The 565,326-nt window shown below is 39.8% G+C and overlaps 11 protein-coding genes, 4 long non-coding RNA genes and 4 pseudogenes across 26 annotated transcripts, besides 25 other annotated features; 9 read left to right on the top strand and 10 right to left on the bottom strand.

The window, feature by feature from the left end:
* Positions 54,133-54,961: an enhancer, noted in NCBI's record as "NANOG-H3K27ac-H3K4me1 hESC enhancer chr9:107755941-107756769 (GRCh37/hg19 assembly coordinates)". NCBI's record gives its function as "activates a minimal SCP1, AML or CMV promoter by ChIP-STARR-seq in primed H9 embryonic stem cells {active_cell/tissue: H9 hESC(primed)}" and the evidence as "EXISTENCE:reporter gene assay evidence [ECO:0000049][PMID:30033119]".
* Positions 56,477-57,676: an enhancer, noted in NCBI's record as "MED14-independent group 3 enhancer chr9:107753226-107754425 (GRCh37/hg19 assembly coordinates)". NCBI's record gives its function as "activates an origin of replication core promoter dependent on BRD2, BRD4, P300/CBP and CDK7 cofactors, and independent of MED14, by STARR-seq in HCT116 cells {active_cell/tissue: HCT116}" and the evidence as "EXISTENCE:reporter gene assay evidence [ECO:0000049][PMID:35650434]".
* On the top strand, positions 56,826-75,300 carry CT70 (cancer/testis associated transcript 70). Of its 5 annotated transcripts, NR_184160.1 has the most exons (4): positions 56,826-56,935; positions 57,318-57,804; positions 61,208-61,307; positions 75,065-75,300. It is a non-coding gene; the product is annotated as a cancer/testis associated transcript 70 (long non-coding RNA). The 5 variants fall into 5 exon arrangements; NR_184158.1 differs by lacking the exon at positions 75,065-75,300 and having other exon boundaries at positions 61,208-61,695; NR_184157.1 differs by lacking the exons at positions 61,208-61,307; positions 75,065-75,300 and having other exon boundaries at positions 57,318-57,823.
* Positions 57,273-57,542: a silencer, noted in NCBI's record as "silent region_20148". NCBI's record gives its function as "represses an Ori minimal core promoter by ATAC-STARR-seq in GM12878 lymphoblastoid cells {active_cell/tissue: GM12878}" and the evidence as "EXISTENCE:reporter gene assay evidence [ECO:0000049][PMID:35858748]".
* Positions 80,282-80,331: an enhancer, noted in NCBI's record as "active region_28735". NCBI's record gives its function as "activates an Ori minimal core promoter by ATAC-STARR-seq in GM12878 lymphoblastoid cells {active_cell/tissue: GM12878}" and the evidence as "EXISTENCE:reporter gene assay evidence [ECO:0000049][PMID:35858748]".
* Positions 80,412-80,461: an enhancer, noted in NCBI's record as "active region_28734". NCBI's record gives its function as "activates an Ori minimal core promoter by ATAC-STARR-seq in GM12878 lymphoblastoid cells {active_cell/tissue: GM12878}" and the evidence as "EXISTENCE:reporter gene assay evidence [ECO:0000049][PMID:35858748]".
* LOC105376196 (uncharacterized) lies at positions 109,530-121,832 on the bottom strand. Its single transcript, NR_188620.1, has 3 exons — positions 120,711-121,832; positions 118,897-119,113; positions 109,530-109,869 (listed from the first exon to the last, which is right to left on the bottom strand). It is a non-coding gene; the product is annotated as an uncharacterized LOC105376196 (long non-coding RNA).
* Positions 120,307-120,496: a silencer, noted in NCBI's record as "silent region_20147". NCBI's record gives its function as "represses an Ori minimal core promoter by ATAC-STARR-seq in GM12878 lymphoblastoid cells {active_cell/tissue: GM12878}" and the evidence as "EXISTENCE:reporter gene assay evidence [ECO:0000049][PMID:35858748]".
* Positions 120,466-267,615, top strand: ABCA1 (ATP binding cassette subfamily A member 1). Its single transcript, NM_005502.4, has 50 exons — positions 120,466-120,686; positions 144,850-145,007; positions 159,426-159,519; positions 164,053-164,194; positions 165,464-165,582; positions 186,821-186,942; positions 189,923-190,099; positions 203,052-203,144; positions 208,102-208,342; positions 211,054-211,193; positions 211,525-211,641; positions 215,850-216,047; positions 216,794-216,999; positions 217,520-217,696; positions 219,483-219,705; positions 221,452-221,673; positions 222,734-222,938; positions 224,043-224,156; positions 225,954-226,125; positions 227,115-227,246; positions 228,552-228,694; positions 228,898-229,035; positions 229,738-229,958; positions 231,217-231,289; positions 232,276-232,478; positions 234,146-234,194; positions 234,390-234,503; positions 235,899-236,047; positions 237,697-237,821; positions 239,057-239,155; positions 242,191-242,380; positions 243,901-243,995; positions 245,305-245,337; positions 246,462-246,567; positions 248,037-248,111; positions 248,633-248,802; positions 250,023-250,200; positions 252,197-252,312; positions 252,424-252,568; positions 254,111-254,234; positions 255,321-255,450; positions 255,715-255,835; positions 256,623-256,685; positions 257,593-257,699; positions 260,054-260,195; positions 260,567-260,701; positions 261,645-261,748; positions 262,231-262,323; positions 262,982-263,225; positions 264,166-267,615. The coding sequence occupies exons 2-50, from the start codon at positions 144,942-144,944 to the stop codon at positions 264,304-264,306; spliced, it is 6,786 nt and encodes a 2,261-aa protein (NP_005493.2). The 5' UTR covers positions 120,466-120,686; positions 144,850-144,941; the 3' UTR covers positions 264,307-267,615.
* Positions 120,697-120,776: an enhancer, noted in NCBI's record as "active region_28733". NCBI's record gives its function as "activates an Ori minimal core promoter by ATAC-STARR-seq in GM12878 lymphoblastoid cells {active_cell/tissue: GM12878}" and the evidence as "EXISTENCE:reporter gene assay evidence [ECO:0000049][PMID:35858748]".
* Positions 121,097-121,156: an enhancer, noted in NCBI's record as "active region_28732". NCBI's record gives its function as "activates an Ori minimal core promoter by ATAC-STARR-seq in GM12878 lymphoblastoid cells {active_cell/tissue: GM12878}" and the evidence as "EXISTENCE:reporter gene assay evidence [ECO:0000049][PMID:35858748]".
* Positions 121,833-122,072: a silencer, noted in NCBI's record as "silent region_20146". NCBI's record gives its function as "represses an Ori minimal core promoter by ATAC-STARR-seq in GM12878 lymphoblastoid cells {active_cell/tissue: GM12878}" and the evidence as "EXISTENCE:reporter gene assay evidence [ECO:0000049][PMID:35858748]".
* Positions 124,544-124,593: a silencer, noted in NCBI's record as "silent region_20145". NCBI's record gives its function as "represses an Ori minimal core promoter by ATAC-STARR-seq in GM12878 lymphoblastoid cells {active_cell/tissue: GM12878}" and the evidence as "EXISTENCE:reporter gene assay evidence [ECO:0000049][PMID:35858748]".
* LOC124902239 (uncharacterized) lies at positions 126,079-130,920 on the bottom strand. The gene is made up of 3 exons (XR_007061706.1): positions 129,884-130,920; positions 128,785-128,835; positions 126,079-126,509 (listed from the first exon to the last, which is right to left on the bottom strand). It is a non-coding gene; the product is annotated as an uncharacterized LOC124902239 (long non-coding RNA).
* Positions 144,536-145,448: an enhancer, noted in NCBI's record as "H3K4me1 hESC enhancer chr9:107665454-107666366 (GRCh37/hg19 assembly coordinates)". NCBI's record gives its function as "activates a minimal SCP1, AML or CMV promoter by ChIP-STARR-seq in naive H9 embryonic stem cells {active_cell/tissue: H9 hESC(naive)}" and the evidence as "EXISTENCE:reporter gene assay evidence [ECO:0000049][PMID:30033119]".
* Positions 159,971-160,696: an enhancer, noted in NCBI's record as "H3K27ac hESC enhancer chr9:107650206-107650931 (GRCh37/hg19 assembly coordinates)". NCBI's record gives its function as "activates a minimal SCP1, AML or CMV promoter by ChIP-STARR-seq in primed H9 embryonic stem cells {active_cell/tissue: H9 hESC(primed)}" and the evidence as "EXISTENCE:reporter gene assay evidence [ECO:0000049][PMID:30033119]".
* Positions 160,697-161,423: an enhancer, noted in NCBI's record as "H3K27ac-H3K4me1 hESC enhancer chr9:107649479-107650205 (GRCh37/hg19 assembly coordinates)". NCBI's record gives its function as "activates a minimal SCP1, AML or CMV promoter by ChIP-STARR-seq in primed H9 embryonic stem cells {active_cell/tissue: H9 hESC(primed)}" and the evidence as "EXISTENCE:reporter gene assay evidence [ECO:0000049][PMID:30033119]".
* Positions 161,424-162,149: an enhancer, noted in NCBI's record as "OCT4-NANOG-H3K27ac-H3K4me1 hESC enhancer chr9:107648753-107649478 (GRCh37/hg19 assembly coordinates)". NCBI's record gives its function as "activates a minimal SCP1, AML or CMV promoter by ChIP-STARR-seq in primed H9 embryonic stem cells {active_cell/tissue: H9 hESC(primed)}" and the evidence as "EXISTENCE:reporter gene assay evidence [ECO:0000049][PMID:30033119]".
* Positions 162,150-162,876: an enhancer, noted in NCBI's record as "OCT4-NANOG-H3K27ac hESC enhancer chr9:107648026-107648752 (GRCh37/hg19 assembly coordinates)". NCBI's record gives its function as "activates a minimal SCP1, AML or CMV promoter by ChIP-STARR-seq in primed H9 embryonic stem cells {active_cell/tissue: H9 hESC(primed)}" and the evidence as "EXISTENCE:reporter gene assay evidence [ECO:0000049][PMID:30033119]".
* Positions 179,349-179,438: an enhancer, noted in NCBI's record as "active region_28731". NCBI's record gives its function as "activates an Ori minimal core promoter by ATAC-STARR-seq in GM12878 lymphoblastoid cells {active_cell/tissue: GM12878}" and the evidence as "EXISTENCE:reporter gene assay evidence [ECO:0000049][PMID:35858748]".
* Positions 237,499-237,793: an enhancer, noted in NCBI's record as "tiled region #1797; HepG2 Activating non-DNase unmatched - State 17:Gen3'". NCBI's record gives its function as "activates a minimal TATA promoter and a strong SV40 promoter by Sharpr-MPRA in HepG2 cells {active_cell/tissue: HepG2}" and the evidence as "EXISTENCE:reporter gene assay evidence [ECO:0000049][PMID:27701403]".
* On the bottom strand, positions 257,722-284,492 carry NIPSNAP3B (nipsnap homolog 3B). 7 transcript variants are annotated; one of them, XR_007061325.1, is made up of 7 exons: positions 284,321-284,492; positions 282,086-282,296; positions 279,600-279,758; positions 277,623-277,772; positions 275,713-275,799; positions 275,445-275,624; positions 257,722-261,004 (listed from the first exon to the last, which is right to left on the bottom strand). XR_007061325.1 is itself a non-coding variant. In NM_018376.4 (6 exons), the coding sequence occupies exons 1-6, from the start codon at positions 284,378-284,380 to the stop codon at positions 275,548-275,550; spliced, it is 744 nt and encodes a 247-aa protein (NP_060846.2). In that variant the 5' UTR covers positions 284,381-284,492; the 3' UTR covers positions 270,857-275,547. The 7 variants fall into 7 exon arrangements, 3 of the variants coding, with proteins under 3 accessions (NP_060846.2, XP_011517141.1, XP_047279517.1); XR_001746344.2 differs by lacking the exon at positions 257,722-261,004 and adding an exon at positions 270,857-271,493; NR_130760.2 differs by lacking the exons at positions 257,722-261,004; positions 277,623-277,772 and adding an exon at positions 270,857-271,493.
* Positions 273,128-273,377: an enhancer, noted in NCBI's record as "active region_28730". NCBI's record gives its function as "activates an Ori minimal core promoter by ATAC-STARR-seq in GM12878 lymphoblastoid cells {active_cell/tissue: GM12878}" and the evidence as "EXISTENCE:reporter gene assay evidence [ECO:0000049][PMID:35858748]".
* Positions 284,177-284,366: a silencer, noted in NCBI's record as "silent region_20144". NCBI's record gives its function as "represses an Ori minimal core promoter by ATAC-STARR-seq in GM12878 lymphoblastoid cells {active_cell/tissue: GM12878}" and the evidence as "EXISTENCE:reporter gene assay evidence [ECO:0000049][PMID:35858748]".
* Positions 284,564-284,763: a silencer, noted in NCBI's record as "fragment chr9:107526139-107526338 (GRCh37/hg19 assembly coordinates)". NCBI's record gives its function as "represses an EF-1alpha promoter that drives an FKBP-Casp9 reporter gene in an ReSE screen in HepG2 liver carcinoma cells {active_cell/tissue: HepG2}" and the evidence as "EXISTENCE:reporter gene assay evidence [ECO:0000049][PMID:32094911]".
* On the bottom strand, positions 288,501-300,938 carry NIPSNAP3A (nipsnap homolog 3A). 2 transcript variants are annotated; one of them, NM_015469.3, is made up of 6 exons: positions 300,769-300,938; positions 297,455-297,665; positions 295,557-295,715; positions 293,921-294,070; positions 289,450-289,536; positions 288,501-289,359 (listed from the first exon to the last, which is right to left on the bottom strand). In NM_015469.3, the coding sequence occupies exons 1-6, from the start codon at positions 300,826-300,828 to the stop codon at positions 289,283-289,285; spliced, it is 744 nt and encodes a 247-aa protein (NP_056284.1). In that variant the 5' UTR covers positions 300,829-300,938; the 3' UTR covers positions 288,501-289,282. The 2 variants fall into 2 exon arrangements, with proteins under 2 accessions (NP_056284.1, NP_001316499.1); NM_001329570.2 differs by lacking the exon at positions 293,921-294,070.
* Positions 300,375-300,534: an enhancer, noted in NCBI's record as "active region_28729". NCBI's record gives its function as "activates an Ori minimal core promoter by ATAC-STARR-seq in GM12878 lymphoblastoid cells {active_cell/tissue: GM12878}" and the evidence as "EXISTENCE:reporter gene assay evidence [ECO:0000049][PMID:35858748]".
* Positions 300,955-301,044: a silencer, noted in NCBI's record as "silent region_20143". NCBI's record gives its function as "represses an Ori minimal core promoter by ATAC-STARR-seq in GM12878 lymphoblastoid cells {active_cell/tissue: GM12878}" and the evidence as "EXISTENCE:reporter gene assay evidence [ECO:0000049][PMID:35858748]".
* On the top strand, positions 300,982-518,410 carry LOC107987105 (uncharacterized). Its single transcript, XR_007061705.1, has 5 exons — positions 300,982-301,172; positions 357,414-357,486; positions 426,429-426,591; positions 492,103-492,309; positions 518,289-518,410. It is a non-coding gene; the product is annotated as an uncharacterized LOC107987105 (long non-coding RNA).
* Positions 323,362-324,561: an enhancer, noted in NCBI's record as "BRD4-independent group 4 enhancer chr9:107486341-107487540 (GRCh37/hg19 assembly coordinates)". NCBI's record gives its function as "activates an origin of replication core promoter dependent on BRD2, P300/CBP, MED14 and CDK7 cofactors, and independent of BRD4, by STARR-seq in HCT116 cells {active_cell/tissue: HCT116}" and the evidence as "EXISTENCE:reporter gene assay evidence [ECO:0000049][PMID:35650434]".
* On the bottom strand, positions 325,352-326,285 carry OR13D3P (olfactory receptor family 13 subfamily D member 3 pseudogene; annotated as a pseudogene).
* On the bottom strand, positions 353,159-354,103 carry OR13D1 (olfactory receptor family 13 subfamily D member 1). Its single transcript, NM_001004484.2, has one exon. The coding sequence runs from the start codon at positions 354,101-354,103 to the stop codon at positions 353,159-353,161; it is 945 nt and encodes a 314-aa protein (NP_001004484.2).
* OR13C1P (olfactory receptor family 13 subfamily C member 1 pseudogene) lies at positions 390,905-391,858 on the top strand (annotated as a pseudogene).
* OR13I1P (olfactory receptor family 13 subfamily I member 1 pseudogene) lies at positions 417,602-418,866 on the bottom strand (annotated as a pseudogene).
* On the top strand, positions 430,417-431,373 carry OR13C9 (olfactory receptor family 13 subfamily C member 9). The gene has a single exon (NM_001001956.1). The coding sequence runs from the start codon at positions 430,417-430,419 to the stop codon at positions 431,371-431,373; it is 957 nt and encodes a 318-aa protein (NP_001001956.1).
* OR13C2 (olfactory receptor family 13 subfamily C member 2) lies at positions 442,994-443,950 on the top strand. The gene has a single exon (NM_001004481.1). The coding sequence runs from the start codon at positions 442,994-442,996 to the stop codon at positions 443,948-443,950; it is 957 nt and encodes a 318-aa protein (NP_001004481.1).
* OR13C5 (olfactory receptor family 13 subfamily C member 5) lies at positions 449,208-450,164 on the top strand. Its single transcript, NM_001004482.1, has one exon. It carries the CDS (start codon positions 449,208-449,210, stop codon positions 450,162-450,164), a length of 957 nt encoding a protein of 318 aa, NP_001004482.1.
* OR13D2P (olfactory receptor family 13 subfamily D member 2 pseudogene) lies at positions 457,670-458,603 on the bottom strand (annotated as a pseudogene).
* OR13C8 (olfactory receptor family 13 subfamily C member 8) lies at positions 478,491-479,453 on the bottom strand. The gene has a single exon (NM_001004483.1). It carries the CDS (start codon positions 479,451-479,453, stop codon positions 478,491-478,493), a length of 963 nt encoding a protein of 320 aa, NP_001004483.1.
* On the top strand, positions 511,765-512,872 carry OR13C3 (olfactory receptor family 13 subfamily C member 3). Its single transcript, NM_001001961.3, has one exon. The coding sequence runs from the start codon at positions 511,898-511,900 to the stop codon at positions 512,849-512,851; it is 954 nt and encodes a 317-aa protein (NP_001001961.2). The 5' UTR covers positions 511,765-511,897; the 3' UTR covers positions 512,852-512,872.
* A 3,001-nt stretch (positions 518,411-521,411) lies between the features above and the next one.
* Positions 521,412-522,368, top strand: OR13C4 (olfactory receptor family 13 subfamily C member 4). The gene has a single exon (NM_001001919.1). The coding sequence runs from the start codon at positions 521,412-521,414 to the stop codon at positions 522,366-522,368; it is 957 nt and encodes a 318-aa protein (NP_001001919.1).
* Positions 529,767-529,985: a silencer, noted in NCBI's record as "fragment chr9:107280917-107281135 (GRCh37/hg19 assembly coordinates)". NCBI's record gives its function as "represses an EF-1alpha promoter that drives an FKBP-Casp9 reporter gene in an ReSE screen in K562 erythroleukemia cells {active_cell/tissue: K562}" and the evidence as "EXISTENCE:reporter gene assay evidence [ECO:0000049][PMID:32094911]".
* On the bottom strand, positions 543,399-544,358 carry OR13F1 (olfactory receptor family 13 subfamily F member 1). Its single transcript, NM_001004485.1, has one exon. It carries the CDS (start codon positions 544,356-544,358, stop codon positions 543,399-543,401), a length of 960 nt encoding a protein of 319 aa, NP_001004485.1.
* Positions 558,937-559,438: an enhancer, noted in NCBI's record as "NANOG hESC enhancer chr9:107251464-107251965 (GRCh37/hg19 assembly coordinates)". NCBI's record gives its function as "activates a minimal SCP1, AML or CMV promoter by ChIP-STARR-seq in naive H9 embryonic stem cells {active_cell/tissue: H9 hESC(naive)}" and the evidence as "EXISTENCE:reporter gene assay evidence [ECO:0000049][PMID:30033119]".

Below are 565,326 nucleotides of genomic sequence, written 5' to 3'. Positions count from 1 at the left end.
CTATATTAGGTTTCTCAGCCTCAGCACTAGTGACTTTCTGGGCCAGATAACTCCTGGTTGTGGGGGCTATCCTGTGTGTTGTAAGAGGTTTAGCAACATCCTTGGCCTCTACCCACTAGCTGCAAGTAGCAATTCCCTAAGTGTGACAACCAGAAGTGTCTCCAGACATTGCCAAATGCGTACTGGGGGACAAAATCAGCCCCAGTTGAGAATCAATGATGTAGATGGATACGAATTCCTACTCTGCCCCTTACTTATGATTAATAGTTTTGTGACCTTGGACAAAGTATGCAATACCAGTAAAGTTCATCTTCCTTATCTGCCAAATGGGATCAGCTCATAAGATTGTTGTCTGATCTAAAAGAGGTCTCGGGCGTTATGATTTTAGCATAATGTCTAGTTTGTCATAGGTCCTCCATGAATCTTAATTCTTCTTCTTCTCTTCAGATTTCTGGGGCTGTATAACTTTCTAGTTGAAACAGATCTTAAAAGTTATCTTACCAGAACTCTTCATTTTATAAATTAAGAGACTGAGGTCCATAGAGATAATTTGTCTTCTCAACCCTAAGTCTGTCTTTTACTCAAGTAGTGAAAAAGAGACATATCGAAATGGAATTGTACAGAAGTGAACGAGTTCAAGGGGTCTCTCCTGTCAAGGTTGATTTGCAAGACTCTTGTCCCTGCAGATTTCCTCATGATGTATTACCTCTGAGATAATTCCTGAAGCACTAAATCCCCATGTGACTCAGAGTGAGTTCAGATGTGTGGTTTCAGGGACCATCAATTGTCATGTTGGAAACACTTGTCCTGTGGACTTTGGATGTTGGGGAATGGTAAATATTGAGACAAAATATATGGAATATGAGAGTTAATGTTCTAAGCAAGTCAACCTTTGAAAAAAATTTAGACTCACCAAGAACAGATAAAAGCGTTCAAGAGACAGAACAAAAGAAAGAATCAGAAAGATTATTGGGTAGGTCCAATGTTGTTGTTTCTTCTCTGTCAAGAATAAGGATATTCTGACTAAAAAGACTGGCACAAACTAATTAAAGAGATGAAATCTTCTCAGAGGGGAGAAATGAGGTAACAGCTGTCTGGACTTTGTCTCTTGGCCTAAACAAATCACTCTTCAAGCTATCACTATGTTTGCTAGTAAGATCACAGGATTGCTGCTGATAATCTCAAGGACTGATGAAAAATAGGAATCATACTGGAGTACTAAGGATGGACAAATGCCTTGATTTTTAGGAAATACAATTAATTTTTCCCTCCCTGTTTCACCCACTATGGATTCATGAGCTTGGCACCAGTCCTAGGCAAAATTCCATAAGAGATTATTCTACTAATGGCTTATGAGTGCTTACAAATTAAGCAGCAATCCCTCTAAGCCAGTAGCATTTCAGTAAAACAGGTCATGCTAGAGTAATCTAATTTCCTTTTTTGATTAAGGCCATTAGACTGGTTGAGCAGATATGTGGAGTGAGCACAGAATATCTGGATGACAGCCAGACATGTCTCATGTGACATTATTGAATGCAAAATGTGGAAAGAGAGGCTGGATACAGGTATCATGTGGTGGCTTCATAATTATACCCAGTGGATACCAATTAATGAATGGAAAGTGATATGGAAGCAAGCCCCTTGTGGCTGCTGCAGGGCATTAGTCTTGGGCCTGTGCCTGTCCGTACTTTATTTTTATTAGCATATACCAGGTCAAGCAATGGATGTGCCATATCCTTTGCTCTTTGGGGAGCTCCTTGGTCCACAGACTTTTAGGAAGAGATAGATATAGTTAGCCATAGTTTGTGCCAGGTGACCCAAAATTCCAGGGTACGGCTTATTAGACACATTGCCTCAGGGATATATTTCATGGTATTGAAAGAACTTGTAGATCTGGCCCCTGGCTACCTCTCTAGTCTCATTTTTTTCTGTCCCCTTCCCCATGCTTCTAGCATTTCGTCATACCAACTCACAGTACTGTGCATACACCATGTCGTTTTATGCCCCCTTCATTTTGCCTTTTCTTGTCTCTGACTGGAATGCCTTCCTTTCTCTTCTACCTACTTCTTGATCTGTCTGACAAGCTCCTACTCATCATTCAAGACTCAACAAAAGACTGTGTGTGGTGGCCCACACCTGTAATTCTAGCACTTTGGCAGGACGAGGCAAGAGGATCACTTGAGCCAAGAGTTCAAGATCAGCTTCGGCAACACAATGAGACCTCGTTGCTACAAAAAAATAAAATTAACCAGGCATGGTGGTGCCTACTTGTCTCAGCTACTGGGAGGGCTGAGGTGGGAGGATCGCTTGAGTCCGGGAGGTGGAGGTTGCAGTGAGCCGAGATCATACTGCTGTACCCTAGCCTGGGCCACAGAGTGAAACCCTATCTCAAAAAAAAAAAAAAAAAAAGTCCACAAAAAAAACTAGCCAGGGCATGGTGACATGTACCTGTAGTCCCAGTGACTCAGGAGGCTGAGGTGGGAGGGTTGCTTGAGGCTAGGAGGTTGAGGCTGCAGTAAGCCATAATTGTACCACTGCCCTTTGGCCTGGGCAACAGAACAAGACACTGTATCAAAAAAAAAAAAAGAAAAAAAAAAGGCTCAGCTATAGCTTCATGTCCACTGTCAAGTCTTTCTTCTCCTTCATACTTTTTCCCTACACCATTTCTAATGCATTATTCCCCATCCGAATTTTGATGCTTGTACCTACCACTGTTTTAGTAATTATCACAGTGTATTAATAACCTGTTTACTTGTCTGTCTCTCCTGCATTCTGTTCTCCACCCACACTTCCCTTCCCATATAAACACTTTCAGCTCATTGAGGACAGGGACTGGATCCCACCCAGTGCTTGGCACTTAGCGGAGACATTCAGTTAAAGAATAAATGAATAAAAATGAATGAATGAATACCTTGTATAAAAACCCATTATTCTGGCTCTTTGTTAATGAGTCTCAGCCTGCTGAGAATCACAATTACATTTCCACGTAGCCTAATCCAGCTTCCTAAAGGATTTCTTAAAAAAAAAAAAAAATACTCAACAGGAGTCCTTTTCCCTCTAGTCACCTGCCATCTCAATAAGGGCTTATAAATGCACTGGAACAGCAACAGGACTCTCATACACAAACCTCAGGACCATAACCTTGCAGAGCCCCCCAGGGATGCCAGTGCCTTGATTCACTGGGAAGTACCCAGCAAAAATCCAATTTTTCAAGGCTACCCTTCTGTAGCCTCCAAGAAGGCACATCCAAGCTTACTAGATAGCAAGAAGCATTTTTAGATCTCTTGTCTGCACTGTTGTTTTTTTGTTTGTTTGTTTGTTTTTTTGAGATAGACTCTCGCTCTGTCACCCAGGCTGGAGTGCAGTGGCATGATCTCGGCTCACTGCAACCTCCGCCTTCCGGGTTCAAGCAATTCTCCTGCCTCAGTCTCCTGAGTAGCTGGGATTACAGGCTTGCACAACCATGCTTGGCTAATTTTTGTATTCTTGGGAGAGACGGGTTTTCACCATGTTGGCCAGGCTGGTCACGAACTCCTGACCTCAAGTGATCTGCCCACCTCAGCCTCCCAAAGTGCTGGGATTATAGGCATGAGCCACCGCACCCGCCATTGTCTGCACTTTTTGAAAAGGGAATTGAGCCTCACTCATCTTATCCCTTTTCTTCTAATTGTTTCAGAAAGTACCTACCAACTTGTTTAAATGCAGCCAGATCAGGGAGACAGAAAGAATAATTCAGCCTTCCTGTTGCTGTAGGAAGAGTCTAATTATCCTGGGAGGATCTGGACCTTTAAAAAGGATGCTCTGTGGCTTAATGAAAGAATTCAAATTCAAATGGGAGCACCAAATGCAAGTCAGCAGGCATCTATGTCTGTGCCAATTATTCAGTTCTAAATAGCTAGACCAGGCAGTGTTTGTTGCAGGTTGGCCGAGATGCCTGAGTGGAAGACTGGCAGTCTGGCTTGATACCAATGCTCCTGAGCTCATTTTGGTCCCCATGTAATGGGAGTTGGCATTCAGCACACTCCAGAACGCAGGGGATGATGCCCCACTGGTGACCCTTCACACTCAAGGCTAGGACTGGCCTCCCATGGAGATTCCTGCCAAACTAGAGAGATAAAAGCCTGGAGCTCTGGAGCAGACAGACCAGTGTGTAGATCTTCAGTGTGATCATAGAGTCTGAAGGAGACTCAGACCTAATTAATCACCTTTAAAGGGGCATCCAAATTTATTAATAATGTATACATGAAGAGTTTTCTGTTTTGATCAAGGCAAGTATGAAATACTTAGAAGCTTATAATCCTTATTATATGACACTCTGGTCTGTTTGTGAAACTTTCATCTGAAGCTCTCAAAATACTTAATGGCTGATGCTTATTAATCATAATGTCATATGCTTGGGCAGAAATTTTCCTTGCGGGCTCCATGTCCTCACAATGCCCTGGCTAGAAAGCTCTAGAACTCTTGGATCCTGCCTTGTAGTCGAGAAACAAGGGTTAGAGGGCTTACTAGAGTGTGAAGATAAGTAGAAATTTCACACTTTTCTGGCTATCTCTTCAGGGTGTCTAAGGGGACGCTGCCATGAGCAAAAATCCCCCCACAGATCAAGATGGGGCATGCCTTTTGTCTGCTATGGGTCAAGCTCCCAAATTTTGGAGACAAATAGACTAGATCACACCCATTATTTTCGTCTATTTGTCATTTGAGGTTTGAAAAGGCATCTGTAGGATCTAGAGAATGGAAGGCCAAACTAAGAGAAGAGAAGGAAGTTTGTTGAATACCTTTTTTAGCCCCTACAGTCTAACAGAAGAGAATATGAGGGAATCAGGGCTTTGTGGGACCTCTTATCAGAAAGAGAATAGGGAAAAGATAAAGTTAGATCCCTGACTCACTCTGTGATGGCAATTTTGTGTGTCAACTTGGCTAGGCCACTATATCTAGCTCTTTGGTCAAATACCAGTCAAGAGATCTCTGTGAAGATATTTCTAAGATGAAATTAACATTTATATCAGTAGACTTCGAGTAAAGCAGATTACCCTCCATAAACTGGGTGGGCCTTGTCCAATCAGTTGAAGGCGTTAAGATTATGAAAAATTGAGGTCTCCTGAGAAAAAGAGAATACTGCCTCTGAACTTCCTCCTCCTCCTCCTCCCCCTCCTTCTCCCCCTCCCCCTCCTCCTCCTCCTCCTCCTTTTTTCTTCCTCTTCTTTTTTTTTTTTTTTTTTTGAGACAGGGTGTCTGTTGCCCAGGCTGGAGTGCAGTGGCACAGTCCCATGGCAACTTTTGCCACCTGGGCTCAAGTCATCCTCTGGCCTCAGCCTCTCGAGTAGCTGGGTCTATAGGCACACCACCACCATGCCTGGCTAATTTTTGTATTTTTTGTAGAGACTGGGCTTCACCATGTTCCCCAGGCTGGTCCTAAACTCCTGGACTCAAATGATCTGCCTGCCTCAGCCTCCCAAAGTGCTGGGATTACAGGCATGAGCCGTTCACCCCAGACTCCTTCTGACCCAAGCTACAACATTGATTCTTCCCTGGGTCTCCAGCCTGCCACCTGCTCTGCAGACTTTGAATTTGCCAGTCACACAACTGGCTCAATTCCTAAAATCTCTCTCTCCCTCTCTCCTCTCTCTCTCTCTCCGTATACATATCTTATTGGTTCTGTTTTTCTGGAGATCACTAACATGCAACATCATATATCAGAATAAATTGAAATGGATTAAGGAATTAAATATAAACAAATAAAAAGATAAAAGTACTAGAAGGAAATACTAACAAATATCTTGATAGGGAGTGAAGAGGGAGTGAAGGTCTTTTTAGAAAATGTCACCATAGACAGAAACCAGAAAGAGGAACACAAACAGATTTACCATGAAAATTCTATTTCTTCTAAATATCCAAAAGTACCATAAGCATATAAAAATGCAAATGACAAACTGAAGAAAATTCTCAATCTATGTATCAGACTAAAAGTGAATATATTGAGTATGCAAAGAACTGTTAAAGAATAAAACAAGCTCACCATCCTAACTTTTAAAAATGGGCAAGAACAAGAAAGTGATAAAATAAAAACAAGTGACCAACAAATATGTGGAAACTTACTTAGTAGCAAAGAAATGCAAATACAAACAAGATGTAATTGTTGCATCTTTTGCCTATCAAAAACTTAAAAGCATGCTAATATGCAATGTTAGCAATGATGTGGCAGAAGGGCCAATGTTGATGAGGTAGAAATTAGTATACCTTGATTTAGAGCTCCTTCAACTTCTATGCCTAGGTTTAACGTTGGACAAATGTGCAAAGATATTTATGCAAGTATGCTAACCCATGCAATAGTTATAACAGCATACAATTGAAAACAACCTGAATGTCCATCCATCTGGTCTTAGATAAATTATTTTAAGTCAATATAATTCAGATAATTAATATGGGCTTGTGAGTTGTATTTATTTATCCAGGCGGGTGCCCATTATTTATTAAAGAAAAACAGCAGTTACAAAAATATATGAACAGCTGGGTGCGGTATCTCAAGCCTATAATCCTAGCACTTTGGGAGGCTGAGGTGGGCGGATCACCTGAGGTCAGGAGTTTGAGACCAGCCTGACCAACATGGTGAAACCTCTTCTGTACAAAAATACAAAATTTAGCTGGGTGTGTTGGTGTGTGCCTGTAATCCCAGCTACTCGGGAGGCTGAGGCAGGAGAATCGCTTGAACCTGGGAAGGAGAGTTTGCAGTGAGCCGAGACCACACCATTGCACTCCAGCCTGGGCAACAAGAGTGAAACTCTATCTCAAAAAAAAAAAAAAAAATTATGTATATGTATATATATATATATATATATATATATATGTATATATATATGTATATATATACGTATATATATGTGTATATATATGTATATATATATGTATATATATATGTATATATATATGTGTATATATATATATGTATATATATATATATATGAACAGTAAAATCCCAGTTTTGCAAAATATATGATTTATATATGGGCATAATCTAACATTTTGAGTAGAAGAAAGCCTGGAAAGAAATAACACCAAAATGTTAACAATGGTGGGTGAACAAGTTATAGAGGACTTTAATTTGAATTTCAATTTGAGTGTGGGTATGTGGTAGGGAATGAGGAATGTTATCTGGAATTTTCTACTACAACCCTATGTTAAAAAGGTTATTTTTCTTCTTCTTCTTTTCTTTTTTTTTTGGAGACGGAGTCTCGCTCTGTCACCCAGGCTGGAGTTCAGTGGCACGATCTTGGCTCACTGCAACTTTCACCTCCTGGGTTCAAGCGATTCTCCTGCCTCAGCCTCCCAAGTAACTGGGACTAAAGGCACCCGCCACCAGGACAGGCTAATTTTTGTATTTTTAGTAGAGACGAGGTTTCACCATGTTGGCCAGGCTGGTTTCAAACTCCTGACCTCAGGTGGTCCGCCTGCCTCGGCCTCCCAAAGTGCTGGGATTACAGGCGTGAGTCACTGCACCTGGCCTTTTCTTCTTATTTTTTAGAGTACAACACGTGTGGGGTGGAGGAAGCAGCAAAGTGGGGGTGGGGTGCAACAGTAGAATTAGGGAACAAAAATTAGGGACAGTAATTTTGAGAATGTTGTAAGAGTTTAGAAACCTCTGTTCTGGTCTCATCTTTGTGATTTTTTGCCATCCTTCCATTTCCCTGACTTCATTAGAAGTAATAGTTAGGGGAAAAGGGACTTATCTGGGGGGAGCAGAAAATCAGAAGCAAAGGAGACTGCATCCTGTTCCATAACCTGTCTGACAGAGGTGAGAGTGGGAGCAGCACAAAAGAAGGGGTATAGAATCTGTAGACAGAGTAGAAAGCAGATGATCCCTGGGCCACAAGGAGGAGGGAAGGGGCTGTGCCCGATTAGGGAGGAATGGCTGCCCTAGAGGATGTGTTTTGTCCCCACCAAACTCAAGAGAGTTCAATTGCCAGTGTGGCAGTGTTGGGAGGTGGGGCTAGGGGGAGGTGCTTGGGTCATGGGGTTGGATTCTTCATGAATAGATTAAAGCCATCTTGTCTCTTGGGAGTGAGTACTCACTCCTGAGACTAGATTAGGTCCCTGGAAAGCGGGCTGTTATAAAACAAGGTTCCTCCTTATGTTTGGTCCTTTTGGCATGCTTGCTTCCCCTTCACATCTCCACCATGTTATGATGTAACATGAAGCCCTCACCAGAAGCCAAGCAGATGCTAGCACTGTGCCCTTGGACTTTCCAGCCACTAGAATTGTGAGAAAAACAAAAAACAAAAAACTCTTTCTTTATATATTACCCAGCCTCAGGTATACTGTTACAGCACCATATAGTACCACTAAATGAACTAAGAGAGTCCCGTATACATATCTCCAGATTTTTTTAAAACCACTGCCTACTCTAGTCATAAAAACCCAGCAGCCCTGCAAGTGCCTCACAAGTAGAAAATTAAAGAATTATTTTCTGGAGAAACTATTCCCAGGTGAAAAGCTTCTATATACTGACACTCCCTATGAAGAAAGGCAGTTTGCTCATTCAACAAGCTATCCATGCAAACATAGCTTCCATCAGCTTTTTGGTGCTTCATCATTAACCACGAATGGACAAGCAGGCATCACCAAATATATAAGGAAAGTCTCCAACGTTAAAGAGAGAGACCAAAACCAAGTAGATGGAGCGAAAGGCAACATATGGAGCAATACCTACAAAGTGTAGAATTAAAATTCTCCACAAGGTAAGAGAAGATATTGTATACCTTAAACAAGAGCAGAGTGCTATGCTTTTTAAGAAGAGGTGCTACCAGAGAACAAAATAGAATTCATAGAAATAACATATGTATATATATGAGATAACTGTTAGTTTGAGGCATTTCCTTGACTATCCACACATTCAGTGATTCTCTAGAAAGACTCAGGACTCAGAGACAGTTGTAATCATGGCTCTTGTTTATTACAACAAAAGAACACACAGGATCAACAAGGGAAAAACACGTCAGGCAGAGTCTGGACAAGTCCAGCACAGGCTTCCAAAGTTTTTCCTCTGGGTGGAGCAGTGGTTATCTCACATAACACACTGAAGCAGTTAAATGCAGGGACACATATGCAGTGTTTCTACCCAGGTAAGACCATTTAAGACTCAGAATCCGGGGTTTTTGATGCTGGTCATTCAAGTATTCTCTGCCTGTGCAACCAGCCACGTTACCAAAGTTCCATACCCTCAGAAGGAAAGCAGGTGTTCATCATAAATCATGTTATTTGCATATGCACTCTAGGCAGGCTGGTACAGAATGCAGGCACAAAAACAACCCTATCACTTCAAAGCTTAGGGAACATACCAGAGGCCAAGTTCTCAGGGGCCATCTCCCAAACCTCCTAGAGATAGCAATATTAGGCCTGCTATGTTAACTGTTTCCTGCAGACTGAAATGGAGAATTTGATAGAAAATATGAAAGATAAAATTGAAATCTTTTAGAGAGAAGGGTGGAAAAGAAGACATAGAAAAGAAACTATAAAAATGATAAGAAAATTTGGGAATCAATTTAGGAAGTCTGACATCCAGGAAAAGCAAACTGAAAAAATACATGGAAGGAAAATATAAAAGATGCCACAGAAAAAAAAATTCCAAAACTGAAGGACAAGAGTTTCCAGACTGAAAGAGCCCATTAACAACCCAACACAATGAATTTAAAAAGGTCCAACCCAGGCACCCTCTTATTAAGCTTTGCAGTACGAGGACTAAAGATGACTCTAAAAGTGTCAAAAGAGGGAAAAACAGGCCCCACGTGCTCCAGTAACAAGAAATGGCATTAGGTTTCTCAATAAAAACTCCAGCACTTAGTGAAGTAGTACCTTTAAAATTTTAAGGGAAAATGATTTTAAACACTGATTTTGAAACCCAAATTGTTAATCAAGTAAGAGGGCAGAGAAATGACATTACCAGTCATGCAAAAACACAAAACTAATTTACCTCAAAATCATCATTTCTCCGGAAGCCCCTGGAGTAAGAGCTTCACCAAAAAGAGGAATAAATTAAGAAAGAGGGAGATGTGAGACCAGGAAACATGATCCAACTCAGGAATGAACCAAAGGAAAGTCCCAGGAAAACAGCTCAGGGTAGGGGTAGGCAGAAAGAGCAAGTCCTAATTGAAAAAGGAGAATGATAAGCCCTAAAAATGAGTTTTCTAGGAAAAGAACCAGAAAATTGGATCTGGGAGATTTTATGATTATTTTTTAATGTGGAAATTAGTATTAAGAGCGGTTTTATAAATCTGTTGGGGAATTTGAGAAGAATTTACGAGCCAGTTGGAGCATTTGAGTAGTTAAAGCTTAACCTTAGAAAACCCAACATATATAAGAAAGGAATCATAATCAAAATACAGCACATGGCCCAGCGGTAAAGAATGTTTATAGTTGTAATTAAGTAAACATTGACTATTGATTTAACAAAAGATTGTAATATGAGGCTACTTGGAAGTTGGAAAACCCAGAAATTGAGTAGGGAAGTAAAATAAACCTAAATATTCACTTGCCACTCTGGAAAGTTAGTAGATAATGTCTAAAATGAATGAATCAATAAAAAACGAACTTATCATTTCAAAATATGGATGTCAATAAAGGTATAAAAGTGAAAAGTGATTGCCTCTGGGGAGCAAAATTGGACCAGTAGGAGGAAGGACAAAACGAACTGCTGTTTTTTCTTCATAAGCCTTATTTATTTAATTTTTTAAAAATTTATTTAATTATTTAAAAATTAATTAATTATATGCATATATTCTTTGAAAACTAGAAAACTAAATAAAAACAAACAACTGGTTCAACAACCAATAATCGGAAAGTAATTTAAATCTTTGCTAAAATAAAATTTAAATTTTTAACTCTTGATTTATATTAAAGGATTAAGTTTACAAGGCATGGCAGAATGTAACCTTCTCTTTCCCAATTTATCTCTCTCTAACATAGCAACTTCTCTTATCTCTTTCCTCCCTCTGTCCAAATCCCTCTCCAAATGCTCTCTTAATTCAGATCACTACTTTTTTCTCAATATATTATTTTTCCCACGAGTAAATCCCAACTCTTTCCAGTGGAAATAAAATCAAGCTAATTTTGGAAGCACCTAATTCATCTCTGCCTGTTACTCTAATTCATCACAAGAAATGCCCAAACCAGTGGGCAAAGAGAATTCTTCTTTGCCAGGGACTAGAGAGGCTAGGAGTACTTCTACACTGATATCTTTTTCCAGACATATAATGACATCACTCCCTCACTTTCCTTCTTTTTCTGCTTCTTCTCTCTCTTCTTATTCTGTGATTTCAGTGACATGTATGTTAAACTGCTGGATATTGTCCCACAGCTTTTGAATTCGTTGTTCTGTTTAATTCACTGTTTTCTTTCTCTCTATTTCCATTTGAATAATTTCTATGGACCTTTTTAAATGTCACTGATTCTTAAGTTGACAAGCCCAATCAAAGAAATTAATCATATCTGATATATATTTTATTTCTAATATTTCCATTTGACTCTTATAGTTTTTATCTCTCTGGTATCCATTATTTCCTATATCTGAGTCATCTCTAAGTCTGGTTCTATTGATTATTTTATCTCCCACTAATGAGTTGTTTGGGTTTTTTGTTGTTGTTGCTTTTTGGCCTCATAATTTTTGATTGACTGCCAGGTATCATGTGTAGAACAGTAGAGACTGAGGTAACAGTATTTATACCTGAATATATGTACACCTCTCTTCCGTCAGACCATTAGTATTGGGGGATTGAATCATCTAATCAGGACTTGAGCTGGGTTTGGGTTTTCTTGTTCTTATTATTACCATCAGTATACCCCAGACTTCAAACTTCTCTAGTGGTGGGCTGCTGTTTCCAAATGCTGACGCTTTCCTGGGGAAGTCACTGGAAAAATCACTTCACATATTATCTATATTCTTCTTTTCAGTAACTTTGTTTGAAACTTGCTCTTGTTTGCTAAGTCACTGAGGAAAAAGTATCTCTATTTGCTTTTTATCTTCCAACAGTTCTATGATCTCTGTCATCCTTTGTTTATCCTTTTCCACTGTCTTTACTCTCGTAGGGTTTTCAAAAAGTCTTTTTTATTTAATGTCATTTTATCTGGGTTTTAGGGGGGAGTAGAGATAAATATATAATTTCATTTTGTCGTATTTATATTGAATCACTGAATGCAACTCTAAGTAGGGGCTGGGTCATGCAATGACCCAGCTTTATGTAGGTTACACAGAAATTATTATTATTATTATTATTATTATTATTATTTTAAGGCAGAATCTTGCTCTGTCACCCAGGCTGGAGTGCAGTGGCACGATCTTGATTCACTGCAGCCTCTGCCTCCTAGTTTCCAGCGATTCTCCTGCCTCAGCCTTCTGGGTAGCTGGGATTACAGGCACCCACCACCACTCCCGGCTAATTTTTGTATTTTTAGTAGAGATGGGGTTTCACCATGTTGGCCAGGCTGTTCCTTAACTCCTGACCTCAGGTGATCTGCCCACCTCAGCCTCCCAAAGTCCTAGGATTACAGATGTAAGCCACAGTGCCCGGCCAGAAATTATTTACTTTTTTTAAAAAAAAATGAATGATTTTCAAACATTGGCACTTTGATAATTTTTAATAATAATGAGGCATCTGTCAATTGACCTCTACATTTAAATATAGTGGGACATTACTGTTAAGTATTTGGGAGCTAGTCAAACAACTCAGGAATTTTAGTAAAACTTTCCATCTAGTTTTTCCATATAAACATTTCTTTTTCTTTCTTTCTTTCTTTTTTTTTTCTTTTCTTGAATTAGTGAGGAAGTTTTTTCAACTCTTCACTTGGTCCGCAAACTCTTTAGTTTCTGGCTGAAAATTGATGTGTAAGTTGTTCATGGGGTGTGATTGGCCTTTTGGTCAATAACATTTGGCATCTTGTAACACTCATCTGGCAAAGGACTGAAGACAAAAGACCTAAGAGTTCTTTTGTGAAGGCCCCAAAAAGAGAGTGTAAGTCAGCATGTTTTCCTCTCTTCCTAGGGAACTGTGATTTCTCTTCTTGGTCTTGGAGTTCAAATTGTCTCACAGCACATTATTAAAGAGAAGCTAGTCAGCTATGTTTTATTTAAGATATCTTTCTGCACATCAAGAAAATCTTAATAAGTTAATCATATTTTACAATTTTATTTATTAAGATTTATTAAGGCTGGGAGCAGTGGCTCACGCCTATAATCCCAGTATCTTGGGAGGCCGAGGTGGGTTGATTGTTTGGGGCCAGGGGTTTGAGACCAGCCCAACTAACATGGCAAAACCACATCTCTACTAAATACAAAAGTTAGCTGGATGTGGTGGCACATGCCTGTAATCCCAGCTACTTGAGAGGCTGAGGCACAAGAATCATTTAAACCTGGGAGGCAGAGGTTGCAGTGAGCCAAGATCATGGCATTGCACTCCAGCCAGGGTGACAAAGCAAGACTCTGTCTCAAAAAAAAAAAAAAAAAAAAAAAAGATTTATTAAGATGCATATAAGTATGGCAAAATATAAATAAAATACTTTTCCTTATTGTGGCAAAGTATATATACATAATATTAAAATTAAGTGTTTTCTTTTTTGTTTTTTGTTTGTTCATTTGTTTTGAGACAGAGTTTCACTCTTGTTGCCCAGGCTGGAGTACAATGGCATGATCTCGGCTCACCTCAACCTTGGCCTCCTGGGTTCAAGCGATTCTCCTGCCTCAGCCTCCTGAGTAGCTGGGATTACAGGCATGTGCCACCACACCTGGCTAATTTTGTATTTTTAGTAGAAACAGGGTTTCTCCATGTTGATCAGGCTGGTCTCGAACTCCCGACTTCAGGTGATCTGCCCTCCTCAGCCTCCCAAAGTCCTGGGATTACAGGCAGGAGCCACCGCGCCTGGCCCAAAATGAAGTATTTTTTAACATGAAAAATATCTGCAGCCTCCATGGAGTTCCTTCCCTACTCTGGGCCTCTATTTCCTCAACTATAACATGAAGTTTAATGACTGAATAATTTCTAAGGTTTCATTTAGGGTTTTTTTTTTAAGCAGCTTTATTGAGCTATATAATTCATATACCATTTAATTTACCCATTTATGGTGTACAGTTCAATAGTTTTTGATACATTACTTTTTTAGCTGTGGCTATATATATATATAATGATATATATAATATACAATTTATCATTTTAACTATTTTTCAGTGTATAATTTTGTGGCATTAATTACTTCACGATGTTGTGCAACCATCGCCAGTATTTCCAAAACTTTCCCATTATTCCCCAAAAGAAACTGTGTAACTATTAAGCAACCCACTTAGCTTTTACATACTGGGAATTATTCTGTTATCGACAAAACCCTTCAAAGGTCCTCAAAACCCAACTGGAAAAAGAGTAAAATTAATTCCCAATTCCAGTGTTATCAGGTCTGTTGTGTGCTATTACACATTTACACACAATCTGAGCATTGTTCTAAGCCCCATCATGGGCATATTAATGGCTCTAAAGGAAGCCCCAGACAAAAGAGGAGGATAAAATGTAGATTTTTTTTTTTTAGTTTGGATCTCGTAATTATGAGCCTTCAGAGTCTTCCTACTCCCATCAGCAGGTTTCAGTTAATTTTTAAATATAAGCCAAATGTCTTTCAAAAAATACCCACTCCCAATTGGTGAATTTTGGAGCTTTTGAAGACTTAGTGACAGATTCTTCTCAGGAAGTGGCCTTAAAGCTGTTACAGAGACTTGCAACTGAGAAAGTTTCCACATGTCCACAGGTATTCATTCAGGGTTTACAAATTGTTCATGGCACGGGAGCCATCTATTTACTTCCTGGTCCTGAGGACTTCAGAGTTATCCTTACACATGGGAGTATCTTCTTTGAATTGTTGCTAGATTAATATCTCTATGAGATCAGAGAGATATAAAACTAGAAAGGTTGTATCTTTCTAATTTGCCTATTGACCACATAAATTGAACTGGCTTTACTTGGAGTTGCCATTTCTTTTTTTCCTGTTTTTCCTGAAGTCCTTTGGGGACACTGCTCCATTATTATCCAGAACTTGCTCCATTGGGTAGAAGGCTCAGGGAAGCAAGTTTTGGCTGCCCTGAAATTAAAGAGCTGCCTTCTTAGATAGTAAACTTTTTATCACTAGGTATTCAAACAAAAGGTAGATCATTATGTATCAGAGGTGTGGAGGAGCCTGAGAAGAATGATCAATGAAATTCATTAAAATTCTTAAATTCTGTGGCATTGTGGCAGCATTGCATAGTTGCAAAGAATTTAGATTTAATCATGCAGACATGGATTCAAAATTTGGCTCCTTTGCTTAACTTTCTACATAGCTTTAAGCAAATGTACTCTCTCTAATACTCAGTATTTTTGTCAGTAAAATGAACATAATCATAGGATTAAATAAATTAATGCAAATAAATGCTTATAACAGTGGCAGTTTAATACATACTCAATAACTGTTAAGCATTATTTTTTATAAAAATAGTAAGAGCCACAAATTTTGAAAAATGAATGAAAAGTTCTGGACTTATAATACCTAGCTCTGTTTCTCAATATCTATGACATTGGGCAAGGCCTAGAGAGGCCTTCGTTTCCTCATCATAGATGGTTTAGATGCCATATATTTCCTTAAGATTCTTAAAACGTCTTTTTTCCTTCTCCTAGTTAAAAAACTCTTGTTAGAGCTTAGGAAACACTGGAAAACTGAAAGGCAGCCTGGTCTAAGAGGCAAAGGACTGAAGCACATGTTCAACTTCTGATTTAAGTTTTGAGATATTAATTCTGTGCTGTCTTATGCAGCCTTAGACCACTCTTTGACAACTGTGTCTAGGTTGGCTCAACAAAATTAAAGATTACTACCTAAGCCTTATTTTTGCCATCAAGAAATGGTTTGGGGTGCAGTGAAATAAATTCATTAAAGCAATTTGATTTTTGCTGAAATAAAATGGCCTCTGATAAATGTAAGGTCCTGCTGTTTTTACAAGCTAGAGATTCACATGGTAACCTATAATTGACAAGGTTAAATCATCTTTTTATATCAAAGTTTTGATCTCTGAGAATACTTGAAGTTAGAGGCTAATTTTTTAAATTTATCTGGAAGAGCAAAGTAGTAGGTCATCATTGATCTAATGTTGTGATTAAACATCAGTTTCCCTACCTCTGTATAAGAAATTTAGAACATATATTTTGTGTTTCTGGACTGGTTATAATTTTTACTGTTGCAAAACAGAACTTTCCAGTTCTCTTTCTGTTTTGTTGTTTTTTTTTTTTTTTTTTTTGCTTTTTTTTTCAGACAGAGTCTAGCCCTGTGGCCCAGGCTGGAGTGCAGTGGCATGATCTCAGCTCACAGCAACCTCCGCCTCCTGGGTTCAAGTGATTCTTGTGCCTCAGCCTCCTGAGTAGCTGGGATTACAGACATGCATCACCACGGTGGGCTAATTTTTGTATTTTTAGTAGAGACAGGGTTTCAGCGTGTTGGCCAGGCTAATCTTGAACTCCTGGTCTCATGTGATCTGACCGCTTCAGCCTCCCAACACTCACAGTGGCTTAAGCCACCAAGCCCGGCCATTTCTCTTTCTTATATCATTTCTTGTGAGATCCTTAATCAGTTGGAAAACTGTGGGAGTGTTAAGAACGAACAGGAGACCAGGTGCGGTGGCTCATGACTGTAATCCTAGCACTTTGGGAGGCCGAGGCAGGAAGATCATTTGAGGTTAGGAGTTCAAGACAAGCCTGACCAACATGGTGAAACCCCCATCTCTACTAAAAAATACAAAAAAATGGCCAGGCGTGGTGGCTGATGCCCATAATCCCAGCACGTTGGGAGGCCGAGGTGGGCAGATCACGAAGTCAGGAGATCAAGACCATCCTGGCCAACATCGTGAAACCCTGTCTCTACTAAAAACACAAAAATTAGCTGGGCGTGGTGGTGTGTGCCTGTAGTCCCAGCTACTCAGGAGGCTGAGGCAGGAGAATTGCTTGAACCTGGGAGGTGGAGGTTGCAGTGAGCCGAGATCGTGCCACTGCACTCCAGCCTGGGTGATATAGTGAGACTCCATCTCAAAAACAAAAAACAAACAAAAACAAAAAAGTTAGCCAGGTGTGGTAGTGCAGGTCTGTAGTCCCAGCTACTCAGGAGGCTGGGGCAGGAGAATCACTTAAACTTGGGAGGCAGAGGTTGCAGTGAGCCAAGACTGTACTCCAGCCTGGGTGACAGAGCGAGACTCCATCTCAAAAAAAAAAAGAATGAACAGGAATGGTGAAAGGGATGGATGTAAGTCTTCCATAGTATCTAGACTTAATAATGACTGGATCATGAGCCAGAAGAGGAAGTTATAGAGGCTTTGTAGAATCAATTGGGTGCTTGCTCTGAGATTCACATGGGGAATTGGAGTCTGCTGGCCTCCAAGAAGAGTTAAGCTGGTACTCAGATGAGGGGAGAGGGAATAGCACAAGTAAGCATTAAAAAAAGAGGAGGGCTTGGAACATCTATGAAGAGAGGCTCAAATTTCTATCTATGCATGGAAGACCTGATTTCTCTGCCCCATTTCACTGAGCATTTCCCTCTTCTACCATTCCCAAACCTATTTTTCTAGCCCATCATTTTCTCTAGAGCTCCGGCCCTGGATATCAACCGCTACTGGGTTGTACCACTGGTACCTCAAATTCAACATATCCAGCTGGGCGTGATGGCTCACACCTGTAATCCCAGCACTTTGGGAGGCTGAGGCAGGCAGATCATTTGAGGTTAAGAGTTCGAGACCAGCCTAGCCAACATGGTGAAACCCCATCTCTATTAAAAATAAAAAATGCAGGTGGCGGGCACCTGTAATCCTAGCTAGTTGGGAGGCCGAGGCATGAGAATCGCTTGAACCTAGGAGGTGGAGGTTGCAGTGAGCCAAGATCACGCCATTGCACTCCAGCCTGGGTGATACAGCAAGACTCAGTCTCAAAAAAAAAAAGTCAACATGTCCCAACCCATATGCAAGTCCTTTCCCTCCACCCCAAAGTTATCGTCCTTACATGTTTCACTCTCAGTCCAATCAATCATCCAAGTATCCAAGCTAAAAAAGTCTACTGCCATCCTCAACAATTCCCACCCTTCATTCTGCACCATTCATTCAGTAAACATTTACTTAGCATTACTATGTATTAATATCACTGCTAGAAAATGTGCCGTAACAGGAGAGACAAGGATGATTAAGACATGGCTCTAAATATTAGCAGCTCAGTTTAGCAAAAGCAGCAAACAGGCAACGGTGATGCACTCACATACAAATCTTTTATGTTCTCATTTTGTGTGTCTCTTAAATGATTCTCAAACAAAATTTTCCCTCTCCATTCCTACTGCCAATGCCTCAGTTCAGACTTTTTTTTTTGGCTTGGATTACTGCAATTTTCTGGTGTAGTTCCTTTCTGCTCCTATTCTGGAAACACCCAGCTTCCAGAGTAATTATTTAGCCAGGTGCGGTGGCTCACGCCTGTAATCCTATCACTTTGAAAGGCTGAGGCAGGTGGATCACTTGATGTCAGGAGTTCAAGACCAGACTGGACACATTGTGAAACCCTGTCACTACTAAAAATACTAAAATTAGTCAGGTGTGGCAGCGGGTGCCTGTAATTCCAGCTACTCGGGAGGCTGAGGCAGAAGAATCCCTTGAACCCAGGAGGTAGAGATTGCAGGGAGCTCACATCACATCCAGCCTGGGCAACAGAGTGAGACTCTGTCTCAAAATAAATAAATAAATATGTAAATAAATAAATAAAATCCAGAGTAATTATTTTAAAGACATAATCTGGGCCAGGCATGGTGGCTCACACCTGTAATCCCAGCACTTTGGGAGGGAGAGGCAGATGGATTGCCTGAGGTCAAGAGTTTGAGACCAGCCTGGCCAACATGGTGAAGCCCCATCTCTATTGAAAATACAAAAATTAGCCAGGCATGGTGGTGCATGCCTGTAGTCCCAGCTACTCAAGAGGCTGAGGCAGGAGAATCGCTTGAACCTGGGAGGCAGAGGTTGCAGTGAGCCAAGATCACTCCACTGCACCACTCCAGCCTGGGTGAGAGAGAGAGACTCCATCTCCAACAAAAAAAAAAAATAATAAAAAATAAAAAAAAAATAAAAAAAACCCCACATAATCTGGGTGATAAGACTGTCATATAAAGTCCTTGGTAAGAATTGACAATTATTTAGTGAATTACTACTCTGCAGAACAGCAACCTAGAAAATTTAGGATTTTTAAATTTGGAGGTCTAATATGCAGTTATTTGAGGTCATGCTCTAGATTGCAAACATGAATTTTGGGTTATAAAGAATCAGGATGGGCTGGGAGCAGTGGCTCACTCCTGTAATCCCGGCACTTTGGGAGGCCAAGGTGGGTGGATCACTTGAGGTCAGGAGTTCGAGACCAGCCTGTCCAACATGGTGAAACCTTGTCTCTACTAAAAATACAAAAATTAGTCGGGCATGGTGGCGCATGCCTGTAGTTCCAGCTACTCAGGAGGCTGAGGCAGGAGAATCACTTGAACCTGGGAGGTGGAGGTTGCAGTAAGCCGAGATTGTGCCACTGCACTCCAGCCTGGGTGACAGAGTGAGACTCTGTCTCATAAAAAAAAAAAAAAAAAGAATCAGAATGTTATAGTAATACTTTATTTGCAGCATGTATAGACCCCAGTTGAGTTCTTCCACCACCAAATAGAGTATTGCTAATTATTTCATGAGACTAAGCAATGTAGATAAACCACCACCATTGTTAATGAGGAAATGATGGTTAATTAACAATGAGGGCTGTGAATCGTGGATGAAGTGATAAACTCTAAGAAAATGGCAGAACTTTAACAATCATCTAGTCCAAGCCTTTCATTTTAGAAGATGAGGCCCCAGAGAGAGACAGAGACCTACCCAAGATCTAGTAGTTACTTGATGCCACAGTCAAGATGAGAAAAGCCAGATCTTGACTCTTAAAATAATGCTAATTTTATCCCAAGCTCCCTTTGTGAATTTAAAGGTAGTTCACAGCCAATCTGGACACACTGGATTGTATTTTTTTTTTAATAAATTCACCTGTTTATTGCTAAGGTTTCTCTTTTCCTTATGCTTTGGTCATTTCATCTTTATATGTCACAAACTAATAATATTTTTTTTTTTTTGAGACGGAGTTTTTCTCTCATTGCCTAGTTTGGAGTGCAATGGCACTATCTCGGCTCACTGCAACCTCCGCCTCCCAGGTTCAAGCTATTCTCCTGCCTTAGCCACCCGAGTAGCTGGGGTTACAGGCATGTGCTACCATGCCCAGCTAATGTTGTATTTTAGTAGAGATGGAGTTTCTCCATGTTGGTCAGGCTGGTCTCGAACTCCTGACCTCAGGTGATCTGCCCGCCACTGCCTCCCAAAGTGCTGGGATTACAGGCGTGAGCCACCACACCCAGCTGTAAACTAATAATTTTTATAGCCCAATCTACGTTGAGACATAATTCTATTGTATGTATATACCAGACTTATTTCCCTGTTCTCCTATTGATGGACATTTAAATTGTATTCAATTTTAAAAGTTATAAACAGTGCATGTGGTAAACTTTTTATAGGTTAGAATTTTAAAGTTTTTAGTTGGTAATTGATTCATCGATCAGACATTTGTCAAGGACCCATTATGTGCTTTTTACAACACCAGTAGCTCATATATCAGTTCACAAGATAAAAATGGGATTTCTCTATTACCTGTCCGGCCCATAGTAGCCTTCATAACAAAAGCTAGTTTCAGGAGAGCTTTCTCTGTACCTGCTACTGTGCTTGACCTTTTATAAACATTTATCTATAGATGGGGAATTAGTATTCTCATTGCACAGATGAAGTAACGGAATCCTAGAGAGGACAAGAAACCTATGCAAGGACACATTATAAATAAGCAGTTGAATTAATTAATTCATTCAACATTTTTTTAAACAGCTATTAAGTGCCAGGCATTATTCTGGAGTCACACTGAAAGTAATACAGTGGTGAATAAACCAGATATGAATCTTACACTCTGGATAGCAGACAATAAGCAAGTAAACAAAGGTAGAAATGCACGATTTTAAGTTGTGACAAGTGCTGTATAGGAAATGATTGGGTGCAATGGTAGAGAATATTGGGGGCAGGGTTGGGAGGAGGAGAACTACTTAGATTGGGTGGTCAGACAGGCCTTTCAAGGGAGCTGAAATTTAGCTGAAACCATAAAAGGAGAAGGCAGAGTTCTTCCAAGTAGAGCACACAGCTGGTTTAAAGGCTCAGAAGTGGGAAGAAGCTCAATGTACCCAAGGAACCGAAAATACTCCAATATAGCTGCAGGAACGCTGGTGAGGTCACAGAGGCCCAGGATGACAGTGGAGAGAAGGCAGCTCTAGTCCTATCAGATTTCTTAACTATGAAGAGGAATATACATTTTATTTGTGATGGAATGGGTCAGTCTTCAAGGGTTTCAAACAGGAGGCAAAATGCTCTAATTTATTTTTTTAAATAATCACTTTGGCTTTTCTGTAAAGAAAAAGGTTAGAAAGATGAAAGAGTGGAAGTGCTGAGAAAAGCAAGGTGGACATGTCAACAATCCAAGTGAGAGATGACGGGGTCTTGGGCTAAGATTCTACTGAGGAAGGATGGAAGTCGAAGATCTACCTGTTTCTTGGTGGGATAAATGACAGGACTGTGACTCCAGAATCTGCTCTCTTTCCTCTGCCACAGAAACTGCACCTCACTGGCTGGGAATGAGGATATCTTATGGAAGATTCTTATTTTTGGAACTTTTTGAACTCTCTCTGTTGGCTTCTGAAAGCTGAATGCTCTTTCAAAGGACCTGAAGATTTCTTTTGTCCTCAGTTACATTGAGCCCACATTTATGAGGCACTGGTAAAACATTTCTGCAGGAGGGAGTTATGTGCATTGTTCCTCTTAGAGAAACATTGCTCATACTAACTCCTGACTGCATGCATTTTGCAAATGCACAGCTCAGTGAGTGTGTCTTCCCGTTGTTTGTGGTTTACAATCCTGCAAGAAATGGCTTTCTATGAGGCAAAATGGATAATGGCCTTTTATTTTAAGTTACAAAGAGTTGGGTGGCAAGGGGGTAGGGAAGGCAACCCTAAATGCTTTGAATGAATTATTGAATTGACATGGTCCAAAGTGACATTTCTTTTTAAAATGTTTCTTTTATTAGTTTTTTCCTTTTTCTCAAAAATAATGAATATTTATCACTGGAAAACATGAAACTACAAAGAACAACAGACTCCACAATTCCACTTACCCAGGGATATTCACTATAATGTCTTAATGTATATGAAGGTAACTCTTAAACAATTTGTTTTATTTTTACTAAAATTAAAAATCAGTCATTCTTAATATAGACAGTTTACAGAATATAGAAAAGCAGAAAGAAGAAAGTAACTCACCATCCAAGGATAGCTGTTGATAACATTTTAATATGTTTTAAAGTCCTTTTTAATGCATATTTTATATAACTGATATTATATCATCCATTTGTTTTTCCACTTAATATTGCCACCTAATAATTTTTCTGTTACACAAGTTATTAATAATTATATTTATAAATTTGCATAAATTTGTATTATAGCAAACACTGATTATAGTTTTATGTATATATAATTTATGCAAAATTTATATGCATAAAACTATAATCAGTATTTGCTACACAGTGCCTTGAATCCCTAACTGTAAAACAATAAATACATAAAATAAAAATAATACCAACCTCACTGGGTTGTTGTGAGAATTAAATAGGTTAGATGAGTTGATGTACACAGAGCAGCTCGTATCACTTTCTTCCTATGAATTTAGTCTACTTCATTTTTTTATTATATGTAAATTAATGAAAATTCTTATATGTAATTTCATTATTATATGTAATTCCTTATAGAGCTTTGTCAATAAAGCTCTTTCTGTATGGATTATTTCCATTTCTTTTAGATTTAATGCCCAGAAGTAGACTTACTGGGTCAGAGGGTAGGCACAACATTAAGAAATTTAACATTATGTTTGCAAATGCCCTCATGGGATATGGATTTGGGACTTGTAAAGTCTCAAGATTTATTTATCTATTTTTTGAGATGGAGTTTTGCTCTTATCGCCCAGGCTGGAATTCAGTGATGCGATCTCGGCTCACTGCAACCTCCACCTCCCGGGTTCAAGTGATTCTCCTGCCTCAGCCTCCCAAGTAGCTGGGATTACAGGCACCTGTCAGCACACCCAGCTAATTTTTGTATTTTTAGTAGAGACGGGGTTTCACCATGTTGGCCAGGCTGATCTCGAACTCCTGACCTTAGGTGATCTGCCTGCCCCGGCCTCCCGAAGTGCTGGGATTACAGACGTGAGCCACCGCACCTGGCCAATCCCAAGATTTAGATTGTGTTACAAGTGGCTGCCTTGTTAGCGATTACCATGAGTAGGTGGCTAGTGTCACACTGGATGACCTATAGGGTTAAAATTTTGTATGTGGAACAATATTGATTCTCCCCTGTAGCATGGGACAGAGGGAGGAATGCCTTTCTACCTAGGTATAGCAGAATCACCCAGGCGACTTTTTAAAAATGTTAATCCTCCCTTCTTTCTCCACAGCATCCTAACATTCTTTGCCAGGGAATGCCTTTTCCCTCTGAAAATCCCAGCATCCTCTGCCTCCCCAATCACTGATATAATAAGGGCCACTTTACATACAGAGGTGTATTATTTCCTTCAGATGTGTTAAACAGGGAAAAATTTTGAGAAACTACCAACGGTTTAGGTGATGACAAATAGTGGTTAGGACTCAATGTCTGAAGCAAAAGAGGAGATTGCATTAGTCAATTTTGACAAAGACTGCTTGGTGCATCCCTGTGGCTGCCCATTGTAGCTCACAGCGTTGCACTGGGCCCCGCTGTAGATGCCCAGGAAGGCTGTCTCCTAAATTGAAAGAGTGTGGCGTTAAAAGTCTCCACGGAACCACAGAGATCTTTTCATTCAGCTCTGAGACCCGTTTTTAAACCCTGGATGGCTCCGTTTTAATTCCTAGCCCCTATAACTCAGCCTGGATGGTTTCTCCTTATCAAAGCTACTATCTCTCCTCTTCCTTGCCCAGGCTGAATTTTTTTTTTTTTTTTTTTTTTAGATGGAGTTTCGCTCTTGTTGCCCAGGCTGGAGTGCAATGGCATGATCTCGGCTCACTGCAACCTCTGCCTCACAGGTTCAAGCGATTCTCCTGCCTCAGCCTCACAAGTATCTGGGATTATAGGTTTCCACCACCATGCCCGGCTAGTTTTTTTATTTTTATTTTTTTTTTTGTATTTTTAGTAGAGACGGGGTTTCACCGTGTTGGCCAGGCTGGTCTTGAACTCCTGGCCTCAAATGATCCACCCACCTCAGCCTCCCAAAGTGCTGGGATTACAAGCGTAAGCCACTGCACCCAACCCCAGGCTGAATATTAATGGCACATAACTTTCTGGTTCCCCCATTCTATGCTATTTGGGTGGGGCTTAGCTCACCTCAGCCTCAAGACTGGCCAGTCAGACTATTCCATCTCCTTGGCCACAGTGATTGGTTCAGGGGCAGGCACATTACCCAAACTGGACCTTTCTGCAGGAGCTATCAGGAAAGATAGCTTTCTCTGAGGTGCAAGCTGTGTGGATGATGCAAGTGCTAGCAGCTTGAAGCCATTGTGGAGAAACTGTCTGCAGAAGAGGCCAACTGCAGAAAGAAGCAGAGCTGAGAGATGTCACTTCGGACCATGTCAATTCAAGAACATTGAGCTCCTGGTTTGAGTTGTAGAAGCTGTAGGCTTCTCTTTAATACTCCCTCCCTCCGCAGTATGTTTTTTGTTTTGTTTTGTTTTGTTTTTGTTTTGAGACGGAGTTCTGGTCGTGTCACCCAGGCTGGAGTGCAGTGGCGTAATCTTGCGCAGCCTCCACCTTCTGGGTTCAAGCGATTCTCCTGCCTCAGCCTCCGAAGTAGCTGGGATTACAGGCGCACGACACCACGCCTGACTAATTTTTGTAATTTTAGTAGAGATGGGTTTTCACCATTTTGGACAAGCTAGTCTCAAACTCCTGACCTCAGGTGATCCGCCCGCCTCTGACTACCAAAGTGCTGGGACTACAGGCATGAGCCACCATGCCTGGCCTGCAGTATGGTTTTGTTTTTCGTTTTGTGTTTTTTTTTTTTTTTTTTTTTGAGACAGAGTTCCGCTCTGTTGTCAGGCTGGAGTGCAGTGGCATGATCTCGGCTCACTGCAACCTCTGCTTCTCGGGTTCAAGTAGTTATCCTGCCTCAGCCTCCCGAGTACCTGGGATTACAGGCATGTGCCACCACATCCAGCTAATTTTTGTATTTTTTAATAGAGACAAGGTTTCACCATGTTAGCCGGACTGGTCTTGAACTCCTGACCTCAGGTAATCCACCTGCCTCAGCCTCCCAAAGTGCTAGGATTACAGGTGTGAGCCACTGCACCTGGCCCAGAGCTGTTTTATTTTTATTAAATGCTGCATAGAATCAATTGTCGAAATATGTTTGGGGCCAAGTGCGGTGGCTCATATTTGTAATCCCAGCACTTTGGGAGGCCAAGGTGGGCAGATCACTTGAGTGTCAGGAGTTTGAGACCAGCCTGGCCAACGTGCAAAACCCCATGTCTACTAAAAATACAAAAATTAGCTGGGCGTGGTGGCACTCGCCTGTAGTCCCAGCTACTCAGGAGGCTGAGGCACCAGAATCACTTGGACCCGAGAGGCAGAGGTTGCAGTTAGCAGAGACCGAGCCACTGCACTCCAGCCTGGGCAGCAGAGTGAGACTGTGCCTCAAAAAATAAAATAAAATAAAATAAAATAAAATAAAATAAAATTAAAATAAAATAAAATAAAATAAAATAAAATAAAATAAAAGTCATATATTATTAGACCAGTTTCATTTAGATTGACATATATGTTGTTTGCAAGCTTTTGGTATTACAAACAATGTTGCAAATATTACCATCATACATATATCATTTTGTGGGAGAATATCTGTAAGCTAAATTACTAGAAATAAACTTGCTGTTAAAAGGTACGTTTAAAATTTTGATAGATTTTGTCAAATTACCTTACACAGAGGTTATGTGATTTTGTGCTGTCTTCAGCAATGTGTGAAGGTGCACATTTTTCCACACTCTTGGCTAACACGTGTTATTAGTTTTTCCATCTTTGCCAATCTGATGGGTGAATAAATAGTAACTCATTGGAATTTAAATTTACACAGAGGAACTTTTAAACTTACAAAGCTTTAGGGATGTGTACTGCATGGTGAGATTGCAGAACTTAGAGCATTTGAGCCATCTCTTGCCTCCATTTCTTTGGAAAGCAGTTAATATAGTCCTTTTCCTTAAGTATTAGAATGATCTCTGAAGTTTGAGACCTTGCGACCATAACAGGTTCCCTGGTCTGAGTCATTCTGAAAGCAATCACAGTTATGGTACAGCTACTATTTGTCACATTCTCTATAGGTGCCATCATTTATGTAATCTCATTCATATTGAATACTCCAAACAGACTTACGCAGTAGGTATTATGACCTCCATGTCAGCGGAAGAAACTTGCCCAACATCATAGAGCTAGTAAGAGGCAGAGGCTATTCAACTTGACTTGGAGCCTGCACTTTCCCCAAGACTTTATCATTCTAATTGTAGACAGGACATAATATATGCAACCGTAACAAATTCCTGATGCTCATGCAGTTCATTCTATCCACAGTCACATTTAAAGAAGAAATAAGAATTCCCTCCAAAGTTATTAAAAATTGATTCTATTTTTTATTCATGTCTCTTATAAATTATTGAAGGGGATCCAGTTCCCAGCGCAGAACCGCACATCTCAAAAACTCCTTCCTCCACTCTCCAATTCTGTTATATCTTGAATCTGCTCTGGAATCTCTCATGTGCCAAACTCCCATCCTCCGCCTTCAGCCCTGGCCCCATTTTCTTCTACTAATTCCTTTTTAAAATAAGAATAAAACAAAAAACAAACAAGAAAACCCCTCATAATATGAGATCTACCCTCTTCAGTTTTTAAGTGTATAGCACGTTATCGTTAACCATAGGTGCAGTGTTGTACAGCCGCTCTCTAGAACCTTTTCATCTTGCGTTATTGAAACCCACTGAACAGCAACTCCCCACTTTCCCTCTCCCCCACCATTTTACTGTCTGTTTTTGCTTCTATGAGTTTGGCTACTTTAGATGCCTCATGTAAGTGGAACCATGCAGTATTTGTCCTTCTGCGACTGACTGATTACTCTTAGCATAATGTCCTCACCGTCCATTTTCTTCTGTCTCCTTTTCTACTATAGCCCAGCTCTTATGAAAAACTTGATCTCTTATAAAACTGGGTATCTCGTTAAATTCTTCCCCTGCTTCTTATGTCTCTACTCATTCTATAGATTCTGCATCTCAAAATTCAGGGAACTACCCCAGCCAAGAGAGAGAGAGACTAAATGGACAAGAACACACATTTTTTTTTTCAACTTTTATTTTAGATTCAGGGGGCACATACGCAGGTTTGTTACAAAGGTATACTGCATGATGCTGAGGTTTGGAGTATGATTGAACCCGTCATCCAAGTAGTGAGCATGGTATCCAATAGGTAGTTTTTCAACTCTTGCTCTCTTCACTACCTCCTCCCTCTGGTATTCTCCAGTGTGTTGTTTCCATCATCATGTCCACGAGTACCCAACGTTTAGCTCCCACTTAGAGAATATGTGGTATTTGGTTTTATATTTCTATGTTAGTTTGCTTAGGATAATGGCCTCCAGTTGCATCCATATTGCTGCAAAGGACATGATTTTGTTCTTTTTTATGTCTGTGTAGTATTCCATGATGTATATGTACCACATTTCCTTTATCCAGGTCACTATTGATGAGCACCTAGGTTGATTCCATGTCTTTGCTATTGTAAATAGTGCTGCGATGAACATACGGGTGCATGTGTCTTTTTGGTGGAATGATTTGTTTTCCTTTGGGGTATCTACCCAGTAATGGGATTGCTGGGTTGAATGGTAGTTCTATTTTTTTTTTTCTTTTGAGAAGGAGTCTAGCTCTGTCGCCCAGGCTGGTGTGCAGTGGCATGATCTCGGCTCACTGCAACCTCTGCCTCCTGGGGTCAAGTGATTCTCCTGCCTCAGCCTCCAAGTAGCTGGGATTACAGGCACCCACCACCACGCCCAGCTAATTTTTGTATTTTTAGTAGAAACGGGGTTTCACCATGTTGGCCAGGCTGGTCTCGAACTCCTGACCTCGTGATTCACCCACCCTGGCCTCCCAAAGTGCTGGGATTACAAGTGTGAGCCGCTGTGCCTGGCCTTTTTTTTTTTGAGACAGAGTCTTGCTCTTGTTGCCCAGGCTGCAGTGCAATGGCGCAATCTTGGTTCACTACAACCTCCGCCTCCCAGGTTCAAGTGATTCTCTTGCCTCAGCTTCCCAAGTAGCTAGGATTACAGGCATGGTCCACCATGCCAGGCTAATTTTTTGTATTTAATAGAGAGGTTGTTTCACCATGTTGGCCAGGCTGGTCTCAAACTCCTGACCTCACGTGATTCACCCGCCTCGGCCTCCCAAAGTGCTGGGATTACAGGCATGAGCCACCACGCCTGGCCTGGTAGTTCTATTTTTAGAAGACTACACTTTTTTTTGATCCAAAGAGAAGATTATTAACACTCATATATTCATTGAATAACTAAACACTTTTGTTAGAGCCACTAATAGACATCTTAGGACAAAAGAGAACCAGAGTTTTACTGGGAGATAACGGTAGAAGTCAGATTAAAACAGAGAAAAGGGACAGTTGGAATATTTTGGGTCCTTGAATTGCAATCACAAATATGGTTAGCTGTCGGTCACATGTGGCTACTGAGTATTTGAAATGCATGTGCCTGTAGTCCCAGCTACTCAGGAGGCTGAGGCAGGAGAATCACTTGAACCTGGGAGGCGGAGGTTGCAGTGAGCGGAGATCGTGCCATTGCACTCCAGCCTAGGACGAGACTCTGTCTCAAAAAAAAAAAAAAAGGAAAAAAAGAAATGCAGCTAGTTCAAACTGACGTGCTATAAATATAAAGTACACACTGGGTTTTGAATAAAGACTTAGAATGAGAAGAGAATGGAAATATTTCCTTAACAATTTTTAATACTGACTACAGGTCAAATTGGTAATATTTTGGATACGTTGGGTTAAATAAAATATATTATTAAAATAAACTGTATCTGTCTCTTTTCACTCTTTAAAAAGTAAAACTGAAAAAATTAAAGTTAGATATGTGACTCAGATAACATTATTATTTCACAGAGTTCTTCTAGAAGGATTCACAGTAGCCAGAGGGCAAGATAAGGGCAGGGTGCTAGGGCTAGAAAGGGTTGGGGAAGTGGGTGGAGGAAGGACAAATTGGGGGCAGCAAGAGGGCCCTGAGATCATGTTTCTCTAGATTCTCAATTGTCTTAAGGTTGTCTTGTGTGACGTGTACAATACAAATATAAGCACATCCATATGCATATTTTATTATAATTTATAATTAATATACATAGTATATAATTTATATATTTTATCCTAATTTCATAATTTGACACTTTTTTGGGTGAGTTCTGTCTTTTTTCCTTTGGCTTTTTTTTTTTTTTTTTGACAGAGAATCTTGCTCTGTTGCCCAGGCTGGAGTGCAGTGGCATAATCTTGGCTCACTGCAACCTCTGCCTCCTGGGTCCAGGTGGTTCTCCTGCCTCAGCCTCCCTAGTAGCTGAGATTATAGGCACGTGCCACCACACTTGGCTAATTTTTGTATTTTTAGTAGAGACAGGGTTTCACTATGTTGGCCAAGCTGGTCTCGAACTCCTGACCTCAAGTGATCCGCCCGCCTTGGCCTCCCAAAGTGCTGGCATTACAGATGTGAGCCACCATGGCTGGCCCTTCCTTTGGCTTTTTTATCATCGGATAAAATGGATTGCTAGCAATATAACCTTGATGAAGGGATTTAATGTTTCAGAGCCTCAGTTTCCTTAACTTCAATGGGAATAAAACATCCATTGAACAGCAACTTCTCATTTCCCCCTCTTCATATTGATTAGGTTTTTGTGAGGGTCAATTGTAAATTTAAAATTGTTTGACAAATAAAATTGTTAATCTGCATTGTTTGAGAGAGTCAAGGATTCTCATCCATTCCATCTGAGAACATTATCTGAATCAAGGGCAACTTGAAGAGGATCTTAATAAAATTTGGAAAGATTTGACTAGGAAATCATGTTGTTTTCCTTTCTATGTTCAACAAAATATTTCTGATAAATTGGGGATGATGAGGAGTAGAGAGGTGGACTGGCTAAAGGTGAGATTGCAGGGTGCATGATGGACCACAGAGGGAGAGTTTATTTTATGGGTGGCAAAGTGAGCTGGCATGGAGCATGAGGGCTGGTTTTAAGTTAAACATGTGGTAGGCAGAATAATGACCCTCCAAGAATGTCCACATGTCAATCCCCAGCACCTGCAAATATGTTACCTTACATGGAAAAAGGGACTTTGCAGATGTAACTAAATTAAGAACATTGACATGGGAAGATTATCCTGAATTCTCCAAGGGGAGTCTAAAGAAATCACAAGGGTCCTTAGAGAGTAGAGACATGATAATAGAAGCAGAAGTTGGAGTGATGTGCTTTGAAGATGGAGGAAGGAGCCATGAGCCAAGGAATGAGGGCAGCTTCCAGAAGGTAGAAAAGGTAAAGAAACAGTCCCTCAGGGCCTCTAGAAAGGAAAACCCTATTGACTCCTTGATTTTAGCTCTAAAATCCATTTCAAACTTCTGACCTCCAAAACTGTAAGATAATGTTTGTGGTTTATTTTGTTTGATTGTTTTTTGAGACGGAGTTTTGCTCTTGCCCAGGCTGGAGTGCGGTGGCGCAATCTCGGCTCATCGCAACCTCTGCCTCCCAGGTTCAAGCGATTCTCCTGCCTCAGCATCCTGAATAGCTGGAATTATAGGCATGCACTACCATGCCCGGCTAGTTTTGTATTTTTAGTAGAGATGGGGTTTCTCCATTTTGGTCAGGCAGGTCTGGAACTCCTGACCTCAGGTGATCTGCCCACCTCAGCCTCCCAAAGTGCTAGGATTACAGGTGTGAGCCACCGTGCCCGGCCTAGTGTTTTTTAAGCCACTAAATTTGTGGTTATTTGTTAGAGCAACAATAGGAAACTAACACAGTAAACAATCTACCCTGAACCATGAGTATAAACCATGGAGAAAAAGGGTTATATGAGCAAACTGGAAGAATTCTTTCAGTAAACTCTCTAACAGTTTGGTAGCCATAGGTAGGACAACCTCTAACTAAGCTTATCACAGGAAGGGGCCACATTTTCCTTCTCATTGGGGTACTTCAGGGTATATTCCAGGGACTGGCACTGAGGAATCAGGGGAGACAACAGTGATGGGAATGGCCTCTGATTCCAGGGACATAGAACAGCCTCAGTTCAGGAGAGCAGACGATCATCTCAGAGGAAGGCCTCTGCATGCTGATTCTCAGCTGAGATGCCTGGCTCAGTAGCTATACTAGCAAGTGTCGAGGATGGCTCTGTGGATATATATAGGACCCTGCACATTTCCAAAAGTATCTGAGGAATAGAGAGCTTTGCAATGTATTGCAAAACTTACATGAGTAGAAATAACTTTGGAGCTGGTGGATATCAGATATGAATAATATTGTGACCACTTTTGTACTTGTAAGTTGATGTACCTGGACTATTTGCCTTAGACTACCGCAGTAAGTGGACTGTTGACTTGGGCTTAAAATTGGGGCCTGAAAATGAGCTCAAATTCAGGACCACAGAATCTGCAATTCTGAAATCCCCAAACCTCTGAAAATTGAAAACTTTTTATTTTTATTTGTCTAAACTTGCTGCCAAATTTTAAAAAACTGGAAATAATATGAAATTATGTATTGTCTTTATTCATCTTACTTGGTATGAATGTGCACACTCTTGACTGCAGAAATAGTAATGTGCTTGATTGTGGGGTGTTGTTCCAGATTTTAATGGGGTATTATGTAATATATGGTATATACCTGATATTTTCTTTCTAAAATCTAAATCTAAATCTTAAATAATTTGGTCGCAAGAATCCAGATAAGGGATTATCAAGTTGCAAAGGGAGCCAGATATTTAATAATATTTAATAAGAGTGTATATTAATCTATACATGAAGAACCCCAGCAAGCTACATCTTCACAGATGTAATTAGTTAAGATGAGGTCATATGGGATTAGGGTGAGACTTGAACCCAACGACTTGGTGTCCTTATAAGTGAAGACACACAGAGAAGAAAGCCATGTGATGATGGAGTAAGAGATTAGAGTGATGCTAAAAGAGAGACAAGGAACAGTTCTTCCCTGAGTTTCCATAAGGAATCAACCTTGTGAACACTTTGGTTCTGGACTTCTGAGCTCTCGAACTGTGAGAGTAAATTTCTAGTGTTTTAAGCCACCCAGTTTGTGATCATACATTATAGTGGTCCTAGGAAATTAATATACTGGGCCAGAACCAATTTAGTTGTGGGAATAACATTGGGACTATCTTAAAATCTTTGAAGTTTTATTAATTCATTCAACATAATATCTCTTTTAGTAAAGGAACAGTGGCAGGACTATAGCTTACATAGTTATACTATATTCTTTTTAAAGCAGTGTTATTAAGATATTCATTACAGGACTACTTTCAATAGAAAAAATGAAAAGCATCATTTAATTATAAGAAATGACAAAATCAATTAAGATACATCCATACTATGGAATAATAACAAGCTAAAAAATTTATATTTTTATGACATGAGAAATTGCTCATATTGGGTCAAAAATAGGATATAGGAGCTGTCAGACTCATCACATTGTATATGTAAGATTTATGCATTTTACTGTCTATATGCCACACACTAAATATATATACAAATGAACTACAAACAAATATTGAGCTTTAGTCAAGATATTTGCTTTTTGTAGAGGTGAGTTAGCAATTCTGAAACTACTGTGTATACTAGGCTTAAACAATGAGTAGGTGAACTGAGGATAATGGGAACCAGTTTTTTCACTGTTAAAGAAGAGAGTTACATGTGTGAATAGTGGAAGTCTAGAGTGTACTCCAAAGTGTTGGATTGCAACTGGAGGTATCATTTGAATTCATGGCTTTTATATATATATAACATATTATATGATGTGTAGAGAAATGAATATAGAAATAGCATAAATATATAGACAAAGAGAGAGAGAGAGATTTCCTAGCTCTGTCAGCTAGGAGAGCCTAAAAGAAATAACTAAGTAGTAACAATGAGCACACCTGCCACCCAGAACTTGGTTTCTAAATACCATTCTCCAATTAAAAAAACCAAGGCTTGTTAGAGAAATAGCTGATTCCAGGGCTAGGTCAGGGAAGCACAAGATGAACATAGATCATCTTACACCAGAAAGTAAGGCATTTCTTAAAGAAAAAAGGGAACATATCAAAAAGACATAGGAGATAACTCAAAGACCACTGGCCAAATATGAGATAATTTGTGTGACAAAATAAATGATGATAGTAATGGATGATAACACATTAGATAAAACCTATGAGACCATACTGATATCAATAAATGAATTCATGAGTAAATAAATAAAAAATGAAAAAGGAGGAGAGCTCTTTCAGTAGGATGCCAACTGACAAATATAGATGGAATGATGGATATAGAAAATAATTAATGGTTGCTAAACTAGCAGATGAAGATTAATGAGGAATAGTTATTTACATAGTCTCAAAGTATCTCCTCATACATCACATATTAATTTTAAAGGGAAAAATAGTAATATTAGAATGGAGAAAAGTGACAGACTACATTTTAACCAAGTGATCAACTTTAAAAAACCAATATCATTTTTCTCCTGATGGGATGTACTGATAAGGATACAGCATTACTTTGGTGAGATTCCTGCCAAAAAGATAAAGTCTAAATCTAATCAGACAAATTCCAATCAAGGGACATTGTACAAAATAACTGGCTTGCACTCTTCAAAAATGTCAAGGCTTCAACAAGAAGAGTAAACCATCCTAAATATATATGCACCCAACATTGGAGCCTCCAGATTCATAAAATAAATATTTCCAGACCTACAAAAAGATTTAGCCACACAATAATAGTGGGGATTTTCAACCTGCCACTGACAGCATTAAACAGATCATCAAGGCAGAAAGCTAACAAAGTTTGCACTTAAACTCAACACTTGATCACTTGGACCTAATAGACACCTATAGAATACTCTACCCATCAACCACAGGATATACATTCTTATCTGCACATGGAACATATTCCAGGATTGACTACATGCTTGGCCATAAAGCAAGTCTCAATAAACTCAAAAGAACTGAAATTATACCAAGCACATTCTCAGACCACAGTGGAACAAAAACAGAAGTCAATACCAAGAAGTTCTCTCAAAACCATATGATTACATGTAAATTAAACAATTTGCTCCAGAATAACTTGAGTAAACAACAAAATCAAGGGAAAAATAAAAAAAAATATTTTGAAAGAAATGAAAATAAGACCGGGCACGGTGGCTCATGCCTGTAATCCCAGCACTCTGGGAGGCCGAGGCAGGTGGATCACGAGGTCAGGAGTTTGAGACCAGCCTGGTCAACATAGTGAAACCCCATCTCTACTAAAAATAGAAAAAATTAGGCAGGCGTGGTGGTGGGCGTCTGTAATCCCAGCTACTCGGGAGGCTGAGGCAGGAGAATTGCTTGAGCCCGGGAGGCGGGGTTGCAGTGAGCCGAGGTTGCACCATTGTACTCCAGCCTGGCCAACAGTGTGAGACTCTGTCTCAAAAAAAATAATAAAAAAAAAAAACAGAGATACTACATACCAACATCTCTAGGATGCAGCAAAAGCAGTGTTAAGAGGAAAGTTTATAGTGCTGAAAGCCTACCCATCTCTAAAAGTTAGAAAGATCTCAAATTAACAGTCTAACATCACACCTAGAGGAACTAGAAAAACAAGAACAAATTAACCCCAAAGCTACAAGAACAAAAGAAATAACTAAAATCAGAGCTGAACTGAAGAAAATTGAGACCGAAAAATCCTGTATGCATTTTGTATAATTCATTGTATAAGAATTAATGAAACCAAAAGTTTGTTTTTTGAAAGGATAAACAAGATCAACAGACTGTTAACTAGTTTAACAAAGAAAAAAGAGAGAGAAGATCCAAATAAGCAAAATTAGAAACGACAAAGATGACATTACAACTGATCCTACAGAAATACAAAAGATCCTCAGAGACTCTTATGAACACCTCTATGTGCACAAACTAGAAAATCCAGAGGAAATAGATAAATTCCTGGAAACATATAACATCCCATGATTGAATCAGGAAGAAATGGAAACACTGAATAGACCAGTATCAAGTTCTGGAATTGAATTAGTAATAAAAAGCCTACCCAACCCAAAAAAGCCTTGGACCAGATGCATTCACAGCCAAATTCTACCAGACATACAAAGAAAAGCTAGTACCAGGCTGGGCACGGTGGCTCACGCCTGTAATCCCAACACTTTGGGAGGCTGAGGCAGGTGGATCATGAGGTCAGGAGATCAAGACCATCCTGGCCAACATGGTGAAACCCCGTTTCTACTAAAAATGCAAAAAAATTAGCTGGGCGTGGCAGCGGGGCACCTGTAGTCCCAGCTACTCGGGAGTCTGAGGCAGAAGAATCACTTGAACCCAGGAGGTGGAGGCTCCAGTGAGCCAAGATCGTGCCACTGCACTCAAGCCTGGCGACAGAGCAAGACTCTGTCTCAAAAAAAAAAAAAAAAGAAAAGCTAGTACCAATTCTACTGAAACTATTCCAAAAAATCAAGGCATAGGGACTCCTCCTTAATTCATTCTACGAGCCAGCATCACCCTGATACCAAAACCTGGCAAAGACACAACAAAAAAAGAAAACTAATGGCCAAAATCCCTGATGAACACAGATGCAAACATCCTTAACAAAATTCTAGCAAACCAAATTCACCAGCACATCAAAAGTTAATTCACCATAATTCATCCCTGAGTTACAAGGCTGGTTCAACATATGCAAATCAATAAATGTGATTCACCACATAAACAGGTTTAAAAACAAAAACTGTATCATTTCTTGGCCTTTTGGCTAAGATCAAGTGTAAAAACAAAACCATATGATCATCTCAATAGATGCAGAAAAGGCTTTCAATAAAATCCTTCATGATAAAAACCCTCAAGAAAATAGGCATCAAAGGAACATACTTCAAAATAATAAGCCATCCATGACAAACCCACAGCCAATATCATATTGAATGGGCAAAAGCTGAAACCATTCCCCTTGAGAACTAGAACAAGACAAGGATACCCACTCTCACCACTCCTATTCAACATAGTACTGGAAGTGCTAGCCAGAGGAATCAGGCAAGAGAAAGAAACAAAAGGCTTTTTTTTTTTTTTTTGAGATGGAGTTTCGCTTTTGTTGCCCGAGCTGGAGTGCAATGGCACCATGTTGCTCACTGCAACCTCCGCCTCCCGGTTCAAGCGATTCTCCTGCCTCAGCCTCCCAAGTAGCTGGGACTACAGACACCTGCCACCATGCCTGGCTAATTTTTTGTATTTTTAGTAGAAACGGGGTTTCACCATGTTTGCCAGGCTGGTCTTGAACTCCTGACCTCAGGTGATCTGCCCGCCTTGGCCTCCCAAAGTGCTGGGATTACAGGCATGAGCCACCGTGCCTGGCCACAAGGCATTTAAATAGGAAAAGAAGAATTAAAATCATCTCTCTTCACTGAAGACATAATTCTATACTTAGAAAACCAAAAGTCTATTAGAATTGACAGAACAATTTTAGCAACCTTTCAGAATACAAAATCAATGTACAAAAATCGGTAGCACTGAAGTTGAGAGCCAAATCAAGAATATGATCCCATTTACAATAGCCACACACAAAAACATGCTTACGAATACATCTAACCAAGGAGAACTACAAAACACTGCTAAAAGAAATCATAGATGACAAAAATGATGGAAAAACAGTCCATGCTCATGGATCAGAAGAATTAGCATCATTAAAATGGCCAAACTGCCCAAAGCAATCTACAGATTCAACACTATTCCTATTAAACAACCAATGCCATTTTTCACAGAATTGAAAAAAACTATCTTAAAATTCATATGGAACCAAAAAAGAGCTCGAATAGCCAAAGCAATCTTAAGCAAAAAGAACAAAGCCAGAGTCATCATGTTACCCGAGTTCAAGCTATACTATAAGGCTACAGTAACCAAAACAGCATGGGGTACTGGTACAAAAACAGACACATAGACCAATGGAACAGAATAGATAACACCAAAATAAAGCCATACACCTACAACCATCTGATCTTTGACAAAATTGACAAAAATATGCAATAAGGAAAGAACTCCCTATTCAATAAATGGTGCTGGGATAGCTGGTGAGCCATATGCAGAAGAATGAAATTGGACCCCTACCTTTCACCATACACAAAAATTAACTCAAGACAGATTGAAGATTTAAATGTAAGACCTCAAACTATAAGAATCCTAGAAGAAAATCTAGGAGGCTGGGCACGGTGGCTCACACCTGTAATCCCAGCACTTTGGAAGGCCAAGGTTGGTGGATCACCTGAGGTCAGAAGTTTAAGACCAGCCTGGTCAACATGGTGAAACCCCGTCTCTACTAAAGATACAAAAAAAATCAGCCACGCCTGGTGGCGGGCGCCTGTAATCCCAACTACTTGGGAGGCTGAGGCAGGAGAATCGCTTGAACCCGGGAGGTGGAGGTTACAGTGAGCCGAGATCGTACCACAGCACTCCAGCCTGGGCAAAAAGAGTGAAACTCTGTCTCAAAAAAAAGCAGATCTAGCAAACACCATTCTGGACACCAGCCTTGGGGAAGAATTTTTGACAATGTCCTCAAATGCAATTGCAACAAACACAAAAATTGACAGGTGGGACCTAATTAAACTAACGAGCTTCTGCACAGCAAAAGAAACTATCAACAGAGTAAACATACAACCTACAGAATGGGAGACAATATTCACAAATTATGCATCCAACAAGTCTAATATCCAGAATCTATTAAGAACTTAACCAATTGAACAAGCAAAAAACAAATAACCCCATTGAAACATGGATAAAAGACATGAAAAGATACTTCTCAAAAGAAGACATACAAGTGGCCAACAAACATATGAGAAAATGCTCAACATCACTAATCATCAGAGAAATGCAAATAAAAACCACAGTAGATACCACCTCACACGAGTCAGAATGGCTATTATTACAAAGTCAAAAAATAACAGATGCTGACGAGATTGGGGAGAAAAAGGAACGCTTTTACACTGCTGGTGGGAATGTAAATTAGTTCAGCCACTGTGGAAAGCAGTTTGGAGTTTTCTCAGCTAACTGAAAACAGAACTACCATTTGACCCAGGAATCCCATTATTGGGTATATATCCAAAAGATAACAAATCATTCTACCAAACAGACACATGCACTCGTATGTTCATTGCAATGCTATTTACAGTAGCAAAGACATGGAATCAACATAGGCGCCCATCAGTGGTGGATTGGATAAAGAAAATGTGCTACATATATACCACGGAAAACTACACAGCCATATAAAAAAGAACAAAATCATGTCCTTTGTAGCATCATGGATGCAACTGGAGGCCATTATCCTAAAGGAATTTATGCAGGAACAGAAAACCAAATACTGCATGTTCTCACTTATAAGTGGGAGCTAAACACTGGGTAATCATGGATATAAAGATGGGAATAATGGACACTGGGGAGTACTAGAGGGGGTGAGAGGGAGCAGGTAAAAGTTGAGAAACTAACTGTTGGGTAATATGCTCAGTACCTGGGTGATGGGATCATTTATATCCCAAACTTCAGCATCACGCACTGTACCCAGGCAACAAACCAGCACATGTATTCCCTGAATTTAAAATAAAAGCCCCAAAAAATGTCAAGGTCAAGAAACACACACACACACACAAAAGGGTGAGCAATTTTTCCAAATTAAAGGAGATTAAAAAGATATAAGAATTAAATGCAATGTGTTATCCTAAGATTTGATCTTAAACCAAGAAAAAACAAGCTATAAAGGACATTGATGCAACTGATTAAATTTGAATATAGATTGTGAACTGTGACTTGCAGCAATGTTAAATTACCTGATTTTGATAGTTGTACTGTGGTTACATAATAGAATGAATGCCCTTATTCTTAGGGAATACACATTGATGTCTTCAATTTACTCTCAAATGATTCATACAAAATAATGTGCATAAATATAAATACACATCTAATGATAAAACAAATGAAATGAAGCACAATGTATAGGGTAAAATGTATATGAGAGTTCTTTGAACTTTTCTTGCAACTTTTCTGGAGGAAACATTTGAAACCATATCAAAATAAGAAGTTATAAAAATAGGATTCAAATTCCTGTACAGTATAATCATTAATTTAAAAGAGTAAAGCATTAAAAAACTCTATTTACCTCTTTATATACATAGGAAAAAATACTAGAGATAAATGCAGTAAAATATAATTAGTGGCTAAGCCTCCATTTAAGTTTTAGGAGTTATGTTAAAACTTCTCATTTATATTTTCAAAATGTTCTGTCTTCCTACCACACTTAGAATAAAACCCGATGACTATAAATGCCCATCTACTTCTTCAATGGGAGGTCTTTATTTATCACTAATCTAAAACAGTCACTCTCCTCTTCCCAATCACTTACTATCTCTTTTTTTCTGTTAGTGGTGTTAGCTGCTTTAAATGGCAAAACTTGGGCCGGGCATGGTGGCTCACGCCTGTAATCCCAGCACTTTGGGAGGCCGAGGCACGCAGATCACTTGAGGTCAGGAGTTTGAGACCAGCCTGGCCAACATGGTGAAACCTCGTCTCTATGAAAAATACAAAAATTGGCGAGGCATGGTGGCAGGCACCTGTAGTCCCAGCTACTCAGGAGGCTGAGGCAGAAGAATCGCTTGAACCCGGGAGATGGAGGTTGCAGTAAGCCAAGATCGTGCCACTGGACTCCAGCCTGGGCCACAGAGTGTGACTCTGTCTCAAATAAATAAATAAATAAAGGCAAAACTTTGGAAATAAACCTCCAGTCTCAAGAAGATTGGTATATAATTGTATCTATACCACATATATAGCATAAAAATAGTGTATACGTGTATGTATATACTAGTATATAATAGTATACATATAGTGGTATATGATATATACACTGGCATATGTATATACAAACATATAGTTATACAGCTATATTCTGAACTACTAGGCAGTTGCACACTAGGAAACCTATACTATATGTTATCCCAAACAGAGCTTTGATGTCCTGTTTCCATGGCCTGTGATCAAGGTCTTAGAACAAATTTCTTTCTTCTTCTAGCCTTCTTCCCTCTTTTTCCGGGCAATTGGAGATAGCCAATAGAACCTAGAGTTCAATCCTATTGCATCTCCACTTACTGGCTATATGACTTTAGGCAACTTGCAAGTTATTGAAACTCTGAGCTGTAGTTTTCCCATTCGTGGATTGGGAAAAATAATAAGTGCCTCACGGGGTTCCTGTAAGAATCAAGGAGATAATGCACCTAAGGCCCCAAGCACAGCACCTGCTGCACTGTGGATGGTCAAATGCCAAATCTCTTACAAATTCTTATTTACACTTTTTTTGGTGAAATCTTCACAGGCTCCCCAGGCAGAACCAGCTGTGCTCCAGTGACTTTTTCTTCTTTTTCCTAAAAGAGTATTTGCCAAGGAGGGTTAAGATTTTTCTTTTTATGAGTTTCTCTTTCCTGGTTAGACTGGGAGCTTTTCGATGAGCACAAATGTGCCACTTTCACCTCTGAATCTGCAGTGCCTGGCACAGAGACTGGAGAGCAGCAGAACTCAGTCAATAAATGCTCATGGAAAGTGGGAATTCCAGTCCTCACGACCCTTCTCTCATGACATTTCTTGATCCTCTAGCTGGAAATAATTTTTCCCTCTGGTGAGAACTAAGAGTGGTCTGACCACATTCTGCCTTGAATCATAGTTACTGGTGAGTGTTTTTTGTTTTTTCTTTTCTTTTTAATTTACCCTCCCCAGCCTCACACAGCCCCCAAGTCATATGATTGCTGGAACTGCCTCTTATTCATCTCAGAAGCCCCGGCAGTGCCTGGCCCAGGCATTCCATCATTTGTTTCTGATATAATTCTTCTTGAGCAAGGAGCAAGGGATATGACTCACATATATAACGCACAATACAGTTATTGCTTTTTCTGTGTAGACCCACTCAGCAAACCACTTCCCCATTGCACAATGAATTGGAGGTTGGGGCTGTTCCCTATGTTAAAATCAGTAGGGTTACCAGAAGTCATTCACCTACCTCTGGATAAAAGAGAGTGAAAAAACATTAATCCATGACATGACTTCAAATCTGGGCCTTTCTATTTCCCTGAGAATGTCAGTATAAGAATCTGAATCATTATATATGTGCAAAATACAATGCAAACTCTGAGCAAGACAAGGATTATTAGAGCTGATGAGAAGAGGAAGTAAAATTGGAATACTATGATAGGATCACAGTTTCTATGAATGCGGAGGTTTAAAAATCTTGTCTCACTTTAGCAGCTATTAAATTGTACTATCATGCATGGCTATTGAAGATGAATTGCATTGGGGGGCATTACATGGTATTAAACTTGCATTATGGATATACGGCAACTGAGTAGAAATTTTGCCAGGGACCAGTAACACCTTGGTGAATTTTTCATCCATTTGACAAATGTTTCCTAAGCTTCTACCACGTGCCAGCACTATGCTAGCTAGAGAGCTAAGACAGACCTTACCTTTGTCTTTATTTTTTTCTTTCCTACTATTAAGTAGTCCACATGGACTATACTTACCCTGGTCACCAAACATGCAGATTGCTATAGGGAACAAAGAGGATGTTTATAAAGTAGTTCTGGTGTGTTCACAGGTATTATGTAAGATTATTCCCCAGCACAATGTTAATATGTTAAAAGTCAACCATGAAAATGCATTTCTAATGCATTTTTTTTTTCTTTTTGGCATGATCTCGGCTCACTGCAACCTCCGCCTCCTGAGTCCAAGTGATTCTCCTGCCTCAGCCTCCCAAGTACGTGGGACTATAGGCACATGCCACCATGCCTGGCTAATTTTTTGTATTTTTAGTAGAGATGAGGTTCCACCATGTTGGCCAGGCTGGTCTCGAACTCCTGACCTCAAGCGATCTGCCCACCTCGGCCTCCCAAAGTACTGGGATTACAGGTGTGAGCCACCGCTCCTGGCCAGGCCCTCTTGCTTTTGACTTAAAAATTTCATAATAGTCAAGTCTACTGAATCTCATTTGATTGAGTTTTTAAGATTAAACTTGTTCGTACCATTTAACAAAGAAATAGTGTTTTCATTATTACTCTTAGAACATAAATGCACCACTCTGGGTAATATTTCATGGAGTTATTTTTCTTTCATACCCATATTTCCTCCTGAATCTTACAGAATATTAGAACTAGGAGAGAACTTGGGTATTATCTAACCCAATGCTAGTCAAACATTTCCATTCTTTTCATAACTTTTGAAAGTGTTTCCTTTCTATGGGCTGAAAGTTCTGGAAGACTTTTGCCTATCAAACAAACTGTATTTAATTATTAATTATTATAATAATATTTTATTTTCTTTTTTTAAAGACATATTACTGCCAATCAGAGCTTCCGATTATCATGAAGTAATTAGAATTAGCAGTAGGTAACGTGGCTATTGATTCTTCAGTCAAATTACCTGAGTTTAAATCTTCCCTCCAACACCAACTAGCTGTACAACCTTGAGCAAATTCCATAACTCTCTGTGCCTCAATTTCCTTATCTGTAGATCAGTGATAACAACAGTATATACCCCATAGAGTTGTGAGGAGTCCTGCATTATCACAGCCCAAACAAAGAAAAGTGCCTCCGTTATTATCCTACCAAACCAATATAGGATAAGTGTACATTTCCATGAGAGTTTCTAAAATATTAGAAATAGTTTAGCTTATGAATACCCATTACTACCCTTAAGACTCCAGTGATATTCTAGGATCCCAGTCTGGGAATCACTATTTGAGAATAAACTTCTCTTTTAAAGATGAGGAACTTGAAACCCATAGGGGTGAGTATCCTGAAGACACCCAGCTAGTCAGGACTGGACCTGGAAGTAGAACCTGAAACTTCCAGACTGTGAGATTGTGCATTTATTAGGCTAATTAGAGATTTGTCCATAAAGGTCACAGATGCCCCTGGATCATGGGGTGTGAAACAGACAGAAAGGGGACATTAGAAGCACTTACTCATTGCCATAGATTCTATGCCCACTGAAAGCAATCAGGTATTGAAATTCCATTTCATTTGGAATAACAGAAGATTTTTGACACCTGTAAGGGATGTCTCCAGAATTTGGAAATTCCAATTGTCAAACATCACTGTAGCATACAACTTTCCCCAGAAAATGCGTTAAGGAATGACTGAGACATTGAAGTAACTTCATTAAACCCTTAATAAACCTATAACTACTAGACTAAACTAACTTAACAAGGCTTTTAAAATAAATTCTGCTACAGAAATAAACTTGACACTATATTATGACATCACTACTGAAATAAAGTGAATCACGAGCTTACCTGAATGTACAAAAATTCAGGGATGATGATGGGTGTCGATGACTGCTGCTGCCCAGTAATGCGCTGATGGATGGAGGCAGTACTGAGATGCAGCCACACCGCAGGGTAAAGTCAGCAAGGCTCTGCTCAGAGCTCCTTCACCAAATGGAGACTCTGAGACTTCAGCTAGACTCATAGAGTGCTAAGTGATCGCCTCACATCAGTCGTGACAGTTTCCCACTCCTGTCTCAACCAGTTACCAGTTACTACATGTTAGGAACCTTCTGGGAAGTTCCAAGAGTCTATTGTACTCAGTGATGGTTTGAGGGCTCACTAATACTCATTTATATTGCTGGTGGGACCATAAACTGTTGCAAATTGTGGAGAGGACAATTATATTATTCTAAGTTTTAAAAATTTGCATTTTCTTTGACCAGTAAATCCATATCTAGAAATCTGTTTAAGGGAACAATTAGAGACACACAGATAAAGAGATATGCACAGTGTTGTACAATATTATACAATAGCAAAAAATAGAAAACAATCTCAATGGCCATCAACAGGAAACTGATTTAAAAATTATTGTATGTTTATACAATGGAAAACTAAACAGTTGTTACAAATGATACGTATTTTTTAAATGTTGGTGGGGCGTAGTGGCTCACGCCTGTAATCCCAACACTTTGGGAAGCCGAGGTAGGAGGACCACTTGAGCCCAGGAGTTTGAAACGAGCCCTGGGCAATATAGTGAGACCTCATCTGTACAAAAGCCTTAAAAAATTAGGCAAGCAGCCGGGCACGGTGGCTCACAACTGTAATTCTAGCACTTTGGGAGGCTGAGGTGGGCGCATCACCTGAGGTCAGGAGTTCGAGACCAGCCTGGGCAACATGGTGAAACCCCATCTCTACTAAAAATACAAAAATTAGCCAGGCATGGTGGCGGGCGCCTGTAATCCCAGGTACTTGGAAGGTTGAGGCAGGAGAATCACTCGAGCCCTGGAGGCTGAGGTTACAGTGAACTGAGATCGCGCCACTGTACTCCAGTCTGGGCAACAGAGCAAGACTCTGCCTCAGAAAAAAACAAAAAAATTAGGCAAGCATGGTGGTGCCTGCCTATAGTCCCACCCCAGGGAGGCTGATGAGAGGATCCCTTGAGCCCAGGAAGTGGACGCTGCACGAGCCACGATTGCATCACTGCACTCCAGCCTGTGTGACAGAGAGAGACAGAGAAAGAAAAGAGAAAGAAAAAGTCTGGGGCGGTGGCTCACGCCTGTAATCCCAGCACTTTGGGAGGCCAAGGCAGGCAGATCACCTGAAGTCAGGAGTTCAAGACCAGCCTGGCCAACCAACATGGTGAAACCCTGTCTCTACTAAACGTACAAAAATTAGCTGGGTGTGGTGGCGTGCACCTATAATCCCAGCTACTCAGGAGGCTGAGGCAGGAGAATTGCTTAAACCCGGGAGGTAGAGGTTGCAGTTAGCCGAGATTGTACCACTGCACTCCAGCCTGGGTGACAGAGAGAGACTCCTTCAAAAAGAAGGAAAGGAGAGAGAAAGAAAGAAAGAGAAAGGAAGGAAGAAGTTCATTAATGTAAGAAAATACTTATTATATGAGTCAACACATCAGAATACAAATCTATACATGCACATTATGAACCTGTTTGTAAGAAAATTTTTTTTTTTGAGACAGAGTCTCGCTCTGTCGCCCAGGTTGGAGTACAGTGGCCTAAAGGCAGCTCACTGCAACCTCCACTTCCCAGGTTCAAGCAATTCTCCCTGCCTCAGCCTCCTGAGTACCTGGGATTACAGGCACCTGCCACCATGCCTGGCTGATTTTTGTATTTTTTAGTAGAGAGGCAGTTTTTTCACCATGTTGACCAGGCTGGTCTTGAACTCCTGACCTCAGGTGATCTGCCCGCCTTGGCCTCCCAAAGTGCTGGGATTACAGGCTTGAGCCACCACGCCTGGCCTGTAAGAAAATGTTATGTCTTCAAAGAGAAGGAAGACAGAAAAGAAATACGCTACAATAATGGTACATTTTAGAGGTGGGATTATGGGATTTATTATTATTATTATTTTTGAGACAGAGTCTTACTCTGTCACCCAGGCTGTAGTGCAGTGGCGCAATCTCAGGTCACTGCAACCTCCACCTCCTGGGTTCAAGTGATTCTCCTGCCTCAGCCTCCAGAGTAGCTGGGATTACAGGCACACACCACCATGTCTGGCTAATTTTTGCATTTCTAGTAGAGATGGGGTTTCACTATGTTGGCCAGGATGGTCTCAATCTCATGACCTTGTGATCCGCCTGCCTCAGCCTCCCAAAGTGCTGGGATTACAGCGTGAGCCACCGCACCCAGCCGGGATTATGGGATTATGAGTGATTTTTATTATACTGTATGTTATATGGTTTCTAAACTAAGTATATAATACCTTTAAAATCAACTAGTTTTATTAAATACTACAGGTGTGTGTTTACAAAATTCAGTATGGGATGAACAGTAATCCAGACATCTCGTACCTCTTTACAGAAACAACACTATTAACAATTTCTTGTGTATCCTTCCAGATATTCTATGATATAGGAGTTATTTGTATGTGTTTGTGTATTCACATTCATTCCATCACAAATGAAGAGTATTACAGACAGTCTTATACTTCACTTTTTTTTTTTCACTTATCAGTATATCTTGGAGATCATTCCACATTAGCAAATATACAGCTACCTCATTATTATTATTACTATTATTATTTATTATTTTGAGAGAGGATATCACTCTGCTGCCGAGGCTGGCACAATCACAGCTTACTGCAGCCTCGATATCCTGGGCTCAAGTGATCCTCCTGCCTCAGTCTCTAAAAGTGCTGGAATTACAGGCATAAGCCACTGTACCCCACCTACCTCATTATTTTTAATGGCTGCATACGATTCCCTAGTATGAATGGAACATAATTTGTTTAATCAGTCCTGTATTGATGGACATTTAAGCTGTTTCCTAACTTTTGCTACAAACAATTCTACAAAAAACAGCGTTGTGCCGGGTGCAGTGGCTCATGCCTATAACCCCAGCAGTTTGGTAGGCCGAGGTGGGTAGATCACCTGAGGTCAGGAGTTCAAGACCAGCCTGGCCAAGATGGTGAAACCCCATCTCTACTAAAAATACAAAAATTAGCCAGACATGGTGGTGAATGCCTGTAATCCCAGCTACTTGGGAGGCTGAGACAGGAGAATCGGTTGAACCCGGAAGGCAGAGGTTGTAGTGAGCCAAGATCGTGCCACTGCACTCCAGCCTGGGTGACAGAACAAGACTCCGTCTCAAAAAACAAACAAACAAACAAAACAAACAAAAAATCCAGCCTTTTAGATATGTCTTTATGCACTGGTATGGGTACATCTATACAGTAAATTCCTTCGTATAGAATCACTGGGCCAAAAGCTTATCTAGAAAAAAAAATACTCAAATTTTAAAAGTTTACTTAATAATCATGGCACATGATCCAGGAACACAGTTTAAAAAAATTAATCCTAGGCCAGGCGTAGTGGCTCACGACTGTAATCCCAGCACTTTGGGAGGCCGAAGCATGTGGATCTCGAGGTCAGGAGTTTGAGACCAGCCTGGCCAACATGGCGAAACCCCCATCTCTACCAAAAATACAAAAATTAGCCAGGCGTGGTGGTGGGTGCCTGTAATCCCAGCTACCCAGGAGGCTGAGGCAGGAGAATTGCTTGAACCCGGGAGGTGGAGGTTGCAGTGAGCCGAGATTGTGCCACTGAACTCCAGCCTGGGCGTCAGAGCAAGACTCCTCTTGTGGGGGGTGGGATATTAATCCTAAATGCCTTATTCATTTTTGTTAAATATTATTATTTTTATTTATCATTATGTGTCTTCCCATTATAAAATAAACAGCATTTATCATTGTTTATTGCAGAGGCAATGTCTGTCTTTTCCATTGCAAGTTTCTCCAAGTCTCTGAAACAGTAAGTATTTCAACACCTACTGTACTGAAATTCACAGTTTGCAATTCAATAAATATTGATTGAATAAATGAATAAAGAAATGCAAATGTAGTTTTCATTACTGGCTACTTATAATAACAGACCATTCTAGGCTGGGCGTGGTGACTCACACCTATAATCCCAGCACTTTGGAAGGCTGACGGGGGTGGATCACCTGCGGTCAGGAGTTCGAGACCAGTCTGACTAATATAGTGAAACCCCGTTTCTACTAAAAATACAAAAATTAGCCGGGTGTCGGGGAGTGCGACTGTAGTCCCAGCTACTCGGGAGGCTGAGACAGGAGAATCACTTGAACCCGGGAGGTGGAGTTTGCAGTGAGCCGAGATTGCCCCACTGTACTCCAGCCTGGGCAACAGAGCAAGACTCTGTCTCAAAAATAATAGTAATAATAATAATAACAGACCATTCTTGAGTGAGGTCAAGTTTGATCTTAGGTCTAGAAGCAGAGCCTGAGACAGGGATTTGGGTGTATCTGTTGACAGATTATTCACCAAAGAAACCTTTAAGAGGCTGAGGGCAGCAGGACAGGGAAGGTCCAGGAGTCAAGCAAAGATAGTGCTTCAGATAAAGCCCAGTGTTGGCCTGACCCAAAGGGTTTCTGGAGCCTAAATCACATGCAGAGTTTGTTCCACCCTGAGATGAGATGCCAGATATTTTAACTCCATATCAGTCAGTTTTTGCTGCAAGCTGAGGTGTGGAGAATATAACCTCTAGGAGAGTCAGTTTCCATTCGACAGAGGGCAATTTCTGGAAAAGTGAGCCATTGTGAGCCATGAGCAGCGACCACTCAAAGCAGCTAGAGGACAGACGGGTGCTTGGACTGCAGGAAATCCAGACAGGACACCCAACAGTGTCCACTACACCAAGGCAACCATTTCCTAGTTTTATTCATATAAAAAAAAGGTTAATTCATAAATGTACTCATTGTTCTCCCTAGCTATTGACTTCAAAGGTCCTCATTCCTTATCTAAATACATACATGTGCTGAAAGGTAAACAGACAAATTTGTTGTTTCTCCTAATTAATAAAAGTTGGCACAATATTATCTGAACCAAATGTTTGCGCTTCCTTTAAAAAACATACTCAAGACATAGCAGAATAAATCGAATAAAAAAAAAGGTTAAATTTGGGCTGGGCGTGGTGGCTCATGCCTGTAATCCTATTACGCTTTGGGAGGCCAAGGTGGGCAGATCTCTTGAGCCTAGGAGTTTGAGACCTGCCTGGAAACCCAATCTCTAAAAAAATGCAAAAATTAGCCAGGCATGGTGGTGCATGCCTGTAATCCCAGCTACTCGCTCGGGAAGTTGAGGTGGGAGGATCGCCTGAGCGAAGTCGAAGCTGCGGTGAGCCATGATCCCACCACTGCACTCCAGCCTAAGCAACCAAGTGAGACTTTGTCTCAAAAAAAAAAAAAAAAAAAAGTTTAAATCTAACTTAATTTAGTTTAACTGTTGGCAAAGAATGAAATAATACTCATACTGTTCTCAAGTACACATTTTACTGAATTAGACTTTGTTCCTGGATTACAATTGTGTGTGGGTGTTTGTGCTTGAACTTTAATATATGTCCATGTTTCTTGTTTGAAGCTTCTGAAATATCAGCTACTAGTTTCAAAACTCTCCCTTCTTTGGAGGCAGTTAGCATAACTACAAATCCAAACTAGAGATGACTGATAATTAAAGGGGAATCTAAAGATTGAATAACTAAACCTCTAAGTTTGTAGTTGTGAAACTGAGGCTGAGAGAAGGAAAACAATTTAGCAAAGGCTGTCCATCTCTCTTTTTTTTTTTTTTAAGATGGAGTTTCACTCTATCGCCCAGGCTGGAGTGCAGTGGCACGATCTCGGCTCCCTGCAGCCTCTGCCTCCTGGGTTCAAGTGATTCTCCTGCCTCAGCCTCCCAAGTAGCTAGGACTACAGGTGCATGCCACCAGGCCTGGCTATTTTTTTTTGTATTTTTAGTAGATACAGGGTTTCGCCATGTTGGCCAGGCTGGTCTCGAATTCTTGACATCAGGGGATCCGCCTGCTTCAGCCTCCCAAAGTGCTGGGATTACAGGCGTGAGCCACTGTACCCAGCCTGCCCATCTCGATAGCGGTAGAAACAGGGCTTAGGTCCCCGTCCCTTGGCTCTCCTTCTAAGCTCTTGCAATGACTGCCTCCTGATTCCCCCAAAGGCACATTAAATCATTGAGATGTGTTGAGCTTGGAGTCAAACTTACTGTTTTTTTAAAATAGCCCTGACACTTTTTCCCAATGACAATTAACTCTGTAAAAAACAAAAACCCTTAGGGAATTAAAATTTTCTGTAAACTCACTACAATGAATTCAAGTGTGAAGAGGGAAAAAGACTAGTATGGGTTAGACTTGGGTGTTTCCTTGAGACCTCAGCATTTTGGATTATTCGAGAAATGCCTTAGAGGCTTAGCTTTCCTCTGTATGGTTGTCCTTGGAATTGTCACCAAGCTCAAGGAGGAAACGGGGTTCACACTAATTGTTTTCAACAACTTTCCAGGGGGACTAGAGCTTGTTCTCTGTGGACAGGTTTTAAGATCCCAGCCCTTCTGCATCTCCACCCTAAGGAAGCCAGCTAAGACAGGTTACCCCAGGGAACAGGGGGAATCTCAAGGCAAGACATCTACACAGAAGGGTAATTACAGTCTTCAGACAGAATGGGGTTATGCTTAATTAATAGAGTTGGTTTTTTCCCAAGGAGCCAACACTTGCATCAGTTTTTCTGTGGATAAGATGGAAGAAAGCAGACATTTCTGAGTCTAGCAGGGGACTCTGAAGTCTTTCTTGGGCCTATAATTTTAAAAGAAGCTGTGTGGCTAAATGCAAATGAATGAGCTCAGCCTTATTGAGCTCTGACCCCTGATCTGGCATTTACTTAGTATGGGGGAAAGAAAAAGAAGCTACCATTTTTCTAGAATTTTTCACGTCCCTGGCATCTTGGTGGCTACTTTACCTTTGTCATCTTATCTGATCCCTACACCAATGCTGTAAGGTATGAGAATCTTTATTTTATAGACAAAAAAAGAGGCATAGAGGGAGGTGACAAGCCAAGGCCACAGAGCCGGTCAGTGAGTCAAACCCAAGGCAGCAAGGGTTTAGTTGCTCACTTTCCTTCTAACATAACCAAGAGGCATCCCCTAGGGTTTTCTTTTCTTCCAGCTCTTGTAAGTCTCTCGGTAAAACAAGGAAAATATTTGGTATGGCCAAAGTGGAATTCTACTCTGTTTTTTTTTTTTTTTTTTTTTTTTTTTTTGCTAAAAGGCATAAACCCACATTTGTTTTCTTCTGTCCTGAGCAAAATAGGCTCCATCCTTGGCATTTCAGCCAAAAGCCATCTTTTGGGGGGAATTTCTCCTTCCCCAGCATGCAAGGTTCCTCTACTCTTTTTTTTTTTAATTTTGAATTTCTGTGGGTACATAGTAGGTGTATATATTTATGGGATACGTGAGAGATTTTGCTACAGACATGCAATGCATAATTACTGCATCATGGAAAATGGGGTATCCATTTCCTCAAGCATTTATTATTTGTCTTACAAATAATCCAATTATACTACCTTAGTTATTTTAAAATGTACAATTAAAGGCCAGGCACGGTGGTTCACGCCTGTAATCTCAGCACTTTGGGAGGCCGAGGCTGGTGGATCACCTGAGGTCAGGAGTTTGAAAACAGCCTGGCCAACATGGTGAAACCCCATCTCTACTAAAAATACAAAAAATTAGCTGGTCATGGTGGCAGGTGTCTGTAGTCCCAGCTAATCAGGAGGCTGAGGCAGGAGAATCACTTGAACCTGGAGGTAGAGGTTGCAGTGAGCCGAGATTGTGTCACTGCACTCCAGCCTGGGTGACAGAGTGACACTCGGTCTCAAAAAAAAAAAAAAAAAAAAAAAGGCCAGGTACAGTGGCTCACACCTGTAATCCCAGCACTTTGGGAGGTCGAGGAAGGCAGATCATGAGGTCAGGAGTTCGAGATCAGCCTGGCCAATATGGTGAAACCCCGTCTCTACTAAAAATCCAAAAAAAAAAAAAAAAAAAAAAAAGAAAAAGTTAGCAGGGTGTAGTGGCACGTGCCTTTAATCCCAGCTACTTGGGAGACTGAGGCAGAAGAATCACTTGAACCCGAGAGGCAGAGATTGCAGTGAGCTGAGATCACGCCACTGCACTACAGCCTGGATGACAGAGTGAGACTCCTTAAAAAAAAACAAACAAACAAACAAAAAAAACAAAGTACAATTATTTTGACTATAGTCACTGTTGTGCTATCAAATACTAGGTCTTTTTCATTCTTTCTATTCTTTTTGTACTGAACCCTGAACTCTTAAACCCTCACATCATTCTATCCTTACAAATTCTATATTTGTTTGAGGCCCACTCTGAATGTTAAGGGGGTAGCATCTAACGAAGGCTCAATAAATTCTGGCTGCTGGGAATTCAGACTGGACCCAAGCAAGACAGAGACACAGTGAGACAGCAGATTTCTCACTGAATTAAGCTGTTCTGGGATGCTCCTTCCTCCTGCAGCCACTGTAGTCAAGGGACACATTCATATCTCAGAAAGGAAGAGGCAGACAGGCCCAAAGCTCAGATGCAAGGCCCAAGACATATTTGCTGAGTTTCTACACTACTCCCAGGCAGTAAAACTTTCTGCTCTCCCATTCTTGATGCTGCCTGGAAACCCCCTAGCCCAGAATCCCTCTTACATCTCAAATGTATAGCTCTCCATTCCCTTTTCCTGGAGAGGCTAGGCTTCGTGACTGATGAGAAAACACTCCCCATATTCTCTTCAAATTAAATTAAATTAATAGCATTTGGTACTTATCAACCCCTTTCTCCCACCCTCGCCTCTTTTTTACATATCATGTTATTAAATTCCCTTGCTATCCTTAAATTACTCATTTTATATATGCACTCATTTTATTTATTGATTGTTTTTTTGTGGTGGGGGTACTGAGTCTCACTCTTGTCGCCCAGGCAGGAGTGCAATGGCACAATCTCTGCTCACTGCTACCTCCGCCTCCCGGGTTCAAGCGATTCTCCTGCCTCAGCCTCCCAAGTAGCTAGGATTACAGGTGCCTACTACCATGCCCAGCTTATATATATATATATATATATATATATATATATATACACACACACACACACACACACACACATATATACATATATACAGACATATATACACACATATATACATATATACAAACATATATATGCATATATATACACACATATATATACACACACATATATATATGTCGTTTATTTTTTTGAGACGGAGTCTCAGTCTGTCTCCTAGGCTGGTGTGATCTCAGCTCACTGCAACCTCCACCTCCCGGGTTCAAGTGATTCTCCTGTCTCAGCCTCTTGAGTAGCTGGGACTACAGGCACGTGCCACCACACCTGGCTAATTTTTTGTATTTTTAGTAGAGATGGGGTTTCACCATATTGGCCAAGCTGGTCTCGAACTCCCAACCTTGTGATCCACCTGCCTTGGCCTCCCAAAGTGCTGGGATTACAGGCCTGAGCCACCGTGCCCAGCCCTAATTTTTATATTTTAGTAAAGATGGGGTTTCACCATGTTGGCCAGGCTGTTCTCAAACTCCTGACCTCAGGTGATCCACCCGCCTCGGCCTCCCAAAGTGCTGGGATTACAGGCATGAGCCACTGTGCCTGGCACACTCATTTTATATATGGGGAAAATGAGGATTGCTAAGATTAAGTGATGTGTTGAAATATACACCTTAACAAGGGCAGGGACTCAAACGTCGGAACTTACGTTTTCCTCACCTAGGAAGCAAAGACCATATCTTATGCACTAACCTACTTAGTGCTTCATAAAGAGCAGTAGCTCTTTTTGAATGGAATGAAAGCCTTTCCTAATGATAAAAGCCAGCAGCACAAATCACATACGAGACACCCAGAGAAGCAACTCAACAGGGAGGGGACATGGACCAGATGGACCAGGGCTTTGCTGCATCCACTTTCTGTATTTTTACTGATAACCTACTAGGGTCAGTAAATCTCTCACCAATAATTTAAAAATAAGAACTTCAGGCTGGGCACCGTGGCTCACACCTGTAATCCCAGCACTTTGGGAGGCCGAGGTGGGAGGAACACGAGGTCTGGAGTTCAAGACCAGCTTGACCAACGTGGTGAAACCCCATCTCTACTAAAAAAATACAAAAATTATCTGGGTGTAGTGGCGCACACTTGTAATCCCAACTACTCAGGAGACTAAGGCAGGAGAATTGCTTAAACCTGGGAGGCGGAGGTTGCAGTGAGCCAAGATCGTGCCACTGCCCTCCAGCCTGGGCGACAGAGCGAGACTCCATCTCAAAAAAAAAAAAAAAAAGAACTTCAAATTTCAACAGGACCATAAACTTTATCTGTGAGCTTAAGGTAGGGAAATTGCTATCCTAAAATATTTGCATCTCACACTGAAATTCTTCCCTTCCATATACTTTGATATTCTTATTCCTTTATTCAACCATTTGGGAAATAGTGATTGAGTGTTTACTATGTGTCAGGCACAATTCCAGGCACTTTATCGACCGTCATTCTCTGCCTTCATTCATTCATTCCTCTATAAAGTCACTCATTATTTAACTGTGTGTAAGGCCTGGAATTTTCCTTGTTCTACATTTTTATTGAAATTTCTCTGGGATAATTAGGGAAGAAAGGAAGAAACCTAGGGACAATTTTCCCAGCCAGCTGCAAGAACCTGTCCTATTGGGGTGTTGGGTTTAAATGCCTAGAGCAGGAAAGGAGCTGAGTCTCAGCCATGCGTTTTACTGGTTGGGTGATGTGGGGAAATCACTTACCTCCTCAGAGCCTCAGTTTCATACTCTCCAAAACGGGGGTCACACACTTACTGCATAGGGCTGTGGAGGATCATATGGGAGGGAATTCAACTACAAGTGTCAGCACAGGGCCCGGCATGGCCAAAGCTCTCAACCCTCCACGCGGTGCTGATGTAAGTTACCAAGCAGCCTTCTTCCTGCCAACACCAGCAGGCAGGCAGCTCACACAGGCATCTTGACAGCATCAGGCAGCACATGATCTCCCCTGGTCACCTCAGGAAGGCTTCAAGGCAGGGTTACATTCGGGCAAAGCGAGCCCAATTGCAGCCTTTGTCTTTATCAGCCTGAGCAGCAACACAGTCTTGGGGGACAGGGCAGTGACATTCCAATTCTCTGACGGCACACTCAAGGGAGGGGATTCTTGGAAAGAAATGAGGGTAGCGGGGGCAGACCCACTTTGCTGCAGCTTTTTCTGCTTCCCTTGCATTTCCCTTTTGGGGAATTTCCATTTGCATCTCCCTCTGTTTCCAAAGCCTCCTAGGAGAGGAGGAGAGCTGCTTCTGTTTTCTGGCCTTTGTGATTCTGAAGAGCAGCTGAGGCACCAAGGGGTTGGTGGGGTGGGAGGAGTTATGACTGCGTTCCGGTGCCCCTCCCTGGGTGATCTACTTCTTGTGTCACAGGAAACCCTGACAGGGTAGGGGGATTACATGGCTTCTACCATGCATGGAGATGGGCAAACATCCAGACATCTAGGATTGTTATGAGTGAATTTTTGTGCTCCCTTCCACCCAGTTCATAGGTTGAATGCCTAACCTCCAGTATGATGATTAGGAGGTGGGTCCTTTGGGAGGTAATTTGGTTTAGATGAGGTCATAAGGGTGGAGACCCCACGATGGGATTCATGCCTTATAAGAAGAGACTCTAGAGAGAAGTCTCTAAGAGCGTACAGTGATAAGATGGCTGTTTGCAAGCCAGAAAGTGGGGCCTCAACAGGAATCAAATCAGCCTGCACCTTGATTTTGTTCTTCCAGCATCCAGAATTATGAGAAATAAATGTCTGTTGTTTAAGTACCCAGCACGAGAAGACTAAGACAAATACTCAGAGCAGAATTTTCAAGAGAAGCAAAGCATTCCTGTCCTTTGAAGTTCCCATCTGTTTCCCAGCTATATAAACACCGCAGAGTGCATGATAAGTATGTTTGCTGCGTGAATGCAAGAACCCTCCTCTGGGAAAAGTCACAAACAAGCTACTTCACCCATTGCCTGACACAAAGGCAGCTTCCCCCTTGAATAATCTGGGATTGAAAATGAGTTCATTCAGCTATAAGCTCACCGAACGAACACCAAATTCAGCAACTGTGAGCAGTGCACTCTGTCCCTGCCCTTAATAAGTGAACAACCCAACTGTCTTCTAGAAGGGTTGATCACTTTGTAATTTTGTAATGGAAACCCTCAAAGGAGACCTCCAATAATGAGAACTTCTTTGTCTTTAGCATGGCCTGGGCCACTCACCCCATAGAGCATGAAGCTCTCATAGGTCTTCAGATTGGCGATGGGAGAACGTGACTTTGAGCTTTCAGCTTTTTATCTCTCTAAAATAGGACAGAAAATTTCAGCTCTGATATTCTCTGTGGGATTCCAGAACAACTTCCTTGAGTCTCAGTTTCCCCATCTGCAAAAAGAAAATAGTCACAGCACCTACTACCTCATAGGTTTCTGATAAGGATGGAATGAGTAATGCCTATGAGAGTGCCTTGCCAAATGTGCTACAGGTGTCGTTTGTGTGTTTTAGGGCCAAAAACCCACTTTGAAGCACGGACCCTTCATGGAAATTGCCCTTAACTGATTGGATGACCGTGGGCCAATTAAATGAACTCACAGGGCCTCAGTTTCCTCTTCCATGAGGGGTCATTTTGAGGTCTTTCAAAGGGTTGTGAGAATCAAAAGAAGGGCGCCCAGCACCACGCCCGCCGCGCACACACATGGCGTTCAGTAAGTGGTTCTCTCCCCTGCACCGCGTCTAGACCTCGTTTCTCCACAGAGAGTGGGTGGCAGGAATTTTCCAAATCGGCTCGATGTCCCCACTCCATCGCTTCATGCACTGGCCCAGGACACACCCATAGTTTGGCGAAGTGCAGACTTGGAGAAACTTGGGGGAGAACGGAACCCAAGGCCCAGCCCCGCGCACGCGCGCCGCAGCCTTCGCCCAGAGCAGCGTCTGCTAGTTACCTTTCACCTACTTCGCTGCGACTCGCCGCGCGGGGTAACTCGAGGTCAGACTCGGGGCCCCGCGCGCTTGCGCGCCGCCCGCTGCCCGCCGCCCGCCGCGGCTGGGAGTCCGGAGGTTTCATCTTGTGATGGTTTCGGTTCGGCTCTCAAATGGAGGGTGTGAGCTTTGCAGACGTGCCCTAATTCTGGGTCTGGCGGGGCGACATTGGGCCCTCTGAGCTGCCACCCTGGCCCTGACGCCCCATTACTCCTCGTTCCTTCCTCCCCCCATCTGTTGTCACGCTCTCCCTTTTCCCACAGCTGGCCCCTATTCAGCTGTGCCGATTGCCCCACATCCCTTCTTCCTGCAAAAGGCAGATGGGAAGGGAGCTCTGTCTGGCCTATTCCGGACAGAGCTCCGGGCTTCCGAGTGGAGCATGAGCCCGCGGAAGAGCCACGTGGGTGCAAACTAAATGTTCCCATTCTTGCTGGGGAGGGGCCGGACTTAAAGACCAGGTTTCAAATGAGAAGGCGCACATTTTCTGGTTTTTGTCTTCCAGATGGCTACGTTGAAGACAGCTGGGGCTGCCGCACGCCTCGGGGTTACTGTCGGGCACCCGGCGGGCGGGGCCGGCGCTGGGGCGGGGGAGGGCTTCCTCGCCCTCAGAAACCACATTCGCAGAAACGTTTTTAACTGGCAAGGTTTCGAGTTCCCAACCACAGCACCCTCAGTGATGGTTTTCAGAAGACCTTGTTAGCTCCTCTCCTCCAGAGACCCATCCTTCGCTGACATCCCACCGATTTGGGAGCAGGAAAAAACAGACTCCTGCAAAATACCTCTTCTTCCAGTGCCCTGTACCCCTCTCTACTTACTTCGAGTCCCTGCAGTCCAGCAACAACCCCAAACGAGTGAAGGGAGGAGACATAGGTTTGTCCAGGCTCTGCCACCGACGGGTGATTTGGGATGAGTCCTTCTCCAGTATCATTATCTTCAACTGTAAAACATGAGGGTTAGTCCGAATGATCTCCAAACGCTTCAGCATTAAAGTTAGGTGATGAATCCTAAGATTTTGCAGTTCTATAATGTCACATCTCCTCCGTTTCAGAGAGGGCCCGCAGGGAATCTTGTTAAGGATAACTGCCATCGAAGTTACAAGTTTGTTCTGTGATTGAAGAGTTTCAGGTCTTCTAGATTTCTTTGGCATGACGCATAACTATTTCAAGATACTAACATTTGGGCAGGGCGTGGTGGCTCAGGCCTGTAGTCCTAACACTTTGGGGGGCCGAGGCGGGCAGATCACCTGAGGGTAGGAGTTAGAGACCAGTCTGGCCAACATGGTGAAACCCCGTCTCTACTAAAAATACAAAAATTAGCCGGGCGTGGCGGTACATGCCTGTAATCCCAGCTACTCAGGAGGCTAAGGCAGAAGAATCGCTTGAATCCAGGAGGCGGAGGTTGCAGTGAGCTGAGATCACGCCACTGCACCCCAGCCTGGGCAACAGAGGGAGACTCCTTCTGAAAAAAAAAAAAAAAAAAAGATACTAACATTTAAGGTTAAGAATGTAGGTCATTTCCCCAGAGGACTAACAGACTCGAGGGCACACACCCCAAATTTTATTTCTTTGACTCTGTCATTGCCCCCAGAACAGTATATAATGTAGCCAATTGTTGTGGATTTATTGTTAATGAATAAAATAAAATTTGTGACTAGCAGGGATAGGGGTCCTATGCTGTCATTTTAATATGAATAGAGTTTTTAAAAACTCACAGATAAATGTATCACATGAGAAAAAAATACAAAGGCTGAACATAGAGCAGCAATGTTAATCTGATAAATCGTAAATAAGTGTATACATTTTAATAGAGATTAGTACAAAGACCTGTAATTAGTTTTTAAAAAAACTACCAACATCATTACAAGGACAATGGAAATAATGTACCAATAAATATGGAGCTTCCTTATATTTCTACCTTATGTAATCCTCACGATGATGCTGTGAGTTAAGTCAATACACAATTATGGTTTCCATTTTACAGAGGAAGAAACTGCAGCTTAGAGAAGTTGAGCATCTTTCTCAAGGTCATGCAGCTAGCATGTGATAGAACTGAATCCAGCCAGGCGTGGTGGCTCATGCCTGTAATCCCAGCACTTTGGGAGGCTGAGGCGGGCAGATTGCCTGAAGTCAGGAGTTCGAGACCAGCCTGGCTAACATGGTGAAACCCCATCTCTACTAAAAATACAAAAAAATTTAGCCAGGCGTGATGGCACATGCCTGTAGTCCCAGCTATTTGGGAGGCTGAGGCAGGAGAATCACTTGAACCCACGAAGTGGAGGTTGCAGTGAGCTGAGATTGCACCACCGCATTCCTGCCTGGGTGACAGAGCAAGATTCTGTCTCAAAACAAACAAACAAACAAACAAACAGAAAAACTGAATCCAGGGTTCCTAAGGCCAGATTTTCTGCTTTAGGAGAGTGCGTTTCAGTAATGGGTTTGTGTGTGTATGTGTTGGGAGTGGGGGAAGATGGGGAAGTGGAGAGATCAAATTTGTTTGGAAGTGGGAGAAGAGATGGACATTTGTAAGTATTACTATTACATCTAATGTTTGTTGAACTTTACAATGTTCCAGATACTGGGTTAGCATTATGCATGCATTAATTCATTTAATTCTTCTAACAGTTTTATGAGATAAATAGTATTGTTGTCTCTTTTAGTGCAATCAACAATACCCTTGATTAAATAAGAGAGCTGAGTTGCCTAAATTCTCATAAGAAGTGGTGAAGCAAGGATCCACCCTGGGATTGATGCCGGAACTTAAGGGGGACCTTTGTTTTAGGGGTTTCCACTGGCTGAAAGCCAGGAAAGAATCAGCAATGCAATTTGGGTTCAAGGAGCCAAAGGCACCTCAGATTTCATAACTAGAAATCCAGAGTAAAGAATATAGTGGGTGGTTTTGCTCTCCTGTGTTCTGGTCAGATCCCACCTGGAAGGCTGGGCTCAGGTCTGGGCATGGTGTACGAAGACATCTACATTAAGATGGCAGCCAGGAGAAACAGCTTGGGGTTGTCCAAGATGCAATTGGCTCCCTCAGGGAGGAGTTGCATTTGTTTCCTCTAATCTCTGTCATCACCTTGGGATATTTCAGATTCATAAGGCCAAGCATAACATATGAGGCAGTGTGGTGTAATGAAAGCAGTGAGGGATTTGGTGTCAGACTGACGTGGTCCCATGGTCTTGACTCTGTTCACCCCTTCCCAACTAGATGACCTTGAGTGTACTCTTTAATTTCTCTGGTTCTCAGTGTTCCTAGTTATAAAATTGGGGGGAATCAGACCTACCTTGCAGTATTGCTGTGAGAACTAATTGAGATAATGTGTGTTTAATAACCGCCCTTGGCCGGGTGCAGTGGCTCATGCCTGTAATGCCAACACTTTGGGAGGTGGAGGCGGGCGGATTATTTGAGGTCAGGAGTTCAAGACCAACTTGGCCAACACAGCAAAACCCCGTTTCTACTAAAAATACAAAAATTAGCCTGGCATAGTGGCTCATGCCTGTAATCCCAGCCACTCAGGAGGCTGAGGCACGAGGCTCGCTTGAACCCAGGAGGTGGAGGTTGCAGTGAGCCAAGATCGTGTGCCACTTCACTCCAGCCTGGGCAACAGAATGAGACTCTATCTCCAAGAAAAAAAAAAATCCTCTTCTCTTTTCCATCTACATACAAACACAAATGAGAATGAGTTTAATTTCTGGCCAATAATTTAAAGAAGTCCTTAAAAAGATAATTTTTTAATCTTTAGCAAGGTTTTTGAGTGACAGACGTAGTGGTCTTTAAAAGTTTAGCCAGGTTTTTCTTTTTTCTTTCTTTTTTTTTGGAGACAAGGTCTTGCTCTGTTGCCCAGGCTGTTGCTCAGTGTTGCAATCATGACTCACTGCAACCTCAACCACCTGGGCTCAAGTAATCCTCCTGTCTCAGCCTTCTGAGTAGCTGGGACCACAGGTGCATGCCACTGCACCTAATTTTTTAATTTTTGTAGAGATAGGGTCTCAATACATTGCTCAGGCTGGTCTTGACCTCCTGACCTCAAATGATTCTCCCACCTCAGCCTCCCAAAGTGTTGGGATTACAGGTGTAAGCCACTGCACCCAGCTGGCCAGATTTTTAAACAGCTGGTTAGAGAGAACTTAATGGATTTTTCTGCATTATGGAACAAGAATTTGGAGTCTGGGGCAATCTGGAGTGAAGGCGTAAGGAGGAAAGATAGTAGGGGCTATGGTCTGAATGCATGTGTTTCCCCAAAATTAACATGTTTCAACTTAATCTCCAATGCAATAGTATTAAGACGTGGTCTTTGGGAAGTGTTTAGGTCATGGGGAGAGATCCCTTATGAATGGGATTAGTGCCCTTATAAAAAGGACTAAGGGAGCTTATTTGTCCCTTCCACCTTGTTAGGATACAGTGAGAAGGTACCATCTATGAATCAGAAAGTGGGCCCTCATCTGAACATGACCATGCTGGCACCACGATCTTGGACTTCTCAGCCCCCAGAACTGTGAGCAACAAATTTCTATTGTTTATAAATTACCCAGCATAAGATATTTTGGTATGGCAGCCTGAATGGACTGAGACACTAGGAAAAAGGAAGAGAGAGAAAGATTAAGGAATTCAGCAGGAGGCCAGATCTTAAAATGTGGACCTGGTCCAAGGCCTTAAAGAATAGAGATGACTGATACTGAATTTAAAATTGATTGGGTTCTGGGAGGCGGAGATTGTGGTGAGCCGAGATCTCACCATTGCATTCCAGCCTGGGCAACAAGAGCGAAACTCCATCTCAAAAAATATATATAAATAAATAAAATAAAATTGACGGTTTTTTTGTAATGTAAAACCTCCTTTTTTCCAAACTTTAATAAATGTCACTACATACGTGAACGCCTCTATAAGTTTCCTGTGAGTATTAATTTGAGTTAAACATCTGTGAGATACAATGTGGACTACAGCAAAACAATCCCTTACGAGAATAATTCTGAAGAAGCTGGTGTTGGGAGCCTGAGCTAATCAAGAAATATAAGGAACCCTTTGGAATTCAAAGAAGGCTTGGGAAGATTATTTGGTTTACCATAATCCATAGAAAAGGAGGTCTTAACCACTTATTTCCATCTGAGGGGTCAGGATAACTCCAGCTGGCATCTGAATTTCAGATGTAAAGAACCTAGCATAGAGTAGGCACTTCAAAAAGTGGAATTTAAACAATTTAATTGATTGAATCCTTATGGAGTTTTTTTTATGCCAGAACAATTCTAAGCACTTTACATATACAACACTTTTAATCCTCATTATAACTCTATATGTAATATTATTACCCCACTTGAAAAATGCATACACTGAGTCACAGAGAACGTACCACAGTTAGCAAGTGGTGATACCAAAGTTCAAATACAGGCACATGTATATTCTAACTAATAACTATTGTGGTCTCTGCAACTATAGCTGGCGTTACTCTGCACTGCCAAGCTGATGCAAGACTCCCTGTCCTCTGGGTGTAGGCACAATTTTAAGCTTATTGACCACCGACTGTGGAAGAGGTTCCAACAGGCCAGGAAGTTATCAGGAGGGGAGGAAGTGGAGAAGTAGCTTCAAGCCTGGAGGCTTTCTGCCCATGGAGCATGTCCAGTGTGGCCAAGGAAGACATTGTCTTCCCTGGCTGTTTGTTCTCTAAGCTAGAAATTATCTTAAGGAGATAGTAATGTGCAAAAAGTGATTGCTTTCCTGGCTGAGATGTCCTGAGGGGGATGGAAGTAAACAGACTTTGAAGGGATGGGATACTTAGGATGGCTGGAAGGCAGCCCAGGAGCTCTAAGGGGATACAAGAGAGGGCACTGCAAGGGGACAGTGATGTCACCAGGACACCGCGTCCCCCAAAGCCAAGGGAAGCAGTAGCTTAGTGGCTCATAGGACTGTGCCACCCTTTTCCACTCCTAGCACTCACCCTCCAGGCAACCTCAGGTGGCCTCTTCAGGCCTTTGAGAGATGCCAAGGATCATGGAATTGGCTTGGAGGGAAAAACATTATGGAAATCTAGGAGATGCTTGGCAGAGATGCCCCCCGCCCCTCCCCCCACCAAAAAAAAAAAAAAAAAAAAAAGAAAGCTGTTTGTGGGAACTGTGGCCATAGATTGCCATTTGTTGGAAGACCCAAAGAAAGCTAGTATAGTAAAACAGACCCAAGTTTGGAGACTGTTGTTAATTAATTTCTGTAAGCCTCACTTATCTCAAGTATAAAATGAGGATAATGACACCTACCTCACAGGGCTATTTATAAGATAAAATCAGAGAATGCAGGTGAGGATGCTTTGAAACTATAAATACACCACAGAAATGTTATTTGCATTGCTGAGAGAAACAGTGTTTGGAACATTGTTCATAATCAATCAACTCAATTTCCAGCTACATTTTGGTAGTCAAAATCCAGTCCCACCCCCAAATAGAAATCAGTGTCCCCTCATCAAAACTGAAAAGAAAAACACTTCGATTTGTGATTGGTTTGCATCAGCTTATTCCCAACAGATATTCCATAATTTTTTACACTGGATCTTTCCCCTCTGCTGCTAGCTACAAAGAGAGATTAGATGAGCCATCTGGCTGATAGGGAAAGTGCTTTCTCATCTTTTAAAGTATCTTCCTCATCCATCAAAGGGCTCAGCGTGATTGGATGCTTCTCTCATTTGCTCCCTCTTTTCTTCCTCTGGCAAGTCTCTGTGCCTTTCAAATTGTAAATAATTTCCCAGACACAGATTACCTTCTCTTGGGCCCTCCTGCACCCACCCCATCAACTGTCCCTTAGCTACTGATGCATTTTTCCTCTCACATTCTGGCACCCCCAAGCTTCCAAATAAAGATATTTAATAGCTATTCCTGCTCTGTAACAAGAAATCAATATACTAAAGGAAAATATAGATTTGGGGATGGAACAAAAAGGTTCTAGGAAGCAGAACATCTGTCGCCTTCATAAATTGTTCCAAAGCTTCTCATAAATGAGACAGTAAGTTCAGAGTTTCCCCTTTGATCTCTTTCACTTCATAGACATTAAAGGTAAAGGGCTATGACTCTTTGTTTTGTACTCATTTGCTAGATTCAGTTACCAAATACGTTTATGAGAAATATAGGAATTAAAAAACCTACAACTGGGAAACATCAGTCATGAATGCAGTGTCATTAAGAGGCAAGTTAATTATAATCAGAGTGTAAAAACAGTGGGCCTGAGGAAGAGAGATTATCCTTTTTAAAGTTGATATAAATGAAGTCTACAAACTGATAAACACTCAAAGCAGTCAATGTAGGTTATTTTATTCTCAAACCTGCTGCGGCTTGGACTTTTACCAAGTCCACTCTTCCATCCATAACCAGGATTTAATAATAGCTGTAATTATTAAATATTTATTCTGAGCATTGGGCTAGCATCTTATGTACTTTATCTCTTTCAATCTTCATAATAATATCTCGTGAAGTGGCAGCCTTGAAGATGAGGAAGTGGAGGCGATGGGCTGTTAGCCACTTTGCCCAAACTCCCCATTCTGATAAGCAGCAGGGCTGGCATGTGAACTCAACTTGTCTAACTCCAAAGTTCAGGCTCCGAAGTATTATTTAGAGTTCCTTCCCTCATTTCTGACATCGTATCTTCATTCAAATTTCCCCTCCATTTTTGGTTTCTGTACTTCTCATTCTAATAAATTACTTTTATAAATATTGCTTTATTGAACAAAGCCAATAGTTGTAATTATAAGAAAAACAACAATATCAGTTATCATTGGAGGGTTTACTGAATGTCTGTCCCTGAGCTGGACCCTCACAAACACAGTTAAATTCAGGTTTGAGGAATCCTGTACTCACATCTATTCTTCATTATCATCAATGTGTCAAGAAATAAGGGAAGAAAAATGAGAGAAAAACAAAACAACACTGGACTGAGAATCAAAAGTCCTGGAATTCTTTACTTGCAAAATTAACAGCCACTTTCTGTTTACTTTACAAAGTAATTGTGAGGCTTAAATTAGATAATGCATTTAATCATGCTTTGTAAACTAGTCAGATCTCTACAAGATGTTATAGTGAGCTATGTCAGTATTTAGTGTGTGATCTTGGCAAGCCATCATCTCTGAAGCTCGGTTTCATCACGTGAAATGGGAATCATAGATCCTACCACTCAAGGTTGTTGTGAGGATTAAGGACTGCCTGGTCCACAGGGCAGGGTAATTGGATCTGTATTTCACTGATACTCTTTTAAAGTTTGTTTTCAAGACTGCTTTCTTTCCAAGTGCTTTTCTTTCGCTTGTTCCTAATTATTTTCTGGCAATTTCTTCCACTCTCATCCCTGAGTTGAAGCACTCAGCTTTCTGGCCACCTCTGCATTTGTTACAGGATGGAAAGTCTTGACTGTGAGTTGTCTAGGTTCTTGGCACATTGAACAAAGAATTGAACAAAATGCACAAAGCAACAAAAGAATGAAGCAATGAGAGAAGACAGAAACAATGAAAGTGCAGATTTATTGAAGTGAAAGTTCATACTCCACAGAGTGGGAGCAGGCTCCAGCAAGCGGCTCTAGAGCCCCAACTACAATGTTCTTCTACTTGAGATGGAGTCTCACTCTGTCATCCAGGATGGAGTGCAGTGGTGTGATCTCAGCTCACTGCAACATCCGCCTCCCAGTTTAAGTGATTCTCCTGCCTCAGCCTCTCGAGTAGCTGGGATCACAGGTGTGCACCACCACACCAGGCTAATTTCTGTTTTTTTATTGTTGTTGTTGTTGGTAGAGATGGGGTTTCACCATGTTGGCCAGGCTGGTCTCCAACTCCTGGCCTCAAGTGATCCGCCCACCTCAGCCTCCCAAGGAGCTGGGATTACAGGCATGAGCCACCAAGCACGGCAGGGTTGCCATGTTCTTTAGAGTTTTTATTAAACTAAAAGAATTTGGTAACACCCCTAGGTACCCTTTAGAGGCCTCCAACTGGTTACACCCTATGAAGACCTGGCCTGTGGCCAATCAGAGGCTGAAGTGGAGACTTGGCCTGTGGTCAATCCGAGGCTAAAGTGGAAACTTCTATCTTGTTATCGCAAGAGTGAGGATGTGGCCTGTATGCTGCCTAATCTTGCCTAGAACTGGCTGCACCTGCTGTTCTTTTGCCATTTGTAACATAACAAATATCTTAACCCTTGGTTACCCTAACTCCCTATTTTCCTGTCTCACATTCACTTCCTTAAGGAGCCAACTGGCACACAGAAGCCCAACCATCACTTTACCTACAAGACTCCCACGTCTCTAGTCTGTGCTACCAATCTCCCCAGTTTCTAACTTTTCTCTTTTCTGAGATCTTCTAGCCCCATACTTGGGATCTTGTTAAAATCCAGCTTCTGATTTAGCAGGGCTGGGGTTGAGCCTGATTTTGCAGTTCTAGCCAGCTTCCAGGTGATGTCCATGCTGCTGGCCAATGAATTACACTTGAGAAGCGAGCATCTAGCTTAACTGCTACACCAGAAATCACCTGACCAGCATCTCTCAGATCCTGTAATCTTCACAGCCTTTTACTGGATCTTTTCAAAGAGACTGTCATAGGCTCTTAACCGTCTGGACTTGTGTGACAGAAGCCACTAACCTTCTCCTGATTCTGTCTCTTTCTCAATGGTGATAAAGCCTCCTCTACCCCCATTTTTAGGTAGGCACTTGGCCATCCGGAATAAAACACAAAGTGTCCTCGTCTTCCGTCCAGCTAGGAATGGCCATGTGACTACACTCTAGATATAAGCAGAAAGAGTTTGTGATACTTTTGGAAAGTTTCCTTAAAGGGAGGGAATAGGCCATTTTTCTCTCCTTTTCTTCCTTCCTGTTGGTTGCAATGGGGTCATGGTGACTGAAGCTCAACAGTCATCTAAGGCCAAGAGGCGGGTGAGGCAAGCAGAGCAGTAGTGTGGAGCACACCTGGCTTCTCCAGACTTCTTTCACACGAGAGGGAAATACGAGGCTTTTCCACTTAAACCGCTGATATTTGGGGTTCTCCATGTCTCACAGTTTAATCCTAACTAATAGATGCTGCTCACTAATGAACTCCCCTCCATGTCTCTGTCCAGCAGAGCCAGCTCAAGCGTTCCACCCTAGCCTCTGAGGGGTATGACATTTCAGCACTCCCCCAGCCTCTACCTGAGTTCTTCCCTCAGCCCCAGGTTTTATCATTTTCTACGAAACTCTTTTCTCCTCCCAATCCCTGCCTCAATTGTCCTCTAGGAATCACCTGGTAGTTTTGTTTGAAATACAGACTAGAGTTTCTCTGGTCCTAGGCCTAGCAGGGGTCCAGCAATCTGCATTTATCTGGAGTGATTTTGATGCAGGTGGTTTGTGGACCAAATATTGAGAAACACTGCCCAAAGCTTTTTTTTTTTCTTTTTGGCTAATTTATAAAATTAGGAACTGTTTCAATCATACAGAAAAAAAAACAGAGTAGCATAACAAATACCTTAGTACCTACCACCTAGCTTTGTCAAATTTTACTTATTTTAAGTGTTGTAAGCTATGCCACACTACATGAATTAACAAAAATGTATCTATTGTTCTGTTGATGGACATTTGGTTTTTTTTTTTTTAAACCAAACTTTGGCTATTAAAGATAATGCTGGAATTAACATTCTTGAATGTAGCTCCTTGTGCACACTTGGGAACATTTAAAATATACTCCACCTGCAGCTTATGCTTGCATCACAATTATACAAGGCACTTTATATACGTTATTCGACTTTGAAATCTATTTTTTTTTTTTGAGACAGAGTCGTGCTCTGTCACCCAGGCTCAAGTGCAGTGGCGCGATCTTGGCTCACTGCAACCTCTGCCTCCTCGGTTCAAGTGATTCTTCTGCCTCAGCCTCCCAAGTAGCTGGGATTACAGGCATGTGCCACCCTGCCCAACTAATTTTGTATTTTTATCGACTTTGAAATTTTATAACAACCTTGAGAGAGGACACAGGAAAAGCCTTATGATCCTTATTTTCCAGGACAGTAAACAGCAGCTGAAAAACGTGAAGCGTATTTCTCAAATCAACCTGCAAGAAAATAGAAGAAGCAGAACCTGAAGCCAGGATTGTGGGGTCTGGGTCCTTTGCTTCTAGCCCAGCTCTTCTTCCTCTAATTGGTCTAATCACCAATCCACATGTTCTTTCTTGCACCAATGCATTCATGTGTCTTTATCTTCACATTTCAAACAACTAGTATGGTAGACATTGCTGGTTGCCTACCTAATATTTATTTGTCCTTTCTTCATTGTTAGCAGAGCTTTAGTTTTGTTTGGGATGGCAATATGCCTAGTTTTTATTTTTTAAAAAAGAAACATTACTCCCCATTTCCCACAGTGCTGGGCAGGAGTGGGAGTGGGGTGGAAGACTCTGTGACTCAGGTTTGCCACTGAAGCTACGAGAAAGTCTGCTGGGAAGTCACCAGAAAGTCTTGTTTTTCTGATGTCTGTGTTGTCGTCCCCTTCCTTCTTAGCGTGTTTCTGCTTCTTTTTGTCTGAAACAAGGATGAGAGGCTGGAGGTAGAGCCTCCACCTTGAATCATGAAACTGAGGCCACATGTGGAGTGGCCTGTCAAAGCAAATCAACAGGGTGTATCGGTTTGTTAGGGCTGCTGTAATAAAATACCACAGACTGAGTGGCATAAACGACTCACAGTTCATGGAAGTCCAAGATTGAGGTGTGGGGAAGTTTGGGCAGCCAAATACAATCCCTAACTGATACAAATAATTTCACTTCATTCATTTGTGTTTGCTCCTCTCTTTCTTTGAGTCCTTTATGGACTGGGGCCGTCTCTTGAGTTAGATCAGGTTCTTGGACTATGCTGGTCTGTATGTAGGTAATGATAGGTAAGTGTTTTGGGCTAATTAACTAAAATTTCATCTTTAAGCTGGCAAATTCCAGGCAATTTGCGGCCCTCCCAAATCCATTAAGTTGAATGATTCTGATTCTCTCCCACAAGATCATCTAATTTTTACTTTAATCTGACTTTCAAAAAGTTTCTCTGGCTAAGAATGCAAGTGAGTTATCATATGTGAAATAATGATTTAAACATTGCCTTCATAAACTTAGACCTTTGTGTGTGTAAGTTTTAAGTAGTAACATAAGCCGTAACATTGAAAGTAAGATCCAATAAAATAATCATTTATTTCTTTGAAAATTAGGGTTCATTTCTAAGGCTGGAAATTCAAATGATACAGAAAGAGGTTTTGACAGTTCTGCTGAAATGTATCTAGAGAAACTTCTGTTTTGAATAAAGTGAATTATTGTTCATCGATATTTCACTTGAACCCTGTCAGCATCCTCTTGATAACTGCATACTTCTTTTTATGCTTGTCTTCAGGAATGCTGAGCTAACTCACAGTAGGGCTTTGTTGAAATACTAATAATATGATTGGCATGCATTTTGTAAATATAAAGTACTAACCAGATGCACAAAACAATAATATGGCACTATCTAGGCAAAAACATGCTGTCTGATGCAACCCTGGAAGAGGCATTAAAGTATTATAAAAATAGTCATCTAGCTATGTTCAATGTACAGTCAAAGTTAAAATTCTAAATGTGTGTTTTGGCGATACCATGAAATAAATTATATTTTATTTTTTATTTTTATTTTATTTTTTTGAGATGGAGCCTTGCTCTGTCACCCAGGCTAAAATGCAGTGGCGCGATCTCGGCTCACTGCAACCTCCGCCTCCCAGATTCAAGCGATTCTCCTGCCTCAGCCTCCCGAGTGGCTGGGATTACAGGCGCCCGCCACTGGGCCTAGGTAATTTTTGTATTTTCAGTAGAGATGGGGTCTCATCATCTTGGCTAGGCTGGTCTCGAACTCCTGACCTCGTGAACCACCTGCCTCAGCCTCCCAAAGTGCTGGGATTACAGGCGTGAGCCACCACGCCTGGCCAACTATTTTATTTTTTAATTTTAAATTGTTACTGTCTAGTAGTGTATAGTCTTGCCTGTAATTTAAACAATAATTCACTTAGGAGTATGAAGTTCATACTTAATAGTACAGTCATTCATACAGAATCAACTATACTATGATAAATAAATAGTTAAAAATTAGTATTAACGGTTTATAGATGGGCTGTTATTTATGAAAACAAATGTTAAAACTATTAAAATGGAAATTAGAGCCTGATCTCTCTTCAAACAAAAAATTCTTTGCTTTTCCAGCAACACAGAGTTGTTTTTTGTTTTGTTTTGTTTTGGTTTGGTTTTTTTGTTTTTTTGAGACAGGGTCTCACTCTGTCATCCAGGCTGGAGTGCAGTGGCACAATCACAGCTCACTACAGCTTTGACCCGCCACGCTCAAGTGCACTTCCTTCCTCAGCCTCTCAAGTAACTGGCACTATAGGTGTGCACCACCATGCCTGGCTAACTTTCAAAAAATGCTTAGTAGACATCAGGTCTAGCTATGTTGCCCAGGCTGTTCTCAAATGCCTGAGTTCAAACAATCCTCCCCTGCCTTGGCCTCCCAAAGTGCTGAGAATACATTGCACCTGGCCCAGTTCATTCATTAATTCAACAAATATTTAGATGACTATTATATGCCAGGCATGAGGAAAGGGACTAAAGAGAGTTGTAAGGATTAAATGGGACAACATACATGAAAACATCCTGTATGCTCTTGGTTGCTGCTAAGGAGAATCAATAACAGAAGGGCCTCAGAGACATAGAGAGGCAGTCTAGAATAAAGATGGAAATAATGCAATAGTCTATTCTGATAAGGGCTTTGAAATGGAAAGTGAGAATTTGGGGACTGATTTCTGTAACAGTGGGCAAATTACTGCAGTGCCTTAGGAAGGTAAGCAAGGCCAGAGAAAAATGGAACTGTAATGGGATGGAGGATTTGGGATAATGGATCAAAGAAGATGAACTTCTACCATGAAGAGTTTGAGAACATGCTTGTCCAGTGATCACCAGACCTGATAAAGAGGACTTTAACTGACCATGAAATGGGAGGGGAAAGATGCCTAGATAAACCTGTTAAACCTGTTACCATGGAGTAGGTATAGTTCAGAGAGAGGAAAAATGGTATAGGAGTTACCTAGTGAGTCACATGAAAAAAGAAGTGGCATAGGACTTGGAAACAATACTTTGAGCTTCATAAATCCATATGCCAATGGGTGGTACCTAGGTAATAAACAATGTGCACTAGAAATTATAACAGAGGGCAGTAAATGGAATTTTTTAAAGCCTGTTGAGCCATGGTTGTATGGGAATCAACCTGCCGCCAGTTCCTATTGCATCAGATAAGAGGGCGTCTATGATACTGAATGTGAATTACCTACCATGGTGCCTAGCACAGAGTGGTTATTATTTGAAATAGAAAAAAAAAAATAGCTATAAAGCCCTCGCAAATTCCTTATCCTCCCATCGCCCTTGCTCCTATCCCAGTACATACACCACAATCTATTCAATTTTGCAAGCCTAGAAACCCAACACTCTCCTGTGTTTATGAAGAGGAGCAAATGCCAAGTCTTGTTGCTTCTACCTCATAAACTATTTTGGCATCGCCCCATTTTTCTGCCTTCCTACTATTACCACTGTATTATAATACCATCATTTCTGGGGGGCCATTGTTTTAAAACAAAATCGATTTGTGTCACTTTCTGCATAAGACCCATCGCTATTTCCTATCACTCTGGGTAAAAACAAAGACAACACTTGGACATAGCCTGTAGCACCCAATTGTTCTGGCTGCCGCTTGGCTCTCCAGCCTCATCTCTCTGTCATTTTCTGCTCAACTTTGATCCTAAAATATGTCAGGCTCCTTCTCGCCTTACGTCTTTGCATGTGCTATTGCATTTGCCTAAAACACTTTCCCCTGCCATCTTTGCCTAGTTAATTCCTATTTATCTTTCAGATCCCAGTTTACCTGCTGATTTTCTTTGGCAAAGCCTCTCCTGACCACCTATACTAAGGCAGTAATCCTATCATACACCTTTGAGCATCTTTTGCTTTCCCTCATCATAGTTTATAACTAGTTTTTTTGTGAAATTATCTTTTTTTTTTTTTTTTTTGAGAAGGAGTCTCGTTCTGTTGCCCAGGCTGGAGTGCAGTGGCACGATCTTGGCTCACTGCAAGCTCCGCCTCCTGGGTTCATGCCATTCTCCTGCCTCAGCCTCCCAAGTAGCGGGGACTACAGGTGCCTGCTACCAAGCCCAGCTAATTTCTTTGTATTTTTAGTAGAGACAGGGTTTCACCGTGTTCTCTAGGATGGTCTCCATCTCCTGACCTCGTGATCTGCCCACCTCGGCCTTCCAAAGTGTTGGGATTACAGGCGTGAGCCACGTGAAATTGTCTTTTAATGGCTCTCTCTCCTCCAGACTATAAACAACATTATGGGCAGGGATCATGTTTGTTTTGCTCACTGATGTAGCCCTAAAATCTAGCAAAATGCCAGGCAAATGACGAGATTCTCACTGTACGTTCATTAAATAAATAGAGCACCTGTAATCTGTATCTGATTGAAAGATTATATTGTTTACAAAACTACTGCAATACTAGATGTTGCTAGTGGAGGAGGCTGTGCATGTGTAGGGCCAGGGAGCATATTGGAACTCACTGTACTTTCTGCTCAATTTTGCTGTGAACCTAAAACTTCCCTAAAAATGTCTTTTTTTTTTTTTTTTGAGGTGGAGTTTCACTCTTGTTTCCCAGGCTGGAGTGCAGTGACGTAATCTCGGCCCAATGCAACCTCCGCCTCCCAGGTTCAAATGATTCTCCTGCCTCAGCCTCCTGAGTAGCTGGGATTACAGGTGGGTGCCACCAAGCCTGGATAATTTTTGTATTTTTTTAGTAGAGATGGGGTTTCACCATGTTGGCCAGGCTGGTCTTGACCTCAGCTGATCTGCCCGCTTCAGCCTCCCAAAGTGCTGGGATTACAGGCATGAGCCACCACTCCCAGCCCAAAACAGTCTATTAAAAATTAAAAAGAAAACTATTACGAAAAATTTATACACAATTAGGGAGCGGCCAGGCATGGTGGCTTAGGCCAATAATCCCAGCACTTTGGGAGCCCGAGGCGGTGGATCACCAGAGGTCAGGAGTTCAAGACCAGCCTGGCCAACATGCTGAAACCCCCTCTCTACTGAAAATACAAAGATTAGCTAGGCGTGGTCACGATCGCCTGTAATCCCAGCTGCTTGGGAGGCTGAGGCAGGAGAATCACTTGAACCCAGGAGGCAGAGGTTGCAGTGATCGGAGAGCTCGCCACTGCACTCCAGCCTGGGTGATAGAGCGAGACTCCGTCTAAAAAAAGAAAAAAAAAAATTCAGAGAATAGTATAATGGATCCTCATGGACCTACTACCTTAGATCTTAATATAATTTGAGTGTTTGAGGAGACTCCTGGAATCATTTCTTTTTTAATTGAGTTCAAATTTCATGACTGATATCACGAGAATAAAATGATTTACTTACATATCCTGTGCAAGTGATAAATGATAATTCCTTTGCCTTCTGGATTTTGGATTTTTGTGTCCCTAAAGGATCCTAGCACCCTTTCCCAGCTCTCTGAGTTTGGTGGAACAGCAGGGCACGTGGCATTGACCACTTTGCTATGTTATTTGGATATCAGAGTGCACTGGTCATCTCAAAAGCATTTGAAACCGACATGAAAACCTTAATTCATTTCGATGACCACTTACCCTTACACTTCAGCACTTTTGGACAAAAGCACAGACAGCCACTGTGAGCTATAAAAAAAATAATAATGATTTGAAAACAGAACGACTAAGATTTTTACTCAAAGAAACACAGTTCCTTGAATGTTTTGGGCTGCATCCCACTCCCCAGGGTTTTTGTACTTGCTGTACCTCTGTCCAGATGATGCTCCTGTCTGGATCGACCAAACCCCCATTTACCCTTCAGATCTCAATTTGAGTGACCCTTTTCCTGGGAAGCCATGGCCTATCCTCCTCCCCGCCCCCAGCCCCCGACATAGATGACCTTCTCTGTGTTCCAGAGTTACTCTTTGCTAACGTCTGACCCACTTGTCTGTCTTCCCAGCTGTCTGTAAGGTATGTGAGAGAAGAACCACTGATCTGTGTAGTGGGGACTTATAATGTAGGAATTAAGTAACAAGATACAAACTTTGGAACTTGAAGCCTGGATTCAAATATGATCCCAGCACTTACTGGCTGTGGGGCCCTAGGCAAGTTCTTAAATCTGAGCCTCAGTTTTGTCATACCTTATGTGAAGATACTAATACCCACATCACAGAGTTGTCATGAGGTTCGTGAGACATTATGAGTATAAAGCAATTAGAAGAGTGAGTTCCTAGCTTAGAGTTAACACTCAATAAAGATAGGCAGAATAAAAGAAAAACAAAAAGGAAGGAAAGAGGAAAAAGAGGAAGGGAGTAGAGTGAATGACTGCCCAGGCAAAAAGCCAACATGAGAATTCCCCACAACTGAGAGATTCTAATCTTGAGGATTGCTCTTCTCTATTTAGCTATGGCCAGATTACAGGAACCTTAACGTTTTGAAGTTCAAAGTGTATAGTTTTCAACTACATGTTTGCACTCAAGACTTTTATGGAGAAAAACAAGTTTTTCAATTCTTTTAAAGCCACTACCCTGAAGGGGAATGCACGGGGCTACTTTCTCATTTCTCCTCAGGGGCTGATGTGATTTTCATCTTTCTGCTATGCTTTTGGACTCTGGGGCTCATCCATACTTAGATGGCCTCATGTCCTTATTTATTTGAAAATTATATTGACTGAGCACCAACGAGTACAGAGCATTACAGCTAAAACAAATATGAAATAATGTGGTCTTTTCATGGCTGGGCACGGTGGTTCATGTCTGTAATCTTAGCACTTTGGGAGGCCAAGGTGGGTGGATCACCCGAGGTTAGGTGTTCAAGACCAGCCTGGCCAACATGGTGAAACCTTGTCTCTACTAAAACTACAAAAAATTAGCTGGGTGTGGTGGCATGTGCCTTTGGTCCCAGCTACTCGGGAGGCTGAGGCAGAAGAATCACTTGAACATGGGAGGCAGAAGTTGCAGCTGAAATTGTGCCATTGCACTCCAGCCTCAGCAACAAGAGTGAAACTCTGTCTCAAATAATAATAATAATAATGATGTGGTCTTTTCAACTTTGCCTGCCTGTATCACCCAGAGTTTGGCAACATTAATTGTGCATGAAGCAAAGTGGTGTTATTAAGAGATTCAATATGTATAGCTGTTGGGACTCTCATTGCTGGAATGGTGGCTCTGAATCACAGATACTTTCATTTTTCTCAGAACAGTTCAACTTGGAGCACCCGCTATATGCCCCACGCTGTGACAGACTCTCAGGGGACACCAAGGGAAGTAAGGCCCAGCTCCCGCCTCAAAGAGCTGACCATCAACTGGCGGGGATTAGACAATGAGAGAAGTCCAAGCTAAAGAAAGTACCACAGGAGAAACACCAGGCGCTTGAGGTTTCAAAGGAGGGAAAGGATATATCAGGTTGGAGATACTAACAAAAGACTTTATTCATTCATCCATGTATATCCAATGAAAATATTTATTGGGTGCCTACTATATACCAGGCACTAAGTTAGCTATCAGGAATAAGATATAAGTAAGCCATTATTCCTAGCCTCAAAGACTTCATAAAAAAGTAGGAGGAACACACATGTAGACAAACAATAATATTCATTAATTCATTTATTCAACATTTAATGAGTATCTATTAAGTCCCAAGCTCAAGAGTGGTGAGAAGAAAGGTCTCTGTGGTAAAGGAACCCACAGTCTAGCTCAGATGATAGGTGTATAAACAGAACATTTCTATGTAAAGTAGTGTGTTCAGTGCTGTGATAGGTATGTTAAAAAAAATTGCAAAGTCTCAAGATAGAGGGTGAAGGGCAATAAACTCTTTCTGGGGTCAGAGAAAGCTTCTGTAGAGAACACAACAGAGGGAGTATTACAGGACGAAGGAGCTTTTCAGGTAATTATAGAGAGGCAGGAGGAAGAGTATCTGAGGCAGGTTGTACCAATATGGCTGGAATAAGAAGAGTAGAGATGTACCAGAGACAGAGGGTGGCCAAATGGTGCGAGGTTTTAGAGCCCTTCAGCTGAAAGAATGGAATGTCAAGGTATAATGACCACTCAGAGGAGCAGGTAAACAACTGAGTGCAGGGTGTGGATGGAATCTCAGGGAAAGGTTCCTGGTGGAGTACATATCTGAGAGTTTTAAGTAATGTGCAGGAACTTGTTAAGAAGAAACAGCATTCCTCAGAATGGATTTTGCAGGTGAAAATAATGGAGAGAAGAAATTTCAGAGTCAACAGCTTGAGCAAAAAGCAAAGAAGCAAAAAGCCCACGTACATACAATCAGGGAGAGGTGAGAGCCTGTGAAGGCGGCTCTTCACATGTCTCTAATCTCAGTGAACTCTGTGTTTCTGCCCTGACTCTGCTCATTGTACAACATGGGGGAGGGGTCCTCCTTCCATCCCTTTCTCCTCTTCAAGGGTGACTCTTGGGTACTCAGAGTTTTATGAAATTAGGAGACCAAACTTGTTTCGTTTGTTTGTTTGTTTTTGAGACAGAGTCTTACTCTGTTGCCCAGGCTGGAGTGCAGTGGTGTGTTCTCGGCTCACTGCAATCTCTGCCTCCCGGGTTCAGGTGATTCTCATGTCTCAGCCTCCCGAGTAGATGGGATCACAGGCATGCACCACCATGCCAGGCTAATTTTTGTATTTTTAGTAGAGACAGGGTTTCACCATGTTGTCCACTCTGGTCTCGAACTCCTGACTTCAGGTGATCCAACTGCTTCAGCCTCCCAAAGAGCTGGGATTACAGGGGTGTGCCACCACACCTGGCCCAAACTTGTTTTTAAGGCCCCCAGATCAACAGTGGCTGCTACAGGCTTAAGAGTATGGCAAAAAAAAAAAAAAAAAAAAAAAGGCTCTAGGCTCCAATGCAGAAGTGACCAGGCTGAGCTCCTCCTTCCAGACTACTGACGCACACCAAAGCCCTCTGCCCTATGTTAGAGGCTGGGGATGCCAAAAAGGACCATTCCTGGTTTTTCCTTCTGGGTTTGGAATTTACTGAGAAATAAGACCAGGTCTGCCTCCTTACACACACTACTAACAAGCATCCAAATTGGGGCCGTCATTTGAGTCACCTGGGAAGTTTGCATTACATGCCTAGTCCAGGGATTCCACTATCTTGGAAGAACATTTCTGAAATTCCTTTGTTGGAATTTCATGGGGTCACAGTCAGACCCATAGACACCACCTACCCAGTTCTACTCTTCACTTCGTATGTGGGGTCACCAAGGCTCTGGAGCTTTGAAACCCACTGAGACAACATTTCCAATTGCAGGCACAGCTGAAACCTATCCTCTGCTTTCCTAAGACATGACTTTCCTTCAGAGCCACTTTACAAGCCACAGAAGAAATCCTAAGATTTCTTAGGATTCTCCTAAGAATTCCTAAGATCTCCTGAATCTATAGCAGTAGTTGTTCATTTCTTTGAATCATGGAGTCCTTGGGGAAAATCTGTTAAAGCTAAAAACAGGATCCCTCAGTAAAGAACACATACAGCCAGGTGTGGGGGCTCACGCCTGTAATCCCAGCACTTTGGGAAGCCGAGGCAGGTGGATCACTTGAGCTCAGGAGCTCAAGACCAGCCTGGGCAACATGGTGAAACCAGTCTCTACCAAAAATACAAAAATTTAGCCAGACATGGTGGTACACACCTGTGGTCCCAGCTACTTGGGAGGCTGAGCTGGGAGGATTGATCCCTTGAGCCTGGGAGGCAGAGGTTGCAGTGAGCCAAGATAATACCACTGCACTCCAACCTGGGTGACAGAGTGAGACCCTGTCTCAAAAATAAATAGACAAAAATACACATATACTTAAAAACTTCCACACACTCCAGGATGAGAACTCTTGCCCTATGTCAGCATACTAACTCCTTCCTTCAAATTTCAACAGCAGCTATTATGCAGCATGATCATCTTCCTCATACTCTAGACCTCCAGCCAAGTGACTTCTGGCTCTTCCCAACTATCAAATCCCTAAAGGAACGAGATGTTCCTGTGCTGAGGAGGTCCAAAAGAATGTGCTGTAGATTCAAAAGCCATTTCCACAAGGAGCATTCCAAGGATATTTGAAGAAATCCAGAGTCCCTGGAAAGCACAGCTTCTCCAGATGACCACCTAGAAGAGGGTAGCATCTCCGTACCTGTGCTGGTTGGCTCTTAAATAATCAGTCCCTTTCCCAGGCAAGGCTCATGGGGAGCCTTTGGTGTGATAACTTCTTATATGCTAATACAATAATGGACAATTCCAAAGCTTAGCAGAGAGCCCCCATTAGCAGATACTGCCTTCTCCATTCAGGTTTTTGGAACCACGCCAGGCAGTTATGTGCATCTGCCTTCCTGTTCCAAACTTTGTATAAACATGTACCTCTATTTTCTTCTTCTTTTTTTTTTTTTTTTGGTGGCGGGGGGTACGGAGTCTCACTCTGTCACCAGGTTGTAGTGGAGCGATCTCGGCTCACTGCAACCTCCACCTCCCAAGTTCAAGCGATTCTCCTGCCTCAGCCTGCCGAGTAGCTGGGACTACAGGCATGTGCCACCATGCCCAGCTAATTTTGTATTTTTAGTAGAGACAGGGTTTCACCATGTTGGCCAGGATGGTCTCCATCTCTTGACCTCATGATCTGCCCGCCTCGGCCTCCCAAAGTGCTGGGATTACAAGTGTGAGCCACTGTGCCCAGCCTACCTCTATTTTCATCTCCACCTCTCCCAACAGACTCTGGGCACAGACATGAAGGTCAGACACTGGACTCATGCATTCATCATTTATATGTCTATTTGACATGTATGAAAAGGCCACTATATGTTAGCACTGCTAATACAATGGTGAACAAAATAGTGCTGCAGCTTCTCAAGCAAGGCAGGCAGGCCAGGTAGGGTGGCTCGTGTCTGTAATTCCAGAACTTTGGGACGTTGAAGCAGGAGGATCACTTGAGCCCAGAAGTTTGAAATCAGCCTGAGTAACATTGTGAGACCTCCTCTAAATTTTTTTTTTTTAATTAGCTGGGCATGGTGGTGCACGCCTGTACTTCCAGCTACTCCAGAGGCTGAGGTGGGAGAAGGATCGCTTGAGCCCAGGAGTCTGAACTTGCAGTGAGCTATGATCGCACCACTGCACTTCAACCTGGGTGACAGAGGGAGACCCTGTCTCAAAGAAATAAAGAAAGAAAAGAAAAGAAAACAGGCAAACAAGCAATCATATAACAAAGTGTGGCTAATACTATCCTTTGGGAAATACAGAATACTTGATAGGACAGCCTGGTCTCCCTGGGGGAAAGGAAACTTTTAACTTAAGATCTGATGTACATCCTTTCCAGGGCCCAGCACAAAGTATGTGCTCAATGTGAAACATTACCCTGGGCAAAATCCTCCGGGCTTGCTGGAGAGGTCACTCACTAAGGGGCAATTGTTAGTCAATTTAAGAGTGGTTGTGGTGAGCCAAGGGCCCAGGGCCTGAGCATTCCGAAAGCCAGCTAGCGTCAGGTGCAGCTGGTCACCTCATTCAGCTCTTTCTGACACATTTGTGAAGTGGTAGGAGAAACAATAGACTTAGAACTCCTGTAGGGTTCAGTCCCAGGGTTCTGCCACTGATTACATTCGTGTGTTCTCACTTGTCCTTTTGTATAATGATGCCACCTTCCAGAGCAAAGGAATCTATGAAAGCCTGTTGCAAATGTAAGGACATGGAATCTATTTATCTAATCTATCGCCTGGCTGTCTGAATTTGCAGGGGAAGAAGAGGGCAGGGTAAACAATAAGTTTAGGAGAACTGGCAGGGGCACTGCCTTGTAGGGCTTGTGCCTCAAGCCTTTTGTTGTCTCGCATGATCTGGATTTGGCAAGGAGGGGGCAGCTTGAATTCCGGGCGGGCTAAAAGGCCTTGGCTGAGGTCTAACGGATTTCACAACACAGTATGGAAAGGCTTCCCACGAAGCGATCGGGGTGGGGGATGGGGAAAGCTGCAATTCTGCAAACTGGGAAAGGGTAGGAGGTGGGAGGTTCCCGAAAGCCAGGATGGAGTAGCGATTAAAACCCTTGATTACTGACACTACCCAGCACCCCCAACCGACCCCCTTCAAATCTCTGCCTTAACAACCGCAGCCTACAGGCAGTGTTATCACAAACTTGCACCGCAGGCCCTACCTATGAGCCCAGTCAGCCCTAAGGCAGCAGCCAGCCCCTGAGTGGCACGGGAGGAGCGGCCCCCACCTCCGGCAGCCGCGCATGCGCGCCGCTTACTCTGCGTTCCAACACCTCTAACACTCATCAACGGCGCCCCGATCCGCAGATTAAAGGAGCCTTCTCCCCTTTTACCCCCGGCTGTGCCCCATGCTCAATACACAGCAACTCCAGAGTCCATAGGCAGCTGTGCGGCGGTGGGGGTAGAAGGAAACGAGTCAAGAAGCTCTCGGGCCCGGCCCGAAACTACAACTCCCAGCAGACCCCGCGCCGCCCCGCCTTCTTGTGGGCGGGCCGAGGGTACCCAGCAGCTTAAAGCGGCGAGATCGCGACGTGTGTGGAAGGCTGGGTGCATGGTCTGCGCTCTGTGATCCGGCGCTGGGAGGGTGGAGAGAGCGGTGGCATCTTTCTGTCTTGCCTGTTGTACCTGAACTAGCAAACAGCACAGTTGAAATAACCTCTGAGCGCATTTAGAGGCGTCTCTCAGGTTCAGCAACTTGTTGCCCCTACTTCACAAATTCTGCATTGTTGGTTTAGCAAATGAGAACCTGAAAAATCGCCTGTATGTTAAATTTCTTCTTCTTTTTTTTTTTTTTTTTTTTTTTTTTTGAGACGTAGTCTCACCCTGTTGCCCAGGCTGGAGTGCAGTGGCGCGATCTCGGCTCACCGCAACCTCTGCCTCCCAGGCTCAAGAGAGTCTCCTGCTTCAGCCTCCCAAGTAGCTGGTATTACAGGCGCGTGCCACTACCACCCAGCTAATTTTTGTATTTTTAGTAGAGACTGGGTTTCACCATGTCAGCAAGGCTGGTCTTGAACTCCTGACCTCAGGTGATCCACCCACCTTGAGCTCCCAAAGTGCAGGGATTACAGGCGTGAGCCACCGCGCCCGGCTAAATTTCTGTGAAAATAAATTATTTTCCCTACCATGTCCAAGCAACCCTATTTTTTTTCCTAGTTTGCAGGTGTCTGTGGTTGATGTTTACTATCACTTATTTTCCCTAAAGACTCAACACACAAAAAAGAGGGGAGTCTGTTTAAAGAAATTCTGCAGTGAATCATCCTGAAAACGTAAAAACTTGTTTTGATAAGTTTTATACTTTAATTTTCTAACTTTTGTAATGAAGTGTCTTTAAAATGCAGCACACTTGAAATCCTTTTTTAAAGTGCAGAGTTAAGTGGTATCCTAATTTTTGAATAGGACGCAGAGAAGTTTAAAGAGGTTTAAGATCTACTCTTTGCTTCTTGCTAACGATGCAAAACGATGGTTCTTAGAGGGCACGAGGGATAGCTACCTTCTAGAATAGTGCTATTGGTCTGCACGACTGTAGTGGGTTTCTTGAACGGTGTAGTTTAGACCGTGATTTCTTACAGCCGCTAATGAACATCCTCCACATGCTAACGATGAACTCCTTTTGTTTTTGTTTGTTTGTTTTTTCCAAACAAATACAATTTAAGGGCCTCCATGGGAGTCATTTGGGAACTTAAATGCAGAATGGTTTAGCGTTGGATTTTTTCTTTGTTTTTGGAGTTAGCTTCAGCCTGCTGTTTTATGACCATGTGTGTGTTCACTCTCTTTAGTGTGGCATTTATGGATAACATGAAATTGGCCAACTTGGCAAAAGTTAACAAGATACATAATTTTTTATTTGTTCTTTGTGTGGGGCAGCCCAGCAATAGGCATACTGAAAAATTGAAATAATAGTTGATGTATAGTGATTTTGATCACTAGAGCAGCTATTGTGTTCTGAACAAACCCCCCATACACTGTGAAACATTAAAAGGGAGGAAGCAATACTTGCGATATTTAGTAATATTTAGATTTTTCCTTTTTTTTTTTTTTTTTTTGAGATACAGTCTCGCCCTGTTGCTCAGGCTGGAGTGCAATGGCGCGATCTCGGCTCCACCTCCTGGGTTCAAGTGATTCTCCTGCCTCAGCCTCCTGAGTATCTGAGATTACAGATGCACGCCACCACACCTGTGTGATTTTTTGTATCTTTAGTAGAGACGGGCTTTCACCATGTTGGCCAGGCTCGTCTCAAACTCCTGACCTTGTGATCCACTGGCCTCAGCCTCCCAAAGTGCTAGGATTATAGGCGTGATTCTCAAATGTTCTTCTTTTTTTTTTTTTTTGAGATGGAGTCTCACTCTGTTGCCCAGGCTAGAGTGCATTGGTGGGATCTTAGCTCACTGCAAACTCTGCCTCCCAGATTCAAGTGATTCTCTCATGCCTCAGCCTTCCAAATAGCTGGGATTACAGGCATGGGCCACCATGCCAGACTAATTGTTGAAGTTTCTCTATTTTGGCCAAACTGGTCTGGAACTCCTGGCCTCAAGTGATCTCCCCGCCTCGGCCTCCCAAAGTGCTGGGATTATAGGTGTGAGCCACTGCTCTGGGCCAGAAGTTCTCTTTATAATCAGGAATAGAACAAGCCTTCTGGCTACTTGCTTTTCTATTATACATTTAATTTATCAAGTCCTAGCCCCCCCTCCACCCGCAGTAAGACAAGAAGTTGTAAGATATAAGACAATGTTATTGTGTACAAGAAAATTTCAAGATAACTAACAAATTACTAACCCTTTTAAGTGAGAACAGCTGGGAGAAAAAACTGCAATTGTACAATAATCAATTTTATTTCTATCACCACCAACAAAGGACCAACATTAATTTGATAAAAGATACCACTTACAGTGGTTAAAAAAAAAAAAGACATGCAAAAGCTTTACAGAGCAAAATACAAAACTTCATTGAAAATCATAGGCCGGGCACAGTGGCTCAAGCCTATAATCCCAGCACTTTGGGAGGCCAAGGCAGGCGGATCACTTGAGGTCAGGAGTTTGAGACCAGCCTGGCCAATGTGGTGAAACCCCATCTCTACTAAAAATACAAAAAATTAGCTGGGCATGGTGGTGGGTGCTTGTAATCCCAGCTACTTGGGAGGCTGAGGCAGGAGAATCGCTTGAACCTGGGAGGCGGAGGTTGCAGTGAGCCGAGATCGCACCACTGCACTTCAGCCTGGGCAACAGAGTGAGACTCCGCCTCAGAAAACAAACAAACAAACAAACAAACAAAAACAAGTAAGCACACAAAACTTCTGTACATTAACAATAGAAAACATGAAAGTGAAAAGACAAGGCACAGACTAGAAAGATACTTATAACTCAAAGAGAGACAAAGGATTAGTGTTCAGAACATTTAACATTATATACATCAATAAGACAAAGACAAGTGATACATTTTAATGATACAATATCAAATGAAAAAAGACATAATTTGGCAATTCCTGGAAGAGGAACTTTGAATGGCTAATGTGAGAAGATTTTTATCCTCACTGGTAATCATGGAAAAATACTAATTAAAACAACAAAAAATTGTTTCACACTTATTTGATTGGAAACATTTAAAAGAACAATAATATCAAGTTTTGTCAGCCAGGTGTGGTGACTCAGGCCTGAATCCCAGCTTTGGGAGGCTGAGGTGGAAGGATGACTTGAGGCTAGGAGTTCAAGAACAGCCTGGGCAACATAGAGAGACCCCAACTCCACAAAGAGAAATTTTTTTTTTTTTTTTGAGACGGAGTCTCGCTCTGTCGCCCAGGCTGGAGTGCAGTGGCGGGATCTCGGCTCACTGCAAGCTCCGCCTCCTGGGTTCACGCCATTCTCCTGCCTCAGCCTCCCAAGTAGCTGGGACTACAGGCGCCCGCCACTACGCCCGGCTAATTTTTTGTATTTTTAGTAGAGACGGGGTTTCACCGTTTTAGCCGGGATGGTCTCGATCTCCTGACCTCGTGATCCGCCCGCCTCGGCCTCCCAAAGTGCTGGGATTACAGGCGTGAGCCACCGCGCCCGGCCGAGAAATTTTTATATATGTAATGTTAAAGATGTTGAGCCACAGAAAATCTCATCTACTATTGATGTTAATGTAACTTGATTCTGTTTGGCAATATCATAAAAGTCAAGATTACAAAGCAAGTTCACTCTGGGCATACATTCTAGAGAAGCTCTTGTATATATGCATAAAAGGACATGTCAAAAATATTCATGACATTCATGATGATGAGAGCCAAAAATAGAAAACAATATAAAATGTCCCTTAAGAGAAGAATGGATAGTTGATTACTTCATTCACTGGAATATTACAAAGCAAATGAAATTACTTATTTTATTTTGTTTTTTGAGATGGAGTCTCACTCTGTGGCCCAGGCTGCAGTGCAGTGGCATGATCTCAGCTCACTGCAACCTCCACCTCCCAGGTTCAAGCAATTTTCCTGCCTCAGCCTCCCGAGTAGCTGGGATTACAGGCGTCTGCCATCATGCCCGGCTAATTTTTTGTATTTTTAGTAGAGATGGGGTTTCACCATGTTGGCCAGGCTGGTCTTGAACTCCTGACCTCAAGTGATCCACCCGCCTCGGCCTCCCAAAGTGTAGGGATTACAGGTGTGAGCCACTGCGCCCGGCTACTTGCAAATGAAATTACAAAGAAAATGAATATTATAAAGAAAATGAGTAACTGCATTATCAACATGTATAAATCTCAGAAACATAATTTGTGCAAGAGCAAGTTACAGAATGATGTCTACAGTGTCAGTATGATACCACATATAAAGTTTGGAACATACAAAAGAATACTAGTTATTGATTATGGACACTTTTATGTAGAAAATATAAAAAGCTTGTATGGGATTAATAAACACCAAATTCAGGGGAAAGGAAGGAAATAAAATTGGAAGGAACTTCAAACATGTCTGTAACATTTTATTTCTTTATTTCTTGAAATTGTCCATCAAAAAGAAAAAAAAGGAAGGAAAAGACGGACCAGTTTGGGGAACTGAAGTTACACTTACATTTTCTTTCTTTCTTTTTTTTTTAAGATGGAGTTTCTCTCTTGTTGCCCAGGCTGGAGTACAATGGCACTATCTCAGCTCACTGCAACCTCCACCTCCTGGGTTCAAGCAATTCTCCTGCTCCTACTCAGCCTCCCGAGTAACTGGGATTACAGGCATTGTGCCACCACGCCTGGCTAATTTTGAATTTTTAGTAGAGACGGGGTTTCTCCATGTTGCTCAGGCTGGTCTCGAACTCTCAACCTCAGGTGATCTGCCTGCCTCAGCCTCCCAAAGTGCCGAGATTATAGGCGTGAGTCACCGCACCCAGCCACACTTAACATTTTCAAATAACTTTCTGAGTTTATCTTATAATTCAATCCTATGAGCCATCACTCACTATAGGATCTCCTTGGCACTGAGAACTAAAGCAGGTAGGATCTTGCTGACAGCCATCTGCGCAGCTTTGTGTCTCCACATTCCTGCAACACAGTGGGACTAGTGGAGACAACATGGTTAGCTGACACTAACTGTCCTAAATTTGGCCAAAAAATTCTTACTCTAGGAGTGGAGCAGGTGCAGGCTGAGGGCATGGCTTTCTACTACAGGTCTATGGTGAATGCAGAGAGAAGGTGCAATTGTAAGCACTAAACACATCTCTCCATTCGCGTCTTCAAATCAAAACGCCAGATTAATCTATTGGAATTATATATACCAGTGAGTTGGCAGGTGAGCCAAATTCTTACACGAGAGTCTCTTCTCTCCCTTGCAATCAGTTTTCAGTTTTAGAAAAGATGTTTTTTGTACCTTTTTTAAAGGATTGAAACAGCAAGAGATCCACCTGCAGAGAACATATTGTATTTTGCTATATTAAAGCTATTTAACTGAAAATCCAGTTCTGCTGAAAAGTTTTAACCCTTGTTTTCTTATTATTTTAGTAACACATTGTCACTATAATAATTGGCTATTGAAAAATGTGTCTTTTTTTTTTTTCGTAACAAGAACACATAGGACTTGTTTTCTGGTTTCCACCTTCGACTTTATACCTTGAATCACAAGTCCTCCTGGGTTCTCAATAATGTGTATGAGAATGCCTTTCCATTTATCAGCAAACAAGACTTATTAATTAGGAACCCACATTTGCACACTACTCTACTGAGCACCTAATGAGTAGGTTTTATTTTATTTTATTTTATTTTACTTTATTTTATTTTATTTTATTTGAGACCGAGTCTCTCTCTGCCGCCCAGGCTGGAGTGCAGTGGTGTGATCTCGGCTCACTGCAGCCTCCACCTTCCAGGTTCAAGCAATTCTCCTGCCTGAGCCTCCTGAGTAGCTGGGACTACAGGTGCATGCCTCCACGCCCGGCTAATTTTTTGTATTTTTAGTAGGGACGGGGTTTCAACGTGTTGCCCAGGTTGGTCTTGAACTCCTGAGCTCAGGCAATCTGCCCACCTTGGCCTCCCAAAGTGCTAGGATTACAGGCGTGAGCCATCACGCCCAGCCTATGAGTAGGTTTTAAAAAAGACACCATCTTTACCTGATAGAGCCTAGAGTTGTATAAGCTTTTCAGTCTTCCTCTTTGGCCATACTGTTTTTGCTAATCGTTTTATAACCTTTAAATTGTTGGAACTGTTTGAGGCCAGGACTATAACCCCGTTCATGCCTTGGCTGAAGGTGGTAGGAAAGAGTTTCTCTGTCTTTAAGGAAAGCCTGCTTAGCTTTTGGCCATGGGCAATTGACTTTTCACCTTCTCAGCTGGTTTACACACAAGATTCTCTGTGAGGCAAAAAGCCAGATACAGCCTATTTCAATTGCCTCACACCCGGAGAAGGGAAAAGTGGTCCATCTTTACACCATGGTGTAGAGCTGCAGCAAACAGAAAATCTTCAAGGCAGTGTCAGCAGCTAATAACATCCACCCACACACACTTGAATTCACTTTATGGGGCTTACTCCCATATGAAGTAACGCCAAAAAACATTGACCTGTATAAACATGATCAAGTTCTATTATCATACCACTGGAATAAACAGCAGCAGTTTAGAAAAAAAAAAAGTTCTTAGTTAACAGAACTATGATCAACATACTTTTATGTGAGGGGCTCCATTTCTACCAACAAAGAGCGATGTTTTAAGAGTGAATTTCTCGCTTAAACCTTGTTACTTTAGTTAGTTTATCAATGTATAGCCCTGGCTGCTGATTTTTGGCTAGCATGGCTTTCCAGGGCAGAGGTTTCAGACTCCCAGGCAGGTGAGGACTTAGGTCTCTCCGAGAAATGATGTAGTAGAGCTTTCTCATTTGAAAGAACAGGAAATCAGGCAACAAAGGTTACTAAGGGTCAGGATGACTCATGCAGCCATATGCATGAGGGCTATATAGGGAGCTGTGAGTATGGAGGTGGGCGGAGTCTGCCAGTAAGAGGCACCAACGCCTCACCACCTTCCCAGAGGACCATGTGAGAGATTGATTTTTTTCTCTACTTTTTGTTGGTGGGATGTGAAATATCGTTAATCACCAAATGCTGACTATCCATATGGATAGTGGGAACCCTTGGGGTGGGCAAAAATTATTTCTTTGGGCTCATTCTCCTATCCAGAGAGCTGGGAAATTAGATGCTTCATAGCCTGGTCATTTCTGATTTCCAAGTACTCTATCCACATGGTATCAAAAAGAACTATTCCTTTTTTTCTTTTTCTTTTTTTCTTGTTTCCATTTTCCCTCCCTCCCTCCCTCCTTTCCTTCCTTCGTTCCTTCCTTTCTTCCTTCCTTTCCTTCCTTCCTACCTTCCTTCCTTCCTTCCCTTTCCTCCATCCTTTTATGCAGCCAGCCAGCCAGCCAGCCAGCCAGCCAATATTTACTGAGTACTTTCCACAGCCATAGGCAAATGGCTGTGGTCCAGGAATAGAGAGGGTCGAAGCCTTTTCCAGGAGGGCAGGGCCAGAGTGATGCAGAGAAGTGAGGGAGCTGACAAGAGGTGGCAACCAGTAGGAGGTGAAGGGTGATGGAGAAGGAGGAGTCAGGGATAACTTCTGACTGGAAGACTTTTCCTCCCCATTTTGTATAGATCTACAGTCTCTGCTAGAAACTCTGGAACTTGGGTATCACCAGAAACAAATGAAATGTGAAAGATATTGTTTATCTATCTATCTATCTATCTATCTATCTATCTATCTATCTATCTATCTATCTATCTATCTATCTAATCTATGTATCTATGTATCTATGTATCTATGTATGTATGTATCTATCTATCTATCTATCTATCTATCTATCTATCTTTAAAATGCTTAGACACACTGCACTAAGGTTCTGCTGGGCAAATTTTTCACTTGATAACTGTCATCAATCAATGTGCTATCATCAAGTGATTGTGTACCAGTTTACTTAGTCAAAAGTTATAAGAAGCAAAAATGGCTTAACTGTGTCAATGAGCCCTAAAAAATCATACAAGACAAGCTAGTGAAACAGAACGGAGACTTGAGGAGACCAAGTCTAAAGACAGAGAACACTGATGAAATGGAAGACGAATTGGGAATGAGATATGTAAAAATACCCTGGGACTAATTATATAGAAATGCTGAGGATATATCATTCATGAACCTGTAAAAGCATACAAGAAATATTTTTCTAACAAAGAACACCTCAGTGCATGATAGTTAACAATGCATGACTGTCTGATAGAAGGATTTCTCTTGATTCACTGTTGGAGATGCCTGCTCTAGCATAAAAGCTGTTTACAGGAAACAGGCAGAGCTGAGAGTTGCAGAGAATATGGGCAGGAGGACAATTCAGTATAAATGTCTCTGTGTTGCTAAATCCAATCACAGAACCGTATGTTGCTCTCTCAAGTGCTTGATTGTTGAACTCATTCAGTGCATCTAAGAATGTAATTGTTAATTTTGCGTACAATAAAATGTGTAAATAATTAAATGCATTAAGACTTTGGTAAATCTATAAAATATGATAGCTTGTGGAGGTGGAAAGCACCAGGGAAGGACAGGGAAGGGTGAGCATTCAGATGGGGAGGTCCCATGCTGGTAGTTACCTTCTGTATCCCAGAATGTGACAAAGAGGTCCCGAAGACTGAAACACCAAGGACAGTTGATGTTTTCGTCTTGAATGTTCTACTTCCTATGGTAGGCGCATATCCTAAAGTAAAATTAGAAAGATTTCTAGTAATAAGAATAAAAGCAAAAGTACGTTTGTCTTTAGTGCTAGAAAGGGGGATGTAGCTAGCAGGAGTCACCTTAGGTCACTTAAATCGCGATTCAGTAGTCTTCCTTCTTCATCACACAACTTAATATTTTACTGCAGTTGTTTATTTTTAATTTTATTACAGAAAAATTCACTCTTTTTACTGTGTATTTCCACGTGCTTTGAAACATACATACACTCATGGAATCACCACCAAAATTAAAATGCGGAATTGCTCCACACCCGAAAAAGCACCCTTGTGCTGTCTCTTTGTAGTCAACGCTTCCTCTCACCTTTAAACCCTGGAAACCACTGATCTATCCTCTGACTCTTTAGCTTTGCCTTTTCCAGAATAACATGAAAATGGAATCATGTAGTAACACAGCATCTTTTACATTAGGGAATTTAAAACAAAAGCAAGTAAACAAGCAAAAACAAATACTAGAGCCCCATTCCCTGAATATTCTGGTTAAGTAAAATTTACTATGTCAGACACCTCACATCGTAATACTTCTCAAAATATTTTTCCCAATCAAAGCAACTTTTGTTTTTCTTTCTCTTGGTCCTTGCCCTCAATTGCTTAAGAATTTGAGAAGAAGAGAGGGTAACTTTGCATTTGTTTCCTGTGTGATCATGACAGTAATTTGGCTGTACAGAGGAGATTGCTTTGTAATATTTTGTCTGGGGGTGAGGCAATGTTGGTGTTTTTCTAGCAATTTTGTAAATATAATCTGAACTAGAGAGGAAAACTCACTCCATGGTGTCCAATTAGAATTTTTCTGAAAGAGAGAAGATAAAAAGGGAGTGGGATGAAGCATAGTTAGGCACATAAAAATTAGAAAAAACTCTAAGGACACTCCTTTGTGATTGTCAGCTTCCTACATAAAGGAATATAAAATTCTTGAAACATGAAATTGCAAGGCATGCAAGGGAAAACCAATGCATGTGGGTTTGTTTGGATGCACACACAAATTCAACTGCCTGCTTCATTGAGGCAGGCAGACCAGCTCAAGGTGCAGCAGGAGTTAGTTGTTTTAATTTCCAACACTCTTTCTGCTCTTATCTTCATGATCTAGAGCACATTAAATAAAAATATGAAGGCCAGGTGTGGTGGCTCACGCCTGTAATCCTAGCACTTTGGGAAGCCAAGGCGGGCGGATCACCTGAAGTCAGGAGTTTGAGACCAGCCTGGTCAACATGGTGAAACCCCATCTCTACTAAAAATACAAAAATTGGCCAGCCATGGTGGTACGTACATGCCTGTAGTCCCAGCTACTCAGGAAGCTGAGGCAGGAGAATTGCTTGAACCCAGGAGGCAGAGGTTACAGTAAGCTGAGGTTGCGCCACTATGCTCCAGCCCACGCAACAAGAGCAAAACTCCATCTCAAAAAAGAAACAAAATGAACGTTACAAGAGCAAAATTTTACCTTCACTTTCCCTTCACAATTATTGCTTTTAATTAAAAAAAAAGGGGGGTGGTGGTGGTTGGGAATGTGGGCTTATTTGGTTTCATTCCATAAACTATGGAACTGACATTACATATTGGGGGTCAGGGTGGGGTATAATAATATAATATAGGCTGCTGCTGGCCTTTCTCATCTTACTAGGTCGTATTTATTGTGCATCCACACTGGAATAGGACAGCTGCTGTTTGGCTGCTGCTATCTTGGTGTAATTTCTTTCTAGTATGTCACCTTGCTTTTCCTACCAATTATTAAATCATTTGCATCAACCTCTTGTATATGTCTGAGGTTTGGGCTCTGCCTTTGTGCTTATCACCAGTATTAAACACGGGAGCACCAAAGGACACCGAGGGAAACACCACATAAACACAGTGATGGATATAGTGGCATAGCAACCCAGGGGGTGCAACATATGGGTTAGAGCCTCATGTTTTCTCAACTTTCAAGTTGTGATAGAATCAGGGCCCTCACAAGCTATAAACATAGATTTTTATCTGCAAATGCATTATATTCGAAGTCTTGCCCAAATCTGTTATGTTTTATTAATAAAAATAAAACTAAATTTAGTTGTGAATGAAATAAATCTAACTTTTAAGATAGGAAAAAAATCGTAAAATTGGTGAATTTGATGTTCAATCGCTGGCATCAGATGGTGAACAGATGCTTTATAAACACATAGCACAGGAAAGAGCATGGGTTTACTGAGAGCAAGCCATGCCAAACTAACCTTCTTTCCTTTTATGATAGAGTTGACACTGAGAGGAGAGAAATTTTTAAAAATAGTGTATCTTGATTTCAGTCAGGATAAAATGTTTCCTTGAGACAAGATGGAGTGAACTCAAACTGAATAGTAAGAGGACAGATCCAGGCCAGGCACGGTGGCTCACGCCTGTAATCCCAGCACTTTGGGAGGCCAAGGCAGGCTGCTCATCTGAGGTCAGGTGTTCGAGACCAGTCTGACCAACATGGAGAAACCCCATCTCTACGAAAAATACTAAATTAAGCGGGCGTGGTGGCGCATGCCTGTAATCCCAGCTACTCGGGAGGCTGAGGCAGGAGAATTGCTTGAACCCAGGAGGTGGAGGTTGCGGTGAGCTGAGATCGCGCCACTGCACTCCAGCCTGGGCAACAAGAGTGAAACTCAGTCTCAAAAAACAAGATGACAGATCCATTGCTGATTAAACATAATTAATGGGCCAAAGGCAACTTCAAAGGAGGTCTATAATGGCATGCCACAGGGCTCTAAAACTTTGCAGTTTTATCAATAACTCAAATGAAATGTATACATGCCCTTACACAACATTTTGAGAGACAACAAATACAATGAATATCAAGATACATATATATATAATATGTATTTCTTTTTGAGATGGAGTTTCACTGTTGTTGTCCAGGCTGGAGTACAATAGCACGATCTTGGCTCACTGCAACCTCTGCCTCCCAGGTTCAAGCAATTGTCCTGCCTCAGCCTCCCAAGTAGCTAGGATTACAGGCATGTGCCACCACACCTGGCTAATTTTGTATTTTTTAAGTAGAGATGGGGTTTCACCATGTTGGTCAGGCTGGTCTCGAACTCCTGACCTCAGGTGATCCACCTGCCTCAGCATCTCAAAGTGCTGGGATTACAGGTGTGAGCCACCCCACCCGGCCATATATATATATTTTTGAGATGGAGTCTTACTCTGTCACCCAGGCTGGAGTGCAATGGCTTGATCTCGGCTCATTGCAACCTCTGCCTCCCATGTTCAGATGATTCTCCTGCCTCAGCCTCTCAAGAAGCTGGGATTACAGGTGCATGCCACCATGCCCAACTAATTTTTATATTTCATCATGGGGTTTCACCATGTTGGCCAGGGTGGTGTCGAACTCCTGACCTCAAGTGATCTGCCTGCCTCGGCCTCCCAAAGTGCTGGGATTACAGGCATGAACCAATACGCTTGGCAATATTTTTTTAAGAAAAAAAAATTTCAGGTTGCAACAGCATCCAAAAAGTAACCAATGATTTTAGGTGAAGGGTGAAGACAAATGTAAACTCTTTTTTTTTTTTTTGAGATGGCGTCTTGCTCTGTCGCCTAGGCTGGAGTGCATTGGTGCAATTGCGACTCACTGCAACCTCCACCTCCTGGACTCAAACGATTCTCCTGCCTCAGCCTCCCGAGTAGCTGGGATTATAGGCTCGCGCCGCCACGCCCCGCTAATTTTTGTGTTTTTAGTAGAGACGGGGTTTCACCATGTTGGCCAGGCTGGTCTCAAACTCTTGACTTCAAGTGATCCGCCTGCCTTGGCCTCCCAAAGTGCTGGGATTACAGGCTTGAGCCACCCGGTGAAATGTAAATTGTTAAACCTGTGTTTTTGAAAATGCATAAGTATAGGATAAGGGAGAATTGACTTTCTGAAGACCAGAACATTTTAGTCAATTTCAAACACAATGTGAGTCAATTGTATAAAACAGGTTCCTTATCCTGATGAGGATAAGAATAGTATCCTTGTCAGATGGAAATGCCCATTCAGCTGTACTTTCTAGTGGTTACGCCCATAGTAGCACTGTTGATGGAACCAGGTATCTGACTTTAGGAAAGATGTTCCCCAACTGGAGCTGACCCAGAGGAGCCTGACCAACTTGGGGAAAGTTTAAAGATCTCATCACGTGGAGAATAGGGGAAGGCACCAACACGTATTGAGTGTCTACTTTGAGCTTAAGGGAGAAGGAGAAAAGGCAGGGAATAAACGGAGGATGGAATAAGAATAGGTAATCTTCCTTAGGTTTAAATAATAAGTGCTTGCCATAGGAAGGAGCCCCAGAACACAGTTATCAATAATAGAGACTCACACAGAGCATTCTACACTAGAGCTGCTGTCCTCTTGACCAGAATAAGGGTAAGGTGTGTGTGCGTGTCCAGGAAAGTAGGCAGCTAGGAGGTGATCAGAGCATACACTACTGCCGCCACAATTCTAAGTGTCTTCCCCTAGGGGAATCCTATTTCTTCTCAGGCACATTTGTTTATTCATTCCATGTTCACTCTTGTTATTTACTTCTTGCCAGGCTTTGTGTTAAGAATTGGGGAAACAAGGTTGAATAAACCCAGTCTGTAAAGAAAAGGAGCTCACAGTCTGGAGGGGCAAATGGGCATTGTGCCTGCAAGTTGGCCCACTGAGAGCCTAAGAAGTGAAGTTATGAATCCAGGATTACTCAGTTATCAATGAAGTGATTAAACATCATCCATACAGACCTTCAGAGCTGGAGGGAATTTTGGATACCTACTCAGCACATAGTTTTCAAACAGTGCCTTGTGGAACCCTAGGGCATTTCTTAGGGATTGCTGTGTGTGAGAGAGGAGATTGAATCAGAAGGTGTCTGGGACCATTCTCTACTCACACTTCAAGCAGAGCAGCTCCACTTCTATCTGTATTATTATTTTTATTATTTATTTATTTATTTATTTTGAGACGGAGTCTCGCCCTGTCGCCCAGGCTGGAGTGCAGTGGCACGATCTCAGCTCACTGCAACCTCTGCCTCCCGGGTTCAAGAGATTCTCCTGCCTCAGCCTCCTGAGTAGCTGGAATTATAGGCCTATGCCACCACGCCCAGCTAATTTTTGTATTTTTAGTAGAGACGGGGTTTCACCATGTTGGTCAGGCTGGTCTCGAACTCCTGACCTTGTGATCCACCGGCCTCGGCCTCCCAAAGTGCTGGGATTACAGGCATTAGCCACCATGCCCGGCCTATCTGTATTATTTATTCATTATTGCTATGTGAATGAACCTGAAGAATGCTTACTGTTACTGCTAAGTATTTAACCACACCCCATGCCCATGCAGGATGATAGTGAATAGTGGCCAAAAGATACTATAATTAGACTCATGTAATTAAGGAATATTTTTGTCTTGTACCTATTATGTGCCTATAAAGACTATGAAATCTATTTATTCAGTGATTTATTGGAATACCAAATAAGCAAAGATCCTATGTGCTAAAGATTCTAATATTGTGCTAAGATTTTCCTTCAGATGTTTGGCTTTCTCAAATTCCCTGAGGGCTAGAACTTTGCCCTACTCATTTGTGTTTCCCAAGTGTCTAACGCAGTGCCTGACACATACAGGATCTCCAAACGCTTGCTGAATGTGTGAGGAAGGAATTAAAATAATGTACCGCCGGGCAAAGTGGCTCATGCCTATAATCCCAGCACTTTGAGAGACCGAGGTGGGCAGATCACTTGAGGTCAGGAGCTCGAGCCCAGCCTGGCCAACATGGTGAAACCCCGTCTCTACTAAGAATACAAAAATTAGCCGCGAGTTGTGGCAGGCGCCTGTAATCCCAGCTACTCGGAAGGCTGAAGTGGGAGAATCACTTGAACCTGGGAAGCAGAGGTCGTAGTGAGCCGAGATCAGACCGCTGAGCTCCAGCCTGGGTGACAGAGCAAGACTCCATCTCGAAAAATAAAAGTAAAATAAAATAATGTACTAACTGGACCCAGAACAGATTTTCCAATTGATTATTGACAACAAAGGAATCTGAATTATTTAATAAGGTGAATAAGTACATATTCATATATATATGTATATGTGTGTGTATTTACATTTTTATAAAAGTGTAAAAGTATATATACTTTTTTTCCTTTCTTCAGGTAGAAACCTCTCCTAGATTGTCACTGAATAAACATTAGCACTAACTATGGCAATCAAATCACATATTGATTGGTGTCAGAGAAGAATTGAACATTCAACTCTGAAGCAGTGTTATTTCTTCCATCTGCAAACACTCTGTCCCCCATCCCTTCTTTGTGTATCCTGGAATCCAAGTCATAAATAATGATAGGTATTTCTGTCAAAGGTATTTCTCAGAGGAGTGATATGTAACTCCCTTTCCTCTGATACACTGACTCACTAAGCAGCTACCCTTGTGAATTCCAGTTAGCAATACTTCTTGCTATGTCTGGTCCAACTTTCAGACAAACCTAGTGTTCAGGATTCCTATAGCCATTTATAGGTGTAGACAGGAAGCATTCAGATATCCCCAGAGGTACCTGATAACCAGCTGATCCATGACTGTCTGTCTTGGGCTTGGCCAGCTTGAAATCTTGACATTGTGGTTCTCCCCAGAGAAGGTGCCTTTTGGATGTGAGATAAAGACATTATGACTAGATAGTGCATGGTGAGGGTGTTTTTCTAGTTTTACCGAAGTGTTGATCTGTAAAGCTGCTACCAGCACACACACACACACACACACACACACACACACACAATTAACCACAGATATCCTCATGGGAAATTGTCTTAGGAAAGAATGGAAGCCAAGATTTTATATATAGACCACAGAAGGTGATGGGTAATGTTCTTGGAAGGGAGTTGACAGGCAATAGCTATAAGTTAACTCAGGAAAGCAAAGAAAATCCCCAAAGAGCTAAGGGAGAGGTTAGAGATTCTGCTTTTTATTAGCAATTCATAGCTCTCAAGTTTCATACAGTCTTTAAGGCTCCCCTCTTCATATAGAATAAATGAAATTATTTTATAAATTGTTCCTCAGATTCGTATCTGTACATTCTGGGACCACGAGTTGTAGCAGGATGTGATTTTCCTCATTCTGGGCATCTAAGTTCTACAGTTAAGGACACTGAAACAAACCTTTAGTCGAATAAAGATTGGCACATTGTTTCTTCTCCCATAAACATTGAATGGTCCAGGAAGGGCCAGGTGTGGTGGCTCACACCTGTAATCCCAGCACTTTGGGAGGCCAAGGCAGGTAGATCACCCGAGGTCAGGAGTTCAAGACCAGCCTGGCCAAGATGGTGAAACCCTGTCTCTACTAAAAATACAAAAAGGAGGAGTGGTAGTCCCAGCTTTTGCATGAATGTCCACATTGGGACTTTATCTTAAATGTGCAAGACACAACTCTTGGCCAGGCGTGGTGAACCGAGATTGTGCCACTGCACTCCAGCCAGAGAATGCACTCCAGCCTGAGCAACAGAGCCAGACTCCTTCTCAGAAAAAAAAAAAAAAAAAAAAAGACAACTCTTAAATTGGTGTTCTACTGTCCTTGAACCACCATACCTTTGCAGAAGTCATTCTAGATCATCAATCTGACCATAAAACACAGTTTGCCAAACTGGCAACTAACTGCACCTATTTGTGATTAGTTTGGAAGAAACTTGAAAGTGCCCCTTTTAACTGTCCACTTATTCCCTGCCTGGGCACGGAATTCTCTCCCACGCTTAATAACGGACACTTTTAAAAATTATTTTTACTCCCCACAGAGTTGGCAGATTGCTGTTTCAGAGAGTTAAATGGAATGCCTCCAGTGGAAGTATCCCGTTTTCTAGAATGGAAAGTCTATCTTCACAGTGTCATAATCCAGGTGCCCTGGGCTGAGACTTCCCCTGCCTAGGCGGTACCCTGGGTAGCACAGCTGAACTGGCTGTGAACTAAACATTCATTTTTTATTAGCAGCCAGGCTGGACAGAGATCACACAAGACCAACCTGACAACAGCAGCATGCTGCTCTGCTTCAGAAGTAATTTTTTTTTTTTTTGAGACAAGAGCCTTGCTCTATCACCCAGGCAAAGTGCAGTGGCATGATCTCGGCTCACTGCAACCTCCACCTTCTGGGATCAAGCGATTCTCCTGCCTCAGCCTCCCAAGTAGCTGGGATTACAGGCGCATGCCACCATGCCTGGCTAATTTTTTGTACTTTTGTATTTTTTTTTTTTTTGAGATGGAGTCCTCGCTCTGTCGCCCGGGCTGGAGTGGCCTGAGCCACCGCACCTGGCCCTTCAGAAGTAATTTTTAAGGAAGGATCTTGTCCTGGGTGGGGGGTTGGGCAAGGCTGTGAAAAGCAAACAAAAATCACATGTGGCCTAATAGGAGGCCAGTGGAAATACACATGATGAAAAAGAAACTTACAAAAGCACATTATTAATTTCTGAACATGCTAATACCATCCAATAACAATAAGATCTAATATTTATTGAATGCTGATTACTCATCAGCTACATTCCAAGTACTTCTACATGTACAGTTATGTGACACATAAGATGTTTAGGTCACCACTGACAGAATGTATGATGGTGACCCCATAAGATTACAAAAATTCCTATTGCCTAGTGACATATGTAGCAAGATGCATTACTCACGTGTAATAAGTAATGTGATGCTGCTGTAAACAAACCTACTGTGCTGCCATGCCTATAGAAGTCTAGGACGGGCTGGGCACAGTGGCTCATGCCTGTAATCCCAGTACGGTGGGAGGCCAAGGCAGGCCGATTGCTTGAGCCCAGAAGTTCAAGACCAGCCGGGGCAACATAGTGAGAGCCTGTCTCTACAAAAAATACAAGAACAAATTAGCCAGGCATGGTGGCGCATGCCTTTGGTCCCAGCTACTCAGGAGGCTGAGGCAGGAGGATCACTTAAGCCCAGGAGGTTGAGTCTGCAGTGAGCCATGATGGTGCCACTGCACTCCAACCTGGAGAGAGAGTGAGACCCGGTTTTAAAAAAAAAAAAAAGCCTAACAAATAAAAGTATGTATAGTACAGAATACTTGGTAATGATAAACAGTATGTTACTGGTTTATGTGTTTACTATACTTTTTATTTTTTAGAGTATACTCCTACTTATTTAAAAAGAAAAAAGAAAGTTAACTGTAAAACAGGCTTAGACAGGTCCTTCAGGAGGTATTCCAGAAGAAAGGCATTGTTATCACAGGAGATGAAAGCTCCATGCATGTTACTGCCCTTGAAGACCTTCCAGTGGGACAAGATGTGAGGTGGAAGTCTATGATAGTGATGATCCTGACCCTGTGTAGGCCTAGGCTAATATGTGTGTTTTTAACATATTAGTTTTTAACAACAAAGTTTAATCAGTTAAAACAATTTTTTTAATAGAAAAAAGCTCATAGAATAAGGATATAAAGAAAGACAATGTTTTGTTTGTTTGTTTGTTTGTTTTTTGAGACAGAGTCTCGCTCCATCACCTGGGCTGGAGTGCAGTGGCACAATCTTGGCTCAGTGCAACCTCTGATTCCCAGGTTCAAGTAATTCTCATGCCTCAACCTCCCAAGTAGCTGGGATTACAGGCGCCCATCACCACACCCAACTAACTTTTGTCTTTTTAGTAGAGATGGGGTTTCATCATATTGGCCAGGCTTGTCTTGAACTCCTGACCTCAGGTGATCCACCCTCCTCGGCCTCCCAAAGTGCTGGGATTACGGTTGTAAGCCATCGTGCCCGGCCAGAAAGAAAATGTTTGTACAGTTGTACGATGTATTTGTTTTAAGCTAAGTGTTATTATGAATGAATCAGGTGGGGTGTAGTGGCTCATGCCCGTAATCCCAGCACTTTGGGAGACCGAGGACGGAGGATAGCTTGAGTCCAAAGTTCGAGACCAGCCTGAACAACGTGGTGAGACCTCGTCTCTACAAAAAATAAACAAAATTATCCATGCGTGGTGGTACATACCTATAGTCCTAGCTACTCAGGAGACTGAGGTGAGGGGATTGCTTGAACTCAAGAGGTTGAAGCTGCAGTGAGCTATAATTGTACCACTGCATTTCGGCCTAGGTGACCCCGCCTCAAAGAATAATAATAAAAGCTGGGCACGGTGGCTCACGCCTGTAATCCCAGCACTTTGGGAGGCCAAGGCGGGCGGATCACTTGAGGTCAGGAGTTTGAGACCAGCCTGGCTGACATGGTGAGACCCCGTCGCTACTAAATACAAAAAATTAGCCGGTCGTGGTGGTGTGTGCCTGTAATCCCAGCTACTCAGGAAGCTGAGGTGGGAGAATTGCTTGAACCTGGGAGGCAGAGGTTGCAGTGAGCCGAGATAGCGCCACTGCACTCCAGCCTGAGCAAAAAACAATAATAAATAAATAAGTTTGAAAATTTAAAATGTTTATAAAATTAAAAAGTTACAGTGAGCTAAGATTTAGTATTAAAGAATTTTTTTATAAACATGTAGTGTAACTCTACAGTGTTAATAAACTCTACAGTAGTGTACAGTGACATCCTAGGCCTTCACATTCACTCATCACTCACTGACTCACCCAGAGCAACTTCCAGTCCTGAAAGCTCCATTCATGGTAAGTTTCCTATACAGGCGTGCCATTTAAAAAATCTTTTAGGCCAGGCGCGGCGGCTCACGCCTGTAATCCCAGCACTTTGGGAGGCTGAGGCAGGCGGATCACGAGCTCAGGAGATCGAGACCATCCTGGCTAACACGGTGAAACCCCGTCTCTACTAAAAATACAAAAGATTAGCTGGGTGTGGTGGTGGGCGCCTGTAGTCCCAGCTACTCGGGAGGCTGAGGCAGGAGAATGGCATGAACCCAGGAGGCGGAGCTTGCAGTGAGCTGAGATCACACCACTGCGCTCCAGCCTGGGCCACAGAGCAAGACTCCATCTCAAAAAAAAAAAAAATCTTTTATACTATATTCTTAATGTACCTTTTCTATGTTTAGATACACAAATACCACTGTATTACAATTGCCTACTGTATTCAGTACAGTAACATGCTATATGGTTACGTAGCCTAGGAACAATAGGCTATATTGTTCCTAGGTATAGGGATGTGGTATCCTATACCATCTAGGTTTGTGTAAGTTTATTTTATGATGTTTGCATGACGACAGAGTCACCTAAGGACTCATTTCTTAGAATATATTTGTAGTTAAGCAATGCATGACTCTATTGACTCATGAATTCTTACCACAGACCTATGGGGCAGTACTATTGTTACCCTCATTTTATAAATGATAAAACTGAGGTACAGAGACAGTAAATAACTTGACCACGGTCATTCAGCTACTCAAGAGTCAAGGCTGGGATTTAAAACCAGATCACATGGTTTCAGAGTGTTCACACTTACCTACTATACTGTCTCAAGAGCAAGGATGTTTTGGTTCACTTGACAAATGAAGATAGGGACCTCTTTCATTATAAGCCTATTTTAGGCTAAAATAGAAGGGAAGGGGACACAGTGAATCCAGGCCTTCTGGCATGGCTCCTCAGCCCTTTCTGAGCTGGCCTGGGACAGCCTTCCTACCTCACTGATGCCACTTCCTACTGAGCGACTTTCCTGCCTACCTCACTGATGCCACTTCCTACTGAGCGACTTTCCTGGGCTCCAGACCCAGTAAGCGACTTTGCCTGCACCCACCTTATTTTGCTCTACTCCCTGTGCTTTTATGCCTTTACCCATCTGCCCTGGAAAGCTCTTCTAACCTTTGAATGGGTAAAGGCATAAATGTATGCTGGAGAAATCCTCAGCTCAGGGCCAGGCACGCTGGCTCACGCCTGTAATCCCAGCACTTTGGGAGGCCGAGGTGGGTAGATCACCTGAGGTCGGGAGTTGGAGACCAGCCTGACCAACATGGAGAAACCCCTGTCTCTACTAAAAATACAAAATTAGCTGGGCGTGATGGCACATGCCTGTAATCCCACAGCTACTCGGGAGGCTGAGGCAGGAGAATTGCTTGAACCTGGGAGGCGGAGGTTGCAGTGAGCCAAGATTGCGCCTCTGCACTCCAGCCTGGGCGACAGAGCTAGACTCTGCCTCAAAAAAAAAAAACAAAAAAAAGAAAAAAAAGAAAAAAAAGAAATCCTCAGCTGAGTTGTCAACTCCTCTTTGAAACTTTCTCAGACCTTTCAGGCTGAGTCGTCGCTCATTTGTGCTTCCTCAGTTCCTGGCTTCTACCTTCTTCATAGCTTGTTTCATGTAATGTTAATTCTTACTTGCTTTCTCCCTCTTCTAAGCTGAGAGCTACTTCAAAGCATGGGTAGGACCTAGCACGGTGTATGGGACATGGGTGGTACCCCGTAAATGTTTACTGAAAAAAAAATGCCTAAAGCAATTGTTAACATCATCAGATAGATAATTATGGGCATTCAGAGATTCTGTCTTCAAGCTTATATAAAGAACTTATTTTTGGCTCTAATTATCCTGATAATTTTCTCATTACTTTCACTTATTGTGGCTTGTGGATCAATTGTTGACATTTTATAAACATTTCACTATTTGACAATGATGATACTAAAATACGAATTAAGCAACCATTCTAAAGATAGTGATGATGATAACATATACGCTGGTAACATCTTTATTTTCAGCCGTATCATGGAATCCTCTGTTTCCATTCTGCTAGGTAGGCAGGTATGCAGGTAGAACTTGTGAGAGGATATGATTTTTGTTTCCATCTTAGATATGACAGGAACTTGGAATTTTTGACATAAATGACGAACATCCGGGATTCTTAAACAATCTTTAAAAATGGAATGCCTTAAAAGCTGGGCGCAGTGGCTCACGCTTATAATCCCAGCACTTTGGGAGGCTGAGGCAAATGGATCACTTGAGTTCAGGAGTTCAAGACCAGCCTGGCCAACATGGTGAAACCCCATCTCTACTACAAATACAAATATTAGCCGGGCGTAGTGGCAGGCGCCTGTAATCCCAGCTACTTGGGAGCCTGAGGCAGGGGAATTGCTTGAACCCAGGAGGCCTTGGAGATTGCAGTGAGCTGAGACTGCGCCATTGCACTCCAGCCTGGGCAACAAGAGTGAAACTCCATCTCCGGAAAAAAAAAAAAAAAAAAAAGGAATGCCTTTGGGAATAATTTATTTATAATTTATGTATAACATATAGACAAACCATTAGTTTGTCTTATATTTTACTAAATATAAATTTAGTAAATATAAATATTTACTAAATATAAAAACTCTTAGATTTTACTAAAGAGTTACAACTAATTGGCCTGGCGTGGTGGCTCACACCTGTAATCCCAGCACTTTAGGAGGCAGAGGTGGGCCGATCACGAGGTCAGGAGATCAAGACCATCCTGGCTAACACGGTGAAACTCTGTCTCTACTAAAAAAAAAAAAATACAAAAAATTAGCCGGGCGTGGTGGCAGGCCCCTGTAGTCCCAGCTACTCAGGAGGCTGAGGCAGGAGAATGGCGTGAACTAAGCAGAGGCTTCCCTAAAAGTGATCTTCAGGATAAAGGCAGAGGAAGAGGCTCCATGACTGGGATTGGTGTTGAGGAGAGCCAGAGAAGCAAGCTACAGAAAAGAGAAAAAATTAATATGCAAGAGAGTAAACAACACGAAGGAAAAGAACCCAGTGTGGAAACACTACACGTGAGAAAGGTGTCTGTAAGGATGTTCTACAAAGCAAATGCTTGGATATTAATTCATTGCAGCAGGAGATGGTAAGCCTCATGATAAAGAAGGAGAAAAAATCAAGTCAAGGGCTCTGAGGTACTGACCCAGGTATACTTGACTATGCCAGCAACTGTTTAGGGGGAGATTTGAGCTACACTTGTAGCAAAGGCAAAATCTGTAATTAGTTGTAACTCTTTTTTTTTTTGAGATGGTGTCTCGCTCTGTCCCCCAGGCTGGAGTGCAGTGGTGTGATCTTGGCTCACTGCAAGCTCCGCCTCCTGGGTTCAAGTGATTCTCCAGCCTCAGCCTCCCAAGTAATTGGGACTACAGGCATGCACCACCATGCCCAGCTAATTTTTGTACTTTTATTACAGACCATGTTTTGCCATGTTCACCAAGCTGGTCTCAAGCTCCTGACCTCAAGTGATCCGTCCGCCTCGGCCTCCCAAAGCGCTGAGATTATAGGCCTGAACCACCGCGCCTGGCCTAAAGAGATCTAATTCTTAGCAAAGTTTCACCAGGGAGTCTCTCCTCACCCCCACCCCATCCTTCCCACAAAGAATTAGAACAATGTCCCTACTACCCCTGCTGTATCTCTGACTTTTTACTTTAAATCTCAGCAGAATATTTTACTAAATGTTTTGATGTGGTTATATAAAATCATCCCTGCTGACAAGGAAACACTTTTTGAAAAAAGTTTTCATTATCAAACAGTAAGTACAGCTGACTGCCGTGACCTTTAACCCATTTCTGAGTCTCCCCTCATTGGACTTGGGTGGAGGGGACTGGTACCAATAAAGTCAAATGCTTAATAATTTATGCAAGTGCTTGAAGAAATTTGAAGTTGAATATTTCTATCATCTTGAAATGGAGAAAGAATCTGTAAACAGCAAAGCCAGACGCCCTAAAGGAAAAGATTTACAGATTAAAATAAGATTGCAATCTGGTAAAAATATTTGCAACACATGTAACAGTCAGAAAGTTGAAACACTTGGTTTAACAAGAGCTTTTAACAGATAAATAAGGAAAGAATAAACATTGGATTTTAAACACCGATAAACATGAAAAGATGTTTAATCTTTATTTTTATTTAATCCATATTATTTTTCAGTTTAATCAAAGAAAATATAAATCAAAACAATAATACATTTTATATATATATATATATATATATATATATATATATATATATAGTAGGCATAAGTTAAAGACTGATAAGACTGTTGAAAAGGGATGAAAAACTAGGCTTACTCATACCAATATATATCTATTAGGATGGCTAAAGTAAAAAATACTGAAAATATCAAGTGCTCAAAAGGATATGGAGCAATTGGAACCCTCAGACATCGCTGATGAGAAAACAAAATGGTACAGCCACCCTGGAGAACAGTTTAGCTGTTTCTTGTAAAGTTAAACATGCGCTTACCATATGACTCAGCAATCTCACTCCTGGGTATTTATGCTAGGAAAAGGAAAATTTATACTTGCACACAAAAAACTTGTAAGTGAATCTTTATAGCAGCTCTATTCATAACTGCCAAAAACTGAGAGAAAATGTCCTTTAATGTGTGAATGGATAAACCAACTGTGCAACATCCATGTAATGAAATACTACTTAGCAATAATAATAATAATATTAAAAACCCCAGAACCATTGATGCATGCAACAAATATGGATAAATCTCAAAAGCATTATGCTGAGTAAAAGAAGTCAGTCTGAAGGATTTCATACTCTAGGATTCCATTTATATAACATTATTGAAACGACAAAATTATGGGGACAGAGAATAGATCAGCGGTTGCCAGGGGTTTAGGTGTGTGGAGAGGGTGTGGCTATAAAGAACATGCAAGGGAATTTTTTTGGGAGATGAAATGGATCTGTATCCTAATTATGGTCATGGTAACACAAATCTATACATGTGTTTAGATTCATAGAACTGTATACCAAAAGAAAAAAAGTCATTTTTACTCTCTTAAAATGAAAAAAGAAAAAGCCTGGGCATTCTAACACCTTGTTTGTGAGAGTACACATTGATACCAAGTTTTATGGTGGGCAATTTTGCTATAAATACGGAAAGTTTGTCTGTTCTATTATTCAGCAATCCCAGTTTTGCAAAACTATGCTAAAGAATCTTTGGGGGCCGGGCACGGTGGTTCACGCCTGTAATCTCAGCACTTTGGGAGGCCGAGGTGGACGATCACCTGAGGTCAGGAGTTTGAGACCAGCCTGGCCAACATTGGGCAACCCTGTCTCTACTGAAAATACAAAAATTAGCCGGGCATGGTGGCGCATGCCTGTAGTCCGAGCTACTCGGGAGGCTGAGGCAGGAGAATCACTTGAACCTGGGAGGCAGAGGTTGTAGTGAACTGAGATCGTGCCACCGCACTCCAGCCTGGGCAACAGAGTGAGAATCCGTCTCAAAAAAAAAAAAAAAAAAAAAAACAAAACAAAACAAAAAACTTTGTGTACGTGTGCAAAGAGAATACAAAGATGATCATGGCTGCATTTTTTAAATGACTATAAAAAAGAGGTACAACCAGCCAGGTAAAGTGGTGTGCACCTGTAGTCCCAGCTACTCGGGAGGGTGAGGTGAGAGGAACACTTGAGTCCAGGAGTTTCAGGCCAGCCTGGGCAACATAGTGAGACCCCTGTCCCAAAAACAAAACAAAACACCAAAATGTCTATCTGTAGGAATTTGTTTTCAAGTTGTGATACATAGGTACAGTGAAATATTATACATTCATTTAAAATGATGATAAAATCTGTATTTGTTTACATGAAAAACTGTCCACTATAATGTAGTGAAAATAATAGATTACAAACAATATATATGGAATAAACTTGTTTAGAAACAATTTCTAGAAGAAGGTACAATGGACAGAATTATCTCTGGGAAGTGGGTTTATAATGATTCTCATTTTCTTCTTTGTATCTTTTTCATAGTCTTTCTACTTTTGTTATGTCTGGACATTTGATTATGAGCATGTATTACTGATCTATTTTAAAAATTGATTTTAATTTTTACAAAAACTCATGTAAAGCTTGAAGGTTCGCATTTTAGACCATGTTAAAATTTTCCTGGATCAAAACAGACTTATTCAAATATCTTGTACCCTGTCCTCCAAAATTGCCTGCCAAAATACACTACAAAAGAGAGCATTTAGCTGCATATTTTTTGGACTGCTGAGATCAACAATATTATTTCCATGGCTTAAATTTTTACCCTCCAGTATGTGTGGGTTACAAACACTCTTCCACATTTTTGAGGCATTGCTTTTGATATTTTAAATGTAAATTCAGCTGTGCGCGGTGGCTAACGCCTATAATCCCAGCACTTTGGGACGCTGAGGAAAGGATCACTTGAGGTCAGGAGTTTGAGACCAGTTTAGCTAACGTGGTGAAACCCCGTCTCTTTTAAAACTACAAAAATTAACCGGGCATGGTGGCAGGCACCTGTAATCCCAGCTACTCAGGAGGCTGAGGCAGGAGAATCACTTGAACTTGGGAGACAGAGGTTGCAGTGAGCCGAGATCATGCCACTGCCCTCCAGCCTGGCCACAGAGCGACACTCCATCTCAAAAAAAAAAAAAAAAAAAAAAAAAAAGGCCAGGCGCAGTGGCTCACGCCTGTAATCCCAGCACTTTGGGAGGCCAAGGTGGGCGGATCAACTGAGGTTGGGAGTTCACGACCAGCCTGACCAACATGCAGAAACCCCGTCTCTACTAAAAATACAAAATTAGCCGGGTGTGGTGGTACATGCCTGTAATCCCAGCTACTCGGGAGGCTGAGGCAGGAGAATTGCTTGAACCCAGGAGGTGAAGGTTGTGTTGAGCTGAGATCCCGCCATTGCACTCCAGCCTGGGCAACGAGCAAAACTCTGTCTCAAAAAAACCGAAAAAATTCCCCCAAAAAACCAAAAAAAAACAGCAACAACAAAAAAATCAAATAATGTACCTTGTTTAGCATAAAGCATAATTATATGCATATGGTGATTGGGAGGATGAAATGGAAAGGTTATTTATTACTGACTTCAGAAATTATGTCCTGATAGATTGATGGTTGATTTAAATATAACTTCTTGTCAAGCATCTGTTTTTAGAATCAAATTACTATGACTCTGCAGTTTCCTTGAAATCTCATAGTATCACATCTCTGTTTGCCTTTGCATGGTTTTAAGAAAATGAGGAGTGTGAAACTTCAAACTTCGTTTTCATTGTATTACATTTTTGAATGACACACTGGTCATTTCCTAGAAATATAAGGTGACAAATATTTCACAGAAACATAAGGTGCTATTATCTCATTCAATCTTAGGTCACTCAAAACTCTTTCTCTCCCACACATTGAAGATTCATTTGGGAATGCTTTTGTCTTATTGTGCACCCCCAGTGAAGGGGTGGTAAGTGTTTTTCATTTTGCTTCCTTTGTTTATCTACAGGGTTCCATTCAATAAACAAAGGGACTTGGGTCAAACTTCAGGCTCTTATGGGTTTGGATGTAATCTTTGGTCTCATTTTTAGTTACCAACAGAGAGTGTTGCTTCTGACCTCTTTGACTCTTCCCTGCTGAATTTACTATGCCTTTGATACTTGTGAAGGGTGAGATTTTCGAGGAGTACTGTTGTTTTTGTTAGAGGTTGTAATGTCTTTCTTCGCTTTGTGATTCAAGTTGTGTTCAGTTACAATCATAAGCATGTGCCTAAAAAAATCAGATGCAAACTAGCAAAAGTAGAAACTCAGGGTGACAGTCTTTAAGAAAAGATGCAATTCTTGGGGCTGGGTGCGGTGGCTTATGCCTATAATCCCAGCATGTTGGGAGGCCAAGGTGGGCAGATCGCCCGAGGTCAGGAGTTCGAGACCAGCCTGGCCAATGTGGTGAAACCCTGTCTCTACTAAAAATACAAAAATTAGCTGGGCGTGCTGGTGGGTGCCTGTAATCCCAGCTACTCAGGAGGCTGAGGCAGGAGAATTGCTGGAACCTGGGAGGTGGAGGTTGCAGTGAGCCTAGATTGCGCCATTGCACTCCAGCCTGGGCAACAAGAGCGAAACTCTGTCTCAAAAAAAAAAAAAAAAAAAAAGATGCAACTCTTATTACTGACACAGAAATGAAAATTTAGTTACATAGTATTGTAAAAGGACTATCAGCTAGGTTTAGCCTTACCAAGATTTAGGTAATTCATTTCCTGCTACACTCATATTCTCAGCCACTTCCCTCATCACATTTTCAGGGTGCAGTATATAATAGCGTCAACTCGTGTAATTCCCCCTACTCCCCATGAACTTCTAGGCCAAGGGGCCACACGGGGTGGGGCATATAGTATAAAGGAGTAAGGCAGACTGTTGGAGAAAAACAGGGATTAGGCCAGGTGCGGTGGCTCACGTGTGTAATCCCAGCACTTTAGGAGGCTGAGGCGGGCGGATCACGAGGTCAAGAGTTTGAGACCAGGCTGACCAACATGGTGAAACCCTGTCTGTATTAAAAATACAAAAATTAGCTGGGCACGGTGGCAGGCGCCTGTAATCCCAGCTACTCAGGAGGCTGAGGCAGGAGAATTGCTTGAACCTAGGAGGCGGCGGTTGCAGTGAGCCAAGATCACACCACTGCACTCCAGCCTGGGTGACAGAGTGAGACTCTGTGTCAAAAACAAAAATAAATACAAAAACAAAAACAAAAACAAAACAAAACAAAAAACAAGGATTAGTGAGGACTTTGCAAAGTGCAAACAGCATGCTCCATCTAAAGAGAGCTTTTCAGTACTAGCTGATTGTTGTTGTGTGGAAATACGTCTTGTATGGTGAGATCTTCCACCTTTTCAACAGAAATGAGAAACACAAACATTTCTGTGTGACACTTCCAAACTTGTTGGCTATTTCTGTTTTTCTTTTTTTCTTTCTTTCTTTCTTTTTTTTTTTTGAGGCAGAGTTTTGCTCTCGTTGCCCAGGCTGGAGTGCAATGACGTGATCTTGGCTCGCCGCAACCTCTGCCTCCTGGATTCAAGCGATTCTCCTGCCTCAGCCTCCCAAGTAGCTGAGACATGTGCCGCCATGCCTGACTCATTTTGTATTTTTAGTAGAGACGGGGTTTCTCCATGTTGGTCAGGCTGGTCTCGAACTCCTGACCTCAGGTGATCCATCTGCCTAGGCCTCTCAAAGTGCAGGGATTATGGGTGTGAGCCACTGCGCCCGGCCCTAGTTGGTTATTTCAAACAAAATACTAACACTCTTCAGCCCAAACCATGTGTCAGAGAGCTGGGTGTGGCCAGTGGGCCCCTGGTGTGCAACTAGTCTTCAGTGATGCTACTGTATGCTAGTGACAGCACAACTGACCACTGAAAATATGGTGCACGATGGTGAACAGATTGGATTTCCCGTATCTCTAGAACCCCAGGGCTTTGAGGCAATTCTGATAGATGGAGGGGGAGCGAGAGAGAGAAAGAGGAGGGAGAGGTATCACATGAAAGAGATACTGGACTTTCTGCTAATAAATGGGTGGGTATTTGGGTGAGTAGATAGGAAATTAAAAAGAAATATGAGAGATGGGCGTGGTGGCTTGTGCCTGTAATCCCAGTGACTTGGGAGGCTGAGGTGGGAGTATTGTTTGAGACCAGGAGTTTGAGATCAGTCTGGGCAGCATAGTGAGACCCCGTCCCTAAACATAAAATTTTAAAAAATCAGCTAAGCGTGGTGGTGCGTGCCTGTAATCCCAGCTACTTAGGAGGCTGAGGCAGGAGGATCCCTTGAGCCCAGGAGTTAGAGGCTGCAGTGAGCTATGATTGTGCCATTTTACACTAGCCTGGGTGAGAAAGCAAGACTCCCACATCTGAGACAGAGAGAGAGGAGAGAGGCAGACCATATTTGAACTCCAGGCTGGTGAATAATTCATACTGATTAATTTAATTGAAAATATTTATTTAAAATTTGCAGATCGGAGTTTTGGAAAGGTTACATTTATTAAATTATTGTTGGACTATGAGGAACACATTGTTGCTTGGAATAATATTTAATTATGATGATGATGATGATGATAATAAATGACAATAATAAACAACTATCATTTATTGAGCACATACCATATACCAGGCCCAGTACCAAGCAGTTCACATATATTATACATCTAATACCCAGAGCAACTCTATAAGGCAGCTCTATATGTTGCTTCCATTTGAAAGATGAATAAACTGAGGTACAGAGATGTGAAGTAACATGCTGATGGACACCCAGATATGATCTGCAGATAAGAAGGATAAGTCAGAAGATCAGATAAGCAGAAAGGTTTAAACACACAGGACTTTCATTTAGTAGTAAACTCTTATGATTGGTCTAAAATTCTATTTTCTTTTACAGTTTACCTACTCATCAAATCTGTCTTAACTATTTTTGTCTCTCCAAATTCTCTTCTGTTCTTTGTTACTATGTACACATGCTTTTAAAATATGTTAGGATTTGCTGTTTCCATGTGTTAATTTCTTGTTTGCCTTTCTTCATTTATAAACTCTTTCCTCCTACTAATTATTGACAAACTCTATTTTTCTTTTTTTTTTTGAAAAACTCTATTTTTCATATCATTTTTCTAAATTTAAAAATAGCATATAAGGCTGGGCATGGTGGCTCACACCTGTAATCCCAGCACTTTGGGAGGCTGAGGCGGGTGGATCACCTGAGGTTGGGAGTTTGAGACCAGCCTGGCCAACATGGTGAAACCCTGTCTCAACTAAAATTACAAAAAAAAAAAGTTAGCCGGGCATGGTGATGGGCACCTGTAGTCCCAGCTACTCAGGAGATTGAGGCAGGAGAATCGCTTGAACCCGGGAGGTGGAGGTTGCAGTGAGCCGAGATGGGGCCACTGCATTCCAACCTGGGCAACAGAGTGAGACCCTGTCTCAAAAAATAAAGTATATATATATATATATATATAAATATTTACGTGTGTGTGTGTGTGTGTGTGTGTGTGTGTGTATACATATATATAGCATGTGTTTATTTTATAAATTTTGTAAAATACAGACATATATGAAAAAATTACCTATAATCTTACCATCCACAGGTGATTGCTGTTAGCACCTATCTGGGATTTTTTTTTTCTTTTTTCTTTTTCTTTTTTTTTTTTTTTTGCAGTCTTTTCTAGGCACATATATTCAATGAAAAAGGTTATCAATATAGTAACAGTTATTTTTTATTGAATGTTAACCATACACATAAATATAGCTTTGCTTTTTTTTTCAATTCGCATTTACCATGAGCAGTTTCCTATATCACAACTCTTTGAAAACATTATTTTCACCTTTCATGGCTATATAACATTCTATCATGTGAATTTATCAATGTGTATTTTAGAATTGTTATCAGATGATTAAGCATTTTTAAAATGTTCACTCATCAATAAAATAGTGACAACATTCTTGAACATAAGTTTTTTTTACCATACTATCGGATATTTCCTTAGTATAAATTCCTCCAAGTAAAATTAGTGGGCCAAAGGCTTTTTTTTTTTGAGGCGGAGTTTCGCTCTCGTTGCCCAGGCTGGAGTGCAATGGTGTGATCTCGGTTCACCACAACCTCCTCCTCCCAGGTTCAAGCAATTCTCCTGCCTCAGCCTCCTGAGTAGCTGGGATTACAGGCATGCACTACCATGCCTGGCTAATTTTGTAGTTTTAGTAGAGACAGGGTTTCTCCATGTTGGTCAGGCTGGTCTCAAACTCCTGACCTCAGGTGATCTGCATGCCTCGGCCTCCCAAAGTGCTGGGATTACAGGCATGAGCCACTGGTCCTGGACCAAAGCCTCTTGATACATTTTGCTAAACTATCAGAATGTTGGGCCTCTTTGCACCCTACTAACACCCTCAGTTTTTATGAGTATGATTACATTATTTTCCCTCTTTTCCCCAACCTCCTATTCTATTTTCCTTAGATACCTTAAGACTGCACCCCCAACTTAGCTTTCTGTTCTCATTCAGGCAGTGTGTCCAGGGCTTCCAATCCCAGTGGTGAGTAGGCAGATGTGGGGGCTTCCTGTTGAACTCTGTTAGGTAATTGAGCCACTCAAGGGGAAACCAGCTTTGGGGTCCGCTCTGTGGCAAGCCCAGGACTCTATGAATGGAGCTCATTCCTCACTAATTTACACACCAGGACAAGTAGCCAGCTAAGAAATTGCTCTAATTTCACTGGACGTCAGTCACCAGAAGAATGGAGATACAGAAGGAAAATAAAAGGCCTGCTCCCACAGTGGGGTCATAGCACATCTCCACATTTAACCTTTGACAAGGCAAAAGTATTTCTTCTGTCCAGACAATTCCAGAAGTCATAAGGAATACTGGGCAAGGATGGGTCAAAACAACACAGACTATTGAGGGCAACAAAGGAAAAACCATGCACTCCTGAAGAAATCGTTCCCAAAATGCTGAAAGAGAAAGAGGATTGTCTCTCTAGAAGTCTAATAGAAAACAGTATCTGGAACATTTCCTAGGATTTTTTTTTTTTCTAATGACTTACTCTCTTATTAATATGTCAGAGAAAAGAAAAGCTCCTGGCTAAGAAATAAAACAGTCCCTCATCCCAGAAATCACAGCCAGGAATATGGATTCTTAAGTGTCAAAAAAGTACTCTGAATAAGGAAAGAAACGCAGATGCACTACTTCTATTATAATAAGCGCTTGATTTCTTTTAATCCCCTGAGTCCAATTATTTTCTTGGCAAATTTAAGGGTACTGACTGCTTCTGTGAATCTATTGTTACACTTGATAATGGATCTGAGTTGGGGGTAATATTTGCCTATCAATTTGGATACTTAAAAATCTCTCTCTCTTTCTTCATATACCCTCTATCTCACAACTTTCCATTTAATGAGGGAAGTGAATTTCTTTTTTCTGCCCCTCTTTCCTACTGCTTCTAGAATAAAAGCATAACAGGACGACAGGAGTGGAGATGAGAGGAAGCATTTCCAAGCAATGGGAAAGTATGATGAGAGTCGTGAGTTGGTAGAATGGGGGTGAGTAAGGGGTGGGGTGTGGATGGATGGAAGAGGATGGAGGAGGAAGCAGGTCATATGATCAGGCTTCAAAGGCCTTCCAATATCTTGTTTTCAGAGGCTTTGTAGGTCTTCTTACAGAACTTTGAGGGTATTTTTCCTTTGTGAGCAAAGGAGAACCATAGTAAATTTTGAGGGATGGGCTGGGCGCGGTGGCTCACGCCTGTAATCCCAGCACTGTGGCAGGCAGAGGCAGGTGGATCATTTGAGGTCAGGAGTTCGAGACCAGCCTGGCCAAAATGGTGAAACCCCGTCTCTACTGAAAAAACAAAAAGTTAGTTGGATGTGGTTGCATGTGCCTATAACTCCAGCTACTCGGGCAGCTGAGGCAGCAGACTTGCTGGAACCCGGGAGGCAGATGTTGCAATGAGTTGAGATTGTGCCACTGCACTCCAGTCTGGGAGACAGAGTGAGACTCCATCTCAAAAAAAAAGAAATTTTTTTTTTTGGAGGGAGAAAATATATGATTAGATTGTTTTTGTGTTGGTTTGCTTGTTTGTTTTTTTCCCCAAGCAAAAAATCACTTTACTGCAATAGGGAAGACAAATAGGAAGGGGAAGAAACTAGAGACAGGAACAGCAGTTTGGAGGTTCTGCAATACAGAAGCCCAGATGTTTGGCTTGGACTTAGACACTGGGAATGAAAAATAAATGATGAATTAAAAAAATAAAATATTTGGGAGGTATACTTGACCTGACCTTGGTGCTTTTTCAAATGAGAAGAGAAAGATAGAGACAGATGAAAAAGTTAAGCAAGGATGACTATGATTTCCCATAGTGAATGTCTGGATGATGATATCATTAAATGAAAATTTTTAAAAAGGCAGATGGTAGAAGGAGATTTGAAGGAAAGACAAGAAATTTGTTTGTTTTGGATTTACTTGTAGAATGACCTGCAAAATTTTGTCCTAATAAATGTTAACAAGTGGCTTTCCATACAAAAACCAAACCAAACAAAACCCTGATGTAAACCAAAAATAAAATTCTGAGGCCCCCCTTCACCATCTGAATGAACTTCCTCCTCTGCAAGGGCACTCTTAAAATTTAACATGAAAGACTGGTTCAGGTCATGACGGGAAGTGGGGGTCGGACAGGCCTCATTATGCCTCTCTGGCATTAACATCAACACAGACCTTAAGTCTGTTAAGAAGCATTTACAATCTATTCTCTCTGAAGCCTGCTACCTGAAGGCTTCCTCTGCACACTGAGAACTTTGGTCTCCACAATCCTTTATCTTAAGCCAGACATTTCCTTTCTATTGATCCCAGGTCTTTAGATAAACTCAACCAATTGTCAACCAGAAAAATTTTAAATCTATCTATAACCTAGAAGCCCCCACTTCAAGTTGCCCTGCCTTTTTGAACTGAACCAATGTATTTCTTAAACTTATTTGATTGAAGTCTCATATCTCCCTAAAAACCAAGCTGCACCCCAACCACCTTGGGTGCATGTTCTTAGGATCTCCTGAGGGCTGTCTCCTGAGGGCCAAGATCACTCATATTTGGCTCACCATAAATCTCTAAATATTTTACAGAGTTTTACTCTTTTCATCGACACTGATTTATATTGGATTTCCAATGGTGTAATATTCATGCCGTTGGCCGATTTCAAGCTAGCTGGTAGAGATATGCAAACAAACAAACAAACAAAAAGAGATATGCAAAAACAACTCTTGTGAGCTTGTGTGCTGGCTCCAACACACCATGCTGCTGGATATTCTACCAGGCAGCATAGGGCGCACGGTGGGTGAGCCTGGCAAGGAGACAAGAGCTGGAGGTACAGGGCTTAAATGAAGCCAAGGGCGTGAATAATATTGATGAGGAGAGCAAGTAGAAATGAAAAGAGAAAACCAGTATTAGGAGATCTATAAAGAAACAATAGTCAGAAAAAGAGTGGTTAAAGAGGCAGAAGAATCAGAAGAGAACCAGATTCATGAAATAAAAGAGAGGAATCAGTTTCAGGAAGGAAAGTGTGGTCAGTAGTGTCAAATACCAGAGACTGAATAGCCTAAGGATTTAAAAGAGGTCAACAGCACCACCAATTAAGCGGTTTTTCTGAGCTTAAGATATTTTTCTTTATTTTTCTATGTTAAAAATATTTTATAAAGAAAAAGAAAAAAAGAGATCACATTTGCCCCCCCAACCCGTCCCTGGCCTCTCTCTCTCTAAGGAAGTCGTTAATGAATTTGGGCAGAATAGATTCAGAGCTGTGAGAGTGAAAATTTGACTGCAGTGGGTGAGGTGTTAATAAAAGGGAGGGGGTAGAGATGAAATCTTTCCAGCAGTTTGGCTCTTAAGGGGATAGCTTGAAGGAAAGAGGGTTGGAAGGGTGGTTTTTAAAAAGAATTATCACTCACTAATCAACTAGAAATCCAGTGGAATATGCAGTACTTGTCTGTAATCCAGCAGGCTAACTTTTTTTTTTTTTTTTTTTTGAGACGGAGTCTCGCTCTGTCACCCAGGCTGGAGTGCAGTGGCATGATCTTGGCTTACCGCAACCTCTGCCTCCCAGTTCAAGCAATTCTCTTGCCTCAGCCTCCCAAGTAGCTGGAACTACAGGCATGCACCACCATGCATGGCTAAATTTTTTTTGAATTTTTAGTAGAGATGAGTTTCACCATGTTGGTCAGGCTGGTCTCAAATTCCTGACCTCAAGTGATCACCCGCCTCAACCTCCCAAAGTGCTGGGATTACAGGCCAGAGCCACAGTGCCCAGCCAAGGCTAACCTCTTGATCCCAATGACAAACAGAACAAACATCTTACTCAAGTCCAGAAGCAATAATAATTTTGAATCTTGCTTGCATGTCAACAGGAGCCACATTAATACAGAAGAGGATCACATTGGTCCAATTAAATTGAATTGATTGAGAGCCTCTGCAATACACGGTCTACTGCACAAATAATGATGGTTCCTGGTACATTTTTATTTGACCATTGATTGCTCGATTTGTTTCTGTGTCTAACTGTGTATTGGAATTAAGCTGACTCAATTTGAACTGCAGGTCCTTTTATCCCTCTTATTTTTTATTTATTTATTTATTTTATTTTAAGGCATTTCTCACTCTCCAGAAAATCTCTAAGATTTCAGCTATTAGGCATTTGTCTTTTTTTTTTTTTTTTTTTTTTTTTTTGAGACTGAGTCTTGCTGGGTTGCCCAGGCTGGAATGCAGTGTCACAATCTCGGCTCATCACAACCTCCACCTCCCTGATTCAAGTGATTCTCCTGCCTCAGACTCCCGAGTAGCTGTGACTATAGGTGCAAACCACCACGCCCAGCTAATTTTTGTATTTTTAGTAGAGACAGGTTTTCACTATGTTGGCCAAGCTGGTCTCAAACTCCTAACCTCAAGTGATCTGCCCGCCTTGGCCTCCCAAAGTGCTGGGATTATAGGCATGAGCCACCGTGCCCCACCAGGTCTTCTTAATCATAACAAATTCATCTTAAAACATCATTTTAAAATATATTATTTTTTATTCTTCATTGACTTCCTGCATTACTCTATTTTTTCAGAGTTTCTAGCAACCAGTATCATTGGTATTTTAAACAATGTGTACATGTACATTTATGCAGATGAGTTAACATATATCAAAGCAACCTCCAAACAATGCCATTTAGGTAATCTCCAATTTAAAAGCCTCAATAGAATGATAAGATTGAGCTTTTCTGTAGTTCCATGACCTCCAGCAGAGTCTGCAAGGCCACAGCTGCCTGAAGGTTGATTCTGTAATTAGAAGATGCCAGGGTCATCTCAGAATAGAACCTCAAGCCACCCAGGCTACATTTACAGAATCAGCCTCTCCAGAAAAACAGCAACAAAGGAGGGCCTTCCTATGTATTTGGAAGGAGTCACCTAGAGGAGGGACTTGGGGTTTTGGTGTTGGTGTGGGGGGCAGGGATGGGATGGGGAGGGGGAAGCTTATTGAAATATACTAAAAGACAAACCAACCTAAGGGCTGGAGGGAAGAAAATTCACACTTGTAAGCTTCTTTTTTAAGGGGCATCTCTTAGGCTCTAGCTTTTGAGATTCAGTATATATATATTTTTGAGTCTTGCTCTGCTGGAGTGCAGTGGTGTGATCTGGGCTCACTGCAAGTTCTGCCTCTCAGGTTCACACCATTCTTCTGCCTCAGCCTCCCGAGCAGCTGGGACTACAGGCGCCTGCCACCATGCCCAGCTAATTTTTTGTATTTTTAGTAGAGACGGGGTTTCACCCTGTTAGCCAGGATGGTCTCGATCTCCTGATCTCATGATCCGCCCGCCTCGGCCTCCCAAAATGCTGGGATTACAGGCGTGAGCCACCGCGCCCGGCCCAGTATTTTTGTTTTATGAAGATATTACATTTGTAAAGTATGAGCTTGGTGTCAGCAAACTTATATCCCTGTGTACAAACTGGCCGAATCACTTAGCCACTTTGGGCCAAATCACTTAGCTCTTCTAACAGTAAGAAATCAACAAGAAAAATAAACATTTCAAACATTACAATGTGTTCATGTATTCACTGTGGGGGATGACCAGATTCTCGAAACCACAGGTTGTTCTTAGTGAAACAAGTTTGGGTTGGGGCCATAGACTTGTGTATTTAGAATCAATGGCTGTTCTCTCTCTGGGACTTTGATTTTTTTCTTGGGCTCATCCCCTTTTTGTAGTATCTTATCTTTGTCTTATTTGTATAGGACTTAACTGTTCCCATTCCCTTATTAGAGCAATCTAAGTGATTACCTTCATACCTTTTGGAATTATATGCTTCAAAATTCCAAAAAGAATGATTTTGGGCTGGGCACAGTGGCTCACACCTATAATTCCAGCACTTTGAGAGGCTGAGGTGGATCGCCTGAGGTCAGGAGTTTGAGACCAACCTGGCCAACATAGTGAAACCCCGTCTCTACTAAAAAATATAAAAAATTAGCCGGGCATGGTGGCAGGTGCCTGTAATCTCAGCTACTCGGGAGGTGGAGGTTGCAATGAGCCCAGATCGCACCATTGCACTCCAGCCTGGGCAACAAAAGGTGAAACTCCATCTCAATTAAAAAAAAAATAATGATTTTGGTGGTCGACTTCAAATAGGTAGGAGAAGAAGGAGAGAGGAGATGGAGGGTCAGGGAGATCTAATTACTCTCTAAAATCATGCTAGGAAAGATAACACCTTTTAATAACACTCTCTGCTTTTATAACATCATTCTGCCAAGGAGCTCAAAGGTTTCAACAAAGTTCACTTTCAGAAAACCCCTTTGAGGAAGACAGAATATACATCTTCTCTCCATTTTAAAGATGAAGAAACAGGCCGGGCACAATGGCTAATGCCTGTAATCCCAGCACTTTGGGAGGCTGAGGCCAGAGGATCGCTTGAGCTCCAGAGTTTGAGACCAGCCTGGATAACATGGCAAAACCCTGTCTCTACAAAAAAAATACGAAAATTAGATGGGTGTGGTGGCATGCACCTGTGGTCCCAGCTACTTGGGAGGCTAAGGTGGGAGGATCGCTTGAGCCCAGGGAGTCAAGTCTACACTGAGCCATGATTGGATCACTGCACTCCAGCCTGGGTAGACAGAGCAAGACCCTGTCTCAAAAAAAAGAAATGAAAGAGAAAGAAAGAAAGAGGAGAGGAGAGGAGATGAGGGGAGGGGAGGGGAGGAGGGAGGGGGGGAGGAAGGAAGGAAGGAAGGAAGGAAAAAAAGATGAAAAAAGAAAAAAACAAGATGAAACAGAGGCAGAAAGACTTTACGTAAATTGCTCATCATGTGGTTGTCAAGTTTGACCCCAAAACCCAATTTATTGACCAAGGTTATTCTTTGACTGAGGCAAGGGGGTCCGCTCTCCTGGGCCTTGGGCTTTAGAAAGCTCATCTCTGGCCTTTCTGAGATCCATCCCTTTCTTTTTATTTTTCTTGACACGGAGTCTTGCTCTGTCACTCAGGCTGGAGTGCAGTGGCATGATCTCGACTCACTGTAACCTCTGCCTCCCGGGTTCAAGCGATTCTCCTGCCTCAGCCTCCTGAGATAACAGGCGCTCGCCACCACATCTGGCTAATTTTTGTATTTTTAGTAAAGACTGGGTTTCATCATGTTGGCCAGGTTGGTTTCGAACTCCTGACCTGAGGTGAGCTGCCCACCTTGGCCTCCCAAAGTGCTGGGATTACAGGCATGAGCCACTGCGCCCAGCTCAGATCCATCCCTTTCTAAGGGCAAACAGTCCATGGTGCAAAGGGGCCATGCCACCCAGAGTTATGAGTACCTGGGACTCCAGAATTCCTTGCCTGGTGGCCTCCACATGCACTTCCAGGGCCTGCTTGGGCCTCTTCTATGGGTCTGTCCTGAGTGTTGATAGAACCACTGATGTGAGTACCTGGGCTTGAGCCGTGGCCTGGAGATCCTGTTGACTGTAGCATGGAGGGGGCTTGTGCAGCTGAATGTCTGTATGCAGGTGGTGGGAGTTCTGGAATATGATGGAGCTGGAGGTGGGAAGAGAAGTAGGCTTGGGGCAGCTCTCTCATGCCACCTCATTCTGGCCAAAACTCAGGTCAAACTGTGAAGAGTCTAAATGTGAATCTGCCCTTCAAGGTGGCTACAAAGGTATCTTTGTCAAGGTAGGAGACCTTGTGGCCTCCACGTGCACTTCCAGGGCCTGCTTGGGCCTCTTCTACGGGTCTGTCCTGAGTCTTCTATGAATCTGCCCTTCAGGGCAGATTCATATTTAGACTCTTCACAGTTTGACCTGAGTTTTGGCCAGAATAAGGTGACATTTAGTTTGTTGGCTTGATGGATGACTTAAATATTTAGACATATGGTGTGTAGGCCTGCATTCCTACTCTTGCCTTTTTTTTTGCCCCTCCAGTGTTTTGGGTAGTTTTGCTCCCCTACAGCCAAAGGCAAACAGATAAGTTGGAGGTCTGGAGTGGCTACATAATTTTACACGACTGCAATTCTCTGGCTGCACTTCACAAATGTATACAAACTAAATACAAGTCCTGTGTTTTTATCACAGGGAGGCTGATCAATATAATGAAATTAAAAGGGGGCTGGTCCATATTGTTCTGTGTTTTTGTTTGTTTGTTTCTTTTTTTGTTTTTGTGGCCTCCTTCCTCTCAATTTATGAAGAGAAGCAGTAAGATGTTCCTCTCGGGTCCTCTGAGGGACCTGGGGAGCTCAGGCTGGGAATCTCCAAGGCAGTAGGTCGCCTATCAAAAATCAAAGTCCAGGTTTGTGGGGGGAAAACAAAAGCAGCCCATTACCCAGAGGACTGTCCGCCTTCCCCTCACCCCAGCCTAGGCCTTTGAAAGGAAACAAAAGACAAGACAAAATGATTGGCGTCCTGAGGGAGATTCAGCCTAGAGCTCTCTCTCCCCCAATCCCTCCCTCCGGCTGAGGAAACTAACAAAGGAAAAAAAAATTGCGGAAAGCAGGATTTAGAGGAAGCAAATTCCACTGGTGCCCTTGGCTGCCGGGAACGTGGACTAGAGAGTCTGCGGCGCAGCCCCGAGCCCAGCGCTTCCCGCGCGTCTTAGGCCGGCGGGCCCGGGCGGGGGAAGGGGACGCAGACCGCGGACCCTAAGACACCTGCTGTACCCTCCACCCCCACCCCACCCACCTCCCCCCAACTCCCTAGATGTGTCGTGGGCGGCTGAACGTCGCCCGTTTAAGGGGCGGGCCCCGGCTCCACGTGCTTTCTGCTGAGTGACTGAACTACATAAACAGAGGCCGGGAACGGGGCGGGGAGGAGGGAGAGCACAGGCTTTGACCGATAGTAACCTCTGCGCTCGGTGCAGCCGAATCTATAAAAGGAACTAGTCCCGGCAAAAACCCCGTAATTGCGAGCGAGAGTGAGTGGGGCCGGGACCCGCAGAGCCGAGCCGACCCTTCTCTCCCGGGCTGCGGCAGGGCAGGGCGGGGAGCTCCGCGCACCAACAGAGCCGGTTCTCAGGGCGCTTTGCTCCTTGTTTTTTCCCCGGTTCTGTTTTCTCCCCTTCTCCGGAAGGCTTGTCAAGGGGTAGGAGAAAGAGACGCAAACACAAAAGTGGAAAACAGGTAAGAGGCTCTCCAGTGACTTACTTGGGCGTTATTGTTTTGTTTCGAGGCCAAGGAGGCTTCGGGAAGTGCTCGGTTTCGGGGACTTTGATCCGGAGCCCCACATCCCCACCACTTGCAACTCAGATGGGACCGGAGGCGGTGTTAAATGGGGAGACGATGTCCTAGTACGAGCTCTGGTGACCCCAGGACTCTGCGCTGCTGCGCTTGGGGCTTGCCCGACGGTGGAGACCGGGGAGCATCTCTGGGCGTGGAGACCCGGGCGCAGTACCCCGGGCTCAGAGGGGTCGGGGGTTCCCGGGCGTGCTGAGGGCGCTGCTGCCGGGTGGGGAGAGCTGCAGGTCCGGCACCGAGCGCTGCTTTGTTCGGAGGGCCCTGAGCTGGCTAGAAACCCTTCTGGTTGCAGGTCGGCCAGTACCTACGGAGACAAATGCCAGCACTGAGTCTTCACTCGGTTCTTAAGAAGCTGGTCTGTTCTGACCTGGGAATTGGCTATATGCTCCCCGGGACTGGAGCGGCACAGTCCCGGACTGTGAATCCGGGAACTCGAGTTGGAGGTGTCCCAAACGGTCCGTGGTGCTATTGCTCACTAGAGGCCTTGGGTCTTTGTTTGACCTGAGGGGTAGGGAGGTCCTGCCTACAGTCTCCGTGCGCTCAGCTGAGCTGGTGTCCCTGGCGCAGAGCGCGGACGAGTTTTGTTTCCTTTTCTTTTTCTTTTTTTTCTTTCCTTTAAGTCTCGGTCTGTCGCCCAGGCTGGAGTGCAATGGAACGATCTCCGCTCACTGCAACCTCCGCCTCCCGGGTTCAAGCGATTCTCCTGCCTCAGCCTCCTGAGTAGCTGGGATTACAGGCGCGTCACCACATCCAGCTAATTTTTGTATTTTTAGTAGAGACGGGGTTTCAACTTGTTGGCCAGGCTGGTCTCGAACCCTCGACCTCAGGTGATCCACCGGCCTCGGCCTCCCCAAGTGCTGGGATTATAGGCGTGAGCCACCGCGCGCGGCCGAGTTTTGTTTCTTTTAAAAACAAGACTTAGGAGAGCCTGCGGAGACCCGGAGGTGGGGTGCCCAATCCTCCCTCTCCCACGTTCCCTGCAGCCCCATCTTCCAGACCGTTGCTGCTGGTCTCTCGGGGCAGCTTCTGCCTGGGCGCAGATGGGGAAGCTGGGCCGAGGTGGTGCCGTGGAATGACCGGGAGTAACCCCGGCGGGCGGCGCAGAACTCGGAGCTCCGCCGCGGGGCTGGGCTGGGCTCTGCCGTGAGGGTGGGGGTGCTGGGCGCGCGGGCTGCGGTGGCCCCCGGAGACTGGCCCGCAGCGCCTCCTGGCCGGAGGACCTAGGAATCGGCCGGCTCTACTAGGTGTCTTTGCTCGCGGTTCCGACTGTGAATCCGGTGAAGACCGGTGGTTGCAGACGGGGAGGAACTATGAGGTTGAGGCGAAAGCCCGTTTTGTTTTTTTTTTTTTGTTTTTTTGGTTTTTTTTTTTGTTAGCGTGTTTGCCAACTCCCAGGCCATTGGTAAAGCAGGAAGGTTCTTGGGGCGGCGGACGGTGCCAGGGTTATGTGTAGGTGCCTCTTTAGGTATATCTTTTATCAAAAAGAAGCAAAGAAATAAGATTAAAAATAAACAAAGAAAAAAGTTGTCTGGCACTGGCAGTAATTGGCCTGCCTTTGCAGCACTGATACCATTAGCTTTTAAAATCCGACTTTTCATTGACACTTCAAGAAGAGAATGGGTAGTATATACACATTCATCTCATAGTGGACAAATTTCATATTTAAAAAAACCTTCTGGGTACTGAAATCAGCAAGTCACTTGCCCTCCATGGCCGAATCCCTGCTTCCCACGAAGAGAACCTCACAAAAATTTCCCCCAAGTTAAAGAGTGGAATTTTCTTGATTTTTTTTTCTTTTTTTTTTAACGGCCGTAGTTTAGAACCCAGACTTAAATTATGATCTTCTTTTCAAACAAAACTTAAAGTCCTTAAGTTTTCATCTCCCCTTTTATTTCAACCTATTCTTCTCATACCTACCACAAAAATAATGGAGGCTTTCTGTTGAGAAACTTTCCGTTTCTGTTGAGAGTATCATTCTCTTGAGAAACTTTCTCCTAAATCAGAGAAAGTATGGAAGCATGGAAAGTATTCCTGAGTAGAACCTCTACAGATATTACAATATTTTTCAAATACAAAGTTTCCATTGTCAGCCTGTTTCCCAAGTGCTTCCACAAACCATTAAATAATTCCACAAACCATTAAAATAATTAATGCTAGGGAATTTTAGGAAAACATTGGTTTACAATCAGAAGGACCGGGGAAGTGGGTCTTCAGCCTTCACGATGACTACAAGCCATTTAAGGGACTAGAATTGCTACTGTTGTCAGAGCAATTTAGGAGTCTGTATTTGAGCACCCGCATAGTGTTCCAGAATGACATATCTGACTGTAACCTGGACACGTGTGATATGTTGTCTCCCCTGCAGATGAGCATTTGAAATCTCAACCCTCGTATTTCTACGAGTGCAGGCCTATAATGGACCCTGGGCACATTTTTTTTTTTTTTGAGATGCAGTCTCGCTCTGTTTCCCAGGCTGGAGTGCAGTGGCACGATATGGCTCACTGCAACCTCCACCTCCTGGGTTCAAGAGATTCTCCTGCCTCAGCCTCCTGAGTAGCTGGGACTATAGGCGCACGCCACCATGCCTGGCTAGTTTTTGCATTTTCAGTAGAGACAGAGTTTCACCATGTTGGCCAGGATGGTCTCGATTTCCTGACCTCTTGATCCACCCGCCTCGGCCTCCCAAAGTGCTGGGATTACAGGCGTGAGGCACCGCGCCCGACCCCTGGACACATTTTGACTTAGAACATATTTTCGGTTTGTGTGAGACAGTGCATTAGTGCAGGATTGGAAAAGAGTGATCAGGAATTGATTGTTTTCAAGGATTGGTTCCTTCTGCTCAAGGAAGTCCCATTGTAAACATAAAAAAATGAATGAAACTGAAGAAGTTCAGTGACTTAGCTTTTTATTATCTTCTGTAGTACTTACCTTTTTGGAGAGGAGTTGGTTGGGATATTTTTCCATTTAAATTTTTTTTTTAAAGGGATCTTCTCTCCCGTAAGCCGGGATACTTAAGCTATATATGTAGTGGCTACAAATTAAGGTCTTCACTGTTTTCATTTTTAGCTGCTAGAATAAGTGAACATTACCTTAGATAGACTCTTCTAATTATGAAGATATCTAGATGTCTAGAAAATATCAAAATGCATGTGGTTTTTGCATTTCTAAAATACTTTTAAAACCAAATACTTTTTCTTTTTTTTTTTTTTCTGAGATGGAGTCTTGCTCTTTTGCCTAGGCTGGAGCGCAGTAGAATGATCTTGGCTCACTGCAACTTCCGCCTCTCAGGTTCAGGTGATTCTCCTGCCTCAACCTCCTGAGTAGCTGGGATTACAGGTGCGTGCCACCACACCCGGCTAGTTTTTGTGTTTTTAGTAGGGACAGGGTTTCACCATGTTGGCCAGGCTGGTCTCAAGCTCCTGACCTCAAGTGATCTGCCAGCCTCAGCCTCCCAAAGTGCTGGGATTACAGGCATGAGCCACCACACCTGGCCTCAAATACATTTTTTTAAGTATCCAGATATTAAATAAATAATACCATTATAGTAGTTGTTATGGTCATTTACTCTAGCATCAAATGTTAAAAGATCATTCTGAACACTTGTTTTGTTTATGCTGAGAGAAGGCCTACTCCAAAAAATGCAACCATCTTCGTATCTGCATGTGGATACAACCATGAATGGCCAAAGTTATTGCAGTGTTGAATAGACACTTATATAGCACTGTGTGGCAAGTACTGTTTGAAATGTTTTTCACGTGTTTATTCATTGTATTTATTTTGAGATAGGGTCTTGCTCTGTTGCACAGGGTGGAGTGCAGCTGCACAGACAAGGCTCACTGCAACCTCAGCCTCCTGCGCTCACGTGATCCTCATACATCAGCCTCTTAAGGAGCTGGGGCCACAGGCACGCACCACTGCTCCTGGCTAAATTTTTACAATTTTTTGTAAAGACAAGGTCTCACTATCTTGCTCAGACTGGTCTTGAACTCCTGGGCTCAAGTGATCCTCCCACATCAGCCTCCCAAAGTGCTGGGATTACAGGCATAAGCCACTGTGCAGGTCATCAAATGCTAATTGAATTTTCACAACAAAACCATTTATTGTCCCTAGTTTACAAGATTAAGTAAATGAGAAGCTAATTTTTCTCTGGCTATATACCTTGCAAGAGGCAGAGCTAAGACTTGAACCCAGCCAGAGTTCTTTAACTCCAGCACTAACATTTCAGCTGCTGCAACCAGGGAGCTTTTCAAGGATGATCACCACATTCTCTACATTCATCTGCTATAATCCTTATCAGAATCTACAGCCTGTATCATATTTTCCTTGTTGCTGTGAGTGGGTCAGCCAAATTCTCTTTAACTTGAAACCTTGGTTGCGTAGGGATTGCAACATCCTGGAAAGAATAGAATAAAATTTACTCAACTCAATTTTTTACTTGGTTCATAATGAAAACTATACTATTGCTTCAGTCAGATGTTTGCGAATAGCTGTGTGATCTCAAAATGTTTTCCTATGTGATCTATAGAAAATGGAATGATAGAGTATTAGGCTGTAAGGGCCTAAGAAACAAAGGAAAAAGAGAAGTGAACTGTTAGTTTAGTTGTAAAACCTAACTTTGGTGAATTGTAAAAATTTGTTATAATACAATATGATTCTTGCTTGTCCTGTCCTTGATGAAGTTGTGGACCTTTTGAAATAAGCTATTTCTCTGTTACTGCTGTTACTGTTTAGAAATCAAATTTAGTTTTTTCTTAAGATATACGTATTTTTGGAAGATAAACACAGTTTCAAAGTCTGCCTTGTTGGCTGGGTGCACTGGCTCATTGTTGTATTCCCAGCACTTTGGGAGGCCAAAGCAGGAGGATCACTTGAGGTCAGGAGTTCAAGACCAGCCTGGCAAATATGGTGAAACCCCGTCTCTACTAACAATACAAAAATTAGCTGGGCGTGGTGGTGGGTGCTTGTAATCCCAGCTACTGGGATTGGGAGGCTGAAGTAGAAGAATTGCTTGAACCTGGGAGGCGGAGGTTGCACTGAGTCGAGATCGTGCCACTTTACTCCAACCTGGGCGACAGAGTGAGACTCCGTCTTGAAAAAAAATGTCTGCCTTGTAAAAGTGAAATAGGATGAGAAAGTGCCTTTCTTATTAATTGGTGTAATGAATTAGAAATAAACTCTTTGAAGACACCTCTTGGTAAAAATAGTTACATTTACTGTTGATTTATGGTATGTTGGATATGTTTTTAAGTTTTCCGTGTAATAACTCAGTTCATTCTCATGAGTGAAATAGGTGCTTTTATTGTCTTTATAGATGGGAAACTGAGGTATAGGCAGGCTAGGTACATTATTATGGAGTTCGTAAGTAGTGGAGCTGAAGTCGCATCCCAGACAGTTTGGCTTCCGTGAGTTTACCAATCTCATGGTAAAGACTTTGTCAGACTATCAAAGTTTTGACAAATGAAATATTAGCAAAAGGCCAAAAGGGATTCTCTATTTTCATTTGAGTATCTTCACCTGAAAATAGTTGCCTGAATAAGTAGCCTGCATAGAAAGGTACATTTTAGAAATACTTGAGGCCAGAGAATGAAAAGCTTACATAAAATTGATTTCCGGTGGGGCCTTCAGTTACTCTCCATTCTACGAAGACCACAAATAGCATTCAGGCAAAGAGCATTTATTCCAACAATGGAGGAGCACTGGATTTGGTTCCTAAAACAAAATAAAGTTTGAAATCCTGTCTTTCCCATGTTGAAAACAAAGTTGGTACAAAACCCTTTAGCTTTTGCAAACCTCCTTTAAGACCCGATTTAAATGCTTCCCTCCTCATGAAGCTCTTCTGGATCCACTCCTTCCCATCACTAAGTTGAAAGTAAGATCCCCTTCTCTTTACTTCCATTAGACTTGGATTACAGCACTCTTTGTATCATGTATTTAATTCTGTTTTTTAATTACAGTTAACATTTATTTGTCTTCCTCTTGAGTGTATGCTTCTCTAGAGGAAGGTCTTTGATTCATTCTCCCCTGGCCTTAATTCATCCCACTTAATATGGAAAAAATTTAATAAATGCTGACTTGAATAAGTCCAACAAGGAGAATGGGAAGCTCATGTTTGCTTCCTGTCTTCTAAAAGACTACTTAAGATAACAGGGTAATCACAGAAAAGCATTAGAAATAGAGTTATATGAGAAACAACTGTAGTTAAGGCTAGGTTTATGTTAGACTGAGAAATTTTAGTGCATACTTAAGTTATTTAGGCCAGGTTACTTTTTGTAGAACAAACATTTCAGTTTCGCTCAGTTTCATTTCCGTTTCTGAGGCAGCTGTGATTTAAGAAAATGCTCTAGTCTGTGGCATTCCATATTCAAGTACTTTGAGTTGTATATTAATTTATTTTTGTTAATAAGAGTGACATGACTCACTAAGTAATTTAGAGATTTAAACACTTTTTTAAAAAACAGTAACTTCATATGCATTGGATCTATTCTTCTATAAAGTCTTTTCTTGGGGGGTGTTTGTTTAAAATTCCCCGGTGTTTTCTCTGCCAAATCCAACTTCCAAGAAGCATTTGGAAGTCAAAACATTTTATCTGGTTAGTCTTAAAGTCCAGATATTTTGTGATAGCTGGTATTTAGTTTATGATATTTCCCAGGAAGAACTTTTTAGTAGTTGAACCATTTATGAAAGACTTCCTTGAAGCTACCTTAGAGAGTTGATTTAGTTCTTCTAAATAAGTAAATAGAATATTAGTATTAGGACATCTTGGAGTATAGATGCAAATATTGGTGAAAAAGAACATGGATATCAGAGTCAAATTAATGTAGATTGGAATTCTGGTTATTACTAATGGATATCTGACATTAGGCAAGTTGCTGATCACTCTTTGCCTCAGTTTCATCATCTGTAAAATAGGTATTTGTGTTTGTGTATAATGTGAACCGTATAATATAATGCTTGGCCTATAGTGAAATTTATTCATACGAGTGTTTTCAGTGATTTTAAAAGCTTGCTTTAGGCCGGGCGCGATGGCTTCTGCCTATAATTCCAGCACTTTGGGAGGCCAAGGTGGGCGGATCATGAGGTCAGGAGTTCGAGACCAGCCTGACCAGCATGGTGAAACCCCGTCTCTACTAAAAATACAAAAATTAGCTGGGCGTGGTGGTGCAAGCCTGTAATCCCAGCTACTCAGGAGGCTTAGGCAGAAGAATCGCTTGAACCCAGGAGGCAGAGATTGCAGTGAGCCGAGATGGTGCCACTGCACAGAGCGAGACTCCATCTCAAAAAAACAAAACAAAACAAAACAAAAATCTTGCTTTATAGTTTACTTCCACATCAAATTGTCTTTATCCCATGTTACTTGCATTGATATCCCAGACATGAAAAGAAAAAAAGATGATAACAATGACAGTTATTAAATTAGGTTCCACTCTTATTCTAGATCACCAATTCATATTACTATTCAGACTTGGAACATTAAATTTTAGTTAAACTTTTTTTCAAATATGCATATAATTGTCAGTGGTTACTATATTTTGGGGAAGAGATTGTTGACTTCTTTGAAGAAAGATACGGATTTTCTCTTCAGAAAAAATACACATGGGCTCATATAATCCAAATTTTATGTGTAATTACAGGGTGTTCATGAATGCCCACAAATCCATTAAGCCATGTGACCTTGGACAAGTCATTTTACTTTTCTGTTTTTTAGGTTGTTGGTCTGTAAAATGATACTACTTGACTTTTAAAGAGCCCTTCAAGCTCTTATGTCCTCTAACCCCAGGTCTGTATTCAGAAGAAGGGGTGGTCCTTTAATTAGAGCCATCTAGAGATCTGAGGAACATGCTGGGCATTAGTGTAACATACCATGTGGATTTTGAGAGGTAAAGAAAAAATAACCAGGGAATGCCTCAGAGCATTCCTGATCAGATCGATGACAGAAGAAAGGAATGAGAGGGAGGAGAGGAAGCTGTTGAAATTTCCTATTTACCTGCTTTGAGTGAATGAAGATTTGAATCATAGAACCAGAAGGGGTTCTCATCTGAAATGCAAAGGAAGGAGGAGTTGGTTTAATTCAATAAGTTTCAGTTGAGTAAACATGATTTAGTGAGATACTGTTCTTGCTTCTGACTCACCATTTGGAAAATCTCTCTAAAATAAAATTGGACTCTCCATCTCGGACATCATTTTGGGTGTAGGTTTTGCTTTTTTTTTTGAGATGGAGTCTCGTTATGTTGCCCAGGCTGGAGTGCAGTGGCGCAATCTCGGCTCACTGCAACTTCCGCCTCCCAGATTCAAGCAGTTCTCCTGCCTCAACCTCCTGAGTAGCTGGGACTACAGGCGTATGCCACCATGTCCGGCTAATTTTTGTATTTTTTTAATAGAGACGGGGTTTTACTATGGTGGCTAGGCTGGTCTTTAACTCCTGACCTTGTGATCTGCCCACCTTGGCTTCCCAGAGTGCTGGGATTACAGATGTGAGCCACAGTGCCCGGCCTAAGTTTTACTTCTTATAATGGACTCCTGTTAAGCCAATAGGTGATGAAAGGAAACCATAACCAACTCTTCAGGCTCATTCATCCTTCAAGAATAGCATGCTAGTACCCATCCTAGGAGGAGAATTGGACTATACCTCATGAGGATAGTTTGAAGTATCTCAGAAGACCCTCACTGGGGGTAGGTCGGTAAGACACAAAGCTTTCTAAAGCACTGTACCAAATTTGTTGTTTGAGAGATCATAACAAATTAGAAGTGGAAAGAAGAAGGAGTAAAAGGAAGAAGAGGTTTCTGGCCAGGAGCAGGGAGGGGGAAGGAGCTGCTAGGAAGATGTTTGGTTGTCATATCCCTGTTCACCCTTGCTTTGCAAAATTCTTGTAGGATGCCAGGTTGGGAGTAATTGTTTTTCACAAGAGTCAAACCACGCTTGTTTTCTTGAAGAAGCAAGTCTTTGGAGGGTGGTGGCTTGAAATCTGTTGGATCTGGTATTTAGGTGATACACTTTGACATAAAGGCAACACTGATGCAAGCAGCAGCTTTCCTTGGAAAGGCAGGGAGAAAGTGAAGGCCCAGACTGATGAGCTTACACTGACCTGCAGACCCTTCTCCATTCCCAGGCATGTTTGGTGGCAGAGTTTACCTTAGTTGGGGTTAGGCTGTTGTCTGGTACTGTGAGAGAGAAGGAAGAAGAAGATATGATATTAACAACAACAATACATATTTATATTTGAAAATTAAATGCACTAATACACCTATAGTGCTATTAAACAAATTTATTTGTTCAGCAAATGTTTGTTAAACACCATGTACTGTGGAAAGTACTAGGTGCTGGACAGAGGTCAAAAGACTTTTAAGAATCTGCCACCATTAATGATCTCTTTCTGCTTGGCATTCAAGGCTCTTTGAAATAAGACTGTGACCCACTTTGATAGTTTTGTCCTGGATTATAAGACACATGCTCGAAGGAACTATAGCTGGTTTTCTCACCAGACTGATTAACATATAGTATGGTTTGGTACCTGTTAAATGAGTCTCTCTCTACAGGTTTTCATCTTCTACTTTAAGAACCCCTTCCTGGCATTGTTTGGCTCCTCATTGTTCTGGAATCTCATGTCCATCTCATGTATTTGCCTTGGTTCACACTTGATCTTCTGCTCATATTCCTCACCTACTGAAATTTTACCCATCAACCAGACCGTGGGTGATGGAACACAGCATGGGCTAGTTCTTCTTATATATGATCTCATTTAATTTTCACTGGAACTCTGAGATAGGTAGCATTTCAGCCCACTCAAGTTGACTCAAATTTTTGTAATCATCAATATATTTTAAAATAACTTTATATTTGACCTGTAATTGGAAAACCAATATGAGTTATCATAAATGAAAGGTAATTTTAAAAATAATTAGGATGAAGACAAATTATTTTTCTCACAGTCTATGTATAAGATAAACTATTGGTTCCCAAAGGCCCCAGCTGACAATGAGACTTCTCTTACTTTGTTGAAAAGGGAATTAGCAAGCATTAAAGAGGTGTCAAAAAGAAGACTAAACAAAAGCTTACTCCTTTTTTTTTTTGAGACGAGTCTTGCTCTGTTGCCCAGGCTGGAGTGCAGTGGCACCACCTCGGCTCACTGCAACCTCTTCCTCCTGGGTTCAAGCGATTCTCCTGCCTCAGCCTCCCTAGTAGCTGGGATTACAGGTGCATGCCACCACACCCGGCTAATTTTTGTATTTTTAGCAGAGATGGGGTTCGTCATGTTGGCCAGGCTGGTCTCCAACTCCTGACCTCAGGTGATCCACCCACCTCGGCCTCCCAAAGTGCTAGAATCACAGGTGTGAGCCGCCGCACCCGGCCGCTTACTCCTTAATGTACTAAGAATGTTATATATAGGCTGAAGAAGTGCTGAAAAGAACCATATTTTCTCATGATGTGGTTCAATGTTTAATACTGTGCTTGTTCATCTCCTAAAATCCTCTGAATATCACTTAAATTCATCCTGTGTAACTCTCCCACATTTGGGGAAATACTGAGCTTGCCTATTATTATATTAGCCCCATATTTCAGATGATGCACCTGAGCCGAGGAGAAGTTAAATAACTTGTTCATGGTTCCATATTTGGCTAATGGCAGAGCCAGGGATTCAAACTCTTGTCTCTCTGACTCCCAGGTTTGTGCTTTTCCCACTTGGCTGAATTTCTCATGCTACCTCCTCCATAACACCTTTCCTAGAACTTTTAAGGAATGCTTCCCCTGTTCTCTCATAGCATTTTAATGTAAGTTGCCAAAGTGTCCCAGTTTGCACCCCTACCAGCAATGTGGGAGAAAATAGCAACATATTTTTGATGTTGGGGTCTAGTGTTACGGTTTCTTCTGCTCTTTGGGATGTATATTCCATGGCTACTGAATACCCAAGTCCCAAACAGTTTTCTTAGACTCAGAAGGTCATCCACTTCAGCTTCTTCATCAAAAAGACATATTTTCTGGCTGGGCACGGTGGCTCACACCTGTAATCACAGCACTTTGGGAGGTGGAGGCAGGAGAATTGCTTGAACCCAGGAGGCTGAAGTTGCAGTGAGCCCAGATCGTGCCACTGCCCTCCAGCCTGGGTGACAGAGCGAAACTCTGTGTCAAGAAACAAAAAAAAGGACTTGTTTTCTGTTCCATTACCCACAGTGGTAGAATGGCGTGCTAAATTTATTCTCCAGCTGCCATTAACTGCAAATTAAAATCTTAGTCTCTTGCCTCTTTAATCCAGGCTTCTTCATACTATACCAGAATTTAGGATAACTATTACAGTGCCCTTTATAGGAGAGAAAGAAGAAATTGTGTCTGTAGATGTCTGTTCCTTTCAGCTTAAAATGGACACTGAAATGTTAAATATTGGACTGGCCTCATTTATTTCTCCTGTCTGTTGGTCCAATTTGAATCTTAAGGCGTCTTTCAACTGGAATTTTTTGTTTCTCTCAACTAAAAATTGTTCTTTGTAAGTTTGAATCAGAACAAAATCCTGAATGTTGAGGGTTTCCTAAAGGCTGTTTCTTTATGCAAAAGCCTGAAACCCGATGTTGATGTTGGCTGCTTAAAATTAACTGTGAATCAAGGCAGGGTTTTTATTTTTATTTTTTTTTTACTTTAATGATTGTGTTAATTATAGTGAAAACCTTGAGTTCACGAGAAAGAAAGCCTTTGGTCAAGTATTGTTTATTAAGTTGTCAGTCTTGTTGCAGGATTTGCAAATTTAGTGGAATTAGTGCCATTTTTCAGTTTACAATTCCAGTCACATTTCACATGATCAGAGCATGGCTTTCTTCTCTGTGGAGCAAATAGAGGGCTGTCTGACACTTGGTTCCAGTGGCTTCCATTAAGCAGAGTGGATATGTCCCTGGAGTCTGCAGAGAAGGGCATGGCACTCTGACCCCAGATGGCACTCCGTTTTGGGACATTGTCCAATTCTAGTTCATAGCATATGTGACCAACACCAGCTCTCACCTGATGTAAACACTTAGCGCGTTGTTGCTTGGGGGATTGGATTGTGTGAATTTTTCAAAACTACAGTTGACAGAAGGAGGCTACCAAAAATGAAACCCAATAATTCCATTTTTGGGAATTATTCCCACTTTTGTTCCATTTTTCCCACTTTGTTCTTTGGCACACAGAATGTTTGATTTGTGAAAATCTTAATAACAGTAGTTTTTTCTATAAGGAACACTCAGAATCTTGATAATATTGGAATAATACAGATCCTTTTGTAGGATCCTCTCAGACCTCATATAATAGAGTTCATGTAGTCAATATTTAAAGAAAAACACCCTTAAGTTTTTGTTTTTCAGAATCACAAGTAAGTGGATTTAAACTTGTGATCTTATTCCCCTTTCTTCTCTTAATTTAGTGAGGCAGCCAGCGAGAGGGTTTGTTTTGGTTATTCTAAAGAAGGAGTTTGCTTGTAAGTTTTGGAGGGCAAGACTTAGACTCTGTGTCTCTGTGCTTGCCCTGGAACTTTGATTAAATTGTCACTAACCGAGTTAGCTGGCCCTCGCCGGGCTGCAGAAATAGAAGTGTCTTGCACACATGACATATGACTGTCTCAAGAGCTGGCTGGTGAAAGGACGTTCTGGAGAAGGCTGCCGATACTGTATGAACTAGAACTGGACAAGAGCCTGGAGATTGGATAACTCAGTTTGGCGCAAGTAAAGGGAATAAAAGTGTTAAGGTGGCAAAATTGTATCCAGGTGTTTATAGGCTCCCTGAGTTCCTGACTTGAGCCTATCTATGGGTTTAGAGTTCAAGGCTCTTTACCAGTGCTGACAATCTTATACTCTAGGTTGAACCTCCGGGGAAGGTGCCCTTGCTTGATGGCATGTTTACCAGGGGTTCTAGAGCCTCAATCACAGATTCTCTCTAGCTCACATGAAGTTAATGAAAATGAATGTGCTTCCCTACAAATTAGAGAGGCTTTGAGGAAAAATCAGATTAAATGCACTCCTGCTTGAACTTATGTTTCTTAGAACACAGCTGGAAATTTTGTCACACAAACCTTTACTTTCAGTGACATTTCTTGACTGGTTTGTTACTGTAGTGAATCTGCTTTAACTATCTTTTCTTATCGCTGAGGTTTTACTTCCATTCTACATGTGATTGTGGAGCGCTGCGTCATTGTGGGTTCAGTGTAGTGGAGAGTAGGAAGATGGTGAGACACAGTAGCTTGTTGCACATTGCTTAATTTATCAGGGATCACTGATGAGTTAGTACACTAGAGAAGATTGTAGGTAGAGCTGAAAAGATGGAGGAATTATAAGGCTCAGATTTCTCTCTTTTTTTTTTTTTTTAAGATGGAGTTTCACTCTTGTTGTCCAGGCTGGAATTCAATGGCATGATCTCGGCTCACTGCAACCTCTGCCTCCCGGGTTCAAGTGAGACTTGATGGTCTCACTTGATGGTTTCCTGGCTCAGCCTCCTGAGTAGCTGAGATTACAGGCACCCACTACCATGCCCAGCTACTTTTTTGTATTTTTAGTGGAGATGGGGTTTTATCATGTTGACCAGGCTGGTCTCGAACTTCTGACCTCAGGTGATCACCTGCCTCAGCCTCCCAAAGTGCAGGGATTACAGGCATGAGCCACTGCGTCTGGCCAAGGCTCAGATTTCTAATAGAGATTTCTAATGGACATAGAGGCTGGAGGAAATGGGATGGACAGGAAAACTGAGTCAGGTGCCAAAAACTTGTAGGGGGCCGGGTGCGGTGGCTCACGCCTGTAATCCCAGCACTTTGGGAGGCTGAGGCGGGTGGATCACGAGGTCAGGAGATCGAGACCATCCTGGCTAACACGGCGAAACCCCGTCTCTACTAAAAATACAAAAAATTAGCCGGGCGTGTTGGCAGGCGGCTGTCGGTAGTCCCAGCTACTCGGGAGGCTGAGGCAGGAGAATGGCGTGAAGCCGGGAGGCGGAGCTTGCAGTGAGCCGAGATCGCGCCACTGCACTCCAGCCTGGGCGACAGAGCCAGACTCCATCTAAATAAATAAATAGATAAATAAATAAAATAAAATAAAAACTTGTAGGGAGGTGGCAGTGTGCTATGGAGGATAGGTGCAACCTCTGTGAGAATGTAGAGAAAATAGTATAAGTGAGTGGTGAGGACCCCCAAGAGGGGGTTTTATAGTAAAACAATGGTCAGAAGTGGCAACAGGATACCGTATAATGCTTTCACCTCTACCAATGCACTGGGTACTGGAGAGCGCTCCAGTTTGCTCTGGAAAGGCCCTTTCTGTGGACAAAGAATACAGAAAAGAGATTCCTTTAATAAACCACCCACTCTGTGTCCCACCCTTGATGAATACTTCACTGTGAAATTGCCAGAATTAATCATGGTAATAGCTACTGTACACTTACTTTGTTCCAGGAACTGGATAAATGTTTTACATACATTATCAGTTCTATTTTTTGGAGAAGATACAGGGGCTCAGAGTCCCTAGGGTTCCAGAGCTGGTGAGTAGCAGAGTCAGGATTCAAACCCAGCTTTCTCTGACTCTAAAACCTCCTTTCTTCCTGCTGAAACAATTAACTCAAGACAACAAAGGAGTTAAGGATTTGGGGAGTTTTCTGCATGGTAGAATAGACCCAAAGGAAAAGAAAGAAAGACAGTGACTAAGATTTGGGTTTGTCTGCCCCACCAAATGCTTTGAGCACTTTCATAAATATAAATCCTTCAGGTTGGGAGAAGGTTGAACATCTGAAGACACTGATTCTTCAGAGATGTAATCCAAACAAAGTGATCTTTGGTGATATGGTCACTAAACCATTTATCCCAAAATTCTCTTGGAAAACCGTCCTATAACAGCAGGGAACATTATCCAGCCAAGTTTTTCTGCAAATAAAGGGTTGCTGATAGAGGCTTGCCTGCTTGTGTTTCTGTAGCTCAGGGTGTTTATGAATTCACTAATCCCTTCCCTTCAGATCCCTTTTATTCTGGTGTTATGATTGTGACTGAAAAAAATTGATTTTTTTTCTATGACATAGAATGTTGAAAGGTTGATTTCTTTTCTAGAGGAAAGATTCTTTTTTTCTATGTGCTACATACCCCCCGACCAGGGAAAAGGCAAATAGTGGTATTGTTTGCTGAAGTCTTCCTTTGAAGGTTGCTTGGTGTTTGCTTAGTGGAAATCAGCAGGGGAAGAGAGGCTATCTCTAACATTTTGTTAGAGTTTCTTCGTAGTTCTATAGTGATGAAACAAGGACTTGGGGTACAGGACAGATCTGCTTTCAGAAATCCTGGCTCTTGTGAGGTTTAGAAGCCCTGAGACCATTTAGCTGGTGGCAACGGGAATGTTGAGGGTGATAAATAGGATCTTTGGTTGTCCAAGTATCAGTGACATGATATAGATGGAGTTAAACCTTTAGGATCTCCTTATTTATTTGTTTGTTTATTTTTGAGACAGGGTCTTGCACTGTAGCCCAGGTTGGAGTATGGTGGCATGATCATAACTCACTGCAGCCTCAAACTCCTGGGCTCAAGCGATCCTGCTGCCTCAGCCTCCCAAGGTGTTAGGATTACAGGCATGAGCCGCCACACCCGGTCAGGATCTCCTGTAAAATTATATTGTTGACAACATGAAGAATTATGCTTCTCAAAAGCTAGTTATAGATTTGTACAATATTCATAGATTTCTTGTTTCAGTTTTTACAAATTCATAGCCCTTATTTTGAAAATTAGCTATTAGCAATAATTTTGTCTAGGAAATTGGATGTGTATTCAAGTGAAAGAAGGAAGTACAGTTACCTATTATCTTATTGTAACTAACAATCAAGTAAGTGTGATGCATTTGGTACTTTAAAAACTGCACCCAAGTTACAGATTATTGGAATTAATAAAATTCACTGGATCTATATATTTTTAAACGGACAGTGTGATAGCAGAACCTCTTATAGAATGATAGAATTCCTCTGGAATGATTGGATAACTTCATTTCATCCTTGACTTTTACCTTGGAGGATTTCTTACCCCTTTTGGCTTCTCAAATTTGACTATTAAAATGTTGCCTTTAAAAATAGGAACACAGTTTCAGGGGGGAGTACCAGCCCATGACCCTTCTGCAAGGCCCCCTAACTCAAGGTAGTTTCCCTGGAACTGTGGTTTATGGAATGTTTCAGGAGTGTGAGGAGGTATAATTTAAGGCTGTCCTAGCAAGGATACCCTTAAGGATAGAGGGCCCAGTAGCATCTGGAGGCCAGAAAAGTTAAACTGAGGCAGTCAGATTAGCTTCAGGCTCAATTAAGCTGATGGGTCAGCCTGGGAGAAATTGCAGGATGACTCTCAATATCCCCTCCCACCCCCACAGCAGCCACGATCTGTCTGTCTTTAATCATGGGTGCAGTGAACCTGTTCTTTCCAGGTGTCTTGGCCTTCAGTAACCTTGTTAGGCTTGTCCCTGAACGTGGCTACCGATCCAAAGACACATGATCAGAGAGGCAATTAGAGAACAGACCTTTTCCAAAGCAAGCATGTTCTGTTGGGCTTAGAAGTTTCATGTCCTAATATTATAGGACCCTGTGCATCTCTCTGGAGATGAGGCACATGAGTCATATCTGTGATTCTTGCTTTTGTGTCAACATCTCATGAATAGGCAATCAGAGCTTTGGCACCAATGTATTTTCAGTTCATATCTGATGTAGTTAAATCCACCTCCTGCTTTGTAGTTTACTGGCAAGCTGTTTTTGATATAAGACATCTAGAACACTGTAAATATATAACATTTTTATTTGTCTATTATACCTCAATTACGAAAAAGACATCTAGAAGCAACCTCATCAAGAGAGATACTGAGGCCGGGCATGGTAGCTCACACTTGCAATCCCATTACTTTGGGAGGCTGAGGCAGGTAGATCACTTGAGGTCAAGAGTTTGAAACCAGCCTGGCCAACATGTTGAAACCCTGTCTCTATTAAAAATACAAAAAAGTTAGCTGGGCTTGGTGGTGGGCACCTGTAATCCCAGCTACTCCGGAGGCTGAGGCAGGAGAATCACTTGAACCTGGGAGGCAGAGGTTGCAGTGAGCTGAGATCACACCACTGCACTCCAACCTGGGCACCAGAGTGAGATTACATCTAAAAAATAAAATAAAGTAATAAAAAAGAGAGATATTGATAGCTGTTGTTGGAAATTTCAACTTCCATCTCACTTCTGGTAACTTTTTGGAAGTTTGTTGAACAAAGTGGAATACACGCACATACACACACACACATACTCTCTTGTTTGTTTAAGGTTTAATGAAATAGCTGTCATATAATCACTGTTTTTGAAAGAGGAGAATTAGTTGCTATCTGTACATTTTGGGTATGTGAACTATTTGGATAGAACTCTGAGAAATGCATTCAGAACAACAAACAAAATCATAGGAGAAATAGCTAAGTGGGAAGGGGCATATAAGAGTTGTTGAAAAAGTTATTTCTTGAGAAACCAGCTCTAATGCTAGGCAAGTCACTTGCTTTGGGGGAGGCCTCAGCTTCTCTGTCTATAAGATTGCAGCAGGGGTGTAGTGGGAATGAGTCTTCAACATTCCAAGAGATTTTATCTACTAATACGACAGTCAAATGGAGCATGACTTTGTGGAAGCCTCTCCTCTTCCACCCAGAGGGGCCAATTTCTCTGTCCCAGTGAGATGTTGACACTTGTATGATCCCTGCTTGGAGACTTCCCTCTTCTGGAACCTGCCCTGGCTCAGGCATGAGGGCTGACTGTCACCCTTCGATAGGAGCCCAGCACTAAAGCTCATGTGTTGGCAGTGTTCTTGCGGGAAGGAAAAAGACCAGCCAGCCCATTTGTTACTGCACAAGCAAACAGCTTCTGGTAGCTGTACAGATACATGCACTTTCTTTCCTCACTGTGTTTCCATAGACAGATTTAGTGCTGTAGAAGAGTAGAGGGCAGTCACGGGAAGGAGTTCCTGTTTTTCTTTTGGCTATGCCAAATGGGGAAAAATCCTCCTATCTTGTCTTTTTAGTGTCATCCTCTCTCCCCTTTTCTTCTTCTTTATAATTCTCATCTCTCATCTCTCCTGGAAATGTGCATGTCAAGTTCAAAAGGGCACAATGTTTTGGTGAGGAAGAGGTGGGAGAACACGTGCCAGGTGCTAACTAGGGTCATCATTTCCCCCTTCACAGCCAGCTTCCTGTGAATGTGTGTGTGTGTGTGTGTGTGTGTGTGTGTGTGTGTGTGTGTGTGTATTTCTTTTGCCAGCATCACTGAATCTGTCTGCTGTCTGGTATTCCAGGTTTTGGTTTAGGGAAAAGTAAAAGTAATTTTATAATCCCAGCTGTCATTTAAGCCACCCCTTTGTGGGTAGCATATGGTCCACTCTCTCAGTTCATTGTCCTAAAGATGCTTCATCAGAAAGGAATAACTTCCACCCCGTTACTCTCTGTCCCCTTACTCTGCTTTATTTTTCTTCGTCAATCCTACCACCACCACCCACTGTTTGAACAACCCACTATTATTTGTCTGTTTCCCATCCCTGGTAGAATAGGAGCCCCATGAATGAAGGAACTTTGCTTCTGTTGTTCACCACTGAATCTCTAAGGTATGGAACACACCTGGCATGTGATAGGCACTCGATAAATATTTGTTGTGGCTCATGGGCACCTTGCAGAGTTAAGGCTGCAGTTGTTTGTGGAATTTATAAGTGGTAATGAATATTTATCTACTATTCCTCTTCCAAGGCGATCACACAATAATCAGGCTTTACACTATCCAGTTCTTAGGTCTTCCAAGTTATGACTTGTGAGGTATGTTAATTATGATAATAGAAGGCAGTTTATTTGGTTCAGATTTATTGATGTGTAATTTACCACAGTAAGACTTCCCCTTTACAAAAGTATGATGAGTTTTGACAAATGGATACACATGTGTATCTACCACTGCCATGCTCCTTTTCAGTCTGTCGTCCCCTCCACCCATGACCACTGGTCACCACTGCAGTGATTTCTGTCCCCTTCATTTCACCTTTTCCAGAATGTCATATAAATGGAATCATGCAGTATGTAGTTTTTTGTGTCTGGCTTATTTTTCTTAGCATTAGGCTTTTGGGATTCATCCAGGTTGTCGCATGTAACAGTAGCTTATTCCTTTTTATGGCTGAGTAAGTGTCCCAGTTTTATTTATATATTTATTTATGAGGAGGTGTCTCACTCTGTCACCCAGGCTGGAGTGCGGTAGCGCGATCTCAGCTCACTGCAACCTCCGCCTCCCAGGTTCAAGCAATTCTCCTGCCTCCTGAGTAGCTGGGATTACAGGCACCCACCGCCACGCCCAACTAATTTTTATATTTTTAGTAGAGATGGGGTTTCACCATGTTGGCCAGGCTGATCTCAAACTCTTGACCTCAGGTGATCCGCCCACCTCTGGCTCCCAAAGTGCTAGGATTACAGGCATGAGCCACTGTGCCCAGCCCCAGTTTTATTTATTCACCAGTTGATGGTCTTTTCGACAACTAATTGTTTCCAGTTTTTGGCTATTCTGTATAAGGCTTCTATAAATATTCACAAATACCTAGGATGGGATGACTGGGTCATATAATAGTACTGTATAACCTTAGCAGAAACTGTCAAACTATTTTCCAAAGTGGCTCTTCCATTTTACAATTCCACAGTGTATTGAGTCCCAGTGTCTCCATACACATGCTAGCACTTTTAATATTTAATTTAGTGGGTATGTAATGATATCTCATTGTGGTTTTAATTTGCATTTCTCTGCAGCTAATGATGAGTGTTTCTGCTTATTTGGGAAGGTTTTAATTTAGCAGTCTGTTGTATTCTGTAGATATTAATAACTTCAAAATATCAGTGGCATTTGCAGTTAAAATTTCCTTAAAAAATTGGCCAAAGGTTTCCAGCAGTCACTTCTGCCATGCCCAAACTGTATGAAACAAGGCTGAGGTGTGGAGATTGTCACATTTTGGCAAGGAGTGATCCACTTGGGTGACTGATGAGACCCAGAGAGCGTACGCCTCGGGCTTGAGGGTGAGGACGGGCGGGAAGTCGACTGCATGGCCCTGCTGGCCTTGGGAGGCTGCCCAGTCCTTAGCTAAAGCTGGCAGTTATGGGAAACAGACTTAGATTCTATTACGTTTTTCAGGATGTCCCAGGAGTCACCTGGGAAGCTCAGCAGTCCTTTGTGACTTTCAAGCATATGGTAGAAGCTGCTGAACACAGAGCTCCCTCTTTGGGGATAATTTGCCCAAATCATTTAATCAGGCTTGAGAAATGAGTTACCACAGGTCCAGGAGTGCTGCCACCCTTGAATTCTGACACCCTATTTCTCCTATCCGTCTCTTAATTAATTAAGCAGACATCCCCAAGTGCTTACGACAAGCCAGGACCCTTTTGCATACTAAGGAAAACAGGGATGAAGGAAACAGAAATGGTCTCTGCTCTGACTCAGAAGGTAGAAATCCTCTTTCCCAGCCAAGTCTTCCTAGGGAGCACGTAGGAAGGGCTCTGAACCCACGTGTCAGTTGCAGGGGAGGATATCAGGAAAGGACATTGAAGAAGTGGAGACCTAAGTTTGAGACCTAGGCATTAGCCAGGCTAGCAGTGCTTGAAAAAGTGTCTTAGGACAAGAGAACTCACCAGTGAAGTCCCAGTGGTAGGAGAGCGTGCAGCATATTCTGAGCCTGTATACACATCTCCAGGGCATTGCTTAGCAGGTGGGGAGTGGCAAGAGAGTAGGCTGGAGTCACAGAAGGGAGGCCAGGTAGACCTTGGTGAGCACTGGACTCTATGTTCAGGTGCTGAGGAGCTGGCAAAAGGTTTTAAGTCGGGGAGAGGCATGTTCAGATATTTGGTCTAGCTGAGTAACTTTGGGTGCTCTGTGACAAATGGTTGGGAGACCAGTGAGGTGGCAGTTGCGGTCATCTAGGAGCAGGATCAGAGTGGCCTATTGACTGGGATGACTGTGAAGTGGGATCCTTTCCAGCCAGTAACTGGAAATGTGTATGAGGGCAGAAGTGAGTGTACTGCATTTGAAACATTGAGAAATCTAGTACATAGTACTGTCTCTTTTATATCTTTTTTTTTTTTTTTTTTGATTTTGGTTTGTTTGTTCACTAACTTGGAAAACTGATGTGGAAATGTCCCTTTGGCTTCAGTTACCTGAGCAGAAGGGGCCGGGCATTGCCAAACTCTCCTCTTAGGACAGAATTGCTCCCAGTATTGATCATTGTGTTCTGAGTTGGGGGAGCAAATTGTGCAGGAGGCCAGGTCAGTGCCAAGGTGGGTGGGAGGAATTGGAGCAGGAAGCTTGCCTAAGTGTGCCCAGCAAAGCCACGGTAGAACTTTCTACTGTGGCTCTATGCTACTTCTTAGCAACCTTCTCCATGTGCTTCCTGGAGAGTCCTTGGAGTCAGAACCTTTTTCTTGAAACCCAGACACTTTACTTCCAAGAAAATGCTGTCCAAGAAAACTCATCCTTCCCTTCTTCTCATGAACGTTGTGTAGAGGTGTGTCTTCTCTTCCTTTGAGCTTTTCCACTCAGGGTTTAGGGGAGGTGATATTCTATATTTGGGTTTGGCTCTGGGTACTGCAACACTAGGCTATTAAGATTTCATCCTTACTGCTTTGCCCCTCCTATCTTTCCAGAAACCCACAATGGATTTGCTAGAAATAATGGAACGTCCTGTTTGGACAGGATATAACCATTTCTCAGCTAGAGGATATTGTTGGAATGAAGAAAGATAAATGGGGAGAAGGGAACTCACATTGCTTTGGCACTTAAATTAAGCCATGTACTGTGTTGGGAAATTATTTATATTATCTCGTTGAATCCACAGTAGAACACAGTTGAACACCATACAAGGTAAGTATTGTCATCCTTATTTTACCATGAGGAAATTGATGCTTAGAGAGCATAAAGCCTTGGCCAGGGGCACATAGTTGGGAAGCCGGGGCTAATTCATGCCTGGGCTCTTTCTGATAGTTTTCCTTTTTTAATTGTCCCCTCCTCATTGTTACCTTGGGGATTTCAAGAGATTCATGTAGCTTCTAAATCAACGAACTGATTCCTGGAGAGCAGCTTCTGTATGAGAAAAATCTAGCTAATTATTTATTTCAGTGTCTCTGGAATGCAAGCTCTGTCCTGAGCCACTTAGAAAACAATTTGGGATGACAAGCATGTGTCTCACAATGCTGCTCTGGTTGCCAGTGCTGTGCTGCCAGTTGTCATCTTTGAACAAACTGATGCAGTGCTGGTTTAACTCTTCCTCTTTTTGGAGTAAGAAACTTTGGAGGCCTGTGTCCTTCTAGAAGTTTGCTGAGCAAATGGTAAGGAAAAGAAATAGGTCCTAAGGCTTGACTATTTCAGAGAATTTCTTGATTTATTGGACTGTCAATGAATGAATTGGAATACATAGTGGTAGGCTGTCTTTTCTTCTCAGACACTGCAATTTCCTCCAATCTCTTGACTTTTCTAGAAGTTTTAATCCAAGTCCTTGTTGGGTGGTAGATAAAAGGGTATTGTTCTACTAGAGACTGACCTTGGCATGGAGATCTCATTTGGACTCACAGATTTCTAGTCTAGCGCTTGGTTTTGTATCCATACCTCGCTACTGCATTCTTAGTTCCTTCTGCTCCTTGTTCCTCATGCCCAGTGTCCCACCCTACCCTTGCCCCTACTCCTCTAGAGGCCACAGTGATTCACTGAGCCATTTCATAAGCACAGCTAGGAGAGTTCATGGCTACCAAGTGCCAGCAGGGCCGAATTTTCACCTGTGTGTCCTCCCTTCCATTTTTCATCTTCTGCCCCCTCCCCAGCTTTAACTTTAATATAACTACTTGGGACTATTCCAGCATTAAATAAGGGTAACTGCTGGATGGGTGGCTGGGATACACAGAATGTAGTATCCCTTGTTCACGAGAAGACCTTCTTGCCCTAGCATGGCAAACAGTCCTCCAAGGAGGCACCTGTGACACCCAACGGAGTAGGGGGGCGGTGTGTTCAGGTGCAGGTGGAACAAGGCCAGAAGTGTGCATATGTGCTGACCATGGGAGCTTGTTTGTCGGTTTCACAGTTGATGCCCTGAGCCTGCCATAGCAGACTTGTTTCTCCATGGGATGCTGTTTTCTTTCCAGAGACACAGCGCTAGGGTTGTCCTCATTACCTGAGAGCCAGGTGTCGGTAGCATTTTCTTGGTGTTTACTCACACTCATCTAAGGCACGTTGTGGTTTTCCAGATTAGGAAACTGCTTTATTGATGGTGCTTTTTTTTTTTTTTTTTGAGACAGAGTCTCGCTCTGTCGCCATGCTGGAGTGTAGTGGCACAATCTTGGCTCACTGCACCTCCGCCTGCCAGGTTCAGCGATTCTCCTGCCTCAGCCTCCCAAGTAGCTGGGACTACAGGTGCCTGCCACCATGCCCAGCTAATTTTTGTATTTTTAGTAGAGACGGGGTTTCACCGTATTGGCTAGGATGGTCTCGATTTCTTGACCTCGTGATCCGCCTGCCTCGGCCTCCCAAAGTGCTGGGATTATAGGCTTGAGCCACCACGCCTGGCCGATGGTGCTTTTTATCATTTGAAGGACTCAGTTGTATAACCCACTGAAAATTAGTATGTAAGGAAGTTCAGGGAATAGTATAAGTCACTCCAGGCTTGAGGCAAAATTTACAAATGCTGCTGACTTTGTATGTAAGGGGAGGCATTTTCTTAGAAAAGAGAGGTAGGTCTCTGGGATTCCAGTATGCCATTTCCATCCTCAGTGTTTTTGGCCACCTGAGAGAGGTCTATTTTCAGAAATGCATTCTTCATTCCCAGATGATAACATCTATAGAACTAAAATGATTAGGACCATAACACGTAGCTCCTAGCCTGCTGTCGGAACACCTCCCGAGTCCCTCTTTGTGGGTGAACCCAGAGGCTGGGAGCTGGTGACTCATGATCCATTGAGAAGCAGTCATGATGCAGAGCTGTGTGTTGGAGGTCTCAGCTGAGAGGGCTGGATTAGCAGTCCTCATTGGTGTATGGCTTTGCAGCAATAACTGATGGCTGTTTCCCCTCCTGCTTTATCTTTCAGTTAATGACCAGCCACGGCGTCCCTGCTGTGAGCTCTGGCCGCTGCCTTCCAGGGCTCCCGAGCCACACGCTGGGGGTGCTGGCTGAGGGAACATGGCTTGTTGGCCTCAGCTGAGGTTGCTGCTGTGGAAGAACCTCACTTTCAGAAGAAGACAAACAGTAAGCTTGGGTTTTTCAGCAGCGGGGGGTTCTCTCATTTTTTCTTTGTGGTTTTGAGTTGGGGATTGGAGGAGGGAGGGAGGGAAGGAAGCTGTGTTGGTTTTCACACAGGGATTGATGGAATCTGGCTCTTATGGACACAGGACTGTGTGGTCCGGATATGGCATGTGGCTTATCATAGAGGGCAGATTTGCAGCCAGGTAGAAATAGTAGCTTTGGTTTGTGCTACTGCCCAGGCATGAGTTCTGATCCCTAGGACCTGGCTCCGAATCGCCCCTGAGCACCCCACTTTTTCCTTTTGCTGCAGCCCTGGGAGCCACCTGGCTCTCCAAAAGCCCCTAATGGGCCCCTGTATTTCTGGAAGCTGTGGGTGAAGTGAGTTAGTGGCCCCACTCTTAGAGATCAATACTGGGTATCTTGGTGTCAATCTGGATTCTTTCCTTCAGGCCTGGAGGAATATAATAACTGAGACTTGTTTTATTTCTGCAGAGGGTTCTAAGCCATTCACTTCCCAGATGGGCCAATAATGCTTTGAGTAATCTGGAGATCATCTTTAATGCGCAGGTGAATGGAACTCTTCCACAGAGGGATGTGAGGGCTGTAGAGCAGAGTGAACTCCCTGAAACTCAGACGTCAGCTCTTTGTCTCTCTATCTCTGAACACCCTTCCTTAGAGATCCCATCTCTAGGATGCATTTCTCTGTAGTTAGTTTCTAAGTCTCTTGTTCCTGTTCTGCCTTTATTTTTTTTTCCTGGATTCTAAGCCAGTATCCCCACTTGGCTGTCTTAATGTAGCTTAACATGTCTGTAATCAAAATGATCATCTTTCTGAGATTCAAAGGGCTATAAGGGACTTTGGAGAGAATTTCATTCAGTTTTCCTCAAACTAGAATAATGCTTGCACTGTCTGTAAAAGAACAAAAGTGTCAAAGCATCCTTTTGTTCACTAAATTTCCTTTTTTATTATAGTGTTACTTAAATATTAGGAAGTAAAAGTAGGTATAAACTTCTTATAGGCTGTTATTATACAACTATATGACCCATACATATTTACAAATTAAGTGCAGCCAAAATTGCAAAATCAATACCATTCAAATTAATACCTTAAATGTGGTGAGGCAGCTGTTGTTCAACTGAAACCAAATTATAAGTTGCATGGCAGTAAATGCTATCATGCTGATCATTTTGAGTTTGGCCAGTCTATATTATCATGTGCTAATGATTGAATTCTCCACCCATTTTTCTACTTGTATGACCTTAATTTGATGGCACCTGTTCCATCCTCATGAGTTTGCTACAATTATACTGGTGCCAACACAATCATAAACACAAATATAAACTTGGGCTTTGAAATCTTGTGCCAGAACTTGGCTTTAAAGTAAGCATTTAAAAAATCCATATGTGTTTATTAGACTTTGTTTAGATGACTGTTGAAATGAAAACAAAGTGTTTAAAATCCTCTTAGAGAACTTAAATATAATCCCTCAGCAATATGTATACAGATCTTCCTTTGAGAAAAACTGATTGTGTTCAGCCTCTCATGTTACAAATGGGGAACCTGAATTCTGAGGTCTCTAGTGAGAGAACAGGGACTGGAATCTGTGGATCCTATCTGTTTTAATAATAATTGTAAAGTATAATAGATAATATTATATTAATAAAATAAAAGCAAACACTTAGAATGAGCTTCCATGTGTGAGGCACTAACTGATTAGGCATTATTAACTAGATTTATTCCTTTTAAGGCCCCGCGATGTACTGTTATTTCCACATGTTGTAGCTGGGGAACGTGCTACTCAGAGAGGTTAAGTAACTTGTCTGAGGTCCACACCACTAACAAGGAGCACAGGTAGGGTTCAAATCCAGATAATCTGACTTTGGAGCTGGCACTCTAACTCAATGTGCCTAATCGCTTTTCAGTGGTGTCATTATTTTGCCTATTCTCCATCTGAGAATATTGAAGTTTCTGACTCCTTCCTTGCCTTTCTCCCTGCCTCCCGTGGTTATCCCCAGGTCTTGGTGTTCCAGTCCTCTATGTCCGTCCTTACTCTTATTCCTTTGCTACAGTGTGATCCAGGGCTCCTGCCCCTTCTTATCCTGGTAGAGGGGGCCCACTTGCTGGGAAATTGTCTCCGCCATGGTTTATCCATGTTGTGTGTCCATTAGTGAGTAGTGGGAAGAATCATATCATGTTGGCAATGAAAGGGGGGCTATGGCTCTGGGGTAGTCTAGTCTGAACCTCTTATTTTACGGATGAGAAAGCTGAGGTACAAAGCAGGGAAGGGATTTCTTGAGGTCACCCAGCCAGCAACTGAGCTGCAACCAGAAGCTGAGATCCCCAGGACTAGGGCCGAGCCTCATTCTGTCCCATCACAGTGACTTTTCTTCCCTCCTCCAAACTATTTTTATTTTTTATTTTTTTGCAGCTGCTTAGCAGCTTGAAGTTAGAAGAAAGGGCAGGGAAAAGGTTTTCCGTGCTTAGCCAGGGAAGGAATCCTGCAACAGGATGTGGGGTTGGGTCATTCAAATTGGGCCAGACTCCACTGGTCTTGTTGCTTCTTGCTTGGTATTGCAGATGGGTTTAAAAGTGTTAGGATTAGAGAGATAGGCAGGTTTAGCCAAAGGCAGTTTGTAGCCTTGTGGCAGAGTTCTTTTTAAAGAAGGAAGTGGGATGCAACACCCTGACACAAAGGGGCTTAAGTTGTTATACCACTGCCTGCTAACCTGTTTTCCTTAACTCTCTTCCTGATTTCTAAAGGAAGTATATTTTGCTGAATCAGAAAGAAAAGTGATTTATTTCAGGTTGCTGATGCTTAGATTGTTAGAGTTGGAAAGATCTGGCTTGCATCTTGTACAGCTGACAGAACTGGGGCTCAGGGGGGCACAGGTGCCCAGAGTTGGTCAGTCAGGAAAGTAGCACCAGAACCAGTCTCCTGGTGGCCCTACAGTTGCAGACCCTTTTTTGCTTTGCTCTCTGTGTATACTAAAGCTTCTATGTCTCTGAATCTCAAGTTCTGACTGGTAGCTACTTTCCAATCCACCTGGCTTAGATTTCTAGATTATATTGTTTAGACGTCAGAACCTCTTAAGGGTTTTGGGGCCACTTGTTAGCTCACATAGTGAGAACCAGCCCTGCCCATTAGGTAGGGGAAGAAGTTAGCAGTCCATGATAGCTGTTGCCTGCAGCGTATGGATGTTCATTGCACAGTTCCTGTCTCCTGAGATCCTGGAGTGTATACGCTTGGCCTCAGAGCCCAGCACAGAGCCTGGCCCTTGGGACATGCTTAGTAAGTATTTACTGAATGAGTGGGAAATGTCTTAAGGCCCATTAGTTTGCAGGTCTTGAGGAGGCTCCCTTGCACTAGGAAGAATAGAAAGCATACATAAAGCCTGTGTGCTGCCGCCAGGAAGACTAGAAACGCTATGTTCAGCCTGGAGCTGAATGGTATACCCCAGAGCAACCCTGTTGAAAGGCAGTGCTTGCCTTTTCATTCTGTGTCCTGGTTTGCTGGTAACTCCTGGGTCCCCTGCCTCTCCTGTACCCCCATTGTGCAGACTGAGGGGGGACCATCAGCCAGGGTTAGTTTTCCGCTGTTTCTGTTAGGCAAAGAATAAATTGAATTGAGTTGTGAAAGTTGGGTGCAAAGCTCAGTTTGGGTCCAAAGTAACAGTTAACTTGTGTGGGTGGCAGGTATTCAGTACAAACAGGGCTGGGGACAGGAAGGGGAAGAGAACTTCAGAGCTTTCACGATCCTCATCTGGTTTTAGGCTGATCCAGAGGCCAAGGTCCCCATGGAACAAACTGGACAAAGTGAGGGTGGCCACATGGCCTCTTTTCTTTTGCCTTTATTATTAATTTTCTCAAATAGATCTGACTAGTCATGTGGCTGGGAAAATAGTTAATTGTGATTTTTTTTTTTTTAAACTGAGTCTCACTCTATTGCCCAGGCTGGAGTGCAGTGGTATGATCTCAGCTCGCCGCAACCTCTGCCTCCCGGGATCAAGCAATTGTCATGCCTCAGCCTCCCGGGTAGCTGGGATTATGGGCACACAGCACCACGCCTGGCTAATTTTTGTATTTTTAGTAGAGACATGGTTTTAGCATGTTGGCCAGGCTGGTCTTGAACTCCTGACCTCAAGTGATCCACCCACCTCAGCCTTCCAATCTGCTGGGATTACAGGCATGAGCCACTGCACCCAGCCAGAGTACCACTATTTGGGCATTCTTTAATGAAAAAGAATGAACTATCCAAAAATTAAAACTCCTCATTTATGAGCTTTTAGAGAATTTTACAGAGTAGATGGAAACTCTCTGCATCCTTTCCCCACTTCTAGTTTCACCTGACACATTTCTTCCCTGTCCTTACTCCTGGGCCGGCAGCAGTGGTCATGATTCCAATCCCAGCTTGGCCACCATCTGCCTCAGTGGCCTAGGAAAACTCCTTTCTCCAGAGCTTTAGTTTTCTCTTCTACGGAATGAAGAAAGTTAAAACAAATAGACATTTATTGTTTCATTTGGATAAATATCTATTAAGCATCTATTACTTGTGGTATGGTTAGCTGGGTATATAGTGGTGAAGCAGCTGGGCATGAGTACTGCTTTCGTAGAGCTTACAGTTCAGTGAGGCCAGCAGATGTGAAACATATCATCACACAAATAAAAATATAACTATCAACTGTGATGAGGATTATGAAGGAAAAAATCCGGCAAACTATGGTACTGGTGTTAGATACTAGCAGGTGTGGGTAGGGATTTCATTTAGATTGACAGGTTGTCACATTAAAGCTGAGAGCCCTGAAGTTCAAGCAATGGTTAGCCAGGCAAAGATCAGAGGCTTAGAGATAGGGAAATCCATTCCAGGCAGAGAGACTGGGGGTGCCTGTCCCCTAGGTCAGGGAACAGAAGAAAGCCAGTGGCACTGGTGGAGTGAATAAGACTGGCGGGGGATGAGTTGGTAGTAGACATGACCAGATCATTTAGGGCCAATTCTCCTGGGGAAGGAGAATTTAATTTAATATTTATTTATTTATTTATTTATTTATTTATTTATTTATTTATTTATTTTTCAAGACGGAGTCTAGTTCTGTCGCCCAGGCTGGAGTGCAGTGGAGCAATCTCGGCTCACTGCAACTTTTGCCTCCTGGTTTCAAGCGATTCTCCTGCCTCAGCCTCCTAGTAGCTGGGATTACAGACGCCCACCACCATGCCCAGCTAATTTTTGTATTTTTATAGAGATGCGGTTTCACCATATTGGCCAGGCTGGTCTGAAACTCCTGACCTTGTGATCCTCCTACCTCGGCTTCCCAAAGTGCTGGGATTACAGGCGTGACCCACAGTGCCCCCTGAGAATTTAATTTTATTTTATGTGCAAGAGGATTCCCTGAGGTAGTCAGGCCACATTGTCTGGTGACTCTTGGGATAGAGGGAACTTGAATGACAAAGGCCCAAGAAAGCAATTGTAATCATTACATATACATGGACCATTTTATGCTGTTTTCTTCTTTCATTTAACATTATTTAGTGTGCGTGTTCACATATTTCTAAATCATCTTCTGATTTAGAATAATGATTTCTGATGTGTAGGCTGTGTTTTATAGTTTTGAAAGTAATACTTTGATATCCATTACTTTCTTGATTCTCACAGCAATTCTGAGGTGTATGCGTTGCAATTTCTGTTTCACAGATGAAGAGAGTATTGTTAATAAGTTAATGGCCGGGCATGGTGGCTCACACCTATAATTCCAGCACTTTGGGAGACCAAGGTGGGCGGATCACTTGAGGCCAGGAATTTGAGACCAGCCTGGTCAATGTGGTGACACCCATCTCTACTAAAAATACAAAAATTAGCCAGGCGTGGTAGCACTTGCCTGTAATCCCAGCTATTTGGGAGGGTGAGGCAGGAGAATTTGCTTGAACCTGGCAGGTGGAAGTTGCAGTGAGCCAAGATTGCACCACTGTACTCCTGCCTGGGTGACAGAGCGAGACTCTGTCTCAAAAAATAAAAAGTTGCTAAGAGGAGGGCTGGGATCTTTTGGCTCCAAATCTACTGTGGGATGATGCCTTTGACATTCCTGATAGCTGTGCAGTAATCCATTAACACAGTTTTTATAAGTTCAAACCCTGTTGCCAACATTTAGATTGTTCCATGTGTGCTGTTACAAATAAATTACTATAAAGATTCTATACATTTAATCTTTTATTATTTTTGTATTATTTCTGTAGGCCAAAATCTGAGGAACAGGATTACTAGGTTGAAGGGAAATGGCCCTTGAAGTGTCTGATCAGATGTCTTTCCAGAGGATCCAACCAATTTAAATAGCCACCATCAATGCATGAGACTTTGTAGTTCAGGGAAGGCAGGCCTGGTTTTAAAAATCATTTCCCCTCTCTAGCATTTTTCTGATGTGATCCTTAAGATTTCACTTTAGTTTTCCCAGGTCTCATTGGCATGTATGCTGTTAGGGATGGGTCTAAAATTAATTTTTCTTCACATTCATATCATGTCATCCCAGTGATTATTTAATAAATAATCACTTGATTAAATAGTGATTCCTTTTCTAGTTATTTTTGGGACATTTATTAAAACCTGGATATGGTGGCTCATGCCTGTATTCCCAGCACTTTGGGAGGCTGAGGTGGGGGGATTGCTTGAGACTAGGAGTTCAACACCAGCCTGGGCAGCATAGCAAGACTCCATCTCTATAAAAATAAGGAAATTAGTCAGGCATGGTGGTACTTGCCTGGAGTCCCAGCTACTTGGAAGGCTGAGGTAGGAGAATTGCTTGAGTCCAGGTGGTCAAGGCTGCAGTGAGCTATGACCATACTACTGTACTCCAGCCTGGGCAACAGAGTGAAACTCTGTCTGAAAAAAAAAAAAAAAAAAAAAAAAAAAAAAAAAAAAAGATGTGTAGGGAGCAATTTTGGAGTTATTCATTTGGTCATTTGATATGTAGTTTTAGTTTTGGTGCTGATAGAGCCCAGAATGTACCCTGAATTTGATGAACATTCTGATATATGGGGGAGCTCATTGTCCCCCACTTACCTTTTTGCCTCTCAGAATATCTTTTGATATTTTTATCTGTTTTTTCCCCATTGAATGTTATTACCTTATCAAGCTCAAAAAAGTACCCTATCGCTATTTTAAGTTCAGTTGTGTTAAATCTATAAATTAGCTTGGGAAATTTGGATATTAAATGAACTCATGAAGAAGCAGAGTTTAGCTCTCCTTAATTCTCATCTTCCTTTATTTATCCTACTACAGTTCTGTGGTTTTCTTTTATGTAAGAAGCACATGTTTGGCTAAGTTAATGCCTAGGTTTTTTTGTTTATGTGTCCATTCTCACTGTGGATAGTATTCTCTTTTCCCCACATTATATTAATTTAACTGGTTTTCAGAGACTAATAGCAATGCTATTATTTAGGAGAATTTACCTTGGTTCTGATTAACTTACCCATACTTGCAAATCATTTGCAGCTTTTTAGTTAACTTTGTGAGTTCTCTTAGATTTACGACCATGCCAGAAACAGAAAGGATATTTTCATCTCTTCCTTTCTGATGTTTATTCTTCTTGTTTCCTTTTTTTATCCCCCATTATATTCTCAAGAATCTCTCAATACTAAGAAATAGCGACTTCATTTTTCAGCGCGGAGTGCATTATTTTGGCTACCATGATTCAGAAGCCTCTTGCCTAAGGCCCAATTTTATTCTGCTAGTTTTCTCTGTTCTTTGTACATGGCCCTTGCGCTGCCCTAACCTTGAATTAACGTGGCTAAATCTCAAGAATTTAAGAGCACCGTGACTGTGTCCTCAGGCTAGGGAGGGAAATGGGTTCACAGAGTGACTGGATTGTGGTCTATGAACTTCGGCAGCCAGCAGCAAAAGTCAGGCATGAATAATCAAGTGGACAGTGAACATCTGTAGTGTGGGAGATGTTGGCATAACTATGAATGATGATTCAAGAGTGGTTTGATGCATATTGAATAACATGATGATAAGTACTAGACTCTGTGCTAAGCCTTCTATGTGAAATACATTTAATTCTCATAATAACTCTAGAGCAGTGGTTCTCGACCGGGGCCGGTTATCCCCCTACCCCACCCCACCCTCACCCTTCCACCAGGGACATAACATCTGGAGATATTTTTGGTTGTCACAATCCTGGGAATGTATGTGCTGATATTTAGAGGTTGAGGTCAGGGATGCTGCTGAACTTCGTAGAATTCATAGGAGAGTCTCTCACAACACCTATCTGGCCCCAAATGTCAGTAGGGTCACTATCAAGAAAATCTGCTCTAGCAGTGCCTGCTCATATTATCCCCATGTTGAAATAGCAAGATGGGAAGTGCAAAGTGGTGCTTCGGTACTCTTGGAGCAGCTTTGACTTTGGTGAGAAACGCCTTTTAAAAACAATGTTTCTTCCCATCTTCCCACCCCATGGGGAGGTGTGGGGTTGGGTGGGTAGGCACCAAAGCAAGATTTAGAAGAGTTTTCTGTAGGAATTTATAATGGTAAAGGATCAACTTCATTTCCAAGCTATTTATGAGGGTTTATGTTTAGGAAAAGTGCTAAGCTTAGAGAAGGAGGAGAAATCTGATTTTATTAATGAGTGTAGCCATAATGGCATATCCTGGCAGAAGTCAACTTTGGTTTCTAGAGGGAGGCTATTATGAAAAGAAATACCTGGAACATTCCCCTGGGTTTGGAAGGTGAGTTCTAGGTTCAATGATGGGAAGAATTTTAGAGGTCCAAGATAAAAGGGCAAAGATTAAATTTTGTCTCTCATGAGTTCTCTGGCTCAGGTGGTGTGAACTTTGCAGACAGTCTCTTTAATTCACTCATACATGCTAGTCTCCCAGCTCAGCAAGGGCTTTGAGAGAGCAGGTGTCTGTATGCTCTGGTAAGTGAAGGCAAAGTGCATAAGGAGGTTGGGGTCCATAATGGCGAAGAGAAGGAGCCCTTCAGTCAGAGTGGCTTTGAATCTTGGCTCTGCCATTTGCCAATCTTGGACCATTGGGCAGTGTATTAACTCTTTGAATCTCAGCTTCCTCTTCTGTAAAATGTGTATAACAAGAGTACTAATTGGATTGTTTGATGATTAAATGAGTTAATGTGTATAAAGCACTCACAACCCTGGTACATAGTAAGACCTTTCATTATTATTATCATCATCAATTTTTTTTAACCTCTTTTCCTGATCTGCTTACACTCACCAGCTTCAGCTGCTCCAAATGGCTTGTAAGATTTTTTGTTTGCCCTTTGCTGTCAGTTGCCATGGGGAAGATCCATTCATTTTTTTCAGTCAACCAACATATTTTGAGCATCTGCTGCCCTACAGGATCCTAGATATGGGGGCTGCAGAGATATCCAGGAACATAAGCCTTGATTAATTGGGTCAGATCAGTGCTCAGCAGGGCTGGCAAGTGCTAGGTTTCTTTTAAGTGGCATATCTTAAAAGGTATATGTCCTAAACATAGCTTTGTGATGGCAGCATGATGGGTACAAAAGCACACACTTAAGTGTCAGTAGATCTGGGTTCAAACATTGGTGCAGTTTCTTATGGCTCGTAACTTGTTCAAACCTCAGTTTCTTCACTTCTAAAACGGTAATGATACAACCTACCTCACAGGGTTATTATGAATTAAATACTGGAGATGAGATACACAAAACGTCTTGAGTACACAGTAGCTGCCCAATATTGGCTGTAAGTATTATAAATCTACAAGCTGTGAATTAATTTTACCTCTCTGGATCCTGTTGATATTTCTAGACCATTCCACCTAGTGGGGCCATTTCCTACCTGAGTCACCCGTGGTGTCAAATAGAATGTCATGTGGCCTCCTGAGTTGGGTAGAATTGGCTGCTCATCTCAACCCCGCTACTGACTATCTCTGTGATTTACCCTTCCTCCAGCCTTAGCCTTGCTACATATAAAATCAAGACAATAATGTTTCCTATCTCACAGGGTTGTCCTGAGGATTAAATTAAGTAATTAATATAAAATGTGCCTTGTACATATTGGGCCCTAAATAAACAGTAGCTACTATTTATCCTTAAAGTACAAATGGTAGTTTCAGAGCTTCAAGGCTGATGGCTATTTATCTTACTCATACTCTTTGTTTAGCTTCATTTTTTTCCCCTAATTTCATTAGTATTTTCTTTTCTTTTTTTTTTTTTTTTTTTTTTTTTTTTTTTGAGGTGAAGTCTCACTCTGTTGCCCAGGCTGGAGTGCAATGGAGCGATCTTGGCTCACCCCAACCTCTGTCTCCTGGGTTCAAACAGTTCTCCTGCCTCAGCCTCCCGAGTAGCTGGGATTACAGGCTCCCGCCACCATGCCCAGCTATTTTTTTGTATTTTCAGTAGAGATGGGGTTTCACCCTTTTGACCAGGCTGGTCTTGAACTCCTGACCTCATGATCAACCCACCTCAGCCTCCCAAAGTGCTGGGATTACAGGTGTGAGCCACCACGCCCGGCCTCATAAGTATTTTCTAAATTTATTTACAGTCATGCCATTTAAAAGGAAAGTTGTATTCCTGTCTTTGTTAATATTTATAAGTGATTTTATTCAGCTACAAGCTTGGAATGGCATATAATTTTGTATTCTGCTTTTTTCACTTAATATTACATGGCTAATGATTTCTGTGTTTCATAAACATTATTCTGATGATGGCATGATATATTGTTGAGTACATGTACCATAATTGAATCATTTCCCTATTGCTATGCAATTAAGTTGTTTCCAATATTTTGCAATTATAATGTTTCAATGAATGAATAACTTTATGCATATAGCTTTTTGATATCTTAAGTTCAGTTTCCTAGGATGAATTTCCAGGAATAGTAATTGGGCAAATGGGATAAACATGACTCTTGAATACGTATTGTTAACATTGCTTTCCCAAAGGGCTCAACTGATTTATATTTCCGTGTTCATTATCTTTTAAACCAGCTCATTTACTCACCAAACATTTTTAAAGCCATTATCATGTGGTAGGCTTAGTAAGAAGAAAGTGACCCTAAGGGAGAAGCTTATATATAAATAGGGTCCCTGGTGTACCAAGTGCTGATACAGACACAAAGTACCTGGGGAAATTGAGATGAGGGAGTCCTGGCTCAGCTGGGAGAAAAGTTCATTTTCATAGAGTCATGGTTTTGTTCTTTGGCAGAAAGAAAATTGCTTTCTTCCCCACCCCCACCCCCAGCTTTATTGAGGTATAATTGACAAATAAAAATTGTATATCTTTAAGATATGCAATGTGATATATATGTATATCTCAACTTAAAAAATAAGCTACAGAATAAAAAGGTGTTTGCTATTAAAAAAAAAGAAAAGGCTGAATGTCATTCCCAAGCTTGGAAATTTGAGTATGTTGCCTCTTTGGGATTATTTACAGAAATATTAGCAAGACCAGCCCCATCTTTGGTCTTGAGTACTCCACTGTCAGCATGCTTTCTTCCAGAGAGGGATCCATTTGCCTTTATTTTTCATTCTGTTGTGCCGTCTATGCAAACTATTCTTGATAGTTTTATGGTAACAGTGTTTTTTTGTTCCATGAGATAATTTATACATGCTCATTGTGGAAAATTTAGAAAAGACAGGAAAGTATTAAAAACATCACTTTTTTTTTTTTTTTTTTTTTTTTTTTTTTAAGAGACAGAGTCTTGCTCTGTCGCCCAGGCCGGAGTGCAGTGGCGTGATCTCAGCTCACAGCAACCTCCGCTTCCCAGGTTTAAGTGATTCTCCTGCCTCAGCCTCCCAAGTAGCTGGGAGTACAGGCATGCACCACCACGCCCGGCTAATTTTGTATTTTTAGTAGAGATGGGGTTTCACCATGTTGGCCAGGCTGGTCTCAAACTCCTGACCTCAGGTGATCCGCCTGCCTTGGCCTCGCAAAGTTCTGGGATTATAGGCAGGAGCCACTGCGCCAGCCACACCTACGTTCTTATCATCCTAGTACATCCACTGTCATTATCTTGCTGTATTTCCTTCTGCCCAGTCTCACTCTGATCATGCAGTGGCGTGATCATGCAGTGATCTCGGCTCACTGCAACCTAGGCCTTCTGGGTTCGAGTGATTCTCCTGCCTTAGCCTCCTGGGTTCAAGTGATTCTCTTGCCTTGGCCTCCCAAGTAGCTGGGATTACAGGCATACACCCCCATGCCCATCTAATTTTTGTATTTTTAGTAGACACAGCGTTTCACTAAAATTTTGTATTTTTAGTAGAGATGGGGTTTCACCATGTTGGCCAGGCTGGTCTCCAACTCCTGACCTCAGGTGATCCGCCTGCCTTGGCCTCACAAAGTGATTACAGGCATGAGCCACTGCATCCATCGCCAAAAAGATTTTTTAAAAGAGTTTAATGTAGAACCATATCAAAGGTCTTTGGAAATAAAAAACAGTTTTTTAAAAATATCAGAAATAAAACAACAAATAAATAAATAAATAAAAACACCCAAAACAATCTGAAGCACGAGCACCTAGCAGAAAGGTTCAATTATGATCTATTCATAGAGTGGAATATCAAGTAGACATTACAGGACATGTTTTAAGATTATATTTTATGTCATGGGAAATGCTCTCCCAGTATGATGTTAAATGAAAAAACAGAATACAAAAGTATATATGCTGCATAGTCTCAATATTGTAGAGAAAAAATATTATTTATGTATGCATGAAAAAAGACAAAAGATGTTAACAGAGATCCATTGTTACTTCAGTTTACTAGGGATTGTCTCTGGGAGGTAGGATTAAGGTGATTTATATTTACCTTTTTAAACTTTTCTGTATTTTTTTATTTTCAAATTTTCCATAAAAATATAAGGACTTGAAGATCAAGAAAAAATTTCTGCTTTGGCTCAGTGCAGTGGCTCACGCCTGTAATCCCAGCAGTTTGGGAGCCCTAGGGGAGAGGATCACTTGAACCCAAGAGTTTGACGTTCCAGTGAGCTATGATCTCCGGATCGTACCGCCTGGACGATGGAGCAAGACCCTGTCTCAAAAAAAAAAATCTTTGCTTTTTTTTTTTGTTTGTTTTTGAGACGGAGTCTCTCTCTGTTGCCCCAGCTGGAGTACAGTGGCACAATCTCAGCTCACCGCAACCTCTGCCTCCTGGGTTCAAGCGATTCTCTTGCCTCAGCCTCCCAAGTACCTGGGATTCCATGCACCCACCACTATGCCCAGCTACTTTTTTGTATTTTCAGTAGAGACAGGGTTTCACCATGTTGGCCAGGCTGGTCTCGAATTCCTGACCTCAGCTGATCCACCGGCCTTGGCCTCCCAAAGTGCTGGGATTACAGGCATGAGCCACTGTGCCCAGCCCAATCTTTTGCTTTTTTTAAAAAAAGAAGACAAAAAGGGATTTTATACCAGTATTATCTTGGCTGTGTGACTCTGAAGCCACAGTTGTAAGTTATAATTACTCTGAAACACAAGGCCCTGTGACTCTTTTGGGCTCTTTGGTGTTTATCTTGATTACAACGTTGGAATATAGAAATGAAAGGAATGGGAGAGGTGATAGACTTCAGGCAGTGTAACTAGTTGTCTGAACACTACTGGCTCAATTATATTGTGTCTAGTGATTTCCATCTTGTCCGTCTGCTAATTTATCGCCTGGTAACTCACTGAGGCAGGGTTTTCCTTTGGAGAAACCTCATTGTTTTAACCAGTGTATCATGCTTGTTTAGAAGTTCAATGATCTTTTTAACTCATCGGAGAAGATGATGACCAGACCTGGACAGATGGGGAAGGACTTTGCACTCTCTCTTTACAGTCCTGAGTGCACACAGGTCAATATGGAACTATGTGTGAATTTTCATTGTCTTTGAGAGCCCTCTTCTCTGCCCCATAGGGAGCAGCTTTGTGTGCAATTAGAGGAGCAAGGGTTGTGTGTATTTAGCACAGCAGGTTGGCCTGGTCCTCTCCTCTCAACATAGTCACCACATACCTGGCACTATGCTAAGGCTGGGAATGCAGACAGATGGGTGCCTGCTTTCAGAGTGCTCAATGTGCTGAGGAAGCCAGCAACAGAAACAGATGATTTCAGGAGCTCCAGGAAAATGCTACAGGAGGAGTGTGCCTGGGTTACTGGAGTAGCACAGGAGGAGGGCTTCTAGCTCAGGCTGAGATTTTAGTAAAGGAAATTATGCCACGATGAATCCTGAAGAATGAATAGAAGTGAACCAGATAAAGCACGATAGGAAGCATCTTCCCTTACCTAAGGGAAGACACAGAGGTATATGGAATGGTATGTTAAAAGGTTGGGACTCCAAACAGTTCTGTTAAAGCTTAGAGAGTGGTGGGAGAGACTGGAGAAGTTGATTAATTAGTAAATGAAGTTGTCTGTGGATTTCCCAGATCCCAGTGGCATTGGATATCCATATTATTTTTAAATTTACAGTGTTCTATCTTATTTCCCACTCAGTGTCAGCTGCTGCTGGAAGTGGCCTGGCCTCTATTTATCTTCCTGATCCTGATCTCTGTTCGGCTGAGCTACCCACCCTATGAACAACATGAATGTAAGTAACTGTGGATGTTGCCTGAGACTCACCAATGGCAGGGAAAATCCAGGCAATTAACGTGGGCTAAATTGGACTTTTCCAAAGATGCTGTCTTTGGGAAACATCACACATGCTTTGGATCAGAAAACCTAGGCTTCTAATTTGTTGATAAGGCATGAACTCAGGAGACTGTTTTCAGTCCTAGTGAATGGTGATAATTGTAATTATAACAGTAGACAACATCTCTTTTACACATTTTAAATCATGAAAATAGAATAACCTTACTGATAATTTTAGAAAGTGGTGATTAAAAGCACATTTAAGATAATGCCTTAACACCTAGTCTTTTCCATATGCATGATGTCTTAATCACACATTGCAAATCATGGAACACAGAATTTTAAGCAGCATTTGTGTAGAACTTCTCAGTTTTACTAATATTATTTTATTTTATTCTCATAACAACCTTGAATAGAACTCAGATCATCTGTCAATCATGTATTTTGATAACAGCCTTTACAGTGAGCATAGAAAATACAGTAGTGGCTAACAACACAGGCTCCAGATGTCAGGTTATCTGGGTATGAATTCTGGTGTCAGCATTCACTAAGCATATGACCTTGGACAAGTGATTTAAGTTTCTTTTAAACAGAGAATAGTAATACCTACCTCATATTATTATTGTCAGTGTATCATCTTACAATCACAGTCTTTCTCTTAGGGCTGGGCTCAGTGGGTGGATTGACACTGCAGAAATGGCCAGATCTAAAGGATCAACATTTACGTAGCTGGGAAATGTAGCTGGGACTTCAGTTTCACTGCCCTAGTGATTTTTCCTACCACTAAGCAGCTCAGTCCATACCCCTACGAGACCCACAAGCTTATGAGATACTGTTCTTCCAGGAAAGCAGTGGGGCCAGGGCCACCTTTTAATTGTGTTTCTTGGCCTGGTCCCATCTTTCTCACAATATATAGCAACAGTTATTTACTTGCTGATTTTCTAATGCACATCACACATAGTCATATTAAACACACACACACACACACACACACACACACACCCCTCAAGAAACATTTTCTGAGACGTGATTTCCTGATTTCATCAAAAAAGAAAAGAGCGGGCCAGGCACAGTGGGAAGTCAAGGTGGGTGGATCACTTGAGGTCAGGAGTTTGAAACCAGCCTGGCCAACACGGTGGAACCTCGTCTCTACTAAAAATACAAAAATTAGCCAGGCGTGGTGGCGCACACCTGTAATCCCAGCTACTGGGGAGGCTGAGGCAGGAGAATTGCTTCAACCTGCGAGGCTGAGGTTGCAGTGAGCCGAGATTGCGCCATTGCACTCCAGCCTGGGCAACAGAGTGAGACTCTGTCTCAAAAAAAAAAAAAAAAAAAAAAGCATAAACTGAAATTTATATGCAATTTATATGCCTGTGAGATAATTCTGTTTTCTCTTTTGGAACCCCAAAGAGATTTTTTTGATTGATGAGCAAATACATTTTAGATTTTATTTAAGCATTATGCCAAGCACCACTGAAGTATAAGTTTCAAGGGCAAACTCAGTTTTTTCATCTACTAGACGAATGATTTTCTGGAATGATTACAAGCAGGCAAGATGGTGTAGTGGAAATAGCAAATGTCTTCGGCATCAGACAAGTTGGGGTTTGTTTGTATCCTGCCTCTGCCCTTCACCGAGGTTGTGATCTTGGGCAGATTGTTGAGTTTTAACCTAGATTCCTCTGACTCCAGATCATAAATTTTCAGAAAAGTTCTGAAATTCTTGTATATACTGATGGTAAATGAGACTTTTCCTTACATCTATGCACTTCTTTGTTTGTTTGTTTTGAGATGGTCTTGCTCTGTTGCCCAGACTGGAGTGCAGTAGTGCAATCTCCGCTCACTACAATGTCTGCCTCCCAGGTTCCAGTGAGCCTCCTGCCTCAGCCTCCCAAATAGCTGAGACTACAGGCATGTGCCACCACGTCCGGCTAATTTTTGTATTTTTAGTAGAGACAGGGTTTTGCCATGTTGACCACACTGGTCTCGAACTCCTGGCCTCAGGTGATTCGCCCGCCTCAGCCTCCCAAAGTGCTGGGATTACAGGCATGAGCCACCATGCCCGGCCATATCCATGCACTTCTTGCAACCTTACCTTCTTTTCTCATCACCCTCCAGGGACCTAGTTGGAAGAGCAGAGTTAAAAGTTAAGGTGAAACTTGGAGAGGTGTCTTGTCCCTAGGAACAAAGGACTGGTTTGAAATTCTCTGTAAATCTTCCCCAGTTCAAACCAGAGTTATCAAGGTCTTAAAAACTTCCCTGGGTCCTGAGAGCCCATTATATTATTTACTTGTCTTCCTGTACACCCACTGCCTAGTCCTGATCCTACTTTTGTTTGCAAATAGGATGGGGCACAACGTACAAGGAAGGGCCTTTGCCACCCCTGCTAAGGGATAACCTGAAATACCTTCACCATCACTGCCCTGTGCTGCTTTTCACCTATGCCAGTCTGTCTACAGTGCCAGTGTCTCCTGGCATTGAAAGGGGAGAATCTTTTGGTCCTTTGAGTATTTGGTTGGGTTACATAAATCTCCCTGAATGAAGAGCAGCTGACTTAGGCAAGGGGCCTTGTTTGGTTTTCCTTGAACTATTAACAGGAAGATAGGGAGATTAACTGTGTAAATGTTCAATAGGCCAGAGTCCCTGCAGAGGGTGGCCACAGTGATCAGATCTTATCACATCCTTGCTTTGGGTGTTGCCTCTCTGGTTGGAGTATGGATAGAAAAGAAAGAAAGACCCTATATTGAAATGCAAAGTGCAGCAAGTCCTGACTTTGGATTAACTTCTCAGCCCATTTGCATGAAAATAAAAAGATGAATAAAACAAGGTTCCCACTTTGGAGGGAGGTGGTAGCTGTGAGATGGAAGGAGTGTTCCTGCTGGGCAACAGCAGAGTAAGTGCTGGGGTAGATTCACTCCCACAGTGCCTGGAAAATCCTCATAGGCTCATTTGTTGAGTCTTTGTCCTACACCAGGCACTCTGCAAAAACGCTTTGCCTGCAAGGTCTCATGCGATGCTCACCACAGCTCTGTGAAGTTAATTGTACTTTTATCACCATTTTACAGATGAGAAAACTGAGGGTATGGGGTCAATGACTTGGCTAAAGTCACTGCTTAGCAAGCTGCAGGGACTGGATGTGAATTCCAATTGGTTTGACTCCAAAGCCTGTGAAGCTACTTGTTCTTCACCACCTAGAGCTGTGGTTCTTGATAACTGTGAACTCTTTTGGGGTCACAAATAGCCCTGAGAATATGATAGAAGCAGGAGCTCTGGCCTTTCTGTCCATACCTGAACAGGTCCTTGGGTTAAGAGCCCCTCGTCCAGGGCCTATTAATCTTGATCCTCATAAGCAGCATCCATGTATTACGGCCGCAAACCAAACTGTGCCAGACCGAATCCTAGGACCAAGCCCAAATATGTCCCATCATCCTTTTGGTAAGAAGCTCATTGTAAGAAAGAAAGAGGAGAGCAAGAGGATGACCTAGTGCATGGGGCCTCATTGTTTTAATTAGTGACAAAACAACAATAATAACAACAAAACCCCCGAAGCTTCACAGATGACATCAGACCCCAAGCCTGTGTGTTTTTCAGGTGCCCTTGAGGAGCTTTGTAGCTGGCAGAGGAGGTGAAACTGACAAATGTTTGGCAGATGGAGGAGAGTACCAGAGGGGTTTGAGATGAGCTAAATTCCAATCTAACCGCAGGTGTGAGGAAGAGGCTTGGATTGGGACCATGGAGATGGGGGTTCTACTCCCAGTCACGCCAGCTGACTTTGCGAGTGTTCTTTGTCAGTCACTTTATCTTATTTTATTTATTTTTATTTTTTTGAAATGGAGTTTCGCTCTTGTCGCCCAGGCTGGAGTGAAATGGCGCGATCTTGGCTCACTGCAACCTCCCCCTCCTGAGTTCAAGCGATTCTCCTGCCTCAGCCTCCAGAGTACCTGGGATTACAGGCGCCTGCCACCAAGCCCATCGAATTTTTGTATGCTTAGTAGAGACAGGGTTTCGCCATGTTGGCCAGGGTGGTCTTGAACTCCTGACCTCAGGTGATCCGCCCACCTTGGCCTCCCAAAGTGCTGGGATTACAGGCGCGAGCCACTGTGCCCAGCCCACTTCATCTTACCGTAGTTACCTCCTTAGAGTATGAAAAAATAGGCTTAGGGCATCCCCAAGTCCCCTCTATGTCTGAGAGCTGAGGCTGGCTGTCAAAGAGGAACTAAGGATGCCAGGGACTTTCTGCTTAGGACCCCTCTCATCACTTCTCCAACGCTGGTATCATGAACCCCATTCTACAGATGATGTCCACTAGATTAAGAATGGCATGTGAGGCCAAGTTTCCACCTGAGAGTCAGTTTTATTCAGAAGAGACAGGTCTCTGGGATGTGGGGAATGGGACGGACAGACTTGGCATGAAGCATTGTATAAATGGAGCCTCAAAATCGCTTCAGGGAATTAATGTTTCTCCCTGTGTTTTTCTACTCCTCGATTTCAACAGGCCATTTTCCAAATAAAGCCATGCCCTCTGCAGGAACACTTCCTTGGGTTCAGGGGATTATCTGTAATGCCAACAACCCCTGTTTCCGTTACCCGACTCCTGGGGAGGCTCCCGGAGTTGTTGGAAACTTTAACAAATCCATGTAAGTATCAGATCAGGTTTTCTTTCCAAACTTGTCAGTTAATCCTTTTCCTTCCTTTCTTGTCCTCTGGAGAATTTTGAATGGCTGGATTTAAGTGAAGTTGTTTTTGTAAATGCTTGTGTGATAGAGTCTGCAGAATGAGGGAAGGGAGAATTTTGGAGAATTTGGGGTATTTGGGGTATCCATCACCTCGAGTATTTATCATTTCTGTATGTTGTGAACATTTCAAGTCCTGTCTGCTAGCTATTTTGGAATATACTATATGTTGTTAATGATATCATGCAGCAGACGTGCATCTGAATGGGCTGGCTCTAGGAGCTAGAGGGTAGGGGCTGGCACAAAGATGCATGCTGGAAGGGTCCTTGCCCATAAGAAGCTGACAGCCAAGGCTAGGGGAGTTCTGTCTTCTCTGCATCAGGTCACCTCTCTCACCTCTGTCACTGCCCCATCAGACTACAATGTCTGCAGGTCTTTCTCCCCTGAGTGTGAGCTCCCTGAGCAAAGCAGGATGCTGCCCCTTCCCTTTGTATTCCTGGCTCCTGGCTTCAGTGCCTGGACATAAGTATGGGCATAATAAGTGTCCCCCAAATGAGACATTGAGGATTCTTCAAATGCACAGGACCGTGATGTGAGTTAGGACGGAGTAAGGACGATGGGATGTGGCTCAGGACAATCCTGAGGAAGCTGCAGCTGCGGCACGCAGGGCCACACTGTCATGTTCATGGACCCTAGACTGGCTTTGTAGCCTCCATGGGCCCCTTCCATACACAAATATTAAAAATTATATTTCATGACTGCATTGGTATAAAGATGAATATAATCCAGACCAGATTCATGATTATTCATACATTTTTAGTGTATTAACTTTTAATTCTGCTTTTAAAATAAATTAAAACATTCTAATATGCCCTTAAGAGTATCCCAGGCCCAGGCCACTGAGCCTACTGTGGTTCATGGATAAGTTGGCCCTGGGGGCATGTGTGTGCATGCATGTGTGTGCACATGCATGATGAGCCGGGCCTTGAAGGGTGGTAAGATTTGGGTGTGTAGACCAATGGAGAAAGGCATTTGGGGCAGTGATGATGGGTGGGGGAGGGAACATGGTGATGAATGGAGCTGGGTGTGGGGAGCCATGGGAGTGGGTTAGGGCCAGCCTGTGGAGGACCTGGGAGCCAGGCTGAGTTCTATGCACTTGGCAGTCACTTCTGTAAAGCAGCAGAGGCAGTTGGCCTAGCTAAAGCCTTTCGCCTTTTCTTGCACCCTTTACAGTGTGGCTCGCCTGTTCTCAGATGCTCGGAGGCTTCTTTTATACAGCCAGAAAGACACCAGCATGAAGGACATGCGCAAAGTTCTGAGAACATTACAGCAGATCAAGAAATCCAGCTCAAGTAAGTAAAAACCTTCTCTGCATCCGTTTATAATTGGAAATTGACCTGCACCAGGGAAAGAGAGTAGCCCAGGTGTCTGGGGCTTGTTCCCATTAGATCTTCCCCAAGGGGTTTTTCTCCTTGGTGGCTGGCCTGTGGGGCCCCTCTCCAGGAGGCATTGGTGAAGAAACTAGGGGAGCTGGTTGCCACAGACAGTGATGTACTAATCTTCTCTGGGAAGACAGAAGAAAAGTCCCCAGGGAAGAATACTACAGACTTGGCCTTAGGGACAGCTAGGGGTGCAGATTGCTGCCAACTGCATTTTTTCTGAAGTTGGCCATATGGTTGCAGTGAATGGATTTATAGACAGAGTATTTCTGTGCATATAAGAGCAATTACAGTTGTAAGTTGATATGGATAAGTGAAAGTTAAGCACTTCTTTCTAAAAAGAGAATGCAATTCATTTTCCCCTAATCATTTCAATTAGTCTGATGGGCATTTGAACTTGTTGTCTTTAAAAAGTGAAATCTTTACCTCTGATCTGGTAAGTATCCAGGCAATTTCTTGTGTGCCACCCAGGAGGTATCTGGGGAGTGGGCATTTTCTGACTGAGGCATTGGCTGCCATAGCATCAGAGCAGCCTTCCAGGCAGTGGCCTGGCAAGGGGACAGAGGCTGGTGGGAGCAGCTGGCTGAGTGCAGCCAGTAATGGCATGTGCATGGTCTGTAGAGAATGTAGAAGCAATAATGAAGCCGATAAAAGCTGGTCTGCATTTTATTATTATCATGCGCCGGTGGTTCTAAACAATGTCAGTGATAAATTACTCCTCCCCATCATGGACCAATGGCTGCCACTGCTCCAGGGAAGTGCTTTTTATTCCGTTTGGTGTTTAGGGAGGGATGGAGTTGGCTGGCCTTTGCTGAAAGGCCTACCAGTTTGTTTTCTATTTGGCAAAAGAAGAAATGATAAAGTTCTAGAGTTTAAACCAGACTCAGATTTGAGTTTTTTTTTTTTTTTTTTTTTTTTTTTTTAAGGCTACAGAACTGTGCTTTCCTTGGGCAGTAAAAGAGGCAATGGGCAATGTGGGACCTGATGACAAAGGGAAGCAAAGCTGTCTTAGGGGTGGCATGGAGGAGGTGCTGCTTCACAGCAGAGAGAGGTATGGCTGTGCTTGGAGTGTCCACTTAGACAACTCCTGGCTGTGCAGCCAGGCCATCGAGATGCTGTTTCCTTGACCTGCAGGTCCTGGTCTTGCACATGGATGTTTCTTCTGGTGCAGGAGACAGAAAGGTAGCAACAACCCCTGATCAAAGCCTCAGTCCTTCCTTATTTACTGGAGAGCCCCTGCTGATTGACCAGAGGCACAGCTGGGGATATTTCCTTTACCTCTGTAGCAAGAGACAGCGTGGTGCAGAGGAAAGTGCTAGCATACATTACCCTGTGGCTGCATGACTTTGTGAATAGGTTAGTTAGCACCCTTTCAGCCACTTCTTCTTACCTGTTAATGAGATAAAACATGTAATTGCTTAAAAACAGTATTTGGCACATAGGAAGCACTTAGTGAATATGAATTATGATTTTTTTTGGAGTGGTGACATCTCAACCAAGCCATTTAACCCCTCAGCCTTACTTTCCTCAACTATAAAATAGCAGCTAACTTGAAATGTAAACTATAAAACCTAATGTAGTATCTGGCACATAGTAGATTCCCAATAAATGAGAGCCAGTATTCTTTCTAAGACAGTGATGCATTTCTGAGCACCTGGCCTTGTTCTTCTGCCTTGCAATTTATGCAGCAGTTGAAATAGACTGGCTGATGGGGGTAAGTTGTCAAGCAGACTTTCTGATCTTAGTGGAGGAGACTGCCTTAAAACAACACTAATTTCCTTTTTCTTTTCTTTTCTTTTCTTTTAAGACAGAGCCTCGCTCTGTCACCAGGCTGGAGTGCAGTGGCGCAGTCTTGGCTCACTGCAGCCTCTGCCTCCTGGGTTCAAGCGATTCTCCTGCCTCAGCCTCCTGAGTAGCTGGGACTATAGGCATGCTCCACCATGCCCAACTAATTTTTGTATTTTTAGTAGAGATGAGATTTCACCATGTTGGCCAGGATGGTCTCGATCTCCTAACCTCGTGATCTGCCCGCCTAGGCCTTCCAAAGTGCTGGGATTACAGGCATGAGCCACCATGCCTGGCCTTCTTTGAGAAGCTGGAGACATGAGTTAAGTGGTGAAGAAGCCAAATCTGTATCTAAAAACCCTACAGTAGTGTGCAGAGCTCTGAGGAGAGAAGGTCCCTTAGATTTTGAGTGTATTATTATGTCAGTGCTTGTTTTACATCTCTCTGTTCACGCAGTATGTCCCCTTTTCTGCCTTGCAGCTGTTTCTTAAATTCTTTCTTTCTTTGCTTGTCTTGCAGCACAAAACAGGCTTCAGTATAGGGGGAAATGCACAGAAACACTGCCTTTTCCTACAGGAAATCAGTAACTTTTTACTGATTTTGTTTTTATTTACTTATTTTATTTGTTTAAATTTATTTTTAGTTTTTTTTTTTTTTAGAGACAGGGTCTCTTTCTGTTACCCAGGCTAGAGTGCAGTGGTGCCCTTAGAGCTCACTGAGCTCACTGCAGCCTCGAATTCCTGGGCTCAAGTGATCCTCCTGCCTTAGCCTCCCGAAGGGCTGGGATGACAGGCATGAGCCACTGCACCTGGCCAACTTTTTGCTGATTGCGAATAGCACTCTTGTCAATTTCGGAGAGAAGCTGAGACTGGCATATGTCAGTATGGATCCCCACTTAGAGACCTGTGTTTATCTGCACTGACACCCCATCACAGCATGATGAGCTTGGCCCTCCTGTGCTGTCTCTCCCAGGGCTGGGAGGATCCTTGAAGCTGATCTGGTTTGGAGCTTTGTCCTCATTCACCTCCTTTACCACACACCCACCTTCCCAGGGCGGGGATCTACCACTCACTAAGTAGCCCATTCTGGGTGTTGACAGCTCTAATTGTTAGAAAATATTCACCACCCTGTTATGCTTTCTAGAGAACAAGTCTAATTCTGTTTTCCTTGAAATAGTCGAAGACAGCTCTCATGTTTTTCTTTCCCTGTTTTCCCAAAGTCCATGATTTTTTAGGCAAAATGGCCTCCTTTCCTCTTATGGAATGTTTTTCCTCCCCATTTCTGCCTCTCCTCTGGTTGTGTTTCAGTATGTCTGTGTGCTTCTTGAAGTTTACTGGAAATTATGAAAGTATTCTGGCACAGAGGAGGAAGGGATTTTTGCCTCCCTTGTTCTGAGTGCTACATTTCCGTTAATGCAGTCTGAGATTGTATTAGGCATTTTGGCATTCACGTCACCTTGTTGACTCATATTCCATGTGCACTCAAACAAAATTGTGATTATTTTAAATAGGCAGAATTGCAAGTTACGTGTTCTCCATTTCTTTGTTGTATTGTTGGCTTTTTGAACTAAAGGGAAAAATGTCTTTTTTCTGTTTTACATGTTTAGATTCCCTATGCTATCCTATCCTCCCAAAACCATTTTAGATTCTGATTTTGCCATGTATTATATCTGATACTCCTTTCTCGTCATCTAGAGATGTGATAAACAACTCTCTTTGGCCTCATTCCAGTCATCGATAACTGTGGGACAAAGACTTGAAGCTTGGATCAGTCCAGTGGAGACTAACCACCCCTGTAGACCCTTTTTTCCTCAACTATAAAATAGCAGCTAACTTGAAATGTAAACTATAAAACCTAATGTAGTATCTGGCACATAGTAGATTCCCAATAAATGAGAGCCAGTATTCTTCTAAGACAGTGATGCATTTCTGAGCACCTGGCCTTGTTCTTCTGCCTTGCAATTTATGCAGCAGTTGAAATAGACTGGCTGATGGGGGTAAGTTGTCAAGCAGACTTTCTGATCTTAGTGGAGGAGACTGCCTTAAAACACCACTAATTTCCTTTTTCTTTTCTTTTCTTTCTTTTTTTTTTTTAAGACAGAGCCTCGCTCTGTCACCAGGCTGGAGTGCAGTGGCGCAATCTTGGCTCACTGCAGCCTCTGCCTCCTGGGTTCAAGTGATTCTTGATTCTGTAGACACTACCACTCAGGCCTATATTGTAATCAGTGCTGGGCCACTGGGCTCCTGCTTCTGTGATCCAGTTGGGAAGTTTATCTTGTTCTTCCCTTCAGCTTGCATCTGCTAAATTCGCTGGACTATACACAGGTGATTTGTAGATATGGGGATCTCTACTCAAATACTCTCATGATTTCCTTGGCTAGAGCATCATTTTATTTCCACTTATTGGAAGAGACCTTAGAGACCAGTTAGTTCATTTATAGATAAATTAGTTGATTCTGTCATTCAACCCTTATATATTGAGCGTCTCCTATATGCGAATCACTGTTCTAAGTGCCGAGACACAGAGGTGTCCAAAACAAATATGGCCCCTCTCCATATGGAATTTCTATTCTAGAGAAGAATCTGACCCAGAAGGGGGAAGTGACTGTCCCAAGTCTACACAACCACAGAAGGGATATTCTGGGAATAAATCACGGCTAAACCCCCCTGCTGCTCCAGGCAGTTCTCCTTCTACAGTGCTCTATTGTGCTGTTTTAATAATCTTTCAACTGGGAAGAACTCCCATTTCAGGAATTAAGCCGTGGACAAATCTTTTAATTATCCTTGAAATCATCCTAATAAGAAATCCAAGGAGGAAGTCTTACAGGGTGCCTCACCCACTTTTCTCATCACTGGAACTTTTTAGACATTTTATTATTTTCTTCCTAAACCAGAGTACAGGCACACAAGTTGAGTGGTGTGGTGGCTAAATTAATTAATGTTTGCAAGGCAGTGTGAGAAGCATTCATTCATCTTAAATACCTATGGTGACTGCAACTCAGATGTAAAAATTGGATAAATCCTCAGAAACCCTAGGGAAAGTGACATGTCTGTATTTTGTCTCTGTGAGATACAGACTGGCAGAGATAAGTGTTTCTCTGGGTGAGTTTTGTGTGGTATCTGGGATGATTTTAGGCAGTACGTGGATGAGAACTTTTAATTTTAACCCACATCCAATTGCAATTTCATGGAAATTATTGCTTAGGAGGATGTTCAACAGGAAAAATATAATTAAAGTTAATTCAAAAGAAACATTTTCTGTGAATATGGTAAAACTTGTGAGAGTAGTTTGTAAATGATTGAAGATTGGAAAACATTGGTATAAGAGTGAGTGTGGGGTTTTGTATTAAGATTCATTTTGGGAAGAAATCCATGCTGCATCCCTCATGAAGTGTGAACTTTGGGCATGTGTTGATTCTTTCTGGCCCAGAGTTTACCTGAAGATTAGCTGCCCTGAGGGTCACTGAGCATTAAATTAGATGATGTCTGTGGATGACTGATAGTGAAGCTCATAGCCCACAGTTGACACATAATAAATTCGAGTTGCTTTGCTTCCCCTTCTGTTCCTGGCTGACTGTTTGGCCTTTGCCACTTGTTCGGCCTCTCTGGGCCTTAAGTTTCTTTGCCTTGAAATTGGAACTTTCTTTGGTGAAACAACCAGAAAATGCTTCAGCCCAGAAACTTGGTCAGTACTTGGATGGGGGATCACCTGGGACTACCCAAGGATGTGGGCTGTCTGCTAGACTATAGCCCCTTGAGGGCAAGGTGGGCGCCTTGCTCATGGTTCCATCCTAAGCCCCAGCACAGTAGTGGGTGCATGGTGAGCCATTAGTGAATCTTTGTGGAATGAAGGTGGGAGAAAATAAAATACCTGTACTTCACAGGGTATTGTGAGGGTCAAGTAAAAGTGCTTTAAAAAATTGTATTATATAGTTTATTCCCTTGTGTTAGCCCAGGTCAACAGAGCCTACGAATAATAATGATGACAGAAGTTCTTCAAAAAGTCTTGGCCTTCTTTCTTTCACAAAATTGCCCCCCAGAGCTTTCTGGAAGGGCAGCCATGAACCCAGAGGCCTAAAGTAGATTTACTGGGAAGCTAAAAATATTTACTTTATTTTTCATAGCTCCTTTCAAGGTCCTCTCTGGGGGTCTTAGCAATATGTTTACACAGTGGTATGTTTTTGTAAGGTTTGCAAAAGTAAGATTTTTTAAAAATACTATCTTGTTTTAAAAAGAGAGCCCCCTACCAACTTGTGTCAGCCTCAGGCCCCCACCTGCATCTGCTCCTGCCAGGGCATGGTGGGGCAAGAAGCACTGCTCCCCTTCCAAAGCTTCCTTCCTTGCCCTGGAGTCATCCTCACTCCCCACTCCAAGCCACCTGCCATCGCTGTGCCCCCTCTCTGGTGAATCTGGCATTCTTAGGTGGGCTGAGAAGCAGACTGGCCCAAGCTAAGGCCTTTCTGATGGGGTTGTTGCTGCTGAGAATCATGACTGGGTGGGAGAAGGAGGTGACCCTTTGCTGTCTTATTTTTACTGTGTATTTCCTTTTCAGCTACTTAAAATGTATTGCTTAGTGATACCTAATGGGTTCATTAGCCTGCTTCCTACTGAACATTTCCGCTCAGGCATCCACTTGGTCCCAAGGCCTGCTCCTCTCCCATATTCTGAAATCTGGACTACAGACTCTCATTCAACTCCAGGTTGCACTGTGGACACAGTCCCCTCTTGAGCAGGTACCTCCTTGCAGTGGTTGGGACGTCCTACTTGGCTCATAGTTGGGAAGTGCATATGCTGGAGCTGAAGCCTCTTGCCTTCCCGGGATAGGGCGTCCTCACATCCCCTCTGAGAAGTTCCCCAGCTTCCCTCTGTTCCCCGTTTCCACACTTAGCGAGGCTCTTGTCCACTGCTACATCCCCCATAGCCAGTCCCTCAGCCTTGCCATTGCTTATGCTGGTCTGGAAACAATTCCTAGACTTGTGGGGCATCTGGGGAAGTTCTCCATCTTTTTTTAGCTGGCATGACCCAAGTGGTGTGGGCAGGGCTGTGGATTCTATGGTGTGGCTGGAAGCCAGGTAGCCTCTCTCTACTGTACATGGAACTCAGCAACTTCTGAGTCAAGCAAGATCTTAGCTCTGCAGGTGTCTTGCCCTGTCCAAAGTTATGGCCACACCAGTACCTTTTAACTCTAGAAGCCCAGTAAGTGTTTTGTGGGACCGCAAAGATCATTTTCTAGACCTGCTGAATATGCCTAGAACGGGTAGGGATGGCTTTCACGCTGTTCCTAGGGCTGACAAGTCACACGTTTCTGGGGGTACATACACACCGCGGTCCCTGTGAATGGCACTCTCCATGAGAACTGTGATGATTTGAGTTGAATAGTGCACAGCCTACATGGTTCTCTGCCATGGCCTGGAGTTCCTTATCTTGCCTTCTCCAGTGAGGACTAGGGCTGCAACTGGCCTACTTTGGCTCCTGACTTGGGGGATTCTGAAATACCTTTTTTTTTTAAGGTTGTGGAGCTCTCTGAAGCTTATAAGGATTTTGCCAGGAAAAGATAAGAAATATCTTTGGGCATTTTGTCACTGTGCTGGAGATGAACCCTTTGGAGGACATATCACCTTGTTGAGGTCAAGGGGCGGAAAGGGACAGGACTGGCAGAGAGATCCGGGGCAGCAGCCTGCCATCCCGACTGAGTATGGAGTTTCTCTCTCCCTTCAGCTGCACTTTTGTGTGGAGTCAGTGGCTCAGCTGCCACTTCCCTTATGTTCATGGCATGAATCTGGCTTGTTAGGCCTTTCTTTTTTTTTTTTTTTTTTGAGATGGAGTCTCACTCTGTTGCCCAGGATGGAGTGCATGGAGTGTAGTGGTGTGATCTCGGCTCACTGCGACCACCGCCTCCTGGATTCAAGCGATTCTCCTGCCTCAGCCTCCTGAGAAGCTGGGATTACAGGCGCATGCCACAACACCCTGCTAATTTTTTAATTTTTATTTATTTATTTTTTTTCAAGGCAGAAGAATTTTTCTTAGTACAGAACAAAATGGAATCTCCTATGTCTACTTCTTTCTACACAGACACAGCAACAATCTGATTTCTCTATCTTTTCCCCACATTTCCCCCTTTTCTATTCGACAAAACTGCCATTGTCATCATGGCCCATTCTCAATGAGCTGCTGGGTACACCTCCCAGATGGGGCGGCGGCCGGGTAGAGGGGCTCCTCACTTCCCAGAAGGGGCGGCCGGGCAGAGGCGCCCCCCACCTCCCGGACGGGGCGGCTGGCCGGGCGGGGGCTGCCCCCCACCTCCCTCCCGGACGGGGTGGCTGGCCGGGCGGGGGCTGGCCCCCACCTCCCTCCCGGACGGGGCGGCTGGCCGGGCGGGGGCTGCCCCCCACCTCCCTCCCGGACGGGGCGGCTGGCTGCCCTGCTAATTTTTGTATTTTCAGTAGAGATGGGGTTTTACCATGTTGGTCAGGCTGGTCTCGAACTCCTGACCTGTTGATCCACCTGCCTCAGCCTCCCAAAGTGTTGAGATTACAGGCATGAGCCACTGCGCCCGGCTCTGTTTTTTTGTTTGTTTGTTTGTTTTTGTTTTTGTTTTGAGACGGAGTCTTACTCTGTTGCCCAGGCTGGAGTGAGTGGAGCGGCACGATCTTGGTTCACTGCAACCTCTGCCTCCCGGGTTCAAACAATTCTTCCTGCCTCAGCCTCCCGAATAGCTGGGATTACAGGCACTTACCACCAGGCCTGGCTAATTTTTGTATTTTTTAGTAGAGACGGGGTTTTGCCATGTTGGCCATTTGAACTCCTGACCATCTTTGAACTCCTGACCATGTTTGCCATGTTGAACTCTTGACTTCAGGTGCGTTGGCCTCCCAAAGTGCTGGGATTACAGGTGTGAGCCACCATGCCCAGCCTGTTTGGCCTTTCTGATATGGCTCTGACTAATCTTTTTGGAAATTAGTCCCCAGGGTTATACTGGATTTTACTTAGGGAAAAGGGTCATGCCTCTCTGGCTGTCAGATTTACTGATAGTACTAAGGACTCAGTGGGGTGGACCTTTGATTCTGGTTTGATTTTTGAAAATCAAAAAGACGTGAGCTCCAGGGAGCAGGGTGGCTTTGGTGACATGGCAAGATAGTTGGCTGTGGCAGGGAGTTGAGGGAAGTGGGTAGAAAATTAACATCTTGTAAATATTCCCTGGGAAATATACCTTCGTGTTAAGAGAACAGACTTGGCAGCCAGATGGCCTAGGTTCAAATCTTGGCTTGATGCTTATCAGCTGTGTAACCTTGGATAATTCCATACATCTCTGTGCCTCAGTTTCCTCAAATGGAATAACAATAGTACCTCCCTCAGGACTATTGTGGCAAATTAATGGACGAATAAGGGGAAGCACTTAGTACAGTGCCTGGCCCAGCATAGGTACCAGGCTTGTTCTTAAGCTCACTGCATTTTTACAATCATCATAAAATGCAGGGGATACACACATGAAGGAGCCGAAGTTCAGAGAGGCCAAGTAACTTGCCTAAGAAAGCACAGCTGGCAAGGGGCAGTAATAGGACCAGAATTCCAGTTTCTCGTGCTCTGTTGTTGTTATATCCTAAAGAGAGCAGCTCTGAGTAGCCAGAAGCTTCCCTAAAGTCACAGGACATGGGGCATGGGCTGGCTGGGATGAGAAAGGAGACAAGAGGGCTTCTGAAAGAAATGCCAGATTCACTCCACTTCCTGGCTTCAGGCACCGATGGAATGTTTCCCAAGGCCCATCTAGAAAGAACATCCTGTGACTCACAGCCACTTCTCATTTTCTGTCTGAACCCCCTCACCCATTCAGGCAGCTGCTAAAGTTGAGGTTACAGCCTCAGACTATATTTTCTGTCCTTGTGGAACCCCAGTGTGTCATCTTGTTGGGAGATCTGGTGATACATGTGTCAACATTATGTCATCAAAATGGAAATTCTTTGAAATCTTTAGGTGATTGCAATTCACGTTCTGTATGTATGCACTTGTCAAAAGTTTTGATTTGAGGCCTTAGAATTTTATATTTGGAAACCTTTCCACTACCATGAGTTTTCCCAGACCTGTCAAAGCCAGGCTGCATCTCAGAAACCAGGTCTTTGATTTCCATCCAGGGCAAGGGCCTGGGCCCAGCTGGGCTGTAAGCAGGTGGGGGTGGGGAGCAACGCTGCACTGCAATGTTGAAATATTACTTGAACTAAATCAAATCAAAGATCAGCTTTACTCAGACAAGAATAGAAAACACAATTGCATTCGATTACAGAATAGTGTGTATCCCCACAAATATCAGACTGCCTTTAAAAAGTTTTGAATTGTTAACATCAAGAACAGTGTTGCGTGTCTCCTGCTTTTCCAGCATAAGGTTTATTTATTCTGTGGGTGGCAAAGAGCAATTTGGGAGTCCAGTTTGTTTCTCATTGAAAGCTTTCCCATTTCTGGTCCTCTTGTCACTGTTGCATTGAGGCACCAAAAGGCAATCTCAGTGCGACACTATTCAACAGACTAAGTTGCACCGGATAATGATACCATTTTACATTTTTCATATATTATTACATTGAAGGCTTCAAACAGCACTAGCAGGGGCAAATTGGTATTATTATCTCCATTTCATTGATGAGGAAACCGAGGCTCGAAAGGGTAATGTCTGTTGTCCAAGATTAAAGAGTAAAGTTGTACGTTGAATCGGGGTCTGACTCCTAGGCTTAGCATTTTCTCCCCACACTATGCTGCCATGTTGCTTATTCCAACATTAGGAAGCATAGGTGCCATCCCCAGCTTTTGAGGCCAATATCACGATGAAGCATTTTTAAAACATCTCATTAAATTGCTGATATAGTGGAAAGAACCAAAGCTTTGCAGTCAAAGCTGTTTGGGTTCAAATTTACCACTTGTTTGTTCTATGACCCTGAGCAAGATATTCTCCAGATCTGTTTCCTCATTTGAAAAATGGGAATAATAATACGTTTCTTTATAGGCTGTTCTTAAAGATTCTGGAAAATAATGCTAATAGTGTGCCTAATGCTTGGTAAATATGAGTCACTTTTCTGTGCCCACAAAGCACTACTATGTCCCTTAATAAATTTTGTTAATTTTAAAAGTTAGAAAAAAATTAAACTATTTATACATTGTGTATGTTAATTCTTCCCTAGACCAGCCTTAGGAAGAATCTCATCCCCAACTTGTAAACTCATCTTTTTCCGTTCTTTTTGTGCCTGGACTTCTCAGGGCCCTGCAGGCTGATTCTAGTCCCATGTTGTGTGGTGTTTGAAGTGTCTGGTCCCTTTTTTCAGTGAGAGACCAGCTCATCCTTGGGAACTGAATGCCTCAAACTCTCTTTTCTTTTTCTCTCTTCCCCTTCTGTTTGATGTAGTCTTTCCTGTTTCTGGACTCTGTTTCTTCATACTTCCTATCTCTTACCTTCTTTTCACTCCTTTTGTCTTCCAGCTGTCCTCTCTCATTTTTCTGCCTCTCTGGTCTTCAGGTAGAGTTTTCATCTCAGCTATCTTCTTGCTTTTTCTGATGTTGGTTCTTTGTTTCTTCTTCTCATTCTGTTCAGGTCCAAAATTCATTTGGGTCAATGTTATGTCTTAGTGTTATCTTCCATTTCCTTCTGAGCTTCAAAGCCAGGCTGACTGTGCCCTTCCACGCCCTGGCCAGTGTGACCAGGACATCCTTTCCCTCTGGGGCTGCACTGGCTCTTTGGGGGAATTGTTACCATTCAGGGTCTTCAACCCTCATTCTAGGGACTTCCAGTAACTTCTCCCACCTTCCCTCTTCTCAGTAAGACATGGGTATTGTCTTATTCTGTTTCTGCTGCTAGAAGAAAATTCTCGAGACTGAGTAATTTATACACAATAGAAATTTACTTCTCACAGTTCTGGAGGCTGGGAAATCCAAAATCAAGGTGTTGGCAGGTTTGGTGTCTGGTGAGGGCTGCTCTCTGCTTCTAAGATGGTGCCTTGTTGCTGCATCCTTAGGAGGGGACAAACGCCATTTCCTCAACTGGCAGAAGGGACTGAAGCCTCTCCCTCAAGCCCTTTTATAGGGGTCCTCATTGTCAGGCCTCTAAGCCCAAGCCAAGCCATCGCATCCCCTGTGACTTGCACATATACGCCCAGATGGCCTGAAGTAACTGAAGAATCACAAAAGAAGTGAAAAGGCCCTGCCTCGCCTTAACTGATGACGTTCCACCATTGTGATTTGTTCCTGCCCCACCTTAACTGAGTGATTAACCCTGTGAATTTCCTTCTCCTGGCTCAGAAGCTCCCCCACTGAGCACCTTGTGACCCCCTGCCCCTGCCCACCAGAGAACAACCCCCTTTGACTGTAATTTTCCATTACCTTCCCAAATCCTATAAAACGGCCCCACCCCTATCTCCCTTTGCTGACTCTCTTTTCGGACTCAGCCCACCTGCAGCCAGGTGAAAAAAACAGCTTTATTGCTCACACAAAGCCTGTTTGGTGGTCTCTTCACACAGACGCACATGAAACTCATGGTATCTGTGAGGGGCCCTAATGCTATTGGTGAGGGCACTGCTCACATAACTTAATCACCCCTTAAAGGCCCTGCCTCTTAATACTGTCACATTGGTGATGAAGTTTCAATGTATGAACTTTGAGGGGGGACACGTTCAAATCATAGCAGGTGTGCTATTGCCTTACTAGCAAAGTAATCTGGGGGAAGATGAGTAATGTCTCGTTCCACCCCTGATTCCAGTGCTGACTGATTCTGGAGTGGCAGAGAGGGTTGGAGGCTCACCGCTCTGCTCACCCGACCCTCTGGCCATCTCCTCTTAGAATGCAAGGGCAGGGATTTTGTTACACAGCGCCTCTTTTGTTATAGGCTAGCTCCTGCCTTCAAGGAGCACTGAGAAAAATATTATCCCTTTGAACCACAACACTAGTATTTTGGGTACTGTAGCCATTCAGAAGTTTGTTGAACTAATACAAGTTTATATTATTTGTAAAATACTAGAAGGAATGTGTGGTTCCTAAAGTTATGGTATTCCCATTGGTTGAAAGAGAAGACTCTGGCTTCCTAATGCCTTGGAAGGTTCAGGGAGCATAAGCCTAAATATCCTGGTTTCTCTTGGGAATTCTTCACAGCTTGTCATCTATGACTTTATCCACATTTATTTTGAACATGTTTAATTTTCAGCTTGTATTTTCTCAAGGAGTATGTGTGAGTCAGCATTCAGAGTACTTAACACACTTAGTGTCATTAGTGATAACTTAACCCACACGTATAGGAAGCTAGACCTCCATTTACAGAAAAATGGAGGCTCAGAGAGCCTAACTGACTTTCCCAAGGCCACATAACTGGAAAATTCTGGAACTGAGTTTTTTCAGGTATGTCTTGGTATCCCTCGGTGAGCCTTCTCTGTAGAGAAGGAAGTGTCTCCTGGGTTGGAAAGCCCAGGCCGGGATGAACAGCATGGGTGTCCTTAGGCTGTGTGTACCACACACCCCTGGCCTACTCTCCCCTGCTCTAAGGAGTCACCTGAAGGAGCAGCTGCATCACCCCGCCTCACCCCTTCTCCTCAGCACCCAACAACCAGGTCTTCCCAGAGAGTGCTCAGCTATTGGTGAAGCAGGCATCGTCTATTCTTCAAGAAGACAGCAGAGCATCAGGAAAACAAAACACCAAAAAAATACCATAAAGACACTGGAGTGTATTTGTTACCAGCCCTTGTATAACAGAGAAGTATTTCAAGGTCTTATTTGTAAGGCTGGACAAGCTCAGGCTGATTAAAACCACGAGTTAGAATTTGTCTCCCGCTCCCAGGCCCTGCTCAGTTGACAGCTCCTAGCAGGCTGGGAGGCCCCACCCCACCCCCACCCCAGGGGTCCATTGAAGAAGACCATCTGGGCCTGGGATGCTGATGTGATTTTCCCTACTTCTCCTTTTTTTTCATTTGCCTCCTCCACCCACTTCTAAAGCAGCTGATTGCTCTGGTTCCTTTTCATGTTGAGCAAAAGAGAAGACAGATCTTGAAACCTGAGCTGGGGACTGGAGGGCACTGACCGAGAGTAACCCCGTCTGGCTCAGCTCAGCTCAGCAAAGGGCTTTCCTCCTCCGCCTTCCTGAGCTGCTCTCCCTCCTCTCCTTTCCTCCTTCTTTCCCAGCCTCCCCCAAGCTCCTTCACCCCTCTCTTCCCTCTCCTCCCTCCTCCCACCTTCCTTGTCCTCTATGCTCAGAGAACTGAAGGAACACTGAATGGCCTGGAAAGCAGGACCTCGCCCCCACCCCGCGTCATACCCCTCCGCCTGCACGTGCAAATGTGTTCCTCAGCTTGGTCCCAGAGGCCTGGACCTGGGTCCCAGAGGTCCCAGCTGGTTCCCCGGCTTGGTCCCAGAGGCCTGGATGTGTGGCAAGAAGCTGAGGGTTCTGCTTCGTTTCTTCCAGCCCACAAACACACATGTCACCTGTTTTTTGTTCTTTTTCCTTTCCTTTGCCCCACTTTACAGAAGCTCTTGGCTAATTGGTAGGTCACTGTTTGCTCCTCCAGGCAAAACCAAGGAGGCTGAGCTCAGCAGGTCAAGTATTTTGGTCTGTATTGAAGAGACTGTGGTGGGAGAGCCCTCTTGACCTTCTGCTGGATAGTGACTTTCTCTTCTGCTGGCAGCAGTAGCCCAGCTCCGCATCCTGTGACAGAGGTCATACCTTCCAGTTACCCGAGCGAACACTTGGAGCAAGTCAGCTTTTTCCCCTGAAACAGCACGTTCACGTTCTTGATCTTTGGTTTGCACAACAACCTGTGAATGTTATTAGCCCCGTTTTTTTTGTTTGTTTGTTTTTTGAGACAGAGTGTCGCTCTTGTTGCCCAGGCTGGATTGCAATGGCGTGATCTCGGCTCACTGCAACCTCTGCCTCCAAGCAATTCTCCTGCCTCAGCTTCCTGAGTAGCTGGGATTACAGGCATGCGCCACCACACCCGGCTAATTTTGTATTTTTAGTAGAGACGGGGTTTCTTCATGTTGGTCAGGCTGGTCTCGAACTTCCGACCTCAGTTGATCCACCCGTCTTGGCCTCCCAAAGTGCTGTATTAGCCCCATTTTATATCCAAGGAAACTGAGGCTTAGGGAGATTTAAATAGGGGGGAAAGTATAGCTTCATGATTACACAGTCAGGAAATGGCAGAGCTGACTCTTGAATTCAGACCCTGTGATGCTGTATCCAGTGCTGATTTTGTTTTGCCCTGTGTTCCTTTCAGTGTCAGGTAAGAAGACCTCAGAGATCATCTTCTCCAACCCACACATTTTACTGATTATAAAATCCAGGTCCGCATTAACTCATTGGCCAAAGTTAAGTGGCTAAATGACTCTCCTGTTCAGGAAGTATTCCCTGTCTTGTGTGGAATGATTGGTCTTTCGTCCAGGTCATCTTCCACCTATATCCATCCTTGCAGTGACTGGTGGATATGATCATTCCTGGTGATTCCCTGTAAAATACTAGATTTATTTATTCTTTCATAAAGTTATGAGTAGACAAATCAGTCAGCTTCAACCTTTCCTTTACCTTATAGATAGTATCAGCAGAAAGAACTCAATAATTCTGTCTTAGGAACTCAGCCAGGCTAATATGTATTATAATACACACATACATATGCACACACATACACACATGTGCATACCTTAGATCACAAATTCAACATCTCAACTTAGCCGCCAAAGCCACTTCTGTGTCTTGTCTATTCTGAATATGCTTTAAGGTTAAATTAGCCATGAATCTGTTCAGATCAGTCATTCCTGAAAATGATGATGATATTAGCCATCCTTTACCGGGCACCTTACTCAGTGCCCGGCATTATACTAGGTCTGCAGGTACATTTGCTCATTTAACACCTAGCTCAGTCCAATGAGGTGGATGCCATTGTCATCTCCATTTTATCATTTAATCAACTCAGCCTTCCTCTCTCCTGTTCCCCACTCTGCTTCTAGCTGCCACTCACCTGACTCTCCTCTTGATCTGGGCTGACGTGGCTGAGTGGGTTTAGCAGAACTCTTGTGTCCTCTTTACTTGGTTTGTTTCAAGTTCATGTCCTGCTTCATCTTTTCCCTAACTCACTGCAAGGTGAATTTTCTTCTCTGCAATCGGCAATTCCCCAAATCACATCAGGTCATTAATTTATTCACTCATTTGTATTCATTCATTCATTAGTTCATCCATCCATCTATTCATTCATTCATCCAATTTACTGAGTGCCTCCTCTGTGCCAGGCACTGCTGGCTTTGGAATTAAAAACCCTGGCCCTCAAGGAATTTCTATTCTTCTGGGAGCAGGATATTTACATGGGTGACTGCAGCTTGATCTGTGTGGTACTAGTGGAAAACATAGGATGTTGGGCACAAAAGAGTCACAAAACGCCGGGCGCGGTGGCTCATGCCTCTAATCCTAGCACTTTGGGAGGCCAAGGCGAGTGGATCACCTGAGGTCAGGAGTTCAAGACCAGCCTGGCCAACATGATGAAACCCCAACTCTACTAAAAATACAAAAAGGAATAATAGCTGGGCGTGATGGCGGGTGCCTGTAATCCCAACAACTCGGGAGGCTGAGGCAGGAGAATTGCTTGAACCTGGGGCTTTGGAGGTTGCAATGAGCCAAGAGCGGGCCACTTCACTCCAGCCTGGGTGAAAGGGTGAAACTCTGTATTAAAAAAAAAAAAAGTCACAAAAAAGGGCTGGCCACCTAACCCAGCTTGAGGATGGGAAGGCCAGGGCAGGCTTCCTGGAGGAGGTGACTCATGGGCCATGTCATGAGGATGGGGTAAGAGGAGAAGGTATGTTTCAGACATCTGGCTTTCTTAATATTCTTGGCTTTCCACCCATTTTCCTGCCAGCAACATAGGGGAGAAGACTGAGACCAGCAGATACAAAGCCACTGTACTCTGTCCTCACCCCCTCCTTTTTTCTCCCCTTCCTACTACCCAGATCTGAGGTTTTGAGAAATCTCTTCTCTAATTATCTGCTTGTTCATTCATTTGTTGAGAATCTACTATGTGCATAGCATTATGACCACAAAATGTCCTGGTCGTTGTCATCATGAGAGGTCTTACCCCTTCCTCTCCAGCCACTTCTAGGGATTTTTGACTCTGTCCTTTTCCAGAACTTGGCTCCAGTCTGGTTGCTCGCCATGAAGCACTTACAGATAAACCTCATCTTGGGCCAGTGCTTCCATTTACTGTCTCCTTTTGGCTTGCTTATCCTTCCTTCTGCCTTCTTGAATTGATTTGCCTCTTTATCTCCCCTTTCAGCCTTGAAAGTTCCTCGAAGGCAGGGACTGTGTCCCCATCTTTTCTATAAATGGCATTGTTGTACATTGGTAAAGTTGAGTGAAAAAATCTTTTTGATAATCACAAATTATTACCATATATTGAGCACCTACCATGATGAGTATCTCTGATCTTCATATCTTTGAAATGTGGATACTATTACCTTCACTTAATTGGTAAGAAAATTTGTGCTCAGGGAGGTAAAGTCACTTTCTCACAGTCACACAGCTATTTCACAGGAGAGTGCAGTATCAAATTTAGGTTTTTCTGGTCCCAAACCCTGATGTTTCCCCCACATCATTGTTTCTCAGACTTGGCTGCAATCACCTGAAAAATTTTATTAAATTCTTTTTTTTTTTTTTTTTGAGACAGAGTCTCGCTCTGTCACCCAGGCTGGAGTGCAATGGTGCCATCTCTGCTCAGTGCAACCACTGCCTCCCACGTTCAAGTGATCCTCCTGCTTCAGCCTCCCAAGTAGCTGGGATTACAGGCACCCACCACCACACTCAGCTAATTTTGATATGTTTAGTAGAGACTGGGTTTCACCAGGCTGATCTCAAACTCCTGACCTCAAGTGATCTGCCCACCTCACCCAGCCAGGTTTTATTAAATTCTGATGCCTGGGTCTTACCCTAGCAGTTCTCATTAGTTGCTCCATGGTGTGGCCTGGGCTTTGGGATTTTTGTGAAGCCCCCAGCTGAGTCTAACGGGCAGTCATGTTTGAGAACCAGTATACTACACCATGTTGCCTTCCTGTTTTCACACAGGTTGGTGCTAGTGTGTGAGTCTAAGCCTACATGGGTGGATATCCACGTGATCAGGCTGCAAGTTCTTTGTAGTGGAGGATCTTTGGCCCTCCCTGCTGCTTCCCAACCCAGCGAACCTACCACACCATGCACGTGCACAGCCAAGGGTTGTTGACTGTTTAATCAGTCTCTGGGTTCTTATGTCTCATCCGGGGGATTCACTGATAGGAGGCTGGAGCTTGATCACATCCAGATGTTCTCATCTTCAGAGCCTGTTAACATAACAGAAGTCTTATAAACATGCTGAGCACACTCACTGGTCTGGAGAGTGTTGCAGGATGACCTAGGCCCATTGCAGGGGTGGCCTGGGTCGCCCTCCCACACTTCTGCCACCCTGCTTGGGAAGGAGGGAGCTGTTTTGAAGTTCCCTGGTGCAATATGATGTATTGCTCTGGCTCTGCTCAGGAGGAAGCTATGGCCCACCTAGTCAGTGAGGGTTAGCTAATACGTGTATTCTGTTTCTGTTGAGGTTTCACAGAGGCCTTTTTTGACCCTTCATTTTATAGATAAGGCAGTGGAGGCACAACTACATGAAATGACTCGACAAATAAATGGATTTAGAACCCAGGTTTCTGACTCCCAGGGTGGTGCTTTTTCCATGGTTGTACAGTGATTAATGTCTACCTTTTCACACCAGTCCTCAACTGAAGACACCAGCTTACACCTTCCTTCCTGTTTCTCCCAAGAACAGAAAGTGACCCCGGATGTCGCTTTCTGTTCCTGGGAAGGCAGTTCCAGTGGTTAGAAGTCCTGTTCACTCCTGGGGTGTGGCCTGGGGATGGTCCTGACATCCCTGGGCTCTTCCTGGACCTGGCCAGCTAAAAGGAAATCTCCTATGATGGTACTCAGATACTTTTGGAACCTTGTCAGCCCTAATCCCATCTCCTAGTGTTTAGTATTCAGCTACCCTTCACTGGGCAGTAATTCTGTGCCAGGCCTGATCTGGGCATTGGTGGTACTAAGAACGCATATTCCCTATCCTATAGGCATAGTCTGGTAGAGACAACATGCAAGTAAAACAATGTTCCTTAAACTGTGGTTCCACACCTCCCTCCCCCAACATTAAAAGTGTAAGGGATGCTTATTCAAATGTAGATTTGTAGGCTCTGCACTCTAGACCCACTATTTCAGAATCTCTGGGGACTGGGCCCAAGAAACTGCATTTTCGCATGCTCCCTAAATGAAGCTTAGGTGCTCTGAGGTTTGACAACTGCAGTAGAGAGCCTAATGCTAACAGTGTAGAGTCACATGTGATGGGAAGCATCAGGTAGGTAGCAGTTTGCAGGAGCACTGATTCTGAGGGACACTAACTGGGCCTAAGAACAGCTACTGGCTGTCATGAGGAATAACTAGGAGCTAGCCATAGAGGGGTAGCAGTGAATCATTTCTCTAGCGATGTAAATCTTGCTCAATTTATTCTGTCTATATAACTCAATATTACTGAAGTTTGCCTAAAGCAGAATACACCTGGATCATACAGCATTTATGAGAGACTGGCTGGGCTGTCAGGCCCTCCTGTTACTTTATCTCTGCATGTGACCCTCTTAGCTCCGCGGATTAACTCCTGTCCTCATTAAGCCTCACACTGTAGCCCCATTTTCAGATCAAACCTGTTTCTCTTCTGGTAAATGATTTCAGTTTGCAAAGTTTGCCCTCTAGAGGTTGCTTAGTGCCTGGCCATGTGGGCTCAGTTCATGTGGTCCTGATGAGCTGGTTTTATCTTTATTACAAAGAAGTTAGGCTGTTAGGAGAGTGGGTTGGAAGGAGAAGAGGTAGACAGCCAAATGAGATGAGTCAGGGAAAACTATACTGTTTCGGAGTCATAGGGCTCCTACCAAGCATCTGGTCAGAAACCTCTCATTTTGGAGATCAAGAAATTGAGGTTCAGAAAGATGACATGAGGTACGCAGGGACGCCACCAGACACAGCCTCCAACTCTAGAAACTAAAATTCTGGATTCTTAGTGCTGCTTTTTCTGTTTTGTTGCACTGGATTGAAGCCTTTTCTAACTGTACTCAGAGGGCCTATTATTTAGGGAGATTCCGTATGAAATCCTTTAGCAATCAAATCATTTAATAGGGCTGATGGTTTAAATATATGTTAATGTGTTTTCCTAAAGCCTGGCAGACCTGGGTTTTGGAGCTTTGTATCACATGTTTTATGTTTGGAATGAAAATGAGACCATGTCTGTGAAGGCACTTTGATATGCGTAATGCACTCTGCCAGTGTTTGTCAAAACATGGTCCCCAGGTCAGCAGCATCAGCATCACCTGTAAGTGATTCTCCAGTCGCATCCCAGGGCCGCTGTATCAGAAACTCTGGGGGTGGGGGTGGGGGTGGGGGTGGGGGTGGGGGTGGGGGTGGGGGTGGGGGCCGGCCCGGCCCGGCCCGGCCCGGCCCGGCCCGGCCCGGCCCGGCCCGGCCCGGCCCGGCCCGGCCCGGCAGTCTGCATTTTAACAAGCTCTCCAGGTGATTCTGATGCATACTTAAGTTTGAGAACCATTGCTTGTTTTGCATTAAACAGGAGATTAGTCTCTGCAGCTTGTGGGAATAAAGCTTTAAATCTCTCCAATTTTAGCTCTGTGAAAAGGCAGTGGGGAGACAGGAATGAACGGACTAGTGCCACAAAGCTCAGGTGGGGTGGGTGAGATCATTTAGAAGAGAAAGACCGGGCATGGTGGCTCACGCCTGTACTGTCAGCACTTTGGGAGGCCAAGGCAGGTTGGATCACAAGGTCAGGAGTTTGAGACCAGCCTGCCTATCATGGTGAAACCCTGTCTGTACTAAAGATAAAAAAAAAAAAATTTGCCAGTCATGGTGATGCATACCTGTAATCCCAGCTACTCGGGAGGCTGAGGCAGGAGAATCTCTTGAACCCGGGAGGCGGGGGTTGCAGTGAGCTGAGATTCCACCATTGCACTCCAACCTAGGTGACAGGGTGAGACTCCGTCTCAAAATAAAAAAAAAAAAAGAAAAGGAAAGGCTGTGTGTGTGTGTATGTGTGTGTGTGTGTGTGTGTGTGTGTAACAGCACCATCACACTGTTTGAGTTGAGGAGCACATGCTGAGTGTGGCTCAACATGTTACCAGAAAGCAATATTTTCATGCCTCTCCTGATATGGCGATGCTCCCCTATCTCATTCCTGTGTGTGTTTAGCCAGGCAACTGTTGATCATCAATATTATGATAACGTTTCTCCACTGTCCCATTGTGCCCACTTTTTTTTTTTTTTTGAGTTACTTACTAAATAAAAATAAAACACTATTTCTCAATAGACTTGAAGCTTCAAGATTTCCTGGTGGACAATGAAACCTTCTCTGGGTTCCTGTATCACAACCTCTCTCTCCCAAAGTCTACTGTGGACAAGATGCTGAGGGCTGATGTCATTCTCCACAAGGTAAGCTGATGCCTCCAGCTTCCTCAGTAGGGCTGATGGCAATTACGTTGTGCAGCTACTGGAAAGAAATGAATAAACCCTTGTCCTTGTAATGGTGGTGAAGGGGAGGGAGGTAGTTTGAATACAACTTCACTTAATTTTACTTCCCTATTCAGGCAGGAATTGCCAAACCATCCAGGAGTGGAATATGCAACCTGGCGTCATGGGCCAGCTGGTTAAAATAAAATTGATTTCTGGCTTATCACTTGGCATTTGTGATGATTTCCTCCTACAAGGGATACATTTTAAGTTGAGTTAAACTTAAAAAATATTCACAGTTCTGAGGCAATAACCGTGGTTAAGGGTTATTGATCTGGAGGAGCTCTGTCTAAAAAATTGAGGACAGGAGACTTTAGACAAGGGTGTATTTGGAGACTTTTAAGAATTTTATAAAATAAGGGCTGGACGCAGTGGCACTGAGTTGAGAACTGTTGCTTGCTTTGCATTAAATAGGAGATCAGTCCCTGCAGCTTGTGGGAATAAGGCTTTAAATCTCTCCAATTTTAGCTCTGTGAGATGGCACTGGGGAAACAGAAATGAACGGACTAGTGTCACAAAGCTCAGGTGGGATGGACGAGATCACTTCAAAGGTCTGTAATCCCACGTCTATAATCCCAGCACTTTGGGAGGCCAAGGCGGGAAAATCACTTGAGGTCAGGAGTTCGAGACCATCCTGGCCAACATGGCAAAGCCTGTCTCTACTAAAAATATGAAAATTAGCTCAGCGTGGTGGCATGCTCCTGTAGTCCCAGCTACTCGTGAGGCTGAGACAGGAGAATCGTTTGAACCTGGGAGGCGGAGGTTGCAGTGAGCCAATATCACGCCATTGCACTCCAGCCTGGCTGACAGAGTGAGACTCCATCTCAAAAAAAAAAAAAAAAAAAGAATTTTATAAAATCAGGAAATAATATTAGTGTTTATGTTGAATTTTAACTTTAGAATCATAGAAAACTTCCTCTGGCATCATTATTAGACAGCTCTTGTGCAGTGGGTAGCACCAGACCCAGCTTGCATGGTTATTGATTTTTCAGAGACACTTTTTGAGCTTATTCTCTGGCAGAAAGGGGAACTGCTTCCTCCCCTATCTCGTGTCTGCATACTAGCTTGTCTTTACAAGAAGCAGAAGTAGTGGAAATGTTTATTCTTGAAAATAAGCTTTTTGCTTCACATGATCTAGAATTTTTAAAATTAGAAAAATGTGCTTACTGCGTGCCCTTCTGAAACTAGGAAAATATGCCTTGTGTTTACCAATTGTGTGGTTAGGAGATGGGCCAAAGGCATCAGGCTTTTGAAAGTAGTTGCATTTAGCATAATTTCCATTGCCCCCTGCCAATTTCATATCTGTCACATCTAATCAGTTTAAAATAAGGGGCATCCTAAGCATGGAGATGGTCCTTGGATGGTCCTTGGAGTTTCTGTATTTTCAGTATTCTTTTTTTTGAGCATACAAGACATTTATTGAAAAATTCTTGGGATCAATACTTGTGTAAGGAAAGGAAAGGGAACAAAGCATGATTGGGCAGAGGCAGAAGATGACATCAACAAAGGCCCTCCGTTGTCAGTATTCTTTTTTTTTTTTTTTTTTTGAGTTGGAGTCTCGCTCTGTCACCCAGGCTGGAGTGCAGTGGCGTGATCTCAGCTCACTACAACCTCTGCCTCCCAGGTTCAAGTGATTCTCTGCTTCAGCCTCCTGAGTAGCTGGGATTACAGGCATGCACCACCACACCTGGCTAATTGTTGTATTTTTAGTAGAGACGGGGTTTCACCATGTTGGTTGGCCAGACTGGTCTTGAACTCCTGACCTCAGGTGATCCGTCTGCCTTGGCCTCCCAAAGTGTTGGAATTACAGACATGACCCACTGCACCCGGCCTGTTGTCAGTATTCTTAAACATAGACACTAACTGTAGGCTGACAGCCTAGCAGCAAGGACCAGTTAAAGAAATGAGTAGAACTGAAGTGTGCTTGAGTATCTCTGGCAGTCAGCAAAAACTTAATGGGAATCATGGTAGGCCAAATGTTCTGCAGTATTTCAAAAGCTGCATGGGTTTTGAGAGGCTTTTGGTCCATCACTCACCTTAGGTTGTTCTACAAGCACATCAGCCTGCCCCAATTTAAACAGGGCAGTTAGTAATGGTGTAATAAAGAGTCTGCATTGTTCATTCCTTCAACAAATACTGGCTATAATGTTTCAGCACTGTGGATGCAAAGTGAGCAGGATAAACAGGCTCTTCTTTCAAAGCTTGTGGTCCACTGGACCACGTATGAAGTAGAATAGTTTAGGTCCAGAAAGGCAATTAAGTAAAATATGACCAAGAAGAGGCTCTCTAGTGGGTTTGGTATAAAGAAAAGATAAGAATGATTTAGAATTGGCCTATCAATGAGATAAGAGGCCTGGCTTTCTGGCACTCTGCTCTAGGGCAAGTAAAATGGAGAATTCCAAATTCTGAAATTGTTAGAACATAGTTCTGTGTCTTAGTTAAATATCTACACTTACAGATAAATAGCATAAATGCTTTCTCCCCATATTTCAGCCCAGTCCTACTTAAAGACAACATAAATTGCAAAATAGTGAGGATGTTGTTCATCTAATAAAAGTGGTTCCAGGAATTCAGACTCTGGATTCCTGTTTGCCAAATCATGTGTCCCACTCTTAAGAAAACGAGTTGGACTCTGGATTTTTCTTTGCAAGAGGGACAAGAGTGTGGGAGATACTGAGTTAATGCAACTTGCAGGTTTTAAGTGTCCTGTCATTGTGCCTTGTGCTTTGATACATTCTGAGTTTCAGTAAAGAGACCTGATGCATTGGACTGTTGCAATGGAACCTGTTTTAAGATCTTCAAAGCTGTATTGATATGAAGTTCTCCAAAAGACTTCAAGGACCCAGCTTCCAATCTTCATAATCCTCTTGTGCTTGTCTCTCTTTGCATGAAATGCTTCCAGGTATTTTTGCAAGGCTACCAGTTACATTTGACAAGTCTGTGCAATGGATCAAAATCAGAAGAGATGATTCAACTTGGTGACCAAGAAGTTTCTGAGCTTTGTGGCCTACCAAGGGAGAAACTGGCTGCAGCAGAGCGAGTACTTCGTTCCAACATGGACATCCTGAAGCCAATCCTGGTGAGTAGACTTGCTCACTGGAGAAACTTCAAGCACTAATGCTTTCGGAATGTGAGGCTTTTCCTTGGACAGCATGACTTTGTTTTGTAGAAAAGTACGGCTGGCTGGGAGTTTGTGATATAATTTAGTTCAGTGGTATTCTAAGTGTTCTTAGTGTTCTTTCAGACTTTTGGGCCATCTCCCAAAGGGTGAATGGGAAGAATAAGCTGGGTGTGGCTGAGTTTAAGCCAAAAGTTTTTTGTGCTTGTTTCAATCAGAGAAGACCTGCTTTTTCATGTTTTTACTATTATAATACTAAGCAAGAGCTCATTTGAAAACAGAGTTCTTCATATTTAAAAAAAAAAAGTCTTGAAACCATTGATGGGAAGATGGATATCTATTTATGTTTAAAAACCCATCATAAAGATGACATTGTGGGCTGTCACAGTTGGAAGGCCCTGGAATTAGATGAGACCACACTATTTAGCTTACTTAGTAATAACATTGCAAAGAAAAATTCCGACGAAGTTTTTTCAGCCTAGGAATCAATAGTTCAGAGAAGCACTCTATGAGAATACCCATTCATTCTTAACCAAAAAATACTGGTGAGCCTGAGCAGTTTGGTCATCAGAGTGTTTTATATAGTTCCAGAACAAATATGTCTCTAGGTGTTCTGAGAGCTCTGGTGAAATTCCTCTCGCTACCCCAAACATCATCATTTAATATCCAGGATTCTGGTTTTCTACTCACCAGATAGATTCTCTTAAAACCAGGGAAAGATTCCTGGAGGAAGGATGTATCTGGAAAGAGATGTTCCTTATTATAATAAAATGAAATTGTAATACTCTTGGATTTTGTGCAGCACGAATTCTTTATAGAGAGTTGGTCCTCCCAGAGAATTAAGAATACTCAGTTTCTGGACCCTGTTCCCAGATCATACCCTAGAATGTGACCTTAGAAACACACTTCAGGATTCATACCTTTGATTGACCATCAAAAAGTTTTTGTATCGGCCAGGTGTGGTGGCTCACGCCTGTAATCCCACCACTTTCGGATGCCACGGCGGGCAGATCACGTGAGGTCAGCAGTTTGAGACCAGCCTGGCCAACATGGTGAAACCCTGTCTCTACAAAAATACAAAAAATAGCCGGGCGTGATGGTGGGCACCTGTAATTCCAGCTACTCGGGAGGCTGAGGCAGGAGGATCGCTTGAGCCTAGGAGGTGGAGGCTGCAGTGAGCTGAGATCTGTCTCACTCTGTTGCCCAGGCTGGAGTGCAGTGGCGCGATCTCGACTCACTGCAACCTCCGCCTCTCAGGCTTAAGTGATTCTCATGCCTCAGCCTCCGAGTACCTGGGACTACAGGCACCTGCCACCACGCCCAGCTATTTTTTGTATTTTTAGTAGACATAGGGTTTCACTATGTTGCCCAGCTGGTCTCGAACTCCTGAGCTCAAGTGATCTGCCCACCTCGGCCTCCCAAAGTGTTGGGATTAAAGGCATGAGTCACCGTGCCTGGTCCCATGTTATAATTTTAAAGTAAGGTATATTTCTCTACAGGGATCTTTGCAACCCTAAGTAACTGGCCTAAAAAGTTAGAGAAGCTGACTTGTGCAGACATTTGCAGCCTGTTGGTCTTTTTTGTGCTGTGAATCATAGAGGGTGAAAGGTTATTATGAATGGTACAAAACTTTGTTACAAAACCATTTTCTTGGACTGTTTTGGGCTGCTTCACTGCATGACAAATGCTCACCCTTTCAGCTGGAATGATTGAAATTTTGGAAAAGATGGGTGTTTTTAGAAGACATTGTAATTTGTTCCGGTGCTGTGCCCATTCATTCCATTTCACTTCTGTTTACTCATTAAACACCTATTGTGTACACAACCCGGTAAAATCCCTCCACTCACACAATGCCTGAATTATACTCATAGTAGAATGACTGTTTAGCCCTCATCATCTGATAATTAACAGCTCAGGTTTCAACCTGACAGTATCTCTCTGGGAGGATTAGCAGCGTGACAGAGTGCAGGGAAATGCACCTTCAGAACCGTCAGCTACACTGTGTCCCATCCTGCTGTGTTGTGGTTGTGCCTTGTGGATGCGTTGGTTTATGACCAGGTATTGATTAAGGTGGCTACTACCAGGTGCTTTCTGCATATCTCGGGTTTGTGGAGCACTCAGGTTCTGCTTCTGCCCCTCTGCTGTTACCAAGAGACCTCTCTTCAAAATGGGGCTCTTGAGTTAGAGTAGAATGAGTGATCAGGATTGTTTTGTGTAAAGATGATTTCTGAGGAAGGCTTTAGGATGAAATGACTTCCAAACATTTTGAAATGTGACTCTTACTTATTGAATTAAGCAGGGCCTTAATTGGAATGCTGGGACTGATACTTGATTTGCATTAAGCAGCCTTTTTCTATTGCTGCTTGGTTGAAATTTCAACATTTGTGATGGTAGATGGATGTGACATGTGATGACATTGCACATGGGCAGTTAACTGTGCCAAGAAGTGCAGCAGTAGCAGCAACCGGAGATGCAAAGCCCAACATGATGGGGAGAGAAACTCTTCTTTCAATATGTGCTTCTGTACCAAAAGTGGAATTTCACGAGAGACATATTTTGAAACATTTCTCCTTTTGTGTGTGCGTGAGTGTTTCCCTGTTTCCAGCCAAGGGTATTGTGAGTTTCTCCTGGGCCTCCTTCAGAATCTGGGTGCTCTGGAAAGCAGTGTTTTGGCAACATGGGGAAAGTATGGCAGTGTGGGAGGGTCAGCTGGGTCTGGGTTTGAATATTGCATTTGAATATTTTACCAGCATTGATGTCGGATAAATTATTTAGTCCCTGTAAGCCTCAGTTTTCTCTTCTTCTACATACACATAATATATTTGACTCTTTGTTGTGATTATTGGTTACACATATGAAGAGCCTGGTGTGGGGCCTGGCACACAATAGGTGCTCAATAAATAGAAGTTGATAATTTAATTGACATGAGTAGTAGAAATTATGTCCTTGAAAACAATTGCGTCAAGATAGAAGTTTTCAGCCAGGCACAGTGGCTCACATCTGTTGTAATCCCAGCATATTGTGGGGGCCGAGGCGGATGAATCACTTGAGGCCAGGAGTTCAAGACCAGCCTGGCCAACGTGGTGAAATCCCCTCTCTACTAAAAATACACATATTTGCCAGGCAGGCGTGGTGGCGCACACCTGTAATCCCAGCTACTGAAGAGGCTGAGGCACAAGAATCGCTTGAACCCAGGAGGTGGAAGTTGCAGTGAGCTGAGATCACTCCACTGCATTCCAGCCAGCGTGACAGAGTGAGACTCTGTCTCAGAAAAAGAAAAAAAAGATAGAAGTTTTCTTCTGTAGATCAGTGTTAGAACTCATACCAAGCGAAGTGGTCCTGGTGAGTATTTCAGTGAAAAACTGCATTCTTGCTCAGATATTGTCAAGACTTTTCACCCAAAGATTCTTATTTATGTCTCAGTCCGTACCTTGTGTGAAAATTAATACTGGATGTCAGAACGCTGTTGTGTTTTTAAAGTTCCCTGGGGTTAAGAGCAGTTTCCATTAGGTGTTCTCTGCTTTTTACTTAAAAATCTTACTCATGCATTGAGCAATATTTATTCAGTTCTTATTATGTGTCAGGTATTTTCTAGGAGCTGGACTCAACTCAAAAGATATCCTTTTGATGAGAACAAAGGTGGGTGGATATATGAAATATTATCTGTGGGATAAATGCACTTAGTCATGAGGGAGACTTGTTATGGAGTGCGCTCATTGTATTTGTACTGTTGAGTTAACAACTTCTAGGAGGAGCTCAGGGCCACCTGGCAGGGGCTTCTTTTGTCTTGCTGCTCAGCAAGGTGTATTTTGCTGTAGAGTGTGCTGGGCAGGTGAACTTTTCTTAACTTTCTCTTGGGTCCTTCCTAAAGCAGCATGTACCTTTCCCAGAGCGAGGAGAGGGCCACCTTCCTGTCTCACAGAAACCTCCAATCTGTTTTGGACTGCAGGAAGGAGCCATAGTAGTGGACCAGCAAATTTTGGCCCGAGAGATTGATTTGCTTCCGATTGTACTTTTTTTTTTTATTGCTACTATAACAAGTCACCAAATACTTAGCAGTTTATAACCACATACATTTATTATTTCATAAGGCCAGAAGCCAGGATACAGTAGAGCTCACCTAGGTCTACTTCTTAGAGGCTCACAGGGCTGATATCAAGGTGTTTGTGGGGCTGTGTTTTTTTGGGGGGGCTCTGAAGATGAATCTGCTTTGGAGCTCATCCAGGATATCAGATGAATTCAGTCCCGTGCAGTTGTAGGACTGAAGTCCATTTCCTTGCTGGCTGTCAGCAGGGGCTGGTTTTTGCTCCTAAAGGTTGCCATCATTCCTTCTTATGCTTTTCATGTGACTCCTCTCCCACAAGTGGGTTGAGTATCTCTCACACTTTAAACCTCTGACGCCTCCTGTCACATCTGTCTCCAGTCAGAGAAAGTTCTTTACTTTTAAGGGCTCAGGTGTTTAGTTTGGGCCCATTCACATAATCCAGGATAATCTCCTTATTTTGAGGTTCATAACTTTAATTACATCTACACAGTGCATTTGCTATGAAATGTGCATATTCACAGACTCCAGGAATAGGGTGTGGACATCTTTGCAGGGGATATTCAGTCTGCTGTAGCTTTCTTGATTGGAAGGAATAGTTTATCATATATTTGAAGTGTTCCCTCAGTGCCTTTGGCTTTTGTTGACCCCTCTGCAGCTCTCTGCTTTTTCTTGCCCATATTTGGAAAGTGACTCTAAAGCATAATAAGCATCACCTATTAGGGTTTTTAATGTACAAACCAAACAGAGGTGACTTTGGGAGGAGAACATCTCTGAACTAGGTATGAGACATTCATCGAAAAAAATCCATCAAGTGTTTATTGTATGTCTGCTTTATACCAGCACTGTTCTAGGCACTGAAGTTCGACCACCAACAAGGCAGTTGTGATGCACTTGGAGCTTTCATTCTGATGGGCATTGAGATCCAGGCTGAAGGCTGAGTCTGGGAATTTGAGGAATTCTTTGTAGGTCCTGGGTCTACAGAGTGAGAGCTGTCCTCGTTCCAGTTTCACTGATGACCTCTCGACCAGCTCCCTCACAGCAGTCTTTGCCAACACAGACACTGTGGGCTGTAGTGGGAGGAATGTGGGGTTGAATGAGCTAGGTTTGGGCTCTGTCCTTGACTCACCATTGCCTCAGTGATGTGAAAATGGTGTCTGATCCTTAAGGTTGGAAGTCCAGGCATGCAGATTTATCTCCATCTCAATAACGTGGGGAAAAAAAAGAAGTGGTTTTTGTGGAACCAGTGGTTCCACTGTCCACGTGTCTTCCAGTGTGCCTAGCACATTCCCACCAAGTGGATCTTGGTTCATGAGGGAAAGAAGGGAAAGTGAGGGTGCCCCGAGGCTCCCAGAAGACAAGTAATGTCACAGCTGAGCTGTGTACAGATCGAAGAAGCAGATGGATAAGGAGTGAACAAAGTCATCCTTGTCTTGAGGGGTCTTTATTTAGCTTCTTCTTGACTCTTAGACAAGGACCCAGAATACAGATGGGGCTTGTTGTTACCTTCAGCCTCATGGCTTTTTAGGGCTAGATACTTCAGCTTGTTACATGCAGTCCTTAAAGCGTCTGTGTGGGTTTTTGCAGGAGAGAACACTTGCTCGTGTTCTCCTGTCTGGAACCCGGACATTGTTGGAAAGTATCAGATTTTGTTTGGCTTTGTGTGATTTGACTGCCCACCTGTTTACTTGCTTTCTCCCAGCAAGCAGCCGCAATCCCCATGGGTTGGTAATGGGTGGAATGACACACTGTGTAGATTTACTCTTCAGACTCTATGTTCACCTCATTCTTATGGGAAAAGAAGAGCACTAGCTGGTAGATATAGCAGTGTGTTAATATGACTGCTCAACTCCATTTACACAGACATTTTCACCTTAGTTATACTATTTCTTCATTAAATATTGTTGCCAGATCTAAGATACAGGTTTAATTTTTTCCTCTGAATTATGTGGTAGTAGATGTATTTAACTATGTTTAGAAACAGCAAAAAATGAAGCGTTTGAATGCGTTAAACACATCTAATTTGAAAGTTAATATTTAGGTTGTTGATTTATTTTTTAAAAGATTAGAATATTCCTTAGAAATGTAGTCTTATAATTTCGTATTTCAATAAAAAATATTAAAATGTTTCCCAGAGGAAATCTTTACTGTCATAGAAATCACCAGAAAGAGATAGCAATTACTCCTGGGTGGTGATAGTCTTTGATTTGTGGTTTACTTGTTTTCAGTTTGAACTAAAACATACTAATCCCAGCCTGAGTTGGATTTTGCATATGGTCAAAGTGAAGTAGAGATTTTTGTCTACTTTATGAAGATATTTAAAGGACATTTGAAATGTTTCAATGAACACATTGTAACATGCATTCCCAGGAGGAAAACAAAATTGTGTATTGTGTTGAAAATACTATTCCAATATATGTATACCCACGTCTCATTTTGTCATAGAATTCCTGAAAAATTTAGATGTAGATGAGATTTTTATAAGTTGAAAATATTTTCAGTTGCATTTTAATTGCACAGATGTGTTTTCTACTTCTATTTGGCTGTGACTCCTAATGCATTGTAATATTATCTTCCAGTGTTCATTTCGTGTAGTGATAATGGATTAACAAATGCATTCATTCATTTAGTAAACATTTACTGAGCCCTAATCAGTGCCATGCTCTGGCCCAGGGAGGTAGTCATGTGCAAGGTCCAGCCCTCTCTGTTTCATTCCTGGTTGGGGAATGGGTGGGACAGACCAGGAAAGGAGCAGCTGCCGTATAGAGCAGGAGACGCTCTGCTGGGTGTGATACAGTCCCTGATGGGGCCTCCTACTGCAGTCTTTCCAGTCAGGAAGGAAACATCCTCTAAGTGGGGACCTAAAGAATGGATGTCAGCCAGGTAAAGAACAGGGAGTAGAATGTTCCAGGTAGAGGACATAGTATATGCATTGGTCCAGAGAGGAGAGGGAAGAGAAGGTGGCATTTAGGGGAACTGTACCTGATTGAGATAGTTCAGCATGGAGCAGATATAGCTGTGGGGAGTTTGATGGGAGAAGGAACGATGAGACGTGATGCCTGCAGAGGTGGGCAAAGGTCGGCTGAGGCAGGTCTTTCTTCACGAGCCATGTGAGGATATAGGGCCTTATCCTCAGAGTAAAGGGAGCCATTAAAGGCTCCACAGGCTGAGTGACTTGATGAGGTGAATACGAAACAGAGCATTTCTGTGAATGTGAATGGCCTTTGGAGCAGAACTAAGTTCATGAGGATGGAAAGAATATAATGAAGCCATCTCTTAGACCCAGAAAGAATGGGGCACAACAGCCTTTATCTTTCTGGGGCCAATGTCACAGAATGCCATGCTTTTAGGAAACATGGTATGTTGTGATTAACACATTTTGCAGAAGTGGGTGGGAGCTTTTGAATAATAACAGTAAGCATTTGTGCATTCTTCCTGTAATGACATTACAGTTATGATCTGAAAATATTGAGTCATACATGAATTCCTGTTATCTTAACTCAGAAAATATAGTCCCTCACTAAAGGTTTTATTTTCCTTCTTTTTCCCATTTCCTTTACTTCGTATAAGAAAGTCACTTGTCTCCTGGGTGCAATGGAGACCTATGTGAGTTCATAGCCAAGAGAATGTTTTTGGTTAGAAAAATAATAGTAGGAATTCCAAGCTGTGAATTTTTTACTGAAGCTCTTTGGAAATAGGATTTGGCAAGTTTTGTCTGCCTTCGTCAAGTAAGCATGAGCAGGAGAGCACAGTTAATAGCAGGTGCAGACACATGATTCTCAGACCGTATTTTGTGTTCTAGTTTCAAGGCATGAATTCTTTCCTGGGGTTAATTTTATTCAAGGAAGTTATCTGTCTGTTAGATCTGATATGTGCTCAGGCCAACATAGATTCTTTACCCTTCCTTTCTTCCTGCTCACCTGTCCTTCCTCTTTTATCTTTTCATTGAATTAAAAAGAAAATTATGAAATAGTTTCAACATGAAAAAAGGTACAGAGAATAACATAAAGAACACTCCTGGCTGGGTGTGGTGGCTCACGCCTGCAATCCCAGCACTTTGGGAGTCTGAGGCAGCCAGATCACTGGAGGTCAGGAGTTGGAGACCAGCTTGGCCAACATGGTGAAACACTGCCTCTACTGAAAATACAAGAATTAGCCAGGCATGGTGGCGTGCACTTGTAATCCCAGCTACGTGAGAGACTGAGGCAGGAGAATTGCTTGAACCCAGGAGGGGGAGGTTGCAGTGAGCTGAGATCACACCACTGCACTCTAGCCTGGGTGACAGAGTGAGACTCCGTCTTCAAACAAACAAACAAACAAAAAGAACACTCCTGTACCATCATCCATCATTTTGCCGTGCTGACTCCAGGTTCTATTTAAGAAATAAAACATTACAGGTACAGCTGATGCCACCTCTGTTTCCCTAGCTCATTCTTCAGAGATAACTCTTGTCTTGCAGTTGGATGTTTTAATCCTCTATATCATGTATACTTACATTCTATGTATAACAATATTTGGTACTGGCCTAAATGTGTTCACATTGTATAAGTGTGCATATTGGCCTGCCACTTCATTTGGAATTATGTTCTTGAGATTTATCAATGTTGATACATGTGGAATCTGGTTAATTTTTGCCATAGTATTCTATTTTTATACTAAACTTTTAAAAATCCATGCTTCTAGTCTTTGGCTTATTTTTTCAGGTTATGGTATGTTTTGGATGCACAGAAAAGTAAAATTAAGTCATGAGCAAAATATCTGGATAATCCAAGCTTTAAACTTGATGTAGAATTTGAATCATGTGTGTTTTGTTAACCCTGTGATGTCAATCCATGCCTGATTGTGTAACTCCAACCAATATTCCTTTGAAAATGGAAATTTGTTTATATTGACTACAGATTGCCAATATTATTAGTAAATGCTGAGCACTTAATCTCGAATAAAGAACTAGTTTAAAAATGATTCTAACAATGGCATTGACTGTTCTACCTTATTACTCATGGGTGGGTTCAGCCAATGTTTCTGTTGGAGACCAAAACCAAAAACAGTCAAATTAAACAAGCAGTCAAACCCAACATACAGACTACTGATAAGAAGGTCATATCATAAGATATGGCATTGAATTTGTGTCTGCTAATGTAAAAATCTGATGCCCACAGCAAACTTAATAAGGACCTATGTTTACATCCATGCTCAATTACATTCCTGGGTTAAACAGTCATGCTTTAGGCCCTGCTGTGTGCCTGGAGTTTTGCTGAAGTGTGGGGCTTTTAAGAGAAGGAGAATAAGCTTGCTCCAGAGTTAAGAAATTTAAACTAAAAGTCCTAAAGATGTTGGAAAAACTATTGCCCTTGAAGATGTAAATTCATTAAGTTGGAGAAGACCTTTTATACAAACAACAGACCCATTCACTGATTTGTACCCTTCAGGAGACAGATGACCGGTAATGGTGACAATGGGTGAATGTTGGGTTTGGGGTTTTTAGAAACATCTGCACTTGGTGACTACTGTATCTAATTGGTGTGACAAACCTGGCACCCCATGTGTTTGGCACCATCTTGGGTCCTACTCAGGGCCAGGTGAACCGAGTGGCCTCTTCACTGCTTCAGAGTCTGAAGCAGATTGTAGTATGCGGACCAGACACAGAATATACCACCAAGCACGTTGGCGCAAAGCATACTGGGAAGGGAGGCTTTGTGAACATGGTGCTGGTTCTCAAACCTCAGTGCTCAAAAGAGTCTCCTGAGGATTCCTGGATCACACTCTTAAACTTCTCATTCAGTAGGTGTTAGCTGGTTGAGAATCTGCATTTTTTTTTTTTTTTCTGAGACCGAGTCTCACTCTGATGCCCAGGCTGGAGTGTATTGGCGCCATCTTGGCTCACTGCAACCTCTGCCTCCCAGGTTCAAGCAATTTTCCTGCCTCAGCCTCTCTAGTAGCTGGGATTACAAGCACATGCCACCATGCCTGGCTAATTTTTGTACTTTTAGTAGAGAGGGGGTTTCGCCGTGTTGGCCAGGCTCGTCTTGAACTCCTGACCTCAGGTGATCCACCCACTTTGGCTTCCCAAAGTGTTGAGATTACAGGTGTGAGCCACCATGCCCAGCCTGAATCTGCATATTTAACAAGCACCACAGGTGATTCTGATACAGTAGCTCCCCAAACCTCACAGTGTTAGTGAATCCCAGTCATTTACAATTCTGCCATGATTTTGGTCATATTCAAGTGCAGCTGGTAGCATTTTTAGTTAATATATTTTTTAAATTAAGTCACTTCTTTTGGATAATTAAATTTAATTACAAGGGAAGCTATACCACTGCTGTAAAAACATCACCTGCTTTAAAGAGAAGGTACATAATGAATATACATTAAGATAAAGATGTATATGTGTGTGTGTGTGCACATATAAGTATACACATACCTACCATAGGGATTGAGTTTTCCTTCAGGTTTTTCAACTGAAATGTCAACTTTGAGGCCAGTTAATATGTGTAAGATATATGTGTGTATGTATGTCTATACATATAGACATATACGTAAAAACATACATGGATGCATATAGTATATCTATACACAACCTATTATGCATATCATGTATATTTCATCCACTTAGTATTATCTTTTATTTTGCCGTTTGGCAAATGCTCAGTAAAAGAAAAGGGTTAGAAGGGGAGAAAGGCATTTTATCCCAAGCCTTCAGGAATCAGGATGAGGATGTCTTCACCTTGTGGTGGGGAGTAATTATACAATTAGAGACAGCACATTGGAGTGTGGCTGATATGCTGTGTGATGATAGCTCTAGCTCTCTGCCTAGCAGAGGAAGGACATTTCAATAGAAGAAAAAGTTTAAGACCTTGCCGAGAAACAGAGAAAGGATGTTTGTCTTTTTAAGAAGTTGAAAACCCTGTTTGCAGACAAAAGCCCTCCAGTTTTGGCAGTAAACTTTCATGCAAGGGAAGAAAAAGGCAGGGGATGACATTGTTGACAATTGTGAGGAATTACCATGTGCCAGGCACTGTGCGAGGGGCTTTGTACATATCCTCTAGTTTTAGTGCTTATAAAAACTCTGTGATATGTGCACAGCATTTTAAACTTTGCTGCATAGTCGAGAAAATGGAAGGATGGGGAATTTGAGTCATTTGCCCAGGGTTCTATAGCTACCCCAGGTTCCCATGACTGGAGAATTGGGGCACAGGGTGGCGGGGGAGAGTGAGTGACAAGAATCCTAACAATCTTATTTCCATTGAGTCCTTATAAAAGAAGTGGATTAACTACCACGTTTTTAAGTTTTTCTTAAATTTAGGTTATGTGGATCTGGCGTTTCTTGTTTTGTCCTGGGTTTGTTTTGTTTTTGCTATGCTGTCTTGAACATCTGTCATCTTGTAGGCCTAACGGTAAACACAAAAACACTTTACCTCCTATAGCTTTCAATTAAGATCTCTCAGTTTGTGTTTGTAATAGTTTTCCAGGCAAGTTCTCCCTAGGTTCGGCTTCTAGTGTGTTAACCTTTAGTTATAAAGTGAACCCAAAGAGAGAAAGTAGAAACAAAACACCTCACCTGTTTTTGCTCATGAATTACTCTCTATGGAAGGAACAATCATGAACACCTCTGCGTATCACAGAGGCCTATCTGAGTCTGACGTTTAAGGGAGACCGCGTAGGTCCCTTTGAGGACTGTGAATGTGGGAGTCCTGGGACTCTGGTGAAGAACCCGTTCCAGAAGAGATGAATGAGCTGGACAAGTTCTTTCATAGAACCTTTAGGCAGGTTTTCTTAGAAATGCACATTGAGGATTATGCTTGGATATTGTGATGATCAGAATGATACTCAATCCCTTCTGCATTTGGAATTCTCTTTGAAAGAAAACATCCCAGGCAGCTATTTCTCAGAGATAGTGAGTCCCAGCCACTTCTAGACATTTTCTTGTGTAGTCTACATTATAATTTCACAGCAGTCTCTGATATGACAAATGTCAAAATAGCCCAACCTTCTCTAAACTTCAGAGATGTCTGATATGATATTGAATAAAACAATGCTCATAGAAACATCAAGAAAGGTGGATTTTCCCTGGATACTTTTTTCCTGCTTGACAAATAACAGTGAAGAAACTGATCTCACGTCTTTTTCTCTTTGGAAGCCTGAACACTCAGAACCCAACTTGAGGCTCCTCAGCTATAGCAATTCTGACTTCACAGTCTGTAAATTATTGTTCTTTTTTTTCTTTAGCTTATGCTTTCTGCCCTAATTTATCTTTTCCCTGTTCTAATGAATTATTGTCCTATATCTGCTGTGCAGTTAGGTGACATATAACAGCAATTAAATATATGAATTGGTACATATAAAGATTTGACTAAAACTCGATGTAAAAATAAGTGTTCTACATTCAATTTCCAGTGTTAGAAACAGTGCTGACTTGAACAGAGTGACAGAATTCCATCTTTCCCTATTTTTGACAGCTTTAAACTTTATATTTTCTTCCTTTCTTGTGAGCCGTCATTAACTTGTTTCTCAAAGCCATTCCCGTATTACCCATCTTGCAGACGCAGACAGATTTGGGAATTTGCGGTCAGAGTTGTATTGGACACATCCCCCCAGCCCACATGAGATCCTTTTAATCTATTGCATATTAACTAGTTTTAAGTACAATATTCCTACTTCATTTAAAACCATTAATCAAAGAATGAGTTTGAAAATGAACAAAATGCAAACTTACAGTTAGAAATAATTGTAGTGTCTTTAGTTTTGGTTAGGAGTCGGTTTCTTGTTTGTTAAACTCAAGATTGTGAACAGTTTTAATTCACTTGTTTATTTCCAATAGAGATTTCAGGTTTACATTTGAATTCAGAAACAAAGTTTTCTTTCTCATTACAGAGAACACTAAACTCTACATCTCCCTTCCCGAGCAAGGAGCTGGCTGAAGCCACAAAAACATTGCTGCATAGTCTTGGGACTCTGGCCCAGGAGGTAAGTTGTGTCTTTCCAGTACCAGGAAGCGGATCATCCACTGTATCAGTATTTTCATTCCTGAGTCTGGCAAGAGGTCCTTTTGAGTTGAATATCACATGGGATGTAATATCAATTTTCAAAGTATAAGTGATGTAAACAATAATGTTTTGATTTCCTTATTTTAGAAATGAAGAAACCTAAAACTCATAGATGTCTCAGAGCTAATTGGTTAGTGGCTAACAGCTGGATATCTAGTTTAGAACCTTCTCCATTTTTTCTTTTTGCCCCTAGGTAATCATACATTTGTAAAGAGGAGAATTATCTCTGCCACTGCCCATGCACTGCTTTTGTCTGACCAGCAATTTCTCCATATTGCTTCTTCAGTAGCAAGGCCAATCATTTTACCAACACACATGCTTGCTAACTAACAGGAATAACGTGGTACCCCTAATTCAGCCCTTTCCCTTGAAAGCATCTGGCTTCTGAGGTTCAACTATGGGAATATGGTCTCTTAATGAACATTAAGTTGAGTTTGCCTTTTAGGTCCACATGTTGACAAATGTATCAGAGTAATCTCTGTCCTAGGATCAGAGGGCCTGTAGGCACTTGCAAAAGCAGTTAGCTCTGACTCCCAGCCAGTGCACACTCCACCTTTCTGACTCCCAGCCTTGTCTCAAATTAGGCTTGGAAGCGAGGAACTGTCTGGTGTCCCCCAGCATAGGAAGCTGAGCCAGGGGGCAGTGCTCACAAACAATACAGACTTTAACGTGTAGGATATTGGAAAATAATAATTTGTGGGGAAATTGTCTCAGACTTGGTCCACCCTTATTTTTAGCTGCTTCTCTAATCCGTTTTTCTTTTTTTGGTGCTTGTATCTAACCTACCCATTTTTTGGTGCTTGCATCATTTTTTCAAATATCAAAAACGAACTTTATGTTTTCTAACAATGAAAGTATTGCATGTTCATTGTGGAAAATGCTGAAGACTTGGAAAATACAAAAATGCTGAGATCAAACACTATTGATACGTTAGTGTATTTCTTCCTGTCCTGTTCTACTTTCTTTCTTTGAATTCTGCTCACGTGTTTCTGACTGATGAGGTCTGACTTTTGGGTTCCTTTTCCAGAGGAGAAGCCTTCTTTCAGCTTGCCATTTGTTACCCTGGTTATGAAGGCTGGTAACCTTTTTTACTAGGTAGAGAAGCTGGACCAACTGGGGTTCTTCCAGGGGGAGAATGAGAAAGAGAAACTGTTTTGCAAGTCCGTAGCTATTTCTCTAGGGCCCTGTTAGCTGACATTGACATGCCTTGCATTGCTCTGCAGATCCCCTCGCAGCCCTCTGTCCCTTGTTCATTTCTGGCCTTAGAGAAAGCAAAGCAGGGTCTGTAACAGGGGAGGCTGCCTCTAAACTCAGGGTTTGGTTACAGCTGTTTTCACTTACATCACTGGCCCTGGTTTTTTTTTTTTTTCTGGCATTAAAAAAAAAAATTGGAAGCAGGTGATGTTCCCATTGCTGATGTGGTGGAAACTCTCCAAGTGAACAATATACGTTTTTCTTGGCAGCTGTTTCTTGTGCCCTGCTTGCTCCTGGTCCAGGACAAGCAAGGACCATCTGCCTCTTTCAATAGAACACCTCCAGATCCCTTTGATCAAAAGTTACTCATTGTCTGACTTGCTATTTCTGTGAGATAAATGGGAGAAGATCAATAAATGCACTTGTTTGTCCAGTCAGCGTGTGGAAAGTTGATAATTTTGACCAAAGCACAACCCTTGAAAGGAAAAGAAAAAGGGAGTGAATGTCTTCTGAGAAGCTGCCTAGGTTCAGACAGTGTCACCCATTTCCCTGTATGCTCCACATGACAAACCTGAGTGGGTCTCATCATGTCCATTTTGCAGATGGCACCAAGGCTCAGAAAGGTTAGGCAACTTTTCCAGTCACCCAATGAGTTAATTGACAAAACTGGGATTCAAACCCAGAACTGTTGGATTCCAAAGCCTGTGTTGTTGCCTGCTTCGTGAAAAACTCCAGTAGCGACTGGAATAGAAAGGAGAACCTTCCAAGAAAGAAAATACGCACTAGCAGAACCTGGAAATTGGGAGGAAATGAGGACTTGAGGAATAAGATGAATGAAAGCTGACCTGAGTTTCACATCTGGGTGATGGGAAGGGAGGACAGGGAGGCAGCATCTCAGATGTCCACCCAGCACCGACCAGCTGCCTGGCATTGCTAGGTGTTGAGGACTCAGCAGTGAACACGCTAACTTCTCTGCTTTCTTGGGGCACGTATAGGGTGAGAGACAGAAACAAACAGGTCAGTGTACAATGCCACAGGAGGGATATATGCAGTGAAGAAAAAGCAGGGTAAGGGGCATAGAGCATGAGAAGGTGCTTTTTTTAAAGGGGGTGATTAGGAAAGCTCTCTCTAAGGTGACAGTTGGACCTGAAGGAGATGATAGCATGTCTGTGGTGAGGGAAGGAAACTCCGAACAGGAAGAATGGCAGATACAAAGACATTGATGCTAGAGCATGCCTAAGGAATGTGTTTAAGGACCAGGGAAAGTGAGCAAGTGGTGGGGGGAGGAGAGGAGCTCAGAGCAGGAGGAGGTGAGTGCCATACAGGCCTGGCAAGACTTTGGATTCCTGCTGGGTGAGATGAGAATCCAGCGGAGGGCTTGAGGGAGGGGACATGATGTGATCTAGAGTTTAGACTGTTTACACTCTGGTTGTTGGGTTGAGAAGAGACTGGGATGGGGGAAAGGGAGGACAAAGGACATTGTGCTGGATTGAGAAAGCAGTAAGTCAGTTTCATTCATTCACTCAACCGATGATGTTCAAATACCACCATCATCCGTGGGCTAAAGGATGAAGAGCCATCCCTCCCTGAGAGTCAGGAAGCACTTCCCAGATAAAGTTTGGAGTGTGAGCTGAGGTGTAGGAGAAAGAGTAAGAGTTTACCCCTGAAACGGGTGCTGGGAAGAGTCAATAGTTTGGAATAACTCAATAATTTATGGTGCTTCTTTAGAAAGATTTGCTGGCTTTATGTGGGAAGAAATTTTTTTTTTTGATTGGGGAGTGGTGGGTTGGTGGTGAGGCTGCCTGTGGAAAGAGAAGTGAGTGTTTTGACTCACTGTTATTTAAAAATCTCTAGGGCTGTTCCAATAAGCAACAAAAGGCAAAATGGCCTGGTTCTCTGTCCCCTTTCTGTCTGTATGCCTCGTACAGGTTATGAAAAGAAAAAGTTGGGAAAAGCTGTCCACCTCACCTAATTGTGTTCTTGTGGAGTGTGCTAGATGCCCCCTCTCTGGAGAAAAAAAATCCTTGTGGCCTCTGACCCACCTCTGGAGAGCCTAGTTCCCTTCTGGAGGCAGAAGGCAAAGCTTAGGACCTAGAGAGTGCTGGACCACGCCACTCACAGGAACCAGCAGGCTGTGAGGTTGAAAGCTAGGCATATGGAGCTTTCCAGGCTGGGTGCAGGGCCTCGTGGCCCTTCCCCTCCCCTCTGTGCTCTATAGCTCAGTCTTCCCAGGCGGTGTGAACACGCAGTGACATTTCCAGGAATACAGGGATTTATTAATGATTTCTTGTGAAATGTTTGGAAATACAAAGTACTCTATAAATATTTCATAATAGCATTGGGGCTGAGAACTCCACAAAGTGCCGGAATACATTTGCATGTAAGACAGAACGCTGCCTGGGTCATTGATGCCTGTTGAGTGGCAGTCACAGACACTGCCTAGGGTTTCTGACTCACGCTGTTGGGACTGTTCTATGCAGGGCACCCTCTTGTGTGGCATAGGATTTGTGCCTCACCACACACTGTTGTAGCTTTGCTGTCTTGATGATGAGTAGAGGGCAGTGTCCAGGCCATGGTATAAGCATCTACTGCCCCCCAGGGTTACCAAAACCAAGCCAAGTTGTGTCTCAGCGAGCTCCGTGAAGCATGGAGAAGTTGAGTACTCAGAGACATGACGTGACTTTTCAAAGGCTGTAAGCTGACGAGGGACATAGCTAGGGTTCAGACTTGAGTTTTTCTTTTTCTTTTTCTTTTTCTTTTTTTTTTAAGACTGAGTCTTGCTTTTGTCGCCCAGGCTGGATTGCAGTGGTGCTTGGCTCACTGCAACCTCTGCCTCCCGGGTTCAAGCAATTCTCCTGCCTCAGCCTCCCCAGTAGCTGGGATTACAGGCACCTGCCACCATGCCTGGCCAACATTTTTGTATTTTTTTAGTAGAGATGGGGTTTCACCATGTTGGCCAGGCTGGTCTTGAACTCCTGACCTCAGGTGATCCACCCGCCTCGACCTCCCAAAGTACTGGGATTACAGGTGTGAGCCACTGCACCCGGCCCAGACTCGAGTTTTTCATCTTAATGCTTTTTCATTGCCTGACACTTTACTGAGACCAAGATAGGGAACTTCACATACAGTACCTTTTCTCCCAAGGCGGAAGAGGGCTGTTCAATTTCTACACTAGAGTTCGGGGAGTTTTAGAAATGAGTCAGTTATCGAGGATGAGAGCAGTTCCTGATAGGCTCAACCACAATGAGATGTAGCTGTTCAGAGAAAGCATTCTTTTATCTATAAACTGGAAGATAATCCCGGTGAAACGAAGCCCAGCCCCAGGGGCTTCACTAACTCCAGGCTGTGCTTCTCAAACTTTAGTGAGCATAGGAATCACCTGGGCATCTTGTGAAGCTGTAGATTTGAATTCTGCAGGTCGGCAGAGGGGTCTCAGAATCCGCATTTCCAACAATGTCTCCAGTAATGCTGATGCTGCTCGTCCCTGGACCACAGATTGGGTAGCCAGGTTCTGGCAAGCTCATCCCAAGGCTTTGAGATGACATCAGACAAAATATGTTCTGGGACATGGCTTTTGAGAGGTCAAGAAAATAAGATGTTTCTTTCTCTTCTCATCCCCAACCCTTGCACTGCCCTTTTCTCCCTTCCCCTACCCTCCTTTCTGTCCCCATCCCTGACGCCAGCTGTTCAGCATGAGAAGCTGGAGTGACATGCGACAGGAGGTGATGTTTCTGACCAATGTGAACAGCTCCAGCTCCTCCACCCAAATCTACCAGGCTGTGTCTCGTATTGTCTGCGGGCATCCCGAGGGAGGGGGGCTGAAGATCAAGTCTCTCAACTGGTATGAGGACAACAACTACAAAGCCCTCTTTGGAGGCAATGGCACTGAGGAAGATGCTGAAACCTTCTATGACAACTCTACAAGTGAGTGTCCATGCAGACCCCAGCCCTGTCCCCAACCCCATCCCTCCCTTAGTTCTGGCCTTGGCCTGTGTCATCTCCTCCCTCTGTAGCAGCGTTAGATGTCTACATGCCCATTTGCCCACCAGACTGAGCTCTTCCTAGAGGAGAGAGGCTTCTCTTGAATAGCTACCTGTCCCCAGTTCTCTGAATGCAGCCTGGCACATCTCAGGTGCACAGTAGTGTTTATCAATGGAATGAATGATTGACAGCCAACCTTCTGGTTTTCTGGGGGATGTGGAAGGGTGGCTTCCAGGGTGATCAAGAATGAGATAATGGCAGAAGGACAAATCCTGCAAGATCTCACTTATATATGGAATATATGTAAGGTAGAAAGTGTCAGTTTCACATGATGAATAAGTTCCTGGGATCTTGATGTACATCGTGATGACTATAGTTAGTAACACTGTATAGTATACTTGAAATTTGCTAAGAGAGTAGATCCGAAGTGTTCACACTACACAAAAAAGGCAACTATGAGGTGATGGATTTATTAACAGCTTGATTGTGGTGATCCTTTTACAAAGTATACATATATTAAAACATCACATTGTATACCTTAAATATATACAATTTTTATTTGTCAGTTGTAACTCAAAAAAGCTAGAAAAGCATTTTTAAAAAGGATGATGTACTGGTCTTAATATTACCATTGAGATAAGCTTTATAATAACATAAAAAGAAATAACAGTAATGATAATAGCAACAACAACAACAACAAAGAACTAACATTTAAGTAGAATTTCTTGTGCACTGTGCATTCTGTTTAAGTTATCTCATTTTACCCTCATGATAACCCTGCAGGGAAGATTCTTTAACCCCACATTTCATAGGCTCAGAGAGGTTAAGTGCCTTGGTTAGAGCCACATCAGAGTTAATCCACAAGAGCCAGGATTCAAGCCCAAATCTGCCTGGATCTGTGCTCTCTAAGATAACTGTTAGTGGTGGCGTGTGTGTTCTCACACTCAGACATTTGATCTGCCCTTTGTTTCCCATTCTTAGCTGCAAGGCAGTGTTAAAGAACCCTGTGTCTCCATATCCACTCCCCACACTTAAGCACTTTTGTGGGCCCGTGTGCCGTATGCCTCGTGGCAGCAGGGATCCAATGTCACAGTTTTAGGCAGTGGCATCCTTTTCCTTGAAAACTTGATGCAGGGGAACCTTTCTCCATTTCCAACCACAGGTGTGTCTTTCAGACACTGAGTGAGGCAGGTTTTGTACTTTATTGTAACACAAGAACCTTTTCTTCTCTGGAGTAAAGCACTCCAGACATTCGCAAGTTGCTTTACAAGCCTTAAAAGGATGGTATTGTAGGCAACTTTAATTAAATCCCATCTCCTCCTCTCCCCCAGCTTGCAAGTTGACCCAAGGAAGCCTTCATTTCCATGACAGACTTAATTGTGAGGGCATCCTCATTAAAAAAAAAAAAATTCTATTATCTTTCCAGCATATAGAAGATACTTGGTATCTAAAAATCCCTGAAAAACTTAGAATGAATTTTTAAAAATCAGGGATCCTGCTGGATAACCAAACCCATTTGTCTGTTACAACTTTTGTATTTGGGTTTTTGTTAAGTGTACATATACTAGTTTGTGTTAATTAAAGAGAATTTTTTTTTTTTTTTTTGAGAGGGAGTCTCGCTCCGTTGCCCAGGCTGGAGTGCAGTGGCGCCATCTCGGCTCACTGCAAGCTCCGCCTCCCGGGTTCACGCCATTCTCCTGCCTCAGCCTCCTGAGTAGCTGGAACTGCAGGTGCCCGCCACCATGCCCAGCTAATTTTTTTTTTTTTTGTATTTTGAGTAGAGACGGGGTTTCACTGTGTTAGCCAGGATGGTCTCGATCTCCTGACCTCGTGATCCGCCTGTCTCGGCCTCCCAAAGTGCTGGGATTACAGGCGTGAACCACTGCGCCCTGTTGAGAATTTTTTTTTTTTTTTTTGGGAGACAGAGTTTCGCTCTTGTTGCCCGGGCTAGAGTGCAGTGACACAATCTCGGCTCACTGCAACCTCTGCCTCCTGGGTTCAAGCGATTCTCCTGCCTCAGCCTCATGCGTCACCACGCCCAGCTAATTTTGTATTTTTAGTAGAGACAGGGTTTCTCCATGTTGGTCAGGCTGGTCTCGAACTCCCAACCTCAGGTGGTTCGCCCGCCTTGGCCTCCCAAAGTGCTGGGATTGCAGGCATGAGCCACTGCGCCCAGCCCCAAATTTTGGTTTTTGCTTGAAAACTGAGGTCTGAATTCAGCCTTCTGGTTGCCCCTCAAGAGTCAGTTTAAATGTTGGTCATGTTAGTTGTCAGTGAAAACAATGGTGAGGCTGGCATGAGAGTGTGAATCTGGATGGGAGGGCTTGTGCTTCATGAAAACATTTTTCCAGATCAGCTCAGTCGTGAGTTATCCGTCATTGACGTTATAATAAGCTCTGATTATTTATCAAGCATCATTCTTTATAGATATCTCAGTTTAATCTGAGATAATCTTCTCCACATCTCTCCACATAGATGTTATGAATTTTACTTTTACAGAGGAGCCAACTGAGGCTCAGATAAGTTACTTATTATATGACTAGTAGTGGTAGAGCTGGGGTTTCAACTAAGAACTCTCTGGCTCCAAAGCCCTTGTAAGTTTCTATCAGTATATGACCATGCATATGAGCATTTGTCTCTCCTCTTCTTCATAGCTCCTTACTGCAATGATTTGATGAAGAATTTGGAGTCTAGTCCTCTTTCCCGCATTATCTGGAAAGCTCTGAAGCCGCTGCTCGTTGGGAAGATCCTGTATACACCTGACACTCCAGCCACAAGGCAGGTCATGGCTGAGGTAAGCTGCCCCCAGCCCAAGACTCCCTCCCCAGAATCTCCCCAGAACTGGGGGCAAAAAACTCAAGGTAGCTTCAGAGGTGTGCGCTAAGTATACTCACGGCTCTTCTGGAATTCCCAGAGTGAAAACCTCAAGTCTGATGCAGACCAGAGCTGGGCCAGCTCCCCAGTCGTGGGTATAGAATCATAGTTACAAGCAGGCATTTCTTGGGGATGGGGAGGACTGGCACAGGGCTGCTGTGATGGGGTATCTTTTCAGGGAGGAGCCAAACGCTCATTGTCTGTGCTTCTCCTCCTTTTTCTGCGGTCCCTGGCTCCCCACCTGACTCCAGGTGAACAAGACCTTCCAGGAACTGGCTGTGTTCCATGATCTGGAAGGCATGTGGGAGGAACTCAGCCCCAAGATCTGGACCTTCATGGAGAACAGCCAAGAAATGGACCTTGTCCGGGTGAGTGTCCCTCCCATTATTACCATGTGCCTGCTTGATACTGGAGAGGTGAGTTTCTGGTCACTTTCCCAGGTGTGAGTGAGGTGAGAATTCTTTCAGTTTATCTAGCTGGGGGAATGTAGTGAGCATAGCTAAAGTCACAGGGCACCACCTCTCCAGAAGTACAGGCCATGGTGCAGAGATAACGCTGTGCATATCAGCATCCATGCCACTCACGGTCAAATAGCAGTTTTCTGCAAAACTTAGTGAGGGCTGGTGTTTGGAAGTGGAGTTGAGTAATTGCAGTACCCTATTTTCCTTTTTGGCTGCAGCCTCTCAGCCAGCCACAGCATCTCCCTGTGTCTTGGTAGGTTTTGGAAAGAAGTGTGGGAGCAAAAGCATGATGTTACATGTAGACTGGCCTGAGATACTCATTCTCAGGGCACTGTGTGAATGATGAGCTGCTGTTACTGTGTGGAGGGGAAATGCACTTAGTGCTTCAGAGCCACTTGAAAGGGATAAGTGCTCTAGAGACAATTGGGTTCAAATGTGGAGCAGGCTGAGCAAGAACAGAATGTCTCCTTTGCCTGAGCCTGAGTGCTGTTAATCACATCTTCCTGCCTTGGGCTGAGTTAGAGAATCATTAGACTATTTCCTGTTTCCATGGTGAGGGAGGCCTCTTCCTTTTGTCTCTGCTCCCCTTAAGAAGCAGGTGAGGATTTTGCCAGGTTTCTTGTTTTGAACCTTATTGACTTTAAGGGCGGCTGGGTTTTAGAGACTGTACCTACCTAGGGGGAACACTTCCGAAGTTTAGGACTATTCCCTGATCCGCTGGGAGGCAGGTTACTGAGGAAGTCCCTTTAAAAACAAAGGAGTTTATACTGAGAAAAGCATAAACAGTGATTTGTATGGATTCACACTGACTAATATAGCTCATGCCATTAAAGTGGGGTCTCTTCTCTAAAGGAGGGTTATATGATCTAGCCCCGTAGACCTAAGTGTGGTTTCAGACCTGTTCTTCCTGGTCCTCTCCTTGGAATCCATATTTCTACTAGTTGGACTTTTTCTGTTTGTCTGGCTCTCAGAGGATTATAGGAGGCCCTGTGAAGTGACTCAGTGAATTTTGATTTGTGGGCAAGTAGATGGTTCCCTAGTCTGAAATTGACTTTGCCTTAGGTGCTTCAATTCTTCATAAGCTCCCAGTTCTTAAAGGACAAGATCCTTGTAAACATGGCAATGGCATTCATTAGGAATCTAGCTGGGAAAATCCAGTGTGTATGCTTGGAAATGAGGGATCTGGGGCTGGAGAGAAAGGCATGGGCATGCCTTGGAGGGACTTGTGTGTCAAGCTGAGGACCTTTACTTTAAGCTCTAGGGGACCAGGCAAGGGGAGATGTAGATACGTTACTCTGATGGGGTGGATGAATTGAAGAAGGATGAGGCAAGAATGAAGGCAGAGACCAGGGAGGAGGCTCTCCAAGTGGCCAAGGCATAAAGCAAGAAATGAGGCCTGGTGACTGCTTAGTGGCAGAGCAGTGAAAGAGAGGGAGGCATCAAAGTGAGTCTCGATTTCTAGCTGGGTGGGTGGTAGCGATGTCCAGTAGGCCAGTGGCTACTGAGGTCTGCAGTGGAGGAGGGTGGTTGGGCTGGAGACAGATGATGAGGGAGTCATCAGCCTGTGGGTGGAAGAAAAGGGAACCTCTTCCAACTGTTTTCTTTGCTTCTTCCCTCTCTTTCTCTTTTTTTTTTTTTTTGGACAGAGTCTTGCTCTGTCACCCAGGCTGAAATGCAGTGGCATGATCTTGGCTCACCACAGCCTCCGCCTCCTGGGTTCAAGCAATTCTCCTGTCTCAGCCTCCAGAGTAGCTGGGATTACAGGCACATATCACTGTGCCCGGCTAATTTTTGTATTTTCAGTGGAGATGGGATTTCACCATGTTGGTCGGGCTGGAATGAACTCCTGACCTCAAGTGATCCACCTGCCTCAGCCTCCCAAAGTGTTGGGATTACAGGCATGAGCCACCGCGCCCGGCCTTTCTTCCCTCTCTTAAAGAGTGTTTATTTAATTCCACAAACATGAGCTTGTCACCCCCTGTAGCCTGGCATCTCCTACACGAGGTGATGGCTGAGGCTTCTGCTTCTGCTGGGGTAGCTCTGATCTTTCTGCTTTCTCTGGCACTGTCTACCCATGTTGCCTCACCCCACAGGTCCCAGGGCACCTCTCTCGGGCAAGTCTTGGAACCCTCTGACACTGATTTGCTCTCTTTTCTGAGCTGCTTTTAGCCACCCATCCTCGGGACCTGTTTTCTCTCTGCCTCCACCCCTGCGGGCAGTCTTAGGTCTCCTGCCCCTCACGAGCACCCCAGAGAGGCCACGTGCTCAGTGATCTCAGTGGGCGCATCTTTCTAGTCTTGCTATTCTTTTTGGCCATGTTGTTCAGAAACCATACTGGGCAGGGCCGACTTCACCCTAAAGGCTGCGTCTCTTCACTCTGCTTTTGTTTGTTCCAAATAAAGTGGCTTCAGAATTGCTAACCCTAGCCTCTGTGAACTTGTGAGGTACAATTTTGTGTCTGTTATGTTAACAAAAATACATACATACCTTCCTGGTGATGGTATAAATTGCTATTCTCTATTGGAAAGCAATTTGGAATGAAAATTTAAAGAACCATTTTAAAATATGCTATCCTGCGTACCTCCATTCCACCCACCCCCAGGGATGTAGCCTACTGAAATAATTTTAAAGAAGTCACCATATGAGAGAAAATGTTATTGCTATATTGTTATTGTGAGAAATTGGAAATAGACTAAATGTTCAGCACTATAGGAATAATTAATGAAATTACATATACTCTATACAATCATTATGCTGCCATTGAAATAATAAATACAAAGGCGCAAGGGGGGAAAAGCTTATAATGTTAGTGAAACTAAGACTGATTTTTTTATAAAGCAGCAGTTTTCAGACCCTTGGAGACTCCAATTCGGTAGAACCAGAGCTTCATCTTCTCTGTCGAAGCTGTGACAGGAGTTGCAAATGCCTCTCCTTTTTGCTGAGTTTGCAGCTGCTGTTTTTCCGGCAGCACATCTGTGCAGGCCTCTGCCTCGGCCCCTCTGGATCTGCTGATTGAGCAGCGGATTGATCTGTCCTTCTCTTTCGTGTTGACCCATGTGAGGAACCAACTGGCAAGGGAACAAGAAATGGAAATAGGCCTCCTTTGCATCATGACCTGTACATCCTGCAATTGGAAAAGATTGTACTTTAGTTGGTTTAACCAGCAGCATTATTTTTCTAAACTAAGCAGTAAGAAGGAATTAGGTTTTATGTGGGATCAACAGACTGGGTCTCAAAAGAGGAAGGTGATAGAACACAGTGGGGAGGGGGAGGTGCACTAGAAACAGAGGGCCTATGCTTTCATTCTGGCTTTGCTACTTAATAGCTGTGTGACCCAATCTTAGAGACTTAACCTCTCTGAACTTCCATTTTCTCATGTATAAAATGGGAAATATTAAAGGATACTCACTGGGCTGGTGGCTTGTGCCTGTAATCCCAGCACTTGGGGAGGTTGAGGTGGGAGGATCACTTGAGCCCAGGTGTTCAAGACCAGCCCAGGCAACATGGCAAGACTCTGTCTCTATGAAAAAATTAAAAATTAGCCAGGTGTGGTGGTGTGCACCTGTAGTCTTAGCTACTTGGTAGGCTGAGATGGGAGGATCACTTGGGCTTGGGAGGTCAAGGCTGCGGTGAGCTGTGATTCCATCACTGCACTCCAGCCCGGGCGGCAGAGCGAGACACTGAATCCAAACGACAACAACAACAAAAGGCAAAAAAATAAAAGTGCCCTCTTTATGGAGTTGTGTAAGGTGAAGCATATACACTATTCAACATAGTAACTATATAAAGGAAGTATTGTTGTTGTTACTGTAGTTAATACCATTAAGTGAGATGTTTCGTATAGTGGAAAGCACATGGACTCTGAATTCAGACTGGTCTGACTTTGAGTCTCAGCTCCACATCTAGTAATACTATGACCAAGCCCTGGTTAAAATCATGTTTTTTTTTCTTCAGCCTCAGTCTTCTCACATATAAAATAGGGACACTGTCATTTACCTCAGTTTTCTGTGAGGATAAAACAACGACAGTGTATATGCAAGTATTTTGTAAATTTTGTAGTGCTCCTCAAGATTTAGTTGGTGTTTACTACTTGTACTTTCTCACTGGAATGGCAGATGCTGTTGGACAGCAGGGACAATGACCACTTTTGGGAACAGCAGTTGGATGGCTTAGATTGGACAGCCCAAGACATCGTGGCGTTTTTGGCCAAGCACCCAGAGGATGTCCAGTCCAGTAATGGTTCTGTGTACACCTGGAGAGAAGCTTTCAACGAGACTAACCAGGCAATCCGGACCATATCTCGCTTCATGGAGGTGAATCTGTTGCTGGGATCATTTAGAAAAGACTTAACGGCTTCTTTCTCTGAGACGTTACAATAAGGTTCAGGCAGGAGGCAAGTTTAGAAATAATGTATAGTCTCATTTACAAAACTATCCCTCAAGCCTAACACAGGATTTGATAACAAAAGGCACTTAATAAATGTTAGTTGAGTGGTTGAATGAGTAAATAAACTCTAGCTTTAGTAAATTAACTCTAGCTTATTCTATATAGGCTCAAGAGAATATTTCTACCCATTTTCTTCTAGGTTTTCCTATCTCAGTGACTAATGGTAGCAAAGCATTCCCTTAAAAAGGCATTATTTGTGAAACTTATCTAAAATCGAATTCGGGTCCAATTAAATTTTTGAAATTTTATATTAAAAATTATATTAGTAGGGATGGGTAAGAGGTGTTTTGGTCTGGTTGGTTGGTTAGTTGCTATGACTCAGAATTGCTAAGAAAACAGAAAAGTAAGATAAGATCATTGTTTTAACCTCTTTTCCTCCACAAAATCAATAAATAACATATCCCTAAATTACTCTTAGAATTTCTCTTAAATTGCAGTGAAAAACCAAAATCCTTCATTCTTGGTTGAAGGTTGGAAAACTACGTTAGAGAGGATTAGAGAGAGAGGATGAGCAATCGTGTAGTCAGCCCTTGCCTCCTAGTGTAGGATTTGTCTCAGCCACTGCTTGTTGTCCTGGCTGCCAACGTTCTCATGAAGGCTGTTCTTCTATCAGTGTGTCAACCTGAACAAGCTAGAACCCATAGCAACAGAAGTCTGGCTCATCAACAAGTCCATGGAGCTGCTGGATGAGAGGAAGTTCTGGGCTGGTATTGTGTTCACTGGAATTACTCCAGGCAGCATTGAGCTGCCCCATCATGTCAAGTACAAGATCCGAATGGACATTGACAATGTGGAGAGGACAAATAAAATCAAGGATGGGTAAGTGGAATCCCATCACACCAGCCTGGTCTTGGGGAGGTCCAGAGCACCTATTATATTAGGACAAGAGGTACTTTATTTTAACTAAAAATTTGGTAGAAATTTCAACAACAACAAAAAAACTCAACTTGGTGTCATGATTTTGGTGAAATTGGTACATGACTTGCTGGAAGGTTTTTCATAGGTCATAAAATAACAGTATCTTTTGATTTAGCATTTCTACTCAAGGGAATTAATTCCAGGAATTTTGGTGGCAGGCACCTGTAATCCCAGCTACTCGGGAGGCTGAGGCAGGAGAATTGCTTGAACCCAGGAGGCAGAGGTTGCAGTGAGCTAAGATCGCATCATTGCACTCCCGCCTGGGCAATAAGAGTGAAACTCCATCTCAAAAAAAAAAAAAGATACAAAAATAGAAAAAGGGGCTTGGTAAGGGTAGTAGGGTTTTGGGCAATTTTTTTTTTTTTTTTTTTTTATTGTATGGTTCTAAAGGAATGGTTGATTACCTGTGGTTTGGTTTTAGGTACTGGGACCCTGGTCCTCGAGCTGACCCCTTTGAGGACATGCGGTACGTCTGGGGGGGCTTCGCCTACTTGCAGGATGTGGTGGAGCAGGCAATCATCAGGGTGCTGACGGGCACCGAGAAGAAAACTGGTGTCTATATGCAACAGATGCCCTATCCCTGTTACGTTGATGACATGTAAGTTACCTGCAAGCCACTGTTTTTAACCAGTTTATACTGTGCCAGATGGGGGTGTATATATGTGTGTGCATGTGCATGCATGTGTGAATGATCTGGAAATAAGATGCCAGATGTAAGTTGTCAACAGTTGCAGCCACATGACAGACATAGATATATGTGCACACACTAGTAAACCTCTTTCCTTCTCATCCATGGTTGCCACTTTTATCTTTTTATTTTTATTTTTTTTTTTGAGATGGAGTCTCGCTCTGACGCCCAGGCTGGAGTGCAGTGGCTCGATCTCGGCTCACTGCAACCTTTGCCTCCCGGGTTCAAGCTATTCTCCTGCCTCAGCCTCCACAGTAGCTGGGACTACAGGCTCATGCTGCCACGCCCGGCTGACTTTTTGTATTTTAGTAGAGACGAGGTTTCACCATGTTACCCAGGCTAGACTTCAACTCCTGAGCTCAGGCAATCCACCCTCCTTGGCCTCCCAAAGTGCTGGGATTACAGGTGTGAGCCACTGCACCCAGCCCACCACTTTAATTTTTTACACTCTACCCTTTTGGTCAAAATTTGCTCAATCTGCAAGCTTAAAATGTGTCATGACAAACACATGCAAGCACATACTCACACATAGATGCAGAAACAGCGTCTAAACTTATAAAAGCACAGTTTATGTAAATGTGTGCACTTCTTCTCCCTAGGTGGTAAACCACATTTCAAAACAACCCAAATAAAACTGAACAAAGCTTCTTCCTCTTAGACTTTTTAGAAAATCTTTCAGTGCTGAGTCACTAAGCTGCCAAGTTCTCATTGTGGGAACTATGCCTTTGGATGTAATGATTTCTTCTAAGACAATGGGCGGAGGTGTAGTTATTGCAGACATCTGAAATATGTAATGTTTCTTCCAGATTCTGGAAATTCTCTTATTCTCTGTGGTTGGTGGTGGTGGTGGGATGTGTGTGTGTGTGTGTGTGTGTGTGTGTGTGTGTGTGTAGGGATCAGGATGCGGGAGGAGCTGGGTTCTGCTTGTATTGGTTCTCTGTTTTGCATTGAATAGTGTGTTTCCTTGTATGGCTATCTATAGCTTTTCAAGGTCACCAGAAATTATCCTGTTTTTCACCTTCTAAACAATTAGCTGGAATTTTTCAAAGGAAGACTTTTACAAAGACCCCTAAGCTAAGGTTTACTCTAGAAAGGATGTCTTAAGACAGGGCACAGGAGTTCAGAGGCATTAAGAGCTGGTGCCTGTTGTCATGTAGTGAGTATGTGCCTACATGGTAAAGCTTTGACGTGAACCTCAAGTTCAGGGTCCAAAATCTGTGTGCCTTTTTACTTTGCACATCTGCATTTTCTATTCTAGCTTGGAATCTGAAACATTGACAAGAGCTGCCTGAAATGTATGTCTGTGGTGTGATTAGAGTTACGATAAGCAAGTCAATAGTGAGATGACCTTGGAGATGTTGAACTTTTGTGAGAGAATGAGTTGTTTTTTTGTTTTGGTTTTTAGTACTTTAACATAATCTACCTTTAGTTTAAGTATCGCTCACAGTTACCTAGTTACTGAAGCAAGCCCCCAAAGAAATTTGGTTTGGCAACACTTTGTTAGCCTCGTTTTTCTCTCTACATTGCATTGCTCGTGAAGCATTGGATCATACGTACATTTCAGAGTCTAGAGGGCCTGTCCTTCTGTGGCCCAGATGTGGTGCTCCCTCTAGCATGCAGGCTCAGAGGCCTTGGCCCATCACCCTGGCTCACGTGTGTCTTTCTTTCTCCCCTTGTCCTTCCTTGGGGCCTCCAGCTTTCTGCGGGTGATGAGCCGGTCAATGCCCCTCTTCATGACGCTGGCCTGGATTTACTCAGTGGCTGTGATCATCAAGGGCATCGTGTATGAGAAGGAGGCACGGCTGAAAGAGACCATGCGGATCATGGGCCTGGACAACAGCATCCTCTGGTTTAGCTGGTTCATTAGTAGCCTCATTCCTCTTCTTGTGAGCGCTGGCCTGCTAGTGGTCATCCTGAAGGTAAGGCAGCCTCACTCGCTCTTCCCTGCCAGGAAACTCCGAAATAGCTCAACACGGGCTAAGGGAGGAGAAGAAGAAAAAAAATCCAAGCCTCTGGTAGAGAAGGGGTCATACCTGTCATTTCCTGCAATTTCATCCATTTATAGTTGGGGAAAGTGAGGCCCAGAGAGGGGCAGTGACTTGCCCAAGGTCAACCCAGCCGGGTAGCAGCTAAGTAGGATGAGAGTGCAGGGTTCATGCTTTCCAGATAACCACATGCTCAACTGTGCCATGCTGTCTCATTGGTAGTGGTTCATGGCAGCATCTGAAAGCTATTTATTTTCTTAGATATATTGGGTGGCGATTCTTCCTAAGTTTCTAAGAACAATAATCAGAAGGATATATATTGTTGCAGGTTAGACTGTCTGGAAGCAGAGGCTGAAATAGAGTTTGATGTATGGGTATTTATGAGGGCTCAATACCTATGGAAGAGATATGGAAGATGCAGGATTGGGCAGAGGGAGGAGTTGAACTGTGATATAGGGCCAACCCCGTGGGGCACTCTAGAGAATATGCAGCTTGTTGGAGTTGTTCTTCATCGAGCTGAAACATCCAGCCCTTTGTGCTCCCCCAAGGCCTCCCTCCTGACACCACCTACCTCAGCCCTCTCAATCAATCACTGGATGTGGGCTGCCCTGGGAAGGTCGTGCCCCAGGGCCTACATGGCTCTCTGCTGCTGTGACAAACCCAGAGTTGCTGATGCCTGAGGCCGTCTACTGACAGCTGGGCAACAAGGCTTCCCTGAATGGGGACTCTGGGCAGTGCAGTTTTGTGTCTGAACCATACATTAATATATTTATATCCGAATTTTCTTTCTCTGCAAGCATTTCATATAAAGACACATCAGGTAAAAATAAATGTTTTTGAAGCAAAAGGAGTACAAAGAGATAAGAACTAACTAATTTAATACTAGTTACCATCTGTTACAAATAGTTCCTACTGATTGCCAAGGACTGTTTAAACACATCACATGGGCTTCTTCTTCTATCCTCACTAACCCTTTTAACAGACAAGGAAATGAGGCTCAGGAAGGTCAAGGACTTTATTGAGGTTCCACAGTAGGATACAGTTCTTGCTAAAAGCAACCCCTCCCTCATGCTCTGTTATCTAACTGCAAGGGGAAGGTCAGTGGCAGAGGTAGTGGTCCCATGGTTGGTGCATAAGAGCTGCTCTGAGACAACTGCATGCTGGTGGGTCCTGCAGACATGTACCCATCAGCCGGAGATAGGCTCAAAATATCCACAAGAGTTTGGATGATTGTGGGAATGCAGAATCCATGGTGATCAAGAGGGAAAGTCAAGTTGCCTGGCCATTTTCCTTGGCTTTTAGACAGAAAAGTTACGTGGGATATTATCTCCCACAGCTCTTCTGTGGTGCCACCAGTCATAGTCCTTATATAAGGAGAAACCAGTTGAAATTACCTATTGAAGAAACAAAGAGCAAACTCGCCCACTGAAATGCGTAGAAAGCCCTGGACTCTGTTGTATTCATAACTCTGCCATTATTTTTCTGCGTAGTTTTGGGTAAGTCACTTATCTTCTTTAGGATGGTAATGATCAGTTGCCTCATCAGAAAGATGAACAGCATTACGCCTCTGCATTGTCTCTAACATGAGTAGGAATAAACCCTGTCTTTTTTCTGTAGATCATACAAGTGAGTGCTTGGGATTGTTGAGGCAGCACATTTGATGTGTCTCTTCCTTCCCAGTTAGGAAACCTGCTGCCCTACAGTGATCCCAGCGTGGTGTTTGTCTTCCTGTCCGTGTTTGCTGTGGTGACAATCCTGCAGTGCTTCCTGATTAGCACACTCTTCTCCAGAGCCAACCTGGCAGCAGCCTGTGGGGGCATCATCTACTTCACGCTGTACCTGCCCTACGTCCTGTGTGTGGCATGGCAGGACTACGTGGGCTTCACACTCAAGATCTTCGCTGTGAGTACCTCTGGCCTTTCTTCAGTGGCTGTAGGCATTTGACCTTCCTTTGGAGTCCCTGAATAAAAGCAGCAAGTTGAGAACAGAAGATGATTGTCTTTTCCAATGGGACATGAACCTTAGCTCTAGATTCTAAGCTCTTTAAGGGTAAGGGCAAGCATTGTGTTTTATTAAATTGTTTACCTTTAGTCTTCTCAGTGAATCCTGGTTGAATTGAATTGAATGGAATTTTTCCGAGAGCCAGACTGCATCTTGAACTGGGCTGGGGATAAATGGCATTGAGGAATGGCTTCAGGCAACAGATGCCATCTCTGCCCTTTATCTCCCAGCTCTGTTGGCTATGTTAAGCTCATGACAAAGCCAAGGCCACAAATAGAACTGAAAACTCTTGATGTCAGAGATGACCTCTCTTGTCTTCCTTGTGTCCAGTATGGTGTTTTGCTTGAGTAATGTTTTCTGAACTAAGCACAACTGAGGAGCAGGTGCCTCATCCCACAAATTCCTGACTTGGACACTTCCTTCCCTCGTACAGAGCAGGGGGATATCTTGGAGAGTGTGTGAGCCCCTACAAGTGCAAGTTGTCAGATGTCCCCAGGTCACTTATCAGGAAAGCTAAGAGTGACTCATAGGATGCTCCTGTTGCCTCAGTCTGGGCTTCATAGGCATCAGCAGCCCCAAACAGGCACCTCTGATCCTGAGCCATCCTTGGCTGAGCAGGGAGCCTCAGAAGACTGTGGGTATGCGCATGTGTGTGGGGGAACAGGATTGCTGAGCCTTGGGGCATCTTTGGAAACATAAAGTTTTAAAAGTTTTATGCTTCACTGTATATGCATTTCTGAAATGTTTGTATATAATGAGTGGTTACAAATGGAATCATTTTATATGTTACTTGGTAGCCCACCACTCCCCTAAAGGGACTCTATAGGTAAATACTACTTCTGCACCTTATGATTGATCCATTTTGCAAATTCAAATTTCTCCAGGTATAATTTACACTAGAAGAGATAGAAAAATGAGACTGACCAGGAAATGGATAGGTGACTTTGCCTGTTTCTCACAGAGCCTGCTGTCTCCTGTGGCTTTTGGGTTTGGCTGTGAGTACTTTGCCCTTTTTGAGGAGCAGGGCATTGGAGTGCAGTGGGACAACCTGTTTGAGAGTCCTGTGGAGGAAGATGGCTTCAATCTCACCACTTCGGTCTCCATGATGCTGTTTGACACCTTCCTCTATGGGGTGATGACCTGGTACATTGAGGCTGTCTTTCCAGGTACACTGCTTTGGGCATCTGTTTGGAAAATATGACTTCTAGCTGATGTCCTTTCTTTGTGCTAGAATCTCTGCAGTGCATGGGCTTCCCTGGGAAGTGGTTTGGGCTATAGATCTATAGTAAACAGATAGTCCAAGGACAGGCAGCTGATGCTGAAAGTACAATTGTCACTACTTGTACAGCACTTGTTTCTTGAAAACTGTGTGCCAGGCAGCATGCAAAATGTTTTATACACATTGCTTCATTTAATTCTCACAAGGCTACTCTGAAGTAGTTACTATAATAACCAGCAATTTTCAAATGAGAGAACTGTGACTCAAAGACGTTAAGTAACCAGCTTTGGTCACACAACTGTTAAATGTTGGTACGTGGAGGTGAATCCACTTCGGTTACACTGGGTCAATAAGCCCAGGCGAATCCTCCCAATGCTCACCCAATTCTGTATTTCTGTGTCCTCAGAGGGGGTACAACTAGGAGAGGTTCTGTTTCCTGAGTACAGGTTGTTAATAATTAAATATACTAGCTCTAAGGCCTGCCTGTGATTTAATTAGCATTCAATAAAAATTCATGTTGAATTTTTCTTTAGTACTTCTTTCTTAATATAATACATCTTCTTGACCAAGTCCAAGAGGAACCTGCGTTGGACAGTTTTCATATGAGATCAAATTCTGAGAGAGCAAGATTTAACCCTTTTTGGTTCACCTTCTGATCCTCCCCTAAGGAGGTATACATGAAATATTTATTACTCCTGCCTGAACTTCTTTCATTGAATATGCAATTTTGCAGCATGCAGATTCTGGATTTAAATTCTGAGTCTTAACTTACTGGCTGAGGGACCTTGGATAGGCTCCTTATCCCTCAGTTTCCTCATCTCTAAAATGGGGATGGCACCTGCCCCGTGGGTTGTTGGAAGGACTTACAGAGGTGCAGAATGTACGTTGTACATAGCAGGTTTCAGCAAATGTTAGCTCCCTCTTTCCCCACATCCATTCAAATCTGTTCCTTCTCCAAAGGATGTGTCAAGGAGGAAATGGACCTGGCTGGGAAACCCTCAGAATACTGGGATGATGCTGAGCTTGGCTCATACCTGTGCTTTGCTTTCAGGCCAGTACGGAATTCCCAGGCCCTGGTATTTTCCTTGCACCAAGTCCTACTGGTTTGGCGAGGAAAGTGATGAGAAGAGCCACCCTGGTTCCAACCAGAAGAGAATATCAGAAAGTAAGTGCTGTTGACCTCCTGCTCTTTCTTTAACCTAGTGCTGCTGCCTCTGCTAACTGTTGGGGGCAAGCGATGTCTCCTGCCTTTCTAAAAGACTGTGAAACCACTCCAGGGGCAGAGAAATCACATGCAGTGTCCCTTTCCAAATCCTCCCATGCCATTTATGTCCAATGCTGTTGACCTATTGGGAGTTCACGGTCTCGATCCCTGAGGGACATTTTCTTTGTTGTCTTGGCTTCTAGAAGAGTATCTTTTACTTGCCCCCTCCCAAACACACATTTCATGGTCTCCTAACAAGCTAGAAGAAAGAGGTAAAGACAAGCGTGATTGTGGAACCATAGCCTCGCTGCCTGCCTGTGACATGGTGACCTGTGTATCAGCCTGTGTGGGCTGAGACCAAGTGGCTACCACAGAGCTCAGCCTATGCTTCATAATGTAATCATTACCCAGATCCCTAATCCTCTCTTGGCTCTTAACTGCAGACAGAGATGTCCACAGCTCATCAAAGGCTCTGCCTTCTGGGTTCTTTGTGCTTAGAGTGGCTTCCTAAATATTTAATAGGTCCCTTTTCTGCCAGTCTCTTCTGTGCCCATCCCCTGATTGCCCTTGGTAAAAGTATGATGCCCCTTAGTGTAGCACGCTTGCCTGCTGTTCCTAATCATCTTCTCCTACCTCCTCTTTACACCTAGCTCCTGTTTCAGTCACCTAGAAATGCTCACAGTCGCTGGAATATGTCATGTTCTTCCACACCTCCATGCCTTTGTAGGTACTGTTTGCTCTCACAGGAGAACTTTCTCTCTAACTTGCCTATCTTCTCAACTCCTCCTTTCTCTCCAAGATCTAGTTCCGGATCCCCTCCCCTGAGCATCCCTCCTTGGTTCTCAGGTAGTCAGTCACTCTCTGCCCTGAACTTCCATGGCACGTGAAAGAAAATCTTTTTATTTTAAAACAATTACAGACTCACAAGAAGTAATACAAATTACATGAGGGGGTTCCCTTAAACCTTTCATCCAGTTTCCCCAATGGTAGCAGCATGTGTAACTGTAGAATAGTATCAAAACCATGAAATTGACATAGGTACAATTCACAAACCTTCTTCAGATTTCACTAGCTTTATGTGCGCTCATTTGTGTGTGTGTGTGCGTATTTAGTTCTATGCAATTTTATCATGTGTGAATTCATGTAATTACTAGCTCAGTCAAGCTGCAGAAATATCTCATTGTCACAAAGCTCCTTCATGCTACCCCTTAATGGCCACAGCCACCTCCCTTCTTCCTCAGTTCCTGACACCTGTCAACCACTAATGCGTTCCTCGTTTTTACAGTTTTATTATTTCTAGAATGTTACATAAATGGAACCATACAGTAGGTATCCTTTTGATACTGGCTTTTTTTTTTTTTCACTCAGCAGTATTCCCTTAGATCTATCCAAGTTGTGTGTGTCAACAGTTCATTCCTCTTCACTGCTGAGTAGTGTTCCCTGGGAGGGGTGTATCACAGTTCCATGGCATTTTTAGATGTATTTTTTAAACAGCTTTCAGCATCCTCTATTTTAATTGTTCATCAAGTCCTTTTTCCCAATAGACTCTGAATGCTCCTTTATCATCGTATTCCCATCACCAACATCAGTACCCAAATAGGCCCTAAATAAACATTTATAGCCTCCTGCCTGCCTGAGAAACCAGGGTGGACATGGAGAGAAGGCACTTCTGAAAGTTCAAGCGCAGTGCCCTGTGTCCTTACACTCCACTCCTCAGTGCTTTCTGTGGGTTCATTTCTGTCTTCTCTCCTGTCACAGTCTGCATGGAGGAGGAACCCACCCACTTGAAGCTGGGCGTGTCCATTCAGAACCTGGTAAAAGTCTACCGAGATGGGATGAAGGTGGCTGTCGATGGCCTGGCACTGAATTTTTATGAGGGCCAGATCACCTCCTTCCTGGGCCACAATGGAGCGGGGAAGACGACCACCATGTAAGAAGAGGGTGTGGTTCCCGCAGAATCAGCCACAGGAGGGTTCTGCAGTAGAGTTAGAAATTTATACCTTAGGAAACCATGCTGATCCCTGGGCCAAGGGAAGGAGCACATGAGGAGTTGCCGAATGTGAACATGTTATCTAATCATGAGTGTCTTTCCACGTGCTAGTTTGCTAGATGTTATTTCTTCAGCCTAAAACAAGCTGGGGCCTCAGATGACCTTTCCCATGTAGTTCACAGAATTCTGCAGTGGTCTTGGAACCTGCAGCCACGAAAAGATAGATTACATATGTTGGAGGGAGTTGGTAATTCCCAGGAACTCTGTCTCTAAGCAGATGTGAGAAGCACCTGTGAGACGCAATCAAGCTGGGCAGCTGGCTTGATTGCCTTCCCTGCGACCTCAAGGACCTTACAGTGGGTAGTATCAGGAGGGGTCAGGGGCTGTAAAGCACCAGCGTTAGCCTCAGTGGCTTCCAGCACGATTCCTCAACCATTCTAACCATTCCAAAGGGTATATCTTTGGGGGGTGACATTCTTTTCCTGTTTTCTTTTTAATCTTTTTTTAAAACATAGAATTAATATATTATGAGCTTTTCAGAAGATTTTTAAAAGGCAGTCAGAAATCCTACTACCTAACACAAAAATTGTTTTTATCTTTGAATAATATGTTCTTGTTTGTCCATTTTCCATGCATGCGATGTTAGGCATACAAAATACATTTTTTAAAGAATACTTTCATTGCAGATTGGAAACTTCGTTTAAAAAATGCTCATACTAAAATTGGCATTTCTAACCCATAGGCCCACTTGTAGTTATTTACCGAAGCAAAAGGACAGCTTTGCTTTGTGTGGGTCTGGTAGGGTTCATTAGAAAGGAATGGGGGCGGTGGGAGGGTTGGTGTTCTGTTCTCTCTGCAGACTGAATGGAGCATCTAGAGTTAAGGGTAGGTCAACCCTGACTTCTGTACTTCTAAATTTTTGTCCTCAGGTCAATCCTGACCGGGTTGTTCCCCCCGACCTCGGGCACCGCCTACATCCTGGGAAAAGACATTCGCTCTGAGATGAGCACCATCCGGCAGAACCTGGGGGTCTGTCCCCAGCATAACGTGCTGTTTGACATGTGAGTACCAGCAGCACGTTAAGAATAGGCCTTTTCTGGATGTGTGTGTGTCATGCCATCATGGGAGGAGTGGGACTTAAGCATTTTACTTTGCTGTGTTTTTGTTTTTTCTTTTTTTCTTTTTTATTTTTTTGAGATGGAGTCTCGCTCTGTAGCCAGGCTGGACTGTAGTGGCGCGATCTCGGCTCACTGCAACCTTGGCCTCCCAGGTTCAAGCGATTCTCCTGCCTCAGCCTCCCGAGTAGCTGGGACTCTAGGCACACACCACCATGCCCAGCTAATTTTTGTGTTTTTAGTAGAGACGGGGTTTCACCATGTTGGCCAGGATGGTCTCAATGTCTTGACCTCGTGATCCGCCCACCTCGGTCTCCCAAAGTGCTGGGAACACAGGCATGAGCCACTGTGTCTGGCCACATTTTACTTTCTTTGAATATGGCAGGCTCACCTCCGTGAACACCTTGAGACCTAGTTGTTCTTTGATTTTAGGAGAAGTGGGAGGTGAATGGTTGAGCTGTAGAGGTGACATCAGCCCAGCCAGTGGATGGGGGCTTGGGAAACATTGCTTCCCATTATTGTCATGCTGGAGGGCCCTTTAGCCCATCCTCTCCCCCGCCACCCTCCTTATTGAGGCCTGGAGCAGACTTCCCAGACCTGGTAGTGCTTCAGGGCCCTGGTATGATGGACCTATATTTGCTGCTTAAGACATTTGCTCCCACTCAGGTTGTCCCATCAGCCATAAGGCCCCCAGGGAGCCCGTGTGATGGAGCAGAGAGAGACCTGAGCTCTGCAATCTTGGGCAAGGCTTTTCCCTTATGTTTCTTCTTATCTAAAGTGAACAGCTGGGGCTCATGTGCTCCCTCCTCATCTAAAGTGAACACATGGGGCTCATGTGCAGGGTCCTCCCCGCTTTCAGAGCCTGAGGTCCCCTGAGGCTCAGGAAGGCTGCTCCAGGTGAGTGCCGAGCTGACTTCTTGGTGGACGTGCTGTGGGGACAGCCCATTAAAGACCACATCTTGGGGCCCTGAAATTGAAAGTTGTAACTGCCTGGTGCATGGTGGCCAGGCCTGCTGGAAACAGGTTGGAAGCGATCTGTCACCTTTCACTTTGATTTCCTGAGCAGCTCATGTGGTTGCTCACTGTTGTTCTACCTTGAATCTTGAAGATTATTTTTCAGAAATTGATAAAGTTATTTTAAAAAGCACGGGGAGAGAAAAATATGCCCATTCTCATCTGTTCTGGGCCAGGGGACACTGTATTCTGGGGTATCCAGTAGGGCCCAGAGCTGACCTGCCTCCCTGTCCCCAGGCTGACTGTCGAAGAACACATCTGGTTCTATGCCCGCTTGAAAGGGCTCTCTGAGAAGCACGTGAAGGCGGAGATGGAGCAGATGGCCCTGGATGTTGGTTTGCCATCAAGCAAGCTGAAAAGCAAAACAAGCCAGCTGTCAGGTGCGGCCCAGAGCTACCTTCCCTATCCCTCTCCCCTCCTCCTCCGGCTACACACATGCGGAGGAAAATCAGCACTGCCCCAGGGTCCCAGGCTGGGTGCGGTTGGTAACAGAAACTTGTCCCTGGCTGTGCCCCTAGGTCCTCTGCCTTCACTCACTGTCTGGGGCTGGTCCTGGAGTTTGTCTTGCTCTGTTTTTTTGTAGGTGGAATGCAGAGAAAGCTATCTGTGGCCTTGGCCTTTGTCGGGGGATCTAAGGTTGTCATTCTGGATGAACCCACAGCTGGTGTGGACCCTTACTCCCGCAGGGGAATATGGGAGCTGCTGCTGAAATACCGACAAGGTGCCTGATGTGTATTTATTCTGAGTAAATGGACTGAGAGAGAGCGGGGGGCTTTTGAGAAGTGTGGCTGTATCTCATGGCTAGGCTTCTGTGAAGCCATGGGATACTCTTCTGTTATCACAGAAGAGATAAAGGGCATTGAGACTGAGATTCCTGAGAGGAGATGCTGTGTCTTTATTCATCTTTTTGTCCCCAACATGGTGCACTAAATTTATGGTTAGTTGAAAGGGTGGATGCTTAAATGAATGGAAGCGGAGAGGGGCAGGAAGACGATTGGGCTCTCTGGTTAGAGATCTGATGTGGTACAGTATGAGGAGCACAGGCAGGCTTGGAGCCAACTCTGGCTGGCCCTGAGACATTGGGAAAGTCACAACTTGCCTCACCTTCTTTGCCGATAATAATAGTGGTGCTTACCTCATAGAGGATTAAATTAAATGAGAATGCACACAAACCACCTAGCACAATGCCTGGCATATAGCAAGTTCCCAAATAAAATGCTACTGTTCTTACCTCTGTGAGGATGTGGTACCTATATATACAAAGCTTTGCCATTCTAGGGGTCATAGCCATACAGGGTGAAAGGTGGCTTCCAGGTCTCTTCCAGTGCTTACCCCTGCTAATATCTCTCTAGTCCCTGTCACTGTGACAAATCAGAACTGAGAGGCCTCACCTGTCCCACATCCTTGTGTTTGTGCCTGGCAGGCCGCACCATTATTCTCTCTACACACCACATGGATGAAGCGGACGTCCTGGGGGACAGGATTGCCATCATCTCCCATGGGAAGCTGTGCTGTGTGGGCTCCTCCCTGTTTCTGAAGAACCAGCTGGGAACAGGCTACTACCTGACCTTGGTCAAGAAAGATGTGGAATCCTCCCTCAGTTCCTGCAGAAACAGTAGTAGCACTGTGTCATACCTGAAAAAGGTGAGCTGCAGTCTTGGTGCTGGGCTGGTGTTGGGTCTGGGCAGCCAGGACTTGCTGGCTGTGAATGATTTCTCCATCTCCACCCCTTTTGCCATGTTGAAACCACCATCTCCCTGCTCTGTTGCCCCTTTGAAATCATATCATACTTAAGGCATGGAAAGCTAAGGGGCCCTCTGCTCCCATTGTGCTAGTTCTGTTGAATCCCGTTTTCCTTTTCCTATGAGGCACAGAGAGTGATGGAGAAGGTCCTTAGAGGACATTATTATGTCAAAGAAAAGAGACTTGTCAAGAGGTAAGAGCCTTGGCTACAAATGACCTGGTGTTCCTGCTCATTACTTTTCAATCTCATTGACCTTAACTTTTAAACTATAAAACAGCCAATATTTATTAGGCACTGATTTCATGCCAGAGACACTCTGGGCATGAAAGAAAGTAATGATAATAGTTAATTTTATATAGCGTTGTTACCATTTACAACCTTTTTTTTTTTTTTAACCTCTATCATCTCAATTAAAGTGCAGAGAGACCCTGGGAAGAAGGTAACTATATTTATTATCCCAGATGAGGGAAGTGAGGCTTGTAGGGAATTGGTAGCTGATTCAAGGTCACCCAGCAGGTAAATAACAGTGGTGGGACCAGACCCAATTACCAGGTATGTTTTCCTCTGTACCGCAGTACATGCCTGAGATTTATTTGTGTGTTGAAGCCAGTGGTACCTAATGTATTTACATCCCAACCTGAAACTCCTATCCACTTATTTACCTTTTAATGAGCCTCTTAACTCAAGTGCAGTCTGAGGACCAGCAGCATCAGGATCACTTGGGAACTTGTTAGAAATTCAGCAACCTGGGCCCAGCTCAGACCTACCGAATCAGAATCTGTGCATTTTAACAAGGTTCTTGAGTGGTTGAACACACATTAAAGCATGAGAAGCATTGAACTAGACATGTAGCCAGGTAAAGGCCTTGCCTGAGATGGTTGGCAAAGGCCTCATTGCAGCATTCATTGGCAGGCCACAGTTCTTTTGGCAGCTCTGCTTCCTGACCTTTCACCCTCAGGAAGCGAGGCTGTTCACACGGCACACACATGCCAGACAGGGTCCTCTGAAGCCACGGCTGCCAGTGCATGTGTCCCAGGGAAAGCTTTTTCCTTTAGTTCTCACACAACAGAGCTTCTTGGAAGCCCTCCCCGGCGAAGGTGCTGGTGGCTCTGCCTTGCTCCGTCCCTGACCCGTTCTCACCTCCTTCTTTGCCATCAGGAGGACAGTGTTTCTCAGAGCAGTTCTGATGCTGGCCTGGGCAGCGACCATGAGAGTGACACGCTGACCATCGGTAAGGACTCTGGGGTTTCTTATTCAGGTGGTGCCTGAGCTTCCCCCAGCTGGGCAGAGTGGAGGCAGAGGAGGAGAGGTGCAGAGGCTGGTGGCGCTGACTCAAGGTTTGCTGCTGGGCTGGGGCTGGGTGGCTGCGGGTGTGGGAGCAGCTTGGTGGCGGGTTGGCCTAATGCTTGCTGGGGTGCCTGGGGCTCGGTTTGGGAGCTAGCAGGGCAGTGTCCCAGAGAGCTGAGATGATTGGGGTTTGGGGAATCCCTTAGGGGAGTGGACACTGAATACCAGGGATGAGGAGCTGAGGGCCAAGCCAGGAGGGTGGGATTTGAGCTTAGTACATAAGAAGAGTGAGAGCCCAGGAGATGAGGAACAGCCTTCCAGATTTTTCTTGGGTAGCGTGTGTAGGAGGCCAGTGTCACCAGTAGCATATGTGGAACAGAAGTCTTGACCCTTGCTATCTCTGCCTAGTCCTAATGGCTGGCTTTTCCCAGGAAGGCTTCTGCTTCCATGGACTGTTAGATTAACCCTTTATTTAGGTAAATGAGGGAACCTACTTTATAAGCATAGGAAAGGGTGAAGAATCTTTTAAGATTCCTTTACTCAAGTTTTCTTTTGAAGAATCCCAGAGCTTAGGCAATAGACACCAGACTTTGAGCCTCAGTTATCCATTCACCCATCCACCCACCCACCCACCCATCCTTCCATCCTCCCATCCTCCCATTCACCCATCCACCCATCCAGCTGTCCACCCATTCTACACTGAGTACCTATAATGTGCCTGGCTTTGGTGATACAAAGGTGAATAAGACATAGTCCTTTCCTTTGCCCCCAACCCTCAGACCAGAGATGAACATGTGGAATGACCTAAACACCTGGAACAGGTGTGGTGTATGAGCGGCAGGCCTCTGATGAGAGGGTGGGGGATGGCCAGCCCTCACTCCGAAGCCCCTCTGAGTTGATTGAGCCATCTTTGCATTCTGGTCCCTGCAGATGTCTCTGCTATCTCCAACCTCATCAGGAAGCATGTGTCTGAAGCCCGGCTGGTGGAAGACATAGGGCATGAGCTGACCTATGTGCTGCCATATGAAGCTGCTAAGGAGGGAGCCTTTGTGGAACTCTTTCATGAGATTGATGACCGGCTCTCAGACCTGGGCATTTCTAGTTATGGCATCTCAGAGACGACCCTGGAAGAAGTAAGTTAAGTGGCTGACTGTCGGAATATATAGCAAGGCCAAATGTCCTAAGGCCAGACCAGTAGCCTGCATTGGGAGCAGGATTATCATGGAGTTAGTCATTGAGTTTTTAGGTCATCGACATCTGATTAATGTTGGCCCCAGTGAGCCATTTAAGATGGTAGTGGGAGATAGCAGGAAAGAAGTGTTTTCCTCTGTACCACAGTACATGCCTGAGATTTGTGTGTTGAAACCAGTGGTACCTAACACATTTACATCCCAACCTTAAACTCCTATGCACTTATTTACCCTTTAATGAGCCTCTTTACTTAAGTACAGTGTGAGGAACAGCGGCATCAGGATCACTTGGGAACTTGTTAGAAATTCAGCAACTTGGGCCCAGCTCAGACCTACTGAATCAGAATCAGGAGCAATTCTCTGGTGTGACTGTGTCACAGCCAGGTATCAACTGGATTCTCATACATAGGAAATGACAAACGTTTATGGATGGATAGTCTACTTGTGCCAGGTGCTGAGATTTGTTTTTTGTTTTTTGATTTTTTTTTAATCACTGTGACCTCATTTAATTCTCAAAAAAAGATGAAAAAATGAACACTCAGGAATGCTGACATGAGATTCAGAATCAGGGGTTTGGGGCTTCAAAGTCCATCCTCTCTTTATCCATGTAATGCCTCCCCTTAGAGATACAACATCACAGACCTTGAAGGCTGAAGGGGATATAAAAGCTGTCTGGCCAAGTGGTCTCCAAGCTTGACAGTGCAGCAGAATCACCTGGGGATATTATTAAAAATAAACATACTAAGGTTTGGCTTCAGGGCCTGTGAATCAGAATTTCTGGAGGTGAGGCCTTGAAGTCTGTATTTCTATTGCATACTTTGGACACAGTGGTCTATAGACTAGAGTTTGGAAATGATTGCGCTCATTCAGATTCTCTTCTGATGTTTGAATTGCTGCCATCATATTTCTAGTGCTCTATTTCCTCCTGCTCATTCTGTCTTGGATAACTTATCATAGTACTAGCCTACTCAAAGATTTAGAGCCACAGTCCTGAAAGAAGCCACTTGACTCATTCCCTGTAGGTTCAGAATAAATTTCTTCTGCGCAGTGTCTGTCATAGCTTTTTTTAAATTTTTTTTTATTTTTGATGAGACTGGAGTTTTGCTCTTATTGCCCAAGCTGGAGTGCAGTGGTGCGATTTTGGCTCACTGCAACCTCCACCTCCCAGGTTCAAGCGATTCTCCTGCCTCAGCCTCCCAAGTAGCTGAGATTACAAGCATGTGCTACCACGCCCAGCTAATTTTGTATTTTTAGTAGAGATGGGTTTTATCCATGTTGGTCAGGCTGGTCTCGAGCTCCAGACCTCAGGTGATCTGCCCGCCTCGGCCTCCCAAAGTGCTGGGATTATAGGCCTGAGCCACAGCGCTCAGCCATAACTTTAATTTGAAAATGATTGTCTAGCTTGATAGCTCTCACCACTGAGGAAATGTTCTCTGGCAAAAACGGCTTCTCTCCCAGGTAACTCTGAGAAAGTGTTATTAAGAAATGTGGCTTCTACTTTCTCTGTCTTACGGGGCTAACATGCCACTCAGTAATATAATAATCGTGGCAGTGGTGACTACTCTCGTAATGTTGGTGCTTATAATGTTCTCATCTCTCTCATTTTCCAGATATTCCTCAAGGTGGCCGAAGAGAGTGGGGTGGATGCTGAGACCTCAGGTAACTGCCTTGAGGGAGAATGGCACACTTAAGATAGTGCCTTCTGCTGGCTTTCTCAGTGCACGAGTATTGTTCCTTTCCCTTTGAATTGTTCTATTGCATTCTCATTTGTAGAGTGTAGGTTTGTTGCAGATGGGGAAGGTTTGTTTTGTTGTAAATAAAATAAAGTATGGGATTCTTTCCTTGTGCCTTCAGATGGTACCTTGCCAGCAAGACGAAACAGGCGGGCCTTCGGGGACAAGCAGAGCTGTCTTCGCCCGTTCACTGAAGATGATGCTGCTGATCCAAATGATTCTGACATAGACCCAGGTCTGTTAGGGCAAGATCAAACAGTGTCCTACTGTTTGAATGTGAAATTCTCTCTCATGCTCTCACCTGTTTTCTTTGGATGGCCTTTAGCCAAGGTGATAGATCCCTACAGAGTCCAAAGAGAAGTGAGGAAATGGTAAAAGCCACTTGTTCTTTGCAGCATCGTGCATGTGATCAAACCTGAAAGAGCCTATCCATATCACTTCCTTTAAAGACATAAAGATGGTGCCTCAATCCTCTGAACCCATGTATTTATTATCTTTTCTGCGGGGTCCTAGTTTCTTGTATACATTAGGTGTTTAATTGTTGAACAAATATTCATTCGAGTAGATGAGTGATTTTGAAAGAGTCAGAAAGGGGAATTTGCTGTTAGAGTTAATTGTACCCTAAGACTTAGATATTTGAGGCTGGGCATGGTGGCTCATGCCAGTAATCCCAGCGCTTTGAGAGGCTGAGGTGGGTAGATCACCTGAGGTCAGGAGTTTGAGACCAGTCTGACCAACAAGGTGAAACCCCGTCTCTACTAAATACAAAAAATTAGCCGAGTGTGGTGGCACATGCCTGTCATCCCAGCTACTTGGGAGGCTGAGGCAGGAGAATCGCTTGAACCCAGGAGGCAGAGGTTGCAGTCAGCCACGGTTGCGCCATTGCACTCCAGACTGGGCAACAAGAGTGAAAACTCCATCTCAAAAAAGAAAAAAAAAGAATTAGATATTTTGGATGAGTGTGTCTTTGTGTGTTTAACTGAGATGGAGAGGAGAGCTAAGACATCAAACAAATATTGTTAAGATGTAAAAGCACATCAGTTAGGTATCATTAGTTTAGGACAAGGATTTCTAGAAAATTTTTAGGAACAGAAAACTTTCCAGTTCTCTCACCCCTGCTCAAAGAGTGTATGGCTCTTACATTATATATAACTGCCTGACTTCATACAGTATCAGTACTTAGATCATTTGAAATGTGTCCACGTTTTACCAAAATATAATAGGGTGAGAAGCTGAGATGCTAATTGCCATTGTGTATTCTCAAATATGTCAAGCTACGTACATGGCCTGTTTCATAGAGTAGTCTATAAGAAATTGATGACTTGATTCATCCGAATGGCTGGCTGTAACACCTGGTTACGCATGAACACCTCTTTTCAGTTGTCTCAAGACACCTTTCTTTTCTGTACTTATCAGACAAGGACTGAAAGGCAGAGACTGCTACTGTTAGACATTTTGAGTCAAGCTTTTCCTTGGACATAGCTTTGTCATGAAAGCCCTTTACTTCTGAGAAACTTCTAGCTTCAGACACATGCCTTCAAGATAGTTGTTGAAGACACCAGAAGAAGGAGCATGGCAATGCCGAAAACACCTAAGATAATAGGTGACCTTCAGTGTTGGCTTCTTGCAGAATCCAGAGAGACAGACTTGCTCAGTGGGATGGATGGCAAAGGGTCCTACCAGGTGAAAGGCTGGAAACTTACACAGCAACAGTTTGTGGCCCTTTTGTGGAAGAGACTGCTAATTGCCAGACGGAGTCGGAAAGGATTTTTTGCTCAGGTGAGACGTGCTGTTTTCGCCAGAGACTCTGGCTTCATGGGTGGGCTGCAGGCTCTGTGACCAGTGAAGGCAGGATAGCATCCTGGTCAAGATATGGATGCCGGAGCCAGATTTATCTGTATTTCAATCCCAGTTCTATTCCTTGCCAGTTGTGTATCCGCTGGCAAGTTACTTCTCTATGCCTCAATCTCCTCATCTGTAAAATGGGGATAATAATATTACCTGCAATACAGGGTTGTTACGAAAATAAAAATGAATAGGTGCTTAGAATGGGGCCTGACATTAGTAAGTGCTTAGTTTTGTGTGTGTATATGTTATTTTTATTTTGGAGGAGAACATAAAAAGGACAAAGTGTAGAAAAACTGGTTGGGTGTATTCAGCTGTCATAACATGAGAGTTGTTATGCCCAGATGCACTTGACATGTGAATTTATTAGAAACATGATTTTTCTCTGAGTTGATGTTTAACTCAAACTGATAGAAAAGATAGGTCAGAATATAGTTGGCCAACAGAGAAGACTTGTTAGACTATTGTCTGCATGTCAGTGTTTGCATGCTAACTTGCTTAGTTAGAAAGGTTAAATTTTTTCACTCTATAAAATCAAGAAATATAGAGAAAAGGTCTGCAGAGAGTCTTTCATTTGATGATGTGGATATTGTTAAGAGCGGGAGTTTGGAGCATACAGAGCTCAAGTTGAATCCTGACTTTGCTACTTATTGGCTATATGACCTTGGGCAAGCTGCTTAGTCTCTCTGATCCTCAGTTACCTTTGTTTGTTGATGATGACCATTGATAACACAACCATAAATAATGACAACATAGAGATAGTTCTCATTATAGTAGTTGTTATACAGAATTATTCACTCAATGTTAATTTTCTGCATTGAAATCCCAGAACATTAGAATTGGGGGCATTATTTGAATCTTTAAGGTTATAAGGAATACATTTCTCAGCAATAAATGGAAGGAGTTTTGGGTTAACTTATAAAGTATACCCAAGTCATTTTTTTTTCAGAGAAGATATGGTAGAAAGTCTTAGGAGGTTGAAGAAGGAATTGGATATTTATTCTTTCTGAGACTATCATGGGAGATAATGACTATGGTTGTCCATGATTGGAGCCGTTGCTGTAGAGTTGGTTTTATTATAGTGTAGGATTTGAATGGGCCATGTGTTCTCAGACCTCAGATTAAAATGAGAAAACTGAGGCCAGTGGGGAGCGTGACTTCACATGGGTACACTTGTGCTAGAGACAGAACCAGGATTCAGGACTTCTGGCTCCTGGTCCTGGGTTCATGGCCCAATGTAGTCTTTCTCAGTCTTCAGGAGGAGGAAGGGCAGGACCCAGTGTTCTGAGTCACCCTGAATGTGAGCACTATTTACTTCGTGAACTTCTTGGCTTAGTGCCTCTGCCAGGTGGCCATAACCTCTGGCCTTGTGTTGCCAGAGAAAAGGTTTAGTTTTCAGGCTCCATTGCTTCCCAGCTGCCAAGAATGCCTTGGTGCAGCACAGTCATAGGCCCTGCATTCCTCATTGCCGTGCTGGTTGGTCGGGGAGGTGGGCTGGACTCGTAGGGATTTGCCCCTTGGCCTTGTTTCTAACACTTGCCGTTTCCTGCTGTCCCCCTGCCCCCTCCACTGCCTGGGTAAAGATTGTCTTGCCAGCTGTGTTTGTCTGCATTGCCCTTGTGTTCAGCCTGATCGTGCCACCCTTTGGCAAGTACCCCAGCCTGGAACTTCAGCCCTGGATGTACAACGAACAGTACACATTTGTCAGGTATGTTTGTCTTCTACATCCCAGGAGGGGGTAAGATTCGAGCAGACCAAAGATGTTTACGAGGGCCAAGGGAATGGACTTCAGAATTACACGGTGGAATGAATTTTACTGCTGCGGCTCAGGTCCCTGTATAAGCTAATACTGCATGCATAGAACAGCAGCGAACTAACCCTGAATAATAGGCCAGTCTTCTGTTGAGCCTTTCAGCCTCTCTCCTCTTCATCCTACTGTTGTCAGGAACAGCCACATGTGTTTTAGGTGAAATAATCCACCCTTGCAAAAATCCATGATTAAGTTATAAAATATTTGGATTTGTGGAGCTGTGTTTTAATTCTGTAACTGAGTCACAGGGCACACTGTCAAAGCATAGAACCTCCAGAGACTTGTTTTCTGCAAAGTATAATTCATGTAATTATTATCTATTCTGTTATATTTGGGATGTTAGGTAGTGTTTGTTCTTTAGATAAAAATATCCCCCACTCTGTAACAATACATTAAATCAAAGAAAAGGACAAAGGATTTTTCTGGGTCTTGTTAGCAGGAGCTTTCTTCAGTCCTGAAAGATTTGTAGACCTGTAGATGGGGGAACTGTGTCAGTGATACAAAAGGGAAGCATTTAAAAAAAAAAAAGTATATATATATATATATATATATATATGTAATGTGAATTGGCCTCTTTTTCTCTAAGCCCACATTTTCTTCTTACATAGTTCAGGTTTACTTTATTTTTTCCTTTCCGGCTGCTGACCCTGTATTGCCCGTAGTTGTGGAACATAGCATGTGTTTGTGACCTGTGCCTGTTATTTTTGTGCTTTCTAGTTGTGCATGCAAAGAGTACAAAGTTTTCTTGCCCTTTCTTGGAAAATCCTGCTTGTCTGTGCCAAAGGGATAATTGTGAAAGCACTTTTGAAATACTTAATGAGTTGATTTTCTTCAAATTAAAAAAAATATATAAATGTATATGTGTATGTACATGTGTGTACACATACACACCTTTATACATACAGCCCATTTAAAACAAGCTCCACTTTGGAGTGCTCTACGTCACCCTGATGCCGAATACAGGGCCAGAGTCTGAGATCCTTCTGGGTGGTTTCTGTGTTTTGTTCATTTCTGTTTTAAGAGCCTGTCACAGAGAAATGCTTCCTAAAATGTTTAATTTATAAAAACATTTTTATCTCTCGATTACTGGTTTTAATGAATTACTAAGCTGGCTGCCTCTCATGTACCCACAGCAATGATGCTCCTGAGGACACGGGAACCCTGGAACTCTTAAACGCCCTCACCAAAGACCCTGGCTTCGGGACCCGCTGTATGGAAGGAAACCCAATCCCGTGAGTGCCACTTTAGCCATAAGCAGGCTTCTTGTGCTTGTTGCCTGGTTTGATTTCTAATATGCTGCATTTATCAACTGCATGCCACATTGTGACCGCCAGCATTTGCCCTTTGAATTATTATTATGTTTTATTTACAAAAAGCGAAGGTAGTAACCGAACTAAATTATCTAGGAACAAACGTTTGGAGAGTCTTCTAACACCGTGCAAAGCACGTCATTACAGACATTTGTTTACTGATTTAGAACCTTAATATTTAATTTAAATAGCACTTTACACTTACTGATGAAATGCTTTTCCTTTCTTTCTCTCCCAGCCCCTGTACTTAAGTGCTTCAATAGGCTCTCATTATATATGATTTTTAGGTTTTGCTTATCAGCTTCTTCGCTTTTATAATCTGAAAAGATGGCATATGAATTTTTATAAAAAGGGACACTTTCTTCTTCTCAAATTGTATATTTTTATTGTACTTTCCTTCAAAACCCCCTTTTAAAAAGTAAGCAGTGGATAAATAAATTCAGTGAAGCATCCATATGACCCTTAAGTGAGTGTAGGGGAAGGGAGGTCACCAGATCACTGTGAGTGAAGATGGTGGAGAGGTGAGGATCTTATGAGGCCGTGCTCAAGGCTGGTAGAGGTGGGTTAGTGTTTCCAGGTTTAGGCAGAATCTCAGCTGAGGTCATGAAACAACAGTGATCTCTGAAAAATTATGGCAAGGTGGGAAGGTGCTGGAGAATTGGAGAGGGGGCAAACTTGACTTTCAAGTTTCAATGGGAAGATAGGTGACTCTGCACACCACAGAACAGTGAGCATGATAACCTGTTTATACAAGGTTCTAGAGCAGATTTCTAAATGGATAGCTACTGTGTGCTTGTTTGTTCTTAATTAGTATTGGATAGTTACTAAATACTTGTTAGTACTTAGTACATAATGGGTGGTAAATCCTAGCAGCTAATATTGGTTCCCAAATAACCAGATGACAAGGATAGAGAAGGACACAGACACGGCCTATCTGGATTTCATGGTGCCTTTGATTTTCCACATGAAGGTTGTGTAGGGAAGATAGAAGCATGAGATGAGATGATAATATAGTTATCTGGATTCATCACTGGCCAGCTGAACCATATGAACTCATGGATTGATGCTAGCTTAGGAAGGCTCTGTAGGAGCCAGAACTGGGCTGAGAGCCAGCCCATAGAGACAAAAGAGGCCCGGCCCTGACATCAGAGGGTTCAAACATGATGTCTGAGCCCCACCTACAGTCTGCCGGAGGTGGTTGGAAGGAAGAGCCTTTATCCTTACAATTCTTACTGAAATTCAAATTTTTAGGTTTTGCAAAAAAATGGTGGACCTGAAGGAAATTTGACAGGAGCATGTCTCAGCTGTATTTAAATTTGTCTCAGCCAATCCCCTTTTGAATGTTCAGAGTGTAAGCTTCAGGAGGGCAGCGCGTCTTAGTGTGACTTTTCTGGTCAGTTCAGGTGCTTTAAGGAGACAATTAGAGATCAATCTGGAAAACTTCATTTGAATTTTTAATACATAAGAAAACAATAAGAAATAGTTAAAAATATATATTTATAATATATATATGTGTGTGTGTGTGTGTGTGTGTGTGTGTGTATATATATATATTTTATTTATTTATTTTTTTTTGAGATGGAGTCTCGCTCTGTTGCCCAGGCTGGAGTGCAGTGGCTCAATCTTGGCTCACTGCCACCTCTGCCTCCCAGGTTCAAGTGATTCTCCTACCTCAGCCTCCTGAGTAGCTGGGATTACAAGCATGTGCCACCACACTGGCTAATTTTTCTAATTTTAGTAGAGATGGAGTTTCACCATGTTGGACAGGATGGTCTTGAACTCCTGACTTAGTGATCCACCCGCCTTCGCCTCCCAAAGTTCTGGGATTACAGGCATGAGCCATCGTGCCTGGCAATTATATTTAATATTTAATAATAAGGAAATAATTGCTGTAACTTTACTTTAAATTGTGGAATTCTGAAACTGGAAGGGAACTGGAAATGACTTGTTGAATCAAATCATTTTAAACTTTTATTTTGCCAGTGGAAAAAATAAGCCCCCAAAAGAGCAGGGGACCTGCTGATGTCCCACAGTAATTCAGAGCTGGAGATGAGGTTGAAGGCTTTGTGTCTTATCTCCAGGGAAAATTTGTAGACAGCGTAGCTCTTTATGTGACGAGCATTCTCACCCCAGTCATCCCCCAATTCTCTACTCATTTGAGAACATAAATTGGATCTTGCCAGTCTCTACTCATTTTTCAGCACATCGAGCATAAGATCCAGACTCTTTCCCAGGCCTCTCTCATCTGGCTCCTCTCCTCCTCCTTTATCATTACTCTTCTTCGTAGCTTATCCTACTCCAGCCATGCTGTCTTCCTATTATTCCTAAAAAATAGAAATGCATTTCTTCCTAGGGCCTTTGTACCTGCACTTGCCATCGCTTTTGCTCAGAATGTTCTTTTTGCCAAGCTTTTGCCCAGCTTGTTCTCCATCATTGTTATGTTTTGGCTGAAATGTCTTCTCTTAGTAGGTTCATTCTCCCCAGTCACTGTCTTTTTATTTTGCTTTATTTTGGGCCATCTAAGGTTATCTTATTAGTGTATTTGTTGTTCGTCTCCTCCATGGGCATACACCTCCATGAAGGCAGGTATTTTCACCTTAGGCCCTCGAATATACTGGACAGCATCTGGCACGTAGTAGATGCTCAACGAATGTTTGTTGTGTGAGCAAATGGTTGGTTGATTGGATTGAACTGAGTTCAGTATGTAAATATTTAGGGCCTCTTTGCATTCTATTTTACTTATGTATAAAATGATACATAATGATGATATAAATGATGTCACAGTGTACAAGGCTGTTGTGGGATCAAGCAATCAAATGAGATCATGCTTGTCTTTTCCAAATGGTGAGGGAATAGATGCATGTTTGTGGTTGTTACGGAATGATCCTGTGCTCCTGAGGCAACAGAAAGGCCAGGCCATCTCTGGTAATCCTACTCTTGCTGTCTTCCCTTTGCAGAGACACGCCCTGCCAGGCAGGGGAGGAAGAGTGGACCACTGCCCCAGTTCCCCAGACCATCATGGACCTCTTCCAGAATGGGAACTGGACAATGCAGAACCCTTCACCTGCATGCCAGTGTAGCAGCGACAAAATCAAGAAGATGCTGCCTGTGTGTCCCCCAGGGGCAGGGGGGCTGCCTCCTCCACAAGTGAGTCACTTTCAGGGGGTGATTGGGCAGAAGGGGTGCAGGATGGGCTGGTAGCTTCCGCTTGGAAGCAGGAATGAGTGAGATATCATGTTGGGAGGGTCTGTTTCAGTCTTTTTTGTTTTTTGTTTTTTTTTCTGAGGCGGAGTCTTGCTCTGTCGCCCAGGCTGGAGTGCTGTGGCATGATCTTGCCTCACTGCAACCTCCACCTCCCAGGTTCAAGCGATTCTCCTGCCTCAGCCTCCTGAGTAGCTGGGATTACAGGCACGCACCACCATGTCTGGCTAATTTTTGTGTTTTTAGTAGAGATAGGGTTTCGCCGTGTTGGCTAGGCTGGTCTGGAATTCCTGACCTCAGGTGATCCACCCGCCTCGGCCTCCCAAAGTGCTGGGATTACAGGCGTGAGCCACTACGCCCAGCCCTGTTTCAGTCTTTAACTCGCTTCTTGTCATAAGAAAAAGCATGTGAGTTTTGAGGGGAGAAGGTTTGGACCACACTGTGCCCATGCCTGTCCCACAGCAGTAAAGTCACAGGACAGACTGTGGCAGGCCTGGCTTCCAATCTTGGCTCTGCAACAAATGAGCTGGTAGCCTTTGACAGGCCTGGGCCTGTTTCTTCACCTCTGAATTAGGGAGGCTGGACCAGAAAACTCCTGTGGATCTTGTCAACTCTGGTATTCTTAGAGACTCTGTTTGGGAAGGAGTCCTGAGCCATTTTTTTTTTCTTGAGAATTTCAGGAAGAGGAGTGCTTATGATAGCTCTCTGCTGCTTTTATCAGCAACCAAATTGCAGGATGAGGACAAGCAATTCTAAATGAGTACAGGAACTAAAAGAAGGCTTGGTTACCACTCTTGAAAATAATAGCTAGTCCAGGTGCGGGGTGGCTCACACCTGTAATCTCAGTATTTTGGGATGCCGAGGTGGACTGATCACCTAAGGTCAGGAGTTCGAAACCAGCTTGGCCAATGTGGCGAAACCCTGTCTCTACTAAAAATTCAAAAATTAGCCAGGCATGGTGGCACATGCCTGTAATCCCAGTTACTTGGGAGGCTGAAGCAGGAGAATTGCTTGAACCTGGGAGGTGGAGGTCGCAGGGAGCCAAAATTGCGCCACTGTACTCCAGCCTGAGCAACACAGCAAAACTCCATATCAAAAAATAAAATGAATAAAATAACAGCTAATCTAGTCATCAGTATAACTCCAGTGAACAGAAGATTTATTAGGCATAGTGAATGATGGTGCTTCCTAAAAATCTCTTGACTACAAAGAATCTCATTTCAATGTTTATTGTTTAGATGTTCAGAATAAATTCTTGGGAAAGACCTTGGCTTGGTGTAAGTGAATTACCAGTGCCGAGGGCAGGGTGAACCAAGTCTCAGTGCTGGTTGACTGAGGGCAGTGTCTGGGACCTGTAGTCAGGTTTCCGGTCACACTGTGGACATGGTCACTGTTGTCCTTGATTTGTTTTCTGTTTCAATTCTTGTCTATAAAGACCCGTATGCTTGGTTTTCATGTGATGACAGAGAAAACAAAACACTGCAGATATCCTTCAGGACCTGACAGGAAGAAACATTTCGGATTATCTGGTGAAGACGTATGTGCAGATCATAGCCAAAAGGTGACTTTTTACTAAACTTGGCCCCTGCCGTATTATTACTAATTAGAGGAATTAAAGACCTACAAATAACAGACTGAAACAGTGGGGGAAATGCCAGATTATGGCCTGATTCTGTCTATTGGAAGTTTAGGATATTATCCCAAACTAGAAAAGATGACGAGAGGGACTGTGAACATTCAGTTGTCAGCTTCAAGGCTGAGGCAGCCTGGTCTAGAATGAAAATAGAAATGGATTCAACGTCAAATTTTGCCACTTAGTAGCAACTTGACCAGGTAACTGGTTATCCTTTTAAAGCCTTAGTTTATCTAAATTGTGATATTAATGTTGCTCTTATAAGTTTGTCATGAGGACTAAATTAAATGGTGTACATAGAGTGCCTTGGGTACTCTCTGATGGGGGACTCCATGATAATTTGTGGTCTCATGGAGGGAGCTCTGGGAAGGTTTAGGAGCCTGCCTTGGCTCTGCAGCCTTGGGAGAGCCTTCTAGCTTCCCAGGACATGGCAGCCTAGTGTTGAATGCTTGGCTCAGCAAATGTTTGTTCTCGTTTCCTTCCCATCAACTTGGTCAGTTGGGGTCTTTCAGTTAGGAGTATCTCAGTGACTTTAAATGGCATGGGCATGCTGGAGTGATAGTGACCATGAGTTTCTAAGAAAGAAGCATAATTTCTCCATATGTCATCCACAATTGAAATATTATTGTTAATTGAAAAAGCTTCTAGGCCAGGCACGGTGGCTCATGCCTGTAATCCCAGCACTTTAGGAGGCCAAGGCGGGTGGATCACTTGAGGTCAGGAGTTTGAGACCAGCCTGGCCAACATGGGGAAACCCTGTCTCTACTAAAAATACAAAATAAGCTGGGCGTGGTGGTGCGTGCCTGTAATCCCAGCTACTTGGGAGGCTGAGGCAGGAGAATTGCTTGAATCTGGGAGGCGGAGGTTGCAGTGAGCTGAGTTCATGCCATTGCATTCCAGCCTGGGCAACAAGAGCGAAACCATCTCCCAAAAGAAAAAAAAAAGAAAGAAAAAGCTTCTAGTTTGGTTACATCTTGGTCTATAAGGTGGTTTGTAAATTGGTTTAACCCAAGGCCTGGTTCTCATATAAGTAATAGGGTATTTATGATGGAGAGAAGGCTGGAAGAGGCCTGAACACAGGCTTCTTTTCTCTAGCACAACCCTACAAGGCCAGCTGATTCTAGGGTTATTTCTGTCCGTTCCTTATATCCTCAGGTGGATATTTACTCCTTTTGCATCATTAGGAATAGGCTCAGTGCTTTCTTTGAACTGATTTTTTGTTTCTTTGTCTCTGCAGCTTAAAGAACAAGATCTGGGTGAATGAGTTTAGGTAAGTTGCTGTCTTTCTGGCACGTTTAGCTCAGGGGGAGGATGGTGTTGTAGGTGTCTTGGATTGAAGAAAGCCTTGGGGATTGTTTGTCACTCACACACTTGTGGGTGCCATCTCACTGTGAGGAGGACAGAAGCCCTGTGAACATGTGGAGCACACAGGGGCACAGACAGATTTAGATTAGGCCTGCTTTATAGAGTTTCTGCCTAGAGCATCATGGCTCAGTGCCCAGCAGCCCCTCCAGAGGCCTCTGAAATATTTGATATACTGATTTCCTTGAGGAGAATCAGAAATCTCCTGCAGGTGTCTAGGGATTTCAAGTAAGTAGTGTTGTGAGGGGAATACCTACTTGTACTTTCCCCCCAAACCAGATTCCCGAGGCTTCTTAAGGACTCAAGGACAATTTCTAGGCATTTAGCACGGGACTAAAAAGGTCTTAGAGGAAATAAGAAGCGCCAAAACCATCTCTTTGCACTGTATTTCAACCCATTTGTCCTTCTGGGTTTTGAAGGAACAGGTGGGACTGGGGACAGAAGAGTTCTTGAAGCCAGTTTGTCCATCATGGAAAATGAGATAGGTGATGTGGCTACGTCAGGGGGCCCGAAGGCTCCTTGTTACTGATTTCCGTCTTTTCTCTCTGCCTTTTCCCCAAGGGCCAGGACCCCTGGATCTCTGGGCAGAGCAGACGCAGGCCCCTATAATAGCCCTCATGCTAGAAAGGAGCCGGAGCCTGTGTATAAGGCCAGCGCAGCCTACTCTGGACAGTGCAGGGTTCCCACTCTCCCAACTCCCCATCTGCTTGCCTCCAGACCCACATTCACACACGAGCCACTGGGTTGGAGGAGCATCTGTGAGATGAAACACCATTCTTTCCTCAATGTCTCAGCTATCTAACTGTGTGTGTAATCAGGCCAGGTCCTCCCTGCTGGGCAGAAACCATGGGAGTTAAGAGATTGCCAACATTTATTAGAGGAAGCTGACGTGTAACTTCTCTGAGGCAAAATTTAGCCCTCCTTTGAACAGGAATTTGACTCAGTGAACCTTGTACACACTCGCACTGAGTCTGCTGCTGATGATACTGTGCACCCCACTGTCTGGGTTTTAATGTCAGGCTGTTCTTTTAGGTATGGCGGCTTTTCCCTGGGTGTCAGTAATACTCAAGCACTTCCTCCGAGTCAAGAAGTTAATGATGCCATCAAACAAATGAAGAAACACCTAAAGCTGGCCAAGGTAAAATATCTATCGTAAGATGTATCAGAAAAATGGGCATGTAGCTGCTGGGATATAGGAGTAGTTGGCAGGTTAAACGGATCACCTGGCAGCTCATTGTTCTGAATATGTTGGCATACAGAGCCGTCTTTGGCATTTAGCGATTTGAGCCAGACAAAACTGAATTACTTAGTTGTACGTTTAAAAGTGTAGGTCAAAAACAAATCCAGAGGCCAGGAGCTGTGGCTCATGCCTGTAATCCTAGCACTTTGGGAGGCCGAAGCGGGTGGATCACTTGAGGTCAGGAGTTCGAGACCAGCCTGGCCTACATGACAAAACCCCGTATCTACTAAAAATACAAAAAAATTAGCTGGGCTTGGTGGCACACACCTGTAATCCCAGCTACTTGGGAGGCTGAGGCAGGAGAATTGCTTGAACCCTGTAGGAAGAGGTTGTAGTGAGCCAAGATCGCACCGTTGCACTCCAGCCTGGGCAACAAGAGCAAAACTCCATCTCAAAAAACAAATTAAATCCAGAGATTTAAAAGCTCTCAGAGGCTGGGCGCGGTGGCTTACACCTGTTATCCCAGCATTTTGGGATGCCGAGGCGGGCAAAGCACAAGGTCAGGAGTTTGAGACCAGCCTGGCCAACATAGTGAAACCCTGTCTCTGCTAAAAACATAGAAAAATTAGCCGGGCATGGTGGCGTGCGCCTGTAATCCCAGCTACTCGGGAGGCTGAGGTGAGAGAATTACTTGAACCCGGGAGGCGGAGGTTGCAGTGAGCCCAGATTGCACCACTGCACTCCAGCCTGGGCGACAGAGCAAGACTCCATCTCAAAAAAAGCTCTCAGAACAACCAGGTTTACAAATTTGGTCAGTTGGTAAATAAACTGGGTTTCAAACATACTTTGCTGAAACAATCACTGACTAAATAGGAAATGAATCTTTTTTTTTTTTAAGCTGGCAAGCTGGTCTGTAGGACCTGATAAGTACTCACTTCATTTCTCTGTGTCTCAGGTTTCCCATTTTTAGGTGAGAATTAAGGGGCTCTGATAAAACAGACCCTAGGATTGTGGACAGCAGTGATAGTCCTAGAGTCCACAAGTCTGCTTTTGAGTGATGGGCCCATGTATCTGGCACATCTGCAGGCAGAGCGTGGTTCTGGCTCTTCAGATGATGCCGGTGGAGCACTTTGAGGAGTCCTCACCCCACCGTGATAACCAGACATTAAAATCTTGGGGCTTTGCATCCCAGGATTTCTCTGTGATTCCTTCTAGACTTGTGGCATCATGGCAGCATCACTGCTGTAGATTTCTAGTCACTTGGTTCTCAGGAGCCGTTTATTTAATGGCTTCACATTTAATTTCAGTGAACAAGGTAGTGGCATTGCTCTTCACAGGGCCGTCCTGTTGTCCACAGGTTCCAGATTGACTGTTGCCCCTTATCTATGTGAACAGTCACAACTGAGGCAGGTTTCTGTTGTTTACAGGACAGTTCTGCAGATCGATTTCTCAACAGCTTGGGAAGATTTATGACAGGACTGGACACCAAAAATAATGTCAAGGTAAACCGCTGTCTTTGTTCTAGTAGCTTTTTGATGAACAATAATCCTTATGTTTCCTGGAGTACTTTCAACTCATGGTAAAGTTGGCAGGGGCATTCACAACAGAAAAGAGCAAACTATTAACTTTACCAGTGAGGCAGTACGGTGTAGTGTAGTGATTCAGAGAATTTGCTTTGCCACCAGACATACCAGGTAACCTTGACTAAGTTACTTAACCTATCTAAACCTCAGTTCCCTCATCTGTGAAATGGAGACAGTAATCATAGCTATTTCCAAACTGTTGTGAGAATTCAATGAGTTAAAGGTATAAGGTCCTCACCACAGCGCCTGCCCACATAGTCAGTGATCACTATGTCCTGAACACTGTAATTACTTCGCCATATTCTCTGATCATAGTGTTTTGCCTTGGTATGTGACTAGAATTTCTTTCTGAGGTTTATGGGCATGGTTGGTGGGTATGCACCTGCCTGCAGGAGCCCGGTTTGGGGGCATTACCTTGTACCTGGTATGTTTTCTTTCAGGTGTGGTTCAATAACAAGGGCTGGCATGCAATCAGCTCTTTCCTGAATGTCATCAACAATGCCATTCTCCGGGCCAACCTGCAAAAGGGAGAGAACCCTAGCCATTATGGAATTACTGCTTTCAATCATCCCCTGAATCTCACCAAGCAGCAGCTCTCAGAGGTGGCTCTGTAAGTGTGGCTGTGTCTGTATAGATGGAGTGGGGCAAGGGAGAGGGTTATGGAGAAGGGGAGAAAAATGTGAATCTCATTGTAGGGGAACAGCTGCAGAGACCGTTATATTATGATAAATCTGGATTGATCCAGGCTCTGGGCAGAAGTGATAAGTTTACGAATTGGCTGGTTGGGCTTCTTGAACTGCAGAAGAGAAAATGACACTGATATGTAAAAATCGTAACATTTAGTGAATTCATATAAAGTGAGTTCAAAAATTGTTAATTAAATTATAATTTAATTATAAGTGTTTAATCAGTTTGATTTGTTTAAAAACCACTGTTTTAAATTTGGTGGAATATGTTTTTATTAGCTTGTATCTTTAATTCCTAAATTAAGCTGTGTGTGTGTGTGTGTGTGTGTGTGTGTGTGTGTGTGTGTGAAGTTTAAAGCCAGGATGAGCTAGTTTAAAGTATGCAGCCTTTGGAGTCATACAGATCTGGGTTTGAATCTGGTCTCTAAACTTTATAGATGTATGATATTAAATGAGGCAGTTCATGTAAATTGCCAAGCCCAGCACTCAGCACAGAGTTGATATTTCACACACATTAGATACCTTTCCTGTATGTGGAGCATGGCAGTTCCTGTTTCTGCTTTACTCCTACAGGATACTAATATAGGACACTAGGATCTTTATACCAAGACCCCATGTAATGGGCTTATGAGACCATTCTTCTTATAAAAATCTGACAGAATTTTTGTATGTGTTAGATCAATAGGCTGCATACTGTTATTTTCAAGTTGATTTACAGCCAGAAATATTAATTTATTTGAGTAGTTACAGAGTAATATTTCTGCTCTCATTTAGTTTTCAAGCCCCACTAGTCCTTTGTGTGTGAAAATTTACAACTTACTGCTCTTACAAGGTCATGAACAGTGGACCAAAGTGAATGCCATTAACCACTCTGACTTCCTTCATTAGTTTTATTGTGACAGTGGACTCTTTTGACCTCAGTAATACCAGTTTGGCATTTACATTGTCATATTTTTAGACTTAAAAATGATCATCTTAACCCTGAATAAAATGTGTCTGGTGAACAGATGTTTTTCCTTGGGCTGTGCCTCAGATATCTCTGTGTGTGTGTACGTGTGTGTTTGTCTGTGTGTCCATGTCCTCACTGATTGAGCCCTAACTGCATCAAAGACCCCTCAGATTTTCACACGCTTTTTCTCTCCAGGATGACCACATCAGTGGATGTCCTTGTGTCCATCTGTGTCATCTTTGCAATGTCCTTCGTCCCAGCCAGCTTTGTCGTATTCCTGATCCAGGAGCGGGTCAGCAAAGCAAAACACCTGCAGTTCATCAGTGGAGTGAAGCCTGTCATCTACTGGCTCTCTAATTTTGTCTGGGATATGGTAAGGACACAGGCCTGCTGTATCTTTCTGATGTCTGTCAGGGCCATGGATTGATATGGATAAGAAAGAAAGAGCTCTGGCTATCATCAGGAAATGTTCCAGCTACTCTAAAGATGTATGAAAAAGAAATAGCCAGAGGCAGGTGATCACTTTCATGACACCAAACACAGCATTGGGTACCAGAGTTCATGTCACACCAGAGGGAAAATTCTGTACACAATGATGAAAATTAATACCACTACCACTTAAGTTCCTATGTGACAACTTTCCCAAGAATCAGAGAGATACAAGTCAAAACTCCAAGTCAATGCCTCTAACTTCTCTGATGGGTTTTAACCTCCAGAGTCAGAATGTTCTTTGCCTTACTAGGAAAGCCATCTGTCATTTGAAAACTCTGTACATTTTATCAGCAGCTTATCCATCCATTGCAAATATGTTTTTGTGCCAGCCACAATATATTGCTTCTATTTGGACCAATATGGGGGATTTGAAGGAATTCTGAAGTTCTAATTATATTTCAACTCTACTTTACAATATCTCCCTGAAATATATCTCCCTGTAACTTCTATTAATTATAAGCTACACAGAGCAAATCTAATTCTTCTCCCACCGAACAAGTCCCTGGATATTTAAAAATAACTCTCATACTCTCATTTAACCTGAGTATTACCCAGATAAGATGATATATGAGAATACACCTTGTAACCTCCGAAGCACTGTACAAATGTGAGCAATGATGGTGGAGATGATGATGAGATCTTTGCTGTTTATACCAAGCCCCTTAGACTGTGTCACTCTTCTGATCCGGTTGTCCTTGTATGGCCATGCTGTATATTGTGAATGTCCGTTTTCAAAAGCAAAGCCAAGAATTAACCTTGTGTTCAGGCTGTGGTCTGAATGGTTATGGGTCCAGAGGGAGTTGATCTTTAGCTCACACTTCTATTACTGCAGCACAAAGATTTTGCATTTTGGAAGGAGCACCGTCTTACTGGCAACTTAGTGGTAAACCAAAACCTCCATTTCACACAAATGATTGTGAAATTCGGGTCTCCTTCATTCTATACAAATTCATTTGATTTTTTTGAAACTAAACTTTATATTTATCCATATTAAATTACATGGGTTTTATTTTTGTTTTATCTTGATTCAGTAATTACTCCTTTCAGTAAACACAGACTGAGTGCTGTGTGTCTGACTTATGCCAGGCATAGGTGATTCAGAGATGAAAGGTCAAGTCCCTGAACCCATCTCTTGTCTTCCTGGGTATTATCTGTCCCTCCCTGCTTTAGAGCTCCTGAAATTTGCTAGAAGCATGTCTTCATCTAAGTTGTTGATAAACACATCAAGTAGGATTGGACTGAGGCAGAGCCCTGTAGTCTGAAGCTGCAGTTCTTCTAGCGGCTGACAAGCCCCACTATCACTTCCCTGCTGGTGCTTTGCTCTGCCAGCTGTGAATTCTCATAATTGTCCTATCGTCAAGTCTTTATTTCTGCATTTTACTGCTTGATACACTGTCAGGACAGACTTTAAAATTATTCTCAGTGCGATGAAACAATTCTGACATTCATGTTATGAGCAGTTACCTCATAAATAGATTACATGTGAGATTGAACTTGGGCAGACTATAATATAGCATTAATGACGAAACAGACACAGTCATCTTCGGGAAGAAGAATAGAGGCTTATTTGCTGCCTGTGAAATTAAAATTACTCTGACTGGGAATCCATCGTTCAGTAAGTTTACTGAGTGTGACACCTTGGCTTGACTGTTGGAAAGACAGAAAGGGCATGTAGTTTATAAAATCAGCCAAGGGGAAAATGCTTGTCAAAATGTATTGTCGGGTATTTTGATTAATAGTTTATGTGGCTTCATTAATTCAGAGTTACTCTCCAATATGTTTATCTGCCCTTTCTTGTCTGATAATGGTGAAAACTTGTGTGATGCATTGTATATTTGATTTAGGGGTGAACTGGATGTCTTTGTTTTCACTTTTAGTGCAATTACGTTGTCCCTGCCACACTGGTCATTATCATCTTCATCTGCTTCCAGCAGAAGTCCTATGTGTCCTCCACCAATCTGCCTGTGCTAGCCCTTCTACTTTTGCTGTATGGGTAAGTCACCTCTGAGTGAGGGAGCTGCACAGTGGATAAGGCATTTGGTGCCCAGTGTCAGAAGGAGGGCAGGGACTCTCAGTAGACACTTATCTTTTTGTGTCTCAACAGGTGGTCAATCACACCTCTCATGTACCCAGCCTCCTTTGTGTTCAAGATCCCCAGCACAGCCTATGTGGTGCTCACCAGCGTGAACCTCTTCATTGGCATTAATGGCAGCGTGGCCACCTTTGTGCTGGAGCTGTTCACCGACAATGTGAGTCATGCAGAGAGAACACTCCTGCTGGGATGAGCATCTCTGGGAGCCAGAGGACAGTGTTTAATTGTGATCTTATTCCACTTGTCAGTGGTATTGACACTGCTGACTGCCTTGTCCTGTCTTCAGAGTCTGTCTTCCCTGAGAAGGCAAAGCACCTTTCTTTCTTGCTGTGCCTTACATTTTGCTGGTCAAGCCTTTCAGTTTCTTTTGACAGTTTTTTTTACTTCTTTCTTTTTTCAATGTTGCTCTTACCAAGAGTAGCTCCTCTGCCTTCCACTTTACACATGAGAGCTGGGCGACGCCATTCAGTCCTAAGGCTTTTACCATCACCTCTCTTGGTGTTTTTATTGTCATCTCTAAGATCAATGCCTTTAGCCTTGATCATAACCTTGAACTCTAATCTCAAATTCTCACTTGCCTAGTGGATTGCTCCATTTAGATAGTATATAGATACCCCAACCTGGATATGTCCTAGTTTTCTTTCCCCTTGGAACTTAATGCTTTTCTTGCCATCCCTGTCACACTCAGTGGCACTACCATCCACTCGGTTGCCCAAGCTGGCTCTTAGAGTTATCCTAGATGCTTGCTTTGCTGTTGCAGATTTCCCACATTCAACTGGTTATGTTGTCAGTTCTTCCAGGTATGGACCTCTAAAATAAGGCTTCCTCTCCATTCCGGTTGTCATTGCCTTTGTCCAAACACAGCACACAAGGCCTTTTACAGTTGCACAACTCTTCCTGTCCATACCCACCACACCCTTTCCCAGCTGTAAGCTTCAGATGAGTTGCCTCCAACCACCATGCTCCTGTAGGCCTGGCTTGAAATGCCCTTCTTCTGTCACAGGGTCTGGTAGTATATCCCTTGCCCTTCAAGATTTAGCTAAAATGTGAAGCTTTCCTTACCTGCTGGGAGGTGTTCTCTCTTTTCTCTGTGCTCTCAGAGTCCTTAGTCCATGCCTCCAGTACAACGTACATCCACTTACATGGTAATTTCCTGTTTACATACTTTTCCTACTCGGAGTGGAGTCTGTTTCTTAATAATTTTGCCTCTCCCATGCCCTAGCACAGTGCATCCAGCGTATAGCCCCTTATTCAGTTGGTAGATATTTGGCCACTGTTGCCTTGTGGGATCATAAGTTCTGATGTATTTGAGAAGAATTTCTAAAATTCTGACAAAATCCTGAAACTCAAATATTGACCCAGACATGAGCAATTTGCTTTTCAAATGCTAAGGGATTTTTAATGGATTTGCTTTAATTAAATCTAGCCTGTTTCTAAGCTTTATTCATTATTTCTCCATACTCAGAGCATTTCTCCAGATTTTCTAAAGAATAGAATTTTATTGCTACATATCATCAGCTATGCCTGCTGCTATTTAATTGGTATCTGAATTAAAAGGTCTGGTTTGTCCCTAGAGAATCAAATTTTTTCTTCACTCCCATATTTCAGAACTTGATACATTTTTAGGATAAACCATGAATGACACCCGTTTCTTCTCCCTCACCCTCCCTTCCCTCCCATTTTTTTTTTTTTTTTTTAGAAGCTGAATAATATCAATGATATCCTGAAGTCCGTGTTCTTGATCTTCCCACATTTTTGCCTGGGACGAGGGCTCATCGACATGGTGAAAAACCAGGCAATGGCTGATGCCCTGGAAAGGTTTGGTGAGTGAAGCAGTGGCTGTAGGATGCTTTAATGGAGATGGCACTCTGCATAGGCCTTGGTACCCTGAACTTTGTTTTGGAAAGAAGCAGGTGACTAAGCACAGGATGTTCCCCCACCCCCATGCCCAGTGACAGGGCTCATGCCAACACAGCTGGTTGTGGCATGGGTTTTGTGACACAACCATTTGTCTGTGTCTCTGATAGCATTGAGAAAAGTGAAAGGGCAGTTTTGAAGGTAAGGAAAATAGTGGCATTTGCTTGGATCCACTGGCTCATGCCACTGTCTGGGTTGGTTAGAAGCACTGGAAAAGTCAAACCATAACTTTGAGAATTAGGTGATCAGGGAATCAGAAGGAAAGATGCAAACTTTGGCTCTTTTAGGCGAATCATGTGCCTGCAGATGAGGTCATTTATTATCTTTTACACAGTCTATAAAATTATAATGTATTACATCTTTTTCTACCTTTAGAATGGTTAAAAATATTTCTCCGGTAGCCATATGATTATTATTCATCCATTAGATAATATAGTCAAATGGGCCATGTTATTTACTGTTCATAGAAGAGGGGCTTTTTGCAACTTGGGCTACAAAGGAGATATGTAAGGAATTTAAGGAATGGTTACATGGAACTAGATTTAATTGAATCTAGTGGTTTAATTGATTCACTAGGATATATGCTACTGAAAGGGGAATCTGCTTAAAGTGCTTTCTGATATTTATTATTACTAAAACTTAGAATTTATTAAAAATACTGACTGTGAAAATTACTTGGGTCGTTTGCCTTTTTAAAAGGATTTTTGGCATGTCTCATTAAAAAAAGAAATACTAGATATCTTCAGTGAAGTTACAAATCGAATACACATTGGCTCTGAAATTCTGATTGATACTGGGTCATAAAAAGTTTTCCCAAATCAGACTTGGAAAGTGATCACTCTCTTGTTACTCTTTTTTCCTTGTCATGGGTGATAGCCATTTGTGTTTATTGGAAGATCGGTGAATTTTAAGGAACATAGGCCCAAATTTGAGGAAGGGCCATGGTTTTTGATCCCTCCATTCTGACCGGATCTCTGCATTGTGTCTACTAGGGGAGAATCGCTTTGTGTCACCATTATCTTGGGACTTGGTGGGACGAAACCTCTTCGCCATGGCCGTGGAAGGGGTGGTGTTCTTCCTCATTACTGTTCTGATCCAGTACAGATTCTTCATCAGGCCCAGGTGAGCTTTTTCTTAGAACCCGTGGAGCACCTGGTTGAGGGTCACAGAGGAGGCGCACAGGGAAACACTCACCAATGGGGGTTGCATTGAACTGAACTCAAAATATGTGATAAAACTGATTTTCCTGATGTGGGCATCCCGCAGCCCCCTCCCTGCCCATCCTGGAGACTGTGGCAAGTAGGTTTTATAATACTACGTTAGAGACTGAATCTTTGTCCTGAAAAATAGTTTGAAAGGTTCATTTTTCTTGTTTTTTCCCCCAAGACCTGTAAATGCAAAGCTATCTCCTCTGAATGATGAAGATGAAGATGTGAGGCGGGAAAGACAGAGAATTCTTGATGGTGGAGGCCAGAATGACATCTTAGAAATCAAGGAGTTGACGAAGGTGAGAGAGTACAGGTTACAATAGCTCATCTTCAGTTTTTTTCAGCTTTATGTGCTGTAACCCAGCAGTTTGCTGACTTGCTTAATAAAAGGGCATGTGTTCCCAAAATGTACATCTATACCAAGGTTCTGTCAATTTTATTTTAAAAACACCATGGAGACTTCTTAAAGAATTCTTACTGAGAATTCTTTTGTGATATGAATTCCCATTCTCGAATACATTGGTTTTATATGCTTACATTTATGTGTTAGTTATTAAAACATACTAATATTGTATATCTAGTCAAAACTGAGGTAGAGAGAATAAATGGTTGATTTTGAGTTTGAGTTTCATAGTCCAAAAAGCTGATATATTGCCTGTGTTCAAGAGGGTCTATATCAGCCCTCTAGATGCCAGCATCTCCAAATTTTACTTTTTTGGAATCTGTACAGTATTTGCAATATTTTTATTACAAATTTCTACTCTGTGGAATTTAATTTTTAAAATACCTGCAATACATATATATGTTGAATAGATGAAAAATTATGTAGATAATAATGAATGATACGGTTCTAAAAAGACAGGTTAAAAAGTAAGTTCACTTTTATTTTGAGCTTCAGAATCATTCAGAAGCCAGTCGCCACAAACGCAGACCAAGGCTCTTGGCACATCAAATATGCCTATGGCTTAGGGTTATTGACAAGTCTTATGTTGCAGTGTATGTGGTTTATAGTCCTGCCTTCCACAGTTGCTTGGGAGAGCTGTGAGTCACTGAGGCTTATGAATGTTTACATTTTGTTTGTTGCAGATATATAGAAGGAAGCGGAAGCCTGCTGTTGACAGGATTTGCGTGGGCATTCCTCCTGGTGAGGTAAAGACACTTTGTCTATATTGCGTTTGTCCCTATTAGTTCAGACTATCTCTACCCAATCAAGCAACGATGCTCGTTAAGAGGTAAAAGTGGATTTTAAAGGCTTCTGTATTTATGCCAGGATGGAGCAATTAGTCATCGAGAAGAGAGGGACCCTGTATGTCAAGAGAATGATTTCAGAGAATCCAATACAATTTAAGAAAAAGCATGGGGCTGGGCGCAGTGATTCACTCCTGTAATCCCAGCACTTTGGGAGGCCGAGGTGGGCGGATCACGAGGTCAGGAGATTGAGACCATCCTGGCCAACATGGTGAAACCCCATCTCTACTATAAATACAAAAATTAGCTGGGCATAGTAGTGCATTCCTGTAGTCCCAGCTACTCGGGAGGCTGAGGCAGGAGAATTGCTTGAACCTAGGAGGGGGAGGTTGCCCAGATTGCGCTGCTGCACTCCAGCCTGGTGACAGAGTGAGACTCATGTCAACAACAAAAACAGAAAAAGCACGCACATCTAAAACATGCTTTTGTGATCCATTTGGGATGGTGATGACATTCAAATAGTTTTTTAAAAATAGATTTTCTCCTTTCTGGTTTCCGTTTGTGTTCTTTTATGCCCTTTTGCCAGAGTAGGTGGTGCAATTTGGCTAGCTGGCTTTCATTACTGTTTTTCACACATTAACTTTGGCCTCAACTTGACAACTCAAATAATATTTATAAATACAGCCACACTTAAAATGGTCCCATTATGAAATACATATTTAAATATCTATACGATGTGTTAAAACCAAGAAAATATTTGATTCTTCTCTGATATTTAAGAATTGAAGGTTTGAGGTAGTTACGTGTTAGGGGCATTTATATTCATGTTTTTAGAGTTTGCTTATACAACTTAATCTTTCCTTTTCAGTGCTTTGGGCTCCTGGGAGTTAATGGGGCTGGAAAATCATCAACTTTCAAGATGTTAACAGGAGATACCACTGTTACCAGAGGAGATGCTTTCCTTAACAAAAATAGGTGAGAAAAGAAGTGGCTTGTATTTTGCTGCAAAGACTTTGTTTTTAATTTATTTAAAGAAATAGGTTGTTATTTTTGATTACAGTGGTATTTTTAGAGTTCATAAAAATGTTGAAATATAGTAAAGGGTAAAGAAGCACATAAAATCATCCATGATTTCAATATCTAGAGATAATCACAATTTACATTTCCTTTCAGTCTCATTCTCTTCTTTTAACAGCTTTATTCAGGTATAATTTACATACAATATAATTTGCTTGTTTTTTAAGAGTATAATTTAGTGATTTTTGGTAAATTGAGAGTTTTGCAACCATCACCACAATCCAGTTTTAGAACTTTTCCATCACCCCACATCTGTCTTATATACACATATAAATGTGCCATACAATTGAGATCATACTGTATGTAGAATTTAAAATTAGTTTTTATTGTTAATGAGTGTATTATGAATATTTCCCAGTGGGTTACATTTCCTAAGATGTGGAATTTTACATTGCTACATAAAATCCCCCTATGTACATGTACCTATAATTTATTTAATAAATTCCTTATAAATGTTGGACACATTAGTTTCCATTTTTCACTATGTAAATATGTCCCTGTATACATCTTTTATTATTTCCTCAGGAACAATTCCTACAAAGTAAATTGCCCTCTCTAAAGAGCATACAAATTGACTGAGCCACCGTTAGGCCATTTTCTGAGACTGCACAGGTCACAAAGCAATCTGATCTTTGGGAATACAGCTACATTTTATAGGCTTCTTAGATAATGTTACTCTAAGTACTTTAAATATGTGGGGCTTCTCTGGGCTTTTTTTTTTTTGAGACGGAGTTTCACTCTTACTGCCCAGGCTGGAGAGCAATGGCGCGACCTTGGCTCACTGCAACCTCCGCCTCCCAGGTTCAAGCGATTCTCCTGCCTCAGCCTCCTGAGTAGCTGAGATTACAGGTGCCCGCCACAATGCCTGCCTAATTTTTTTGTATTTTCAGTAGAGATGGGGTTTCACCATGTTGGCCAGACTGGTCTCGAGCTCCTGACCTCAGGTGATCCACCTGCCTCAGCCTCCCAAAGTTCTGGGATTACAGGCATGAGCCACTGCGCCCGGCTTCTCTGGACTTATTATGTGGAGAGATAGTACAAGGCAGTGGCTTTCAGAGTTTTTTGACCATGACCGTTGTGGGAAATACATTTTATATCTCAACCTAGTATGTACACACAGACATGTAGACACATGTATAACCTAAAGTTTCATAAAGCAGTACCTACTGTTACTAATTGTAGTGCACTCTGCTATTTCTTATTCTACCTTATACTGCGTCATTAAAAAAGTGCTGGTCATGACCCACTAAATTTATTTCCCAAACCACTAATGAACAATGACTCACAATTTGAACACACTGGACAGGGGGATAGCCAATAAAATTGAAAAGAGCAAGGAAATTAATGTATTCATGATCTCCTCTCCTGTCTCTTACATTTTTGCAGTAGCAATGTAAAGGAATCCTAAGAGAACAGACATTCTGGGAATAGCAGGCCTAGCGCTGCACAACTGCTTTCCTAGGCTTGCTCCTAGTACCAAGCTCCTGACGCATATAGCAGTGGCAGTAATAACCAGCCCATAGTAAGGTTTGTCACAGGGACTGGTTGTAAGAACTGATTTGGTTGGTATAGCTGTGAGGGCCTGGCACGGTGTCCACGTGTGCCTCAATCCTAATTCTGAAAAAGGCTGACCCTGGGGGTGCTAATTAGATACACAGAGAGGAATGAATGCTGCCAGAAGGCCAAGTTCATGGCAATGCCGCTGTGGCTGAGGTGCAGTCATCAGTCTGGAACGTGAACACTGAACTTCTCTCACATGTGATTCTTCACTTGACTGGCTTCATAGAACCCCAAAGCCACCCCACCACCACATAAATTGTGTCTCTAGGTTCTGTGTTGCTCACACTCAAAATTTCTGGGCCTTCTCATTTGGTGCATGTGAATGGTGCATATGAGTGAAGTCTAGGATGGGGCCTTAGCGTTAAAGCCCTGGGGTAGTGTGACTGAGATTGTTGGTAAAGAATGTGCAGTGGTTGGCATGACCTCAGAAATTCTGAAATGGGACTGCACCTGCAGACTGAAGTGTTCAGAGAGCCAGGGAGGTGCAAGGACTGGGGAGGGTAGAGGCAGGAACCCTGCCTGCCAGGAAGAGCTAGCATCCTGGGGGCAGAAAGGCTGTGCTTTCAAGTAGCAGCAGATGTATTGGTATCTTTGTAATGGAGAAGCATACTTTACAGGAACATTAGGCCAGATTGTCTAACCAGAGTATCTCTACCTGCTTAAAATCTAAGTAGTTTTCTTGTCCTTTGCAGTATCTTATCAAACATCCATGAAGTACATCAGAACATGGGCTACTGCCCTCAGTTTGATGCCATCACAGAGCTGTTGACTGGGAGAGAACACGTGGAGTTCTTTGCCCTTTTGAGAGGAGTCCCAGAGAAAGAAGTTGGCAAGGTACTGTGGGCACCTGAAAGCCAGCCTGTCTCCTTTGGCATCCTGACAATATATACCTTATGGCTTTTCCACACGCATTGACTTCAGGCTGTTTTTCCTCATGAATGCAGCAGCACAAAATGCTGGTTCTTTGTATCTGCTTTCAGGGTGGAAACCTGTAACGGTGGTGGGGCAGGGCTGGGTGGGCAGAGAGGGAGTGCTGCTCCCACCACACGAGTCCCTTCTCCCTGCTTTGGCTCCTCACCAGTTGTCAGGTTATGATTATAGAATCTAGTCCTACTCAGTGAAAGAACTTTCATACATGTATGTGTAGGACAGCATGATAAAATTCCCAAGCCAGACCAAAGTCAAGGTGCTTTTTATCACTGTAGGTTGGTGAGTGGGCGATTCGGAAACTGGGCCTCGTGAAGTATGGAGAAAAATATGCTGGTAACTATAGTGGAGGCAACAAACGCAAGCTCTCTACAGCCATGGCTTTGATCGGCGGGCCTCCTGTGGTGTTTCTGGTGAGTATAACTGTGGATGGAAAACTGTTGTTCTGGCCTGAGTGGAAAACATGACTGTTCAAAAGTCCTATATGTCCAGGGCTGTTGTATGATTGGCTTGTCTTCCCCCAGGGACAGCAGAGCAACCTTGGAAAAGCAGAGGGAAGCTTCTCCCTTGGCACACACTGGGGTGGCTGTACCATGCCTGCAGATGCTCCCAAATAGAGGCACTCCAAGCACTTTGTTTCTTAGCGTGATTGAGGCTGGATATGTGATTTGATCTTTCTCTGGAACATTCTTTCTAATCATCTTTGTGTTCATTCCCTGAAAATGAAGAGTGTGGACACAGCTTTAAAATCCCCAAGGTAGCAACTAGGTCATAGTTCCTTACACACGGATAGATGAAAAACAGATCAGACTGGGAAGTGGCCCTTGACCTTTTTTCTTCTGTAGATAAGAGCATTGATGTTATTACGGGAAGAAGCCTTTGAGGCTTTTATGTATTCCACCTCGGTCTGGAATTTGTTTCTGTAAGGCTAACAGTTGCAATATACTAGGGTAATCTGAGTGAGCTGGAATTAAAAAAAAAAAGGAATTTCACCCCAATCTTATACTGACTTCAATAGAGGTTTCAGACAAAAAGTTGTTTTGTATATACTTATCAGTCATGAAAAGATAATTACAACTAAATGGCCTTTTTCCTTCCCTATTTATTTGGAGAAATTTAATTACATAAAAAAGTACTCAGAATATTTGAGTTTCCTGCATCAATAAGACATTTATAATAATGACCTTGTTTACAAATGAATTTGAAAGTTACTCTAATTCTTTGATTCATCAAGAAATAACTAGAATGGCAAGTTAAAATTTAAGCTGTTTCAAAGATGCTTCTGCATTTAAAAACAAATTTATCTTTGATTTTTTTTCCCCCCAGCAAATAAGACTTATTTTATTCTAATTACAGGATGAACCCACCACAGGCATGGATCCCAAAGCCCGGCGGTTCTTGTGGAATTGTGCCCTAAGTGTTGTCAAGGAGGGGAGATCAGTAGTGCTTACATCTCATAGGTCCGTAGTAAAGTCTTGGGTTCCTCACTGTGGGATGTTTTAACTTTCCAAGTAGAATATGCGATCATTTTGTAAAAATTAGAAAATACAGAAAAGCAAAGAGTAAAACAATTATTACCTGAAATTATATATGCATATTCTTACAAAAATGCAAGCCCAGTATAAATACTGCTCTTTTTCACTTAATATATTGTAAACATTATTCCAAGTCAGTGCATTTAGGTGTCATTTCTTATAGCTGGATAGTATTCCATTAGGATATACTCTTATTTAACTATTCCCCCTTTTGTAGACATTTGGATTATTTCCAACTTGTTCACAATTGTAAACACCACTACACTGAACAGCATCATCCCTATATCCACATGTACTTGTAACAGAATACAATTCCCTAGGAAGCTGGAATGCTGGAAGTCATGGTGATGTTCTCATGGTTACAGAGAATCTCTCTAAAACTAAAACCTCTTTCTGTTTTACCGCAGTATGGAAGAATGTGAAGCTCTTTGCACTAGGATGGCAATCATGGTCAATGGAAGGTTCAGGTGCCTTGGCAGTGTCCAGCATCTAAAAAATAGGTAATAAAGATAATTTCTTTGGGATAGTGCCTAGTGAGAAGGCTTGATATTTATTCTTTTGTGAGTATATAAATGGTGCCTCTAACATAAAGGGAAATAAAACTGAGCAAAACAGTATAGTGGAAAGAATGAGGGCTTTGAAGTCCGAACTGCATTCAAATTCTGTCTTTACCATTTACTGGTTCTGTGACTCTTGGGCAAGTGACTTAACTACTGTAAGAGTTAGTTTCCCTGGAAGATCTACCTCCTAGCTTTGTGCTATAGATGAAATGAAAAAAATTTACATGTGCCAGTACTGGTGAGAGCGCAAGCTTTGGAGTCAAACACAAATGGGTTTGCATCCTGGCCCTACCAATTATGAGCTCTGAGCCATGGGCAAGTGACTAACTCCCTGGGCCTCAGTTTCTCTGTAACATCTGTCAGACTTCATGGGTCCAGGTGAGGATTAAAGGAGATCATGTATTTACAGCACATGGCATGGTGCTTCACATAAAATAAGTATTTAGTAAATGATAACTGGTTCCTTCTCTCAGAAACTTATTTCTGGGCCTGCCAGGGGCCGCCCTTTTTCATGGCACAAGTTGGGTTCCCAGGGTTCAGTATTCTTTTAAATAGTTTTCTGGAGATCCTCCATTTGGGTATTTTTTCCTGCTTTCAGGTTTGGAGATGGTTATACAATAGTTGTACGAATAGCAGGGTCCAACCCGGACCTGAAGCCTGTCCAGGATTTCTTTGGACTTGCATTTCCTGGAAGTGTTCTAAAAGAGAAACACCGGAACATGCTACAATACCAGCTTCCATCTTCATTATCTTCTCTGGCCAGGATATTCAGCATCCTCTCCCAGAGCAAAAAGCGACTCCACATAGAAGACTACTCTGTTTCTCAGACAACACTTGACCAAGTAAGCTTTGAGTGTCAAAACAGATTTACTTCTCAGGGTGTGGATTCCTGCCCCGACACTCCCGCCCATAGGTCCAAGAGCAGTTTGTATCTTGAATTGGTGCTTGAATTCCTGATCTACTATTCCTAGCTATGCTTTTTACTAAACCTCTCTGAACCTGAAAAGGGAGATGATGCCTATGTACTCTATAGGATTATTGTGAGAATTTACTGTAATAATAACCATAAAAACTACCATTTAGTGAGCACCTACCATGGGCCAGGCATTTTACTTGGTGCCTAATCCTATTTAAATTAGATAAAAAAGTACCAAATAGGTCCTGACACTTAAGAAGTACTCAGTAAATATTTTCTTCCCTCTTCCCTTTAATCAAGACCGTATGTGCCAAAGTAAATGGATGACTGAGCAGTTGGTGATGTAGGGGTGGGGGGCGATATAGAAAGTCAGTTTTTGGCCGGGCGTGGTGGCTCATGCCTGTAATCCCAGCACTTTGGGAGGCTGAGGAGCAGGCAGATCATGAGGTCAGGAGATCCAGATAATCCTGGCCAACAGGGTGAAACCCCGTCTCTACTAAAAATACAAAAATTAGCTGGGCATGGTGGTGCGCACTTGTAGTCCCAGCTACTTGCGAGGCTGAGGCAGGAGAATTGCTCGAACCCAGGAGGTGGAGGTTACAGTGAGCCAAGGTCTCGCCACTGCACTCCAGCCTGGGGACAGAGCAAGACCCCATTTCAAGGGGGGAAAAAAAGTCTATTTTTAAGTTGTTATTGCTTTTTTCAAGTATTCTTCCCTCCTTCACACACAGTTTTCTAGTTAATCCATTTATGTAATTCTGTATGCTCCTACTTGACCTAATTTCAACATCTGGAAAAATAGAACTAGAATAAAGAATGAGCAAGTTGAGTGGTATTTATAAAGGTCCATCTTAATCTTTTAACAGGTATTTGTGAACTTTGCCAAGGACCAAAGTGATGATGACCACTTAAAAGACCTCTCATTACACAAAAACCAGACAGTAGTGGACGTTGCAGTTCTCACATCTTTTCTACAGGATGAGAAAGTGAAAGAAAGCTATGTATGAAGAATCCTGTTCATACGGGGTGGCTGAAAGTAAAGAGGAACTAGACTTTCCTTTGCACCATGTGAAGTGTTGTGGAGAAAAGAGCCAGAAGTTGATGTGGGAAGAAGTAAACTGGATACTGTACTGATACTATTCAATGCAATGCAATTCAATGCAATGAAAACAAAATTCCATTACAGGGGCAGTGCCTTTGTAGCCTATGTCTTGTATGGCTCTCAAGTGAAAGACTTGAATTTAGTTTTTTACCTATACCTATGTGAAACTCTATTATGGAACCCAATGGACATATGGGTTTGAACTCACACTTTTTTTTTTTTTTTTGTTCCTGTGTATTCTCATTGGGGTTGCAACAATAATTCATCAAGTAATCATGGCCAGCGATTATTGATCAAAATCAAAAGGTAATGCACATCCTCATTCACTAAGCCATGCCATGCCCAGGAGACTGGTTTCCCGGTGACACATCCATTGCTGGCAATGAGTGTGCCAGAGTTATTAGTGCCAAGTTTTTCAGAAAGTTTGAAGCACCATGGTGTGTCATGCTCACTTTTGTGAAAGCTGCTCTGCTCAGAGTCTATCAACATTGAATATCAGTTGACAGAATGGTGCCATGCGTGGCTAACATCCTGCTTTGATTCCCTCTGATAAGCTGTTCTGGTGGCAGTAACATGCAACAAAAATGTGGGTGTCTCCAGGCACGGGAAACTTGGTTCCATTGTTATATTGTCCTATGCTTCGAGCCATGGGTCTACAGGGTCATCCTTATGAGACTCTTAAATATACTTAGATCCTGGTAAGAGGCAAAGAATCAACAGCCAAACTGCTGGGGCTGCAAGCTGCTGAAGCCAGGGCATGGGATTAAAGAGATTGTGCGTTCAAACCTAGGGAAGCCTGTGCCCATTTGTCCTGACTGTCTGCTAACATGGTACACTGCATCTCAAGATGTTTATCTGACACAAGTGTATTATTTCTGGCTTTTTGAATTAATCTAGAAAATGAAAAGATGGAGTTGTATTTTGACAAAAATGTTTGTACTTTTTAATGTTATTTGGAATTTTAAGTTCTATCAGTGACTTCTGAATCCTTAGAATGGCCTCTTTGTAGAACCCTGTGGTATAGAGGAGTATGGCCACTGCCCCACTATTTTTATTTTCTTATGTAAGTTTGCATATCAGTCATGACTAGTGCCTAGAAAGCAATGTGATGGTCAGGATCTCATGACATTATATTTGAGTTTCTTTCAGATCATTTAGGATACTCTTAATCTCACTTCATCAATCAAATATTTTTTGAGTGTATGCTGTAGCTGAAAGAGTATGTACGTACGTATAAGACTAGAGAGATATTAAGTCTCAGTACACTTCCTGTGCCATGTTATTCAGCTCACTGGTTTACAAATATAGGTTGTCTTGTGGTTGTAGGAGCCCACTGTAACAATACTGGGCAGCCTTTTTTTTTTTTTTTTTAATTGCAACAATGCAAAAGCCAAGAAAGTATAAGGGTCACAAGTCTAAACAATGAATTCTTCAACAGGGAAAACAGCTAGCTTGAAAACTTGCTGAAAAACACAACTTGTGTTTATGGCATTTAGTACCTTCAAATAATTGGCTTTGCAGATATTGGATACCCCATTAAATCTGACAGTCTCAAATTTTTCATCTCTTCAATCACTAGTCAAGAAAAATATAAAAACAACAAATACTTCCATATGGAGCATTTTTCAGAGTTTTCTAACCCAGTCTTATTTTTCTAGTCAGTAAACATTTGTAAAAATACTGTTTCACTAATACTTACTGTTAACTGTCTTGAGAGAAAAGAAAAATATGAGAGAACTATTGTTTGGGGAAGTTCAAGTGATCTTTCAATATCATTACTAACTTCTTCCACTTTTTCCAGAATTTGAATATTAACGCTAAAGGTGTAAGACTTCAGATTTCAAATTAATCTTTCTATATTTTTTAAATTTACAGAATATTATATAACCCACTGCTGAAAAAGAAAAAAATGATTGTTTTAGAAGTTAAAGTCAATATTGATTTTAAATATAAGTAATGAAGGCATATTTCCAATAACTAGTGATATGGCATCGTTGCATTTTACAGTATCTTCAAAAATACAGAATTTATAGAATAATTTCTCCTCATTTAATATTTTTCAAAATCAAAGTTATGGTTTCCTCATTTTACTAAAATCGTATTCTAATTCTTCATTATAGTAAATCTATGAGCAACTCCTTACTTCGGTTCCTCTGATTTCAAGGCCATATTTTAAAAAATCAAAAGGCACTGTGAACTATTTTGAAGAAAACACAACATTTTAATACAGATTGAAAGGACCTCTTCTGAAGCTAGAAACAATCTATAGTTATACATCTTCATTAATACTGTGTTACCTTTTAAAATAGTAATTTTTTACATTTTCCTGTGTAAACCTAATTGTGGTAGAAATTTTTACCAACTCTATACTCAATCAAGCAAAATTTCTGTATATTCCCTGTGGAATGTACCTATGTGAGTTTCAGAAATTCTCAAAATACGTGTTCAAAAATTTCTGCTTTTGCATCTTTGGGACACCTCAGAAAACTTATTAACAACTGTGAATATGAGAAATACAGAAGAAAATAATAAGCCCTCTATACATAAATGCCCAGCACAATTCATTGTTAAAAAACAACCAAACCTCACACTACTGTATTTCATTATCTGTACTGAAAGCAAATGCTTTGTGACTATTAAATGTTGCACATCATTCATTCACTGTATAGTAATCATTGACTAAAGCCATTTGTCTGTGTTTTCTTCTTGTGGTTGTATATATCAGGTAAAATATTTTCCAAAGAGCCATGTGTCATGTAATACTGAACCACTTTGATATTGAGACATTAATTTGTACCCTTGTTATTATCTACTAGTAATAATGTAATACTGTAGAAATATTGCTCTAATTCTTTTCAAAATTGTTGCATCCCCCTTAGAATGTTTCTATTTCCATAAGGATTTAGGTATGCTATTATCCCTTCTTATACCCTAAGATGAAGCTGTTTTTGTGCTCTTTGTTCATCATTGGCCCTCATTCCAAGCACTTTACGCTGTCTGTAATGGGATCTATTTTTGCACTGGAATATCTGAGAATTGCAAAACTAGACAAAAGTTTCACAACAGATTTCTAAGTTAAATCATTTTCATTAAAAGGAAAAAAGAAAAAAAATTTTGTATGTCAATAACTTTATATGAAGTATTAAAATGCATATTTCTATGTTGTAATATAATGAGTCACAAAATAAAGCTGTGACAGTTCTGTTGGTCTACAGAAATTTACTTTTGTGCATTTGTGGCACCACCTACTGTTGAAGGGTTATAAAGCCATTAGAAAAGTAGAGGGGAAGTGATTTGGATCAAAAGGAAAAACTTTAGAAAAGATTCAAATGTTCCCTTAATCATAAAAGAGAACTGAGGGGACTACTTGAAAATAAAAGGTTGTTTTGTATTTTCATGTTGGTTAAGATACTGAGTAACTGGTATTAAGTGTTAGAGGTTTTTAGATAAATATTCTGCTTAATGATTATGAAGCTGCACTGAGATTTCTGAAAATGCTCTGTAGCTGAGCTTATTTAATAAATGTTCACTTGGTATAGGGGAAGCTACAAAGGCAGCCTTCAGTGTCCTTTTGTTTATTCAACCAAAAATATAAGGACACAATGTAGCAGTTATACTGGGAAGGTGCTGGGGGTGGTGGCAATGGTGAGCAGGAAGGCGAAGTAGATATGGAAACAGAAATGATACTAATATCGGTGATTCCTTCCTTTTTTCCTGTAATAAGTGCTGTGCAGACAACATATGAGCAGTGCTGATAAATGTAAATGTATTTTTCATAGCTCATTAAGAATCAGTTTCAGAAAGAGATGTCTGCTTATTTTGCTACTTGAAGAATCCCTGTCAAACAGTCCTTTTGAGGAAGTACAAGAGGCTGTCTCTATTTGTGACCTCAGGAATGGCTGTGACAGTGTCGTGAGCAGTCCTTTTCCTGTGGCACAGATCTGAACTTTGTGTGCAGAAAAATCTTGGCTTCAAGTGAGCCAAGATGCCCCCTGAGCATCAGCATCACAACTTCATCCTCCTATCTTGAAGTTCATGTTATAGTGACTTTAATGAAATCATAGAACACTGTTTCTTCGTGAACAATGACGAGGGAGAGGAAAAAACTTTATTGAAAAATAAAAAGGCAGGTAATTTAGATGAAAATATGTTACCCATGAGGTTTTGTTTTTGCTTTTTGTTTTTGTTTTTGAGAAACAGAATCTCGCTCTGTCGTCCAGGCTGGAGTGCAGCGGCATGATCTTGGCTCACTGCAACCTCCGCCTCCCGGGTTCAAGCGATTCTCCTCAGCTTCCCAAGTAGCTGGTACTACAGGCATGCGCCACCACAACCAGCTAATTTTTGTATTTTTAGTAGAGATGGGGTTTCACTATACGTTGGCCAGGCTGGTCTCAAACTCCTGACCTAAGGTGATCCTTCTGCCTTGGGCTCCCAAAGTGCTGGGATTACAGGCATGAGCCACCTTGCCTGGCCCTACCCATGAGCCTTGACTAAAACATTCTTCTATCTGTAGAAAAGCCCAAAAGAACTTTTCCAGATTCAAAAAACTTGGCACTTTGTAATGGTAATGTTTACATTAAGTAAAAAAAAAAAAAAAACCCACTTAGCTTCAGTTTTCAAGTGTTTACTGTGTTGTCATGCACTTCATTTAATTCTCAACACCTGCCCTATGAGGTAAAAAGTACCATTTTACATATGAGTAAATTACAGCTCAGTGGATAAGAAACTCGTCCAAAGGTACAGGTTCAGTCAAGTGGCAGAGGGTTCTTTTTGTTGAAGTTAGGTATCAGTTAAAATTGACCTTGTAAAATCACATCAGCATCAATATACATTAATTTAACAAATATTTATTGAACTTTACTGTATGCCAGATACTTCTCTAGGTACTAGGGGGTACAATGTAGAAGAAAATAGAATTCCTGCTCTAATGAATTTATATTTCAGTGGTGAAAGATGATGTGTGGACAAACACATCTAATGTATTTTGACAGCAATGGGTGCTAAGAAGAAAATAAGACATGGTAATTGGATAACAATGGAGAGAAGTCAGAGATGGCCTTTTCTGAGGAGTGACATGCTCAGAATCGAATAAAAAGAGCAGGAGCAGCCTTTCAAGGTGGGTGCGAAGGATATTCCCGGAAGAAAGAATAAGTGTTGCAAAAGCCCCAGTGGGAAAAAGCTTGGCAAGCTGAGGTGGTAAAAGAGCTATCTGTACTAATGTCTCTTGTACTGAGTTAGCAAGGACAAGAGTGGCAGGGGGTGGAACTGGAGAGATAGCAGGGACCACATCTCACAGGATCTCGCCAGCCTTTTTAAGGTATTTGGATTTTATTGTTAGTGCAACAAGGAGCCACTGGAGAGTTTTAAACAGTAGTGGTGTGACCTACTGTTTCAGAAAGAACACTGGCTACTATGGGAAGAAAGGACAGTAGGAAGACTAATAGATAATGGTGGATTGAACTAAGATGGTAGCAACAGATAGGGAGCTATGGTAATGTTCAGTATCCACTTTGGAGATAGATCCAGCAGGACTTGCTGACAGACTGCATGTAAGGGCTGAGGGAAAGAGAGCTAGCAAGGTGACTTCTAGTTTGTGACCTGAACTAGGTAGATGGTTGTGTTAAAAATGCAGTGGGTATTTCAGTCTGAAGCTCAGGGGCAATGATGGAAAATAAGATAAATGTGTGCAAGTTGGCTGGGCGTGGTGGTGCACGCCTATAATCACAGCACTTTGGGAGGCCGAGACGGGTGGATCACTTGAGGTCAGGCGTTTGCGACCAGCCTAACATGGTGAAACCCCATCTCTAATAAATACAAAAAAATTAGCTGGGCATGGTGGTGCATGCCTGTAATCCAAGCTACTTGGGAGGCTGAGACAAGAGAATCGCTTGCACCTGGGAGGCGGAGGTTTCAGTGAGCTGAGATCGCACCATTGCACTCCAGCCTGGGCAACAAGAGCGAAACTCCATCTAAAAAAAAAAGTGTGCAAGTTATTGGTACGTATATATTTAAGCCTCGGGACTGAATGAGATTACCTAGAGAGAATGAAGATAGGGAACATTCTTGAGCCTGAGATCCTATAACATTTAGAAGAGAAGCTAGCCAGGGAAATTGAGAGGGACTGGCCAGTGAGAGAGAGTAAAATCTGAAGAGTATAATGCCATATGTTGAAGCTCAGAGAATTATTGTTTCAGGAAGGCAGAAGTTGTCAATTATGTCCAACATTGCTGAGAAGATGAGTAAGGAATGTAAATGAGTAAAGGCAGGAATGGCTATTGAATTTGTTAAGACAGAGGTCCTTGGTGACCTTCCTAAGAGTCATTTCAGCATGACAAGGATGCAGACCTAACTGGAATAGATTTTCAGGGAAGACTGAGAGGCAAGGAAGGGGAGACTGCAAATATATGCAAATCTATATTTTTGCTTTGAAGGGAAACAGAAAACAGGACAACAGCTGGTTTACAGAACTTTTATTTGGATTCTTTCCTTGTCTGTTAATAATATAGGCTGCACCTGGGCATCATCGTGCCCTTCCTTTTTGATTCTGCTGTTTTGCTTTTAATCCTACAGGCATTTCTTCTGGCAGGAGCCTTGTACACACTCTGGGTGGTTCATGACCACCACGGACTTGCCCTTTCAAGGCAGAAGCCTGTGATTCAAAAACTTCCATTCCTTCCAATCGACTATTATAAAACTCATTTTGTCTAGTGCCCATACTCCTTTACCTTAGGATCCTGGGCCAACTGTCACTAAAGAAAACAAACCATTTCCTCCTCCTGGGGGAATGTGCTTCTTTCAAGAAGGTGCTTAGAGAATAGACATTCTAGGTGACAGCAGTTATGAAAGAGGTGTCTCTAATGAACCTAACACTTCTTCCAACATACTCCAGGTTCACCCTCCTTTGAAGACAGAAAGTACTACAACTTCAGTTGCCACCCTAGTCAGGTTCATAGGATTTACTCAGTAGGTTAAGAGATGGTGCTGAGAATGAAGTCCAGAGTTTGAGTCTACAAGTGGCATTTGCTTCTCCTTTGGGACTTCTGTGGCAGGGTGTGGAACCAAATCAGATTGGTTGCATATCTGTTTCTCTTCCTGAAAATACAATTCAAATACCTTCATAGTCTGTGACAGCAACTTATAACCAACAGACAATGGTATTATTTTTATTTATTGATGGCACTCCCCCATAGCCAGAACTTCTACTGAGTCATTCATCGTGTATTCCAGGAATACTTTCCAAATGGAGTAGTGAGGCACTTCCAATAACAGTTATGTAATCTGTTAACAGTGGCTCAAAATGACATGTGAAGGAATGATGTACTTCTTTTTTCAGACTCACAGATCTCATATGTTAATTCAGTCAACAAGTACTTAGGGCTTATCACATGCCAGGCACAGGTAATATGACAATAATGAAAACAAAAACCCTTGCTGTCATAGAATTCGGTTTCTAGTGGGAAGAGACATACATTAACAAATCATATATAAGTAAAACATTAATTATGGTGATAACAGAAAAAGAAAGCAGGGGAGAGGGATAGTGTCTTAGTTCAGGTTGCTGTAACAAGAGTACCATAGACAGGGTGGCTTAAACAACAAACATTTCTTTCTCACAGATCTAGTGGCTGGGAAGTCTAAGACCAGGGTGCCAGCATGAAGAAGTTCTGGTGAAGGCTTACATTCTGGTTTCCTCACAGTGAGGGCTCTTCACGCCCTTATAAATGCACTAATTCTATTACCCACATGACCTCATCTAAAACTAACTCACAAAGGCCAAACCTCCTATGTTGAGATTAAGGCTTCAACATAGGAATTTTGGGGGGACAAAAACATTCAGTCTCTAGCAGATAGGGGCCACTGTGGGAGGGGATTACAATCTTAAATAGGGTTGTCAGGGAAGGCTTCATGAGGGCAAAGACCTGAGGAGGCATGGAAATGATCCACGCAGATGCATGTCTGGGGAAGAGCATTCCAGGCAGAGGCAGTGGGAATGGACCCTCAGGTAAGAGCATGTTTAGCAAGTTCAGAGAAAAGCCTCTTAGGTCAGGTCTGGAGCGAGAGTGGAAAATGTAACAGGACAGATCATGTAAAGACTTGTAGACCACAGTTAGAGGCTTGGACAATAACTCTGAGGATGACATGAAGGTATTGGGAGGGGGTGTTGAGCAGAGGAGTGATATGATCTGGTTTATATTTTAGATTATTCTGACTGCTATGTTGAAAATAGGGTTGAGAGCAGAGGGGAAGGGCAGCACACCAGTTAAGACCACTTCCCAAAAATCCAGATGATGATGGGCTTGAACCAGGAGAGTTGCTATAGGGATGTGAAGCAATCAAATTCTAGATATTTGGGACCTGCTGACAGGTACATAATGGTGTATGAGAGAAAAGGCAGTGTGAGAATGACTCTGAAGTCTGTGGCCTGAGCAAAACAGAAACCTGGAGTTGCCAATAGCTGAGATAAAGTTTCTGGTTAAAGATCAAGAGCTCAGTTTTGGACAAGAGGGGTGTGAGATTTCTAATAGACATTCAGGTGGAGGTGTGGGGAACACACCTGGATGTGATGAGCCTGGAATTCAAATTCACATGTGTGAATTTGAAAAAAGATTCAGAAAAGAGGTGTGGACTGGAGGAGCTATCCACACACAGATAGCATTTGAAGCCACAAGACTGGGGGTGATGACGCAGGGAGTAAGTATAAATAGAAAAGAGAAGTGGTCCAAGGACTCAGTCCTTACATCAGAGGTCAAAGAGACAAGATGGAGACTAGGAGATATGAAGGCTTGTGCAGTGAGTGTTTCGGAGAAACGAAGAAACTTCCCAGAAGAAAGGAGAGGTCAACTGCTAACAAGTCAAGTGAAATGAGAACTGGGAAATGAGTTGACAAGAGCAATTTGGCTGGCGTGATCAGAGAATGTTTAAGAGATAATGTGAGGGAAGAAAATGGAGGCAGGAAGTATGAACTACTCTTTTGAGTCATATTGTAAAGGAAAAAAATGGGGTGATTTTACTCTTTTTTTTTTTTAAAGATAGGAAAAAAAAGTATATTTATATGCTGAGGAGAAGAATCCAGTTGAAGGGGAATACTGTGGCTTCAGGAGACAGGAAAACTGCCTAAGCCACATCCTTCAGCAAGTGAGTGTTCAAGTGGAGGGTTTGTCTTTGCTTGGGGCACGGGCGGTTCATCCACAGTGAAAGGAGAGAAGGCAGGGCATGTGGGGTTGGCTGTAGAAAGCGGGCAGACGGGGTGGGAACTTATGAAGACTCTTCTGATTGTTATTTTCTCTGTTAAGTAAAAGGAAAGGTCATTGGCTAAGAATGAAGATGGACGCGCAGGTGCTGGGAGTCATCGAAGAGAATGAAAGAATGAATAAAATAGAGAAAAATACAATGCTATTATATAAACCTATACATTTAAATTACTTTCCTCTTCAAATTAGACCCCCTGGAAGGCAAATCTCTGTCATGTTAAGTTTTAGGAAAAGTCATAATCTACTTGGAGCTAAGTATGAAGAATAAGGTATATGATTTAAACCACATAATTCTATTTTTGCTTAAACCGGGGAAGCCTTTAAGGTAACGTAGAGTGTACCCATTAAAAAAGATAAAAATGTCAGCTTCCCCTTCCCTTTAAATATAGTAAGGCTCAAAGGTAATTGATGTTCATAACCCTAAGGTACTATAACAGTCTGAAGCAAAATATTAAATGTCTTCTGTAGTATTTTAGTTAACTTTTAATTTTATTGGTAATTTATGTGTAGTTAACCACATACTTGTGCCTCAACTATTTCACATAAATGTGAGATGTCTTAGGCCTCTTTGAACTCTGCATGGAAAAGAATGCTGAGGAGGTATGTCTGTTTAAGCTGCCACTGCCTGCCTCTCATAAATAATATCTCACATTGCATAATAGCCCAGATAAACTGCAGATCGCTTAGAGCCTGATAAATGAGAGGAAACTGTACAGTTTGTTTTCCAAATTGCCCTTGGACAGCTAATTCACAATTTACTATTTTATAGCTGTAAGATTTTAAAAATATAAAATAACATAGCTGTAAATACAGATTATCAGAAGATAGTCTGTAAAAATGTAAATATAATATAGCTGTAAATATACACTATCGGAAGTACCAAATCTAGTTTTAGTAGGTAGAGGCATCAAGTAAAATGGAAATGAAAGATGTTTCAAGGAAAACTCCAGGACATCTGTGGCAGTACTAAAGAAACCTTCCTTCTCAGGTTCCCAGCATGCTATTTTATTGATGTAACAACATTTTCAATAAAGTTGGTAAATTATCACTATATTACTGTCTTATAGCAACATAGCAAGAGCTTTAGAGATCATATAAGTATAAAATGTGAATTTAAAAAAACAATGAATATGCAGGATTTTTATTAGGGCAAGCGTTTCCATAACCATAAATATTTCTTTAAAACAAATAAATGTCCCAAGATCTCTGTTAGTGATCCAAACTAAGTAGAAATTAGTAAAATTAATTATAAATGAACAATTTCAGCATATAAACCAACAAGTCTTTTCTAGATTTTTAACACTGTGACCCAATTGCATTATTTTCCAAGTTAGAATGACTAATAATCAATGAATGTAAAAGCAATAATTAATACAGATGACATTGTACTTTTCCACAGTAAAGAAATAAACAATCTAATATTTTTATAAATCCCATTTTATATCACAAAATAACCTTTACTAAGCAAATTTTTTTAAAATCTCAGGAACTATAGACATGATGAAAAGATAGATATTTTATATAAATAATTCAAAAATACTGTCAGGCAAGGAAATGTAAAATCCTTATTTGAGTAAAAGAAAATGCTATAAAGCAATGAGTTATCAAAATACAGAAGAGGTATTCTAAAACAAATGAAAAACCAAGATGATGAAATAGTGACAACTACTTCTAATGTGTAACAGATACTGAAATGCCAAGGTGAAAGTGAACTGAATTATTTCTTAAAGCAGTGGAGAATATGTAACTTTCAAAAATGCAAGAAGCACAGCAAATTAACTAATTAACTTACCACCTCCTTCAAATAAAAGCGAGAACCTCTTGGGAGAATTTAAGCACCATTAGCAGACACATCTTAGAGCAGTTAATGAAATGTTTTGTATTTCAGTAGAAAACTATTTCAATGGTGAAAATGATGCAGGAATCAGAAGCATATTCTGCTGAGAAACTAGGTAGTTGACACTTTCCCGAACTGGAAAAACATTTCATAAGAAGGCATACAGTTATTGGTTGAATCACATTTGTTCTAAAAATAATTCGTGCTTAGTGAAACAGCTTACCAGCCGCCACAACTCTGGGATCCTCATGGGACTTATGTCTCCCAGCTGCACGACTATCTGCACTCTCATTCCACCAAAGAACATGAACTGCAGAAATAAACCACAAGTAGTTTCTGAAATATATGGCAATAGCAAATAAGAAATATTGAAAAAGTGAATCAGAAATGTTGTCTTATTCTTTAAATCAAAATCAAAAGGTAAAACTAAATATGTTAGTTATAAGATTTCAGAGGGATCAGAAATTTGGAAGATAAATTTATAAGTTAAACTGGAAACATAAGGCTGAAGAGAGAATGCAAAGAAACACAGCTTAAGGCACAATTAAGACTAGACCCGAGTTTAATGACTTCCTACTATGTTTTATTTTTTAAAAAAAGCAGATTATAAAAAATTGTTTACTGTAGAAAATTTAGGTGATACAAAGAAAAAATAAAAGTTAGTATAATCTTAACTGCCTAGATAAACCTTTATCAACATATGGTGTGTTTCCTTTAAAAAAAATTAGTAAACCAAATTAGGGTCTTAGTGTATATTATACTTAGTAACAGATTTTTTAAAATGCTGCAACAATGTGAGAATTTTCTATGTCAATGATATTAATTTTGAATGACAAAGACACCAAAAACAATCATGATAAAAACAAAAATTGACAAATGGTATCTAATTACACTTAAGAGCTTCTGCACAGCAAAAAAAAAAACAAAAAAAAAACTGTCAACAGAGTAAACAGACAACCTCCAGAATGGGAGAAAATTTTTGCAAACTACGCATCTGACAAAGGCCTAATATCCAGCCTCTATAAGGAACTTAAACAAGTTTATAAGAGAAAAAAAGAATCCCATTAAAAAGTAGGTAAAGGGCATGAATAGTCACTTTTCTAAAGAAGACATATATGAGACCAACAAACTTATGAGAAAATGCTCAATATCACTGATCATTAGAGAATGCAAATATAAACCACAATTAGATACCATCTCACACCAGTCAGAATGCCTGTTACTAAAAAGTCAAAAAATAACAGATGCTGGTGAGGTTGTGAAAAAAAGGGAACACTTACACCCTGTTGGTGGGAGTGTAAATTAGTTCAACCATTATGGAAAGCAGTATGGTGATTCCTCAAAGAGCTAAAAGCAGAACTGCCATTCGACCCAACAATCCCATTACTGGATATATACCCAGAGAAATATAAATCATTTTACCATAAAGACATGTGCACGTGAATGTTCACTGCAGCACTATTCACAATAGCAAAAACTTGGAATCTTTTCATGAAAACCTATATGCCCACCAACAACAGATTGGATAAAGAAAATGTGGTACATACACACCATGGAATACCATGCAGCCATAAAAAAGAACCAGATTATAACTTTTGTGGGAACATGGATGTAGCTAGAGGCTATTATCCTCAGCAAACCAACAGAGGAAAAGAAAACCAGATACCACATGTTCTCACTTATAAACGGGAGCTAAATGATGAGAATTTATGAACACAAAGAAGGAAACAACAGACACTGGGGTCTACTTGAGAATGGAAGATGGGAGGAGGGAGAGGATTAGAAAAGATAACAATTGGGTACTGGGCTTAATACCTGAGTGATTAAATAATCTGTACAACAAACCCCCATGACATGGGTTTACCTAAGTAACAAATCTTCACATGTACCCCGTGAACCTAAAATAAAAGTTAAAAAACAAACACCAGTTCAGCATTTGAAAAAGGCTCCATAAAGTATTAACATTCTAAAAAAATAAGATGTAAAATAAGATGCTTATAGATTTTTTCAATCCTATAAACAACAAACTCTAAAAATTTGGAGATAAAAATTAAAACAGGTACCAAAATGAAAAAGAGAGACGAACTGATCTAATACACATGGCAACTTCATAGAACAAATGGACAACTGTACCTCTGTTGAGTTCTCCATATTCTGTGTGGAAAACACCAACTACTTTTGTGTAGCCTAAATTGACATGGGCATTAATTGCTCTTTCAAATGCATCACCCCACAGAGCTGGCCCACCAGGTTTCATCTGAAAAACAGCTAGTTCATAGACTCCTAGAATAGGGAGAAAAATAATTATTTCACAGAAGACATTCAAACAATTTCTAACCAGGTTTTCCTGATTTCATTAGAAGGCTAACCAATGAAGTTAGAGGATAATCCATGTATACATACATATGCAGTCACATTTATTGATTCTCTGCATTATTTTTCTTTGCTTTTATGTTTAGAAAGTCTTTGTCCATGTTTAAGGGTCAGTTGTTAAAATTAATCATAAAGAAAATAAAGAAAAAGGACTGGAAGCTATATATAAACTACACTCTGAAATATTTTTAATCTATAAAATTTGTCAGGAAAACAGATACTGAGAATGTATAATGAAGCAGAATTTTCAAGCTGCCTGTCTACACTTTTTAAAAAAGAAATGCATAAGAGAAGTACTTTCTGATATCCTACATTTCCTTCTCCTTTTCAATTTTGAGAGGAAATAACTTTTTCCTTTGTATAATTTTCTCCGGTAGGATTCTATTTCTAGTTGACCCAAAGTCATGTCTGAGCCTTTAAGGAAAAAAAGAAAACCCTCAAGGAGATGGTTTTATTCTTCCTAAATATCCAGGTAAATGCTTAAAAACCATTCTACCTTCTGGCCAGAAGTATAAGATGGGTGGAGAGAAAGAAACTAGAGGACAAGGTAGATTGGACAAGAAAAAGGAAAGAAATACAAAGTTACTAAAGAATTATGAACAACATAGAGGAAGGGAACTATTAATAAGACTTGACACTGAGAAGTCAACTGTTTTACTTAGTGCTGAAAGTTAAGGGGAGTTTTAAGTACATTAGAATCCAAACAAGACTTTTCAAATCTCTTATAATCTAAAATAAAATACAAAGTTGAGTTTATGGGAGACATAAAATGAAATTTAAATTAGTTTATGCTTTTCGAATCTGACCTCTGTTTAAAATTAGATAGAGGTAATTATTTCCTTTAGTGAGCAAGAAGTGAAATCAGGAAGAAGACAAATCTTTTCAAACTGAGAAACAAGAAAGAGGAAGACACAAAAGTTAAACTACAATAATGTAGCTTAGCAGTGTAAGTTAATTCATTCCCCCAAAACAGTCAGTTTACAAGCAAAGATGTACTTAATGATTTAAGATTAGCTGACTTTGTGGAAAAAATACTTTTATATTTAAAAGTTTATACATTTTAAAACTGTGACAAAATTTCATGAACTACGACTCATCTACCTACACCTGTTTTCCTAGCTCCCAAGCCCCACTTTTTCACCTGTATTGACCATGTCAACTTTTGTTAGGCATCCGTTAGATTTCAATATGGAAAAATACTTCATTTTTTGTTTTAAGGATAAGCAATGTTTAAGGATAAGCTCAATGTTTTAAGGATAAGCAAAGAGCTCTAGAACTCTAATTCTCTTTTTTTTTTTTTTTTTTGAGACGGAGTCTCGCTCTGTCGCCCAGGCTGGAGTGCAGTGGCGAGATCTCGGCTCACTGGAAGCTCCGCCTTCTGGGTTCACGCCATTCCCCTGCCTCAGCCTCCCTAGTAGCTGGGACTACAGGCATGCACCACCACACCCAGCTAATTTTTGTATTTTTGGTAGAGATGGGGCTTCACTACGTTGACCAGGCGGATCTTGAATTCTTGACCTCAAGTGATTCGCCCGCCTCGGCCTTCCAAAGTGCTGAGATTATAGGCGTGAGCCACCGCGCCCAGTCTCTAATTCATTTTTATCTCCAGACTCATCATATATTATTATATAAAACAAAGAATTATATATTTTTTTCCTATAGAACTTTACTCTTTATAACTTTAGGTCTTTAGTATTTTACTCATTAAAACTCATAGTCTAAGAGGGAAGAACTCACCTTCTTTTGGAGGCTTTTCTAATTTGGACCATGGTATCAGGTAAGTAATTTCCGTCTCTTGTTTATCAATGCGAGCCAAATTTGGAATGATAGATTGTTCTTGCCATTCCTTACAGTTGGCTAAGGCTTTCCGAACTTCAGCTCGATGAGCAAAATTATCTATGGGAGGAAAATAGTTAAGAAAATGTTTTTTTATTTAAAATCGCCCATATTTTTACTTGAATTTTACTCAGTTCAGCAAACGTGCAAGGCCATATGGGAACCCCATGTTATTATGTCGCTGGAGATGCCAACATAAATATATGTGACAACTGCTCTCAAGTTACTCATGGTCTAAAAGGGGAGTTGAAATGTAAAAAACTAACTTAATTGACATAGAATGGGCTTTATAGGCTCTAAGACTTTCTTAGGAAGTTGTGTGAATTAGGTTCGTTATTCAATCTTTCTGTGCCTCAGTTTCTTATTCTGTGAAGAAAATAGTATAACATCTACCTCCAGTGTTGTTGTGAGGATTAAATGAATTAGTACATGAAAAGAGCTTAGAATGGTGTTTGGCACCTTAGTTAGTACTCAGTATATGTTAACGATTCTTATCAATGGAAGCATTTGATTTATAGAGAAAGACTATTTTTCCTTGGTGGTGGGTGATTAGGTCAAGGTACACTTTGAATCAAAGTTAACATAAATGAAATTAAGATGCACTTTTTAAGCCTCTTTTTTGAACAACAGCTCCCAATGAAATAGTGCTGATTCTTTTATTTCTTGTCAGTAATTCTTTTTCTCTACAACTTATTTCTCTTCTTTCTAAGTTACCCAAACAGGTATATACATTTACCAAGATATGGGCCTAGTATAGTCAGCCCTCCCTCTCCACAGGTTCTGCATCTGTGGATTCAACCAACTGCAGATTAAAAATATTTTTTAAAAATACAAGTGAAATAATATAGTATAACAACTACTTACATAGTATCTATATTGTATTAGGGATTAAAAATAATCTAGAGATGCTTTAAAGTATATGGAAGGATGTGTGTGGGTTTGATGGAAACAGTATGCTGTTTCATATAATGGACTTGAGCTGAATCTGGTATCTACAGGGGTTCCTGGTACCAACCTCCTGCAACCTCCTGCAAATACAGAGGGACAACTATAGTATATTTACTTTTAGGGCCTCCTAAGACTAATAGTAAATGAATTATATGATTTATGCTGAGGATAAGGAATAACACCTATCTTACAAGTGAATTGTAAAGACTTTACGAGCAGTTTAATGGGACACAATTAAACTTGTGGCTCACCTAACGCACATAAGTGGATTATATATGTGGTTTATCTAAAGCATATAAATGAATTATAAACACTTTATTAGCAGTTTTTTCAATGGGACATGTTTCAACTTGTGGTTTATCTAAAGCATAAATTATGTTTTAATAGGGTCTGTTTTATTATAACAGGGAAAAACTAAAGAGTTACGTCAAGCATAGAATGAACACTTTTCATATTAAATTACTTTATGACTATTAACTTTGGACACTGATCACTAAACAGTAAATGAAATTATTAAAAGTTCTTTAGGTATCCTCAAGTCCTGATGTGGACTGTTAAGAACAGACATGGAAGTAACAAACATTCTGGGGATTCTTGTTACTTGTTCTCTTTCCTCTACTAAACCAGGGGTAGGTCAGCTTCAATATGGGAAGGACTGTCTCTCATTCCTTTTCCTTACCTCCCTAGGGTAGTATGAAAGAATTCCTTGAAACTCTGGGGTACAGAAATGAAAAAAGAAGTGGTCTCTAAACATAACAGAATTATTAAATCTCAGAGTTGGGTGACGCTTAAAAGTTAACTATCATCCTTTAAAAACCTCCATTTTTATAAAGCTCCCAAATGGGTGAATTATTTCTGCAAAAATGCTGATATCCAGCCCTAGCTGTAACAATAATAAGAAAAAAAAAATTATCTTATCCTAATGACACTCCTTTACCCAAGAACTGCAATTAGGAGTCTCATAAATTTACAAAGCTTTCTCCCTTATTTAGCCAGTATTCCATCTTCGTCAATACCATATACATTAGTTACACATTTAAAACATTTTTATTAAATATACATGTCTTTTGGCAGGCCCAACGGTGATCTTAACCCACTTGAACATTTACAATTACTGCTTTAAATTTTTCATGAGCTATCTTTATAGCAAACGATTCTAACATTTTTCTGAGGATTAAAGTCTAATTCACAATTTTATGGTTTGATATATGAGACTGCATGTTTTCTCATTTATGATAACATAAGAGTTCAAGCAAGGGGTGGTTAGAGGTGTACCACTGGGAAGAAGATCTGCTAAATTTATTTTTTTGGTATTGCTTTTAAAAAGTCTTACTTAACCTGTATGTATCTATGGTAATATAGATCCAAGAACTAAGTCTTATGTTACATTTAACAGAATGAAAATCTATACTGAATACTAAAACTGGATGACTCTTTACCATACTTCCAAATATGAAACACTTTATTCGTTCTGCCTCCAAATTCTACACTCCAGAATCCAACCAATTCAGAGTAAGAGGTCCGAAGATGAATGTTTTTCTTAAGATTTTCCATGAACGCATTCATATTTGAAGGTTTAAGGTAATAAGTACGAAATTCATAGAACGTTCCATCGTATTGTCTAGGGCCCGTAGCAAAAGATGAACACACCTGAAGGAGGTAAGACAAATGTAAATATCTTGGGAAGGTACAATTACAGATTTGGTTACAACCAAATCTGAGTCTGGTACAAGGAACACACATAGACTCATTATCCATTGTTTACTTTTGTTGTCAATTCTCCATATACACTTGTTTACATAGAGATGTCAATAAAGATAACTACTCTTAATTCTGATGAATATATAGCAACTGTTTCCTAGCAGGGGTCTACCTCTAGCCATTTTTTCACGAGAATTTGCTCACAAGAAGGCTGTGGGATCATAATGATACTCCTTTACCGAAGAACTACATTTAAGACTTAGTCTCTTTAATTTACAAAGGGTTTTCCCCTGTTTAGCCAATATTCCATCTTACTCAATACCATATGTATTAGTTCCACACATTGAAAAAAATTTATTAAGTACACATGCCTTTTGGCAGGCCCAAAAATACGTTTACTAACAAAAAACTCTTGTTTTTAAAAGGTTCCTAAAAAAACAGGAAGGGCTATTCAGGTCAAAGTATTTCCTGAATCTACTGATGAAGACTACCGGTCAAAAACAGGACTGGAATGTAACTAATATAAAAGGAAGCTATAACTTATCCAATTGCATTGTACTATGGGTGTATACTGCATAAAGGCTGAAAAGGAAAAAAACTCAACAAATGAGAATTGTCTCCATCATTGTTTCTAATTACAGATGCAATATCAAGAAGTATGTACATTTAGTGCACTCAATTATACCAAGTTTATGGAACTATCCTTTAAGAACCACCCTTTGTAATAGTCATATGCCCAATGGGTAAATTTTCTGTCCTAATCTGGCCCTCTGAGCCTGAGTGAGCTTAATGTTCAGTAGCAAATGCCCTGTCAGAAATTATCCAGTCTGTCTGTATGTACGTACATGCAAATATTTATGTAAACACACGTGTATACACAGACCACTCCCGTGGCATTCTAGTTTACAAATCCATTCATTTAGGCATGGTTAGCATGTGACAATTTCCTGAGGCTCACTACCCAGAATAATCTATCGCAACAGTTTCAGTAGGCATCTTTCACTGACATATTTTTGGTTACAACATGCAAATGTCTATGTAGTTTGTGTGCATAACGTCTTAATTATAATTGTCTATCTTGAGTTCATTCATCTCCAGTATGAGTTATGCCCTTATTGCCCAAGTGTCTTAGTTTTCTTAGAAAACCCTTCTTCATACCAAAAAATACCTGCAACTATCCTTTCTTTTGATGGCCATTCTTTTTGGGTCAGTTTAATCAAATTCTGAAAATAAAAAACTGCTTAGTATCTACAGTTTAAAAATATTATTATCTCGGAAAATGGGCCAATGAGGTATTTCTAATAACTGCTTTTAAAGTTGATTTTCGGAGATTTGTATCTGGAGATGTTATCCTAAAAAAACGCAACAGCTGGCGCCACGGGGGTGTCCCGGGAGTTGTGGCATTTAGGCTAGAAACAGCTGGCATCAGGCTGGGCACAGTGGCTCATGCCTGCAATCCAGCACTTTGGGAGGCCAAGGTGGGCGGATCACGAGGTCAGGAGTTCGAGACCAGCCTGACCAACATGGTGAAACCCCCGACTCTACTAAATAGTAAACACAAAAAAAATTAGCCGGGCGTGGTGGCTGGCGCCTGTAATTCCACCTACTCCGGAGGATGAGGCAGGAGAATCGCTTGAACCCGGGAGGCGGAGGTTGCACTGAGCCGAGACTACGCCACTGCACTCCAGCCTGGGCGACAGAGCGAGACTCCGTCTCAAAAACAAAAACAAAAATCACAAAAACACTGGCATCCAGTTAGAAAACCCCTCTGACAGCGACTGCCAGCGAGACGACCCCGGCCTGTAGCCTCCTCCTTGCGCGCCAGACGGCTCCAGAGACCGCGTTAGAACTTCGGCGGCGGCGCGGGGCCCCAGGTCTGGGAGCGCCTGAGCGTGGCTCGCACGCTTCAGAAATACCCCCCGCCCCTCCCCTCCCCTCCGGCCAGGGCTCGGGCGCGCCCCCGCGGCCAGTACCTGAGGCGCGAGCGTCCGTGAGGCAAGCGCCTTGGTCAGGCCGCTTCTGAGAACGAGCATGGCGCGGCTTCGGCACTGAGAAAAGCAGCCAGCCGAGTCCTTTGTGAGACTTCTCTGAAGTCTTCCCGAGTGGAAAAAAGCGGCTCCTGGACCACTGGCGAACTCAGGCAGGGGCGGGACTCGGCGGGGTCAGCTCCACCCCGGCGCGGGAGGCGCGACAGGTCCCGCAGTTGGCGTCTTTCTCTTCGGCGCTGAGCCTCGGTCCCCCTTGGTTTCCTGAAACGTTCTTGCCCCAGACGTTAGAGGTGACAGAATTAGCTGAAGGCTGGGATCGTTCCTGCCCCACCTTTCTGGGCCCTGACCTCATTCGCTCCGATGCGCAGTTGTGTAGATTCGTAAATGTGCGGCGGTTGTGCTTGTGTTGCCCCTGGAGAAGGAAGGGGAGGTGTTCAGCGTGTGCATGTGCAGTGCTTTGCATTTAAAGTCGAGATGTTGACAGGGTTAACTTGTTTCTTTGTTTGAGACGTAGTCTTGCTCTGTCGCCCAGGCTGGAGTGCACTGGCGCGATGTCGCCTCACTGCAAGCTCCGCCTCCCGGGTTCACGCCATTCTCCTGCTTCAGCCTCCCCAGTAGCTGGGACTACAGGCGCCCGCCACCACGCCCCGCTAATTTTTGTATTTTTTAGTAGAGACGGAGTTTCACCATATTGGCCAGGCTGGGACAGGGTTAACTTTTACAGGTTGTGATAGACGTGTATTTGTAGACCAGTGAGCCTTCGCTTTTCTGCATTATCTGTCCCCATTGCCACCCCACTGTGATCTTGGAAGGCTCCTAATAAAGATTTAATTTTCCATGAGCTCAGTGGAATAGCAGCACCGAGCCTGATAGGAAAAAGTCGAAGTTAAACATAGATAGTTTGAAACTAGATCGTTCTGTAAGCCTTAAGAGCAAAACAGCCGACCTCTGGTCTAGTCCTCCCAGTCCCAGAGTACTGGTCCCCAGACTAACCACCTTCAACATTTTAAGCTGTTCTTCTAATACCTGTTTCCGTATGTTTTTTATTTTTTTGAGACAGAGTCTTGCTCTGTCGCTCAGGCTGGGGTGCAGTGGCATGATCTTGGCTCACTGCAACCTCCGCCTCCCGGTTTCAAGAGATTCTCCTGCCTCAGCCTCCTGAGTAGCTGGAATTACAGGCGCACGCCACGACACCTGGCTAATTTTTCTATTTTTAGTAGAGACGGCGTTTCACCATGTTGGGCAGGCTGGTCTTGAACTCCTGACCTCAGGTGATCCTCTCGGCTCAGCCTCCCTAAGTGCTGGGATTACAGGCACGAGCCACTGCGCCTGGCCCGTATTTTTAAATAATAGTCATTTTCTGCTATTTCTTGCATTTTCAGTTATGGAGAGTATGTGTTGCCTTCCTTCTGTGGCAGATGAGGATTTAGGTCTCACAGAAGCCACTCCCCCGGGGGCTTATCATTTGTGTTGAGAACATTCAATATCCTCCTAGCAATTTGAAACTATATATTATTAACTATAGTTATCCTGAAGTGGTATAGAGCACTAGAACTTATTCCTCCTATCTAGCTATAATTTTGTTTAACAAATCTCTCCCATCCTTGTCTTCCTCCTAATCTTTCCCATCCTCTAGAATCCTGTTATACTTTTTATTTCTGAAATCAACTTTTTTTAAAGCTTATACATTAATGAGAACATGTGGTGTGCAACTTTCTCTTGTTGGCATATTTCACTTAACATAATATCCACCAGTTCCAGCCATGTTGCTGTGAAGGACAGGATTTCATTCCTTTTTACTGCTGAATAGTATTCCATTGTGTATATATAACATACTTTCTTTATCCATTAATCTTGCTGGACACCTAGGCTGATTCTGTATCTTGGCTATTGTGAACAGTGCTGCAATAAACATGGGGGAGGGAAGATGTCTTTCTGATATACTGATTTCTTTTCCTTTGGATAATGCTCAGTAGTGGGTTATTTGTAGTTTCTTGAGGAAACTCCATAGTGTTCTCCATAGTAGTTCTAAGAGTTTACATTCCCAACAGTGTATACGATTTTCCTTTTCTCTGCATCCTCATCAGCTTTGTTTTTTGACTTTTTGATAATAGCCTAACTGGGGTGAGATAATACCTCACTTCCCTGATGATGAGTGATGTTGAACATTTTTCATGTATTTGTGAGCTATTTGTATGTCTCCTTTGGAGAAATGTCTGTTCAGATCATTTGCCCATTCTTAAATTGATTTGTTTGGTTTTTATTGCTGGTGAGATGTTTGAGTTTCTTGTATATTCTGGATATGAATCCCTGTCAGATGAATAGTTTGCAATTATTTTTTCCCATTCTATAGGTGGTTTTTTCACTCTGTTGATTTTTTCATTTGCTGTGCAGAAGCTTTTTAGTTTGACATAATCTATTTTTGCTTTTGTTGTCTGTGCTTTTGAAATCTTATTCATAAAACTTTTTCCCAGACAATGTCCGGAAGCATTTCCCTTATATTTTCTTCTAGTACTTTTAGTTTCAGGTCTTACACTTAGCTCTTTGACCCATTGAACTGAATTTTTGTATAGAGTGAGAGGTGGGGGTCTAGTTTCACTCTTCTGCATATTGATATCCAGTTTTCCTGGCACTATTTATTGAAGAGACTGTCTTTTCCCCAGTGTATGTTCTTGGCACCTTTGTCAAAAACCAGTTGGCTGTAGATGTATGGATTAATTTCTGGGTTATATATTCTGTTCCATTGGTCTGTTTCTGTTTCTATCCCAGTACCATGTTGTTTTGGTTACTATAGCTTATAGTATATTTTGAAGGCTGGTAGTGTGATGCCTCTAGCTTTGTTCTTTTTGCTTAGGACTGCTAAAAGCAAATTCTTGATAAAGAAATAGACCTATTCTTTATAAGATATTAAATAACAATATCTAATGGTAGGTGTAAGAGGTATAATAATTTTGAAGTAGTGATGAAGGTAAAATAAATTTTCTGTATTTGCAACAACTATAAATAGAATTTGACAGTATCTGTGATTTTTACTGACTAAAAAGTTGCAGGTCCTGCTAATAATATTGTGGTTTGTTGCCTACCTTCACAAACAAAGGAAATGCTTAGAAGTTGGTGCCAATAAAGATGGAACTTTTACCTATCCAAGTTATCAGACTCTGAATTCTATCCTTCAGGATTTGTGTACTAGAGGTTACAAACCACTACTCTAGAGTATATAATTAGGAATGGAATTGCTGGGTCATAAGTTATGTATATATTCATCTTTATTAAATCGTGCCAAACTGTTCTATAAATGTATATTCTTAATAGCAGTGTATGAGGTTTTCCTGACCAATTTCTTATTATTGCCCATCTGATCTGATGAGTGTGAAGATGCATTTTTACACCTCTCATAACAAATAAGTATTAGCTGAAGGATGGTGGGAATTACAAGAAGTGGGCAAAGGGAACAATCTACTTGATGATGTTCTTGCATGTTTTTTTTTTTTTTTAAAGGTCAGGCTCATGCAAAAGCAGGAGAGGTGTATCCAGTGCTGGCCCAACTGGGTAGGAGGACAGCAGTTGTACATGTAAACTCTAGATGCTTAAATTTCCTGAGTGAAAACTTTCCAAATAAACATTGAGATGGAAGACTCTTAGACAAAACTCAGAGCCAATGCCTCTAACTTCCGTGATAAGTTTTTACCTCCAGTGTTGGGTCTTCTTTGCCTTAGTAGGAAACTCATCTGTCCTTTGAATCCCTGGGAGCTAGATAAATGAGGGGTTACTATACTTTCTGCTTTTCCAATTTCCCTCAGATGGCTAATTCATAATTTACTATCTTTGCTATATGTAATAGCAGTGTAAAATAAAAATATAAAATAACATAGAAATGTAAAAATAACATAGCTGTAAATATAGATTTCATAGTCTTGGAAGTACCAAATCTACTTTAATAGGAAGCACTCAATTAAAAATTAAAGTTGTTTGTAGGAAAACACTACCACATCTGTGACAGTACTAAAGAAACTCTGATTCTGGGGTTAGTGGGATACAATTTTCTTGAGGTAACTTAATATTTACAGTAAAGACGGTAAATTGGTATTGTCTCATTACCTTATAGCAATACAGCAATAGCTTCAGAAAAGATAAATATATAAAACTCAACAAAAAGAACCAGAAGGTATATGTAGGCTTTTATTAGGGCAAGCATTTCCATATCCATACAGATTTCATTAAAACAAATGGATGTCTCAAGTATCTTTGTTAAACAGGATCCGAAATGAAGTAAATAGTAGTTAAAATTAATTATAAATAAAGACATTTCAGCACATAAACCAACAAGTCTTTTCTAGATTTTTAATACCAGGACCTAACAGCATCATTTTCCAAGTAAGTGACAAATAACTAATGTGAAAACCATATTTAATATAGATGATGTCACAAATGACAATGTGGTTTTCCATAGTAAAGAAATACGTTAATTTTCTTAAATCCTATTTGGTATTACAAAATAAATTTTACTGGTCAAAAAACAACCAAAAAAAACCAGGAAAACAGACATGATGGAAAGGTTGATAAAATATATTAATAACTTAAAAATGCTGTCACAAGCATGGAAATGCTACCATTATCATTTGAATACAACAAAATGCTATAAAGCAAAGAGTTGTCAGAATACAGTAGAAGAGCTATTCTGAAACAAATGAAGAGTCAAGATCTTAAAACAGTGACAAGTATTTTTAATGTATGACAGACACTGAAATACCATGCAGAAAGTAAACAGAACTATTTTTTGAAGTGGTACTTACAAAGCACAGATGTAGCCTTCATAATGCAAGAAACATAGCAAATTAACTTAACACCTCCTTCAAATAAAAGTGAGAACCTCTTGGGAGAATTTAAGCACCATTAGCAGACAGATCCTATAGCAGTTAATGAAATGTTTTGTATTTCAGTAGAAAACTATTTCAGTGGTGAAAACGATGTAGGAATCAGAAGCATATTCTGCTGAGATACTAGGTAGTTGACACTTTCCCGAACTGGAAAAACATTTCATAGAAAGGCATATAGAGTTACTGACTGAAACACATTTGTTCTAAAAATAATTCATGCCTAGTCAAACAGCTTACCAGCTGCCACAACTCTGGGATCCTCATGGGACTTATGTCTCCCAGCTGCACGACTATCTGCACTCTCATTCCACCAAAGAACATGAACTGCAGAAATAAACCACAAGTAGCTTCTAAAAAATATGGCCTTAACAAATAAGAAATAACAGAAAAATGAATCAAACCCATCCTATTCTTTTTTTTTTTTTTTTTTTTTTTTTGAAACAAGAGTTTCACTCTTGTCACCTAGGCTGGAGTGCAGTGGCACGATCTCGGCTCACTGCAACATCTGCCTCCTGGGTTCAAGCGATTCTCCTGCCTCAGCCTCCTGAGTAGCTGGAATTACAGGCGCCCACCACCACGTCCGGCTAATTTTTTTTTTTTTTTGTATTTTTAGTAGAGATGGGGTTTTGCCATGTTGGGCAGGCTGGTCTCGAACTCCTGACCTCAGGTGATCCGCCCACCTTAGCCTCCCAAAGTGCTGAGATTACAGGCGTGAGCCACCGCGCTTGGCCAAAACCATCCTATTCTTTAAATCGAAATAGTGATATCAAAAAGGTAAAACTAAATATGTTACTGATAAGATTTCAGAGGGGTCAGAGACTTGCTAGAGAAATTGATAAATTAATCAAATTGGTTTTATAGATGAAGAAATAGAAGGCTGGAAAACGGAAGTACTGAAGTAAAACAGCTAGAGGCACAATCAAGACAAGACCCAAATTTTATGATTTCCTACTATATTTTCCCTTGATTTTTAAAAAAGCAAAATTATGAGCAAATTGTGCTTATTATTAAAATTTTACATTATACAAAGAAGAAAATTGAAAGTGGTATAATGTTAACAGTATAGAGAAAACCTCTATGGAAATTTATTGTACTTCCTTTAGAAAATATGAGTAAAACCAAATCAGGGTCTTATTGTATATTATAATAACAGATTTAGCTTAGTAACAAGTTTTTAAAAACAGTATTTTCTATGGCAATATTAATTTTTAATGGTTATATAAATTCCTCCTTACAGATACAGCAACTTATTATGTCAACCCCTTATTGTTGACTATTTAGACTATTTCCAATATTTCAGTATTCTATAAAATACTGGAATAAATGTTGTTCTTGTACAAAATTGCTTATGAAGTTTTTATAATTGTAATATATACATGTTAGATGTATAGGAAAATGCAGATTAAAAACAAACTAATCATTTTATTTTTGGTGTATCTCTTTTATATTTGGTGTATCTCTTTCTATATTTGTGTATATATGTATTTTTATTTTTTAATTTTAATTTTATTTTTATTTTTGTAGAGACAGGTTCCCACTTTGTTGCCCAGGCTGGTCTCGAACTCCTAGCCTCAAGCAATCCTACTGCCTTGGCATCCCAAAGTGTTGGGATTACAGGCATGAACCACCACGCCTGGCCTGTATTTTTATATATAGTTGTATATGTATACAAATAAACATATATAAGCATATTTGCTTATGCTTATGTAAATACACGATATGACGTACATGTATATCGATTTCTGTATTACGTATGTATTACATAAAGAAGGTCATACTACATTTCCAATGTTTCTTTAATGTAAACAATATTAACATAAACTTCATTTGAGCACAACTATGTGTTTATAATAATACTTTCGATGACAACTACTGACATTTATTGAATGATAACTATGTGTCAGGCCTAGTTTTAAGCATTTTAATGTATTAACTCATTTAATCCTCATAATAATCTAGGTCCTCATAATAATCTATCATTTTATAGATGAAAAAACTAAGGTATGGTGAGGTTTACTTACCCAAAGTCAAAAAGTAAGTAGTGTACCTGGGATTCAAACCCAGGCAGTCTGAATCTGATTATTTCCTTAATATAAAGTAGAATTTAAGTTGACAGAACCAAAGAGCATGTCTTATATATATGTACTTACATATAGTGTATATAGTATACACTGTCCTCCAGAAATGATGTACTGATTACCAATTCTCCTAACACTGAGAATGAATTTAAGATTAAAAAGTGTATGAACACACATTTTCTGTAGTTTTTAAAAAAATAAAACTTAATATGTGCAGTATAGAAAATTAAGGTAGAGGCTAGGTGTAGTGGCTCAGGCCTCTTATCCCACCACTTTGGGAGGCCGAGGCGGGCGGATCACCTGTGGTCAGGAGTTTGAGACCAGCCTGGTGAAATCCTGTCTCTACTAAAAATACAAAAATTAGCTGGGCATGGTGGCACACAGCTGTAATCCCAGCTACTTGGGAGGCTGAGGCAGGAGAACCGCCTGAACCAAGGAGGCGGAGGTTGCAGGGAGCTGAGATCGTACCTGCACTCCACAGAGCGAGGCTCCATCTCAAAAAAAAAAAAAAAAAAAGAATATTAACATAGAGACTTAACCATTTATCTCACTGAAATATGACTACTATGTATGTTATATACTTTCAAATTTCTTTTCTGTATAATTTAGCACACCTATACACATACACACCCAGGCATATTTTCTAGAAGTAATACTGGCAAAAACAATAAAAATAAGGCTTTTATTTTTATTGTCAAATTTTGGGGGAAGATTAAGCTAATATGAACCCTACACAGTATCTGAGTACTTATTTTTTCCTGACCTAATACTATATCCATGTAAGTATACCTTTTATAAGGTAAAGAAATGGCATCTCATTATTGTTTTAATATGCATTTTCTTTAATATATATTTAGTAGCCATGTGCATGTCTACTTTTGCATAAATTTTTATTTTTATTTTTGCTTTTGAATTTCATTTATGGTGATTTTCAGGCATCCAGATAGTTTGAGCCTTTGTATAATAAAATCATAAGTTGATTTTTTTTTCTTCATAGTTTCTTCATTTGCTTTTGGCTTACAAATATAGTCCCAATCCACATTATTAAATAAATTCATCTACATTTTGTTTTACCAATTTTATGAATTAAATTTTTTTCATTAAAATATACAATCCAGCTTGACTTTATTTTCGCATATGGTGTGAGATAGGCATCTAATAATTTTCATAACAGTTTCTCCTCCATGTATTTTCCAACCTGAATATACATCTGTTTTTATATATTCTATTTTCTTATGATAGATTATTACAAGAAGTTGAATTTCTGCATAAAGATGGGTATATTAGGTTTGAGATGTCCATTGGACATAAAGAGATAATAGAAAGGCAACAGGATATTATGATGAGTCTTTCAAATATTTGTTAGCTATTCTTAGACATTTATCCTTTCTTCGTTACTTTTTTTTTTTAAGAGACAGGGTCTCACTATGTCGTTCAGGGGTTGGAGTGCAGTGGTGCAATCATAGCTTACTGTAGCCTTGAACTCCTGGCTCAAGCAATCCTCCCACCTCAGCCTCCCAAGTAGCTAGGACTACAGGTGTTTGCCACCATGCCCAACTAATTCTTAAAATTTTTTTTGTAGAGACAAGCTGTGTTGCCCAGGCTAGTCGTGAACTCCTGGGCTTAAGCAATCCACCAGCCTCAGCCTCCCAAAAGCGCTGGAATTACAGGTATGAGCTACCTCATCAGCTCTTTTATCCTTTCAGATAAACTTTACAAATGTTTTTCTGAATTTGCCACAAAAAATCTTGAAATTCTGATTGAAATGTTTTTCAACATTACAAGTTAAATACCCCAAGTATGTGTTTTATTAAATAAATTTATATCCATATATAAATTTACCTCAATATATATACATATTTACTATATCTCCCTATATAGATATATATAAAACTGGTGGAAAATGGGTAAATTTTTATGAGGGGGGTTTTCATATTTATACAAAACATATATTACTTTTTTGCTTAGAGATAATCTCCCTACCCCAAATAATATTATTTTTAAAAAATCAATAAAAGTACATTCAGAGGAAAAAGAAATGATGAAAGTAACAGACTATTTCTTGAGGTTCCTTCATTTTTTTTTTTTTGAGATGGAGTTTTGCTCTTGTCACCCAGGCTGGAGTGCGATGGCACGATTTTGGCTCATTGCAACCTCCGCTTCCTGGATTCAAGTGATTCTCCTGCCTCAGCCTCCAGAATAGCTGGGATTACAGGCCCCCACCACCATGCCTGGCTAATTTGTTCTATTTTTACTAGAGACGGGGTTTCACCATGTTTGCCAGGCTGGTCTCGAACTCCTGACCTCAGGTGATCCACCCCCTCAGCCTCCAAAAGTGCTGGGATTACAGGCCTGAGCTACCGTGCCCAGCCGAGGTTCCTTCAGTTTAAAAAATTTAATCATTTTGATGTATCAGGGAAAACAGCTATTCAGCATTTGAAGGTTTCATAAGTTAACATTCTAAATAAATAAGATGTAAAACAGATTTTCTCAATTTTAAAAATTACAAAAAACTAAACATTTGGCAATAAATAATAAAACATACTCTATAATGAGAAAGAACCTGACCCAAGGAACTTAGGTCACAATATATATTACAATTTCATATAAGAAGAAATGGACAATTGTACCTCTGTTGAGTGCTCCGTACTCTGTGTGGAACACTCCAACTAGTTTTGTGTAGCCTAGATTGACATGAGCATGAACTGCCCTTTTAAATGCATCACCCCACAGAGCTGGCCCACCAGGTTTCATCTGAAAAGTGGCCAGTTCATAGACTCCTGGAATAGGGAGAAAAAGAATTTTTCAGAAAACATTCAAGCAATATCCAATCACGTTTCTCAGTGAATAGTCTTTCACTATCTACACACACAGATTTGGAGGATCAGACATGCATACATATTATGTAGACATGTTTATTATATTTGCACTCTCTGCTTTTATGCTTAGAAAGTCCTTGCCCATGTTTAAGAGTGAGTTGTTATGCTTAATCATACAGATGACAAAGAAAAAGAACTGGAAGCTATTATAACTATTATCTGAAATATTTTTAATCTATAACATTTGTTAAAAAACTGTTGAGAATGTATAATGATATAGAATTTTGAGCTGCAAAAGTCTATGCTTTTAGAAAATAAAAGAATAAAAGAAGAATTTTCCAATCTATATTTTCATTCTTTCCAATTTCCACTATGTTTTTCTTCATATAATTTCTCCCTATAAGTTTCCATTTTTAACAGGAACAGCAAAGCAAAGAGTGGACCTGAAGTGATATCTTTGAATTTTGGAGGAAAAAAGACAAACCTAAAGAGATGGTTTTATTTTTCCTAAATATCCAGGTAAATACTTGAAAAGTATTGTACACTTTGGACAGAAGTATAGGGCTGGTGGAGAGAAAGAAACTCTGGGACAAGTAGGAAAAGCATGTAAAAATTTCCAAGCAGTGATGTACACAGAGGAGGAGAACCAAGATTTGACACTGTCAGAGAAGTGAACTATTTTATTTAGATAGTGCTGAGAGCTGAGGGGACACCTAAGTAGGTAAAGATCCAAGGAAGACTTTGTAAATTTTTTGTAACCTAAATACACTACAAAGTTGGGAATAATGGGGGAAGTAAAATAACATTTAAATAAGTTTATGCTTTTCTAATCTGACCTTTATTTAAAACTGGATTGAGGTAATAGTTTCTTTAAGTCAGCAAGAAGTGAAATCAGCAAGAAGACAAATCTTAAGCAATTACTTTCAAACTGAGAAACAAGAAAGAAGACACAAAAGTTAGATTAAAGTAATATAGCTTGGCAGTTTCACTTAATCTGTTTCCCCCAAATACTCAGTTTTATAAGCAAAGCTGTATTTAATGATTTAAGATTAGTTATAATTTATGGAAATACTTTTACATTTTAAAGATCATATTATTTTAAAATTATGGCAAAACTTCTTATGCTATCCCTTACCTATCAACACGTTCTCTGCTCCCAATGCACAAATTCTCAACCTCTACTGACCATGTCAGCTTTCTCTATAACACAGTTAAGCTTTACAAATCTGCAAGGTCTCAATTTGAAAAATATCTCATTATTTTATGCTCATTTTTTTAAAGGATGGGGTAAGAGCTCCCATTTATTTTTACCACAACAATCACTGTATGTTTCTATATAAAACAAAGAATTAATTTTATTTTTTTCCAAAGGAACTTCAGTTTTGATCACTTAAGTTCTTTAGTATTTTATTCATCAAAACTCAGTGACTAAGAAGGAAGGACTTACCTTCTTTTGGAGGTTTTTCTAATTTGCACCATGGTACCAGATAAGTAATCTCACTCTCTTGTTTATCAATGAGAGCCAAATTTGGAATGAGGAATTGTTCTTGCCATTCCTTATCTTTGGCCAAGGCTTTCCGAACTTCAGTTCGATGAGCAAAATTATCTGTGGGAAGAAAAGAATTAAGAAAAATAAAAAATTCAATTTTAAATCACCTGTACTTTTCTGGGTTTCATTCACATCAGCAATGGTCATTGATGCCATATAAGAACCTTGTGTTAGGCCTTTGGAGACACCAACGTAAACAGATGTGACCATCTGCCCTGAAGTTGCTCAAGGACAAAAAGGGCAGTAGAAATGCAAACTAACTGTAATGCCACATAATAGGCTTTATAGGCTCAACCATATAGTAGGCAGTTTTGTGAATTAGGTAAGTTATTGAATCTTTCTGTGCCTCACTTTCTGTGAAATTGAGATAATAAGACATCTACCTCCAGGGTTGTATGAGGATTAAATTAACACATGAAAAGAGTTTAGAATATAGCGGTTGGCACTAGTTAATACTCAGTATATGTGAACTATTCTTACTTGATTGAGGCATTTAACTTATAGTGCTAGTTTAGAGAAAGACTGTTTTTCTTTGGTGGTGGTGGGTAGTCAAGTTCAGATACACCCTGAATCAAATTTAACATGAGTGAAGTTAAAACATCTTGAATCAAATTTAACATGAGTGAAGTTAAACCGTACTTTTTAAGCCTCTTCTCCTTTGAACAAACAGATTTCAAAGAAATAATGCTGATTCTCTTATTGTCATCCATTCTTTCTCCCCAGCACTTATTTCTCTTCTATTTAAGTTACCCAAACAGTTATATACATTTGCCAACATATGGGCCTAGTACTATAATTACCATTAGGACCTCATAAGACTAATGGCAAGAGAGGTTCATATGGTTTACATTGGGATAAGGAAGAATACCTATCTTACAACTTAAGTGAGGTATATCAGAACTTAGTTTTTTTAATGGGCTGTGATACAACTTGTACCACATCTAAAGCATAAAATGTATTTTAATGGGGCTTTTTCTATTAACAGGGAAAAACCCTAAACCAAACACTAAATGAAATTATTAAAAATTCTTTAGGTATCATCAAGTCCTGATGTAGACACTGGAGTAACAAGCATTCTGGGCATTCTTGTAACTTATTCTCCTTCCTCTACTAAACCAGGCGTAGGTTAGTTTCAACACGGGAAGAACTCTCTTTCATTCCTTTTCTTTTACCTCCCTAGAGTAGTATGACAGTGAATTCCTCAAAACTCTGGGGGTACAGATATGAAACAAATGTGGTCTCTAAACATAACAGAATTATTAAATCTCAGAGTTCAGTGAGGATTGAAAGTTAACCATCATCCCCTATAAACCTCCATATTGTGAAGTCCCTTAAATGGTTGAATTATTTCTGCTAAAATACTGATATCCAGCCCCCTAGCTTCAAAAAGAGAAAAGATACTTCTCCTTTCCTTTTGTGATCTTAATCCACTTGGACTTTTACAATTGCTGCTTTAAATTTTTCATGAACTATCTTTACAGCAAACCATTTTAATATTTTTCTGAGGTTTAAAGTCTAGTTCACAATTTTATCGCTTGATATATGAGATGCCATGTCTTCCAATTTATAATGTAATATAATGTAATGTTTAAGCAAGGGGTTAGAGGTGTACCACTGGGAAGAATAAGAACTGAATTTATTTTTTTGGTATTGCTTTTCAAAAGTCTTAGTTAACCTGTATGTATCTAAAATAATATACATCCAAGAACTAAGTTTTATGTTACATTTAACAGAATGAAAATCTATACTGAAAAATGAAAATCTATACTGAAAGCCAAAATTGGATGACTCTTTACCATACTTCCAAATATGAAACACTGTATTCATTCTGCCTCCAAATTCTACACTCCAGTATCCAACCAATTCAGAGTGAGCTGTCCGAAGATGAGCGTTTTTCTCAAAATTTTCCAGGAACTCATTCATCTTTGAGGGCTTAAGGTAATAAGAACGAAATTCATAGAATATTCCATCGTATTGTCTGGGTCCCGTAGCAAAAGATGAGCACATCTGAAGAAGATAAGACAAATGTAAATATCTTGAGAAGACAGGATTCATTATATTGTGTTAAAACCTAATCTGAATCTGGTACAAGGGACACTCATAGACTCATTACTCATGTTTGTACTTCTGTTGTCAATTCTCAATATGTTACTGATGGAGGGTGTCCAGGTTCTTGGTGTTTGAACAAAGAACTGGACAAAATGCACAAAGCAAGGAAAGAATGAAGTAACAAAAGCAGAGATCTATTGAAAATGAAAGCACACTCCACAGGGTAGGAGTGGGCCTGAGCAAGTGGCTCAAGGGCCCTGGTTACAGAATTTTCTAGGGTTTCAGTACCCTCTAGAGGTGTCCCATTGGCTATGTGGTGTAAGCCGTATATAAATGAAGAGGATGAAGTAAAGTTGCAAAGTCATTTACTCTGTGTACACCCTATGTAAATGAAGAGGGTATTTCTTGTCATAGCTGAAGGGTTTGATTTAGTTCTAGGAAGTCCTTAGGTTCCCTGCCTCAAGACCCTATTCTCCTGCTTCACATATACATTTGTTTACATAGAGGTGTCAATAAAGACAACTACTCTTAAATATGCTGAGTGTGTAGTTACTGTTTCCTAGTGGGGGTTCACTGTCACCTTTAGCCACTTTTTCAGAAATTGCTCATAAGAAGGCGCTGAGATCTTAATGATACTTCTTTATCCAAGAACTACAATTAGGATTCTAACAAATTTACAAAAGTTTTCCTATTAGCCAATATTGCATCTTTAGTCAAGAGCATACGTGTTACAGTTATGCACATCAAAGAACTTTATTAACTACGCACGTAACTTTTGGCAGGCATAATGAAAAAAATGTTTACTAGAAGAAAACTCTTTTAGGTTCTTGAAAAAAATGGAAATTACAGTTCAGGTCAAAGTATTTCCTAATTCAATGAAGTAAACCACTGACCAAAATTAGGACTGGAATGTAACTAATGCAATAAAAAGCTCTGACCTATCCAATTGCATTGTAATATAATGGTAGAACATGAATGCTGAGAAAAGAAAATTCAGAGTCAAAATTTTCTTATTAGTTTCTAATTACAGATGCAATGTGAACAACATTTAATGAATCCACTTATACCACATTGATGAAAATATCACTTAAGAACCATTAATTCCTTTTGTAATAGTCATACACGCACTGTAAATTTCTAATTTGTGTTCTGGTTGAACTTTCTGTAAGAAATACCTCGCCTAAGATTATCCTCTATGTAGGTATCTATGTGTATATATGTATACACATACACACACACATACGCACACACACATATATATATGCACTCATGGTATACACACAGGCATTCGTGATATTCTTATAAATCCATCTTACTTAAGTTTGAATAGCATGTGCCATTTCCTTAAGTTGATTACACCAGAATAATCTGTGAAGACAGTTTTGATACCTACAAAGCTATGGACAAATTAGGGCTTATACTGACTAGCCAGTATGTCTGTCTGAAAGCAGTAGGCTTTTGCTCCGACATATTTTTGTTTACAAAATACAAAATTATGTAACTGTGTATGATAAGGCTTAATGATAATTATCTAGAGTTAATTCTATTCGTGTGTGACTTATATTCTTATTGCTCAAATGACTAAGCCTACCAACAAAAACAGCTGCAGCTGCCCCTGCCTTTTGTGGACACTCTTTTTGTGCTTTTAAACCAAACTCTAGTAACAATGTTGGTCAAGAAGCAAGTGCCTAGTATCCATAATTTCAAAATTATTATAATAAAATATATCAGGAGATAGGCCAATGGGGCATTTGTGACAAATGGATTTCAGGTTGATTCGAGGAATTTGTATTTGGAGGATAAAATAGTTGATCAAAGGTACACATTTTTACAATTTTGGGCAGTATTAATATACAGTAGGGAACCTACAGTGAGAGAGGGAGAGAGATGTGGACAGGTGGTGCCAGAGAAGGAAGACTGCAGGGGAGCCGGGTATGGTGGGGGAGCCGGATGGGAGTTAAGAATTTTGTTGCAGGGATGACTTTTAGCTGCTAGGGCAGAAATCATGAGTCGTCCATCCTCCCTTATCTCCAAGTTAGGGATCATTCCCACCAGCAACGACCTCCACTTCACTTAAAAGAGAACAACTGATGGACATTTCTAAAAACTTAAAGTTTGGAATCATGCCATAAGGACGTCATTCCTGGCCCTGCCCCACTGGAGAATCATTAGGGTAAAAACTGCATTGTTAACCCGGGGTGAATGGACATGAGCTGCTCTTCTTTAGTGCTCCTCAGTCTGTCTCTAGGACAGGTTAATCCCCTTCCCATCCTGCCCCTTCAGAAAGGAGTAAAGTCCTAAACATCAAAAGGAAAAGAAATTTCTAGGTTGAAGCCACAGAATAGGCCACTCCCGAAAGTTAGGGCAGAATCACAAGCTCCATTTTGTCCATTTCTCATCTAAGGTTAAAAGAGTCTGTCTGTCATCGTCCGGTTTGATAGGAGGCTCCGGTCCCGCCTGGTTGGGGGAGCGACCACACGAAGCGCGGGTGGCGGGCAGGGTCCAGCCCCACCGGGACCCTGGGCCTCCTCTTCAAGGGTCTCCGCGAAATGCTCGGAAGTTGTGTGCTTCATTTAAAAGGGGGAGGCCGGTTCCGTGGCAAGCGGCTGGTTGACAATTCCCTCCTTCAACCTGATGTCTAGAGAGGGCGGTGGCTTGGAAAGCTACGACTCCACCCGCGGCTCCACAGCGCCAGGTGACAACATGGGAGCGCTCGCTGGGCCGCAGCCGCGACATAGCTGGGCAGCAAAAACGAAACAGCCGGCGCCATGGGAGTGTCCCGGTGGGTGTGGCATCCAGGCTAGAAAAGCCTTCTGACCACCACTGCCCGCGAGACGACCCCGGCTGGGGGTATTCCCCTAGCAGCGGCCTCCTCCTCACGCGCGTTCCGGGTACCCCTGTCTTGGGGTTCCGGGGCTCACGCTAGAACCTCACCGGGGCCCCAGGTCTGGGCGCGCGTGGCGGAGAGCGCATGCGCATTGCTCGCACGTACCCGGAACACTCCCCGCCCCGCCCCTCCCCTCCCGTCGGGTGAAGGCTTGGGTACCCCCGTGGCCGGTACCTGAGGCGCCAGCGTCCGTGAGGCCAGCGCCCGAGTCAGGGCGCTTCTGAGGACGAGCATGGCGCGGCTTCGGCGCTGAGAAAAGCAGCCAGCCGTGTCCTTTCTGAGACTCCTCTGAAGGTTTCCCGAGTGGAAAGGAGCGGCTCCTGGATCATTGGCAGACGCAGGCTGGGGCGGGGCTCGGCGGGGTCAGCTCCACCCCGGCGCGGGAGGCGCGGCGGGTCCCGTAGCTTGGTGTCTTTCTCTGCTGTGCTGAGCGTTGGTTCCCCCTTGGTTTCCTGAAACGTTCTTACCCCAAACGTTAGAGGTGACGTTAGGATTAACTGAAGGCTCGGATCGTTCCTGCTTCAACTTTCTGGGCCCTCACTCACCTCATTCGCTCCAGTGCTCAGTTGTGTAGATTGGTAAATGTGCAGGGGTTGTGGGTGTGTTGACCATGGGGAAAGAAGGAGAGGTGTTGAGTGCGTGCATGTGCAGTGCTTTGTATTTAAAATCGTGGAGGTTTTTTCCGAGTTAAGTTTTAGATGTTGTGATAGACGTGTATTTGAGCCTGACCTCTCTGCAATGAATGTGTTCTCCATCTTAGAAGGCTCCTAATTAAGATTTAGATTAAATTTTCCACGAGCTCAGAGAAATGGCAGCATCGAGCCTGAAATGAAAAAGTCAAAGTTAAACATACCCTGGTCTAGTCCTCCCAGTCCGGGAGTGTTGGTTCCCAGAGTAACCACCTTCAACATTTCAAGCTGTTTCATTTAATGCTTGTTTCTGTATTTTTAAGTAAGTAGTGTTTTCTGCTGTTTATTGCATTTTCAGTTATGGATAGTATGTGTTGACTTCCTTCTGTGGCAGATGAGGATTTATGTCTCATAGATGCCACTGCCCCCAAATTCACTTGTCTTCCTGCATCTAATAATGCTTATGTTAATTTACAGTAATTAATTACACTATTAATTTACAGTAATCTATATTAATGTTTACATTATTCTTGCTAATAATTACATTATTGTAAACATTAATGTAATATTGCTTACATCATGAGGACTAGGGAGGGATTGCAGGGCCATGACCTGGGTTGTATTGGTTGTGCCTTGTGGAAGAGCTTTGGAATTGTCTGTTCAAAGGAAGGGAGACTTTTTAAAATTAGTTATTTCGGAAGGGTTGCCTCAGTTTTTCTAGAAGAGAGACATCTATTTGTAACCATGCAAGACTAAAAAAATCATTTGTATCAGGACTGGATCTATATGAGTAAATTATTTTCTTAGACCTTTTTTTTTAAACCCTGTAATTGCCAATCCATTTACTTATTCAACAGATATTTACTAAATTCCTTCCATGTTCCAGGCACTTTTCCAGAAACTGGGGTACAGAATTGAGCAAAATTCAAAGTCCCGTCCTCTTGGAACATCCAGGATGGAGGAAACAGATAAAAAAAGGAAGAGTAAATATATCAGGGATTGTCAAATAATATAAAGAAAAATAAAGTAAGATACGAATAAAGGTGCTAGTGGAATTCTAAAAGTGGTCAGGATTCTAGCTATTGACTTGGATATTTAGGATTTAGGTTTCTTCATACCACTCCCTCAAAATACACTTTCCTTCCTGCGTTTATTGATGTTTACATTAAAAATATATTTTGGAGTGAGAAAAACATGTTAAAAGCACTGTAAGCACAGGTGAATCTCTTCAAATAGTGGGCTTCACTGTGAGGTGATCTGACCTGGGTATTTCACTGAAGGCTGTATCCCCTCCCCCCAAACTGTTATCTGCAAGTTATTTATCTGTGTAGTCAGTGTTAGGGAAGGGAAACTTCCAGTATCTTATCTGTGTGAGAAAAGCCTTGCTGCCAGTTTCCTGAGGCTGAGGAGGGAAGAAGGCCAGAACACTCAGCATTTGGTAGTATCTTTCAATAATATATTAATTAGGGTAGATTAAATAGCTCTTGTAAATCAACACTCAAAAAAGTGTATTATTACTCAAACACTATAGGAGTTTATTTTTTATAAGAATACAAAGTGGGTTTTTCTAGTTGGCAGGTAGCTCTTCTATACTTAGTGAATTAGGGAGCCAGGCTTCTACCCGGTGGCTTTGCCATTCCCTAGTCTCATCATTAACTGCATCCATCCAGCAGAAAGATACAGGGAACTTCCAAGAGGAATTTCCAAGAGGAAAATACAGATAGGGGCAAAATTCATGGCTACAATTGAGAGATGGCTAAACATTGTTAAGTGCTTCTAAGTAGCTAAAATATTCTCCTATTCTCTTTCTCACAGGTTTTAAATATCCTCAAATACTGTGAGTTAAGCTTTATCTCCGTTTTTTAAGTGAGAAAGGTGAAGTCTGAAAAGAGAATTTTCTCAGTTTCATTGCTACGAAGTGGCACAGACTTTGAAGCCCAATTGTAAAACCAGTTCAGTTTACCATTTATTTTTAAAAGATATGTGATTATTAAGGTAATTTTAGATTTGCAGTGGAAAGTAGCTTTTAGACAGAATTTAAAATGTAATATTGTTCTGTGGCTATTTTAAAAAGCATATCCCTAAACTGCCTGGAAAATGTATAGGATAAATATTTTGAAAATTATTGTTGCATATCCTGAAATTCTGACAAATAGTCCAAAGGATAGACAGTTCAAAGCTAGAAAAATCCTATCAAAAAACTAGATTATTAAAATAGGCTCGTATGATATAGAGTAACTGGGTAGTTATTTTGGATTGGATAGACAGAGATGACCTATCTAAGAAGGTAATATCAAACATTTATTATAGGTATGAAAGTGTATATGAGATATCTGTACACTTTAAAGAAGAATAATAAAGTGAATGTCTGTGCTCTTGCCACAAGGCTTAAGCAAAAGGGTATTGCCAGCAACTCAGAAGCTCAATACATGTTCATTCCTGGTCACATTCTTCTTACAACCCTCTCCTCCAATTCCCTCAAGTAACCATGATCCCAAATTTTGTGTTATTACATTGATTTTTCTGAAATAATTCAACTACATTTGTATATAACTCTAAAGAGTATATTGCTTTGGTTTGCCTGTTTTAGATTGTTTATTAACTAATTTTATTATTTTGTTACATAACTGTTAGCTATAACTTTAGGCTTTTGCAAATCAACCACATTAATGCAGTTGTAATAATTAATTCACATCCCTTTAGTATGCTATTCTATTACATGAAAATACCTTGTTTTTTTGTCCATCTGACTATTATAAACAAAGCTGTTTGAATTTATTTGTAGATGTCTCCTGGTTCCGCCAGAAGAATTTCTCTAGGGCAGGTATTACTAACCTTTTTTTGTGTCTTAAAATCCTTTCAAAATCTTGTGAGCCTGTGGATCCCAAATGTTTTTAAATGTATAACAAATACATAGGGTTGCAAAGAAAACAAATACAGTGAAAAAAGTGAACTAGAATAATCAAAATACAAAATCAAATATGAAAAAAATGAACTAGAATAATGAAATATAAAAAACTTTTTAAAAAGAAATAGAGATGCTTCTTTATTAGGGCACTAAAAAACAATATCTAATAGTGGGTGTAAAAGATGTAATTTTGAAGTAGTGATAAGTGTGGAAGAAATTTTTATGTATTTACAACAACTATAAATGGAATTTGACATTGTCTATAATATTTATTGGTTACAAAGTCACAGGTCCTGCTAATATTGTGGTTTGTTGCCTACCTTCATAAAGGAAATGGTTAATTTTAGTTAGAAGTTGTTGCCAATAAAGATGGAATTGTTATTCATCCAACTTATCAGACCCTCTGAATTCTATCTATAGATTCACTCAGGATCTGTGTACTGGAAATTACAAACCACTACTCTGGATTACATACCCAGGAGTGGAATTGCTCGGTCATAAGTTATGTACATATTCATCTTTACTAAGTAGTGCCAGACTGTTTAATAGCAATGTATGAGGTTTTCCTGACCAATTTTTTATTATTGCCCATCTGGTCTGACGAATGTGAAGATGCATTTTTATACCTTTCATAACAAATAGGTATCCGTTGAAATGTGGTGGGAATTGTATGAGGTGAGCAAAGGAAACTTGATGGTGTTCCCGCTTGGTTTTTTTCGAAGGTCAGACTTATGCAGAAGCGAGCAGGTAGACCCAATTCTGGCCCAACTGAATAGGCCAGGTAATGCCAGTGCTGGCCCAACTGAATAGGAGGGCAGTAGCTCTACATGTAAATTCTAGATGCTTATATTCTGGTACTACATCCCTGGGTACTTTCTTGTTTGGGTGCTTTATTATTCTGCAGCCACTAGATGGTGGCATAGACTCACTTTTCCTTCATTCGGTGTTAGTGTGTGCATATGTCTATTTCTGTTATTTTTGAGTTCCTGTAATGTAAGTTATAGGTATTTATAGAGTAGACTTAACTTACAGTTTTTTTTGTGTGTGATACTGGATTATGTATAGAAGAAAAACTTCTGTAAAGGCAGGTTACTAGTAATAATAAGGCGGGTTAATAATTAAAAAAATCATTTTTTATTCAGTTTTCTTTAAAAAGAGACCTACTGATATCACCAAATATTTGTTAAGCACCTGTTGTATGTTGAACATTGAATTAAATGCCTTAATGAAGAAAAAAGAAAAAACCACCACTGCATGCTTCTTTCTGAGGTGGTCAGCATGTCTTGATATTTCTGTATTAGTCTCTTTTCAGCTAGAGTTCTTGGAGTAAAGCAGTAAAGACTTGTGAATAGCTAAATATTTAAGTATACTAGAAATGTATTTAATTTTTTTCTATTAATGAAGTATTTTTATTTCTAAAACACATAAACATGTTTATATATCCATTACCTCTTTTTAGATATAAAAATTGACTTTTACGTTTTCCATTGGAAAATGAATTTTAGTGCTAATGACATTTTAAATCCTGATATCAGTGAATACAATTATTTCCCAAAATAGGCTTTGCAAATCTTTCGCTCTGAATAATCCCTGTGCCTCACAACTGGAGTCGGGGAGAAATTTTATTAGACAAATATTTCTGAACCTTTTGCTATTTGTTTCAGATTTTTCTTATTAAATATGGCTCGTTTTTTTTTTTACTAGGTGTTTAAGTCGAGATATCTTCTAGCTTTAAGCACTTACACACTTTGTTAGTACATATTTTTTTTCATTAAGTTCCCCTTCCAAATGAACACTCATTATTCGATGCTCGCCAGTGTTTTCTTTACCTCCACAAGTTGTCCCAGGTACCTACTAGCTGGGTAATTGATTAACTTTCTAATCTGAGTTAGATTTACTTGACTCTCATTGATTGTTTTTATAGCATCTTTAAGTTTGTTGTATTTTATTTATTCTCAATGTTGTATTGAGAGCTAGAACTTTAATGCAAGGGGCAAGTAGGCTGTGTCCAACCAAAAGGGGCCTATTGCCTCTTTTGGTCTTTATTAGGTGTTTCACGATACTGCCTAGGATTTTCGACACATTCTTTCTGAACTAAGTTCAAATGCCTCACTATCGCTTTTGAAGGTTAACAGAAATAGTTTATGGGAAATTAGAACTTCTCAGATTAATATTCCCTCTGAAAAACATTCTAAGTTGTCTTTTCATGATAGCTTAATAGTGCTATTAGAAGTTGCCTTCATATCCAAAATTATTTTCTTCTCATATAAAGATACTGAGTATTAAAAAAATACATTTCCCGCCGGGCGCGGTGGCTCACGCCTTTAATCCCAGCACCTTGGGAGGCCGAGACAGGCGGATCACGAGGTTAGGAGATCGAGACCATCCTGGCTAACACGGTGAAACCCCGTCTCTACTAAAAATACAAAAAATTAGCCGGGCATGGTGGCAGGTGCCTGTAGTCCCAGCTACTCCGGAGGCTGAGGCAGGAGAATGGCGTGCACCCGGGAGGCGGAGCTTGCAATGAGCCGAGATGAGGCCACTGTACTCCAGCCTGGGCGACAGAGCGAGACTCCGTCTCAAAAAAAAAAAAAAAAAAAGTTTCCCAATTTTCATACTCCCTTGGAGTCATCTGAAGCTTCCACTTAGCACAAAATAAAAACTGGGAAGAAAGTTAATAAAAGTCATAACTTTAGAGGGTACTTCAGTATAAGTCCTGTTTCATATTATTTTTTATTAAAAATCAGTTGGTCTTGCCAGGTGCTGTGGCTCACGCCTGTAATCCCAGCACTTTGGGAGGCAGACTGGCAGATCACTTGAGGTCAGGAGTTCAAGACTAGCCTGGCCAACATGGTGAAACCTTGTGTCTCCACTAAAAATACAAAAATTAGCCAGGTGTGGTGGCAGGCACCTGTAATCCCAGCTACTTGGGAGGCTGAAGCAGGAGAAGTGCTTGAACCCAGGAGGTGGAGGTTGCAGTGGCCCAAGTATGCACCACTGCACTCCAGCCTGGGTGAGAGTTTCAAAAACAAACAAAAACATTTGGTCCTTTGCCTCTTTGTTGTTTTTTGTTTGTTTTCTCTTCTTTGTTTTTGGAATGAAGCATATTTGTTAATTTATATTACTAAAGTCTCCTTTATAATTACCTGTTTATTGAGAACTGAACCCTCTTTGGTTAGTTCTCATACCTACTTGGCTGCCCTTTCATTTTTTAAAGGTTTTAAGAAATATTTACTTAATCTCAGATCACTTGTTCGGTTCTCATCCCTTTTTTTCTCAGAGAATGTCAGTGATGCCTATTTACCGACAAGGGGTCATCAGATTTTATTATTTCTGATATTTCTTACATGCTGTTATGTAGTATACCTTTTACTTAAGTCCTTTCTTACTTTCATTTCACTCTGTAAAGCTGATATTTACATTTTAGACTAAAACACACAGCAAAGAGGAAGCTTAAAGAAGTTAGGTGGTTTGCCAAAGGTAACAAAATAAGCCATTTAGAGCTGGTTGGCTCATTTTAATTGCTCTCTTACAATCCAATATTTGAGCATATTGTAACTTTGTTCCTCTTTCTCTTTTGATACTTAAATATTCCCAGGTTTATAAATAATGCTTCAATGAGTAATTTTGTAGATATGTCCTTAGGCACATCCCTGTAAGTGGAATTAATGAGTCAACTTTACAATTTTTGGTTCACCATAGCCATTTATGCTCCCAGGCAGTGAATCGTATTTCCTCTTCCTGCACATTCTTGCAATTCTTGTAAGACTTTAATATTTGCATATCTTATGGATGAAAAATGTTTCATTGATTTCATTTATATTGCTCTGATTTCTTGTGAATTGAGAATCTTTTCATAATTTTATAGGCCATGTTGTTTTTCTTTTGTTGAGGTCCCTGTTTATATTCTTGGCCCAATTTTTTATTTTGTTGTTCATCTTTTTCATATTGATTTGAATGTTGCAATCCTGTCCCCTCAGCCTCGCAAGGTGTGGCTGGGATTAGAGGTGCACAACCATGCCTGGCTTGGTTTGAATGCTTTAAAAAATATATATATATATTCCGGCCGGGCGTGGTGGCTCATGCCTGTAATCCCATCACCCAAAAGTGATGGGAGGCCGAGACAGGTGGATCATGAGGTCAGGAGGTCAAGACCAGCCTGGCCAAGATGCTGAAACCCTGTCTCTACTAAAAATACAAAAAAATTAGCTGGGCATGGTGGCACATGCCTGTAATCCCAGCTACTTGGGAGGCTGAGGCAGGAGAATCGCTTGAACCCTGGGCGGCAGAGGTTGCAGTGAGCAGAGATTGTGCCACTGCACTCCAGCCTGGGCGACAGAGCAAGACTCCATCTCAAAACAAACAAAACAAAAACTTCCAGACTAATCTTTTTTTTGGATGTATGTTTTACTGATATGTTCTCCCATTTGTAGCTATTATTTAAACTTTCTAAGAGTATTTTGCCATATAGGTGTTTCTAAATTTAAATTATTGGTCTCATGTTTTTGTGCTTTTCCCCCTATTTAAGGTATACTTTCTTTTTCCTTGTGCATGATGATATTCTTGTATATTTTCCTGTAGATATTTTTACAGTTTTGCTTTTGCCCTTTAGGTATTTAATCTCTCTCAAGTTTATTTTAGTCACAGTATGAGGTGTAGATTTAATTTGATCTTTTTTTCAATATTAGTAGTCCATTACCAAAGAACAGTTTATTAAATAGTTCATTTGTTCCCTACCGATTTGTAATGCCATTATAAATCAAAGACCATTCACTTGGGATATAAACTTCCACAGATGCCTAGGCTATTTCTGGATCCTTCTAATCTGTTCCATTGATTAATTTGTCTTTACCTGTATCAGTACTAAGCAATTTGAATTACTGTAGCTTTATTATCCATCTTGACATTTTGTATAGTAAATATACATTTCTTATTATAACATTGTCTTGGCTATTCTTTGTCTTTGCTATTCAGTATGAATTTTTGGATAAGTTTGAGAAACTAAAAAAAATCTCAGTATCATTTTGATGGAAATTATATTAGATTTACAGAGAAATTCTGAATAAATTCATATATTTATTCTTGAATTTCCTAACATGAACAAAATTTGTGTCCCCAGTTTTTGGGAGGTTTTTCTGTGTGCTTTAATGACGATTTATATTTTTCCTCAAAAATTCCTTATGCAGTTTTTATTCATTGGCATTTTATAGTTTTTGTGATGTCATGAGATGCACTTCAAAGTATATTCTCTAACCAGTTGTGTTTCCTGCAGAAAATACTATTGAGTTGATCTTGTGGTTGGCAGCCTTGCTAAAGCCTTTTAGTAGTTTACATTTTAAGATTTTCTAATGGATTTTTTTCTGACTTCCTACAGAGATAATCTTATTTTTAGGCAATAATGACAATTTTGTTTCTCCCTTTTCAATCTTTACGACTCCTTTTCCTTCCTTTATCCCTCCTGCCCTTCCTTCTTTCCTTCCTTTCTTCCCATTTTTCTCTTTTTCTTTCTCCCCTCTTTCCTCTTTCCCTTCCCGATTTTTATTTCTCCCACTGCCCCCTTCTCTCTTTATTGTCGTACATAGGACCTCTGTGCAATGTTGACTATAAGAGGTGAAAACAGGCCTGGCACAGTGGCTCAGACTTCTAATTCCAGCCCTTTGAGAGGCCAGAGGGGGACGACCACTTGAGGCCAGGAGTTGAAGACCAGCCTGGGCAACACAGAGAGAACCCTGTCTCAAAAACAAACAAACAAACAAACAAAAAATTAGCATGTACTTCATAGCTACTCAAGAGACTAAGGTGGGAGGATCACTTGAGCCCAGGAGGTCAAGGTTACAATGAGGCAGGATCACTCCACTGTAGTCCAGCCTTGGTGACAGAGCAAGACCGTTTCTCTGCGGGGGATAAAAAAGTGAAAGCCAGCATTCTTATCTTGTTTGTAAACTTAAAGGGGATTTGTCAATTGTAAGTTTTGATAAATACCCCTTATATCAGTTTTAAAAGTTTGCTTGTTTGTAGTTTGCTAAGTTATTTATTTTAAATTATGAGTGCCTATTAAATTTTATCAAAAGATCTTTTGCATTTAATGAAATGATAATTTTTAAAATCTGTTAATTGAAATTATAGTGAATTACATTAAAATATTTTCAATGTTATGACTTCCTTGCATCGTTTGAATAAACCTTACCCGAAAGTTAGGTATTATTATTTTCTACATTGCTAGATTCTGTTTGCTAGTATTTTATATTTTCCTGTCTATGTTTATAAGTGAGATTGGCTCTTAAGTTTTCCTTTCTCATATTTTCCCTGTTCAGTTTTTGTTTCAGGGCTGTACATACAGGCTTACAAAAAGAGTTGGGGGAGCTTCCCATTCCCTTTTTAAATATTTTATGAACCAATTTATATATCAGGGGTTACCTGTTCTTGGAAAATGTGTTAGAATTATCCAGGGAAATTATTTGGGCCTGGTAAATAAAAAAATATATATATATATATATATAAAATATATTTTATTATGGTAAAATACAGATAACATACAATTTACCATCTTAACCATTTTTAAGTGTACAGTTCAGTGGTATTAAATATATTCATAATGTTGTGCAAGCATCACCACCATCCATCTCCAGAACTCTTTTCTTTCTTTTTTTTTTTTTTTTTGAGCTGTCACCCAGGCTGGAGTGCAGTGGCACCATCTTGGCTCACTGCTACCTCTACTTCCTGAGTTCAAGCTACTCTCTTGCTTCAGCCTTCTGAGTAGCTGGGATTACAGGCACCCGTCATCATGCCCGGCTAATTTTTGTATTTTTACAGAGACGGGGTTTCACCATCTTGGCCAGGCTGGTCTTAAACTCCTGACCTCAGGTGATCCACCTGCCTTGGCCTCCCAAAGTGCTGGGATTATAGGTGTGAGCCACCACATCCAGCCTTCATAACTCTTTTCATCTTGTAAAACTGAAACTCCGTGCCCATTAAATAATAATTCCCCATTCTCCCCTTCCCCCAGCCACTGGCAACTACCCTTCTACTTTCTGTATCTATGATTTTGATGACTCTAACTACCTCATATTAGTGGAATCATACAGTATTTATCTTTTTGTGACTGGCTTATTCAATATGATGTCCTCAGTGCTTTACCATGTTATAGCATGTGTTAGAATTTGCTTCCTTTTTAAGGCTGAATAATATTTTATTTATGTATATACCACATTTTGCATATCCATTCATTCATCAATGGACACTGAGTTGCTTCCATGTTTTAACTATTGCTTGTTGGCCATTTGTGTTTCTTCTTTTGAGAATTGTCTATTCATGTCCTTTGCCCACTTTTTGATGGAATTGTTTGTTTTTCTTGCTGATTTGTTTGAGTTCTTTGTAGATTCTGGATAGTCCTTTGTTGGATGCATAGTTCATGAATATTTTCTCCCATTCTGTGGGTTGTCTGTTTACTCTGCTGATTATTTCTTTTGCTGTGCAGAAGCTTTTTAGTTTAATTAGGCCCCATCTATTTATTTTTGTTTTTGTTGCATTTGCTTTTGGGTTCTTGGTCATGAGCTCTTTCCCTAATCCAGTGTCTAGAAGAGTTTTACCAATGTTAACTTCTAGAATTTCTGTGGTTTCAGGTCTTAGATTTAAGTCTTTGATCCAACTTGAGTTGATTTTTATATAAGGTGAGAGATGAGGATCCCATTGTATTCTTCTACGTGTGGCTTGCTGATTATCCCAGCACCATTTGTTGAATAGGGTGTCCTTTCCCCACTTTATGTTTTTGTTTGCTTTGTTAAATATCAGTTAGTTGTAAATAATTGGCTTTATTTCTGGGTTGTCTATTATGTTCCATTGGCCTACATGCCTATTTTTATACCAGTACCATGCTGTTTTGGTAACTATAGCCTTGTATAATAGTATAGTTTGAAATTGGGTAATGTGATGCCTCCAGATTTGTTCTTTTTGTTTACTCTTGCTTTGGCTATGCAGGTTCTTTTATGGTTCCATATGAATTTTAAGATGGTTTTTTCCAGATCTGTGAAGAATGATAGTAGTACTTTGATGGGAATTGCATTGAATCTGTAGATTGCTTTTGGCAGTATGGTCATTTTCACAATATTGATTCTTCCCATCCATGAGCATGGGTTGTGTTTCAGTTTGTTTGTGTTGTTGATGATTTCTTTTAGCAGTGTTTTGTAGTTTTCCTTGTAGAGATCTTTCACCTCCTTGGTTAGGTATATTTCTAAGTATTTTCTTTCTTTCTTTTTTTTTTTTTGTAACTGTTGTAAAAGGTATGGAGTTCTTGATTTGTTTCTCAGCTTGGTTGCTGTTGGTGTATAGCATGCTACTGATTTGTGTACATTTATTTTGTATCCTGAAACTTTACTGAATTCATTTATCAGATCTGTGAGCTTTTTGGATGAGTCCTTAGAGTTTTTCTAGATATACGATCACATTAGTGAACAGCAGCAGTTTGACTTCCTCTTTACTGATTTGGATTCCTTTCTGATTTCTCTTGTCTGATTGCTCTGGCTAGGACTTCCAGTACTATGTTAGGCCATTTCCTTTTTTTCTGAGTCAGATTCTTAGTGTATTAATTTTTAATCTCTCTTATTTTCTAATGTATGTGTTTAACTGTATTATTTGTTTATCTCACAATTTTTTATGGTAATTGTTATCATCAAGTTATACATATTTTGAAATGTCTATCATGATCTTTTTTACTTGTGAATTATTTAAAAGTATGTCTTTAATTTCCACATTTAAAAGACATTTTTGGGCTCACGCCTGTAATCCCAGCACTTTGGGAGGCCAAGGCAGGCGGATCACAAGGTCAGGAGATTGAGATCCTGGCCAACATGGTGAAACCCCGTCTCTACTAAAAATACAGAAGTTAGCTGGGTGTGGTGGTGCATGCCTGTAGTCCCAGCTACTCGGGAGGCTGAGGCAGGAGAATTGCTTGAACCTGGGAGGTGGAAGTTGCAGTGAGCCAAGATCGCACCACTGCCCTCCAGCCTGGCGACAGAGCAAGACTCTGTCTCAAAAAAAAAAAAAAAAAAAAAAAAGAAGATATTTTTCAAGTTTCTCTTTTCAATATGAATTTCTAATATGTTGTATTTTGGACACAGGTTGTGATTTGAATGATACTGATTCTTTGGTATTCAATGAGACTTGTTTTCTTTCCCAATGCATCCTTAGTTTTATAAACATTTCATTGGATTTTAACAGTTTCTACTATTTGTGCACAAAGTTACACACACACATACAGATTGTTGCAATTTTTAAGATGGATGTTTAACTTAATGCGATCTCTACTTAATCTATTTGTAATCCTCCTGAATTGAAGTCCTGAAGGACTTCAAAATGTTTATCTCTGATTTCTAACCCCTCTCATCATATTCCATGTTATTTGTATCTTAGATTTCATTTTTATTTTGTTTTTAAGTCCCCTAATTGCCCTTTTTTACAAAGTCAGTGACAGTTTGGATTTACCCATATTATTTATCAATGTCCTTATTTTCTATGAAAAGTGATTTCCATTCCATTCGTTTTATTAAGGGACAGTTTCTTTCTTTCGAGAGTTTTCTGGGTGTTAAAAAAAATCATTTTTTTCCAAAAATGTCTTTATATTGCCTTCTCTCTTGGAAGATAGTTTTATACACAATTCTAGTTTTCATTGCTTTTGCTTAAACAATCTAAGATAGTATTCCATCGATTTTTGCCTTCTGTTTTAATTGATGGCATTTTTACTCTATGAAAAGCATTTTAGAAAATAAACACTATGCTATATGATATTAAAATATAATAAGATTATTCATTATGAAGAGCAGACTATGCTTCATTTATTAAAAACTGTAATAAATAGTCTGTGTAGGAAGCATTATGACATTCTTAGACCAACTTCCATATTTCCTTTTAGATACTCATTTTACCATTATATTTTGCTTATTTATAAATATGCTTATATACTTATATATTAATTTTAAAAAGTGATATACTTTATTGTAAACATTTAAAAGTATTTAAAAATATTTATTGAAAACCACTTTTTATAAGTTCTAGATTTTGAAATTTAAGTGTGCCTGCCAAATAAGACTGCAAAATCTAGACTGAATGACAGACATAAAAGAACAAAAAGGAAGGTATCTTCTGTAGTATCTGTATAGAGAAGTTTATTCTGACAATTATCATTTTTATTTTCATATTATAAAAATAAAAAGGAGGCTGGGCATGGTGGCTCACGCCTGTAATCCCTGCACTTTGGGAGGCCGAGATGGGCAGATCACCTGAGGTCCGGAGTTCCAGACCAGCCTGCCAACAGTGGAGAAACCCCATCTCTACTAAAAATACAAAATTAGCCCGGCGTTGTGGCGGATGCCTGTAATCCCAGCTACTCAGGAGGCTAAGGCAGGAGAATCACTTGAACCTGGGAGGCTGAGGTTGCTGTGAGCTGAGATTGCGCCATCGCACTCCATCCTGGGAAACGAGTGAAACTCTGTCTCCAAAATAAATAAATAAGAATAAAGTAAATTCTGTCTTTCATAATTCAGTATCTTAGAGAAGAGATTTAAAGCAAATACTAATGTCATAATATACACACATATTGAAACATAATGCAGTTTTGCATACACTATATATGTCTGCTCAATCATTCTTAGGACTTTTAATAATTTCACTGTTACGGTAAGATAACTAGTTTCAAAATGTGGTAAAATTTTCCAGCCTAACTCAAAGCTAAGAAATATAGAGTTTGTCTTGTGCCTTTTATATAAAATTGTTTTACTTCTCTTTTTCCACTGTTTTTTTAAGTTAGCTTCTTTTCCAGAATTTCAGTTTACCATATAAGAAAGTTAAAGACTTTAAACACAGAGATATCTAAATCTGCATGTTTTTCTCAAGACATATTTTCCTTCTGAACCAAGATAAATATGATTCATAGTCTTTGCCATTTAATTGTCTTGATTAATTGTTTTCAATAATTTCTCTTGTTTGTTACTCAGTGACTGAATTATGCATTTTTGCTATTTAAAAAATGCTTTGCAATTTAAAGCTTTTGATCAGAAGTGTAAAACTTAGTAGTCCTTTCATCACTAATACTAGAGGTGCTCACTATATTGAGTAAAGTCTCACTTCCCATTTTAAAATAATCTTACACATTATGACATGCATATTAACATTTGTATTCTGTAACTACCTGAATCATTATTATAATACAAATACTGTTTACTTACATTGTCCTTAACCAGTATTGCCTCACATGTTAAATCATTTTGTGTCCCACATCTGGTGTGAGAATATGAGTAGCATAGGAAACAGTTCAGCCAATTTAGAGATTACTTGAATTGAACTTCAGCTTTTTAATTTTTATTAAGGTTCCGGATTAGAAAAGGCCTTGGGAAATGTGAATGATTGTGTAATTGTGTATAAATTCATTTTTAATTTTTAATTTTTGTTAGTACACTGTAGGTATATATATTAATGGGGTCATAAGATGTTTTGATACAGACATGCAATGTATAATAACCACATCATGGAAGATGGGGTATCGATCCCCTCATTTAGCCTTTGTTATTATATATCAATCTTGTAGCAATGTTATAAGATTTATAAGAGATTATCATGTGGATATATAGAAATGGCATTATCAAAAAATTCATTGTTTTCATTGCATTGAAAAGGTGAAATTGCAGAATAAATGTAGGAGAAAATTTCTTTTTGCTAAGGTTTGTACAATCTGATATGCCTGAGGAATCAGTAATCCCCTCAGAAATAGCCAAGAATATATGAAGGAATATCACAAACAGCACATTATGCCAAAAATTGCTGTTTTCTTTTTTTCTTACTACATTACAACCTGATTCTAGTCAATCTTCTGATGTATTTCATTTCTCCTTTCCTTCTCCTCCCTTTTACCCATCCCGCAGGAATAGCAATGGAAACCCTGAAAAGCATTCAGTATAGGAAATTAAGTTTCACAGGGACCATTAAAATTTATTTTTGATTTCTCTCTTGTAAGAGTTGTAAATAACCTATTAAAAAGTTTTGCCCTTTTAAACTAGAACTTTTTCCTAAAGTCTGTTTAAGATAATTTATAATACAATTTTTCATCCAATTTCTACCCTTGCCTCATACACTCCTACAACATTCATTCAAGAGCTGCATTCTTGACAGGTTTTATACAGTTTTTTCAACACTGTATTATGAAAAATTTCAAACATAAAGCAAAACTGAAAGAATTTTACATTGAACATCACATACCAACCAACTAGATTTTACCACTAACATTTTACTAGGTTTATTTCCTTCCTTCCTTCTCCTCCTTCTTTTCTTCTTCTTCCCCTTCCCCTTCCATTTCGCTCTTGTCGCCCAGGCTGGAGTGCAATGGGGCGATCTCAGCTCACTGTAACTTGCACCTCCTGAGTTCAAGCGATTCTCCTGCCTCAGCCTCCCAAGTAGCTAGGATTGATTACAGGCATGCACCACCATGCCCAGCTAATTTTGTGTTTTTAGTAGAGATGGAGTTTCACCATGTTGGCCAGGCTGGTCTCTAACTCCTGACCTCAGGTGATCCGCCCGCCTCAGCCTCCCAAAGTGCTCGGATTACAGGTGTGAGCCACCGCGCCCAGCCTCATATCTATGTTTCTATTCATTGCTCTATCCTCCCACTAAATCCATGTCATTTGTGGATGCTTTTAAAGTACATTGCAGATATCGTACACTTTTCTCTAAGTACTTTAGCATGTGTATCATTAACTAGAGTTTAATATTTGTTTATGGTTTTTTCTTTTAATTTAAAATTTATATACAATAAATTCATAATCCTAATTATTCAGTTTTGACAAACACATCCCTTTGTCACTCAACTTGCTACTGCGATATAGAACGTTAACATGACCTCAGAAAAGTTCCCTCATTCCCCATTCCCGTTGATACCTGCTGTAACTCTTCCTCCACATGGGCAGCCACTGTTCTAATTTTTAAAGCAACATTAATTCGTTTTTACCTGTTTTATAACTTCAGTATATACTCTTCTAAAAACACTTTGGCTGCTATGCAGAGAAGGAATTGTAGGAAGATGAAAGAGGAGTCAGAGATGTGATTTGGGAAGCCATTGCAGTAGCCTATGTGAGATGATGATGGCTTGGACCAGGGCGGTAGCAGTGGAAGTGGTCAGACTTAGAGTAAATTTTGAATATAGAGCTGATAGAATTCACTAGGGGGCTGGATGTGAGTGTATGTTGATGCCACTACCTGAGATGGGGAACACTTGAAGAGAAGTAGTTTGGGGATAAGAAAATCAAGGTTTCTATTTTGGACATGTTATATTTCTTAGTTTTTGGTTTTTTTTTTTTTTTTTTGAGACGGAATCTTGCTCTGTGGCCCAGGCTGGAGTGCCATGGCGCGATCTCGGCTCACTGCAAACTCCGCCTCCCGTGTTCACGCCATTCTCCTGCCTCAGCCTCCCGAGTAGCTGGGACAACCGGCGCCCGCTACCACGCCCGGTTAATTTTTTGTATTTTTAGTAGAGACCGGGTTTCACCGTGTTAGCCAGGATGGTCTCGATCTCCTGACCTCGTAATCCGCCCTCCTCGTCCTCCCGAAGTGCTGGGATTACAGGCGTGAGCCACTGGCCTGGACATGTTATATTTCAAATGCCTAGAGTGTATCTCAGAGCTAGAGATACTTATACAGGAGTCACTGTTTTATAAGTTAATATTTTATTTTGGTCATTGTCAAATTATAAGCATAATAAAGTAGTTCACAGATTATATCTATTTATAACTAGGTTAGATGGACTTTGCTGATCTGTTACAGACAAACCTCTGATGCCCAGAATAAACAAAACCATATATGCAACAAAGGAAATATTATTTTAAGCAGGATTATTGCTAGCTATATGTATTACATACAACACAGTCACATTGCTCATATTCTATGAAAAGAAAATTAATAAACAAATAGACTTTATACAATAAAGCAAAATGCAGTGATCCAAAGAATCTATTCATTGAAGCCCACTGTTAACATTTGTGGTATTACAAGGACAGATAACTCACAGCCTCTGTGTCTGATGACCTTTGAATAAAATAACAGACATATTGTATATATAATTGAAGAGAATAAAAAACACATAATAAAAACATAATAAACACTTCAAAGCCTAAGTAGATTGTATAAGAATTTAACTTAGAGGAAGACAAGGTAGAGTCTTGCTAGGATGATTTTAGAAGGCTTTAAAGTCAGAGGAGACTTTTTTTGAGGAGAACCTTGAATTTTCATAGTAGGTTAAAGGGATGGCAATTTTAGGTGGAGAGAATGGTATTTGCAAAAATGCAGATGCAGCAGTCATAAGGATTATTCAGGCAATGGCAAATAAAATTGTTTAACTTCAGCATAAGAAAGACAATCACCCATTCACTCATTCAACACATATTTACAATAAATGCTTATTTTGTTCTGGGTACCAAGGACTGTTAAGTACATACTACTTTCATATCTTTCCCTCAGGGAATCCCCTCAGTCTGTTAGGCAAGATAGATATATATGGAGAAAGGTAAGGGGAATGTATATTTTTTGTTGCATGACATTTTGTTAAGCACCGAAGAAGGCATTTTGCATTTTTTTTCCCTTATTCAATTCCCATAAGACCCCTTAAGCTAGGGACTAAATGCCACATTCTACGTCAAGGGAAATGGAGTCTCTGATAGGTTAAAATTTATTATCCTAGTAAATTACAGTGTTAGAGTTTGTACCCATTTCTTCCATTTAAAAAACTATGCCACATTGAATAAATACAATATAACAAAACGTTTAATAAAGTCACATTATAAAATGTTATTTTTGCTTAGTCTTGCTTTGGCTGTGTGGGCTCTTTTTAGTTCTATGTGAATTTTAGAATTGTTTTTTATAACTGTGAGGAATGATGGTGGTATTTTGATGGAGATTGCATTGAATTTGTACATTGCTTTTGGCAGTATGGTCATTTTCACAATACTGATTTTATCCATCCATGAACATGGGATCTTGTTTCCACTTGTTTGTGTCATCTGTGATTTCTTTCAGCAATGTTTTGTAGTTTTCCTTGTAGAGGTCTTTCAACTCCTTTGTTAGGTATATTCCTAAGTATTTTATTTTATTTTTTGCACCTATTGTAAAAGTGGTTGAGTTCTTGATTTGATTCTCTGCTTGGTTGCTGTTGGTGTACAGAAGTGCTACTGATTTGTGTACATTAATCTTGTATCCAGAAATTTTGCTGAATTCTTTTTATCAGTTCTAGGAGCTTTCTAGAGGAGTCCTTAGGGTTTTCAAGGTAAACAGTCATATCGTAAGCAAACAAGTGACAGTTTGACTTCCTCTTTGCCGATTTGGATGCCCTTTATTTCTTTCTCTTGTCTGATTGCTCTGGTTAGGACTTCCAGTACTATGTTGAAGAGGAGTGGTGAGAGTGGGCATCCTTGTTTTGTTCCAGTTCTCAGAGGGAATGCTTTCAACTTTTCTCCATTCAGTATCACGTTGGCTGTGGGTTTGTCATAGGTAGCTTTTATTACATTGAGGTGTAACCCTTGTATGCTGATTTTGCTGAGAGTTTTAATCATAAAAGGATGCTGGATTTTGTCAAATTTTTTTTCTGCATCTATTGAGGTGATCATGTGATTTTTGTTTTTAATTTTGTTTATGTTGTGTATCACACTTATTGACTTGAGTGTTAAACCATCCCCGCATCCCTGGTATGAATCCCACTTGATCATGGTGGATTATCTTTTTGATATGTTGTTGGATTTGGTTAGCTAGTATTTTGTCAAGGATTTTAGCATCTATGTTCCTCAAGGATATTGATCTGTAGTTTTCTTTTTTGGTTATGTCCTTTCCTGGTTTTGGTATTAGGGTGATACTGGCTTCATAGAATGAATTAGGGAGGGTTCCTTCTTTCTCTATCTTGTGGAATAGTGTCAAAAGGATTGGTACTAATTCTTGTTTGAATGTCTGGTAGAATTCTGCTGTGAATCCGTCTGGTCCTGGACTTTTTTTTGTTGGTAATTTTTAAATTACCATTTCAATCTTGCTGCTTGTTATTGGTCTGTTCAGGGTATCTAATTCTTCCTGATTTAAGCTAGGAGGGTTGTATTTTCTCAGGAATTTATCCATTTCTTGTAGATTTTCTAGTTTATGTGAGTAAAGGTGTTCGTAGTAGGCTTGAATGATCTTTTGTATTTCAGTGGTGTCAGTTGTAATATCTCCTGTTTCGTTTCTCAGTGAGGTTATTTGGATTTTCTCTCTTCTTTTCTTGGGTAATCTTACCAATGGTTCATCAATTTTATTTATCTTTTCAAAGAACCAGGTTTTTGTTTAATTTATCTTTTGTATTTTGTTTTGTTTTGTTTCGATTTCATTTAGTTCTGCTCTGATCTTGGTTATTTCCTTTCTTCTGCTGTGTTTGGTTTTTGGTTTGTTCTAGTTTCTCTAGTTGCTTGAGGTGTGACCTTAGATTGTTTGTGCTCTTTCAAACTTTCTGATGTAGGCGTTTAGGGCTATGAACTTTCCTCTTTGCACCGCCTTTGCTGTATCCCAGAGGTTTTTATTTTATAGGTTGTGTCATTATTGTCATCAGTTGGAAGAATTTTTAAATTTCCATTTTGATTTTGTTTTTGACTCAGTGCTCATTCAGGAGCAGGCTATTTAATTTCCGTGTATTTGCGTGGTTTTGAAAGTTCCTTTTGGAGTTGATTTTCAGTTTTATTCCACTGTGGTCCAAGAGAGTGCTTGATATAATTTCAATTTTCTTAAATTTATTGAGGCTTGTTTTGTGGCCCGTCATATGGTCTATCTTGGAGAAAGTTCCGTGTGTTGTTGAATAGAATGTGTATTCTGAGCTTGTGGACGAAATGTTACACTGTATTATATATTAGATATACTATATAATATAATTATATATATTATATATACTGTATGTATGTATAAATATTCTGTATACATCTGTTAAGTCCATTTGTTCCAAGGTATAGTTTAAATCCATTGTTTGTTGATTTTCTGTCCTGATGACCTGTCCAGTGCTGTCAGTGGAGTATTGAAGTTCCCCCACTATTGTTGTGTTGCTGTCTATCTCATTTCTTAGGTCTATTAGTAATTGTTTTATAAATTTGGGATCTCCAGTGTTAGGTGCATATATATTTAGGATTGTGATATTTTCCTTTTGGACAAGGCCTTTTACCATTATGTACTGTTCCTCTTTGTCTCTTTTAACCACTGTTGTTTTAAAGTTTTGTTTTGTCTGAAGTAGCTCCCCTGCTCACTTTTGGTGTCCATTTGCATGAAATGCCTTTTTCCACCCCTTTAAGTTTATGTGAGTCCTTATGTGTTAGGTGAGTCTCCTGAAGGCAGCGGATAGTTGGTTGGTGAGTTCTTATCCATTCTGCAGTTTTGTGTCTTTTAAGTGAAGCATTTAGACCATTTACATTCAATGTTAGTATTGAAATGTGAGGTACCATTGCTTTCATCGTGCTATTTGTTGCCTGTGTACTTTGGCTTTGTTTTTTGTTTTTGCCTTTTTTTTTTTTTTGAGATGGAGTCTCGCTCTGTTGCCCAGGCTGTAGTGTAGTGGCACAATCTTGGCTCACTGCAATCTCTGCCTCCTGGGTTCACGCCATTCTCCTGCCTCAGCCTCCTGAGTAGCTGGGATTACAGGCGCCTGCCACCATGCCCGGCTAATTTTTTGTATTTTTAGTAGAGACGGGGTTTCACCGTGTTAGCCAGGATGGTCTTGATCTCCTGACCTTGTGATCCGCCCGCCTCAGCCTCCCAAGGTGCTGGGATTACAGGCGTGAGCCACTGTGCCCCGCCTTTGTTTTTGCTTTTTAACCTGTATTTTCGTTTTATAGGTCCTGTGTGATTTATGCTTTAAAGAGGTTCTGTTTTGATGTATTTCCGGGATTTGTTTCAAGATTTAGAGCTCCTTTTAGCAGTTCTCGTAGCGGTGGTTTGGTAGTGGTGAATTCTCTAAGCATTTGTTTATCTGAAAATGACTGTATCTTTCTTTCATGTATGATGCTTAGTTTTGGTGGATACAAAATTCTTGGCTGATAATTGTTTTATTTGAAGAGGCTGAAGACAGGTTCTCAATCTCTTCTAGTTTAAAAGATTTCTCCTGAGAAATCTGCTGTTAATCTGATAGATTTTCCCTTACAGGTTACTTGGTGCTTCTGTCTCACAGCTCTTAAGATTCTTTCCTTCGTCTTAACTTTGGATAACCTGATGACAATGTGCCTAGGTGAAGATCTCTTTGCAATGAATTTCCCAGGTGTTCTTTATGCTTCTTGTATTTGGATGTCTAGGTCTCTTGCAGGGCTGGGGAAGTTTTCCTTGATTATTCCCCCAAATATGTTTTCCAGGCTTTTGGAATTCTCTTCTTCCTCAGGTACACCGATTATTCTTAGGTTTGGTTGTTTAACATAAACCCAGACTTCTTGGAGGCTTTGTTTATATTTTCGTATTCTTTTTTGTCTTTGTTGGATTGGGTTAATTTGAAGACCTTGTCTTCGAGGTCTAAATTTCTTTCCTCTACTTGTTCAGTTATATTGCTGAGACTTTCCAGAGCATTTTGCATGTCTAAAAGTGTGTCCAGAGTTTCCTAAATTTTTTATTTCTTTTAAGCTATCTATTTCCATGAATATTTCTCTCTTCACTTCTTGTACCTTTTTTTTGGATTTCCTTGCATTGGGCTTCGCCTTTCTCTGGTCCCTTCCTGAGTAGCTTCATAACTAACCTCCTGAATTCTTTTTCCGGTAAATCAGGAATTTATTCTTGGTTTGGATCCATTGCTGGTGAACTAGTGTGATTTTTTGGGGGTGTTGAAGAGGCTTGTTTTGTCATATGACCAGGGCTGGTTTTCTGGTTCCTTCCCATTTGGGTAGGCTCTGTCAGAGAGAAGGTCTCGGGCTGAAGGCTGTTGTTCACATTCTTTTGTCCTACGGAGTGTTCCCTTGATGTAGTACTCTCCCCCTTTTCCAATGGATGTGGCTTCCTGTGAGCCAAACTGCATTGATTGTTGTCTCTCTTCTGGGCCTAGCCACCCCGCAAGTCTACCCAGCTTAGGGCTGGTACTGGGGGTTGTCCTCACAAAGTCCTGTGATGTGAACTGTCTATGGGTCTCTCAGGCATGTATACCAGCGCCTGTTCTGGTGAAGGGGCAGAGGGTGCAATGGACTCCATGAGAGTCCTTAGCTTTGGTGGTTTAATGCTCTATTTTTGTGCTGGTTGGCCTCCTGCCAGGAGGTGGCATTTTTCCAGAAAGCATCAGCTGTAGTAGTGTGGAGAGGGATGGTTGGTGGGCGGGGCCCTAGAACTCCTGAGATTATATGCTCTTTGTCTTCCACTACCGGGGTGGATAGGGAAGGACCATCAGGTGGGTGCAGGGCGAGGCGTATTTGAGCTCAGACTCTCCTTGGGTGGGTCTTGCTGCAGCTGCTGTGGGGGCTGGGGGTGATTTCCAGGTCACTGGAGTTGGGTACCTAGGAGGATTATGGCTGCCTCTGCTGAGTCATACAGGTTGTCAGGAAAGTGGGTAAGGCTGTCAGTCACAGGTGTCACCCAGCTCCCACGCAAACTGAAGGGCTACTCTCACTCCCACCTTGCCCCAGCCACCCTCAACAGCCCCGAGTCTGTGTCCAGGCAGAGGGTGAGACAGGCTTGAAAACTTGTCCGAGGCTATCTGCGTCCCAGCTGCAAGAGAAAAGGGCTTTAGTCCTTCCTCTGCCTGTGAAGTCTGCACACCTGATTCGCGCCCTCTGCGTTCTGACCAGGAGGCTTCTCGCCCCATTCAAATTGTTACAAAGGTCAGATATAGAATTCCTTGTCCCTGTGGAATTTTACCCCTGCTTCTCTGTCTACCCTCCTGATGGATCCCTGTGGTGCCAGGCAGGAATGGGCTGCTTGGGGACCCAGTGAACTCCTAGGGCCTTTCTGCTGCTTCCTCTACCTCTGTATTTCACTCGGCTCTCTGAGGTCAGCTCCAGGTAAACTTCCAGAAGTCAGAAACTTCTCCTGCAAACAAACCTTCACCTTCTCCAGTGGGGATGTGTGTTTGGGAGAGGAGGGTCTCCCTTTCCCATTTCTGCAGTTGGGGTACTCACAGTATTTGGGGTGTCTCCTGGGTCCTGCAGGAGCAGTCTGCTTCCTTCAGAGCATCTGTGGGTCCTCTCAGGATTGCTGGTTTGTTCTTGCAGTTGATCTGGAGCTAAAATTCACAATGTAAGCTTCTGCACGCTGCTCTGTCTGGAGCTGCAATCTAGTCTTGCCTCCCGTCTGCCATGATGCCCCTCATGTTAAAATTAGCTTTTCATATAAAGATAATTTATTGACTCATGAACTAAAAAGAATGTGAAAATGACTTTAGACACAGCTGAATCGAGGAGTTAACAGCATCAGACACCCTCTCTCTCCTTCTGAACTCCCCTTTGCATCTCAGTTAGGCTCTCTGCTCATACTGCCAAAGATTGGCTCCAGGCTCACAATTCTCCAGTTAAGCAACCCTAGTGGAAAGAGTGCCTTTTTCCCCCGCCCTACTGGGACAGCATTCTTGGGTTGAGTTTGATTAGCCTGACTTGGCTCAGTTGCTACCCTGAATGAGCCACTGTAGCGAGATGAATTTGCTTTTTTATTTGCTAGGCTTTTGTTTAGCATCTACCACTATATCCAGAAGATTGAGTTAGTCCCATGCAGACCACATGGACTCAGAGGAATAGACTGTTGTTATATATATATAAAAAAAAGATATATTATTTTACCAGAAGAGGTGATGCTGTACAACAAAGCAACAGATGTTCTATTCAAAATGACGGATAAAGGAGACCAAGAAGACAGAAGAAAGATAAAGGAAGTAGATGAAGAAGGGAAGAGGAGGAAGGTCAAGAAAGAGGAGGACATGGAGAAGAGGGAGAGAAAAGTGAGTAAGAAAGAGAAAGAGATAAAGAGTAGAGAAGAGTGAGATTTATCTTGATGAAAAACCTTATCCCTATATGGGATCAGTGAGCACAGATACCTACAGCTTGAAACTCTGCACACAAGACATTATTCAGAAGGTGTACATGAGCATTCTGTGATGAGAAGAATGGGAATCCCAAAGTTGTCTTTACAAACATACACACTCTCTTGATACCAGATTCTGTGACTTTATCTGTGAATACAAAACACCTGATCTGATCCCTTGTTGAGAACGTCACATGCCTCAAGGCCTTTCATATTTTCCATAGATGCACGTGTCTGCTGAGGATTTTCTTCACAGCTTCTTTTATCTCCTTATTCCTCAGGCTGTAGATGATGGGGTTCATTGGGGTGATCACTTCATAAGACAATCCAATGATTTCATCAGATGCTGTTGTGAACTTTGATTTGGGCTTCATGTGCATGAAAAGAACTGAACCATAGAATAAGATGACCACAGTCAAGTGCGCTGAACAGGTAAAAAAGGCTTTCTTTCTTCCCTCAGCAGAATTAATTCTCAAGATGGAAGAGAGAATAAACACATAGGAGATAAAAATTAAGAGGAATCACCAATAAAACAATACTTGACACTGTCATTATAAACACATTTATGGAGATATCTGAGCATATGACTTTAAGAAGAGCCAGGATCTCACAGGTAAGATGATCAATGATATTATTCCCACAGAAAGGCAACATCATTGTCAGAACTGTTCGCAATAGGGAGGTCAGACAGCCTATGATCCAGGACCATGCAGCCATTTGCACATACAGCACTCTGTTCATGATGATGGAGTACCTCAGTGGGTTGCAGATGGCCACATAGCGGTCATAGGCCATCACAGCCAGGAGGATACACTCAATGGAGCCCAAGCCAAGGGACACAACCATCTGCAGAGCACAGCCAATGAAGGAGATGGATTTTCTCTCAGATACAAATATAATAAGCATTGGAGGAATGGATGATGATGTGTAACAGATGCCCAAGAATGAGAGGTTTCCAAGAAAGAAATACATGGGGGTATGGAGGCGAGAATCCAAGATGGTGATGATAATGAGGAAGCTATTTCCCAGGAGGATTATCATGTACATGATGAGGCAGAGCAGGAACAGAAAAAGCTGGAGCTCTGGATATTGGGAAAGCCCCACCAGAAAGAATTCAGTCACGGCAGAGTGATTTGTTGTCTCCATGTGTTCATGTCATCTGCAGAGTTTAGAAAAGAACATGAGACAGGAAAATTTGAATTTTTGATGTAGAGTTATCAAATAACTTTCATATTCATCATTTTGTTTTATTCTTAGAACAGGCTCTGGAATCAGCAAGAGCAGGGCTATTAATTTTGCTAATGATAAAAAAGGCACTGAGATCAATATTTAATTTTTTAATTTTTTTTATTTTTTGAGATGGATTCTCGCTGTGTCACCCAGGCTGGAGTGCAGTGGCACAATCTTGACTCACTGCAACCTCTGCCTCCCATGTTCAAGTGATTGTCCTGCCTCAGCCTCCTGAGTAGCTGAGACTACTGATGCACACCACCATGCCCAGCTAATTTTTTGTATTTTTAGTAGAGACAGGTTTCACCACATTGGCCAGAATGGTCTCCATCTCTTGACCTCATGATCTGCCTGCCTTGGTTTCTCAAAGTGCTGGGATTACAGGCGGGAGCCACTGCGCCCGGCCCAATACTTTTTAGTATCACACAGTAGCAGAGGCTATGATGGGAAGTGCCAGTCCTCTAATTACATAATATTTAGGGACAAACTACTTTCAAAGGTGGGTGCTTAAGAATCTCTATTGATGAATATTTTGAAATAAAGCTTTATTTTTATAAAGATGTATCCAATTTAAAGTATCATGGAGATTTGGAACCATGCTGGTTATCCTCACTATGACTTTCAAGTTACTTAACATTTTTGAGTCTAAGCTAGCTAAGCTACCAGTTTCAGCTAGGAAAATGGCAGGAAAGCTATAACTCTTTGGTAGTTTATTGTGAAATTTAACTTAGATAACACCTATTAGGTGGCAGGTATAGTAGGTGGTTCCAACATGTCATCTAAAATTATATATTAAGAGATTATGATTGAATCAAAATAGCAGTAAGTATATATATGTTCATAGATATTATAAATCATAACTTTTAAGTCTACTTGGCTGGGTCAGGAGGAAAAAACATTTTTTTTTTTAAATTTTAGGGCAAGGGAATTGAAATTTGGGAGCATAATTGATGGAACATGAACAATTTTCTGATCCAAAGGGGACATCTAACCAGTTAAGAGTCTGGAATCATTGGTGTTTAGTTCCCAGGAACTAAGGATCTTGGACTGCTATTATGTACAGCTTTCTTTAGGGCCTGGAATTCACCCTTTAATATTAGTCACCAAGTATTACCTTTCTTCTTAACTTTTGTAATTTTCCAATTGGTCTAAATTCTCTATTCCTTTTTCTCTACCTTTTAGATGCATATTTTATGCTTTTGCAGGCAAGTTTATATCATTTACGAGTACTTATTAATATATACTTTTCTTTCGATTTTTGTATTTAATGCTTTGGACCCATCTCCAAATCTTCCATACTGTTTTAAATTTTGGCCAGGAAGCTTCCATGTGTGACAGAATTGACAATGGCTAATTTTTATTGAGCACTTTTTTTGTAAGCACATTTCAGTGCTGTAAGCTCATTGAATGTATTAATCAGTCTTCAGTGCAACTCACTGACATAGATACCATATTTAACTCCCATTTTACGGAGACGAAACAGAGACAAAGAAAAGTTTAAGTAACTTTTACAAGGTCACAGAGATAATATATCCCAAAGCCAAATTCCAATATTCAGTTGCCTGGCTCCAGAGTCAACCCTTTTACCCATTAGACCACAGTGCTTCTCAGAGATTCCTACACTGATTCTAAGCAAGAGACAATTACAGAAATATTTCTTGCTGTGTTAAACTTACATAGCAAGCATCACTTGCTTGTTTTATTTCTGATTACACATGATATACTAGTAAACTCTGAAAGCTGGATCACAGCCTTTTATTTCTTGTAGCCTTTGGAATGTGTGTGTGTGTGTGTGTGTGTGTGTGTGTGTGTGTGTTTTTGAGACGGAGTCTCGCTCTGTCATCCAGGCTGGAGTGCAGTGGCGTGATCTCGGCTCACTGCAAGCTCCGCCTCCCGGGTTCACGCCATTGTCTTGCCTCAGCCTCCCAAGTAGCTGGGATTACAGGTGCCCGCCATCATGCCCAGCTAAATTTTTTTGTATTTTGGGTAGAGACGAGGTTTCACCATGTTAGCCAGGATGGTCTCGATCTCCTGACCTCGTGATCCGCCCACCTCGGCCTCCCAAAGTGCTGGGATTACAGGCATGAGCCACCACGCCCGGCTGGAATGTGGTCTTTTCGGTTGTCTACATGTAGCAGGCAATTTCACAATTATGAGAATTAGCATAATCAAGAACAATGACGTGAGAATTCTTTTTTTTTAAAATTATACGTTAAGTTTTAGGGTACATGTGCACAATGTGCAGGTCTGTTACATATGTATACATGTGCTGTGTTGGTGTACTGCACCCATTAACTCGTCATTTAACATTAGGTATATCTCCTAATGCTATCCCTTCCCCTTCCCCCACCCCACAACAGGCCCCGGTGTGTGATGTTCCCCTTCCTGTGACCATGTGTTCTGATTGTTCAGTTCCCACCTATGAGTGAGAATATGCGGTGTTTGGTTTTTTGTCCTTGTGATAGTTTGCTGAGAATGATGGTTTCCAGCTTCATCCATGTCCCTACAAAGGACATGAACGCATCATTTTTTATGGCTGCATAGTATTCCATGGTGTATATGTGCCACATTTTCTTAATCAAGTCTATCATTGTTGGACATTTGGGTTGGTTCCAAGTCTTTGCTATTGTGAATAGTGCTGCAATAAATATGTGTACATGTGTCTTTATAGCAGCATGATTTATAATCCTTTGGGTATATACCCAGTAATGGGATTGCTGGGTCAAATGATATTTCTAGTTCTAGTTCCCTGAGGAATCGCCACACTGACTTCCACAATGGTTGAACTAGTTTACAGTCCCACCAACAGTGTAAAAGTGTTCCTATTTCTCCACATCTTCTCCAGCACCTGTTGTTTCCTGACTTTTTAATGATTGCCATTCTAACTGGTGTGAGATGGTATCTCATTGTGGTTTTGATTTGCATTTCTCTGATGGCCAGTGATGATGAGCATTTTTTTCATGTGTCTTTTGGCTGCATAAATGTCTTCTTTTGAAAAGTGTCTGTTCATATCCTTTGCCCACTTTTTGATGGGTTTTTTTTTTTTTTTTTCTTGTAAATTTGTTTGAGTTCTTTGTAGATTCTGGATATTAGCCCTTTGTCAGATGAGTAGGTTGCAAAAATTTTCTCCCATTCTATAGGTTGCCTGTTCACTGTGATGGTAGTTTCTTTTGCTGTGCAGAAGCTCTTTAGTTTTAGTAGATCCCATTTGTCAATTTTGGCTTTTGTTGCCATTGCTTTTGGTGTTTTAGACATGAAGTCCTTGCCCGTGCCTGTGTCCTGAATGGTAAAGCCTAGGTTTTCTTCTATGGTTTTTATGGTTTTAGGTCTAACATTTAAGTCTTTAATCCATCCTGAATTAGTTTTTGTATAAGGCGTAAGGAAGGGATCCAGTTTCAGCTTTCTACATATGGCTAGCCAGTTTTCCCAGCACCATTTATTAAATAGGGAATCCTTTCCCCATTGCTTGTTTTTCTCAGGTTTGTCAAAGATCAGATAGTTGTAGGTATGTGGCATTATTTCTGAGGGCTCTGTTCTGTTCCATTGGTCTATATCTCTGTTTGGTACCAGTACCATGCTGTTTTGGTTACTGTAGCCTTGTAGTATAGTTTGAAGTCAGGTAGCGTGATGCCTCCAGCTTTGTTCTTTTGGCTTAGGATTGACTTGGCGATGCGGGCTCTTTTTTGGTTCCATATGAACTTTAAAGTAGTTTTTTCCAATTCTATGAAGAAAGCCATTTGTAGCTTGATGGGGATGCCATTGAATCTATAAATTACCTTGGGCAGTATGGCCATTTTCACGATATTGATTCTTCCTACCCATGAGCATGGAATATTCTTCCATTTCTTTGTATCCTCTTTTATTTCATTGAGCAGTGGTCTGTAGTTCTCCTTGAAGAGGTCCTTCACATCCCTTGTAAGTTGGATTCCTAGGTATTTTATTGTCTTTGAAGCAATTGTGAATGGGAGTTCACTCATGATTTGGCTCTCTGTTTGTCTGTTATTGGTGTATAAGAATGCTTGTGATTTTTGCACGTTGATTTTGTATCCTGAGACTTTGCTGAAGTTGCTTATCAGCTTAAGGAGATTTTGGGCTGAGACAATGGGGTTTTCTAGATATACAATCATGTCATCTGCAAACAGGGACAACTTGACTTCCTCTTTTCCTAATTGAATACCCTTTATTTCTTTCTCCTGCCTAATTGCCCTGGCCAGAACTTCCAACACTATGTTGAATAGGAGTGGTGAGAGCGGGCATCCCTGTCTTGTGCCAGTTTTCAAAGGGAATGCTTCCAGTTTTTGCCCATTCAGTATGATATTGGCTGTGTGTTTGTCATAAATAGCTCTTATTATTTTGAGATATGTCCCATCAATACCTAATTTATTGAGAGTTTTTAGCATGAAGGGCTGTTGAATTTTGTCAAAGGCCTTTTCTGCATCTATTGAGATAATCATGTGGTTTTTGTCTTTGGTTCTGTTTATATGCTGGATTACATTTATTGATTTGCATATGTTCAACCAGCCTTGCATCCCAGGGATGAAGCCCACTTGATCATGGTGGATAAGCTTTTTGATGTGCTGCTGGATTCGGTTTGCCAGTATTTTATTGAGGATTTTTGCATCGATGTTCATCAGGGATATTGATCTAAAATTCTCTTTTTTGGTTGTGTCTCTGTGAGGCTTTGGTATCAGGATGATGCTGGCCTCATAAAATGAGTTAGGGAGGATTCACTCTTTTTCTATTGATTGGAATAGTTTCAGAAGGAATGGTATTAGCTCCTCCTTGTACCTCTGGTAGAATTCAGCTGTGAATCCCTCTGGTCCTGGACTTTTTTTGGTTGATAAGCTATTAATTATTGCCTCAATTTCAGAGCCTGTTATTGGTCTATTCAGGGATTCAACTTCTTCCTGGTTTAGTCTTGGGAGGGTGTATGTGTCAAGGAATTTATCCATTTCTTTTAGATTTTCTGGTTTATTTGCATAGAGGTGTTTATAGTATTCTCTGACGGTAGTTTGTATTTCTGTGGGATTGGTGGTGATATCCCCTTTATCATTTTTTATTGCGTCTATTTGATTCTTATCTCTTTTCTTCTTTATTAGTCTTGCTAGCCGTCTATCAATTTTGTTGATCTTTTCAAAAAACCAGCTCCTGAATTCATTGATTTTTTGAAGGGTTTTTTGTGTCTCTATCTCCTTCAGTTCTACTCTGATCCTAGTTATTTCTTGTCTTCTGCTAGCTTTTGAATGTGTTTGCTTTTGCTTCTCTAGTTCTTTTAATTGTGATGTTAGGGTGTTAATTTTCTATCTTTCTTGCTTTCTCTTGTGGGCATTTAGTGCTATAAATTTCCCTCTACACAGTGCTTTGAATGTGTCCCAGAGATTCTGGTATGTTGTGTCTTTGTTCTCATTGGTTTCAAAGCACATCTTTATTTCTGCCTTCATTTGGTTATTTACCCAGTAGTCATTCAGGAGCAGGTTGTTCAGTTTCCATGTAGTTGAGCGGTTTTGAGTGAGTTTCTTAATCCTGAGTTCCAGGTTGATTGCACTGTGGTCTGAGAGACCGTTTGTTATAATTTCTGTTCTTTTACATTTGCTGAGGAGTGCTTTACTTCCAATTATGTGGTCAATTTTGGAATAGGTGTGATGTGGTGCTGAAAAGAACGTATATTCTGTTGATTTGGGGTGGAGAGTTCTGTAGATGTCTATTAGGTCCGCTTGGTGCAGAGCTGAGTTCAATTCCTGGATATCCTTGTTAACTTTCTGTCTCGTTGATCTGTCTAATGTTGACAGTGGGGTGTTAAAGTCTCCCATTATTATTGTGTGGGAATCTAAGTCTCTTTGTAGGTCTCTAAGGACTTGCTTTATGAATCTGGGTGCTCCTGTATTGGGTGCATATATATTTAGAATAGTTAGCTCTTCTTGTTGAATTGATCCCTTTACCATTATGTAATGGCCTTCTTTGTGTCTTTTGATCTTTGTTGGTTTAAAGTCTGTTTTATCAGAGACTAGGATTGCAACCCCTGCCTTTTTTTGTTTTCCATTTGCTTGCTAGATCTTCCTCCATCCCTTTATTTTGAGCCTATGTGTGTCTCTGCACCTGAGATGGGTTTCCTGAATACAGCACACTGATGGGTCTTGACTCTTTATCCATTTTGCCAGTCTGTCTTCTTACTATCACATTTGCTTCTACCAGCCACACACCTGGAATCCTCTAGCCTTTGTTTTTACTCTGCAAATCAATATGCATTTCAGGATCTTTAATTGTCCTAATATGTGCTTTTTCTACCTTTTTCATCCCAACTCATGTTTTGCTAGTTCTGCCTACTTACAACTTTAGCCCCATGTCATTAAAAACTCAGCCATCCTGTAGTTGTTTCATATTTATTCTGTTAGGTGCCCAAGAAAAGTATTGACTTACTTATATAAAGGATACTTTATATAGTATGTGTGTAACTTTGTTAGACTATCTCTGTCATAGCTAGAGTTCCCTGGGCGTTGGTGGTAAATGAAAATGTTTCTTGCTGATCATATCCTTGCCCCAAACCACGCATTTTCTCTGGCCTTTCTGTATCCAAAGAGCTTGAAGACATGGATGAGGGGCTTATTTCTTGTCTGAAAATAGACAGCAGCGTTCCTATCTTCCTATAAGGGAAAATACAGGAAAATTATTTCCTTTTCATTCCTTTTCCATATCATTTCTCTTCCTCTTAGAGAATATCATCTGAACAATGATTTTAGTAAAGTTGAAAAAAGATGTTGGTACCACTATCTTAGTATATTAGAAAATAGAGTGAAAAAAGATGTTGGTACCACTATCTTAGTATATTAGAAAATATTTCCTTCTTCCACACATCCTTTCCTGTTTCTAGTCACATTGGCACATGGACTTATTTCCACAAAGAAATCAGTTAAGGCAGAAGTTTCAATTTGTTGGAAGATAGTTGTTATGAAGGGAGAGAAGGAGAAAAGAAGAAGGAGAAGGAAAAGGGGTCATTTTTACTGTTAAAGAAAGTGTGCTAAACTTAATACTTCTATCCTAGAGTGAGATTGTTGAGGAGAAAGGGGTGAAGAAGAAATGACTGTCATTTTCTCTGTTCAAAAAGGGTCCCAGGTAAGGGAGCATATTTTTCCAGAATTAAGGGTGAATAAGAGAAGACAAAGAATAACTTCACAAAAAAACCATTAACCTATCACAAAAACCTGTCTCAACTCCCTCAGTTCCCTTTTTTTTTCCCCACTTCAGCCATTTCTTCTCCCATGATAATGTCAAGGAAGGCGTTATTGAGTGGGTTTGCTTCTCAATAATATTCACCAGCTTCCCCACAAAAGACACATAAGCAGAGAAATACAGTCTTAGGAAAAACAGTATGTCTGCTATGCAACACAACTTCAAGAAAAGCCCTCTAGCCCATCATCCGACCACACTGTCATCCCTAGGCCCCTCTAATGTAGAAATTCCAAAGTTCCTACTGACACCCCCGATGCTCTGCAATGAGCATGCTGAGTTTCTTTTTCCCTCCCCCAAATAGTGCCTTTTTTCTCCATTCATTTGTACATGCTGTTTTCTTAAGCTGGAAGGACTTCTCTCAATTTAGATATTTTCTAGGAAAACTTTTTCACCTCTTTGAGTAGGATGCCCCTACGATGTGCTTTTAGCCCCCACAGCAACCTCCACTTACTCGTTTATTGAACACATACTATGCCATATATACTGTGTGATACCTGATAGGGATCCCACTGTGAGTACTACACTCCCAAAATGGACACTGGGTAAAGAATGGTTTTGATAATTATTTTATACTTATAAGAAACAAATAATTTATGTGCTATGTAACTTATTCTCATGTAAAAAAAGTTAATAGTACAGTTTGCAAATTATTTTATCAACCTAAGATAGCCTTTTACTGAAAACTCTCAATAAAACTACGATCAATCCAACTTATGAAATACATGTACAGAAATACAGAGTACATCCAAACTGTATAGTAAAATAATGTCATTTGTTTTTATTAATACAAGGAATTCCAAGTTAGAAATCTATCAATATATGAAGCAAATAGGTAACAAAAGTAAAATGCATTGTTACCTAACTAGATGCCAAAAAGCATTTGATAGAATACAACATTCACTCTTAGTAAAATGTCTCAGTAATCTAAGCTTAGGAGGATAATTCATTAAGATAATGAAGATTATTTCTCTTTAACAGTTGGTCAGTATAATTACAAATGGTGAGAAACTGGAGGCATTTTCCTAAAAGTCATTCAAAAATGCATTATTATATAACATCTTCCCCTGAATGATCCAACAATAGAAAAAATATCATTGCATGTACTATCATATTTCACGTTCAATCATGCTTTAACAGCTATAAGTTTTTCTTCTAGAATGCTGACTTTCTGGCGTGTGATGGGCATGGTATACATGTGAGACTATTTAATCTGTCAGAGACTACCACCATTGCAAATTGTAGCCTTGGAGAAGAATAAGGAAAAGGGACAATGCACATATATAATATTACAAAAAAGAAGTTTCTAATAATATAAATGATTGCAATTTTGTACTTATGTGTCTGAAGAAATGACACCAAAATGTTAACTGTGGTTTTCTCTGGAATGTGAGACTTAGGGCACTAATAATTTATCTTCTCCATATTTTCCGAACAATTTTAAATTAACCTATATTTTATTACTATATGTATCAGAAATAGTATTTTCACATTTTTCTTGGAAGATAATTGTGGCAAGAATGTGTAGAATGGACAGTTTTCTCTAAAAACCAAGTAGGGAATAAAACAGACAATGGACAGGAAATTGGAGTGGGGCTTTATGTTCTATCATATTACATAGATTAATTCAATGCCATTTAGTGTTCTTATGTCCACCAATCGATCTAACACTTATATCCACCATCATCAGACATACTGATACAGCCTCAGTTATTGCAAAAAGATTCTAGAACCCACCATTTAGAATGTGATCAAGCTTAGCAGTGCTGATAGGAAGCACTGTAGAGCATCCGGCAGTATCACACAAGAAAAAAAAAAGATAGAGGCGATGCCTGGTGGGTGGGAGGGAGCCTAGGGAAACATCAGGGGCTTCTGTTACCTCTGCTTTTTTCTTTGTTATAAAAATGTAGAATTTCAGTTTGTTGATTCTCCAGGTTTTATTCTTCTCTCCCCAAAGGCTCCATCATAGATCGGTTCTCAGTATTGGGCATCACCTATGGGAAGAAAGTTCTCATTTGAGAACTGTGGATTGTGAAACATTCACCCTTCTTCTCCCATGTTTACTAGTAGGAGAGAGTAGTTGTAAAACATGAGCACTCACCCAGTTTGCCTGATTTTAACCCAAGGAACCTTTTGAAGCAGGATATGTTACACCCAGCAGGAAAGGTTTCTTCAGGAGGGAATTTCAGCACTAAATATTACATCTATATCCTGCTTCATCCAGATTTTTCCTACCGTTTATAAACACCTTTGCTCTTCACAATATGAGAAGAACAAGGAGATCCCCAATGCTTGTCCAAATAAATGACTCTCTAGGAGCCCTGAAAGGAGTTGATAATAAGCAATACTGGGTGAGTTAAAATTAAGTCTTCTTTTCCTTTCTTTACACAGCCTTAAGATTATTCTGTGTTTTTTCACTAACATTGCTAGGAATACAAACGAAGCTTTAAGCTCTTCTGTCGTAGGAGTCTCTATCTGAGTGGTGGGGATGCCTCTGGGATTTATTAACACATCAGGATATTATGTTCTAATCATTTCTAGGGCTGCACCATGGAAGCCCACTGTGATCCATTTCTCTTACGCCTTTGTTCTTCCTGCTAGTAAGGCATCTTTATGGAGAAGTACTATGTTTTAATGGAAAGAGCAGTCTTCTTGGAAGTGACAATGATGTACAATGAGGTAACGGTATGTACTTTGTAGGGTTGTTGTGAGGATTAACATAACATACCCGAAAGGTCTTGGCACAAAGGCAGTACAAATACGTAATGTTAGTTTAATCCAAACTCCTAAGGCTGCTATTCTTTGATTTTTCATGGTGAGAAAAACTAATTTAAAGTGATCTGCATAAGTATCCAAGTATTTTCTTCATCCAGTAATACCTTATTTCCCTTGATTTTTTTTCACTGTTATATTCCAAACTTTTCAAATAAAATAATCATTCCTAATTCCTAGTTCACATATTCCCTCTCCTTTCTGAAAATAAACTCTGCTCTAATTGTCCTTATTTAGGCATCAGTGTAGAAATCCTCAAATTTGCCATGTACAATAAATAACATGGCTTATTGCAACTTCAGTCTTCAAAACAACAAAGCCATTGTAGACATAAGCACAGACATTTCTCTTCAGCATTCTTTTTCTCTAGTGTGTCACTATCTTTTTCTGTCTATATACAGAAGTCACTGTGGCTGTTCGTCTTCAGATTTGTTTGAGTCATAGCGACTTTCTCTCTGTACTACAGTCTTGCTGTAGAAACCATAGGCAACTATCCCTCAGTTCCAGATGACTGTTAGTAGCGGTGAGGGGGCAGACTGAAAATAAAGCTTTCATCCCCAGTAGAAATTCATGTCACAAGTATGAATCAATAGTAAATCAATCTGCATCGACCTAAGTACTCTCTAACCTCTGGGCCCTAAGTTTTTCCAGAGGACCCACCAGTAGCTCTAGTAGCCAATTTAAATCCTCCCTTGTTTTCATCTAAGAGACTGTGTAATCCCACCAGTGATTTAAAGTTGAATCACTAAGTCTCGATGAAGGTGGCAACTTTTAGATACATTAAGAATAATGTCTCAAAGACCTAAGGGTACCTTACTTATTAAACAGCAATTTTTCTTTAACTTTGAATTCATTTTTTCCTGATTATAGAAATAACACATATTCATTGTAGAAAATTTGGGACATTCAGAAAAGCCCAAAGGAGGAAATGAAAGTCACCCATAATTTCAGATATAACTATTGATATTTTGACTTTTTTTATGCATATACTACCTATAATAAAAACTTAGGCTGGGCGTGGTGGCTCATGCCTGTAATCCCAGCACTTTGGGAGGCCAAGGCGGGTGGATCACGAGGTCAGGAGATCGAGACCATCCTGGCCAACATGGTGAAACTGTCTCTACTAAATACAAAAAATTAGCCGAGTGTGGTGGCACATGCCTGTGATCCCAACTTCTTGGGAGGCTGAGGCAGGAGAATCGCTTGAACCTGGGAGGGAGAGGTTGCAGTGAGCCAAGATCGTACGACTGCACTCCAGCCTGGCGACAGAGTGAGACTCCATCTCAAAAAACAAAACAAAACAAAACAAAAAAACTTTAAAAGCAGACTGCATATTCTTTTTTATAACCTGCTGTTAAAATTAACATTATGTTGTATGTGTTTTCTCATTTTATTAAGCAATTTGAATAAATGTTATAATATTTTAAAAACGAAAATGGAGAGGGTAAAAACACATGTAACAAGTGGAAGTGAAACAGTTTTCTATTGCATTCTCAGACTATGAGAATTCTTTTATACTTTTATACTTTTCTTTGACTTTTTGAAGGTAAGACACTGTTGGAAGACTGGACTCAGAGATTCCATTTATTCTAATTCTCTATGAATAAAAGCCAATTCTCATTGTCAGAAATTCTCATAATGTCCTTCTTATAGAATGGAAAATGAGTGTGATGTACGTTTTTTTCTTAGTGGGATGAAGCAGACATAAGGGTGTAATAATCAAAGTTGTGGATGCACAACCTCAAGGGAATGGACACACTCCTGCCATGGCTTCTTAACCAGCTCCTCTAACTCCTTATCTTCTGTCTTCTTCTGGCCCCTGACCCTGCTGTGCCAACTCCAGATTCTAGTGTTTTAGTTCTATCCCACTTATGTTTTTCCAGCACTTGTGCAATTGTGTAGGCCTTAGTTAGGAGAACATTCACTTTCGTGAAAACATCAGCGCGTCTATAGTAAATATACTATGAAATAAGAGGATGGAACCTATAATTTGAAAAGAGTAACAATTGTGGTTGAATTATATGGAATATGTATCATTTCTGTTTCAGTTCTATTTACCTTTTCTTTTAATATTCAACTATGTGACAGACCTTTTGCTAAATTTTGATGCCAAATATGTTCACTCATTGTTGTGGGGATATACAACAATAAAAAATATAAAATAAAAATAAAATAAAATAAAAATAAAAATAAAAAATATACAACAAAAAATATAAGTTCTTGCCCTGTCATTTAGTGGGGAGTATATAAATAAGCAGAAGATAATCTAAAATGAAACTATTAGAAGGGTCAAAATAAAATAGATATGGGGATTTTAAAAGTTTCCTCCAAATGCAGTTTTTTTTAGAGTAAAAGGGAATGCAATTAATAATTATGCTGGAAAAGGGCAAACCATGACTATTCAAGACCAAGTAGGGCATGTGTTCAAAAGAAAAAGTCCTGGCTCAAAGGAAGAAGTTGTTACCTTATCTGATCATGGGACTCAGTGAACTCTTAGGGAAGTAGGCCTTGAGTAAGTTTTGCTGTTTAGCAAGGATTCCGTTTGATACAATTTAGAGAAAATGCAACCTTAATGTGTATTGTATGATGAAGTATTTATTATCTCACATAGTAAGAAGTCCATAGTTTGGTGGTTTCAAGGTTCAGAAAAGTCATCAAGGACACAAGGCTTTTGCTGTTTTTATTTTTCTCCTTTTTCCTGGCTATTATTGGTATGCTTGCAGCTCCGGAAATCAAATCCTTACACTTCAAGAGGCAGGAACATAGGTCATGTACCTGTTTATTGCTGTTTTTCAGGGCGAGAAACATTCCCAGAAGCCCCAGCTCATTCATTCTCATTCTCATTTTCCAGAACTAGGTCATATGCCTACCTCTAAAATATCAGTTATAAAGGAGATGATGTTACCATGTTAATCCAAAATGTCATGCTTCTCTGGTCCCACCATTCCTGAATATGATGCTGCCTGATAGTTAAAAAAAAAATCCAGGTTTTTCAAGGCAGAAAGGAGATTACTGTTGTACAGGCAATTCTGGAAAGTCTTTTTATTCCTCTGTTTTTTAATTGCATAACTAGTCTTGATCTACTTTTACTTATACTGATTTTTTTCTTATGCCATCTTTACTCTGTTGTTAAACTCTCCAATTTTTTAAAAATAGTAGATATTGCACTTTTTCTAGAATTTTCAGTTGGTCCTTTTTTATAGTTTGGTTTTTCTTTGTTAAGATTTCGTATTTGTTTATTCATATGAACATTTAAAAAGTTCTTGAGCATAGCTATAATATCCACTTGAAAATTCTGTGCTCATTGCATCATCTCTATTATCTCATGGTCAATCTTTGTCAATTTATTGCTTTTTGCTTGAGTATATGTATAATTTCTCTAAAGACCAGTGATGATGAGCTTTTTTTCATATGTTTCTTGGCCACATAAATGTCTTCTTTTGAGAAGTGTCTGTTCATATCCTTCACCCACTTTTTGATGGGGTTGTTTTCTTCTCATAAATTTGTTTAAGTTGTTTGTAGATTCTGGATATTAGCCCTTTGTCAGATGGATAGATAGCAAAAATTTTCTCCCATTCTGTAGGTTGCCTGTTCACTCTGATGATAGTTTCTTTTGCTGTGCAGAAGCTCTTTAGTTTAATTAGATCCCAGTTGTCAATTTTGGCCTTTGTTGCCATTGCTTTCGGTGTTTTAGTCATGAAGCCTTTGCCCATGTCTATGTCCTGAATCGTATTGCATAGGTTTTCTTCTAGAGTTTTTATGGTTTTAGGTCTTACATTTAAATCTTTAGTTCATCTTGAGTTAATTTTCGTATAAGGTTTAAGGAAGGGGTCTAGTTTCAGTTTTCTGCATATGGCTAGCCAGTTTTCCCAGCACCATTTATTAAATAGGGAATCCTTTCCTCATTGCTTGTTTTTGTCAGGTTTGTCAAAGATCAGATGGTTGTAGATGTGTGGTGTTATTTCTGAGGCCTCTCTTCTGTTCCATTGGTCTATATATCTGTTTTGGTACCAGTACCATGCTGTTTTGGTTACTGTAGTCTTGTAATATAGTTTGAAGTCAGGTAGCATGATGACTCTAGCTTTGTTCATTTTGCTTAGGATTCTCTTGGCTATATGGGCTCTTTTTCGGTTCCACATGAAATTTAAAGTAGTTTTTTCTAATTCTGTGAAGAAAGTCAAAGGTAGCTTGATGGGGATGGCATTGAATCTATAAATTACTTTGGGCAGTATGGCCATTTTCACAATATTGATTGTTTCTGTCTATGAGCATGGAATGTTTTTCCATTTGCTTCTGTCTTCTCTTATTTCCTTGAGCAGTGGTTTGTAGTTCTCCTTGAAGAGGTCTTTCACATCCCTTGTAAGTTGTATTCCTAGGTATTTTATTCTCTTTGTAGTAATTGTTAATGGGAGTTCACTCATGATTTGGCTCTCTGTTTGTCTATTTTTGGTGTATAAGAATGCTTGTGATTTTTGCACATTGATTTTGTAGCCTGAGATTTTGCTGAAGTTGCTTATCAGCTTAAGGAGATTTTGGGCTGGGACGAGGGGGTTTTCTAAATAGACAATCATGTCATCTGCAAACAGAGACAATTTGACTTCCTCTTTTCCTATTTGAATACCCTTTATTTCTTTCTCTTGGTTGATTGCCCGGGCCAGAATTTCCAATACTATGTTGAACAGGAGTGGTAAGAGAGGGCATCCTTGTCTTGTGCTGGTTTTCAAAGGGAATGCTTCTAGCTTTTGTTCATTCAGTATGATGTTGGCTGTGGGTTTCTAATAAAGGGCTCTTATTATTTTGAGGTACATTCCATCAATACAAAGTTTATTGAGAGTTTTTAACATGAGGAGATGCTGAATTTTATCCACGGCCTTTTCTGTATCTATCGAGATGATCGTGGTTTTTGTCATTCGTTCTGTTTATGTGATGGATTATGTTTATTGATTTGTGTATGTGGAACCAGCCTTGCATCCCAGGGATGAAGCCGATTTGATCATTGTGGATAAGCTTTTTGATGTGCTGCTGGATTCGGTTTGCCAGTATTTTATTGAGGATTTTTGCACCAATGTTCATCAGGGATATTGGCCTGAAAGTTTCTTTTTTTGTTGTGTCTCTGCCAAGTATTGGCATCAGGATGATGCTGGCCTCATAAAATGAGTTAGGGAGGAGTCTATCTGTTTCTGTTGTTTGAAATAGTTTCAGAAGGAATGATACCAGCTTCTCTTTTTACCTCTGGTAGAATTCGGCTGTGAATCCCTCTGGTCCTGGACTTTTTTTGGTTGGTAGGCTATTAATTACTCCCTCAATTTCAGAACTTATCAGTCTATTCAGGGATATGACTTCTTCCTGGTTTAGTCTTGGGAGGGTGTATGTGTCCAGGAATTTATCCATTTTTTCTAGATTTTCTAGTTTATTTGCGTAGAGGTGTTTATAGTATTCTCTGATGGTAGTTTGTATTTCTGTGGGATCGGTGGTGATATCCCCTTTATCATTTTTTATTATGTCTATTTGATTCTCCTCTCTTTTCTTCTTTATTAATCTGGCTAGTGGTCTATCTTTCTTGTTAATCTTTTCAGAAAAGCAGCTCTGGTCCCATTGATTTTTTTGAAGGGTTTTTCGTGTCTCTGTCTCCTTCAGTTCTGCTCTGATTTCTTGTCTTCTGCTAGCTTTTGAATTTGTTTGCTCTTGCTTCTTTAGTTCTTTTAATTGTGATGTTAGAGTGTTGATTTTTGGATCCTTCCTGCTTTCTCCTGTGGGCATTTAGTGCTATAAATTTCCCTCTAAACACTGCTTTAGATCTGTCCCAGAGATTCTGGTATGTTGTGTCTTTGTTCTCATTGGTTTCAAAGAACTTACTTATATCTGCCTTAATTTCGTTATTTGCCCAGTAGTCATTCAGGAGCAATTTGTTCAGTTTCCATGTAGTTGTGTGGTTTTGAGTGAGTTTCTTAATCCTGAGTTCTAATTTGATTGCACTGTGGTCTGAGAGACTGTTTGTTATGATTTCTGTTCTTTTGCATTTGCTGAGGAGTTATTTACTTCCAATTATGTGGTCAATTTTAGAATAAGTGCAATGTGGCACTGAGAAGAATATATATTCTGTTGATTTGGGGTGGAGAGTTCTATGGATGTCTATTAGGTTTGCTTGGTTCTGAGCTGAGTTCAAGTCCTGAATATCCTTGTTAATTTTTTGTCTCGTTGATCTGTCTAATACTGACAGTGGGGTGTTAAAGTCTCCCACTATTATTGTGTGGGAGTCTAAGTCTCTTTATAAGTCTCTAAGAACTTGCTTTATGAATCTGGGTACTCCTGTTTTGAGTGCATATATATTTAGGATAGTTACTCTTCTTGTTGCATTGATCCCTTTACCATTATGTAATGCATTTCTTTGTCTTTTTTGATATTTGTTAGTTTAAAGTCTGTTTTATGAGAGACTAGGACTGCAACCCCTGCTTTTTTTTTTTTTTTTTGCTTTCCATTTGCTTGGTAAATCTTCCTCCATCCCTTTATTTTGAACCTATTTGTGTCTTTGCATGTGAGATGGGTCTCCTGAATACAGCACACTGATGGGTCTTGACTCTTTATCCAATTTTGCCACTCTATGCCTTTTAATTGGGGGATTTAGCCCATTTACATTTAAGGTTAATATTGTTATGTGTGAATTTGATCCTGTCATTATGATCCTAGCTGGTTATTTTGCCCGTTAGTTGATGCAGCTTCTTCATGGTGTCGATGGTCTTTACAATTTGGTATGTTTTTGCAGTGGCTGATGCTGATTGTTCTTTCCATGTTTAGTGCTTCCTTCAGGAGCAATTGTAAGGCAGGTCTGGTGGTGACAAAATCTCTTAGCATTTGGTTGTCTGTAAAGGATTTTATTTCTCCTTCGCTTATGAAGCTTAGTTTGGCTGGATATGAAATTCTGGGTTGAAAATTATTTTCTTTAAGAATGTTGAATATTGTCTCCCACTGTCTTCAGGCTTGTAGGATTTCTGCAGAGATATCCGCTGTTAGTCTGATGGGCTTCCCTTTGTGGGTAACCCAACCTTTCCCTCTGGCTTCCCTTAACATTTTTTCCTTCATTTCAACCTTGGTGAATCTGATGATTATGCATCTTGGGGTTGCTGTTCTCAAGAAATATCTTTGTGGTGTTCTTTGTATTTCCTGAATTTGAATGTTGGCCTGTCTTGCTGGGTTGGGGAAGTTCTCCTGGATGATATCGTGAAGGGTGTTTTCCAATTTGGTTCCATTCTCCCCATCACTTTCAGGTACACCAATCAAACACAGGTTTGGTCTTTTCACATAGTCCCATGTATCTTGGAGGCTTTGTTCATTCCTTTTCACTCTTTTTTCTCTAATGTTGTCTTCATGCTTTATTTTATCAAGTTGATCTTCAATCTCTGATATCCTTTCTTCTGCTTGATTGATTTGGCCATTGATACTTGTGTATGCTTCACGAAGTTCTCGTGCTGTGTTTTTCAGCTCTGTCATTTATATTCTCATCTAAACTGATTATTCTAGTTAGCAATTCCTCTAACTTTTTTCAAGGTTCTTAGCTTCCTTGCATTGGGTTAGAACTTGCTCCTTTAGCTCAGAGGAGTTTGTTATTACCCACCTTCTGAAGCTTACTTCTGTCAATTCATCAAACTCATTCTCTGTCTAGTTTTGTTCCCTTGCTTGTGAGGAGTTGTGATCCTTTGGAGGAGAAGAGGCCTTCTGGTTTTTGGAATTTTCAGCCTTTTTGGGTTGGTTTTTCTTCATCTTTGTGGATTTATCTACTTTTGGTCTTTGATGTTGGTGACCTTCAGATGGGGTTTCTGTGTAGATGTCCTTTTTGCTGATGTTGATGCTATTCCTTTGTTTGTTAGTTTTCCTTCTAACAGTGAGGCTCCTCTGCTCCAGGTCTGCTGGAGTTTGCTGGAGGTCCACTCCAGATTCTGTTTGCCTGGTTATCACCAGTGGAGGCTGCAGAACAGCAAAGATTGCTGCCTGTTCCTTCCTCTGGAAGCTTCTTCCCAGAGGGGCACCTGCCAGATGCCAGCCAGAGCTCTCCTGTATGAGGTGTCTGTTGACCCCTGCTAGGAGATGTCTCCCAGTCAGGAGGCACAGGGGTCAGGGACCCACTTGAGGAGGCAGTCTGTCCCTTAGCAGAGCTCGAGTACTGTGCGGGGAGATCCACTCTTCTCTTCAGAGCCCACAGGCAGGAACATTTAAGTCTGCTGAAGCTGTGCCCACAGCTGCCCCTTCCCCCAGGTGCTCTGTCCCAGGGAGACAGAAGTTTTATCTATAAGCACCTGACTGGGTCTGCTGCCTTTCTTTCAGAGATGCCCTACCCAGAGAGGTGGAATCTAGAGAGGCAATCTGGCTACAGTGGCTTTGCCGAGCTGCAGTGGGCTCCACCCAGTTTGAATTGCTGGTGGCTTTGTTTACACTGTGAAGGGAAAACCACCTACTCAAGCCTCAGTAATGGCGGATGCCTCACCCCCAGCCAAGCTTGAGCGTCCCAGGTCGACTTGAGACTGCTGTACTGGCAGCAAACATTTCAAGCCAGCGGATCTTAGCTTACTGGGCTCCATGGGGGTGGAATCCAGTGAGCTAGACTACTTGGCTCCCTGGCTTTAGACCCCTTTCTAGGAGAGTGAACGGTTCTGTCATGCTGGCGTTTCAGGCACCACTGGGTTATGAAAAAAAACTCCTGCAGCTAGCTCGGTGTCTGCCCAAATGGCTGCCCAGTTTTGTGCTTGAAACTCAGGCCCTTAGTTGGCGTAGGCACCCAAGGGAATCTCCTGGTCTGTGGCTTGTGAAGACCATGGGAAAAGCATATTATCTGGGCTGGAGGGCACTGTTGCTTAGGGCACAGTCCCTCATAGGTTCTCTTGGCTAGGGGAGGGAATTCCCTGACCCCTGGGTGAGGTGACGCCCTACCCTGCTTTGGCTAGCCCTCTGTAGCCTGCACCCACTGTCTAACCAGTCACAGTGAGATGAGCTGGGTACCTCAGTTGGAAATGCAGAAATCACCCGCCTTCTGCGTTGATCTTGCTGGGAGCTGCAGACCGGAGCTGTTCCTATTTGGCCATCTTGCCAGCCACCACCTATTTATTTATTTATTTATTTTTTGAGACAGAGTTTCACTCTTGTCACCCAGGCTGGAGTGCAATGGTGTGATCTCAGCTCACTGCAACCTCTGCCTCCCAGGTTCAAGTGATTCTCCTGCCTCAGCCTCCCAAGTAGCTGGGATTATAGGCACATACCACCACACCTGGCTAATTTTTGTATTTTTATTAGAGACAGGGTTTCACCATGTTGGCCAGGCTGGTCTCCAAACCCTGGCCTCAGGTGATCCTCCCACCTCGGCCTCCGAAAATGCTGGGATTACAGGCTTGAGTCACTGTGCCTGGCCATATACTATTATTTCTGTATAAAATGAAGATACTGATTATTTTGAGGATTAAATAAAATAATGTGTGAAAGCATCCAAATAGAAATAAGAACAATGAAGATCAGACTCCTCTTAATGATGAATAATCCCATTAAGTTTTAATATCATGTAATATGCGTAGTATTTATTTTGTCAAATAGTTTAAAATAAAGAATAGAAGTGTCATCCATTAGAATAGGGACCCAAAGCCAAAGGAAACTTATTTTTAAATTGCTCAAGAAAGATAACTGAAATCCTACAATTCTATACCAGACTAGACCATCTTTCAAGAGAGAAAGGCAAATAAAGATACTTTTAGACCAAGAGATTTTTACCATACACAGAATGCCCCCCCAAAGAAACTGTACCCAGATGAAAGTCATGGCATGAAAAAAAATCATAGTATGCACAGAAATTGGCAAATATATGGGTCAATCCAAGTGGTCACTAATTTTACTTAAAAAGATAGCAATAAACTGGGGGACAATACAAGGTGAAAATGTAAACATCAGTAACATGGAAGGCTATGTGGCAGTTAGAAATCAGATATAAACATCTTAAAGTTCTATAATATTCAGGAGGATTGCAGAGATATTAACTAGAGAATTTGGTAAGTTAAACAACTATCATAAAAATTTAAGGGAAATACAACAACAATAGAAATAGGATATAATAATCCTAAAGCAGTCAAGGGAATAAAAGGAAGCAAATAAAATCTCATCAATTCAATAGAAGGCAGGAAACTTGTCAAAAAAATTAAAAAGCATAGTATGTTAAAAACAAACACCAAATGAGTATGAATAATCAAACATAAATATTCACATTAAATGTAAATACTTAAACACACTGGTTAAAACATATTAATTATTGTGCTGCAGCTATACCAAGGCAACCACATTTCTGATATTTTAATACCACTGATTATTTTTACCTATTTCAGAACTTGAGTATGTACTCTATTTTGAAGGCTTCTTCCATCTAGCATTGTTTTTGAAATCCATTCACATTGTTGCATGTATCAGTAATTTATTCCTTTTTTTTCACCATACTGAGTAGTATTTTGTTGTATGATTAGACCATAGTTTGTCAACCCATTTGCTTATTGATTGGCACTTGGGTTATCTCCAGTGATTGGCTATTATGAAAAGACTGCAATGGACATTCTTGTATAAGTCTCTTTCTGAAGACATTTTCATTTCTATTGGGTACATACATAGGAGCATAATTGATGAATTATAGGTATATGGTATATGCTTCGTTTTATAAGAAATTGTTAGCCCCTTTCCCAACGTGGTTGTACCATTTACATTCTTACTGGGAATGTAGAGACTTACTTCCCATTCTTTTGAATATTTGGTGCTATCAATCTTTTTAATTTTCAGCATTCTGGATGATGTGAAACTCTTGTGGTTTACTTTGCACTTCCATAGCGACTACTGATGTTGAACATTCATGTGTTCATGAGCTTATTGGTTATTTGTGTATCTCCTTTGGTGAAGTGCCTGTTTAAATCTTTTACTAATCTGGTTCTATTCCAAACTTGTCTCAGTTGATTCTGTTATATTTTAGATTAGGACTCATTTTTCTGGTTTTTTTTTTTGGACATAGAGTTATTTGGGATTGTATCTGGACATGGTGGATGTAATGTTGTGAAGACTGTAGCATCTGTTACTTAAACATGTTGATGTTTTTGTTTTAACAGGTAATCAAGTTGATTTTACTCAAATGAGACGTTCTGTCTTGAATCTTATTTCAGCTCTTTATTGTGGCTGGGCTTATTAAGTCTTCCCCATGCATGCAGGGCTTGGGGCAACCAGAATTAGGGCAGAGTGTATGTTGCCCAGTTCATGGCTTTTTCTCTCTAGCTTTCTCTTTTTCAGGTTTCCCTGCCATTTTAAAGTGGTTACACTTGTCACTGCAATTTTCTATCAGAGTTTTATCTTATGCAGCATTGACTGCCCTTGGGCTAAAAGCCGTAAATGTGAACAACTCTGCAGGGTGAGATGTTAGAGCCCTGGCAGTGGAAAGTGGTTGGTTCACAGGTGGTAAGAAGAATTTACTGACAACAGTATAGGTTTGAAAAGGCAAGTGTCATTAGAAGGAGAAAACTCTGCAGAAGAGTGCGACTCTTCTGGGTGCGTCTGAGTGCGACTCAGCAAGAGAGGACTGAGCACACTGTAGTGGATTTTTCTTTAGAGGTATGTATGGACCTTAAAGCAGGAGTTTAAGGACAATTTGGACCTTATTAGTCCTGTAGGTCATGATAAATGATTATATTTGTAGGCATTTTTGTGCCTTGATGTCAGCAAAGTTTGCACAATGAGTTTCGCCATGCATGCATTCCTGAGATGTATAGAAATTCTAGTTATTTATTAATTTGGGGGAAAGAAGCCTGGTACCAGATGCCTGCTTTAGATAATAGGGAAGTCTAATTACTTCTAAATTCTTCAGATAAGGAGTTTTGCCTCTGGATGGTTTGCTTGATAGCCACCAGATGATCTTTGCTCTTCTCCAACTCAAGCCACCAGATGATCTTTGCTCTTCTCCAACTCAACTCATAATTTTCCTTTTTCTGAGTTTCAAATCCATCCTGAATCTGTCTGCTTTTTACATTGACTAATGTTTGTTTTATGTACTTTGTCCATATCCATATCCATTATACTGTTATATGCATTAGAGTTAGGAGCTTACACGGCCATACTGGAAGTGATCATCCTAAATTTCTTTGGAAAACCATTTATGGCATGCCAAGAAAAATTTCATGTATCAGAAACACTTATGAAGTCCAGTTTAATAAAGATCTACAGGTAATATAAAAGAAGCTTACCCTCCTCCCTATGTCATTTTTTTAATACTGTAAATTTAGATTTTTATGCTTTTTAAACAGTAAGGCACACAAGTGATGCCATTCAGGTAGATTGTTAGATGGAGAAGGAGGATCCTCTTCCCATGACTGAGTTCCATACAACAGCCTCTAGAAATAAGTGATGAGAGGTATTAATAAAGCTAGCATTACTTTCTCTCTCAAGTTAGGATTTTACAAGGGTGCCCATTATTCTTAGCCTCAGTTTTAAAATAATACGATATACATTATTTTAAAAGTATTTTATGTAGTATTTATCATGTATTATTTAAAGTATTTTTATGCATTATGGGAATTACCTATGCTTCCATAAAAACTCTAGTTGAAAGAATCTAGTTTATGGGGAAAATAAAACTAGAGATAATACTATTCACTCTGAACATGACAACCTAAAATTACTACAGTTTTTTTTTTTTTTTGAGACGGAGTCTTGCTCTGTCACCCAGGCTGGAGTGCAATGGCACGATCTCGGCTCACTGCAACCTCCGCCTCCTGGGTTCAAGCGATTCTCCCGTCTCAGCCTCCGAAGTTTCTGGGATTACAGGCACGTGCCACCATGCCCCGCTAATTTTTGTATTTTTAGTAGAGACGGGGTTTCACCATGTTGGCCAAGCTGGTCTCAAACTCCTGACCTCGTGATCCGCCCATCTCAGCCTCCCAAAGTGCTGGGATTACAGGCATGAGCCATTGCACCCGGCCTCAGTTGTCTTTTTTTACAAGTATATTCTTTTTCAAATTTCTTCTAAAATGATCAGTCTGAAAAAAGTTTTTATTCTTGACAATAGTATATGCGTTTTCCCTTATAAAAGTAGCCCTCCTTATTGATACATTTAAAAATTTTCACTTAAATGTCTTCGTCTCTGGTACTGTTGATTTGTTTTTTAAGGTGTGAGTATATTTCTCCCAATTAAGAATTATTTATAGTTTTGAGACATTTGAGCTTTTTCTTTTCTTTCCTTCCTTTCTCTCTCTTTCTTTCTTTTCTTCCCCCCTTCCCTTCCCTCCCCTTCCCTCCCCTCCCCTCCCCTCCCCTCCCCTCCCCTCCCCTCCCCTCCCCTCCCCTTTCCTTTCCTTTCTTTCCTTCCTTCTTTCTTTCAACTCTGCTTTGTCGCCCAGGCTGGATTGCGGTGGCACGATCTTGGCTCACTGCAACCTCCGCCTCCCAGGTTCAAGCGATTCTCCTGCCTCAGCCTCCTGAGTAGCTGGGACTACAGGCTTGTGTCAACACGCCCGGCTAATTTTTTGTATTTTTAGTAGACACGGGGTTTCACCGTGTTAGCCAGGATGGTCTCAATTTCCTGACCTCGTGGTCTGCCCGCCTCGGCCTCCCAAAGTACTGGGATTACAGGTATGAGCCACTGCGCCTGGCCCAAAATTTGTGTTATGTCGAGTTTAACCTTTTTAACATTATGTGTAAGAGATATTTGGAATCAAAAATCAAATATTCTTTCAAGGATGTTACATTTGTAAATGTTTTTAGAGTCTGGTAATACTATCTTCTACTTTTTCAAGCAGTTACTACATTAATAATTGGTATTTCACTGAATTATTTCCATCAGAGGGTATGCCAAATGGAGTTTCCCAAGAAGTAGTATGTTAGTGTAAAATAGGAAACTTACTGCCTGGACCTTAATCAAGAAGGGACTCTGTACAGCAGTAGAATTATATTACTATCCTCTCTTCAACCAACAGCACAATAGAAAACATTGACTATGATAGAGTCTGCAAAAAAGATAACAAGCACTTAGATAAATTTTGAGACAGAAATTTATTCTGACGTTTTAAAAAGAGAAGGGAAAAATGAAACAAAAGTACTTCCATAGCAATGGACAACATGTATGCAGTAATTTGCAGTACACTCTGAAACAAACCTTCACAAAAATCAATTAATAAAGCATATATTAAAATTGTCTTTGTATTTTCAAATGCAATGACAAATGACTTTCTCCAGACAAATCAAATTCCTGCAAGATGTAGTGACTGATTTCAGCACAGACATTATGGAATGAGAAGCTCATGTCAACATATAAGAGAATCAACAGAACCTGGATTGAAAAGTGTGTGGAAAGAAGATAGTACTGGGAATGTATAGAATATAGTCCTTTAACTACTGGTCTTAGGGTTCCTGCTAGTTATTTAGTCAGAAGGAAGCATACATTTATGTATGAATATACTCCAAAGTAAGTTCATAATATTGCTTTACAGAATGCTTTTTCACATCCAATGCCTATGTATTAGCTATTATTTGCCTCTCATTGATCTACACACTGGGAAAAGATAGCAATAGATAAGGAGAAGTACCTGCTTACAAGGAACTTTTCCTGTAGAAAATAGACAATAAATCCATAGAAAAGATAAATACATACAGCATTTTAAAGGAGTGAAATGCTGTGGAAAAAAAAACATGTTACAACTTTTATAAGACGAATATATTAGACATTTATGCAAAAACTTATTTGAAATGACAGAGGGAACCCTTGGAAGATCGAGGGGAGGAGTGTCCCAGATAGAAGGAATAATAAAGGCAAAGGCTTTGGCATATTTGAGAAACAAGAAGGTAGTGAAATGAGAGTGTAATGAGAGTCTAATGAATATCGTTAGGTGGTAGGAAATGAAGTGGTAAAACTAGGTGGGGTTAAGATTATATGGGTCTGGTATACCATGGTAAGGAATTTAAAACATTTTAAAATCTCTCTCTCACTTTTTTGAGATGGGATCTCATTATGTTGCCCAGGCTGGTTTCGAACTCCTGGGCTCAAGCAGTCTTCCCACTTCAGCCTCCAAAGCAGCTTGGATTACAGGCATGCACCACCATACCAGGCTTTAAAAATTTTTATCCTGTAGATTAATAGATTAGTTATTTTTGTTTTTGTCAAATTCTGAGTTCCATATAATCTAGGAATTATATCTCTGTATAACTGAATTAAGTGAGCCCTGTCTAATCTATTACAGTTATGATTCTGGTCCCCAGAGTGGACAAAATCAGATATGCAACACCCTTAAGGGAATTCTGCCTTAATTTGGCTTATTACTACTTATATGTATTTATATATAACACAGTAATCTACCATAATCCACCAAATGACAATGTTTATTAAACTAAAAAACATTATGTAGAAAAGCAAAATGCAGTTATTTCAAGTACCAATATATTGATTGAAGCACAGAGAAAAATGGTAAGAAGTCCATAAATCAATTTGATGAAAAATATGAGAACAAAAAATTAGAAACGTAAATGCTCCATAGAAATAATTGGGGAGATGACTGAAATGCCTGAAGTAATGCAGAATAGAGGTTAGATTATTGTAATTTAGTTATTAATGAGAAAGGGAACTCCTACAGGCTGGAGAACTTGGAACCTCTCAGATTACATACCTTGTTATTATTATTATTGCCTTAAAATGTAAGAGGATGGAGAGGAAGATAGGACAAAGGAATATATTAGGATTTATTTTGTCGTATGTGGTAAAATCCAGGTCAAATTAGTTTTTCATAAAATGCTAATTTGACTCATAAATAAAATCTGCAACGGTGAATCTGGCTTTAGCTACAGCTGCGTTCAAGAGTTAAAGTGACACCATCAAGCACACTCTGTATCTCAGCTCTGCTTTCATTCTCATGCTGTCCTCACATATTGGCAATGGTTGCCAGTAGGAATTCTGAGTTAACATTCTACCAGTTTAGACACCATTTCAAAAAACAGTGTGTCTTTCTGACAAAGGCAGCATTCCTGGGATGGAGTCTAATTAGTATGGCTCGGGTCACATCCTGCACTATACCAATCACTATGACTAGAGGAATTAGACATCCTTTCTTTCTTTCTTTCTTTCTTTCTTTCTTTCTTTCTTTCTTTCTTTCTTTCTTTCTTTTTTTTTTTTTTTTTTGCCAAGACCTCTTCCATGCTTATCTTTATTTTCAGAGGTTTGGGTCAGCCCCACCATGTACAACATAGACTGAGAGTGGGGGACTTTGGTTCATTAAAAGAAAAATATACATCTTTCTATTAATATATATTATGCAGATCTGTCAATTGGGTGGCAATATTGTGCAGGGATGCTGCACAACAACTATATATCCACTTCAAAGTGACTGAGAAAGGAGACAACAGAAAAGAAAGGAAGAGAAAGAAAATATACGGAGGAGAGGAGAGAGAGTAGCAGAATAGAGAGAGAGGACAAAATCAGAGGAGTAGAGAGAGACACACACATGGCAGGAGAGAGAAGAAAGAGAGACAGACAGAGAGAGAGACTGAGTGAGAGAGAGAGATTCATTTTAATGGACAGCATCAATATTTTTATAGGGCCAGTTTGCAGAACTGCTTACAGCTACAAACCCAGCAGACAAGGCACTATTAAGAAGGTTACATGAGCATGAAAATTCTACGTTGAAAAGAATGGGAATCTAATAGTTGGTTTTGCAAACACACAAGCTCTCGTGACAGTAGGTTTTGCAGTATCTAAATACAAAAGACAAGCTCTCTTGCCCCATTGAGGATATCGCATGCCCAAGGTTTTTCACATTTTCAATAAATGCAGATGTCTGCTCAGGACTTTCTTTACAGCCTCTTTGACCTCTTTATTCCTGAGGCTATAGATGATGGGATTTAACATTGGGCTTACCACTCCATAAGACAGCCCAATAATCTCATCAGATGTATTAGTGTTCTTTGACTTGGGTTTCATGTACATAAAAAGGGCTGAACCGTAGAATAAGATGACCACAATCGAGTGCGCTGAACAGGTAGAGAAGGCTTTCTTTCTTCCCTCAGCACAATTAATTCTCAGGATGGAAGAGAGAATAAACACATAGGAGATGAAAATTAACAGTAGAAGAATCACCAGTGAAACAATATTTGTCACTGTCATGATAAGCACATTGATGGTGATATCTGAACAAACAAGTTTTAGAAGGGCCAAAATTTCACAGGTAATATGATCAATGACATTATTCCCACAGAAAGGCAACATCATTGTCAGAACTGTTTGCAATAGGGAGGTCAGACAGCCTATGATCCAGGACCATGCAGCCATTTGCACATACAGCACTCCGTTCATGATGATGGAGTACCTCAGTGGGTTGCAGATGGCCACATAGTGGTCATAGGCCATCACAGCCAGGAGGACACACTCAGTGGAGCCCAAGCCAAGGGACACAACCATCTGCAGAGCACAGCCAATGAAGGAGATGGATTTTCTCTCAGACATAAATATAATAAGCATTGGAGGAATGGATGAGGATGTGTAACAGATGTCCAAGAATGAGAGGTTTCCAAGAAAGAAATACATGGGAGTATGGAGGCGAGAATCCAAGATGGTGATGATAATGAGGAGGCTATTTCCCAGGAGGATTATCATGTACATGATGAGGCAGAGCAGGAACAGAAAAAGCTGGAGCTCTGGATATTGGGAAAGCCCCACCAGAAAGAATTCAGTCATGGCAGAGTAATTTCTTGTCTCCATGTGTTCTAGGTCACCTGCCTGCTGGGTAGTATAGAAAAGGACATGATTCAGGTAAATTGAAATGTTTGATACATCAAAATCTGTAAATCTGTACATCTACAAATTTTCAATACAAATTTGCTTCCGATATTGTGTTTGATTCTTAGAATACTCTCAGTAAGCAAAACAGTATGGATATTGTACTAGTTTTATTGATTATGAAAATTGAGACATTGAGAAACCCAATATATCTTAGGACTACACAGCAGCACATTCAAAGCTACCAATACTGCCAGAATTATTCTGGGAAGTGTCAAATAAAGTTTAGGAACATGCTGCTTTCAAATGTAGAAAGAGATTTTGAACTTAAAGCTGTTTTTTTGATGAAGCTGGCCTCTATTTAAAAGATTTTATAGACTGCCAGTGACATATCATTTAACCTGGATGTAGCTTTGGTAAGTTGTTTATTTTTCTGAGTTGCAGATAGTTCATAGTAAGCTTGGAAAAAGCAATAATTATTTCTTAGAGTATAGTTAGAATTAGATAAAATATTAGGTGCCTAGAACCTAATGGTTCCAACATGGCATATGTGTGTGTGTGTGTGTGTATGCATATATGTAATATAATTATATTTACCTTATACAAGATATAATATTAAATGTATTTTTATACACATGCATTTTATGAATTATAGTATAATATTTAGATCTACCAATCTTAAAAGGGAAAAGTAGATTTAGCTTTTTAAAGGTAAAAGGTTTAAAGTTTGAAACCACACTTGACAGACTGTGAACATTTTTGTTCTCAGTGGGATATTTCATTGCACTTCTTTCAAAAACCTGTTAGGAGTCTGAGAATCATTGGAGGACTGTTCTAGAAGCTTCCAGAGATTAAGGAGTCTAGGTCCCAGCATGTACAGCTTTTTTTCCAGGCCCTGGGATTCTCTCTTCTTAAGTGTAGTATTACTGCCATTTTACAAAGTAGGAAACAGAGACAAAGAAAAGTTTAAGTAACTTTCTCAAGGTCATACAGATAGTAAATACTAAAGCCAGAATTCAATATCTAGCCATCTGGCTATAGAATCAGCCCTTTTACCCACCATACACTACTCTCTCTCAGTGGTTACTACACAGATTCCACGCAAGAGAAGACTATTACAAAAATGTATCTTCTGTTGGGGTACAGTGAGACAGCAAACATCATTTACTTGTGATTCTGATCATATGTGATGTGATGGAGAACTCTGAAGGCTGGACCACTTACTTTTTCCTGTAGCTTTTGATTGTGGTCTGCTCAGTTTTCTTTTCTTTTCTCTCGCTGTTTTTTTTTTTTTTTTTTTTTTTTAAGACGGAATCTTGCTCTGTTGCTTGGGCTGGAGTGCAATGGCGCGATCTCAGCTCACTGCAACCTCCACCTCCCACATTCAAGCGATTCTCCTGCCTCAGCCTCCCGAGTAGCTGAGATTACTGGCATGCTCCACTACACCTGGCTAATTTTTGTATTTTTAGTAGAGACGGGGTTCATATCATATTGGCCAGGCTGGTGTCGAACTCCTGGCCTCAAGTGATCCTCCCACCTTGGCCTCCCAAACTGCTAGGATTACAGGCATGAGCCACCCTGCCTGGTCTGCTCAGTTTTCTATGTGTAGAAGGCGATTTCACAGCTATGAAAAAAAGCATGATCAAGAATAATGATACAAAAGTCCTTTTCATCACCTTTGCCTTTTTCTTTTCTTTCTTTGTTTTTCTTTTGAGACAGAGTCTCACTCTGTTGCCCAGGTTGGAGTGCAGTGGTGTAATCTCAGCTCACTGCAACCTCCGCCTCCCAGGTGCAAGTGGTTCTCCTGCTTCAGCCTCCCAAGTAGTTGGGATTACAGGCGCATACCACCACACCCAGCTAATTTTTGTATTTTTAGTAGAGATGGGATTTCACCATGTTGGCCAGGCTGGTCTTGAATCCCTGACCTCAGGTGATCCACCCTCCTCAGCCTCCCAAAGTGCTGGGATTACAGGTGTGAGCCACCATGCCCAGCCCACCTTTGCCTTTATCAGTAACATATCAAAAATACCACAGCCCCTGCCCTCACTCTGCAAATCTAAATGCAGCATAGAGTCTTTTGAGAAACTACTCCCATTTATAACATTAGTGCCACATCTTTGAAAACTCAATGTGCTCCATTCGTTTCATATTCATTACATTGATATGTCCAAGTATTGTGTTAAGATGTCTTATATAAAGGGCTGTTTCTCATACATTGTTACACTATTACCACAAGAACTATATCTATGCTGGGCTCTCCTTGTGGAATGAGAATATTTCTTACTGATCTTATTCTGACCCTACAACCACACTTTTGCTTTGGCCTTTTCATATCCAGAGACTTTGAAGACAGGATGAATGCTTACTCTCTGGGTAGTCATAGATGGCAAGCCCTCCTAGCTCCCTGTTGCATAATGATGAAAAATGTAGTATTATGGGGAGACTAGAAGAAACTCAGCATGGTCTTTGCAGACCATTTGGGGCATCAGTAGTGGCTCCAGGGAGTAGTGGAGTACTGGCTCCAGGGAGATGAAGGGAAAAAGTTTCTCCATTCCCTTTCCATATCCTTTGTCTTCCTCTTAGAGAGTACTACCTACACCATGATTTGGGAGGAGATTAAAAAAAATTAGATGATACCAATGTGTTGGTATGTTGGAAAATATTCCCTTTGTCTTGCACTTCTTTTTCCTGTCTCTATCTACATTGGCATATGGATTTGTTCCCACAAAGTGGGCAGTTACGGTAGCCGTTTTAATTAGATAGAGCATAGCTGTTTTGAAGTAGAGGAAAGTGGAAGGAAAGAAGAGGTGGAGAAGAAACAAATTTGTGCTAGCATAGAAAGAACACTAAACTTACCACTTGTATCTTGGGCGATGGTGTTGTGCTAAACCCCTATTAATCTCAATAGGGGCGGCACCAGGTGCAAAAGGCCAAGAGACCCAGAGTCAGCAAATGAGACATGGGGTTTATTAGGGAATTACATACAGGGAGAGAGTCCAGGGGTGGTGGGCTGGACAGAAAAACCACAACTACCTGTAAAATCATGCAGTTTTATATGGCATTTTCACTTAATCCTCTCCTTAACAACCTCCACCTGGCAACCTTCATCCAACCAAAAGCTTAGGGACCCAATTCCCTGCACGGCCCATGTTTGGGACAGGCTGTTTATCACAGAGAAAGAACAAATCTCTGGGTTGGCTACTCCTAGATTCCCTAGATCAGAACACACATTCGGGTGCCTCTGTCATTACAGTGTCATTCTAAGGGTATGCTTTATGTGTTTACCCTATAGGTGGGGATGTCGAGGATACAAAGATGAAGGAAGAAGAATGGCTGTCTTTCTTTCTATTCAGAAAAGATCCCAGGTGAAGAAGTCCATGTTTCAGAATTTATTTTAAATTTTAATTTATTCTTTTCAGCTTATATGTGTTAGTGAAATATTTCAGGATTTAGATCAAAACAAGAGAAAGGGAAACGGTAACTTCGCCAAAGACACTGAATCAACCCATTACACAGGCCTATCCTAACCTATTAGGTATCTTTCTCCAATTCATACCATGTCTCCTCCCATGACTGTGTTAAGGAGGAATTATTAGGAGGACTTTGTTTCCCCATGATCGCCATCAGTCTCCTCACAAAAGACATCCTAATAGAGAAATACAACTTAAAGGAAAATATGTGCTTGCTCTGCAGCTTCAACGAAAGTCCTCTAGTTCATCCTCTAATCACATTGTCAACTCTGGTTCTCTCTAACTCTGGAGCCACTACTGATGTCCCAAATGCTCTGCACTGACCATGATGAGTTTTGCTCAGTCTCCCCATAATACTGCATTTTCTTTCTTTTTTTTTTTTTTTGTTCTTTTTTTTTTTGAGACAGAGTCTCACTTTGTCACCCAGGCTGGAGTGCAATGGTGTGATCTTGGCCCACTGCAACCTCTGCCTCCTGGGTTCAAGTGATTTTCCTGCCTCAGCCTCCCGAGTAGCTGAGATTATAGCCTCCTGCCTCCACACCCAGCTAATTTTTGTATTTTTAGTAGAGTTGGGGTTTCACCATGTTGGTCAGGCTGGTCTCGAACTCCTGACCTCAGGTGATCCGCCCGCCTCGGCCTCCCAAAGTGCTGGGATTACAGGCATTGAGCCACTGCGCCCAGCTTGCATTTTCATCATTATGCATTTGTGTGTGGCGTCTTCTTAAACTGGAAGGATTGTTCTTATCTATTACCTTTTCTAGGAAAGCTTTCTCACCTACTATTGTGAGGAGGATGCCCTTTTTATATACTGTCATAAAACTGTGCATATCTGTCTTACAGAATTCTACATTTATTCAACAGAAACTATGCCATGTATACTATGGTAGGTAATAGAGATCCTATTGTGAGATCTTGACTTTCAAAATCAAGACTGGATTTTGCACTGGATGCAGAATGCTTACAATAGTTATTTCACACTTTCAAGAAAAAATTTCTGTGCTGTATAATATGTTTCAATGTGAAAAAGTTATAGAACATTTTGTAGAAACATTTTATCAAGCAAAAATAGCCTTGTTTTCCCAAACTTTCAAAGATAGACGAAAACTGTAGATAATCTTATTTATGAATGTATATGGTATAACCATAATTAAAGTACATCCAAACTGTATATACTAAAGTGATACAATTTATTTCATGGATTAATAAAATTCCAAATTAATATTTGAAAATCTATCAACATACTAAACAAATAAGCAAAAAACCCAACACATGGTCTTCTAACAAGACGCTAAAGTGCATTTGGTAAAATACAACATTCACTCTTGGTCAGACCTCTGAGTAATCTAGATACAGGAAGATCGAGAATTAAGATGATAAAGGAGATTATTACTCTCAAATCATTGGGCAGCATAATTCAAAATGGTGAAACTGTAGCAGTGTTTTTTCTTAAAGTTTGCAAAGATAGTGTTAGCACTATTATCAACAATTTTTCACTAGAATGAGCCAACCAAATGGAATAGCATATCCATGGGTTGGATCCATATGTCCTATTATGTTTCAAGTTTAATCATGGTTTAAAAGGTTGCTATGCTTTTTTTTTTTTTTTTTTTTTACCTCCAGGTGCTGGAATTCTGGTTTGTGGGGTTGGTAGGTTATAATATACACATAAGAATACATCCTCTCATATGTTAAACAACTATGAAAGTTGTAATCTTGGAGAATAGTAAATGAAAAGGAAAATCCCCATGATATAATACTGTGTTAAAAAGAATGTCTCGGCCGGGCGCGGTGGCTCACGCCTGTAATCCCAGCACTTTGGGAGGTTGAGGCAGGCGGATCACAAGGTCAGGAGTTCGAGACCAGCCTGGCCAATATGGTGAAACCCCATCTCTACTAAAAATACAAAAATTAGCCAGGCATAGTGGCACGTGCCTGTAGTCCCAGCTACTTGGGAGGGTGAAGCAGAAGAATCGCTTGAACCCGGAAGGTGGTGGTTGCAGTGAGCCAAGATCTTGCCACTGCACTATAGCCTGGGCGACAGAGCGAGACTCCATCTCAAAAAAAAAAAAAAAAGAAGACTGTCTCATAAGCATATAAATGATCACAGTTTTGTATATATGTGACTGAAAGAAGTTACATTGAAATCTTAACCAGTTTTTTTTTTTTTTCTGGAATGTGGTTCTTGGAGGGATTATTACTGTTCTTCATTTTGCCTCATTTTCTAACTTTTTGAAAAGAATGTATATTTTCTGATTATAAAAATACATAATATTTTAAATTCTCCTTTGAAGGAAACAGTGGTGAGAGTTTGAAGAATTTTGGTCCAATTTTCACTAATACCCAAGATCAAGTGAGAATAGTTATTGGAAAGAAAATTGGAGAAAGGCTTTCTGTTGATTTATGACATAAACTGACTTAATGCCATTGAATATTCTGACTTCAAGAGATCAACTTGACAAATATATTCACTCTGAGAAGACACACTAACACAGTCCCAGTTCTTAGATTAGGATTCTAGAGCTCACCACTTAGAATGTGGCTAAGGTGGGCAGTGTGGGTAGGATGATAAGACATCCAACTGTATCACACAGTAAAAAGAGAAGGCAGAGGAGATACCCATGGTGGGAAGGGGTAGGGGAGTAATAGCAATGATTATTACCTCAGTTTCATTTCTGCCAAAAATGGGTAAAGTTCCAGTGCCCCTGGCTCTCTGTTTTTTTGTACATCTCTTTCCAAAGGGTCGGTCTGGTCTTTAGATTGATGCTCAGCATTGGATATCACCTATAGATGAAAATCAAACTCTGCTTGAGAAATATGTTTCTGAAGTGCTCACCCTTCTCCCCATGTTTACCAATAAGAAAGAGTAGTATTTTGCTTGTAAAGCATATGTACTCACCCAGATTCCCTCATTTTAACCAAAGAAACTCTCAAAACAGACTGCGCCCTCAGAAGGAAATTGAATTCACTAAGTATTTATTGTATCCTATCTCCTACTCCAGCTAGATTATCCTGCTGTTTATATAATAACTTATTCTTCACAATAGCCAACATCCCTGGTACTAGAGCTCCAGTGCTTGTCCGAATAAATGAGCCCTTCTGAGCCCCAAAGGAGCTAATAATAAGCAGCAGTGCTCTAGTTAGAACAAGGCCTCTTCTCTCCCTCTCGCATAGGTTAGATAATTATCCTGGGTTTTTTCATCCACGTTTCTGTTTGGTTACCAAAAATATGTGTTTGTTGCTGGAAGTTTCAGTTAGCCATGGGCTCAGTGCTGGGATTGATTCACCCTGCTGTCTTCATGCCCTCGCTGTCTTTAGGGCTATGTCACAGTGCAGTGCCCTTGAATCTCTATAAGCCTACTGTGCCCCAGTCCATGTACTCCATATTACCCTTTGGCTACTGATAAGGAGAAGTACTGCATCTTAGCTGGAAGACGTATACTTCATCCATTTACCTCTTTCTTTCTGAAAATACTTCTTCCCAGCTTTGCCCTAATGTTCCCATTTCAAACATCTGTATAGGGTCCTCATCTTCTCCACTTACAATGGATAGCATGACTTATTGGGATTTCAGTTTCTTCCAAAACAGTCTCCCTCTTTTTCATCAGTGTTTTGCTAACTTCTTGTGTCCACATACTGAAGTCACTGTAGCTGCTCCTTCTCAATCAGTTGACGTCTCAGCTCTCTCTCTTTGAGCTATAGCCATACTCTAGAACACAATCACAACTCTTAAAAGTGGCATGGGAGAGATAAACAATAAAGCTTTCAGCCATAATTTTATATCCAATAGTAAATTAATGTGTCACATAAGTACTTTCCTTCCTCTGAGCCCCAATATTTCCAGAGGACCTGCCAGTGGCTCTGGTAGCCAATTTAAATCCTCCTTGGTTTTCTTCTGAGAGACTGTAATCCCAGAAGTGATTTAAAGTTGAATCTTTAAATAAGGTGGAAGATCGTGACTTTTACATACATTAGGGCTAATATCTCAAAGATCTGATTATACCTAACTTATTATTTTTGAGACAGAGTCTCCCACTGTCGCCCAGGCTGGAGTGCAGTGGCGCAATCCCTACTCACTGCAACCTCCGCTTCCTGGGTTCAAGCGATTCTCCTGCCTCAGCCTCCTGAGTAGCTGGGATTACAGGTGTCCACCACCATGCCAGGCTAATTTTTTGTATTTTTAGTAGAGACAGGGTTTCACTATGTTGGCCAGGCTGGTCTTGAACTCTTGACCTCATGATCCGCTCACCTCAGCCTCCTAAAGTGCTGGGATTACAGACGTGAGCCACCGCACCTGGCCATACCTAACTTATTAAGCAGTAATTTTCTTTCTTTTTTGAATTGCTACTTCCCTGATTATACAAATAATACATACTCAGAATAGAAAATTTGAGAAATTCCAAAAAATCTAAAGGAGGAAAGAAAATCACTCATAATTACAGATGTAAATATTAATATACCTCTATGCATATACTGTGTTTACATGCTTGAGAGTACACTGTATTTCTTGATTTATTACCTGATGTTTATTGTGCATACTACATTGTATATATTTGTCCATGTTAATTTTTCAGACATTTTTAACAAATTCATAATATTTTAAAATGGAAAACAGGAAAAAAAACCCCTACATATAACAAGTGGAAATGAAATAGTTTTCTGCTGGATTCTCAGCAACCTTTCACTTTTCTTTAGGTTTTTGAGGGTAATAACAATATTGGAGGACTAGGCTCAGAGATTATTTTCACTTTCTCTACCGTAAGAGTTAAGGCCCATTTCCACTGTCAGAAGTTCTCATAATGCCCTTTTGTAAAATGAAAAATGAGTGTGATGTACATTTTTTCTTAGTGAGGCAAAGCACACATAGGGTGTAATAACCAAAGCTGTGAACTCACAGCATCAAAGGACAGCACAGTGCTGCCGTGGTTTCCCAAGAGACTTCTCCAACTCCACTCATCCTCTGTCAACTTTCTGGCTCCAGATACTGCTGTTTTACTTCCAGGTCTTTGTGTTTTTAAACTCAACCACACTTACATTTTTGTAAGCACCTCTGCAATTGTGTAAGCCTCAACTCGAAGAACATTCACAATTCATTTAATATTTGGAGAACACATATATATAAGGCCCTTTGCTAAATTTTGATGCCAAATAAACTTGATGTCCACTCAATGTTGTAGGAATATACAAAGATGAAAAGACTCTACCTCTTGAGGCAGGCACTGGCAATATTTCAGAAAAGCATGTTGAAGTAAAAATATTTCTCAGGTTATTCTTGGAAAGTGGAATTTGACTCAATATTGATATATTCTTTTAGCAGACTGTAATTCAGCAGGACTCCATTTTCAAACTTGTCTTCCCTGAGGTGGGCAGCAATTGAAATCTTTGTTCAGGTCTTTTAGGCTTAACATCACTTACGTATAGTGTAGAGATCAGCCGGTATTTGGGTATAGTAAACACAAAAATTTGAGGCTCTCGTTGGTCTGTCTGCCTATTTTCTGTGGCTTTATCTTCCAGATTTTCAATCTCCATGACCTTCATGAACTCTGTCCTGTTCCTTCAGGCCAGTAAGACTGATGTTTTCTACCTGGATTTTAGTTACCCTGTAAAATGACGCTGACTAGGTCCTTCTCTTATCTTAAAATCAGCAAAAGTAAATCATCCATGCCATTTTTTCTGGCAAATATCGACTGCTCCAATCCAGTTTCTGGATGCTTTTGGCCACTTCAGGAAAATGTATGTATGTGTGTAAGTATATATTTGTGTGTTTGTTGTGGTAAGAGCATTTAACATGATAATATGAGATGTACTCTCTTAACAAATTTTTAAGCATGCAATAACAGCATCGTTAACTATGAGCACTATGTTGTACAACAGATATCTAGAAGATATTAATCTTTTATAATTGAAACTTTTATATTTGTTGAATAGTAACTCTTCATTTCTGTCTGCCCCCCACCTAGCCCCTGGAAACCATCATTCTCTTTTCTGCTTCTATGAATTTGGTTCTTTTTGGTAGTTGATATAAGTTGATATAAGTGTAATCCTACAGTGTTTGTCTTGCAGTGACTGGCTTACTTTACTTAGTATAGTGTTACCAAGGTTCGGCCATGTTATTGTATATGGCAGGATTTCCTTCTTCTTTTTTTTTTTGAGATGGAGTCACCCTCTTGTTGCCCAGGCTGGAGTGCAATGGCGTGATCTTGGCTCACTGCAACCTTCGCCTCCCAGGTTCAAGTGATTCTCCCACCTCAGCCTCCAGAGTGGCTGGGGTTACAGGCGCCTGCCACCACGCCTGGCTAATTTTTGTGTTTTTAGTAGAGACGGGGTTTTGCCATGTTGGCCAGGTGGATTTCCTTCTTTTTAAAGGCTGAATAATATTCCATTATATCACATGTACACATGTTTTCTTTATCCGAACATCTGTTGCTGGACATTTAGGTTGTTTCCATATTTAGACTATTGTGAACAATGCTGAATGACACTGGCATGCAAATATCTTTTCAAGATCTTGATTTCAGGAAGTTTCTTTTTCCCTGTAAGGTAAAAAAACATTTTTACCTATATTATTACCTGTAATAGTCTAGGTGTTTATTGGGGATACAAAATTAACAAGATACTATTCTTGTTTTAGAGATATTGTCAGTCTAGTGAAGAAATGAATATATCTTTATATAAATGTCACCCTTCAAGAGTATGTAGGCCGGGTGCGGTGGCTCACACCTGTAATCCCAGCACTTTGGGAGGCTGAGGCAGGCGGATCATGAGGTCAGGAGTTTGAGACCAGCCTGGCCAACATGGTGAAGCCCCGTCTCTACTAAAGATACAAAAAATTAGCTGGGCGTGGTGTTGCGTGCCTGTAATTCCAGCTACTTGGGAGGCTGAGGCAAGAGAATTGCCTGAACCCAGAAGGCAGAGGTTGCAGTGAGCCGAGATCGCGCCACTGCATTCCAGCCTGGGGGACAGAACGAGACTCTGCCTCAAAAAAAAAAAAAAGAGTATATATTCAGTTATTTCAATGAAAGCTCTATGAGTGCAAGGACTTAAAAAACATTCTATTGAGATACAATTGACATAACAAAAAGTTACACATATTTAATGTATGCAATTTAATGAGTTTGAAGATAAGCATACACCCAGGAAACCATTACCACAATCTATGCCATAAACAATCCATTGCCTAAAAAAGTTTTCTATTGCACTCTTTATCTACTATTATTTTTATTGTTCTTTGTGAAAAGAACAGTTCTCCGAGGTAAGCAGCAACTGAAATTATCACCTCCAAAAAGAAATTTAAAACATATTTTTCCTAGAGTGTACAGTTAGCTGCAGGAGAGTTGTTCCAAATGCTATTATTGGAAGATTCCATTTTATATTTTATTTATTATTTCCACATCGATGTTATAAGTGAAATAAGCCAAAAAGCTTTATCTGCTTGTACTGTTCTCATCTGAATATGAAATAAAAATAAATGGATCAGGCAGGTTTCTCAATTTTTTTTTTTTTTTTTTTTTTTTTTGCTAAATAACTTGAATAAGATGATGACTGTTCCTTGACAATTTAGTGAACTCATAAGTAAAACTGTCTGGCAGCAGGAACTACTAAGGTTCAATTGAGGTTGATAAAAATAAAGATGCAGTTTTTTTCCCATCCAAGTTACTAGGCCCCTTGAGTTCTATGCCTGGGTGTCCTTTGGGATCAAGAGCCACTGCTCTAGAGAATATACCAAGGAGAGGTTTTCTGGGTCAGTCAGTATATACATTCATCTTTCTTGTAATTTTTGTTAATTTTAAAAGCTTTTTTGTTCATTTGTTTCCTTTGTTTGATTTTGGGTTATATATTCATCTTTGCTAAGTTTCCAAATTTGTACCCTAAATAGAAGTGTATGAGGCTTCACTTTGCATCATATTCTTGCCAATACTTAGTATTGACCAACTTTTAAGTTATTACCAATCTAGTCTGGTCAATTTGGAGTAGTATCTTTTTAAGACTCATGAAACAATAGGTATTGTTTGAAGGGTGGTGAAAAAAATTATATGAGGTGGACATAGGAAGCACTCTGTCTGAGATATTTCTACTTGGTTGTGTCACGTGGTTAGGTTCATGCAAATCTTCAGAAGGAAGCAGGATGGGTGGAGCCAATGTGGGCCCAACAGTTAGTGAGGGCAGTAACTGCATATATACTGTATATGTTTGTAAGTTTTTGGTCCATCCTTACATAGGTACTTTCAGGACTCCTTTGTAAGCGCGGCTGAAGAAATCACAACTTCTATTATATTCTAAGGCCACTAGATGGTGGCATAGACTAGCTTTTTCTTCCTCATTTCTTTTGCCCCATACTTGTAAGTGGAATTGTGGGATCAACTTTACCTGATCTTATTTGCTCTTCAAAATATTAATTCATATGTTCACTGGCAATGAATTGAACTTGATTTCTCCATATTCTTGTCAATACTTATGATGCTATAATTTAGTATCTGACTATTTAGAAAGTATGTAATGTCTCATATTGTCATTATAAATGCATGTTGAATTTTATGAAATTTTCTGCATTTAGTAAAATAGACATGCTTTTTTCTCCTTTAATTGATATTGTTATAAATTAAATTAACATATTTTCTAATGTTAACATTTTCTTGCATCCCTGATATATATTTTACTTGGACATTAGGTATTATTATTTTGTACATTGCTGGATTACATTTGCTAATATTTTATTTAAGGTTTTTGTATCTATGTAGTAGAGTGGCGTATTTTTTCCCTTTTTTAATTGTCCAGTTTTTGTTTCACATGCTTGCTTCGAAAGATTGGTTCCAGAAGATCTTCCTGTTTTTCTATTTTCTGCAACAAATTTAGAGATTTTTTATACTCTTGAACATTTATTAGAATTTTCTAGGGAAATTGTTTGGACCTGGCAATTTTTAAAACAACTGGTTCAAAATTCCTTGTCTTTGTGTTTTTTCCATTCTTTATTTTTTTTTCTAGAGCTTGAATTGGATGCTAAGTGCATAAACTTTCAACTTTTTTTATGTTTAAGCCTATAAATTTTCTTCGAAACAGTTAAACTGAATCAACTAATTTTGATGGTAATTTTGTTGTCCTAAAGTTGTAAATGTTTTATAATTTCCATTGTTATTTTTTACTAATCAATGATTTACTTAGAAATGTGTTTCAAAATTTCCAAATATAAAATATATTTTGAGTTTTTTAATTGATTTCTGATTGTATTTCATTGTGATAAGAAAATGTGGTTGAGTGCTATTAATTGTTCAATATGTATTAAGTCTTGCTTTCTGACCCAAGGAGTCAGTTTTATAAATATATATTCCCCAGTTGTTTGAATATAAAACGATGGATATTACATATTATATATTTTTATCTTCTTCAGATGACTTTTAATCATTGTAGAATTTAAATTTTTTATTTTCACATTTTTAACCCATTAGAGAGAAGTATACATTAAAATCACTCACTTTTATTTTATTTTAAAAATACCATTAAATTTCTTTTTTAATTATTAATTTTTATGAATACAGTAAGTGTATATATTTATAGGGCGCTTGAGATATTTTGATGCAAGCATACAATGTGTAGTAGTCACACTAGGGCAAATGAGGTATCCGTCACCTCAAGTATTTATCTTTTCTTTGTGTTGCAAACAATCCAATTATATCCTTTTAGTTATTTTAAAAGTACGATAAATTACTGTTGATTGTAGTCATCCTCTTGTGCTATCAGATTCTAGATTTTATTTATTCTATCTAACTATATTTTTCTGCAGATCAACCATCCTTAGTTCTCCCTCACTTTATGCTTCCCAGCCTCTGGTAACCATCGTTCTACTCTCTACTTCCTTGAATTCAATTGTTTTAATTTTTAGCTCCCACAAATAAGTGAGAACATGTGGTTTGTCTTTCTGTGTCTAGCTTACTTCACTTAACATAATAACCTCCATTTCCATCCATGTTGTGCAAATGACAGGATCTCATTATTTTTTATGGCTCAATAGTACTCCATTGTGCGTATGTGCCACATTTTCTTTATCCATTTATCTTTAGTGGACATTTAGGTTGCTTCAAAATTTTGGCTATTTTGAATAGAGTTGCAATAAACATGGGAGTGCAGATATCTCTTCAATATACTGCTTTCCTTTCTTTTGGTTATATACCTAGCAGTGGGATTGCTAGATCACACGATAGCTCTATTTTTAGTTTTTTGAGGAACTTCCAAACTGTTCTCTAAAGTAGTTGTACTAATTTACATCCCCACCAATATCGTATGAGGGTTCCTCTTTCTCCATATCCTCGCTAGCATTTGTTATTGCCTGTGTTTTAGATATAAGTCATTTTAACTGGGGTAAGGGGATATTGTAGTTTTGATTTGCATGTCTCTGATGATCAGTGATATTGAGCACCTTTTCATATACCCCTTTGCCATTTGTATGTCTTCTTTTGAGAAATGTCTAGTCAGATTTTTTGCTCAATTTTTAATTGGATTACTAGACTTTTTTTCTATAGAGTTATTTGAGCTCCTTGTATATCTGGTTATTAATCCCTTGTCAGATGGGTAGTTTGCAAATATTTTCTCCCATTCTGTGGGTTGTCGCTTTGCGTTGTTGTTTCCTCTGCAGTGCAGAAGCTTTTAAACTTGATGTGATCTCATTTGTTTATATTTGCTTTTATTGTCTGTGGTTGTGGGGTATTACTCAAGAAATGTTTGCCAAATCCTATGTCCTGGAGAGTTTCCCCAATGTTTTCTTGTAGTAGTTTCATAGCCTGATGTCTTAGATTTAAGTCTTTAATCCATTTTGATTTGATTTTTGTATATGATGAGAGATAGGGTTCTAGGTGCATTCTTCTGCATATGGCTATCCGGTTTTCCTAGCACCATTTATTGAAGAGAGTGTCCTTTCTCCACTGTTGTTCTTGGCACGTTTGTTGGAAATGAGTTCTCTTTAGATGTATGAATTTGTTTCTGGGTTCTCTAGAATGTTCCATCGGTCTGTGTGTCTGTTTTTATGCCAGCACCATGCTGTTTTGGTTACTACAGCTCTGTATTATGATTTGAAGTCAGGTAATGTGATTCCTCCAGTTTTGTTCTTTTTTCTTGGGATAGCTTTGACTATTCTGGGTATTTTGTGGTTCCATATAAGTTTTAGGATTATTTTTTCTATTTTTTGAAGAATGCCATTAGTATTTTGATAAGGATTGCATTGAATCTGTAGATTGCTTTGGGTAGTGTGAACATTTTAATAGTATTGATTCTTCCAATCCATGAACATGGAATATCTTTCCATTTTTTTGTGTGTCCTCTTTAACTTCTTTTATCAATATTTTATAGTTTTCATTGTAGATATCTTTCACTTCCTTGGTTAAGTTTATTCCTAGGTATTTTATCTTATATGTAGCTGTTGTAAATGGGATTACTATCTCGATTTCTTTTTCAGCTTGTTCGCTGCTGGCATATAGAAATGCTACTAATTTTTGTATGTTGATTTTCTATCCTGCAGCTTACTGAATTTGCTTCTCAGTTTTAATAGTTTTTTGCTGGAGTCTTTAGGTTTTTCCAAATATAAAATCATATCATCTCCAAGGATAATTTGACTTTTCATTTCCAGTTTGAATGCCCTTTATTTCTTCCTGTTGTCTGATTGCTCTAGCTAGGATTTCCAGTACTATGTTAAATAACAGTGGTGAAAGTGGGCATTGTTTTCATGTTCCAGATATAATAGGAAAGGCTTTCAGTTTTTTTCCATTCAGTAAGATACCATCTGTGGGTCTGTTGTATATGGCTTTTGTTATGTTGAGGTATGTTCCTTCTATACCGAGTTTTTGAGAGTTTGTATCATGAAGAGATGTTGAATTTTATAAAATGGTTTTTTAGCATCATTTGAAATTATCCTATGGTTTTTGCCCTTCATTTTGTTGATATGATGTATCACATTGATTAATTTGCATATGTTGAACCATCTTTGCATCCCTAGGATAAATCTCACGTGGTCATAATGAACTTTTTAATGTGTTGTTGAATTTGGCTTGCTAGGATTTTGTTGAGGATTTTTGCATCAATGTTCATTAGGGATATTGTCCTGTAGTTTTCTTTTTCTTTTTCTTTTTTTTTTTTGATGTGTCTTTATCTGGTTCTGGAATCATGGTAACACTGGGCTTATAGAATCAGTTTGGAAGCTTTTTTTTGAATAGTTTGAGTAGGATTGGCATTAGTTCTTTAAATGTTTGGTAAAATTCAGCAGTGAAGACATTGGGTCCTGGGATTTTCATTGCTGGGAAAGAAAAAATTATTATTATTTTGGCTTCAGTCTCATTACTTGTTATAGGTCTGTTGAAGTTTTGGATTTCTTTATGGTTTAATCTTGGTAGGTTGTATATGTCTAGGAATTTATCAGTTTCTTCTAGGTTTTTCAGTTTATTGGCATATCGTTGTTCACAGTAGCTTCTAGTGATCTGATGATCATTATGGGTTCATGAAGGAGGCATGTTATCAGAGATTCAGGGCTATATTTTCTACCCTCTTCCTTGCCTCTTTTAGTGATATGAAGTTACAACCAGGTGCTATGATTGCGCAGCTGTTTTGGTTCTTATGAATGTGCTTTTTATTGTGTGGATAGTTGTGCAATTTGGTGTTCCTGCAGGGAAGACAATTGGTGGAGGCTTCTAGTTGGCCATGTTGTCCTGCCTCCTCTCACTTTTATTTTATTTATTTTTTTGAGACAGAGTCTCACCCTGTCGCCCTGGCTGGAGTGCAGTGGCATGATCATGGCTTACTGCAGCCTTGATCAACGGAATCATTATTATAATTTAGCTACTATTAGTTTAGATAGCCTCTAATTAATAGTGTTGCATAATTTAATCATTGTTCTTTTAATCTCACATCTGTGTAAGAATATGAGTAACACAGAGAAAGAAAATTATTTCTTTCATCCAGGTTATAATTTAGTTTCTTTGGGTTGAGCTTCAGTCATTTAGTTTTTATTAAAGTTACATATTAAAATAGATCCTGAGAAATGCGAATACTAATGTAACTTAGTGGTTTTAAGAACAGTGATACTATACGATATATAGGCTGTTATCATGTAGATGCAGAGAAATAACATTATCAAAGGTATCTTCATGATGCAATGTATATTGAATGTGAAATTAATTCCTGCAGAATAAATGCTGTAGGAATAACTAAGGTCCTTTTGCTAAGGTTTATACAGTCTGGCATGCCCTGGGGAATCTAGTTCCCTCCGAAGTAACTAAAAACAGACGAACTTTAACTGAAAACATATCATCTGAAAGAATTTCGTTAATGACTTTCTCCTTATTACTTAGAGTTTAAATTTGGTAAATCTTCTGATGCTTTTCTTTCCTTCCCATCCCCCAGGAATAGCAACTGAAATCCAGACAAGCATTCAGTATAGAAAACTACGTTTCTGAGGGACCATTACATTTTATTTTGCTTTGCTCCCTTGTTGGAGTTGTAAGCAACCTATTAAAAAGTTTTTGTTTTTAAATAAAACTTTTTTCCTAAAGAAGGTTTAAATTTATGACACAGTTCTTTTTATCCACTTACTAGTCTTGCCTCCACTAGAGTCTGTCTTGCATCATACATTCAACTTGACAAGTTTTCTGTCAATGTAAATGCGTACATATGTATTTTAATATTGGAAAGATCTCTTTCAGGGAACCCTGCAAAGACTGCTTTAATAAAGTATAACCTCTTGGTGATGACGTGAAAAAAATTATTCTCCTTTTGTCATTTTGTTTATTTTATAACTTTAGATATTTGAACTTTCTAATCAGTGTCACACAAAATGCTACAATTAAAAATTAATTATTTGTTCTCTGCTTATACTCCTGTCAAAAAAATAAGAAAACTGTTAATGAATTGAAAAGCAGATAAGATCTGACAGAAAATTTCCTCTTCATGGCCTCTGGAGTTAAAGCGAATGGGGGATATTACTAATAGCATCAAAAAATTTCTCTCTTGAATCAGGTTCCTACAAGAGTATCCCTTCCTCTTAGCTGTTAAAATTGGCAGGATATATGTTTTTAAACAGGTACTAAAGATTCTGAGGGTGGCTACATATGCTTTACATAAGAAGTCTAGTTGAAAGAATTTGCAGATAGTATGGAGATAGCATATTAGAAAAAAAACCTTAAATATATGGCACTCATTCCATTTCACCTCATTGACATGTCTCTTAATCCATAAGTTTATTCCAAATTTCAATGCAGATGTGTTCTCTCTCAAATTTTTCTGAAATTGTTTTAAAAAGTTTTTATTCATATACCTGTATATATGCTCATTTTCTCAAAAGAAGAAAACTTAAACTAGCTTCTTCCTCAATGACACATTTGTCTATTCTCATTTACATGTCTGTGAGAGTTACCCAATCACCTAATTGTGTTGGTATTTCAAAGTCTGAATATTATTTATTTATTTATTTATCTATTTTTATAATTATAAGATATTTAAACTGTTTTTTGTTTGTTTGTTTGTCTGTTTTTTTGAGACAGAGTCTTGGTCTGTCACCCAGGCTGGAGCGCAGTGGTACGAACTCAGCTCACTGCAACCTCCGCCTCCCGGGTTCAAGTGATTCTCCTGCCTCAGCCTCCCGAGTAGCTGGGACGACAGGTGCACGCCACCATGCCTGGCTAATTTTTTGTATTTTTAGTAGAGATGGGGTTTTGCTGTGTTGGCCAGGCTGGTCTCGAACTCCTGACCTCAAACAATCTGCCCACCTCTGCCTCTCAAAGTGCTGGGATTACAGGTGTGAGCCACTGTGCCTGGCCTAAAATGTTTCTTATATAGAGTTTAACCTTTATAACAATTTTGTCAGAAATAGCTGTAGTCACAAGTCAAGAATTTTTACCAGTATGTCATATTTAAAGTGTCTTGCTTGAATCCCCTGGGAAAATCTTGCCACTAGACAGTATGGTAGGATAGTTTTAACTTCTTGTTTTGCAAGTGTGGTGTGTCATTTCATCGGTTATTACATTAGTAAATAAATGTGCACTGAATTTTCGAAAGAATGTCAAATGATGTAACACAGAACATAGTATGTCAGTGTGAAGTTAGAAACTGATTTTCAGCTTGTACTCCAAATGAGATGTGACTCTTTACAGCAGTAAATATTATTACCCTCCCTATCACCAAAAACAGACATTTTGTTTTCATTGTCCCCATTTAATAGATAAGCAAATGAATTTTAAGAGAAGTTCAGAGCTTGCCAGATTTCCAACCGCAAGACACAGAACAAAAAAACCTATGAATTATTGCAAGTACACTGACAGGAGTCCAAGCAGTTAGATTTGGGGGATAAAAAGAGCTTTATTGCAGTGGGGAGAGAGAGAGCAAGAGTGAGAGAGCACTGAGTAATAAGTAGCCAGCATTTTGCAAGACATTCTAAACTTACCTTTAAAGTGAAATAAATCAGAGCCCTAAAACCAGGAGTAGCCAAGTCCAGCACATACAAAATGTAACAAGCAGCTTATAAAAAACGAGAAAGATCAGTGAAACCTGGAGGAAAGGTAAGTAGACTAAAAATGTATAAAGAATACTCCTTTAATTACCAGCTTAGGGTTCCTATCAGTAATCAAATCAGAAAAAAAGCAGAAACTTATAGTGAATGCCAGAATGTGTGTGCATATATATACACACAAATATATTTTGCGATATATATATTCCAAAGTGTACAGGTTATAGGGCTGTCCTGCAATGTGTGTGCTCATTCTTCAACAAATATTTATAGAGTACATAATATTTGTTTAACATTACTTAACAATAACTAATAAGAAAAAGTTAGCTGGGCATGGTGGCTCACACCTGCAATTTCAGCACTTTGGGAGGCTGAGGTGGGTAGATCACAAGGTCAAAAAATCGAGACCATCCTGACCAACATGGTGAAACCCTGTCTCTACTAAAAATACAAAAATTAGCTGGGCATGGTGGCGCGTGCCTGTAGTCCCAGCTACTTGGGAGGCTGAGGCAGGAGAATCACTTGAACCCAGGAGGCGGAGGTTGCAGTGAGCTGAGATCGTGCCACTGCACTCCAGCCTGGGTGACAGAGCAAGACTCCGTCTCAAAAAAAAAAAAAAAAAAAAGAAAAGAAACAGTCCTCATCCTTGTGGAGCTTACATTCCTGTGGCAATAAACTCGTAAAACAATGAATATATAATGCAATTTTGGGAAATGTGAGCGCTATGAAGGAAAACAAAGTATGATAAGTTCTTGACCAAAACTTGAGTTAAATGAGAGAGAAACCTGGGGGACCAGGAAAGACTGTGCCAGGTAGAGGCAGCAGCAAAGGCAAAGGCTTGGGTATGTCTGGGAAACAGCAAGAAGACAACAGATGTGGACTCTGGTAAGCATGGGAAGGAGGTAGGAGATGGATGACACTGCGGAAATAGGTTGGGTCAGATTATGTAGACCCTTGTAGGCCATGGTAAGGAGTGGATTTTATTCGAAATATAATGGTAATATTAAGATGGTTTTTAGTAAATGCCTGACATCATATGTCTACATTTTTAAAATAACACGGCTGGGTGTGATGGCTCACGTCTGTCATCCCAGCACTTTGGGAGGCCGAGGCTGGCGGATCATGAGGTCAGGAGTTCGAGACCAGCCTGGCCAACATAGTGAAACCCGGTCTCTACTAAAAATACAAAAACAATTAGCCGGGTGTGGTGGTGAGTGCCTGTAATCCTAGCTACTCGGGAGGCTGAGGCAAGGAGAATTGCTTGAACCTGGGAGGCCAAGGTTGCAGTGAGCCGAGTTTACGCCACTGCACTCTAGCCCGGGCAACACCGCGAGACTCTGTCTCAAAACAAAACAAAACAAAACAAACAAACAAAAAAACCACCCAAGCTACTGGAGAATGACTTGTAGCAGAACAAGAATGAAAGCAAGGAGATGACTTTGAAAGCCATTTCAGTAGTGTAGATGTGATAACAGTAGCTTGGACTAGAGTGGTAGCAACTGAAGTATTCAGGTTCAGTATAAATTTTGAGTCAAACTGACAGAATTTTCTGGTGCATTGGATTTGTATAAGTGGTTTTACATTTCCTGAGGTAGGGAAGATGAAACCAAATGAGGATAGAGAGAATCAACAGTTCTGTATTGAACTCATTATCTTGATACACTTATTAATTATCTAAGTGGAAATGTGCAGTAGGAAGTTGAATATATGAATCTGGATGTTAGGGAAGTCAGGAATGGAGATACATATGTAGGAATTACTGGTTTATAGATTAATATTTCTTCTTGTTAAATAATGACCTTAAGAAAGTAGCTCTGGGATTCTTATCTGTGTTTAATTCAGTTAGATAGACTCTGCCTGACCTATTATAGTCGCGGTTGTTACACTCAGGTGAGACAAAACCAGGTAAACAACACTGAAACACATTGTTTTTTTAATTGACAGAGTCTCACTGTGTCACCCAGGCTGGAATGCAGTAGGCAATATTGGCTTACTGCAACCTCCGCCTCCTGGTTTCAAGCAATTCTTATGCCTCAGCCTCCCTAGTAGCTGGGACTACAGGTGCACGCCACCACACCCAGCTAATTTTTTTGTGTGGGCTTTTTGTTTGTTTGTTTGAGACTGAGTTTCGCTCTGTCACCAGGCTGGAGTGCAGTAGTGTGATCTCGGCTCACTGCAACCTCTGACTCCCAGGTTCAAGTGATTTTTCTGCCTCAGCCTCCCAAGTAGCTGGGACTACAGGCACCCACCACCACGCCTGGCTAATTTTTTTATTTTTAGTAGAGACAGGGTTTCACCATGTTGGCCAGGATGGTCTCGATCTCCTGACCTTCTGATCCACCTGCCTTGGCCTCCCAAAGTGCTGGGACCACAGGTGTGAGCCACCACACCTGGCCTTTTGTGTGTTTTTAGTAGAGATGGGGTTTCACCATGTTGGCCAGGCTGGGCTCAAACTCCTGACATCAAGTGATCTGCCTGTGTTGGCCTCCCAAAGTGCTGGGATTACAGTTGTGAGCCACCACACCTGGCCTGAAACACTGTTGAAGAGAATGCTGTCTCAACTGGGCTTATTGCTAGTTGTGTGTATTCCCTGTAACATCATACAAGACACAACCTTCAAAAGAAAAATGCCTGTTTAAAAAAGTTGAATACACAAATTGCACTGATCCAAATTATCAACGTGTTAATTGTGGAGATTACAAAGACCAGTAACTCTACTTCTAATGACCTTTCAATAAAGCAGGATATACAAACAACACACAAATAGAAAATAAATCTTCATATTATAAATATTATGAAAGATTGCTAAACAAATCCAATTTAGTTAAAATGATAAGTAGGAGCTTCAAGGCAGAGGAGGCTTTTGAGGAGGGTCTTGGATTGTGATAGATTAGAGAGATTTTGATTTTAGATAGAGAGAATGGCATGAACAAAGATGCAGAGGCAGCAATGATTGGCAAGGCTTATTCTAGTAATGGTAACTAAGCTTGCTTAGCTTCAATGTGTGAAAAGCAATCATGCCTTCATTCATTCAACAAAGAACTATAATGAACATCTATTTCCTGAGGACTCCACTTTACGTCTTTAAATTTTATGTTCCTGGTGAACTACAGAGTTGGGATTTTTATCCATCTCTTCCTGATTTCTAAAATGTGTGCTTTCAACTACATCCCTCTGAATAAATAGTATACAATATATAATACAAATTATAAAAGAGGCACAAAGAAGCATATAGAAACACTGAAGTGGGAGAAGTGATTTTTTCCTGGAGGGTTTAGTAAAGGCTTCACAGAAGAGGTGACATTTGAGTTTAGCGACAGTGCGACAGAAAAAATAACCCTTGATTTGGGAATATTAATGTTCAACTCTTCTCAAAATCCATCTATCAAAAGAGCAGAAGCTTCCAGTTATTGATCTTTATAATCTTCAAAATAATTAAAAATGTGAGATACAATCAATATATATCCTAGCTCACTGACATAAGCCTCAATACTTAAAGTCTGTTTTTTCCCTTGTTTTAAAACTTACCATCCCCTGAACTGCTGGTCCAAGGAAGAGAAATTTTATTTTACCTGATAAAAGATATTTACATCAAAAGAATATTATCATATGAAATGAAAGCAAGAGAGAGGGAGGAAAAAAAAAAAAAGCAAAGCTGGAAAATGGAGAGATGCTCCAAAACAGCTGGGGGATATGATGCCAGTGGATAAAAGAAAAAGTAATTCTTATCAGTGTTACTGTGGTAGGAAATATTTGGATTCCTTCCATGGTTTTTAAGAAAGTTAAGTAGAGGTTGAAAATTATTTTGATTGCTTGACTGTTTCCTTTTTGAGAATGAGCCATGGAAATTTCAGCTTTGTAAGCATGTAATAATAACACTAGTAATACTGTTAATCATGAAAGACATCTATTAAAGTCTTAGGAAATGCATTGGGTTCTGTATTTAGTGGGTTCTCTATCTAGTTATTTGTTGAAAATGCTCAATTTATAAGTGCTATAGCATGTTGAATGCTTTAATGGAACACATCTCAGATCGTGGAAAACAGAGAAAGCACCCCCAAAGCTCCTCAGAGTTAATAGATATTACTATTTTAATACTGCATATTGATTTTATTTGTTTCAAATATCATGTATTATGTATACCTTTAACCAATATTATATTGCTTGAAGTTGCACCTTCTTCATTCTCCATGCTAAATATTCCATTATTCTACTTGTGATAAACATTTATATTTTTCTAGTGTTTGTATAAGGTATGAATAGTGCTTTTATTAACATACTTATATGCATCTTTGGTGTAAATTTGTATATAATCACTCTATTGAATATATAGTTTAGAAAGAATTCTGAGTTATAGGGTATGCAAATACTTAGCTTCATACACATCTCCAGTTCTATAAAGTATTGGTACCAATTTAAGCTCCCACCAGCAGTATGTAAGAACTTAAGTTGCTTTACATCTTTGGAAACACTTGGTATTATCTCTGTTTTTCATTTTAGCTGTTGTGGTGGGAGTGGTAGCATATTATTTTATTTTTTTATTTCCCTGAAGTTAAGCATTTTTCATACATTTATTGCATATTCAAATATCCTTATTTGATGAAATGTACATTCACTTTTTTTTTGGTCCATTCTTCTACTAGGTTGTCTTTTTAAAATGGATTTTAAATGATTTTTCATATCTTATTTATATGAATCCTTTGTTAAAAATATTTATTTAAAAAATATTTTTCCTTTCTGTTTATGTTCTTAATGATGACATCTAATGAATAGAAGTTATTAATTTAAATATAATTAGACCAATTCACAATCTTTTCTTTGTGGTTATTCTTCTATATATTCTTCTAAAAGAATACTTCTACGTATTATTCTAAAAGATGTATTGTTCCATTTTTCATATCTAAATCTGTAATCAATCTTGATTTGATTTTTGTGTATAAAGTAGGGGCCAAGATTAAATTTTTTCTTTTTGGATATTCAATTGATCCCCTATTAGCTTCTTTAGTTGCACATTTTTACCTTAAAATATTATTAACAGATTAAGAAAATTGAGGCTTAAGTAACGGGCCCAAAATCATGCAGCTTTTATTTGACAGAGGCTTACCATGATCAGATTGATTTTTTGGAAAGATAACGCAGACAAAATTATGGAGAATAGACTGAGGTGCTAGCGATGGTGTTGAAAATGAAGGTAGAAAGGCCAACTGGGAGTACCTTGCAGTAATCAAATGGAGGCATAATGTGGAAATAGTACTAAGAATAGCTGGAGGGTAGTTAACAGATGTGAAAGATGTCTAGGAGTCCAACTTTATAAGTTTTGATAGTTTAGATTTGGTGGTGCCATTAATCAGTTAGGAATTGCAAGGGAAGTCAACAATATAACACTTGCATTCTGAGTGGTTAAAAATATGCCAGGTACTGGCCTTAATTCTGTAATTACAGTGATTAACAAGAGCAAGATGGTGCTTATTCTTAAGGTGCTTGCTGTTTGGCCAGACACAGATAATTAAACACGTGATTGCAATAATGTGTGATAAGTGCTGTATTAAGGGAGATATAGGATGTTATCAGGGCACACAGGAGGGTTGCCTAACTCAGACTAGGGGTCAGGAATGACATCTTCAGGAGATTCTGGGAGAAGGATAATAGCAATTAAGCAAGAAAAGGAAGAGTTCCCTACCCTCTGCATATGCTATGCTATTCTTTCTCCCTCAAAAATTCTCCATTTGCTCTTTGTTTTCTAGAGAGAGAGGAGGGGGGTGGTGGGGGAAGGTGGTATATTCTAAAAATTAAAAGAAGCTCCATTTTGGTTGCACATGGGATAAAGAACAGTTGGGAGAGGTGAAATTTTGTGAAATATGAGGCTAAAGAGTTATTTAGGATCTAGAGCTCAGACAACTTTGCAGTTCAGTTTAGGCATTTTGGAAATCATCAAAAGAACAGGGGGTAACATTTCTTTTCATAATAGGAAAGTAGCAGGAAGATAATGTAGTGTAAGTCAACATGGTGAGTGAAAGACATGTGTTTTACTTACTGCATTTAGATAAGATGCTACCATAAAATGCCCAGGAGAGAAATCTGGGATGAGGCCTATGGATTTGGATTCACCAGTTTATTGATGATGCATTGAAACCATAGAGTGAATGAGATTGCCCTAGGAGATAATCTGGAATTTTAGGTGGTAGTTGTTTTGTGGGGAGACATTAGTATCAGGTCAAAGTGTTCATGTCTTAGTTGGAAAGCCAAGGTAAGTTTTTGAATTGTGGTGATGATGAACACCATGAATTAGGAAGATTAATTTGGAAAAGGTAGCAGACTCTATAGAATTAAAAAAGTTTAGATTCTGTGAAAGCAAATAGATTACTGTAATCTCCAAGTTGAAAAGAATCTGGATAGTAGCAGAAAACAAAAAATAAGGGATGGCTTTTAGAATAAAAAAAGATCTGGATTCAGATTCCATCTCAAACACCAATGTTCACATTGTTTACCATTACCTAGAAGAGTGTAGGCTCTTATATATTTGTTCAATGAATGAATGAAATGATCTTTGCTAATTATAAGTCTAAAATACAGACTGAAATTCTAATTTTAGTTCTAAAAATAAACTCAAGTGGTAATTGTTTCAAAGAATACAACTAAAAACAAAAAGTAGAAAATATACACACAAAAGAACAGATTTTGGATTCATATAAGCAGTTTTTGACAGTAATAACTAGATTCCCTCAGAACAGATGAGCTTCCCATTATTAGAGGTGTGCAAGAAAGATAGATAACAGCCTGTTAGGGATGTTTTGGAGGATATTTACGCATCAGGTGGTGAATTAGATGTTTTTAGTTCTATGAGACTTGATTGTTGTGTTAATTTAGCTTTAAACATTATTTGGTAAGTTAGAAACTTCTCTATCTTAGAAAAAAATGGTATTGGCATCCAGTAAATGCATGTGAAATATGACAAATAATTGGAGTCAAAATTATTATTTTTGGAGACGATATGCTTTGGTTGATAATAGCAAGGCAGTACGCATTGATTGATAATATGTTCTGAAGGTTTGTCTAAAGAGATTTTCTTTTACCACCAAACATTTCACTGGATAGGTAAAGATGTTTCAAGGATCTTTTTCTTATGACATATCTGTTATTCCTGAAGCGGATAACAAATACATGTGAAAAGGTGCTGGATTCTAGTATTTCTAAATCACTGGCGTGATAGAGGATATGCACTTTTTTTCCCTATAGTTCTAAGAGTAGAAACTGCCATCCATTTTGAGGGTAGACTCACTCTTCTGGGAAGAGCCATACTTTTAAAGATAAATACTTTGAAGTTATGTACCTATATATTTTTACTGGGTTAACCCCAATGCTTGTAAAAGGAGGAAACGAAGAGGACTCAGCAACACGGTGGCTGGCCAGGAACTGAAGAGGGAAATGGCGTTGAGAGGCCTTTGTGAGGTAGCATGTCTAGCAGATATTAGCAGCAGTGATATTCCGTATTAAAATCTTTTCTTTACGGCATCACTTTATCTTATTTTCAGGCCAAGTAGTGTGTTAAAAACGACAGTCCCTGGAATGTATGTAAATTTGGTTTTTTTTACACGGAGTTTCGTTCTTGTTGCCCAGGATGGAGTGCAATGGCGCGATCTCGGCTCACTGCAAACTCGTCTTCCGGGTTCAAGCGATTCTCCTGCCTCAGCCACCCGAGTAGCTAGGATTACAGGCGCCCACCACCACTCCCAGCTAATTTTTTGTATTTTTTGGTAGAGACGGGGTTTCACCATGTTGGCCAGGCTGCTCTTGAACTCCTGACCTCAGGTGATCCGCCCGCCTCGGCCTCCCAAATTGCTGGGATTGCAGGCGTGAGCCACTGTGCCTGACCTGTAAATGTTTTTAAAGGTACTTGTATATACTCTTTGTGCAGCAAAATGGACTGTAAAGAACTTATTAATAAATAAGATGAGAAAGTAATTATAAGATTTTCAGAGAAAAATGATAGAGAAGCATGGAATATCAATCAGGCTGGAGAAAAAAATAACCAACAACTAGGAAAATATAAAAGTCCTAAGCAATATTTTGCGAGGAGTATAAACTATGTGCATTCATGAAAAATAAAGGCTAGATTATCACAATTGGGCTACTAAAGGAAGGGGTAACACCTGAATATAGAAGACTTTGAGACCACTTGTGGTACTCTGTTTGTTGAAAAAAACGTACCTTAAAGTTTATTTCCGCCGGGCGCGGTGGCTCACGCCTGTAATCCCAGCCCTTTGGGAGGCCGAGGCGGGCGGATCACGAGGTCAGGAGATGGAGACCATCCTGGCTAACACGGTGAAAACCCGTCTCTACTAAAAATACAAAAAAAAATTAGCCGGGCGTGGTGGTGGGGGCCTGTAGTCCCAGCTACTCCGGAGGCTGAGGCAGGAGAATGGCGTGAACCTGGGAGGCGGAGCTTGCAGTGAGCCAAGATTGCGCCACTGAACTCCAGCCTGGGCAACAGAGCGAGACTCCATCTCAAAAAAAAAAAAAAAAAAAAAAAAAGTTTATTTCATATTAGTTGTTTTTTATAGCTCCTGAGTGTCTTATTATTTTTTGTTATTTTATTTTTCTCTTTAAAATATTTTATTACCAATTCAGGGGTACATGTGCAGGTTTATTTTGTGGGTATATTGTGTATTGTTGGGGTTTGGGGCTTCTAGTGAACCCATCACCCACATAGTGAACATAGTACCCAATAGGTAGTTTTTTAACCATCATTCCTTCCCATCCTTCCCCCTTTTGGAGTCCCCAGTGTCTGTTTTTCCCATCTTTATGTCCATGTATACCCATTGTTTAGCTCCCACTTAATAAGTGAGAACATGTGGTATTTGATTTTCTGCTTCTGAGTTATTTCACTTAGGACAGTGGTCTTCAGTTCCATCAATGTTTCTGTGAAGGACATGCTTTTATACTTTTTTATGGCTTTCATTCTTTTCCATGGTGTATATGTGGCACATTTTCTGTATCCAATTGACTGTTAACAGACACTTGATTCCATGAATTTGCTATTGTAAATAGCGCAGTGATATACATATGAGTGCAAGTGTCTTTTTGATACAACTGGATTGCTGAGTTGAATGGTAGTTCCATTTTTAGTTCGTTGAAAAATCTCCATCTGTTTTCCATAGGGGTTGAACTAATTTATGTTCCCTTTTCTCTGCATCCTCACCAACATCTCTTATATTTTGACCTTTTAATAATAGCCATTCTGACTGATGTGAGATGGTATCTTATTCTGGTTTGAATATGTATTTTTCTGATGATTAGTGATGTTGATTATTTTTTCCTGTATTTGTTGGCCACTTGTATAACTTCTTTTGTGAAATGTCTGTTCATGTCCTTTGCTCATGAAAAAAATTTTTTTCTTATTGATTTGCTTAAGTTCCTTATAGATTCTAGCTATTAGTCCTTTATCAAATGCATAGTTTGCAAATATCTCCCATTCTGTAGGTTTTCTGTTTACTCTGTTGATTGTTTCTTCGGCTGTGAAGAAGTTATTTAGTTTAATTATGCCCTATTTGTCTATTTATGTTTTTGTTGCATTTACTTTTGAGATGCTAAACAAAAATTCTTTGCCTAGGCAAATGTCCAAGAGAGTTTTTCCCCTAGGTTTTCTTCTAGAATTTTCACAGTTTTCAGTAGTACATTTAAATTTTTAATAGATCTTGAGTTAATTTTTGTATATGGTGAGAGGTAGGGATCCAGTTTTATTCTTCTGCATATGGCTAGCCAGTTTTCCCAGCACCATTTATTGAATAGGTTTTGCTTTCTCCCTTGTTTATTTTTATCAATGTTATTGAAGATCAATTGGTTGTGGGTGTATGACTTTATTTATGAGTTCTTTATTCTGTTCCATTGGTCTGCGTGTCTATTTTAGTATCAGTACCATACTATTTTGATTATTCTAGCCTTATAGTATAAAGTTGGATAATGTGATGCCTCCAGGTTTTCTTTTTTGCTTAGGATTGCTTTGGCTATTTGGGCTCTTTTTAGGTTCTACGTGAGTTTTAGAATTGTTTTGTCTAATTCTGTGAAAAATGACATTGGTAATTTGATAGAAATTGCATTGAATCTGTATATTGCTTTGGGCAACACAGTTAATTAATGATATTGATTCTTCCTATCCATGAGCATGGGATATTTTCCCATGTGTTTGTGTCATCTACAGTTTCTTTCACCAGTGTTTTGTAGTTCTCCTTGTAGAGGTCTTTCACTCCTTGGTTAAATATATTACTAGGTATTTAATTTTTTGTGTGGCAATTATAAATAAAATTGAGTTTTGATTTTGTTCTCAGCTTGAGTGTTGTTAGTGTATAAAAAGGAAATCAATTTTTTGTGCATGGATTTTGTATCCTGAAACTTTGCTGAAATTGTTTTTCATGTCTAAGAGTTTTTGGGAGGAATCTTCAGGGTTTTCTAGGTACAGTGTCATTTCATCAGTGAACAGAGGTCATTTGACCTTCTTCTTTCATATTTGGATATATTTTCTTTCTTTTTTTTTCTTTTACCTCTGGATACATTTTATTTCTTGCTCTTGCCTGATTTCTCTGGCTAGGATTTCCAGTACTACATTGAATAGGAATGGTGAGAGTGGGCATCCTTATTTTGTTCTAGTTCTTAGGCGCAGTCCTCACCAGAGAAATGATGTTGGCTGTGGGTTTGTCATATATGGCTCTTATTATTTTGAGGTATGTTCCTTTGATGCCTAGTTTGTTGAGGGTGTTTATCATGAAGCGCTGTTGAGTTTTATTGAATGCTTTTTCTGCATCTATTGAGATGATTATGTGGATTTTGTGTTTAATTCTGTTTAAATGGTGAATCACATTTATTGATTTGTGTAGGTTGCACCATCCTTGCATCTCTGAAATGAAACCCATTTGATGATGGTGAATTATCTTATTGATGTGCTGCTGGATTCAGTTTGCTAGTATTTTGTTGAGGATTTTTGCATCTATGTTCATCAGAGATATTGGCCTGTAATTTGTTGTTGTTGTTCTGTCCTTTGCACATTTTCATATCAGGATGATACTGGTTTCATGGAATGAGTCAGGGAGGTATCCTCAATTTTTTTGAAAAGTTTTAGTAAAATTGGAACCAGCTCATTTTTGTTCATCTGGTAGAATTTGGCTGTGAATCCATCTGGTGCTGGGCTATTTTTGGTTTGGTAGATTTTTTATTACTGATTCAGTTTCATAACTTCTTATTGGTCTGTTCAGGATTTTAATTTCTTCCTGGTTCAGTCTTGGGAGGTTGTATGTTTCCAGGAATGTATCCATTTCCTCTTAGTTTTCTAGTTTGTGCACAGGGAGATGTTCATAGCAGTTTCTGAGGATCTTTTGTTAATTCTGTGGTATTCAATGTAATGTCACCTTTCTCATTTTTGATTGCGCTTATTGGAATTTTGTCTCTTTTTTTCTTCGGTTAACTTAGCTAGTGGCCTATCAACTTTGTTTATCCTTTCAAAGAACGAAATTTTAATTTTGTTGATCTTTCATATGGTACTCTTGGTCACAATTTCATTTAGCTCTGCTCTGATTTTAGTTATTGCTTTTCTTCGGCTAGCTTTAGGATTAGTTTGTTCTTGTTTATCTAGTTCTTTTAGGTGCAGAGTTAGGCTGTTAATTTGAAATATTTCTATCTGCTTGATGTAGGTTTATACCACTATAAACTTTCCTTTTAACTCTGCTTATGCTATATCCCAGAGATTTTGGTATGTGCTGTCTCTATTTTCATTTGTTTCAAAAAATTTTTTGATTTCTGCCTTAATTTTGTTGTTTACCTGAAAGTAATTCAGAAGGAAGTTGCTCAGTTTCCATATACTTGTGCAGTTTTTTTTTTTTTCTGAGGTGGAGTTTCGCTTTCTTTGCCCAGGCTAGAGTGTAATGATGCGAACTCGGCTCACTGGACCCTCCGTCTCCCAGGTTCAGACGATTCTCCTGCCCCAGCAGGAGCTGGGATTACAGGCACATGCCATCATGCCTGACTAATTTTGTATTTTTTTTAGTAGAGATGGGGTTTCACCATGTTGGCCAGGCTGGTCTTGAACTCCTGACCTCAGGTGATCCACCCACCTTGGCCTCCCAAAGTGCTGGGATTATAGGCACTAGCCACTGCGTGCTGCCATACTTGTGCAGTTTCCAGAGTTCCTTTTGATATTGACTTCTAATTTCATTCCACAATGGTCCAAGAAGATGCTTGATATGATTTTATTATTTCTAATAATTAATGCTTTATTATTTTTTAAATAATATATTTCTAGTTTCTAGGAAGAGCAAACTAGCAAAAGATTTGTTTATTGAATGATTGATTAATTAGATTAAAAAGTTATTAAGAAACAGAACTTACACTGAAACTTGTTTTTCAACTGAGTTAAGTTACGTTGTCCATTGTTGTCTTTCCCATTCCTCTGTATCTGGCTAGCTCAACAATATTTATTAATCTGTAGTTCTGTGTTTTTCTAATCACAACCCTGATCTTTCCACTATGTGGCTTTGGGAATAACCCACCTGAATTCTAGTTAACCGATTCCAATTTTATGTCCTTGTTCTTTTCCTTATATCACGGACTAATTGGTATTTACTTGCTGCCTTTTACTATCCTTCCAATCTGGACAAAACCCACCTGTTAGGAAACAGACAGGATACAAGCAAGAAAGAGAATGATAATGAGGCTGTGACAGAGACTCTCTTGATTGACAGAGTAAATATACTGATCATGATGTAGCTGCATTATAGCTAATATTAACTATTTTGATAAACTTTAGTTTGAGGAGATAGATGAGGTTCTGTGCTCATTCATTAAAAATGTAAGAAAACATTACCACTGGGCACAGTGGCTCATGCCTATAATCTCAGCACTTCGGGAGGCTGAGGCAACATGGCAAAACCACATCTCTACAAAAAATATAAAAAATTAGCTGGGCGTGGTGGCACATGTCTGTAGTCCCAGCTAGTTGGGAGGCTGAGGTGAGGGGATCAAGAGAGCCTGGGAGGTGTAGGTTGCAGGGAGCTGAGATTGAGCCACTCTACTCCAGCCTCTGTGACAGAGCGAGACCCTGTCTCAAATACAACAAAACAAGCAAATAAAAAAACCAGAAAAAAAACCAAAACAACATTACCCTTATCTAACTTCAAGGTTTTGAAACAAAATTTTCTAAGCATAACATGAAATAAAATTTTTATTCACAATTTAGATAAAATATAGCCATAGTTTAGTGAAGTAAGCTATTTTAGGGAAAAGAAGAGGCTTGTACCAGGTACTTAATTATTCATATATTATTAGTTTGTCTTTAGACAAAATGAAATGGACAGGTATAGCAGCTTCCTGAGGGACAAGAAGGCATTTGAATACCATATACCTAGGGGTTTGACAGGAAATTCAAGCAGCCTACGCCAGTCACTTAAAGGAAAAGCATGGATTGATGTGTGAGTACAGCATAAGGCAGAGCAATATGAAGAAAGAATTCAGAGAGTGTTCTGCTTGGAGTATAGACAGGTGGCATTTGGGGAGCTGACCCAAGATAGTGAGACCCTAGACATTGGCTTGCCATTCTTATAATAGGCTACAGTATCTGGCAGGGAATTAGTGTAATTCATGAGATCTAAGGCCGAAGCAGGCACATAGTTCCTGGAACAAGGGAGGCTTCAGTTAATGTTTACTGAATTGAATCAAATGAGAGAGAAGATGATATTATAGACTAGGGCTTGGAAATATTGAAGAGCAGTACTTCATCATGAGAACCTATAAGTTCATCTTAATTGTTTTTTCTTACTATTATGGAGAGGGATGGAGGGTTGCAGCTGTAGATGATATTTAAGTGGTGGCTAGGCACATTTGAGACAACAAATAATGTTATAATCTTGTATCCACTAGAATGGCTTAGCAAAATACACTGTACAATTGACTGAATGAATGTTTATGTCCCCCCTCCCATTCATATGTTGAAACCCTAATTCCCGGGTGATGGTATTAGGAAGTGAGGCCTTTGGAAAGGGATTAGGTCATGAGGGTATAGCCTTCATGAATAGGAATACTGCCCTTGACATAGTCATCCCAGAAAATTCCTCAACCCTTCCTTCATGTGAGGCTCCATTGGAAACAGATGTCTATGAGGAATGGTCCCTATTTAGATACTGAATCTGCTGGTACCTTGATCTTGGGCTTCTCAGCCTCCAGAACTGTGAGATGTGAGAAATAAATTTCTGTTGTTTATAAATCACTCAGTCTTTGGTATTTTGTTATAGCAACCCAAACAGACAAAGACTGAATATTCTCTGTTTCTCATTTGAAAGTTCTGAAAATAGTACTGTCTGACAGTATTATTATGAGTAGTAATGCCCAGAGATCTGGGTCTCATACTCTCTCCAATGCCTGCAAGTGGTTGGAACTGACAGTGATGCTGGTTGGGGCAATCAGGCTTGGACTGAATGCCATGTGAGTCTTGGTCACAGTAAGTTAGGGTTACCAGATTAGCAAATAAAAATACATGACACAGTTAAATTTGAATTATTTCTAATTTCCTTGCATATGTATGCTGGGATAAAATAAAAATATTGCATTGATAATACTTATATTAAAAATGTATTTGTTGTTTGTAATAAATTATAAGCATCTGATCGGGTGTGGTGGTTCACACTTATAATCCCAGCACTTTGGGAGACTGACATAGGAGAATCACTAGAGCCCAGGAGTTTGAGATGAGCCTGAGAAACATGGTGAGACCCCATCTCTACAAAAAATACAAAAATTAACTGGATATGGTGGCACATCCATAGTCCCAGCTACTCGGGAAGAAGAGAGGTGGAAGAGCACTTGAGCCTGGGAGGTCAAGGCTGCAGTAAGCTGTCATTGTGCCATTGCACTCCAGCTTGGGCGACAGCATGAGACCCTGTCTCAAAAAAAAAATTAAATAAATATAAGCATCTATATTACATAACTTGTTAATTATATTTCTATAATGATTTGGCTCTCCTTGACATTTTTTTGTTTTGCAGAGTTTGCTTATAAGTTGTTTTGCAGTTACAGTCTATCCTCCATTTACATTATAGTATAGCTTCTACAGTGTCACATTTGACCTGTTTAATTCTTTTGTCCATTGAGTATTGATTAGTGAGAAAACATGCCCAACATCTGCCTTACGAACCAGTACACTGAACATGTCCTTGCATAAAGTTAACAACTCTGAGAATTTTTTATTTCAAATTTGATTTGTTGAAGCGTATAATACCAATTTTTCATGGCATAAGTAGTTTACCCATTCTTCAGGATTATGTTACATCTCTTGCTCAATAACTTTTTAAAAATATTGTCCACTGACAAAAAAAGAGCACCATTGTCCAGTTTTATTCCCTTCTTTCTAACACTACACATAGTGATCCCACTTGTTTCTATGCTGAAAGATTATTTTGTCATATCTGTGTAAAATAACTGAATTCTTTAAGGGTTGATATTCATTTCAAAAGATAGTCATAATAAGTGTTATAAAGAATTACTTCAAGTCAGAATTTCTTTTCCTGTTAAAAAGTAAAGTAAGGGCCAGGTGCGGTAGCTCATGCCTGTAATCCCATCACTTTGGGAGGCCGAGGCGGACGGATCATGAGGTCAGGAGATCGAGACCATCCTGGCTAACACGGTGAAACCCTGTCTCCACCAAAAAATACAAAAAAATTAGCCGGGCATGGTGGCGGGCGCCTGTAGTTCCAGCTGCTAGGGAGGCTGAGGCAGGAGAATGGCGTGAACCCAGGAGGCGGAGCTTGAAGTGAGCCCAGATTGTGCCACTGCACTCCAGCCTCGGTGACAGAGTGAGATTCCGTCTCAAAAAAAAAAAAAAAAAAAAAAAGGTAAAGTAAGGCTTGCTCACTCACGGAAGTTGTTGCGTGGTTGGACTCATGTTGTGCCATGCTAGTGTGGATATAACTAAAGAACAGGTTGAATGAGGTTGGGATATTGCATATATATTTGAACAGAGGGGATGAGTGAACAAAATTAAAATGACCGTGCATGTGATTTTGGCTGTTTAGAGGGGCCAATGAGACCAGTATGAAGCTTATGGATTCTGAGACTCCAGGATTAATGGTCAAAATAAATGTGATTAACAATTCATTTATTAAGAACAAAGCATCATTTTGCATTAAGCGTCACGGGTTACTGCTACATCTCTCCATCAGATATAGTGAATTCTAATTTCCATGTCTTGGCTGTTTTACCTGGGTAGCATTCCTCAACTTACTCTTCCCAGAGAATGTAAAGCTAGAATAATTGTTACTGTTTTATGAGTTAAACTTTAATTAAATTGTATCAACAACTTTGTTTTAATTGCTTCTGAGAGACTTCGTCCCAAAAGTACTAGAAAGTTTTAAAATTCTGTCCAATCCACATTGTGAGGTTTAAATTACTTTTGGGATTAGAAGCATCCTCAAAGCAGCAAACACTTTGAGTTGCTTTGGTGCTTCATTGGCTGGTCTTTTGAAGAATCCTCTGCTAGTGAAAAGACTGCCAAGAGCCCCAGCTTTCATCATTACTAGAGCTAGTTTCTATTTTGCCAATGATTAATTGGCTTCTACAATAGCAATGGCAGCTACTTGATTTTAATGAGAACTGAGAAGCAGATAGTTCTTTTAGTTATCTTTGTGAGGTTATTGAGATGGAACTTATGAGGCTAGCAATCTGATTTTAAAAAGTAGGACTTCTGTTTTTGGCATTTAAATATAGAAATACTCCATATTACATCAAATAAGGATACAAATAATTATAGCAAATTGCTATGTTTAAGAGCTTTTTGAGTGACCTACCTCTCATTATCATGGGTATTTCCAAATATGCAGTGAGAGGAAGATCAGCAGAACAGCTGTTCGAGCAGAGGAAGCTGACTTCTCTGCAGGAAGAAGGCAATATGTATTTTCTCATACTTAGAGGTAAAAAAGCAAATCCCTCATTACTGAAATTCTTTAATTTATACATTTATTTATGGTTTGATTATAGATTGAGAAATGTACACTAGAGTTTTTCTGAGGTCAACTTTTTATCCATCGTGTATATCAGGCAGAACAATAGGGTGACCTAGAAAGATTTACTAATCTGTATTGAAAAAGACAAACAAGAATAATTTTATCTCAATTTTTTCCCTTACTATTTTATAAGTAATACTTCTTCTCTAGTCAATATTCTTAGGAGGATAGTTCAGGTATTCATATTTGTCCTAAATTAGGAATAACCAAAAGTCCTTTTTCCTAAAAATGTCTTTTCTATTTATTCTTTTAGCCCACAAGACTCTTCTGCAATTAAGATTAAATTACCATTGAAGCAGAACTTTCACATATAACTTTGTTTTAGTAACTGAAGAACAGCAATTTTGTTAGGTATAACATAGTGTGAAGAAAAATGTTTGGTTACAGATAATAATGTTGGTTAAAATGGTCAGATATCTGCTGGCTAGTAATATTTCATACATTTTCTATTTGTTCTGGATTATTTGGTCAAAATATGGTAACATTGTATTAAAATAATTTAAATTTATAATGCAAATGAGATTCATAATTCTAACTCAGTTGCATGTGTTTTTAATCTATTCTTTAACAAGAATATTCTTTTTGAGAGCTGGGGACTCCTTCATGAAGTCTGAACGTCTAACTGATCTTAACTTAGAGGGTCGTAACATATTCTTGTGCTATTTATATATCCAATTACAGGTCTTTATTACCCATAGGGAAGCCATTCAAGAATGCAAATGATTCTTACAGACACTGCTGTAAAAGATCCACACACATTCCAGCCACTACAGAATTCCTGTTGGTGAAAGAAAATATTAGCATGGGAAACTCTAATCAGTCTTTCATGACAGAATTTGTCCTGCTGGGGCTTTCTGGCTACCCAGAGCTAGAGGCCATTTACTTTGTGCTGGTCCTATGTATGTATTTGGTGATCCTGTTGGGAAATGGAGTCATCATCATTGTGAGTGTTTATGACACCCACTTGCACACCCCCATGTACTTTTTCCTCAGTAACTTATCATTCTTGGACATCTGCTACACTAGTTCATCTATTCCACTATTTCTCAGCAGCTTCTTAACGTCAAAGAAAACTATTTCCTTCTCTGGGTGTGGAGTGCAAATGTTTCTCTCTTTTGCTATGGGAGCAACAGAGTGTGTCCTTCTAAGTATGATGGCGTTTGACTGCTATGTGGCCATCTGTAACCCTCTATGATACCCTATCATCATGAGCAAGGCTTCATACATGTCCATGGCTGCGGGGTCCTGGATTGGAGGAGGCATCAATTCTGTGTTGCAAACCTCCCTTGCAATGCGGCTTCCTTTCTGTGGAGATAACGTCATTAATCATTTTACTTGTGAAATCTTGGCTGTCTTAAAATTGGCCTGTGCTAATATCTCCATAAATATTATTAGCATGGTTGTTGCTAGTATGATTTTTCTTGTAGGGCCAGTACTTTTTATTTTTGTTACATATGTTTTTATTCTCTCCACCATCCTGAGAATTCCTTCTGCAGAAGGAAGGCACAAAGCCTCCTCCACCTGCTCTGCCCACCTAACAGTGGTGATTATATTCTACAGAACCATCCTTTTCATGTATGCAAAGCCCAAGGCTAAAGACTCTTCTGGTGCAGACAAAGAACAAGTCACAGACAAAATCATCTCCCTGTTCTATGGAGTGGTGACACCTATGCTTAATCCTCTTATCTATAGTTTGAGGAACAAAGACGTGAAGGCAGCTGTGAAGAGTATACTGTGACAAAAATGCTTCTTGGAAGGAATTTAAATGCTTCTTTATTTATTTTTAAAAGTATTTTACTCTGAATGTAGGGCTAGCTCTTACCCAGAGGTTCCAAAATAAATATGAGGGTTGATGATTCCACTAATTCCCGAAATTCTCATTTTTCTCTTCCTAATATTTAAAAGAAAGAGGGAAATCCAGGACTGAGTTACCTTTTCTCTTCATGACAGAGTTAAGGAAAAGGACAGAAACTTATGGGTAAAAGGATTCTCATCCAAACCACCTTCCTTCTCATGGCTAACAGAGTTTAGTTTATTCCTTGAATGGTAAATTCTATAATCTAAGAGAAAGTACCATTTTACCAACTTAATCTTTTATCCCCTATCTACACCATTCTTGGGAAGATCAAGTAGAAAATGTCTTGCTAAAAATCAGAATGCTATATGATTTCAACAGTTAATAATTCAGAATGAAGTAGATTTGATCATGTAGAAGTAAAGGGGGAACACTGTAAGGTATTAGGTACCTAGCCTGTATATATGTAATAGAGGGAGAAATGGAAAAATGAAGCTATTTTTCCTAGGGATGATTTCCTTGTGGCTGCAAACTGGCAAGCCATCTTTTGTGCAGAGGTGTCTAAGGCAATGTGAGACTTTGTGCAGCTAACCCAGATGATGGGGAAATATGGCCTGCCTTGTGTTTCAATAGATGAGCAATGATGTCTTTGAGTGAAAAACATTACTGTTAAATGATTCAAAAAATTTACTTTATTTCTACATAACTTTATAGCATAGTTCTCTGAGAACGCAGTGATAATGGGTTTACTGTTGTAAGAATTAGGTATTTTTGCAATTACATGAATTTCCTGTGGAAAATGAGCATTCCATTCATTCATTCAGTCATTTATTACTCATTTACTTATTCAAGCAACCAGTATTTACTGAATACCTATTTTTGTCTCAGGCATTGTGCTAAGTATTGGTGATATAAAAAATATAAGACAACCTGGAAATGAAAATGAAGACATGGTTAGGGAGCACAGTCTTGTGGAATACAGATTGACGCATACATTGTAGACAAAAATACTAAAGAATACTTATTTATGGCTTTTCCTTCTCTCCTACCTTCTAAGCTGGACTCTTTGTTGGGTCTTTGTTGGACTGAGCAGAATAATGGTTGGATTTTTAATAATTTAAATAAGCTGATTGTCATATGAAAGGGCTTGAACCATCTCTAGAAAAGAAATAACATAGTGAGAAAGAACCCAGTGCATACTGGAGATTTTAAAGATAGAAGGGAAGATATTTACACTGATACAGCAAAAATAGGATTAGAGGAAAAGGAAAAATTAGCTACATGGGATTTTGGGAAAGCTTTGATGCTGGTTTTATGTGACCTTACCTCAGTGTGTCTTGATAATCTCAATAAAGATGTACAACGTTCTTTAAGACATTTGGTTATGGATTTAGTTTCTTTTGCAGTTTCACCATGCTGAGACTGGCCATAGGATGAGGGTAACTTAAGTGGGTCACAGACTTAGTTGGGTCACAATTACAGTGCTGTATGTTAAATGCGTTTATAGCAGAATATATGTAAATCCCTTGAAGGGGAAGTCCCAGGAAGGGAAAGGCACTTCTGCTTGGATAAACTAGGAAGAGCAGTTCTCCTACTGGTATTGTAAGCAAGAATTTTCTAGACAGATGAAACAGTGCCAAGATGTGGAATACTACTAAGAGTTTGGAATGGTTGGAACTTGGGTTTTACTGTTGGGGCAGTGACAGAGAAGACTGGAAAGGTAGTTTGGAGCCAAACTGTCAGGGCTTCAGATGCTAATCTAAGTCAATACCTCTATAGGTTTGAGGTGATGACCCTCTGTTCTCTGGAGTCCAGGAGGCTGAATCAGGGCTACCACATACATGAGCAAATTCTGAGAAGTCAGATCTATGATACCCCCAACCTCCTACCTGTCCCTACTTTTGTCTGTTTTATATTCCCTAAGGTTCCACATAATATTTTATTTGGAAAATGAGTATTCTGTTGTGAGGAAAAGTTTTTAAATCACTGCAGTGACAACAGAATCTACAAACAGTTATAAGAAAGAAACTGATGTTTTTGGGTTGGTGCTTTAGAAAGCTCACTTTGGCACTGGGGATAATAAAGTTGTAAATCTCTTGCCGACAAATCCTCAGTCAGGCCCGTTTTACATTCCTTCATCAGCCTCTAGCACTTACCTTGTCTTATTTCTTATAGGCTTCAGGGTACTGAGTACCTATCCAATTTCTTAGAGTTTCCATTCTATTCTTGACTGTTTGCAAATAGACTTGAATTTCTCAAATAACTTTCCTGACCCTTTGGTTTAAAATTTTTACTTTAATTGAGGAAACAGTGAAGAAACAACAAAATAACATGAATGAGAGCATTACACAGATTTAGGATCCACACATATTCCTGCCCTTATTAGAGAAAAACATAGTATCCTAGACATTGTGAATGTCATATTGAAGCCATCCTAATAAAATTGATAAAACTAAATTGCTAAGTTTAACAAAAGCATAAGCTTTAAGTAGAAACATAGCAAAGCATTAACCAGACTGCTCTATGGCCCACTTCTGTACAGCTGATTACTACTTAAAAGTCACATAGCCCCTGCCATAAGGTCCTAACTTCTGTAGATAACATCTTTAATGTTAAGAAATGTCAAGTTTTCCATTTTGAGATATTTTCCAGATCCTGCATTCCAATGGGTCCATCGATGCCAGCCAGTCTGAAGACCCTCTCTGAGGAAGTAATTCAGCCCCAAAATGTAGTTTTTACATCTTTATTAAAGATTGCATTCCACACACCCTAAGCAATTAGCTCCTCAGCCCCCTATTTGCCAAAATTCCCTAAAAATTCTAGGCCAAAACTCCTTGGTGAGGTGGATTTAAGGTTCCTTTCCACTTTCTTATTTGGCTACCATACAATCATTATACTCTTTCTCTGCTGCAACTCCCACTGTTTCGGTGCATTGGTCTGTTACCCATATGACAGGCAAACCTGGTTGTCCTAGAACAATATTGTGGAGGCTCTGAATACCATTACATTCCTCTAAATGGTTTTGATGTTTTTGCTTTAGGGGCAATCAGGTTGGACTCCAACTACAAACTTGATCTTTTTGTTACCAATACACATCTCAGTTCAAGATCTCTATCTCTATCTCTATATCTATATTTATGTTTTTACAGTCAGCCCTCCATGCTTATGGGTTTCACGTAACTTGGATTCAACAAATTTGGATCAAAAATATTCAGGCAAAAGCCAATAGAAATAACAATATAATATGAATTAAAAATACAGCTTAACAGGTGTTTACATAGCATTTACATAGTAGTAGGTATTATAAGTAACCTAGAGATGATTCAAAGTATATGAGAAAATGAGTGTGGATTCTGTGCAAATACTTTGCCATCTTATATAAGGAACTTGAACATCCATGGATTTGGGTATCCATGGGAGTCCTGGAATCCATCCCTCACAGATACCAAGGGATCCCTGTATATATACATATTGGTATTTAGCTGGATTGTGCCTTTATGGTGCAGGGGTCAATCAGAGAACTGGGGCAAGTTTTTACACAGAATTTGATGTTTCCTCTGCTGGGAATCTGCGTTCTGGAATTCCTCCCTTACTTTATGGTGGCTGTTTCTCCAGAATTCTGCTGGTTTGTCCATAAAGAGCCATTTTATTATCAGAATTTCCAAACCTATGCTGTGCCTAGTCAGTCTATAGCCATAAAAATGTGAAACTCACACCAAAATGTTACTTCTTCTAAGTGATACTCTTAAAAAATTTTGCAGAGAGTTTGTAGTTGTCATTTCTGAGGTGCTTGGGTCTGATAGGAGCTTATTCAGCCAAAGTGACAGCAACAGAAATCGGAAGTCCTCCCCTTTACATTTTATGACTAGAGTGTACCTCTCTCTTTCTCTGTGTTGGCTTCCATGCTGATCCGACCTATATGATTTCCTAATACACCTCAAAATCAAAGTAGACTGATATTTCCAATGGAGAATATGAGACAATGAATAAAAAATTTGAAATCCCCCTGAGGCCAGAGGTGAGCATATCATAAGTGTTAAATAGCATGGAATAATTCAATAGATTTGAGTGTTTTATTAGCCCATTAAAGGTTAAATGAGGCATTATGTGAAAGCAGATGGCTCATGGGAGGGTCTCGTTATATTTTATTTTCATCCTCTAAATAAAAATCTAGCCTTTTAGTCTCTTTCCACCCTTAGTTCACCTGTAGCCCATTCCTTCCTTGAGCAGGCAAAATGAAAACTGACCCTCAGAGTTCATCTCCTTTAGCAGTCCTCTTTGATCACTTCCTGCTAATGCTCCCTCCTCTCTGTGCCTTATTCAAACCACCAGGAATTTATGATTAACTACTTTATTTCCAGAACTCAGAGGACAAATGAGAAAGATAAGGGGGGAGATGAGAAGTCATATTTAAATAATGCATAATATTACCATAAAATGTGTTAGGTAACTAGGTAATTTACATATTATCTTTTAAGTTCTTATTCATTAATTAATGCTGGTGGCAAGTGCAACAAATAATTGTCTCTCATTGCCTCATTCAGATACAGACACCAGAATCCTTGCTTAATGTCCTTAATTTCAAGAATCAGAGAGCAAATGAGAAAAACAATGGATGGGTTAGGCAATATTACTTAATTAATGCGTTACATATACCATGTGGTGTACTAGCTGTCATATGTAAATTGTCTTTTAAAAATTGTTTTCATTAAGTAATGCCTATAAATAATGTAATATGTGTGTTGCCTTCATTTTTATGTTGATTACTGCTCTCATGTATTCAGCACTGTGTAAGTGCATGTTAGGGGCTGGGGATTCAATTCTGGATATGATATTTTCTCTGCATTCTGGGATTAGCTCCAGATGGCTCTATAAGGTGGATAAGAAAATTTAGGCTTATATAAAAGTCACACAGGTCGTAAATTGCAGCCACCGTTTAAGTCTGTTGTTTATCTATATTTCCTATATTAATTTCAGAGTCAGTTTGAGGAATAAATTAAATACAAGGAAGTATTTCAGGAGGACAAGAGGAACTGTGAGACATTCTTAAAAAATTATTATAAAAAAGGTTATTTTGCCTATTAATGATGCTGATATTTCTCTGAAGGAGAATTGCAATTTTGATTCTGAATTTTAGAGACAGGGTCTTGCTCTGTCTCTTAGGCTGGAATGCAATGGTGTGATCATATCTCACTGCAGCCTGGAATTCCTGGGCTTAAGCAATATTCCCCTCAAACCCCCAATTCGGCCTTCTGAGTAGCTAGTACCAGAGGTACATGTCACCTTGCCCAGGCTAATTTTCAGTTTTTTTTTTCCTTTTCTTTTCTTTTCTTTTTTTAATGTAAAGATGAGGTCTTGCTATGTTCCGCAGGCAGTCAGCCAACTCTTGAGCTCAAGCCATCCTCCTGTCTTGGCCTCCCAAAGTGCTGGGTGATTCTGAATTTGGATTTTGAATCAGTCTTTTCATCTGTGCTACAAATTGAATTTCCTCTGTGGCAAAACCAAAAATAAACAAAAAACAACTTTTATTTTCCAAGGTGTGTTGACCGTGTTCTAGAAATCACCACCGTATATATAAAATTACTTAAAAATTTACTCTTACAATCTGAGTTTATAGTGCAGAATTGGGATAGGAATATACAATTAGAGGGGCGATGCTATCTTAAGAAACATCACCATATATTACAACTCAAAAATCATTCCAAGTGGAAATTGTTATGCAAGAAAAACATTATGAATAAGATCATATATTGCTTTTGAAACAGAGAGAATTGCCAATATTCTCCAAGTAGACTTTAGTCAACTAATATATTTTCTCTTTAACTTAATATTAGAGATAAATGTTGATGTGAATATTTGCTTTACTCAGACCTAATGACCTCTTTAGTGTATTTTATTAAATTCTTTTACTTCCTTTTCTCTTTTTTAGGCTTAAAGATTAGCTGCTTTTCCCCTCCTCTGCCAAAGCATTTGACATTTTTGTTTGGGAATTTAAAAATCTAAATAAATCTTACTCTTTTTTTTAAATAATTTTTTTTGGGGTTTGAGGTTTACAACATGATGTTTTGGGATATATATATAGATGGTAAATGGTTACTATAGTGAAGCTGATTAATAAACCATCTTGCATAGTTACTATTTTGTGTGACAAGAACAGATACAATCTACTTATTTAAACAAAAAACCCCAATACAATGAATTTTATTAACTTCAGTACTCACATTGTATGTCTAGAATTGCTCATCTTACATATCTGCTATTTTGTATCCTTTGATCTTCATCTCCCCAATTCTTTTCCATCCCATCTCCTCCCACCTGTGGTTACCAATGTTCCATTCTCCATCTCTGTGTATATGACCTTTCTTTCAAAAAAAAATTCCACAAATGAATAAGATCCTGCAATATTTTTCTATGTCTGGCTTACTGTAATGTCCTTCAGGTCCCTCCATGTTGTGGCAAATGACAGAATCTCTCTCTCTCTCTCTCTTTTTTTAAAAGGCTGAATAATATTTCATTGTGGATAGACATCACATTTTCTTTACCCATCAGTGGGCATTTAGGCTGTTTCTGTATCTTGACTATTGTGAATAATGCTGCAATGAACACAGTAGTACAGATATCTACCAGGTGGCGATTTTATTTCCTTTGGGTATGGACCCAGAAGAGGGATTGCAGGGTCATATGGTAGTTCTATTTTTAATTTCTTTAGAACCTCCACAGTGTTTTCCATAATGGCTATACCAGTCTACATTCCTACCAACAGTGAACTAGGGTTCCCTTTTGTCCACACCCTTGCCAACATTTGTTATCTCTTATCTTTTGATAATAGCCAATCACACAGATGTGAGGTGATATCTCATGGTGTTTTAATTTGCATTTCCTTTATAATTAGTAGTGTTGAACACATTTTCATATACCTATTGGCCATTTTTATGTCTTTAAAAAATGTCTAAGTTCCTTCCCCATTTTAAAATCAGGTTATTCATTTTTCTGCCATTGAGTTGCAACAGTTCCTTATAAATTTTGGATGTTAACCCCTTATCAATTGCAATTATTTTTGCCAGTCAGTAGGTTGCCTTTCGTTTTGCTGATTGTTTCCTTTTCTATAAAAATGTGTTTTTTGTTAGATTTAATATCACTTATTTATTTTTATTTTTGCAGTAAGAACTTTTGGTATGATATACAAAAACTCATTGCCAAGACCAATGTTGAGGAGCTTTTCCCTATGTTCTTTTCTAGGTATTTTATGATTTCAGGTCTTACATTTAGGTATTTTATTCATTTTGAGTTGAATTTTGTGTGTGGTGTAAGAGTCCGATTTCATTCTTTTGCCCGTAGAAATCCAGTTTTCTCAGCACCATTTGTTGAAAAACTACCCAATCCTTGTTGTGTCCTCTTGGTACCCTTGTTAAAAATTAGTTGACATACGTGTTTGGATTTAGTTCTGGGAACTCTGTTTTATTCAATTGATCTTTCTTTCTGTTTGTATGCAAGTACCATATGGTTTTGATTACTATAGCTTTGTAATACATTTTAAATCAGGAACTGTGATGCCTCTAACCTGCTTTTTTCCCCTCAGTATTGCTTTGGCTGTGTGTGTGTGGGTGTGTGCACGCATGTGTGTGTGCTTGTGTGTGTGGTTCCATATTATAACAGGAGTTAAAACAATTGTTTCTGAAGAATGCCATTGGAATTTTGATTGAAATTGTGTTAAATCTATATATTGCTTTGGGTAGTATGGACATTTTAAAAATATTAATCTGTTCCATCTATGAATGTGGGGTATCTTTCCATTTACTTGTGTCTTCTTTGATTACTTTCATCAATGTTTTACAGTATTTAGTATAAAATTATTTTACCTCCTTTGTTAAATTTATTTCTCAATTTTTGTATACTGTCATAAATAATATGATTTTCTTGATTTTTTTTCAGTTAGATTGTTATTTGTGTATAGAAATGCTACTGATTTTTTATGTTATTTTTGTACTTTGTAACTGTTGAATTCATTTATTAGTTCTAACACTTTTTGTGGTAGAATCTTTGGGGTTCTAGTTAGTTCTAGCTAGATTAACTTCTGACATATGGAATTAGGTCATCTGCAAATAGAGATAATTTTACTTGTTTCTTTTTATTTGGATACCTTTTATTTTTTTTCTTGTCTGACTGTACTTGCTAGTACTAATGGTGCTATAATGAATAGAAATGGTGAAAGTGAATATCTCTGCCTTTTACCAGATCTTAGCAGAAAAGCTTTCAGTTGTGCCCCATTGATTATGATGTTAGATGTAGTTTTTTTTTATAAGTGGCTTTTATTATGTTGAAGATCTTTCCTTCTGTACTAAACTGTGAAGGATTTTTATCAAGAAAGGATGACGAATATTGTCAAATGCTTTTTCCATGTCAGTTGAGATGATCATATGGTTTTTATCTTTTATTCTGTTAATGTGATGTATCACTTTGATTGATTTGCATATGTTAAACCAGACTTGAATGCCAACGAAAAGTCCTACTTGGTCATGATGCATAATCTTTCTGATGTGTTGTTGAATTTGGTTTGCTAATATTTTATGGAGGATTTTTGCACTGATGTTCATCAGAGGTATTGGCCTATAGTTGTCTTTTCTTGCAGTGTCCTTGTGTGGCATATATATCAGGGTGATGCTGGTCTTGTAAAATATTTTTGGAAGTATTCCCTCTAGCTCTATTTAATGAAGGTTTAAGAAGTATTGGTAGTAATTATTTGAATATGTGGTAGAATTCAACCATGAAATCTTCCTGCTTTTCTTTATTGGGAGGATTTAAATGATTTTCAATTCCTTTATTTGTTATTTGTCTGTTCAAGCTTTCTATTTCTTCCTGACTCAATCTTGGAATGTTATATTTTTCTAGAAATGTATGTATCAATTTCCTTTAGGTTGTTAAATTTGTTGGTATATAATTGTTTATAATAGTTTCTTATGATTTTTTTCATTTCTGAGGCACCTGTTGTAATGTTTTCACTCACGTTTCATTTCATTTAAGTCTTTCCTGTATTTCTTAGTCTAGCTAGAGGTTTGTCAATTTTGTTCAATTTTTCAAATAATCAAATTTTTGTTCTATTGACTTTCATATGTTTTTTCTGTTTTCCATTTGATTTATTTCTGTTCTGACTTTTACTATTTCCTTCCTTCTGTCAATTTTGGGTTTACTTTGTTGTTCTTTTTCTAGCTCCTTGAGATATAATGCTAGGCTATTTATTTGGGATCTTTCTTCATTTTTGAATAAATGCCTACATTAAGTAGACATTTATGGCTATAAACATTCCTTTTAGAACTGCTTTTGCTGCATCCCATAGATTTGGTATGTTGTGTTTCTATTGTCATATGTCTAGGATATATTTTATATATCTCTTTCTATATCTATCTATCTATCTCTATATCTATCTGAGACACATGACAATGGAAACGCAACATACCAAATATATTTATATGTATATATGCATGTGTTTATACATACACGCATATACATATGTATGTATAGATATATGTACATACACATATGTACATATGTATATATACATGTGCATACATGTACATGTGTATATATACCCACATGTATAGATGTATATGTATGTGTATATATGTATATGTATATATGTACATATGTGTATATATACACATACATATATATATGTATATGTATGTGTATATATATTTGAAACAGGATCTTGCTCTGTCACCCAGACTGGAGTGCAGTGCTGTGATCACAGCTCACTGCAGCCTAGACCTCCCAGCCTCAAGTGACCCTCTCACTTCAGCCTCCCAAGTAGTTGGGGCTATAGGCATGTGCCACCACATCTGGCTAATGTTTTTCACTTTTGTAGAGATGGGTTTTCCTTTGTTGCCTAGGCTGTAAGTTATTTTTAAAATTTTCTTTTTGATTTCTTCTTTGATCCAGTAGTTGTTCCAGAACATGTTGTTTAATTTACACATATTAGTAAAATTTTTAAGGTTCCTCCTATTATTTATTTCTAGTTTCATACTATTGTGATCAGGAAAAAATTCTAGATATGATTTTAATTTTTCTGAATTTGTTAAGATTTGTTTTGTGGCCTAACACATGGTATATTCTGGAGAATGTTCCATACACACTAGAAAAAAAGGTATATTCTGGTGCTGTTGGATGAAAAGTTCTATATATATTTGTTAGGTCCATTTGGTCAAAGTGTAGCTGAAATCCAGTATTTCCTTGTTAACTTTCTGTTTGGTTGGTCTGTTTATTGTTGAAAGAAGAGTAATGAAGTCTCTTGCTATTATTGTTTGGCTATTTCTTTGTTCTTGTTCATTAATATTTGTTTATAACTTTAGGTGCTTCAATGTTGGGTGCATATCTACTTATAATTGTTATGGTTACTATTTCCATGGAATATCTTCTTCCATCCCTTTACTTTTCAGTCTACATGTGCCCTTAAAACTAAAATGGTTCTCTTATAAGGAGCATATAGTTGGATCTTTTTTAAAACCCATTCAGCCACCTGTCTTTTGATTAGAGAATTTAATCCATTTATATTCAAGGTTGTTATTGATAGGTAAGAACCTACTCCTGCCATTCTGTTTATCATTTTCTGATCATTTTATAGATTCTTTGTTTCTTTTTCCCTCTCTTGTTGCTTACCTTTGTGCTTTAGTAATTTTCAGGAGTGCTAAGCTTTGATTTTTTTCTCTTTCTTATTGTATATCTGCTATTATTTTTTGCTTCTTGGTTACTATGAGGCTTACATTTAAAAATCTTGTTGTTGTAATAGATTATTTTAAGCTGGTAACAACGGAACTTTGGTCACACACAAATATTCCAGACTTTTGCCCTCTCCCAATAATTTATATTTTCATTGCTGCAATTTTTATCTTTTTACATTTTCTATTCTTTTTTTTTTTTTTTCCCAAAATGGAGCCTTGCTCTGTTGCCCAGGCTGGAGTGCAGTGGTGTGATCTCAGCTCACCGCAACCTCTGCCTCCCGGGTTCAAGCAATTCTCCTGCCTCAGCCTCCCAAGTAGCAGGGATTACAGGTGTCTGCCACCACACCCAGCTAATTTTTGTATTTTTAGTGGAGAGGGTTTTCACCCCATCATTCTCAGCAAACTATCACAAGGACAAAAAACCAAACACCGCATGTTCTCACTCAGGTGGGAATTGAATAATGAGAACACATGGACACAGGAAGGGGAACATCAGACACTGGGGCCTGTTGTGGGGTGGGGGGAGGGGGTAGGGATAGCATTTGGAGATATACCTAATGTTAAATGATGAGCTACTGGGTGCAGCACACCAACATGACACATGTATACATATGTAACTAACCTGCATGTTGTGCACATGTACCCTAAAACTTAAAGTATAATTAAAAAAAAAAAAAGAGGGGTTTCACCATGTTGGCCAGGCTGGTCTCAAACCCTTGACCTCATGATACGCCTGTCTCGGCCTCTCAAAGTGCTGGGATTAGAGGCGTGAGCCACGGTGCCCGGCCTACATTTTCTATTCTTTAACAACCTATTGTTGCTATAGTTATTTTAGACCATACTGACTTTTAACTTTCGTACTAGATATTTGAAAGATTTATACATCACCATTACAGTAATGCAGTATTCTGAATTTGATTATGAATTTATCTCTACCAGTGAGTTTTATACTTTCATATGTTTTCATGACAGTGATTATTGTCCTTTCACTTCCAGTTGGAGCACTTTCTTAAGCATTTCTTGTAAGGCTGGTATAGTAGTGAAAAATGCCTTTCATTTTTGCATGTTGGGAAAATATTTTTTCATTTTTTAAAAATTTTATTTAATTTTTTGTTTTTATGGATACATGATAATTGTATGTACTTATGGGTTTATGTAATCTTTTGATACAAATGCACAGTATAGATCAAATCTAGGTAACTGGGATACTCAACATCAAATATTCATTAAATCTTTGTATTGGGAATATTGGAAATCTATTCTAGTTATTGTGTGATATATACAATAAATTATTGTTAATTATAGTTGCCATATTGTGCTACCAAGCACTAGATTTTATTCCTTCTATCATACTGTATTTTTTTTTTTTTTTTTTGAGACCGAGTCTTCCTCTGTCACCAGGCTGGAGTGCAGCAGCACGATCTCGGCTCACTGCAACCTCCAACTCGCTGGTTCAAGCGATTCTCCTGTCTCAGCCTCTGGAGTAGCTGAGATTACGGGCATGCACCACTATGCCCAGCTAATTTTTAGTAGAGACGGGGTTTCACCATGTTGGCCAGGATGGTCTCGATCACCTAACCTCGTGATCTGCCTGCCTCAGCTTCCCAAAGTGCTGGGATTACAGGTGTGAACCACCATGCCTGGCCCCATACTGTATTTTTATACAGTTATTAAGCAAATTTGTTTCATTTCCCCTCCCCAGCCTCTGGTAACTACCATTCTATTCATACAACATCTTTCTTTCTGTGTCTTATTTTACTGAACATAAGGTCCTCCAATTCTATCCATTTTGCTGCAAGTGACATAATTTCATTTATAGCAGAGTAATATTTCATCGTGTATATACCACATTTTCTTTTTTTTAAACTTTTATTCTAATTTCAGGGGTACCTGTACAAGTTTGTTATATAGGTAAACTTGTGTCATGGGAGTTTGTAGTACAGATTATTAGGTCACTCAGGCATTAAGCCTAGTACCCATAGTTATTTTTCCTGATCCTCTCCGTGTACCCCTACCCTCCACCCTCCAATAGGCTCCAGTGTATGTTGTTTCTCTCTGTATGTCCATGTGTTCTCATCATTTAGCTCCCACTTATGAAGAACATGTGGTATTCAGTTTTCTATTCCAGCATTAGTTTGATAAGGATAATGGCCTCCAGCTCCATCCATGTTCTTGCAAAGGACATGACCTCATTCATTTTTAGGGTGGCATAGTATTCCGTGGCGTATATGTACCACATTTTCATTATCCAGTCTATAAGTGATGAACATTTAGGTTGATTCCATGTCTTTGCTATTGTGAATAGTGCTGCAATGAACATACATGTGCAAGTGTTTTTATAATAGAACAATTTATATTCCTTCAAATATATACCCAGTAATGGGTTGCTGGGTTGAATGGTATTTCTGTCTTTACATCTTGGAGGAATCACCACACTATCTTCCACAATGGTTGAACTAATTTACACTCCAACCAACAGTGTATAAACATTCCTTTTTCTCTACAACCTCACCAGCATCTGTTATTTTTTGACTTTTTATTAGTAGCCATTCTGACTGGTGTGGGATGGTACCTCATTGTGATTTTGATTTGTATTTCTCCAATAATCAGTGATGTTGAGCATCTTTTTCATGATTGTTGGCCATATGTATATATTCTTTTGAAAAGTGTCTGTTCATGTCCTTTGTCCACTTTTTCATGGGGTTTTTTCTTTTTTCTCGTAAATTTAAGTTTCTTATAGATACTAGATATTAGACCTTTGTCAGTTGCATAGTTTGCAAAAATTTTCTCCCATTCTGCAGGCTGTCTGTTCACTCTGTTTATATATACATATATAATATATATATAATTTTATTATGTATATAATTTTATATATGTTTATATATATAATTTTGTTTTGCTGTGCAGTAGCTCTTTAGTTTAATTAGATCCCATTTGTCAATTTTTGCTTGTGTTGCAATTGCTTTTGGCATCTTTGTAACGAAATCTTTGCCTGTGCCTGTGGCCTGTGTCCTGAATAGTATTGTCTAGGTTTTCTTCCAGAGCTTTTATAGTTTCGTGCTTTACATTTAAGTCTCTAATCCATCTTGAGTTAATTTTTTGTATATGATATAAGAAAGGGGTCCAGTTTCAATCTTCTGCATATGGCTCGCTGGTTATCCCAACACCATTTATTGAATAGTGAATCTTTTCCCCATTGCTTGTTTTTGTCAGGTTTGTTGAAGATCAGATAGCTATAGGTGTGCAGCCTCATTTCTGGGCTCCCTCTTCTGTTCCATTGGTCTATAGGTCTGTTTTCATACCCTTACCATGCTGTTTTCGTTGCTATAGCCCGGTAGTATAGTCTGAAGTCAGGTAGTACAATGCCTTCAGCTTTGTTATTTTTGCTTAGGATTGCCTTGGCTATTCAGGCTCTTTTTTGGTTCCATATGAACTTTAAAGTAGTTTTTTTTTTTTTTCAGTTCTGTGAAGAATCTCAATGGTAGTTTAACAGGAATAGCATTGAATCTATAAATTACTTTGGGCAATATGGCCATTTTATGATATTGATTCTTCCTATTCATGAACATGGAGTGTTTTCCCATTTGTTTGTGTCTTCTCTGATTTCTTTGAGCAGTGTTTTGTAATTCTTCTTATAGAGATCTTTAACCTTCCTGGTTAGATGTATTCTTAGGTATTTTATTCTTTTTTTGGCATTTGTGAATGGGAATGAGTCCTGATTTGGCTTTGGCTTGACTGGAATTGGTGTGTACGAATGTTAGTGATATTTACACATTGATTTTGTATCTTGAGACTTTGCTGAAGTTGTTTATCAGCTTAAGAATGTTTTGGGTTGAGACTATGGGGTTTTCTAGATATAGAATCATGTTGTCTGCAAACAGGGATAGTTTTGTGTCTGGAATTGGTTCCTTCTGGTGGGTTCTTGGTCTCACTGACTTCAAGAATAAAGCTGCAGACCCTCGTGGTGAGTGTTACAGTTTTTAAAGATGGTGTGTCCGGAGTTTGTTCCTTCTGATGTTCAGATATGTCTGGAGTTTTTTCCTTCTGGACCCTCGTGGTGAGGGTTACAGTTCTTAAAGATGGTGTGTCCGGAGTTTGTTCCTTCTGATGTTCAGATGTGTCTGGAGTTTCTTCCTTCTGGTGGGTTTGTGGTCTTGCTGACTTCAGGAGTGAAGCCACAGACCTTCACAGTGAGAGTTACAGCTCATAAAAGGTAGTGTGAACCCAAAGAGTGAGCAGCAGCAAGATTTATTGTGAAGAGCGAAAGAACAAAGCTTCCACAGAGCGGAAGGGAGCCCCAGCGGGTTGCCGCTGCTGGCTGGGGTAGCCAGCTTTTATTCCCTTATTTGGCCCCACCCACATCCTGCCGATTGGTCCATTTTACAGAGCGCTGATTGGTCCATTTTACAGAGTGCTGATTGGTCCTTTTCTAGAATGCTAATTGGTGCATTTACAAACCTTTAGCTAGACACCGAGTGCTGACTGGTGGGTTTTTACAGAGTGCTGATTGGTGCGTTTACAAACCTTTAGCTAGACACAAAAGTTCTCAAAGTCCCCACCCGACCCAGAAGCCCAGCTGGCTTCACCTCTCAGTTTGACTTCCTCTTTTCCTATTTGGATACCCTTTATTTATTTCTCTTGCTTGATTGCCCTGGCCGGCCAGGACTTCCAGTACTATGTTGAATAGGAGTGGTGAGGGAGGGCATGCTTGTATTGTGCTGGTTTTCAAGGGGAATGCTTCCAGCTTTTGCTCATTCAGTATAATGTTGGCCGTGGGTTTGTCATAGACAGCTCTTATTATTTTGAGGTGTGTTCCTTCAATACCTAGTTTATTGAGAGTTTTTAATGTGAAGGGGTGTCAAATTCATTTATGTGATGAATCACATTTATTTATTTGCATGTGTCAAACCAACCTTGCATCCTAGGGATAAAGCCTAGTTGATTGTGGTGGATAAGCTTTTTGATGTGCTGCTGGATTTGGTATGCAAGTATTTTGTTGAGGATGTGTACATTGATGTTCATCAAGGGTATTGACCCGAAGTTTTCTTTTTTTGTTGTGTCTCTGCCAGGTTTTGCTATCAGGATGATGCTGGCCTCTTAGAATGAGTTATGGAGGTGTCCATCCTCCTCAATTTTTTGGAATAGTTTCAGCAGGAATGGTACCAGCTATTCTTTGTACATCTTGTAGAATTCAGCTCTAAGTCTGTTTGGTCCTGGGCTTTTTTTATGTTGGTAGACTATTTCTGACTCAATTTCAGAGCTTATTATTGGTCTGTTCAGGGATTCAATTTCTTCCTGGTTCAGTCTTCAGAGGGTGTATGTGTCTAGGAATGTATCCATTTCTTCTAGATTTTCTAGTTTGTGTGCAGAAAGTGTTCATAATATTCTCTAATGGTTGTTTGTATTTCTGTGGGGCCAGTGTATACTACAGTTTCTTATCCATTAATTTATCAATGAACACGTAGGTTGAGTCCGTATCTTGGCTATTGCGATTGGTACTGCAATAAACGTGGGAGTGCAGATTTTTTTTCAGTATGTTGATTTCCTTTATTTTGGATATATACCTGATATATATCCAGGTATGGAATTGCTGAATCATATAGAAGCTCCATTTTTATTTGTTTGAGGAGCCTTCATACTGTTTTCCATAATGGCTGTACTACTTTACATTCTCACAAACAGTATACAAGAGATCCTCTTTCTCTGCAGCCTTGTCAGCATGTATTGTTTTTGTCTTTTGATGACAGCCATTTTAACTGGAATAATTTTTTATCGTGTCTTTAATTTGCATTCCCGTGATGATTAGTGAGGTTGAGCATTTTTTCATATACCTGATGGCCATGTGTATATCTTTTGAAAAATGCCTATTCAGATAAAATGAGTTGACTGTAAATGTGTGATTTATGGGTTCTCTGTTCTGTTCCATTGGTCTTCATGTCTGTTTTTATGCCAGTACCATGCTGTTTTGGTTACTATAACTTTGTAATATAATTTGAAATCAGGTAGAGTGATGCCTATGGCTTTGTTCTTTTGCTCAGGGTTGCTTTGATCATTCTAGTTCTTTTGTAGTTCCATGTGAAGCTTAGGATTGTTTCTTCTATTTCTTTGAAGAATGACATTGGTATTTTGATAGGAATTGCATCTGTAGATGATTTTGTGTAGTATGAAGATTTTAACAATATTGATTCTTCCAATCCATGAATATGAAATATTTTTCTATTTTTTGTGTCCTCTTCAATTTCTTCTATCAATGTTTTATAGTTTTCATTATAGAGCTATTTTACTTCTTTAAGTTTATCCCTATATATTTTATATATTTTGCAGCTATTGTAAATAGGATTGCGTTCTTAATTTATTTTTCAGATTTTTCACTGCTGGCATATGGAAATTTTACTGATTTTTTTCATGTTAATTTTGTATTCTGAAACTTTACTGAATTTGTTTATCAGTTGTAAGAATTTCTTGATAACATCTTTAGGTTTTTCTAAATATAAGATTATGTCATCTGCTAAGAAGGAAACTTTGACTTATTCCTTTCCTATTTTGTTGCTCTCTATTTGTTTCCCATGTCTAATTGCTCTGGATAGGACTTCTAGTACCATGTTAAATGAAATTGGTGAAAGTGGGCATCTTTATCTTGTTTCAGACCTTACAGGGAAAGCTTTCAGTTTGTCCTCATTCGACATAATACTAGCTGTGGATCTGTTGTATATGACTCTTTTGAGAGATTTTGTTATTAAGGAATGTAAAATTTTATCAAATGATTTTTGGCATCAATTAACATAATCACAGTTTTTTGTCCTTCATTCTGTTCATATGAGGCATCACATTTATTGAATTGCATACATGTATTACAGATCTGAATGTGTATATCTCTACCGAGACTCAGTTTTTAGCAATTATTTTGTTAAATAACCTTTCTGTGCCTTTCTCAATTTCTTCTCATAATGCAGTATTTGTTTGCTTAATGGCGCTCCATAGTCCCATAAGGAGGATTTTTTTTTTTTTTTTTTTTTTTTTGAGACGGAGTCTCGCTCTGTCGCCCAGGCTGGAGTGCAGTGGCGGGATCTCGGCTCACTGCAAGCTCCGCCTCCCGGGTTCACGCCATTCTCCTGCCTCAGCCTCCCAAGTAGCTGGGACTACAGGCGCCCGCCACTACGCCCGGCTAATTTTTTGTATTTTTAGTAGAGACGGGGTTTCACCGTTTTAGCCGGGATGGTCTCGATCTCCTGACCTCGTGATCCGCCCGCCTCGGCCTCCCAAAGTGCTGGGATTACAGGCGTGAGCCACCGCGCCCGGCCAAGGAGGATTTTTTTCATGTTTTTTCATTCTTTCTCCCCTTCCCCAACTGGATTATTTCAAAAGACCTGTCTTCAGGTTCAGAAATTATTTCTTCAGCTTCATCTAGTCTGCTGTTGAAGCTCTAAATTAGGTTTTTTATTTTATTCATTGACTTATTCAGCTTCTAGATTTCTGTTTGGTTCTTTTTTTTTTTAAATCTATATTTTTGTTGAATTTCTCATGTAGATCACAAACTGTTTTCCTGATTTCATTGACTTGTCTTCTGTGTTCTCTTGATCTCACTGAGTTTCCTTAAGAAAATTGTTTTGAATTTCTTTTTAGGCAGCTTATATATTTCCATTTCTTTTGCGGTCAGCCACTGGAGAAATATTGTTTTCCTTTGGTGGTGTCATGTTTCCTTCTTTTTTTTTTTTTTCATGTTTCTTGTGTCCCTGTATTGATCTCTGTGTATCTGATGAAACAGTTGCCTTTTAATTTTATACAATAGCTTTTATAGGGGAAGACTTTCCCTTGAAGATGGGTCTTATTGTGTCAATTGGATAGAGTGTGTTGACTGTCATTTGGGTAGAGTGTGGGTCTGGGTGGGCATAGTACTGTAGTCTCCATGAGGTTTTTTCAGCTATAATCAATGTCAGTGATGACTGTAGGTACCTTAGTGGCCTAGGCTGCAGGAAACTGGCAGCAGTGGTGGCAAGGTAGAATGTTAGGGTTCTTGGTGGCAAAGGCTTTAGAGATCTTCGTGTTTTCATTTTCTTCACAGTGGGGAGACTTAGCTTAGGGGATCTCTCTTGATGTGTTATCTGACATTGGCCACTGGAAGCCACAACAAGGCTGTGTTTCACCACACAGGTGGTTGGAGTGGCTGTGGATTGTGTCTTGTTGAACTACTGTTGAACCTGTGACATGGGTGCAGGTTTACTCTCTTAGGCATGGGTGGCTGAAGCTTTTCCATCAAGCCAAGGACTGTGACTATGAGACACTCCCCAGCAGTTTGGTTTCATGGGGTAGGGATATAGCTGTGACTCTGATTCTGGGGATCAGAGTATAGGGCTGGCATGGTTCCAGGGATGAAGGTGTGTTCCAGAGGCTCACATTTGGGGAGCAAGGCAATCTGTAATTTGAATTCTGGAGACAAGAGGCCACAGTGGCAACTTGGACACCAAGAGAGAGGGTACTGCATAGTGGTGACTGTGGATCCTGTAATGGTGCGACACAGCAGGGGTTAGGCTCTGTGGAGCTGAATACAGTAGCAACAAGGGCCCATTTCTTGGCAGCAAGGAGTTGTGTGGAGCAGCTGTGGCTTCAGCTCCATGGATGAGGAGCAGTGCAATGTTGTCTTTATTCTCCAGGGAGATGGTGCACCTCAGCAGCACAGACTTTGGAGGGCTGGTCCAGATCCATTGAGGTAGGGCACTGTGGTTGTTCAGCCCTAAGGTGGGGGTGATACAGGTCAGCCAAAGTTATGTTTCCCTTGGGGGCTGGGCTCATGCATCAAGTTTGCAGCTGTTCTCCTGGGCTAAAGCTCCATTCCCCTGGGGCTGAGGCACTGGGCTGGTTCAGGGCGCTGAGGAGGCTTGACTGCTCTGCTGGCTTGGGTGCAGTTTCTTAGCCGTGCTGGAGTGCCTGGTCCCTAAGGAGCAGGGTGCTACAGGGGCTCAGGTACAGGGTCAAAGTTGCTTCCCTGAGCCAAAGCTCCAGTCCTCTGGGGTCGAGGTACCAGGCTGGTGCAGGTGCTGAGAAGGCATGACTGCTCTGCTGGCTTGGGTGTGGGTTCTCTACTGGGCTGGGGAGCCTGGTCCCCAAGAGGCAGGGTACTGTGTGGGCTTGGGCACTGCAATTGCAGCTGCTTTCCTGGGCCATAGCTCTAGTTTTCTGGGCTTGAGGCATCAGGTTGGCTTGGGCACCAAGGCTGCAGAACTGCTTCACCACGTTGGATGTGGCTTCCCCAGCAGAGGGGCACAAGGCTGGTTTACATGCTGGTGGGTCATGGCAACTCTGCTGGCTCAGGCACTGCTTTCCTGGGGATGGGATGCCAAGGCTTTGAATAGTCAGGAGTGGAGTGCAGCAGCCACTGAAATGGGGAAGATGGAGTGTCTCCTAGGCAGCCTGTTTCCAGGGGTTGGTGAGCCCAGCTGATAAATGGCGTACTACCATGTGTGAGCATGGTGCAGTGATGGTGGAGACTCAGAAATGGAGAGGTGCAGTGCCTACTGACCCCCAGAGGCAGTGGCTTCCATTTCAAGATGGCAAGTCCAGTGGCAGCTTGGGACACGAGGGTGGGTGGGGTGGGGCACAACATGGGCTTGTTTGCTGGAGTAGAATTGAATTCCAGGCAGCTCCCTTAAATTGGGTTCAGGCTCCATGAGGACTGTAGGATTTTCTCATAGCAAAGACTGCAGTGGTGGTAATGGGAGTTGCTGCAGGCTTCCTGCTTACCTTTTCCCGGCAGAGAAGTCCCTCCTGGTTTCCAGCTGATCCCATATGGGCAGATGAGGTGGCAGAGGCAGGGTGTTTTGTTCCCTTTTCTATGCAGTCAGCCTGAGTTTCTGTGTTTTATAAAGTTTCTACCACTTCCTTGATGTACTCCGGCACGCTCTTTTAATCATTCTTGTTGAAATGTAGTTGTTTATTCATTGTCTTGGTCCCTTTCTGTGGTAGGAATGATAATTAGGCACGTCTAGTTGGCCATCCTGCTGACGTTACTCTCCCATTCTCTTTTATTCCATGTGTTACATGTGTTTCTTGGACTGAATTTTTATTATCCTTTTAATTTTTTCTTCCATATGTTCATTTATTAACTTCCTAGTATTTTTATTTTATTGGGCATTGGGCATCTCTCCGTCTCTCTCTTTAAAACATAGAACCATGTTTCCTGCCATTGGGAAACTTTGAGAAGGTCTCAAATGATTACAATATAATAGCTAAGCACTACAGTATGGGAAAGTGGCAAGGACTGCAGAGAGGAAGGCTTTGATTACTCTGGGGCAGTTTTGGAAGACTCCCTAGAGGGTGAAACATTTCATCAGAGAAGATGAAATATGACAATGCAGGGAGTGTAACATATGCCATGGTTCCAAAGTGTGGAAAAGCCTTAAATAACAGGCAGTTTGATTAGTGATTGCCAATCTGGCTTTTAATTAGAATCATCTGGCAAACTAAAAAATGTACTGATTCTGAAGTCTAATCTCCAGAGATTCTTATTTAACTACTTTTAAATTGGGACCAGACATTTCTTTTTCAGCACCATTTAAAGGAATACAAAGCATATGCAAGGTATCCTACATATGCTATTTAAATTTTTTAAAAATTAATTAATGATGATGGACAGTATAACATATGATTGTCTTCATTTTTGTTGATTAAATTTTTGTCTTATTTATTCAGCATTGGGAATGTGCCTGTCCTTCTGCTAGTGCTGGAAACTAAATGCTGGATAGGATACAGTCCCTACCCTCAAGCATTAGTTTGAGAGAACTCTGTAACAGACATTACTGACATTTTACAAATAAGGAGTTTTAGGCTCAGAGTGATAGTGACAGAGGACAGACAAATTCTTACACAGACAGGGATGAGTCCCTGGTGAAAGCCGACCTTCAAGCCAAAGACAGCCTGAAGCCTGAAGACGGATATGCTGGATGGATAGAGTCCACCACCGGTGTGAGAACTTCCTCAATGCCTTTTAACCAATTGAATGGTGCTTTTTCCAAGACCACGCATGGACCCCATCAGCACCCACTTCGCCATTCTGAGCCCATAAAAACCAGCCAGACTCAGCCAGACAGACGGCGACCCACTCTTGGGTCCCCTGTTTGCTGACAGCTTTTTTTTTTTTTTTTTTTTGAGAAGAGTTTCACTCTCGTCGCTCAGGCTGGAGTGCAATGGCGCGATCTTGGCTCACTGCAACCTCCGCCTCCCAGGGTCAAGCGATTCTCCTGCCTCAACCTCCCAAGTAGCTGGGATTACAGGCGCCTGCCACCACGCCTGGCTAATTTTTGTATTTTTAGTAGAGACAGGGTTTCCCCATGTTGGCCAGGCTGGTCTTGAACTCCTGACCTCAGGTGATCTGCGCGCCTTGGCCTCCCAAAGTGCTGGGATTACAGGCGTGAGCCACAGCGCCCGGCCCTGAGAGCTTTCTTTCTGTTGCTAAATAAATTCTCTGCCTTACTCACTCTCCGGTGTCCACGCACCTTATTCTTCTTGATTGTGGGACAGGAACCCGGATCTCACTGAGGCTGCGAGGTTGGGGAATGAACAAGCTGTAACATGCCCGTGTTCACTGAGCTGCAGGCGGCAGAACCAGAGAGAGCTGTAACATTTCCTGGGGGCTCAGACCTCGGGACTCCCAGAGCAAAAGCTGTAACATCCCTTGGGGGTCTGCGGTTGCTGGCATCTCCAAGTTTTCGGGTGCCACCACCTCGTCTAGACGCCAGTGCCCAACACGGAAGCTGCTGTGGCACGCTGAGTCCAGCCGCAGGCTGAGCGTGGAGCCACGGCTGGTGTGGGATCCGGGCTGGTGGCACTAGTTGAACACAGCCTTCCGGGCCGAGCGGGCGGAGCGAGTCCGGAGGACCCGAGTGAGGCCCCCGGCAGAGCTCAGGGCGGCCACAGAGATTTCTGGTTGGCGAAACGGCACTGAAGGGATCCTGCAACACTGTAACCCTCCCTCCTGCTCACCCAAGCAACAGGGGAGAAAAAGCCGCCGCGCACTATTCCCTCCTGCTCGCCAAACTGCAAAAGCCACAAGACTTTGTACATGTAATAAGTGGCTGTAGGATTTAAAACCTTCTCTGTCTGCAATAAATGTGCAAGTTTAAGAAATGAAGTAACGGCCGGGAGCGGTGGCTCACGCCTGTAATCCCAGCACTCTGGGAGGCTGAGGCTGGTAGATCACCTGAGGTCAGGAGTTCGTGACCAGCCTGGCCAACATGGTGAAACCCCATGTCTACTAAAAAATACAAAAAATTAGCAGGGCATGGTGGTGTGTGCCCGTAATCCCAGCTACTCAGGAGGCTGAGGCAGGAGAATCGCTTGAATCCGCTAGGCAGAGGTTGCAGCGAGCCGAGATCACGCCGCTGCACTCCAGCCTGGGCGACAGAGCGAGCCTCCATCTCAAAAAAAAAAAAAAAAAAAAAAAAAAAAAGAGAGAAATGAAATAATTTCTTTTAAGAGATATTTCAGGAAGACAGGAGAGCAAGAGAGAAATTGTTATAAAGTTTAAGAATAGTTGTTTTTTGGCTGCACGCCTTGGCTCACGCCTGTAATCCCAGCACTTTGGGAGGCCGAGGCGGGCGGATCACGAGGTCAGGAGATAGAGACCATCCTGGCTAACACGGTGAAACCCCGTCTCTACTAAAAATACAAAAAATCAGCGGGTCGTGGTGGTGGGCGCCTGTAGTCCCAGCTACTCAGGAGGCTGAGGCGGGAGAATGGCGTGAACCCGGGAGGCGGAGCTTGCAGTGAGCCGAGATCGTGCCACTGCACTCCAGCCTGGGCGACACAGCGAGACTCCGTCTCAAAAAAAAAAAAAAAAAAAAAAAAGAATAGTTGTTTTTCCTGCTACCTATGCTGACATTCCTCTGAGGGAGTATTAGAATTTTGCTTCTGATTTTTTTGAATTGAGTCGGGGTTTTTCCATATATGCTGCAAACTGAATTTCCTGCTAAATACAGAAACATTACTCCAAAGTGTTTTAGCATATACTCTAAAAATCATCACCCAATATTTGCAATTACTTTAAAATTTGTTCTTAAAAATTGAATATGAGTTTGTAGTACAGAATTGGGGCAAACATACAGACAAGAATAGTGATAACATCTTAGGCAACATTATTGCATAATTATAACTCACTATCTACCCAGGGTAAAATTTTTATAGGGGGAAAATATTTAGAATAAAGTTATTTATTGTTTCTGAACCAGAGAGAAAGAATTAGTGCTCTTTCAAAGAAGTTTAGTCATCGACGGTAATCTCGTGTCAGTTGATTATCAGAGAATAATGTATACTGATATGCTTTTTTGTCTTACTCAACCCAGTGACCTCTGCAGTATATTTTATTCGATCTTTTTTCCCCTGGTTTCCCCTAAAAGATGATCTGAGGCCAGGTGCAGTAGCTTATGCCTATAATCTCAGCAGTTTGGGAGGCCAAGGCGTGTGGATCACTTGAGCTCAGGAGTTCCAGACCATCCTGGGCAAAGTGGCAAAATCCCGCCTCTACTAAAAAAAAAAAAAGTCTGGGCATGGTGGTGCATGCTTGTACTCCCAGCTACTTGGGAGGCTGAGGTGGGAGGATCACTTAAGCCTAGGAGGTGGAGGCTTCAGTGAGCCCGGATTGCATCACTGCACTCCAGCCTGGGTGACAGAGGGAGACCCTGTCTCAAAGAACAACAACAAAAGGATTATCTGATATTATACCAAAAGTATTTGGAGTTGTGGTTTGGGGGATGAAATAATATATAAAGTTCATTTCTTTTAGTTTGAATACTTGGACTTTTATTTTTACTGTTCTTTTAAAATTTTAATTAATTAGTTCATTCAGCAGTTTATTGCTGCCTACTATTTTAAATTAACATGGCATTGGACTTCATAAAGAGAACAGTGAGCCACGGTCCTGCCATTGAGAAGATTTCAGAAACTAACAAATGGTTATAGCATAAAAGAAAGACCACTGTAGCAGAAGTAAAGGTCTGGGTAGCATAGAAGAGGGAATAAGTATTAGGTTGGTGCAAAAGTAATTGCTGTTTTTTTTTTTTTTTCGTTTTTTTGAGATGGAGTCTCACTGTGTTGCCAGGCTGGAGTGCACTGGCACGATCTCAGCTCACTGCAGCCTCCACCTCCCGGGTTCAAGTGATTCTCCTGCCTCAGCGTCCTGAGTAGCTGGGACTACAGGAGCGCACCACCATACCCAGCTAATTTTTGTATTTTTAGTAGAGACAGGGTTTCACCATGTTGGCCAGGATGATCTTTATCTCTTGACCTCGTGAGCTGCCCGCCTCGGCTTCCCAAAGTGCTGGGATTACAGGTGTGAGCTACTGCACCTGGCCTGTTTTTACTGTTTTAATGACAGTATTGGAAAGCTTTGCAGAGGATATGACACTTTGCCCATCTCTTCTGAGATTTTACCAGAGAAGAAGGAGAAATGTTATCATGCAGAGGAAGTAGCATGTACTGTTGCACTTAGGTGTGAAAGAGCTTGAAATAATTGTGTAAATACATAGAGAATGGAACACAGTATGTGGAAAGGGGGATGGAGGCAACATGGGTATGGACAGAAAAGGGTGAAGTATGTAGCTAGAAATGTAGGTGAGGGCCAGATAAGGTCCCTGGGTAAAAAAACAAATAAGCATAAACAGATAAATATATAAAAGGTATTCCAAAGAGGGCTGACAAATATATTTTATTTGTTAAGGACTTATGTTGTCTTTTCTTGGAAAGGCTTAATTATAAATATTTTTTGTCTGACTCCCATAACTTTACATGTACTTCTTAGATTACTTGTCTCTGTATTTTTATGAGGTCATGGTCATTTTCTTAAAGATAAATATTAGATTATTAATGTTGAAATTTCTTTCTAATGCTGAAATTTTGTTTCTAGACATAATCGTCATTTCTTCTGTTCTATTTATATTTAAAATTCTTGCCTCAAAATATGTGAGCTTATTTTGTACATGAACTCAAAGATGTCAGGTTCTCATCATTTTTCCAGCACCAGGGTCTACTCATACTGATCAATTTCTTCATAACCCCAAGCACCTCCATATTCCCCAGGCTATAGATGATAAGATTGAGCATGAGCATTACTACCCCGCAGAACAGGTCAACCAGTTTCTCTGAAGTAGTGCCATTAGATGTTGACTTTATGTACATGAAGAGGATTGTCCGGTGAAACACAATCACCACTGTTATGTGGGCTGAACAGGTGGAAGAGACCTTTTTCCTTCCTTCAGCTGAATTGATTTCAATACAGCATAGATGGTGAAAATATAAAAAACTGAATATAAAGAACTGAAATGGTAGTAATAAAGTAAATGAAAAGTTTACTTTGCCCAATATTATTATATTCTCATTCAAGGAAATATCTATGCAAGCCAGAGGCATTAACTGTAATATTTTATAAAAATGATTAATGATGTGTTTTCCACAAAAGTGCATTCATATGTAACTATTAATACATTTTGTCTGTTGAGAAATCCTAATTCATAAGAGACAGTAGCCATGAAAACACAAAGCACCTTTTTTATTTTATTTTATTTTATATTATTTTTGAGGTGGAGTTTCGCTCTTGTTGCCCAGACTGGAGTGCAGTGGCATGATATTGGCTCATTGCAACCTCGGCCTCCCAGGTTCAAGCAATTCTCCTGCCTCAGCCTCCCAAGTAGCTGGGATTACCGGTGCCCACCACTGCACAGGGCTAATTTTTTGTATTTTTAGTAGAGATGGGGTTTCATCATGTTGGCCAAGCTGGTTTTGAACTCCTGACCTCCGGTGATCCACCAGCCTTGGACTCCCAGAGTGCTGGGATTACAGGCATGAGCCACTGCGCCCAGCCAAGGCACCTTATTTATGATGAGAGGGTATCTCAGGAATTTGCTGATGACCACACAGTTATCATATGCCATCACTGCTAGGAGCACACACTCCGTGGACCCCATGGAATAGAAGATAGACATTTGTATAATACAATCTGTGAAAGAGAGTTTTTTTCCCTCTGATAGGAAGTTTATTAGGATAGAGGGAGTAAAAAGGACGTAAGCCCGATATCCAGGAAGGAGGGATTGCCATGGCATAAATATAGGTGGGAAACAAGGAGTGTTGGGATGATCTGTATTCTGTTCCCCAAGAGGGTCACTAGATACACCACTAAGCATGTGACAAAAAGGAGTTTTTGTCAACTTATGAGTACTCATAGACTTATGAGAATCAACTCAAACTCAGTTGTTCAATTAGTCCTTTCCATGTACTTTTTCATACCTAGAGTATGACTAATCCAGAAAAGGACACAGTATGTGAGTTAAACGAATGGTCCCATATTATGTAAAGTAAGAGGTCATAGAAGTTGGAGGTCCAACAACTATGCTAGTACTAGCTGGAATAGTGGTAACAGGAATGAGTTTAGCTTATGGGATTCCTCTTTTAGCTCATAAAGCAATTGCGCTACATTGCTAGGTCATTAAATATGCAAACTTCTGTATTCCCCTTCCTGAGATTGAGCATGAGGTCTGAGGAAGGGAAGAGCTCTTTGCATTTTAAAACAAGTGTCGGTTATTACTGATACAATTGATCCACAAAGACCACTTTGAAAAATTAACATCAGAGAGAGCATACTTTAATCTGATCAACAGACGTATTTATTTGGGTTTATACCATACAAATCATTAACAATAGCATTGGTTTAGGATTTTATAGTTTACAAATATGATCACACACATTACTCATTTTATCATCACTATAATTCTCTGAGGGAAATGAAATCTTGAAAGATGAAATTTATATAAAATTAGAGTAAGTGTGAGTGAGCTGCTATTTAAATCTGAGTTTTCTGATTTTAAATCCCGTGTATTTTTTTTTAACTATACTTCATTGGGTGGGAATCAGACATCTTTTTAATAATGCTCTCCAGGTTACTCTAATGTGCAACTGAGGAAGAACATAACTGATTTAGTCAATGTGCTTCTCAAACTTTAATATTCCCAGGAGTCACCTGGGGAATCTATGTAAAAGATTCTGATTCAGTGGGTCTGACCTGGGTTCTGAGATCTGCATTTATTAACGTGTTCCCAGGTAATGTTGATGCTGCTCATCTACAGAACACACGTGAGTAGCAAGGTATCTCTGACCATCTCTCTTTAATACCTTAGAGAGGACCATTGGTGCTTTAATTGTGTGTAGGATAGTAATTAGATAGCTGATGTGAAACAATATTCTGGTGAGACTTGGAGATAAGACTTCTGTATAGCTTATTGCAAACAATTTTGGGTTCTTGATATTTTTAGAATTAAAAGCAACCAAATTGCACACAGGAGAGCCTGCCTTTTATTTCTATACATATGAAAGTCATTTTCTTCTACTTGTTAAATTTATTGTTAGGACCCATATTTTCCTGAAAAAGGAATTTTGAGTCAGCTCAAGCATCTGAGTTGTGAACCAAAGAACATAAAGAAAATGATATAACTATCAGCGGGTGACCTTGTTTGTAGTAAATGCATCAGAGAATATCATTTTAAAAACAACTCTGCATCTTCATGGTATTCTACCTCAGCTGCGAAATATATCCCTAGACAAATACATTAATTGACTCAATAGATGAGTATACTTAGTATTATAACTTAGTATTTTCAAACAATAGTTTTGGTTATGGTATAGGATTTGCCTTATAATAGTCATTTGCCAATAGGTTATGCTGCTCCTTAATTAAACAATGTTCAACATAGAAGAGAATTTCTAATCCTATTGGTTTTGGAAAGGAGGATTGTCACTGAATTCAAGCTTTCCTAAATTATGCATGCCTCCAAATAGAGCAGAAAAATGTGGATAGGCCAAGATATACTCCTATTTGGTACTATTTATGATTATAATTTGATTGACTATAGGAGTACAATCTCAGTTGGACAGCAAAATTCTAATAGAGACTTTGAACAAACATCAGTAGTCTGGAGTTCATACTAAACCTGTTTCAGGGAAGGTATGAATTAAGTGGAAAGCCATTCCTTCTCTTTTAACTTCTCCAAAATGTTTATTCCTATTTTAAAGTTGCTTTAAGAAAATATTTATTTTATGCTGAGAATAAGGTAGTAAGTTTGGTACTCGAACATCCTCGAGACGGTTATTCCCAAAGAATTTTACTTGCAAACATCCCTATGGAATCCACCCATGTCTTTTGATCCATTTTTTTAAAAAAAGATAATAGCATAGAGGCCATTATTTGTATTTCTCTTGTAATGCTAGTGTAACTTCTTTAAAAATCAGTTAATAGATTCCAAACGTTTGATCATTGAAAAAGCACTGTGTTTTAATACTTTGTGCTAGAGACTTCTGACATTTATGTTTTTTTTTCTCTAACGTGAAGTCTTATATTCTGTTTGGGTAAAGACATTGAAAATTTAAGACTATAAAGAGTCCCTAATAAATTATTTTTGTAGGACTTGGAGGATTGGATAATTTTGTTATCATTTTTATGCTTGTCTACTGTGATGAAGGGGAAATATAAAATCATCATAGTAATTTTATTTAGTGGAATATTTGTAACTATTAAATAACATTTTTGAAGAATTTGTATTAATATAAAAACACTTATGTTAATATAGTTAAAAGAAAAACAAAAACAGTATTTTGCATTGTTTTACAAAACCAAAACCTAAAGCAAGAAAACTTACTCAGAATAAAGGCTGAAAAGAAATATCCAAAAGGCCAGGCGTGGTGGCTCATGCCTGTAATCCCAGCACTTTGGGAGGCTGAGGTGGGCGGATCATGAGTTTAGGAGTTCGAGACCAGCCTGGCCAATATGGTGAAACCCTGTCTCTACTAAAAATACAAAAATTATCCGGGCGTGATGGCGGGTGCCTGTAATCCCAGATACTCGGGAGGCTGAGGCAGGAGAATCACTTGAAACTGGAAGGTGGAGGTTGCAGTGAGCTGAGATCGCACCACTGCACTCCAGCCTGGGCAATAGGAGTGAAACTCGGTCTCAAAAAAAAAAAAAAAAAAAAAAAAAAAAGAAAGAAATATCCAAAAAATTTATCTTGGTATCTTTTCTGAAATTTCTAAGTTTTTAACATAAGTATGGATACATACATATGGATAAAAGAAAAATGTAACTCCAAAAAGAATAAATGGAAGCAGGGGCATAATTATATTAGAAAGATGACTCAGTAAAAACTGTCAAATCTTAATTTAAATGGGCAATTTCTTTAGGTATCTGGAGATCACACATAAAGGCTGAGTTGCACTGCATGTCCATTAGGATGTTTTTCACATCCCAAGTTGTATCAGAAGAAATAACTGTACTTTAAAAAATTTTCTGATGGGGGAGTACTTTAATGGACCATTTAATTTTATACAATATGACCTATGTCCCAGGTTTAATGAAATAGGTTAAAAAAACAGTAACTAAAACTTTGCCAAATAAAGTAAGTGAACAATCTCATTAGCTTGAAACTGTTCTGATATGACTGATTTGGAGGCTTTACTTAAGTAATGCTGGATATAGGATTTAGGGGTCCCTTGTGACTTGGCAAGAAAGAGGAGGGAAAAATGAGTAAAGAGCTTACCTTTTTATTTCTTAAAAAAAAAGTACATAGTTATGAAACAAAACAAAATACAGAAGTCCAAAACCGCTTTCTTCTTAGGAGGGAAACTGTATTAGTCTGTTTTCATGCTGCTGATAAAGATATACCTGAGACTGTGAAGAAAAAGAGGTTTAATTGGACTTACAGTTCTGCATGGCAGGGGAGGCCTCTGAATCATTGTGGGAGGCAAAAGGCACTTCTTACATGGCAGCAGCAAGAGAAAATGAGGAAGAAGCAAAAAAGAAACCTCTGGTAAACCCATCAGATCTCTTGAGACTTACTCACTATCATGAGAATAGCACAGGAAAGACTGGCTCCCATGATTCAATTACCTCCCCTATGTCACTCCCACAACACATGCTGGGAGATAGAATTCAAGCTGAGATTTGGGTTGGAACACAGCCAAACCATATAATGCCACTCCTGGCCCCTCCAAATCTCATGTCCTCACATTTCAAAACCAATCATGCCTTCCCAACGGTCCCCCAAAGTCATAACTCATTTCAGCATTAATCCAAAAGTCCACAGTCCAAAGTTTCATCTGAGACAAGGCAAGTCCCTTTCACTCATGAGCCTGTAAAATCAAAAGCAAGCTAGTTACTTCCTAGATACAATGAGGATACAGACATCGGGTAAATACAACCGTTCCAAATTGGAGAAACTGGACAAAACAAAGGGGTTATAGAGCCCATGCAAATCCGAAATCCAGCAGGGCAGTTAAATTTTAAAGCTCCAAAATGATCTCCTTTGACTCTGGTCTCATATCCAGGTCACACTGATGCAAGAAGTGCATTCCCATGGTCTTGGGCAGCTCTGACCCTGTGGCTTTGCAGAGTACAGCCTCCTTCTCAGCTACTTTCACAGGCTGGTATTGAGTGTCTGTGGCTTTTCCAGGCAAATGGTGCAAGCTGTTGGTAGATCTACCATTCTGGAGTCTGGAGGGTGGTGGCCCTCTTCTCACAGCTCCACTAGGCAGTGCCCCAGTAGGGACTCTGTGTGGGGGTTCCAACCCCACTTTTCCCTCCTGCACTGCCCTATCAGAAGTTCTCCATGAGCACCCCATCCCTGCAGCAAACTTCTGCCTGGACATCCAGGTGTTTCCATACATCTTCTGAAGTCTAGGTAGAGGTTTCCAAACCCCAATTCTTGACTTCGGTGCACTTGCAGGCTCAACACCATGTGGAAGCTTCTGAGGCTTGAGGCTTACCCCCTCTGAAGCCATGGCCCGAGCTCTGCATTGGCCCCTTTTAGCCACATCTGGAGCAGCTGGGACGCAGGGCACCAAGTCCCTAGGCTGCACCCAGCAGGGGTTCCCTGGGCGAGCGAAACCACTTTCTCCTAGGCCTCCAGCCTGTGATGGGAGGAGCTGCAGTGAAGACCTCTGACATGCCCTGGAGACAATTTCCCCATTATCTTAGGGATTAACATTTGGCTCCTGGTTACTTATGCAAATTTCTGTAGCCAGCTTGAATTTCTCCTCAGAAAATGGATTTTTCTTTTCTATCACATTGTCAGGTTGCAAATTTTCCAAACTTTTATGCTCTGCTTCCCTGATAAAACTGAATGCCTTTAATAGCACCCAAGTCACCTATTGAATGCTTTGCTGCTTAGAAATTTCTTCAGCCAAATACCCAAAATCATCTCTCTCAAGTTCAAACTTCCACAAATCTCTAGGGCAGGGGCAAATTGCCACCAGTCTCTTTGCTAAAACATGACAAGAGTCACCTTTGCTCCAGCTCCCAACAAGTTTCTCATCTCCATCTGAGACCACCTCAGCCTGGACCTTATTATCCATATTGCTATCAACATTTTGGGTAAAGCCATTCAGCAAGTCTGTAGGAAGTTCTAAACTTTCCCACATTTTCCTGTCTTCTTCTGAGCCCTCCAAACTCTTCCATCTTCTGCCTGTTACCCAGTTCCAAAGTCGCTTCCACATTTTGGGGGATCTCTTCAGCAATGCCCCACTCTACTGGTACCAATTTACTGTATTAGTCCGTTTTCCCCCTGCTGATAAAGACATACCTGAGACTGGGAAGAAAAAGAGTTTTCATTGGACTTACAGTTCCACATGGCTGGGGTCTCAGAATCATGGCAGGAGGTGAAAGGGACTTCTTACTTGGTGGCGGCAAGAGAAAACGAGGAAGAAGCAAAAGCGGAAACCCCTGATAAACCCATCAGATCTCATGATACTTATTCACTATCATGAGAATAGCAGGGGAAAGACCTGCCTCCATGATTCAATTACCTCCCACTGGGTCCTTCCCACAACACGTGGGAATTCTAGGAGATACAATTCAAGTTGAGATTTTGGTGGGGACACAGCCAAACGGTATCAGAAGCTTAGCCACATGGTGACAGATCAGAACTTAACAAGATGGCCAGGAAGCAATTCCTTGTGATCTGGGATGGTTTTGCATCACCTCCTCCCACTGTAAATTAGATAAGATTTTTATGCCAATAAATCTAGGGAATAGTATTATCTGTTTAGGTGAATTTTTTGGAAATGCTTACGGTATGGAGTGAGATGAAGTTACAAATTAGCTTCTGGAGTAACAATAAAAAAGCTAAATAGCTTCTACATTTCTATCGTATGATTTAAACATTTCTGAATTTGTTGTGAATTTCAAAATGCCACCCACATTTACAATAACATCTAAATTCCAATTTCAGAGCAAAATACAATTATTTCTAGATTAGTTATACATTAAAACTTGTTTTTTCTTTTTTTTATTATACTTTAAGTTCTAGGGTACATGTGCACAACGTGCAGCTTTGTTACATGTGTATACATGCACCATGTTGGTGTGCTGCACCCATTAACTCGTCATTTACATTAGGTATATCTCCTAATGCTATCCCTCCCCCCTCCCCCCACCCCACGACAGGCCCCGCTGTGTGATGTTCCCCTTCCTGTGTCCAAGTGTTCTCATTGTTCAATTCCCACATATGAGTGAGAACATGCGGTGTTTGGTTTTTTGTCCTTGCAATAGTTTGCTGAGAATGATCGTTTCCAGCTTCATTCATGTCCCTACAAAGGACAAGAACTCATCCTTTTTTATGGCTGCATAGTATTCCATGGTGTATATGTGCCACATTTTCTTAATCCAGTCTATCACTGATGGACATTTGGGTTGGTTCCCAGTCTTTGCTATTGTGAATAGTGCCTCAATAAACATATGTGTGCATGTGTCTTTATAGCAGCACGATTTATAATCCTTTGGGTATAGACCCAGTAATGGGGATGGCTGGGTCAAATGGTATTTCTAGTTCTACATCCTTGAGGAGTTGCCACACTGTCTTCCACAATGGTTGAACTAGTTTACAGTCCCACCAACAATGTAAAAGTGTTCCTATTTCTCCACATCCTCTCCAGCACCTGTTGTTTCCTGACTTGTTAATGATCGCCATTCTAACTGGTGTGAGATGGTATCTCACTGTGGTTTTGATTTGCATTTCTCTGATGGCCAGTGATGATGAGCATTTTTTCATGTGTCTGTTGCCTGCATAAATGTCTTCTTTTGAGAAGTGTCTGTTCATATCCTTCACTCACTTTTTGATGGGGTTAATTTAACAAAAACAAATTAAACGACATAATATCTATAAAACCCTTATAATGATGCCTGGAAATTTGTATTCTATTATTATTATTGTTAATAATGAAGACTTAATGTAGTCTGAGTTCTTTCTACTGTACTACATACAAGATGACATGATAGGATGAACAAAGGTCTGGACCAAGTGATTAGAATATATTTGGAGAAAGGATCTCAGCAGTATATAGTAATAGATTGAAAATGGGATAAGACATGTCTTCAGGGCTTCTGATTGGTTATGTAAATTACAATAATGGGTCTCATATGATTAAGTCTTTAGGGCATTATTCTTGAAATTTCTAAAAGTTTTGAATATGTTTTGCCTGAAGCAATTTAAAGTTATCACTTAGAAATTTTCAGAAGTCCCTGAGAGCAAGAAATATTTAAATTGCCTCCCTGAGCCCAAGGAAGATTCTTTAGAGAATTTCCTGGGCCTTCTCAATGGGACAATGTTTCCACCTGGGCTTCAAGGGCAAATGAAATGTGCCATATTCACAAAGTGAACTGCCCAGTATTTTCTTCTCCTCTTACTTTTGAACTAGCAGAACCACATTAGCCTTCCTTTGTAAATATAGCTGATGTAATGTATGCTGTTTTGAAACAACTTAGAAATAATACCTTTGTTATCAATGTTTTACAGATAATATACCCTGTGTCATCATGGCTTCCAAACAGTAATCCCTTCTTCAGAAATTCATCAGCTTCACAGAAAATTTTGTTGAACAGCCTAAAAACAGAAGATCAAGGCAAAACAATCTGCTGTGTATTGCAACCTAAGAAGTGAGCTGACCTTCCATTTAGAGGTAATTGCTGAAGCCATACTACTAACACAAATCGAAGCGGGGGTGGTGGTTAGCCTTATGAAATGAATTGAAATAAGCCATGTCTTTTGAAAATGTAGTATTTCTTATTAGAGAAAGTGTACAATCCAAGAGGATTTTTTCAGATATAGTTAAAAAATAGAAAAAAAGAAAAAATATTATCAAAAGACTACTTGCATATCCAAAGTAATTTGAGCATTCAAAACAGATGATGTTTAGGTTTATAGTTGTTTTCATGAACAGTCCTTCTACAGAATAGGTTTATAATTTCTAACTGGGAATAAAGATTCATTGGTCAAAATACAGTTTTGTGGTCCTCACTTTATTACAAGCACATGTATATGCATCTGAAAGTATCATCTCTCTTCTGTTGCTCAATAAGCTGCCAATCTGTACTCTTGGTCCAGAATGCAAAGCAGTCTGTTACCACCAAAGTTCTGATTCTGTGGCCATTTAAATCACAGCACTAATTCAGTTTGATTTTGTTCAGTTTAGCAAATGTTCATCCAATACTAATCATGAGTAGACAATGTTCTAGCATGGTCCCTGTCCCAGAACCTCTAACTAGGCATACTATTTGAAACACAAACACTTTATTACTTGTTCTTGAATATATCTTTGAATTTGTGAAAACGCAAATGAAGAGGAGCAATGAGTCTTTAGTTAATAGGAAGAATTTTGGCTTCTTATGCTTGCGAGTATTTTGGAGATGTTTGAATATTTTTAATTTTTTTTGTTGCTGGTAATGCATTTGTATGGTGACTTTAGATATAACATTTGTGAGATACACACACACATTTAGATTTTAGATGAATTAACTGAAATAGCCTCTATTTAAAAATGTCACCCTATATGTTCCTTGTTTTAAACTGCAATGGACTTTTTTTATAATGGTATAACACTGTTCACTGCAAAGTGAGTAGACTTTGGTATAATGCGCATCTATCTCATATCATGAATGTGATAAAAAATAGTTTGACTTAGATGAAAGGAGACTTGATATATGAGAAAGTGTGATTGATGAAATTCCAAAGATACTTGTGCAGCGGTTGATACTGGGGACAGAGACATAAAAGAACTTGAGAGAAGAACAAGTCAGTAGAAAATAAGAAGGAACAAAAATAGTGCTTACTACATGCTATGTACTTTACATGCTTTGCCTATTTATTCTCCCGAGAACCCCATTATAAGCCTATTAAGACCCCCATGTTATAGATGAAGATAGTGAGATTCAGAGAATTTATAAATTGCCCATGGTCACAGCTAGTAACTGGCCAAGAAAGGACTTAAGCACATGTTCTCTCTATTAGACAAAGTGGACTTGACACAATAATAGCTGCATCGTGGCAGTGGTTAGAAGAATGTGTCTTACCATGAAATTGCTTCTCAGTCATAATTTAACAGGGAATTGGAATTGAGGTGGCATTATTTATAACATAGAATTAAAAAAGTGAATCTAGGATTTAGATAAAAAAGGATGTATTTCTAGGGTATAAAAGGATCCCAAAGTATAAAAAGTGGAGTTGATGGAAATAAGGGCAAAATATGCTGAAAGGAGAAATACCCTTATAATGGCCAAAGGCAGAGCTGGTTAGTTAGAAGCTGGTTGAAATAAGTTCAAACAACTCAATTTAGACCTTAAACTTGTGCCAAGTTTTGTGAATAAAGAAAAATGGCCTATGTGTTAAGTGCCTGGTTTGTTTTCAGAAATTACTTTTGTTTTGTGAACTAAGTGGAAGATATTCATCAATGGACAATGATACTACTGGAAATTTGTTTGTGTAGAGGGGTAGTTGGGTGGGGAGAAATGACTGTTCCTGAGAAAAAATTAAAAGAGATAGCTTGAGACTTTCTGAGGCAAGTTTAAGCAAAATCCACCATTTCCAATTCCCAGGGAATGGCTATTTTCCAGTGGATATTTTCCTGCAGTATCACCTAAAGTGAGATGTGCTGTTAGAACATGTCTCTTTAGTCGTAGTCTTTCTTTGCATCATGTTCAATTGGACTTAGGCAGCAACCAATTAACATGGCAACTAAAAGGTGTTTGCATTAGAGAATGAGAAGACAAACCAGCTGCTGGGAGACAATATATGCAAATCACATGATAAATAACTCATATCCAAAATATATAAAGAACTCTCAAAACTCAACAAGGAAAAAAAATTAAAAATGAGCAATAGAACCAGCATGGTGGTGCATGCCTGTAGTTCTGTGTTCTGGTTAAGCTGGTAGTTACATGAATCTGTAGTCCCAGATACTCAGAGGCTGAGGTGGGAGAATGGCTTGAGGCCAGGAGTTTGAGGACAGCCTGGGAAAATAGCGAGACCCCCATTTGTTAACAAAAAAAGGGGGCAAAAGATACTTTACTAAAGAATGGAAAAACATCATCAGTCATCAAGGAAATGTAAAATAAAATCATAATTAAATATGACTATCTATTAGAATGGATAAAAAATTACTGACAATATTAAATGATGAGATGGGAAGCAAGTGGAACTCTCATACATTGTTGGTTGAAATGCAAAACTGGTACAGCCACTCTGGAAAACTGTTTGGCAGCTTCTTATACATTTAAACATGCTTATTGTCTCATTCCTGGATATTCTAAAAAAATGAAAGCTTATGGTTATACAAAAATTGGGGCAGAAATATTTATAGTAGCTCTATTCATAATTGCCCCAAACTGGAAACAATCCAAATATCCTTCAAAAGGTGAACAGATAGGCAAAATACAGTAATCTACTCAATAGAATACTATTTAGCAATAATAACTTGAATGGATCTCAGAGGCTTTATCTAAGTGAAAGAAGCTCAACCCCAGTGGCTCATATGATTCTATTTATATGTATTTATATGACATTATGGTAAACGTAAAACTATAGGGATAGAAAATATCAGTGGTTGCCAGGATGTACAGGTAAGTGGAAGAGGTGACTAAGAAAAGAATATCACAAAGAAGTGTTTTGGGGTAATAGAAGAGTTCTGTGTTCTGGTTATGGCCGTGGTTATATGAATCTATACATGTTTTAAAATTCACAGAACCATACACTAGGAAATAAAAAGTCAGTTTATGGTATGACATCTAACTGTATGATAATTTTAAAAAACAACAAAAAAATTCCACCCCTAACCAAAGAAAAAGGTGTTTGCACTTTAACACGAAGATTTCATATTATTGGGCTTTACATGAATTGGTCGTGTTCTCTGGATAATCAGGAATGCAGTAATCACTGGTTGGGTTCATTTCTGATGATTCTCCCTCCAGATTGACACACTTCTTTCAGTGTTGGAATACATATGGGTTATTGTTGAGTTCTCCTGACCTGGGAGTGAGGTTTTAAAGTAAATTACCAAATCTCTTATGCAATACACTCTGTATTGCTTTTATAATTCATTAAAAAACCTCAGGCAAGTATGGGACACAAACAGGTAGTCTTGGAGCCTAGGCTTTGCTACACATTAGTTATATGACTTTAGGCTGAACTCTCTCACTTTAGGTTTTCTTATCTTTCAAATGATAATGTGGAGTTTAAATTAAGTAATGTGAAAAAAAATCACAAAGTTCCTGGCCAAGAATGAGTGATCAATATCATAAGCTTTCCCCTCATATTTCTCTTCCTGCATTGTTAATTCTTTTCATTCCATTTCCGTATATTCCTTCCTCCTCTTCCCTATTTTCTCTTTCTTCAATACTTTTATGGGTCCGTGGCAAATTTTTATATTTGTACATTGGTATACTTGGATTTACCATGTAAATAAATTATATTAATTTTTTTGACTTCTTACAGGTAAAAGAGAGACATTTAAATGGAATGGGAAAACCAAACCATTCTGGTGGAATTTTTTCTGAAGGGACATTCTGTTCACCCAAGGCTTGAGTTACTCTTTTTTGTGCTAATCTTCATAATGTATGTGGTCATCCTTCTGGGGAATGGTACTCTCATTTTAATCAGCATCTTGGACCCTCACCTTCACACCCCTATGTACTTCTTTCTGGGGAACCTCTCCTTCTTGGACATCTGCTACACCACCACCTCTATTCCCTCCACACTAGTGAGCTTCCTTTCAGAAAGAAAGACCATTTCCTTTTCTGGCTGTGCAGTGCAGATGTTCCTTGGCTTGGCCATGGGGACAACAGAGTGTGTGCTTCTGGGCATGATGGCCTTTGACCGCTATGTGGCTATCTGCAACCCTCTGAGATATCCCATCATCATGAGCAAGAATGCCTATGTACCCATGGCTGTTGGGTCCTGGTTTGCAGGGATTGTCAACTCTGCAGTACAAACTACATTTGTAGTACAATTGCCTTTCTGCAGGAAGAATGTCATCAATCATTTCTCATGTGAAATTCTAGCTGTCATGAAGTTGGCCTGTGCTGACATCTCAGGCAATGAGTTCCTCATGCTTGTGGCCACAATATTGTTCACATTGATGCCACTGCTCTTGATAGTTATCTCTTACTCATTAATCATTTCCAGCATCCTCAAGATTCACTCCTCTGAGGGGAGAAGCAAAGCTTTCTCTACCTGCTCAGCCCATCTGACTGTGGTCATAATATTCTATGGGACCATCCTCTTCATGTATATGAAGCCCAAGTCTAAAGAGACACTTAATTCAGATGACTTGGATGCTACCGACAAAATTATATCCATGTTCTATGGGGTGATGACTCCCATGATGAATCCTTTAATCTACAGTCTTAGAAACAAGGATGTGAAAGAGGCAGTAAAACACCTACCGAACAGAAGGTTCTTTAGCAAGTGAATGCAAAATGTACTGGAGTGTGAACACACTTGATATTGTTGAAACTTCAGAATTATGTTAGAATTTTGGATACTTTTACTATTTTTCTGCATTTTCATATATTATGTTAAAATAATGAGATACAGCATTTCAAAATTATTGCATGTCCACTCTAGAGAATTTGCAAGATACAGGGCAGTAGGATGAAGAAGACAGAGGGGCTACCTATTACTCTAATAGTGGGAAATGGCTACTTTTCAACATTTTGAACAGTATCTTTCGTATTATGGTTTTTAAATTTTTGCTGTATTGGAATTGGGTGTGATGTGCCTTTTTATGTTCACTTTTCTACATAATGTTATTTCATAGGCAACATTTCATTGACTCTTTCAAAATAAATAAAGCCCTCTGTTGTAGAAAAAGCAAAACAGAAAAAAACCCAATATACTGCACTCACATTTTCCAGTGGCAAGCCTTGTGTTATAGTTTCACATTAATCTCCAGATCCTGTTGAGTCATTAAATACTATTTTCTTGTTCTGTATTTAAATATTTTTGTGTGAAGCTGAGTATTTGGGACTATCAAGGGGCAGGAGATAAATAGAGTTTAAAAGCAGGGCCTATGCAATCAATCGGGATATCCTGCTTTATGGTCTTTCTTTGCTTTAACTTATAGGTTGGCTTTAGCATAAAGAACATTTTGCAAAATTAAAAATAGGTTTGAAAATCAGTCTACTGGTCCAGATAATAATGTGGACTAGTTTTGGGTTGAATGGAGTGTCCTATCAATGCCCATTTAGAAGATGCCCAATTTTTTTGCTATCCCGAGGGAATTCCAATATTTTTCCAAGTCTTAGAAGAATGTCCAAGCTCTTAATTTTTAGTACAAATACTATTCATGTCTTGTCTCTGTTACTAACCAGCTTAATTTGAGGAAGAAGAGGATTGGGGAATGTCAGACATTATCTTGCTTTTCCTTGGTTTTTACGTCAACATTTTACTCTATGTGAAGAACATTTTAAATTTACAGCCCAAGATGAATGATGAAGTGTGTTCAGGAGTGAACCACCTTCTAGGTAATCAGTTTAGCTGAAGCAATTTTTATTAATGGACCAGTGAATTTAGAGTATATTGGGCATAAACATATTTTACGTAGACAAGTAAGAATTACCTGCTTGTGGAATCTTTGGGTTTAGTCACTCGTTTAATCTTCCCAAGTTCACTTGTTAATTTTAGTGGAAAGAATATTAAACAGTCACAAACTATATTTAAATATATCCATCATAGTTGTTTACAGATTAAATCTGATGGCAAGAGTTGAAATTATTGATAATTAAATTTACATCCTGACAAAATGGGCTGTGAAAATCTATTAGTTCCCATACACGAGTTCATTGGACTTTTTGCACCCACTAAGAATTCCTGGTAGGTAGAAAACTCCGGAAGTCAGGCATTTTATGTTTGACTCATAGTCAGGTTGTCTTGAATGCTCAAATGCTAATTTTGTTTTCCTTCACAACTTAAATCCAGCCACTTTGATAAATTCTCTGGGATGACTCAGGTGGCTCCATAGTGTTACATCAGATTTATACCATTTTTTATTATTATACTCTAAGTTATAGGGTACATGTGCGCAATGTGCACGTTTATTACATAGGTATACATGTGCCATGTTGGTTTGCTGCTCTCATCAACTCGTCATTTACATTAGGTATTTCTCCTAATGCTATTCCTCTCCCAACACCCTACCCCCCGACAGGCCCCAGTGTGTGATGTTCCCCACCCTGTGTCCAAGTGTTCTCATCGTTGAATTCCCACCTATGAGTGAGAACATGTAGTGTTTGGTTTTCTGTCCTTGTGATAGTTCACTGAGAATGATGGTTTCCAGCTTCGTCCATGTCCCGGCAAAGGACATGAACTCATCCTTTTTTATGGCTGCATAGTATTCCATGGCATATATGTGCCACATTTTCTTAATCCAGTCTATCATTATGGACATTTGGGCTGGTTCCAAGTCTTTGCTATTGTGAATAGTGCCGCAATAAACATAGGTGTTCATGTGTCTTTATAGTAGCATGATTTATAATCCTTTGGGTATATACCCAGTTATGGGATCACTGGGTCTAATGGTATTTCTAGTTCTAGATCCTTGAAGAATCTCCACACTGTCTTCCACAATGGTTGAACTAGTTTACAGTCCCAACAGTGTAAAAGCATTCCTATTTCTTCACATCCTCTCCAGCACCTGTTTTTTCCTGACTTTTTAATGATCACCATTCTAACTGGCGTGAGATGGTAACTTATTGTGGTTTTGATTTGCATTTCTCTGATAACCAGTGATGATGAGCATTTTTTCATGTGTCTGTTGGCTGCATAAATGTCTTCTTTTGAGAAGTTTCTGTTCATATCTTGCCCACTTTTTGATAGGGTTGTTTGTTTTTTTCTTGTAAATTTGTTTAAGTTCTTTGTAGATTCTGGATATTAGAGATTTATACATTTTTGATAGAAAATTAATTAAAGGAAGAAGAAATTTTAAAGCACACATTTCTCCTTACAGGAGAATATTAGGAGAGTTTTTCTCTCACAGGGTTGTAGAATCAAGGTCTGAAGAAAATAAAGGCATGTTAACTGTCTTGATATATTTATGTGTTCAAATTTGCTGGGCAAAATACACAATCATTATAATACTGACATAATGCTTTATTTTAATACTTGAGCCTCTAGAGGAGTTTTCATTCAGAAATTTTATTTTAAAAGCTTATGGAGGATCATTTTGTTGTTAGCAATTTGTTTTTTCTAATTTGGAGACAAAGTAAGATAAACTTATCTGATATAACAGTCATGTATCTCTGTGTGTGTGTGTGTGTGTGTGTGTGTGTGTAGTGTGTGTGTGTGTTTGTAGTGTGTGCGTGTTCCTGTGATTTTTCTACCAGACAGCAAAATCTACCATTTCTACCAGATAGCAAAATCTGCCATTTCTACCAGATAGCAAAAATTTCTACCAGATAGCAAAATCTACAATTCTTAGTGTAACTGAAGAAGCAAGCCACACCCCCATCACATGCTCTGCCAGGGGGATAAGGGAATTTTTCCTGTTTCACTTCCATAGCACACTAAGCCATCACTTTAATCACAGCTTTCACCACTTTGTATTGAAATTCACTAATTACATGAATGTTTTTCTTACTAACTATATGATTCTTGAAGGTGAGGACTGTGTCTGAGGCATTTTTATATTTGCAGATGTTCTTTCTACAAGTTTCATAGAGTATATATATATAATACATTTCATGTAAACAAGTGATTTAAAAATGTAAAATTGTGACTGTTATCATTAATTGATATATCTTTATCCTATTTGATACTTTGTTATTAGCTGAAAAGAATATTTAAGAAACCAGTGTAAAAATGTAAAATACACAATAGAAAAATGAATAGAGGACATGAGTGCACAACTCACATGAAAGAAAATAAAACTCTTTAAGACACACCAAAATGTAAATAGTAAATATCTATAAAGATTAAAATGCCATTTACAATAATGACAAGATACCATTTTAAGCCCTTTAGATTAGATTGAAAATCTAAATTATTGACAACATCCAGTGTTGATAAGAGGAAGATAAAATTAGCGACACCATAACACTACATTAGTATTATCCTTTTAGATTCATAAAAAATCTTCATTGATTTTGACCCACTCATTTCACTTTTAGAATTCTGTCTGAATAAATTTTGAAATTATTTTGATAAAAATAAATTTTAAAAATAAAGAAGAGAAAAAATGAAAACAATCATTCAGAAGTGTTCAGCCTTAAGATGCCTCAGTTTGCTCTCATTAGAGAAAGGCAAATTATTTTAGCCTAAGTTATTACATTGTTTTATGATTAGTATCAGCCTTCTTTCTGAACTGTGGTTTTTGCCAGGCTATTTAATTATAGTTTATTCTTGGCTTTGTTTTTTACACCATTATATACTGCTTGAGGATATCTTTTCTTGTCTTGCCTTCTTTTACCTTCTCTTTCTGTCCCTGTCTTCTTTCCTCTTTTATTCCCTCTCTTCCTTCCTTTATCCTTTTCCCATTCCTCCATCCTTCTCTTCCTTCTGTCCTTTCATTCTTTTTTTTACAGTATATATCACCGTTAGAATAAATGAAAATATATCAATGTCAAAGAGTATACCAATAAACTCATCTTTACATGAAAATATCATACATTGAAAATGCATTTAGTTTATCTAACTTGCCAAACATCACAGCTTAGCCTGGCCTACCTTAAATGTGCTCAGAAGACTTACATTAGCCTATGGGTGGGCAGAATCATGTAACACAAAGCCTATTTTATATTAAAGTGTTGAATATCCTAAGTAATTTATTGAATATTGTGCTGAAGATGAAAAGTAGAATGGTTGTATGTTTCTTGAAGTACAGTTTTTACTCAATGCATATTATTTCACACCATCTGTAAATATATGTTTATTCAGAGTCAACTTTTACTGTAAACTAAATCCATAAAGTGAATGGGAAATTTGTGTACAGAAAACATCAGTTATACTTCCAAAATGATGAGAGAGATTGAGAGAGAGAGAGAGAGAGAGAGAGAAGCTCCCTTCTGATTTTGTGTATGAAATAGAGTAATAGGCCTCCCATAATTAGGTCTTCAGGGCTTTATTTCTGAAGTTTCATAAGTTTTATACACCTTTCATCTTGGAGGCAATTTAAAGTTGTGCACAGAGGTTTAGAAGAGTCCTTAAATATTTAAATTGTCTCTTAAATCCTGAGGCAGATCTTTAGGAATTTGTGGGTCTCCACAATGGGATGGTATTTCAGCATGCACTTCAGAGGCAAATTCAATTTGCCCTATTCCTAAAATTTATTGCCAAATATTAATTTTCTTTCTATTTTTAAACTAGAGGAATCTGATGATACTTTTTCTGAACTAGAAGAATTTCATGACACTTTATCCTAGTAATCATGTCCATAACACCATGTTTCTGTAAACATCAACTAGTCAATCAATTTCTATGACAAAATGATTACTCACTCGTCTTGCCTCTTTGGAGATTCAGCTACTAATGAGTGGCTATGAAGACTGGCTGCAAGTAGAAAAGTAAGACAAAATTGTCTGTTGCTGTTGCACCCTATAAAGAGAGGCAACCTCTGGTTTGGAGGTAAGTTATTGCAAAAACAAGAACAATGTTTCAACTGTAAGAGAGACTTGGACTGATTGGTTAAATCAGTTTGAAAATGACATTTTTTTTTTCTGATTTGAGAGTGACTTTGAATATTGGAAATGGAATTTAAGTGTCTATTCACTGGGATGTAGTAGGAACAAAATAAAAACCATGAGACCAAAAGAGCAGTTCTGCATGCAAAGGCAATTGAACAAAAACTGAATTTGCCCAGCCCTTGTGAATTACTTTATGTCAGTGTGCAGTTTTTTATGACATTACAAAGTATTTGGACACTGTATCATCTACTTAAGCTAATTAAAGCTTATTACACAGTAAATAGCAGATTGTGTGTTCTTTAGTATAGAATTCATATTAAACAAATCCTTGACTGTGGTTCCCTAGCAGTAACTCAGGTCAATTTGGTTCAGTTACCAGTGAACCAGTTGAACGGTGTGCTAGGTAATATGACAGGGACTCTTTATACAACAGTATCATGTGAGGAGAACATTATGACAAATTTGGAAAATAAAAAAAAAAACTAAATAATCTCTTGGGATCTGAAATATATAATTTGCCAAAGGAATGCATAGTCAGAAAGAGATCATCTTAGGGAATATCCTTATGTGTTTGCATTAGCATTGGCGACTATTTTGAATATTTGCTTTTCTGTCATTAGGTCATGATTGTAATAGTGAGTAACTTTCCTTTTCCTCTTTTATGTTAATAGGCTTGCTCAAGATGTTAAAATAGTTTCAGTCAAGAAAAACTCAGTCATGTGTTTTAAAACTAGCAACACACTGGCACCTTATTAAAATCTTATCTTTTATACCTAACGTAAATGATGAGTTAATGGGTGCAACACACCAACATGGCACATGTATACATATGTAACAAACCTGCACATTGTGCACATGTACCCTAGAACTTAAAGTATAATAATAAAAAGAAGACTTCAAAAAAAAGATAAGGTTTTATATCCAATAAAACTGTCAAATATAAGAGGACACAATAAACTGTTATCAACATGAAAAAAAATAAAATCCTATCTTTTTTATGAAATAAATTGACTTCGATAAAAGGTGGATCTTTTGGATGATTTTTCTTTTCTGCCACCTAATTCACTGGCATCCAAAGTGTTGGAGTGACTGTGATAAAACGTATCCTAATTTTTAAAAAATGAAAATAATACCATTTATTAGAACATAGTGTGTGATCTGACTAAGTAAGCCACATATACCTGACCTCATGGAAGGATGATAATGACTAGTTCAGGGATGTCAAAAAAACTCTTAACAGAATGAAAAGTCATTAAAGCCAAGCATGAAGGAAACCACTAACAATAGGAACCCTTGCTGTGCTAAGTGAGTTATACACATCATTTCATTTAATCTTATGCACAAGTACATGGTATAGATGTTGTCCATATCTTCATTCTACTGATGACTATGGTGATCAGAGACATGTCCAGGTCACCTAGTTAATAAGGGGCAGAGATGGCATTTGAACCAAGCCTCTTCCAAAGTCTGTGACCTTGACAATATTATGAAATATGCTTGATGGTATATCTTGTAGCACAGAGGTAGCTCATGAAACAATAATTTTTGCAGAGAGCAGATTTTTACAGGTTTGCATATAATCTCCATTATTCAAAGAACTCCGCATTGTAAAATGCCCTCTGGGGTCTCAAGTAGTTAATACCTTAATCCAGAAAATCTGAAAAATTCTAGAAAATGTAAATTGTATGAAAAGCTACAGAACGATAGGGGGAATTTAGAATAGGGAAATCAGGTTGGGTTTGAAGTGATCCTGAGGAGACTAATTATGTCTCGAAATTGAGAAGATGGACCTGAGATTCACAGCAAAGTACCTCATAATGTTAGGTGGAGGAAATATTCTGAAGATAAAAGGCTCCTTGAACCTGAAAATGGAAAAGAATAATAGCCAACATTTACTGAACCATAATTTTATTCCAGGAAATTTTCTAGATCATAAAAACATTAAAATGTTTCGTGGAAAAAAAGTGACATGGAATTGGATGTTAGACCCTAAGCCAGGTCAAAGAATAGCCTAGAGCTTGTTGGTAGGAAATGAGACAGACATAGTACTGCAAGTCCTACTGATACTAAATAAATTATCTTAAGTATTGGGAATGTGACTATAAAGTACCTGTTCATCCTCAGCAATTACCATTTAGTGTGTGATATTGAACAAGTTAGAACAGTTTTCAAATGCATGTGGTCATGTCCTATGGCAACGGATGGCTTTAATGTAGTATGCTATTGGAAAGGTGAAAGGAGAAAGGCTAGGAATCCCACAAACAAGAACTCTTTAGCTTAAATATTATTTTATTAATAGGAAATACATTCACAAGGTTCAAAATTTTAAAAATGTGCTAAAGGGTATACTGTTAACAGTCCCGCCCCAATTAATAAGCTATATATTCCCTTTTCTGGGGATAAAAACTATTGTTTATTTTTCTAGAGATACTCTATGTGTGAACAAAAATACATGCATGTATATATACACATACACATATATATATAATCTTTTTTACACAAATGATAGTGTACCATATATACTGTTCTATTACTTTTCCATTTAATGTTTCTTGAAGATCTTTCCACATCAGTGCACAAAACATCCTTACTCCTTGTGACGGCAGTACAATATTGCATTATTTCTATGTTTTCTTCTTGTGGAAATTTAAATTGTTTGCTACATCTGCTGTTACAAATGATACTTTAATGAATCCATTTCTATTAAAATCTCTTTGGCATGTGCCAGTATACCTGTATGATAATTACTGAGAAGTCAGTCTGTGGTCAAATGTTATATATATATGTATTTGTTATTTTGATAAATATTGCCACAGAGTGGGAGGTATTAGGGAATTTCTGTTTGAAAGTTCCCTGGGATTTTGGTCACTGGTTTCTTAAATATTCTTTTCAGCTAATAACAGAGTATCAAATAGGATAAAGATATGTCAATTAATGATAACAGTCACAATTTTTTTTTGTGTGTACTGTATATATAATATTTGTATATTTATGTTGCATATAAGATATATTTTCTATATATAAAATATATAACTATGTGTTCCATTTTGTATATAACTATCTTTATTATTTCCTTAGGCTATATCTCAGACACAGAATGTGTGGGCCAAAATTCATAAACTTTTGCCTGTGATATAAAAGGAAGACATTTGGTAATCTATAGGGATTGATGTGAGTATATATTACTCACATTCTCATCGAGGAAAATTGCTGCAAATATACTATAATCAAACACAAAACAATAAATACAATCCTCAAGAGAGTGAAAAAAAGGGATCAATGATGATCAATGAATATATGTATAGATAGTTAGACATATTGACTATCCAAGCTTGTATAATCTAAAGGCTGAAAAGGAACTCTTAAAAAGGCAGATTGTAAGGACTTTGTAAGTATTATACCAGTAAAACCTAGGAATTAGGAGATTAGAATAAAAGTGGAGTAAAAGTATTTTGAGTTTTGGCTTCATTTAGATTTCAGGGATAATTAAGGTGATTAGAGCACACCCTATTGGAGAAAACAGTTTATGGCCTTAGAAGTTAAATTATGAGGAGAGAAAAAGAAGGCAATCACTTCCTGAATGAAAAAAATGAGTAGTGTTCAACTTAATGAAAACAAATAGTGAATGACAACTTCGTCAATTAGCAAAAATAAAAAACTGGGAAAAAGAGAATGCAATAATTCAAATAATGAATAAAAATAAAGTATGATGGAAAGAATAAGATGTAGTACATTAATAATTATGTTAAAGTAAATAGAATAGTCTGAATATTCTCATAAATGACCCAAACATTTAAAAAGTAGTTAAAACATACTCTGATATTTGTTATTTAAAAGTAGTATACTTTAAACAAAGTGAAAAAGAGAAGTTAAAAATAAGAAGTTGTACAAAGAGATAGCAGACAAAAGCAAACTAAAAGAAAGCGGGAGTGTAATATCAATATCATAAAAGTAGAATTAAACTTTAAAGTGTCAAATAGAATAAAGATACATCAATTAATGATAAGTTATAATTTATGAAGATGATATATTAACCATAAATCTATCTACACTACACTAACATAGAAACTAAGCCTATATAACAAAAGGATTCTAGGTATACAAGAATTTGATAACAATATTTACATAGAATTCATTAAATCTAGGCAGCAGAAAATAGGTTATTTCAAAGATTTTAATAATATATTTAATAAATTTTACATGTATACCTGTTTTGTGCATGTATTTAAAACTATGTATCTTCCCAAAGAGAAATCACATTTTTTTGTTAACATTTACAACATACATCATGCAATTGGCTGCACAAAAGTCCATAACTAGAGAATTATAGGTCATGTTTTCTATTAAAATAAAATGGGGCCGGGCGTGGTGGCTCACACTTCTGATCCCAGAACTTTGGGAGGCTGAGGTGGATCACTTGAGGTCAGGAGTGCAAGATCAGCAAGGGCAACATGGCGAAACCCTGTCTGTACCAAAAACACAAAAATTAGCCAGGCGTGGTGGTGCATGCCTGTAGTCCCAGCTACTCAGAAGGCTGAGACAGGAGAATCACTTGAACCAGGGAGGTAGAGGCTACAGTGAGCCAAGATGGCGCCACTGCACTCCAGCCTGAATGACAGAGCGAGACTTTGTCGCAGAAAAAAATAAAAATAAAAATATATAAATTAATTAAATAAAATGGGAAATAAATAATAAAAATAGAATGAAAATGCCTAATCACTAAATAATGAAGAAAGATGCTTGGATTTAAGAGGAACTAAAGAGAAAAACAAAAAAATTATCTAGAAACCAGTAAAAAAAATTCTCATAGAAAACTAAGTCTATAATAGAACAAAAACTGTTCTAAGTGCCTTTATTTGAGCAAGAAATAGAGGAGTAAGGAGGAGGAAATAAGAATTTTTCTTCTTATTTCAAGAAATTAGATAAATAGTATTAGAATAGAGAACATAGAAATTAGAAATCAGAAACTTAGAAAAATAGATCCGAATAAACAAGAAACTTATGAAGACAGAAACTTAATGAAACTCAAAAAGTCACGAGGATAAATCTAACCTAAAGCTGTTTTTTTTTTTTTTTAAAGACCTGTAATATAGGAAAACCCCTTGTGAGTCGAATAAAGGAAAAAAAAAAGTCAAACAGGCATCATAATGAAAATGAGAACTTTTCATGTAAGGGAGGACACAAGAATTATAATGATCAAATGCAACTCTGTGACAAAATATTTGTTATAGAAATGAGTACTTTTCTAGCAAAATATAAAGTATAAAATCAACTGCTATCAAATTACCATATTGAAATCTTCTTTTTTTTATCTGATCACAGTTTTTATCTGATATTTCTTTTGAAATATTAGTATTGTTAATTAGAATACAAGGTATTCTAGTCTGTGAGCCAAATTCTCTTTGCCAAATGAGTATTAGAGCTCGAATTCTGAAGCCATACTGCTTGGGTTTAAGTCCTTGCTCTTTCATTTATTTGTCTTTATGAAATTGACCTTAAGCAAATTACTTAACTTTTCTGTGCCTTATTTTCCCCTCTACACAATAGGCTTGGTGATACTAATAGTAACAGTAATTACCTCATAGGCTTGCTATTCAGACTCCATTATGTAATGCACAAAGAAAACAATTAATAGAGGATTGGCACACAGTAAGAAATGTAGCAATTATTTTGCCTTTGATTTTGTTCATTCATCCAAGAAATGTTTTTGAACATTTGCATCTGTGTCTGTTCTATTCTAGCTACAGGGGCTGTGGAAATAAGCAAGAATAAGTACCAGCCCTAATGAAGTTTACATTCTACTGGGAAAGAGAGACAACATACGTAACATAGTATAATTTCAAGGAGTGACAAGAGCATCGATCTATTGTGTGGTGATTTATAGCCAATAAAAATAGTTTAGTGTTCAAGTATATGTAATACAATGCTCATTTCTATTATAACCTACAGTTTATGTATGTGATGACAAATATGACAAAAAGTTCAGACTTCAACAGGAAGATTTAGGTTTGAATCTTAGCTCTGCTATATAGTATTTACCTTTGGTCAAGTTTACTTAACATATCTGCTTTGATTTATTCATCTGTAAAATATGGATACTAATACGCCTCTCCTAGAACTGTGATGATATTAAATGAATTAAATGGCTGTAGCACGAAACATGTTAGTTTTATCTTCCCTTCCCTCTCTCCATTCACTCATTCATTCATTCCCTTCCCTCTCTCCATTCATAATTCCCTCTTTTCTGTCCACTTTTCTTTATGCTCTCTCTTCTTTCTTTGGTCTTTTCCTTTTTTATTTTTCTTTTTCCTGGGGATTATGATACATATTCATTGATACATGCTTGAAAGTAATCAGAGTAAGATAAATATTTGTCTTAACATGCTCTCTCTTACAGGTTAAATAGAGAGTAAAATGGAATGGGAAAACCACACCATTCTGGTGGAATTTTTTCTGAAGGGACTTTCTGGTCACCCAAGACTTGAGTTACTCTTTTTTGTGCTCATCTTCATAATGTATGTGGTCATCCTTCTGGGGAATGGTACTCTCATTTTAATCAGCATCTTGGACCCTCACCTTCACACCCCTATGTACTTCTTTCTGGGGAACCTCTCCTTCTTGGACATCTGCTACACCACCACCTCTATTCCCTCCACGCTAGTGAGCTTCCTTTCAGAAAGAAAGACCATTTCCCTTTCTGGCTGTGCAGTGCAGATGTTCCTCGGCTTGGCCATGGGGACAACAGAGTGTGTGCTTCTGGGCATGATGGCCTTTGACCGCTATGTGGCTATCTGCAACCCTCTGAGATATCCCATCATCATGAGTAAGGATGCCTATGTACCCATGGCAGCTGGGTCCTGGATCATAGGAGCTGTCAATTCTGCAGTACAATCAGTGTTTGTGGTACAATTGCCTTTCTGCAGGAATAACATCATCAATCATTTCACCTGTGAAATTCTGGCTGTCATGAAACTGGCCTGTGCTGACATCTCAGACAATGAGTTCATCATGCTTGTGGCCACAACATTGTTCATATTGACACCTTTGTTATTAATCATTGTCTCTTACACGTTAATCATTGTGAGCATCTTCAAAATTAGCTCTTCCGAGGGGAGAAGCAAAGCTTCCTCTACCTGTTCAGCCCATCTGACTGTGGTCATAATATTCTATGGGACCATCCTCTTCATGTACATGAAGCCCAAGTCTAAAGAGACACTTAATTCGGATGACTTGGATGCTACCGACAAAATTATATCCATGTTCTATGGGGTGATGACTCCCATGATGAATCCTTTAATCTACAGTCTTAGAAACAAGGATGTGAAAGAGGCAGTAAAACACCTACTGAACAGAAGGTTCTTTAGCAAGTGAGTGCAAAATGTACTGGAATATGAACACACTTGATATTGTTGAAACTTCAGAATTATGTTAGAATTTTGGGTACTTTTACTATTTTTATGCATTTTCATATATTATGTTAAAATAATGAGATACAGCATTTCAAAATTATTGCATGTCCACTCTAGAGAATTTGCAAGATACAGGGCAGTAGGATGAAGAAGAAAGAGGGGTTACCTATTACTCTACTAGTGGGAAATGGCCCCGTTTCAACATTTTGAACAGTAACTTTCATATTATGGGTTTTTTTTTCTGCATTGGAATTGGGTGTGATGTGCCTTTTTATGTTCACTTTTTTCCATAATGTTATTTCATAGGCAACATTTCATAGAATCTTTCAAAATAAATAAAGCCCTCTGTTGTAGAAAAAGCAAAACAGAAAAACCCCAACATAGTGTACTCACATTTTCCAGGGACAAGCCTTGTGTTATAGTTTCACGTTAATCTCCAGATCCTGTTAAGCCACTAAATACCAGTTTCTTTTTCTGTATTAAATTTTGTGTGTGTGTGAAGTTGAGTATCTGGGACTATCAAAGGGCAGTAGATAAATAGAGTTTAAAAGCAGGGCCTATGCAATCAGTCAGGATATCCTGCTTTATGGTCTTTCTTTGCTTTAACTTACATGTTGGCTCTAAAGAACATTTTGCAAAATTAAAAATGGGTTTGAAAATCAGTCTACTGGTCTAGATAATAATGTGGACTACTTTTGGGCTGAATGGAGTGTCATATCAATGCCCATTTAGAAGATGCCAGATTTCTTTGCTGTCCCGAGGGAATTCCAATATTTTTCCAAATCTTAGAAGAATGTCCAAGCTCTTAATTTTTAGTAAGAATACTATTGATGTCTTGTCTCTGTTACTAACTAGTTTGATTTGAGGAAGAAGAGGATTGGGGAAAGTCAGATACTACCTTGCTTTTCCTTGGTTTTTACGTCAACTTTTTTCTCTATTGAAGGACATTTTAAATTTACAGCCCAAGATGAATGATGAAGTGTGTTCAGGAGTGAACCACATTCTAGGTAATCAGTTTGGCTGAATCAATTTTTATTAATGGACCAGTGAATTTAGATTATATTGGGCATAAACATATTTTGCACAGGCAAATAAGAATTACCTGCTTGTGGAATCTTTTGGGTTTAGTCACTCATTTAATCTTCCCAAGTTCACTTGTTAATTTTAGTTGAAGGAATATTAAACAGTCACAAACTATATTTAAATATATCCATCATAGCTGTTTACAGATTAAATCTGATGGTAAGAGTTGAGATCATTGATAATTAAATTTACATCCTGACAAAATAGGCTATGAGAATCTATTAGTTCCCATACACCAGTTCATTGGACTTTTTGCACCCACTAAGAATTCCAGGTAGGTAGAAAGCCCTGGAAGTCAGGCATTTTATGTTTGACCCACAGGTAGGCTGTCTTGAATGCTCAAATGCTGATTTTGTTTTCCTTCACAGCTTAAATCCAGCCACTTTCATAAATTCTCTGGGGTGACTGTGGTAGCTCCATAGTCTTATATCAGATTTATAAATTTTTGATGGAAAATTAACTAAAGCAAGAAGAAATTTAAAAACACACATTTCTCCTCACAGGAGAATATTAGGACAGTTTTTCTCTCACAGGTTGTAGAATCAAGATCTGAAGAAAATACAGGCATGTTACCTGTCTTGATATATTTATGTGTTCAAATTTGCTGGGCAAAATACACAATCATTATAATACTGACATAATGCTTTATTTTAATATTTGGGCCTCTAGAGGAGTTTTCATTCAGAAAATTTATTTCAAAAGCTTAAGGAGGATGATTTTGTTGTTAGCAACCTGTTTTTTTCTAATTTGGAGACAAGGTAAGATAAACTTATCTGATATACCAGGCATGTATCTGTGTGCATGTGTGAGTGTGTGTGTGTGTTCAGTTTGTGTATGTGTAGTGTGTGCATGTTCCTGGTGATTTTTCTACCAGATAGCAAAATCTACAAAGGTAAGTATTTCTCTATATTCTTACCATCTTTACTCCCATTGCACTCAATTTAGAGCATGACATTTATAATATGATTCAATATACATTTATATCCATGAATAGGAAAATTATATGGAAGGAGGTGCAACTGGAGCGAAGCACATACTTTTATATCCCGCTGAAGTCCCAAGACAGGTTCATGATTTGGTTAAGAGCAGAGATACAGCAAAAAAGGCAAAATTACATTGCTCTTAATCCAATAAATTATTTCATCATCTTCGTACACTTTTATGCCTGACCAATTTCCAAATATTCTAAGCTTGAGATTATGTCAACTTTTTAGGGTCCTGGGGACTTCTAAAATGAACACTTAAAAATGTAGCAATATATTGGCTATCAGCTAATTCACATACATCATCTCTCTAAAATCCTGTGATCTGGGCTATAGTGTCGCTATCTCATAGATGAGGCCACAAAGCTTATGGAAGTTAATACATCTTGTCCAAACCTCAAAGTATGCAAGTTAAAGACAAGCATACACACCTGGCTATTCTTTCTTGAGTTAGTTATTCTTTATACTACAGCATGTTTACTTTTCCACATTGCTTGTCATGACATCTAACACCAGTATTTCTTGGCAGCATATCTATAATGACCAAAGAAACTATTACCTGCTTCTCAACTTTCATAGCAAGTATATAAAATTTCCGGAAAATAACTTAAAAAAGAAAATTAATTTAATTATTTATAAAAGAACCTTGACACCATCACATGTTGTGTCCAAAAATGATGCTTAATCACAATTGATAGGAATTAAATCTTAAATTAGGGGAATACCTGACATTAATTGAGATATGAGAAGGGGAGGAATTTGATATTAGCTCTAATCTTCCAGAAAAGACTATAAAAAATAGATTTTTTTTTTTTTAGTAAAGATAACACTCACTTTACAAAAACAGGGGCTCCTAATTTATGGTGTGTAAGTAAAATTTTATCTTTGAAATTATGAAATTTTTTATGCTGTTTTTGGATGACAAATACCTTTAATTTATTTATATATCTAAAATTCCAAAGGAAATATGTGCTTATTGTAAAATAGTCAAATACAACGAAATGTGCAAACTAGAGAATTATAGGTCATGTTTTCATATTAAAATAAAATGGGGCCGGGCACGGTGGCTCATGCCTGTAACCCCAGCACTTTGGGAGGCTGAGGTGGGCAGATCACTTGAGGTCAGGTGTTCAAGACCAGCCTGGCCAACATGGTGAAACCCTGTCTCTACCAAAAACACAAAAATTAGCCAGGCGTGGTGGCACATGCCTGTAGTCCCAGCTACTCAGAAGGCTGAGACAGGAGAATCACTTGAATCTGGGAGGTGGAGGCTGTAGTGAGCTGAGATCGCACCACTACACTCCAGCCTGAATGACAGAGGGAGACTCCGTCTCAGAAAAATAAATAAATAAATAAATAAATAAATAAATAAATAAATACATAAAATAAAATAGGAAATAAATAGTAAAAATAGAATGAAAATGCTCAGTCACTAAATAATGAAGAAAGATGCTTGGATTTCAGAGGAACTTTACAAACAAAAAAATTATCTAGAAACCAGTAAAAAAATTCCCATAAAATACAAAGTCTATAATAAAACAAAAAGTGCTCTAAGTGCCTTCATTAGAGCAAGAAATAGACGAGTAAGAAGGAGGAAATAAGAATTTGTCTTCTTATTTCAAGAAATTAGAAAAATAGATTTGGAAAATAGAAATTAGAAATCAGAAAATTAGAAAAATAGATCCGAATAAACAAGAAATTTATGAAGATAGAAACTTAATGAAACGCAAAAAGTCAAGAGAATAAATCTATCCTAAAGCTGTTTTTTTTTTTTAAAGACCTGGAATATAGGAAAACCCCTTGTGAGTTGAATAAAGGAAAAAAAAAGTCAAAGAGGCATCATAATGAAAATGAGAAATTTTCATGTAAGGGAGGACACAAGAATTATAATGATCAAATGCAACTCTGTGACAAAACATTTGTTATAGAAATGAGTACTTTTCTAGCAAAATATGAAGCATCAAAATCAACTGCTATCAAATTACCATATTGAAATCCCCTTACTGACCAATCACATTTTTATCTGATATTTCTTTTGAAATATTAATACTGTTAGTGAGATTGCAAGATATTCTAGCCCATGAGCCAAATTCTCTTTGCAAATTCTCTTTAAGCATTAAGTTATTAAGTACTGAGTATTAAGTTTTGAGTATTAAGAGCTCGAATTCTGAAGCCATACTGCTTGGGTTTAAGTCCTTGCTCTTTCATTTATCTGTCTTTATGAAATTGACCTTAAGCAAATTACTTAACTTTTCTGTGCCTTATTTTCCCCTCTACACAATAGGCTTGGTGATACTAAGAGTAACAGTATTACCTCATAGGCTTGCTTTTCAGACTCCATTATGTAATGCACAGAGAAAACAAATAATAGAGGGTTGGCGCAGAGTAAGAAATATAGCAATTGTTTTGCCTTTGATTTTGTCTGTGCATCCAACAAATGTTTTTGAACATTTACCTCGGTGTCTGTTCTATTCTAGCTACAGGGGCTGTGGAAATAAGCAAGAATAAGTACCTGCCCTTATGAAGTTTACATTCTACTGGGAAAGACAGACAATATACGTAACATAGTATAATTTCAAGGAGTGACAAGAGCATTGATCTATTGTGTGGTGATTTATAGCCAATAAAATAGTTTAGTGTTCAGTTTTACATAATACAATGCTCATTTCTATTATAACCTTCAGTTTACTATGTGATGACAAATATGACAAAAAGTTCAGACTTCAACAGGAATATTTCGGTTTGAATCTTAGCTCTGCTATATAGTATGTACCTTTGGTCAAGTTTACTTAACATATCCGCTTTGATTTATTCATCTGTAAAATATGGATACTAATACCCCTTTCCTAGAACTGTGATGATATTAAATGAATTAAGTGGCTGTAGCATGAAACATGTTACTTTTATCTTTCCTTCCTTCTCTCCATTCATTCATTCATTCATTCATTCCCTTCCCTCTCTCCATTCATAATTCCCTCTTTTCTGTAGACTTTTCTTTATGCTCTCTCTTCTTTCTTTGGTCTTTTCCCATTTTATTTTTCTTTTTCCTTGGGAATTATGGCACATATTCATTGACACATGCTTGAAAGTAATCAGAGTAAGATAAATATTTGTCTTAACATGCTCTGTCTTACAAGCTAAAGAGGGAGTAAAATGGAATGGGAAAACCACACCATTCTGGTGGAATTTTTTCTGAAGGGACTTTCTGGTCACCCAAGACTTGAGTTACTCTTTTTTGTGCTCATCTTCATAATGTATGTGGTCATCCTTCTGGGGAATGGTACTCTCATTTTAATCAGCATCTTGGACCCTCACCTTCACACCCCTATGTACTTCTTTCTGGGGAACCTCTCCTTCTTGGACATCTGCTACACCACCACCTCTATTCCCTCCACGCTAGTGAGCTTCCTTTCAGAAAGAAAGACCATTTCCCTTTCTGGCTGTGCAGTGCAGATGTTCCTCAGCTTGGCCATGGGGACAACAGAGTGTGTGCTTCTGGGCGTGATGGCCTTTGACCGCTATGTGGCTATCTGCAACCCTCTGAGATATCCCATCATCATGAGTAAGGATGCCTATGTACCCATGGCAGCTGGGTCCTGGATCATAGGAGCTGTCAATTCTGCAGTACAAACAGTGTTTGTGGTACAATTGCCTTTCTGCAGGAATAACATCATCAATCATTTCACCTGTGAAATTCTAGCTGTCATGAAACTGGCCTGTGCTGACATCTCAGGCAATGAGTTCATCCTGCTTGTGACCACAACATTGTTCCTATTGACACCTTTGTTATTAATTATTGTCTCTTACACGTTAATCATTTTGAGCATCTTCAAAATTAGCTCTTCGGAGGGGAGAAGCAAACCTTCCTCTACCTGCTCAGCTCGTCTGACTGTGGTGATAACATTCTGTGGGACCATCTTCCTCATGTACATGAAGCCCAAGTCTCAAGAGACACTTAATTCAGATGACTTGGATGCCACTGACAAACTTATATTCATATTCTACAGGGTGATGACTCCCATGATGAATCCTTTAATCTACAGTCTTAGAAACAAGGATGTGAAGGAGGCAGTAAAACACCTACTGAGAAGAAAAAATTTTAACAAGTAAATGAGAAAGGTGAGAGTAATTTTATAATCACAATATGGAAATCAATTAGAGAAACCAAGGTTAAACAGATAGGTTCTCGTTGCTGTTTCACATTCATCTCTCGAAGTTCTAAAGCTCCAAAATACACTTCTCTGATTGCGATACATAATGAAAAGAAGTAAATAAATAAATTTCAGTGTTTGGAAATAAGTTTCTATTCTGTTCCATTGGTTGATATGTCTATTTTTATCTGAGTACCATGCTCTTTTGATTACAATAACTTTATAACATATTTTAAAACTGCAGCATATGGTGCTCTCAGCTTTGTTTTTGCTTCAGATTGCTTTGCCCAGGCAGGGTCTTTTCTAGTTCCATGTAAATTTTAGGATTGTTGTTTCAATTTTTATGAAAAATGACATTGGAATTTTGATACAGATTGCATTGAATCTGTAGATTGCTTTAGGTAATATGGACATTTCACAATATTAATTCTTCTAATCCATGAACATGTAATATCTTTCGATTTACTTATGTCTTCTTCAATTTTTTTATCAATGTTTTATAGTTTTCAGTGTATAGTTCTTTTACGTCTTTGGTTGTCTTTTTTATTTTGGAGAGATTGGCAACCAACTCATCTAAAATGATATGTGATCATTAAATAACAAGTAAAAGAATGAGGGTTCAAAACAAAACAACTCTACATTTTTTGCTGGAACATGTTAGCTCTCTTATTAGAAAATTATGTTTATTGGCTTGTATTTTGTGAGATGAGGGGTATATAGTGATGAGTCTATTTTGAGCTTGTACACCTTGGCCTATAACTTATTGTTAACATTAAAATGTAATGGGATAATATCTATAGACAAATAGAAAATTTCAAATAATCCCTTATTCCCCATCATTGCTAGGGATTCGACAGTTCTCTTAAAATTGCCTCATAGCTATACATTTGCACATATACTTCTTTTTGTTCTATGGATTTGTATATGCCATTGCTTTATAAGACATCCTTGATATACTTTTTGCAATTAGCCTTTTCAGGCTCTTACAGACAGCCTCTATTATACTAAAAGCTACGTAAAATGAAATCTTTAAAAATGAGATGTTATTCTCGGTCCCTAAATACTGGGGTAGTTTGAAGATGTCAGGATGTGTTGTCTGCCATGATTCTGAAAAGACTAACATTAAAAGCCATAGTTTTCATTCTCCACTGGCCTGGGGAAACTGATGTTCTGTTATCTATGAAAACCTGGGGGAAAATATATTATTTAATATTATCTTGAGTTATCATAGCCATGAACTACCTTGAGTTCTAAAGATTAAGTCTCCAGGGTTTCCATATATAGTTCATTAAGTGTCTTCTTTATGTGAAGACACTTTGTTGCTCAGACCAATGTCATGGAAATTTGGAGGTTCTGGGGAAATTCTGGAGGCCATGCCCTGCATACAGAATGAATGCTGATCTAAGGTAAACTAGAGCTACAAGGAACTAAAGTCATGTGCCATTTAACAACGTTTTGATCAATGACAGATAACATATAATGGTGGTCTCAGGAGATTATAATTTTATATTTTTACTGTGACTTTTCTTGTTATTTTAGATACACAAATACCATTGTGACACAATTGCCTATAGTGTTCAGTACAGTAGCATGCTGTACAGCTTTGTAGCCTAGGAGCAATAGGCTATGCTATGTAGCCTCAGTGTATAATAGGCTATATCATCTAGGTTTGCATAAATATACCCTGTGATGTTTACAACATAATAAGATTTGACAATTATGCATTTCTCAGACTGTACCCCTGTTTTTATGACTGTAATATTTTTTCATGCTGAAATCTCCATGAGTCTAAAGAACATTACTCTCTGTAATACTCTTTAAATTTGCAGACATGTAGATTTGTGTCTAGTTTTCCTAGACCCCATGGAAAATGTTGGTCAGAAACATACAGTTTTTAAAGTATTTAGCTGCTGTTACATTTTGGCAGAATATTTAATAAATAGATCCATACTTATTAAAAAAAGAGGTATGCTCAGTTTTTAATGTTTGGATCCAGTTAGAAGGGATGTCAGCTTATTGTTAATAACACTGACTCAATTAGTATAGATAACCTTTTCATCTTCTCAAAAAAAAGAAAGCTTTATCCTCAAGTATATTTTTTCACCTTAAGTTTTCAAATGCTTCGTGATATGAGTTCCAATTACTGGGTTCCAGGCAGAATGTAAGTTGGAACATAAAATATTCAGGACAATTGACCCTGGTCTGTGCTAAAATAGGTGAAGCTTTCCACTGAGGTTTGGGCCTCCATCTCTTAGTCTCCCAGGCACAAGAAATCCTGTCTCAGAATCTACTCATACTGCAGTTACGTTGGCCACATCAAGATCTACCAAGAGACTCTATTATAATGATGTTTTCCACAATTTACTTTGATATTTGTAATTTCCTTTATATTTATTATACACCAGATAGTGTCCAGGTGTTTTTTTACTTATTTGCATTTCTTCTGTGCTGCCTTACTAATATCATTAGAAAAATGTTTTATAGGATTCCTGGGAGCTCATTTATACACTTCGTATGAAATTGGCTTTACATTTGCTATAATATTTTGGTGCTAAAAATATTTTATGTTTTCTGCAATTTGCTGAAAAGAGAATCTTAATTTTTACAGAACTCAAAACCTAGTTTTAAATGGCCCATAGCCAATGCCAGGCAACAGTAAATTTTTCAAATAAAGTTTTCTCATTCTACCTTATTTTTCTCAGCTCCTAAATACTGTGATAATAAATATTGCTTGTGTTTGTGACAGCTATATCCAGGGTTAAAATGTTTTTTGATCCCGAATATCAATTATAAGAAGAATAGGATAGCACAAGGCAGCCAGCACTGGTACACTCTAAAGTGCTAAACATATGCAGAGCAATAACCAGAAGCAATCTTCCTTCCACCACAGATCCAATATCAGGTCCCCAAAACATAGTTGTTTTGTAGTCTTTTAGGAAATCGTTAGTCAGGTGCAGCCACATGAGGAGACACAGAAGAGGGTCAGGAAAGCAAAGTTTATTATACCCACAAGTCTTAGAGATAAGGGGCATGATATATCATACAGGGCCACATGGGGAAGCCACCAGGATGGTCAGGAGGCAAAAAACAGGTGTGCAGGGAAGGTTTAGGCCACTGCCTTTATTGGAATTTCCACAGGAAAGGCAAGTCAAGGCACAATGAACAGTTTAGGATTGGAAGGTTTGAATAATTTCTGCAGGCTTTGGGCTAAAGGAGTGATCTCTGGTTGTCTGGCAATTGTCACTGGGAACTGGGGTTTGAGGGCCAGATAAAGAAGGTATGGCTCTGGATTCGTTAGTTTCCATGTCAGAGGCATGCTCCTACCTGAGCTTTTTGCTATCTCTAAGAATTCACTAGCCCATGGAGGGCAGTCTCTTCCAAGCCAGGAATGTTTTTTACAATGTCAAAGCATCATAATATACAAAATTTAAAAAAAATCTTTACAATGCAATGTTCAATTCAATTAAACATTTATTTCCTGGTGCCTAACATGTCCTTAGCACTGTTCTAAGCACACAAGATACAGTGGTAAACAGAACAGGCATTCTTGCTCTCATAGAGCTCATACTCCAGCCAGGGAGTCAAATAAAAAAAATGTAAAAAAAAAAAAAAAGGTTTACCATATTGTGCATCCACTTCGTAATATGGTGGAGTAGCTAATGGTTCTACTAAGAAAAGTAAAAAAATCTACGTAGAATAAAAAGTAAATGGACTTTATTATTTCTGTAGAAGTCAGGATATGAAAAGCTAAGATTCTGAAGAAAAGAGAAGTTTATTTAAATGAGCCAAACATTCTGTACTCCTCTTTTATTCTCTTGGGACATTTGCTGATTCTTAATTGTTGCTTGATAGGCTGAGAAACTGGGCAGAGGGCTGCTACTAAGAGACAGAAAAAGTGAAAATAGATTTTGGCATTGTCATGGGTCTAGGAAGACAAAACATGAACTTTGGACCAGCTAAGACACCCTGTTCTTGAGAGGCCAAGGTCCCAAACTGAAGGGATGTGCAGATGAGTGGTCCCCACCGTTGTCATTGGTTTTCCACATCAGGCATTTGCTGACTCTAGCCTAGTCAGAACAAGAAGCCAGGATTGTACAAAAAATAACTAAGAATGTTAGTTGAGATTGTGACTGCCTCTTGTGTTTATGAGATCAAAATTGGAGTCTGGGACCTAAGGAAAAAAAAGCTTTTTAATGAAATCTCCAGAATCTCAGTTGGGACTCTGGAGACTCTGGAGAAAAGAATCTAAGAAAAGGAGGTGAATTAGATTTTGGCTTATATTTACAAAGTCTGAAATCCAACTGTAAGTTATTTCAACCCGTCTTTGACCTAAGACAATCTCCCCTACTCTGGGTTTCTACTAGAGAATAAAGTAAATCCTCTTTGGATAAATAAAACATCACCCAGAGATTCTACATTTTTTTCATCTACAATATCTGGCATTTAATAAAAAAATTACAAAGAATAAGAAAACAGGACCAAGAGACAAAAACAGTTAATTGAAAGACCATCAGGTGATCTAAATTTAGAAGTAATCAGACGCAGACTTTAAAATAACTAATGTTAACCTGCCGTGAGCATAGATAACAAGATGAGGACTTCACCAGACAACTTAATATTATATTAAAAAAATTGAAATTATGTACCTCCAAACCACAATAACTGGTATTAAGAACTAAATACATAGATTTAATAGCAAAATAGACAAAGTTGAAGAAGGGCTTAACAAGCTGGAAGGTAGATCGGTAGAAAATAACCAGACTGGACACATGGAGAAGACAAAGGAAGGAAAATGCAGAAAGGACTGTGAGAGCTACGTGGAATATAATGGAAGTCTAACATATATATAACTAGTTGCTCAGAGGGAGAGGAGAAAGAGAAATGTAATAGAAGAAAAAATGGCAAATGTCAAATGAAATTGTTAAACTTATAAAAGACATCAAGCCACAGATTTAAGGAGATCTACAACATCAAGGAGGATGAGTTAAAAAAAAGCCACCTATAAGAGCCTTGTTATAAAATTTCAGAGACCAACTCTAAAGAGAAAATATAAAAAGCAATGAAAAGAAAAAAAAGACACATTTTTTCAAAGAAGCAGCAACAAAACAGAGGCAACTTCTCAGCAGAAACAATGGATACCAAATATAAAGAACAGCATTTTTTAAGTGTTGAAAAAAAATTGCCAACCAACAAGTGTATACTCAGTGAAAAATCCTTTAAAATTGAGAACAAAATGAAAACATTTCCAGACTCTCCCCCTAACTTCCCTCCATCTACACAAATAATTATTCTTTAGTAGTCTTACCTTGAAAGAAATCCTGGCTTGGTATGGTGGCTCATGCCTGTAATCCTAGCACTTTGGGAGGCCAAGACAGGTTGATCACTTTAGCCCAGGAGTTTGAGACCAGCCTGGGCAACATGGCAAAATCCCATCTCTACAAAAAATTACAAAAATTAGCTGAGTGTGGTGGCATGTGCCTGTAGCCCCAGCTACTCAGGAGGCTGAGGTGGGAGTATCACCTAAGCCAGTGAAGGTTGAGGCTGCAGTGAGCTGTGATTGCTGACATTCTTCTCAACTGGCTTGGGTTCCAACACTTCAGGCAAAGCTGTTTCCTTCAAGAATGCCCACTTCACCCTAATCTGTTTCTCACACACCTTGACTCTTCTCCCCTCCTCAGGTGAGCTCTTTTCACTCCATTTAGGTCTTTCTTCAGGGATTCTCTCTTCACCCCTTTCAGACTTGGACACCCATATTCTGAACCTCCCCATCCCACCACGGATGCTTTTCTTACCCCATGAGGACTCTGACAACTCACTCCAGACCACATGCCTATGGTGTGCAGGTGTTTTCCTTATCCCACTTGTGTTCTAATATCTTCTATCACTCAGCTTTTCTTTGCATGAGTGGTCCTCAACCAGGTGCTAGGATCCACACCTTCCTCTTGTGTGTATGCTCCTTTCATGCTGCTTGGACTTTGACACCCTGAACTGAGCCTCTCTTCCACGTTGACATCTTCCTTATTCTGGACAGGCTCCAAAACATCATACTGGGCAGAGCAAGTAAGGATGCCTTTCTCAATGCCATTGGGTTATAAAAATCTTTACTGGTTTTACTGAACAAGTAAGTTCATAGCCTCAGCTCATAGCCTGAGCTGAGTTCCTCACCCAGCTCAGGCTATGATAGTGTACCAGGCAGCTCAACTATATATTATGCAAATATATATTTTCTAAAAAATACAACTATATATTATTCACTAGCCAGTCCAAGGTTTTTTCTAATGAAAGGAAAATATTTTAAATGAGACTGTAATGAAAATATTTTAAATGAGACTATTGCTTTTGAAAGAAATTGAAATTGTCAGTGTTCCATAAGAATTTATACAATTGATATATTTTCCTCAGCAATTGCTTATTTGATAATAATAAGCAGTAGGATTTTTGGTCTTACCTAGCCAAAATGATCTCTTCAGTATATTCTATTCAGACTTTATCTTCCCTTATTTTTCTCCATGTTTAAAAATCAGCTGTTATTTTACCAAAATCTTTTAGAATTGTAGTTTGGTAAAGGGAATAATGTATAAATTTCAGTTATCTCCCTGTATTAAATCAGGTACTTAGACCGTATTTTACCATCCTTTAAAATTTTTAATTCAACAGTTAATTATTGCCAACTGTTTTTAATTAACTTGACATTAGATTTTATGCGGAGGATAGTGAGCCATAGTTCTGCTATTGGGAAGAATTTCGGAAGGTAATAAATGATTAGAGTATAAAAGAAAAATCGCTTAGTACAGATAAACTCCAGGGCAGCACGGAGGAGGGAATAGCTAACTCTGGGAAAGCTTTGGACTGTGTTGCAGAGAATATGACACTTGACCTGTCCTTTATGAGATTGTTAGGATTTCACCTGAGAAGGAGAAATGTGAAAATGCAGATGGAATAGCATGTGCTATTGTCATTAGGTGTGAAAGAAAATGATATAATTTGGTAATTACATAGTAAATAGAACACAGCTTATGCAAAGAGGTAGGGGGAGGGAAAGGACAGGGAAAGAGGTTGAAATATGTAGCTGGAAGGGAAAGATGGGACCAGATCCAGTCCCTGGATAAAATAAAAAGCAAGAATAAAAGAACAAAAATACAAAATAGTTTTTTTTAAAAGAGGCTGAAAAATGTGTTTTAATTGTTAAAATTAATGAGCTGGATTTTCTTAGAAAGACTTACTTAAAATATTTTTCTTGTTTCCAAAAGTTTGCTCTCACAGACCACTTGTTTCTACATTTTAATGAAATCAGTCATTTTCATAAAGCAATATCGTTAAACTCTTAATCTTCAAATTTTTTCTAACTCTGAAATTCTGACTCAACATGACCTTAATTGCTTTTCTTCTGTCTATCTTTAAAAGTGTTGTCTCAAACTTGTGAGCGTATTTTGTGCATAAACTCAAAGGTGTCAGTGTGTCATCATTTCCTCCAGAACCAGGGTCTACTCATTAATTTCCTCATAGCTCCATGCACCTCTGTATTCCTCAGGCTATAGATGATAGGATTGAGCATGGGGGTGACTATGCCATAGAACAGGGCAATCAGTTTGTCAAAAGCAGAGTCTTTGGACTTTGCCTTCATGTACATGAAGAGGATTGTCCCATAAAACACAATCACCACTGTCATGTGGGCTGAGCAGGTGGAAAAGGCCTTTTTCCTTCCTTCAGCTGAATTGATTCTTAGTACAGTAGAAAGGATAAAGATGTAGGAGATACAAATCAGCAGTAATGGAGAAAACAAAAATATTACATTGCCCAACATTATAATAATCTCATTCAAGGAAGTATCTGTGCAAGCCAGCTTGACAAAGGCCAATATTTCACAAACAAAATGATTAATGACATTTTTTTCCACAGAAGGGTAACCGTATTGCAAGAACAGTTTCTGTCAATGAGTTGAGAAAGCCTAGTCCCCAAGAGACAGCCACCATCTGAATACAAAGTGCCTTGCCCATGATGATGGGATATCTCAGAGGGTTGCAGATGGCTACATAACGGTCATATGCCATCACTGCTAGAAGCACACACTCGGTGGATCCCATAGTGTAAGAGACAGACATTTGAATCACACATCTAGTGAAGGAGATGGTTTTCTTCTCTGATAGGAAGTGTATCAGCATTGAGGGGATGGAGGAGGATGTGTACCAAATGTCTAGGAAGGAAAGATTCCCAAGGAAGAAGTACATGGGTGTGTGGAGACGAGCATCCAGGAGTGTCAGAATGATCAAGGTGCCATTACCTAGGAGAATCACCAGGTACATCACTAAGCACATCACGAAAAGGAATTTTTCAGCTCTTGGGTACCCTGAAAGTCCTTGCAGAATGAACTCTATCTCTGTCCAATTGGTCCTTTCCATGTTATTTTTTCATACCTGGAGTTTAACAAGTCTGTACAGCATTAACATATGAAGTGAGAGATAATTGGTGTGGGAGGGGCAAGTGTATCTCCGCTAGCTAGAGTGGTGGTAACAGCTTTGAGGTTAGCTTCTGGGATTCCTTTTCTAGCTCATAAAGCAGTGAATTGAAGACACATGTTAGTTATATTGGTAGTTTATTAAAAATTGCAGGCCTCTGTATTCCATTTCTTGAGATTGTGATGCAAGAGGTATGAGGCAGGGAGGACTCATTTGCATTTTTAGCAAGCATCTGTTACTTCTCATGCAGTTGATCCACAGATCCCACTTTGAAAATCAATATTTTGAAGAGAGCATGCTTTAATCTGTTTGAAAAAGATTTGTAATTTGATTTTATACCATGCAAATAACAATGCCATTGGCTTAGTTTCTTATAGTTTACAAATATGTTCTTATATTATTCATTTTATTATAATTCTCTGAAGAAAATGAAGACTATTGAGAAACTTATATACAATTATAGTAAGGGAGGGAGTTGTTATGCAAAGCTTCATTTTTTTGTTTTTAAATCCCTTTTTTTAAAACTATACCTTATAACCCTCCCAAAATGATGTAAGTTCAATCGAAGGGGTGGGAATCAGGCATCTTTTCTTTTTTTATAATACTCTTCACATGATTTTAATTTACAACTGAGGAAGAGACCCAGCTATCTTGTGGAGTGCTTTCAAACTTTGGTCTTCATACAAATCATGTGGGGAATTTTGTAAAACATTCTGATTCAATAAATCTGTGGTGGTTCTGAGTCCTGCATTTATTAACATGTTCCCAGGTGATGCTGATATTGCTTGTCTACAGAACATACCTGAGTAGCAAGGCCTTTCAGACCATCTGACTCCAATATCACTGGAGTGCTTTGCTACTTCAATTTTGTGTAAAATAGCAATTGGACAATAGACAATGCTAAACTGAACACTGCTGAAACATGAAGATACCTCTGTGTAGTTTATTGCAATCAATTCTGGTTATATATGCAAGCAACCAAATTGCACAGAGAAGAACCTGCCTTTTACCTCTGTCCATATGAAATTCATTCCTCTTCTACTTGATGAATTTGCAGTTAGGGCTGGTATTTTTCTAAAGAAGGAATATTAGTCCAGTTCAGGCACCTGAGTAGTGCACCAAAGAACATGGAACAAATGACTTTAATCTGAAAAAACTTAAAGCGTAGGTATTAGCAGATTACCTTCTTCTTTACAGCAAATAAATCACAGAATATCATTTTGAAAACATCTCAACATCCTCATGGTATTCTATCTAGCTTTAAAATATATCCCTAGCAGAAAAAAATTGATACAATGAATGAATTTTGACTTAATATTTTAAACAAATGGCTTTGTTTCTGGTACAGGATTTGCCATTTCTGTGCTAGTCATTTGCCCACAAGTTGTGCTGCTTTCTATGAAAACTCCAGTTTACAATGGTCAGGCAACATAGTCAGCGTAAAAGGATGCTTGTATTTCTTTTCCTTTTTTTTGAGACGGAGTCTCACTCTGCCACCCAGTCTGGAGTGCAGTGGCGTGATTTGGCTCACTGCAACTTCTGCCTCCTGAGTTGAAGCAATTCTCCTGCCTTAGCCTCCTAAGCAGCCAGTTTATAGGTGCCTGCCATCATGCCTGGCTAATTTTTGTATTTTTAGTAGAGATGGGGTTTCACCATGTTGGCCAGCCTGGTCTCAAACTTCTGACCTCAAGTGATTTGCTCCCCTTGGCCTCCCAAAGTGCTGGGATTACAGGCGTGAACCACTACGCCTGGCTGGATGCTTATATGTCTATTGGCTATGGAAATGAGGGCTTTCAACTAGTTCAAGCTGCATCCCACTTTCTAGGCATAAATTACAAAGAAGGTAGAAAGTGTTAGGTAGGCCAGCATACACTTTTTTTGGTAGTAAGATAGGAATTTGAATGACTATAGCTGCATATATTAACCTACTCTGAATCTGTCAATGAAATTTTCATAGAGGCCTCTCTGCATTGAAGTTTTTTCAGGCAAGATATGAATCAGGTACACTGCCCTCTCTTTTCTTTTGTTGAAACATCTAAACATTGATTCCTATTTGGAAATTAATTTTGGAAAATAATTATGGTATAAATAGTATCCTAACAGCCCTAAGATGGTTGCTGCAATCATAATTTCACTTGCAAATACTTATAAGAGAAATCACCAGTCTGCTTCGATGCTTTCAAATGGGAAAAAAGGGATAATGGACGCTTTATAATAAATTAAAGTTTATTCAGATTAAAATATAGAATAAATTATTTGAATTACTCTTGCAATGCTGGTGTAATTTAAGAAGAGAGCAACAAACACCCTGTAGGCGTTGTGCCTACAGTTTTTCTGCCCTTAGGTTTAATTTCCTAACATGGATTCCCAGAATCTTCTTGGGAACAGGGAATGAAGATTGTTAAGATGCTGAATAGTTTCTAATAAATCACTTTCCATGGGACTTCTAGTATCAAATAATTTTATTCTTTCCAGATCTTTGCTATTATTGGATATTATCTTTTAAAATAGTTTTTATTTTTGTCTAATGTTAGTGGAATTGTTGAATAATCATAGTACACTCATGTAATGGGCCTTTACGCACCTATTAATATGATGTTTGTGAGGAGTTTGTATGAACATAAAAGTCATGTTTAAATTATCTTAAGATAATTAAGTTAAAACAGAAACAAAAGTTTATATTATAACATTGTGTGCAAAACCAAAACCTAAACAAACCAAGGTAACCCAGACAGAAAATAAAGACTGGAAAGAAATATCCAAAATGTGAATGGTTATTTTAGATAACTTTTTTCTACTTTTCTGAATATCTACATTTCTAAATAAATATATATAAAAGTAAAATGTAAACAAAAGTGAAAAATGCTGAAGCAGTTGTCTATACTTATGTTAGGAAGACTAACTCAGAGTAAAAAATGTTGAAACAATTGAAATAGTACAGCAATTTTGTCTAGAGATTGCACAATGTGGCTGAATTGTGCCGGTGTGTCCTTTCCAATTATCCACAGGAACTCACTAGTTTTTGTATTGGATCTAGAGCATTTATATCCCTACACTTAAAATCTTCTGGGTAACAGTCTTTATTATTTTCTGGAGGTAACCAAGATAAAGAACTTGAGTTCCTAACTTAATCAGAGGATCTCAAAGGAGATTGCAGACCATTAATGCCTAGAACAGAATTGTTACTAGAAGATGAAGTTTGTATTTGCAGCAGGCTTTAAACTAGCTGGAATCCTGCCACCTCAAATCCCTCTCTCCCAGCCCCTGTAAGAAACAACCAGTCTATGATTCAATGCTCTGGGGCTGCTTTAGTGTTGCAATAGGCCTAAGCAAAGTTTGTGACTTTTTAATTCAAGCCAGAAGTCAAACTCTAACTTTCTAGAAAAACATCTAACCTTGTTTTGCTTTGCTTTATTAACTTAGCTACTTGAAGGCCTAATATTTAAAGTACTAATTTTTTTTTCAGCAAAACCGTGTAACATCTGTATCCTAAATACTCCCTAGAAGAAACAATCTTGTAATCTCCAGCTTTTCTAAAGAGATCAGTTAAGACCATTGATATTACACAAAGTTTAATGGACATGCCAACTATCAATTTATAGATATACTCTAACCCTCAATTAATACACCATGAGGAAAGACATATTATTTTAGCTCACAAAGGGAAGGGCAATTTATAACATGTGAAGTATTAGTATGTATTTGACATTTCATATAATTTTTATCACTTAATTGTCAAAATAACCCAAATACTACTATGAATTTTTTTTTTTTTTTTTTTTTACAAAGAAACTAATTTGAGATTTCAAAGGATGGCCGAATAGCAACAGCTCCGGTCTGTAGCTCCCAGCGGGATCAATGCAGAAAATGTTCAATATCTGATAGTAGTAAAGGATACCACTGTTCTGCAGTGTTCACTTATTTTAAAGTACAAAAATTTTATAAAACCACAATTTAATTAGATGAACTTTCAAAAAGGGTCTTTATGATAATTATGCACATAGAGAATAAATTTACCCCTTTTGGAAACCATTTATAAAGACATTATCTACAATAATGACTTCAAATGAAAGCCTACCCCAAATTCCTTTCAGGTCTATTGTGGGAAATTAAGGGCTAGTATAGTGGAATTTGATTTATTATGTAAATAAGAACTCACAAAAATTTAATGTTTTTTCTTTTACCCTGGCTGCCTGGGGTTCGAACTAACACTCAGTTATAATTATTTCTCACCTCTCTTTCATATTACTTGTTGTTAATTCTATTTTTACTGCAAATACCTTTAATTATATGCTTTCTCAAACCCTTATTAGGCATAGTTTATATATGAATAATATATAAATTGCCGTGTGTTCTTTCTCCATGTTACTGTTACTTAAGACTTAGTGGACCAGATACTTGAGTACAATAACCATTAGCCTATTATTTATGAGTCTGTTGCATTGTAAACAACTTTCTTTTCCTCACATGAATTAATTCTGTGATCTCAAAAGAGACTGCACGCCACTGGATTATTTTGGAATTAAAGAGAAAAATTTAAATAAAATCTCCTGGTCTGGTAGGTGATGACTGAGTTTTTGCATTTTTTTCCTTGATATATATATTAAATATTTATATTTTTGAAATACCACAAGCAATGACCATGTCAACTCAAAAATCTTTGTTGATAAGATGTTTTTCTTTTGAAATAATCATAATAAAAACTTCTCTCTTTATCTTTCCTCCTGACTGGGTTTTAAAATCATCCATACCATTCCATGCTGTTAAGTAATAGAAAAAATTCCCAGGAATTTGAATTTCATTTGTACGTTTCAGATGATACCAGAAGATTCTCAATTTGGATACGGTGCCTCCTCTTTCCTAAAAAGAAATGTGAGGAAGAGTAGGCACAATCAGGCAATTTGGCTGTACGTGAATATTCTTAAGAGGATATCAAGGAAATAAAATATATTAAGCATAATGATCAATGATGTAACTCTAGTTTTCCCATAATTTGTTCTTAAGTTGGTGCTTACTCAAGGGAGACTCAAGTTTTTTGGAGGTGAATTCAGCAATTACTTTTACAAACTTCTTCCGTCCCTAAGGTTGTAAGTAAAAAAATTATAGGATTCTCTAGGGATACAGTTCCTGACTTCTGCATATTCCAAAGACTCAGTTATTCTGATCTAAAGAAAACCTTCCCCAGCCATACATTTCTTGGAGTATTCATTGAATATATCTGTATTTGATGGCATTATAATAAGTTGGGGCTCCAGTTAGAATGTCCGAAAGTTCTCAGAAAAGTTAAACTTTTCTCACAAATTCACAGATTTGATTTTTTTTGTACTGCGTAAATAATACTAAGTTAACTCTATAGAATCCTACATTTCAACTGTTTAAATTCTTTCTGTTTTTCATATTTTTGTTAATTCCAGACAACATGCAAACATTTTTCTTTATACCAGTAGAATTGCAGCAGAAATAAATTTTAGTTAGCGTTTGCCACTTTACATCAATAATTTTCTGTGATTTTGCATTTTTTATAGTGTATGTAATATTCTTTTTTAATATTTAAAGAATATTTTATTAAGTGGAATTACTATAGCCTACAATTTTCATATTATTGGGCATATTTTTTAATTTTTTGAGATTTTTATGTAATTACGATTGATATCTATGTACTTGGCTATCTAATCTGCTGTTGCTTCAACTAGAGATAAGATAAATTTCTGGAGATAGAACTACAGAATACAAAGATATGAATTATGAGAGAATTCTTAGTACACAGGCAGAATTGTTTCCCCCAATTACACTTCATATTTTTCTTGAAATATTTGCACAGAACATTCTTTGTACATTTTCTAGAACCAGAAAATATATGTATTCTTTTCTATTTGTATAAAATGTTACTTTGTTTTATATTTTATTTCTAAGATTGGTGGTTAGATTGAACATTTTCTTTGTGTTTATTATATTCTCTCTCCTCTTCAATGTATGAACTATTAATTAGATTATATGATTAACACTTTGCTCTTCAAATTTTCTGCAAATATCTTTCAAACTGTGTCTTTTCTTCTTATTTTTAACATGCTTTTAAAAAAATTGAGGTAAGATTTTAATATGATATGAAAAAGCCTCAATGAAATATTCTTCTATGACTTATTTTTTCGTTCCATCCATATGATAACTATGTTGTTTTATGTCTCAGGCATAGACCAGATTTACATTGTAAAAATATTAACTGATTTTTCCAAAATGGATTATTAAAGCTATGTCTCACAGTTCCCCCCTTATTCATTCACAAAATATTTATTTAATACCTGCTATGGGCTAGACTCTGTGATCAGCCTTGATATAAACTTGGACATGGTAGAAAAAGATAGGGTCATAAATTTTAAAGATAAACATAAGTAACTTTATATTACAGGTTATAATATTTCTTCTACCTTTACTTTTAATTTGCATCCTTTTATACTCAACACTATATCACAAGTAATTTTTTACATATTATCAAATACTCAGGGAACACATGATTTATAAAGGCCACATAGTATTCTGTTCTATTTATATCTCAAGCTTTATTTGATCTATTTTCAATTAATGGGGATTTATCTTCCTTTCATTTCTTTACTATTATAAACAATTCTGTAATAATAATTATAACATTCTTTAAGGGGGTGTTTCTATTGTTTTGCATAACCTTAATCACCTCAATAATGAATTATGAAAGTAGAGGTAAAGATAATTACATACATACTGAAATACAATCATACCAGTGAAATAATCAAGTTCTACATAATTGGATCTTAGAGGTGGAAATTATCTTAAACCTAGTCCTAAACCTTATGAGATGACAGAAACACATCTACAGTATGGCTGGTGACTACCTTACTTCTGCCTGCAGACCTAGTGGTGATTAGAACACTTCCTGAGGCCACACAAGTTATTTTTGTACAATTCTAATTATTAGAAAGTTATTTACAGTCAACTATATATATTATATATCTATAGGTATAGATATATAGATATGTTGATATATAACTGTCTGTATGCAACTCTTTTTCCCTGTAGAACAACAACAAAAAAATACAGACTTTTCTCATGACAGCTATTTTTTCTTTTTTTTTTTGAGACAGAGTCTCGCTCTGTCACCCAGGCTGGAGTGCAGTGCTGTGATCTCAGCTCACTGCGACCTCCGCCTCCCGGGTTCAAGCAATTCTCCTGCCTCAGCCTCCCAAGTAGCTGGGATTACAGGCGCTCACCACCGTGCCCAGCTAATTTTTTTTTGTATTTTTAGTAAAGACGGGGTTTCACCATGTTGGCCAGGCTGGTTTTGAGCTCCTGACCTCGTGATCCTCTCACCTTGGCCTTCCAAAGTGCTAGGATTACAGGAGTGAGGACAGTTTTTTTTTGTTTTTTTTTTTTTTTTTTTTAAGTATTTACAGATAGCTGTTCCTGTCCTGGTCTGGTCTATTGTTCTATGTTCCTTCAGCCATTCTCCATGTGTTTTTAAAAAAATAATTAAGTACTTGTATTGCTGAAGAGACTATTTAGGAATGTGAGGTTCTCTATGATAAATAAGGACCCCTCCTATGCATACTGCTTGTGGTTACTGGTTTTACAGGACTCTATGGAGCAAAGCACTCTCTGTCATGTAAGAGTTAAGAATGAACTCTTTAAGAGCACAGATTCTGGAATTAGCCCCACTTTGTCAAACACTGCTTCTATGATCTTAGGAAGGTTACTGCACCTCTATAAGCTTCAATTTCCTCATATGTGAAATTAGAAACTTAAAAATGCCTACCTGATGTTGTTATCCTGAGAATTAATGAGGTTATGCATATGAAGAATTTAACATCGTTATGGAGGCATAGTAGATACTCAGTAAGAGTGCTTGCCACTCTTCTAATTATATTGATTAGAAAAGTATTGATGACTGTAAATATGCACCTTGCTTTTACAGAAGGAGAATGACTTTGGAGTTGGAAATACATGGATTAGGACCTCAGTTTCCTGATTTGTAGCTTGATGACCTCTAATAAGCTATAAAATTAGTGTTATAATAATCTTGCAGGACTGTTATGTGGTAAAGTTTAAAGGGTGATTATCTTGATTCTTGGCATTTAATAGGAATTCCTTAAAAAACGGTTAACATTGTTACATTTGATTATAAATCAGTGAATCTGAGTATAGTTTGCTTAATATTGATGCCAAAAATAATCACTTTCAATTGATTTTGGTAAATAAAACAGACATGAAATCATTTTGTTTCAGTATGAAGTTATATAAATCAGTGGAAAGAATATCAAAATGAATCACTGTTTCCAAAGAATGAAATCTATTCCTGATGAGTTGAGAAAAATATGTATTGCTTCTAATAGACAAAATTATAAACTTATTGAATTTGATTAAACAAAGTATTAGCAAGTTGTCTAAGATAATTTCATCTAAATTAGAAGAGGCTCTTTTTTTTTGGTAAGTGTATTCACGTCAATGTAGTTCAGCAAGCACGTTAGTAGGCACAAAGATGAGTAGGACACAACTCTGACGAGTCCTGAGTTCCTGCTTATTATGGCATTACTGTCAAACTCATAGAAGCAGAGGTAGAATGGTGGTTGCCAGGGGTTGGGAGTGGGGAAAATGGGGAGGTATTGGTCAGATGGTACAAACTTCCAGTTATTAGGTGAACAAGATCCAGCCTGGGCAACATGGTGAAATCCCGTCTCTACAAAAAATTAGCTGGGCAAGGGGGTGCATGACTGTAGTCCCAGCTATGGGGATGCTGTGGTGGGAGGATCACTTGAGCCCAGGAGATTGAGGTTGCAGTGACCCGTGGCTGGGTGACAGAGTGAGCTCCTGTCTCGGAAAAAAAAAAAAAAAAAGATGAACAAGATAACTAAAGTACAGCATAGGTGGTGATGGATGTGTTAATTAATTTGATTTTGATAATCATTACACAATGTATACATATATACCTTGAATATATTCAATCTTGACAATTGTAAATAAGATAAAATGGCATTTTGCATCAGCTTCCTAACTGGTCTCTCAACTTCCACTATTCCCTTCCTTCAGTGTATTTTCCAGGTAGTTGCATGGCAGATATTCTCAAAATGTGATACATTTCAAACCACTACTCTGCTTATCAGCATGTCATACCAGCTGAGATTTGTTAAATGATTGATTGTTGCCTATGTCTTACTTCTTAATTAAAAAATAAATCCCTGTCAGGGCCTAGTTTCGCAATCATAGCAAACTGGGAAATGGTCACAACTTGGTGTCTTGTGAGAATACTCTTCTGGACAGTGAAATTTGTCTCAAAATGAGAGAAAATGCTACAATCTGACTACATGTTCTTCTTTTTCACATGCAGCACAGGTTCCTATAAAATAAACCAGAAAATGTTTGAGAGAAGCATGGCTCATACTTCCAAAGCTCAGGACTGTCATTCCAGCAACATTCACTAGTATGTCCTAGAGCCTCAGCTCCCTAAAAGACCTGAGCTCTTTCAAACCAACCCAATAGCCAGGGCTGAACTAGAGCATCATGCTTCTCCTGGAGCTCTGCGTGAAGTGGGGGTGGGTGAAGAGCATAGTATGGCAGAAACACTGGAGATGGAAGGTCAGCATGGTCCAATTCCCTTCTCACTGCAGATGCCTGTGTCAAATGCTACCAGATGTCAAAGGGACAGATACAGATACATTTTTAGTTGCGATTGGTGCTAAATAATGTTAATAATGGTATAATTATTTGAGACATTCAAATTTAAGTTCTCAAATTTCATCACAAATTTGAGCAATCATGACAAAAAGTTAAGCAGCATGATCAACCCTTGAACACTTGCTCACATTTGTGTTATATTCAATATAATATACTCTCAATGAAGCATCTCATAGATACTTATGATACAACCTCTGCTAGAAAGCTTGGGTATCCTCACTTAATAGAATATCACCTATATAGATTCAGATGAATAAACAGTTTGTTGTTTGGGGGTGGTCATAGTTTCCACAGTGATTCTGAATCAGCATGATGGATAGTCAGATTACAAAGGCATGCTGATTAGTATGATCATTTACTTACCATTCTTTGTTTATTTGCCAGTCATCTTACTGGCCCTGTGCTCTTACTTTGTGCCATCTTTAAGTGTCTTTGTAGATTACGTAAATCAGAGTTGGGAAAAAAAGTCTTAATGAATCCTATCCTTGGTGCTGCAGGATTGTCCTTTATATTGTTCCATCCCATGGCTGTCCTGGATATGTGAACAGTGCAGGAGAAAAAACTCTCCATTCCAAAAGTTGGATCCATTCTATTTCCTTACAACTCTAATTCTTTTTTTTTTTAAATCATAACATTAATTATGTAGGCCCTGAATTAATTTCCCAGGATGAAATTGAAATACCTGAATAATTTAATGTATTCTGGGGTCACAAACTCAAATATCTTCACTGCTATGCAATTGATGTATTTGAATGAAACAGACTGGATGTGAAGCAATATAGAAGGGTGAGGACTGTGGCAAATCTCATTAATTCCATGTGACCAAACAAAATACATGTGTTATCATATTCCCTTTCTCACTAGTTTGTGACTCTATGTCTCTATTGGAATAAGTCTTCTTTAGCCTGTCTAATTACATTTTCTAAATGACTTGGTGATGGCAGTTCATAGAGGACCGCTCTCTTTACCAAGAATAAAGTGATTATCCATTTTAAATTTTCCACATGATGATCTCATACGCTCCTTTTTTATTGTTTAGTTACAACTAAAGAGGAGAAATCAATCTCCTAGGAACAGCCCTAGATTCCCTTCAGAAAACTTGTGGAGGGAAGAGTGTTGTTAAAAAGTTACAAGTTCACTTTAACAAGCTTGACTTTAGACTGTTAGCAGGCACGTGGGATATCATCCCTATGTAACCTATTTGTACCAGAGAGAAGTAGGTCAGTCAGCTTTTAATGATGTCCTTTGAGATGTAGTTGCCTGCTCAGGTGTAAATATTAGACTGTGTTTTATATTCCTGTGGGAGAAAATTACCAGGCTAGAGATAACAAATAGAAAAGAAATGGTCTTCCTGAGTTGGTTGGCCTGTCTGGAAGCACTCTGTTTTACACGGTTAAAGGTCATATAGAGCTGTACATTGTCATTATCTATTTGCTACAGAGGTGGATAGAGAGGTCTTGGCAGGTCTTTTAGCAATCAGAAAAAAATGGAGCGCTACGGTGCGGTAATAAGAAGTGTATGAATTTTGGAATCTCTTTAGTTGCACTCCACCCTCCACAGTGTGGCTTCCTAGCTGTATGACCTAGGGCAATTCATATAACTTTTTTGGACTACCTGTTCTTTATTGTGTAAATTATGTATATCTTCAGGTTTTTATGAGGATTAAATGTATTTGTGACATAAATGATGTCTAATGTGTTCCCTTACCTGAGCTACAGAAAACATAAGTCACTGAAGTGGTTGTTTCATTTTTAATTAATTTGCAACGAGGAAAAGTCGCCTTCTTCGTTTTCCCATTTCTCTAGAAACCTTATGGATGTTGGTCCAGAGACAGTCAAAATAATTTCCTCTCTAGGCTCAGCAAAATAATTGCTCTATCGTCTTTGTTTAGAGTCCTACTGATCTTGACAACTTTGGACTTTTCACTGGTGTAGAGTTTCCTCTCCAATATGCCCAAGAGGAACCATTTCTGAACTCATTGGGTCAGAGTCTTTCTTTCTACACGGGTATCTCTGATATTTTTGATGTTAGTATCTCTAATATCCATTCTTAGAGTTAGGTTAGTCCCTTTGGCTTTGGAGGCTCTTCATTTTGTGATCTCTGAGACTACATAGCCATGCCTCTTTTTCCACCCCTTGGACAGCCTGCTTGCCTCTCTTTTAGTGCTTGTATTTCTTTCTTCTTTAGAAGGTGGGGTGAAGTTAGTAACGGTTGCTCTACTTTTCTCATATTCTGCATTACCTATAATATTTGCATCAAGAATTACACCATCTATAGCATCAAATGGAATGTCCATCATTAGTGTTTTAATTTGCATCTCCATATACCGGCTGGATTCCATCAACCTGGTGATTCGCTATCACCTCAAGTAAACCTGCTTATAATTAACCTCCCCTATTTCTCCACCTCCTTGATTTGTTGAACTAAGCATCCTTTCTCTACAGTGAGAGAAATGCTGTAAATGTGGATGAGTGAGCTGGTACATTTAACCTTCACAGTACATCAGAAAACTGAGGTTCAAAGACATTAAATCACTTGCATAGGCAAGCAAGATAGATGTGGAGGTGAGATTCCAATCTAAGCAGTTTGACAACATATTTAGTCTCCTTACCACTAAGTTTTTCTGTCTCTCTTAATTAACAAAAATTTCTTGCACCCTCTCATCTTCCCTAAAGTACATCGCGCTGAAAACCCATGACCCCAGGTTTATTCAGCAGTTTTTCTGGTTAAAGCCCTTGGTCCTAGCGCTTACTGTCCTTTACCTGTGAGTACAGGGATATCCATAAATTTCTCAAGAGGATGATGCAATACTGGGATCAAGAAAAGGTCAAACTATTATCCACTCTACATCACGGCCACAATCATCACAGGACTTGGTCATCATAGTCCCCCGAATTAATCTAAGTATCCAGTTTAACAGCTTTAGAGAAATACCAAGGTAAAATCCAGTAACTTAACTCTCTTTATTAACTCTCTTGCCTTCTAATACCTTTGGATTATTTTTCATGACTCAGAAGCAACTGGACTTTCAGATGTTTCCCTCCTGACTAGCAGGCATCTAGAGAAAAGAAACATAGCTTTTCCACTTAGAACCTCTAGGAATCTTAGTCTCTTCAGCTGTAAATTAAGAACAAGAAAATATAATTTTCACTATTACTATGAAGATTTAATTAGAAATAGTATAATATGAATAAATAGCAAAATGCTTAGCATATCCTCTCTGAATTCAAATTACTTAGATTGTTCCTTCTCATTGTCTTTCTTTCCTTTTGTTTCCTTCCTTTTTTCTTCCTTATGAAGTCAAGTTTTCTACAAGAATTTAAGTATAAACATTTTCCAGAAAAAGTTACTTTTTCTGAACCTGGTAAAGGTTAATATGCATTATTCAAGTACACTTTATTTCTTAGCAGGATTAATAGTGAATGTATTTAACAAAGACTATGGCATAGCTGCCACCCGATCAGAATGGACACCAACTATAAACAAGTAATACAGCTGTACTACTGGCTGCAGTCTTAAGCATGGTTTTATGAGATTTTAATTTGGGGGTTGTAATTTTAATTTTTTTGTTTGTAATTTTTTTCTCTTACCTATGAGCAAGGGCTGACACTGCTGGCACACACTAATTACTATGGCCACACTGGTTGTTTATGGCAAATATTTATTCTAATTTACTAGAACACTTGCCACAGAAGTTAAATATTTTGAACATCGCTGCTACTCAATCACTTAGAAGTGCGTTTTAATTGTCTCAGGTTATGGAACTTTTAAATTAATTAATTACCTTTAATTTAATCATATATAGGAAAGAGAATATGACTGTTTAATATTGCTTCCTTAAAATTTACTGATTCTTGCTTTCAGCCTAACATAATATCAATTTTTGCAAATGTCTCAAATGTGTTTTAGAAGAATCTATATTCCATAATAGTTGGGCTGATAAGCTCGTTAATGTTTTTGTTCAAATCTGTTGATCCTTATATTTGTCTGTTTATTCTTTCAGTGCTTAAGATGATATGTAGTTATATTGAGTTTTCTTTTATATATTGAGGCTGTTTTATTAGGAGAATAAAGCTTACAATTCATGTTTTACTGATTAAATAAACATTTATCATAATGCAACTTCCTCTTTTACTTCTAGTAATGCTTTTTGATCTTAAATCAATTTTGTCACATATTAATATAGAAACATCAGCTTTTGATTGTTACTTGCCTAGTATACTTTTTCCTTCTTTTTACTTCAACCCCTATGTTGTTGTATGTAGTAGAAAACATACATATTAAAATAAAATGAAAGTTATGTATTCCCTTAAAATAAAATATTATATGTCTATTATAATAATACTACTTTAAAAATTATGAGTTTAGTTCATTTACAATGACTGGTTATTGTGAGTGTGGACTCTCACTAATGGCGGTTTACTTCTGTTGTGTTGAGTGATTTGTGAGTGTAAATTCAATTTTTCTTTGGGTATCCTGCAGAATTAAACTGAAGATTATTTCCTCCAGAGAGCATTTGATCTGCTTTTGCTGGGAATAAGCAAGTGGTACTAACGTGAAACCATTAAGTGCTGCTGCTAGCTTATATGTTACATGTGTGAGCACTGGAAAATGTGACTCATCTTAGGACATTTGATCTCCAGCTTTTAAGAAATTATGCTGTTGATAGTGTTAAAACAAAATACTTTACTTCTATCTCCCTGAAAATTGCTATGATAAATTTTCAAGTCTATGCTTTCTAGGTTGTGAATAGCTTATTACTGAATGTTGTGAAATTGTGTAAGTACATCTTGTAAAATCATCCACAGTGACCCTGAAAAGCCCCTTTGGCCCTAGTAGAGGGTTCAGGTCTAATGGAGGAGTCCCAGATTCAAATCTCCAAATTTTTATTTAAAAATCCATCTGCAGAGCTGATACTGGCATTTTCCAACAATCTAATCTTATTACTGCCTTTTTTGCAGGTCATCTCACTTTGTTTCATCTCATAGCTTTTTCCTTTATTTGTGTGTTTGGGTTTGTGTGTCAGGAATGGCTGTAGGATGGTTAGGATGTAATAACAAATCCTTTCAACCTCTGTGGCTTTTTGCAATAATGGTTTACTTATTGATTCTGCTACGTGTATAATGTGTCATGAGTGGCAGGAAGGTTCTGACAGTCACTCAGGGACATAGACTAATGGAGGCTCCATTTTGAAATGTACTTTTCCACCTGGCAAGGGGAAGACGGAGTGGAAGGATCTCTCACTGGCAAATAAATATTTCTATCTGGGAACAATAAATACCACTTCCATTAGAACCTCACTGGTCACAGCAAAGAAAATTTGGGTCCAGTTTCAAGGGGAATAGCAATTTTTCTGTATTCCTAAAAGGAGAACCAGAATGTGCAGCGAACAGCACTAATGACTACCACAGGGCATGAAATAAGAGGTTCCTTAGGGAAAATATCCACTTTTTGTAATGCCAAATTTATATCAATGTCAGTTTTATTTGATATCCAATTGTATTACAGTTAGAGGGATCCTAAAATATTTATTGTTTCATAGCAACAGATGCAGTAAGCAAAGACTGTGCCTTAAGCATGGAGATTGAATGTAGTTCAGATTTCATTTTGGTAGTATTAGTTAGAAAGACCTATTTAATTTACTATCCTATATGAACAGCAGAAATGAAGAACGATTTTTTAAATTTTCTTTCATGAGTGTGAGTTCTTATTCTTTTGAACATTCTGCTTTATTTCATTTGGGATGGAGACGAAGGAGAATTCTAGTCAGGCACTTGGAGAAAATCAAAAGGATTAAATATATCAGTAAAGTGCTAGAGTTCCCCTTTTAAATCTGTTGTTTGGCTTCAGTCATCTTTTGATCTATCTTTATGAGATCTTCTGTAACTAGCTAAAAATTTTAGACTTTTTAAGGAAACTGTGGCCATGTGTATTAGTTTGTTTTCACACTGCTATAAAGAACTACCTGAGACTTGGTAATTTATGAAGGAAATAGGTTTAATTGACTCACAGTTCCACAGGCTTAACAGGAAGCATGGTTGGAAGGCCTCAGGAAACTTACAATCATGGCAGAAGGCAAAGGGGAAGCAAGGTGCATCTTCTCATGGTGGAGAGAAAGAGAGCACAATGGGGGAAGTGCCACACACTTTAAAACCATCAGATCTCATGAGAACTCACTCACTATCACAAGAACAGCAAGGGGGAAATTTGCCCCCATGATCCAATCACCTCCCACTAGGCACTTCCTCCAATTTGACATGAGATTTGGGCGGGGACACAAGTCCAAACCATATCACCATGTAACCAGTCATAAAATTAATGGTGTGTGGGAAATATGGGCAAGGACAATGGACAATGTCATATTCAGGCTTGGTTAGGGAATTCTTTTTTTCTGTAGGGCTGGCTTAAACACTTAAAAGTGATTATGACATAGATATACTTTTATATTTGGTATTTCATTTAGCATTATATCATTTTGTGTCAGATGCTCTAACAGCAGAGAGCAATATAATAGGTACTCTAAACTCCTATGTACTAAAGTGAATTTATGGACTACCTGTTTAGAACATGCTAAAAAACTGTGAAACCACTTCTTTGTACACATTAGTTTGTCACACACTCCCAGGATCTGTGAGAGAAAGTGAAGAATGTAGTAGAGTTTGAACCTCAGTTGTGTGAATTTTGTAGGGGCAAAGATGATTATGATGTACATTCTACCATCACCATAATCTCTTCCTTCTCTACCCCCAACCCCACAACCACCTACAAGGGAAGGTGATCTTTCAAGAGAGCTATTTATAAAGCATCTTAAAATTCAAGGGACTGGCATTTCTTACTGGGGAATATTGTCTTGGGCTGAAGCTGCCCACGCTTAGCAGCAGAGCATGGAGAAATAACAATGTAGGGAAAGGAACTGTGTTTTCAGAGTTTAGTGGAACAAAAAAGTCTGTGCATTTCCCAAGGGCCAGATGTTGACAGTATTGTAAGCAGTTGAGTGGAATAGTTCTGTAAAGAAATTCCTTTAAAACAAGTGAACAAATGTCCTTTCTTCTCCCTCCAAAATAAACCAAAAAGAACATGCAGGTTTACAAGAAAATTTTAGGCAGCCTAACCACATAAGCTAACATAGCATTTTAATTCACTTACTTATTTTTTAAAGTGTATTTTTGAATTACCTTCTGTGTATGTGTGTGCATTGAATTGCTGTTTGGTATTACTTTTTTTTTATCCTGAAGAACTTCCTTTAGTATCTTCATAAGGTAAGTCTGCCTGCAAAGAATCATCTCAATTTGTTTATCAGGTAACACGTTTATTTCACCTTTATTTTTGAAATATGGTTTTGCTGAACATGGGCTTCTTGGTTGACATTTATTTTTATTTTTGTTTTTTATTTCTTCTTCCAGGACTTTGAATATGTTATCCAATTGCCATATAGCCTCAATTGTTTCTGATGGGAAGTTTGCTGTTAATCTTATAGTGGCTCCCTTACACATGATGAACCAGTTTTCTCTTGATGTTTATGAGGTGTTTTTTTTTTCTTCTTTATCTTACAATATTTTGACTATGGTGTATCTGAGTGTAGATCTCTTTTTAGTTTACCTTACTTAAAATTCATTGATCTTCTTGGATGTATAGACTAGTGTTTCATCAAATTTGTGATGTTTTTAGCAATTACTTAAATAAGTATTTTTTTCTGCCTTCTTCTTTCTGTTATTTCCATTATGTGTGTCTTGGTACTCTTAGTATTGTCTCACATTTCCCTGAGGCTCTGATTATTATATAATGATTATATAATTATTATAATTATTCCATTTGAGAGTGTACTAAAGAGACTTTTAATAGTCTACAGTTTAAAAACAAGAAAGCAACTGCAGAAGAAAAAGAAAATGTCTTGCTTGACCCAGTCTATTGCTTATTATCCATCTGATTTGCTACATTTCTCAAGCAGATAGTCGCATATTTCATTGCTTTTAAAGATACCTCAAGAGAGACTAAAAACTTGATAGGCCTTATAATTTACCAGAAATAAGAGCCAAGTGACAGACTTAAAACTCTGAGGATATGGTGCTGGTAGATTATTAATTCTGGATTATGGAGAAAAATAGATGGAACTAAAACCAATATTGGAAGCAGCTAATTGTCATAGTGAAGAACTAAAGCTGGGGTGATGCTGACAGGAATGGGAAGCAAATAGGGAGGGGCAAATCCCTTACTTTCATCGAAGCTTTCATTTACCCTCTAGCACTTCTTCTGGTAGAGTCTAACAGAAGCTAGTTAACAAAAGAGAAATGAAATGTGATTTTTAGTGTGCCAACCCTAACTAACAAGGCAGAACATAGAAAAGTAGATTCGAAGCTAAGAGAGTTAATAGCATTAGTTATGCCCTAAAAAAAAGGATAAAAATTGCATGCCAACTCAAAGCTTTAAGACTTATTAAAGTATACCCAACACTAAAAATAATAAAATAGTTGATGTGTATTGGGGATTTTGGATTTTCCAGGCACTATTAAGTGCTATGCATGAATTAACTTATTATGTTATGAAATTACAATAATTGCCTGTTAACACATGGGAAGGTATTGTGCTCTTACTCTCACAAGTTAGAAGTAGCTCTAGTCTTTTACTTTGGATTTCTGTTTTACATTTCAACTACCATAGACTCCTCAAAGATCTGTAGGTAAAGGGAATGCTTTCTTCTATTGACCATCACTGACTCAATTCCTTCAATGCAGGTGGGACTTCCTCACATGGGTGCTGCCCCACAGGGAGCATAAATAGAGATGATCTCACTTTTGAGCCATCTCTGTCTTATCCCTCAGTGCCCAAAACCCTGTGCTCCTTAGTACATTGGATAACTTGACTTAATTTCTTCTGCCACTTCTTATACTCATGTTGCAATTTTTGTCAGTCACTAGTTCTGTCTAGTTTTTCTACTACTTAGATTCTGTGTGATCTAATGTAGAGTAGAAAAAAAGTCCTTATTTCAGCCTGGTCTCTTCTCAAAGTCCAAGAGTAGCACTATGCTACCAGGCTATCTATGTTTTATTAAATTAAAACTTAGGACGCATTACCAGGGAACTCTTTCATTTATCTTAGTCTTATTATAAATCAAATTCAAGAAAAGTTATGGAAAATAAAAGGTGATGCCTTAGCTATTAAGGAGTGTATATGACTAAATGTCAATACAGTTTATTTAGAAGTATTTAATCTAATCAATTTCTGATGAATAACCTTTGCTACCTCAGATACCACAAACATACATTTCTCGTTTTATATGTGAGGTGGCTCACCTATTTGTTCAAAAATATTTATTGAGCACCCATTATGTGTCAGGCTCTATTACAGGATTTTTTGGATGTTGTAGGGTAATAAACAGACAAGATCCTACCCTCAGGGAGCTTATATGTGTAGTGGACAATGTACAGTAAATAAATGAACAATTAAAAATGAATATATAATACATCATGTGGTGATTAATATTTACTTTGCATACTAATAAATAATGAATTTAATATAGGTCATAAATTGCTTTTTCAAATGCCTTTTGCCTTTATTATTTTCCGAAGATTGGAGAGTGATTATTTTCTGCTCAGGCTTCCAAAGAGATTTTCAACATTTATCCATGATAGTATGTTTTAACACCAGGAGCATGTTTTATTTCTATAGTTATATATTTTTAAACAAAAATCTAACAGTAAAAGAGAAAATATTTCTGTTTTGAGACGAAGTCTCGCTCTGTCGCCCAGGCTGGAGTGCAGAGGTGAGATCTCGGCTTGCTGCAACCTCCTCCTTTCCCGTTCAAGCAATTCTCCTGCCTCAGCCTCCCAAGTAGCTGGGACTACATACCCACGTCACCACGCCTGTCTAATTTTTGTATTTTTAGTAGAGACAGGGTTTTGCCATATTGGCCAGGCTGGTCTCGAACTCCTGACCTCAGGTGACCCACCTTCCTTGGCCTCCCAAAGTGCTGGGATTATAGGCATGAGCCACTGTGCCTGGCCCAAAAATATTTCTACCATATGGTTTTGAATGCCACATGGCAAAATTTGTTTTCACATGGTAATTTTATCTTTCTGAATTTTATGTCTGCAGCAGCATTGAATATTAAGTCATGTAGTATAAATCAGTATTCATTTTCCATCAGAAAAGTTTTTCCTACACAGTATGTTTTTGACAGCAGCCTTTACATCCTTGTTTCGCAGACTATAGATGAGAGGATTAAGCATGGGAGTCATCACTCCATAGAAAAGGGAGATGAGGGCCTCAATGATGTCTTCATTACCTGAATCAACAGAGGCTTTAGACTCAGGCTTTGCGTACATGAAGAAGATGGTTCCATAGAATATAATCACCACTGTCAGGTGGGCTGAGCAGGTGGAGAAGGCCTTATGTTTTCCTTCAGTGGAAGGAATCCTCAGAATAGTGGCAACAATAAATATGTAAGAGATGGAAATTACTAACAATGGAATAACCAGAACAATCAGATTCGACCCTGTCATACTAATCACATTGATTGAAATATCAGCACAGGCCAGTTTCAAGATAGCCAGAATTTCACAGACAAAATGTTTAATGACATTATTAGCACAGAATGGTAACTGCATTGCAAAAGCTGTCTGCACTACTGAGTCCACAAGCCCAGTGACCCAGGACCCAGCTGCCATGGCCACATAGGCACCCTTGCTCATGATGACAGGGTATCTCAGTGGGTAGCAGATGGCCACATAGCGGTCCAGTGCCATCGTGCCTAAGATCATGCACTCCGTGGCCCCCATGGCAAAAGAAATAAACATTTGCACCATACACCCAGAGAAGGAAACCTTTTTCTTTACTGCCAGAAAGCTGGCAAGAATTAGTGGGACAGAGGAACTTGTGTAGCAAACGTCGAGGAAGGAAAGATTACAGAGGAAGAAATACATGGGGGTGTGCAGGTGAGAATCAAAGATGATAACTGAGATAAGGACTCCATTTCCAAGCAGGATCATCAGGTACATCCACAAAATTAGAACGAAGAAAACTGTCTGGAGCTTTGGGTGGGCAGAAAGCCCTACCAGGAAAAATTCTGTCGACGTGGAATCGTTGGTCCTTTCCATATTACATATACTGATCTCCAACAGAACTCTGTGAATGATAGAACAGGAATATGTTAATACAGTGTCTGTGAGAGCTACTTTTAAGAATCATATTCTGTATTATTGCAGTTCTGTTTTTGGATGCAACAATATAAGTTTGGGGACAATTTCTTCCTGTAAAACCCAGGCCACTAGAGTAGGAATCCTAACCTGTCTCAGAGTTAAGAGAGAACACATGATTATAGGACCTTTGGATCCCAATCCACTTTATTGCTGTTTCCACAAGTTCTGCCTCTTAACCCATTGGCTGCAAATCAGTGTTCTACAGCCTGGATTCAGCAGACAGGTGTGCTTTGTTTGGCAGTGATTGTCTGCACTGTGTTTAAATTTGAAATAGAGATCAACATTCTTTTTTTTTTTTTTCGACACGGAGTCTCGCTCTGCCGCCCAGTCTGGAGTGCAGTGGCGCCATCTCGGCTCACTGCAGGCTCCGCCTCCCGGGTTCACGCCATTCTCCTGCCTCAGCCTCCCGAGTAGCTGGGATTACAGGCGCCCGCCACCACTCCCAGCTAATTTTGTTTTTGTATATTTAGTAAAGACGGGGTTTCACTGTGTTAGCCAGGATGGTCTCGATCTCCTGACCTCGTGATTTGCCCTCCTCGGCCTCCCAAGGTGCTGGGATTACAGGCGTGAGCCACCGTGCCCGGCCTAGAGATCAACATTCTAATCAACAGATATGGTATAAAAATCTGTGCCTTCAGCTTGTCTTTGAATAAATTAGAATATTTGAAAACTTTAGACCTGTTTCTGTCATGGAGCTTAGTTATATTAATAACTGACCCATTGGATCCAACGCATGTCCCTCCATTCTACCAGACTACAATCCTCACTCTCTTGTCACTGGAGGTGAATATAAGTTATCAATTAACATGTTAGTCTCATGTTATTCTCAATTGTTGGTCTCAATTGTTTATATTACCTGGCAGGATCTTATATGGATTTGGAATCTTGACTTATGGCTGCACGGCCAACTTATCCATTAGGCACAGTACTCCGACCATATTGTGAAAAACCTAGGAAAATGTTTTGATTTCTTTTAAAATATGAAGAAAAACGTTAACTTTAAAGTTTTAATATATACTATATTTGTTTTTGTAACAATGCAGAAGTAAAATATGACTTTTAAATCTTTATGGAAATAAGGCCCCACAAAGGCCAAAAAAAAAAAAAAAAAAAAAGTGCCTAGGGCCCATCAAAATCATAATGTGGCCCTGTGTGGTTGAGCATCTTTTGAAAACTCAGTCTGGTCTACTGGGGTATAGTAGTGGTTATGTATCTGCATATGACCTCTTTGAGGAGAGTAACCTCGTTGAGAAAAGGAACATACCTTCATACTCCTCCAGTATGTTTTTTCAGTACAATGAGGAAGTATTCATTCAAAGAAATGATTTTTAAAAAATTGAATAAATTAAAATTTACAAAGCCAATTTTATCACTGGCTTTGATTAAAATATGTAATGGTGTTTATTGTAGCCTCTACCTAATTTATTTTCAAGCATGCAACAACTAAAGAATCAATTGTGATAATAGTGCTTTTATTCAAAATATATACATTGAACTGAACCAATGATGTCTAACCATTCATTATTGAAAAATAAAATTTATACAGAAGTGTAATATATAAAACAAATAAAAAGGAAAATTTCTCCAGTTGAAGTTACACTGGTGTACAGGGGAGAATAAAACACCATTCTTTACTTGTTTATTCACTCTTACTCCCTCAGTTAAGTTTAAGAGGATTCCAGGGAGCATAGTTTTAAAATCGTCAATGCAATACATAAAATCCTTTAATCAACAACAAGAATAATAAGATAGTAATTTATGTATTGATTATGCCAGATACATTTCTAATTTTTTTAATTCATAATAACCCAAGGTAATGGGACTATTATTGTAGGAGATAAGAATTATCCTTTCTTAAACATTTGGTAAACATCAGTAAATTATGGTATGAATAGACTTAAGGAAAAAAGTAGTAATTATTTCAAAAGATGCAGAAAACACATTTAGTAAAGTTCAATTTGTAATTTTTATAGAAACTATCTGAAATCCTCAAGCAGAAGGTGACTTTCTGAACTTCAAAGAAAACCATATACCAAAAAAAGATATTAAGTTATTATTCACTAATACTTGATGGAGACAGTTTATACATTCTTAAAGTTTTTTTGTTTTGTTTTGTTTTGTTTTTTGAGACAAAGTCTTGCACTGTCGCCCGGGCTGGAGTGCAGTGGCACGATCTCAGCTCACTGCAACCTCCGCCTCCTGAGTTCAAATGATTCTCCTGCCTCATCCTCCTGAGTAGCTGGGATTACAGGCATGCACCACCATGCCCGGCTAATTTTTGTATTTTTAGTAGAGACAGGATTTCACCATGTTGGTCAGGCTGGTCTTGAACTCCTGACCTCAGGTAATCCACCTACCTCGGCCTCCCAAAGTGCTGGGATTACAGGTGTGAGCCTCCGCACCCGGCCATTTTATACATTTTATTAAGATCTGGAATTTGATAAGGATGCCCACTCTTATAGTTACTCTTTAATGTAAAATTGATAGCCTTGGTTAAAATCATAAGACAAGAAAATGGCTGAAGTACAGATTAAAGACAAAAATTTGTAAGGCAAGATGAGAAAAATTAGTAAGACTTCTGGAAGCAAGCTTAACAGAAAAATCAATAGCTTTCTCTATATGAACAACAAACAATAAAGTAATAGAAACAAATATAACAAAAAATAAGGATCTACATTTATCTCAACAAGGGATACGTAAGACCTTTATAGAAATTCTTTAAAAATTATATTATAATGAAGGGCATAGTAGAATATGAGTAATTGAAAAGGTATGACATGTTAATAGGTAGGATAAAAATATAAGAATGCTGTCATTTCCCTCTCAAATTAGTCTATACATTCAATTGAATCCATTAAAGATTTAGCTGGTTTTTTTTTAGGGATTTGAGTACTTATCCTAAATTCATATGAAAGAATAAAAGTATATAACTTGCACAGTCAGTTTTATAAAAGAAAAATATGAGGGAGCATTCTGTCCCAGACAGAAAAAGAAATGTGGTTTTAATAGAAGGGACTATCATAGATGTAAAAAAAAAAAAAAGAAAAAAGAAAAAAAGAAATCGACTTCTGATGTCATAAAAACAACATAATGTGGATTAAGTGAATAAAAAATTGAGGTACTTACAAAATTTTTAAAAAGCGTAGTTAGACCAAACATTTTTAAAAATAAAGTTTTTCATCTAGGTAAAAGAAAAAAGTCAGTTGTAGAGTAGATGGTCAGCAATGGAGGAGAATAAAGGGAATTTTCCAAGGTCTGGGAAGGCAGGGTTCACCCAAGGAATTTAAGTCTTGTCATCCCACTGGAACGGTTATCCTTAGAGTGGAGGAAAACGAATCTGGCATTTGTATTAGCCCAATGCCATGAAATATGCCATTCACATAAGTAATCCTCTTGATCTGACTGTGTGTTCCCTTCCAATGACAAGCCCGCATTCAGGTAACTTGGATATAAAGAAAGAATGAGCAGAGAAATTTGGTGGTTGCTCCCCATAGGCCTCTGTTTCTCATTGTAAAGCTTGGCACTCTACTTCCTAGTCATATCTGTGAGCTCGTGTGAATCTACACCTGTGAATGAGATCCAGTCTCTTCTTACTTACAAATCAATTTTAAGTCTGTGGTACTAAGGGACAGAATGTGGACCTTGGTAAAATCACCAAGCATTGCCATAGGTGTGTTGGTAGGCAATCAGTCACCATTCCCGGGGAAGCCTCTGAATCACTACACATTTTATTCAAACACCCAGATTAAGTACAGATGCATTTCAAAGAAGGAGAAATCATCTGAGAGGGGTAGCACAAGATTTCATCATATTCATTGAATTTGGTCCTGATGAGCTGAGGGGGAAATGCCTCAGGTAATAGACTGAGGCTAAAAGGCATCAGTGGGAATTCTACAGAAGAAAACAATTACAGGAGGATAGTAGGAAAAGGAAAAAAAAAAGAGGAGAACTGGTTTGCCAATTTGTGATGAATATTAAATGTAAAGTTAAGGAATTATAATTTATTATCTAGGCAATTGGGAGCCACTGGAGTTTTGATCAGGGAATGTTAAAGCTGAAAACACACACAAACACTCAAGATTGTTATGGGAATATTCTTCAGGGTCTTGTACTTTTCTCCCCAATATTTGACTGTGACCTGTGCTTTGTAGTTTTGTAAGTGTTTTTCAGGGCAATTGTTGGCATCTTCTTTGGCTTGTAGAGAACCTGACTCAAAATTCATCTTCCTTGGAAATGGACACATAGTAGTTCTTTTTAGGTTAAATTGATAATAAAACATTTTATTTTAATAATTTATTTTATTTTCTAAAAAGAGACAATCCTGTCTCCTCTGAGTTCTTAGCCAAGTTTTAGAATAATCAGTGGAAACTAAAGTGTTTGTAGTTTCAGTTTGAAGGAAAGGCCAAAGTTTTGTTGGGTCCTTCAAAGCTGGGTCTTAACTGATTGCTTTAGCTATTAAGCTAATGAAACTCGTCAGGCTAACTGCCCCATTCTGCCTTGGTTTTTCAGTTTCTTTCACTTCTGACTGTGAAAGTGACTTCATTGAAACCCAGAGAAAAAGAAAAACATCCCAGTTGATAAGTTAAAGGACTCATGCCCTGGAGGTTATAGGAAGCAAACCCTTCTGCCATTCATGTCCCCAACCCCCTTTTTTTAAGAAAGCTTTTGTCTCTTCTGTCTCCCTCACAGTTTTTCTTCTAGAAGTAGTAAGCACATTAAGGAATTGCTCATTATGTGAAAAAGTACACATTCCTTTTGTCTTTAGTTTTCATATAGAGGCCCTAGGGTGTATTGAACATTATTAGCAATAGTAGTCAAATGCACGTGAGCTGTAAAAAATCTTGGCTGCACCTCTTATGAGCTTTGTAGCATCATGCTGCATTTCTAGCTTCTCTCAGCTCAGTACCATAAACTTAGCATATATGATAACAGTTAAACTCAGAGCAAGCTAACCAGCCTCTGTTAGCCCCACTACACAAGTTTATGGTAGAGAGTAGGAACTTAAAACACATTAGCTTCTTTTTTGGGTCATAATTAGTTACAATTAAAAGTGTATGTGAATGAAAGCTACATTCTTAGGCAAAGAATAAACAGGCACTGGTCACTGGTAATTCTGGTCCAAGGAGCGTCCAGAAAAGGTTAGTGGAAGAGGTAATTTACATTCCTTCATATTTACAGAAAATTATATGCAATTTGAATTACGTTCATATTTAGTTATAGAAAACGTATTTTTTGTCTTATATAATTTGAACCCAACAATTATTCTGAATATAACCACACAGGTGATATGATGTCTTAGCTATTTTAAAAATACTTTCAAACATAGTGGGCACAGCAGCTGCTGAAAATGGTCAAATTATAGTATTGCAGTTCTACACATTTGGAACACAGAATTAATTTTTTTTAGCAGATTATAGGTCCAATAATAGTGTTCAAATTGCCTGGCTCTTGAAAATGGGAGAGAATACATCTGTCTTGCAATGATGTTTCTAGGTTAGAGCACCAGACAGCGGAATCTAATGTTCTCATTCTGTCTTCTGGGGGAAAGGAGAGAAGAGGCAGAATAAATGTTTTTGAAAAGGCAGGTGACACTGGAAAAGAACACCGAACTTCATTTTATAGTATAGATTTGAAACTCAAAGACTTGGAACCTCCTTTTTTCTCTTCTTTAAATGAGGCCAATTCCTACCTAAGAGTCCTGTTGTGAATGTTACCCAGACAGTGATCTAACATATAATGCAAATCTCTGTAACGCTAAATGACGAAAACATGACAGATGAAAAATTAGATATGTCCAGTTAAAGCATATAAAATTGATATCTATAATTGAAAAACAATATTTACAAAGCAAGAAGATGGAATATGCCATCATTTTTGTACCTGTGAACCTGAGGAATGGTTTCCTTTCCTTGGTTTGAGACCAGTCTTCTTTCTTAACAGCTGTTTTACTTGACCGCCTCAAAAAATGTTCTGTTATGTAATAATTTTCATGATAAAGTGAGGGGATGTAAGTGAGAATTAGATAGCAAACAGCATGCTGTAATTATTTTCTTTAAGTTTCCACTTACCTGTAGTTTATTCCTCAGGTAAAACTGATAGATGAAGCTGTATAAAATTCTGAAACTCAGGTGTAGAGTTTCTAGTTTAATTTTGGAGAAAAAAGATACAGGCCCATAGGTTCTAGGGGCTTTTATGGTGACTTAAGTGTTTTGCTACATTTTGAGCACCAGAAACATCCTCCAAAGGACCGGCCATTACAACAACAAGGCAATTTAAATTCTTTTTGGGGTGACTCAGGGAGGGGTCCAATATTTACAACAAATTACAGGTAAGAAGGTAAACATGGAGAATTAAAAACTTTCTAAAACTCCAGGGATAATGTCATCAGACTCAATTATATCATATGATTGGTATATTCTTGTTCTAATGCAATTCAAATAGTAAATATATTGCTGTCTGCATTATCACAATATGTGAAGATTTTGAGACCCCAATAAACAGAAAAAGTCTTTAATAAGTATTGTTTTTTATTTTTAAGAATTATCTGAAAACTTTCCATAATCAAATGAATAAATCACCCTCATTTGCATAATGCTTTCAAATATCTGATGGAGTTCTTAGAATACTACCATGAGTTAATATAATTATTCCTATTAGACAGATGTAAACCTGAGATAGGAAGTTCAACTGTTTTGCTGAAGGTTGTCCAGCCAGCATATAAGAGAATAAAAAATATCTTAAATCTACCATTTGTGACTCTAGCTCCTGCAATCAATCTGTGGCACTGCCCCGTCTCTCACTCATAAGAGCCCAGAATGAGCTTTTAGAATATTGCGTCTACATTCTGCAATGAGTACAGAAAAGCTAGGTTAGAAATATGTAAATAATTTAAGCTGACAATTAAATATCATTAAAAATTTTAAAATGAGCTTTACTTTTTCTCTAGACCCATGTCAGAATTGAAGCATGTGGAACAGAATGTAACCTCTGATTAAAAACAATTCCTCTTTGATTTTATTAATTTTTAAATTTTATTTCACTTTTTAGTGATATATGATATTTGCATAAATTTATGGGGTATATGTGATGTTTTATTATTTGCATAGAATGTGCACCAGTAAAGTCAGAGTATTTAAGTTAAGATATCCATCACCTTGAACATTTATTATTTCTATGTGTTGGGAACATTTCAAGTCCTTTCTTCTAGCTGTTTTGAAATATATACTATTATTGTTAACTATAGTCATCGTACTCTGCTATTGAACATTAGAACTTATTCCTTCTATCTAACTGTGCATCTGTACTCATTAACCAACCTGTCCTTTTTTTTTTTTGAGACGAAGTCTCACTCTGTTGCCCAGGCTGGAGTGCAGTGGTACGATCTCGGCTCACTGCAACCTCTGCCTCCTGGGTTCAAGCAGTTCTCTGCCTCAGCCTCCCGAGTAGCTGGGATTACAGGCGCCTGCCACCACGCCTAGCTAATTTTTGTATTTTTAGTAAAGACGGGACTTCACCATCTTGGTGAGGCTGGTCTTGAACTTCTGACCTTGCAATCAATCTGCTTTGGCCTCTCAAAGTGCTGGGATTACAGGTGTGAGCCACTGTGCCTGGCCTAGCCAACCTCTCTTTAACACTGCCCTCCCACCCCCAAACACCCCAACCTCTGGCAACTATCATTCTATTCTTTCTACCCACAAATTCTCTGTGACATATTTCCTGTAATTTTTTTTTTAATTTCAATAGGTTTTTGGGGGAACAGGAGGTGTTTGGCTACATGAATAAGTTCTTTAGTGGGGATTTCTGAGGTTTTAGTGCACCTGTCACCTGAGCAGTTTACACTATACCCAATGTCTAGTCTTTTATCTCTCACCCCTCTCCCAAACTGTTCCCAAATCCTCAAAGTCCATTGTATCATTTTTATGCCTTTGCATCCTCATAGCTTAGCCTCCCACTTATAAGTGAGAATGTATAATGTTTGATTTTCCATTCCTGAGTTACTTCACTTAGAATAATGCTCTCCAATTCTATCCAGGTCACTGTGAATGCCATTATTTCGTTCCTTTTTATGGTTGAGTAGTATTCTATACACCACAGTTTCTTTATCTACTTGTTGATTGATGGGCATTTCGGCTGGTTCCATATTTTTGCAATTGCAAATTGTGCTGCTGTAAACATGCATGTGCAAGTATCTTTTTCATATAATGACTTCTTTTCCTCTGGGTAGATACCCAGTAGTGGGATTGCTGGATCAAATGGTAGTTCTACTTTTAGTTCTTTAGGAAATATCTACGCTGTTTTCCATAATGATTGTACTAGTTTACATTCCCACCAGCAGTGTAGAAGTGTTCCCTTTTCACTACATCCATGTCAACATTTATTATTTTTTTATTTTTAAATTATGGCCATGCTTGCAGGAGTGAGGTGTTATCTCATTGTGATTTTGTTTTGCATTTCCCTGATCATTAGTGATGTTGAGCATTTTTTCATGTTTCTTGGCCATTTGTATACATTCTTTTTTTTTTTTTTTGAGACGGAGTCTTGCTGTGTCATCCAGGCTGGTGTGCAGTGGCACGATCTCAGCTTACTGCAATCTCTGCTTCCCAGGTTCAAGTGATTCTCTTGCCTCAGCCTCTGAGTAGCTGGGATTACAGACGTGCACCACCATGCCCAGCTAATTTTTGTATTTTTAGTAGAGACAGGGTTTCACTGTGTTCGTCAGGCTGGTCTCGAACTCCTGACCTCAAGTGATCTGCCCGCCTAGGCCTCCCAGAGTTCTGGGATTACAGGCGTGACCCATCACACCCAGTTCATTTATATATATTCTTTTGAGAATTGTCTAGTTATGTCCTTTGCCCACTTTTTGATGGGATTGTTTTTTTTTTTTTTTTTTTTTTTGCTAATTCATCCGAATTCCTTGTAGATTCTGTATATTAGTCATTTGTCAGATGTATAGATGGTGAAGATTTTCTCCCACTTTGTGGGTTTTCTGTTTACTCTGCTGATTGTTTCTTTTGCTGTGAAGAAGCTTTTTAGTTTAACTAAATCCTATCTATTTATCTTTGTTTTTGTTGCATTTGTGTTTGAGTTCTTGTTCATGAAGTTTTTGCCTAAGCCAATGTCTAGATTTAAATCCTTAATCCATCTTGAGTTGATTTTTGTATAAGGTGAGAGATGAGGATCAAGTTTCATTCTTCTACATGTGGCTTGCCAATTATCCCAGCACCATTTGTTGAATAGGTTGTCTTTTCCCCACTTGATGTTTTTGTTTGCTTTGTTAAAGATCAGCTGGCTATAAGTGTTTGGCTTTATTTCTGGGTTCTCTGTTCTGTTCCATTGATCTAAGTACCTATTTTTATACCAGTACCATGCTGTTTTGGTGACTATGGCCTTAGAGTATAGTTTGAAGTCAGGTAATGTGATGACTCCAGATTTGTTCTTTTTGCTTAGTCTTGCTTTGGCTGTATGGGCTCTTTTTTGGTTCCATATGAATTTTAGAATTGTCTTTTCTAGTCCTTTTAAGAATGATGGTGGTATTTTCATGGAAATTGCATTGAATTTGTAGATTGCTTTTGGCAGTGTGGTAATTTTCACAATATTGATTCTACTCATCCATGAACATGGGATATGTTTCCTTTTGTTTGTGTTGTCTATGACTTCTTTCAACAGTGTTTTCCTTGTAGAGGTCTTTCACCTCCTTGGTTAGGTATATCCCTAAGTATTTTAATTTTTTTGCAGCTATTGTAAAAGGGGTTGAGTTCTTGATCTGATTCTTATTTTGGCCACTGTCGGTGTATAGGAGAACTACTGATTTATGTATATTAATTTTGTATCCTGAAACTCTGCTGAATTCATTCATTAGTTCTAGGAGCTTTTTGGAGGAATCTTTAGGGTTTTCTAGGCATACAACCATGTCATCAGCAAAGAGTGATAGTGTGACTTGTTTTGTTTTGTTTTGTTTTTTTTGAGATGGAGTCTCACTCTTGTCACCCAGGCTGGAGTGCAATGGTGCAATCTTGGCTCACTGCGATCTCTGACTCCTGGGTTCAAGCGATTCTCCTGACTCAGCCTCCCCAGTAGCTGGGATTACAGGTGCCCACCACCATGCCTGGCTAATTTTTTGTATTTTTGATAGAGATGGGGTTTCACCATGTTGGCCAGGCTGGTCTTGAACTCCTGACCTCAGGTGATCCACCCACCTCGGCCTCCCAAAATACTGGGACTACAGGTGTGAGCCACCACGCCCGACCGTGACTTCCTCTTTACCAATTTGGATGCCCTTTCTTTCTTTGTTTGTTTCTTTTTTTAAATTTTTACTTTAAGTTCTGGGATATTTGTGCAGAATGTGTAGGTTTGCTACATAGGCATACATGTGCCACAGTAGTTTGCTGCACCTATCAACCCATCATCTAGGTTTTAAGCCCTGCATGTATTAGGTATTTGTCCTAATGCTCTCCCTCCCCTTGACCCCACCCCCCGAGAGGCATGGTGTGTGATGTTCCCTTTCCTGTGTCCATGTGTTCTCATTGTTCAACTCCCATTTATAAGTGAGAACATGTGGTGTTTGGTTTTCTGTTCCTGTGCTAGTTTGCTGAGAATGATGGTTTCCAGCTTCATCCATGTCTCTGCAAATGACACGAACTCATTCTTTTTTATGGCTGCATAGTATACCATGGTGGATATGTGCCACATTTTCTTTATCCAGTCTATCATTGATGGGATTCCCTTTATTTCTTTCTCTTGTCTGATCGCTCTGGCCAGGATTTCCAGTACTATATTGAATAGAAGTAGTGAGAATGGTCATCCTTGTCTTGTTCTAGTTATCACGGGGAATGCTTTCAACTTTTCCCCGTTCAGTATTATGTTGGCTGTGGGTTTGTCATAGGTGGCTTTTATTACCTTAAGGTGTGTCCTTGATTTTGCTGAGGATTTTAATCATAAAGGGATGCTGGATTTTGTCAAATGCTTTTTCTGTGTCTATTGAGGTGATCATGTAATTTTTGTTTTTAATTCTTTTTATGTGGTGTATCACATTTGTTAACTTGCGTGTATTAAACCTTCGCTGCATCCCTGTGATACAGCAAAGGCAGTGCTAAGAGGAAAGTTCATAGCCTTAAATGTCTACTCCAATAATGTTTATGTGTTAGGCGAGTCTCTTGAAGATAGCAGATACTTGGTTGGTGAATTCTGTTTTTCTGTATCCTTTAAGAAGAGCAATTAGGTCGTTAGGGAGGTTTGGGGAGTTCCTTCAGACCTCCAATAAACTTGTTTGTAGAGTCCTGAGGGGTTTCTTCAGAACCCCAATAAAACTTGTTTATTCCTAAACGGGTCCTGTTAAGAATTCCTTCATTATTTTGTCATGTTTTAAGGCCCAGGAAAGCCTAGGTAAAACTCTTGATGGGCTTTTGTTACATTCCAGCCTTCGGACTGGCTTTTTTAGCTTTTAATATTTAACCTAACCACTCAGTCAGTACTGAAACAGTTGTGATGGAGGCCTGGGTTAGTGAATCCTGGTCTGCCACGCCAGCACCTGCACTGGTGGAGGTGTCAGGGGAATGAAGTGGGCTCTGTGAGAGTCTTTGGTTGTAGTTTTGTTTATTGCACTAGTTTTTTGTTAGTTGGCCTCCAGCCAGGAGGTGGGACTTTTAAGAGAGCTTCAGCTGCAGTAGTATAGAGAGGATCAGGTGGTGGGCGGAGCCCTAGAGCTCCCAAGAGATTTTGTCCTTTGTCTTCAGCTACCAGAGCAGGTAAAGAAAGACCATCAGGTAGAGGCAGGGTTAGGCATTTTTGAGCTCAAAGTCTCCTTGGCTGGGGCTTGCTGTGGCTGCTGTAGGGGTTAGGGGTGTGGTTACCAAGCCAATGGAGTTATGTTCCCAGGGGATTATGGCTGCTTTCGCTGTGTCATGCAGGTTACCAGGGATGTGGGGGAAAGCCAGCAGTTACAGGCCTCACCTAGCTCCCCCGCAGCCCAAAAGTCTGGTCTCACTTCCACGGTGTCGCCACCAACAGCATTGAGTTAATTTCCAGGCAGTGGGTGAGAAGGGCTGAGAACTTGCCCCAGGCTACCAGCCTTGGGGAGGGGAGGCGGGGGGAGAAAGTAAGCAGGGCTTTCAGGTTTTGCACCTCCCTGCCTGCTGCAGCTTCTGTGCTATGTCTGCACTTCCAATTCACCTCCTGCCTCAGGTTCTGTCCAGAAAACTTAGCGCTTGGTTGAAATTGTTACAGAGATCATCTGGAAGTTTCCTTCTCCCTGTGATCTTTTCCTAGTTCCTCTGCAGCCCTCCTCAAGAACCCCTGTAAGACAAAGTCAGAAATGGTTTTCCAGGGGACAAAGAGTGCCCACAGGGCTCTTCCCACTGTTTCTTTTACCGTTGTGTTTTGCTCGGCTCTCTAAATTTGTCTCAGCTCCAGGTAAGGTCAAATCCTTCTGTGATATGGACCTTCAGGTTCCCTAGTGAGGGTGTGTGTTTGGGGGTGGATGATCCTCCCCTTTCACAGTTTCACACTTTGGACACTCAGTTTTTTTTTTTTTTTTTTTTGCTATTTCCAGGGGCCTGCAACAGCAATCTGCCTCCTTCAAAGGGTCTGTGGATCCTCTTGGCTTTCCCGGTATGTTCCTGTGGTAGTTCTTGGAGCAAAAGTTCACGATGTGAGTCTCCACACACTGCTCTGTCCACTGGAGTGGGAGCTGCAAGTTAGTCCTGCCTCCAATCTGCCATTTTCCCCCACCTGATCCATCATTCTATTCTCTTTGTCTGTAAGTAAAACTTTTTTGTAAAACTCCCATATATGAGTGAGAACCTGCAACAGTTGTCTCTCTGTGTCTGGCTTAATTTACTTAACATAATGACCCGCAGTTCCCCCATGTTGCTGCAAGTGACTTAATTTTATTTTTTTCCCTATGGCCGAGTAGTATTGCACTGTGTATATATAGCAATTTTTTTTTTGTTCATTCATCTATTGACGGACACTTAGGTTGATTTCATATCATTGCTATTGTAAATAGTGCTGCAATAACATGGGGGTACATGTATCCTTTTAATATACTGATTTCCTTTCCTTTGGATAAATACCTAGTTGTAAGATTGCTGGATCACGTGGTAGTTCTATTTTTAGTTTTACTGAGAAAACTTTATACTGTTTTCCATAATGGCTATACTAATTTACATTCCCGCCAAAAGTGTATAAGAGTTCTCTTTTCTCTGCATCCTCCTCAGCATCTGCTTTTTTTGGGGGGAAGGAGTGGGGGGTCTTTTGATAATAACCATTCTAGCTGGGTAAGCTAATATCTCATTGTGGTTTTGACTTGCATTCCCTGATGATTAGTGATGTTGAGCATATTTTACATACTTCTTGGCCATTTATATGTCTTCTTTTGAAAAACATCTATTCAGATTCTTTGCCTACTTTTTAATGGGACTGTTTTTGCTATTGAATTCCTTGTGTATTCTGGATGTTAGTCCTTTGTTGGATAAATAGTTTGCAAATATTTTCTGTCATTCTGTGGGCTGTCTCTTCACTCTTGATTGTTTCCTTTGCTGTGCAGAAACTTTTTATTTAACCTAGCCCCATTTGTCTATTTTGTATTTTTGTTACTAGTGCTTTTGGGGTTTAACCATGAAGTCATTGCTTAGATCAATGTCATGGAGTGTTTCCCCCATGTTTAGTTCTAATAATTTTATAGTTTTGGGTTTTACATTTAAGTATTTAATCCATTTTAAGTTGATTTTTTTATGTGGTGAGACTTAGCGGTCTAGTTTTATTTTTCTGCATATGGATATTCAGTTTTCCCAGCACTATTTATTAAAGAGGGTGTCTCTTTCCCAATATAGATTTTTGATGCCTTTGTTAAAAATTAGTTGGCTGTAAATATGTGGATTTATTTCTGATTCTCTATTCTTTTCTGTCAGTCTATATGTCTATTTTAATACTAGCACCATGATATTTTGTTTGTTATAGCCTTGGAATATATTTTGAAGTCAGGTAGTGTGAAGTCTCCAGCTTTGTTCTTTCTGCTCAGGATTGCTTTGGCTATTTGGGCCCTTTTTTGGTTCCATATGAATTTTAGAATTTCTTTTTCTGTTTCTGTGAAAAATGACATTGGCATTTCAATAGGAATTTCATTGAATCTATAGGTGCTTTGGATAGTATGGTCATTTTAATGGTATTAATTCTTTTAATTCATGAGTGTGGATGTCTTTCCATTTCCATCCTCCTCAATTTCGTTCACCAGTGTTTTGAGGTTTTCCTTGTAGAAATCTTTTACCTCCTTGGTTACACTTATTTCTAAGTATTTTATTTTCTTTTAGCTATTATAAATGGGATTTACTTATTGATTTCCTTTTCAGCTACTTTGTTTATGGTTTCTAGAAATGTTACTGATTTTTGTATATTGATTTTGTATCCTATAACTTTACTGAATTTATTTATCAGATCTAAGAGTTTTTGGTGGAGTCTTTTGATTTTTCTAAATATAAGAACATGTCATCTGCAAATAAGGACTATTTGACTTCCTCTTTTCTAATTTACTTATTTTCTAATTTATTTATATATTTGCTTAATTGCTCTGGGTTGGACATCCAGTACTATGTTGAATAGGAGTGGTGAAAGTGGGTATTCTTATCTAGTTCCAATTCTTGGAGGAGAGGCTTTCAGCTTGTCCCCATTCTGGATTATGTTTTCTGTGGGTTTGTCATATATGGCCTCAGCATAACGTTTTGTTATGCTGAGATATGTTCCTTCTATGCCTAGTTTGTTGAGAGTTTTTATTATGAAGGGATGCTGAATTTTATCAAAACCACAATTATTTTTGCACCAACCTAATTTTATTTGTATTGGGTACTCCAGTTTAGGGTATATATAGATTTATTTAGAATTATTCTATTCTCTTGCTAAATTTATCCTTTTGTAATTATATCAAACATGTTATTTGCATTAATGACTTATTGCTGGTTACCCTGACGTAACAATGGTTTCAATCTGTCAATAGTCTGAGTACACATTTTGAACCCCAAATGTTGATTTCCCAACGACACTATCATAACAGGAGTTAGTAACCTACAAATACAATTTAGTTTGAGGAAGCTAAAGAGATTCCCATAGGCTTCCTCAGCAAACCCTGACCTAACAATGGTTTCAATTTGTCAATTATTTGTTACTTTGCTTACCGTCCTCCACCATTAGAGCACATGACACTTTGAACATGTTTTAAACAAAGGTTTTAAAGAAAGAAGGTTTCTGCAGGAAAATAGCTTTGTTTTTGTGGATGGCATTTAAAAATACATCCAAGAGATAATAGTCTCTTGCTATCAACATCTCCTGAGATAACCAGTTCATGTTAGCCTTTTCTTTTTGTGTAATTGGTTTTTTTCTTTGCTTTCTTCTATATCAGTAAATACTTACCCTTCTTTTATTTTTATTAATTTTTACCCAGATTATCCTCCTTGAGGTTAGGTTGTTAAGTGCATTAAGATGACTGATCCAAAAAACTGGCAGCAACAAAAGTCTACCCAATGATTTTCCCCTTCATCTGTTCATCATTGTATGGAGTAGGGTTAGACAAACACAAACAGATAGGCCTGCCTCATCCACTGAGCAGGAAAGAGACAAAGCCCACGAATCCCACATTTTAAAAAATGAAAAGAAGGAATGACTCATTCTGAAGGAATGATGGACAGTTATATTTAGAGATACTGTCACAGCATCATGTTCAGCAACTGATCCTTCCTCCAAAACTCAAAAATGCTATCTGTGTTTCACCAATATTATCAAGCAAAGAAAAAAATTAGAAATAGGGAAGTTTCTGTAAGTGCTTATATCTTTCCTGTCACTTTTCCATGTCTTTATAAATATATCTCAATAATGTATTCATCAATCCCTCTTTTCTTTAACATACATATATTTTGACACAAATTCATTCAGTTGTGAAAGTTATCCTACCAGTCTCCTGTCACCCTCCCTACATTTAATAAGCAGATTTAGGTTTTCAATCAGTCCACTTTGTACATCGATGTATATGATGAGTCTATTGTATATGATGCTTCATAACTTGTTATATTTAACTTGGAGTAAAATAGATCCCTTAATTAGGTATTGAACATTCAAATTAGTATAAGCTTGTTATAAGCCTTTAATAGTGGTAGTGGTATTTGCTTTATTTTCTAAGTATGCAAATCCAAATCCTGAACGAGTGTCTCTCTTATTCAAGAGTCATTTTTATCCACCTGGAACTAAGGGTAATGGCCAGTATAATCCACTTGCTAACTTTAAGTCTTCCTGGATCCTTTCAGTAAATATTATATTTTGGGTTGAATTGTGTCCTTCCAAAAGATGTGTTGAAGTCCTAACGTCAGAATCCTCAGAAGGTGACCTTATTTGGAAATAGGGTCATTGCAGTTGTAATTAGTTAAGATGAGATCATACTGGAGCAAGGTGAATTATTGATACAATATGACTAGTGTCCTTGTAAGAACAGCAGAGACAAAGAGACACAAGACACATGGGGGAAAATGCCATGTGACAATGGAGGCAGAGACTGAAGCACCATGGTTGCAAGCCAAGGAATGCCAAGGATTCCTGACAAATCACCCAAAGTTAAGAAGAGGCAAGGGAAGATTTCCCCCTACCAATTTCAGGGAATCTTGACCCTGCTAACACCCTGAGTTGGACTTGAGCTTCCAGAACTGTAGATAATACATTGCTGGTGTTTTAAGTAATCGAGTTTGTGGTACTTTGTCATGGCAGCCCTAGGAAATTAATGCATAGTCCATAACTGCTTTTAGTTTCCAATTTCTTTATGCTGATAAGCATAACAATTTTTGGTACATTTGCAGCTTCGAGAGAGTGGGATGCATATTTTTTGCACACATTGTTGCACTGCTTGAATGCTTCCATGCCTTTTTGTTTCATGTCTCCAAGAGGCCACTTTCAAAGAGCTAATGAAGTCTTCCATTTGTTTATTCTAGTCCTTTTCTGAATTCAGAATGAAATTTTATGACAGGCGTAGACCTATCCCACTTTGGTTATCCCTCTTCAGGTCCATAAAATGTTCTGTAACTTACCATCTCATACATGGATTCCCTTGTTATCTTTCAGTTTTTATAAGGCTCATTTTTCAGACTAAATTGCCAATCCATACTCTGCTGCCTAAGAATTGTGTATACTATATTATTGTTTTTATTATCTAGTTTCTCTGATGATGAGATACAGTGTTAATTCTGCCACTGGGCAGATTTATCTTTTTCTTTTTTGAAGTGCAGTTATAGACCAGTCACAATGTTGTTATCTTTGAAGTTGAGTGTCAGCTTTCTACGCTTGACATGGTGGAGAGTAGACATGGTGCTGCTTGTTTGGCATCCTCTGATAACTGGTAATAGGGAGGGGTCCATTTGTCTATGGGGTAAAAAACTCAAGGAGATTAGTATGTGGCCAAAGACATAGCAGACCTTTTCATGTATGCTATGGATACCTCCACTTGTCCACTTTCTCATGTTCTTGAATATGCCATTTCCATTTAACCAGGAACGCTTATGTGCATTTATCTTTCTGTTGGAATGCTCTTCTCATATGACCCATAATATTATGCATATTTCAGTTGTCAAAATAATTTTACATACTTTCCTAACAGAATAAGCCTAAATTAATGCTTGACATGCCAATGATTGACTTTCAAAAGGCATGAAACTGGAGGCCTCCTACAGTAATTGTCTATGGTAAAATCCCCATGGTTGTCCCAGTGTAGTAGCAGTAATGGAATTTGGCCAAAAGCTCCCATCATTGTGATTACAATTTGACACTGCTAGTAATATATGAGAATTGGGGTTTTAGGATTCCAAAGGTTTCAACAGGGCAATGGCTATTAGAAGCTCCAAGGGCATCTGCTGTTGTTCAGAGCCCCTGATGTTAACAGTTCAGAGCTCCATTCAAATTCAGCATTTCCTTATCCCCTGGCAGTTCTGTGAATGGAGAATAATAATATTACCAGATATGATATATGATTTATTCATAAATCAATCAATCAATTTTTTAGTCTCTTGTTTTGATTTTGGAGCTCACAGAATAATAAGTTATTTTTGATTGTTTGAGGAATGTCTTCTAGTGATTTCAGCCCAAATAATTTCTAAAAATCCTCAGAAAAAATACTGCTTGTGTTTGACCCTATATTTTAGAAAGTTTAATCAATCACTCCCTGGTGGCTGTATTATTTACCATCATTTGTAATTCAGTTTGACATTCAGATTAAAACAGAATTACATCATCAAAATAATTAATAACAGTAATTTTCAATTGAATATAATGTCTCCTCACTATAATGTGGCAATAAACAAGACAATTTAAATGTCCTCTGGGAACACAGTAATTATGCATTGGTATCCATCTTTACTGGCTTTGAATTTGTTCTGAAATAGAAATAGAAGATAATATATTAGTTAAATAGATCACAAAATACCAATCTCCCTAGCTTGATGCACATTTTGAATTGTTAACACAACTTTAGGTATGGCTGAGGTTATTGTAGTGATCACATTATTTAGTCCCAATAGTTAACAGTTAACCTCCAGGATCCATTGACTGCAGGCCATTTTGGATGATTATATGAGAAAATTGTACTAATACACATATCCTTAATTAAAGCCAAAATTTCTCGATGAACCCTAGTATCCTACATTAGCCACTTGAGTGTGTTCAGATAATTCTAAAGGCTCCCATGTAGCATACTCTATTAAAACAGAATGAAGATTTGCATAATCTGATTATTCACATAAGGGAAATATCTTCCATTCAGACATCAGATACATTTCAGAAATACTTTCTGGTAGGGGTGATACAACAAACATATGTAACTTTCATTCTAAAATGTATACCTTAAGCATAATTTTAAATTTTAATCTTTCTACAATTGCACCACTTTATCCCCCTAATTATATTACACTTTATTTGTTAGCATGTTTCATTTTAGCACATTGTGCACTAGTGTCCAAAAATTCCATTAAAGTCTCCACACTACCTCCAGGCAATTTTATGTACCAATTCAAAATGCTTTAGGTCCCTTGATGGGGTTGCAGCAAATAAACCTGGCCATACCCTGACTCAGAATCATAATTTCATACTTTACTTCATACCATTTTAATTGGCACTGGTTCTGGAGGAATTTAGATTTTTCTACTAATCATCATCGTATGTTTTAAATTCATCAGGCCTGAAATACATTGAGGCAATCTCTTGCAGTCATTACAGATTGAGGAGATGATGTGGCAGCTAGATCATCTGTTTCTCTCATATTGATCTATTAAAATTTTAGTAGATTTACTCTCTGTTTTAGTTCAATTTCTACTGCTCTCACAGAGTATCACAGACTGGGTAATTTATAAAGGACCGAACTCTATTTGGCTGAGAGTTCTGGAGGCTGAGAAGTCCAAGAGCATGGTGCTGGCATCTGATGAAGGTCACTCCATGGCAGAGGGGAAGAAGGGCAGAAAGGCAAAAGAGCAGAAGGGCAAGTGAGCTTGCAAGACAGAGAATAGGGCTCATCCATTTTATCAGAAACCTGTTTCTGCAATAACCAACTCACTCCTGAAATAATAATAACGTTAAGCCAGTCATGAGGGCAGTGACCTCATGACCTAATCACATTTCAAAGGCCCCACTTCCCAATATCATCACACTGGCGATCAAATTTCAACATGAGTTTTGGAAGAGATATTCAAACCAGAGTACCATCTATCTGCTCATTTTTATTGCATTTGCACAGCTTTATTGAGGTGTAATTGACAGGTAAAAATTATATATGTTAAATGTATACGGTGTGTATTAGCCTGTTTTCACACTGCTGTAAAGAACTACCTGAAACTGAATAATTTATAAAGAAAAGAGTTAATTAAACTGTGAGTTATGGAATTAACTCACAGTTTCACATGGCTGGGGAGGCCTCCGGAAACTTACAATCATGGCAGAAGGTGAAGGGGAAACAAGGCATGTCTTATGTGTTGGCAGAAGAGAGAGAAAGAGAGAGAGAGTGAGAGAAAGAGAGAGAGAGAGGGGTAGTGCCACACAGTTTTACATCATTAGATCTCATGAGAACTCACTATCATGAGAACAACAAGGGGGATGTCGGCCCCCATAATCCAATCACCTCCCACTAGTCCCCTAATCTGACATGTGGGAATTAAATTTGAGATGAGATTTGAGTGGGGACACAGAGCCAAACCATATCACAATGCAACTTTTTGATCTACATATATATAGATAATCAAATGATTGAAACAATCAAGATAATTAACATATTTATAACCTCACAAAGTTATCCTTTTTTGTGTGTTGAGAACATTTAAGACCAAATCTCAGCAAATTTTAAGCATACAATACAGCATTACAAACCATAGTTGCTATGATATAGATTAGATCTCTGGAACTTATTCATCCTGCATAATTGAAACTTTTTACACATTGACAAACTTCTCATTTTCCCCTCCCATCAGCCCCTGGTCACCACCATTTTACTCTCTGTTTCTGTGAGTTCAGCTTTTTAGGATGTTATATATATAAGTGAGATCATGCAGTATTTGTCTTTTTTCACCTGGCTTATTTCACTTAGCATAATGTTCTCCAGAATTATCCATGTTGTTGCAAATGAAAATATTTTCTTTTTTATAAAGCTTAATAAAATTTCATTTTATGTGTATGTATATCAATATCACATGCTCTTTATACATTCACCTTTTAGTGAAAACTTATGTTGATTTTATATCTTGGCTATTGTAAACAATGCTGCAGTGAACATGAGAATGCTGATAGCTCTTTGAGATACTGATTTCATTTCCTTTGGCTATTACTCAGAAGTGGGATTGCTGGATCATATAGTAGTTCTATTTTCAATTTTTGAGAAAGCTTCATACCATAATGGGTGTACCAATCTACATTCTCACCAACAGTATACAAGAGCTTCTTTTTCTCCACATTCTCACCAATGCTTATCTTTTGTCTTTTTGATAATAGACATTACAACAGGTGTGAGGTGATATTTTATTGTTGTTTTAATTTCTATTATTCTGATGATTAGTGATGTTGAGCATTTCTTATGTACCTGTTAGCCATTTGTATGACTTATTTTAGAAGTATGTATTCTGGTCCTTTGCAAAGTTTTAAAGTGAGGGTTATTATTATTATTTGTTTTGGGGTTGTTTGAGTTCCTAATGTATTGAAAATATCAACTCCTTATCAGATGTATGGTGCTTTGGTTTGAATGTTTGTTCCCTCTGTAAGTTATGTTGAAACTTAATCTTCAATGTGGCAGTAATGAGAAATGGGGCCTTTAAGAGATGCTTGGGCATTAAAGTAATCCATTCATGGATTAATGAATTAATAGATTAATGGGTTAACGAATTAATGGGCTATCATGGGATGACACTGGTAGCTTTATAAGAAGAGGAAGAGAGAACAGAGCTAGGATGCTCAGTCCCCTCACCATGTAATGCCCTATACCACCTTGGGACTCTGCAGTGTCCCCACTAGTAAGAAGGTCCTCACTGGTTGTGGCACATTGTTGCTGGACTTCTCAGTCTCCATAACTATGAAACATACATTTCTTTTCTTTAAAAATGTATCAGTTTCAGGTATTCTAAGTGACAGAAAATGAATTAAGACATATGGTTTGTGAATAGTTTCTCCCATTCCATAAATTGTCTCTTCACTCTGTTGATTGTTTCCTTCTCTATAAGGAGCTTTTAAGTTTGCTGCAGTCCCATTTGTCTGTTTCTGCTTTTGTTCCATGTGCTTTTGGGTTCATTAAAAAAATCGTTGCCCAGACCAATGTCAAGAAGCTTTTCCCTTATGTTTTCTTCTAGTAGTTTTATAGTGTCAGGTCTTACATTTAAATCTGTAATTCATTTAGAATTAATTTTTGTATATTGTTTGAGATAAGGCGCCAATTTTATTCTTCTGCTTGTAGCTATCAAGCCTTCCCAGCACCATTCATTTAAGAGATTGTCCTTTCTCTATTGTGTGTTCTTGGCACCCTTGTGAAAGATCAATTGACTATAAATGCATAGATTTATTTCTGGGCTCTCTAATGTATTCCATTGATATATATTTCAGTTTTTTTTTGATGCCAGTACCATGCTCTTTTGATCACTATTGCTTTGTAGCATATTTTGAAATCAGATGGTGTAATATACCCTGTTTTGTTCTTCTTGCTGTAGATTGCTTTGGCTATTTTTGAGACCATTTGTGATTCCATGAGAATTTTATTTTATTTCTTTGAACTTCTTTGAATCTTTCCATTTATTTGTGTCTTCTCCAAAAATATTTCCTCAATGTGTTATATTAGGTTGTTGCAAAAGTAATTGTGCATTTTGCTATTACTTTTAATGGCAACAACCGCAATTACTTGTGCACCAGTAGTTTCAGTGTATAGATCTTTCACCTCCTTGGCTAAATTTATCCTGGTATTTTTTATGTTATTGTAAATGGGATTGTTTTCTTAATTTCTTTTTCTCATCGTTTATTATTAGTGTATAACAACACAAATAAATTTTACATGTTATTTTGTATCTTGCCACTTTACCAAATTCATTTATTAGTCCTAACAATAATTTGGTAGAGCCTTCAGGGTTTTCTATGTATAAGAATATGTCATCTGCAAGCAAAGATTATTTTAGTTTTTTCTTTCTCATTTGGATGCCTATGCCTTTTGTTTCTCTCTCTCTTTTTTTGCCTAAATCCCCTGGCTAAGACCTCCAGGATGATATTAAATAGAAGTGATGAGAGTAAGCATACTTGTCTTGTTCTTCATTTTAGAGAAAAAGCTTTCAGCTTTATACCATTGAGTATAATATTAGCTAGAGGCTTGTCATATATTGTCTTTATTATGTTGCAGTACATTGTTTCTACACCTAATTTGTTGAGTTATTTTTTAATCATAAAATATATTGAATTTTGTTAAATGCCTTTTTGTATTTGTTGAGATGCTTCTTATGATTTTTATTGCTTATCCGGTTAATATGATGCATCCTATTTATTGATTTGCATATGTTGAACCATACTTGCATCCCAAGGATAAATCCACTTGGTCATGGTGTATGATTCTTTTAATGTATTGTTGAACTTAGTTTGATAGTATTTTATTGAGGACTTTTGTATCTGTGTTCATCAGTGATATTGGTTTGTAGTTTTCTTTTCTTGTAATAATAAAAATCAGAGCAGAACCATATGACATAGAAATTATAAAATGACAGAACAGATTAATAAAACTAGAAATTGACCTTTCACTAGACTAAAAAAAGAGAGAGAATAAATAAAGTTACAAATTAAAAAGAAGAAAGTACAACTGATACCACAGAAATACAAAGGATTATACGAAACTACTGTGAACAATTATATACCACAAATTGAATAACCTAAAAGAAATGGATAAGTTTCTGGAAACATACAACCTACTAAGACAATTATGAAGAAATAAAAAATCAGAATAGACCAATACCAAGTAAGGAGAATGAATCAGTAATAAAAAACCTCACCCGAAAGAAAACCTATGTCTTGATGGCTTCCCTGGTCCATTCTATCAAATATTTAAAGACAAATTAATGCCAATCATTTTTGAAAATTTCCAAAAAATTGAAGAGAAAACTTATTTTATGAAGCCATACTTTATCTTTCAATTTTGAAACACCGAGATATATATCAACATATTTTGGTCTCAGTAGAACCAAGGCTCAAGTTTGATTAGAGGTCTTTTATACCCCACTGGCCCCCAGCTAAAATCTGGCATGTAAAAAATTAAGCCACATACAAAGCATTATTGTAAACAAATTAGTAAAGAATGCCTCTAGGGGAGTTTTGGACTTCAAATAGCACATTATTAATGACAAGCCAGGACATTTCATCCTTCTCTTGACCAAGTGCCAGTCCTCAATTTCCAGGTGATCACAGAGATAAACATACAGCTAGCACACTCATTTAGCTCATCTTTATACAGTCAAAGTTGGATTTCTTTACCAGGCTCCAGTAGCTACTCTACAACTAAGGTAATATAATATAAGCAACTGCATATTTTCATTAGTTTTCTATACAATAAATTGAACTAGGCTGGAAGTTCAAATTTTTTTGCCATGCTTGATCAATTATTTTACCGATGGAGAGTAGAAATAACAACAAATTGGTTTGGTGAACTTCCACGTAGTAGTACAGCTTTGTCTTTGAAACCACATAAATGATTTTTGAGTACCACTTTTACTTTCTTTTTGTATTCTCTACTCTCCACCTTACCCCCCACCCACCACATGTTTTGTTCTATATCTTCCTCTTTTAAAATTTTTTTATTTATTTTTTGAGACAGGGTCTCACTCTGTCACCCAGGCTGGAGTGCAGTAGCACCATCTCGGCTCACTGCAACCTCCACCTCCCAGGCTCAAGCGATTCTTGTGCCTCAGCCTCCCGAGTAGCTGGGACTATAGGTGCCTGCCACCGCGCCTGGTTAATTTTTTTGTATTTTCGGTAGAGATGGGGTTTCACCATGTTGCTTGTCTTGAATTCCTGAGCTCAGACGATCTGCCCACCTCGGCCTCCTGAAGTACTGGGATTACAGGCCTGAACCACCACGCCCTGCCATGCTGTATCTTCCTCTTTTTAAAAATAATTCACCACTACTACTAGTGTTTGAGTTGGTGATCAAGATGTGAAAGGAATAATTTAGCTCCTTATTAATACTCAATTTAATAGGTACCATCAGAGAAACACATTGCCTAGATTATTTACTTCAAATTAAAACATCAGTCAGATACCTTTTAACCTCCCCTCCAATTAATCTATCTCTGACTAAGAAATAAGGCAGAAAAAGACTCAAATTAAGATGAGAACACCAAAATCATTCCAGTGTCTGAACTGAGATAGTGGAACATTCTGGAGAAAATTAAGCTAGTAATGTCTTAGGGAATTAATCAGGAGATGAACTGAAGAGATATAGATAGCAATATTGTGGGTCTTCAGCTACCATACTCTGGTATAAGTATATGCAGTTTTGCTCTTAAGCTGTTTATTGATGTGGCTTATAAAGCATTACATTCTAATTAACTTTTTTGTGACCTTTTAGAATTACTAGGCACATTAAAGTAGGGGAGAGGAAATTACTGTAGAAACATAGTAACATTGTACTTATACATCATTTTCTACTAGTCATCAAATTATATTATATTCACTACTTTATAGATATGTTTATCTTACTATGTTCAGATTTCCTTGAGAGGGACTGTAGCAATTTCATTCTCTTGAAGATAACAGATACTCAAAAATGTTTCTTACATGCCATAATGGATATGAACATATTTTATGAACTTCAAGATGCTGCTAGGTATTACTATTAAGAAGTGAAGCATAAGAAATGAAGATAAAAGTAATGTTTCACTAAAATTATTTCTTGGGGCTCATATAAATTTGTCAAAATATAAATCAATAAAATAGCGTTGATATTTGTACAAAGAAAGCACTCTATTCTCTGGGGAGGAAAAAGAAAAAATATACAACTCACTTTTATTTTATTTTTATTATTTTATTGATAGAGATGTTTAAGTTTATATTTCACAGGTCAATTTTTACTCTAAAATGTTGATGTAAATATATTCCCCATTAAAGTAATGGAATTTTCTAACATTTTATTTTAAATATATTTATTGGAAAAAAATGTTGTTACTTTAATGGTTTTGTAAGAAGTATTAGTTTTTTCTCATATAGATAATGTGGCCATTATATGTCATGTGTACTTAATACAACTCTTTTTCTAGCCTTCAGTTCTTTACAAAATGCTAAATCAGACACTGGATCTCCAGTACTTAAAAAACAGCTGGCACATATTATTTTCCAGTACATATTTTTTGACAAAACTAATTTAAAAAGTAGGACACTAGAAAAAACTTCTCAAAATTTAAAATATAATAAATAAACACAGGTTTTTAAATACAAAAAAAGTTTTAAAATACTTTTTAAAATCTTTAAAGTCTTTTATTGATCATCATTTCTTGACAACAAAAAATTGAGATAAATTAACTTAAAGAAAAATATATTTACCATGACCAAGTGTTAGAAAATTCCTGCTAAAGGATTGTTTTAATTATTAGTAATATATAATCTATGAAAACACTATGAATATATTTCAAATTTTGATAATTATTAGACAAGAAAGTAAATTTTTTTGAAGGGTATCTTTGAAGGGTATCTTTTTGTGATTGTCAATCTCTCTTTTTTATTTTATTTTATTTTATTTTTTTGAGAGAGAGTTTTGCTCTTGTTGCCCAGGCTGGAGTGCAATGGCCGATCTCGGCTCACTGCAACCTCCACCTCTCAGGTTCAAGTGATTCTGCCACCTCAGCTTCCTGAGTAGCTGCGATTACAGGCACCCGCCACCACGCATGGCTATTTTTTGTATTTTTAATAGAGATGGGGTTTCACTATATGGGCCAGGCTGGTCTTGAACTCCTGACCTCAGGTGATCCACAGGCCTCGGCCTCCCAAAGTACTGGGATTACAGGTGTGAACCACCATGCCCGGCCAAGCCTTTTTTTAATGTGTAATCAGATGTGGTAAAATAGCAGAGTATCATGGCAATGTAGTTTCTTTTCTTCTTTTTAAAAAATTATTTATTTATTTATTTATTTTTTGGCTGGGCATGGTGGCTCATGCCTGTAATCCCAGCACTTCGGCAAGCTGAGGTGGGTCACTTGAGGTCAGGAGTTTGAAAGCAGCCTGGCCAACATGGCGAGACCCCGTCTCTACTAAAAATATAAATATTAGCCAGACATGGTGGTGGGCACCTGTAGTCCCAGCTAGTGTGGAAGCTGAGGCAAGAGAATCGCTTGAACCCGGGAAGCAGAGGTTGCAGTGGGCTGAGATCGCACCACTATACTCCAGCCTGGGCGACAGGGTGAGACTTCATCTCAAACAAACAAAAAAAATAAATTGACAGATAATAATTGTACATATTCGTAGGGTAATAATGATGTTTCACTACATAGAATGTGTAGTGACCAGATCAGGGTATTTAACATATTAATTATCTCCAACATTTATTATTTCTTTATTTTGGAAATTTGTCACCTAGAATATTAGACTTTGTAGTTGTTACCAATTGAAATATTAACAGTGATTTTGTGACTTTGAACATATTTCATCACTATATCTCAGTTTACTCACTTATAGAAAGTGGAATCTTAGCTGACTTCTATGGTATTTTTGGTCTGAAAACTTCTGTGATACTGCAATGAAAAAACATAAGAATCCTGGATATATTTTAATTTCTATTTATTTAAATGTTATTTTGGAATAATTTTAGATTTATAGACAAGTTGCAAACATAGTACAGAGAGTTCCTGTGCTTATTATCTTGACTATTAGACTTGTAATTGTGACTTATTTAAATACTACTGTGTGACTTTGAAACATTATTTAATTACTTCATACCTCAGATTACTAATCTATAAAAAGGTAAATCTTACTATATGACTTCCGCAGAAGTTTTCAGCTCTAAGATTTTATGATTTTAAATATACATCCCTGACATGTTTCCGTTTGTATTTTAATGCACCTGTATGATGTTTTGTGGGGTGTGTGTGTATGTGCATGAATAAATTATTCCCCTGCTTTATTAAGCCAACTGTTATTTTTCAGAACCCAAATATTTTACAGTGAACCTCAGTGTTAATATCTACAATGTAGCTTAATAGGCTTTGCTAAAGCATGTTAATTCAATAATATGCCTATCTGAATTCATACTCCAAACTATTCATTTCAGACTTTTTACTTTTGTGGTTTAAAACTTATGAATTTGCTTTTGTCCTGTGGATTTACTTATTGCTTATCTGTATTACTTTTCATTTCAAAAAAATTCAATGAAGACATCCTGTATGAATTTAACTTATCAAAAAGAATTAAGTTAAAGTAAGCAAAAAAGTTGAATCATAATGTGCTTAATGCATAGCTAATATCCATTTTATTTCATTCATAATATCTACATCATTTTTCACTTCTAGCATTACATTTTAGTAATCATGATTTGAATTATTAATCTCTTACTTTGAACGAACTTTGCTTTGGTAGATATATTTTAAACTAGGGAGCTCTAACATTTCATAAAGTTTGGTGAACATCTGCTGCTATTTCTAAAAGTTATGTGGGCAGGAGAGTGTTACTCCATTTGTGAGCTTTAGTTCACCCACGGTCTATTCCCAGCACCCCTCTTAATTGGGTCTGTGGGACACTGTCCCTAACGCACCAGAAGTTTCTCCTTTCCACAGACCTCTCACTCCAACTTTAAATTGCTTTGGGAATTGGGGAACAATTACAATAACTGTTGCATAACAAATAGTTACTCTTCTACATCTGTAGAATCTGGCCTGTCTTGTTGAGCCTGACCTTAATTCAGAATGCTGACATAAATACTAAGAAAAAGTACTTGGTTCTTCTAGGAGGTGGACATAATTTATCACTGTAAAGTAAGTCCTGAATCACATGAAACTTATAATTAAACTCAATCTATAAGTAAAGGTGCTATTCAGCATGCATTTTAATTTGAATAATTTGAAGCAATATAGGTACCAATTTATTATCACAAAAATACAGCTGTGAATTATTAGTATCATTTAATTATTAGTTGTATTATGTTAATTAATCTTTAAAGCAATTTTCGTACACTATATATATTTTTAGAATATTCTACAAGTATAGTAATGCAGGTATGTTAATCACTGTTTTACAAATAAGAAAACTGAGGCTGTAAATTGCAGGCAAAGAACTTCAAACCGAAGACTTTGATTCTAGTGTTAGGCACTTTTTCGCTATGTTAAGCCGATGTCATATATATTCAAATAAGTGTTAGGTGATTCCTCTATACTTACAGTACACAAACTGCTCATTATTTGTATAAGATAGCAGCTTATCCGTACTGAATGAAAGGTATATATTTTAAAATTAAAGCCTGCTGCGAAAGAATAAATGTGGCATACCAATGTTGTCCTGTTCATTAATCCACAAATACTGCACAGGGAAATTGCTTGAGTCCAGAAAGTAACCTTTCACCTATTTCAAACCCATGTATTATGTGCAGCCCCTGAGTTAGACTTAGGTGTGGAAGGATGAGCAAAACAGACAAGCTCTTTCCCTAAGTCTCTTATCTCACAATATACAAGATAACCAATTTAAAGCGTCAGGAGCAGAAGACAGTGGATTTGAATTGTTTTGCCGTTCACTTCCTTTTGCATTTGTGACAGGGCTAATCAGAGTGCGCATGTCCCTTAGCCAGTGTTTCCTATGGCCATTTCTGTACCCCATTTGAGGAGTCAGAAGTAGTATAAATAATTGCTCCTTTCTCTGGGCACTGTTGAATGAGTACATTCAATTTGTTTTTGTGACCTCAGTTTTTCTGTGGTTCTCACTAACCATCCACTGCTTTTGACATTTGATTTCTATATAGATTTTAATGCCACTTGTCAGGCAGGATAGTAATATGAAGAGAGTGGACTTTGGACCTCTGCTTGTTATTAGACATGTGACCTTGGCACAAAATTTGGCACATAGGAAGCTACAATAAAAGTTGTCTAAATAAATGAAATGCAGAGATTTTCCTTCTTTTCCTTCCTTCCCTTCATTCCCTTCCTTCCCTTCCTTCCCTTCTTCCCTTCCTTCCCTTCCCTTCCCTCCCCTTTCCCTCCCTCCTTCCCTCCTTCCTTTACTCTCTTCCTTTCCTCCTTTTGCCCTCCCTTCCCTTTTACCCTTCCTCCCATCTTCCCTTCTTTCTTTCCTCCCTGCTTCGTTTCCCTCCTTCTCTCTCTTCTTAAAGCTGAATAATAAAAATTAACAATCTATTGTGGGCTCATTTTTTTTTGTCTTTAAGATTGAGATTGTATATTCTCTTCCTTGCCTTTCTCTTCAAAGTTTAAATATTTCTATTGTGTATCCTTAACTAAATTTTTCCTATAGTAAAGATTCTGTTGAGTTGGATTTCTGACTCCTAGTAATATCTGCTCTACACAAAACTTCCCAGTGACTATCATGTGACCAACAGTCACAGTGTGGGGAAGAGTGGATGTGCTAACATTCTCAAAGCTATTAGCCCATGCAAAACCTACATTTGTGATTTTGACCAAAATTAAATCTAGTAGTGATTATAGAAAGATCAATTATCATGCCTATTCTGTAATTAGTGACAACTCCGCTAATCTAAATGCTTTAATTCCCTGAGTTACATTTCTACTAAAAAATCTTGTAACACCATATTCTATGAGGTCAAATTTAGAGAACTGCTAAAGTCTAATGGGCGAGGTGCTTACCCCATGCTCTGTGCTTTCTAATGATAGACCTCTTTTCCACCAAAAGAAATGACACTTTTTCTGCCTGATTTTAGAGCCTTTCTATATGCACCTGTCAGGCTTTCTTTCTCAGATGTGTTTCCCACCACTCTTTCACAGAAACTCCCTTGTGCTGCCAGTCGGCTTACTCCTAACTTTGGTCCAACTTCTCACTTTTGAGATATCCCTTTTCTCTTTTAACCCTGTCTAATTCTTTTCCATACTCCCAGGTTCAGCTGAACACTGAAACTCCGGAGTTCTCCTTGGCCTAATTTATTTCTCATAAAATTCTTCCTTCTGGGAAAAACTGTAATTTTCATGTAAGCTATAGAAAGTGACTGTAAATTATTTTGATATGTTCTTTTCTTATATCCCTACCTAAATTGTGAACTTTGTAATGACAGGCACTTTAAAAATGCTGCTTTTTAAAAATATGTGTTTCAATAATATTTTTAAAGGGTATTTTAAAAAATGGTGTCAATCTGGAGTTTCCGTAAAACATCAAAGAATTATGCTCTTGACATTTTCAAGGTTCTTATTGCCAATCTACACAATAAGGCAAAAAAAACTGGCTTGAATTAGAAACATCTAGATAATTGGCCAACTTAGTATAGACTAAGCCTTGCTACTCAAGTGATTTTGGGACCAGTGGCATAAGCGTCACCTGGGCACCTGCAAGAAATGCAGAATCTCAGGACTGGCCTGAACACTAAAAGAGAATCTGAAGGTTTTTAGGTTTCCCAGATGTTTGCCGGGTGTGGTGGCTCATGCCTATAATCCCAGCATTTTGGGAGGCTGAGGTGGGCAGATCACAATGTCAAGAGATGGAGACCATCCTGGCCAATATAGTGAAACCCCGTCTCTACTAAAAATACAAAAGTTAGCTGGGCATGGTGGTGCACGCCTGTAGGTGGAGGTTGCAGTCAGCCCCGATCGTGCCACTGCACTCCAGCCTGGTGACAGAGTGAGACTCTGTCTCAAAAAAGAAAAAAAAATTCCTAGATGCTTTACGTGTATATGAAAATTAGTGAAGCCAAGAACTAGACTTTGTGTCGAAAATATTAGCTTTACATTACATTTTATTATTTACTACCTAGTTAATCTTGGCCAAGTTCCATATTTTATAGTTGAAAAATGGGGTTAATATAAAGAATATTATAATTTGTAAATGGTAAAGTGGTATACATACACATGTATACATATTTATATGAAATATTTAAACATTATTACTGTTTTTATTGGTTGATTTAAATGAGTAAATTATCAAGACAGACTCTTAAGCTACAGAGTAAAATATGTAAAGACACTATATAATGTTCTCCAAAGACTATCACATTCATGCGGAGCTGTTCTGGGCAATGGTCTTGTCATAGGAACAGTCATAACAAGATACTATGAGATCAACAACTAACTATGCCTTTAAACAATTGTCAAATTTCAGGGTATGTGATTCAATGTATTATTATTAAGTGTCTGTAAAATACACAATTAAACTAACTATAAGGTATTAGTATCAGGCCTAGAAAAAAATATAAACACACAAAAATGTCAAAGTTGCTGTGAAATTTTAAACACTTTATAAATTGCTGAATTAAAATTCCAGTCTTTGTTGAGTAGTCTTTTGCCCCCTTTACTGCTTGTTTGCTGGGGTTGATGAAATGAAGATGTTAAGCTTAGAGTTGTTGATTGGCCAGGGGTTTTAGAAACCTCAGCTCGGGAGAGTGTCCTCAACTCAGGAACATGTCCTCAACAGCAGGAAAGGTTCCGTCTGCATGTGTGTCTGATCGTGGGTAGATCTTCACATATTGGCGATGCGGTATAGGTGCTTCCATCATTCCCAATTTCATTGTATTCTAGTCACACACATTACTGAAGATAACTGGATGTCAGAACTTCAAGCAAGCACTCCTTCTAATATGTGTCAAAAGAATGATTGTTCAGTTAATTTGTACTGTTTGTTTCTTGGCAGTAAATACATTTCATGTTAGATCTTCTTTTGATTTCCTGAAAGCAGATGACATGGGTGAGATTAACCAGACACTTGTGTCAGAATTTCTTCTTCTGGGTCTTTCTGGATACCCAAAGATTGAGATTGTTTACTTTGCTCTCATTCTAGTTATGTACCTAGTGATTCTAATTGGCAATGGTGTTCTAATCATAGCCAGCATCTTTGATTCTCATTTTCACACACCAATGTACTTCTTCCTGGGCAACCTCTCTTTCCTGGATATCTGCTATACATCCTCCTCTGTTCCCTCAACATTGGTGAGCTTAATCTCAAAGAAAAGAAACATTTCCTTCTCTGGATGTGCAGTGCAGATGTTCTTTGGGTTTGCAATGGGGTCAACAGAATGTCTGCTTCTTGGCATGATGGCATTTGATCGTTATGTGGCCATCTGCAACCCACTGAGATACCCCATCATCCTGAGCAAGGTGGCGTATGTATTGATGGCTTCTGTGTCCTGGCTGTCCGGTGGAATAAATTCAGCTGTGCAAACATTACTTGCCATGAGACTGCCTTTCTGTGGGAATAATATTATCAATCATTTCGCATGTGAAATATTAGCTGTCCTCAAGCTGGCCTGTGCTGATATATCCCTCAATATTATCACCATGGTGATATCAAATATGGCCTTCCTGGTTCTTCCACTGATGGTCATTTTTTTCTCCTATATGTTCATCCTCTACACCATCTTGCAAATGAATTCAGCCACAGGAAGACGCAAGGCATTTTCCACGTGCTCAGCTCACCTGACTGTGGTGATCATATTTTACGGTACCATCTTCTTTATGTATGCGAAACCGAAGTCTCAAGACCTGATTGGGGAAGAAAAATTGCAAGCATTAGACAAGCTCATTTCTCTGTTTTATGGGGTAGTGACACCCATGCTGAATCCTATACTCTATAGCTTGAGAAATAAGGATGTAAAAGCTGCTGTAAAATATTTGCTGAACAAAAAACCAATTCACTAATGAAACCAGGACATGTAGGTCTTTGTTTAACAGTCACAAAGATGGACTCTTAGGTAAATCAGCCTGAACCTTTTTTGGAGAAACCATGGTTAGAGAGACAGATTTTTATCCTTTGCCTTTACTAGCCCTGCTCATCTAGAATCACTGATAACTATAGTTTGCTACAAACTCCAGCATGCCCTGATCCACGTTTCACAAACATAATTAATTCTCTTAGAATCTCATCCCTTGTGATGTCTGAAATGAGTGTTTCTGTGTAGAAACATAGTGGAAAACAATCACACTATAAGCTTTGGAAATAGAGAGCAATAGTACAAAATCTGCAGTTCCGTAAACTACCTAGGTGATATTGGATAGATTATTCTTTCTTTCTAAGACATAGTTACCTTACTTGTAATAAGGAAATAAAATAATAAAAAAATCCAGGTCCCAATATCATTTAATGTTTCAATAAGTTGGAGGAAGCACCTAACATAATACTGGCTTCACAGTGTCCAAGAATTTCAGAATTGAAGCTAAGACTCCATAGTGAGGACTAAAAGTTGCTATTTATCCCCTCTTTTACTCTCAGCTAATAATTACTAGAGCCAGATGTCTCACTGAAAGTCACCCCATTAAGGTAATATTTTCTAAAATTTTAAAATTCAATATTTTCTAAAATTCTAAAAAAAATAAAAAAGAATTAAAAAAAGAAAAATTGGCCACCTCCCAAATATATCATTCTAATGTTTCTCTTAGTAAGTAGGAATCATGTATTCATCATGTTTTTATTTTGATTTATTAGATCTACTATGAGCACTTGGGCCAAATTTTTTTTTAATGTCCAACACATGTTTTCACAGGATAAATTCTAAGGCATGAAATTAATAGGCCAGGTGGTATAAACTTTTAAAGTTCCTGGCTAACTTACCATTGGAAAGGTCGTATTACTACCCTAAATACCATTATATGTTTCCCCCAATATGTTTGCAGCTCTATTTAAATACATACGCATACACACATATATCTCCATTTATACATACACACATTTGTGTTTATATATATATAAGAATATTTTTTCTTTAAAACATTTTTTTGAGAATTTTCATTTTCAAATATTTAACAAAAGAATGAGAATAATGAAAGTCAATGTATAATTGCACAGCTTAAATAATTACACATGGTCAACCTTCTTTCATCATTATCCATACCCACTTATCTTCTTCCTTTACTTTAAAGCAAATTCTGGACATAATTACATCATGTTATATATTATGTAATTATGTCCAGGACATCTGTGTGTGTACATATTTAAATGACACAAATCCAACGATCCCCATTCACATTGTAGTCTATGAGAATGCACTTCCAGAACACAAGTTGTGATATGAATGATGCCTCCTCCAATTAAGAATAAGACAGTGCTGGTGAGGACTGTGAACCATGAAAAGGGCACATGAGTCACATAAAAGACGTTATTTCTTACTTCAGTGGGTTGTTGCCATAAGATAATTCAGGATGTATATTGACTGATTTTCTAAATTTCAAGAAAAGCCTGGACATCATAGTGAGACCATGTCTCTACAAAAAATTAAAAATTAAAAATTAATCAGGTATGATGATGCACGGCTATGGTCCCATTTACTTGGGAGGCTGAGATGGGAGGATCACGTGAGCCCAGGAATCCAAGGCTGCAGTGAGCTATGATTGTGCCACTGCACTCCAGCCTGGGTGACAGAGCAAGACCCCATCTCTTAAAAAGAAATTAATACATTTCGAGATAGGCCAGATTTTTAAATTAAGCATTGCAACATTTACCCAGGGTTGGCTATTTTACAGAACACATGTGATTCCAGATTGTGTACTCATGTAAGTCTTTAAGAGAGATACAGGACATGGTCATGATACAGGAGGAAGAAATTTCAGTCCAAAAAGGAGAGTTCTGAAAACTTCAATCATACTTTCCAGGCCACTTTTGAGAAACTGTCTTTTAGAACAATTCAATCAATGTTGAATTCTACACCAAATACATTGTTGTTAACTGCTTATTGCTTAAATAGAGTTTGAGTGTATATTTTGAACCCCAAATGTTGATCTTCCTAGGTTACTGTCATACTGTAGTAGTAACGTCCAAATGTATCTTAGAGTATGCCAAAGAGCTTCTCATAGGCTCCTTTTATAGCTACAATTACTTCTCCTTTCCTCCACTTTTAATTTATTTTACTTAGATTATCTTCCCTGGAGTAGGACTGTTAGGTTCAGCTAGAGAACTGACATAAAGTTGCCAGCAATATAAACCCTTTATCAATTCTGTTATATTGGAGTAGAGTTGGATAACTGCAAGCATATAGGCCTGCTTCATCCACCAGGTAGGAAAGACAGAAACCATTAATCCCACTTTTAAAAGGTGAAAAGAGAGAATGATCCATATTATCATTCTTTTAGGAATATGGGCAGTAGTAATATTTAGATGTATTGTCATGGTGTTGTAGTCAGCAAATAATGTTCTGGAACTCATGAATGCAATGAATGTCCCGCCAACATAGAAGCAGGCAAATAAAAAGAAAAAGTGTTAGAAACAGAAAAGTTTCTGTGAATACCTGTATCATTCCCACTATCTTCTCTATATCTTCTACAATAACTCAGTAATAGATCCATTGGTGGTCTCCATTTAATTCCATGTATAGCAAGTTTTAACACACATTCATTCAGTTGTGAAACACATCCCTTTAGTCCTTGTTACCCTCCAATTTTGTAAGCAGGGGTTTCAGTTGTTCATTTCAATTTTCATTTGTCCATGTTTTTGTGAATGGGAATGGATATAAATCTACTATTTATGATGCTTTGTTACTCAATGTTGAATTTTAGGGTTCTTTAACAAGGTGACCAACATCCAAATTAAAATAATACATTTGCTCTTGGCCTATACTAGTGGTGTTAGTAGTATTTGCTTTATTTGCGAGGTATGCAAACCTAAATCCAGAATAAGTGTCTGTCTCTGTCAGTATTCACTGTTATCCACCTGGAAACCAGATAATGGGCCAGTATAACCCATTTGCCAGCAATGGCTCCTCCTGGATCCTTTCAGTAGCCGACTTACAACTGCCATTCATCTCTGATTCTTCTGCTGAGAAGCAGATCAATTTTTATGTATATTTCCTGCTCTTGAGGGAGACAATGGGATGCATATATTTTCATACTTTGTTGCATTGCTCGAATGCCTCTATGCCCTCTCATCTTATGTCCCCTAGAGGCCACTTCCAAAAAGAGAATAAAGGCTCCCCTTTGTTGATTCTAGTCCTTTTCTGAATTCAGTAGGGAAGTTCTATAATAGATATAGGTAAGTTTCACTCCAATAATCTCTCTTCAGGTTAATAAAATGTCTCACTGCTCACTCCATGTAGGAGTCCTTTATCTTCCAGTCATATGAGGCCTATATTTTCAGACTATTCCATTAGCTATTGTCTAAGAACTGGTAAAAATTCATATGCTATTGTTATTGTCATTATCTGGTTCTTCTGAAGAGTGACTGTTCTGAATTCTCTCTAGGTCAAATACTAACAATGACTTGGGAATAGTATTTCATCACTTTTACCACAGTTTACTCATCTATAGGAAGAAAAGTCTTACTAAGTGATTTTTGCAGAGTTTCTAGCTCTAGACTTCTATAATATTAAAAAAACTCTTGACATATATCTATTCGTATTTAATGTACACACACCACGGTTTGTGGTGTGTGTGTTGGTTGAGAGGGCTATGTTTGTATGTATGTGTTTGTGTCTGTGTGCGTATATAAATACTGTTTTTGCTTTTTAAGTAAATTGTTATTTCTGAGAATTCAAGTATTGTACACGAAATGTGACATCTACTAGAAAATTACAGTGACAATCTAAGTGTTAATATCTAAAATATAGCTTAATAGACTTTGCTAAGACACTTTAATTCAATAATGTCCTTTCTTCCCAATAATACCCCAAACTATCAATTCTGGATTTTTTTTCACTTTTTTGGCCTTAAACATATAGAGTTGCTTTTGTCCCATGGATCTATTTATTTTCTTGCTTATCTGTATTTCTTTTCATTTCAAAAAACTTGAAAATCGCATGCTGCATAAAATTAATTTTTCAAAAAGAATAAAGTAAGCAAACAGTTAATCACAATGCATTTAATTCATAGATACTATCCATTTTATTTCGTTCATAATATCGAGGTCATTTTTAGTAAACATCACTTGAATTATTAATTTCTTACTTTGAATTAACTTTGGTAGATATATTTTAAACTAGGACGCTCTCACATTTCATAAAGTTTGTTTGGTGAACATCTGCCCCTGCTCCTAGAAGTTATGTGGGCAGGAGAGTGTTATTTCATTTGTGAGCTTTAGTTCACCCACAGTCTATTTCCAGCACCCCTCTTAATTGGGTCTGTGGGACACTGTCCCTAACGCACCAGAAGTTTCTCCATTCCACAGATCTCTCACTCCAACTTTAAATTGCTTTGCGAAATGGGGAACAATTACAATAACTGTTGCATAACAAATATGTACTGTTCCACATCTATGGAACCTGACATCTTTTGTTGAACCTGACTTTAATTCATAATGCTGACGTAAATACTAGGAAATAGTACCTGGTTCTTCTAGGAGGGAGACATAATTTATCATTGTAAAGGTAAGTCCTGAATACCATGAAACTGTACCTTTTATATTTATAATTAAAGCTATTATTACATGTGGATTTATGGTGTGAATATCATTAGGCAATACAGCTATCAATGTGGTATTATTATCAAATATGGCTATGATAATAATATTATCATTATTATGATCTGCATAGTGCTGGTTAATCCATAAAGCAGTTTCCATATGCTAGCTGAATTTTTTCTCAAAACAAACCTGTGAGAAAAGTAGGGCAGGTATTTCCATAACTATTTAACAAATGAAAAACGAGTTACATATTAGAAGAAAAAATAACCTCAAAACTAGGATTTTTGTTTCTGAATCCCAAGCACTTTTTAACTAGGCTAACCCCATGCCATATCTGTTCAAGTGTGAATTAGGTGATGCCTTTATACTGGCAGTGCATAAACCAGTTAATCTCTTTATAAGTTGGCAGCTTATTAGTACTGACAGAAAGATATATTTTCTGTTTTTTTTTTAACAGATTACTTGCTGCAAATAAACACTTTGTGCATATTAAAGTTCTGAACATTAATCTGTAAATACTGCACAGGGAAATTGCCTAAGAGCCTAGAAAAACCCATCTATTATGTGTAGCCACCGTGTTAGGCCATAGGTGTAGAGGAATGGGCAAGACAAGCAAGCTCCTTCCCCATGTCTCGTGTTATCTCACAATACATGAGAGAACCAATTTAAAGAGCTGGGATAAGAAGAAAACCAAGGGTAGCAAGACAGGCTTGGCTTAAGGTGGATTGAATTGGTGAGATAATTTCTTCCTAGGAGGGGAAGGCTTGGAGCAGATGGCAGAAGAAGCTGTTTAGGTAGCCTAAAATGCATTGTCATTACATTTGTCTGGAAGGCAAAGCCTGGGCTGGAGATCTAGGCGGGATCTGGCACATCATCACCACCTTTCCTGGTAAGTTATTATCTTTCTGTTTTCTTCCGTTTGCTTTCATGACTGGGCTGCTAGCGTGTTGATGTTACTTATCCAATGCATCCTCAAAGGATTTCTGTAGCCTGCTTGAGAGAGAATTTTGACCTATGCTACGAAGTACTGTAGAAAGGTTTCACAGCAAATAGACTGTTCTAAGGCATATGATTCAATCCCACAACCGTGAACCTTCTTCCATGATGAGAAGTACTAAGTCCTCAAGAATTAATCATTCTCCTTGTACATTTTTAACAGACTAAAGTTTCACCTTTATGAACTCCATTTATTATGTTACTCACTGACTGTTCTCTGTTGTTGACACATGATTTCTATACAGATTTTAATGCTACCTTTTAGAGAGAGAAGTAGTGGAAGGAGAATGGGCTTTGGATTTTGCCTTTGCCTGTGCTAGTCATGTGACCTCAGCCAGGTAAGCAAATTTCAAGCACAGGATCTGGCACATAGAAGTCTGCAATAGAAGTTGTTTAAGTGATTTTATTCACTTAAATAAACAAAAAGCATTTGTTTTTTTTTTCAATAGGTACTTCTAGTCTTAAGCTGAGGAAATATAGATTTAAAATTTCTTTGAGGCTTAATTTTCTCATCTCTAATTTGGAGATCCAACATTTATTTGTGCTTCTCTTAAAAGTTCAGATGTTCTACTGGTATTCTTTAAACTGTTTCTGAAGTGAGAATCCCTCTGTCTGGTTTGGCTTCTGACTCCAAGACATCACACACTGTAGAGAAATTTTTCACTTATCATCACATAACAAACTGAATGTTAGAGTAGGGGTTGAGCCTCTGCAGATATTCTCAAAACTGTTAGCCCACGTGAGCCCTAAACCTGCAATTTTGGTTAACCTAAAAACTGGAGGTTATGAAAAGATGATGATGGGCTGTGTGTGTGTATGTGTGTACCAGGCAGTAATTGATAATAACCTAATTAATCTAAGCATCTTAATTCCTTGTGTCACATGTCTATTCAAAACCTCATAAAATCAAATTATATAATGTCAGGTTTGAAAGGTAGCTAAAGTTACAGGGGCTAAGCAATCACCTTGTGCTGGGTGTTCTTATCTAATAATAAGTCCCTTACATACAAAAGGGAATGCCATTTTTTTTCTTCCTAACCTTTGGGCCCTTCTATATGCCTGCCTCATTAACTTTTCAGTTGTGTTTCTGCTGAAACTCCCCTGGTACTGCCAATCTGCTCCTCTAAAACATTAAGCTGCTCTCCCTTCTGGAATAGCCCTGTTTCTCTCTTCTCTTCCAAACCTGCCCCATTCCTTTTGTGCTTCCAGACCTGGTATAACTTTGAAATTCTTTCAGGACCCTCACGTGATTTATTTATTTCTCCTTTACTTCCTCCTTCTGAGGTTACTTATAATATTCACCCTGGCCACATGATATAATAATATTCTTTATCAAATTGTTCCATGTGTAGTTTTTGTGTTTTTGTTATTGAATTATGAACTTTTTGATGGTAGACATGTTGTGTCATACTTTTTCCACCCTTACTTGTGTTGGAAGAGGACTGTGCTCAAGTTAGGAAATCAGTAATATCATACCCATATTATAGCAGTCCAGCAAAAGTTTATCCTGCTTTCATAAAATGTTTCAATAGCATTTATTTTCTGAAGTATACTGAACAGCAAGATGTGGCCCTGGAGTATGCTGGCAAACACAAAAGAATTAGGCTTTCAGTCATTTTCCAGGTTGTTAAGCCAGTCCATATAATAACACAAAAGAAAATCTATTTGGATCAGAAATCTCTGGATACTCTACTAAATCACTATAGATAAACCAATGTCTTGCTACACAAAATGTGCCCTCATCTCAGTGGTTCAACATACCCTGGGAACTTAATAGACATGAAGAATCACAGGCCTTGCCCCAGACGTGCTAACATAAAATTTACATGTTAACAGTATCCTCAGGTGATTTATGTGCATATGAAATTTGAAAAATTGAAATTCCATCAAAGCTAAAAATTTTGGATAGTACTTTGCGAAAACAAGGTAAAATAACTTTTGGTGTTGCCATCCAAAGAGCTGAGCTTTAAGTTTCCCTTTGTACATATAGGCCACATTCTGTCTTTTACATTTGAGAAAAGCAAATTAAGGATAATGAGAAGATTCATTTGCTTTTGTAAAGTGCTGCACACACATACACACAAATATGTTTGACTATTATTCCTCTTTTTTCAGGTTTACTTAAATGAATTCTCAAGATTAACTCTGAAGCCATGGTAAAACAAATAGAGATCATGTATTGTTCTCCAAAGATTCTCCATCATATACTTGTAGAGCTGGTCTACACCATGATCTTGTCATAGGGAATAACAAAATAGTAAGAGTGGGATGTTAGAATGAGATCAACAAATAACTTTACCTTTGAACAGATGTTAAATTGCAGTGTGTGGGGCTCAATTTACTATTATCAAATATCTTCCCTATAAAAATACACATTTATCTGACTGGAAAGACATTCAGAGTTTTAGGCAGACAAACAAATGTATGTGAACATCTAACCTGCTTTAAAATTCTGAACATTTCTATTAAACGCTGGGTCAAAATTCTGGTTCTTGTTGAGTTGTCTTTTTTCTTCTTTGCAGCTCTCTCACTGGGCTTGACTAAATGAAGAAGTTAGGTTTGTTGTCTGCAATAATCTAAGGCTTTTAGAAAACTCAACTTGGGATGTCCTCAACAATAAGAAAAGTTGTGTCTGTATTTACTTCTGATCCTAGGTAGATCTTCACATATTAGATACAGGGCATAGAAACTCTAAACATCCTAGTGTGGCTGTATTCTAGGCACAAATACTATTGAAGATAACTCAATGGCAGAGCTTTAAAACAAACAGTCTCTATTTCACCCTAGAGTAATGTTTATTCAAGTTATTTTTTACATTTGTTGCTTGGCTGTGAAAATATTATACATTGGGTCTTCCTTTGGCATCCTGAAAGCTGGGACATGGACAAGATAAACCAGACATTTGTGAGAGAATTCATTCTTCTGGGACTCTCTGGTTACCCCAAACTTGAGATCATTTTCTTTGCTCTGATTCTAGTTATGTACGTAGTGATTCTAATTGGCAATGGTGTTCTGATCATAGCAAGCATCTTGGATTCTCGTCTTCACATGCCCATGTACTTCTTCCTGGGCAACCTCTCTTTCCTGGATATCTGCTATACAACCTCCTCCATTCCCTCAACACTGGTGAGCTTAATCTCAAAGAAAAGAAACATTTCCTTCTCTGGATGTGCAGTGCAGATGTTCTTTGGGTTTGCAATGGGGTCAACAGAATGTTTCCTCCTTGGCATGATGGCATTTGATCGTTATGTGGCCATCTGTAACCCTCTGAGATACCCCATCATCATGAACAAGGTGGTGTATGTACTGCTGACTTCTGTATCATGGCTTTCTGGTGGAATCAATTCAACTGTGCAAACATCACTTGCCATGCGATGGCCTTTCTGTGGGAACAATATTATTAATCATTTCTTATGCGAGATCTTAGCTGTCCTAAAATTAGCTTGTTCTGATATATCTGTCAATATTGTTACCCTAGCAGTGTCAAATATTGCTTTCCTAGTTCTTCCTCTGCTCGTGATTTTTTTCTCCTATATGTTCATCCTCTACACCATCTTGCGAACGAACTCGGCCACAGGAAGACACAAGGCATTTTCTACATGCTCAGCTCACCTGACTGTGGTGATCATATTTTATGGTACCATCTTCTTTATGTATGCAAAACCTAAGTCCCAGGACCTCCTTGGGAAAGACAACTTGCAAGCTACAGAGGGGCTTGTTTCCATGTTTTATGGGGTTGTGACCCCCATGTTAAACCCCATAATCTATAGCTTGAGAAATAAAGATGTAAAAGCTGCTATAAAATATTTGCTGAGCAGGAAAGCTATTAACCAGTAAGATCAAAGGGATATATGGGTCTTTTATGTATAATTAGCTTGCCTTAGCCATTTGACAATGTACATATGATATGGTTTGGCTGTGTCCCCATCCAATTCTTGAATTGTAGCTCCTATAGTCCCCATATGTTGTAGGATTGACCTGGTGGGAGGTAACTGAACCATGGGAGTGGGTTTTTCACATGCTGCTCTCGTGATAGTGAATAAATTTCATGAGAACTGATGGTTTCATTAAAAGCACAGTTCCCTTGTACCTGCTTTCTTGCCTGCCACCATGTAAAATGTGCCTTTGCTTCTCCTTCACCACCCACCATGATTGTGAGGCCTCCTAGGCATGTGGAACTGTGAGTCCATTAAACCTGCTTTTCTTTATAAATTACCCAGTCTTGGGTATTTCTTCATAGCAGTATGAAAATGGACTAATAGAGTAAATTGGTAACAGGTAGTGGGGTGCTGCTATAAGGATACCTGAAAATGTGGAAGTGACTTTGGAACTAGGTAATAAGCAGAGGTGGAACAGTTTGGAGAGCTCAGAAAAAGATAGGAAAGTGTGGGAAAGTTTGGAACTTCCTAGAGACTTGCTGAATGGCTTTGACCAAAATGCTGATAGTGATATAGACAGTAAAGTTTAGGCTGAAGTGGTCTCAGATGGAGATGAAGAACTTGTTGGGAACTTGAGCAAAGGTGACTCTTGTTATGCTTTAGCAAAGAAACTGGTGGCATTTTGCTTCTGCTCTAGAGATCTGTGGTACTTTGAACTTCAGAGAGATGATTTAGGGTATCTGGCAGAAGAAATTTATAAGTAGGTAAAGGATTCAAGAGGAAGCAGAGCATAAAAGTTTGGAAAATTTGCAGCCTGACAATGCGATAGAAAAGAAAAACCTATTTTTTGAGGAGAAATTCAAGCCTGCTACAGAAATTTGCATAAGTAATGAGGAGCCAAATGTTATTGCCAAGACAGTGGGGAAAAAGTCTCCAGGGCATATCAGAGACCTTCCTGGCAGCCCCTCCCATCACGGGACTGGAGACCTAGGAGGAAAAAATGGTTTCCTGAGCCAGGCTCAGGGCCACCCTGCTGTGTGCAGCCTAAAGACTTGTTGCCCTGTGTCCCAGCTGCTCTAGTCATGGCTAAAAGGGGCCAGGGTAAAGCTTGGGCTATGGCTTCAGTGGGTGCAAGCCCCAAGCCTTGGCAGCTTCCACATATTGTTGAGCCTGCAGGTGCACAGAAGTGAAGAATGGTTTGGGAACTTCTGCCTAGATTTCAGATTTATGGAAACATCTGGATGTCCAGGCAGAAGTTTGCTGCAGGGGCAGGGCCCCCATGGAGAACCTCTGCTAGGACAGCACAGAAGGGAAATGTGGGGTTGGAGGCCCCGCACAAAGTCCCCACTGGGGCACTGCCTAGTTGAGGTGTGAGAAGAGGGCCATTGTCCTCCAGAACTCAGAATGGTAGATCCACCAACATCTTGCACCATGCATCTAGAAAAGCCAGCCTGTAAAAGCAACCGAGAGGGAGGCTGTGCCCTGCAAAGCCACAGTGGTGGAGCTGCCCAAGGCCATGAGAGCCCACCTCTTGCATCAGTGTGACCTGGACATGGAGTCAAAGGAGATCGTTTTAGAACTTCAAGGTTTAATGACTACCCTATTGGATTTGGACTTCATGGAGCTTGTAGCCCTTTGTTTTAGTCAATTTCTTCCATTTGGAATGGGTGTATTTACCCAGTGCCTATATGCGCTTTGTATCTATGAAGTAACTAACTTGCTTTTGGTTTTACAGGCTCATAGGCAGAAGGGACTTGCCTTGTCTCAGATGAGACTTTGGACCATGGACTTTTAAGTTAATGCTGAAATGAGTTAAGACTTTGGGGGACTGTTGGGAAGGCATGATTGGTTTTGAAATGTGAGGACATGAGATTTGGAAGGGGCTGGGGCAGAATGATAGGGTCTGGCTGTGTCCCCACCCAAATCTCATCTTGCTCCTCCTCTGACGTCTGCCATTATTGTGAGGCCTCCACAGCCATGTGGAACTGTGAGTTCATTAAACCTCTTTTTCTTTATAAATTACCCAGTCTCAGGTATTTCTTCATATCAGTATGAAAATGGACTAATACAATACTTGTATTAAAAGATCATCTTGTGTACCATAAATATGTACAATTTTTGTCATTTAAAATTAAAAGAAGCAGCATAGAAATGGCATTATTGTGCAACTATTGAGGACTTTATCTGAGAAAAGCAAAATTATGAGGAGAGATTTTTATTCTTTGCCTTCACTACCTTTGATCATCTAGAATCACTGAGGACAGTAATCTGCTGTTACTGAAATTCTAACAGTAAACAGATTCGAATGGGTTCTGACCCAGATCTCGTGAAGACAATAAATTCCTTCAGTTATTTTCTCTGGCAATATCCAAAACAAGTATATCTGGTGTATTTGTGGCAACACAGTAGAAAACACCAAACAAAAGCTTTGAAAATAGATGGGAGGAGTATAAATTCAAAACTACTTTAGTAGTATCAGGCAGGTTTATTCATGTTTTTAAAACTGTAGTTTCCTTATTTCCAAAAAGGGAGTAAATAAACCCTGCTCCCAGTGTTATTGTAAAGATTCAGTAAGTTGCACAAAATACCTGACATAATGTGCCAAGTTCATTGTAGTTTCCTTTGTAGAGAACGTTGAGATTGACTTTTCCTATGAGTCCCAACTGAGGAACTGAAGTAAGGACTCCAAAGTGAAGACAAAGGATACTAGCTAGCACATCTTATTTTTGTAAGCCACCAATTATTTGGGTCCATATATCTTTCATAAATCTTCCTACCATTGTCAATCACCACACCTGCTTGCTCATTCTCCCACATATTTGTATAAAGAAAACATCTGAATCCTGTGGAAGACTGGAAACACTGTTCTAATCTAAGTCAAGTAAGAAGGTACTGCAAAAAAGCGAGTAAGAAGGTACTGCAAAAAAAACTCTTGAGGTTTTGGGTGCCTGCAAAGGAAGAGAAGCTGACATCTGGCTTGGTGAATGGGGCTTGCTGAGCTTTCCCTCTCTAGGCTGTAGATAACAGAGGAACAGGTCAACAGGTCTAGAAGGGGGCTGGAGGATGAGTATTTTACGCTGAAAATAACCAGAAGCGTTTGGGACATCAACAAGATAAACCAGACATTTTTGAGACAATTCATTCTCCAAAAAGGCTGAAATTAGTGACTGTTATAGGAAAAGTATTTCATTTTACATTCCAGTGAGTTTAAACTCTTCAGTAAACCTATTACAATCCTTTTTGTTTCTTTTTCTGTGGATTCTTCTGACATGGCCAAGCACAGCATATCCTTGCTGCACATCACCAGTCGTTTTTACAGCTGCTTTTAGCCTTAATTTCCTATGTAAATTTCCTTTTTCTGTTGGTTTTAGAGCCATGACATGACCCCCGTCCTCCTACATGGGGGGTTTATGCCCAGCCAATCCACTTTCTTGGTTTAGGCTTAGATGATCTAGTCACTGAAGTCCTGCTGCACTCCTACTATCCTACCAGGAAGCATGGGCTGTACAATAAACCTCTAGCTGTGGATCCCTCCTTTTACTTAACTTGAATCACACTGGATGCTGGTTTTGGTTCGATTAGGACAAGTGTGCACCACACTCTGTGGGTGAGGCTTTTTAACTTCTGCCCACTCCCACTGGGATGAGCCCTATGTGTCATTCTGACCCTAGTTTAGCTTTTTCCCAACTTTGACTTATGGCACTCAGCTTTTAGGAACATGTCAGTATGACAAGGTCCTGCTTCTGTTGTCTCTTAAGCATTTTATTTTATTTTTTTCCATAAGGGGAAGAGGGCCAGCATCTCATACCTGTGTTTATATCAGATTGAATTATTTATTTATAAAAGTTGATACAAATGCTTTCCACTGCTTTACAAAAAGTTGGTACAATATTGTTCCAGTTTAGACAAGTTCTATTCATGTTGATGAATGCTCAGAAAATTAAGTTTTAAAACTAATCTGTCCTCCCAGAAAATTGAGAAATCTCAAAAGATTATTACATGTATGACTTTGTGACGAATAATAAATATTTTAGAAAATTTTAAAAATTGTGGAGAAGTATAAAAAAGTAAAAAATGTTATCACTATTGCTACCTCCTATAGCAAACAACTGTTAAAATTTTATTATTTCTCTCACTAATTTGGAGTCATAAAATTAATCACTTTTTGTTATGTACTATGAACAACTGGAATTACTACTTGGAAAGTATTTTTTAAATGTATGTGCAACTTTTTAGGTTTTTACAGAATAAATTATAGAAAATTAAATTATTATGAGAAGTGATATAAATTTTTAACTTCTCTTGTTAAATTATATCCCCTCCCCTAAATTATATCATGCTTTGTTAATGATACTCTAAGGGCTTCCCCATATTGTTACAGCTCTGGTGTGTGTGTGTGTGTGTGTGTATAAACATTTAATTTTGGAAAATTTTAGTTAAAAGAAAAATAATTTTTTAATTAAACCTCGTGTGCCACTTATCTTTAATTAGGAGCTCATTGTTTTATTATTATCTGTACTTAGTTATCCCTTTTCTCCAGATTATTTTAAGCAAGTACTGGGAAAAATGTCTTTTATTTTGAAATAATTTTAGACTTATAGGAAGTTTCAAGAATCACAAAAGAATTTCCTTTAATCCTTCACCCAGAATCTTTAGATATTAACATCTTACCACGCTTGTTTTACCCTTTCTTTCTCTTTATATATACATGTATGTGTGTATATTATATTTATTTATATACAGCTATTTGACAGTAAGTTGTAGATACTATGTCTCTTTACTCCGTAGTATTTTACTCTGTCTTCTTAGCATCAAAGACATTCTTTTACCATAACCATAATACAATTATCATCATTCAGTTACAATACTATTATTGAATTTAATGGTCAGTAAATAATAACTTTTGGCAAAATCTAGCCCACTACCTGTATTTTCGTGTCCCCCAAACTAAGAATTATGTCTACATTTTTAAACTGTTGAAAAGAATTTTCAGCCTTTTTGCACTGGTTTCTCCCCATCTTTGTGTATTTATCTACCTTTGGTCTTTGATGTTGGTGACCTTCGGATGGGGTCTCTGAGTGGATGTGCTATTCCTTTCTGTTTGTTAGTTTTCCTTCCAACAGTCAAGCCCCTCTGCTGCAGGTCTGCTGGAGTTTGCTGAAGGTCCACCCCAGACCCTGTTTGCCTGGGTATCACCAGCGGAGGCTGCAGAACAGCAAAGATTGCTGCCTGTTCTTTCCTCTGGAAGCTTTGTCTCAGAGGGGCACCTGCCAGATACTAGCCAGAGCTCTCCGGTATGAGGTGTCTGTCAGCCCCTCCTGGGAGGTGTCTCCCAATCAGGATACATGGGGGTCATGGACCCACTTGAGGAGGCAGTCTGACCCTTAGCTGAGCTCGAACAGCATGCTGGGAGATCTGCTGCTCTCTTCAGAGCCATCAGGCAGGGACGTTTAAGTCTGCTGAAGCTGTGCCCACAGCCGCCCCTTCCCCCAGGTGCTCTGTCTCAGGGAGATGGGGGTTTTATCTATAGGTCCTTGACTGGGGCTGCTGCCTTTTTTTCAGAGATGCCCTGCCCAGAGAGGAGAAAACTAGAGAGACAGTCGGGCCATAGCGGCCTTGCTGAGCTGTGGTGGGCTCTGCCCAGTTCGAACTTCCCAGCAGCTTTCTTTACACTATGAGGGTCAAACCGCCTACTCAAGCCTCAGCAATGGCGGACGCCCCTCCCCCAACCAAACTGGAGCGTCCCAGGTCGATTTCAGACTGCTGCTGTGCTGGCAGCGAGAATTTCAAGCCAGTGGATCTTAGTTTGCTGGGCTCCATGGGAGTGGGACCTGCCAGGCCAGACCACTTGGTTCCCTGGCTTCAGCCCCCTTTCCAGGGGAGTGAACAGTTCTGTCTCGCTGGCATTCCAGGTGCCACAGGGGTCTAGAAAGAAAAAAAAAAACTCCTGCAGCTAGTTTGGTGTCTGCCTGAATGGCCTCCCAGTTTTGTGCTTGAAACCCAGGGCCCTGGTGGCACAGGTATTGGAGGGAATCTCCTGGTCTGTGGTTTGCAAAGACTGTGGGAAAAGCCCAGTGTCTGGGCTGGAGTGCACCGTTCCTCAGGCTCAGTCCCTTACAGCTTCCCTTGGGTAGGGGAGAGAATTCTCTGACCCCTTGTGCTTCCTGGGTGAGACAATGCCCCACCCTGCTTCGGCTCGCCCTCGGTGGGCTGCACCCACTGTCCAACCAGTCCCAATGAGATGAACTGGGTACCTCAGTTGTAAATGCAGAAATGACCTGCCTTCTGTGTCGATCTCGCTGGGAGCTGCAGACTGGAGCTGTTCCTATTCGGCCATCTTGAAAAGAAAGAACTTGAGCATCCATAAAGTTATTAAAATTTTTTATTTGGAAATAACTATAGAATCAAAGTAAATAATATATAGAGTATCATGTACCCCTCATCAGCTTCCTCTAATTATGACATTTTGTGTTATGGTAGCATAATATCAAAACCACAACGTTGTCATTGGTTCAATACTATTAACAAGACTGTAGAATTTGTTCAGTTTTCACTGTTTTTTCATGTATTCATGTGTCGCTGTGTGTGTGTGTAGTTCTATGCAATTTTATTCCATGTATAGATTCTTGTAACCACCACCATAATCAAAACATGTGACTGATCAGTCACTACCAAGGAACTCCCTCTTGCTACCCTGTGATGTTTTACTTCATGTGTCAACTTTGTTAGGCCACGGTACCCAGTTGTTTGGTCAAATACCAATCTAGATGTTAATGTGAAGGTAGTTTTAGATGTGATTAACATTTCAATCAATACCTTTTGAGTAAAGCAGATTACCTTATGTAATGTGGGTGGACCTCATTCAATCGGCTGTCAACATTAAAAAACTGAGTTCCCCAGAAAAGAAAGGAATTCTGCCTCCATAGTGTCTTCATTCAGACTCGAGCCTACAACAACTCCTGCCAGAATTTCTTGCCTGCCCTGCAGATCTCAGATGTGGCATCCCCAATATTGCATGAGTCAATTCCTTAAAATAATTTTTTTGCTTGTGCTCTCACGCTCGCTCTCTCTCTCTCTCTCTCTCTCTCTCACACACACACACAGCTCTGTACAAGGGATTTGTTCTCTTCTTTCTTGCCTATTAAACTTTCTGCTCCTTAACCCGCTCCATGTGTGTGAGTCCATGTCCTTAATCTGTGTGACATGAGATGACGAACCACAGGTATTTCCCCAGACAACGAAACTACTTCAGTGATTTTCTAACTCCATCATTTCTTTTACATTTATCCTACTGCTATCTGACAGTTCATAGGTATCTAATAAATGCTCTGGATAGTCAGTGAAGATATTCCACTTTGGTTGCTTGAATGTCTCCCAAATGTCTCCCAAGCCTTTGCGAGCTTTGGGAATAGTTGGGCTTGTACTCTCTATTCTTCTTTGCTTGGACCCATGAAGCTTCAGCATTCTGCACGTGTGGCTTAGTATTTAGCAACAGCTACAACGGAACCCTTTTGGTGGTCTCTGGAGCTTTTTCTTTGCCAAGGCTTTTTTACTTCCAGAACTCTTCACTGAAAACTCTAGTTGTCTAGTCTCCTGAATTTTATTCTGATCCTTTTCAATCTAGTGAGACCACTGTGATCTTTTTGGGATCCTTTTCCATGAACCAGAGTCTAACAAGTAATCATAAGGTTCTCTTAATTTTAGTTTTCTTTCCCCCAAAGTCACAGTTTTGCCTTGATTGTTCAATTTTTAAAAACTATTATTTCATTTATTTTGTCCAATTTTCTAATAGTTCATGATCGAGGGTAAAACTGGTCTTAGCTAGTTTATTATTGCCAGAAGCAGACGTTCCCTGTAGCTTTTCTGATTGTATCATTTTTATTTTGTCAGAACATATAGCATTCATATATTATACTTGCATCCTCATTCCCAGCTTTATTTTCTTAGATCTATAATTAAATTTATTAAATGCTTTCCACTTAGCTTTTTGCCCAAGTTTCTTTATCTTTTTTTGTTTGAGTATTTTCTCATCAACTCCACAAAGGGATTGTGAGTATAGCATTCCTTGGATCTTGCACTTTTAAACATATTTTAATAGCATTGATATTTGAAGGACAATTTGAATGGATAAAATTTTTTGGTATGTGTTTTCTGAGTGTTTTGAAAATGCACTACATTGTATGATTATTTTGAGAAGTCTGATGCTGAATTAAGACTTTTTCCCTTGTAAAGTATTAATCTTTTTAGTTTAAAAACTTGAAGATTTTTTGTTTTTATCTTCAAACCTTAATAGTTTTACTGGGCTATGTCTTAGGATTGATTAAGCTGTGTAAATTTTTCTAGGAATCTGGTGAATGCTTTCAGCATTTCTATATTTACAGAAATTTTTTCTAAACTTGTTTTAAATACTAATTCTATTCTATTGTTTTATTTTCTGTTTTAGAGATTCAAATTTTACATACTTGTAAAAGAAACGATATTTCTTCTTTGCCTGTGTTTCATTTCAACTACGTGTGAATAGATTTTCTTGAACTTTGTTTTGTTGATTGCTTTACTGCCTTTATTCAAGGCCCTTATTACATTTCATTTTAATCTATTGTTACCTTGGCTATGTTTATTTTAGTCTTCATTTCCAAAATCAGTTTTTTCTTTTCTTTCTTTTCTGAGTTCAATCAAATATCTTTTCATTTCTTCCTGGTGTGTTATTATGTCCCTTTCTGTAAATTTTTGAATTTCTGATTCAATGTGGTTTTAAACTCCCCTGAAGTGCTTAAGGATATATATATAATATATATATGGATATATATATATTATATATGGATATATATATTTATATATGTGTATATATATTATATATTTATATATTATATATATTTATATATTTATATATTTATATTTATATATTTATATATATCAGTTTGTAATGTTGTGTTACCATTTTTATTTACTTCTTGTGTATTTTTACTTTTGATGGGCAGGGGCAGAGATTTCCATCAGCTAAGGGGTTTTGATTCTCATTTTCTATTTCATTTTATAGTAGTTTTGAATATAGCCTAGTTTAATCTATTCATTTCATTATTTTGGATAGTTTATAACATTTTTAGGTCACAAGTGCCCCTCATCTGTCTGTGATGTACGGTAAAATTTCATTACATGACTGCTTTGCTTCTTTATAGCGTTAGCTTACTAAAGCCAATTTTACTCTTTGTCCTGAAAGCTCTTTGTTTCTCCTCCTCCTGCATTTTTATATTGCCTGGCTACATGAGGAGGAATTGTATGCTTTCTGATATTTTAGTCTTTTTCTTTTGCAGGATCCAAATTTTTCTTTTTTTCTTTCTTTTTTTTTTTTAACTTCAAGATCTCCAAAGGTTCCTCTCCCTTCCTTTTCACTTAACTTTTACCCAAGAAGCCATGGCTTTCAAAGATAGCTACCTCAAGTCATACATACCTGTGTTAAGGGCTCTGTCCTTGGTTTTAGATCAATCTTAAGTCTGCCTGCTTCTATTCCCTTCTGTCTTTCCATGAAAATCTTTGCTCACTGGGAGCATGAGGTGGGTTAGGATTTGGTGTTAAATTTTGTGTTTACAGGTAACTTGAAGTTTAGATATTTTCTTATTTCTAGTTATGTCTACTATGTGGGTTTGGAGAGTTTTATTTTTTCTTCTGTTATATTCTGTATTTTTGGAAGATATGTAGGGAGGTGTGGATTTAAGCAGCTGCCATTATCATCAACTACTCATAAGTGTATATGCATTTTTAAAATGTTGACCATTTAATAGATTGAAAATAACATCTCATTTCTGAATTTGTTAACTTTTATTTGCATAGAAGTGAAATTGAACATGTTTGTGTATTCATTTGCTAGTCTGTGTTCTTAGTTTATAATTTATATTTATTATTTATCCATTTTCTACTTTGGTTTCAATGGAAATTTGGACAAAGTAAATACATTAAAAATTCCATTCGCTTTTAAAAATTCTTTATATATTGAGGTTATCATTAGTTCATGTATATAGTAGTTTTTTTAATTTTTAAAGATCTTTGATTGCTTTTCATATTTTGTATTTATAATGTTAGCATTATTTTTTCATGATAATTTTTAAGCAACTGCTGCTTACAGAGAAACCATTAATTATTACATATTTTTATGTTACTAGGTAACTAAACATTTTTACAATTCCAATAGATTTCTTGGTTGATTCTCCTCCATTTTCTTTAAAAAATTGGATATTAGTATTGGTAACTTTCTCTTTTATTCCAATATTTATAACATTAAATGTGTATTTCTATTTGCATGCATTGGATTATCCATAACAATTAATGTTAAATAATAATGGTATTAGAAGCTATCCTTGTCTTAAACCTAACTTTCACAGGAATGTGTTTTAAAATGGAGTGTGATATGACTCGTGGTTTGAAAGTATATTTCTTTCTTACATTGAAATTTTATTTTATTTATAATTTCAACTTTTATTTTAGACTCAGGGGGTATATGTGGGGGGTACATGTGAGGGTTTGGGGTATGATTGATCCCATCACCCAGGTAGTGAGCATAGTACCCAACAGTTAGTTTTTCAACCCTTGTGCCTCTTTTTCCTGCCCCCCTCTATTACTTCCAGTGTTTATTCTTGCCATCTTTATGTCCATGAGTACCCAAAGTTTAGCTCCCACTTATAAGTGAGAACATGTACTATTTGGCTTTCTGTTCCTGCATTATTTTGTTTAGCTTAATGGCCTGCAGCTGCATCCATGTCCCTGCAAATCACATGAGTGCATTCTTTTTTATGGCAGTGTAGTATCCCATAATGTATATGTACCACATTTTCTTTATCAGTCTCCCAGGGATGGGCACCTAGGTTGACTCCATGTCTTTGCTGTTATTAATAGTGCTGCAATGAACATGGGAGTTCACGTGTGTCTTTTTGGTAGAACGATTTATTTTCCTTTGGGTTATATCCAGTAATGGGGATTGCTGGGTCAAAGAGTGGCTCTGTTTTAAGTTCTTTAAGAAATCTTCAAACTGCTTTCCACAGTGGCTGAACTAATTTAAGTCCCCACACGAATGTATAAGTGTTCCCTTTTCTCTGCAGCCTTGACAGCATCTGTTGTTTTCTGACTATAGCCATTCTGACTGGTGTGGGATTGTATCTCATTGTGGTTTTGATTTGCATTTCTCTGATGTTTAGTGATATTGAGCGTTTTTTTAATGTTCATTGGCAACATGTATGTCCTTTTTTGAGAAGCATCTGTTCATATCGCTTGTCTATTTTTAATGGGGTTATTTGACTTTTTCTTGTAAATTTGTTTAAGTTCCTGATAGATTCTGGATATTAGACCGTTGTCAAATGCACAGTTTGCAAATATTTTCTCCCATTCTGTAGGTTGTCTGTTTACTCTGTTGATAGTTTCTTTTGCTGTGCAGAAGCTCTTTAGTTTAATTATGTCCCACTTAATCAATTTTTGTTTTGTTGCAATTGCTTTCAAGTGCTTAGTCATAAATTCTTTTACAAGGCCAGTGTCCGGAATGGCGTTTGCTTCAAGGTTTCTTATAGTTGGAGGTCTTACATTTTATTTTTTCAAAGATCCTCCATTGCAACAGGATTTTCAAATTAATTAATACACACTGTATTTATAACATTTTCTCATTCTAAAAATTATATCTTTATATGTCATTCTACTGCTTGTATTGCTCACAATTTAACACATTTCTATTTTTTCTTTTTATTTTAAATGAGCTAACTAAAATTTCATTTACTGTTAATTTTTTACGAATTCACCTGAGTTAAATTTTTTGTTTTCTAATATCTGCTTTTGGTTCATTTGACAAATATTTATTTAAGGTACTTTTAAAATCTTCAGCACTGTTGAAGAAACTGGGGATTCAGGATAGTATAGAAATGGAAAGGTTGGTGTTCTCTTGAGACTTACAGTTTACAAATGGAAACACAAAATACCTAAATAAATAAATAATAGCTGATATAACTTCACACATGTGGTAGTTCCATAAAAAAAACTGAATCAAAGTGTATTGAGCCAATGCCATTTTAAAATAGAAGCCTTTGTTGTTATTAATTTCTTTCTTACCTTAGTTTATTTGTATACCTTTTATAAAAGAATTAGTTGGCTAATATACATGATATATTATATGTATATTATACATATGTTTTCTTTTATAACTTTTAAATAATTAATTTATTTAAAATTGCTAGTCCAGCAAGGAGATATCTTCAAGTTCAATTGCATGACAGCCTGAAAGATTATTCCTGAAGATGTTTAGAAGGAGGAAGTGTGTGCTATGCTACCTGGATTCATACCTCAGCATTTCCCCATCTCTATCAAGAGAATACGGGGATGCCAACCCCCAACTCCATGCAGTCTAAAATCTGTGTATAACTTTTGGCTTCCCCAAAACTTAACTACTAGTAGCCTGCTGTTGATTGGAAGCCTTACTGATAACAGAAATACTTGACTAACATATATTCTGTATGTTATATGGATGATAGACTACATTTCTGCAATAAATTAAGCTAGAGAAAAGAAAATGTTTTTAAGAAAATCATAAGGTAAAGAAAATGTTATTAAGATAATCATAAGGTAAAGAAAATATATTTAGTATTTATTAAGTGGAAGTGGATCATCATAAAAGTCTTCATCCTCATGTTTTACATGTTGAGCAAGCTGAGGAAGAGGAGGAAGAGGAAAGGTTGGTCTTGCTGTTTGAGGGGTGGTAGAGGTGGAAGAAAATCCATGCATAAGTGGACCTGTGCAATTCAAAGCCATGTTCAAGGGTCAACTATTGCGAATACTCAAGGGCTAAGGTGGACATTGATTATGATTTGTGTTTTAGTTTAAGTTATCCCTAAATTTGCCCAGTCTTCGTAAGTAAACCACAGTTTACTTACTAGTCCAACCCCAGAACCTTTTGAAGAACCTGGGCTCCACAGTTTTTCCAGCAGAGCTGCTTTTTAGTGAAGCTGAGAGGGAAACATGAGTTCAAGGACATTCAGCTAATTGTGAGAATTAGAATAACATAATGGTTAAGTGAAAGGGTCTGTGTCGAATTGGTTGGATTCCAGCTCCACCACATACCTGATTTGTAAACAACCTAAGCCATTTAATCTCTTTTTACTCAGGTTGCTCATTTGGAAAGTGGAAGTGACAATATGGTTGATGAAATGGAATAAAATATTACCAATACCAACTCTAGCATTATTGCTTGTATTAAATTACTGCGTGTAAAGAATTTAGAAGAGTGTCTAGAGCACAGTAATAACTCAATAAGCATTCTGGATTTTTACTATTTATTATTATTACTTATAGTATTATCACTGCAGCCAGGACCCTGTTCCACGTGTATTTCAGTTGTTCTTTCCTTATGTTGCTAACACCTTGTAAGTAAATCATTCTCCCCTGTAAGCTCCTGCTAGCCTTCATTTCTGTGGCATTCAAAGCCTTGCCTTTGTTTCCTGATTAATTTTTTTCCACACTATATAGCCATCTTTCTCATTACAATGCAATTATTTGTGGTGGGACCATGTTTCTTTGGTGATATGGAAGCCACTCTGTATTGATTTGCTTCTGTGCTAGTTGAGAGCCAGTTGTAGCTGTTTAGGTAATCAGGTCGCCCTCGATCCTAAAAAGCACTATAAGAGGAATTATCAGTTCATCCCCATCTCCCTTGTGCAGGCTCCAATCTTTGAAAATACTTCAGTGGTCTTTGGGGAAAAAAATAAGTTGCAAAGTGAAGCTGAAGCAAGACTCAAGACAGTTGAGAGACAGTGTCAAACAATAAAAGGGTGATGATTTTAAAGTCACAGGTCGAGTTTTATGAATTATTGTGCCACTAGCTGCCTGATGGTCTAGGCCAGATTGCATCACTTTTTTGGACTTTAATTTTTTATTAGTATAAAATAATCTACCATTCAATGAGAAATGATGGATAAACAAAATATGATGCAATTTATAATCTCAACAAGATATCACTTTAATTTGACTTACCATTACATGGATTTAGAATTACCATAGTTTAGATCATATCTCCAAAGATAGTTCTGCTAAGTCAGACATTTTCTTTTTTTTTTTTTGAGATGGAGTCTTGCTCTGTCACCCAGGCTGGAGTGCAGTGGTGCAATCTCAGCTCACTGCAACCTCTGCCTCCCCAGTTCAAGCGATTCTTCTGCCTCAGCCTCCCGAGTAGCTGGGACTACAGGCGTGCACCACCACACCTGGCTAATTTTTGTATTTTTAATAGAGATGAGGTTTCACCATATTGGCTGGTCTCAAACTCCCGAACTCGTGATCCGCCCACCTCGGCCTCCCAAAGTGCTGGGATTATAGGCGTGAGCCACTGCACCCGGCTGACATTTTCTTAATGTAGATTTGGTGACTCATGACTGCACATATTACATTAATGATTTTTTTTTTTTTTGGAAACAGAGTCTCGCTCTGTCACCCAGGCTGGAGTGCAGTGGCACAATCTTGGCTCACTGCAAGCTGCTCCTCCCGGGTTTACACCATTCTCCTGCCTCAGCCTCCAGAGTAGCTGGGACTACAGGGGCCTGCCACCACGCCAGGCTAATTTTTTTTTTTTTTTTTGTATTTTTAGTAGAGACGGGGTTTCACCGTGTTAGCCAGGATGGTCTTGATCTCCTGACCTTGTGATCCGTCCACCTCATTAATGATATTTCACAGTCACAATTAGACATCCATCTAGGAAAATATACTTGTACTAAATGTGATTACTAATGTGAGCAAGGGCAGCAGTTGATCAGATGATTTTACCTTTTTTTGGAGACTCTTCATGATATTTCAAATCTGAGATGTAATTTTGGTGGACTTAAACACTTCAAAAAAATAACCCTTTCATTAGCAATCTTTTGCACCATCCACAACTAAGAGTATATCTGGGTTTGTTCACATATCATTTGATGACATTTAGTCACAGGCATAGGCAGTGAGAAGTCATTCTGGTGGCACTGACTAGTAGATCCTGTGTGCCCTTGTCAGGGCCTTGTGCATACACCCTGCTCTCCAGCTCGGCTCTGGGAAAAGCAGGGTATACTAGCTTTGTCTGACTGTAGATGGAAGATTAAAATTAAGCGTAACAGTAGTTTGAAATAGCCCATGTCAGTGACTTGGCCTGCCATACTGGCCTGTGTACAATTTCCTCGGTCATTCTACCATGCTTATCCCCTCATGGTCACAACGTAGTGACCACATTCAAGGCAGATGCTGCCTTTAGGCCCCTTTGTATTAAAAGCAAAACCCTTCCCAGAGCCCCTAGAAAACTTACACTTATTCTTATTGACAGGAACTATTTCCATGAGCACCCCAGCTGCAAGTGAGGCTTAAAAAGATAATAGTAAGCCTTTCTGACTTTTAGAGTAAAGGTGCCAAGGGAGAAGGAAGTCAGCAGTGGGTGTTAAGTATCATAGAAATGGATTCAAGAAAGATCCCTAAGGCAAAATTATGTAGGGCAGAGGATGTGTTCAGTCATTATCCTGCATGGAAAAAGCAAAGTCAAGAATCCTTAGTCACCTGGACCATGTTCTCTCCCTCCTTTGGGTCAGGAGGAGCTAGAATAGATCCAGTTTGACTTTGCAGAATGCATAAACTGCTCTGTATTTATTAACAAAGAAAAAAGGAGAGAAGATCCAAGTAATCACAAACAGAAATGACAAAGATGACATTATAACTGTTGTGACAGAAATGCAATAGATCCTCAGAGACTATCCTGAACACCTCTATGCACACAAACTAGAAAATTTAGAGGAAATGGGTAAATTTCTGGAAACATACAACCCCCCCAAGATTGAATCAGGAAGAAACTGAAACCCTAAACAATCCAATATTGAGTTCCAAAATTGAACTGGGAACCAAATACTTACCAATCAAAAAAAGCTCTGGACTAGATGGATTTACAGTTGCATTCTACCAGATGTACAAATAAGAGCTGGTACCAATTCTACTAAAACAATTTTCATAAAATCAAGGGGGACTCCTCCCTAACTAATTCTATGAAGCCAGCATCACCCTGATAACAAAACCTGGCAAAGACATGATGCAAAAAGAAAACTACAGGGCAATATTACTGAGGAGGAAAGATGCAAAAAATCATCAGCAAAATACTAGCAAATTGAATGCAGCATATATCAAAAAGTTAATTCGTCACAATCAAATAGATTTCGTTCCTGGGATGCAAGGTTGTTTCAACATATGCAAATCAATAAATGTGATTCACCACATGAACACAATTAAAAACAAAAACCATATATCATCTCAATAGATGTAGACAAAGCCTTTGGTAAAATCCAACATCTCTTCATGATAAACACCCTCAACAAACTAGGCATCAAAGGGACATACCTCAAAATAATAAGAACCTTCTGTGACAAACTTAGAGCCAACATCACACTGAATGGGCAAAAGTTGGAAGCATTCCCTTTGAGAACTGAAAGAAGACAGTGATGCTTACTCTCACCACTCCTATTCAAGATAGTACTGAAAGTCTTAGCCAGAGCAATCAGAGAAGAGAAATAAAAGACATCCAAATAGGAAAAGAAGTCAAAATATCTCTCTTTGTTGATTATACGACTCTATACCTAGAAAACCCTAAAGATTCTGCTCAAAGGGTCCTGGAACTGATAAACAACTTCAGTAAAGTTTCAGGGTACAAAATCAATGCACAAAAATTAGTAGCATTTCTATACACCAATAGCATTCAAGCCAAAAGCCAAATCAAGAGTGCAATCCCATTTACAATAGCCACACACAAAAATAAAATACCTAGGGATACATCTAACCAAGGAGATGAAAGATCTCCACAAGGAGAACTACAAAACACTGCTGAATGAAATCACAGATGATACAAACAAATGGAAAAACATTTCATGCTCATGGATTAGAAGAATCAATATCGAAAACGGCCACACTGCCCAAAGCAATCTATAGATTCAATGCTATTCCTATCAAACTTCCAATGTAATTTTTCATGGAATTGGAAAAATTATGCTAAAATTCATATGGAACCAAAAAGACCCTGAATACCCAAGGCAATCTTAAGCAAAAAGAACAAAGCAAAAACAACATCACATTACCCAACTCTAAAAACTATACAATAAGGCCACCATAACTGAAACAGCTTGGTACTGGTACATAAACAGACACATAGACCAGTGGAACAGAATAGAGAACCCAGAAATGAAGCCACAGACCTACAGCCATCTAATCTTTACAAAGTTGACAAAAATAAACAATGAAGAAAGGACTCCCTTTTCAATAAATGGTACTGGGATAGGTGGCAAGCTACATGCAAAAGAATGAGACTGGACTCCTACTTTTCACCATACACAAAAATGTACTCAAGATGGATTAAAGATTTAAATGTAAGACCTCAAACTATAAGAATCCTTGAATAAAACCTAGCAAACACCATTCTGGCCATTGGCCTTGGGAAATAATTTATGACCAAGCCCTCAAAAGCAACTGCAACAAAAGAAAAATTGATTAAGTGGGACCTAATTAAACTAAAGAACTTCTGCACAGCAAAAGAAACTATCAACAGAGTAAACAGACAACTTACAAAATGGGAGAAAATATTTGCAAACTATGCATTTGACAAAGGTCTAATATCTAGAATCTATAAGGAATTTAATTCAACAAGCAAAAACCAAATAACCCCATTAAGGAGTAAGGAAAAGACATGAACAGACACTTCTCAAAAGAAGACATACACATGGCCAACAAAGATATGAAAAAATGCTCAACATCACTAATCATAAGAGAAGTGCAACTCAAAATCACAATGAGATACCATCTTGTACCATCAGAATGGCTATTATTAAAAAGCCAAAGAACAGCAGATGTTGGCAAGGCTGCAGAGAAATGGAAATGCTTAGAGAGGGAATGCTTATACATTGTTGGTGGGAATGTAAATTGGTTCACCCATTGTGAAAAGCAGTTTGGAGATTTCTTAAAGAACTTAGAACTACCATTTCACTCACCAACCCCATTACTGGGTTTATATCCAAAAGAAAATAAGTCATTCTACTAAAAAGATGCATGCACTTATATGTTCATCACAGAACTATTCACAGTAGCAAAGACATGGAATCATCCTAGGTGCCCATCCTAGGTTCCCATGGTGGATTATGTAAAGAAAATATGGTACATATATACCATGGAATACTAGGCAGTCATAAATAAGAACAAAATCATGCCTTTTGTAGCAACATGGATGCAGCTAGAGGCCACTCTCCTAAGCCATTTAATGGAGAAACAGAAAACACATGTTCTCACTTGTAAGCGAGAGCTAAAAATTGGGTACTTATGGTAACAATAGACATGGGGGATAATAGAGGAGTGAGGTATGGATGCAAGGGATGAAAAACTAACTGTTGGGTGCTGTGCTCATTATCTGGATGACAGGATCATTTGTATCCCAAACCTCAGCATCACGCAATATACCCCTGTAAGAAACCTGCATATGTACTACTTGAATCCAAGATAAAATTTGAAATGAAAAAAATAAAAATAATAAATCATCCCACTTTGTGTACATAGAGAAAAATATCACATTGTATCCCATAAATGTATACAATTATTATTTATCAGTCAATGATAATATTTTTAAAATGTTGTAGTGGTGGGGGCTGGTCATCATGGAATAATGAAGATGTAATCAGGACACAGTTCAGGATTACATATATAGTTCCATCCTTGGGAGGAAAGCAACGAAAACATACTTGGGTTATGTAGAAGTTAACTCCATCTTGGCTTTGTTTGGACAAGATGACTCTTGCAGATGTAGCTGAAATCTGAGGACTTTTTCTAGGCTTGTGGGGGTCCAACCAGGTAGATAAGGCCATTTTGTTGTTTTGCTTCTGGACAGCTTGTTGGCTTGTCCTACACTGCAATTCCTAATTTAGTTCATTGCATCCCTTAAAAACACTGATTAAGACTTTGAAGAAGATATCACATGCCTAATACATGCCCACTGGAGCTGATGAAACATAAAACTTTAAATTCAATACAATTTTTATAGGTTTTTTTCCACCCATATAAACACATAAGATGAATTATTGTGTGCTTAATGTTTGTGATTACCTGGAATTAGTTTTTTTTTCTAAAATTGGTGTAGAAACTGAGTGGTTAACAGTTTTAACATCCCTTCCTCCTCTTCAGCCAAATAACAGCATCATGCTGTGGTCACTACTGCCTGATCCTGAAATGTTTAAGTAAGGATGGAAATAAAAATAACTGTGTAGCTTTGATTTTTAATAAAAATTTCCAGTACCTACCTTTGTAGAGATTCTGAATAGAACTGGGAATCTGATACTTGAGTAAGAAAAGTGTTCTGATGTGTGCTAACAGCACTTGGATTAAGATCACCAGCACACTTCCTACTCATTGAATTCTTTCCTTCTACATGGTTCCATTCCTAATCCATTCATCTACAACTGAGTAATTTCTTGCAAGCTCTGTCTTGCTCAGTCTGGGACCTCTTGTAATCATTATCTGTAATTGCATCATATTCCCTACACCTAAGGCTTAGGAAGGTTATATGTATGCAGCAAGAGGTACCTTCTCCCTAGGATAAAGCCATCACCCACATAAATCCAAGGAACCTTCTCTGATAAAGAACTAATGTGTGCACATTGGCCTCAATACTCTATAGCTCCAGAGAGGGTGGAAAAGACAAGGAAAAGTACATCAATATGTAACATTGGTAAAATTATAATTTATGTAATTTTGCTCACATATATTTATGAATCTGTTTCTACAATATGTATCTGCATTCATATATTATTTATCTTGCAATATAATTTCACTCCTCAGCTTTAATTAACTGGTCAATTCAGCATGCTTTAAGAAAAATAATAACATGATAGGTGTGTGTTGATGAATTCACTGAGACAATCAAAGTACAATATAAGTATATTCTAATCTTATATCCATAGATACTTCAGGATCTCCCAATTGTACCTCTATTCCACCTCATACATAGGATTACAATAGTGCCAACCCTTGTTATGATATATTTGCACACACACAGATATTTTATCATCCCCCACATATAACATTCCAAATAAAGAAAATCACTCAGCCGGGCGTGGTGGCTCACGCCTGTAATCCCAGCACTTTGGGAGGCCAAGGCGGGCGGATCACAAGGTCAGGAGATTGAGACCATCCTGGCTAACAAGGTGAAATCCTGTCTCTACTAAAAATACAAAAATTAGCCAGACTTGGTGGTGGGCGCCTGTAGTCCCAGCTACTCATGAGGCTGAGGCAGGAGAATGGCGTGAACCCAGGAGGCGGAGCTTGCAGTGAGCTGAGATTGCGCCACTGCACTCCAGCCTGGGTGACAGAGCAAGACCCTGTCTCAAAAAACAAAACAAAACAAAACAGAAAAACCCAAAATCACTCATATTTCATTACAGTTAAAACCATGTTTTTTCCACTTTAACATGTTGGAAACTAGGAAGAGTTCCAAAATTGATGCTGTTTTGGTTTTACAAATTATTAGGGGTGTGTGTGTGTGTGTGTGTGCATGTGTGTATACTTTGAGTTGTATCCACACTAATTAAAAAACATATATTCTTTTTAAATTGAGGGGAAATTGTGAATTATTTGGAGTAAATTATTTCAAAATTGACTAGTCTCAAAATTTTACAGTTTTGGCATATTTATTGTTATTATGCTTATGTCACAGCTGGACACTGAGATGCTATAGAAAGTAAATATGAAATAATAGGCAATTATCTAATTTTAATGTTATACTAATATTCAATAAATGCTAATTGCTTTCTTGGAAACTTAATTTATTCTTCATAAATGATTTGTTAATATGAAAAGTTTTACTTATAAGACAAATCAGAATAGAGGATATAATAGTAAACTTCTATTGAAAATAAGTAGTTTCCAGGGTTGGTTTAAGTAAACTATTATGCAGTTTTCTGGGTAATGTTGATTATCTATATGAGTGTGATTGTTATTTGAGGATGGAAATGAAGGCAGTATTAAAATGATTTCTAATCAGCAATTTTTTCAAGGCCACTTTCACCTCTTTGTTCCGTAGACTATAGATGATAGGATTCAACATGGGGGTTTGTCCGGCATACACCAAAGCCATAAATTTGTCTATTTCCTGTGAATCTACAGCGGAGGGCTTCAGGTGCATGGAGAGAGCCGTCCCATAGAACAAAACTACCACCATCAGGTGGGCTGTGCACGTTGAAAAGGCTTTACTTCGACCTTCCACTGAGCTGATTCTCAGGATACTGGCGAGGATAAATGCATAAGAGATACAAATGAGTAGCATTGGCATGGGGAGAAGAAGTACACTGATCACCAGCATGATTAACTGCACCAGGGAGGTGTCCACACAAACCAATTTCAAGATGGCCAGAATTTCACAAGTGAAATGATTGATGATGCTATTACCACAGAGAGACAGTGGCAGCACAGACATCATTTCCACCATGGCAGTGAGACAGCCTGTCATCCAGGAGCCAGCTGCAATCTGCACACAGGTTCTCCTATTCATGATGACAGGGTATCTCAGGGGGTTGCAGATGGCCACATACCGGTCATATGCCATCATGGGCAGGAGCACACACTCAGTGGAGCCCATGGCAAGGGAGAGGTACATCTGAGTGGCGCACCCTGAGAATGAAATAGTGTTTCTCCCTGAAACAAAGTTTGCCAGCATTGGAGAGAGGGCAGAAGAGGAGTACCAGATGTCCAGAAAGGAGAGATTGCTGAGGAAGAGGTACATAGGGGTGTGCAGGTGGGAATCTAGAATGGTGATGGAGATCAGAAAAATGTTGCCCAGCAAGGTGATCAGGTACATCAGCAAGCACACCGCAAATATGATGACCTGAACTTTGGGGTAGTGAAAAAATCCCAGGAAGAAAAATACTTTTACAGATGTCCAATTTGCCGGGAACATTTTTTTATGTTATGTTCACCTGTACGTATGCATAGAAGGATTAACGTCACACATATATAAAACATAACCCCCTCCTTCACATATCTGGCATGTTTTATTTATATGAACTTGTGTTCTGTTCTTCAATGGTTCTCTAGGTTAGTGATAGTAATATATATTGAAGAAATTTGTCACTAATAAGAAAAATTTAAGCAGGAAGTCAACAGATACATCCTTAAAATGTTACTTTTGCTGTAAGATTTTCTTTTGGCAATGTGAGGGTAGGAGGATGGTGTATTTAATCGGTATCACAAAAGAATGAGAAAAGAAACAATATTTTGCATTCTTTCTTTTTCCAAAACCACATTTTAACTGATCTATTTACCTCTGTACCATTGGCATGATTTTCTTCCTCTGATTTGGTAATAATCTTCTTACTTAGGAACTGTTTGGATTTCCAAGTTCACAGTTTCTTCTGCCATTCCTAGAGATATATCCAAAATAATTTGGAAGTCTCAGGGAATAAAGGCAAAAAAAGGTATAGATTTCTGCAGCCATAAAGTAACAGAGACTTTGGACACTTAGAAACAAGCCCAGAGTTTCCTTCTCAAACTCAGGAAAATGGTGACATGTGTCTCATGCTAGGAGACACATGGCAGATACTTCTTTCATCTTGCTGTTGTCCTGATGTTTGTGCTGCAGAAACATCCTGCAAAGAACCAGCCATTGGCAGTGTAGGGCAATTTAAGCTATTTGTTCCTTTTGAAAAGTCTTCAATTCATGCAGCAAATTAAACATCTATTTGTATAGTATTACAAATTCTAAAACTCCAGGGACAGTGTCCCATAAACCCAATTATAGTCAGTAGCTTGTCTTGTCTAACTGTAGGGTTATTCAAACAATACATAAACATGTTTCCTGTCTACATTGTCTTTGGGAAGGGGAACTTTACTCTTCTCCCAATAGTGTTATGAAGTCAGGCTTGTTGATTTAAATGAAGTTAAAAATAATGGATAATGTTGGTAGTTTCTCCTTCAGATTGTAGGAGAGTTTTATAATATCAATGAGATCAAGTTGTACTTGATATGGAGCCTACCAAAGACAGGGGAATGCGTGCTTAAGTAACTTTTCTATTGTTCAATATGGCTTAAAGAGAAGGCCATTGAGGGCAGATATTTCTCATAGAACATGAAGGTCCATTTGCTTTCAGAAACACTTTTTCTTTTGGGAAGTGAGCTTCACCCTATAAAGGCATCGTTACCCTTCAGAAATCCACTGATGGTTCTATCTATTTGAGTGATGCTTTATAATCCCTGTTCACAACTTGTCTGTTTTCCAAGTGAGAGATGAATGGTTAACAGTGTATGGTGGCGTGGGGAATGCATATTGTCAATGTCACCACTGTACAATAGTGATTGTATAACTTGCTTCTTAGTAGCAGATTGTAATCATGGCCATTACTGAATTGTTTTATATCACATCAAATATTCTTCATTCTCAGAGAAGGTCATAAATTTGAATGATTGCCAAGATTTTTCAAAGCACAGTAAAAAAAAATCTCTTCGCTAGTTAGTATTTGCAATCAGAATGCATCTTTTAGGTCTGTCATGTACTCACTCCAACAGAGATAGAACTTTCATGGCCTTAGGATCATGCATATGGTTCCCTTCTTTAACTATAGGAAAGCTTGGTGCACAGGAAAGACTAGGGTCTTTGTGCAATAAACACTTTCCACTTTACCACTTCATTTTTGTCACCTAGAGCAAGTTGATGATCCTCACTGAGATTCAGATTATTTATAAAAGGGCAATGACAATATTTCTTTATCAGAGTTGTTTTGAGGAATAGAGATATTTCATGTCAAGCAACTAAGACTGTAGTTGATGTACAGTAGGTAATTAATAAATGTTAGATTTTTCCCCATTCTGTGGTTTTTGACTTGCTTCTTCAATCATCTTTTTTCCTTGTATTTATTCTCCCTTTTCATTATTTCCCTCTTTGACTATGGCAATGCCCTTCCTTTGCTTTTCTCATTTAGACAATATTTGCTGCAACTGCAATACAAATGGTTAAAGCAAAAGAGAGAAAAGAAATGGACTAACATCTGGCCCCGGAATCCACTTTTCCTCGAATTTGTTTATCTGACACTCCTTCTGACTTACCTGTCCAGTTCCTATAGACCAAAGCTTGTGAGGCTCAAAGTGAATCATTTAGGTTACTTGATTGTGCTTGGGGGAAGGGTTAGAAGAGTACACTATTGGCTGGGCGCGGTGGCTCATGCCTGTAATCCCAGTACTTTGGGAGGCCAAGGCAGGAGGATCATGAGGTCAAGAGATTGAGACCATCCTGGCCAAAATGGTGAAACCCCGTCTCTACTAAAAATACAAAAATTAGCTGGGCATGGTGGCACGTGCCTGTAGTCCCAGCTACTAGGAGGCTGAGGCAGAAGAAAGAAGAATTGCTTGAACCTGGGAGGCGGAGGTTGCAGTGAGCTGAGATCACGCCACTGCCCTCCAGCCTGGCGACAGAACGAGACTCCATCTCAAAAAAAAAAAAAAAAAAGAACGGTACATTATTTTAGGGCTACCCACAAAAAGATGATGTGGATGCAATGAATAAGTCTCAGAAAGGTTGCCAGTATTATTTCCCACTCTTTATGCAGCAACAGACTACATTTCTGCTTTGGAGATACTTCAGAAAATGCTGAAAAGAAGAAATACTGAACCTCCATGGAATTTTCTCTCTGATGGTAAATTATTCTACTATAAAGACACATGCACACATATGTTTATTGCAGCACTGTTCACAATAGCAAAGACTTGGAACTAACCCATATGCCCATCAATGATAGACTGGATAAAGAAAATGTTGCACAGATACACCGTGGAATACTCTGCAGCCATAAAAAAGAATGAGTTCACGTCCTTTGCAGGGACATGGATGAAGCTGGAAGCTATCATCTTCAGCAAACTAACACAAGAGTAGAAAACCAAACACTGCATGTTCTCACTCATAAGTGGGAGTTGAACAATGAGAACACATGGACACAGGGAGGGGAACATCACACACGGGGGCCTGTTGAGGGGTCGGGGGCAAGGGGAGGGAGAGCATTAGGACAAACACCTAATGCATGTGGGGCTTAAAACCTAGATGATGGGTTGATCGGTGCAGCAAACCACCATGGCACATGTATACCTATGTTAACAAACCTGAACATTCTGCACGTGTATCCTGGAACTTAAAGTAGAATAAAAATTAAAAAAAAAAAGAAAAGAAAATCAACCGACTATATATTGCATGGATTTCCTTCCGAATTCTTTTATTCTGTTCTACTGATCTATTCATTTTTCTTTATGCCAATACCACAGTAGCTAGATCATTACAGATTTAAAATAAGTTCCTAATGAGGTAGTGTAAATCCTCCAACTTTATTCTTCTTTTTCAATGTTGTTTTGGCTATACTACGTCCTTTTCTTTTCCTACTAGCTTTGGAATTGTCAGTTTCTCCAAAACTGCTTCCTAGGTTTTGAGTGGTATGGCAGTAATTTGTAGATCAATCTTGGGAGAATTGATATCTTAATAATATTGATTCTGCTGATTCATGAACAATGTATCTCTCATTTCTATAGGTCTTTAAATTCTGTCTGCAATGTTCTGTATCTTTCAGTATAAAAGCTTTACAGATCTGCCAGGCGCGGTGGCTCAAGCCTGTAATCCCAGCACTTTGGGAGGCTGAGGCGGGTGGATCATTTGAGGTCAGGAGTTCCAGACCAGCCTGGCCAACATGGTGAGACCCCATCTCTACTAAAAATGCAAAAATAAGCTGGGTGTGGTGGCATGCTCCTGTAATCCCTGCTATTCGGGAGTCTGAGGCAGGAGAATCGCTTGAACCCAGGAGACAGTTTGGAGTGAGCCAAGATGGCACCACTGCACTCCAGCCTGGGTGATGGAGTGAGACTCTGTCTCAAAAAAAAAAAAAAAAAAAAAGTTAATTTTCCCTGTTATTTTATATTTTAAAATATGTGGTATTTTTCAAATATATATGCATTTCAATTTCTTTTTGTTGGTAAATAGAAATGCAAGTGGTGTGTATATGGTGACATATCCTGATAGCTTGATAAATTCTTTTATTAATTTTATTATTTACTGTGTGGATTCCTTGGAAATTTTTGTCACTGTTCACATACGCAATCTGGTTGTCTGTGAATGGGGACACTTTTCTTCTTTCTTTCCAACTGTAACCCCTTTTAGTTATTTCTCTTGTCTTATTGTTCTGGCTAAGACAGTCAATACAGTGCTACACACAAGTGGTGATAGTGGACATTCTTGCCTTGATCCTTGATCTTAGGAGGAGAACATTCAGTCTTTTAATTGACTTTTTTCTGGCTGTTTCACCTTGGACATATCTCCACATTCAGCCTCCTTTGTCTTGTGCTTAATTGGAGCGAATTGAAATAGATCATCTTTCATAACCCTTTCAAATATAATATTTCAAAACTCTGATATTCACTTGTATAAGCATCTTTCAGGCTATGTAATGATTCTTTCTTGCAGAGCTACAGTGAGTGCATTGATACTACAAATTTATGTGTATGTGTGCATATATAAAATAGAAAATTAAATATCTATTACATATAATCATATACCTCTGTCTCTTTATATTTTTTCTTGGACTAGATCTCTATTAATCACCTACGAATATCAGTTAAAGCTAAAGTGTAGACACTGGAGGGCAAGAATGAAAAATAACTAGACTAAGGGGTAGATAATTCCATGCTAGCAGAATAAGGAATCAAATCAATGTGAAAAAATAATAGGAGGTGATTCAGATTTGAAACTGTGAAGATCCAACATTGAATTGGAAGAGCAGAGGAGAAGCAAGAAAGTATCTGGAAGCATGGGCTGGCTGTCCAGTCAAAGAAGAACTAGGAAGGATAAAGCCACTTACCTGGAGTGTTGGGGAAGAGGCTAGATCTAAATATTTATCCATATGTCATCTTGTTTTTTCCAGCATTAAGGGCTCTGAGAATGCCTAGCTTGTCTAAAAGAGGGAGGTTGGTATGATATGGTGGTTCAGAGAGGAACTAGGAATAGGCCTAATAATATGCTTGAAAGCTAAACGAATTGAGATTTTTTTTTTTTTTTAACAATACCATGCTGCTGCTCTGTAACCCCTCTCTGGTTGTGACATGACAAATTGAAAGCTTATCTCATACAGACAAACATGGGATTAATCTAGTGACTGCCATGAAAACAACAGTGTTGAGAAAATAGATAAAGCAAAACCACAAATGTGTGTTCAAGGTGTGAGAACCTCCCAGGTGAGGCAAGTGTGGGCACAGGAGCTGTTAGAATGACAGCTTCTTTTGTTTGGAAGACCCAGGCAGTGCAAAATTAACATTTCTCATATTCCTGCTCTAACCACCTCCCTCCCCTCAAAAAGCAAGGAGGCACACAAAGACCACATTTTTCCTGCTCTATTCCTGATCCTGAATAAATTTTTTAATTAACAGCCACTAATTGTAAATTACTGTGTTTGTTAGGTGCTAGAGATAAGAAGATAATAAAGGTATAAGCCCTTTCCTGAGCATCCTCTCAATCTAATCAGGGAAATATATTATAATAACAGAATTATAGAACTATTTGTCAGTCACGGGGGTGAGCACCCTTTGCTGTGGTCTGGGAAGGATTGCAAAGGACATCATACAAAAAGTGCTACCAGAGTAGAATTTGAAAAGTTATCACATGCAGCCCAATGAGTATGTGAAAGAAAAGTCTTCCAGGCAGCGAATAACGGTATATTTAAACTTTGAGTTATAAAATGTCATTTTGCACTCAGGAAAAGATACGGAGATCCACGTGACTGGATCACTGAGTTTGAAAGAGGGAGTGCCAGGTAGTAAAACTGGCATTGTCACATGGGATAGTCTGTGCCAATTGAGGGCCTCTATAGTTCACATTTTAGGTGCTCAAAGGGGATTGTTACCAGAAGGAAAGCAATATAAATATGGCTTTATTTTTTTTTTTAATTTTTTTTTTGAGACGGAGTCTCACCCTGTCGCCCAGGCTGGAGTGCAGTGGCGCGATCTCGGCTCACTGCAAGCTCCGCCTCCTGGGTTCACGCCATTCTCCTGCCTCAGCCTCCCGAGTAGCTGGGACTATAGGCGCCTGCCACCATGCCCGGCTAATTTTTGTATTTTTAGCAGAGATGGGGTTTCACCGTGTTAGCCAGAATGGTCTCGATCTCCTGACCTTGTGATCCGCCCTCCTCGGCCTCCCAAAGTGCTGGGATTACAGGCGTGAGCCACTGCGCCTGGCCAAATGTGGCTTGAATTTTTAACAAATCACTTAAGGAATTGAGGAGAAGGGATTGAAAATAAGACTGAAATTAGAAGTCTCTCAATGAAAGTGGATGGGAGGAGTTTGGATCCTGAGATACTAAAACAGTCAGAGATGTACATTACTTGGGTTATATCGTCATCTGGTGTTCACTGTACAGTATTAATTCAGGGAGTTAGGCAGAATAGCATAATTGAACATAATTTGAGAGGACGAACTCTCAGTTGAGGTCATAATGTGGCCTGGTAGACATTAAAATAAGACATTGAAATGTTTTATTTTGACACATTGTAGAAGTTCCTGGGAATACCACCAAAGATGTATTGATGAAAGACACCAGGGGCTGGATACCCATTTCAGCGATCTCAGAAGAATCTATATGCAGAGATGATATGCAAATCACGAGGGAAGTGGCCTGATGAATATGTGGGGCTGAGGGAGTTTCTTTGCTATTTTACTGATCTCCCCCAAAGAAGATAATTGTTCATCCCCGAATGAATATAAATCTGGCTGAAAAGTCATTTTACCTTTCCAAAGATGAGTCAGGATCAATAAAAAGACAACTTCATCTTCCAAGAAGAAGGGCTGTTACTCAAGTTGAAGACTGCATGGAGAGCTGCAAATTTTCTAGAGGGGAAAGAGTGTTGAACCAAGATTAGGTTATTGCATAGGAGGGTATATTAGTTTGCTAAGGCTGCCATAACAACATACCACAACCAGAGTGAGTTCAACAACACAAATTTGTTTTCTCACACTTCTGGAGACTAGAAGTTCAAGATTGAGGTGTTAGCATGTTTAGTTTCTTCTGAGGCCTCTCTCCTTGTTCATCACTGGAGTCAACTGCCTCCTCTTGGCGTGTTCACAGGGTCATCTCTGCGTGTGCATGCATTTGATTTTTCTCTGTGTCCACGTTTCTTTTTATGGGAATACCACTCATATTGAATTAGGTCCCACTCTGAAGATTTTATTTTAACTCAATCACTTTAAAAAATTTTTTGGGCTGGGCGCGGTGGCTCACGCCTGTAATCCGAGCACTTTGGGAGGCCGAGGTGGGCGGATCACGAGGTCAGGAGATCGAGAAAATCCTGGCTAACACGGTGAAACCCCGTCTCTACTAAACAAAATACAAAAAATTAGCCGGGCATGGTGGCGGGCGCCTGTAGTCCCAGCTACTCGGGAGGCTGAGGCAGGAGAATGGCAATGGCATGAACCCGGGAGGCGGAGCTTGCAGTGAGCTGAGATCGCGTCACTGCACTCCAGCCTGGGCGACAGAGCGAGACTCCGTCAAAAAAAAAAAAAAAATTTGTAGAGATGGTGTCTTGCTTTGTTGCCCAGGCTGGTCTTGAACTCCCGGCTTCAAGTGGTCCTCCTGCCTTAGCCTTCCAAAATGTTGAGATTCAAAGTGTGAGCTACCATGTCTGGCCTTAATTGCCTCTTTAAAGGCCTTATCTCTAAATACGGTTTTATTCTGAGGGGCAGGAGGTTAGGACTGCAACAAATGAAATTTGGGGGACACTATTCAGTCTACAACAGAGGCATTGGTCGGCACCTGGGTAGCTTACAGTTCTTCAGGAACATACTCAGGGCCTATTATTAAGGCTAGTACCTTGGATGGGGGGAAAGGTTTGAGGTTCTGTGAAGTAATCCGACCACCAAAATCTATACTGATCTTTTCTCTTGGTAATGAGTTTGCTTCCTTGGTGCCAGAGAGCATGGTCCCTTGGTAAGCTTTATGGTACCTTTCTAAAATCAGGACACCAGCAAAGCAGATACTTTAGGCAAGTGTAGTGGTCATTGTTGAAATCTGAATGTACAAAATTGTGGTTTGCACAGCCTTTTCTGCACAGACAGCAAAGAAGGCATTGTCTCATCTCCAGGGAACAAGGACCTCAAGGCCTCGGGCTTTTGATGTCATCCCCTTTTGGCTTTCCAGTATAATTTTTGGTTAGTAAGGGTTCTCTAAGGTTATCACAGAAACTAGAGCAAATACAATCATGTCTAAGAAAAATGTTCAAGGAACAAAGTCAAAGAGGTGGGGCCACAAACTTCATCAAAAGGCGGTTTGCAGTGTGAAGCAGGAACACGGAGCAAAGCCAAGGCGTCTGGAAGTCATGGGACACAAGATCCAACCAACAAAAGATTCAAATCGTCAGACGAAGGCCTATATTGGTGAAAAAAGTAACCATTGGTGGGTGATATTTTGCATATTTTTGGAAGCATAGCAAGCGTGGAATAAATGTATTTAAATTTGACATTTGTGAGCTGTCACTTTAGGTCTGACAGACACTTTAGGTCTGACTCCCTTATATTGTATGATTGCCTATTTTGTGAATTAGGTTTCTTAGCTTTCTTTTTTTTTTTTTTTTTTTGACAGAGTTTCACTCTGTTGCCCAGGCTAAAGTATAGTGGTGCGATCTCAACTCACTGCAACCTCTGCCTTTCTCATTTAAGCGATTCTCCTGCCTCAGCTTCCCAAGTAGCTGGGATTACAGGCATGCACCACCATACCTGGCTAATTTTTGTGTTTTTAGTAGAGATGTGGTTTCACCATGTTGGCCAGGCTGGTCTCAAACTCCTGATAGTCAGCTTTTTTATTACCATTATGGAGGCTGGAATACAGTAACGACTAAGTGGAGATTTGTTAGATGAATAAATAGTTCATCACATAGGTAACATTCCTGCACACAGGCCCAAGGTAACAGGCAAGGAAAGGTTACACTGGCCTTCCCTGTGTACACACAGGGATGCAGCTCTATTTGTGAACCCTACACGACTACAATTTTCTAAGTATAGTTTTAATTGTCCTTGAAAGGATTAAGATACAATTCTTATGTGTCAAGTATACTTCAATAAAGCTTGATGCGGGAAGGGAAGTTTAAATTTAAGATCTCTGATGTTATAATCCCCTATTGCCACTAGATGGTGAAAAAGACTTGCTTGTCTTTGATGGAGCCCACCCTCCCCCTATGAAAAGCTTTCTCAGTGGAGAAAAAAAATGCACTGCTTTGTTTTTTGTTGTTATTAATATTTACAAATATAAACAAGCTTCTTTATATTTTTATTCAAATTATTTTAAAACATAATAAACTGTCGAAGAGAGTTGCTAGTGTCTTACATTGAAGATTAAATACTAAGGCAAAGCTCTGTGCTTAGTACTGAACTGGAGGCTGTGTGGGGAATAGACTAAGTATGGGGTTTCATCCCTGTCCTTGAACTGAAGGACACTTGATGTATGTCTTACATTAATGTGTCAGTCAATGGCTGCCTTGCCTGGCCATTGTTTATGGTAAATATAGATAAGCTGCGACTGAGCCCGGTGGCTCACGCCTGTAATCCCAGCACTTTGGGAGGCTGAGGCAGGTGGATCACGAGGTCAGGAGTTCGAGACCAGCCCGGCCAACATGGTGAAACCCCCGTCTCTACTAAAAAATACAAAATTAGCAGGGCGTGGTGGCACATGCCTGTAATCCCAGCTACTCGGGAGGCTGAGGCTGGAGAATTGCTTGAACCCAGGAGGCTGAGGTTGCGGGGAGCCAAGATCGCGCCATTGCACTGCAGCCTGGGCAACAAGAGCAAAACTCTGCCTCAAAAAAATATAGAGATTTATTTATATCCATATATATCTATATATAGATGGATTTATATCTATATCTATATATAGTTGGATTTTTATCTATATATCTATATATAGTTGGATTTATATCTATATATCTATATATAGAGAGATTCATATCTATATAGATCTATAGCTCCATGGACAGATTTATATCCATATAGATCTATAGCTCCGTGGATAGATTTATATCCATATAGATCTATAGCTCTGTGGATAGATTTATATCTATATAGATCTATAGCTCCATGGATAGATTTATATGTATATAGATCTATAGATCTATGTATAGATAGATTTATATCTATAGATATATAGATATACAAAGATATAAAGATCTATAGATATCTATATTTCAATGGCTATAGATCTATATATAGATAGATTTATATATAGATATGTCTATATATTTATATCTAGATATACCTATATATAGATAGATTTATATCATATATCTATATATAGATAGATTTATATCATATATCTATATATAGATAGATTTATATCTATGTATCTATATATAGATAGACTTATACCTATATATCTATATTATACATAAATCTATCTATCTATAGGATATATAGATATAAATCTATCTATCTATAGGATATATAGATATAAATCTATCTATCTATAGGATATATAGATATAAATCTATCTATAGGATATATAGATATAAATCTATCTATAGGATATATAGATATAATCTATCTATAGGATATATAGATATAAATCTATCTATAGGATATATAGATATAAATCTATCTATAGGATATATAGATATAAATCTATCTATAGGATATATAGATATAAATCTATCTATAGATATATAATATATAAATCTATATAGATATATAGAGATATCTATATATCTATATAGATATCTCTCTATATCTCTCTATATAGATATCTCTCTATATCTCTCTATATAGATATATATCTCTCTATATAGATATCTCTCTATATCTCTCTATATAGATATATATCTCTCTATATAGATATATATCTCTCTATATAGATATATATCTCTCTATATAGATATATATCTCTCTATATAGATATATATCTCTCTATATAGATATATATATATATTTTTTTGGGACAGAGATTTGCTCTTGTTGCCCAGGCTGGAGTGCAATGGTGCAATCTCGGCTCACCACAACCTCGGCCTCCTGGGTTCAAGCAATTCTCCTGCCTCAGCCTCCCGTGTAGCTGGGATTACAGGCATGCACCACCACGCCTGGCTAATTTTTGTATTTATCATATACTTATATATATATCTCTATATATTATATATTATCTATAGATATATATTATATATATATTATATATTATCTATAGATATATATTATATATATATTATCTATATCTATGTATCTATGTATATATATAGATATAGATAAGCTCTATGGGGACCACTTGTGGCTGCAGTGCTAATCCTGTTTCTGCTTTGTGTGATCACAAGAGAACAAAATAGGACATGGTGTTGGTTTCCATGGTAAGTGATTGTACAACTTCAGCCAAGGCAGAACTCAAGCTTATCCCATAGCATGGTTTCAATGGGGGCACGAACGGTGATGGCTTGCCTTGTGAAGACAGGCCCTCCTATTGTCAGTAAATGACTTCAAAGAAGGTATATTAGTTTGCTGGGGCTGTCATAACAAAGTACCACAAACTGGGTGGCTTAAACAATAGACATGTATTGCCTTACAGTTCTAACGGCTTGGAGTCCAGATCATGGGTTGGTTCCTTCTAAGGGCTGTGAGAGAGACTCTGATCCATGCCTTCAGCCTCTCTTCTGGTAGTTTGCTGGCATTTTTTTGGCATTCCTTGGTTTGTAGAAGCATCATCCCAATCTCTGCCTTCATCTTTACATGGCATTCTCCCTGTGTTTATTTCTTTGTACAGATTTTCCCTTCTTATAAACACATCAGTCATATTGGATTAGGAGCCTGCACTACTTAGTTATGACCTCATCTTAATTAATTGCATCTGCAATGGCCCTGTTTCTAAATAGGTCACACTCTGAGGTACTGGAGATTTGGACTTCAACATATTAATATTTGGGAGGCACAATTCAACCCATAATAGAAGGCCTTAAAACTATTTCCCAAGTTGGGATTTTAAGTATCCTCTGGTGGATTTCTTTCATTTTTTGTGTGTGTTGGGGGGTGGTTAAGTTTTATGAGATGGTCAACATGGCCATTGTATAGAAATGTTTGAAATGTGTCATTAAATCTTTATGCTAAAAAGCAAGAATAAATTATTTCTTTTTCTCTTTTTCCTTCCTTCCTTCCTCCCTTGCTCCATCTCTCCCTCCCTTCCTTCCTTTTTTTTATACATGATGTCGTGCTTACATCTGGTACATGACTGAAAAATTATGAGTCAGAAGAAAATAGAAGGGGCTTAAAAGTAGGACAGGATGGGAGACAGAGATTGTAATATATCAAAATGTTGGCACTCATACTTCATGTTTTAAAGAAAAAATGGCAACATAAAGCCTCATTAAGTTCTGAATGACCAAGTTTCCTACAGCAAATATTCTAAGACCTCTTATGTGTGCCCAGTTTTCATTTTTTGTTTTTGTTTTTGAGCCTTGAAGAGCACTAGTTTCTTATCTCATAGGCAAAGGCAAGATGCTCCTTGTAATGTTATTCTGTATTCTATTTTCTATCCAAGATGATGTCCATCAGGAAATGATGTTACCTATAGCAGCCAAACTGGCCACTTAAAAGACTGCCCAAGAAGAGGATGTTAGCAAGTGATTGTGCTTTAGCAATGAAATGAGTCAACTGCAGTTACCTTATAGCTGGGTTTTAGTGTTGTATAAATTTGTCTTCCCAACATGTGTTATTTACATCAACTATATTTAGAAAAATATTTTGCTCATTAATATCCACAAGAAACTTTTGAAAAATACTTTCTGTGTGAAGGCCCAGTTTCCAGCCCAGAGAACTTTGAGCTGGATAAGGCATGATCTCTGTCTTGAGGAGGAGTGTACCCTCATGGAGTTGAGCTCATTTAATAACCTGGATATACACATGTGCATGTCTGCAGCACGAATGACCTGAATGCCCATTGTGATCAGTGCCAGAATACAGGGCAAGTGTCAGATACTTTGCAGGTGGTTGATGAAGATACCATGTCAGCCTGTGGGTTATTCTTGCACTCTTGCTATTCCCTCTTTTCTCAAACCTCATTGACCATTCTGCTGGCCACTTTTAAGGGTCAGGCAAGTGAGGGTACACATAACACCTGGGTATGTCTTTGAGCATATCTGTTGAGTCATGATTGTCATCATGATTAGTGTCCTCTTCCCCAATGAAGGACAACTCTTGAATGTCCTCTCTTAACCTTAATGTGCTCATTAATTGTTTAATTCTTCAGCATTCTCAAATAACATTATTTTAATACTTAACTCTTTTCACTGGCTTAAATTTATTTTCAAAACCCTCAACTTAGCTTCATTTAACAGCTTTTTAATGTGTGGAATGATGGATTCCTGCATATAAATGTATAGTTTATTAATGTAATGGAGTCACATTGCCGTGGAAGAATTCTTCCTAATTTTATGCCAGGTTAACTATGCTTCTGCAGAGAACACTGCATCTTTCAGATGCTCTGCCAATGGATTTAAGTGTGAGACCGGCTAGTATAAGAGAATGCAACCACAGATCTGGCCGGAGAACTGCCAGTTAAAATATATATTACTAAAAATAGCCCTCTCCCTCTCCCCTCTCCCCTCTCCCGTCTCCCCTCTCTCCACGGTCTCCCTCTGATGCCGAGCGGAGGCTGGACTGTACTGCCGCCATCTCGGCTCACTGCAACCTCCCTGCCTGATTCTCCTGCCTCAGCCTGCAGAGTGCCTGGGATTGCAGGCGCGTGCCACCACGCCTGACTGGTTTTTGTATTTTTTGGTGGAGACGGGGTTTGGCCGTGTTGGCCGGGCTGGTCTCCAGCTCCTGACCGCGAGTGATCTGCCCAGCTCGGCCTCCCGAGGTGCTGGGATTGCAGACGGAGTCTCGCTCACTCAGTGCTCAATGTTGCCCAGGCTGGAGTGCAGTGGCGTGATCTCGGCTCGCTACAACCTCCACCTCCCAGCCGCCTGCCTTGGCCTCCCAAAGTGCTAAGATTACAGCCTCTGCCCGGCCGCCACCCCGTCTGGGAAGTGAGGAGCGTCTCTGCCTGGCCGCCCATAGTCTGGGATGTGAGGAGCCCCTCTGCCCGGCCGCCCAGTCTAAGATGTGAAGAGCACCTCTGCCCGGCGGCGACCCCGTCTGGGAACTGAGGAGTGTCTCTGCCTGGCCGCCCATCGTCTGGGATGTGAGGAGCCCCTCTGCCCGGCCGCCCAGTCTGGGAAGTGAGGAGCGCCTCTTCCCGGCCGCCACCCCGTCTGGGAAGTGAGGAGCGTCTCTGCCCGGCTGCCCATCGTCTGGGATGTGAGGAGCCCCTCTGCCCGGCCGCCCAGTCTGGGAAGTGAGCAGCGCCTCTTCCCGGCCGCCATCCCGTCTGGGAAGTGAGGAGCGTCTCTGTCCGGCCGCCCATCGTCTGAGATGTGGGGAGCGCCTCTGCCCGGCCGCGACCCCGTCTGGAAGGTGTGCCCAACAGCTCATTGAGAACGGGCCATGATGACGATGGCGGTTTTGTCAAATAGAAAGGGGGGAAATGTGGGGAAAAGAAAGAGAAATCAGATTGTTGCGGTGTCTGTGTAGAAAGAAGTAGACATAGGAGACTCCATTTTGTTCTGTACTAAGAAAAATTCTTCTGCCTTGGGATGCTGTTAATCTGTAACCTTACCCCCAACCCCCTGCTCTCTGAAACATGTGCTGTGTCCACTCAGGGTTAAATGGATTAAGGGCGGTGCAAGATGTGCTTTGTTAAACAGATGCTTGAAGGCAGCATGCTGGTTAAGAGTCATCACCACTCCCTAATCTCAAGTACCCAGGGACACAAACACTACGGAAGGCCACAGGATCCTCTGCCTAGGAAAACCAGAGACCCTTGTTCACATGTTTATCTGCTGACCTTCCCTCCACTATTGTCCTATGACCCTGCCACATCCCCCTCTCCGAGAAACACCCAAGAATGATCAATAAATACTAAAAAAAATAATAATAAAAAAAATAAAAAATAAAAATAGCAATAGGAGCCCTTGTAGTAAGACATGGCCAAAAATGAAAGGCAACATACTAAAATAAGACATCAGCCGTGCCTTTGCAGAGTCACACAGACGGAAGATGGCATCTCATTTGTTTTCACTTACACTGTTTTCCTAGGATTCAGCACATTGCTGGTGCTTTGTAAATACATGTTATCAAACTGTATAATTGAACAGATTGAAAACAGTTAACCCAGTAGTTCTGAAATTGGAGGTCCTCTTAAGAACTATTTAAAGAATCAGCAATTTATTTGATAAATGACTTGCAGGCAGGTCACAAGATTACAAGTCTAAATGTTTTTATTATTAATGTAATTATTTTTAAGGATAAACAAATAGAAATTGATAAATGTAATTGAAGTATGGTCTTCAAAGTCCAATCAAATAATATCAAATCTGAACATCGGTAAATTAATACACCCCAAAAGTTGTATATCATGGAATAAATTTAAATTCTTTGTAATGCTTAGTATTTTTATTTTACATTTTTATTTATTTATTTATTTATTTATTTTGAGATGGAGTCTCATTGTGTCGCCCAGGCTGGAGTGCAGGGGCGCAATCTTGACTCACTGCAACCTCCACCTCCTGGGTTCAAGCGATTCTCTTGCCTCAGCCTCCCAAGTAGCTGGGACTACAGGTGCATGCCACCACGCTTGGCTAATTTTTTGTATTTTTGGTAGACACGGGGTTTCACCATGGATGCTAACTTAGTATTAACTCACCGTAGTGCCTAACATGGTGTGCCTGACTAGCACATGGAGTTGAATCACACTTAGCCAGTTCTTGGTAAGCATTTATTCATTTAAAACTGAAGGAGAAATGTCCAAAACATGGCCTCAAATAAAAATCAATGAAAATTTGTTCATAATTAAAACTTTACACAATTATGGCAGATGTAAAGGTTTCATTCAGCATTTCTTCAGTTCCTACTTTGTACCAAGTATCCAGACTTAATGATGCAACTTATTTTTCTGAACTTTATTATTTGAAAACAACAATTTTTCTTATTATGTTGATTTAGATTATATTGTATATGATTATCTATTAATTATGATTAATAGAGACAGAGTTTCTTTTATTAAGCTCCTGTTAGAAACAAACTTCTTCCCACTCCGAGAAAGATCAAATTATTCCTACCCTTTAGAATTCCTGAATTCCATAAAAAATTAATGCCCTGAATATTTCAATTAGGAAATATGTGCAGTAATTAATTTGTTTAAGAGCTCGGTAAAGAGTCTTTCAAAGACACTCAGTTCAAGGAGGATGTTAATGATAACAAGAGGTCTCTCAATATTGACATCATGTTTGTGCTAAGGTCATAGACTGTCATTATAACTTCAGTGTTTTGACATGTGCTGACATGTTTAACTTGCTGAAACACATTTAAATATTTCTGTAAATCACCTACCAAAAACGAAGACTATGCTTAACAAGTATCCTTGAGAAATGACTGCAGCATCCATCATGAAGTCATGTTACAAAGAGTCAAAGTTGCTAGTCCTTTTGCAGAGAATTTCCTGTGTGTCCTAATGGGACCAGTGAGAGTTGGTGTTGTCGTTTCTGTAGGAGTCATGATAAAGTGTCTTCAATGCTTGTAGGTAGATAAAATCATTCTCCATGAGAGTATCTCATAGGACTCAGCACACAATATCCAAGAGTTTAATCATGTACAGACATAACCATACAGTTTACAAACTGGTACGAGGATAAATGACTAAATTATGGACAATGTCCAAGCTTTACTAAAGTGGCCAGGCTATAAGAAGGGAAAATTGTCACTGAATTATCTGCAAGGTGCATGCTCCCATTAACAAAAGAGTGGCCTTATCTGCTTGAGTCTAGAAAAGGAGGAATTTTGTACCACATAGAGACACTTTATCTAAAAGACAGTCTGACCACTAGAAAATGAACAGGATTAGGGGACATGGAGAAACCATTAGCTTTTCTTTATCTTTGTTGAAATATTCCTCAAGAGTATCCTATTTCTTTTCTCTGATTTTTTGTTACTGACAAACTTTTGACAACACATCCATTTCCAAACTACCTAAGTATCTGGTATCTAATGGCAGGAGAAGAGTGTCCTGGGCTTGTTGGAAGTGTTTATTCCTTGGTAAATTAGTAAATCTGCTGTTTATTCTTCCATGGTAAATTGATAAATCTGTTAGTGTCTGCTTTATCATTTATCTCTTGAGAATTTGGTTGTTATGAACCAGCCCCTAAGAGGCCAGTTAACTCTTGCCACACTGATAAGTTAAATTTCTGAGACCAAAATAATTAAGGGGGCCAGGTATGGTGGCTTACGCCTGTAATCCCAGCACGTTGGGAGGCCAAGGAGGGGTGGATCACTTGAGGTCAGGAGTTGGAGACCAGTCTGGTCGACATGGTGAAACCCCATCTCTACTAAAAATACAAAAATTAGCTGGGCATGTTGGCAGATGCCTGTAATCCCAGCTACTTGGGAGGGCTGAGGCATGAGAAACGCTTGAACCTGGTAGGCAGAGGCTGCAGTGAGCCGAGATCACGCCATGCCCCCATGACCCAGACACCAGTTCCCACCTTCAACACTGGGGATCACATTTCAACATGAGATTTGGAGGGGACAGACATCCAAACTGTATCACTATCCGTTGATTAGTAGGTGACTTTAAACATCCACATTTTCTCAAAAACAGACTTTTCAAAGTCTTTAAAACAAATCTACCAACTTATAAGTACATGGATGAGGTCAAGTCCCTTTATATATCTTGTAGTTTGCAAGACACAATTTGATACTACATGTCCTAGCATGCCAATATAATCCTTCTGCTATTGCCCTCCTTGTAAACCTGGGCCCAATCAACTATCACATTCCACCTTCATGCCTCAGTTCTTCCAGGCTTTATAATGGAAAGGGCTTGTGCCCGGTGCAACGGTTCAGTATAACAACAGCAATAAAAAATTTATGAGTGATTATTATGAGCTAGCCAATATGCTGGATACTTTAATACATATTTAATTATCTAATTAGCTCTTCACCCTGTGAAACAATTTCCATTTTACAGATTAAGTAATAGAGGCTTTTCATAATAAAATAACCTGTTCAGAGTCACACAGTGGAATACGTAAAGTTTGAGCCTAGGCTTATCTGACTTTAGGATCCAGGCTCTTTATGGTATGACCTGCTGTCTCTCTCTAATTTACTAAATGAGCTTTAGTGGAGATCTTGTCCTTTACTAGTACTATAACTTTCTGGTAGCAAAAACTCATACATTACAAACAACCTTGATGTTACAGTGGGATAGATCTCACCAGTTAAGACAATGGACTACAGAATGTAGCATCTAGTAATTGAGCTGGTTTAGGATTTCTTAATAGAATTCAATTTAACCAAAAGATTTTTGATTATTAACTAACTCAGTCATGGTTGGGCTGGGTTGATTGTGGCTTAATTGCTCTAGGGCCCTTTGCTTTGGCAATCTTTTCACAAATACTTAAAACTGAGTTCATTGTCTGTTGTCTGTGAAGGGCTACTAGATTTACCATTTAGGCTGAATATTCTCAGTAGCTCAAGATCTCACAAAAGAGATGGTAAGATAAATATCATCTCAATGAAATATGTTAACAACCACATTAACAAATTGCTGTGGGAAGAAGAGGGGAGAGCACTGAATCTCCTGGGTTTCTGGGAGAGCTTTACCAGTGAGGAGGTATCATTTGCTCAGGTCTATAAAGGACAGACTGGGAGTTTGCTAGGTGAAGAACTGAACAGGAAGGAGGGCTTTTGCAGACAGTGGGCCCAGGTTCTCCAAAAGTATTGACATATGAAAGAATTCTGTAAGTTCATAGAATGATGAGAAATTCAGTGTGGTGGGTTTTTATTTTTATTTTTGTAATTGTGAACACATTGGCTAAAGATTGAGAGAGGTAGCATGTATGTCAGAGCCATATCATGAGGTTTGACATACGGAAGTGCTTGATTCTCTGTTGCTAACATGTTTTGACTGCCAGTCTAAAGAAGAAGAATCAATGAGACAGACTTAGCTCCCCCATGATCAAGTAGCGTCTAATTTAAAAGTCTGATTATCCCAGCTTTCTGACTCTGATTATCCTCTACTTCAGATCCTATTCAGTGTATGCAGTGGAAAAAGGATAAACCTTTTCATTCACACTGAACATTCTTTAGGTTAGAGATTGTTGATATGTGGTTATCGCAGCATTGTGTCTGAAAAGTCTGGGGGGCTTGCTGAGAAAGCATATTCCTGGGTCTTGGGATTCCGATATTACTGGTATGAAGATGATGCCCAGGAATATAAGTTTTTAACATTCTGCAAGATTCTGTTACATACATAAATATGCAGTCTCTTGCCCTATAGGATAAAATTAAAAAGATATGGTTACATTGATTAATTGGAGCTCTCATGTAACTCACTTTAAGATAAAAGGAACTACAAGACAATGTATTGATAGTTAATATAGAGTTATGTAAGCTTCTAGAAGATTAGATACAACATGGGTTATGATTAAGTCAATGTATGTATTATTCTTATATGTATATATTAGAGCAAAGATTACAAAATGGCAGGTTATTTAATTGGAATTTTCCCTCAGAAATGTTTGTTTTTTGCTTATATAATAGTCTAATTGTTAAGAGTTTGAATTAGTTCTTGCATATAAACACTGAATATTTCATATAAAATATTGTATTCACACAACATAATATCATAACACTCCGTGCCCTCTAGTTTCATTCCCTGTTCTTTCCTCACTTCTTTTCATGCTCAGGAACTGCTGATTATTGGGAGGTGGGTGAACAGAGACCTCCATCCCTCTGTGTCTTTGCACATGTTCTTACTTAGTTCTAAAATGTCCTTGTCAACTTTATATTTTTGGTCATCTTTTAAGACACCATGCAAGTGTCATATCAACTGTGCAATCTTCCCTGGCTTCTCCCAGACCAGTTCAGGAATTCCTCCTCTTAGCTCTCTAAAAACTTTGCAAAATTCTCTTGTACCTCTTATCACATATGTATTTTAACACCTCCACCACCATCTCATGAGTTTATTCAGTATTTGACAAGTTAAAGAAATTTTTACCTAGGCTTAATATACTAGGGATTATCTCAGACCCACAGTTAATCTGAAGATCTAATAATCCCATACATGCAACTTCTTCATTATCTTAGTAGCAGAAATAGTGGCATTATTTTAGAAGAATACATGACTGTTTTGACTACTCAGAAATGTTTAGGCGGAATTCATCAGGTAGGTGCTGTGTATTCTTTTTCATGTCATTATTGTGATTTCACTTCCAAAGTGAAGTTGAATATATCACGGACAACCTAAAAAATCTATGTCATTGAATTATTTCCCATCATAATATGCTACAACTACATCTTAGCTGAATGAAATTTGTGATCATTTCTTAAAAGAGCATCCTGTTCTATATTTAGCTATAGACTTATCTAACATTGAAGTCACATTTAACTCTGAATTCTGTTTAATCTCTTTTTAGTAAAATAGCCTATTTTTTTCCTTCATAATAAGGCCAGTTTCAACTATTCACTATCATTTTCAACATTCCATTTTCCCCAAATATCATCTAAAGTTTTTTTTTTCCTGTTCTTGAATATACTTATTAGTTTCTCTCTCTTTTTTTCTGGCTCAATGCCATGCAGGGTTTAATTAATTCCTTCTACAATATTTGCATGCTATGATTTTCTTTAATTTATTCTCTCTACACTCTTGCCTTATTTAATTCAAGAGAACATTTGGGGAATGGATACCGTTTGCATGAAGGATGCAACGCAAATAAATTATGCTGCTTCCAACTGCCATAATGGGTAAGCAAAATCCTGCAAAGCCATTTCAATAAAGTCCATCTGCAAACGACGAGAGCAA

The sequence above is a fragment of the Homo sapiens genome, chromosome 9 (genome assembly GCF_000001405.40).
Source record: "Homo sapiens chromosome 9, GRCh38.p14 Primary Assembly".
In the NCBI taxonomy this organism is placed as follows: Eukaryota; Metazoa; Chordata; class Mammalia; order Primates; family Hominidae; genus Homo; species Homo sapiens.
This window is presented reverse-complemented; position numbering and strand designations above follow the sequence as displayed.

Excerpts from the sequence above, each read along its gene's own strand:
- ABCA1 (NM_005502.4), top strand. The coding sequence starts at position 144,942 with ATGGCTTGTTGGCCTCAGCTGAGGTTGCTGCTGTGGAAGAACCTCACT. Across the intron at positions 227,247-228,551 it reads CATAACGTGCTGTTTGACAT|GCTGACTGTCGAAGAACACA; the intron begins GTGAGTACCAGC and ends CCCTGTCCCCAG. Across the intron at positions 248,803-250,022 it reads CAGCTCTCAGAGGTGGCTCT|GATGACCACATCAGTGGATG; the intron begins GTAAGTGTGGCT and ends TTTTCTCTCCAG.
- NIPSNAP3B (NM_018376.4), bottom strand. The coding sequence starts at position 284,380 with ATGCTCGTTCTCAGAAGCGGCCTGACCAAGGCGCTTGCCTCACGGACG. Across the intron at positions 277,773-279,599 it reads AGAAAAGCCTCCAAAAGAAG|GAGTCTATGAACTAGCTGTT; the intron begins GTGAGTTCTTCC and ends TCCCTATTCTAG. Across the intron at positions 275,800-277,622 it reads ATATGGAGAACTCAACAGAG|TTCATGTTCTTTGGTGGAAT; the intron begins GTACAGTTGTCC and ends TTATTTCTGCAG.
- NIPSNAP3A (NM_015469.3), bottom strand. The coding sequence starts at position 300,828 with ATGCTCGTCCTCAGAAGCGCCCTGACTCGGGCGCTGGCCTCACGGACG. Across the intron at positions 289,537-293,920 it reads GTACGGAGCACTCAACAGAG|TTCATGTTCTTTGGTGGAAT; the intron begins GTACAATTGTCC and ends TTATTTCTGCAG. Across the intron at positions 289,360-289,449 it reads TCCCAGAGTTGTGGCAGCTG|TTCGGGAAAGTGTCAACTAC; the intron begins GTAAGCTGTTTG and ends ATGTTTTTCCAG.
- OR13D1 (NM_001004484.2), bottom strand. The coding sequence starts at position 354,103 with ATGGAGACAAGAAATTACTCTGCCATGACTGAATTCTTTCTGGTGGGG.
- OR13C9 (NM_001001956.1), top strand. The coding sequence starts at position 430,417 with ATGGAATGGGAAAACCAAACCATTCTGGTGGAATTTTTTCTGAAGGGA.
- OR13C2 (NM_001004481.1), top strand. The coding sequence starts at position 442,994 with ATGGAATGGGAAAACCACACCATTCTGGTGGAATTTTTTCTGAAGGGA.
- OR13C5 (NM_001004482.1), top strand. The coding sequence starts at position 449,208 with ATGGAATGGGAAAACCACACCATTCTGGTGGAATTTTTTCTGAAGGGA.
- OR13C8 (NM_001004483.1), bottom strand. The coding sequence starts at position 479,453 with ATGGAAAGGACCAACGATTCCACGTCGACAGAATTTTTCCTGGTAGGG.
- OR13C3 (NM_001001961.3), top strand. The coding sequence starts at position 511,898 with ATGGGTGAGATTAACCAGACACTTGTGTCAGAATTTCTTCTTCTGGGT.
- OR13C4 (NM_001001919.1), top strand. The coding sequence starts at position 521,412 with ATGGACAAGATAAACCAGACATTTGTGAGAGAATTCATTCTTCTGGGA.
- OR13F1 (NM_001004485.1), bottom strand. The coding sequence starts at position 544,358 with ATGTTCCCGGCAAATTGGACATCTGTAAAAGTATTTTTCTTCCTGGGA.